The sequence below is a fragment of the Cupressus sempervirens genome, chromosome 8 (assembly GCF_028749045.1).
Source record: "Cupressus sempervirens isolate cs-2001-9-10 chromosome 8, ASM2874904v1, whole genome shotgun sequence".
In the NCBI taxonomy this organism is placed as follows: Eukaryota; Viridiplantae; Streptophyta; class Pinopsida; order Cupressales; family Cupressaceae; genus Cupressus; species Cupressus sempervirens.
Window position 1 is genome coordinate 428,605,202 of NC_143125.1, and position 576,716 is coordinate 429,181,917.

The window sequence follows — 576,716 nt, forward strand, 5'->3', positions numbered from 1 at the left end:
TTAGAAGTGAGCCTAGTTAAAGGACTTTAGAACATTCATTTGGAATGTCACCCTATTAAAAGATTTACAAAATGGCTATTAAACCAACCTAAGTCCATAAGATTTTTCCCTAACTGATACAATTGCTAGCGAGTAACAATAAGGGCTTTTGTTCTAATACAACTCACAACATAACTTGCAGATTTCAGATCTCAATTCAGTTCAAAAAATTTCCTAGCTTTTAGTCTTTGGAGCTCTGACAGCTTGTCTTTCTTTCAAGCTTTGTCTCCTTTAGTCTCCATGCTCATTGTGCCAATGCAATCACCTCTGTGGTCACCTATTAAAGCAAAGTCTCTATACTCTATTCTTCCCTCTTGATGCCTTCTCCTTGACATCACACACTCTCTCCAACTCCTTTTTGCTTCTTGACCTATAACTCCTTAAATAGAAGTTTGGAATGCTTTTCCTACTCTAATCTTCCCACTCTTATTTTGGGTTCAAATGGATTAGGTAAGATACAATGTATCTACCCCTTATCTTGTTTCTTCTAGAAACATTATGTGAAATCCAATTGTATTTGCCTAAAAATGGTTAACCTAAAGTTTTGTGCCACCAGCTCAACATTCTTATCTTCCATTTGGTTCACAAAATTCAAGGTAACAAACTTGTTGGCTCAGATCTAGCGAATCTTTTACTTTTCAAACAATGTAGCATCTCAACACTATTGACTTTCTAATGCTCAACACATACTATGTTACTCAGCACCTACTGTGGATTCACTCGGCATCAACTAAATTTTATTGATGCTCGAAACCTATTACATTTGATCTAGCTCAACACCTGAACTTTCTCTGCACCTTCTATTTCATTCGACACACACTAGATTTTGCATTTGCTCGGCACTTACCAATAATCTGCTTAGCATGAACTAACTTTCTCGGCACCCACTAATGAATTTAGTCAAGCTTTGGAGACAATTTTGTTATAACTCATTCTTCTAGAGTTTCTAAGTGTAGCCAACCTCTATATTTCTAAGTGTAGCCAACCTCTATATCTTCAAGTGTATTATCAATACATCATTTTACCATTGTCTTAACCGATCCTTGTACTTCATTACAAAACCATAACTCAACCTTTCCCTTAGGTGCTTTTGTTACATCTTATTGATTAAATCCTCTCCATAAATCAACTAAGTAATAGTACTTGGATCTTATAAGCAATTGTCATTCTAGCAAATAGTAGGTTTGACATCAGTGACAAAAAAATGATTGAAAACATTCTTTATCAACAATCTCCCTTTATCAATAATGATCTTTTCAATCAGATTTCAACAAAAAAATGAGGAAAAACTCAATTTAAAATTCAATACATGCATAATATTGGTAAATTACATTGAACATGTGGTGAAGACAACTAAAACTACATGGAAGAATATTTAAAAACTTCATCAACTAGGTGATTTTGTTGTTCATGTTAGTGACATAAATGATCAAGATGAAAAGAAAAAAATTGACAATAATGATGAAGAAGATATATAAATAGATGATGTAAAATTGGATGATGAGGAGCAAGAATAGAAAGCTATAGAGGAGAATCTTCCTAAGATTTTGAGTATTGAGAAAACTGACCTAGAGAAGATTGTAGTAGCAGTGATGGCCTCATTTCCTCACTCTCTGATCAAAGTTTTAATGCCATAAAGCTTAGAGAAAGCTTCTGCAAGTTGGTTGTGGCAACCACTACAAGACCATGCACCCAACCAATCTCTGCACCTATTCAGCTAAGTACCATATTGACTAAAGTGACCAACACTTCATCTACTGAGCAACTAGTTCTTCCTCCATCATTAGATTTGGCTACATAGCAACTACGTATTTCTATGATCAGTGCAATATCTACTTTTGTTGCTAGCCCTTCTATATCTACTATTGTTACAATTCTAAGTATGCAAATAGTAAGTACAAGGATAGTTGAGAGCAAGCCTCAACTGAGTACTAAAGTTTCAAGCAAAGATAAGGGTAAAGAAGAAGACATTGATCTTCATGAGGATATAGTTATCTCAAATTGGGATATCTCTACTCTAAATCTTGGTCAAATAAACATCATAGGTGAACTATTTCAAAAGAAAGCTAAGCAACAGAAGCTTAGAGAAGAGAAAAGCAGAGAAAACCAAGTGCTTGAAGATGTAAAGAACATACTTGTAGATGCACTAAGCACTAAGGTTGATAGTACACAACCTATTTTGGTTCAGTTAATAGAAGTTGTCCAAAAATTCAATGAATATATAAATGGACAAGAAAAGTTGCTATATAGAGTAGAGAGGAATTGAGAACAAAGTATTGGAGAAAGTAGTATTGAAAATTGCAATAAATCAAGTAGAAATGTCTACTATTCTTAGCTCATTATAAACCTCTACAAATAATGTTACTTCATTATTCAGCAAGTTGTGTGATACATCTATCTTCACCTAGAGAATCAAAGATAAACTATCTAAGATAGATGAAGACTAGAAGGAAAGTGCACACTAGTTGTCACTTGACTTGAGCTATAGTTCTGCTCATTATTCAAAGATTAGATTTCTGACTAATTTGCAAGTAGAATTATTAAGGGAAGAAGCCATGATCAGGGCCACACTTGTAGACATCCAAGACATGATTCTCCCAAACATGGATGCATTGTAGAAATATATTTCACATGCCAAAATTCTCATCCATGACAATAACTTCTCCATAGCCGATCACATGATGGAGTTATTAGCATAGATTGCACTTCATGCAAGCAAGGTTTTATAGGAAAATTAGGACAAGAAAATGACATTGATTTTGAAGGTACATTCTAACTTCTTGTCACATTTTGGCATCACCATGTAGCATACACTTTGGCATTTATGTCAAAAAGGGGGAGAAGATGTGATATATAATAAGATAGGAGATATATGTATATAGTGAGAAAAGTATAATATGTGTATATATGTGTGGGGGAGAAGCATAATATTATACATATACATAGAAATCATTTTTTACAAATTTTTTTTTGAAAAATCTCAAAAATAGAGTATGTTACCAAGTTGAAGACACGTGATGGAGACTAAAGAATGTTTTGGACTTGAAATTTTGAGAATTTAGTTTTGACTGATAAGTGTTTTTGTCACTAATGCCAAAGGGGGAGATTGTTGAAATTATGCTCAAGTTTTTTTTATTAGTGACTCACACTTAGTCAAGTGGTTCATAGCTATCAAACGTATCTTGTAGTTTATAGTGTTAACCAAGTAATCTAGATTCTACAGAGTTCTATAGTTTCTACTAAGTTCTAGAATTAGTATTCAGTTCACATGGAGTAGTATCTAATGAGGTTGTAGTGTTAGTGTTACTTGAGCCATGCAGTGTCAACCAAATGATTTAGTTTATATGTTGAGTTTCACAGTATTCACTAAGTCACCAGTGTTGACTAATTCTAGACTACTTGGAAGTGATTAGTATGAACCAAGCTTCTATGTCTACCGAGAGCATGATGATGCAAAGTGTTGACAATGGTTGCCGAGTATCAAAATCTCACCAAGTTTTTCTTCAGAACCTAGGTGCCAATAGTTGAGCTAACTTTGTGTATTTTGATGAAACTTGTATTGTAGCTGAATTTAATGAATTGTATTTGGATTGGTATATATGAAATGTATAATATCACATCCAAAGAGGGTGAAAAATATTAAGAAGAAAGTATGAAGAATAGAAGTAAAAATTGAGAAGGCTACAAGTAATATAAGGAGTAGTAAAGATTTATCTATCACAACAAGGTGATTATTACACTTCAAAGGAATCTCAACCAGCAAATAAAAGTTGCAGATCAAAGATTAGCCACTAGTTCATCCTAACGAGTGTATCATTTAAATCCCTTCAAAAGGTAGACTTAATAGTCTTTTGCAAATCTCTTTACTGATTGCATACTTCATTTTATGTTTTGTAAATCCTTTAACAAGGTGGACCTAGTAGTCCTAATTTCTCTTAATAGGGAAGATCATCATAGTGATCAATTGTGAGCCTTAACCGACTAACTTTATACTGCAGTACTAAAGTTTGTGGTTATCATCCCCACCCTAGTTTTACTTTCTATTTGGAAGGTTTTTGGGTCACCATATCTTGTGTCAAACTGTTATGAATGTTTTAATGCTTTTAGTATTTCATGCATGCAATCATATCGCAATATAAATGAAGGATTATTTTGTGTAATAAGATTAAATTTTATTGGTTCTTGATTCACCCCTCCCCTCTTAGTAACCTAGCCTATCCTATATTTTTAACATGACTAACTATCAATCATGATCATCATCTTCTACTTTTTGTGTATCTTTTTCTTCCATCAAATTACACTCTATCAACCTTCCTCTTGGATCATGTCTAACAAACAATAACCAGACCAATTTTTGTAGAGACTTTGAGTAAAATACTTGCTCACACTAGCTTGTCTTGGAAGAACATAGGGCTCACCCCCAACTAGCTCAAACAACCTTGTATTAACCATTGCACATCTAATATCGTGTTTTATAATAGTTCTATCCAAATTATGTTGATTTAGTCATAGTTTGTACCATTTGAAAATGAAAAGGTCTAATTTGATGGAATTAAAGTCACACTCAAGTATATCACCCAAAATGTCATAGTGTCAATTTTGAGACTCTTGAGGATGTATGTTATTTCTAGATAAAATATTAATCACCTCAAACAAATATGGTAGTTATCCTATAATCACAAGTTTGCTACATGTCATCCAAATTTTTGATGCAAAATCTATGACCATTCTAGTGCATAAAATTGTGGTATTTGACCTATAATAGAAAAAAATGTAAAATTTATTACATTGTGGATTGATAAACATAGGGGTGATTAATAAATTTTTACTTACATATTATCTCTTAAACCATATGTTAAATCGATTCCCTTTATGCAAAATTGGAATCTCCATTACGGTGAGCTTCTTTAACAAATGAAGCCACACCTTCCTATGTTAATGTTTGAGCAAAATGTTGACATTTCTCAACCCATATCATCATCCAATCAAGATTATTTTATATATAAAAATGTAGTGCATCCCATTCTCAACTCACTATATAAAAAATAAATAGATAACATAAAACCAATTTATTTTAAAGATTAAGAATGAATTAACTATAATAACATCTTATAATTACCTCTTAGTTTCCTCAATCTTCCTTTCCCCATCAAGTAATTCTCTTCAATTTTTTAAAAATATGATTGGGATCCCAAATGCGATCTACAGGGATCTTTAATATAAACTTCAAAAGATGCTTAGTAATGTATACCATATACTCCTCCAGCCTAGGATGCTTAGGATTTTCTCTTTGTTAACCCAAAGCCTTCAAAAATTTTAAGTTCCTCTCAATGATCCACATTGACCTAGCATGTATAGATCCACACAATTTACTCTCTTCAACTTGGAGCATGAGATAGTATTCAAATGTGTATTAAAAAAAGGTGAAGGTAGTTTCTTTTGCATTTTACACATTAGATGAAGAATTTTTCTCTTCTGATATTTTATATCTTCTTTGTAGATTTATTTAGATGAGATCCACCTACAAGAGATTCAAGACACAAAAATATATAAATGAGACTTTAAAATATATATATAATATATTACATAACAAGAAAAATAAATCACAAATATAATATCTATACAATAAATTGAATAAATATCACTAGTTATCTCATATATTTTCCAAGACCATATATGACTTGCTTGACATTATTGTCCAAGTGGCATGGGAGGGATATAGGTAGAATTTACTACAACAATTATAAATGATCTTTTAATTATTTTGTAACATAATAGAATAAAAAGTCCATGCAATTTATGAATATATAGTAAATAGAAATGAACATGAATTACCTTAATAAAGGTATGCCAATCATGCATTTTTATTCCTAGCCCAAATTAACTTTTTATTGATATGAGATTTTTATATGTTTGCAAAATATCCTATGGAAAATTGATGGCATTTCTTTTTTGGTCTATTAATGACCATGGAAGGGAACTTATATTAATTGAGTATGTATTACAATTTGAATAAATAAATTTATTCATTGCATGATTGTATTCATGAATGTGACTACAAATTTTAACAATTTTTTCTTTGTCATGCCTTCCACCCAATATTTTTCGTAATTTTTTTTGTTATATTCTTTCCAATATGCATAGTATCAAACAAATGCATAATTTATAGTTATTCATAGAATGAAATCCTACTAAATTATCTAGGATAAATTTTTAGTCCCTTTGTAAGGTGGTTATTAATGCCTTGATGACCTTCATGATCATCAATTACATCATCTGTAAACAAAACACAATTTACAAAAAATATTAATTCTAAACATAAACCATTAGATGGAATGACATTACCTCAATGATTAATTCTATTATATTTCAACTTCCATTGGCAAGGTGTCATTATTCATGGCTTTGGTGTAGTCTCTTCTTTCCCATTGACAATATGTTTTTGGGTATTTTGATACTTATGATTTTTATGGAGGAAGTTTCTATACTCATCAAACACCTTCTTTCCTAAATGTTTTGCACAATAAGATGCCATCTTTGGCCCACAAGATTTCATTTTCTTGGGCTTTATACAATGTGCTTTGGAATTGGAATTATTCCTTTGATTATTATTATTATGGTTTGTATTATTAAGAATATTATTATTATGAGACTTAGCATGGGATTTGTTATTTGAATGATTATAATTATGATGATTATGATAATGGTTATTATGACGATTATTATGATTGGATCTAAAGTTATTATTTGAGTTCCTAGACATGAAAGCATGTTCACTTGACTTAAGAGTACCAAATTGAATTATTTTAGCTTCTTCTTGACACAATAATTTTTGAAAAAAAATATAAGTCAATTGTGAAGATAAACTATGAATGACAAGTTGAGCATGAATATTAGTAATAAATTGTTGAAATTACCTAGGAAGACACTTTTTAAGAATAATATGAATCAAACAAATATCAACTAATTGAACACCTAAGCCAATAAAATACCTTTTAAGAGCATCAAATTTTAAAAGAAACTCATCCATGGTTTTGAAGTTCTTATACTTGAGATCCTCAAGTTGATCCTGCATATTTTTTTGCAGGATTCATTCGTGCTATCATAAGTAGTTTGCAAAATGACTCATGCTTCATGAGATTTAGAACAATTTATAATTAATACATATAAATAAAGAATAATTGAAAAGCCAATCAATCCTAAAGCCTCTTCATGTTTATTTTTCCAAGCATCTATTTCATCTTGGGTGGCAGAAGTGGTGTGTTCAACAGAAGAGTCAATTACAACATCTAAGATATGTTTACAATGAAAAATGAAAGATATATGGGTCTTCCACGAATGATAATTTTAACTATTAAGCTTAATCTCCAGAATTAAAGTTGACATGGTTGAAAGGAGAAAATAAAGTAAAGGCTTAGAAAATATATGCCATCATAATAAAAAAAAGCTTGCTTGAGAATTCAAAACAGTTTGAGGAGTAATAGGTAAAACACTAAATAAATTACAAAGACAAAATTTAATTTTAATTTAACCAAACTTATATATTTTATTTTTTAAAACTTAATATTAAATTAACCAAATAGTTAATATAATTTTTTTGTGTTAATAAAAAATTAAGCATTTTTTTTAATCGGTAAATGGTTGAAGCCTAGATTAATTATTATTATTTGTTGGAATTAATTATTATTATATGATAAGCAAAGGTAGATTTGAATCCAAGACCTCCCACATGAGAGGCTCACAAGTTACCATTGTGTTGTAGGCTTTTGCCTTAAAAAAATAAAAATTAAGCATGTTATTCAATGAATAAAATTTGATAATAACCCTTGGTGAGACCATAATATGGTCTATTTTGTCATTGCATTTTCAGTTTAATTCGCAAACTTTCTAAAAGACTTTGATTTTAAAGAACATGATGTTTATGATGATTTTAGACAAATGTGTGTAAATACTTTTTAGGATCAAAATGAATATGCTACAGAAAGAGATGTCATTTAATTACAAAATTGTGAGAATGATGTTTTTTCTTCCTTAGCTTGGTTGGGTAGTTCTCCTATAGCAACGTGACATAGGATAAACTTATTTAGATAGCATGTTTTGAATAATTCTTGATGTATGTTATTGCTTTAAAAGCATTAATACTTTGTAGATATAAAAGCAAGGTCAACTCAACCAAGCGAGAGTCAAAGTGGTTACTCGCATTATTAGCCCTGAGTGGAGTAAATTCAGGGGTCGTCAGCTCCTAGATCACCATTCTTTTTGGCATCATAATTAATGCACCTATTGTAATAATCAATACCATAATTTTCTTTGGTAGTTGACGAGTCTTAAGTCTAGGAATTTTGTTCCTAGTTCATATTTTTAAATAACTGGAAGTCTATGTTCCAGAAGTGTTAAGTTTTAGTCATTTTTCAATAGATGAAGTTGTTGAGTACTGAATACAATCTTGCTATTTATCAATATGTACATTTTATCATTGTTATGAATAAAAGGAAAATTTTAAGTTTTCATCTCTGAGTTATTCTACTTCACTTCTTTGTGGGGGCCCACACAGGAAGTGAACTAATTGGTTAGCATAGAATTTACATTCAGTTAATAGAACCAAGGTGGACTTTATTGTTCCTATAGCCACTAATAATAGAATTAGTGGACTGTTCCTATAGCATTGGTAGTTGACGTAATTCTCAGCTATATTTTCATGCTTTGTTAAAATAGATTTGATTCTAAGCTTTAGCTTAAATCTCTTGTAGCTTAAGCATTTGAATTTCCTTAGAGTAGTACTTAAGTTGAGATAAGTTTGAAGCATATATTTTGCAAACACCATTTCAAGTTTAAGTCCTTGATTGATAAATTAAATGAGTCCAAAAGAGTTGGGTAAGAACCACTTGAGATGTCCAATCTTGGGTTAAGCAGTCCATTGCTGTAGGATTTTGATCCCTTTCTTTGGCCAAGCATTTTTGGCACTATTGCTGAGGATGGTGTTAATTCAAGCTAGTCTTTCTAGTTGATAGAGTTTAGTAGTAAAGAAGAATGTTATGCATAGAAGAAGAGACCTCTTAGGGAGATTCCTTCCTCATGATAATTAGGAAGAACTAGTCAATGACTTTCAACCTAAACTAGATGAACCCCAAGGAGAAAATGACAAAGACGAATCCTTAAAAAATCCATTTGTTGACAATGACATTGAATCAGAAGAATCACTCCACTTGAATGAACTTTTTGATGAGCTTGAATGTCAAGATAATCCACTAGCCATTGTTATCTATCAAGCACCACCTCTTCCTCCAAGAATGGCTATGCCTACCTTTCCTTTTTCTATCCCACCTCAACAAGGGAACCAAAATCTGAAGAACATACCTGTTGCTACACTTCCAAAATTTTATGGCCTTATTATACAAAACCTTGAAACCTTTCTCTTTGAGTTTGAAATTCTCTATAGGAGCTATAACTACACAATTGATGCCCATAAGTTGAAATTATTTCCCTCTACTTTGAAGGATGCTGCTCTACGATGGTTCATGGGGTTGGGTGCAAATGTTGTAGCAAACTAAACTGAAATGAGTAACTTGATTCTTCAAAAATATAAAGAATATTGCAAAGGTCAAGATATGAAGGGGGGTGCCATTTTTAAAATGACACAAGATGAGGGTGAAACTTTGGAAGACTATGTTCCCAGATTCTTGTTTAATGTGCAGCAAAATACAAAACATAACCTAAATGAAGAATCTAAAAAGCATCTTTTTCTGAGAGGTGTTCAAGAAGAAAGCATGGAAGGCCTGGACCTAATGGCTGAAGGAGATGTTACACAAAAAACTTGGAATGACATCAGGGAGATATGTTAGAACTATTGAAGAGCTACTATGAAGAAAGGGAGAGGACTGAGGCGCCTACCACATAAGACCAATGTGGGTCAGAAGTGTCAAAGATGGAGTTATCTAATCTGCTGTATGACTTCAAGCAAGATATCATTAATGATATTGCTACTCAATTGGACACCGTGCAAGCCCAAAGGAAAAAGGATGAAGTTGATGCCATGTTGATTAAATTTTGCTCTCGTTGTAGAGAAAGAAAGAAGAACTGCACATGCAAGACCATTGCACCAATAAATGCATAACCAATGCCTACTGAGTTTAAAGAAATTGATGAGGATATAGAAGAAGTGATTTATGTTTCTCAAAGGTGACCATGGGCTCAAAGACATGGTATGCCTCAAGACCCTCTGAATAATTTTTGTTATAATAATAATCAATGGCAAGGTAATATTCCCCCAAATTCTGTCCCTCAAGGATAGAATTGGAATAATAATTGGCCCAACTAGTAACCTTAGTATAATCAAGCCTACCATTAACCACCTCAGTATCCCCAGAAAAATACTCAATGGTCTCAACAAAACAACCAGCATCCTTAGTAGGGCCTGAATTAGCAAACTCTGTATCAAGGGAATTGGCAGCAACCACCTCAGTGGTGACCAAACCAATCACCTTAGCAGTAAGCCCTAATGCCTCCACCTTAGCAACAAGCCCTGATACCTCTACCTCCTATAGCTAATGCTATCCCATAGAAGCAACCGCAACTTCTTGCTCAGCCATCATCAAATCCCAACAATAAGTAGTAAGCTTATTCTCTATAGGTCAATGATATTCATCTCAGGTCTAGAACCAAGTTGTCTGCACCTAAAGCACCTATTATAATTGAGATCGCTGATATTGAAAATGGTCTAGCAAGTCAACTAGTTGATGTTCCAATTTCCCCATCTATTCAAGCACCTACTCCTCCATTTCCACAAAGGTTAGTTCCTATAGCTCCATCCAAACCAAACCCTATAGCAACTAATCTCCTAGACCAACTTAAGTAAATGACTATATAGATTCCCTTATTGGATGCACTTAAGGAGATTCCCCTTTACAATAAAACTTTAAAGGAAACATGTGTCAAGCATTCTCCTAGAAAGAAAAAGGGTCCTCCTACTATCCATGTGTTGGGACAACTTTTTGATTTAATGTTGAACAAAGCCTTGATGCCTAAATATTCTAATCCAAGAAGTCCTGTTGTTACCATACATATAAATGACATCCAAATTCAAAATGTTTTGATTGATTTAGAAGCATCAATTAATGTCATGACTAGAGAAGTCTTGTTAAGAATTAGCATTATTTGATTTAGGGATACTACAATACTCTAGTTAGTAGACAATTCAACTGTCAAACTTGATGGTATGATAGTAGATATCATTGTAACCTTGGATTCCCTAGATTTTCCTTCAAACTTTGTTGTGCTATCACCAAGAGGAACCCTTGGAGGATATCCATTAATCTTAGGAAGACCTTGGTTGGCTATTGCAAATGCATGCATTGCATGTTGATTAGAAAAAATGACAATATCTGATGGTACCAACACTAAGAAGTTAACTCTGTACTCTCCTACACAACCTCAACTAGATCTTGACCAAGTTTCTTGGCTAGACCTTGGTGATGATCTTCCAGAAGTTAATTTTGTTCAATAGCTCATGATGCTAGAAAGAAACCCATTTTTTTTTGTCCCATAAAGAAGATGATATACTGACAATAATTCTTACTAATTAGTATGATTCTAAGGAGTCTACTTCTAAAAATCCTGTCGAATCCTTACAAACTATATTGTCTAAATGTGATGCATCTCAATCTCTTGTAGCACCTAATTACCTTCATACATTATTACCCCATTAAATTAAATTTCCATCAATAGTAGAGATTTTAATGATGGATAAAGTGAAGAAAGTAGAGATTGTTGTAGGAAAAGAAGTGAATATCAATAATGAACTTATTGCATCTCAAAAGACAAGTATCATTAGACTATTTCAAAATAGTCAACAAGACTTTGCATGGGACTATACTGATATGAAGGGTTTAGATCCTAGTCTTTGTACAAATAGGATATTTATCAACTCGAAATGTAATCTAGTAAGACAACCTCAGAGGAGGCTAAACTCAACATTAAAAGATATAGTCAAAGAAGAGTTACAAAAAATTCTTAATGTTGGATTTATTTATCCTATTTCTAATAGCTAGTGGATGTCACCTCTAGTTATTTTTCCAAAAAAGGGGGGAAATGAAGAGTATGTGTAGACTATAGAAAGCTTAATAAAGCCACTAAAAGGGATCATTTTCCTCATCCATTCATTGATCAAGTACTAGATAACTTAGAAGGAAAAAAATATTTCCCATTTCTAGATGGTTTCAATGGCTATAACCAAATCTAGATCTCTCCAAAAGATTAGGATAAGACAAGGCTCACTTGTCCATGGGGAACATTTGCTTACTCTGTCTTACCATTCGGATTATGTAATGCACCTGCAACTTTTTAGTGAGGTACTTAGCATATTTTCTAACATAGTTGTTGATTGTATTGAAATCTATATGGATGATTTCACTACTTATGGTGACACATTTGAGCAAGCTCATGCCAACTTGGAGAAGGTATTAAAAAGGTGTCAAGAATACAATCTTTCTCTTAATAGTGAGAAGTTTTATTTCATGTCAAGAAGGAGTTGTTCTTGGGCACTACCTTTCCTCTTTTGGAATTCAAGTGGATCTTGCAAAGATTGCTATCATTACTAATTTTCCAACACCAACCAAGAAAATAGATGTTAGAAGTTTTTTTGGACATGCCAAATACTACAGGAGATTCATCAAAGCTTTCAATAAGCTTTCTACTCCTTTGTATAATCTACTTAAAAAGTAAGCTGAATTTGAGTGGACAAAAGACTGTGAAACAACATTCCAGCAATTGAAGGATGTTTTGACAATGACACCTATTCTTAGAGGACCTGATTGGAAGCTACCCTTCCACATTCATACTAATGCATCTGACATTACTTTAGGGGTAGTTCTTAGAAAAAAAGAAGGTACTATTGAGCATGCCATTTACAATATTAGTAAGAATTTGTAGGGTGCTAAGTTGAATTATACTGTCACTGAAAAAGAATTGATTATTGTTGTGTATGTACTTAATAAATTTTAGTATTATATTACAAGCTATGAGTTTTTTCTCTACACTAACCATCCTACTATAAAATACTTGATGAATAAACTTGCTATTTTTGGTAGATTCGCATGTTGGCTACTCCTCATGCAGGAGTTTAATGTGAAAATAATAGATAAACCAAGTCGAGCCAATGTAGTAGTAGATTTTCTAGCACGACTTCAAGTATTTGATGATCCTCTAGCCATAGATGATAGCTTTCCTAATAAGCATTTTTTTTCAATAGAAAGTTATAACCCATGGTTCATAGATATAGAAAATTACTTTGCTATAGGAAGAACACCACCACACTTTTCACCCAAGCAGTGTTATCTTCTGGTGGAAAAGAGTTTTAATTTCTCATGGATAGCTGGATTGATGTTCTACACTAGACCAAATCAAGTAACTCACCAGTGTGTAAGGGAAGATGAAACTTATGACATCCTATGGGCATGCCATGATGAACCATGTGGGGGTCATTTTGCAATAAAAAGAATAGCCTATAAGATTTTAATAACTGGATACTACTAGTCTACTCTTCACAAAGATGCAACAAAATATACAAGATGATGTGATCAATGCCAATGCATGGGAATGACCACTAAAACTGATGAAATGCCCCTACAACCACAAGTGGTAGTCAAACTTTTTGACAAATGGGGCATCAATTTTGTTGGTCCAATAGAGCCCTCTTCTAAAGGTAAATCATACATCTTATTATGTACTAATTATGAAACTAAATGGGTTGAAGTACAAGCTATGGCACATGCAAGAGATCATAAAATATCAGATTTTCTATATGAATGCATATGCACCAGATTTGGAGTACCTGGAGAAATTGTCACTGATCAGGGAGCTCAATTCACATCAAACCTGATCACAGAACTCATGAAGAAGTACATGATCCATCATGGTACATCTTCCCCATACCATCCTCAAGTTAATGGTCAAGAATAAATCGCAAATAAAGATATACAAGCCATCCTCATTAAAACAGTTGCTATTCACAAGAGGGACTAGGTCACCAAGCTTTTTGAAGCAATATGGGCTTACAGGACTACATGGAAGAGCACAACTAGATTTACCCCATTTGAGTTACTTTATGGTAAATTTTCTTCCATGCTTATCAAATTTGAACACAAGACTCTAAAAATTGATTTAGAGCTAGATGTTGATCTTTCCAAAGCTCAAGAAGATAGGTTAGTGCAACTGAATGTCCTTAATGAATATCATAAATCTGCCCTGCACAATACAAAGATAATCCAACAATAGCGAAAGAAATGGAATGATAAGTTCATTCATGAAAGAAGTTTTCTATTGGAGACTGGGCCCTCCTATATGATTCAAGTTATCAGCAAACTGTAGGAAAATTCCAAACCCACTGGCTAGGACCGTATGAAATCATTTTTGCTTTCAAAAATGGTGTAGTACAACTCTCTACCATTGATCTTTTTTGCTTCAAATTACTTGTTAATGGACACCACTTAAAAATCTACCATAAGTCGTCTAGTCATGAAGAGTTCCTGCAAAAATTCTAGTCATCTTTTGATCCTACAATTCCTGTAGCAACTATAGATGAGTTTCTCACTTATTTGTTATCCTCTCTCTAAAAACATTTCACTCATCATAATAAACTACTTTCTTTGTGAAAGTATTTTCTCTATAATAATTCCACCTCACTTCACTTTTTCTCATCTTCCACCTCACCTCACCCTTCATCAACTTGCATAACGATATAAAAATAGGTTCATACACATACTCAAGTTTAAACTTTTTCTTAATGTGTTGTTCTATTTTTAGTTACCTTTGTCACAAGCAATTGTAGGAGCTATTGCCTAATTTAGTTTTTTTTTTTTTTTTGGGGGGGGGGGTATTATTATCTCATTCATTGCTAAGCATTATTTCACAGTTATCTAACCAATTAATTTAGGAGAGGGAAGAATGGAAAACATAGAGAGAGCTTAGATAAAACTATCTTCAATCAAACTCAGGATTTGACTAAAAAGGATGAGGAGATTGAACAATTAAGGGGTAAACTTACAAAGGTCACTACCATGATTCCTAAATTAATTTCTTGTTGCTCTCCTTCCCCTATTTATGATCTCTTTTTGAAAGAACAATTTGTTAGTTATCATGATGACCCATGTAATATAGGGTAAGAGTTTAACATTGAATAATCCTCATGAATTCTTTCAAGCCTTCCATACTACCCCTATAGCTATCAAAAATTTTCTTTGTGAACTCTTTTTACATAATTTAGTAGTCCCTAACAATAGAGATTGGAATCCTCTGCCTTATGTGGGTGATATTCAAATTAGGACATTAACGTCTTGGATCCAAACTAAAATTAGTAGAGAACACTAGGCCCACTAGTTTAGAGAATTAGAATATGAGACTCAACTTCTTCTCAGGCTTGAAGCCAAGGATGCTAGAACTATGTACTATGAATAGATGAAAATTGCTTGCTCAAAACCTGGAAGCTAGATTATTCCTCCTTTAAGGGATGCAACCTATCAAGAATATAAAGCTATAGTAGAAATAAATCTCCTTGTAGAAAAGCAAGGGAATCAATGGCATTGGATAGGATTGCATGAAGACCTGCAAAAGAAAGAACCTCATTCTTTGTTGAATTTTAACATGGCTACTTGACAAGCACTCTGGTATATCAAGTTGGGGGAAGAAAGGAAAAATGATTGGATCCCTTTAATTTTTCAACCTCCACTATTATTGTCCCCATTGCTTGCTAATCAACAATATTTAGAGGTAGTTAATATGATAGAAGAGCTTCGCAGGTGGGAAAGGTACAAGGAGAATAAAGGTTTTTATTGGAACATTGAAGGGTAGAGTATTGCTTTAGATTTTAGGATGGATGCAAGGGTGAACATTTTTATGTTTTCTTGAGGACAAGTCAAAATTTCAGTTGGGGGGAATCATGAGACCAGAATATGGTTTATTTTGTCATTGCATCTTCAGTTTAATTCGCAAAATTTCTAAAGACTTTGATGTTCAAGAACATGATGTTTATGATGATTTTAGACAAATGTGTACGCAATTACTTTTTAGGATCATAATGAATGTGTTGTGGAAAGATATGTCATTTAATTACAAAATAGTGAGAATGATGTTTTTTCTTCCTTAGCTAGGTTGGGTAGTTCTCTTGTAGTAATGTGACATAGGGTAAACTAGTTTAGATAACATGTTTTGAATAAGTCTTGATGAATGTTATTGCTTTGGAAGAGCTAATATTTTGCAGATATAAAAGTGAGGTCAACTCAACCAAGCGGGAGTCAAAGAGGTTACTCGCATTATTAGACCAACCCTTAGTGGAGGAAATTCAGGGGTTGTCAACTCCTAGATTACCATTCTTTTTGGCACTAAGTTTAATGCACCTATTGTAATAATCAATACCATCATTTTCTTTGATAGTTGATGAGTCTTAAATATAGGAATTCTATTCCTACTTCATGTTTTTAAATAACTAGAAGTCTGTGTTCCAAAAGTGTTAAGTTTTAGTCATTTTTCAATAGAAGAATTTGTTAAGTACTAGATACAATCTTGTTGTTCATCAGTATGTACGTTTTATCATTGTTATGAATAAAAGGAACATTTTAAGTTTTCATCTCTGAGTTATTCTACTTCACTTCTATGTAGGGGCTCACATAGGAAGTGATCTAATTAGTTAGCACAAGATTTACAATCAGTTAATAGAACTAAGGTAGACTTTGTTGTTTCTACAACCACTAATAATAGAATTAGTGGACTATTCCTATAGCATAGGCAGTTGAAGTACTTAGTTATATTTTCATGCTTTGTTAAAATAGATTTGATTCTAAGCTTTAGCTTAACTCTCTTGTAGCTTAAGCATTTGAATTTCCTTAGAGTAGTTCTTAAGTTGAGATAAGTTTGAAGCATATATTTTGTAAACACCATTTCAAGTTTATGTCCTTCGTTGATAAATTAAATGAGTCCAAAAGGGTTGGGTAAGTACCACTTGAGATGTCCAATCTTGGGTTAAGTAGTCCATTGCTATAGGATTTTGATCCCTTTCTTTGGCCAAGCAACCCTATTGTTAATAAGGACAAAAAATGAAGCTCTTTAATGATAAGAATAAAGAGTCTAAAATATCAAAGTTAAGGATGAAAACCCCACAAAAGAAGACATTAGAAGAATAATTGCAATAATACTCTGCAAATTAAAGACAAAGAGTGGCAAAGAATAAAAAAAATAGAATGCTTGAAAGAAGATCAAAGATGCTAATTGTTGTTTCCTTTGCCCACAAGAAGCATTACCTTTAGGTGCAACTAAGAGGAGAGCGCACACAAGAATATAATATATTGGATAGGGAGAAGAGGGAAAAGATGGTCTTGAAGGTATGTACAATATTGGATTCCATGTGGAAGAAAGGAGTGCACACATAAATAATGAGATTTAGGACATGCTATGGATGGGAATGTGGGAAGTAGCGAATAAGAAAAAACATAAAAAATGTAGAGGTAGGTCAAGGAAGGAAGATAATGAGAGAGAGCATTCGCATAAGGTGAAAGATGGAGAGAAAAAGGGTGAACAGAGCTTAGGTTGAACATGCACACTATCCACTTGACTCGATAGAGAAAATGAGACAAAGGCCAAAGAATGGCTCAAGCACAAAAAAGAGGAAGAGTGCATGAAGTACAGTGGGTGTGGATGGATATCCTGAGGAGAGAGGGAGTGCAAATGAAAAATGAGGAATAGAGGTGGAAAAAAAATGCATGCAAGATCTAGATAAAAAAATGCAACTAACGATGGATAGATGATGAGAGAGATTGGGTAACTAAGAGTAGGTTAGGGAGAGATTGCAAGGAGAAATAGAATGCATGGGGAGAGAAAATTTACACTTTGATTATTTTTCTTTCCTACCAAAGAACAAGAAAGTGGATAGAGAACAAGAAATTAGACATAGAATGAAAGAGATTTATTTTGCCTCCCTACCAAATATACTTTCAAAGAGAAATGGAGATAAAAGGAAAATAAAATGCACACAGTTTCAATTTTTAATAAAAATAGAGATCTGAATTCATATTTGTATTAATGTATATGAAGAAGAAAAATAAATATTGCAGGAATTAAATAGATATGTTAGATGGAATGCACAATAAATAAAGTAACATAGAAGCACTTTTTATGAAGATTTACACATAAACTAGCCTACAATAACAAGAGTAAGAATAATAGAATCCAAGATGAAAATATGAGATTTTTGATAATAATAATAGTGTTAAATAAACTAAAATGTCTACAAAACAAATTTTAGAGAATGGAAAAAAATTTCTTTCTTTGGCAACTAGCCTTCCAAAGAAAGAGAATTTTTTTTGCAAGAAAATAACCCTTTGGCGAGAAGCCTTCCAAAAGGGATTAACACAAAAAAATTAAAACCTACACACACAAGATGTTAGTATGAGCTTAAAAGATGAAATAAACTCTTCTCTCAAGAAACATCTCCTAATAAGGTGAGCTCTAATGAATGACAAACTTCAAAACTAAAACTCAAAACAACAATTAGTGACCAAGATCTAATACCATGTAAGAAATGTAAATTTGAGAAAGGAAAAATAAATCAATCCAAGTGAGTTAAGTGAGAAGCAATGTTACCATGAAATAAACAACTTCAAAGAGCATACACCAATGTAGAGAAACAAAGGGACAAACAAAGATTTTGAATAGGGAAAACAAAGAAAACCCCTTGTGAATATTATGAATGGAGGCAAAGGCCTAGAGAGAGAGAGAGAGAGAGAGAGAGAATGGTGGAGAAAAATATCTCATTATAATAACATAAATGTGATGTGTAGAGAAGAATGAGAAGGAGACATCTCTTTTATAGAGATGAGAAAGGAGTTAAATTTGTAACTCCAACTTCTATGGAGGCCACATTCATAATAAGTGTGTGAAAAGTGCCAAAATCCTCTTAAAGAGGATAAACTAATTTTCTTTATAAAAGGAATTACAAAATTAGTTGTCCTCACATGTGGACTACATGACAAGTAAATGACACGTCCTTCACATGTGGACTAGATGACAAACTACATGTAGGGATCCTCGGAATATCCCGAGTTAAATACATCCAAGGAAAGATTGATAAATCTAATAGTTCAGCATGGTTCAAATAAGTTAGTTTAAAAGTTTTCATATGGTTCAAATCAGTTCAATAGGTTCACAAGTTTGATGCGGTTCAATAGTTTAGTCAAGTTCAAAAGTTCATAGACCATTTTTATTAGTTTGTTCACTACTCCAAATTATGTGACTTACATGGAATTTGGAGAAATAAATGTTTCCTTATTTTATATTATAATGGAAAGGTTTTTTAGACTTTATTATAAAGGTTGGAGATGGTGTAAACATCACATGATATAAACCTTAAAATGAAGACATGTTGGCCATGTTGATTCATCTTAATGATTAAAGGTTGAAGGTATTGTAGGGATGCAACTATTGTAGAATGTAGGAAATATGATTGGTATGGGTATCTAATAAGGTCTCTTTATTAATGGTAAAGATTTTAATTTTACTATCACAAGAACAATAGAGACAATGGGAGTGTTGAAACATTATAGAAACTATGCACAGGTTTAGAAATCTAAAACTCATCAAACTTATATGATCATGAGGTGGTGGAATATTTCACATAACTCAAATGGATAATTTTTTATTCATGTAAAAATAAATATCAGCCTTACGAAATTAGTAACAACAAAAATGATGGATTTAATATGTTTGAGTGCAAAGAATGTGAAAGTTACTTTAGCAAATCTGATATCATGACAGTTTTATAGACCTATAAACAATAACATGTAACATTTGAATCATACATATTTTTGAAAATTACACCATTAAAAATGCATAAATCTTGGATTGTGGCAATATATGCAAAACTTGGGAAGATCCAACAATGGGATAAAAAGGTATGCCCCTCGTACCAATACCCACTTTAACTGTCATAAGTTAATACATTCAAATGCCACCTATCCCAATTCAATTAGATTGTTTGGAAATTTGGAGAGTTATATCTCCAAGTTATTTATTTCAAATTTTTATTAAGGGTTTGGAGTATAAGTAAGAGAAAAAGTCATCAGAGATAAGGAGAAGATATAAATCAATCTGAATGGGTGATATTTTCAAGAATCAGTTACATAATCGATAAACCACCAAGAATGACATTTATTGTAATCATAGAGGCATATAAGGGGTTCTTTTTCTAAAATTCTTTAGTGCTACAAGGAGAGAGTTTAAATTTTGGTTTCAATGTAATAGAAAGGGACAACTTTTGTTTTTAGTGCAGATTATTGCGCAAGTTCTGAGCCCATGAGCTCACTTATTTTGGTATTAAATAAATGAAGGAGGCATTATTCAAACTATGAATTTTCTTATGAATTTATTTGAATTATATATATCTTTTTCAAATTCTCAATACCATTGGCAATATATTTGGTTGATTCTGGAACTTAATTAGTTTTCAGATTAAGCTACTTGTTGAAACATAATGTGTACCCTTCATGTTTTTTCATTTAGTCGTAGTTTATGAATGTAAGTGAGTGGTATGTGTGTCATTTTATTATGTTAATTCATCTTTGTACTTAAATATTTTTCATCTATCCCATGTCTATGAATAGATCTTTGTGTGCCTTGCTTTTAAGTTAAAATCATCCCTATTTGTAGTTTAGTGAATTTTTTGGAAATCTCACATAGGGAGCTATACCTGAGAAAATTTAGAGGTACCCAACTATCAATTGCATGTTTCATCTTCTTGATAAGGCATTCAAGAGTCATTTGTAAGGGTTTATATGTCAAAATACATCATTATTCACTAATAGATTTTTTGCGACTCTACTAGGGAGAGGAATTGAAGACCAATGTTTTATTTATTTCCTCAGTTATTTTTGAAATATCTATGAACATGGAGGATAATGACAACTCTGTAGAATGACCATGATTAATATAAAGGCTACAAGAAAGAAAAGGCCTAATCCCACCCTTATGGAAATCCATCAAATGAATGAAAAATCCTTGCATGATTTCCTAGATCATTACAAAAAAAGCACCTCTCATGGCATTACAACAAATTTGAGATTTGAAGATGATCACAATTCTACCTTGTTGTGGAGAAGCCTTTGTGCAATATTTCATAATTTGAAGGAACTATGAGGGCTTGAAAATAAAGCATTTCAATAGAAGAAAGAGTTGGAGGTGGGTGATGATGAAGCCCTAGTCATTTTTTATTTTCACTAGATATAGAAATTTTCAGATTTGATGTTGATGATGGCCATCTTATTTTTGAGTACCTTGTTTGTGAAAAGTTTTAGAATAAAATGCAATCTAAATATGAGAGTTTTAATTTCATTGAAAAATTAAATAAGGATGATTCTTCATGCTTAAAGATTTTTATAATCTCATGAACAAATATTTCCCTTTGAAAGATGCAACTTGTATATAACCATGCCTTGGAAAATATTTTTCCCTTCTTAAAACTTTGATTAAAGATGAAGAATCAGAAATGATAGTTGTGCAAGATTATGGTTGTGGCAACATGATAATCCAACGCCAAGAAATGTTTAAGAATCTTCATAGCATTTCCTCTGCTAAAGAAGACATCATTGAGTAGTTTTTTGATTCTCTCCAACAAGTGAATTCCATTGTTAATGATTCATTTATCAATTGAAACCCAACTAAAGGCGACATGCTAATTAAAGAATCTTCATTCCAATCGCTTCCATATCATTGTGCTATTTTTAATACTTAAAATATGGCTGAAGAGTATGATGAGCTAAATGAGAAGGAGTCTAATCATAAGGATATAAAGGCAAGTGGAATGCTTGATATGTCTGATGATGATTTTATTCCTTATAGAAATTAAGAAGATATTTTTATAAAGGTGAAATCTTACTTGAGAAATGTTATGGATAAATATTGAATGATACAAAATGTTATGATGAGATTTGGCCTTTTGGGAAAGAATGCCAGGTTACCAATTTTTTTCATAACATTAGATTGGCATTCAATAGTGAGGAAGTTGTCAAGGATAAATGGTTTGGGGCTTCTCCATTTAGGCACAATCCCCAAATAGAGCTAGTGTTAGTCCACATATGGATCTTGGTTGAAATTTTTGAAGTCCAATTACATTTCCTATTCATAATGGTCAAGGATCAAGTATGTGTCTTTTCCTAGTGATCTTTTACAAATTTGCAAAAAAAATGTATTTCAAAGATGATTATATTCAAGTTAAACCAAGTTCATTTGGGTTCAAAGTAATTCAAGCTAGTTTAGTTGGTACAATCAATTCAAGAACATGCCTTAAACCACCTTTAACTAGTTCAAACTAGTTTGAATGGTTCAAGAAGGTTCAATAGAAATGCACAAAGTGAAGATTGGTCAATGCAAGTGTATTTAGGTTCAACATGGTTAAAATTAATTCAAATTGGTTCACAGAGGTTCATACAGTTCAAATCAATTCAATAGGTTCATAGGTTTGATGTAGCTCAATAGTTCAGTCAAGGTCAACAATTCGTAGAGCATCTTTGTTAGTTTGTTCAAAGCTCAAAATTATGTGACTTACATGGAATTTGTCTAGATAAATATTTATTTATTATATAATATATTGGAAATTTTATTTACACTTTATTATAGAGGTTGGAGATGGAACAAACATTACAAGATATAAACTTTAAATGAAGGCATGTTGGCAATGTTGATTCATCTCAACGATTAAAGGTTAAAGGTATTGCATGGATGAAGTTATTATATAATGTATGCAATACAATTGGTATGGGTATCTAATAAGTTCTCTTCATTAATAGTAAAGATTGTAATTTTACGATCATGGATGCACAATATCGATAATGGGAGTACTGAAACATTATAGAAACTATGCACAAGTTTGAAATCTGAAACTCATCCAACTTTTTATGATCACGAGGTCATGAAATATTTTAGAATAACTCAAATGGATTATGTTTCATTCATTTAAACATCAATATCATCTCTAAGAAATGAGTAATGGTGGAAATGGTGGACTTTATATGTTTGAGTGCAAAGAATGCGAAAGTTATTTCATCAAGTCTGATTTCATGACAGTTTTATAGACCTGCAAATAATAACATGTAACTTTTGACTCAAACATAAGTTTATAAATCACACCATTGAAAATGCATAAAACTAGGATTAAACCAACATATCCAAAACTCAAGAAGATCCAAAAATGGGAGAAAAAGTTATAACCCCCATACCAAGACCCAATTTGACTGTCATAATTTTTTAGTCTGCCCAACATAAAATACATTTTTGTTTCGGGTTAATGCATTCAAATGCTACCTATCCCAATTTAATTGGATGTTTTGGAACTTTGGAGATTTATATTTCTAAGTTATTGATTTCAAATTTTTATAAAGGGTGTGGAGTATAAGTAAGAGAAAAAGTCATTGGGGATAACGAAAATATGTAAAGCAATTTAAATGGGTAACATTTTCAAGAATTAGTTACATAGTCGATAAACCACTAAGAATAGTATTTAGTGTAATCACAGAGGCATAGAAGGGGCTCTTTTTCCAGAAGACTTTAGTGCTACAGGGAGAGGGTTTTGGTTTTGGTTTCACTATAATAGAAAGGGGACCTGATTTTCTTTTCAGTGTAGATTATTGTGCAAATTTTGAGCCTGTGAGCTCACTCATTTTGGTATTGAATAAAAAAAAAGAATTATTAAATCTACAAATCCATTATCACTTTCTTCAAATTATGTTGAGTTTTATTTTGAATATAATTATTCTCAATACCATTGGAAATATATTTGGTTGATTCTAGAACTTAGTTTTCATATTAAGCTACTTGCTCAAAGAGAATGCATATCCTTCATGTATTCTCATTTAGTCATAGTTTGTGAATATAAGAGAGTGGTATGTGTGTCATTTTCTTATTTTCATTTGTCTTTGTATTTACATTTTTCGCATCTATCCCATGTCTATGAATTGATGTTTTTGTGCCTTACTTGATTTCAAGTTAAAAGAATCCCTATTTGTAGTTTAGTGAATTTATTGGAAATCTCACATGGTGAGCTATAACTAGGACAATTTATAGGGAAGATAAACATTGTATATCTTACCCAAGTGTTAGTTGCAATTTGTTTCTTCTTGATCGTGCATTTAAAAGTCATTTGTAAGGTTTTTTATTAAAGGACAAATCTGTTCACTAATAATATCACACAAAAATTAATGCAACTAAAATCCATGTAAATAAGATTGACTATACTAAAATCCCTAATTGGTTTCAACCCCAAAGAAACACCATAGAATTTGTACAAGTTGAGCGATAATGGAAAAATTTATTAAAGTATACAAAAAAAAAAGATTTCTTTTTTTTGTTTCTTCCATTTTATTTGAATCTAAATCTGCATGTGCTTGGCTTTAGAGGAATGGACATTATTTTGTTTTAAGTTTCCTTGTATATACCTCTATTTTTTCTTTATACATATCCTAGTTCCATTATCATAAGATAGAGGAAACACTCAATAATGATCGTAATGAAATGACTATTTTACAAGATAAAGAATAATTGTAAAAAATAATGATAAAATGCTAAAAAGGGAGCAATGAAAATGGTTTTTTAAAGGTAGCATCTAAAAGATATCAAGTGGTAATTGTACTGTTAGGCAAGAACCTACAACACAATGGTAAATTGTAAGCCTCTTGTCTTAGAGGTCTTGGGTTTGAGTGTACTCGAGCTTAATAATAATAATAATAATTAATCACAACACATAATAGTAATTAATCTTGGCTTTAACCTCTTACCAATAAAAAAAGAAGTTGTAATTATGTTGTTATCAAAGAAAAAGAACACTTGTCAAATGAGATTAATAATGATGAAACCAATGATTCAAGGAAAAATACAAATTATTAATTTTACATTAGCTTTAATAGTAAATAATGAGAAAATGATGTCTCAAGGATCAAAATTAGAGGAATGAAGATATTTGAACGAAAGAAAAATTCAAGGGTGTTATCAATGAACAATCCAAGTTGCTAAGGGCTAATACCAAGACCAATCAAACCAATATATCATTATAATGGAGATATGTTGACTATCATCAAGAACATCAAATAACAAAAGGTGAAATGAATATTACAGTAGACTTTCAATGAATAGAAACAATTTGTAGTACATATGAAGCATTGGTCTAAATGGAACAAAAAATCAAAGAAAATATAGTAGAGGTTGTTGATCAAAGACAGTTCAAGGCACTGGTAAAACACAAAAACTAATGTTTCTCATGTTAGTGAATAATATAAGATGGTTGAAGAATATTAAAAAGAAGTCAAGACAATAAAATTTAGAGTGCAAGATAGAGACCAATGAACAAAAATATGCAAAATTGATTCACTCTATTTGCATAAACAACCTCTAGATGTAGTACACAACCAAAATAGATATTAAAGGTTGTTAGTGGTGAATATTTAGCTTTTTATAGACATGGAATGTCCAAAATGTTGATCCCTCTGCACTTTAAGTAAACAAGTGACACAGTGATTTATTTGATATACAATCCTTGCTACAAGATCCTTGTGTATTAAGAACACCCAAAAACAAATAGTGATAGTACCTACCATGGAGATTTCAAAAAGTTGTAATCTATCAAACATAGTAAAGGAGTTTACTATGAAATTATGAAGTAGTAAAATCCACAAGGAAAAAGATGATTGATATAGACCACTATCACACAATTTAAAATTCAAAAAGTATTAAAACAATAACGTTAGAGATCAATGTGATATAGAAGACAAACATAGGCTATGTTTCTAGGAACCATTATTTAATGGATGATCACAAAAAATGGAAAAGTGTAGTCTAAATGTCAAGGAAAGCACAACAATAAAAAGGTTGTTACTATCAAATAGTCACTAAAGACTAAAGATTACAATGAATAACAAGAGACACAATGCGTCAAAGTTTCTGCCAATAATTGGAAAAGAAGGAAAATGGAGATTTATAGGCAGAAAGGAAAGATACAAAGAGAGCTAAAAAAGAGAATGATATGTTATTATATGGACAATTAAAGGTAGAATGATGGAGAGAGTTGAAGGGAATCTAAAAAATATTAATGATTATATTATTGAAAAAAAATATAAATAACAATAAAAATTATATTATATGAATGAACTAGTCATTTCTTACATTTCAGTTGAAATATTTGATTTAAAAAAATAAATCGTTGATTACTTAATTCAAACTACCAAAATATCTAATTAGTTTGAGGGGTAGTATTAGTTTTACAATTTGTAAAATGGTATTAAAAAAATTAGAATAAGATTGTAAAATAGTAGCTAGTAAAATATAGTGTAAACTTAAAGAAATAACATTTTGCAAATGACAAAAATAAACATCAATGTAAACCTAGTCAATATATTTAAAATAAGAAATATAAAACATTTAACTCTATATTTAGAAAAAATAGTGATAATTAATATTGATTAGACATTTATTTGTGAGGTGGAAGATAAAAATGATTATTTTTTTGAAAAGTTAATCCACTTGTCACAATTGTGGAAAAGGCAAAGTTGTAATTAATGCATGATAGACTTGTTAGAAAATATTTGTATTTTCTTACAAACGACAAAAATAAACATCAATGTAAAACTTGAAAAGTTAATCCACTTGTCATACATGTGGAAAAGATAAAGTTGTAATTAATGCATTCATTAATGCATGATAGACTTGTTAGAAAATATTTGTATTTTGTTGGAGAAAATTGAATTTTGAGTTGATTGGTCAATTAAATTGAAAAATTGAATTGAATGATTCCAATACTTTCCTGCCAAAGCCCATCCACAATTGGCCAACAACACAATGCAATAGTGTTGAATGCCTTGTGAAAATCAATAAAAATGCTAAAGAGATAATAAGAGAGGTGAGTAGGATAAATTGTTTTATCCAAAGCACACAAGACAATAAGAAACAAGTGTTCAATGAAGCTATGCTAAAACACCATGTGGCATGTGGGGTGGTGGAACATTGCAATAATCTAGAGCGAGAAATAACATATCAAGAGTCAAGTCACTTAGCAGCCTCCACATTCAACTGATGTTTTTGCTTGAGAGGTACAATAAAATGCATGAGAGGTACAATAAATTGCAAAGTAACAAATATGCACTGCTACGGAAAAAAGAAGCTTGCCTACAGGTACTTACATTGTGAATCAAGTAGAGACTACAACACCAAAGCAGTCATTCCTTTCATGTACCTTTTAGTATGCATTTAACACTAAAAATAATTCTATGTCTAATGTCAATACCTATTAAAATGGTTTAGAGATGGACAAAAAAATGTCATTATATATATATAGATCAACATAACTATTGCACCCCTTTAGGTGCAAATGCTAGTAAATATAAGGATTAGAATTTATGTGTTTGTATATGTATGTACTAAATCAAATGAAATCGTATCTGTCTGTGTATGTAGAATATTAAATAAAATAACTCTTTGGATATTGTTTTGGGAGTACAATGACTTACTGCATGGTGAACAATTGAAATGAACTTCCAAGAATTATTAGTATATAATATAAGTCAAGACTGAGTTTTTTGATCTCTATCTTATACTAGTTTAAATGTAGATTGAATGATAAATGTAGTACTTGATTGTGCATCTGAAATGTAGAAAAATGTCAAATCTTTAAAACGCATATTGCCGTCGCTAGGAGACAAATTGTTGTGATCACAACGAAAATCAATGGCGAACAGAAATTGCTTCTCAATGCACTGATTATATGATTGACCATCAAGCAACTTTATCAAGTCAAAAACAAAAGAATCAATGAGTCGACAAGTTATTTCTAAATCTTATTGCGATAACAACTACAAACTTAAATGTCATAAACATCGATTGGGAAAAAGATTGAAGCTCTTAGTTTCTTCTAGCATTTTGCATAGTTGCAAACAGTATCCATTTTGTGTTCCAGGCTAGTTTGATTAGTCTAGCAGTATATGATACTCCTTTTGAAATCAAACATTTATATTATGTTGTTTTACATATTAAAGTGAACTATATACGATGACTCTATGAAAAGATGGCACCGCAGCTCTGTGGTTAAGATATCATACTAAACAATTGCTAGCACTAAAACTGAGCTCTCTAGTGCATTGACTCTGCTATTCCATCATGATTCAGTGCATTGAAGGTTATGAACACGCCAAACCAATCTCAACATTGATAAACTTCATCATAGATCTATGAGAAAGAGTTTCTTATCATGTAACAAAAGCTGAGCCTTCAAGAACTTTGATTGTTTTGGAGACACCTGCCTCACGTTCTCAAAAGCAGATCATCAACCAAAAAGATTAGGTCTCCATAGGAGTTACCCCTTGCTCTGCATCATCTTGTGTAGAACCTGGTTCGCCTTCAACTGGAGCTGCATCAGTTGACTAGAGACTCAGTGATGTCCTGGACTGTTTTCTTTCCAAGTGCTATAGAAACCCTTTAAATATGCTTGACAACCCTTCAATATACTTGCAATTTCTTCTCAAATAAGCTCATATTTCAATAAATTATTAGCAAGTAGCAATAAACCCTTTCAATATCTTTCACAAATCTGCCCAGTCACTGTAGCGTTTACTGTCCACGTGTTACTGTAGCAGCAATAAATAGCTTAAAATCTGATTAATAATGGTTGCCAATGATAATATATTGGGTCTGCAATAGATACACCTTCAAACTTTTTGAAACCCTATGTTGATTCTGTTAACCATGGATATAATCCCATCTTCTCCTAATCTGAATTGATTATGATGACACGTGATACACCAGTGGCATCGACACGCCATAAGCTATGTTGGTTATTGTTTCATATTCTTTTTATCCTTTATATAAACTTCAAAATGGTTAGAAAATAAAGTATAAGTCAATATAGAGTTTACTATTTAGGCTTCATCACATCTGTGGCTGAACCGTATTCAAAGATGGAGGGGTACAAACAAATTCTTTAAATAATTACCATCCTCTCTTTGAATATGTTAGTGACCAGATTGTCTTTTCCTATAAAAATCAATATTACAATCTTTGTTCAAGGTAGAAGATCAATGTTGCTCACAACAGTTGGGTAAACGTTATGATAATCATCTCCCTTTGAATTTTGATAGGTACAGCTCCTTTTACAAAAGATTATCAATGAATGATAGAAATAAGGAATAACAAATTGCACAGTTTTGCCACAAAGTGCTTCAGGATCTCTCACGTACTCTTACGTATGGAGGTGAAGTTTGCAAATTTAGAAATTGAACAAGTAACTGAAAAGCGCACAATCTTTCCACAATAGAACAAGATTTAAGACTAAACTGAATCCTACAGTAACATAAACTGATTTCTACTAATAAAGGACAGATACAACAATCAAAAGAAACAACAATAGATATCATCCACGATTAATCATCGTAGTCCTCAAAGTAATTGCAAACAATTTAGCTCAAACTCCAAGTTTCAAACCATGGCAAAATACTGATAGATTTATATATTCAAGTAGATTTCCTAAGTAAAAAGTCTTTAAAGAAATAACATTTGCATATATTACTACCTTTTGTCTATTACTATCTCCACAAAAAGCTTGCAACAATACTAAGCTACCAGTGTTTTTCTATATAACTAAAAGCTAACCCTTTCCTAGTTTAATGCTCCAACATTTATAGTCTCTTACAAACCCAAAAAGGCCTCCATCCAAACCAAGCCTTTCAGTTAAAAACAATTATACACGAAAAATAGTTTAAAATAGTTTTTAAAAACTTAGAAGGCAAAATATAACTGTCCATAACTAAATTTCCTCATTGGGCTTCTCTCCATCCTACATAGTTTGCTTGACCAATTTCTAGCTCCTAGAGGCACTTGTAAATTCTTGCACTGCGTGAGAATGAGGGTTCTTAAGACTAAGTAGCCTTGAGTTGCATGCATCCTTCTACCACCTTAGCTCCCTAATCCTCTGACTCTGCCTTGGCATAAGCTCTTTATTTAGGTACACCATCGATTTGATGTTAGCCATGGTGGTAAAGTCTCCGGAAGCAAGAGTGTCACTATCTTTGACCCCAGACATAGTGTCACTGAAACTTTTGGTTAAGGTATCAGAATCCATGCTACCATCATCAAATTTTAAGATACTTGTGGGGTTTATGATATGCATATCTTTCAGTATCTCTTTGTGCATCCTAATGACTTCAAGCTCCACCACTCTCATTTCATCTATGGTTGCCCTATAAATTGAATCTTTCCAACTCATGTTGCTTTTTAAGATGAATAACATGTAGGAGTCCACAACCTTCATGGGGTTTTCACTCAAGAACTTCAACATGCCATGCCTTTGCACTTCATGTACTTGAAACATGATTGCCTGGCACCGACTTTGATCTGCCTCTCATACCGGAATGAGGGTCTGGACTTCGCCCAACAATACTTCTCCCTCTGCATAAGTGGTGGTAAATTCAAGGATAAATTTACTTCCTTCCTTCACAATGGATTCTACCCATTCATTCATTGCTTTTGAAAGTAACCTTCCTCTTTGCATCTGCCTGACCAATTGCTGATTGTTTGATGAGTTTAGGATCAAAAGATTTTGGTGTTTGAATCAACGGGAGAGCCCCAACATTCATCAAAGAGTCTATATACTCAGCCATGGTTATTATCAGATTCTTTAGTTCCTTCTTTTCCTTACTATATTTTTTGGACTGAGTCAACATATGGTTTGCTGAAAACTTGAAGAAATGATTCTCGGTGTCCCTAGGGATAGCTCCCGAATCCATAGTAGTGACTTTGAAATCTTCAGCATCGATTTCTCTAGAGCCTTCCTTCTGCTTGTAGGTAGCGACTTTCGCTATAACTTTACTAGTTACAAGGTCTTTGATTAACTGTGCGTCACTCGTCACCTTCTTGTTTTTAGAGACGCGAGTCACACACTTCATGACTATGTCTTTAATAGGTATGGACACAGGTTGGAGACTGTGTTTCTTGCTTACTGAGTTAGATAGATAGGGTGGAATGGTAGAAGTGGCTGCTTCTCTTTCATTGCCTTTAGGAGGAGTCATGAAACCAGACTGCATTGTGTTTGGGGCTTCTATTAATTCCACATCACCATCTTGATTGTCTGATAGAGTAAGTTCTTCTTCTTTGTTTTGTTCCTAAGCCATGGTTCTTTCTCTTTGAACCTTTTCTTGGGCGAGCACCGTAGACTTGGTTTTAGACATGGTCTTAGGAGCTGTGAGTCGCTTAGGGGATGCCACTTCTTTTTGCTTCTTAGAGTTGAAGTATCACTTGTAACATGAGATGAAAATGGGATGTCAAAGGTTAATGGTTTAGAGAAAGAAAATGCCTTTGGAGATTTTACAAATTGTTTCTCGATTACTGATCTCATGCTCTTCTTCCTCAACTAGTTGACTGTACAGGCTAAAATGGATATGGTTTTGAGATTTATATCATCCTCTTCTGCTCTGCTCCAATCCACTTCAAGTTGGTTTTGCTCATTTGCTTCTTCCCATCTTGGTTCAAAAATTTATGAATCATCTTCATTTATTCCCTCCAGCTTGAACTTCACCTTCAACGAGGTAATCTAGGGAAGTGTCAACCTTGAATGATCTCTCTTAACAAATTCCCTCTCATTGCCACAATTTTCCCACAAATCTTCTAAGTGAGGAACTATTTGAGATTGACCTTTCAAATCGAGCACTGATGTTGCAAAACCTTTACTATCAAAATCCTTCCTCCCTTGATAAAATCAGAGGTTAAAACTAAGCAGGTTACTTCTGATTACAAAAGCATTAATCATAGTACTATAGGGCAGAGAACCAAGTCTGATAGGGAAAATAGACTCCCACTTTTCTTGAGGCAGGTTATCTTTAATCACAAAAAATAATTGTTTGCATATCTCTGCTATAACTTCACAAGTTCTTCTTCAAATCCTCCCACTTGTAGGTATTTGAACCTTGAAAATTGAATGTAAAAGCTTCCATAGGTTTGGATTAGCTTTTATGCTTCTGGGGATATCCTTGACATTGGGGCTTTTCTAAGACTTAGACACACATTCTCTATCAAAACATCATATACTTTTTTGAACTCTTCTAACACTTTGTCCTTTTGTGATAAGGGACAATATTGATAGATAGTGATATCCTTGCTCCAAGGCTCAGGAGGGATGGAGGTGATATAACTGACACATGCAATGCAATAAGTCAAGTAAGAGGACATATAGAATTCTTCTCTTGAGATCTTACAGTGTTTAAGTTGATTCCTTAGTGAGCTAGCTATCAACTCTACCAAATCTAGAAACTACTTTCCCATTAGGATAATCATCTGTAAATGGGGATACTAATTCCTATTTTTTTCTAATTCCAATTTCATTTTTGCGCACTCAAATAATAGATTTGAAATTTTTAAGAATTCTAAATACCAATTCCATTCTAATTCCAACAACCGGACCCGTTTGGTTGTTAGAATAGGGAATAGGAATACATATTCCCATTTTGCCTCTAAAATAAGCTTATAATCATTCCAAGAAATAGTTGTTATTAGAATAGTCATTCATATTCCCAATATGCATTTCTATTATGCATTCCTATGCCTGCAATCAAAGGGCCCATTCTTTTATTTTAGGAGTCCTATTATTGTTGTGTTTTATAGTTTTATGGTAATTAGAAAATATATAGCGATAAATTTATTAGAAATCAATTACAATGGGAAAGTGATAGCTAACACTTCAACGTACCCTCTCTCGCCATATTCTCTGCTACAATCAAAATATCACTTAACACACATTTAGTGTGCAAGAAAGGTTAGTAGAAGATATCGCTTTCAATAGTCAGACCATGAACCTGAATCAATGCACTCGATCAATGGATCTGAATCAATACACTCAATGAACCTAAATCAATGTACAGTCACGAGAATTTGATCACAGTTAAAGGGCTTCTACAAATTTCACCAAATCCAACCCTTCATCCTCTTCTCGAAATGTTGTCTGTAGGGCATCCATTCTGGAAGACCTTTCAAATCAGCTAGAGGAGCTATAGTTTTGCATAAGATGCACTATTCTTGTTACGCCACAACCATAACTTCTGTTCTCTGCTCTTCATTTGGGTAAAGTTAAGTTTTTATGTCTATTCACCTTTTTTTTATCCACGAAGTTTAGCAGATGGAGATATTCTTGTGAAGTACTCTTATTTACATTCTATGATTTTTTGAAATATTCAATAACTTAAAATTTATGGAAAATTTTTGGTAGCTTCAGTAGCCTGGTATGTTTATTTTTTATCAGACATAATCCCATTTACGATAAATATTTGTGTGGTTTTTTTTGTTTGTTTGTTTTTGAGCGAATACAAATAACACTAAACTTTGAGAATGATGATACTTATGTGCATTGCACTATATTATTAATATTCACTTTCTAAAAGAATTGTAAGGTTTTCTTAAGCTGAGACAGTTTGGTGTATCCTTGAATTTGACAGTTGCTCTTGCCTTCTTAATGTACTTTCGATGATATAGTTAACTGGTGGACTACTTTCTTTCCCAAGGTCTTATTTGCTTGATTCCTCCATGTATAGGGTTTCGTTATTCACAATTTTTCTACGAATGCCCACGATTTTGTTTGAACAATTTGGTTTTGCATTGAATTCATCGCAGCTTTGGCCCTATGAATTTGTTATGATTCTACATGTTTTATACTTTGGCTTGAAATTAGAGCATTTTTGGTAAACAGATTTATTTTTTCAGATTATTACTCTTTAATGCCCAATTCGGAACAATGTTTGATCACAAACAGTTGGAAAGCTACTTATGAATGTTTTGGCTTTCCTTTGAATTGGTAGGTACAGCTCCCTAAAATAGATTTGCAATGAATTATGTTTTCTAGCTAAACTATTTTGGGTATGTTCTTAACCTAAGAATAGTAACTGAGCTAGACCTAAATAAAATCCAACTCAGGCAAATAAAACTTTCTCAGCACCGAAACAGATTTATGCATCCACACATCTTATGAATCCATAAATTTCATCCACATAATTAATTAATGCTGAACTAAGCTAATGTGAATCTGAACTATGACTAATAAATTGGAAATGCTAGAAGGATTTCCTCTTCAAATGAATTATAATAATACTTATCACATTCATCTGTTGCCTCAAAACAGGGGAGGTAAAACTCTGTTCTTCCTTTGTTTCAATTCAAACAAAAGAGAAAGCTTGAACTAAATACAATACTAACTAGAATAGAAAATGATTGACATAAATACCATTCGATTGTCTCTGCAACAAAAAGTACTTCACATCAAAAATTTGCCAACCTTTTATTAATCTTTTCAATTCATACATATAGAGTTTTTGAGATGACCGTTGCAATGGAAGCTTAATCGGTTCATCTTCTGAAAATGACAAATGGCAAGATGCCAGTTTTTCGTATTACAAAATTACAAAAGAAAAATGAAAAAGAGGGTATAATATGAATCATTTAGATTTCTGCCCCTTTTCTGTTTTCGCTCTATGTGACTTAGCAGCAACCATTATTGGGATCAACTCCTCATGATTGGGCATGTGTATATTAGTGAATCTCAAAAGCCATTTTGAGTGTTCCCTTGCCAACTCCTTTACAACATTTAACTAATCCAACAACTCCTCCCCGGCCACATGTATCCATCCATTGAGCATTTGGAGTTCTGTGGTTCTATTTTGGCTACTGGAAGCCACTGTGGACAGATTATCCAAAAAAGTAGAGAAGTTACTTTTCATCACTTCCACTCTAATGAGATCCTTTCCTTGACCACTGGTTTGAGAATCAGTGTGTAGCCCTCTCATAAGCTCAAATCCCCTATCTTGAGTCTTCTTTACTTTACTCTGTGTTTCCTTGAGTCCCTTCTCAGCTTCCTAGATCATTTCTAATTTGAACTGCATACTTTGGAGCCATTCGAACAAAGGTTCATTTCCTTTCTTTAGAATCTTGGCTTCGACTACTTCTTTTGCTTTCATCTGGATGATCATCTTTAAAAGGGAGATGCATTCATCACACTTGACTCTTTCTCCCGCTAGAGTATTACTGTTAGACAATATGTTGTCCTTTTCTGTTTCTAGTCTGAGGATAACATTTCCAATTTGATCTATGAAAGAAACTCCTTCTAATTTAAGTCTCTCGATCCATTCCCTACCAATCTAGCCATAATGCCTATCTTCTTGTAGTTGGGAAATGAGGGCTTGCACTTCAGCTGCACTAGGAGTCTGGGTCATAGACATATTGGAAATAGTTGCTAGTGGAGTGACTAGCTGCCTGATAAATTTGTTCAATTCTTCTATTTCTGCTTTCATCTTGATCTTTGACAATTTGAGACTATCCAATTGTCCTTCTATCAATTCATTACTTGATCTCCACAAGCCAACTTTTGTATCATGTTTGGCTTCTCCAAGATCAATCAAATGCAGAGTAAAATCTTCAGGCGTCATATACTCAATTCTCCCTCCTTTGTTTGGCTTGGCTCTTTCCATTGTCAAGTGCCCTATTTCTAGATCTTGCCCCAGTATTGACAAAGTCTTTTGCTATTTGACCTTTGTCAATGCAGTCCCAGAACCAAAGAAACGTGAATCGGAATCGGATCGGAATTGGCAAGGCCGAATCGAATCGTGAATCGGCAATGAATCGGCGATGAATCGGCAAATTTGAAAAAACCCTTTAAATTTAAAGATTTTAACAATTTAAAACTTATTTCATGCACCCTTTATTGAATATAACTTAAGTACACTATAACATCATCAAATAGAAGTTAAAACTTAACATACATAAACATGGAACATAAAATCCATCACGTACGTAACTATGTTATCTAAAATATAAATTGTAGGCTAGCTGAAGTAAATAGAAATCAAATGATCATAATGATTTAAATCATAGAATGTATGTAAGATGATCCATAAGACATCAAATCATAAATTTATGTAAGAATCTAAGATGAAGATCCATGAAAGTTTGAAACATATGTCTATCAATGATTCAGTACCGATATCTGTAAACAAAATATAAAAACAAGGCTCCAGCTCAAGCCTCAGGCTCATAGTCATCATCATCCTCAAGCTCGGCTACAGCCTCAGCCTCAGCCTCTGAGTATCTAGTCTGCCTAGTCGCAAGGCGTCTAATGTAGGTCCTAGAGGACTGTCGAGCCATATCTCCTGCATATAAGATGGGCTCACGAATGTCGCTAGGGCCTGTGTCTGTGCGTACACGTGTGCGTCTACCAATGCCTGAAGAACGTGCTCTAGCTGCCTCAGCCTCTATATCCACCTGGTCAATCCATGCACGGTCTTCCTCAGTGAAGAGTGGATATACAACCTCTGTGAGCCACTCTGATTCTGGATCAATCTCCTCCAGAATGATCGGAGAGGAGTCAGTGCCCAAAATCTGTCTGATCCTAAGACGGAGGTTGTAATGAACGAAGACAAGATCATTCAACCTCTGCACTGTCAACCTGTTTCTCCTCTTCAAGTGGATGTGCTCGAACATGGACCAACTGCGCTCACATCTAGAAGCGCTGCTTGGCTGACTCAGAATACGAATGACAATTTTTTGAAATTTTGGGGTTGTGGCCCCAAACATTTGCCACCATCTATCTGAAATAAGGGAAAATAAAAATAATTAGTGTCATTTACAAATTACAAATTACAAATTAACTCTAAAATTACATAATCAACTTTAAGTTTAGAATCTAGATTCATGAACATTGAATATATTATTTAATTTTTACCTGGCTGTATTGTTTCCCGAGCATCTGTGGCTACCCTGCTAGAGAAAAGTGGCCTTTCTTTATTATTGAACTTATCAAGCTCAATAATTGCAGCACTGCTATCCTCATCAGTACTCAACCTCTGGATCACTGTATATAATCTGGTGAGAACCTCCTCATCCGCCTTGAAGTCAGGACGGAAACGAAATGCCGAATTCAAAAAGTAAGCTGCTGCATGGATGGGTCTGTGGAGCTGATTCTGCCATCTCCTATCAATGATGTCCCAAATAGGGGCATACTTCTCCTGCACTCTTGCATACTGAGCTCTAATGGCCTCCTTGACCCTATCCATGCCCTCATATATGTAGCCCATAGAGGGCTTCTCCCCATCAGCAGTTCGTAGGAGAGATACAAGAGGCTCAGTGGCCTACATATAAAGTAAAACAAAAATTTGAGTCAAAACTTAAACATAGAATAATTCAATAATATAACTTAAGGTAAAACTAAATCATTAAACAATTAGCATAGTAAATTGTAAAATATTAAATGTTAAATTGCAATAAAATTACCTTAAGGATTTCTCTAGCAGGTTTCCAAAAACCATCATCATCAAATATGCAATCCACCACATCTATCCCTGCAGTGGTCGTAGCATAGGAAGATGAAATCCACTCCCGCCCAACAAACATGCTCCTCAAATCATCCCTTGATGTCAACAAGGACTGCAAGGTGATGAAATTCGAGGCAAACCTCGTGATCCCTGGACGAGCTAACTCTTTGTCTCCTATGTACTTCCTCATTGTGCTAAGGACAAATGAATGATTATAAATAAACTTGCATATGTTTTTTGCCCTTTCCACACATGACTTGACCCACTCAAGTTTGCCAATTTCCTCCAACATGAGGTCAAGGCAGTGTGCTGCACAAGGGGACCAAAATATCGTGGGGTGCCTCTCCATCAAAAGTTTGCCTACAACAATTTTAAGATAATTAGAAATTCAAATTTCAAACATGTTAGAACTTAGGAAACTTAGAAATTCTAAGTTAGAATTAGAAAAAGTTCAAAATTCAAATAAATTTATTTTCAAAACTTAAAAAGTTAAAAGTTTACCTGCAGCAACATAACTTGCTGCATTATCCATCACCACTTGCACCACATGTTGTTCCCCCACCTCTGCTATAAATTCCTCAATAACCTCACATAAGTATGTGGCGTTTTTTACATGAGCAGAAGCATCAATGGATTTGAGGAACATGGTATACCCTACAAGTAACAAAACAACGAATTATAATTACTATTAGCAATCAACAAATCAAAATTTGAAATAGTCAATCACGATTCAAAATTATGTATGTAGGAAAGTAGAATGATCAATCACCTCCACAGGATACAAGAAAATTGAGGAGTGTTCTTTCCCTCATATCTGTCCAATCATCAGTCATGATGGTGCAACCCTTTTCGATCCACTCCTTTCGGTTGTCCTCAAGCTCATGCCTCATATCCTCAACCATTTCCTCCAGGAGGTATCCACTCAACTCAGCCTCAGTTGGGGCTTTAAACCCTGGACCACAAATGGTAACTGCATCTATCATGTTCTGCCAATAAGGAGTCCTGTCACAAATAGATAATGATATTGATTAGAAATTTAGATGTCAAAAACTAAAATCATAAAACAAGTAGATATAATTAAAGTTTTACTTTTACTTTTAACTTTAACTTTGAAGATAACAAAGAAAAAAGAATCAATTACCTGGCTGCAATAAATGGAATGTTGCAAAAGTACCAGAATTTGCAAATCTCTTTTCTGGCAGCATCATGAATCTCCTTGTTCAAACCCATGCCCTCAAGCGTGGGTTGGGAGCCAGGAGTAATGCGGGGCACAAAGTAACTATCCATTCTGCTTTTCCGCACTCTAGGCCGCAATAGGTTGGTGTTGGACTCTGTCTCAGTATGAGACCGACTACCACTAACACTCACATGAGCACTAGCACTAGGATGAAAAGGAGGCCTAGAAGAACCCTCTCCAACACAACCTACGGATGCGAAAGCTGATGCAGATGCACTTGCAGATGTAGATGCGGTTGCAGATGTGGGAGCACGGGAGCCAATACCTCTTAACCCTTCAAGTTGCATTTTCTTAGTCAACTTGTCTTGTTCAATTTTTTCTAATGCCACTAAACAAAAGCGTTTTGCCTCAGCGGTTTGTTGAGTGCAAACTGTGACATCATGGCCAGGTATGCCAGCAATGTGGTATTTCAATCTATAGATACCTCCCGAATTTTTTTTTTTTTTGCAAAATATACATTTTGTTTGATATTTGGTTCTCCCAGGAAACTCTTCATTATATTTCCAGCATTCATCTTTTTTACCCATTGTGGAAATTGGAAAATGAAAGCAAAGGGCTGCTGCAATAAAAAAATTCATGTAAAAAATCAAAGTTTGCAACTAATAAACAAAAACTACAGAACAACAAACCCTAGTTTGCAATTTAGTAAAAATAAAAAACATTCAAGATTTGCAAATGAACACTAAAAAAATTTAACAAAAAATGCATACTACACTAACATGCAAAAAAAAAAACCAACACTTACCTCTTGCAAATGAGTTGAGGAGTGTTGATATTGACTCCTTAATGCTCCCAATGCAATTTATGGCCTCCCCAAATGGACTTCTGATCTCTTTGGTGCTCTTCCTTCTTGCCGGTTGGAAACCTATGGATTCTCTTTTCTCTTCTTCTCTCTCACTCTTCCTCTCTTCTACTCATACTAAGCAAATAGAAGGCTGTTTAGGGTTATAACAAAGAGGAAAGTCAACTTAGAAAGCAAATAAAACATGTGTTTTTTTAAAAAAATTGAACTTTCTATCCTTGCTGCTGCGGCCGATTTCTAGAGATTCACGATGGCGATTTTGGCGATTTTTGCCATGAATCGCCGATTTTGGCGATTCAGGCGATTCACAAGAAAAAATCGCCACCAGTGATTTCCGATTCCAAAAAAATCGGGAGCCATGAATCTTATCGCGATTTCGGCGATTTCATGGCGATTTTTGGAACTATGCCCAGAACGAACTGTGAGAGATACAGTGTCCTTCGCAGAAACACTTTCATCTTTTCTCTTTCTTTTCCTTTCCAAAGTATCTTCTAACCAAGAGTCAGTCCCTATCACTTTGGAAGCTGTTCCAAGTGATTCAATGCTGAACATTTTCTTCTTCACTGGAGTTGTGGTTATTGCAGTTGAAGAGAAATGATTCTTTGAATCTTTAGAGATGAGTTTGGAAGAAGCCTGGCCCTTCTCCATCTCTGAAGTCTTCTTAGTCTCTTCATTTGATTTAGTGGACTCACTACTGCTACTTTTTCCATCTCCTAGGTCTACTATCTGTATAGGGGAACCACCTGGCCTCAAAAGTGAAGCAATTGCTGATGGCACGGGGCTATGATGAGGAGATGGGATTGGAGTGGTATGCGGAGAAGGAATAGGGGTAGTGTGAGGAGATCGAATGGGAGTAGTATGTGGGGAAGGTACCAGAGTAGTGGCATTGTCCTTTGGTTCTTTTGCCTTCTTCTCTTCAGCACTAGTCTGGGTTCCTATGATAGGCAAGGAACCATCATGACATGTCTGGGCTATAGGGATATTCTTGTCTAGAGGTTGATCACCTCCACCAGCAGGTTGAGCTGGCCCTTGAGTGGAAGCTATGGTCACACCTGGTATAGCACTCTGGGATGAAGTTGACATTGCAGCTACTGGAGAAGCTTGAGTGGTTGCTCCCTTACTCCGCCTCTTTTTGGTTGTCCACTCGACCCATTTCTTGGTTCTCTTGATAATCCTAGCCATCATGATATCAAGATTCTCCTCTACGTCTACATGTGGCTCAGAACTGATAGGAATCCCCCTTAATTTAGTCAAATATGTATTGCTATAAATATTTTGACCATCATCCTCCAATCCTTCTACATTGAGATCAATGCCATATGTCTTTATTTGTTCCATCGTGAGCCTGGTGAAAGCATGATCTCGGCTCTCCAACTCATCCCTGCAATCTGCCCAATAATCCTCCAGAGTGGTGACATGCTTGATCACACTCTCGATTTGAAGCACCTCCCTTGCATATACATTTGGGTTGAACATGGGCCTTACAACCTCATATTCCTCCAATTTGTACTCATTCTCGAATGCCTTGAGCATGTTTTTGGCATCAGATTGAGAATCACAACTGTAAGCCCCAACCTTCATGGGGAACTCATACCCCTTCTTCCTTAAACTAGCACTCAACACATTAACTTGGATAGCTTGTCTCATGATCTCTATGAGCACGATCATATCGCTTGAGTATCTAGGCAGCTTAAGAGGAAATCTGTCGAAGGTTGCAAGATACAAATACAAGAAGGATGAGAGTTGAATAAAGTAGCTACCAAACTGACTAATGGCCGCCATCGCTTCTCTGGGCATCCTTGTAGTTCCTTGCAAATTCTCATTGTAAAAGAGTCATTAACTTTGACATACTTTGCATAGCTATTTTGTAACTGCAAGCATGGATAAAATTCATAACTTTTTACATCATCAGGAAAATCCTCTATTCTGGGAAGGCCCGGCCACAATTGTAGAGAAGCCAACATATAAATTAGGAAAGAAGACATGTAGAAGGTATTGTAGAACTTTGCAGTACTGAGAGCCTGGATAGATGTTCACTTACCTCATATGCCCAATCAACATAATGTGTGTCTGAACAGATGATTTGCACTAAAAAGAAATATTGTTCTATGAAATTGAGTGCTTCTACCTCACCTTTCAATTGATGCAAAAGAACCAGAATGTCCATGATTTTGGGCTTGAGATTGGTGCCAAAAAGGGTCTTGGGAACCTTACTCTTAGCTCTCCATGGCTTTTGGAACCAGGACCTCATGATTTCCTTCCGCCACACCATCTTCTTCAAGGAGAACTCGGACATGGCTCCTCCTATGGTCAATTCGGAAAATTCTTCCTGCTCTGGAATCTGGAGGCAATTGACTACAGTTTGCCGGTCAATTGAGATCAAAACTGTATGATTTGGCAACAGAATTTGTTTAGTGTCTGGATTGTAATGGTTAATACATTCAACGATTAGCTCGGGGGCTTGAATTACCACTGGAAACCTAGTTGCTTCCACTAGCCCGCTTCCACAGAGTTTCTCTATTATTGGGTGGACTGGCTTCGTCCTCAACCTTCTTTGGAAATCTTGCATGTCGAAGAAAGGGAACGAGGTATCTGTAACATTTTGCAATGTTGACTTAATCCCATTCAGTCCATCGAATCTAGTGAATCTTGTTGCCATTGTAACTGAGATAGAGATGAATTGAAAATCTTAAAACTAAAAATAGCACAGAGAGTAGAGCTTTGCAACTATGAGAATTCTGAAATCACTATTCAATTCAACAGCATAATAGTTCAAATAAGAAAGCAGTAGTTTGAAAATATGTTATGTTCATCTCTATATAGAAATCCCAATCCACCTGTTAATCTTCAAGATCTGTGCCACACGAATGAATTAAAGGATAAATCCATTAGATTAGTAAATGTGGGGGTTCCTAACAGATTTTTCCATGTCTTTTCACTGTTCCCATTGGCCCAACGGTAATTTTCCTTTATTACAGACTTACTTTCCCGTTTTTCACCAAGCTGTGGAAAATTAAGATCGGAGTAGTTCGTGGGGAAAAATCCGCTTAGCCAAATTTTTCTCAAGATACCTTCCCAAATGTGATTAACTAGCTTCCATTATCCTTTTTAAGCATCCTATGATTGATCTATGAGCCCAACATGCTTGCAGAAGTGATTTTTCAATAGATGCGGAAAATTGCTTTCTAGGGTTGAAAACCCACTGAGAAGGTAACTTCTATTTTTCTGCCCTTGTCTTTATTTTCACTTAACTCTTTAAGTTAATGTGTCTCCAAGCTTCGAAAAATCTAAAAAAGGCTGCGAAAGTGAAAAAGGAACCCACTTACTTGCTTTTCTCCCTTACAAATGCCTTTGTCAAAAAAATGACTTCCTGGGCCGGAAACCCACCGTGTAGAAGCTACTGCAGAGTTTTCCGCTAGATGCTATTCTGATCATTATGATGAATTTTGAGTGATTCCCAAGGTAGAATACTGTAATGTAGAAACACTCTATCCATAAAACAACTCATTTCTTCCTCGCTTTAACTTGTCTACTTCGTTTGTTGACCTCGACGGAAAATCACCTTCACAGTTCGAAACTCTGCCACAGAGAAGCCAATGCTAGGTTTTTCTCAGACTTCATTTTCTTTATGTGCAAACTATAATGAGTCATGAACAAGTTCATTCTTGGAAATGACTTTGTGAAGATCATGATATGACCCAAGAATCTCCATTGAAAAGGATCCTAGACTACCCACAAAACTCATGACAACAAGAGAAACCCACCCAGTTATGTAATGCGGGAGAAGAAGGAAGATGAAAACCCAATGGAGAGACTTTTCACTTGGGAAAAAGAAATAGACTCAGACATACTTAAACCTAATTGAGACACAAGATCATTTTCCACTTTGCATAATGGGTATAGGATGAAAAGTGGGGCAACAAGCATAAGATTTACCCCAAATTGATGTGCATAAACTTATGTTGGAATATCAACATGATATGTCACAATAGATGTTGATATTATTAAATTCAACAGGTTGTGGAGTTGTTTATTCAGGGGTTCAATGCAAACTGTTATTTCTTTATGGTATGTTTTTCGTCTCTTGATTCTCTTTATTGCAGAGATTTTTTGGCATTTGTGGGTCCTTATTTATTTTTAAATTATTCTTTAATGACATTCCCTTGCTTTTTGTATACCTGTTACAACTTTTATGTTGTGTATTCCTTAACCAGTCACTTGTAAAAATGACAATATTTTTTAAGTCATGTTGGCTGTAGACTATGGTTTTCTATTCTGAACTAGACACATTAAGGCTGAATTCAGAGAGAAAAATGGAAGTATATGTCTACTCGGAAAATTGTCAAACATTATCTATGTTATCTATGGATTGTGGAAATCTATTCTATTTAAATGAAAGTACATGTCTATTCTTATTTATTTTACATGCATTATGGTTCACTCATTTAGACTAGTGTTTTTAATCTCAAACCTTTTCCTTCTTCTTTGAGAGTAAAACATTGTTACAGAAACTATGTATAAAAGTGATTGGAACTTGATTGAAGATTCATTTGTAGCCTTCGAAGAATTTATTGTGAATGTTCTTACCTTAATGACACTGCTTGTTTTCTGCAGTTATGTTTCTCGAAGTTTATCATGCCCATCTTTGGTTTACTTGACCGGGTCATAACAAACCATAATTATAGAGGAAATTTTGGGTAAATTAAAAATTCCATTTTACAAGAAGCTCTGACCATTTGTTAGTGTTACAACTACATCTGCCAAAATATAGCTGTTCTTTATGCTTTAATAGACGTAGGATAACTTGTTCCAAAGATTTCATTTTGACAAAGGCAGGGAGAAGGATGTTGGAAACCTATGTCATTCACGAGGACACAATGATTTGAGGCATTATGTCAAATAGTTCACATGCCTTGGCCTGTGCTTTCACATTTGACATATGTCTATGAAGGCAGTTTCAACTAAATTATCTAATATATACCTTTTTAATGTTTTCATGGATGGTCTTACCCGTTCCATAATCCCCATTTTTGCACAGGTGGGAAGGATGCTGGCAAATGTTGGGGATTCAGTTTACTCCTGTCAATTGCATTTGTTCTTAAAGGGTCAAAAATCCTTTCCAGAAATCTATATCCTGCATATGTTATGAAATCATAATGTTCCAAGAGACCACATTTCTCCAAGACATCCTATCAAGTGATTCACATGTTTTTTCAATGCTTCTACACCTAAGCTTGAGTGTTCATTTCCATTGAGAATGAGTTGAAGCATGGTAAATTTCAATTTGCTGAAATTAGGCAGGCTAAGGGTATATAGTGGAATAATCATGTTCACAGAAGCCAGCTTAGATCATTAGAAATTTCAATTTCTTGAATTTTCCCTTGCAATTTTTTTTTCACGCTTCTGTGTTTTGTTTTTCAAAAAATAAAGTGTCATTTTTCAAAGGGCGGCCCCAGTATGTAGCAGCAATCTCTTTGTAGAGCTCTACTTCTTTTATGTTGCACACATCACTGGTGGGCATTTGGGCTTTCAGTAGGAGAGGAAAGTGAAGATGTGGGTCATTGTTCCCCATGTCTCAGCACTCATAGGAATATAAAATTAAATTAGAACTATTTTTTTTAAACAAAGAAGATAGATTTTATTTTTGTCTTTGTTTCAAGCAGTTGTCCTGTACATTTTGTGCTACTGATTATTAGGCTAAATAAATAATGGAATGCTTTATCTTTGAACTATTCTTTTACATAATTCTTTAATCAATATTAAGGTGTATATAATTTATAAAGAAAATAATGATAATTACGATGTTTTCACAAAAATAGAAAAATTCCATCAAAGACTATTCTCTTATTTTAAATTATGTGATTTTTTTCTTTTATATTTTTACTCACTCAATAAAATAATCCTAAATTTAATAATATTTATATTTATATTTTTTAATTTGTGATATTAATAAAACTATCAATTGTTTTATACCAACTATTGCAAAAGCGCTAAAGATTTTATAGTGAAATGTTTTTAAAATTGTATATACATTCTTTTAAAATTTTAAGAACTTATAATATATTGTTTTAAATTGTTTTGGAGATTTTGATTCCTCCCTTTGTGATTACAAGACAAATACTTATTTTCTTTTTGTTTCTTTAATCTTTTTTGGATGTCGATTGTAAATGAATCCTTGTACCTTTTATATCTTCCTATATGAGGGAGGAGTCCTGACATTTCATAATTTTACCCTTTTAAAAGAGTCACAACTCTTGACCTTGAATTTTAATTTAATTATCTTCTATTCTTGAAGATTGTTATCTTAAATTTATTTATTTATTTATAATGATATTTACCCTTAAACGATTTCTTTTCTTTGTGGGGACATGACAATGTTAGGAGCCCATTAAAGGAGATTCCTATCTTAAAGTATTTTCTTTATGCCTGGCAGCTATACTTATCCATGGTAGTTGTACTTATCCAAGTCTTGTATGTTCTTGCACTTTGTAGAATATTGTTCGTGTTCTGTCCTCTCCTCATGATTGTGAAAACTGGAAAGATAACCTATTCGGTGTTTTAAAACTACTGAGAAGAAATTATGATTTTTAAAAAAAGAAGCTCAGCTTTTTCAATTATGTAATTTGCAATAGCTAATTTTTTTTTCCTTCGCAAAAGATGTCTTAAAAGAAAATGTCTATTAGTTGTACATTAGCACTTCTTATAGTAAACTCAGGCGGACAATTCCCCTTCTGCGGATGCTCTTCTCAAAAATCCCACTTTCTCAGGCATCTCTTCTATCAGACTAATTCTAACATTGAATGCCTCCAATCAAATTTCATCAACTCTCAAAAATAAAAATTCCCTTGACACTGGTCAACAATTTACAGAGTACTTATTCTTTTGATTTCGGTTGCTAATGCTTTTTGTTTCTTCTTTTGATGAGCTAAATAGAAGTCTTGCACAAAATATTCAAACTAGCATATAACATGATGGTTAATGTTGTAGGTAAAAAATTCTGGCTTTATGCCATTCAAAGACTTGAAGAAAGTGCAGCAATAATAGTTGTAATCATTTTTGTACAATAAAACAATTTGTAGCTAGGCTTGGTGCAATGTCAAGAAAATGCATATTTTTTTCATTATTTGAAAATAATTATTGTATAGTAGAGTTAATTAACAGTAATCTCGGTGCAATGTGAAATAATTCATATTATTCTATTGTGCTGAAACTTCATACTACATTGTGTGTTGTACAACTTAATTCTTTAATTTTCCTAAATGACTTATTCTCTGACAATGTATATTGGCCGCACTTTACTAATCATAGATTTACAATTTTAATCAATGTAAAATCAATCATTCCTCTAATGTCATTTAATTTTCTGCTTTCTTTTTCTTCATAATTGCACTCAGAAATTTGATGGATGGTCACAAAAAATGGAAAAGTGTAGTCTAAGGGTTAGGAAAGCATAACAATAAAAAGGTTGTTACTATCAAATAGTCACTAAAGACTAAAGATTACAATGAATAACAAGAGACACAATGCATCAAAGTTCCTGCCAATAATTGGAAAAAAAAAAAAATGGAGATTTATAGCTAGAAAGGAAGGATACAAAGAGAGCTAAAAAAGAGAATGATATGTTATTATATGGACAATTAAAGGTAGAATGATAGAGAGAGTTGAAGGGAATTTAAAAAATATTAATGATTATATTATTTTAAAAATATATAAATAACAACAAAAATTATATTATATAAATGAACTAGTCATTTCGCCCAATTGAGTTGAAATATTTGATTTAAAAAAATAAATTGTTGATTACTTAATTTAAGCTACCAAAATATCTAATTAGTTTGAGGGGTAGTATTAGTTTTACAATTAATAAAATGGTATAAAAAATTAGAATAAGATTGTAAAATAGTAGCTAGTGAAATGTAGTGTAAACTTAAAAAAATAACATTTTACAAATGACAAAAATAAACATCAATGTAAAACTAATCAATATATTTAAAATAAGAAATAAAAAATATTTAACTCTATATTTAGAAAAATAGATAGTGATAATTAATATTGATTAGAGATTCATTTATGAGGTGGAAGATAAAAATATTTTTTTTTTTTGGAAAGTTAATCCACTTGTCACAAATGTGGAAAAGGTAAAGTTGTAATTAATGCATTCATTAATGCATGATAGACTTGTTAAAAAATATTTATATTTTCTTACAACGACAAAAATAAACATCAATGTAAAACTTGAAAAGTGAATCCACTTGTCATAAATGTGGAAAAGATAAAGTTGTAATTAATGCATGAGAGACTTGTTAGAAAATATTTGTATTTTTGTTAGAGAAAATTGAATTTTCTCCTAACCAAAAATAGTATGGTTCTATAGAATGAATGAAAAATGTGATTTAGAAAATAATGAAAAATTAGGGAAAAAAAATATAAACATTTGAAGTTTCATTTAATCATTTAAATCCTATAAGTTGATTGATCAATTAAATTGAAAAATTGAATTGAATGATTCAAATACTTTCCTGCCAAAGGCAAGAACTAATAATAATAATAATGACCATGTCATACAAATGAAAACATTGGAAATGTTAAAACTTTACCATACAATACAAAAGAAAAGATATGAAGACCAAAACTCCTATCGTTTGACATTATAATATGAATTTTTTGAACTTTGTTTTGATTCATGAATTATTTTACATCCTTGGTGTATTGCTCTCAAATCATGTGGAATGAAGGGAAGCCCCACTTTAATGTTGACAATGAGTAGTGTCGAGACTCTATTTGATGAAGGTTCGACATTATAATGTCACCATTGCAATTGTTCACTATATATCACTTACAAAGGCCTATTTACAAATATGCCCTAGTCCCTAAATGATAATTCCTTATACAAAGCACTCTTAGCATGGGTTACCAAGAATGATGAATAAAAATATAAATCATGAATGGTAACAATGACTTAAGATGTTATGTTTAAGAAAGAAATCTGTCATGGAGAATCAGTGCTGCTATGAGCATTCTATGTACTTGCCCATCATGATTTCTCATCTACCGTGGAGGATCAAGTGTATTCTAAAGCACACTACATGGGAGGAGAATTTTACAAAGAGACCTTTGGCATAATTTCATGCAAATGGAGGAATGTTGGTAAAAATAGAAATGTCCTTGATGATGGAACTCAAAAGGCCTCAATTTATAACTACAGTGCATTCTCAACATAGATCAAGGATGAAGAAATAACAACAACTAAAATTCGCCTAAGCCCACATCTGGTTTGATGATGAAGCAATACAAAGGTGAGAATTGTAGAGAATGATCTTTTTGATGAAATAAACAATTAAAACATCTATAATTCCTCACCTTTGTTGATGATAATTAGCAACATAACCTTGCTTTCTCTCATAGGGCTATCCTGACAGAGCTTTTGTGCCTCGAGATATCCTCGTAGACCTTTCATAAAATTGATTTTGGGGGGTTTCTTTTTATATTAAGTGATGTCATATTTTTAATGATAGGATGTTATGTTATGCCCATGTCAACTAACACTAACATGATGCTTAATGTTGTCATAACTAACATAATTATGATGAGGTTAAAAGAAATGTCATCAAAATTTGGACAGATTTGGACATTGTTAGAAAAAAAAGGCAAATTCAAACAAAGTATCTTCTCCATCATTTGTTTTACCAAATGTATTATGCCCCTTATGACCCCCAAATGTGTAAAAGAAAAATGACAACACAAAGCACATACTCCATGCTATATCCCTCTCTTCATCAGGAGAGGCCCTACGCTTCATGGGTTGTCCAAAAACATTTCACCCACAAGGTTACTTCTTCCCTCCCAAAGGTGAGTATGGCCTTAAACTCTCATAAACAAAAAATCCATGCTCAAGAAAGAAAAAAAATGTGATCTTGATAATAAATGCATTCAACAAACACAAGGTACAACATGAAATATGTGAACTACAAACATTAGGAATAAAAAATTTCTTCCTTGGCAAGAGTGCAACAAACTTTGTTACACCCTTATGGAAAATAAATCTTGATGAAGAGCTATCCTTCCCTTTGCCTTTTTTCCTTTCTTAGCCAAATTGGGGAGTGGGTGAACAAAGTACAAGTTCCTTTAAAGGGCTCCATACGAGGACGACTTAAACATCACACACTAAGGCTTGATTCCTAGACTAAAAGTGGTAAATAGTCAAAGTTGACTTATTTTCCCAAGCTTAAATTCTCTCTTAATGTGTGATGTTTAATGGTGGCCCTCCCTACCAACTCCCTAACCATCATAATGGGAAAAGACTTGAGAGTCCTTCTCTTCCATTCTTGTCCCATCTCATAGATGAGAAGAAAACCAAAAATGGAAAAAAAAAAGATGGGCTTGTCCTCCTCTCAATTTCTCAACTTTTCAAAAAGGGTACTTTTGAAGGGCCATAAATGAGTTATGGATATGTATTTGATCAAAATTAAACTCTTGACCAAGGGTAAACCTAATGTGTTTGTTAATCTTGACTCAAACTCCACCCTAGAGCCTCATTTAACCTCTTAAAAATTCACCTTGAGCTCACCTATTGGTTCAACATGATTTGACTCCACTCATGGTTTCTTACTCAAGTGTGTCACTTAGTGAACCTATAAGGAACTACCATAGGTTATGTTGCATTCACCAATTGCTAAATGGACATATCATTGCGACATAGATATCTCACGAGTGTTAATTGACACCATAAATTCTACATCACATTAACACACTTGGCATGCCCATTTAGAAGATTAAAAACTAAAAAATACATTAACAAACATTCAACCATTTATGATTACGAATAAAATATATTACAACAACATTTAATCTCTTCATTAGACTTATCCTTGGCTTTATTGTTTCAAATTGGCCTAACCTTGGCTCTTCAATTTTATTTCCATGGTTAATTTCCTATACACTAGATGTGAACATTAGTAATCAAAGAAAATCCATGCATATTATCAAAATAACTAATTGACATCATTATTATGTATAGTTACATTCATAACATCCATCAATTATCAAAAAAAATTGAAATTAAATTTCACATGAAAGAATGTGTGTTCATAAAGTATATGCAGAAGTCAAAAAGTCATGCAATATCCAATAAAGATCAATTCTACTTTAGAACATAATTCACATGTCAAATATAATTAAACTATCAAATCCGCAAATTCAATTTCCATCATCATAATAATCATCTAAATCTCTTAATAATAAAGCATATAGAAATATGTCCTAAAATCAACATCATAAATACTAAATCATCATAATATAAAATCACCACATAATGTCTAATGATATGAAGTTTCTATCTAATAAGTCTGAAAGTATAAAAAGTAATGTATCTTAAGAGAATCAAAACATGAAATTAACAATTGAGCTATGGTGGGTTGGGGTAGGATCTTACATGGAATTTCATATTTTAAGCTAAGTTAGAGGCATGGTGTAATGGTAAATTACAAAGTGATGCAAAAATATGATATTACAATTGTTTAAAGAAGAGATTATAGGTCCCTACTACATCCTTGGTAGTTTTTATCCCTCACTAAAGCCAGTTATTCCCTTGGTTTTTGGTAACCCATTTATTAAGCCTCCATTATTATTTCACCTAGTGACTAAGTCCATGTTTTAGGTTCCTAAAGATTGGTCAATAGTGTCAAAGATGATATACATCCTTGAAAATGATTTAATTGGTCATTTTTCTCTAAGTTGGACTTTTACCTCATCTTATAAACACTGTTAGGCTCTTATGGGGTTCTCACAACCTACCTTAGCCTAAATATAGCCTTGTTTTTCCAAAATTGATTTCTCAAGCTCTAAATCCTAAAAAAATGTAATATTTAAACTTGATTTTGAAACCTTCATTGGATTCCACAAGGGTTCTCACACCTTGTCTTCAACCTAAGGAAAACTTTTTCTTCCTTAGAGTGTAAAGCTCTTAAGAATATTTTGATCCTTGAAGTAATAGAGTGAGGAAAGGTTTTAATAACACTTCAAGAGTTGTCAAGGTTTCCACAACATTGTGATTTTTTGAAAAATATTTCCTCATAACTTTCATAGACTTAAAGTTTTCATCTACATGTACCACAATCATATGGTTTTGAAACCAACATTGAGAGCCAATAAGTTTTCCACAACCTAGTTAGACTATGACATATAACCTATAACTCTAAGAGTTCCTTTAACTCTAAGAGTTCTTAGAGAAGAAATAATGAAAAGAAAGGAAGAAACACTTTCAAATTTAGAACTTTTAAGAGTCATGAAAACCTTTTCAAATGCTAACAAGTTTTCCATAACCTTGTTGGAAACCAAATATGAATCTAAAATTCCAAAGGAATTAAAGGAGATACATGAGAATGAGAGGGAGAATAAAAAGAAAAAAGTTAAGAGTAATCAAGGTTTTAAAACCTTTGTAAGACTCTAATAGGATTTGGAGAACCTAAACATCAAAACCCATTTCTCCTTTTTCAACAAGCATATTTGAAAAGTGGTTCAAACCAATGATGACTCCCTTGTATTTATTACTATTAGAGATGAGGTAGTTGTATTGAATGTGGAGGATAAAAATAAAGGTCCAGTCAAACTGTTCTAAACAATTTCAAATAGAAATTCAAGGTTGGAAAACATAAGAACCAAAATTGAAGTAAATTTTCACTAACTAAAGAGGAAGGCTCTCTTAGTGTAGCATCTTAGACATCAAATTAATAAGCTTTCACACCCAATATCTTAAATGTAAATCTTGTTTCTCATATCAAGTGTCTCTTTCAAAAATTTTAAAGCAAAATCATTGTAACATAAGTCACTACTGAATTAATTCTAGAATAAAAAGGATAGTAGGTTCTAAGATAAAAACATCTACCATGGAATAGAAGTATCTAGGTTATGGGAACTTCTCTAGATTAGATGGTACATTATTTGAGATGGTGGATTGAAGGGTAGGCAATATTAAGGAGGATCTTTGATAAAGAGTAAATATTTACATGTCAATCTATTTATATGTGGTCAAGGCACACCAATCCAAGATGCCAAAATAATTGTAACTAGAATTCATATTCAACCAAAGTATAAATTGAACCATATGCAGCTAGAGTTAGTTATTTTTAAAAAGGATAAAGGTTAATCTCAGATTGGTTTTGACAAGGAAGTGACAAAACACTTAGTCATAATCTAGCAAAATTGTAGTGGATGTTGAGTATATAGTGTATGCCTAGTGATCAAAGTGAGCTGAGTAATCAGTGTGAGTTGAGTTCAAAGCATGTTGGGCATAAGTTGCTGGCCCATACATGCATATCAATATGGATAGTTAGTGCCAAGTCATTCAAGTGTTGAGTAGTCTATACATGTCAAGTGATTTAGGTGTCAAGTAAATAGAGTGTCAAGTTATTTAGAAGCCAAGTTACAACATTAGGAGTAGAGTGAAGGTCGAGCATCAGAGTCTCTGGATGTCGAGTGCATATTTTTTGGCATAGTTGTTTGTAATGGCACAAACTTCTATGTAAACCATTTTGGGCCAATATAATCATATTTTACGATTATGAAAGACGAGTATGGAGATATATTGTGAATCCCTATGCAATACACGTAACTAATCAGAAAAAGGAAATCTTAAGGTGACAACATGGATCAACCATAGTCATTGATTCGTACCTAATCCATACCCACTAATGCTTATTTAACAAGGAAAACCCTAGAGATTTTATATGTGTGTGAGGAGATGAATGCTAAGATTTGAGAGAGCATTCATAGTGGATGAGATGACTATGAAAAAACTATTCATTGCAAAATCAGTTTGAGAAGAACAAAGTATAGAAGTGAAAGGATAGAGGAGACATATCTAATCAGGAGGATCAAGGTTCAATTAGTAAGGAGAAGATTTGACATCAAGCATAAAGGTGCTAACTGAAGGATCATGGTGTTGAATCATTCTAATAGGTGATATAGAGAAAATCTCTTAACCGAGTAGTCCTAACATCTTGTTGTAAATTTCTTAACCGAGTGCTTGCTTTAGTGTAAGTTTACATCCACTAACAAGGTGAGACCTAACAATCTTTGTAAGCCTTTAATAGGGCAGGCCTTTTGCAAGGTAGATCATTTATTATGATCAAACACATTGTATCCATAATAGGCCACGCTTTACAACTATAGTAGTGAAGATTTGTGGGTGTCATCCCCACCCCAGTTTTACCTTCTCATTGGAGGGTTTTTGGGTAACCAATTTACTATGTCATGTGTTATTTTCTTTATGCTATGGATGTAATGCATGTTATATTATTTCATTTTACATGCTAAGTTATGAGATGGATGTTGGTGATATATTTTAGAGGAAAAAATTTTAAGTGTTGATTCACCCCCCACCTCTTAGAACTATTGTTTCCATTATTATTCCCAACAATTAGTATCAGAGCTTTGTTCTCTAGAAAGGAAATTTTTATAACTTTGGAGGTAAGATCTTGAAGATGGAAGTCTACAAGTTGGGAAAGAATATTGAGAACCAGAAGATTGAAATATAACTTGCCCTACATCAACTCAAGGAGGCAAGAGATGAATTGCAATGTTCATTGAAGAGAAGAAACGAACTAGCTATTCAACAAAATGTCACTCTATCTCAAGAAGAAGACAATATTGGATTGTTTGAGGATGGAAACTCAAATAGATTTGATGTAGTAGTTGCAGATCTGATGGAAAAGAATAATGCCCTAACTGAAGAGGTTAGAAATCTCAAAATAGAACAAGAAGTCCAATCAGTGTTTCTATGTGAGGTGATTGAACAGAAAAAGAAAGCCAAGGAAAATAACACCATTATTGAAGAGGACAAATGAATACTAACTAATAGACTTGAAGAGAAGACATCATATCTGCAAAAGCTTGCTAACATGCAATTGGATACAATCAATCAATTGATGCTTACAAACCATGAATTGAATGGAAAGAACATTGAGATCACAACCTAAAGTCATAGGATGATCTACTAAAAATGAACTAAGAGTAGAAAAGGAATTCATTGAAAGATTCAACAAACCAAGCGAAGCCATAAAATACTTTGAGAAATTGACAAAATCTCCAAGACCTAACGATGATATTGTTGGATTGGGATACACTAATACTAAGGAAGGAGAATCATCTAAAAGTGGTGAGCAAAGGAATAACAGAGGTAAGAACTACAAACTTACTTGTCATAATTGTGGAAAATTGGGTTAAACAACAAATGTTTGTAGGAGCAAAAATATCAACTAGAACCCCAAGCAGAAATAGAGAGGATACTAGTACAACTACAACAAACAAGGACATTATGAAAATGAATGCAAGACCAAGACCATGAACACTCAGAGATTTGAAGGATACTATTACAATTTTCAAAAGTACGAACAAAAAGCATATGAATGTAGATCTAAGACCAAGTAGACATCAAACAAGAAGAGAAAGGTACACCAAAATGGAAACTCCTATGGTTGGGATTACAACACAAGGCACAATTATCACTATTACCAATTTAACATACCTCCTAAATTACTATGTTATGCTTGCCTTTATACTGAGCTAGGTGTTTTTAGTTGTTGAGCATCAATATTACAAAATGAAATGGATGCAGAAAGTAAAGTATAGAAATCAGTAAACAATAAAATTGATCACTTTTATTCGAAATACAAGTACCAAAATAGTACATTTTTATTGAAGTATTTAATTTTTTTTTTTTTGATAAGGTACAAAGTGTTCAAATTTTTACTTAGTACTTAAATACAATGCATTCAGATACCTCACAAGCATTCTTAGATCCTAACATAATATCTGAATAAACACACTATATATACAAAAAAGTACTGATAAGATAAAGGGAAAGGTCTCCATTGCCTGAATGGAAGATTCATTGTTTTGAATGCTGAAGGATTAAGCCCGCATCTCTGTCTATAAAAAGCAAATGAATCTAGAAAATAAGGATGCAATCAGGCACATTAGGGAAAATTAGTCATAATGGAAGCACATGTTGAGAGAGTTAGAAAGTGTTCTTGAACACGATGTCAACAATGAGGGTAGTTCTCTAAAAAGTTGGGCAAGGAATTCATGTAGATAAATATTTATCTCAAGGCTCGTCAATGGAATATGTGAAGTCTGTCTCATTTCCAACTAGAAAGGCAATGAACCATTTAATTAGGCATTTTCAAGCCCCAAAAATAGAATTTAATTCTAGCAAACAACATTTTGTATTTCCTAAAATAAGTTCTGTACAAAAGTTTTGATAGGCCTTTATACCCAAAAACATTTACATCTGTCTTAGCCTATCGACTTATAATGTCTTCAACAGTTATAATGAGATAAACTTCACTCTGTTTGATATTGGAAACAAGTTCCATCAAGAAAAACAAAGGATTTCACATCTTAATAAACAAAGTCCACTTTGTGAGCATGGAAGGGGAAGGCTACAAAGTGTCAAAAAAGAAGGAAGCCTGTGAATGAAAGGGAATGGAGTCATAGCTGCATGAAATCAAAGAATCTGGCAAAAAAAAAATGGCGGCCATATGCCCAAACAATAGAAGAATCAAATACTCCAGCAAGAAATGACTTCCATGAAGGAAGTGATTGAATAAATCTCTGTCAGGGCATTCAAGATAACAATATTTTAAGTCATTATATACAACCATGAAGATAAAGAAACAAAGATATATTATACACCATGAGATATGAAATGAAATTACTAAAATCAATAGCAGATACAAGCAATCTATGAGTTACAATAGCAATAATACAGTACCAAGAAACCCTCTAGAAACCATAACATAAACTGTAGTCCAAACCTCATAAATCTGAAGTGATGAAGCAAGAAGAGGCTGCCTGATAAACTCTTAGAAAATCTGCAAGAATAAAATCTAAACCATGATTCATAGCTTCCAAATCTGCAAAGAAATAAACACCATACAACTCATGGAGAAGGTGAAGGAAAATGGTGTTTCTCATGGCTATGAAACCCTTATGGCATCCACAAAAGGAGCTCATGCCAAATATAATAAGCAATAGAAGCAAGCCAATAGGTATGGCATCTAAAATAACTCATGAGAAGAAAAAATCCACTACCAAAGCAAGAAAAAATGGTGGCCATACAACAAAAAATGGTGCCTAGCAAGAAAGAATGGCAACCCTCCAACAAAAAATGGCAACCATACACACTAGCAACAAAAACCGTTAAGAAAAATGTCCAGCTCATGGTGTCTAAATGAGAGATCGTAACAATCATGGCGCCATAAAAAAACCCACAATAAAACAAGGAAGAATGGCATCCAAACTCCACAAATCTACATGGAAAAGGGCTAATAAGATGAGATTCTTGATGTCCAGTAGAATCACGACCTACAACAGAAGGCAAAGACAAAGAAATGACATCCATCTTCATAGACCATGGCAGAAAATCGTATAGTAATTTCCCATGGCAGTTAGGGTTTGAAAAAAACCCTCTTCTCCTTCCTATGTGTGAAACACCAAATGACCCAAACAAAATAAGTGTTTGCCCTTTTTTCCTTTGAGATATTGGTTTTATTTGATAAGATTTTAGGTCCATAATAGGGCCTCTTGATTTCTTATTTTTTGAAACTCTTTAAGATATTTTTATAATTCTTATATATATTAAATGAATAATGTCTATATTTTAGTCATTTAATACATATAAAACTTATAAAAAAAATATATTTTATATTTCCTTTTATAATATTTATTAATATTAATGTGTTTAAAATTAATAAAAATTATGTTAATTATTAAACACACTAATATTAATAAATATAAAAAAAGGAAAAGAATATTATTATTGTAAATATCAAATGGCTATAATTATAAAGACTTTGATTTTATTAATTAAATAAAGGGAATTGAGACGAGTTAACAATTTTAAATGCTAAATGCAAGTAGAGTTTTCAGCTGCTATTTTTGAATGCCAAAGTGACATTCAATTAACTCCTTCATGTAAGAACAAGGAGCTATTTTTGGGGACTAAGGGAAGTTCGAGTTTCCCATGTAGTGATGGAGCACTTTAGTGCTATTTTTTGTGATTTATGGAGTAGTTAAGGCTAGTTTTGCATGTAGTTCATGATGAGAGCCTATTTTATGCATACTTTGCAGGAGTTTCATATGCTATATTTTTGGGTTATTTGAGAGATCTGAGTTAGGATTTTATGCATGATTTTGAGGAGCTAGAGGCAGTTTTTCAATTATTTATTAGTTGGACAGGTGGTTGACAGTAGTTTTGAGGGGCTTCCTCATAGTTTGTATCATTTTTTACTTCATTTTTCTAAGCATGATCTTGGAATCCGAGTTAGGGTTATGAGTTCTATATATTGTACATTCACCTCATTATGAGGAATCTTCTTTCGGATTCAAAATTTTGCACATTGCATATTTTGAGTGGATTGTAAGAGCAATTTGTAGCAGAGGTTTTTCAGCATTGGTTATAGAGATTCAATGGTTCCTTCTCATTGATTCTTGTGCAATATTGTGGATTCTTTACTTTCATGTTGTGTTTGCCTTCATTTAAGTTATATTCCTTATTGAAGATTTGAATCTTGATACGTGTGATTATGAGTCTTTTTTTATGACCATTGTTCCTTTTGTAGAAAATTGGTAAAGCTTAGGTTTTCCTTTCAAAATAGAAAATTTAGGCCCTTGCATAGAAACACTTTTGTAGTTGCATGTTTGTCTAAGTATTGTGAATCAATTGTGTCTTTCATAATTCATGTTGATTTGATTAAAGTTGCATTCAAAACCATCAGTGTATCACCTCACTTATGTTAGTTTTCATTATTTGTTATTCACTTCTCATCCCTTATCTCACGTATAGTTTAGGTTTTAGGTGATCACTATTTAGGAACCGGCCTAGCTTCTAGAGAATCATCTCTCATTTTAGGACAATCCACCACCTGAGAGAGTTTCCATGTTTCAACAGGATGGCTAGATTCTGTATCTTGCTATAGGTGAAATCCTGATTGACAACAATTTTTTGGCACACTTTGTGGGACCATGAACTACTTCACAGTTCCTTGAATTATAAGATTTTATAGTTGTTTTGGTGTGAACAACAATATTTTAGCCTTTTTGAAGGTATTTTATTAACACTTGGTGACTCTATTTTGAAGGTTTATCATAGATACAGTTGTAGTTTTGGTGATTTTTTTAATGAGAAGAACTCCCAGAAGGTCAATAAGAGGAAGAAGGACACCACTGGCTATAAGAGGAAGGTTTGTTTCACCATCTGGATCAGATTTTTCAGCATTTGAATATCTTATAATTGAAGATCAACCAACAAATTCTGAGGAATCAGAGATAGTTATTAAAGATATTGGTTTCCTTGAATATTTAAGTGTTTGTGATCATTTTGAATCTGAAGTGCCCATTTTTGAAGAATTAGCAAAAGATCAATTTGTTTTTTCAGCATCTACTGTTAGAGTAAATAATTAATTTACTAATTATTTATTCTATTTACTTAATCTTACTTGGGTAAATGCATGCATTAATTAGTTGTAGCCTAGGAGTTCGTTATAAGTTGTTGACAATACAAGAGTTTGTTCTCTCCTAAGTCATACTTATCCTCTCACATTGTTTGAGGACTTTCCACCTCAAGTGGATATATGCTTAGTTGTCACACTTATCTCCTAGCATCTTCTAACTTGTTCTAGAAGATTCCTGGAACTCTTTATATTTGGGATCCCTCATTGTATCACAATATCACTTCTTGTATATTGTAAATACATTTTCACTTGTGTTTGCATACTTGTGGTCTCTCATGTTTGTTTAGGGTTTTTCCCTTGCTCCATGTTCTTCCTCTCCTTGGCTTCTCTTTGATAAGTTTTTGCATGTAGGTGATCTTGGGCGTCTTCGAAGTTGGATTTCATCAACTTCTACATGGTATCAAAGCCTTTCCGCTATTGCTTCGTTAAAGATTTTTGAAGCCATGATTTGAAGTCACAAACCCTAGTTTATTTGTGCATTTTTTCTTCAAATCAAGGGATCAGTGATTTTTCAGAGCACTTTCAACCCAAATGAACGTACCATTGGATTTGGAAGGCTGTTTGTAGTTAAGATTCATATAAAGCTTTTCAATTTTGGAGACAGAGCTCTAGGAGGCAAAATTTTTTTGGTTGCAAGGCCGTACGGACCCGTATGGATGATTTTTGAGCGAATTTTTTTTTTAAAAAATTGTTTTAAGGGCCAACCGCCCAGCAGCCACCGCCGCATAGCTGTAGCATAGCCTGCGTGTAGCTCGCCGGCCACTGCCACTGGCAGCATCGTCACAGAGCCGTCGGGGCCCAACTGCCACTCGAGTGTAGCCCCTCCTGCACCTCCACTGGTAGACTTCTCCTGTCAGCAGCTTCTCGCCACCCTAAGTCTGCTCTCCGCTCCGCCTAGACCTCAACTCTGCTTCGGTCTGCCCAATTAGCGGTACAATTAGCATTTTTGACAGCACAGAGCCTGCATGGATTTTTGAGGCCTAGTCAATGTTTTTTGCATGTCCAACACGTGACACGTGGCAGGGCTGCCATGTGGCACTTTGCCACATGGCTCCTGCCATGTCATCACCTTTGCCACGTGGCTTCTTCTTTTTTGTGATGGCTTTGAAACTGTCAAAATTTTTCCTTCAGATTGCTGACATTAGCATGATGTCATCCTGCATCACCCTTACTTGCACTCTCCTTCTAGGTCCCTTTTGACCTACTCTCATTTTTTGGCCATAACTTAAGCATACTGAGGTATTTTTTTGATCTGAAAGAAGCGCTAGAAAGCTGCTTCCAAGATGGAGACATTGGTGTAGGTAGTTTCAGGTTTTGATGCTTTTTTGTTGCCTATTTTTTCAGTCAAAGTCTGAAGTTTTATTTTTGACTCCAACAAGCTTATCTTTTGCGTCCCATGCCCATTTTTAAAAAACTTTATATTTTTGAAAAACTGGTTCTATCACCTTTTTAGAAATGTAGTCCTTTTTCTTAGTTTTTGGCCCACGCTCTTTCTATCATAATTTTGGCATTTTTTTATATGATGGATATCTTGAGTGTTTCAGGCCCAAGGATCATTTTCCTAGCATGGTTTCCTTTGTTTTGAGCTGTACTTTGTTTTGTTGCAGCTTGTTTTTAATTTTTGTTTTCAACGAACTTGGGACAAAATTCTAGCATCTGTTAAGCCTTCTAATGATTATGCATTCTTATTTTATTTGAAGGCTTTTAACATTGATATTTCAATTATGATACAATCTATGAGAGGGTGTACTTTGCTTGATGTATTTGATATTGCCGTGAGAGCTGAAAACAACTTAATACAAGCCAACAAGCTACCTCCTAGGCCTCTAATGCATTATTTTGTAGAAATACAACAAATTGTACCTATTGTTATACCACTATTAGTTGTAATTCCACCTATGCTAGCATTACCAACTTTCGATGTGCAAGTTGCAATAGAAGATCATGCTACTACAACTCCAATCAAAAAGCTAAAAGAGAAAAAAATGGACTTAATTGAGAAAAGTGACAGTATGATATGAACATTGTAGACCTATGGAAATAAAATAATAAATTTGAAAATGCAACAAGGTCAATACAATAGACCTAATCAAACTTCCTATTAGGAAAATAGGCAATTCAATCAAGCTTCAGGATCAAATTAGCAAAGGTAAGCTCAAGGACAACAAAGAAACTATGGTCAAAGAGCTAACCAAACCTACAATTATGCTACTCCTAGTAATTCTAAAGAATTGGTAGTTGTTTCTCAAAACAACTATGCACATGATGAGGAGTGGTGCAATACTTGTAACAATGGTCATTATTGGCTTAATTGTGCACATGCACTTGAGGCAAGAAGATGAGATGTTCTTAAAGGACAACAAATAAGCTACTCAAGGAGAAGTTCATCATGATCAAGTGCAGCAACAAGGTAACCCAGATGCTACTCTAATGAATTTTAGTGAAGATGAGGCTGTTATAGCAAATTTTTTTACTCAAAATCAAGTTTGGAAGCCTATATCAATGGGAACAAGGTCAAAGACCCAAGCTGTAAATGTATAACAACAAGTCGATAAGGCAAAACAACAGTAAGTTAACGCTGATAATACTCAACTAGGATCATCGAATGTGTAAAAGATGCAATATGTTCCAAAGGGATAGCAAGGACAACAAGTGCAAGTGCAAAAAGCAAGTTTACAACCATCACAATAGCAAAAGGAGTCTGTTGTATCAAAAAACCAGTCTAAGGTTAGTACGTAAAATTTCAATATTGTTGAGCATTTGAAGAAAACTCATGTTCTTGTTTCCATGTGAGACGTTTTAGCACTCCTAGGTCAAAAATATATGCTACAAGAAGTATTATAGTCACTTACCTTATTTGATAATGCTTTAGCACATCAAACTCCTATAGTTCTAATGGCTACAAATGCTAATATGCCACAAGAGCCATCCAAGATAGTTAAACCACAACCTTTGTATATTATAGCCATAATAGGCAAGTACCTTGTTCATAATTACATGATAGATTCAAGTGTCACTAGCTCAGTTATGCCAAAGAAGATTGATGACCAGCTACGCCTTAAATATGAACCAATTGAAAAGGGGGTAGTCCAGCTAGATGGGACAACTATTGAGACAATTGGAGTTATAAGGAACATGGATTTGACCTTGCATGCTTGTCCTAATTTTTCAGTCCCTATGGATATATACATCATTGACTTACCTCCCTATTTTTCCATATGCTTATCATGTGATTTCACTACCAAAATAGGAGGTTATGTATTTGTAGATTGGTCCCACATGCTTTGCCATAGTAGGTATGGTACTAAGATCACAATTCCATCTGAACCTATTGCTAAGGATTGCCTTGAACATAATGTTGTTACTACTGAAAATGAGATAACAACTATTTTATTTGACCAAGAGGAAATTAATGTTGTGCATGAGTCCAAAACATAGATAGACAATGTTCTTGATATATTATTAGATGAATGGGCTGTTGAAAATGTTGAACGAAGTTTAGGTAATTATGTCATTCATGAAACTACTGATTTTCTACCAAATGTCATGAAAAGTGTAGATTTAAGTTTAGAACAACAAGGTAATGAGGTGTGAAAATTCTTTTTGGATGGTTCACATAGAAAAATAGGTGCGGGAGGAGGCTATATGCTGATTTCACCAGCAAATGAAATGTATTATGCTTCTTCTAGATTCACTTTCGATTGTACCAATAACGTTGCTAAGCATGAAGCATTGGTGAATGAATTAAAATGGGCCATAAAGTGAGGTATCTGTTGTTTGCAAGTTTTTGGTGATTCTAAATTTGATTGTTAACAAAGTTAGAGGCATCCATGCTACTAAAAATTATTTTTTGAAAAGTTATAAATATGTAGTTTGGGATTTACTTGAAGGTTTTGAAACATTTAATTTGCAATATGTACCCATAAATTAGAATAAACATGCTGACAGACTTGTTGCAATTGGTGCACAATATGATTTACTGTCTGAAATTAGTAAAAATAAATGAAATAACTATGTAAAAGTTATTGTCAGACCTGCTGTACCAAATAATGCTAAAAGTTGGCAAGTTTTTGAATCTAATCAACATATTGTTAATTTTTAAGAGAAGAAGCTGAGTTTTCTCAGCCTAACTAGCAAAAACTACAGGATCAATATGAGGACCAGATTATTCAATTAAGGAAAAATAAGACACCTAAGGGTTTAGTAACTTTAGAATCCATTTTTAATAATGATGATAAATTTAAAAAAGATAAATCTAGCTTGCAGATCAAGGAAGAACACTATAAAGAAATTGAAGTTACAAAGGATAAAAAGCTGAAACTTGGAAAGGTATGCACTCCTGAGGAGCGTCAAACTTTTGTTAATTTATGCCATGAATTTCACAATATTATTGCTTGAAATTATTCAGATTTGAAGGGATTTGATCCTAATATTGCTCAACATACCATTGAATTGGAAGCTAGTGCAAAACCAGTTAGACAAAAATAGAGGCCAATAAATCCAAAGTTAGAACCTCTTATGATCAAAGAGCTGAATAAATTAATTGAAAGCAATATTATATTCCCTATCAAGCATACTTCTTAGGTTTAAAATTTGGTTATAGTTAGGAAGAAAAATGGAGAAATCAGATTGTGTGTTGATTTCTATGATTTAAATAGAGCTTCATTGAAGGATAGACATCATTTTCCTTTAATGGAACAAATCTTACAAGTTGTTTCTGGTTCAGAATAGTTTTCATTGCTGGATGGTTTCTCTGGTTATAATAAGATTTTGGTCAAAGAAGAGGATAAATTTTAAAACAACATTTACTACCAAATAGGGAACTATGGCTTATCAAAAGATGCCATTTGGTTTGTCAAATGCAGGTGCAACCTTTTAGAAAGCAATGGATAAGGCTTTCCTAAATTTAATGTACAGGTTTGTGCTTGTTTATCTTGATGACATTAGTATTTTTTGAAATAATGCAATAGATCATTTTCAACATTTAAGGGTGATATTTGAGAGATGCAGGGGATATAGTATATCTTTGAATCCAAAGAAAAGTATTTTTTCTGTTCATGAAGCTAAATTTTTAGGATACATTGTTTCTAAAGAAGGTATTACCATTGAACTTGGAAGAGTAAGTGCAATTCTCGCTCTACTACTTCCAACACTAAGTGCAATTCTCGCTCTACTACTTCCAACACATAAAAATGGACTTCAAAGTTTCCTAGGTAGAATCGACTTTGTGAGAAGATTTATTCCAAATATTGTTGAATTATTAATACCATTAATAACTATGCTAAGAAAAGGTATGATTTTCAACTGGACAAAAGAAGGTAAACGTAGTTTTGAGCTGATAATTGAAGAAGCATTAGCTACTGGTCCTACATTGTTAAATCTAAATTTTTCAAAAGGTTTCATATTATATGCCTGTGGAAACATTGATTCCATTGCTACCATGTTAGTACAAAAAAATGGTGAAATTTTAGAATAGCCATTAGCATTTTTCAGTCAAGAGCTTAAGGATTATGAACTGCATTATACTTTTATTGAAAAACATGTTCTTGCTATTATAAGAAGTTTGAAAAAATTCAAGCATATGCTTTCAAATAATAAGATCAAACTAATGGTTGCTCACCTTCTGTTAAATATTTCTTGCTCAACAAAGATCTAAATACTAAAAGAGTAGGTTAGATCAAAAAGACCATAAAATACAACATTGAAATCAATGTAACTAAGCTGGTAAGAGGCAAAGGTTTATGTGAATAGTTTTTTAGAAAAGGAAATAATGATTTAAATCATGATGGTGATTTTTTTTGACTCTATTAGATGATGAACAACCTATTGTCCACAGTATTTAGAATGATTGGGTGGACAATATGATAAAGTTCTTGCAAACAGGATGTTGTCCTAAAGGTTTGGAAAGGTCAAAATGAAGGTATTATAAATTACATGCCATTCCTTACTATTTGACAAATGGTATTTTATTCAAGAAAGATTTACAAGGTGTGTTGCTAAGATGTATTAAATCAGATCAGATTGAACATATTTTACACCAATTTCATGAAGGGCCAGCTGGAGGTCACTTCTAACCAAGAGCTATAGCTCTTAAGGTGATGAAGGTAGGCTATTATTGGCCAATTATGTTTAAGGACACACATTTTTGGGTAAGAAAGTGTAGGCAATGTTTAATTTTTGTAGGTAAAGAAAAGTTAGTAGTGCTGCCTTTATAGCCTATTCAAGTAGACCAACCATTTATGAAATAGAGTCTAGAATTTATTGGCATCATTAACTCACCATCAAGTGTAGGTCATAAGTGGGTATTGATAGCCAGTAATTATTCTACAAAGTGGACTGAAGAGGTAGCTCTTAAAGATGCCAATGAAACCACTGTTTTAAATTTCTATGAAGATTTAGTTTTCAGATTTGGTGTACTAGATTCAATTATTTTAGATAACACACCTACATTCATAGGAAAAAAAATTACACAATGAGCTATTAAGAAGTGTGTGTATCTGAATACTTCATCAAATTACTACCCATAGGGTAATGGACAAGCATAATCCACTAACAAGAATTTGATTCATATTATAAAGAAGACATTAGGAGGGAATCAACCTTCTTGGCACAAAAAGTTGAAATCAACATTGTGGGCTAATATAATAACTCCTAAAAGATCAATTGGAATGTCTCCTTATATGCTAGTTTATGGTAAAGAAGCTAGATTACCTATCTCAATTGAGTTTCCAGCATTAGATTTTATGCATCAATTAGACATGATTGATGAAGAGCCTATGACTATAAGGCTAGCTCAACTCACTGAATTAGAAGAGAAAAGAAGAGCACTTTGCAAAAAATTGAGCATCATCAAACTCAAATGAAGAGGATGTTTGATAAGAAAGCATCTCTAGAAAATTTCTGGCTAGGAGACATAGTATTAAAATGGGATGAATTGAAAAGTAGACCTAGAAAGCATACAAAATTTGATGCCATGTGGGCTGGTCCATATATCATAATATGTAGCACATCATATAATGCTTCTCAGCTATCTACACTTGAAGGAGAGGAGTTAAAAATCCTGATTAATGGGATTCACCTCAAGCAATGCTTTTGAGGTGATTTTTTTCAAATTACAATAAGTGCTTTGGCACAGTAAGTAGAGGTGTGATTTAGTTTTCAAATTTCAGTAAGTGTTGTTTCAACATATTCAGATTCAAGTTTTAGCATGTTAGTTGTTAGTAATAAAGCTAGAAACTACAACACATCATTATGAATCTACCATCAATACATGAGGTACATATCACACAAAGCATGAAATGAATTTTGATGTCTTGAAACATACATACTTCATGGGTTCATAATAGGTTTATGATGACATGGTATAGTTTTCAGCCATTCAGCTATAAGGGAATTAGAGAGCATTCAGGCATATTGCTAGTACAAATTATTTTGAAATACTTTCAGAAAAATAGTAAGTATAAATTTTGATTTTGAATTACAGTTGACTTGAATAGGATCTTGCTGCACAATAGTAATATGATGTATTATCCACCATCATACTGGAGTGATATATCATTGTATAAAAACATGAAAATATTAAAAAAATAGGAGGTATGATCACTCCAAAACAATTGGTATAGCACCCTAGTACAATCATAAATAACACACTAGATTGTTGTTATGATGCAAGGTACAAATTCAAGCTTAGCAGTTGAGTTTTTATAGTTGTTTTCATAGATCTTTTCCAACCAAATTTGCAAGGTGTCATAACAACCAACAACTATTAGCCCTCACAACCATGATACAGTTGTTATGCCACATAAAAGAGATTGTAAAATGAAACCATATTCATCTCTTTGATGTGATACAACTCCATCCTGGTTATCAAAATGAATAGCTACATGATCCTATGTCAACTAATAGATTTGTTTTTAGTTTTTAGTTTTTAGTTTCAAAATCAGTTTCAAATTGGTGTGGTGAGGTGTGTTTATTTCAACAATGCTTTTCAGTTTTTTAGTTTGGTAGTTTTCTAAATATTTGAGAATGGTTCAATTTTCTAAGTGCTAAAGATAACTCTATGTTCAATGGATTTGCATAAGATAGCTGGTCTATTACTATTTAGTAGGCAAACAACCCTGAGAGGTTGCCAAAAATGTTACCAATTTAACGTAGCTCCTAAATTGCTATGTTATGCTTGCCTTTATATTGAGCTAGGTGTTTTTAGTTGTTGAGCATAAATATTACATAATGAAATGGATGCAAAAAGTTAAGTACATAAATGAGTAAAGAAGAAAATTGATCACTTTTATTCAAAACACAGGTAACAAAATAGTACATTTTTATTGAAGTATTCAAAACTTTTTTTTTTGATAAGGTAAAAAGTGTTCAAATTTTTACTCAACACTTAAATACAATGCATTCAAATACCACACAAGCATTCTCAGCTCCTAACATAATATCTAAACAAACACACTGTATAAATAGAAAAATACTAATAAGATAAAGGGAAAGGCCTCCATTACCTAAATGGAAGATTTGTTGTTCTGAGTGCTAAAGGATTGAGCCCACATCTTCGTCTAGGAAAAGCCCTACAAAAATGAAAGAAGAGGAGGGTCATTTCATATGAACTGAGCAATGGAAATCTTTTCAATTATCTATACACTATTGTTCCTACAACATGGTTATTTAGATAACTATATTAAAAGAAAAGAAGGAAAGAGAGAAATCTAAAAGTAAAACATGTTTATGCTAATGAGTTTGTTTTATGTGCAGATACAAGTATGAATTTTGAGGTTTTTGAAGGATCTTGCATAAATTACACGCATGAATCCTTTTCACTGAAACATGTAGAGGCTAAGACTAAAGGATTGAGGAGGCTATTGAAAGGATATGCATAAAATACAAGTGTGAAACCTTCTAGTAAAATCATGTAGAGGCAAAGACTAAAGACATAGGGAGACTGTTGAGGGGACATACATAAGTTAGAAGTATGGGACCTTCTAGTTGAACTATAGTAGAAGGTTGAAGACATGAGAAGATTGTTAAGGGGACATACATGTGTTACAGGTATGAAACCTTTTAGTCAAATCATGGAGGGCATATAGAATTTTTAGTTTACAAGATGGAGGGATTAGAGCTTTACAAGTATATAGGCAGAACATGTTTAGAGACTATATGGAGGAATTCATGATAGTAATTACAGTTATAAGAAGCAAAAATAATGAAAAAATCTTCACCAGTTAGAAGACTAGATACAATAGACTATGATAAATGTTGTAATATATGCTTTAGCATGTCCAAATGTCAAAGCAAGCATTAAAGAAATAAGTCATTTTATCTTGATATCTTTTTGTTTCAGATATTACATCGAAGAAAGGAAATATTTAGCTTGTACTTTCAGGATGAAAGATTTGAATGAAAAGTTGCAACATAAGTAAGAGAATAGTGAACAATGCTAGAAAAGAAGAAATATAAGCATAGTATGAACTTTTTTTGTTTGCATCTATTTCAATAATCAAACTAGGTTAAAATATAATAGCCAAGTACATGGGTCATGCTATAACATTATTATCTATAATGCTCATTCCTTGTATACAAGGTATTGTACTAAGCATTAAAATAAATCAGTAGAGGTGCATATTTACAACAATAAACATTCATCTATGGAAAATAACTTTCATCCTAACTCATGTTGTCAAAAAAATAACATAAGATCACATATATAACAACAAATGAATTTGGAAGTCTTCTATATTTGAATTTATATTTGATGGTCAGCGTTGGTAAGGGAGGGAAGAGTGATTTTCAAAATTTGAATTTCGAGCAGGGCGAGACTTCTTTGGTTTTTTAGAATCGGGCCCCTGGCATGGGGCACGAGGCGTAGAAGGAGGACAGTTAGGGATCTTTAGGCACAAGAGACTAGGTGGAGAAAGATGATGGGGACCTAGATGCTCCACCCAAGGTGTTGTATAAGATTCCTTTGGTTCCCAAGATGGGTCTTCTAGGCCTAGCCAAATGGTCATCACTTTTCGGGGTCACGCCTACAGGTAAGTCCTCTTTTCTAGTAGTTAAGATTATACCTGAAGCAGAGAAAGGTTCATGTGCCATTTCCATTTCAAAAAATCTTGTGGATCATAGTATTGCATCAATGGATTCAACCTTGGTTGGAAAAATTTTAGGGCCAAGGCCAAATATTGATGTTGTGAGATCCTTCATAAAAAAGAAGTGGGCCCTTAAAGGCCAAGTATCTATTATGACTATGGCTAAGGGCTCTCTGTCTTTCAATTTCTCATATATGGAGGACCTTTCAAACATTATGTGTGAGGGGCCATGGGCTATTGGTCAATCTAATTTGGTTCTTCAGAAGTGGTCCTCCAAACTAAATACGAATGACTCTTTTTTTGTGCAAGCCCCTGTCTAGGTAAGGCTTCCACAACTCCCCCTAAAATTTTGGAACAAAGATGTTTTTGTGGGGGTTGCTGGCTCCTTTGGGGAGCTCCTCTCAATAGATCTAATCATAGCCTCCAAAAGACACCTTACCTATGCCCACATCTACATAGGGGTAAGGGAAGGTGTAAATATGCCAGATACAGTGGCATTCCATTCTAAGTTGGGAGTACATGTTCAAAATTTGATTTACAAGTCAATTCCCTTTGCATGTTTCCTTTGTCTTAAGTTTGGGCATAAAGCAAACCAATGTCTTAGGGAAAAGGTAGAAAGAAATAATAACAAGGCTTTTGGAACCTCTGCAAAGGGTAAGAAAATGGTTTGGAAATAGAAATTGAATAAGCTAGAGTTCCAGGAGGGGGATGAGAAAATAAACAATTTCATAGATTAGGAAGGAAAGTAGAGCAATGAAGGAGGAAATGGAATAAAGGAGTTAGAAAATAAGGCTCATGTTGTTGAAGGAGATTAGAGCTTTGAAGGAGGAGTAGGATTAAAGGTGTTAGAATGTAAGGATCGAGTTAATGTGGTCAAGGGAGATCAACCCCAAACCATGGAAGAGGTAAGCAAGGAGTTACTGATTGAGAAAGGGTAGGAGGTTAGTAATCAGGAGGAACCCCAGATGGAGATTTTGGTCGAAGAACCTTTGGTCCCAATCAATGAACTAGGGGGGTATTCCTAATGGCTCTTTTCTTAAACAAAGTGAAGGAAATAAAGAAAAAGAGGTTAGCTAGGCAGGGTAGGAGATGGAAGCTGAGGCTCATAATACTTTGGATCCCCTATTGGCTTCTTTAGAGAAGTTTTTAGCTCCCAATGCCTTGACGAAGAAGGTGGTTGATTTAATCAATAACTCTTCCCTAGAGCAGATATCCAAATTGGAGGAATGGATAAATAGCTATTCTCAAGACAATAAATTCAAGGGGAGCTTGATTAAAAAGAAGAAAAATTAGAACAAAGATCTTCTTCCACTGACCCCAGTAGCTACTAGAAGTAGGATCAAAGAAGATGTCAGGTTAAAACCTAAGTCTCCAAGAAGAAGAAGTTTGAGTCAGGCAATTCAAGAAGAGGCCAGAAAGAACTTGGCAAAAGGGAGCCAGAGAACCATTGAGGAATGTTCTATTAAAAATAAATGAAGATCATATCTTGGAGTATAAGGGGCCTAAATGGTGCCCATAAAAAAGAGTTGGTCCGAAATATGATTAGAGATCAAAGACTTGAATTTTTACTGACTCAAGAATCTAAGATGAGAAAAGATGCGGTAGGTAAAATATCTTTTAGTAGCAATATGAATAGTGAAGCCATAGATTTAGAAGGTGCTACAGGGAGATTTTTTACACTTTTTAGAAAAAAGGTTTACTAGATCTCCACCATTCTTAATGAAGGTAACACTCTTCTCTATAAGGCCTCTAACGTGTTTAGTGTTGAGTCCTAGTTCATTCTCAATGTGTATGCCCCTAATACTAAAAGGGAAAGGAAGGTTATTTGGGACAAGATGCTTGATGCTATCCATAACAGTAATATTAAAAATGGTGTTATTATGGGGGATTTTAACACCCCTCTTTCACATGAGGAGAAATCAAGAGGGTTGGCCTTGGATCAGGAAAGCAAGTTAGACCTTTTTAATTTCATTAATAGTTTATCTTTTTTGGATGTTGACCTTATGGGGGGACTTTTCAGTTGGTCTAATAGGAGAACTGGAGAGGATTGCATCCAAGTTCATTTGGAAAGAGCCCTCATTTACCCAAACTAGATGCAAACTCATATGTGCAGACTTTCTCTTCTTCCCAGGGTTGGGTCAAATCACTTGCCCATATCACTCTCATTCAGTCCTCTGATGGTCAAAAGGAATTTCCCTTTCCATTTTGAGAAGATGTGGACTTCGCATCCAAATCTGGAAGCTAAGATTTCCTCTGGGTGGAATATAGAGGTGGAAGGTACAACTATGTTTAGGATAGCTCAGAAATTGAAAAATATGAAAAGAAACATCAAAGTCTGGAATAAGATGAATTTTGGGCACATCTTTTAGGAGAAGGATGAGAAGATAGATTAGCTTTGAAAAGTTCAGGAAAGGATTCGGCAGGAAGGATACAATGAACAGAGTAGGATTGAAGAAAGGGCTATCCTATTTGACCTCCACAATATAATTAGTAGAGAAGAGTAGTTTTGGAGGCAAAGATCTAGAATCAATTGGCTTAAAGAGGGGGATCAGAATATTGGGTTTTTCCATTTGACCACCTTAAAACATTGTGCTCACAATAGGATTCTGAGTATAAAGAGGGGCAAGTTTTGTTGACAAAGGAGAATGAGATTGTAGAAGAAGTAGTGCATTTATTTTCATCCTTCATCTCCAACGATTTTTCTCTTTCATAGAATGACCAAGAGCACATTTTGTCTTCAATCCATACTTTGCTACAGGACCATCACAATTCTATGCTGAAGGCAATTCTCTCCTCACAGGAAATTTATCAAGCTCTGCAATCTCTCCGTACTAACAAATCTCTAGGGCTGAATGGATTTATGACTTTCTTCTTCTAGATATATTGGGAGGTGGTTAAAGGGGATGTGGTTAAAGTAGTTCAAGAACTTTTTGGGGCCAAAAACCTTTTGAAGGAGCTCAATGCTACTTTTTTGGTGTTAATCTTGAAAGTTCTAGGGGCTGGCACTATGGATAAGTTTAGGCCTATAAGTCTATGTAATTATTTCTATAAAATCATCTCAATCTCAATGTGCTCCACTTGATTATCTCTCCACAACAAATTGACTTTATCTCAGGGAGATAGATCCTAGATTCTATTATGATGGTTCATGAAGTTATTTACTCTTTGGAAGCTGGGAAAAGGGAAGGATTTCTACTCAAGCTGTATCTATCTAAAGCTTATGATAGGGTAGACTAGGATTTTTTGAAAGCTATTCTCCAAGCATTTGGTTTTGATGCCTAGGTTTGTAAACTTATTCTTTAGCTGGTCTCTTCTCCCTCTCTAACTATTTTAATCAATGGAGCTCCCTTGAACTTATTTTTCCCCTTGAGAGGGCTTAGAAAAGGTGATCTCTTATCCCCTATTTTATTCATTATAATTGCAGAGTGTTTTGGGAGGTTAATCTTGAGGAAAAGATAAGAGTGGAGTTTGCATGGTATAAAGCCAACATCAAGTCAGATTACCTTTACCCATCAGCAATTTGTGGATGATACAATTCTAGGAGGGGGGAGCCATAGTTCATGAGGCTAAGGTGCTCAAGAGTTTGTTGGATACTTATACGAGGGGTTCAGGATAGGCCATAAATTGGGATAAAAGCTTGGTCTTTTTTGTAAATACCCCAATTGAGAGACAAATTAAAATTGCTTGCATATTGGGATGTGGAGTGGGGTCTCTTCTAGCTACTTACCTTAGTATGCCTTTGGGGTCTAAACCACCAGATTCTTTCTGGGATGGCATTATTGATAGATTTAACAAGAAGTTGGCTGGTTGGAAAGGAGCTACCCTTAGTCAAGTAGGTAAATGTACTTTGGTGAAATCAACTCTTCAAAATCTCCCAACTTATGCCCTTAGCCTTTTTGGGATCCCGATTAAGCATGTTGATACAATGGAGAAAATCCAAAGGGACTTTTTGTGCACAGGGGTTGAATTAAACAAGAGATATCATCTTGTGGCATAGGACACATTTTTCTTGCCCAAACGTTACAGTGGTCTTGACATTAGAAAAATTAGACATCTCAATAATGCTTTACTAGCGAAGCAGATATGGCACATTTTTCAAAGCCCAAGCGAATGGTGGGATATCATGGCGGAAAATTATTTGAGAAGGTAATCTCTCAGCTTCTTATTTAGTGAAGCTAAAATTCCCCATGGATCTTTTATTTGGAATGGGCTTCTTAAAACTAAACCTTTGGCTAAATCTAAGGCAAAGTGGAAAATTGGCAATGGAGAAAGTACCTTTTTCTGGCAAGACAACTGGTTAAGCTAGGGGCCCCTCATAGATCATCCTAACTTTGAGAGATGGGCTGAAATATGTGTCAGAAGATTTGGTTAGAAAGTTAGTGACTATAGAGATGACCACGAATGGAAAGACCTATTGCTAGTTTCCCAGGATCTTAAACCTTTGATGACTATTTTGAATGCCATGATCCTTAATAATAAGAGGGATTAAAACATATGGGGAAACAATTTTGATGGATTATAATCTATTGGATCAAGTTATTTCTCATTGTGGAATACAATGGAGCAACCTATCTAGGCAAGGGCATGGATGACTGACCTTACTCTAAAAATCAATATTTTCTTTTGGTTGCTTCTCCAAGAAAAAATTCTTACCTTGGATAACCTGATTAAAAGGGGTTAGCTTATCCCTAATAGGTGTATTCTTTGCAAGAATGATTTGGAGACAACCAACCACCTTTTTATTCATTGTCCCTACTCCTCTGAGGTTTGGGATCTTATAACCAAGGACTATGGTCTCTATTGGTGTAAACCAGCCAACGTCCAAGATTTCTTTGGGCAATGGACTAGTATGTATAAAAGTGTGAAGACTCATATGATAAGTTCCTGGTCTCTTCCACATTTTTGTTGGGGAATATGGAAAGAGAGGAATAATCATATTTTCAAAGATAGGGAAACTCCTACCTTTGTTATTGCAGATAAAATATTCTCTACCATGAAAGAGAATTTTGTCATCAAAAAGGGAGGAGACATTGAAGGAGGAAATCATATAGTAAAGAAAAAGGACATGAAAAGGAAAATATAGGAAGTTAAGTGGCTTATCCCCCTTGAAGATTGGCATAAAGCCAATTTTGATGGGGCAACAAAAGGGAACCCTGGCCTTGCCAGATGTGGAGGAATTATCAAAAATGGTCATTATAAGGGAGTTGCAACTTTTTCTTATCCCATAGGGGTTTAGACAAATCATTTTGCGGAAGCTAGGGCGGCCTGTCATACTATAAAATTGGCTTTGGCTACTGAAATTGAGAATCTTTGGCTGGAGGGTGATTCTTTAAATATAATAAATTGCTTAAAAGGCTGCACTAAGCCATCCTGTACCATCACAAATGTCATGGAGGAGATTCAAGAAAACCTGGGAAAATTTAAAAGGGTCCATGTTAGCCATGTGTATAGAGAGACCAACTCAGCGGCAGACTGGTTTGTGAACGAGGCAATGGTCTAAAACATGGTGACAATGTGGCATAATGGTGATATCTTCTCAATGGCCATGAAAGATATCATAATGCTGGAATGTATCCAGGGAAGTATGAAGGAAATATTGCATTAATTATGAAAATTTATGCTATAACACAAATACGACAAGATGTTAATGAATATCATGGAAAGTTAATTTCTCTCCATCATTTCATGTACTTGTGGCACATTTTATGGATTGATTTGCCTATCCCCATTAAAATTGCCAAAGGTAAAAAGGTTTTAGGGATTGAAAATTTGTAGGAAGCTGAAGTCTATGAGTGTAAGATTGTGGAACAATATTTCAAGATGGTTGGAGAGAGGAGCAGGAAGGACCCGACTAGAGAGGTAGAAAAATGAAAGAAAAGAATGAAGGTCTAGAATAAGCTCGAGAAGGGAGGGATAGCAAGGTATATTGAGAAACTCCATGGCTATGACAAGGAGATCACCAAACTCATGGTGAATACCTAGAAGGATGGCCGTGTCAAAATTGATGGGGTCTCTCATCAAATCAATGTGGATATGATAGCCTAGATTATAGAGACACCCATGGAGGGGATAAATTTTTACAGGGATAAGAAAATGTCTACCAATGCAGTTAAAGATTTTGTGAAGAATGAGGAAGAAAAAAAACATTTAGTAAAGGTTGAGACATACTACGAGATGGAGTCAATTAAAAATTGTGGAGGTATGTTTTCAGAACTGTTATTGAATACATTTCCTTGGACACTAGATTTGACAAGGTTAGAACACACCACTTTGTTCTATTGAATCATTTTAGGCATGGCATAAAAATTTCTCTTCCATTTTATTTGTTTACTTCAATGAGGAAGGGTATTGAGGGCTTTAAGAAAAAACTCACTACAAACCCAGCTCTGCATGAAGGCTTGCTCTTGTTGGTTTATGAGTATCTGAAGACTCAAACTAGGGGGAAACCTCTAGGCCACTCTAGGGATGATTCACAGGCTATGGGGAGTTCAAACTACTCAAATTTTGAGGATGTTCAAAGTCTCAGCTTGGAGGAGGAGGAAAACACTTCCTCAAAAGGCAAGAAGTCTAAGAGGGGGGAGAAAATCCCTCCTCCCTTCAATTTTGTTCCTAGTAGAAAGAGCCCTTGAGGATTAACCCCCAATATAGTGAAACAAGATGAGGAGGATTATAATGATGAGGAAGAGGAAATAGAGTTGAAGGATGAGAAGAAGGAAGAAGATAGTGGGAAGATGGGAGAAGACATGTCTATTCAGTCAGGAAACCCCAAAAAGAGAAAGGTTGAGGAGGAACTGCAACCAGAAGAGAAAAAAGATCAAACCCCATAGGCCTTGGGGCCCTTACTTTCTATCTCTCCATCTCTAGAGATTAAGGATACCATGGTGGAAGGTGGTAGGGAGATAGTTATGAAAGATAGAAGGAGGGTGTGGAGAAATTTCAACACTTAAATTGCGAAGATGGGGATTGTTAGGGAGAAAGTGAATTTGCAGGTCTTGGAGGATATAGAAGGAAAAGCCCATTTCAATGAGCTCATAGACCCTACTCTGGTGGTAATTTATGATAATGCAAGGGAAACAGGGCTCAATCTTCTCAACAATGCCAAAAACAACATGATAGATAATTTTTGTTCTATGAAATGGCTGTTCCATGAGATTGAGGCGCTCAAGGAGAAAAGGAGCTTGGAGGAAGGCGACAGGATGAGCAGCCACCAGAGTCACCTTACTAGCTAGGAGGATTGTATCTCACAGGTTGAGAAAAGGGTGCAAAAGATGGAGATATTGAACCAAAAGTTGGCTAATCAGGTGATTGCAACCCTAAACACCCTAAATGAGAACATCAATAGTCTAGGTGAATTGCTAAAAAATGTAGGAATTGGTGGGGAAAAGGGTGAAAAGGCCAACTTAGGCTTTAGGAAGACTGAGGGTGAGATGAAAGAGACTAGGGGCTAGGTGGAACGAACCAATGACTCAAACCAAGAATGAGTGGGCACAGAGATCCAGAGTGCCAATGAGGAAGCATAAAATCAACAGGATCCAAATAGTGAGAAATATTTGCTAGTGGTCTATTTTTTGCTTCATTCTTTATTAGTTTAGTGTTACTATGTCTTCTGGTTGTGGGCCAGTCTTTTGTTCTTGGCTTTTGTTTCCTAGCCATGGGCCTATTTTTTGTTCTAGCTTTTACATGTAGCTTCATAGGGTCTGGACTTTATTTAATATTATTATTTTAGATATTATGTATAAACTTTTGGGTTTCAGGATCCCTATAAAAGCTATTTTTCTTAATAAAAAACAAATGAACCTAGAAAATAAGGATGCAATCAACTACATCAAGGTAGATCAGTCATAATGAAAGTACATGTTGAGAGAGTTAGAAAGTGTTCTTGAACACAATCTCAACAATGAGGGTAGTTCTCTAAAATGTTGGGCAAGAAATTCATGTAGATAAACATCTATTTCAAGGCTCATCAATGAAATATGTCAAGTCTGTCTCATTTCCAACTACAAAGGCAATGAACCATTCAATTAGGTGTTTTCAAGCCCCAACAATAGAATTTAATTCTAGCAAACAACATCTTGTATTTCCTAAAATAAATTTTGTACACAAGTTTTGAAAGGCCTTTATACCAAAAAATTTTACATCTATCTCAACCTATCGACTTATAATGTCTTCAATAGTTATGATGAGATAAACCTCACTTTTTTTTATATTGGAAACAAGTTCCACAAAGCAAAATAAAGGATTTCACATCTTAATAAACAAAGTCCACTTTGTGAGCATGGAAGGGGAAGGTTACAAAGTGTTAAAAAAGAAGGAAACTTGTGAATGAAAGGGAATGGAGTCAAAGCTGCATGAAATCAAAGACTCAGGTAGAAAAAATGGTGGCCATACAGCCCAACAATAGAAGAATCAAATACTCTAGTAAGAAATGACTTCCATGAAAGAAGTGATTGAATACATCTCAATCAAGGCATTCAAGATTATAGTATTTTAAATCATTATATACAACCATCAAGATTAAGCATCAAAGATACATTATACACCATGAGATATGGCATGAGATTATTAACATCAATAGTAGATACAAGCAATTTATGAGTTACAACAACAATAATATAGTACCAAGAAACCCTTTAGAAACCATAACATAAACTAGAGTCCAAACCTCATAAATCTAAAGTGATGAAGCAAGAAGAGGCTGCCTGATAAACTCTTAGAAAATCTACAAGAATGAAGTCTAAACCATGATTCATGGCTTTCGAATCTGCAAAGAAATAAACACCATACAACTCATAGAGAAGATGAAGGAAAATGGTGTTTCTCACAATTATAGAACCCTTATGGCATCCACAAAAGGAGCTCAAGCCAAATATAATTAACAAAATAAGCAACCCAACAGGTATGGCATCTAAAATAACTCATGAGAAGAAAAAATCCACTACCAAAGCAAGAATAAATGGTGGCCATACAACAAAAAATGACACCCAACAAGAAAGAATGGTAGCTGTCTAACAAAAAAGGTAGCCATATGCATTAGCAGCAAAACCCTTAAGAAAAATGTCTAGCTCATGGTGTTTGAATGAGAGATCGTAACAATCATGGCATCCATAAAAAGAAACCCACAATAAAACAAGGAAGAATGGCATCCAAACTCCACAAATCCACATGGAAAAGAGCCAATAAGATGAGATTCTTGATGTCTAGTAGAATCACAACCTCCAACATAAGGAAAAGACAAGGAAATGGCGCCCATCTTGATAGATCATGACATAAAATCACATAGTAATTTCCCATGGCGGCTAGGGTTTGAAAAAAACCATCTTCTCCTTCCTATGCATGAAACACCAAATGACCCAAACAAAATAAGTACTTGCTCTTTTTTCCTTTGAGATATTGGTTTTATTTGATAAGATTTTAGGTCCATGATAGGGCCTCTTGATTTCATATTTTTTGAAACTCTTTAAGATATTTTTTAAATAAATTATATATATATTAAATGAATAATGTCTATATTTTAGTCATTTGATACATATAAAACTTATAAAAAATAATATTTTATATTCCCTTTATAATATTTATTAATATTAATAAATATAACATTAATTATTAAACACACTAATATTAATAAGTAAATTAAGAAAGGGAAAATAAGATTATTATTGTAAAATTAATATATCAAATGGCTATAGTTATAAAGCCTTTGATTTTATTAATTAAATAAAGGGAATTAAGATGAGTTAACAATTTTAAATGCTAAATGCAAAGAGATTTTTCAGCCACTATTTTTGAACTCCAAAGTGACATTTAGTTAACTCTTTCATGTAAGAACAAGGAGCTATTTTTGGGGGCTAAGGGCAGTTCAAGTTTCCCATGCAACGATGTAGCACTTTAGTGCTATTTTTGATGATTTATGGAGTAGTTAAGGCCAGTTTTGCATGTAGTTCATGATGAGAGCCTATTTTATGCATACTTTGCATATTTTGGAGGAGTTTTATATGCTATATTTTTGGGTTATTTGAGGGATCCAAGCTAGGGTTTTATGCATGATTTTGAGGAGCCAGAGGTAGTTTCTTAAAAATATGGACCTAAACTACAATAGATGGCTGAGTGAGACAACATGCTTTATTTGTCTCAAGACAAGTCATGTCAACATAAACTATCCAACCAGGTCACCATTGTCGAGTAATGAAGCTAGTAAAGGCAAAGGAAATGTCAATGCTAAGAAGGTAAAGGTGCAGATGAACAAGACATGGAAAAAGAAGGAAGAATGTAGTACATCAAGCTCAGATGAGGTCACTTCATCTAATGGATTAGGTGATCATATCACCCCCATGTAGGCAATAAAAGGTATGTGTGGGACTAATATTTAAAAAGTTATATTGTGCATTAGTTCCAAGAATCCAAGATCTAAAAAGATCATATATACATTAATTAAGATGTAATGCAGTGATTAGAACCTGGAGAAAATCTATAGTTTTTTTGTTTTCTATGTTGGTGCCGAGCATAGAATATTTCACTATTGTTATCGAGCAAGGAAAGGAATTATAGTTATAGTTGAGTTAAGGAGACATGGTTGTAAGTGCTAAGCTCTCTATGCTAGCCGAGCGTGTTGAAAGTCCTATGATAGTCAAGCTTACAGTTGTGTAAGCATTGAGCATTTAATGTCAAATATGAAGAGTTATATAGTAAATTTTTGTCTCATTTTCACTTACCAAAGTTTATAGAGTGTGCGAAGGTGAATTGAAAAATAATATTCAAGAGTTTGTGAACTAGATTCAACTGCTACTCGACATTGTTCATCAGATTTGATCAAGTGAAGTAAAGAGAGAGCATTCCTATGAACATAGTAAAGAGTATGAGAAGTGATGAAAAGGAAACCATTGAAAAGAATACGGGTGCTATGTGGTATAAGAGAGGGATGTCTATTGATACTATTTTAGATCCCCTAGTTTCCTTTACAGTAAGAGTAATAGCTCACAAGTTCTTTCAATCTAGCTGACTAAATAGTGTTTCATGTATGGTAGTCAATTTGGGTTATAACATAGTAAAGAGAGACCATTCTTATGACCTTGCCAAGTTACAATTGCAACAACTATCATAAACCTTAGAGGCCATCAAAAAAGGTAAAAGTGCATCATGCAAGTTTGGTTCTTTATTTGTTTGCATATTCTTTTATGTGAAAAAAACATTCTCCACCTTTGGAAAAGTTGCTTGGAAGACCAATAGGTCAATTATACAACAGATTTCAAAATTTATTGAGCAACTTGGAGATAACTTTGAGCCAGTGATGACTATTTATTTTGAGGGTTTTAAGAAATCTATGAAATAGAGATTAAGGATTCTTATATCATCAGTGGAATAACATTATGATGATGTGCGTTTCCTAGTGGATGTAGACCATACATATGTACAAGCAACAATACCTAGGGTAAGATGGCTAAAACCCTTTCCAAATAAGATCAATGTGGATGAAGTCTCTAGAACAATAAAAAATTTATTAGCAGAAGGCATTGAAAAGAGTGCTACCTCATTTGGAAACTATGAGGAAGCCAAATCCAAGATAACAATTGATTTAAAGACAACTACAGTTCTTAGGAAGAAGAACAAACCAGTTAAGAAGCTAAAACAGAGATTTGGTGAAGGTGGAGAAGGAGAAGAAGAGGAAGAAGATGATGAAAAGGAAGAACAAAGCCAAGCCCCATTAGAATTAACACAAGGCCTAGGTGAAGATCAAGGTGAAGATGCAAATGGCATCAAGGGAGAAGAACCCAAGGAAGCACCTAAAGAAAATAGTAACAAGAATAAATCAAAGGAGAAGACAATGGAGAAAGCTGAGAAGGCTGTGAAGAAGCCACAATAGAAGCAAGTTGTACCTATAACTAGGTCAAGCACAAGGGAAACCATTGTTCAGGCTACAAAAGTGAAAAAACCTAAAGACAAAAGAGCAGTTGACATAATAGAGCCAAGTGAGCTTGCTAAGAAGACTTACAAAAGACAAAGGAAGAAGTAAACACCTTAGAAGGATTTAGATGAGGAGAAGATAGATTTAGATGAATTGAGTCAATACAAGGTGGTAAGCCACAATCCCTCTTCTGATGTTGATAATTTGTGTGAAAACATTACTAAAAATGAAGATTTATCTAGTTTCACACATGTAGATTTTGATAAGTTAGGAAAAGTGGATAAAAATAGACTAGGCCATATATGACATGATGGCTACATTCAAGACAACTCCTCTAGAAATCACCAACTCTTTTACCAAAATTCTTTATAACAAAGTTGAGCAAAAATGACAATACAAGTTACAAACTGAGGGACAAATAAGGGAAACAATACTAGCTCAAGTTATGCCTGAATATCAATATATTGTAACTTGGTTAATACTAATAATTTGTTGTAACTCGACAAGCACTATAATATCAATTGTTACTCAATAAATAATGAACATGTAGATCTTAAGATATTAAGTGTGATTAACCTTAATTAGCTTAGTTGCATGCACATAAAAGAAATAGCATGAATACAAGTGACATCAAGATTTAACATGGAAACCCAATTTGGGAAAAACTACCAATAGCAACTAGTTATTGTTTTTCACTCTTCTAAAGTGAGCCCTGTTCAGAGCGAACCTTGTTAAAGGTTACAAAACACACTGTTAGGTGTGACCTTTTTAGAGGATTTAATCAATCCATTAGGAGTAATCTTGATAGAGGTCTTTAGAAATTTCAATCTAGAAATGCCACCTTGTTAGAGGATTTGGTAAATAGTAGTTAGGCTAACTCTATTAAGATATTTAGTTCACTGCTACAATAGTTAGAGAGTAACAATGAAATGACCTAATTGTTGATGCAACTATATATGTAATTCCAAATCTCAATTTTGGATTGAATACTTGATCCTTCCTAATTAGATTAATCTTTTCTGCCCAATAAGGATATTCTACTTATCCTTCCAACTTGCTTCCTCTAGGCATCTTCTATATTCCACACATTCTTACACATTCAATTCTCAACTTGACCTTATACTTATATCGTATACATTGTCAATTTTGCTTAAATACAACTTATAACAATTAATATCCATCTCTTCAGCCAGTTAGAACCAACAAACAAATTTATTAAACACAATATGCTAAAACAAGAAAATCCTTTGTTAGTTGACCTTACTTGGTAGACACTAATACTGAAATGATTTTCCTATGTTAACCAAGTGAACTCTGTTAACGCTACATCTTCATAAAATTTTTGACAATTGACTAATAGTGATATGTAATTGTTGTCATTTATGGCAACACATGATGTACATACTGACAAGAAACCTTAGAAATAAAGATACTTAGTGTTTGGTAATCAGAAAATTGTCTAAGTATAGAATTTGATTTACAACAATGTATTGTTTTGTTTATAACATGTTTCTAACATCATATTATGATTAGAAAAGTTACATGGAGATAGTATACATGTTGATGATTATGTGTATAACATTGGAAGTTAGTAGAGACTATATGAAATAGAGATAATCATGTTTTGATGAAGCAAGACAACGGAATTGAAGGAAAGAATTGTTTTGTTTACAAAATAGTTACTTGTCTAATTAGGGCTGACATCTTAGATGGCTACTGTAACTTGGAAAAATGGTTTGTGGTCTTAGCTGACCTAGAAGCAATTTGTGTAAAGGCATGGTATTTATGAAAAGGACATTTTGAGATAAGATGTACTGAGCTATTATGAAAATGTGGATTGTGAATTGTAAAGAACAAACTCTTGTGAAAGCAATATATGCAAAGTTTTATATGAGCTATTTGGTGATCCGAGATTGAGCTAAAGATCATAAGGAAAAGAGATAACTATAAATTACTTGTTTGAGTAGTGAGCCTTTCTTATATTTGAAATTGCATGTTTGGGCAGTGGGCTCTTCTTGCATACATTGTACCACAATTCCTAATAGGGATTCAAGGTCTCCTAACAAGGACTCCTTATACTAAATTTTCTCATTGACTCCTAACAGGGTCCATTCTCTAACAAGGAACTTATATATTAGTATATTATCTAGTGGGTATCATCTCCACTGGGGTTTTCCCTTGGCCAAGGTTTTGCTAGTTAACAAAATATGGTGTTATGATGCATTGTTACTGTTACTGTTCAACATTACTTTATTTATTTTTAATGCATGGTTTAAAGCAAGTAATAATATCTAGTTGGTAACTAAAATTTGTAGATTATTGATTCACCCCCCCTCTCAGTAATCCCTATTTCTAACAATTGGTATTAGAGTGCAGTTACTTTGAAGAGGCTTAACAGCTTAAGTAAGATCCCTATGGATATGGAATAGTTAAAACTTAAGTAAGATCCCTATGGATATGGAATAGTTGATGAAGAACCTTGAAGAAGCTATTGAACAAATTGATCTCCTTATTGAAGAAAGAGATAAGCTGAGGGGAAGATATGAAGACTCCAAAGTATACATTAGTCAATTGAAGGAAAAGATTGAACATCTTAAACCCAAGCTTGAGTCTACTAAATCTGGAAATAGCGATGATGACTATTCAAAGTTGAAGACAAAGTACAAGATCTTAAAGCATGAGTTGAAGATGACAAATCTAAAGTTCACTTTGATAAATGACCATAGAAAAATTAAATCTGATTTAAAGACTGAAAATGTAGATCTAAGAGCAAGTTTGGCAAAGAAAACATCTGAGTTTAAAACATTGAAAGAAGATCATGAAGAGCTCCATAAGTACAACACTATTGTGAAAGGTGAATTGACATAGTACAGACACCAACTTGAGAAGCTTTATTCTAGCAGAGAAAAGCTTGATGATTCAATGTCAATATAGAGGCCTACTTATGATAAGACTAGTATTGGTTATCTAATTAACGCGTCTACAAAGAAACCTAGGATTAGGTTAGATCCAAAAGAAAAAGACAAATATGATGATAAGATTGAATCAAGTTAATCTTCTGAGAAACCTAAGGAAATTGAGCAAAAAAAGGAAGTTAAAATCTTGGTTGAAGTAAAGCAAGTGGAGACTCTTAAGTAAATTAGGTACGAATTTAGAGGTAAGTCATTTTATGTAATGAAATAAGTCATATAAAAATATATTTTACTAATAAGTCATTTAATCATGTTAAGGACTTTTGCTATCATAATTGTCATGGTATGTGTCATAATGCAATTGATTGTAAGAAACCTAAGTATGATAATAATAAAAGAAATAGTAGAATGTCTAGAAATACTAACCCTCGCATGTAGATGATGATGAGACAACAAGATCGAAGTCAGTTGTTGAGTTTGATTCAATTAAGTTGAATTAAGCTTGTTCACATGATCAAAATTTAACAACTTTATTCAAAAGCTAAATTAGAGGTAGTGAAGTTGGGAAAACGTGTATCTATTTATGTTTAGATGATACGTAAGTTCACTTATAATTTGGAGCTTATCTAAACAAGTTATAAAGGAATTCAGAGTTACTGATATTACAGTAAAGGTTGATTCTATAATAGAATATGAAAATTATATTTTTTTAGAGAATTTTGCAATGCAAAGTTTTGAGAATGTTTGTCATGATGAAAGGAGGCTATAGTAAACCTCGGGTGACATTTGGAGATTGGATAGACGATTCTGAATGGTTATTTAAGTATAGAATGTAATTGATAGCTTTTTTATATTTGTAAAGTATGCAATTAATGCAAGTTCAAGTTGATGGGATAAATGGAGTATAAAATTGATTTTCACTTCATTACAAACACATCCAAAGCAAAGAACATTCTGAAGTGACTTGTTAGAGTGATTTCGAAGCAAACTCTATTTTCGAAAAGAGGCATTTTATCATTTTTCTACAAATTTGTTTGGTAAAAATTCATAATTGATAGAACCATGGATATGTCTTTAGTAAACAGTGTTGAGAACGAGGTTAGACCTAAGTTAAAGATTGTTTCCGTAAAACCCAATGAAGGAATTCCTAACTCAACATTGTCTATCACTCCTAACAATGTAGTTTATCTTGAAGATATAGGAAGTTATTCATATAGCAAGTTTGAGTTGATTGGTAGTGAATTCATGAACAAAGATATGGAATTGGTTTTCAACCACGACATGACTGTGAAGCCTAGATTTGAACATCTAAGGGAATTAGACTTGTGTAAGTTTCATTTCTACCATGAATTATACATAGATGAATGGACACAAATTATATTAAGTAGGATACATGATGGAAAACTGTGGATGCAAGATAATGTAGTAGACATTTCTACCACCCTTATTCGTGAGGTAATTGGTCTTAGCAAACAAGGTAGTGTACCTTTAGGTGAGAAAATGGTCAAAAAGAAAGTTGAAAGCTATACTAAGGTAGTGTACATTGCTAAGGCTATGGTGATCAACACCATCAAGAAAGATGATGTGAGATTTCTAAGTAGAATTATTGCTTATTTAGTTTGTGCAAGCTCAAAGATTGATGAACTTTCAACAGGATTCATTTATGTGACATACAAGGTATGTGTAGAGAAAGAGCAAGTGAATCTTAGTGAACTACTAAGAATGCAACTCCTAGAGAGCCTAGAAAAGATTAAGAGAAAAAAGAATAATGTGTTTAGATTCCAACCATTAATTAATCACATATTCTTCCACGCACTTAAGAGATTTCCTTACTTATCAGTCACATATAGATATAATGAGTAGTGATAGATGCACTATGGAGAAGATAAAAAATGTATCAAAAGGCATCCAATAGAAAAAATATTGGATAGTGCCAATTTGATAATGAGAACATTTTAGAATGAAACAAAACAAAGATTTAGAATTGCACCAACAATTATGGATAGATTCAAGAAAGACATTTGTATTCTAGTTGATACAAATCATACATATATTCAAGCAGTAGAACCTCGGGAGACATTTCTAGATCCCTTGAGCTATGAATTGAATGATAATGTTGTAGTTGGTTATATTGATTTGTTAGTAAATTTAGATAGAGACAAAGCTGAATATAGATTTGGCACATATGATGAGATCACATAGCAAGCTCATCAAGTAACCTTAGAGAAGGCATCACACAAGAAGGTTGAATCTATAATGAAAAAGGCACTATCAGAGGCCAAAATGACAGTGAGTGAATCTAAGGCTATAAGATAGACAATGAAGCAAGGTATATTGAACATACAACCTTTGTTAGTATCCATTGCTAAGACATCTTTGGAACAGAGCATTATGTACGCAGCAATATCTAATGTTCAACCCAATGAAACAAAGAGAAAATCTAAAAGATTATTGGAAGTAGTGTCTACAAAGGCAAAGAATCAAATAGTTAGCCACAGGACCAAAAAAGAGACATAAAACATTGTTGACAATTGATTGTAGTGATGAAGAAGATGAGGAACAAGAAACTAAACAAGTAGAAAATGTGACTCCACCTAAGCAAGCAACATGAAAAGCTCAACAATCTTGGAAGCCAAAGGTAGAAAAGATCAATACAACTATTGCAAATAAAGGTAATTTCATTCAAATGAATAAGTTCTATGATTTGTACATCAATTTTGAGAAAGATTAGATAGATATATCTATTGTGAGATATATTATGGCTAACAATATAAAACTAAAAGACCTTGAGAGCATTATAAATGAGAAAGTCTATGAGGTACTTATTAAGAAGAAGGCTCCTACAAGGGAAGAAGACCTTGAACTTTGAAAGTCTATGCTCGGAACCATTTGCAAGACTGATGATGAAAATGAAATTAAAAGACTATTGAATAACCTCACTCCATACTTGAGGAATAAATTGAGACTATTTCTATTTATGATTGAAGAAAAGGATAAGTTAAGAAGTGATACTGCAGCAACAATCAGTCAAATTTTGACAGAGGAATCATCTCCTCTAGCTCCTAGAACCTTGGAAGTGTCAGTTTGTGGTGACAATATGCAAATTGATCAAACCAATGTTACCATTAACATTGATGATACCAATTCATTTGGTGGTTTCAAACTAAATGAATCAGACACTGAGGATATTGAGAATAAGTTGAGTTAGATTGAGGAAGAAAAGAGGCTATTGGAAGAAGAAGAGAATAAAATAGAGGAAGCCAAGTAGAAATTGGTTTAGAAAGACAAGAAAAGAAATGAAGATGAAGAAAAGAGAAGACTTGTAGATGAAGGAAAAAAAAAGAAAACTGAGGGAGATGAAAAGAAAAGATTGGAAGAAAAGAGAGAAAGGGAAGAAAAGGAAAATAAAGAAGAAGAAAAGAAAAGAACAAAAGAAGTAGCAAAGAAATAGAGGGAGGATGAGACTAAACCATCTAGTTCATCCACTCTGCTCTCTCTTTCCTATTTGGCTACTAATGATGATGATCAAATAGATCTAATCTCATCCTTATCTAAACTTATATATAAGAATAAGGAAGTAAACAATTTGTAGAAAACATTAATGGAAGTAACAAACATACTACAAAGTACATTGAAACAAATCTTGCAAAATGAGCACAAGCTGTGATAAAATATTTTGATGAAGAGTTTATAAATTTTTAAAATGTTGTAGAGGTGAAGACACAAATTTCCCATGATGCTAACTTGTTTAGCAAAATTTGTTAGAATATCAAGAATGACTTAGTTAATCTTGATACTTGTATAAATAACTTTGGAAATATTAGTAGGAAGAGAAAACTTTGTATATTAAGTGTACCCTATCATACAAGATGACTAGAGATATTGATGGTTAGATAGAATTAAAGATGAGTGAGCTAGAGACTTTATCTAGCTAGATCCAACATCCATCTTGTAAAGTAGATGATTTTGAAGGTCAAGTTGCTAGTATTCATAGTGACATCAGGAAATCAAAACTTCAAAAAGAAAAAAGCTTGAAGAAGACATCAAATTTCATAGAATCTATTGCTCTAAAATTATCTTTCATTGAGAAACAGTTAGAGGAATGTGTCAAGGCCAAGGATACATATTCAAACCTTATGTATTTAGATATCAATGCAGTTGAGATTGCATCATATGCCTTATGTGCAATTCTCACCTTAGCTGAGTCTACCAAGGAAACATGGACCAAAGGTCTAGACACTCTGAAGGCTATTTTTGATGATTGTATGAAGATCATATTAAAATAAGGAAGGAAAATAGTTTTTAATAGTTTTTGGAAAAAATCTTGACATTTTGACCTTTGTCATTGATGTCAAAGGGGGAGAAATACATGTGAAAATTGTATACATGTCAAAAATGGGAGAGATAAAATCTAAATAAAAATAGTAAAGTATATTGAGAGGGGGAGCATATGTTATGTTTTGGATTACAGTAAAAATAGGTTTTGAAGGGACCCCAAAACCATTTCACATCCTCAAAAAGGAAAAAGCAAGACAACCATTAGGAAAAGAGTCCTTAAACCTACTAGAAGCAACACCAAAATCAGGTTTTATAGGGACTTGAAACCACTTACATAGTCCAATTAAAGTACCTAGGTTTTACAAGGACTTGGAACCTCCAATACAATTTTAAACTAAAAACTAGAAAATAGGACCAAACACAAGAACCAGATGTAACAACTAGCAAAAAAGACCTGAACAAGAACCCAACTAGAAAAGAAGACCCAAAGAAACTATTGCAGTTCTGTGATCATCTTAACTGCCTCCTTACCAATCATAGCCATATCTTAGATGGAGTTAGCAGCCAAAGAAGCAACATTAATCAAGGCTTTCTTCCTTGAACTCTATCTTGTCCTCTTTCTAGGACCCTTCAAAGATATGGTTCCTTCATTTGCTCTTTTTCCTAGGCTCGCCGCAGCAGCACAGATGCTTGAAGTAACCTACTCCATTTTTTTCCCACTTTCCTTGATAAGCATTCTAAGATTCTCCTCATAATCCTTAAGTTTTTTTGGGATGTCTCCCATTTGCACCTCCAAGTGTTTGATAATAGTCCGGTCAGCCTCCTGTTTATGTTGCAAAGTTTCCACTTTCTTCTTCAACCCCATTATTTCATTATAAATCCAAGAATCGACTTGAAGGACAAAATCAACTTTAAGTTTGGCATAATGAAAGAAGGAAAGCTTGGTTTCCCTCTCCAGGGAGTCACCTGCATCTTCAAAAATGGCATGTGGTGGGGGCACAACTTTATCAATTTGTTCCTCCCCATCCAATAGCTCCTCCTTTCTAGTCTCCATAGGGTCATGTTGACTAGGGACCTCCTTATCTTGTCCCTTAGTCTCCTTTGCAAGATTGGAAGCCTTCCCCATGTTTTCCTCCTCACTCATAATGGTTGGATCATCAATTAAATTATCCTTATCTTTATCACCTCCCCCAAACACAGTCTGAGTACCCTCATTATCAGACTTTCTCTGTTCCGAGTTATCTTCAATTGTTTCTTCCTTTTTCCCTTTCTCATTTTTGCCTTTCATTCCTGGATAACCTTCTAGGTTAGAGATAAACTCCCCAACATCCATCCCTTCCTCTTCCTCTAGGACATCCTTATTTGAGCCTTTAGTACTCTCCACCTCAGAATCCTCTTCAATAATTTTTCTTCGAGAGCTAGAGGGTTTCAATTTTGCATTATCTTTCTCTTTAACATTCTCATCAATTTTACATTTTATGGACTGAGAATCCTTATGTTTTCCAATGGAGGGAGATGAAGAAATGGATTTATTTTTACAATAGCCCTCTATGAGCAATTTTAGACCTTCATGTAAGATGGGTTGTGACTCTTTCTCTCTATGGGCATACAAGCTTTGAAGCAAAGAGAAAGGGAAGGAAATTTTGTCCTTATACCTAAAATGGTTAAGAAAGACAAAGTGGAATTTGTGCATTCTTTTATTCCTACCATCAAGGATAAAGTACTCATAGATATAGCCAAGCACATCATGCCAAATATCTTTAATTTTTTGCACATCAAAGAAGTCTCCATTCTTCTCCAATTGCTTCTCCTCAGCATCGATCTTTGAGAATTTTTTGTAGGCTACATTAGAAATGCTAGTCTATTTTGAGAATTTAATACCTTCCATGGGGAGCCCAGTAACCTCAGAATGAATTCCTAAATAAGCTTCATAGTGACTCCATGGAGAGTAACTTTTTCATCGACCTAATTTTTGAAGAAGGCGGTGGTGACATGGGGTTTGAATCCATGCAAATGCTCCAAAAAATTGACCACCTTCCCTTTCTGGAGAATCTTTCAAATGTCCTACCTAGCCTTCAAGTCATCACATTTTTTGGGCTCCTACTTCCTTAGTTCACCCCCCATTTTATAGAGCGAACAAAAAACTAGAGACACCTAGATACCGATAACAAAGAGGTTGAAATGAGACCAATTTTTTGTAACTCGAGATCGAGGTCATCTTTTTGATGATATGTGTAGAGAGCACATAACCTTCGCATGAATGTACCTCCTCGAAGAAGGTAATCTGATATTTGTAAGGCCACTCCCACAAATCATTAAATTTCTAATCCAAGAAAATCTTTCCCACTTTGGAATGAATAGCATCATAATTAATAATCGCTTTAAGATCCACGTGCTTGTTTAATTCATCAAGCCACCTCACCTTATGCCCCGTTTGAACTGCATGATTGGCTATCTAGTTAGCAGCCCCATTGGCTTCTCTATATGTATGGGAAATGACCACTTTTTCAAATTTTTGAAATAAGGTTTTGATTTCCATAACTGTAGCCTCTATAGACCATGAGATAGAATTTTTATTATTTAGGGTATTAATAATATTCAGAGAATCACCTTCCAACCATAATTTGGAATACCCCAAATCTACAACTAATTTAATGGTATAGAGGGTTGTAGTAGCTTCAGCAATATGGCTATTTGAGTGACCAATAGGGATTGCTACAACATTAATAACATTTCCCACATGATCTCTAAGAACACCCCCACATCTTGCTCTTCCCAAGTTTCCCTTAGCAACTCCATCAAAGTTCCCTTTGATCCATCCATTAGGAGGAACAAACCATTTTTTGATCGATCTAGGATTATCAATTTTCAACTTAGATCCTTGAGATCATAAAGGGTTATCAAGTTGGAAGGTTTGACCAGACTTCCTCTAGGATTTAAAATTCTCCTTGAAGGCTCTGATGATATTCTGACCAAGCACCCATCTTGGAAGATCTTTATTTCTGAATATTCTATTATTTCTTTCTTTCTAGATGCCCCACCAAAGGTGAGGGAGGGCTAATTTCCAAAGAAATTGAGCATCAAGATCCTTTGAGGAGCAGCTCCAACTTTTGAAAGAAAGATTAACATTGTTTTGATGGATCCATGTCATGCCCCAAAAATTCAAAATCTTAGTCTAGACTTTCTGGGTATAAGAGCAACTCAAAAACATATGATCTCTATCTTCAAGTCCATTTCTGCATAAAGTACACCTATTAACCACATATATACCTCTTTTTTGCAAGTTGTCAAGGGTCAAAATTTTATTTTGGAGAAGAATCCAAAATAATATGTTAATTTTGGGTATGAGACCCTTAATCCAAGCATGTGACTAGAAAGGTTGATTACCCTTATCCTTTGAAGCAAAGATAGAAGAGACTTTAAATTGACCACTAGGATCAACATGCTAGATAATCTCATCCTCAAGATAAGGGTAAAGAGAGACATCATTTAGGGATAGTTGGATATTACTGAAACCTTGATTGACATTAGTTAAAATCACCAATTAATCATTCTGCCAATAATGACTTACTAGAAAGCCAAATCTCTACTTGCATCGGTCAACTAAAGCCTTGTCATGAAAGTCTCCAATCAAGGGATGATCCTTAAGCCAGATATCCTCCCAAAATTTCACCTTTAGCCCATTACCAATTTTCTAGGAGCATCCTTTTTCTAAAGTTTTCTTGGTCCCTTGAACATCTCCCCATATGGAGGAAGAATGAATAACATTAGGAGAGGCAAAGAAATCGGGAAGGGATTTAGCATTGAAGAGGTACTTATGTTTCCATATGGTACTCCACTCTTTGTTGTCATGCTAAACTCTCCACCCCTATTTGACTAAAAGGGCTTTATTCATACTTCTAATTTTCTAGATTCCCAATCACCCTTCACTGCAGAGTTTACAAACTTGATCCCAAGCAACTAAAGGCATTCTTCTTTTTTCCTCAGAGCCAGTCCATAGGAAATTTCTTTGAATTTTATCAATTGACTTAGAAAATTTAAAAGGAATTCTGAAAAGTCTTAGAGCATAAGCAGGTATGCTTTGGAGACAAGCTTTGAGAAGAGTTAACTTACCAACCTAGCTTAAAAGATTTCCTTTCCATCCCACCAATTTCTTGCTGAATTTGTTTACAAGATCTTCCCAGAAAGCATCAGGGACCTTCAGGCCTAGGGGAAGCCCCAAGTAAGAGGATGGGAGAGATCCTATAGAACATCCCAAGATTTTAGCAATTTTAATTTGTCTATGGATAGGGATGTTAATAAAGAACATAACACTTTTATTCCAATTAACCAATTGTCTTGATGCAGAAGAATATAAGCTAATAGCTTGCTTTAAAATTCTGGCTTCCTTCACTTCAGCCTTACCCATGAAGATGTTATCATCAACAAATTTTCCATGAGAACAAATTAAAGGATAGGAAGATGGTTGTAAGCCCTTAATCAAACCTCTTTGGACCAAGTCCCTAATAAATCTCCCCAAGCAATTAGCCATAATAACAAAAAGGATGGGGAATAAAGGATCACCTTGTCTTAGCACTTGAGAGGGAAAAAAGAAATGAGAGGAGCTACCATTAACCAAGACAACGATAGAAGAGGTAGAAATCAATTGATGATTCAGACCAACAACCTTATGGTCAAAGCCAAAAGCAAGCAAAATATTACAAAGGAAAGACCGATCAAATCTATCATAGGCCTTTGCAATGTCCACTTTCATAATGAAACCCTGATTGTTAGAACAAGACAAGGAATGAATATTCTCATGAGCAGAGATGATAGAATTAAGGATTTGTCTACCTGGGATGAATCCATTCTATTGATCCTAAATAATCAATGGGATCACCTGAATAAGTCTAGAGGTGAGAACTTTGGAAATAATATTGTAGAAAGAATTACAGAGGCTGATCGGTCTACACTAATCCGAAGAGTCAGCACTAATTTTCTTAGGAATAAGGCACAAAAAGGTGGAATTGACTTCCTTAAGCATCTATTTTTCCCCATAGAATTCCTTAACAACATCACAAACATCTTTACCCACAACTTTCCAAAGCTTTTGAAAGACAAACATGGGGAAACCATTAGGACTAGGAGCTTTATCTCCTCCTAGAGAGCAAAAAGCTTTGAAGATCTCATCATCCTTAGGAATTAAACATAATATTTTATTCTATTCCTTTGAAACTAGTGAAGGAATCACTTTGAGGAATTCAACCTGACTATCCAAATTGATTTTGGGATCAGTGATCATAAGAGAAGAGAAAAAAGTCACCATCTCATCTGTGATGGCCTTGCCCTCAACAATCTTCACATCTCCCTTTTTTAGGTATGATATGTGAGTTTTGGCCCTATGCTTCAGAGTGGAGAGATGGAAAAACTTTGTATTTTTATCTCCTTCCCTCAACCATATCAACCTTGATCTTTGTCTCTAGTAGATTTCTTCTTTAGTGATCATGTCATGGTATTGAGCAAGCTTTTCATTTTCTTCAAGGAGGAGGTTAGAAGTATATCCTTCCTTCTGGATTTTCTCTTGAATTTTTAGAATATCCTCCTTAACAGCTGTTTTGTTCTAAAAAATGTTCCCAAAGCTATTCTTGTTCCATCTTTTGACTTCCCTTTTAACATTTTTAAGCTTGGAAGTAACTCTAAAGTGGGAAGTGCCTCCAAAATCAATATTCCACCATTCTTTCAATTTAATTTCAAACTGTGGGTGCTGCATCCACATCTTCTCAAATCTAAAAGGAAAATTCTTCTTAAGATTAATCTTCACAATAGTGAAGATAAGGGCGAAATGATCCGATCCAATTTTTTGATAGGCTTCTAGCTTACAAATGAAGTCTTTAGTCCAATCAAGAGAAATAAGAGTACGGTCAAGCCTAGCCTGAATACATTCATTACCAACTCACTTGTTACTCCAAGCAAACTAAATTCCATGGAGGTCCATATCCATTAAGCCCTCTTTATTTATAAATTCCATTAAATCCAATCTTCCTTCCAATTGAGTAGCATTGCCTCCCATTTTCTCATGATCATAAAGAGGGACATTAAAATCTCCCATTATAATCCATCATCTAGAGTAGTCTTTACTTTTAAAATTAGAAATAGAATCCTAGACCTTTTTCCTTAGATGCTTTATGTTTGGAGCATAAATATTCACAATATACCAACCCTCATTCTAGTCTATACTAGTAATTTTGGCTATCATAAGATGTTTACTAGCAATCAAAATTGTTCCAGAGAAATAGTTCTTCTTCCATAACATCAGAATTCCCCTTGATGCCCCTTCTGAATTGCTGGCATTTATTGAATACTTGTTAAAAGCTTTAATCTATTCCACTTTCTCTTTATTCATCCTACTTGAAGGAGGAGGAAATCAGGCTTTTGTTCTCTAAAAAAATTCCTAACAATGTCTAGTTTATGAGTACTATTAAACCCCCTAATATTCCAAGTTATGATCTTCATATCTATTTTTTAGGGGTAAAATCCAGAATAGTTGCCTACCTACCATCAATAATATTCTACATACTTTCTAACTCTCTAGTTTTCTTAGTAGATCTTCTTCTAGGTTTGTCTAGGGAACCAACATCCAGTTTTACCTTAGAGTGCTATTCTGCTCTTTTCACAGTTTTATCTGGATTAGAAGCAAGAGGTTTTGCCTTGATATGCTGATCTATTTTGCTACTTCTAGTCTCTACCCCCTTAGTATTGTTCTTTTTTCCAGCCATTTTTCTTTGGTTTGGTTTATGAATTGAGCCATTTTCTTTCACATCATCTATGGTTGGAGGCTCATCCATAGAAAGATCATTATCAACCTGGGATAGCACTTGGATCTCCTTGGACTAAGAAAAAAGAGGATCTCCCTCCTCAGGTAAATTTTTGATATCAGCCAAGATTTCACCTTCCTCAAGCACAATTTTGTCATCAAAATGTCTTCATTGTTCTTCTATCCTCTGATAAATAATGATTTTTTTTGATGAATCTGCCTGATCTTCTAATCTTTGTTTAGGTAAACTAGTTTCAAAATGTAAACCAAGACCTTCTTTCTTAGAGTTAGCTTTCTTAGAAGCGGGCTCTTTATCCACCTCAGCCTGTGGAGCTTGAAGTTCTTCATTAATCTTTTGTTCTTACCGATGGCCTTCTTTGGGTTTCCATAATTTCTTTTGTTGAAGCTTGTTCTTTTCCCCATCCAAACCACTGCTAGACTGATTTTTACTTTTGGAAGGAAAATTTTTAACCAAATGCCCCTACTTCTTACAAGCATAGCATGAATTAGGCAGATCTTCAAAAAAGATTTCTTGAGTTTTTTTTACCCAGCTTGGAAATTAGATCCACCTTTGCTGGGAGATGATTCAAGTATGCCACTTTAACAAAAAGTCTGGCACAATGAAGTTTGGTTCTAGAAGCCGTAGCATTATCCAATGCCACAAGTTCACCAAAAGAACTAGCAATACCTTTAAAAATGTCTTCATGCAAAAATTTGAAAGGGGGCCCAAGAAGTCTGGGCCAGATGGAAGTGGTTAAGAAAATAGAGTTTGAAAGATCCATGTTAGGTTCCCATTTTTTAATGGTGAGAGAGCTTTTACCAAAAGACCATGGTCCGCCACAAAGAACCCTATCCATATCTTCTTTATAGTTGAAGATAAATGAAAAGAAGCTATTCAAAATGCGAGCAATATCTACCTCTCCTCTAATAACCCATTTCCTTTTAACCATGTTTCTAAGAGATTCAAGATCTAGTCTTGCACCTAAAAATTTTCCCACTAGGGTGAAATCCATGGAAGACATAGAAAAATCAACTAAAGGGTCTGGAATAAAAACTTGAAACTCACCTTTCTCCTAGCAGGACTTAGCAGTCACCGGTGGGAAAAGAGACTTTCCAGTGGGTTTCTTTCCAAATAGGGATGACCAAGTTTTTTGTTTTGAGACCCCTTGGTTCAGGACTTTTCCTTGAAAGAATCAACGTTATTTTTCTCCTTCTTGAGTTCCTATCCCAACACATGAAAAGCAGACAAGGAATCTAATGGTGGGATACAGAACCCACACAAAGGTTCAGAATCACCCAAAGACTTTCCATTGTCCACATCGACCAAAGATTTTGACCCCGCAAACTTCTCAACACCCCTTGCCATTCCTCTAGGGTCTATACCTCCAGCTAGATTCTCCCTAACTAGTTTCCCTCCTACATGCAAACTAGCTAATTCAAATTTTGAAAGAGTGCCCATAGTCCTAGTTACCTTAGAGTCCATGTTGCCATGAGCATATGTAATGTTTATATGTTGTTTATGTTAAGTTTTTGTCACTTAGCCAATTTTTCCTATTTTATTGACATCAATGCCAAAGGGGGGGATTTTTGACAATTGGCTAATAGTGATATGTAATTTTTTTCATTTATAGCAACACATGATGTACATGCTGACAAGAAACCTAAAAAACAAAGATAGTGTTTAGTAATCAAAAAATTGTCTAAGTATAGAATTTGATTTACACCAGTGTATTGTTTTGTTTATAACATGTTGCTAACATCATATTATGACTAGTGAAGTTACATGGAGAAAGTCTACATGTTGATGATGATGTGTATAACCTCAGAAGTTAGTATAGACTATACAAAATAGAGATAATCATGTTTTGATGAAGCAAGACATTATAATTAAGGGAAAGAATTATTTTGTTTACAAAACAATTACTTGTCCAATTAGGGCCAACATCCTAGATGTTTAATCTAACTTGGAAAAATGGTTTTTGGTCTTAGCCAACCTAGCAACAATTTTTGTAAAAGCATGGTATTTATGCAAAGAACATTTTTGTATAAGATGTAGTGAGCTATTATGAAAATGTGAATTGTGAATTGTAAAGAGTGAACTCTTGTGAAAGCAATATATGCAAAGTTTTATATGAGCTATCTGGTGATTTAAGATCAAGATGAAGATCATAAGGAAAAGATATAATAGTAAATTAATTGTTTGAGTACTGATCTCTCCTTGTAATCAAAATTGCATGTTTGGGTAGTTAGCTCTTCTTGCATAGATTGTACCACAACCCCTAACAGGGTTGGAATCTCTTAACAAGGATTCAAAGTCTCCTTACAGGGAAATCTAATACTAAATATTGTCATTGACTCCTAATAGGATCCATCCTCTAATAAGGAAATTATATATTAGTATATTATCTAGTGGGTATCATCCCCACTGGGATTTTCCCTAGTTAACAAAATATGGTGTTATGAGTTATCTTTGTGCATTGTTTTTTATTAGATAAATAGGTTTTACAGGGAACCTGAAACTCAATAGTTAATACAAAAAAAGGCTAATAATAAGGTGAAAGCCTAGCCAAAAAAGTTTAAGTTCATAGGCTGATAATAAGCATTAAGCCCAGCCAAAGGAAAGAGCTTGAGAAAAGACCAGAAAAAAAAGACAAGAAAAGCCATGACCTAAAGCTAGAACAAAAAGCCAAAAGAAAACGATAAACAAAAGAACATGCAAGATTTATTCCTCATTCTTTTGCTCTAGATCTTGCATAACTTGAGCAGCCTCAAAGGCCAGTTGATTCTCCTTCACTTCCATCTGTTGTGCCCTTTGGTTCCCCTGGTCCTGATCAGGAATGGAGTTGTCCTTTGCAGAGTCATCCTCCATTCTAGCCTCATCCCTGTCTTTTCCATCCTCATCTTCATGCATTTCTCTATCTCTAATCCAGCCCATGAGAGAGATGATGTTGTTGTTAATGCAACTTAACAAGGAGAACATCTAATTTTCAAGGTTGTGATTATAGTTTTCTAGGTTGTGTATCCTTTTTTCTACCAGACTGAGCCTGTCAGCCAAATTCGTCCTCCTGTTGGCATCCATCCTTTTCCTTGTTGCCTCAATATGTTTCACCTGATCTTCAACCTCCTCAAGCTCATGGAAAAGCCATTTGATTGATCTAAAATTATCAATCATACTATTATGAGCATTATTCAAGAGGTTAATCCATGCCACCCTGGCTCTGTCTGAAATAGCCACAATCACTGGATCAATGAGTTCTTCCAACTGCTATTCTTCTTGATTATCCACAAGGATTTGGGGATTCATGGCTTCCCTAAAGATGCCCATCTTCAAAGTCTTGACATTGAAGTTGATCCATGCTTTCCTCCTATCATTATTCTACACTTCCCCTTTTGCATACCTAGCTTTCTCCTCTTTCTACTCCTTAGGATGGAGATGGACAGGAGAAAAGGGCAGCACAGATGCCTCCTCAAATTGAGAGTGCACTTCCTCCAAACTATCCCTCTTGCATTTCTTGCTTCCACTTTCCTCCTTAATTTTCTCTTGTGTCTCCTTAACCACCTCCTTAGACTCTGATTCCTCCTTATCATCACTGTCTCCCTCCTCTGCCTTCTCTAGAGGCTTCTGCTTGAGATCCCTAGGGCTTTTTCTGCTAGGGGTTATGGGGGAGGGTGATTTTTTAGCAAGGTAAGTCATTGCTTTCCCTGAAGAAGAGATCCCTCCTTTCTCAGAGCTGAGCATCTGAATTTCATCTGAGTTAGAGGATTAACTGGAACTACCAAACTCCACATTCTCTATCTAAGGGGGGGCAATTCTTATAGTCTTAGCTTTGAAGTGCTCGTGGATAAGTAGCAACAACCCCTCATGCAGAGTCGGGTTTACGATGGGCTTCTTTTTGAAGCTATCCACTACCTTGCTCATTGAGGTTAACAAATAATAAGGAAAGGAAATTTTGGCATTATTCTAGAAATGATTCAAAATGACAAAGTGGTGGGTTTGGGCTCTATCAAACCTAGGGTCCAAAGTAATGTACTCGATAACAGCTTTCAGAACATGCCTCCACTGCTTCTTCATGGAGTCGGGGACATAGTAGGTGTCAATATTTTTCAATGCCTTCAATTCCTTCTCACTCTCCACAAAAACCCTAACTGTATTGGTTGAGAGCTTCTTAACCCTAAAGAATTTAAAATCCTCGATAGGGATTTTGGCGACAGCTGCAATCACCTCCTCCATTATCCAGAAGTAGATACCATTCACCTTCACCCTGCCATCCTTCCAGGACCCCACCATGATTTTGGTCACCTCCTGATCAAATCCATGAATCTTCATGATGTAATTAGTAACCCTACCCCTTCAACCTTTTCCCAGACTTTCAGCCTACTTCTCCATATCTCAAAATCCCCCACCAGCTCCTTTCTGCATCTCTCACCAACCATTTCCGCACACTGCACACCCACTTTACTCATGTGCTCTTCACTCTGTGACTGAAATGGACCTCCGAGAGTAAGCAAAGAACAAAGAAAAATAAACCTGCTATTGCCCCAGAAGCTATTGCAATAAACAACCCTCAAAGCATGTCAATTAATCAATAATGGATTACTGCATTTACAATTTCCCATGCTTCTATTATGAAAAGTACCCTTATTTCTTAACCCCTTCATATTCATAATTAAAGCTTGATTTTCTCTGTACTTCCTTAAATTTTATCCAAGTCGATCAAAATTTTAACATTCGCTGGCAAACAAGTTCTGGGAAGCCAAGTCATTTTTTGGTCTATGCCAACCCCTATATTTGTAAACCTATCGACAATCGGGTTTGCTTCTTAGAAAGTATGGGTGATGTGGATTCTATTAAATTTAGAAAGGGTCTCTCTAGTCTCATTAATAAGATTTGCAATCATCCAAGATGGATACAAATTTCCATTGATGCACTTTATAATGTTATTCGAGTCCCCTTCAATCCATAAATTGGTGACCCCAATTTCAAAAGCCAGTTTTACAACATTGCATGCTACGTTGGCTTCCACAAAATGATTTTTTTGGAAACCCAACAGGAGAGCAAAAGCTGCAATACTGTCTCCATTTTCATTCCTTATCACACCTCCACTACCCGAGGATCCAAGGTTGCCCTTGGAGGCTCCATCATAGTTAGCTTTGTGTCAGCCTTCAGGGGGGAGGAGCCACTTGGCTTCCTATCTTTTCCTCACTCTGTCTTTTACCTTCTCCTTTTTCCTGCTTCTTATCTCAAAAACTCCCTCCTCCCTCACTGAAAAATTATCCTTTATGTTACCAAAGATCTTCCTTCCAATAACTAAAGCTAGCTCCTCCCTATATCTGAAAATCTGATTATTTTTCTCCTTCCATATGCTCCAACAAAAATGGGGCAGGAGCTAGGAGCTAATTTCTTGTAAGGCAGACCCATTAGACATGCCATGCCATTGATACAAAAAGTCCAGAAGGTTGGAAGGAAAGAACCATCTATGGCCTAGGTCTTGGGTGAGGAAGCCCCAAACTATCCTGGAGTAAGAGTAGTGAATGAACAAATGACTACTTGTCTTTGACTCTTCTTTGCACAAAACACATCTGCTAGGCATGATATGACCTCTTTTGATGTGATTTTCCTCGATGAGAGTTTTTTCTTGAAGAGCCAACCAAAAAAATATGTTGACTTTTGGCATGAGGCCTTGGAGCCAAGCCCTTGACTAAGGGGGAGACTCTTTTAAGCTCCATAAAGCAGAGTACCCAGAGGCTACCGAATAGAGCCCATTGGCAGTATCCCTTCAAACTAGTTCATCCTTATTACTACTAAGGGATAAGGAATTAAGCATGATCATGATTGGTTTGAGGTCCTCTAAGATAATGGAAAGGTTCTTCCATCCTTGTTCGGTCCTGTAATTGCTGACTTTGTGCCCAAAAAGGTTGATGCAATCATTAGCCCATGATCCATAGCTAGGGTTATTCATAAGGGGGCCCTAAGAAAGCCAAAAATCAAACCAGAACATAATATTCTCCCCATTAACCAGCTTCTAGGAGACTTTAGAGTTTTCCAAGTCCCTAGCTTTTAAGAAACCATTCCAAACAACTAAGCCTCTTGGGATATCCTCACTGAATAGAGTGAACTGAATAGAGGGCCTTTTTATATACTTATTTACCATAGTGTCTCTCAATTCCCCTGTACTACTAAAGATGCACCAGATTTGCTTTGCCAGGAGGGCCTTATTGAGGTGAGTGAGCTTCTTGATTCCTAGACCTCCTTTCTTCTTAGGGAGGCAAACTTTATCCCAAGCAACAAGGGGGTACCTTTTATTCCTTTCAATTCTCATCCATAGAAAATCCCTTTGGATTTTCTCCATTCTCTCGGCATATTTCACCGGTATGGTAAAAAGGCTCAGAGCATATATTGGCAAGTTTTGGAGGATGGATTTAACTAGTTGACATTTTTCAGCTTGGCTAAGAATGGCTCCTTTCTAGCTAGCCAACTTCTTATTGAACCTTTCCATGATTCCATTCTAGAAGGATTCAGATGGGGTCGTTCCCAAGGGGAGACCAAGGTAGGTAGAAGGAAGCTTCCAAAACCTAACATCCCAAGATTCTAGAGATTCTCTTATGTCTTTCCTCTGGAGTATTGATAAAGAAAATAGAGCTTTTGTCCCAATTGATGAGCTACCTTGACCCTCTAGAACAGGTTTCTAAAGTGTCTTTCATAGCCTTGGCTTCCTTGACTAAGGCCTCTCCACCCATAATAGTATCATCAAAAAATTGCTGATGCGTAAAGGGGGTGCATTTGGAAGAAGGTTTAAAACCTTTTATCCTCCCTCCTTTTTTTTTTCTTCTCCATGAGTCTACCAATACATTCTACCAAGATAATAAAGAGTATAGGTGATAGAGGATCCCCCTAATGTAGGCCTTTGGTAGGTTTGAAGAAATCAGAGGGGGATCCATTCACTAAAACAGCTAGAGAGGGGATGGTGACCAGCTGGGAGATTAGCTTGCATGATTTGACATCAAAGCCAAAAGCCTTCAAGACCAAATCCAAAAAAGACCAATCCACCTGATTGTAAGCTTTGGACATGTCTAGTTTGAGTAACATCCCTTCTCTCTTTCTAGCTTCCATAGAGTGAATCACTTCATGCACCATGATAATCGAATCTAAAATCTATCTACCCAGGAGAAAACTAGATTGTTGCTGAGAAATGATCAGGGGAAAAATCTTAAGCAACCTCGAAGTGAGCACCTTCGAGATGATCTTATAAAATGAGTTGCATAAGCTAATGGGTCTAAACTTATCTAGAGTGTCAGCTCCTGGCACTTTGGGAATAAGAACTAAGAATGTGGAGTTAACTTCCTTCAGAGTACTTCTGGCTCCAAAGAGCTCCTGAACTACCTTAACTACATCCTTCATAATGATAGGACAATACATTTGGAAAAAGAAGGTCAGAAAACCATTAGGTTTGGGCAATTTATCTTCTAGAAGAGAAAAAAGAGATTCTCTTACTTCAGAATCAGAAGGAATGGCTCGAAGAAAATTATTATGGTGTGGTTGGAGGATCTAAGGGATACAAGAGATAATGTCATCCTGGTCCACTTTAGAGAGTAAAGGATCCCAAGATAGAAGGGAGGAGAAAAAAGAAACAACTTTAAAAGAAATTTCTTCTTCCTTAGTCAGCACACCCTAATCTTTCTTCAGGCCAAAAATCTTGTTATTAGCTCTATGCTTAAGAGTGGATAAATGGAAGAACTTTGTGTTCTGGTCTCCTTCCTTGAGCCAATTGATTCTAGATCTTTGCCTCCAGAACTTTTCCTCTTTGCTAATAATGTCATGTAAATCAGATAGGATGGACAACTCTTCCTCCCTTTTGGAGGCATCATACCCATTTTCCTGAATGGAGGCTTGGATAGAAGAGAGATTAGCAAAGAGATCCTCTTTAAGAGAGAATAAATGACCAAAATTCAACTTATTCCAAGCTTTTACCATCCTTTTAAAATTACTGAGTTTTCTAGAGACCCTAAACATTGCAGTTCCTTCCACATCTATGCTCCACTAGACCTTAATTCTTTCTAAAAGGTTAGGGTGGGAGGTCCACATTTTGTCAAAATGGAAGGGAAGAGGTCTATAGTGATCAAAAGGAACAATCGAGAGGGAGATGGGGGAGTGGTTGGACCCAATTCTAGGCAAAAGAGCTAACTTGCAAGAGGAGGACTGCAGCCAATCAGGAGAAATGAGGGCTCTATCCATCCTAACCTGAATACACTCCTTGCCTAAGAATTTAGTGGACCAAGTGAAGTCACCTCCCATTAGGTCTAGATCCATAAAAGCCAATCCATTGATGAATTTAGAAAGGTCATGCTTGCTATCCCATTCCTGAGGCAGACCACCCTTCTTCTCCTTATCCAGAAGAGGGTTGTTGAAGTCTCCCATAACGATTCCTTTTTTCATCTTGCTATTCTATACCAGCCCTTTTTCTCTAGACCAGTAGAACTTTCTATCTCTCTTATTATTGGGAGCATAAATATTGAGCAAGAACCAAAATTCATTAGAATGGATATGGAAAACTTTACAAAAAAGAATATTACCTTCATTGAAAATTGATTCCACCCTAAAAAGTTTAGTCTTGTATAAATTCAGTAGGCCCCTAGAGGCTCCATCAGAGTCTAAAGCCTCCCTACTCATCAGGTTATTGAACTTTATATTTCTCAAAGAATCCTTTTTCATTTTTGTTTCTTGGATCATCAAAATGTCTGGTCTCTGGTCTGTAATCAGATTCCTAATAATTTCCTATTTATGGGCACCATTTAGGCCCCTAATATTCCATGAGATGATCTTCATTTTTTACTCTTAGAAAAATCCTTCAAAGTGCTTTGGCACCCATTCGCCAAGCATCTTCTAGTCTCCTCTTCTCTGGACTCCCTCTTTGATTTTCTGCTTGCTTTGGTTGTAGAGCCCACATCTGGTTTGCAAAAAATCCTAGTCACCATAGGAGAAGCCTTGGATGGATTTCTAATTTGATTCTTCCTAGGTATCTCTCCCTTCTTTTCAAACTTCAAGGATCTAGAAGCCTTATTACCATTCCTTGGGGTGCTGAGAAGATCTACCCTTTGGTCCAGATCTTTCAACAAGTCCTCCTTTTTTCTTGTTCTGGTCATTGCTTCTCTGGTGGAAACCAAGTTTTCTTCTAGGTCCTGAAAGACAATAATTTCCTTATTTTCTCTTTCCTTTGCCTCTTTTGTGGAGCCTAGAACTGGCTCTTCCTCGCTGGGGAAAAGGTCCAAACCATACTTCTGAAAACCTTTCTGTGAGACAACCTTACCTTCCTCTTCTCCAAGCATGAGGGTCCTTTCCTTGACTTGGTCATCCTTAATCTGTTGGGAAGTGTTTAAAGGTAGAGAGGAACTCGATCCTGACTTGAGTGACTCTCCTTCTTTTCTTGACCTGCCCTGAGGCTCTTGGTTTGACATCTTAAGAGCATCTGCTACATTCTAGGTCTCTGTAGAATGGGTCTTCTAGCCTTGTTTAGTGGTCTTCTTTTTCCAAACTTTCTTCATCCTTGATTGGGAAGAAGGAGGATTCTTCTTCTTAGTAGTCTTAACTTTTGGGCACTGAAACGCCTTGTGACCTATTTTTAGATAGTGAAAACACCCAAAAGGGACACTCTCAAAGTCCAACTGTTGGATATGAGTGCCAAGTTTGGACTAAAAACATACCACTTCAGACATATCATCCCCTTCCCTCACACCTACGCAAATCCTCGCATAAGTCAGCCTACTCTTAGAAGTTGTAATAGGGTCGATGGAGAGAAGCTCTCTAAAAGAGCCGGCCACTCCCTTAAAGACATCTTCATTCCAGAACTCCAATGGTAGCTCAGGGAGTCTGACCCATACTGGAGCTTGCTAAAGGAATGATTCATTTAAGTCCAGTTGAGACAACCATTTTTGAAGCATCAGGGTGGCCCTCCCAAAGCTCCAAGGGCTATCACATAGAATTTCAGCCATGTCCTCTTGACAGATGAACTCAAAAGAGAGAAACCCCTTAGCCATTGCTGTGACACTAACCTAACCTTTCAAGCTCCATTTTTTCAAAGTGTAGGCCCAAATCACATCAATATTTGGTCTCGGGCCAAGTAATTTACCAGTAATGATTATTTTATTGCTTTTTTATGCATGGTTTAAAGTAAGTAATAATATCCAGTTGGTGACTAAGATTTGTAGATTACTAATTCACCCCCCTTCTCAGTAATCCCTATTTCTAACAAAAATTTATTTTGTAACTAAGTGATCTTGGTTAACACTAAACTTTTGTGAACTTTGCTTTGGTGCCCAATTGAATTTGGTAGACACTCTCTTCTGAACTTGGCAAACACTAGAATGATGGACAGATACAGGAATCTATCTTCATTGCCCAAGTGAGCTCAGCATACACTGATTGGAAAATATATGAAATTTTGTGTAACATCAAAGACAATATACAATTGATAAATCATTTTCAACAATCTCCCTCTTTGGCATTGATGGCAACACAACATGTCATAATACAATAAAAATTTAGAGAAAAATAAAACTAAGGATAACATCCTTACTTTCATTCCAATTCTCATCCATGAGAACTCCTTCTATTAGTGTGAACTCCCTTTGAATTCAATTTCTCCCTTTGTCAGAAAACTCTCCAAGTTTTCTCTATCTTTAACATCTTCTTCTGATAGAAGACTCTCCTTTGATATCATAACAAGTTCTTCCTATTTGACATCTTCAAAAAAAATTTCTGTGATATGTATACTCTCCCTCTTTACAATTTTTTTGTGATATAACAACAAACTCTCCCTCTTTAACATCTTATGCCAAAGGCAATATTCAGTGAATTTTAATGTACTTGATGTACTGATTCATATGCAATCTACCCTTTCATTACTGCATCAACTTGACTACTCTTCAACATGCTCTGGTTGATGCATCACTTAACTTCATTTAGTGAACTTCCAATAGGGGAATAATCCCTAGGTTACCTCTTAGATACAAAAATGCATCCTTAGGTAATGGCTTGGTGAATATGTTTGGAATTTGTTCATTAGTATTTACATATTCCAATCTCACCTCTTTGTCTTGCACTAATTCTCTTAGAAAATGATATTTTATTGTAATATGCTTGGTCTTGGTATGCATCATAGGATTCTTTGATATATTAATTTCACCGGTGTTATCATAGAAGATAACCAATGGATCCTTGATTTCTACCTTAATGCTTACCAAAAGTTGTTTGAACCAAAGAATATTGGAATAGTTGACTACTGCTACAACATACTTTGCTTATGTTGTAAATTGAGAGATGCAATTCTTCTTCTTACTTGTCTAAGACACTAGTCTCTTACCAAGAAAGAATGCTCCTCCTTTGGTGCTCTTCCTATCATCAACACTTCCTACCCAATTTGAATCATTGAAGGATTTGAAATCCAAATTGCCTCCTTTCTTGTACCATAATCCATAATTTTTAGTATCCTTTAGATACCTCATGATTCTCTTTATCTCCATCATATGATTTTATTTAGGATGAGCTAAGAATATTGCCACCATACCAACTACAAGAGAAATATCAGGCCTAGTATATACTACATACTGAAATTTTCCAATCATTAATCTGTATATGATCTGATCTACCTCCTTGGAATCATCATTTTTGGAAAGATTATGTCTAGTAGACATAGGTGTTCCAACTGGTCTTGAATCCTTTATTCCAAATTTCTTCAATATCTTATTGATATACTTTGATTGAGTAATGTAGATACCATTTTCATCTTTTGAATCTATAAGCCAACAAAGAATTTGATTTCTCCAAACATTGACATCTCAAATTCCTTACTCATTTCCTCTGAAAAGCTTTGCAAAAATCATCATTTCTAGTAAACAATGTATCATCCACAAAGATTTCTGCCAACACAATCTTCTTGTTGGGTTCTTCTTTGATGTCAAGGTTGTTGTTATCATTTTTCCTTTGAAAACCAATCTTCATCAAATAATTTTGAAGTCTTTCATACCAAGCTTTAGGAGGTTGCAACTTAAGACCATATAATTCTTTGTATAGTTTACGAACCATATCCTTTTTGCTCAAATCTACAAAGTAGACTTCTTTGAGAATTCCATTCAAGAATGTAGATTTCACATCCATCTAATACACTTGTAAAATTTTATGTGCAACATAAGCAAGTAAGGGTGTGTCACAAAAAATTGGAAGGCTAGGTAGGATGTTTGGAAGATTCTATAGAAAGGGAAGGTGGCCAGCTACCTGGAGCGGTTGCATGGATTCAAACCCCATGTCACCACTACATTCTTTAAAAATTGGGTAGACGACAAATTTACCCTACATGGAGTGTCTGTAAAGCTGACTGAGGAATTCATTGCCAAAGTAATTGATCTTCCCATGAAAGGTATCAAGTTTTTGAAGTAGACCAATATTTCCAATGCGGCCTATAAAAAATTATTGAAGACAGAAGAAGAAGAACTGCAATTGGAAAAGAGTGGTGACTTCTTTGATGTGCAACAAATAAAAGGTATTTGGCATGATGTGCTAGGTTGTATTTGCGAATATTTCATCCTTGATAGTAGAAGTAAAAGGGTGCACAAATTCCACTTTTTTTTCCTTAACCATTTTAGGTACAAGGGCAGAATCTCCTTCCCTTTCTATTTGCAATTTTCTTTGCTCCAAAGTTTGAATTCCCATAAAAAGAAATAGTCTTGACCCATATTACATGAAGGTCTAATTTTACTCATTGAGGGTTTTTGTAAAAATAAGTCCACTGCTTCATCCCCGTCCAATGCCAAGCATAAGAGTCCTAATCCTGTTACAGGAAAAATGGATGAGAGTGTTAAAAAGATAAAAAAGGTTAAACTGAAACCCTCCAGATCTCAAAGACATATTGAGGAAGAGGAAACTGAGGTGGAGAGCACTGATGGCTCTAATAATGAGGCCCCTAAGGAAGAGGAGGGGACAGATTCTGGGGAGTTTAGCTCTAACCTGGATGGTTACCCAGACTCAAAAGACAATAATGAGGAGGGGAGAGAGGAAGATACTATGAAGGTGAATTCAAAACAGAGAAAGTCTAAAAATGAGGACACTCATCTTGAGTCTAGGGGAGGTGACAAAGAGAAACAAAATAATGATTTAGCCATTTTGAGTGAGGAGGAAAACACGGGGAAAGCTTCCACTCCTTTGAAGAAGACTGAGGGATATAATATGGTGGGAAAGAGCCACCATATTCAAGAGGAGCCTGGTGAGATGGAACCATTGGATGGGGGGATTCATATTGATAAAGATGGCCCTGTTCCACACACCATTGTTGATGATGTAGATGACTCCCTAGAGAGGGAAACTAGTATTTCCTTCCTCCACTTTGTTAAACAAAAAGCTGACTCTTTCCTTCAGGTCAACTCCTGGTTATATAATGAAATAATAGGGCTGAAGAAGAAAGTGGATACATTGCATCATAACTAGGAGGCTGACCAGGCTATTATTCAACACATGGAGGTGCAAATGGGAGATATCCCAAAAAAACTAAAGGACTATGATAAGAATCTTAGACTACTCATCAGGGAAAGTGGAACAAAAATGGAGCAAGTTACCTCAAGCATTTGTGTAGCTGCGGCAAATCTGGGTAAAAGAGTTAATGAAGGAACCATTTCTTTGGAGGGCCCAAGCAAGAGGACAAGACAGAGTTTGAGGAAAAAATCTTTGATTGATGCTTCTTCTTTGGCTGCTAATTCCATCTAGGATATGGCTAAGATTGGTAAGGAGGCTGTGAAGATGATTACATAATTGCAAGAGTTCCCTGGGTCTTCTTTTCTGGTTGGGTTCCTGTGCTGGTCTTGTTTGTTGGCTGGTTCTTCTGGTTCCTGTGTTTGGTCCTAGTTTCTAGATTTTAGCTTTTTTTTATATACTGTCGGTTCCAGGTCCTTGTAAAACTTGGGTTTATTATCTAGACTTTTTTAGTGGTTTCAGGTCCCTATAAAACCTGATTTTGATGCTACTTTTTAGTACGTTTATGGACTCTTTCCTTTTGGTTAGCATGTTTTTTCCTTTTTTGAGGATGTAAAAGGGTTTTAGGGTCCCTTCAAAACCTATTTTTACCGTAATCTAAAAAATAAGCAAGTAAGGTCCTAACACCTTCTAATCCTACAACAAGGGAAAAAGTTTCACTGTAATCAATACCTTTGTCTTGAGAGTAACCTTTGCATACTAACCTTTTTTTATTTCTTGAAACTTCTCCATCTTCATTCAGCTTATTTCTAAAAACCCACTTTGTGCTAATTACATTCTCATCCTTGGGTCTAGGAACAAGAGTCCATATCTTATTCCTTTCTATCTATTCTATCTCTTCATTTATTTCTTCAATCCAACTTTCATTATTCAAAGTATTTTAAACTATTCTAGGTTTAAATTCAGTTAGCAAACATGTACCTTTCAATTTATTCCTTGTCATTGTACCATCTAATTTTTCTCCAATGATTTTCTCAGGTGCATGGTGCCTTCTGACATATCTTGCTAATATAGGCACTTTGGATTTAGAACTTATTCCACTTGCCTCACCATGATCTTTTGCATCATGCTTGGGTCTCATTGTCTATGACTTAGGTCCTTTAGATTTATACTTGGGTTGCATTGGCTACAACTTGGGTGATTCTAGAGATTTCAAGGACTCCAGAGGTTAAGTCTACTAACTTCCAATTGGATTAGGCAATGTATCAGGTTCAAAGTAAATAAACTTTCTATAATCTTTAGGTTCTTTTTTACTCTATTCTTCACTCTTTTCTACAAACTTATCAATCTTCACATGTACACTTTCTATGATCTTTTGAGTAGTTAGATTCAAATATTTTCATGTTTTACTTCTGTTGGAGTATCTTGAGAATATGCCTTCATCATTTTTGATATCAAATTTACCTTTCCTGGTCTCCTTCAAAATATAACATTTTCTACCAAATAATATCAAGCAACTTACATTAGGTTTATAGCCATACTTTAGTTCATAAGGAGTCTGATTTGAGTCTTTCTTTAGCTATACTCTATTTAAGGTATGAACTACTGTAGTAATTTCTTCCTTCAAGTATTTGATTGCAACATTATTTTCTATCATTAGGATCCTTGCACAATCCATGATTGATCTATTCCTTCTTTCTTCTATACCATAATGATGAGGTGTACGAGGGGATGATACTTATCTTTTGATTCCTCTTTTAGTGTAGAATTCACTAGAAATGAATTCACATCCTATGTCTGATCTCAAACATTTTCAAATTCTTTCATGTTTCCTTCTCAACTCTAGCCAGATACCATTTGAACTTTTGAAAAGCTTCAGACTTATCTTTCATATACATTACTGTCATCTTCCTAGAATAATCATCAACAAATCAAATGAAATACCTATCTCTACCATAGCTCTCTATTCTAATAGGTCCAAAAAGGTTTGTATGAACCAACTCCAAGACTTCTTTAGAATGATAGTTCTTGCTCTTGAAACTTGTCTTTCCCATCTTACCAATTGAAAATTCTTGCATAGGCCCATATTAGGTTTCCTTAGACTAGGAATACCTCTTAATCTTTTGTTTTTTCTTATCTTGATCAAGTTATCAAAGTTGACATGACACAATATTTCATGCCATAACCATCTATCTTCTACTCGAGTAATGAAACATGAACTTTAACTGAGATCTAGGTAGAATAAGTTACCTTTTGTTTGATTACTAGACCCAACTAGATTTCCTTGTCCATCTAGCATAGCTTGGCCTTCTCATTCATGAATTCTACCTTGAATCCAATGTTATTTAACTATGCCACACTTAGTAGATTATGTTTAAGTCCTTCAACCCAATAAGCATTGTCACATCTGAGTTCATTGGTTAGAGAAATACAACCTTTTCCTTTGATATAATATGATTCATTGTTCCAAATCTTACACTTCTACCATCATAGTGTTTCATATGTTCAAACTTTGTTTTATCACTAGTCATATGATGAGAAGAACCACAATCAATAATTCATGTATCATTTTTGCTGACATGAGAAATAAGTGCCATCTTATCTTCTTTATTATCTTATTCATCTTTTATAATAATATAAACCATTTCATCATCATCACTACTATCATAATCTTTAGCCATGAAACAAGACTTCTTACCTTTTTCCTTATAGTTCTTGAAATCCTTCTTGCCTTTATATATCTTGTTCTTATTTTCTTCTTTGTCTTCTCTATTTGGACACCTTGCAGCAATGTGACCAACTTCTTCACAACAAAAAAATATTAGAGGTGTTTTACTTTTGTACTTTCCTTTTCCTTTGGGATATCTTCTTGCAAGTAGTGCTTCAAGGGCTTCTAGTTAATTGTTAGAACTATCTTCCTCTTCACTTTTAGATTATTTTCCTTTAGAATTTGCAACTTTCTTCTTGAGTGACAACCTAGCTTTAAATGAAAACTCAAGATTGCTAGAACTAGGAACATAATTATCATAGTTATCTAACTCAAATATTGCCAATCTTCCTACTAGAGCATCTAGGGTTATTTTATTATTTGGACCACATCTCATCTCTTGAATAGTTGACACTCTAATTGCATAGATAAGAAGGGTTTTAAGTACCTTTCTTACCACTACAACATCATCAATTTTCCCTCTAGAGGCTTTCATTGCACTTACACTAGCTTTGATTCTCTCACCATATTTTGCAATGTTCTCATCTTCTCTCATCTTCATCTGATCAAACTGACCTCTCAAGCTTTCTACCTTGGCTCTTCTCACATTATCATCACCTCGATAGATATTTTTCAATTTGGTCCACATCTCATGAGGAGTAGCACACCCTTTGACTTCATCAAATTTAACATAGTTATGAGTAGATATGATATCAATCATCACAATGTTATGATTCTTCTTTCAACAATCTCCTCCATAGTCAAAGTTCCAATAGGAGCCTTATACTAAGTAATCAAATATTTTTTACTTGAATCATTGATGGTTGCCAAATTTAGTTTCATAAGTTCCTGCAATGGCTCAAAGTTATCTTTTCTCAAGATGGGAATCTCTCTTCTGTAAGACATCCTGATCTGTAGCTTAGGTCTTTGAAACCTTCTCTACAAGCACCAAAATCTCTAATACCAATTGTTGGAAATATTAGAGGAGTAACTGAGAGGGCAGGGGTGAATCATTTACCACAAAAATAATTCTTAGATCCCTTAGATGTCAATAAAAAACATCAACTATACTGAAACATTTGTTACTTAGTTAACACACAGGCACTCGGTTAATATTAACAATATGTTATAACTTGACAAGCACTATAATATCAATTACTACTCAAAAAATATTGAATATGTAGATCTTAAGATATTAAGTGTGATTAACCTTAATTAACTTAGTTGCATACACATAAAATAAATAGCATGAATGCAAGTGACACCAAGATTTAACATGGAAACATAATTTGGGAAAAACTACCAATTGTATTTAGTTACTATTTGTCACTCTTCTGAATTGAGCCCTATTAGGAGACAACCCTGTTAAAGGTTACAAAACACATTGTTAGGTGTGACCCTATTAAAGGATTTAATCACCCTATTAGGAGTGGCCTTGTTAGAGGTCTTTAGAAACTTTAATCTAAAAATGCCACCTTGTTAGAGGATTTGGAAAATAGTTGTTAGGCTAACTTTGTTAAGAGATTTAGTTCACTTCTACAATGGTTACTAAGTAACAATGAAATGACCTGATTGCTGATGTGACTATATTGCTAATTTTAGATCTCAATTCTGGCTTGAATACTTGATCGTTCTTGATCAAATTAATCTTTTCCACCCAACAAGGATATTCTAATTATCCTTCAAATTTGCTTCCTCTAAGTATCTTCTATCTTCCACACATTCTTAAAGATTAAATCCTCAACTTGACCTTATATTTGTATCATATACATTGTCAAGTCAGCTTGAATATGACTTATAACAATTAATATTCATCTTTTCATTTAGCTAGAACCAACAAACAAATCCATTAAACTCAATATGCTAAAACAAAAAAATCATTTGTTAGTCGACCCTGCTTGGTGGACACTAATAGTGAAATGATTTTTCTGTATTAACCAAGTGAATTTGGTTAACACTACATCTTCGTAAACTTTCTTTGGTAACTGAGTGAGCAAGGTTAACACTTGTTCCATCCAACTTTTCCTTTGTTAACCCAGTGAGCTTGGTTAATACTGGAACTTCTGCGAACTTTACTCTAGTGCCCGAGTGAACTTAGTAGACACTATCTTCTAAACTTGGAAAACACTAGAATTCTTGATAGAGATAGGAAACTATCTTCATCACTCGAGTAAGCTTGGCATACACTGATTGGTAAAGATATGACATTTTGTGTAAGATAAAAGACAATATATAATTGATCAATTATTTTCAACATGTACAAGATGTACAAGTACTGAGTGACAATCCTCCACATACAGACAAAGAGAGTCAACATGACTCAGTTGTTATTATCAAGGATGTTTTTGATAATTAATATTAGAGTGTGAATCCTTTGACTAAGGATGGCTTGAAGAAAATCCTATATGAATCTACCAATGTAGCAATGCTATGCACAAATCCTATATTGGTGAGAGATGATGATTTTCAAAAGGTAGAACTTATATCTATAGGGGAGAAATCAAAAGACATATCAAATGTGCCCCCACCATCTATAGAGGTCAAAGAAAAGGAATCACAAGATCTATCAAAAGATTAAAATATAAACCTTGATCACCAAGATGCTACACAAATAACATCATCTAAAATTCCCATAGTTGTTTTTTAGATAAAAGAGATAGAATCACAACCTATAGTCACATCAGTGCCAAGCCTAAACACTTTAGGTTTATCAACAGTCATAACTAATGAGAAGGATGGAATTGGAGTATAGATAGGTTAGGAAGAAATTCATGTACCTAATCCACCATCTCAGGGTGTAATATAAAAGGAAGATGACAAGACTAAAGAGTTGGAATTGACTATTAATCCTAAGGAACAAATTTCTATACAGACACTAGTCATATTGCCCATTTCTACATCTCTTCATAGTAGTCAAACTCTTTAGAGGGAAAGTTCCAACACATCTAAGAGGGTTGAAGTTACATCATTTGAGGATGTAAGTTTAGATGAAGTGATTGAGCTTCCAAAATTTGATTTAAACACAATCACTATTGAAGAAATGAGTATTCTATAGGAAGCTCTACAAAGAAAAAAGAGGCTAGATATATTGAGGAGGGAATACAAGAAAAAACAAGTCTTACATTACATTAAAGACATAAACTTTGATGCTTTCAACCTCCCAGAACCAAATGAGAATAATCTTATCATAGAGAAATGTGTCACTATTGTAGACAAGATAAAGGATGAAGACCTAGATTCTAATGTCAAATTATTAGAATGGCCAAAAAGAAAGTTTCATACCAAGGTTTTGAAAAAGATATCTAGTGTTGTTACACTTAGATAGGTTGATATAGCAACCAAGATGGAAAGTGTGAAGTCATTGTTAGAGAACATCTCTCTATACACTAAGTTATGCAATGTTGAATTATTCACATAGGAGACCCAAAGGGCTATTGACAACCTGTAGGGGGATCTACAACTCATAGGTAATACTTTAAAACTATCTCCTAGTCAAAATTTGATACACTTTTTAGACGTTACTGATGAATCAAAGTAGGCTTGTTGAGTTGCAAGCACAAGATGCTAATATTATATCTACTCTAATCCGTATCTATTCAATGCTAACTCCTCACATGTAAGTGTTTCATAAGGAACTAGCCTATGTAGAAAATTTTATGAAGAAATATTCTCATCTTCCAATGCATGATGGCTTAGTTGACCTCGTTGCCCAGCTAGACATATAGTTTGAATCTCTAGAGGTAGCATGCAAAAAATGGGATGCAACATTGAAGATAAGCATGGAGCTTCACAAGCCATTTTTGGACAAACACAAAGTTAGTGTACAACCCAAATGACATAAGTGTCAAAAAAGGGGGATTATGAAATTTTGAAGGAAAATGTTTGTCAAGGCAGATATCTACTTAGCATGAGTATTAGAGTAGAAAAAGAAATAAAGAATTTACTCAGGGGGGTAATAAAGTATGGGAGAAACAACAATTTTTTTTCGCAAATTTTGAAGTTTTGTATATGAGCTAAGTAACAAAGAATATATTATCTAACTTATGCATAAAGTACATATGTATATGCCATGACAAAGTATTTTTTCCACTCATGTCAAAGGGGAAGATTGTTAATCTCATATTGGTTTTGACAAGGTAGAGATAAAAAACTTAGTCATAATCTAGTAGAATTATAGTGTATGTCGAGTGATCAGAGTGAGTTGAGTGATCAAAGCATGTTGAGAATAAGTTTCCAACCAATACATGCTGATAAATATGGATAGTTAGTGTCAAGTCATTCAAGTGTTGATCAGTCTATACATGCTGAGTGATTTAGGTGCCGAGTAAACAGAGAGTGTCAAGCTATTTAGAAGCCAAGTTACATCATTAGGAGCATAGTGAAGGCTGAGCATTAGAGTTTGTGGATGCCAAGTGAACAATTTTTGACATAGTTGTTTGTAATGACACAAACTTCTATGTAAACCATTTTTGTGCTAACATAATCATATTTTACAATTATGAAAGATAAGTATGGAGGTATATTGTGAATCCCTATGCAATACATGTAACTAATTAGAAAAAGGGAAACTTAAGGTGGCAATATGGATCAACTAAAGCCATTGATTCTTACCTAATTCATCCCCACCAATGCTTATTTGATAAGGAAAACCCTAGAGAGTTTGTATGTGTGCAAGGAGATGAATGCTAAGAGTTGAGAGACCATTCATGGTGGCTAAGATGGCTATTACAGAACTATTCATTGTCAAATTAGTTTGAGAAGAATAGAATATAGAAGTGAAAGGATAGAGGAGACATATTTGATTAGGAGGATCAAGGTTTAATTAGTAAGGAGAAGATCTGACATCAAGAAGAAAGGTTCTAACCAAAGGATCACAATGTTGAATCATTCTAATAGGTGATACAGAAAAATCTCTTAACCGAGTGCTTGCTTTATTGTAAGTTTAAATCCTCTAACAAGGTGAGACCTAATAGTCTTTGTAAACCTTTAATAGGGCAGACCTTTCATAGGGTAGATCATAAATTATGATCAAACACATTGCAGCCATAATAGGTCACACTTTACAACTACAGTGGTGAAGATTTGTGGGTGGCATCCCCACCCCAGTTTTACCTTCTCATTGGAGGGTTTATGAGTAACCAATTTATGATGTCATGTGTTATTTACTTTATGCTATGGATGTGATGCATTTTCAGTTTACATGTTAAGTTATTAGATAGATGTTGGTGATATATTTTAGAGGCAAAAGTTATAAGTGTTGATTCACACCCCTCCCTCTTAGAACTTACTTTCCCATTGTTATTTCCAACAATAAAATAATGTTGTCATTAGAGCTTAGGTACTACCTTGTAGTAAGGAGGAAAAGTCTGGATAGAAGATCCAAGAACATAATCATGATTCTCTATGTGTACATGTTGGTTATAAGCCTATGATTTTAGTACTTAATCAGCCACCAAAAGAATCACTTTTTTAAACCACTATATCTTTTTTATATTTTTAATTTCCTTAACTAATGTATTAGAAAATCCTAAGAAGTTATCATTATTTATCCATAAGAATCAAAACCCAGTGGCTAAAATATAATAACCAACCAAAGGTTGAATCTCATACTTATAGTTGTGCCAAGCTAAGTTGCATTTACCTTAAAATGTCCTAAGATTCAACACTTTTTAAGTCATGTATTTAACAACAAGGAATACTATCCCACTAAAAAGATACCAAGGAAATCTAGTATAACTTGCCCTTTTCATTATATTCATGGCGGTCACTCTCAAACCATAGTTTGGGTTCAAGTTTTTCCAAACTAAACTAAAATTGAAAAAGGGAATGGAAAAAAAATGGCTTTATGATTTGCCTTGAAAATATAATGGGTATTCTAAAGAGTAGTGCATGTTCCATTAATCATAGAGTCATGCAAGAAGATATAAGCATTTTTCATTCACATGATCAATGAAATACATTAAGCCTTTGAAAGCTAACACCTAAAGTTAACATATATAGTAAAAAAATATAAAATTATTATTTAAGAAATTTGTACTATGTATTCAAACCCGCCATTAATCATTTAAACTATTTTAACTCTTTCATAGAAAGTAAATAATAAGCCACTAACACAAATTTGAAAAATCCAAATTGATGAACACACACACAAAATGTGTATTGCATATAAATTTGAATATAATCACAAGAGACAAAATCATGATACTTCATAACTCTTATAATATTATTTTTGGTATATGTTTGAAAGAAACATTGCATGATATCTTATCATAACTCCAAACTATAGACTAAGCATACTAAATCTATCCTCCCAATTACACTATATTTTCAAGAGAGAATGGTCTTGGAATTCTATTTATAGATTAGAAAATATAGTAAGCTATAGACCTATTCTCAAGACTAGCTATTATAATAACTATAAAATTCCCTTTCCTGATCGAAGTTTCTTTAAGCAAAGAAAAAAATCTCACAAGTTGTTGAGTTGAAATCACATTATAGAAGAAGATTAAATATTGCACTTGTCATGAAAAAGACTGGAAAAAATGATGATGATGTTTCACTCCTCAACTAACTAATACCACCAAATGGGAAAATACAAAGAAAACAATTAGGAGATGCTTGACCAAGTCACTAATCTTTCCTTAGCATCTTTAGTTACATATGGTTTCATTATAACCCCTTAAGGCATTCATTTTCTAGACATCCTAGCAAGGTCCATATCTCAAGATTAACCACATAGCATGATGAAATTCTCATATGGCCCTATTTCCATCTATATCTTCTTTTGAAAATTATTCAAAATTTCAAAATTCTAGAACCCCTTTTTACTAAAATTTGCCTACTCAAAATAAAAAAACTTAATCTACAAACATGGCACTATTATCCATGAATTTTACTAAATTGATCTACATAAAAAAATATTCAAATGAGATAAGTGATCAATATATTATTATGTACCATAAGCGACAAAAAATGTGTTGGTATCCTTCATCTTAGACTCTAGTGAGAAAAAAATCATCAAGTTGATTGTGTTTATGCTCCATAGAAAAGCATGGGGCAGCAATAAGAAATCTCACTTTTTTTACTCCTCTTGTTAATTAAAATCACTCTCTCATTCAAAAATGAAGGAAAATTCAAATTATGCATTTGATCATATTCATTGAGTTCATCAAAGAGATCCTTAAGTTATTTTCCATGTCTTTTAGTCCAATAATCAAACATGCTTAAAATTTCACTCATAATGAAATCTTGTGTCTTTACCTTTCCATTTTTTGACTCCAACCTCACATATAGTCTATTATTCTCTTGGAGAGCCTTGTATGTCCTTATGTAGATAGCTTAAAACTTTTTAACTTGTGGTATCATCTTTCTAAATTTGTCCTTGACCATTGAACAAGACAAGTTGGACTTAGTGACTTTTAACTTTTCCATTAATTGATATCCTTTTCTTTGTGCCTTGTTTTCTTTATGCCTCCAATAGGATTGTTTATCTTGTTCTTGCAAAATGGACTTTCTCTTATCTGGTGTATTTTGATAGATACTTGTTGATGGATAAGTTAACTTGTATTTCATCATATCACTATCCTATCTTCATTTTCCATTTTTCAAGTTTCAATTTTTTTTTGCTTGAGTAATTTGTGTATATGGTATTTTGTGTAACGGGTAGCATCGATTGTTAAATCAACTGCCTCAAGGTGATTTGTGTGGACTCTAGCCTATGTACCATAAGTCCCCATAAAAATTCCAAGGGTCATTTAATAATAAGATACTTAGTGGGTATAGTGCCCAAACTAATAGGGTGTGGTTATTAGGGTTATAGAATGACCTTTTGCAGATCTTGGATTCATAATCAACACTTATGCTTGTAGTAATTTGTTGATCCAATCTATGATTGTCAAATGTAATTATAATAATGATAGCATGATAGGAATAAATTATTACCCTAGCATGTTCCAACAATTATCTAACCCTCATAGGGGTCATACTTCATATTTTTTCATCTACTTTGTCATGCAACTCTTGGCTAAGATATTGGTACATTTCAAAACTAATGTCCTTTTCTCTATATAATTTTTTCATATTTATATTTCAATAGAAAAGCCTTAAATTCAAAGGATTAAATAAAAGAATCCTCACAAACAAACTTTGTGGTAGTCATATGTCAAATATAATTTGATAGTTGATACAAAAAGCTTCAAATTCAATATAAACTCTCTATCTAGAGAGTTTTCACATTCTAGGATTATTGGTTTACAATCTTATCATTATCATCATCATTACTATCCTCTCTTCATGAATCATTTGAATCAACTAAAAAAATGACCTTTGAGGTGGGATGCATAGATATGTGATCAAGAGTAATTACCTTAGCTTTCACATCTCACACTTCTTCTTCATAAGGGCATTCTCCTATTCTTTTAAAAATATGTGATCATACACCTCTTACTAGTTCATACTCATGTTGTATTTGTTAGAAACTTACAATTGGAACACTTTTTTTTTTTGTAATTGATGTCAAATCTATGGATGAGACATATTTCTACCTAATTTAAATGTCATATCTATTTGATTGATGAAGATTATTTGAGAGTTACTCATAACTATAGCACCTAGAGGAAAGGTTTAAGTTATGAAAAGGAAGTTACAATGGACATTTGATTAGAAAGAATTCAATAAAGTAAAGTAATTTTTTATGTCAAGAAAGATAAGCCAAGCTGAGAAAAAGAGTAAAATACTAATTAGGAGTGTAGACTAATGCTTATGTCAATCGAGCCATAGTTAGTGTCAAGAAAATCTAGTGTTGACCAAAAATAAACAATGACAGAGCAAGTTAGTTTATACTAACCTAGAAAGCTTAAATAGTGACCAAGTATTTCAATATTGATCAAGTGTTAGAATTCAATGAGTTTTGGGTGACAATAAAAGATTAAATTCAAAGAAATCATAAGATCAAATTGACTCAGTTGATTTCTTGGAAGATTTAAAATGTGTTGAAGATAAGATTGATGAGTTTAATAATTAAATTCAAGGTGATGATTAGGTAAAGATCTAATAGAAGGATTCTAGAGAATTTTATAGAGGATGATCAAGAATATTTAGAGATACATTGAATCGAGTTGAATCTGATTGTAAACCCAAAAATCTACAATGGATGTAGAAAATGGTAAATAATAGATTGCCTATTTAAGGTAATACAAATTCAAACATTTGGTGCCCAGTCCAGCCCTAGCTAGTGTGTGCACAATTTTGTATATGAAGGAAATCATACAGAGAAATTTTAATCAGAAACACACAAGTGAGTGGATGCAAAGCTAAAAGAGAAAAGCTTGCAGATGTGATGTTGTTGTTGATAAGTGAATTTGAGTAGAAGGCTTAAGTGTTGATGAGAAGAGTGGACTAATTTCTTGAAGGGTGTCCAAGCATATCAAGATTAGAGATGACAATGAAATGCTTATCACTGAACCAACATGAAGATCAAACATAGATATGAACCAAAAAAAGTGAGTTGTAATCACATAGGTCAAAACCTACTATTTTCTTTCTTATCATTGTAAAAAATTTGTATTGAAATCCTTTTAACAAAGGTTGACCTAATAGTCATTGAAAGACTTTATTGTTTGTGTAAAATCCTTTAACTAGGTGATATTCTAAATGAAATGATCAAAGTCCTCTTACAAGGCCACTCCTAACAAGGTGATTAAATCCTCTAACCAAGTCACATTTAAAAATGTGTATTATAACCTTTAAGAGGGTTGGCTCCTAACAGAGCTCAATTTGAAATAGTGAAAAAGAGTAACATGTTGCTGGTGGTTTTTTCAAAATTGGGTTTCTACATAAAATCTTAGTGTCAAACTATGATGAATATCTTATGAATTTTTTACATGTGATGATGCTTTCGCTATGCAATGGAAGTTAAGTTAATGAAAAATTGTAGAATAATCAAAATAGTGATGTATTGAATGTTAAATTGTTCCAGTGGTACATATAGACCTTAAGTAACTGATTCACCCGTGCCCCCCCTGCCCCTTAATTATTATAAACATTTCTAAAAATTGGTATCAGAGTTCAATACTTACAAATAAAATTTTGAAGGTACTTGAAGCTAAAGATCATGAAAAACAAGAGAGTTGTACCCAACCTAAATAAGGAAAACTTTCCCACATGGCTTACCCTGATGAAGTTGCACATATATAGTATCAATGATGATACTATCAATTTTTTCAGCATTAAATATGTAGACATAATAACTACTCCTCTAATTTCTAAAGAATTGAAAAAAAAAATTAGATCACAACCAAGCAATGTTGGAGATTTCCTTAGCTCTAAGCTATGTTGAGTTTGATGACCTAAAAGATTGCATAACTAAAAAGAAGATGTGGAAAAAATTGAAGACCATATATGGAGGTGATGATAATGTACTAAGAGCTAAAGTAGAAATCCTGAGAAGTAAATTTTATGATATGAGAATGATGGAAGGTGAGAACATAGTACAATATTGCACAAGAGTTAAAGAGGTTGTTAATACTATTTGAGCAACAAATGGAACAATTAAAGATGAAAGAGTGATAAGAAAGGTATTGAGGACTCTACTCCCTATCTATTCCATTAGAGTCTGTACAATTCAAGAACTAAGATGCACACCAGGTAACAATTTGACCTTACAAGGTTTATTTGGTAGACTTGCTACTTTTGAGATGTCTAATTTTGATAACTACACACCTACTACCATTGAATTTGCTTTCAATTCACAATATATCCTTAGTAATAAGAAAGGGAAACATGTGAAGAGTGAAAGTGATAGTTTTAATGATGAGATTGATGAACTTGAATCCCTCATTACAAAAAGGTTTGGAAGAGGAAGAGGTAAATACAAAGCTAAATTACCTATCATTTGTTTTTCATGCAACAAAGTTGGTCATATTGCTGCTAGATTTCTTGAAAGAGAAGATAAAGATGAAAAGAAGGAAAGCAAGTACAAAGGAAGAACAAATGACAAACACTACAAAAGAATAAAGGATGACAAAGGTAAGAAATCTTTTTATATTTCTAAAGAAAAGACTGATAATGAATCTGATAGTAATGATGATGAAGTTGTCTATGTTGGTATGAAAGAAGAGTATAATGAAGATGAGAAAACTAAATTAATTTCTTGTGTGAAAAAAAGTGATAGATGGATAATTAATAGTGAATTTTCTAATCATATAACTGGTGATAAAAAAAATTTTGAAGATATTGGTTCATACAATGGTGGATGTGTTAAATTTGGTAATGATATCCCATGTGCTATAAAAGAGAAAGGCAATATTTAGCTAATTGACAAGATAACATTTCAAAATATTTATTGGGTTGAAGGACTTAACTACAATTTGTTGAATGTTTCACAACTAATCAAATTAGGTTACAAAGTTTAATTTCACAATAGAAAAGCCCAGATACATGATGGTTATGGTAAGCTAATTGGATTTGGTGAGCAGACAAGAGGTAACTTATTCTATCTAGACCCATCAAGAGAGACATGTATGTTTGCACAACAAGAAGATGTTTGGTTATGGCATAAAAGATTATGTCATGTAAATTTTGATAATTTGGTGAATATCAGTAAGATGAAGAAAGTGAGAGGATTTCCTAAATTGAAGAAGCCCAACAATGCTATGTGTAAACAATGTCAATAAGGAAAAATGACCAAGTCTAGTTTTAAGAGTAAACCATATACTGCTAATGACATTTTGGAATTGGTTCATACTGACCTATGTGGACCCATTGGTGTTAAAATTTATTGTGGAGATCAATATTTCATTCTATTTGTGGATGACTATTCTAGAATGATATATGTGATGTTTCTTAAAGTTAAATTTGATTCTTTTTAGTGATTTAAGTGGTATTTAGATAGAGTTAAAAAAGAAAAAATAAAGAGTTTAAAGTTTTTGGGATCTAATAGAGGTGATGAATTCATTTCACATGAGTTCAATACATTCTACAATGATAGAGGATCAAAAGACAAATGTCAACACCAAGGATGCCTCCTTAGAATGGGATAGTTGAAATAAGAAACAAATCAATAATGGACTATGCAAGAACACTAATGATGGAGAAAGGTGTATCACAAAATTATTGGAGAGAAGTAGTTAGTACTATTGCCTATACCTTGAGTAGAGTTCAAGTTGAGAAAGGTACAAATGCGACACCTTTTGAAATATGGTATGGCTATGCTCCTAATGTTAAATATTTCAAAATATTTGGAAGTAGATATGATATACTGAAAGATAATAGGAATGCAAAACTTGATGCAAAGAGTGATGAAGGCATATTCCTAGGTTATTCCACAAAAAGAAAAGATTATAAGTGTTTAAATTCTAACACTGATAAAGTTGTGGAAAGTGAAAATGTGAGAATTGATGAGTTTATAGAAAAAGGTGATGCTTCATGTAATAGAGAACCTAAAGACTATAGTACATTCCTTGATGTGGATGATGATGCTCCCAACAGTCAAATTGAACAAACAAGTCAAGCTACAAGTTCCCATTAGATAGGAAATAATGGAGTGAAAATGCAAATTGTCGAGCAACAGATTGAAGATGCCAAGTCATAGATAGGCAATGCTGATCATCAAACAATGAATGTCAAGCATTCAAAACCTAAACCATAACCATAATAAGAAAGATGAAATGAGCTTGACATTATTTTTTTAGATGAACCTGAAGAAGAGACAAGAAGAAAGCTACTTGTAGTAGCAAAATATGTGAGAAGACATCATAAACCTTATCAAATCATAGGTGATTATGAATCAAGTATGATGACAAGGAGAAAACTCAAAGGTGAAACATGATTATTATGTGAGTTTGAGCCTAAAATAATAAAAGATGCTTTAGAAAACAAAGATTGGATAAAACAATACTTGGACCTTAGTCTCAAAACCTAAAGACAAAAATGTCATTGGGACAAAGTGGTTTTTTACGAATAAGCTCAATGAAAATGGTGAAGTAACAAGAAACAAATTGGTATGCAAGGGTTATGCACAAGAAGAAGGAGTTGACTATGAAAAAACTTTTTCTCATGTGGTCAAACTTGAAGGAGTTAGAACTCTTCTTGCATACTCAGCTTACAATAATTTTAAGGTATATCAAATGGATGTCAAATCTGCATTTTTAAATGGTATACTGGAAGAAGTATACACTAAACAAACTAAAGGATTTGTAGATCTAGACAAGAGGAACATGACATGTAAATTGAACAAAGCTCTTTATAGATTAAAGCAAGAACCAAGAGCATGGTATGAAAGGTTACATAACTATTTAGTGAAAATTAGTTTTGAGAGGAAAAATGATAACAACAATCTATATTTGAAAAATGATAAGAACAATGAAGTACTATTACGTGAGATTTTTTTTATGATATCATATTTGGAGGAAGAGAAGTATTATGTACATAATTTTATGATGAAATGAAAAAGGAACTTGAAATGTCTATGTTTGGTGAAATCAAGTTCTATGTTGGATTACAAGTGTGTCAAATGAAGTTTGGCATTTTCATTTCACAAACCAAATACATCAAGGAAATATTGAAAACTTTTGGTATGGAAGATTCAAGGCCAGTGAGCACACCTATATCTACATGACACAAGATTTCTAAGAATGATGATTCTACTGATGTGAACTAGATGCTATACAAATTCATGATAGGAAAATTGTAATATGTTGTTCACAATAGACCCTATATTGCATTGGTAGTTAGAATAGTTGCTAGATTTTTAGAAAATCTTAAAGAGAATCAAATGATTGTTGTAAAAAGGATAATGAGATATTTGAAAGGTATAGAAGATTATGGATTATACTACAAGAGAATTGATAGATTTGAACTAAAGGTTCTCACTAACTTGGATTGGGTAGAAACTATTGATGACATGAAAAAAACTAGTGGAGGTGCTTTCTTTCTAGGAAAAAGATTGGTGTCATGGAAAAGAAAGAAACATAATTGTATTTCCCAATCAACAGCTAAAGCCAAGTATGTGTAAGTTCCAATGACCTATTCAAATATAATGTGGATTAAGAAATTAAAGAAAGGCATGAGAGAAAAAATTATAGATCTAGTATTTATCTGTCATGATAACACAAGTGCTATTAACAATTCAAAAAATCCAGTGATGCACACTAAGACAAAACAGATTGCTATCAAGTATCACTACTTGAAAGAACTAGTTCAAGACAAAGAAGTGAAGCTAGAATATGTGAATATAAAGGAACAAATTGTTGATATATTCAAAAAATCACTACTCAAAGATGCTCATGAGTATCTTAGAGGTAAATTAGGGGTTATTCCACTAACTAAGGCTATTTAAGAAGCCAAGGTGAATTGTATCACATGTGCTAAACAAAACATTCTACATAGTGGTGCAATACAACTCTACTTTGGGACATGCCTAAGGTAGAATACTTTAGTAGAGCATAAAAGATCAGTCATAGATAGATGAAAAGTATCATCTAGACATGCAAAATAGACATGATTTAGATGTCTAAAGAATTTGAATTTGAGACAACTACACATCTTTGGCATTTTTATAAAAGAGGGAGATATTACTGAGAAACTAACATGAAAGAGGGAGAGATTACTATGAAGTCACAAAATTACTAAGAAAAGAAAGATAAACCTGAGAGGGAGAGTATCATGTAAGAGAGAAAATTGAAAAATGGAGTGTGAAAGTTTGAATGGATGAGAATCAAAATTAAACTAAGGATAGTGGTCACTCATGAAAGTGAAATCTTTTGGATTGTATGGTAACTAAGTTATTGTTAGCATTTCCAATATTTGAGATGTTTCCATCAATGCCAAAAAGGGGGATTGTTTGAAACTTACAATTGAAACAATTGTTGTTTTTCATTGATGCCAAATCTATGGATGAGACATATTGATACCTAATCTAAATTTCATATCTATTTGAGTGATGAAGAGGATTTGAGAGTTACTCATAACTATAGCACCTAGAGGAAAGGTTGAAGTTATGAAAAGGAAGTTACAATGGAAATTTGATTAGATAGACTTTGATAAAGAAAAGTAATTCTTTATGCCAAGAAAGCTAAGCCAAGCTAAGAAAAAGAATAAAATACTAAGGAGTGTTGAGTAGAGGTATTGTCAATTAAGCTAGAGTTAGTGCTGAGAAAATCTAGTTTTGATTGAGCATTAGCATCTAGTAAGAAAGTTAGGTGATGCTAAGCTAGAAAGCTTAAACAATGATTGAGTATTTTAGTATTGATCAAGCATTAGAATTCAATTATTGCTAAGTGATAATAAAAGATCAAATTCAAAGAAATCATAAGATCAATTTGACTCAGTTGATTTCTTGGGAGATATAAATTGTGTTAAAGATAAGATTGATGAGTTGAATCATTAAATTCAAGGTGATGATTAGGTAACGGCCTAATAGAAGGATTCTAGAGAATTTTCTAGAGGATGATTAGGAAGATGTATAGGTACATTGAATTGAGTTGAATCTGATTATAAACCTTAAGATCTATGGTGGATGTTGAAAAATATAAAGCACAAATTACCTATTTAAGGTAATACATAATCAAATATTTGGTGCCTAGTCTAGCCCTAGCCAGTGTGTGTGTGAGTTCGTATATGAAGGAAGTCATGCAGAGAAAGTTTGATCAGAAACACACAAGTGAGTGGATGAAAAGCTAAAAGAGAAAATCTTGGAGATGTTATGTTGTTGTTGATAAGTGAATTTGAGTAGAAGGCTTAAGTATTGATGAGAAGAGTGAAATGATTACTTGAAGGGTGTCCAAGATGATCAAGACAAGAGATGACAATGAAAGGCTTATCAGTGAACCAAAATGAGGATCAAATAGAGATCTGAACTAGAAAAAGTGAGTTGTAATCACACAGATCAAAACCTGATTTTTTCTTTCTTATAGTTATAAACAATTTGTATTGAAATCCTTGTAATAGAAGTTTACCTAACAATCATTTGAAGACTTAATAGTCTGTGTAAATCCTTTAACTAGGTGAAATCCTAAATAGAATGATCAAGGTCCTCTTACAAGGCCATTTCTAATAAGGTGATTAAATCCTCTAACCAGGTTACATTTAATAGGGTTGGCTCCTAATTGAGCTCACTTCAAAAGAGTGACATGTTGCTAGTGTTTTTTCCCAAATTGGGTTCCCATGTAAAATTCTAATGTCAAATGATGATGAATGTATTATGAATGTTTTATATGTGATGATGTTTTCATTATCTAATGCAAGTTAAGTTTATAAAAAATTTATAGTAAAGACCAAGCAACAATAGGATAAGCAAAATAGTGATGTGTTGAATATTTAATTGTTCAAGTGGTACATATAGACCTTGAGTAACTGATTCACCCCCCCCCCCCCCCCCCCCCCCTCCCCACCCCACCTCCACTCTTAGCCATTCTAAACACTTCTAATAGTATAATCATTTTAAATGTCCTTCTTGTATCCTCTATGTCATTAAAAGCACCCTTGTAGGAGTCAAATATACTTAGCCTTCTATTTCTCTATAGCAATAAACTTATTGTGTGTACTAATTTTCCTCATGCCACAACCCTTTAACACATTCCTCACTAGACCATCATAGGTCCTATTGGGTGGATATTTTGTAACTGATGGTTCTTTCAAATCAAATTGCAAAATAGGTAGACTAGCCACAATGTATGAGACAAAGTCTCTCCTACTTTAAAGAGAAGGCTCCCCCTTCTCACTGTTCCTTGAAAAAAGTCAAGGCGAGAAAGAAGTTGAAAGATTTTGTAAGGGGTGTTACTAATATTCTTTCATCTTATCTTTCATGCAAGAGTCCAATTACTTGTGTAGCAATTAATGGGAAAATTAAATCTCTATCTACACTTCTATCTAATGGCTGGAAACAGTGATACAGATGATATAGATAAATCAACACCACCTCAAAGGTTGATTGAAAGAATATTACTTATGCTCTGTGTCCCATTTTAATCTATTCTATAAGAAGAACCTCTACCTTTGGGGCACAAAGACTTCCAAAAGTAGTGGATTCTAGCTATTTTTGGTGAATTGAGATGGAAATACAAGTTACAACCAAAGCTTTTAGTTTATGTATCACCACAATCACTCCTGGTCAAAGCTTAAGATCTAATTTCTTCTTAACTCATTATTCTCTATTATAAAACATAGAATAACAACATGGATCAAAGATAAGAGATACAAATTAAAATAGAATCTTTTAATTTTTGCTATCATAATTGCTCTCAATCAAAGTTTTATCTCTAGTTGCTTCTTTGTATTCATTTTTCTTTAGAATAGTACTACACAAGAAAATTTATATTTGTATAATTTTATTAGAGATTCCTTTTATAGAATAAAATATGATTTTTAAAATAAGAGGGGAACTCCTTATATAGGGGAAATAAGTGAGAAAAAGAAGGAGAAAAGGGTGGGAGGAGCTCAACCACCTTGACCTATTCAAACTATGTGAGAAGAATTATTGGATTACATGTCATGATAACATGCAATCAAATTGTGTATAATTCATCTTGATCTACAACTACAAAGTTGGAAAAAAATGAAGAAAATGTTGAAGTTTTTGATTTTGAACATTTGAATCAATCTTGTAGATTATCAACAAAGGCCCTCTACTTGATGGTGTAATCATGGATGATCGCCAAATTGAGAGTTCCAATATTTTATGTCATTGCATTCTCTTTGATAAATTGCCAGTTTTCATTTGTGTTAGAATGTGTAGAATAAATGATGGGGGGGGAGGGTGGTGAGGGGGTGAATTAGTTACTCAAGATCCATTAGTACCAATTAAACAATCAAATATTTAAACACTTTTCTATCTTACTTATCCTACTGCGACTTGATCTATGATGTAAACTCAGTAAAAAAATTAAGTAGTAGTTCACCATCCTAATATAACAAACTTGTTGAATGTAAACATGTAATTGTAAAACATCATAAAACATTCAACACAAGTTTCACACTAGGATTTAATGTCGATATCCAATTTGGGAAAAACTACTAGCAACATGTCACCACTTTTTCGCTCTTCTGAAGTGAGCCTTGTTAGGAGCCAACTTTGCTAAAGTTTTAGAATACACATTGTTAAATGTGACTTAGTTAGAGGATTTAATCACCCTATTAGGAGTGAACTTGTCAGATGACTTTTGATCATTCCATTAGAATGTCACCTTGTTAAAGCATTTACATAGACTATTAAGTATTGAACATTTGTTAGGTCAACCTTTGATTAAAAGGATTTCACTACAAACTATTTACAATGATTAGAAATAAAATAGTGGGGTTTGATTTGTATGATTATAACTCACTTTGCAGTCTTAGATATTTTTTTAGCTCATGTGTTGATTTCCCAATAAGCCTTCCATGTCACCCGTGTCCTTGATTTTCTTGGAAACCATTAAAGCAATCACCCTTCTCTTCATAACAAACTTAAGCCTTCTTCTTAGATTTTCTTATCAACCACAATAGATTTGTTCCATCTTATTGGAAACACACACAAATTCTCTGCTTTGTTCTCTTCTTCTCATATATCATTTGTTCTCTTCACATCCCCTTTATTAAAATGTTCATCTTTGTACCTCCTTAAATAGGTAATTCTATTCCTTTGACATTTTCACAATCACCACAAATCTTAGGGTTCTTGATTTGATTCATCAGGTTCATTGTATATGTTCATCTTCTTTCTCTTCTCTAAAATCCTCATCGAATTTGTTCATTAGGTATATTACCTAATCCTCTCCTTAAACTAAATGATCCAAATCATCAATATTATCTTCAACATACTTTCCATATCCCACTAAATCAACTGAATTTTTTGGAAATCATAATTTCTCATACACACTCAAAATACTGTCACTCAACCATTACTAAGTTTTAACATTCGATCACCATTGAATTGCTTAGTCATTGTAGAGCTTCTAGATTGGCATCAAAATTGTTTGTTTGGTTGATATTGATGTTCAATTAAGACTAAGTTTTCTCGACACTTACTCTAGCTTGGTTGACACTAGAATCACTTGATATTATTTTCAAAATCCCTTGATCTTTTACTTTGTTGCTTGGTCAAGCCTTACATAAGTGAATATATCTTGGCTTGTACTGTCAAGGCTTAAACATCACCATGAATTAAAAATCACTTTTTCTTGTCAAAGTCTAACTAATCCAGTGTCTATTGTAGCTTCCCTTTCATAACTCAACCTTTCCTCTAGGTGCCTTTGTTATGGGCAACTTCTCAAATCCTCTTCATAAATCAAATAGATATGAAATTTGGCTCATATTAAACATGTCTCATCAGTAGATTTGACATCAATGACAATACAAAAATTATTCAAATTGTAGTTTCCAACAATTTGAACTCTTGATGTAATCAATATTTTCCTCAATTCATAGTTGTTGTGAATTCTTCTTTGCTAAATTCACATATTCTAGAGTTTTTGACACTTTGAAAATCTTCTCAATGATATTCAGATGTAAAATTGGAATAACTTTTCTATCAATCTCTCTCTCTCTCTCTCTCTCTCTCTCTCTCTCTCTCTCTCTCTCTCTCTCTCTCTCTCTCTCTCTCTCTCAATGTGCTATGGTATATTTCCACATGAACTTAGGTTCCAAGGATGACATTGGGAAAGTGGAGACCACATGAATAATTTCTTCTTGAGAATCAATGCATGTCTTCTTGACAAGATGTCTCTATTCTTTGAAAAAAGTATGACATGTCTTGTATTCTTTGAAAAAGTTATGACATGTCTTGAAGAGTACACTACAACATGAAGATGAAATCATCTTTCAATGAGATTAGATCCATGAAAACTTTTGGATTTGAGTTACAATGACAGGTACATGAGAGATGAGTGTTCAAAGTATGGATTAGATACTTATTGAACACTTTGGAAGGTTGAAAATGGTCAAGAATGCAAGTTGGACATATTTAGGTATGTGCAATATGAGAGTCTGGGTACTTTAAAATATGTTTTTCTTTTCACCCATATTAATTTCTTAATATATCATTACATGGGGTGAAAATTTTTCATTTTACACTACATAACATATGCAATCAAATGGAGCAATTACATGTATGGGAAAGTGAAAAAATAGTGAGCTTGGAAAATAGAGGAAGTGTGGGAGATGGAAACATGGAAATGCACTTGCATTCTTGGGTGAAAAATTGTAACTTTTCTCCCAAAAAAACAAAAAAAAACAAAGAAGAAATAAAAAAACTATAATTTTTTTTTACCTCTTGCTTTTGACTTAAACTTGATAAACTTCAAAACCTCTCTTTACATGCAATGTGATTTGTGGAGTTGGAAGACTTTTACATTTGCAACAAGAAGATTTCAAACTTATTTTAAAATTGAATGTAGAAAACTAGGGTTGAATTTGAATAAATGGACAAAAATGAGCCAAATAATACAATAAATTAGAAAAACAAGTAAAGAATGCAAGAAAAATTGAATTCTTACACTTACTTGGAGAGAAATAATTTTTTTTAGAAGAAAAAGAAGTTTGGATGAAGTTATTCTCTTGAAAATCAGGTTCTCCAAATGTATTTGCATGTGGTAACCAAATATCTTTGAAAAATTCAAAGTTTAGCTTCAAATTGTGGCTACAAGATGCAAATGCATGTGCAAGGTATTGCAAATGATCTTTAAAATGTCTTCCAAAGTGAAACTTTCATTTCTCCAAGTGATTTTCATGTTTGAAAAATTCTCTTTAAGGAAAAAATAGTTTCTCAAACTTACATTACATGTGCATGTATTGGCTTCAAAAGCTTCAAAAAATCCCTTTCCTTCCAATGCTTTATGCAAAATCAGGGTTAGAATGGCCTATTGCATTTGTGGTTTTTGCCTTAGAATGCCCAAAATTGGGTTTATAATTTGCAAACACATGTTTTATTTTCATGAGAGATGGATTCGTGTAAGTCACTTCTCATGAAACATGGATTAATGATTTTGAATAAAAAACTACATAGTTAAATCCTGACAACAATATCATAATTTGACTTGCTGTGGAAAAGCATCTCCTACTTATCAATTTATGAGCTTATGTGACTTTCTAATCAATTTTTCATAAGGCAGAACACTTGATGAACTTTTTGTGAATGGGGTTCCGAGAAGAATGGGTTTAATTATGGAGGAAACTCTATAGTTAAGTGCACTCAAGATGGAATAGTACCAAGATGGGTGACCTCCAAAGAAGTCTCAGTGATTCACCTCTGTGCGCATCACTTAGACCCAATGAGTGCTAAGTGTTCTATTTATTCTCATGAGAGATGGATTCGTGTGCATTACTACTCATGAAATATGAATCAATGAATTTGACTCAAAAAATACACAGTGAAATCCTAGTAGCAATATTACAATTTGACTTGATGTCGAAACATATCTCCTACTTATCAATTGATGAGCTCTAGGGGATTTCTAATGAATGGTTCATAAGGAAAAACACTTGGTGAACGTTTTTAAAATGGAGTTTCAAGAAGAGTGGGTTTAACCATGGAGGGAACTCAATAGTTAAGTGCACTCAAGATGGAGTAGTACTAAGATGGGTGACATCCTAGGAAACTTCAATAAACCCAAATATTTTCCCTTGAAGAGAAAAATCAGGGTCTTGATATGCATGTAAAACACAAGCATTAACGTAAATATGTTCAAAAAGTAACATTTCAGTTAAATATTGTAATATAAAAAATTAAAGTAAATTTCAACATCAAAATAGACTATAAAGTAATAAAGTGAAATATTAAAAATCAACTCAAAATCAAAATATAACATAAAGTGCACTATAATGACTTATCTAATAAATTTAAGTCATAATTAGCTTAAAAACATAACATAAAGTGAATTTAAGTTATACTTTTCAAAAAGTGCAACTCAAAATTAGAATTTAACATCCATTTTTTAAATTATGAAGTTGAATTAAGAGAGTCCACCTTTTGTGCACTAATATGGTCAAATCTTTTGACTAACAAGTTTGATTAAGCCCTAAGATATATCAAATTGAAGGAAAAAATGGAAGCAAGAGATTGAAGGAAATAGAAAGACCAAAACCAACTAAACAAGAACTGAACAATATAAATTGGGATGATAAAGGCCTAAAAAATCAAGAATAGGCTAACAAAATGAAAAAAACAAAAAGGACTTGACAAAATCCTTTAGTAAAAGGACTCACTATGAAAATTGAGAATAATTAATTGATCAATGTTGGCCAATTAAATAGTGAATTAGCTCAAAGAGATGCAAAACTTAGTTGGAAAAGTATTGTACCATTACTTCCATTTTGTGATGACAAATGGAGGAAAATAGTTGGATCCATCTGGGGAATGTCACTCATTTTTTTTTGGAAATGATGAGTGACATAGAATCATGTTCTCTTAGTGCATTATCTACTCCATTGGGTTATAGAGTCAGGAGACCAAAAATAAAACTAGAAATAATAATCCTATGACCAAAAAAAGAAAGATTCTAATGTGACTAACACAAGGAAAACCTATTTAAATTGAAAAAACTTTTGCAAGCACAGTTATTAAAAAGAAAAGAAAAGGCCACCTAATTAACACTAGCCAAGAATGCAAATTTTTAGATGAAACCACTTAATGGCTCAACAAATTAGCTACCTTTTTTCAATAGCTTGTAGTACCTTGATGTTCACATGTAGCTTCATATAGATGGAATGCAAAAAACTAGAGAAATGATGTCAATGTGTGATGTAACATCTTTTGGAAGGGTTGGAAAAATCACCTTCTTGAGATAAATCATGTGTATTGCTGGTCCAAGATAGGCTCGTGAATTGAAACTGCTCCTTCAAAATTGAACATGCTACTTTGACTTCTTCATTAATGGTATTTCCATGGTCAGGTACATGTGAAATGTATAGATTTCCATAATTAGCTTCCAACCAAGCAAAATGTTAGATCAGACACCCCCTTGATCGAACAAATTCTTCATTCTTCTTTCCAAGTGCAACTTACTTGACTTGTTCATCAATCACTAGTACCTTAGGATGTTCATGAAAAACATTTCTAATGTGAGTTCAGTAATGACATAACTAAACTATCTTTCTCAAAACACAGCTCAAAAACTTTTGACTTGGGAAAATCTTTGTTATTTATGACAAATTCATTTTCAAGCTTTAGAGTAGAAAATTTATGCATTGTACTCAAGTTCATGACCTTGAGACACAAATACATCATTTTGAACTTGATTATAACTTTCTTGCATGTCCAATTTTATGACATGATTATTGGAAGAAAAAATTTCCTTCCTCACTTTTTCATCTTTGGATTTCTAAGACTACATGCACCAAATATGAGAGTTATCAGCTATGTCTTCTTCCTTTTCCTAGAAGAGAATAGTAAGATCACTAGCTTCAAATATAGGATGTTACAATATTGTCTTTGCTAATGGTTCCTCAAGTGTAAGCTTTTTTTTACGGTGAAACTAACTTTTTCTAATTCCAAACAACTTAATTGAGGAATAGTTGGAAGATGCCTTCTTTGTACATCTTCACAAGGAACAAAGAACATGCCTTGAGCTATTTTGTTTTTAATGGCAAGTAACTCATTTGATAACATCTGCACTATAGGATCCATTCTTGTGCTAGAAAAAAATGAATTAGAAGAATGATAAATTTATTCAAACCCAATTGCTTTAATTTTTATCTTCCTAACAAGAATAATACCATATTCAATTTCAATCACCATTCTTTGTGCATCTGCAAAACTAGCTAGGGTGGCTCTCCTTAATAGAAAGCATACTTTGAATTGGTAGTTAAAGGTTGAGAATAAACTATAATTCTTCATGTGATCAGTAAAATTATACACATTTTACAATGCACATTGGTTAATTTTTTTATGAGCATTGGTCAATTTTTTGACAAACTCCCTCATCGCTAATTTTTTGTTGGATGTTTGATGATAGAAGGGAGCATTAAAATTTTGACCAACTATGACATCAAAAAAAAGGTGAAACACTGACCAAATGTAGCATCCAAATTCAATTGATTTTTGTTGAAATCTCTAAATTTTGACATTGGGAAACATCTACATTCGATAGGGATGCTATAACATCGACATCATCCTCATCAAAAATATTGACAAAAATGAGTAGTTGTGTCAAAATTTTGATGACAATAAGAATTCGGCATCAAAATTTTGACAACAAATATTAATTTTAAAAATATATAATTTGGTAATATTGACCATTTCTATCTACATAACCACAATCATGAGAAGAAGTATGCACAAACTAGAATCTACACTTGACTCCCCCCTTGTGGTCATGAGGGAAGAAATCTTAATTGATAATAAATATTCCCCAAACACATTCTATTAGTACACAAAGTTATTGTTCCTCCTTAAAATAAGCTTAATTGAATGAATTATTTATGGAGTCTTTAGATATTTCAGATTTTCATACACATTATAAGATTCCAAACTTACTAAAAGTTCTAAATTAAAATCAAATCAATTAAAAAAATCTAAAATAAAGTTTCATAGTTATGGAAAGATCACTTCTCCCTGTCACTAGTCTACTCAAGCAAGGACAAATGACCATCCAAGGGAAGGCAATGTTTATAAGATACAATTATAGACAATTTTTCTGGAAAAACTATAAGAGGATTTAAAGAGGATCAAGCACAAGAGATGCTTTGTTTTAAGGAGAAGTATATCATTATAAATTGTATTAAATAAAGTATAGATAGATTCACATAATTCTTATGGAAATATGAACAAAAGAAGTATTAAATAAACTATTAACTACAAAGGCTTCTAATGTAGAAACAACATTAAGTATGTCAAATATGCAACATATCCAATAGAAAAGAAGAAAGAGAATTTGCCATAATTGAAATATAAAACATAGTTGCCCAAAGATGTTTATCTACACAACATTAAAAGAAAAATAGATTATGTTTCGATTATGGATGGTATCATTATCTTGTGTTCAAATGTTATAGTGAGTTATAGAAAAGACTATTAAAACTACATTGCAGCTAGAAATAGTAAACATTGATCTACAATGTTCATGTCTTAAAAGACAAATCCTCGTAAATAATAGTAAATCATGGGTACATGGATTAGAGGGTCAGAGCTTATTCATCTCAGTCTTGTATGCAAATCTTTTAAATGCACAGTTATGTCTATTAATAAAAAAAAGTGCAAGCTTCCAACATGCAAAGTAATTGATTGTTTATATCATTTATTCGATACTTTGATATGTATGATATATAAAGTGGACCAGTTAGGATTATTACATTATAGCTATCTCAAATGCCTCCATATGAAGAGAACAACCAATTCTATAATGGTAGAATGAGGCTCAAATTTGGTAGGATTAGCTCATTGTATTTTTTTGTAAAATAGATAAAGGTACAAAAATCACTAAAGAACTTCATAGAAGGATAGGAAGAGGGTTTATTCACAAGATTCCTATCATTACATTATCAAGCCAAAGCTTTTTCCAACATTCTTCAAAATATATAACAAAATTCTTGTAAGGTTTTTAAACAAACCCCATGCTGACTATAGTGGTACCTAGAAGGGTTCAAAGAGTTGTTAGGATCTAAAAGAATGTATTAAAAAGGGACTTCCAACTGAATATTGGGGAGTGACTATAGAAACAACTATGTATTTGATAAATAGGTATCTAACAAAGTCAATCCATGATAAGATTCCTCTTGAGGCATGGCCAAGACATAGATGAATGACTCATCACTTGAGGTTATTTGGATATGTAGAATATGCACACATGCCAAAGGAACAAAGGAAAAAGTTGGATGACAAGGGTGTGAAGTCCATCTGCATGGGTTATAGTTTAGAATCAAAGGCATATGGATTGTATAACCCAGTCACCAAGAAGGTCATCATTTAAAAAAATATGGAATTCATTGAGAGTGAGTCATGGGATGGATCAATGGATAAGTATTCAATAACTTCAAGTAAAGTGAAAATTATTGATGAAGAAGATGAGGTTGGTGATTAGGAAGATGAAGTGACACTAGATATATATAGCATTGGAGTGCTCTGGGTAGCTCCTGATAGAAATAGGCAAAAAGGCAAGCAACCAAAAGCAGTTAGAGAATCAACTTTTGGTAGCTTTAGACAGTTTCAAACTAGCGTATAACATATACAAAGTAGTAGGAGTAGTAGTGAAACTTTAGATCCAACTCTCACCTTCCTATTGCCAAGAAAAACTAAAAGTTTAAGGGAGATTTACCAAGATGAAAGGTATGATGAAGATTTTAATGAGAGTGTTAATTTTGCATTATTTTTGCATACTGATCCAATTAATTTTGAGCAAGCTATAAAAAGATAAAAATGGTGTAGGGCTATGGATAAGGAAATAGATGCAATAGAGAGAACTAAGACATGTGAGCTAACTGATTTTCCTCTCAAGAAGAAAGTCATTAGAGTTTAATGGGTCTACAAGACCAAGTGTAATGTTGAAGGAAAAATAAATAGTCATAAGGCACATTTGGTGGTCAAGGGGCAAAAACAACAGTATGATAGAGACTAGGATGAGATATTGTTGGAAATATAAGAGGAGTAATTGAGAGGGGAGGGGTGAATCAGTTGCCACTAAAATAAATTCCAGATCCCTTAGATGTCATTATATAACATAAATTTCACAGCAAATTAGTAATGCTTGGCAAACACATAGGCACTTGATTTACACTAGTAAATGTTATAACTCAATAAGCACTAAAATAGAAACTATAACTTGACAAATGCTTAATATGAAAAACTTAAGATATTAACTATGATTAACCTTACTTAACTTAGTTGTATACACATGAAAAAAAAAAATGAACACAAGTGACACCAAGATTTAAGGTGGAAACCTAATTTGGGAAAAACCACCAATTGCAACTAGTTACTGATTTTTACTCTTTTAAAGTGAGCTTTGTTAGGAGCCAATCTTGTTAAAGGTTACAAAACACACTATTAGGTATGACCCTATTAAAGGATTTAATCACCTTTTTAGGAGTGGCCTTGTTAGAGGTCTTTAGACACTTCAATCTATAAATTCCACCTTGTTAGAGGATTTGTAAATATTTGTTAAGCTAACTCTATTAAGAGATTTAGATCACTGCTATAATGGTTGGAGAGTAACAATGAGATGACGTAATTTGTGATGCAACTAAATTGTTGATTATAGATCTCAATTTTGGCTTGTATACTTGATCCTTTCTGACTAAATGTATCTTTGCAGTTCCACAAGGATATTCTTCTTATCCTTCTAATTTGCTTCCTCTAAGCATCTTTAAATCTTTTATTCACTTACACATATTAAATCCTTGACTTGACCTTACATTTAGATCATACACATTGTCAAGTCAGCTTGAATAGAACTTATAATACTTAATATTCATCTCCTTAGTTGGATAGAACCAACAAATAAAACTATTGAACTCAATATGCCAAAACAAGAAAATCCTTCGTTAGCCAACCCTACTCGGTAGACACTAACTCAAAAATGATTTCTTTGTGTTAACCAAGTGAACTTGGTTAAGATTGAATTTTCACAAAGTTCCTTTGGTAAATGAGTGAGATCAGTCAACACTGGTTCCACCCAACTTTTTCTTCATCAAACAAGTGAGCTCAGTTAACACTCAACGTCTACAAACTTCTCTTTGTCGCCCGAGTGAACTTGGTAGACATTGTCTTGTGAACTTGGAAAACTATAGAATTCTCTACAAACATAGGAAACTACCTTCAATTCCCAAGTGAGCTTGACATACACAAACTAGTAAAGATATGACATTTTGTGTAACATCAAAGACTATACATAATTAATCAATTGTTTTCAACAATCTCTCTCTTTGGCATTGATGGCAACACAACATGTCATAATACAATGAAATTTTGGAGCAAGAATAATGTAAGGAACATATCCTCAGTTTCATTCTAATTCTCATCCATGATAACTCCCTCTATTAGTGTAAACTCTCTCTTCCTTCAATTTCTCCCTCTGTCAACAAACTCTACCTTCAACATCTTCTTCTATTAACAAACTCTCCCTTTTTGATATCAGACCAAGTTCATCTTTTTTCTCTGGTATCTTCAAATAAAATTTATGTGAAATGTATACTCTTCCTCTTTAGAAAATTTCTATGATATGAAAGAAAACTCTCCCTCTTTGACATCTCATGCCAAAGACAATATTAGGAGAATATTAGTAGACCTCATGTACTAAGTCATATGCAATGTGCCCTTTTTAATAATGCATCAACTTGATTGGTCTTCAAAATTCTTTGGTTGATGCATGACTAAACTTAATTTAGTGAGCTTCCAATAAGGGAATGACCCCTAACTTACCTCTTAGATACAAAAATGCATCCTTAGGTAATGGCTTAGTGAATATTTCTACAATTTGTTCTTTAGTATTCATATATTCCAATCTTACCTCTTTATCTTGCACTAATTCTCTCAAAAAATGATATTTTATAGCAATGTGCTTGATTTTGTTATGCATCATAGGATTCTTTGATATATTAATTGCACTAGTGTTATCATAGAAGATAACCATTGGGTCCTTGATTTATATCTTCATACCTACCAAAAGTTATTTCAACCAAACAACATTTGAGCAATTAACTACTGTTGCCACATAATTTGCCTCTACTATAGACTAAGAAATACAATTCTTCTTCTTTCTTGTCCAAGACACAAATCTTTTACCAAGAAATAACACTCCACCACTAGTGCTCTTCCTGTCATCAACACTTCCTTCCTAAACAACATTTTTGAATGCCTTCAAATCCAAATTGCCTCCTTTCTTGTACCATAATCCATAGTCTTCAGTACCTTTTAGATACCTCATTATTCTCTTCATTGCCATCATATGGTTTTCTTTAGGATTTTTTGAGAATCTTGCCACCATACAAACTTCTAATGCAATATTAGGCCTTGTATGCACTACATATTACAGTTTTTCAATCATTGATTTGTATGTGGTTTGATCTATCTCCTTGGAATCATCATTTTTGGAAAGCTTGTGTCCAGTAGACATGGGTGTTCCAACTGGTCTTGAATCTTCCATTCTAAACTTCTTTAGTATCTCCTTGATATATTTGGATTGAGTAATGTAGATGCCATCTTTTTTCTCTTGAATCTGCAATCCAACAAAGAATTTTATATCTCCAAACATGGATGTCTTAGATTCTTTACTCAACTCTTCTAAAAAAGCTTTTCACAAGTAACCATTTCTAGTAAATAATGTGTCATCCACAAAGATTTTAGCCAACACAATCTTCTTGTCTAGTCCTTATTTGATATACATGCTACTATTATCATTTGTTCTTTCAAAACAAATCTTTGTCAAGTAGTTATGAAGTCTTTCATACCAAGCTCCGGGAGCTTGGTTGAGATCATACAATGCTTTGTGCAATTTATAGACCATATCCCTTTTGCTGGGATCCACAAAACCTTTAAGTTATTCTATGGAAACTTGCTCTTCAAGAATTCCATTCAAGAATGCAGATTTTACATCCATTTGATAAAATTTAATTCCTTTGTGTATAGCATAAACAAGTAAAGTTCTAACACCTAATCTTGCAACTAGAGAAAAAATTTCACCATAATCAATACCTTCTTCTTGAGAATAGCCTTTGCATACTAACCTTTCTTTGTTTTTGGAAACTTCTCCATCTTAATTCAACTTATTTATGAAAACCCACTTAGTGCCAATTACATTATTATCCTTAGGTCTAGGAACAAGAGTCCAAGTCTTATTCCTCTCTATTTGATCTATCTCTTCATTCATAGCTTCAATCCAACTTTCATTATACAAAGCATCTTTAACTGATCTAAGTTCAAATTCAATAAGAAAACATGTACCTTTTAATTTGTTTCTTGTCATTGTACCATCTAACTTGTCTCCAATGATTTCATCAGGTGCATGGTGATTTCTGACATATCTTGCTAACATAGGTACTTTGGATTTAGAACTTTTTTCACTATTCTCTCCATGATCTCGTATATTAGGTTCAGGTCCCACTATCTATGACGTGGGTCCGTCAAAATTTATTTTCTATAGCAACAGCTTGGTAGCTTCTGACTATGACTTAGGTCCCTTAGACTGTGACTCAAGTTGCACTGGTTGAAACTCGGTACCTTTTGGAGATTTTGGGGACCAGGGAGGTGAAGTCTACTAACTTCTAATTAGATTTGGAAATGTATTAGGTTCATAGTAGACAATTTTTTTGTAATCCTTAGGTTCTTTGTTGGTTTCTTCTTCCCTCTTTTCTGCAAACTCATCAATTCTTACATGTGCACTTTCTATGATCTTATGAGTTGATAAGTTCAAAAATTTATATTCTTTACTTCTATAGAAGTATCATAGGAATATGTCTTCATCACCTTTGACATCAAATTTATCTTTCCTAGACTCTTTTAGAAACTTTCAAATACTTAGCTCGTGACATGAAAATACTATCTCTATTTTGCACAATCTGTAAACCCAAGAAAAACTTCATTTCACCAATCATACTCATCTCAAACTCATTCTTCATCTCTTCAAAAAACTTATCACTTGCTTTATCATTTCCCCCAAAGATTACGTCATCAACAAATATCATTATTATCATCAAACCATTCTCAATTTCTTTCAAATATAAGTTACTATCTTCCATACCTTTAGTAAAATTTAATTTATGCCAAATACTTGTCCAACCTTGCATACTAGGTTCTAAAAGTGCTTTCTTTAGACCATGGAGTTATTTCTTCAATTTCTATACCATGTCTTTTTCTTCTATCAAAGGAGAATCCTTCAGGTTTCACAATGTAGACTTCTTCTTCAAGTTCTCCATTCAAAAAGGCTAACTTGACATCCATTTGATACACTTTAAACTTCTTACTTGCTGCATAAGCCAAAAACATTTTCACTGCTTCCATTTTGGCTATAGGGTCATATATTTCTTCATGATTTATTCCTTTCGGCTATGAATAACCTTTGCATTCCAATCTATCTTTTCTTCTCACAAATTCACCTTGTTCATTCATCTTGTTTCTAAATACCCATTTAGTCCCTACAATATTCTTGTCTTTAGGCCTAGGAACCAATTCTCATGTTTCATTCTTCACAATATGATCAAGTTCTTCCTTTATTTCTTGAGTGCAATGATCATCTTTGCATTCCTCATCTGAACTCTTAGGTTCAACTTGAGAAATCAAACATAATTTCTCATGGAATCTATTTATTTTCATTATTCCTTCAGCTTTACTTCTAATTATCTACTCTTTGGGGTAATTCTTTGTCAGGTTCTTGTTAGGTGTAGGAGTTTCTATCTCAACTCCCATCTCTTCTCTTGGTTCAATTCTCTATTCTCCTCTTTTCACATCAATTTTTGCATCATCTTGCAAGTCATTGTTAGTCCCAAAGAAAAATTCTATATTCTCTCTAACAATTCTAGGATTGTCTTTTTCCTCATCAGAATTATAATCCATCATCCTTTCTTTGACTCCAATCTTTTCATCAACTTTCACATTTTAACACTCAAAAATTGTCTTAGTTCTATGATTAAAACATATGTAAGATTTTTCTTTTCAATGAATAATCAAGAAACATACATTCATCACTTCTTGGATCATACTTACCAATACCATCATCTCTCTTAATGTAACACTTCCAAAAATTATGAAATACTTCATTGAGGGTGTATGACCAAACCATAATTCATAAGGAGTCTTATTTGTACCTTTACTAATTTGTATCTTGTTCATGGTGTAAACTAATATATTAATTATTTCTCTCCAAATTGTTTTGGATACATTATTCTCAAACATCATTGCTCATGTTTCCTCTACTACTGATATGTTTCTTCTTTTTTCTATCCCATTTTTCTCAGGGGTCTTTGGTGATGATAACTATCTTTTAATTCCATTTTCTTCATAAAATATGTTAAACTCTCTAGATGTAAATTCTCCACCTCTATTTGATCTTAAACATTTAATCTTAAGACTAGATTCATTCTCAACTCTATTCTTAAATATCTTGAATTTCTCAAATGATTCAAAATTTTCTTTAAGAAACTCCACCCAAATCATTCTAGTGAAATCATCAAAAAAAATCATAAAGTACCTTTCTCCATAGAATCCTCTTTTTTTGGTACAACCACTCATATTTATATGACAAATCTCCAACTTCTCTATCATAGTGAAGTTCTTGGTGGGAAATGGTATCCTCTTATGTTTAGCCATGATACATTCTTTGTTAACAATATTAGTAGGCCATGATTTTAGGCAAATCTTTGACTATAATTTGTACCACTAGCCTTCACAATGTTATCAAATTTTTTAGGATACAACCTTCTATGAAATAACCATCTGTTACCCACTTTTGCAGCCAAACAAGTCAGCTCAGTAGGATTCAATTGAAATATATTACCTTTGGATCTTGTAGCTATTCCATTCAGCTTACCATCCTTATCTTTGATAATACTATTAGAGTGGGGTTGTCATTACACCAAAAGACTAATTTGTCAATGTCTGATACAACCACTCAGCTTATAGTACACAAGAGGTAGTTAAGCCCCTATCACAAATCCCAAAGGGAGTGCTGAACAAATTTTTAACAATATCCCCCTCAGTGTTACCCGAGGCTCTGAGGATTCAAACGCGTGACCAAGCTTTGATACCACTTGTTAGAGTGGGGTTGTTGTTGCACCAAAAGACTGATCTTTCAATGCTCAATACAACCACTCAACTTATAGTACATAGAAGGCAGTTAAGCTCTTGTCACAAATCCTAAGGGGAGCATTGAACAAAATTCTAACAAATACAAGTCTTTTCTATAAACTGCAACTGATAACCTTTATCTAGTAGTAGTTGTCCAACACTCAACAAATTATGCTTTAAACCATCAAAAAAATAAACATCATCAGTGTTAGTATTTCCATCAAGTCTAATAGATTATATCCATGTCATGTGACAAGCCACATTGTTACCAGCTCTAACAATACCTCCATCATGATTTTTAAATTTAAAAAACTTGTCAATATCACCACTCATATGACATGAACAACCACTTTCTATAGTCCAATCATGTTTCTTTTCAACTTGAGAAACTAGATCTTTTTCTTCTCTACCTTTAATTTCAAAACTTTCTTCTTTTATAACCACAAATCCCAATTCATCACCACTTTCACTCTAATATTTTTCCTCGGATAAATCGTCCTCATTTGCATAAAAATAATCTCTAGGCTTTCTAGGCTTGAAATTTCTCATATGCTTTTTCTCTCTTTTAAGACACTTAGATGCATACTGACCAAATTCATTGCAAGTCCAAAAATTAAAGATTTTTTTACCATCTGGTTCTCTTCTCATGAGCAAGGCTATACCTTCTTAAATCTTTCTATCCTTTTCAGATATGGATCTACTACTTCTAGCATAATTTCCATGGGTACTTGCACTTCTAGATAAGGAGGAAAGAACACTCAAAGAACTGAAAGTTTTCTCCACTCTTGTCAATTCTTTAGACTATCTTAAACTCGATTCGTGTACTTCCAATCTTCCAAACAAAGTCTCCCTAGTGAACTTGTTAGTGTAGGGTATCAAAAGCTCGATCATCTTTGCTACTTTCTTGAATGGTGGTGTCAAAGTTCTCAAAATCTTCCATACAATTTCATATTCTTCTTCATTCCTTCAAAAGACTTTATTCCTAGAATAATCTATGATATTCTACTAATATAGCTTCTTACAGATTCATCTTAACATCTTGAAACAAACATATCCAATTTTGTAATCTCACTCTTTTTGCATGTTTATCTTGTTCAAAACTAGATTCTAAGGCTTTCCAAATCTTACGAGATGTTTCAAGTGATTTTACCTGACTATATTCATTTTTAGGAAGAGCTGTTAGTAAGGCTTCTCTGGCTCTCATAGTGCGCATAAACATATCTCTTTTTGCTTCACTACATTCTTCAAGCTTTCTTTCCTCCACAGTTGCTTTGTTACTCTTTGTAAAATGAAAATATCTTGGACCCATACATATCAGACCAGTCTTCATCTTTTCCTCCCAAATATCATAATTAACTCCATCAAACCTAGGACTTTTTTTTTGGAGTACTCGCCATTGATCTCCCAAAGCTATTAAGCTTTCTCTTCAAGGACCTCATGCTTTGATACTAGTTGTTAGAATGTAAAGCCCACCAATATAACTACGAGGGAGGGGGGGTTGTGAATCATTTATCCAAATATTATAATAGTTATGAACCTTATTAATCCTTAACCATCTAAGCAATATAATCAACAACCATAACAAAATACTCATGCACAATAACACTAGATATGTTAACCAAGGGAACCCTTGATCATAGGGAAAACCCCAGTGGGGATGGTACCCATAAAATGATGTACTAATATCAATATTCCTTGTTAGAGGATGGAAACTATTAGGAGTCAATGAAATATATTTAGTACATAACAGTTCCTATTAGCAAACTTTGAATCCCTATTAGGAGTTGTGTCGACCCTGTTAGAGTTGTAGAAGGTAGATGGACCCACTGCCCAAATGGTCTTTGTATTATTCCTTGCAGAGTAATAGAAATGAATTGTACTTGTACTTTCTCTTCCTCTATCTTGTCAACTAGACTTCTTCTTCTTATCTTGATACTAGATCACAAACTTTGCATCCAATAATCCCTTGCATTGCTTACTTACATTTACCAAATACTCTTTTGTTTGTTCACACACTTTACACATTCATGTTCATGTTAACAAGAAAAGAAAACATCCTTCCTTTATACCATGTCCTCAAAAAAATTCGTTGAGTCATCCTTGAGGCTTTCTCAATTAATTATAATAGGAACACATTAAGATAATTAATTATTTTGTAATTAGACAACACTATTAGCTCACAATCTTTACAACTTCTCACACGTATGACTCTAGACATTGTGCACTCATTGACATCATCATCATACTATCCTATATCACTATTTGACTTCATATATGATGATTCCATCTTTTTTAGGGGATATAACCCATTCATCAGAAACCATTTCTTAGATAATTTTTCTATATATTGATCTTCTATAAATTGCACATATCTTCTTCATTTCTTTGACTTACTTGATGTGCACTAGTTAACCTCATCATCAAGACACAATCTAGAACACATCCTTAACCGTGCTTCACTTGATTATCCATACATTGTTCGTACGACCTTGATCACTATTTGCTACTCTTCCAATCTTTATAGAAACCATACTATGTTGTCATCAATGACAAACCATTAGTATATTTGAGGTCAATTTTTGACCTTTAATTTTGACCAAGGCCTTTTTTGGCTTGTTAAATTCAATTTTTTAATTTATGAACCTAATTTGGTCAAAATTTTGACCAAATTATTGATTTGTAGAAATTTCAACCAAATCAAGCTCATAAACAAAAAAAGAAAAGAAAACATATGAGATTTCACTAAACCTTCATTCACTATTTGGGTATTGTGGGTGGGAGGTTAGGAGGTCTGTGCACATGGGAGTTGGTTGAGGTGAGTGTGAGTTTGAAGATGTGAATGCCACATTTGTTTCACATTTTCCTTGACACATTTTTCTACATATTCTTCTATTGACATTTTGACACATTCTTCTATTGTATTTTGCCCCTAAATAGGTATGGGCTTCATAGATTACCTTTGCATTTTTGTTTTCATAGCTTGATTTGGTATTTGATAGCTCATTTTTGGGCAACATTATTGTTTATATCTTCCTATCTTTCTTCATTATTCTTGTCTATCCACATAGCTAGTGTTTGATTCTTGTTCTTGCTATAACATGTAAGAAGGCACACAAATTCTCTATACATCTCTATTACATAGGTGGAGGATTGTAATGTAAAAGTGGCCCACATTAGAATTCTCATCAAAGTTATTCTTTTTTTTTTCAAGTGCTTCACATGATCGATAACTTTCTCTAGTCAAGACTTTATTTCTCTCCCCATGTTCTTGATTCAAATAACATATCCATGTGCAACACATCCTAGTCACATATCAAAAGGCTTTCCAAACTATTTCAATAGCTACATGAATACTTGACATATGGATGAGGATTGGTTTGTGAAAAAGGTTTTTCACTAGTTATAGGTCATGAAAGAATGCAAATGCCAATGCACTCCCAACCTGTGCTACCATGAGAATTGTAGAGCTAGTATGAGTACCCATCAGAGCATAGAGAATGGATGTGAAATTTAAATGAAAGCCTCTATAGTAGAGAATGATCAAATATTGTAGTTGTGGTTGTATGGTAGATATATACTCTTAAAATGGATAATTATAGACACAATGTGTAAACAATTCAACATAATGCCTCAATGTAAAATGTAGAAGTATAGATAAGACATATAAGCTATTTGAAATATTACCTTAGATTGACATAATCTCATTACATGCTATGGTTAAAAGATATGCATAGAAAAAATATTAAAAATTTTGTGCCTTTTAAAGATATGATTAAAGCTACTTGTTCTTTCTATAAATACCCATTCTCTATACATCTCTTCAATTTTGTCCTCTAGGATTCAAAGTCTTACACACTATTATTTCACTATTATATACTATTTCTAATTGATCTTTCATTTCTCAATTAAGGATGATAGGGTTTTTGGGTTTTTATGCCTTCTTCTCCACCTATTGAAAACCACCACTTTTCCAATTCACCAAGTTGGGATACATTTTCCACCTAGGATTTCTCTCACTCATTGTTTAGCTACTTTGATTGGTACTCAAGGATCTCTTCACTTGAGGTTTCTCCAAAAATACCAAAGCCCTACCAAGTGGCCTTCATGGTGATGCAAGTAGGGGGGTGTTAAACAAGTTTTTCTCACAAACTCTTCAACTTGTCTTCTTCTAAGCCTTACCAAAACTATAAAAATCAATACCTAAGGACTCCCACAAGGCTAGATACTAGGTGGTTGGACTTTTCCTCATTCCACAATCACCTCTGCCTAATATCTCTACCTATCTCTTCACAAACACAAAACAACTACCTCTCTTGCCACACAACACCCCAACTCCCTTACACCCTCCAAGATCTTTCAAAAAATCCACACACAAAATGCTTCCAAGGGGCTTAACTAATCACAAAAAATATGATTTCAAACATTCATAAGGTTTCATGCACGCTAGCGGGCTCCATAAACCAATCTAATAAAAGGATCTTCCTTATAGCCTTATTTGGGGTTTTGGACCAAAACTCAAAAATCCTTTAAAACAAAATCCTAAACTAATGGAGGATTAAGACACCTATTATTGAACCCTATTAAACTTTAAAATCATAACTTCCCAACTCATCATTAAGGCACTCAAATACCATACCCTAGTTGTGGGCTAATAGGCCTAATTGGCACAACAAATTTCAAACTCACAAAAACTTCAAAGAACTTGAAAAAATGAACTTTTTAACACATTTACCTTATCAAATACCTTCAAACTAACAAATTTTGGGTTCCTATCTATTGTGGAGATAGATGATCCTTCAAACCCTTGCTCCCATGAGGGTTTCATTGCCATTTATAGAAACTGTCACCAAATTTTCATTATCTCGCCTACCTAATTTTTCCAATGGTTTCTTAAACCTTATATGAGTGCATGTAAGGTCCCTAACACACATCTAGACTATAAACAAACCTCTATCACATTTTCCTTAATACTAGTTCATTTTATTCTTCATGCAACACCAAATATCTTATAGGTTTTTGGCCAATCCTTTATCAAGATTAGGGTTATGGTGTGAATCCATGAGAGGGAAATCTCAAACAAAAAGGAATAAATTTAAACCTTCCCTAACTCAAAATAATTAGATTATCATGTCACTAGGGTACTTCACTCTAAAAATATACATAGTTTGTTGTCTAACTAGTGAGCAATGAGATCTTGGCAATAAACCAATGATGCTAGGTACACCTTTAACATTAACATTTGTTATAGAATTTATTAAACTATATAAAAAGCTTAAGAACCATCAAATCCATGAGGTAAGGGAGAAAGTACAAAAATTGTAGACAAATACAAGTACCCAGTCTTATTCACCATAACCAAAAATTGATTAACTTATTCAAAAACCACACAATACCCTTCCACCCCTCTTCATTACAATGGATTACATAATATATGCAATAGAAAATGACTTTTAAAATTCCTAAAGACTCCTATCCAAGAATAAAAGCTTGATGACCCTTCACATTCCAAATTTGTCATTTTGCAAGAAAATGTTGTCAGCAACATTTTTGACAACTTTACAATATTTAACAACTTTTTGCAATTTGACATTTTATGCTACCACATGCCTACTTGGTGCCTTAAATAGGTCCAAAGGCTTACAATGAGCCTTTTAACATTACATTTTAATTAATCTATGACCTTGCATGGTATTTTACTATTGATATATGATTGAAAAGATCATTGTTATTGTTGAAGAAGTGTTTTCAATCATTATTTTATTACTGATGTCAAACCTACTACATGTTGGTAAGACAACTGCTTATATGTTTCAAGCACTATCACTTAGTTGATTGATGAGGAGGATTTGATCAACAAGATGTAACGAAAGTACCTAGAGGAAAGGTTGAGTTATGATTATGTATTGAAGTGTAAGAATCAGTTAACACAATGATAACATAATGTATTGATGATCTACTTGGGGTTACAAAATGATTGGCTACACTTAGAAAGTTCAAAAGAATAAGGTTGGAAAAATTTCATTTGCTAAGCTTGACCAAGTTGATAGAAGGTGCCAAGAAATGTTAGTGCAAGCTGAGAAAAAAGTTAGTTGGAGCTGAATGAAAGCAATTTCTAGTGGATGCCAAGTAAACTAGTGGATGTCGAGCAAGTTAGTAGGTGCCAAGCAAGGTAGTCGAAGCTGTGTGATTTTTAGTTGATGCTGAGCACCAATAAAATATAGTTGATGCCAAGTGATTTTACAATAGATGTTGAGTAACATAGTATGTGTTAAGCATCAATAAATTGATAATGCCAAGTTGCTGCATTATGAAAAAAGATTGAAGATTCGCCAATTAAAAGCTAATAAGTTTATTTTCTTGGAACTCATAAATCAGGAGGAAGATAAGATTGATGAGATGGAGGCACAAAATTTTATGTAAACCATTTTGGAGGCAAATTCAAATGGATTCTAGGAGAAGTTTCTAGAGTAGACAAGATATGGGGTAGATACATTGTATCCTACCTAATCCATTGAAAACCCTAATTTTGGTGATGACTAATGAGTAAGAAAAAGAGTTCTAATTTCCTATATGTAGGGATATCTAGTCATGAAGAAAAGGTTTTGAGGTCAAAGGTTGGAGAGTTTGAATGCAAAAATCTGACAAGGAAAAAAAGAGGGTTTTCTTCATCAAGTGACCTAAGAGAAGAAGTCTGCAATGGAAAACTAAGGAAGAAGGCTTAATAAGGATGAATGCTTGAAGGGTGAACAAACTATCAGAGCTGTAAAGATTGGAAACCAAGTAGAGTTGAGGACTAAATAATGATTTTTAATCTGCAAGTAAGGTTGTAAGTTGTATCAGATCAAAGCTCTACTATTATTTTCTAACAATTGTATCAGATTAGGGTAAATCCTTTGGAGAAAGGTTGACTTAAAAACCACTAGAAAATCCTTTAATAGGGTGGCATTCCAAGTGATTGGCCTAAAGTCCTCTAACAAGACTCACTTTTAATAGGGTGATTGAAATCCCTTAACCAGGTCACATTTAACAGTGTGTGTTATAACCTTTAATAGGTTTGGCCTTTAATAGGGCATCACTTCAAAAGAGTGAAAAAGGAGTAGCATGTTACTGGTGGTTTTTCTTAGATTGGATTTCCACATTAAATCATTGTGTCAAGTGTGCTGATGGATATGTTGTGTTTTATGCTTTACATTTCTGCATGTTAATTTTACAGTAACATATCAGCTTTTGGTTAACACACAATAAATGCATGGATGGTTATGAATGTTATATGGGTTCACTGAATTGTGAAAAGTTTTATTTGTACATCTAGACCTTGAATAACTAATTCACACAGCCCCCCCCCCTCATGTTATTCTAAATGAATTCTAACAATTGGTCTTAGAGTGCAGTTGCTTAAGAGGAATAGTTTTAAGGTACTAAAAGCATAAAGATAAGGATGTCAAAAAGAGAGGTACCCAAGCTTAACATAGATAACTTTCCTACATGGAAAAGTTTGATGAAGCTACACCATAGAGGAATTGGAGATTATGCACAAACTTGCATTTCAATAGCACATGTTGATCTAGTAGGAGCCCTAACTGCTAAAGATTTGAAGAAAAAGAAAGAGCACAATTAGGCAATGTTGGAGATTGCCTTTTCCCTAAGTTATGTTGAGTTTGATGATATCAAAGACCTTAAAAGTGAAAAGTAGATGTGGGATGCCCTAGACACCATCTATGGATGAGACAAAAATGTTCAAAGAGCTAAGGCAGAGAGCCTTAGAGGTAAGTTTGATGTCATGAGAATGGAAGAAGGTGAAAACATTGCTTAATATGTTGCTAGAATAAAAGAAGTTGTTAGTGTAATAAAAGGTGCTCCTGGTAAAATAGATGATGATACTGTGCTAAGTAAAGTCTTGAGAACACTATTGTTTGTGTCTGCCATTAGAGTGTCTACAATCCAAGAGCTAAGATGTATGCCAGGAAACGATCTAACCCTTGAAGGTAGACTCACTACTTTTGAGTTATCTAATTTTGACAACTACAAACAACAAATTATTGAATCAGCTTTCAAAGGAAAATTGTTCCTAAAGGATTCTAAGGAGGTAAAGCTAAAGAAGAAGAAAAGAAAGATAAAGTATGCATCTAGTGATAGTAGTATAAATGAGGAAGATATTGAATAGTTGGAAGCATTGCTAGCTAGAAGATTCCATAAAGGAAAAGGTAAATTCAAAGGTAAGTTGCCTATCATCTATTTTAATTGCAATGAAGTTGGTCATATTGTAGTAAGATGTACACAAAGAAAAACTTAAGAGAAGGAAAAAATAACAAAAATAGAAGAGAAGATGATGGAAGAGACTACATCAGAGATACAGGAAAGAAGTCATGCTACATTGTTGATCAACATGACTGTGGTGAAAATGATGATGAAATGGTATATATTGTAATGAAGGATGAACCAGATGAGGATGAGGCTACTGCACCTATGACTTGTGTGAACAAGACTGACAAATGGATTATTGACAGTGGATGCTCACATCACATGACTGGAGACAAAAGTAAGTTCATTACCTTAACCTGTTATGATGGAAATGGTGTAAGATTTGGTAATGATGCACCATGCTCAATAAAAGAAAAAGGATCTATCAAAATCACAAACAAGATTTCATGTGATAATGCTAATTATGTTGAAGGATTAAATTATAGCTTGTTAAGTGTGTCACAATTGAATAATATGGGATGCAAAGTTGAGTTTGAAAATAAATCAACAAAGATATATGATACAAATGGAAACTTGATTGGAAAAGGAGATCAAACTAGGAGTAATCTATTCTATTTAGATATAGAAGATGCTACTTGTCTTATTGCAAAATTTGATGATGTATGGCTTCGGCACAAAAAAATATGTCATGTTAACTTTGATAATCTGATTAGTATCAGTAACATGAAAAGAGTTAGAGGTTTTCCTATGTTGAAAAAACTAAAAAATATAATGTGTAAACAATGTCAGCTAGGCAAGATGACAAAGTCAAGCTTATACCTCTAAGGAAATACTTGAAATTATTCATACTAACTTGTGTGGACTTATTGAAGTGCAAAGCTACAAAGAAGATAGGTATATAATGTTGCTTGTTGATGATTACTCTAGGATGATGATAGTCATGTTTCTAAAACAAAAATCAGATGCCTTTCAAATGTTTAAATGGTACTTGGCAAGAGTTGAGAAAGAAACATGTAAGAGCTTGAAATGATTGAGATCAGATAGAGGAGATGAATTCACTTCACATGAGTCTGAGATTTTTTACAATGATAGAGGAAGCAAGAGACAAACATCAACACCTAGGACCCCTCCACAAAATAAAATTGTTGAAAGAAGAAACATATCTATAATGGACTATGCCAGAACACTCATGATGGAGAAAAATGTTGCTCCAAATTACTAGAGATAAGCTATAAGTATCATTGTATAAACCTTGAACCATGTGCAAGAAAAGAAAGGTACTCACTCTACACCTTTTGAACTATGGTATGGTCACCCACCTAATTTGAAATATTTTAAGATATTTGGAAGCAAATGTTATATTCTTAAAGATGTTAGGAGTGGAAAGTTTGATAGAAAGAGCGAAGAAGGTACATTCCTTAGTTACTCAACAAGAAGTAAAGCTTCCAACTGTTAAATTACTAACACTAACAAAATTGTAGAAAGTGCAAATGTGAATTGTGATGAGTTTAAAGAAGAACATGAGGCTGAAACTACAAAAGAACCAAAAGATTACAAGACATTTGTATACTATTATGAAGGAATGCCTACTAAAGAAGATGCTACAAATTATGCAACAAACCAATAGCAAGTCTCAATAACTGCCAAGTCACATCCTGTGAATGCCAAGGTGCATTCAGATGTTGAGTTACAGAATGAGGAGATTGCACAATCTGACTCTGAGATTGGCACACATGAAAGAGATGTTGAAACACTTGAAAGAGATGCACATACTGATACTGAAGCTGAGAGACAAAATGTAGCCACAAGAACTTAACCTAAACTATCCAAATATGTCAAGAGACACGATCGTACAGATCAAATCATTGGAGAAAAAGATGCAAGACCAATGACAAGAAATATGTTGAGAAGTGAATCATGTTTGTTAAGCATGAAGGAACTTAAGATAGTGAGAGATGCATTGAAGATGATGATTGGTACAAGGCTATGGAAGAGGAAATTCAACTGATAAAAAAGAACAAGATTTGGAGCCTAATCCCTAGACTAGAAGACAAGAATGTAATTGGCACAAAAAAGGTATTTAGAAACAAGCTAGATGAGAAAGGTGAAGTGACAAGAAAAAAAGCAAGACTAGTTTGCAAAGGGTATGCACAAGAGGAAGGAATTGACTATGGTGAAAAATTTGCCCCTATTGCAAGAATGGAAGTAGTAAGAATTATGCTTGCTTATGTTGCATATAAAGGTTTCAAAGTTTATTAGATGGATGTTAAGTCTGCATTTTTGAATGGGATATTAGAAGAAGAAGTCTACATAGAATAGCTAGAAGGATTTATGGATTAAAACAATAAAACCATGGTATGTAGACTGCACAAAGCCCTATATGGATTGAAACAAGCACCAAGATCATGGTATAAGAGACTTCATACTTATCTTGTTAAGATTGGATTTGAAATGATAGATGATAAAAAAAATTTGTATATGAAGACAGATAAAAAAAGAGGTGTACTATTACCTAAAATATAATTGATGACATAATATTTGGAGGACAAGATGCTTTGTGTACAGATTTTACAAATTAGATGAAGCAAGAGTTTGAAATGTCAATGTTTGGTGATATTAAACTCTTTGTGGGATTACAATTCTATCAAATGAAATATGGTGTATATATCACTCAATCAAAATATGTCAAGGAGATATTGAAGACATTTGGACTTGAGGACTCAAAACCAGTTAGTACACCCATGGTAACAACACTCAAGCTATCAAAGAATGATGATTCATCTAAGGTCAATCAAACACTATATAGATCCATGATTGAAAAATTGCAATATGTAGTACACAACAGACCTGATATTGCATTAGCTATGGGGGTAGTTTCTAGATTCTCTGCTAAACCTAGAGAGAGTTACTTGATGGTCATGAAAAGGATAATGAGATACTTGAAAGGAACAAAAGAGTATGGTTTATACTATAAGAAGAATGAAAACTTTGAACTAAAAGCCTACATTGATGGTGATTGGGCTGGAAATATGTTGTCTAACTTTTAGTCACCTATTTATTTTTGGCAATATTGGAGTCATGTGGTCTTGTCAAGTCTGGTGTCTAGGTCTAAGTCTTCCCTAGGATAGGAAATCTTTGTAGGGTTTCTCTTTCATTTCCTTCTTGCTTCAAGTCGGGTGGGATGTTTTTAAAGTCTCATTATGTCCTCAATTTGGGTAAGTTGTAGGTCCCAACCCGATGAAGATTATGATTCTTCAATTGATGATCTTTTCAGCAGAAGAATGATTGGGAATTATAATTTCTAGGCATTCAAAAAGTCTCAGATGAAAAGTCTTCATATGAATGACACATTAACATAATTGACATTGAAAGATTCAGATTTTATTCCATGTGATAGTGTGTGCATTCAATTGCTGAGGCCTCTCTTATACTAAATGAATGCATTGATAATAGAGAAGCACAAATTATAGTGAAAACTTTGTTTTATATTAAAAAAAATCTACAAGATAAGAGGATCATTAGACATTGTCCTAAAAGATTGAAGAATGAGAAATTAAAAGTATGGATGGCATTACAGTTGCATTCTTATATGATGATACTATCCACAAGCATAAGATATGAAAGGATGTTTCCTTGAGAAGTACTAATTGTTTATCTTAACATCTAATATGTGTCAACATAGTATCTTTTGGTTGATTTAATTTTTAGAAGCAAAGCGTAGACAGTCATGGATTGGATTGCATTTAAGATCATTTGAAGTCTTTTTGGAGCAAGGTTCCATTATGGTACTTTGGAAAGAAGTTTATTATTTAAATTCAATTCGCTAATAACTTCTTAGTGAAAATTGATTAAAGTAGTCACTATAGAAGGACATGTTATTTATCTTAATGTCAATAGCATTGCATTTCTCTAAATGATGATAGTAGCAAAATTTGGGATAAGTAAAGATCAAATTGTGACTAGCCTCCTTTGAAGATAAATCAAATGGAATTAGCATCTCAAAGTATACGGTGGGTTCATTCTATAACCAGTAATCATTTAAAGGTGAAGTTGTTATCATTTCATTGTATGAATGGTCTGTATAATGTTTTGGAACTCGGTCATTGTATTATAAAGCAATCTATACAGCGAGCTATATACATATGCTACACTTTTATGCTCTCGAGCCTATGTTAAATGCAATGTACAGACATGAGATGAAGACAATAAATTTGCAAATTGGGACAAGAATGAGTGGCAACCTCTATCAGGTCCTTGGTGTTTTCTTCATGCGTTTGGCTTGATCATTTTTTTCCTGAGTGTAGGGCTTAATGCATTCTTCCTGAAGTTTTGTCTCTGGATTCCTCCTAGAAATCCACTAAACACTTATAGATTGATCATATGGTAGCTTATTGCTGTACCAATCATCTGTGAACACAATTCATATTTGCAAGACAAAAAATCAATAAAGAAGGTGGGAACATTTTGTTGACTCTCTCTTGCCATCTGCATTGCGGAGCTATTAATTTGCATTAAGTTTGGACATGGTCTCTACTCCACGCCAATGCCTTTATAGATTTTGAAGTTTTGGTTATCCTTTGCAACTGTGTTTCTCATCTTTCTGATAGGTTGGTCACTACAGTTGCATAAAAACTTTTAAACTATGGTTAGAAAGAAGAAACATTCATAAACAAGAAACATAATTTGTACACTCATAGTAGAATTGAGGACCAAGGCTGGAATATCAGAAAGAGTCTCACTGATTCAAAAAAGTTGACACTCCATGCTGTTTTTTAAAAAAAAAGAAAAAAAGAAAAAGAGGAAGATTATTTGTCCAATGTTTTTTCCCTTCATAACAATGAAGTTGGACACTTCAAACAGTTTGATAGTGTTACAGATCCCAATGACCGTTTCTTCTTTCCTAAAACTAGTTAGTCAGCAACAACGCATAGAGCATCTAGCAATGAAGACTGAAGCTGCTGCAAAACAGGCTTTGGCAATTGATGGATTAGACATGGGTGGATGGTTTTTGAAAATATAGCAGTACAAAACTGTCAAGAGTTATAAGAATGATAAGCATACTAGCTTTGAGCCAACTAAAGTAGATGATTCAAACAGAGCTTACATTGGAGATTTGTCTTGGGATATAATAGTAGATGATGTAAAAAATCTTTTCAAGGATTGTGAAATATTTGCTATATGATTTGGAATGAACAAGACAATAGGGGAATTCAAAGGATATGGTCATGTTGATTTTTGTGATGATGTATCCTTAGGAATGGGCTTGAAACTTGATCAAGAGGTGGTTTGTGGAAGACCCATTAGAATTTCTTATGCTATATGAAAAAGAGATAAAGAATCTGATGGTAATGCTAAGTCCACTTCAGGGAAGAAAAAGAGACAGACATGCCATAATTGTCATGAACCGGACCATATTTCTTCCTCCTGCCCATAGAAACAGTCCACTAAAGGCACAGATGCAAATGGAAATAGTTGACAGGCTTAATAACTTATTTCTTTGTAGAAAAAAGTATAAATTTGATGATTGAGTGTAGTTAATGCATATTGGGCTATTTTTGGAGTACTACTGTAAAATTGTAAAGAAATATGAAGGAATCAAATATAATGAGACCATTGTTGATAACTGATGTATGTAACTTGTTTCCAATCCTTGTGCATGGTTGATTATTCAACTAGATTCCTTTGGTGTGGATAGTTGGTAGTTGTGGGGATGGCTAGAAGCATAGCAAAGGATGCAACTAGTGTAGCTATTAAAGTTGGCAAATTGAAATCATCAAATAGTTGTTTGACAACTCATCTTCATGTTATTGGAGGAGATAATTGGGACCCGACATCATTTACCAAACTTGCACAACATGCATCTTATTGAGCAAGGTCAGATGAAGGGACAAGGTCATATTAGTCCCTCTTTGTTGTAATTTCATAGTCGCTTGTGACAGGCTTTTCAAATTCTAGAATTCAAAAGACTTCACATACTTATGAAGGTCATATACTATAACCTCTATAAAAACTTAAAAAAAGGAAACAACAAGGGGGGGTTCGGCCTTTTCTAGATACAGTCAGAGAGCTGGAGTAGGAGGGGGAAAGAATTGTTGATGTATCAGACTTAATATTGCAGAGCCAATAAAGAAGATTTTATGTCAATGGTTTTCTATTCCATTTAATTAGTCATTGTTTCTACGTGTCTTTCTTTTTTCGAATTACAAAAGGAGAGAAAATATATTTTATTCTTTTGTCACGAGGATATGAATTGACCACAATAAGAAGTGCTTTGGGGTATTCAAAGAAAGATTCATTAGAAGTCTTTAATCATCTCATTTATTTTTTTGGTAGCATTTATTGTAGGTTAATTAAATGCTGAGTATATAGATTCATAAGAATTGTGAGTTCTATTGCTTGGTTTATAGATTAGAAAGTTTTTCTTGCCTGGATTAAGTCCTATTTAGGCTTAATTCAGTTTGCCTCTTTTGCTCTCGAGTTAAGAGCATACCCTGTGTTAGTTTAGGAGAGAAACATAATTCCTTGAACATTATTCACATAGGGAATTGTACCTTAATTTAGAGGGAAACTAGTTATTCTCAAAAATAGTTTCCCAACTATTGTGTAAAATTGTTCTTCATTACAAATTGGGCGAATTAAAAGGAGAATCAGAAGAAGAACAATCTGTTTACTAACAAATTTTTGGTGACTTTGCTGGGGAGTTGGACAAGAAGATCAGTGCTAGAGATTGTTTTTTCAGTTTATTATTGTTATCTCAGCTTGAGATTGGAGACTTTGTGTCTTTAAAAGAACCTTTTTATATATTAGAGTTTGGAAGATTTGAAAGTTCTTATCATTCAGGTTCCCAACTTGTGTTTTTGGTGACTAAGAGGAAGAATACTTTGGTTTTTCAAGCTACATATTCATTTTCTCTACTACTCAAGGATTGGCGACTTTGTTGTAAAAAAAGAACATGCCTATTAGAACATATTTTTGAAGAACTTGCTGGAAAATTGGTTGCTCATGATCGAGGTAACATCATTATCTTTCCATAAATTTGATTCAGATTTCTGTTACTCTGTTGTACAAATAATCTCAAGAAATGTATCGAGGTCAAATTCCTCTGAGAAATGATTTAAAATATAAAAAGAGACTCTTGCCATCTGTTGAAGAGATTTTGATTGATGATGATCCTATGCTTCAACAACTCTGGAGTAAATTTAAAGAGAGTGTCAACTATGCCATAAGAAACAACTTGAGTATAGCTCAAGAACATCGGTCTAGAGAATCATGGAAGCTGATTGAAAAGAGATTCTATGTTCTCTACAAGTTCAGATAGAAAAGCACTGATGCGAGTTCTAAAAAGGATGCTTTGTCTTCTCCCATCTTCCCTGCTTTGAGAGAACCTGAATTTTCTTCATCCTCAGTATTACCATGGATGAGCCATCAACATGAAGAAGGTAATCAGCATGAAAAGAATTTCTAGCCTGAACCACCTCAAAAGGAAGAAAAGTTTGTTATTATCCCTTGCTTCTCAATAGTATTTCCCATGGAGTCACTAGTTACACCTTTAGATCCATAATTTAAGGTTGGAAATGAGACTTGTTCTCCTAATGTTGAGCCTGATGCAGTAAGTATGAACCTAGAACCACTCTCAAAACTGCAAACAAAAGAATCAATTTTGTTCCAGCATGCTGAAATCATTGAAGTTGCAGAAAGCATTCATAAGGTGGATAGAATCAATGAGCAGAATGAAGAGATAATATCAACCAATGGTTTGAGTTCTAAACAGCAAGAGAAGCCTTATTTTCTGGAAGCACAACTTTCAACAAATGAAGATAACCTTCTTAATGATGAAGAATTGGTAAGAACAGTTGACAAAGAATTTTCTTTCATACCTTCATTTGCCTCTAATTTTAAAATTTTTATATTTGAAGAAAATAAGGATAAACCTTTGCATGAAGTCTCTAATGAGAATAATCAGATAGTTAATGCAAAACATGAAGAGTTGAATTCCATTGAAATTTTTTGTGAAATTAATTTTCAAGTTGCAAAGGTTTGTGATGATACTATATTAGAATCTATGTGTCTTGAAGAAAGAGTGGAAAAATGTTTTGTCAAATTTGAAAATATGATTGAAGAAATGATCAACAAAATTGAAAGAAAAATAGATAAGGATTATCCTTCCAATTGTTATCTGTCGGAAACTAATGTGCTAGCTGCATTATGTTTTAGTGGTCATCCTATTAAATCTAAGAATGTAAATGTTGAAGAGGAAAATATTTTAATGGCTGGTGAAGTTTTAAAATGTCATGTAGAAGATAAAGAATTAGATGAAGCTATTCATAATCTTGAAATAAAGAATGATTAATTCATGGTATCAGACACATATGGATCTTCTACAATTAATTCAAATATTGAAGTTTTGAATTCAGAGGAACATTTTCCAGATTTAACAAATGCTGGATATAAAGAGGATGTTTTAGTTCTAATAGAGTCTACGGGTAATAAAGAACCATTCAATTTTAGCCCAGGCTTGAAATCTGAAGTTAATGATGCTTGCAATTGTTTTTATGCTAGTATTCTTGATCATTTTGTTGGCAATAAAGTAAATATATGTGACTATTTTCCAACAGTATATACTAAATCCGATGATTGTCTTTATCCTTCACAAAAGAAATCAGAGCATGTGGAAAATTTGGATACATTTTTCAGCTCTGGTTTGAAATCAGAAGTTGTTCTTGACAGTACTTGCAAAAGGTATGATGACATTTCTTTCCTTAAGGATTTTTAATATTTTGGTTTTGCTAATCCTAATTTGAAATATGATATCTCTACTAAGGAGGATGATGGAACAAATAGAAATGATAACGCTGAAAAAGATGAAACAAATTCTATTCTAGTAATGCATCTAGAATATGTTGAATATTCCTCTCCATCAAAGAATTTTGGGTATGCAAGAAAGGATGTACATGGAAAGATAAATGAATCAGAGATCTATAATGAAGCATGGCTGTTTGGAAAGGTCTTGTGGGTCATCATGTTGCAGATAGCTTTGGGGCTTAAGTTCAACAATGAAGGAGTGGCTAAAGGTTACCAATGTTGTTTTAGATTGATGGAGTATCTTCCTCTATTTAGAAGAGGTTCATATTTTTCTCTTCCCATGAATGGCCACATTTGAATCTTTCCTTGCTTTTGGTCCTGCTGGTGAGGTCTCCTCACCTTTTGTAAATAAATTTCCTTTTCAATTTTGGTGTGACTAGTATAGCCTTTCCTTACTTAGTTAGTTAAGGTTTTCTCCTACTTTGTTTCAAAATTTTCATGCTCCCCTCCTCCCTCCCTGTATGCAGCTTCTTGTTGTTTTCTTTGGTCTAGACTCTGTAACCCAATGAATAAGGCACTTGTCTCACCAGAGAAGCTGAATTCTTCATGCACTTTGCAGTACATGATCCCCCAGTTGGAGGCAGCTATTGTCTGACTTTTAGTCACCTATTTATTTTTGGAAATATTGGAGTCATGTGGTCTTGTCAAGTCTGGTGTCTAGGTCTAAGTCTTCCCTAGGATAGGAAATCTTTGCGAGATTTCTCTTTCATTGCCTTCTTGCTTCAAGTCGGGTGGGATGTTTTTAAAGTCTCATTATGTCCTCAGTTTGGGTAAGTCGTAGGTCCCAACCCGAAAAAGATTATGATTCTTCAATTGATGATCTTTTCAGTAGAAGAATGATTGGGAATTATAGTTTCTAGACATTCAGAAAGTCTTAGATGAAAAGTCTTCATATGAATGACACATTGACAGAATTAACATTGAAAGATTCTGATTTTATTCCATGTGATAGTGTGTGCATTCAATTGTTGAGGCCTCTCTTATACTAAATGAATGCATTGATAATAGAGAAGCACAAATTACAGTGAAAAATTTGTTTTATATTAAAAATATCTACAGGATAAGAGGATCATTGGACATTGTCCTAAAAGATTGAAGAATGAGAAATTAAAAGTATGGATGGCATTACAATTGCATTCTCATATGATGATACTATCTACAAGCATAAGATATGAAAGGATGTTTCCTTGAGAAGTACACATTGTTTATCTTAACATCAAATATGTGTCAACATAATATCTTTTGGTTGATTTAATTTTTAGAAGCAAAGCATAGACAGTCATGGATTGGATTGCATTTAAGATCATTTGAAGTATTTTTGGAGCAAGGTTCCATTATGGTACTTTGGAAAGAAGTTTATTATTTAAATTCAATTCTCTAAGAACTTCTTAGTGCAAATTGATTCAAGTAGTCACTATAGAAGGACATGTTATTTATCTTAATGTCAATAGCATTGCATTTCTCTAAATGATGATAGTAGCAGAATTTGGGATAAGTAAAGATCAAATTGTGACTAGCCTCCTTTGAAGATAAAGCAAATGGAATTAGCATCTCAAAATATACGATGGGTTCATTCCATAACCAGTGATCATTTAAAGGTGAAGTTGTTATCATTTGATTGTATGAATGGTTTGTATAATGTTTTAGAACTCAGTCATTGCATTATAAAGCAATCTATACAGCGAGCTATATACATATGCTGCACTTTTATGCTCTCGAGCCTATGTTAAATGCAATGTGCAGACATGAGATGAAGACAATAAATCTAAAAATTGGGACAAGAACGAGTGGCAACCTCTATCAGGTCCTTGGTGTTTTCTTCAAGCATTTGGCTTGATCATTGTTTTCTCAACAGTAGGCCTCAATGCATTCTTCCTGAAGTTTTGTCTCTAGGTTCCTCCTAGAAATCCACTAAACACTTATAGATTGATCATATGGTAGCTTATTGTTGTACCAATCATCCGTGAATACAATTCATATTTGTAAGACAAAAAATCAATAAAGAAGGTGGGAACATTTTGTTGGCTCTCTCTTGCCATCTGCATTGCAGAGCTATTAATTTGCATTAAGTTTGGACATGGTCTCTACTCCACTCCAATGCCTTTATAGATTTTAAAGTTTTGGTTATCCTTCACAACTGTGTTTCTCATCTTTCTAATAGGTTGGTTAGTGCAGTTGCATAAAAACTTTTGAACTATGGTTAGAAAGAAGAAACATTCATAAACAAGCAACATAATTTGTACACTCATAGTAGAATTGAAGACCAAGGCTGGAATATCAGAAAGAGTCTCACTAATTCAAAAAAGTTGACACTCCGTGCTGTTAAAAAAGAAAAAAAAGAAAAAAAAAAGAGGAAGATTATTTGTCCAATGTTTTTGCCCTTCATAACAATGAAGTTGGACACTTCAAACAGTTTGACAGTGTTACAAATCCCAATGACTATTTCTTCTTTCCCAAAACTAGTCAGTCAGCAACAACGCATAAAGCATCTAGCAATGAAGACTAAAGCTGCTGCAAAATGAGCTTTGGCACTTGATGGATCAAACATGGGTGGACGATTTTTGAAAATACAGAAATACAAAACTGTCAAGAGTTATAAGAATGATAAGCATACTGGCTTTAAGCCAACTAAAGTAGATGATTCAAACAGAGCTTACATTGGAAATTTGTCTTGGGATATAATAGAAGATGATGTAAAAAATCTTTTCAAGGATTGTGAAATATTTTCTATACGATTTGAAATGAACAAGACAACAGGGGAATTCAAAGGATATGGTCATGTTGATTTTTGTGATGATGTATCCTTAGCAATGGCCTTGAAACTTGATCAAGAGGTGGTTTCTGGAAGACCCATTAGAATTTCTTATGCTGTACCAAAAAGAGATAAAGAATCTGATGGTTTTGCTAAGTCCGCTTCAGGGAAGAAAAAGAGATAGACATGCCATAATTGTCATGAACTAGGCCATATTTCTTCCTCCTGCCCATAGAATCAGTCCACTAAAGGCACAGATGCAAATGGAGATAGTTGATAGGCTTAATAACTTATTTCTTTGTAGAAAAAAGTATAAATTTGATGATCGAGTGCAGTTAATGCATATTGGGCTATTTTTGGAGTACTACCGTAAAATTGCAAAGAAATATGAAGGAATCAAATATAATGAGAGCATTGTTGATAACTGCTGCATGTAACTTGTTTCCAATCCTTGTTCATGGTTGATTATTTGACTAGATTCCTTTGGTGTGGATAGTTGGTAGCTGTGGGGATGGCTAGAAGCATAGCAAAGGATGCAACTAGTGTAGCTATTAAAGTTGGCAAATTGAAATCATCAAATAGCTATTTGACAGCTCATCTTTATGTTATTGGAGGTGATAATTGGGACCCACCATCATTTACCAAACTTGCACAACATCCATCTTATTGAGCAAGGTCAGATGAAGGGACAAGGTCATATTAGTCCCTCTTTATTGTAATTTCATAGTCGCTTGTCACAGGCTTTTTGAATTCTAGAATTCAAAAAACTTCACATTCTTATGAAGGTCATATATTGTAACCTCTATAAAAACTAAAAAAAAGGAAACAACAAGGGGGTGTTCGACCTTTTCTAGATACAGTCAGAGAGCTGGAGTAGGAGGGGGAAAGAATTGTTGATGTATCAAACTTAATATTGCAGAGCCAATAAAGAGGATTTTATGTCAATGGTTTTCTATTCCATTTAATTAGTCATTGTTTCTTTGTGTCTTTCTTTTTTTGAATTATAGAAGGAGAGAAAAGATGTTTTATTCTTTTGTCATGAGGATATGAATTGACCACAATAATAAGTGCTTTGGGGTATTCAGAGAAAGATTCATTAGAAGTCTCTAATCATCTCATTTATTTTTCTGTTAGCGTTTACTGTAGTTTAACTAAATGCTGAGTATATAGATTCATAAGAATTGTGAGTTCTATTGCTTGGTTTATAGATTAGAAAGTTTTTCTTGCCTGGATTAAGTCATGTTTAGGCTTAATTCAGTTTGCCTCTTTTGCTCTCGCGTTAAGAGCGTACCTTGTGTTAGTTTAGGAGAGAAACACAATTACTTGAACATTATTCACATAGGGAGCTATACCTTAATTCAGAGGGAAACAAGTTATTCTCAGAAAAAGTTTCCCAACTATTGTGTAAAATTGTCCTTCATTACAAATTGGGCGAATTAAAAGGAGAATCAGAAGAAGAACAATCTGTTTACCAACAAAATATTGATGATAGAAAGAGCACCAGTGGAGGAGCATTCTTCTTATTCAGAAGACTTGTTACATGGACAAGCAAGAAGCGTAGTTGTACTTCCCAATTTATTGTTGAAGCAGAGTATGTTGTTACTACTATCAATTGTACAAACATTGTATGGATCAAATAGCTACTAAAGGGAATGAAAGAAGAGATCATTGAACTAGTGACACTTTATTGTGATAATACAAGTGCTATAAATATCACAGAATCCTATTATGCACACAAAGACAAAGCACATTGAAATAAAGTATCATTATGTAAGGGAGTTGGTTCAAGACAAAGATATGAAGATGGAATATATCAACACAAAGAAGAAAATTTTTGATATCTTCACCAAAGCATCACCTAAGGATGCTTATGAGTATCTGAGAGGTAAACTAGGAGTGATACTCTTGTCAAAGGCTATGCAAAAGACAAAGGGAGTACCCTGCATCAAACAAGCTAACATTCATTTTATACAAATTGATGTAGTGGATTTTTACTTTAGGAAACTGCCTAAAGTAATTACGGAATTGAATTTCAAATCAGTCACAAGCAAGGTGACAGAGGGAGAAAATTGAAGAGCCTAAAAAAGCCTATGATTGCATACACCAAAGATACCAAGTGCTGAATATATGTCTTTGGCATTATCGTCAAAGAAGGAGAAAGTATATGAAACTGATCAAAAGGGAGATGATCAAAGCAAAAAATCACGAGAGAAAGTACATTAAACCAATCAAGTGCGAAGTGAGAGTACATCATCAAACGATCATAAGACTAAAAAGAAAGAAAGATGAAGAAAGCATAAGGCAATCAGAGGAAGGATTGGAACAAAAGAGGTAGATATTCTAATATTCTATTGATCCATGGAAGTAGAGAATGTTATGTTTTGTAGCCTAAGAGGGAGTTGCTAATAGAGGAAGAAGTTTTATTCACAAGCTTTCTTTTTGGTATTGCCTTATTTTTTTAACCTAGCTAGTTTACCATTTGTTTGACTGGTTGATCAGTTTGGTTTGCTATCAATGCCAAAGAGGGAGATTGTTGATAGATGATTGAAAAGATCATTATTATTGCTGAAGAAGTATTTTCAAACATTGTTTTGTCACTGATGTCAAACCTACTACATGTTGGTAAGATAATTACTTATATGTTTCAAGCACTATCACTTAGTTGATTGATGAGGAGGATTTGATCAACAAGATGTAACAAAAGTACCTAGAGGAAAGGTTGAGTTATGATTATGTATTGAAGTGTAAGAATTAGTTAAGATAGTGGTAACATAATGTATTGATGATCTACTTGGGGTTACAAAATGATTGGTTGCACTTAGAAAGTTTATAAGAATAAGGTTGGACAAAGTTCATTTGCTAAGCTTGATCAAGTTGATAGAAGGTGCCAAGAAAAGTTAGTGCAAGCCGAGCAAAAAGTTAGTTGGAGCTGAGTGAAAGCAATTCTAGTGGATGTCGAGTAAACCAGTGGATGCCAAGCAAGTTAGTAGGTGCCAAGTAAGGTAGTTGAAGCTGAGTGATTTTTAATTGATGCCAAGCACTAGTAAAATCTAATTGATGCCGAGTGATTTTACAATAGATGTCAAGTACCATAGTATGTGTCTAGAATCAGTAAATTGATAACGTCAAGCTGCTACATTATGAAAAAGATTCAAGATTCACCAATTAAAAGCTAACAAGTTTGTTTTCTTGGAACTTGTAAATTAGGAGGAAGATAAGATTGATGAGCTAGAGGCACATTATCTTATGTAAAATTTTTTGGAAGTGAATTCAAATGGATTCTAGGAGAATTTTCTAGAGTAGACAAGATATGACATAGATACATTGTATACTACCTAATCCATTGAAAACCCTAATATTTTTGATGGCTAATGAGTGAGAAAAAGAGTTCTAATTTCCTATATGTAGGATATTTGGTCATGAAGCAAAGGTTAAGAAGTCAAAGGTTGGAGAGTTTGAATTTTAAAATTTGACAAATAAGAGGGTTTTCTTTATCAAGTGACTCAGGAGAAGAAGTTTGGAATGGCGAACTAAGAAAAAAGGCTTAATGAGGATGAATGCTTGAAGGGTGAACAAGCTATCAGAGCTGCAAAGATTGAAAGCCAAGTAGAGTTGAGGACTGAATAGTGATCTGTAATCTACAAGTAAGGTTGTAAGTTGTATAAGATCAAAGCTCTACTGTCACTTGCTAACAATTGTATCAGATTAGGGTAAATCCTTTGGAGAAAGGTTGACTTAACAGTCATTGTAAAATCCTTTAAAAGAGTGGCATTCCAAGTGAATGGCCTAAAGTCCTCTAACAAGGCTCACTTTTAATAAGGTAATTAGAATCCCTTAACTAGGTCACATTTAACAGTGTGTGTTGTAATCTTTAACAGGGTTGGCCTTTAACATGGCATCACTTCAAAAGAGTGAAAAAGGAGTAGCATGTTATTGGTGGTTTTTCCCAAATTGAGTTTCCACATTAAATCATTGTGTCAAGTGTGCTAATGGATATGTTGTGTTTTATGCTTTACATTTCTACATGTTAATATTACAGTAACATATCAGCTTTTGGTTAACACACAATGAATGCATGCATGGTTAAGAATGTTATATGGGTTTATTGAATTGTGAAAAGTTTTATTTGTACATCTAGACCTTGAATAATTGATTCACCCCCCCCCCCCCCCGCTCTCGGATATTCTAAATAAATTCCAACATTTACACCTTTAGGGTCTTTGACTCACTTTGACCAACATTGATTGGAACATAACCTTGGTCTACATGACCTTAATTGAACACACAATTACATGAAATTGAAATAGCTATTTCACTAATCATATGATGACTTAAAATATACTAAAATGACTCAAAATTCAATGGAGATGGTCAAGGTGCTCCTGCACCACATGGCTCCTACACCTTGTGAATATATCTAAAGACATTCTTGAATAACCATGTGCTAGTTGTATCACCCTTACCATTTCATTCTTCTTTATTTTCCCTCTTACTTATTCATTTTTGTAATCATTCTAATAAAGACACCCTTATAATGGGACAAAAAAATAATAGATAGAAGTTCTATCACCATGCCTTGACGAAATTATTTTAGTGTGTAGGTGGTGTTGATGTGGACAAGCCCAAGCTTAGTTGAAGGTGGGTGCACTATTTCAAGTGTAGCTACTAGTAAGTAGTAATCATGCATGAATAGGCCAATAGAGTGAAAGTAGAGCAACTAGATGTGGGTTGAGATGCTAGGTGTTAAGAGTAAAGGACAATGTTAATAAATTGTTCCAAGAAATCATTGTTAGAGCAAGCCCTAGGTTAATGTGTGGGAGAAAATGAGTCTAGGTGATTCCTTGTGCTTAAAATATAAAAACTATCCACTGGATGACAACACTAGCATTGTAATTTTAATAATAATGATTTTGCTAGTAGAAATATCTAGAATAGTCATTCTAAGGGATACATGTAGTCACATGGTTGATCAATGAAACCTAAAAGAGGAGAACTCAGGAAACTACATAAACACTAGAGTAAATCACTATAAGGAGTTTTCTAAACTAGATTTACAAATGTGTAAGCTTTGGAAATTGTGGAAAAGGCATTTTCAAAAATAAAGGGGAAATGAGGATGATTTAGGAATGAATGCGCAAATTGGTTGGCCTAATCTTATGAGCATGATTTGTGTGTGTATTTGTAAATCTTGTATAATCTTGCAATATTTTTTTTATTATATACAAGATGCTACTAATGCTTGTATGTTTACATTTTGTATATTTATAGTCCCAATATTTTCCTAGGAAGAAAGAATGCACCTACTAATATGAACCCAAAACAAAATGATGAGACAATTGCTAGATTGTGGTCTCACTTTTGAAGAAAAGTTGATAAATGTAATTGTCCTTGAAAAAATTGTAAGGGCTTAAAGGATCAAATAATTTTAATCACAATAGCCTAGAGTCATTGTAGATGACATGGTCACTTTGAAGGGGGCACAATTTTTGTTGATTGGTGAATGTGGATTTCAAATTGGAGGAACATGGAGGTGCAAATATTTTAGTTGAGGATAATTCTCCCATGGAAGAAGATGATCATGCATCAGAGAACACAATTGAAGATGATGGTATTGGTGTGGCTAATAATGTGCTAGATGACATGATTGAAGAATTGTGATGTGAATATCAGGATTTAACTGTGTGATTTTGAGTCAAACTCGATGACCCATGTTTCATGAGTAGTGATTCAACATGAATCCATCTCTCATGAGAATAAATGGAACACTTAGCACTCATTGGATCTAGGTGATGCTCACAGGGGTGAAGCACCGGGACTTTCCGGGAGGTCACCCATCCCAGTACTACTCCAGCCTGAGCGCGCTTAACTACGGAGTTTCCTCCACAGTTAAACCCAAAGCTTGCAACCCCATTTGCAAAACCTTCACCAAGTGTTGTGCCTTATGATTGAAGAAGATGGTATTGACATAGTTGATCAAGATGATCATGATCATGGTACTAGCATATTTGATAATGATGATAAAGATGGTCTTAATATACCTATACTTGAGAAGGAATACAAGCCCCTATACCAAGGCTCCCAAACAACTCGTCTCTTTGCTATAGTGTTGTTGGTGAACTTGAAGGTTATGAATAGTTTTTTGAATGTAACAATATCACATTTGCTAAGGTATGCCATTTTTATCATCTTCAATGTTAGCATACAATATATTAACAAATTTTTTTTTTTTTTGTAGGTTGATACATGAGTTTTTTACACCACCATCAAACATTATGCCTCATTCATACTGAGAATTATCTACTTTTATGAATCAAATTGGAATGAAGTATTAGACAATACATGCATGTCCCAATGATCACATTATATATCACAAACAACATGAATTTGCAACACAATGTCTCATTTTTCATATTAGTAGATATCCATTACATCAAATTACAAAAAAGGTGCCTCACAAGATTCTTCAATACACTGTCATTATTCCACATCTTAAAGGATTATTCAGATGCATTAGCTAGGCACAATTTATAGATTACCATGCATATAATAGAAGTCGAGATGACATTATGTTAATGCATGTGGATGGTTATGCATTTAAGGACATAGAAAATAGGTGGCCAAGATTTAAAGAAGAACTTCACAATTTGGAAACTTTCATTGGTAGCAAACGATGTCAATCTATTTGGAAATATGAGATCTATTTACTTAGTGTGGCCCATTTTAATTATTAACAATAACATTCCTCATTGGATGTCCATAAAAAGGGAGCACATAATGTTATCAATGATTGTACCAAGTATTTTTTCATTTAATAGTTATTTAAATTAATTTATAAACACTACAACAAAATGGTCATAATAATTATCTAATGTTTTTGTTCATTCTACTAGGTAAGTACCAAGTTAAAGATATGAACATGTATATTGAGCCCCTTATTGAAGAGTTATTGAAGTTATAGAACGAGGTCATTATGTATGACATCTCTAGACTAATAAGACAAAGACAATTTTAATTCCATGCAATGCTTGTATGGAAAATACATGATGCCCCTGTGCTAACTTATTTTTGTGGTATGTTATATTGTTAAAGTCACATATTTTTGCTATGTTATAGTGCTTACACATTATTGTTGTATGTTTAAGTTGTGCATGAAAATTATACATGACCTTTTAGGTCATCAAATAAAGGGAAAATTTTCATGTCTAGTTTGTGGTCCAAAGATGAAATCTCATCATTCAAGAAGTTTTAAAAAGTAGATGTTTGATGAGTTTAGGCATTTTCTCCATAATAATCATAAGTATCGAATTACTAAAAAATATCTTTTTAATGAGAAAGAAGAGACAACATCAAGGTTATGAAAAATGACACCTCATCTAAATGGAAGTAGGAACACAATAGACTAAATCGTCTAGGTAATGTCAGTCCATCTAATGATTTTTGTTTGAAATTTATATTTTGATATTGTATTTTATTAAGTAATGATGTAATTGATGCTCATGAATGTGGTCAATGCAGCAATGACCAACTTTCTAGAGGAGTACAAAGTTGTCATAGCCAATTTAATCAGTTGTAGTACTATAAGGATCTCTCAATCATGCATTTATTTGATGCTATGCATACTGGAAAGAATGTAATAGAGACAATATGGAAAATATTGGATGGAAGGCATGACAAAGAAAAATTGTCAAAAATTGTAATGACATTTATGAATCCAATCATGAACTAAAAAAATTCATTGAATCAAATAACAATGGAGACCACATAAATACGAGTGTCCTTCCTTGGTTATTAATGGAGCAAAAAAGTCATGCATTATAAGAAGTCATAATAAAAAAAAATTTCACAAGATTCACTGCAAATATAAGTAGTCTTGTATCAAAGAAAGATGATTTTGGGCTAGATTGACATACCTTTGTCAAGGTAAGTCATGTTCTCTATTTATAATATATTTGTAAAATTGCATGTACTTTTTATTGTATTATTTTATAATATATTGAAAATATCATTTTTTAATTATTTCAGTATGTCCTACCTTTATCCCTCCCACACCAGTTTGACAACAGTGTTAAACAAGTTATATATGATCTTGAAAAAATACATGAGGTTAGAAGTGTTATTTCTTAAATTTTTTGTGCAAATATTATATTTACAACTTGGTCTACTTTTGATGAAATTTATTTTATTTTATTTTTTTAAATCTTGATTTTCTGTCTTTGCATTTTGAATCTCTTTTAGGTGGTTATCATCTAAAGAAATTAATAATAAAGATATAAAATATTGGAAGAGAAAAATTCTCCAACTTATGTGTGAAATGCAAGTGTCTACCTTCAACTTTTTTCAGTGCTCAAGAATGGTACCTCATACATCAATTTGAGGAAATTGAATTGTGTGGGCCTATACAACCTAGGTCAATGTGGATGGTTGAGAGGCACTTAAAATTTATGAAGGGCTTGGTTTGGTAGAGAGCACATCCTAAAGGTTATAAGGTGGAGGGATATATGGTATTCTAGACCATGGTGTACATTAATGAATATCTTTCCAAATTTGTAGCAAATATTTATGTAGATCACATTTGATATCTCAACTCTATTAACGAATTCGAAAGGGAGTACTTGATAGGGATAGGTAGATTGAGGTAAGTCGGAGGTAATTGTAATATGCTATTGTAGTTTATTAATTCTTATAAATCTTCAATATAAGTTGTTTGTAAGTGGTCTATTTGTTTTCTTTATAGTTGGTCATAAGTGGGATGCACTACATTTGTATATTGTATACAATCTTGATTGGAAGATGGTATAGATTCAACAATCTCAAGAAAATGCTCACTCATTAACGTGGGATGATGTTGCATAATTGGTTAAAGAAGCTCATTGTAATGAAGATTCTAATGTTATGCCAATGGTACTTGATCTAGCATATGGTTTAAGATGTAGAAAGGTACATATAAGATTATTAATCATGACCCATAAGTTTAATATCAACTCACAGATTGATGCAAATAATCTTGACATGTTTGAATTATTATAGATAAAACATCACAAAGCTATGTACTACCATGACGGTAAATTTTACATTAAAAAAATAGACAGAATGTGAAAAAAACTTATGATTCTAGGATAAGTGCAATCTTCGAAGTCCCTAATATTTCATTAAGAAATAACATACATCCTCAACAATCTAAAAATTGAAACTATGAAATTTTGGATGATACACTTGAGTGTGACTTTAACTCATTCAAATTAGTTCTATTTGTCATCAAATGGTATAGGCTACAGCTGAATCAAAATTATCTTGATAGGATTGTTATTGAACATGATATTTGATTTATAATAATTAATACAAGGTCATTTGAGCATGTTGGAGATGAGCCCTATGTTCTTCCAAGTCAATGTGAGAAAGTATTGTACTTTGGCATTCTACATAAAATGGGTTGGTAATTTGTCGTTAGACATGATCTAAGAGAAAGGTCAATTAGGTATAATGTGATGGAAGAAGAAGATATTGAATAATTAGAAGATGAAGTAAATGATGATCATGAATGACTATTATTACACAATGATGATGATGAAGAAGATGATGGTTCTAGCGATGCTAATGATGATGGTGATGATGATGACAATGATGGTGATGATGATGGTGATGATGATGATGATCATAATGATGAAGATGATGATGATCAAGGCTATAATGGTGATGAAGATGGTGGCAGTGTTGGTGGTGATGATGATGATGATGACGACAATAATGAAGGGGACAAGTATGATGATGGTGGTGATGATGATGGTGGTGATGATGATCGTGATAGTCACGATGATGACATGGATGAAGAGGATGATCAATGACATGATCAATGAAATGTATGTTGAGGTATGATCAATGTCACGTATGAGGTATTTATTTATTCATAGAATTATTTTTTCAACTTGTATATTTTTATAATTAAGTTATAATGTGTTGAAATCTAATGTCACAAAGTATATAAAATCATTTTGCATAGGTACCACACATAAAGCAGAGGCAAGGAATTAAAAAATATACAATGATTTTAATGAATGTATCATGTAATTTTGTCTTCTATGTAATTTGTAGCACACATATCATCTAATTTTTGGCTAACTTTAGATAAATGATTTAAATATGCAAAAAAATTAATACCTTTGACTAGAATCATGCACAATGACACAGATCTATAGGTATAAGTCAATAGACCCTATAGGTACAATTTATTATATGGATGTCAACTCTTTACTCTCCACATCAACTTTAGTCCTACTATGTCTCTCATTTTACGGATTGAAGGTATCACCAAATAGGTATTTGTCTGATCTAGGTATTTGTCTGATCTATCTTCCTCAAGTAAGGAAAATGCAAGAATACAAGAAAAAAGTGAGACATCTAGTAGGTCTAAAATAGGGAGATCAATTAGAGGTCAAAAGATTAGAAGAAAATTCAATAAATGAATGCAATTTTTTCTTATTGAGGGGGGTCATGTTCTTATGATAATGAGACTAAAGGTGACATGAAGGTTCCCTTAAGGTACACACATCTTCATGAAGAATGGGTACCCAAGGAACTACCTCCAATTAACACTATTTTTTCTATTAACAGAAGGATATATCACATAGCTCCATATTCATTACATGGTTTGGGTTTATTTTCTATGGATGACATAAAGGTAAGTTATAATAAAGTTGTTGAATTGTTGAAGTATGTAGGACCTTGTTACAATTACAATAATCGGATATAAATTGTGCAATATAAAAAAAATATGTGTAAGTATGCATTGTCAACAACTTATATACAATGCAAAGAAAATGATCAAAGTAAATGACTCATTAAGTATATTGATGGAAGGCCAAAAGCAACAAGGAATATTGTAGGTTTTATAAATAGTTCTCACCTGTGTCAACTAATAAGCGGTTGAATTGTATATTTAAAGCACATGAGCAAAAAAATTTTTGTGTATGTGTGATAAAATCAATAAGTGTAAGGGAAGAACTTTTGATAGATAACAATTTGAATCATATAGATACAAAAAAATTCACTATCATGGGACTGGTAAGTATAACATATTTTAAACCATTGCTTCCAATTAATATTGACTCCAATATACAATCTATTGTTTTATTAATATTTTTTTTTGGTAAGTTTATTACTTTCATTTCTCTACTAATTGATAAGAATTACTAATCTTTGTCATAGGGCGACATGGATCCACCACAAGGCATGGGCAGGGATGTTCCTAACACACCTTCAGCAAAGGTAAACCTTAATTAGTGTAATTGTACAAATTATATAGAAACAAATGTCATATTATTATGTTCTTTTATTTATGGATTTGGACTTATTTTGATATAATTTTACTAATATTGATGTCACAACTTGATACTTATTGATAAGGAAAAGCAAAAATGGCAATAGATCAAATACGATTTGAAATTGAGGTAGCAAAAAAGTATGCATACGTATGCATTGTCAGCAAATTACATATAATGAAAAGAAAATGATCAAAGTAAAAGGCTCGCTATTTATATTAATGGAAGGCCAAAAGAAATAGGGAATATTGTAGGTTTTATAAATAGTTCTCAACCTATCTCAACTAATAAGCGACCAAATTGTATATTCAAGGCACATGAGGGAAATCTTGTTTTTGTATGTATGATAAAATCAATTAGTGTAGGGGAAGAGTTTCTGATAGATTACAATTCGAATCATGTAGTTACAAAAACATCACTATCATGGGACTAGTAAGTATAACATTTAAACCAATTTTCTCCAATTAATATTGACTCCAATATACAATCTATTATTTTATTAATAAATTTTTCTGGTAAGTCTATAACTTTCATTTCACTTCTAATTGCTAAGAATTACTAATCTTTTTCATAGGGTGACATGGATCCACTACAAGGCACAGGCGGGGATGTTCCTCACACACCTTCAACAAAGGTAAACCTTAATTAGTGTAATTGCATAAATTATATAGAAACAAATGTCATATTATTATTAATTTTTATTTATGGTTTTGGATTTATTTTGATAGAATTTTATTGATATTGATGTCACAACTTGATACTTATTTATAGGGAAAATAAAAAATGATAGCAGATTAAATGTGATCTAAAATTGAGGTGACATTTTTAGATGTCATCACATGTAGCGTTGACCTCAATTTCATGGCTACTCAGTTGATAAATAAATATAGTAAAGAAGTTCATACCCTTGTCTTGGAACAAAACAAAGTTTGAGGAGATAGAGGCACTCAAAGATGCATTTATACATAGAGTCAATTATATGAAGGTAAGTAGTGATTAATCTTAAGCAATAATAAAAATTCAATAGATGTTTATATTTTATACTATCTTATGGATCATGCTCTAAAACATGACATGTTCTTCCTACAAGAATTTTTGACCCTTGTGAAATGTGGTCAACGTGTTGAGTTGTAGTGCACAACCTTCATGTAAATAATCCTTAAACCTTTATCCATTCATTTAGCCTTTACATGCATTATTGACCCAACCTACATTTGGGATGCTTATAGTACCCCATTTTATCTTTATCCATTGTAAATGTGTTTGCTAACAATGTTTTCTTCAGTTCATGATGAAGTGTAGATGCCTCCTTCAATCACCACTCCAATATTACCAACTACATTCTCGGCAATAATGATCTTGTAGACATCTTTGTCTGTACCAACTACAACTAGAAAAACCTTGTTTTTTTATATATATTTTTTTGATTAAGTAAAATAAGTTTTTTACAGGGGTTCCTAAAACCCACCAGTTATCAACATAAATAAACTTAAAGTTCAGGTCTAGCTACCAAGCAATAGAAAAAACAATAGGCTTAACCTGACCAATGAACAAAAGCAAAAACCAAAAAGCCAAAAGCCAAGTAACAAGCAAAAACCAGGAGAAGCGATTAGGGGACAAGTTCTTTAGCTAGCTCCAATTTCTTTAGCTCTATCTCTTCCTTGGGCTCAGCCTCATCAATCTTCAAGTGACTATCATCATGAGAAGCCTCTTCTTCCCTCTTCCTCTTTTCCACTCTCCTTTTTATGCTTGGGCTCTCCTCTTGCAAAGACACCTCCTCCTCAATCACCCTGGTTTCCTCTTTGTCCTTATCTTCCTTCCCCTTTTTATTTTCCTCCATCAACCTATGCAACTAAATGATGTTATCATTTAGATCTTTAATTATGTTAAGGCTTTGATTAGCCAAGCTATGAAGCATAGTCTCCATCCTTACCACCCTTTTTTCAATCTCTAAAACCCTACCCTCTAGTTTACCAATTTTGACATTCTTACTCTTCCCTTTTGGCTTACCTATCCCAACAACTTGAACTTGATTTCCTCAATTTCATGGAAGATCCATTTTATGGACTAAAAGTTGTCCATAAGGCTATTTTTGGCATTGTTAAGGAGGTTCATACATTTATCGAGCACTGTCACTAAGAATCACCGGGGCTAGATCAATAAGCTCTTCTAATTGAATTTTTCCATCCCTTCCCTCAAGCACCTTTGGGTTGATATGTTCTCTAACAAGCCCCATTCTCACTGTACTAGCATGACAATTCCTCCATACAGATTTTCTTCCCTTTTCATCTAGAGAAACTGTAGTTTTAACCAAGCCCTCTTCCTCCATACTCTCTTCTAGAGCTTCATAAATTCTCTCCTTACCCTTTCCATGAACCCTCTTAGCTTCCTTCTCCCCTCTTCTTTTCCTTTTGACTGAGCTCTCCACCTTCCTACTTGCATGTGCCTTACTAGATCCTTCCTCTCTCACATTGTCTTCCCTATTTGTGTCCATCCCCTCATCCTCATCATTATACTCATCATTTTATTCCTCCTCCTACTTTATCCTTTTCTCCAAAACTTTCCTTGGATTATTTTTATTCTTCTTACCCATATCCTTCATGATTTTCACCATCTCCTCTTCATCTTTTGAGTGCATACCTACACTATCCTCCATGTCCAATGAGAGGTAGGAGCTCTCAGTTTCCTCAGAAGAAACTGCCTTTCTGGGCAATAGTCCTTCTATGAGTTTGAACTTTAAAATTCTCATATAAGAGTACTAAAAAATCCTCATAGAGGACAGGGTTAGAGTATACTTTCTTCTTATAATCCATTATACTTTTATTAGCAGAGAAAAACAGATAGTAGGGAATGGAGATCTTGGTTCCATACCTGAAATAATTTAGAATAATGAAATGTTGGGTTTGAATCCTATCAAATCTAGTGTTGAGCATTATGTAGGAAATAATTTCCTTTAGGAAAAATCTCCATAGCTTCTTCATAGATGTAGGCTCATATTAGGCGCCCGTCTTCACAAGATCCTTCATTTCCTTTGGGTCCTTAGCAAAATCTTTCACTGCATTCAAGGATATTTTCTTGTCCTTATAGAATTTGATGCCTTGGTTAGGGGAGTTTATCACCTTGAAAATAGCCCCTTCATTGAACTAGAAGTCCACCCTATCAATCTTCACCTTCCCCTCTCTCCGTGTCTTCACCATTAGGTTAGTAATCTTCGGGTCCTAGCCATGAAGTTTTTCAATGAAGGATGAGATACCACCTTCCCTCAATTTTTCCAACACCTTTGAACAACTCTTCCACTTCTCAACTTCTCCCTCTAGCTCCCTTCTATGTCTCTCCCCTACCATATTGTTGCATACAAAATAATAGAGACTTCGAGCTCTCTCGTTTCTATGAGCCAAGACCTAGTTTTTCTCCCAGAACCTGTACTTGACTTTCACCTTGGAAAAGAAAAAGATGTAGTAATTACCATAAGCCCTTAAGATTTTCCATAAAATCTGCTGATAAACCCCCCAATTATGATGCCTCTAGATCAGCTCGTGTCAAACTCTCATTACTTTATACGTCCACTTGACAACATTAACTGCCATAATTACACTTTATGTTTCTTGTTCTCCCCTGGATCCTTTCTAGCTCAATAATTCTTTTTGCATCCACTAGAAAAACCTCTCCACTTGACCATCTTTGTACATGTCCCTCCTTACTACCTCATTTCCCATCCATCAACAGCCACATTACCTTCATGGTAAACACGTGACACAAAGACCTTTTCAAAGAAAAGAAAAATATTTTTTGTTACCTCTATCATATTCTTTATACTCCATGTTGGAGGGTGTTCTACCCTTAGGCATTTAATAATGTTGTTTGAGTCTCCCTCTAACCAAAGGCATTTGACCCAACTTCTTTAGCCAATTTCTTAGTTTGAAGAGCAGCACTAGCTTCTGCATAATGATTAGTTTGAAAACCCAAGGGGAAAGTAACTACCACAATACCATACCCATGACTATTTCTAATCACACCTCCACAACCCGCCTCTCCTGAGTTGCCTTTGGCTGCACCATCAAAGTTGGCTTTGTGCTAGCCTTTTGGGGATAAAGACTAGTTACACTCCTTTCTTGTCTGAGAATCATTAGTTCTAACATTATCACCTGCAAAAGGGTTAGTACCTTTTTATAAACATATAGTTTTCTAAAAGGACATTTTGAATACTTCTAAAAATAATTCTAGCTATTAGGTTAGCATCCCTAAAAATTTGGTTATTGCATTCCTTCCATATACCCAACCAAAATGAGGCAAGGTGCATTTACTAATATTTTAAAGCCAAGAACCCCTCCAAGAATTGATTTTGTTGTGCTAATCATGCATTGATTTATTTTTCTTGGGTGCATTTTATACTCATGGACCTATTTTGTGCACTAATCTATACACTTATAGCTGATACAACAACATAGACCAATACTACTGAAGCTTAATCATTTTGTGCATTAGCTTGTGTTACTAGTACTAGTTTGTTTGTGGGGTCATTGTTGTTGAACAAGAAAACTATGTTTTCGTTAAAAGTACTAAAGCTTTCAGGTTCTTTAAGATTGTTATTATTTACACTATAGTTGTAGTTTACTTATGCATAACTCATTTTGGACTGATAATCCCATTTTTTTTTTTTATACTCTTTTTTAAATGGCATTGTAGCTATTTGGGCCCACCATACGTAATAGGTACATAGCTTCATATTATTGGTACAATATTTTTATTTTCTTCCGTTTATTGTACCATATTAAAGTTATGTATCTAATAATTTTGTTTTTTCAAAAAAAGTGGAATTATTAGGGGCGTAAATTTAAAAAATAAGCTCATTACATCTTTAGAAGACCTCTTTGAAAAAACATTTTTGACAGTGCCCTACTTCTTAAAAGAGCATCCAAATATATAAAGACTGTGAGGAACCACTATAGAAGGGCTCTAAAGGATAACCCAAAGTATGAGCATCCTCCTATGATTCCACCAATTGAATGAAATGAAATAATAGAAGATGCAAAAGAGAAAAGGCTATAGGAGGAATTGAACCAGAAAGGGAAAAAGAAGGTATGCCATGATAATAATAAGTAAAATGTAATTATGCACTAATTATTGATATTTGTATATATATAATCTAACAAGTTTAAAACTTTTCATATACTACAGGATACATCAGAAGCTATAGAAGCGAGAAAACATAAGGTTGGCCAACACAAACTTGGCTCTGGTGGCTAAATGAAACTTTACTCTCGACTTATAAGTAGAAGCAATGGAATTTCATCTCAAATTTTTTTTATATAAGATTGCAAACAATTTTGTTTAATCAAATCATACATGCAAAACTGATGATATTAAGAAAAAATTACAAGGCACATAATTCAATGTGGAGCCAATAGATGAAGACAAAAAAATGCCTTGAAGGCTATAAAGTCGTGGTTGCACACTTATGCCAGGAATCTGAAAGCCATGCTGAAGAATTTGGTGTACCACATGAGACACAGTTAAATTGGTCAAATGAGAAATAAATCAAAATGAATAGTTGAGAAATTTAATGTTTGGTGTTATTTTCCAACATAAATTAACTATTTCTATTTTATATATCAAATAATGCACATGACATTTTACTGTAGCCTTCAAATCCTTTCACAAAACTCACTTGTGACAAAGGCCATAATGTACATCATAGTGGTGGAGGTATTAGTTTTATATTGAAAATAAATTATGTAATTATCAATAGAATTAAACATCTTCAATTGCAATTGGTCTATAACTTATTTTTGAATATTTTAGAGCATGTTGACCATTGTGGTGAACAAGTGGAGCATGTTTGAAGTGTTCAATATGTTGAGGTGGTGGTCAATCAAAGTGTTACTATACATGTTGTGACATTGTCAAATAAAGAAAAATGCATGTTATGTTCTACTGGTTAATGAAATACTTGTAATAGTAAAAAAAAAGTATGTTAATTTAACCCATTTACTTGTTATTGCAGCAGACCTCCCTTTAGTGCAATAGCCTTGTGCTCCTCAAACTTGGATGAAGCATCATAATTTGACATTACAACCACAAGAGGAGGAGAATGAGGAAGATATTGATGCTCCTATTAGCCTTTTCCTTAAGAAATCTAAGAAAAACAAAAAAAATGAAATGATTTTTTTAAATGCTCTTTGATAAACTTTGTTGGATAATGAAAGAACATTGTTTTAAGTAATTATCTATGAATGTTGTGTATTAATATGAAATTTTATGTCATGTTAATAAGTATTTTTATGTGTTAATGAATTCTTAATTAGTGTTTAGTATTAATGAATTTTATATCATATTAATGAATGTTATGTGATTGTATTGATTGATTAATGTAATAGTTCATAAATGGATGAATGAATGAATGAAGTATGTAATTATATGTTAATGGGAAATTTAGATTGATGTTAAGGGGAGGGGGACCGAGTGGGGGGTGTAGTGGGGTGAGTCCAGATGAGCTTCCACCTTCATGTGGCTGGTCTTGTTAAGTAGAGAATATCACAGTTTTCTCAAAACCAAGTGAAGCACAAACTAACATACCTTCATTATTTATCAATTTCATTCATTCTAGGTCTTTTCTCATAAGTGCATTTTGAATGTTTAATTTTTAGGAAATCATCAAATAAAAAACTGGAAGGGCCAATACTCAACTTGTCTGGCATGATTTCGCTTCATTTTGTAAAAGTATTCTCTTCTTGAATACATCAAATATGCATAGTTTGTGAACTATTTGAGATCTTATTAGTCTATTTCATTTTTCAAAAATCCTTTTCTTCTAAAAAACTAACATTAAAATCATATTCTATTTCATATGCAAATAAATTAGTATATGGACACATTGACAAGGCTTGCATATAGGGGTGCTCCATGTTTAATCTTGAACAATTAATTTGTGCTTAGTGATGATGCTTGAATTATTTTATCTAAATTTGACTATTAAACTGTGAGTTATTTTAAGTAAAAATATAAAATTGTATTTGAAGGTTGATTGAAATACTCTACTCACACTTATGTTATATTGAACTAATTTTATTAACAAATCATATGCATGATGCAAACACAAACGTAATTTGATAGAGTTTTAGATTTGGGTAGATTAGTTTAATAGCTATTTTAATGGTATGTTTAGACAAAATGTGGACATCAAATATTCTTTGTGAAATTCATCTTGTACTCATTTTACAATCATATCATTCCTTGACAAGACATCTAATTACCAAATTCTATAAAAAAAAATTAAGTTTCTTGTCTACGATTCCACACTTTGCATGATTTTCTACCACAAGATTTCCAACATATTTTTGTCACAAAAATATCCCTCCATTTTGCTTAGATGAATTTCCACACCCTATTCCAAAGCTCTCATTTTGACATGAGTAGGGAGGACATAGGTAGAATTTTTGGCTTTATAAATTTCAATTGCTTTTGTTTAAATTTTTTATTCTTTTACATGTATTTAGTACAAAGCTTATGACCATTCAATTCCATGGGGCAATAACTCTTTGAGGTGTTATACCAACACCATGCACCTTATTAGTGCTTCTACATTTTGGATACACATCTACAAAAACATATGCAAAGGTGACACTTGAAAAAAAGTTCCACCTTCATCATGCTTTATGGATGTTCATACCTCTTTCTAAAGCTTCCTGTGTTATTACTTGTAGGGAGAGAATTTTCAAAGGTCATTAAATCTAGCTTTATACACATCACATAAATTTTCTTGAGATTTTTCAAACCTTTTTTCAACAATTTTTTTAATATCTGACAATCATTGCAATTCATGATATTACATTTCTCTTTAAAATTGTGATATGATCTTAATTTGAAAACTCATCAATATGATTTCCTAAGTATAAAATTTTCAAGTTCCCTCATAAATGATACAAATGATTAATTGGAATTTTAATTTTGAATAAATTAGTATACTAGTCATTTATATAAGATAGTTGTGAAATATATGAATCAATGTTTGGATGTTTTGTAGAGCTTCTTTAAAAAACCATTCTCTGCACATTCTCTAAGAGCTCAGTGTGTTGCTAGAGTTGAACAAGAATTGACATTTCTAACTTTGAAAAATTTGTAAATTGCAATTTGAATGCATTAAATTGGAACTGAAATTTACATTAATTCAAATTTGGTATTCCCATTTATTCCAAATATTAGAATTCAATCTTTCATTAAACGTATGGAATTGGAAAAATTCTCATCCTAAAACCAATTCCACTGAATTGAACATTAGAAAATAAAATAAAATGTATAGTTTTCAAGTACACCTAGCTATTTTATCTATTTGGTTTTCATTTTTAGACAAAATTTGAGATTACCATCTTTACCCAGTTGCTATGCTTGCTACTCATAGCCTTACCTAATTGAACATTTGCTTGCCCTTGCCACATAGGTTACAAAAAATTAACCAGTGTATAAGGCAAGATTCAATTATACATTTTGACCTTCAAACACACACAAAAATAAAGTATCGTAGAGGATTATGATGTTTAAAAATGATTGACACATTTCTCACAAAGTACCCTCGCAACATGTGATAAATGTCAAGTAAAAATAATGAGAATTGATTGAAAGGTTGTTGGTGCAAGCTCTTGAAAAATTATCTACAGTCTCATTTGAGCTCAAATTCTCCATGAAAAATATGAAATCTACACCAAAGTTGAGGTCGTGCAGTTAGCCAATGATTTTTGTGTTCAAATGATTTGTGTATAATCAAGGTGGAAGCAAGACTAATGGATGTATTGACAGACCTACATATTACCCAATAGATACAGATTAATAATAGTGGACGAATGTATACACAATCAATATAGGAATATGCATTTAGCAATCTAAAGGCTATTAGAGAATCATGTCCACGAGATCTAGATGAAGAAGTATAGTTTTGCAATCAAAACACAAGGTATAGTCCAAGTTGCACCAAAAACCAAAACTACCACATTACATTAACCTTCAAATCATTAAATGAGTAATCAATGAATGAACAGTCTAATAGACCACTTTGGAAAAAATGTTGCCTCCAACATTGAAACCATATGATAAATGGGAATAGCAGATGCCCAAGCCATAACCTAGTTAAATTGGTTTAGTTGTTGATTACCTAGGTTGATTACAAATTTCTATAGAACTATCATCAGATTAGGCACAATAAAACGAACAATTAGTTGTTCCCAGCTAGCAGGATCAAATACAATTTTCCAAGGTGAAAAAATTGCATATGTAGATGCGTCACTTGCATTCTAGGCATGAAGCACATTCCCCAACTAATAACGAATGGTTGGATATTATAAAGGCTCCATACATTGGCCCAACAATGGAAGCGAAGGGTGTAACCACGCATGTATTGGCACAATCTCCCTATGAGGATCCCAAGTATCTACTACTATTGTTAGTTTGGGCATCACTATATGATCTAGAATGTTATGAAGTACTGAATTTGGTAGTAACTTCTCCCATGTCTACAAAAGACATAGCATAGGTTCAGGGTTCCTTGGCTCCCAAGAATTCATAGAAGCTATTCTCACTACTAGAAGAATAACTTCAATGAAGAGTTGAGTGTAAGGAGTTGAAGAAGCAAGTTATTCTTTTGTGTAAATGTCGTAATCACGAGGCTCATTCCCTTGCAGAAGTCTCTACCACAATGACATTACCTCTAAACCATGTAGAGGATGTTGAAGTGGCTCCCAACCTTGAAACACTCTTATAAGTAATGGCAAAGCAAATCTAGATGCAATGCATGACAAATTGCACAACTTGTAGTGCTTTCAATATTGGGGCTGTAAATTCTTAAAGCCACTTGCAAGTGATTCCAATGTCATAGTACCTACCACAACACTTTTTTGAATTCTATCCAGTGCTCCCATAATATCCTCTATATTGTCTATCTATTGTTTCCATCATGCAGTCTCTTTCTAAAGTTGCTTCTTCTCCTGATATATTGTCATAGACTCTCTCTCATGCCTTAAATTTTGATCAAACTTCTGAATATTTGCCTCTATCATATCAAAAATAAACTTCACACAGTTTTGTAACTCTAGCATAGGTGTTTGATCCTTGATAGCTTTGATTTCAGAATTTCAGCATTCAAGTTTTCTCTTCATTATATGTTTGGTTTATCAATGTTTTCCTCTAGATCAATTATGAAGCATCTCAACTAGCTGCTCCAACGATGCAACGACCCACCTATCTCCAAATTGTGCAAGCACTTGTTGTTTTACAGAATCTAGATAGATATTGACAGTTCCAAAGCCATAAACTTGAAGACCATCATGTGTGCATCCCACTTTAGGGAAAAATTGGATGTCATGTTCTTGTGCATATGTTTCAATCACTTCCTTCAAAATCAACCGAGGTGCTCCCATGGAATTATTCAGGTGAATCCCACTGCTCATGGAAGCTAAGGCTTGTTGTTGAGCATATGATGTTGCTACTTGTTGTTGCTGAAGTGCCTCAAATTGGCATTGCTTTTTCAACCTAAGATAGCTTTCATTCTCTCCAGCCCTAGGCTGTTCCACAATCATACCCTAAGACACTTGCAAGTGATTCCAATATCATAGTACCTACTGTAACACTTTCTTGGATTCTATCCAATGCTCCCATAATATCCTCTATGTTGTCTAATTGTTGTTCCTGTCATGTAGTCTCTTTCTAAAGCCGCTCCTTCTCCTTCTGGTATATTGCCACAAACTCTCTCTCTCATACCTTAAATTGTGATCAAAATTCTGAATATCTACCTCTACCATATCTAAAATCAACTTCACATTGTGTTGTAACTCTGGAATAGGTGTTTGATCCTTGATAGCTTTCATTTCAGCATTTCAACATTCAATTTTTCAAGTTTTCTCTTCACTAAATGTTTGGTTTATTAATGATTTCCTCTACTTTGATTATGGTGCATTTCAACTAGTTGCTCCAATGATGCAATCACCCATCTATCTCCAGATTATGCAAGCACTTGTTGTTTTACAGAATCTAGATAGATACTGATGTTTCAAAGCCATAAACTTGAAGACCATCATGTGTGTGTCCCGCTTTAGGGAAAATTTGGATGTCATGTTCTTGTGCATATGTTTCAATCACTTCCTTCAAACACAACTTAGGTGCACCCATGGAATTATTCAGGTGAATCCCACTACCCATGGAAGCTGAGGCCTAATGTTGAGCATATATTGTTGCTGTTGAAGTGCCTCAAATTGGAATTGCTTTGTCATGCTAAGATACATTCTCTCTAGCCCTAGGTTGTTCCATAGCCATACATGGACTGGCTTCTCATGGATTGGGTATTTAGAATGCAAAGTAACACCTAAAGATAAATATCTAGACTAATCACCAACCAGGATACTGTTGGTGATTAGTCTGGATATTCATCTTCAGGTGTTAATTTTTTAAACCATCTATATTCATTGAAGTTTTGACCAAAATTGGTCAAAACCTAACCAAGCTTGGTCAAACTTTTGACCAACCTACCAACAAGGACACCATCATGGGTTTGGCATCCTGGTCAGATGGGCTAGGATTTTTGACCAACATTGGTCAAAGTTTCGACGACCACATATGGAAAAAGGTAAATGTCAATTTCTAAACCTTAACCAAGGCTCGACCAACCTTTGTCAAAATTTTGACCAAATGACCAAGAAGGATACCGTCGTGAGTTTGACATCTTGGTTGGATGAGCCACGCTTTTCGATCAACAATGGTCAAAATTTTGAGGACCACAATGGCCAAATGTAGATGTCAATTTTAACCAAGACTTATGTGGAAAGTTTGACTCGAACAAGGATTCATCAAAATTTTGATGGGAAAGATATTGACAAGGCTATTTGTGGATCATTCGACTAATTTGGGTAGAAAATTCAACCAATATTCATCGAAAATAGAGGCACATTCTACTAGTGAACATAGTCATGAATGCAACATATCAATCACACTAACAATCTCCCACATGCTTTGGCAGGGCCTAGGATACTCCCCTAAAGGAATACCATCAGGATTCATGCTAACACCCACTACCTGCCTTATTGACAACCATTGAAAATAGAAGAAATAGAGAAATCATTTCTTTGATGACCCAAGTCTCTATATGTTGGGTGGATATTTTGCAATTGGTAGTTTTAGGTAAAACTAGTCACACAATAGGATGACCAGCCACAATGTGTAAGACAAAGTATCTCCTACCTTAAAGGGAAAGCTCTGCCTTCTCACTGTTCCTTGGATCAACTCAAGGTAAATAAGTAGATGAGAGATTTTGTAAGAGGTGTTACCAATATTCTTTCCTCTTAGCTTTCAAGAAAGAATCCACTTACTTATGGAGTGAGTAATGGACAAGATGAAACCTCAAACTACACTTCTATCTAAAGTTGTAAACGGTGATATCGATAAACCAACACTAACTTAGAGACTAGCTAGAAGTATTAGTACTAATGTGGCTCTTAGTCCCATTTTAACATATTCTATAAGAATAACCTCTACCATTGAGGCACAAAGACTTCCAAAAGTAGGGAATTCTAACTATTTTTTATGAATTTGAAAGAGTAATACACACTATAATCAAAGCTCCTAGATTATGTATTGCAACAACCACTCCCAGGCAAAGCTTTGAAATTGATTGCTTCTTAAATCACTATTCTCTATTATTGAACACATAATAATAACATGAATTTTAGACAATGGGCACAAATTATAGTCAAAGCTTATATTTTGCTCTATCACAATTGCTTCTAGTCAAAGCTTCAAATCCAATTACTTCTTTTATTCCCTTTTTTCTTAAATTTGTACTACACAATCAAAGTTATGCTTGCACAAGTTTGGCAGTGTTTTCTTGCATACAACAAAAGATGATTTTTACAATGAGGCAGCACTTCTTTATATGGGCAAAGGAGTTGAGAAAAAGATGGAGGAAAAAGTGGGAGCAACTCGACCAAATTTGACTCGGTCTAAGTAACAAGAGAGATTATTGGATTACATGTCATTACATACGTAAATCGTATTACATGTAATTACACAATTTCCTGCAATAATCCTCTCCAACTACAAACATGAAAGAAGAAGAAGAAGAAGAAAGAGTTGAGGCTATTAATTCTAAATGGATCAATTCTATGGATTTTTGGCAAAGGCCTTGTACTTGATGATGATCATGGGATTGAGGATTCTTGTATTTACACCACTACATTCACCATGATGAGGTTTCTAGTTGTGATTTGAAAACTTGACATGTTCAAGCTTTTCCTCATTCCAAGTTGTGAATTATCTTGTCAGACTTGCACATTCTAGACTTTTCGGTACTTTGAAGACCTCAATAATGTCTGAAGGTAAAATTGGAACAACTTTCCAACAAGCATCTGCAACGTAAAAAAATAAAAATGAAGTGCTTGGCACATTCCCACACAAGCTCAGGTTCTCAGACAACCATTGAGAAAATGAAGATCAAATGAATTATTGCTTCTTGAGAATTAGAGCATGTCTTCTTGACGAGATACCTCTGTTCTTTGAAGAAGTTTTGACATATTTTGAAGAGAGTGCCACAATATGAAGATGATAACATCTTCCAATCAGATTGAATCCTTGAGAACTTTGGGATTTGAGTTACAATGAGGAACCCATAAGGGGTGGGTACTCAAAGTATGGATTAGACACTTATGGGACACATGATGTTTGGAAATGAATCAGAAATCATATGTATTTGGATGGAAATGACTAAAGTCAGACTTGAAAATATGGATTGCATGCGGGCAATGACGAGCTTTCATGGGTATGGCTAAGAATGCAAGTTGGGATGTGTATGAATGCATGCAAATGATAACTTTTGACTTTAAATGTGTGACCTTTAGTAAAAAATGGGTTCTCTGGATGTCATTACACCTAAAGTGGATTACATGTAAAACGAACATGCATTTAGGTTCAGAAGATGCAAATGTGTGTAAATGGGAACGAAGGATGAGATTTCATGTAAATGTGGAGGGAGAGTGAGATTACATGTAATCGCATGTGAAGAATGAGATACAGTGTGTCATGACATGGAAAGTGGAATTACATGTAATTGCTCTTGAAGTGTAATTACATATGAAAGGAATGGATGCAATTTGCCTTGGCATGCAATGGTGAATATGGGATGAAATGCTGCACTTGCATGAAGAGGTGGAATGTGGAGTGAAGTGAAACATGCTCAAGTTCTTGGGAAAGAAATTGCAATTTCTTCCATAAGAAGAAAAATGAGAAAGAAAACAATGAAAACAAGCACAAAATAAATGCATGCCTTTGGTCTTAGACTCAAACATGTCAACAAGCAAGTTACTTCGAAATGAAAATTTGAATTTGGAATTTGGGAAAAACCAAAAGTATGAAAATGAGAAGTTTCATCATTTTTAAAGAAAAAAATGCACTTTTCACGGCATCTATATCAATAAGTGTGCAACATCAAGATAAAATATGTGTGGATATAGCAAGATAATCATGAATTGATTAGCAAGTTTGAAAATGTCCACTTGAGGATCAAAGAGCCAAAATAGCAAAAATCATAAACTTTGAAGACAAATTTTCCTCCAATTCGGATTCTCAAACAATAATTTTCTTCTATACTTGCATTCAACAAATATTAATAAGCAATGAAAGATCATATTTGACATGAGAATGCCAAAAACGTGGTCTCCAAAGGCAATAGCATTCATTTAAACTTAAAAACAACCCTTATTAATCCAAACATATGGGTTGGAAATGTCATTTTTTGAGTGTTTTTAACAAAAATGTGCCCTTTCCATACAAAAATTTGGGTTGTTTTTACAAAAACATGGTTCATAAATGCATATAAATTGATAGTTTTTGACTTGTGAATGCAAAAATGACTTCCCCAAGTGCTAATATATGGATCCAAGTGCAAAAATGTGGCCCCAAAACATCAAATTTTTTGCCCTTGAATCTTCAATTTTGGGTTATATGAAGGCATATGCATGTATTTCAAGGAAAATCACACCTTTGGGAGGAGATTGCAGGTTTAAAAAACATGTAACAGAGTCTCCTTATTCAAATCACACTTTTTGAGTGCATATGCATGTTTTCAAAACATGTAATAGAGTCTAAGTGCAAGATCACACCTTTTGGGGTGTATTACATATTTCATAAAATATGAAATAGAAAACCAAGTGGAAAATCACACTTTTTGAGGTGCATTACATATTTCATAATATGTTCTAAAATGACTTTTAGTGCAAAATAATTTCTTTTGGGGGTCAATGCATGTTTTGAAAACACTTAAATATGCATGCCTCACTCTTGGAGAGTTGCATATTTTAAAACACATGTATTTACATATTTTTTGTGTTTTCAAATTGTCATTTTGTTCAAAATCGTGGCTTCTAGAGGCAATTACATATTTTTATGTAAATATGCTTGTAAACATGCTATGCACAACTTAAGTGATGAACTAAGCACATGTCAACTTAATTTTTTATGAAATATTATCTAAATGGGCCATAAATAATATTTACACTACATAGATAAATATATAATGTGCAAATATCATTCAAAAAGTAATATTTACTAAGATGTTTGAATTAAAATTAAAAAATTAAACAAAACTATACAGTTAATATAGTCACTTAAGTGAAAAATTGAAAAACAACTTACTTAAAAATATAACATTAAGTACTCTATAGTTACTTTAAGTGAAAATTTAAAATGAAGTAACTCAAAAACATAACATTAACTGAATTTATGTTATATTTTTCAAAGTGTATGTCAACTTCATAATATAACATTCATGCAATTGCCTCTGAAAAGTCCACTTTTTGGACACTAAAATGGTCTTTTTTTTAATTGTCAATTTTGATTAAGCCCTAAGATAGATTGAATCAAAGGGAAAACCAAAAGCAATAACTTGAACAAAACAAAAGGACCAAAAGCCAACAAACACACACTCAAAAACAAAAAAAATGATGTTGAAAGCTTCAAAAATCAAGCATAGACTCAACAAATATTAAAACTAAAAAGACTTGATGAAAGCCTTTAGTAAAGAATTTATTATATCAACTAAGGTCAATTGATTGACCAATACTAACCAATTAAATAATGAACTAAACTCAAAGAAAAACGAAACTAAGTTGAAAACATTTTGTATTGTTACCTACATTTTGTGCTGACAAAATGTAGGACAACACTATGATATACAACATCCCTTCACAACCTTTTGCAAATCTTCATAAAGCATCAAAGATACTAAAATACCATCTCTATGAGGCATATGGCCTCTTCTTTCAGGTGGGACCCACATTACCAAAGGTTAACTCTTGCCTTTGGAAGATTGAAGAGAGCCAAAATTCATCTCTTTGACACAAGCAATTTCTTTAATGAAACCTAACCCACTAGTTGAGTGCCAATCAAGCTCAATTGGGGATCAGAGAAATAGAAAATTGTCTATTTGATAAGCATATTCTCCTCAGTATTTGTTGTTGTTTTTGCATATATCCAAAATAATCAAAGAGACAAATTTATTTCTTCAATATTTTGAGTCTCTTCGATGGGTTTGACTTTTCTTAAAATTGAAGACCACAAGTTCCCATCGAAGGTTGAAGAGAACAAAAGACCATCTCTTTGATGCATAAAGTCTTTTCGATGAAGTGGACAAACATAAAAAATATAAAAGCTTACCAACAAGGAAACCTTTCCTATTGTGGGGGGTCAGTGATCACTAGATTTTTATTGACATAAGTTGTTACTAAGAAATGCAATCACTAATTGATTTAGGTTAACAAGAAAATTAACTTAGGCAATAAGACAGAAAGGTATAGCTACAAAGCTTGACCCAAGGTATTTTTTAGTGGCTAATATTCACCAATTTGTTAATTCTAGAAACTTTTGGATAATAATTTAAGATTATATGTAAACTTAAAATGACACAATTTTATTAAATTTAGTTCTAAAAGTATATAAATTCGCTCAATATTTTTATTAAACTCAAAAATTTGCCACAATATTTGACACATGATTAGATTTGATTCACATTAACATTATATATTATTAGAGAAATTAAAATTAATTTACCAATAATTATCATAATTATTAGTTACTTTAGGGATATATCACCTATATTTAGTTTTCACCATTGACTTAAAATATAATATGATGTTCCTCATAATATTCCATAAGGTAAAAATGTTCAAGTTTGATTTGTAATATTCCATGGCGATTAATGAACTTCTTATTATTACTAAGATTCACCAATATTTTTTACACAAAAATTATGATCCCAATATAATTTTAAAAAAATTAAGAAATAAACAAATAGAGATCATTTTAATTTTTAAAATAATAGAATGTTTGCCAATATTTTATAGCTTTTTCTAGGGGGTTTCTTAAAGTTTACCTTGGACCTTTAGACAAATTTTGAGAAACCCTAACATTTTAGAGAGCGTAGAGACAAGAATAAGCTTAGAACTTTTTAAAAAATAATACCCTAAGAGGGCCCGACAGAAGAAAAATCCCTTTTGGAAAGATATTAAGAAATTGTTTTATTTGATTAGCAATTTATTATTCTAGATCTGAAACAATCTTGTACTAATATTTTGAAGTCCCATTTAACTCAAAGTATTGGTGACATGCCATCTTTGCACCAATATATCTACCATATAAAAGTACTATATCTATCATATAGAAGTACTGGTGACATGCTATCTTTGCAGCACTATATCTGCCATATACTACATTTTATGGAAAATTTTATTCTTTATGAATATCATAACACTTCATGGGCCCTACTAAAGCAACCGCCTCTTCCAATGCCTCAAGAAGAAAATGAGGATATTGTTCAATATGCAACCTCGCATAATTGGAGTCTTCAAAGTCATACATTTTATGGAGAACCCTTCCAACTACCTGCAATATAATAGATATAGGGTTATTATCATGCAAACATTGAATTAAGTTATTTTATATGAGATGAGAAAAAAGGTACAAAATAATTTAATAAACTAATTCGCAAAACAAGACTACAATGTCTAAAGCGCATTCAATGTCTACACGTCAACTATGATTAAAGAAACATCCATCTTTGATAAGGCTGTGCTTTAAATTTTGTGATTCTTGATGAGAAAACCACTTGCAAAACATTTTTTATATAGAAAACAACACAACACAACAAACCTAACCTTCCGTGCATATCCACCATAAGCCACCCCTGCAATAAGGGCATCTGTGTAAATTTGCTTTCCAACTTCAAAGGGCATAGTTGGGTTTGCATTCTCCATGGTATAATCTGTTGTTTCAATATGACAATGCAACCAACAACTATTAACATTTTTAATGCTTGGAATGCGGGAGGAAAGTTCCAGAATTTATTTCATTGAGTATATGAAAATAGTGACTAGTGATCCATAATCTAGCTTGTAGCAATAATTTTTTTAAATAATTTTTCATGTGGAAAATACACGTATTAGATCAATTTTTGTTATATGATCATTATTGCAAGTGTATGGGCACTAGATGCATAGAAGAAAATAATCATAACTAGAATTTTCTTAAGATAACATCTACAAAAAAAATGAGAAATTTTGTGTAGAACACGAGCATCACATTAAGCAACAAAATGCAAAATTGACCCAACATATAGTGTCGACTCCCTAGTGAGACCAATTTATATACCTGATAACTATTTTCTCAATACATTTTGATAACAATATCCATCCAATTTTTACAAATCTACAATTAGTGATAAAATAAGGAATACATGTCATGAATTCTTCATCCAATAGAAGCGAAACCCAATGCATGTCAAATAGGATGCAAGGTATGATACTTAGTTGCAGACTGTAACAAAATTCAAGCACTTGTTTGCTAGGCTTTTTGTGCTTGTTGAGAAGAACAAGGTGCTCTCAACTAGGACCACTTTAAGTTTCAAATTTGGTGTTTGGGTGCAACACTCTTCAATTATTTTCCATCGTCGTCACAAAGTGGACAATGTTACTACTAGTTTCCCTAACAACAAGAACCACCATTTTATTTGGAGGAAAAAGTAACAAACACCTATTTTTGTTGAGGAGTGCATGGCGGATATTGAAGAGGATGCACAAAAGGAAGAAAGCAGTGCAAAAGTCCCAGTTGACTCTATGGAGATGGATACCTCCTTCAGGGATTTGAGGTTTAATGATAGATCATATGGTGAATTTATCATCCATCTATCAAAAAAAGAAGTTTAGAGCTGAGAGAATTGTGCATTTTGAAGCAAAAATTGTTGGAGAGATTTGGTTTCAAAGCACCCTAACTTTGCATTGGATGTTTGTAAGGATGTGTGTCTTTCATTGAATCTCTTGGTTGTCCTTTGTTGTTCTATTATACTAGATAGTTAGTCTTTATTTCTATACAAGGGTCTGGGCCCTTTCAAAATTCTTGCTTACCTTAATCAAAGACTATATAGTCGGTACTGAAAACTCAGTAACTAGAATTCAATGCAATCCATGTGGCATTCAAACATTGAGTGTTGGTAATTAGCTTTATTCAAAAAACTACATGTATTATGTGGCACCCATGTCAAACCTTCTTCAAGGATGAGAAAGTATAAGGATACTTAGTGTTGTGGAGAGGAGTACGATAGTCATCCTTCATTCAAACCTCCAAATCACATCTTATCATGTCATGTCCCCTCTTTCACGCTAGTTCTTTTGACGCCTGGTTAATCTATCTCCACATCCGAATAGATTAACAACATTAACAGTAAGGATGCCTGCCAGTCACAAGGGAAGATTTGTCTTAAGTTCGTTATTTAATGTCTTAATGTACTTTAATAAAGTTACTTTATGTTTTATTAAGACATTCACTTTATAAAGTGACTTAAGTGACTAGAAGATGATATTGGTGTTTTATCCCACATCTCTTATTCCAATACTCTTCCCACTCTTTGAGGTTATAAATAAGAGGCTCAGTCTTGGGAAAGACACAACGAATGAATATAAACTAATTCTTCAAATCCTAATGGTCGCTTAATTTGTGATTGGATTCTTTCTTAGGACGAAATCCCTTTTAGAAGGATGGTAAAGCTAGACACAAACCTAGCTATCACACATCAAAGTTGTAGTATTTAGTTCAAATTTGAGATCTTAAGTGTATGAAAGTGGGAGATAAACAGAAGGTGGGTTGGCTTAATACACAACATACCAACAATGATCTAGGTTGGTCATCAAGCAGATAAGTTATTCACATTATCCAAGGTAAAACTTATCACTTGAAATAGCCGCCTTGACTTCCAGTTCAAATACATATGTCTATATTGCTATATCGTGGAGTATAGTTCTGGAAAAGAATAGCAAAAAGGATTATCAATTGAATAGAGTCATCAATGGGAGCCACGTTTGAACTCAGCTTGGGCCGTGGTCTATCAGAACCAGCACACATTTACAGTGTAGCAGCTACAAGCCGTCGTTGTCCAATTAGTAGGTCGGGTGTTATTACTAGTGGAGAAGAGTCCTTGCACATCCCTAGTCTTCAACAACAACTATAGGTGACAAAAGTCTGTGAGAAGCTTGGAGGTAGCGGGAACTGAAATAGTGACAGCCGATAACTGATTCATTGCATTAAATGAATGAAGGTGGATATTAGTTTCAAATATATCTCAGTCGGCTTCCAACAAGGTGCCTCATCTTGAAATCGGGTCTATACCCCCACAAACTTTATGACTTCACCTTCAGTATGTGATCTTCCTATTATATGCAGTGACGAGTCATATTATGCATAAGAACATTTAATGTTGGAGTCTACTATCATTAAATATTGATGTACTATTCTCATTTGGGGACAAGTTTTCATCTAATTAGTTCACAACTAAATGTGGTTAAATAACAAGATAATAGTTATGTGATAGATTGTTTGATAGACTGGTTTATTAACAATTGTTTGACATAATTCCTGTAAGTTTTAAATTCATTGTTCCTTATTAAATCCGACAAAAGAACATTATAGTGGTATCAGAGCCACAAGACCTGCCATCTTGTGGGCAAAAATAGAATATTTGCAAACTGATTTTTATCCAAAAATGACAACTGGGAATGAGTAAAAAAAATTATAAATTCAGTCATCTATAGACGGAACAAGCAGATTCTTTAGAACATATTGAGTTTGAAGATAGTTATTCAACAGATGAGGAATTAATTTTTGGAACAGGTGAACAAATTGAACAAACTGAATAGGTTGATCATTTTGGATAGGTAGAATAGGTAATCAACATTCAAATGGCACATAATGAAACTAAATAGGACATGAAAGTACAAGAAACATTGTGGGCTATTAGAGATGGTAGAATAACATAGTTGATGCACTTCAACAACTTGCCATTAATATGCAACAATTAGCTCTTGTTAATAGGAGAGCCTTGAGCCATCACTTTAGAGGAAATAGTGTAACTAGATCACCTTGAGCTATTAGAGCTTCCACATGTAACACTAACAGGCCTTTAATGCTAGTGTTTAATGCAGAAGAAGAGGCAACATCACCTGCAACACCAAATTTACTACCGAACAATGTTATGAAAATGTATGATGAATGAGATTTGTTTCCTGATCCTATTAAACAAAATTTAAGCTTTATCCAATATCTAAATCAGAAAAGGGAGGCAAATAGACAACAGCAAGATGGGAGACCTAGAGCACCAAACAGAGACCTAAAGCATGCTTTGAACAAGTTAACTCTCTCTACCTTTGATGGCAGCAATAAGACATCCGCTAGAGCTTGGATTCACAAGCTTGATACCTACTTGACACTCAAACCCATGGCAGAGACATAAGCCATTAGATTTTCCATGATGCACCTTGAGGGAGCAATGTATGATTGGTGGGATCATGGTTTAGTCACCTAGGATCATGGCCTCATAACTTCATACGAGATTTTCAACTCCAAGTTGATTACTCGTTTTGATAGAAAGGATATTGAAGTTTATTACAGGGATTTGGCTTAATTACAACGGAGTGGTTTCTTGGATAACTTCATTGACGAGTTTCAGTGGATAGCAGTGATGGTACCAGATATGATAGAACAACGTAAGGTGATGTTGTTCACAGAAGGGTTACAGGATAGATTTAGGGGTTTGGTTAAGGTCCTTAAACCAAACACCTTGGATGATGCGATTAAGATCACCCATGTCTGGATTCACCTTCTTCACTACTGCAGCCTCCAAAGAAACCCTATAAAGGGTCTACATCGTCCCAAGGGAACAAAAACCAGCAAAAACAAAATCCTCCCAGATTGGACTTTGAGACACGTAATGAACTTAGGAGGAGGAAATTGTGCTTCACTTGTAGGGAACCTTGGACTCCTAATCACAGATGCCTTGGTAAAGGCAAGATTCACTATGTTGAGGTTCTTTCAAAGGATGAAGGAGAGCAGCAAGAAGGTAGTGATGTTGAGGACAGCAAAGAGGAAGAGGTTGAGGAGCAACCCCTTAAAGATAAAAAGAAGAAAGCCGCTACAAAACAACCTCTTGTTATAGCCACCCTTTCTAATGATCAAACATGTCATCCTTTTAGGGTGAAGGGTGTTGTTAGAGGACAATGCATTGTTTGCCTTTTGGATATAGAAGCATCCCATAATTTCATTAGCACACGGATGGTATCTAAGAGAGGATTGCAAACAATAAGCATACCGAAGTTCAAAGTGAAGGTAGCAGGGGCAAGTGAGGAAGTTTTGAGTAGCACAAAGAAAGTATCTAGTCTTCACATATAGTTTGATGATTATCTTTTAGAGACTAATTTTTATGTTGTTGATTTGGATGGGTTGGACACCATTCTGGGTAGACAGCGGTTAAGGACTCTCCACAGGTACACATTTGATCATGAGACAATGCAATTGAAATTCTTATAGGGTGATCAATTGATAGTCCTAAAGGCCATACTAGATAGTGGACGCAGGTTGATAACAACTCACCGAATGGAAGCCATATTTGAGGCACAATGATATTGAGTGGGCGACACTTCTAAGGAGACACAAGATACAGGACAACAATACCATTGTGACATCCAGATGGTTCTTGAGAAGCACAGGAGGGTATTTGAGGATTTACCCTCAGGTATTCCACCAGATAGAGGGTTTGAGCATATCATTGAGCTAGAGGAGGGTGCCAAACCTGTCATTACCACTCCTTATCTTCACCCCAGACATTACAAGGAAGGGATAGAGAAGACAATTAAGGAACTACTAGATATGAGACATATCAGGCCTAGTTCCAACCCTTTTGCCTCTTTAGTGGTGTTGGTTAAGAAGAAGGATGACACCCTTTAGATGTGTATTGATTATCGCACCTTTAATAAGAGAACCATTAGAAATAGGTATTTGATTCCCTACATTGATGAGTTACTGAATGAGCTTCATGGAGCTATTTATTTCTCAAAGATAGATCTTCAATCAAGATACCATTAGATACAAGTCTGAGAGGAGGATGTGCATAAGACAGCTTTTAGATGCCACTACAAACACTAAGTTTTTGGTGATGCCATTTGGGCTCACTAATGCACCAGCTACTTTTCGGTCATGCATGAACCACAACTTCAAAAAGAAACTATGAAAGAGTGTGTTGGTTTTCTTTAATGAGATATTGATCTTTAGCAGGACTTGGGAAGAGCATTTGCAGCACCTAGATGAGATGCTTAGCCTCATGGAAGAACACTCTTTATTCACAAAGGAGTCTAAGTGTGAATTTGGATTAACTGAGATTCTCTATCTAGGTCACATGATTGGTGCAAAGAGAAATAAGGTACATTAGGAAAAGATATAGAAAATCCTTGATTGGCCACCATCGAGAGATGTATCTGAGTTGTGGGGCTTCCTTGGCTTTTGTTCTTATTATAGGCGATCTGACATGGAAAGGAGCATTTAAATGGACATAAGATTTAGAGGCAGTCTTTGATAGACTAAAATAGGTGATGAGAACTTGCCCAATTCTAGCACTTCTTGATTTTTCTAGACCCCTTGTTTTGGAGTGTGATGCTTCACGAAGCATAATCGGGGCAGTTTTGATGTAGGACCATAATCCCATAACTTTTGAGAGCAAGAAACTTAGGGCAATGAGCTATTATATTCTACATGTGATAAAGAGATGCTAGCCATAATGCACGCCTTAGCCAAGTTTAGCCAATACTTGGTGTGAAGTAAACTTATAGTGAAGACTAATCATAATAGTTTATGTTACTTCCTTGAAAAAAAGGAGTTGAACGGAAGACAACAGAAATGGGTCAGCAAGGTCCAAGCATACGGTTTTGACATTGAATATGTCAAAGGGAAAAATAATATAGTTGCTAATGCACTTTCCCAAAGACCCCCAGTGATAAGAGTGATGTACCATTTTTGAGATTTCAACAGATTGGAGATCCCAATTGTTAGTTGAGTATTCTAAAAATACTCACACATGTCAGATTATGGATGGTATACTTCAGGATGATGGTACAAGATAATGAATGATATTATATATTATAAGAATAGAATCTACCTAGTACTATAATCTAAACTTAAAAGGGATATTATGCACATTTTACATGATGCACCTTCAACAGGTCACCCAGGTTTTTTCAAAACCTTCAGGCAAATTAGAGAGATTTTCATGGAAGGGGCTAAAAGATGATGTATTACAGCATGTTAGAGAGTGCCAGACTTGTTAGCAGAACAAGTCAGAACAGGGCTTTCTAGTAGGTTTATTTCAGCCTCTCCCTATTCTAGCTCAGAGGTGGGAGAGTATCTTCATGGATTTTATCACAAGGTTGCCGAGGGTCTTGGGCAGAGATTGCATTTTTGTGGTGGTAGATAGATTGACTGAGTTTGCGCACTTTTGCTATTGCAGCAGACTGGTCAGCCTCTTAAGTGGCCGAGTTGTTCTTTCCAAAGGTTTTTCGTCTTCATGGATTACCCAAGATTATCATGAGTGATAGGGATAGTAGGTTTCTCAGTACCTTTCGGTAGGAGGTTTTCACATTGATAGGTACAGAGTTGACTCCCAATACTAGCTACCACCCACAGACAGATAGTCAAACCGAAATAGTGAATAAATGGGTGGAAGAGTATTTGAGAAACTACATTGTAGGTTAGCAAAGAGCTTGGGTTAAATGGTTGTATTTGGGGGAGTATTGCTATAACTCTGCATATCATATGTCTATTCAGATGACTCCTTTCTGTGCTCTTTATGGCTACAAACCTCTCTCTTTCATTGATTTGGCTTTACAGGTTAGTAGGGCTCCCTTAGCCAAAGATTAGATCTAGGATCAACAGGATATTCTTAGATATCTTAGAGTTAATATTTAGCAGGTGTAGAACCAACAGAAGTTATATGCTGATCGACATCGTACAGAGCGGAGTTTCGAGATAGGTGACATGGTTTATCTTTGTCTCCAACCATATAGACAAACCTCCCTAAAGAAAAGTGGGTCAAAGAAGCTTAAGCCCAGATTTTATGGACCTTATTGCATCAGCAAGAGGGTTGGTGAGGTTGCTTACAAGTTGGATTTATTTGGTGATAGTCAAATCCATAATGTGTTTCACGTCTCATGCCTTCAAAAGGCAATTGATTAGTAGGTTGTATTGTCAGAAGGCTTGCCTCCACTTGATGAGGAGGGTAGACTTGTTTTGGAACTGACAGAGGTGATTGAGACCAGGGAAAAGAAGCTACGAAACAAATCTGTCAAAGAATATCTAGTCCGCTGAAAGGATTAACTTTATGAAGATGCCCCTTGGGAAGGTGAGTCCATTTTACAGCATCCAGCATTGAAATTGCTTGAGGGCAAGCAATCCCGAGAAGGGAGGATTGTCATGTCCCCTCTTTCACGCTAGTTCTTTTGGCGCCTGGTTAATCTATCTCCACATCAGGATAGATTAACGCCATTAACAGTAAGGATGCATGCCAATCACAAGGGAAGATTTGTTTTAAGGTCATCATTTAATGTCTTAAAGTACTTCAATAAAGTTACTTTATGTTTTATTAAGACATTCACTTTATAAAGTGACTTAAGTGACTAGAAGACGAAATTGGTGTTTTATCCCACATCTCTTATTCCAACACTCTTCCCACTCTTTGAGGTTATAAATAAGAGGCTCAGTCTTGAGAAAGACACAACAAATGAATATAAACTAATTCTTCAAGTCCTAATGGTCGCTTAATTTCTGACTGGATTCCTTCTAAGGATGAAATCCCTTTTAGAAGGATGGTGAAGCTAGACGCAAACCTAGCTATCACACATCAAAGTTGTAGTATTTAGTTCGAATTTGAGATCTTAAGTGCATGAAAGAAGTGGGAGATAAACAAAAGGCGGGTTGGCTTAATACATAGCACACTAGTAGTGATCCAGGTTGGGCGTCAAGCAGATAAGTTATTCACATTATCCAAGGTAAAACTTAATACTAGAAATAGCTACCTTGACTTCCAGTTCAAATACATATGTTTGTATTGATATATCGTGGAGTATAGTTCTGGAAAAAGAACAACATAAATGATTATTAGTCAAATAGAATCATCAGTGGGGGCCACGTCTGAACTCAGCTTGGGTCGTGGTATATCAGAATCAACACACATTTACAATGTAAAATCTGCAAGTCGCCATCGTCCAGTTAGTAGGTTGGGTGTTATTGCTAGTGGAGAAGAGTCCCTACATGTCCCTAGTCTTCAATAGCAACTACAGGTGACGGAAGTCTGTGAGAAGTTTTGAGGCAACTAGAACTGAAATGGTGATAACCAATAACTAATTCATTGCATTAAATGAATGATGGTGGATAGTGGTTTCAAATACATCTTAGTCGGCTTCCAGCAAGGCCCCTCATCTTGCAATTGGGTTTGTACCACACAAACTTACTCTGTAACTTCACCTTCAATATGTGATCTTCCTATTATATGCAGTGACAAGTCATATTATGCATAAGAATATTTAATGCTGGAGTCTACTATCATTAAATATTGATGTATTGTTCTCATTTGGTGACAAGTTTTCCAAATGCATATACATGTTTCAAAATGCAAAAACGTGACTCGAAAATGCAAAAAAGTGGATAAAAACCTCAATTTTTTGGACCTTCTAGCAAAAACGTGATTCATAAAAGGAATGAAATGAATTCGTTTTTGGCTTCCAAGTGCAAAAATGAGAGCCAAGATGTATTGCAAATGATTGAAGATGCCAAAATGCCTCTTTTCCTTGCAAATACATGATTTAAATCACTCTAAATGGATTTATTTGAGGATTTTTCCAAAAATGTGCCCTTGGAAGGAGTTTGAAAAAACCTTTTTAGCAAGATAAATCTATTTTTGAAGTTAGAAAATCCATTTCCAAGCAAAAACGACCCTATTGGAGAGATCGCATGAAAAACTATCAAGTAAATCTCTCACAATTTCCAAAATCGGGTTCTCGGAGGCCCATTACATGTGTTCTTCGAAAATTGGACTTTTTGAAGGGCAACACACATTTTAAAACATGCCTTAAGTTAAAATTGGACCTTTTTAGGTGTGTAGCATGTTTTAAAATCCTTCAACAAGGCAAATCGAACCTTTTTTGATCAATGACATGTTTTAAATTGTGCAAGTGATCAAAATCAGACCTGTTGAAAGGGAATGCAAATTTTAAGTTACATCTCCCATTTTGGATGCAAAGACATAAAAACTTACCTTTTGATGCAATGACATAAAAAAGTCCACAGGTCCACTTATGAGTCCAAGTTAAAATTTTATATGCAGTGACATGTAAAATGTCCATTTTTGATGGATTTTACATGTAATTGCATATAAAAGGTCAACTTTAACTTAAAGTCATTTAATCCACTTAATTTCATAAAAATGTTACTAAATGGGTCATAAACAATATTTATGTATCATATTTAAAAATACAACACAAATATCATTTAAAAAAGTAACATTTAATGAGCATTTGATTTAAAAATAAAAAATTATAGTCACTTCAAGTGAAAAATCAAAAAAGTAACTCAACTTAAAATTATAATATAAAGTGCACTATAATCACTTTAAGTGAAAATTTTAAAGTTGAAGTAACTTAAAAACATAACAAAAAGTGAATTTAAGTTATATTTATCAAAAAATGAAAGTCAAATTAAAAATATAACATGATATTTTTAATTCGTGTTGTTGCACCTAAAAGGTCCACTTTTGAGGCATTAAAATGGGCATATCTCTTGACTGACAACTCTGATTAAGCTCTAGGTTAGACCCAATCGAAGGGAAAAGCGAAAGTCATAACATGAACGAAACCAAAGGACTAAAAACCAACGCAAACCCAAAAGTAAAGAAAAGGACAATAAAGGCCTCAAAAATCAAGCAAAGGCTCGACCGAAAGCAAAACGAAAAAGACTTGACAAAAACTTTCGGTAAAACAATTTGATATACAAATTGAAGTTGATTGATCGATCAACATTAAACAATTGAATATCAAATTCAAACTTAGAGATACGTGAGACTAGCTTGAAAAAGTTTCGTGGTGTTACTAACATTTTGTGGTGACAAAATGCAGGACAACAAAACTGTCACAAACAAACACTGGCAATTAAAACATAAACACAACAAAATCTCTTTGTAAACTAAACCTGCTGCTAGAATTAATTATCCAATCAGAGAGCAGGAAAAAAAAATAGTAAGAGAGTGAGTGGGTCATGTCAACAAACTCCATTTAAAAAGGCCTTAATGCTTTTTCCCTTCCAATTTGAAGTACAAGTCAGCCTTGAGAAAAAATAAATAAATAAATTTGCACCCTTATGAAAAATAATTAAGTAATTGGACCCTTAATTAAAAAAGAGCTAATTCCCTTATTAGATAAAATAGGGGGCATGACATAGAAATGCAATAATAATTGGAATATGAACATAAATTCAAACAAACCAACGTAGGAAAAAACAAACACTAGCTTGAGATTGTCATCATTTATATTATTTAAATCTTTATCTTGAAATGAGAGATATTATATGTCAACAATGAACCAGGTTATTTTCTGATAATTATATATGTAAGATTATTAGAAATTAATATGGAGACTTATATGTTCATTAAATACACATTTATAAAAATTTGAACTCTTGGTTTGCATAACTAGTTATCTTTAAAAACACAAAAAATCTGATAGTACGAATTTACAGTAAACTGTCAAACGGTACACCTGGAATTGAGGCAGTCTGGAAAAGGCCAACTCTTTTCAAAGACTCAATAGTGTTAGAGTTTGTACCGCCAGCTAGTTGAAGAAAACCTGATGTCAAACAAATTGTGTAGAAAATTGAAATATCTATGAGACATGACACTCTGGAACCTTTAAAGACATGGTCATTTTCTTACTAAGTATAGTTTCCTTCAAAGATGAATACCTGGAGGACGGTTTCTGTTATCAACCATGCGAGAAGCAAAAGCTACAGCTTCCCTTGTAGCACCTTTCCCAATGTCTCCACTCATTGGACGTCCATCCAACTGTAACATTTGTTCATTTCATAACATACATCATTACTTACCAGTCGAATTTAATGTTTCAAGTAAAATGCTTCTGTTATACATGGATAAATAATGAGAATGACAAAGAAAACAAACACAATAAAATTCACACAGATTGCTATGCTTCTATAATCAAGTCATAATAATTTTTAAATGTAATTGGAAATTTCAACAAGCACGTGATACTCTAAATAGGAAACTGCCATTGAATATATATGATGCAGAGCACCTAGGAAATTCAAACAGTTTGATTCCTATGACATTTACAAACTGTTTCAACTTCTCTAACCAACCATCTTCCCATTTTGGAACTATTCGTTTGTTCACAACTAGCAGTCTTTGGTACCAGTGAAATAGAAACACTTTGCAATTTCATAGGTTGCAGTTTTGGTACCTGTTAAATACTGAAATTTCGCAGTTTCGCAGGTTGCAATTTGGGAGCCTTGCAAAATAGCTAAAGTTTCGCTATTACACAAGGTGCCTATATCCAACCGTGTGAAATGGCAAATACACACTCTGCTTGACCGACTTTGACCTTTCAGATTATAACATCTTTTACAAATGGCTTATAAAGTCTTGACACAACATGGACTGATTGATTCAAATAGATCACAAATGACCGAACACAATCAAATTGATTATTTTGTGACCTTTGACCTCCTGATTGTGCTTGTGCAATGGGTGCTCCTGCACCAATGTATAACCAAAAAATTAATTTTCTCGATTCTATGAACTCTCAAGATTTCACATATTATTAGTGGTGAACTTTAATGCTGGCTTCTACCAAAAGGGGCTGAACCCAAACCAGTCATCACCAAATAGGGGCCCTGGTTTAGGTCCATTCTAGAACAAGACCTTGGTTGAAATTGAGGTAATCAGAGAGAACCCACTGACACAGAAAACACCCAGAAGAAGTTTCTAACCAACCCTAAAACTTGATTACATCATGCAGCAAGCAGGAGAGGTGTTGGAACTGCTTGTGGTTCTACTGATCCAGTTGATGACACTGATGCAGAAAATTAAGACCAGTTAGACAAATTGTATTGACTTTCCACGTGCACTAGCACTAATATAAACCATTTTTATTTTTCTTTAAAATTTGACAAATCAAACTGAATTATTGACTGTCAACTTGTAGAGGAGAAAGGAACAGACCCTTACACTAACCATTTTTTATTTTTCTTGAACATTTCACAAATCAGACTGAATTATTGACTATCAACTTGCAGAGGAGAAAGGAACATACTTACAATCTTCCCCTCTCATTTTTAGCCCACTTTGCATTGATGAATCAAATGCACGATTCTAGCATATATCTTGGTTCTTTTGGCTCGCTCATTAACCCAAGACATCACCCGTGTTCAGGTATGTGTTATATCTTTGTTACCTATATATGATCCATCAACTTAACAATCTTAGACCAGATCACACAAGAAATTATATGCTCCTAGATAGGATCACAAGGGCATATGAATCCCCATTTTTCAAATTTCAATTGTCTTTATTCCAAGGCTGACAATCCTGGACATAACTCATACCTATCAACATGCATGGTAAAATGTTAAGATTTTGTAACAGGAAATGTATTGAAAGAAATTGTCCTTGGTCATTTAGCTTCAAGCAATCATTGCTGCTATCTTTTTTCTTTTTGATGAATAGTCCTTTTCAATTAATAAAATTTACTAAGATTACAATTCACAAAAAAGGGGCCGGGGGATACAGGATCACCCCGCAAATGAGTTCAAACGGCCGAAGCCGGTATAAACAACATGGCCTCAGCCAGAAACTATAAACTATTCATAAAAAAAAAATGCTTTTAACAACCTCAGGCTGCCAAAGCAGTACCAGCAGAGGGAGGAGGATCATCTTTATTAGGAAATCTCCACGCATCAGTGGGATTGTGAGGTGGATTGGGAACAGTCCAACCGTCAGCAGCATCAGCAAGGTCTGGGGTAGTCGCGGTCTCCGCATCCTTCTTGTCTGGCCATGCAGGAGAAATTGCCAAGGCCAGTCGAGGAAATTTGCCAGAGTGCACCCGTTTAGGGGGAGGAGCCGGAGACCGGCCAGAAGCCCGCCCAAGGGGGGGAGCCGGGGACCAGCCAGAACCAACACGTGGTGGGGAAGCGGAACGGCGCCTCCAACCGCCATGACCACCGCTGGGAGAGCGGTGGCGGGGACCCTGGGAGTGTGGCGTATGTGAATGGTGGCCAGAGGACTGGCGTCGGGAACGGCGACCGCGAGACGAGGAGGCATCGGTCGAGGCATCCAGAGGCACTTTGGCAATGGTGCAAGGAGCATTGCCCCAATGATTTAACAATTCCTGTAAGTGTGCAACCTCCAGGGCAACTTTATTAGCTTGCACCTGTATCTGCATAATGACATTGTTACAAATGCATGCCTTAGTGTACAAAGCAATTTTAACATCCAAAAAACTGTGAGTGAATAAAACTGCATTCCTATCTTTCCATAGAGAAAACAAAATTTTCATCCTGAAAGTATGCCAAATCTGGGAGAACTTCTAAGGAAATCTGGGGGAATCACCCAGCAGGATCATGTGCCATGAAAAAGGTTCAGGCCTAAAAGGCTTGAAAAAATCATGAATCCAGTGCCAATAATTCTGAGCACGCTTGCAAAACAAAAAAATATGCAAAAAGGACTCAAGTTGGCCACAAAAGGGGCATCTGGGATTAGGAACCCCAATGTGGTTGAGCCGAGGCCCCAGGGGAAGACCTTGGAAGGCAAGGCACCAAGCAAAGTGTGCAATCTTAGGTTCTATAATGGCACTCCAAATGGTGTCGAACCGTTTTCTCTATTGAGAAAGCGAAGAATGCAAATGCCACCGTTGATTAAGCGTGTCCACCATCGGAAGGTGGGGCGAAAGCCATCTGTATCCCATATTGGGCTTATAATTGGTAAATGGAGTGGCAGGAAACCACTTCCAATCATACCACCAAGGACGAACAGACTGAATCCCCACTTTATGAAGTAAGTGCACAGGGATGGACGACAACAGAAGGTCATAGGTCTGGCGATCGGCACGAACAAGGTGGTATTGAACTTGCATATCCTCCCATGACCTGAAATTCATGGTGACTCTTGAAAAAATGTCCTTGGTAGTGTGGATGCCACATTTAAAGAAACGCAGAGCACTGGCACCTTGAGTCTTGGCAAGAGGAGTACCCTGGAAGGCAAACAAGGGAGACCACCAAATGTTCTGTTGATTTAAGAACACCCCATTGCGAAACTCATCACCAGCCCAACGAAGCCAAGGTTTAACAGCTTCCCAGGCTTTCCAGATGCTCTTAATAAAAAAAGAGCCCTGTATGACCACTGGTTCACACATAGTGAGAAGGGTCTGAAAACCAATCCCCTTCCACGCCCGTCTGTTAGCAGGGAAGCCTGAAGAGATGCAATGCCTAACAAGAATTTTCTAGGCTTCATCTCCAGAAATAGCTCTGATAATCAATTTAGCACAGAGGGCAAGGCCCTGCTTCCGAGTGGAAAGCAGGCCGAGACCCCCAGATTCCCTCAGGAGACAACAGAAATCCCAAGCAACTCTGTGAAAACCATGATGGTCAGAACCAGAGGCCCAAAGAAAATCTCTGAGCAAACGTTCTAATTTGAGATAGGAAGCTTTGGAGGGAGCCCAACAAGAAGAATAATACACATGGGTGGCAGCCAAAATCTTAGAACAAATCTGGAATTTACTAGCAAGAGAAAGCGGCTTAGTGATCCAATAATCAAGCTTTTTGCTAATCTTTGTAAGCATAGCATTCCAAAGTTCCACAGGGGAAGCCTGGAAAGCAAAGGGAATGCCAAGAAAGCGGAAGATTTCTCCATGAGTAACCCATTTCCATTGGAATTGGCTGAACCAAGGTGGAGCTAGCAAAAAAGACTGTCGGTAGCAGAGCGTTTTATGCCATTGAATGGCATAGCTAGAGGCTTGACAAAAAGTGTCCAGACAATTTAAAGCATTTTTGATGTTTTCTTCATCTTCAAGAAGAGTAAGAAAAGAATCATCAGCAAAATGACCATTGACTAACTGGGAGGAAGAATCAGGCAAGGAAATGCCACGGACCAGTCCTGAAGACACAGAGTGAGCAAGTAAATAACCAAAACCTTCAGCAGCAAGGACATAAAGCGCTGGAGCTAGCGGACAACCTTGTCTGATGGAACGAAAAAGTCCAAAAGCTTTAGATTGCGAATTATTAGATTGCTGCTATCTTTGATCCCACTCTTTTACCAAGTATTTACTTTCTAATCCCAATAGTGAGTTCTGTACTTATTCATTTTGTTTTCAGTCATTTTTATAATCAGTAAATAGAAATGAAAAAATATATTTCTAAAAAAATCTTAAAAGGTACATCACAAAAATATTAAGTATCCAGAAACATTTTGGAAAGATTGGACTAATTTCCTCTATCCCTGTAAAACCACTCTATTTTTTGCGAAAATTCACATAACCCATCTTCCACATTTTGTCAAACAGTTCATGTACTTCTGAGAATGATAGATATTTCATGTGTAGGTTTGTGCTCAAGTTTTATGAAAAGTTTTTTGTCACACTGGCAGAACATTATATATTTGAAATAAAATATAAGTATTCATGCGACTGATGAAATAAATACAAAATAGAGATTTTCTCTCACCATTTATTTTATATAGGAAATCTATTACAGAAGTGGAGACATAAGAGGATTTTCTGACCTCTAAAAAGATATTGCCCACAACTGTTTCTAACAGCGAAACAAATGTTTCATTGAAGTTTTCTGATTTTACTGGAACTGGTAAGGTTCTCCAAATATTCTGTGCACTTGACTGAAGCAAATACAAGGCTGCACTACACAGAGGAAACCTCCACATCGTCACTTGCAGTCTGAACTAAAATTTAAATAAACTTATTGCAGCTAGCTGTTTCCAGTTCATGTCTCCTCGTAATCTGCCCTTTCACCCAATGATAGAAGTTTATATGGCATGTGTAGAGGTATATAAGTCACAAATAAAAGAAATGACCAAGGGAAACTTGCCCAGGAATCACTATACTCAGCACCACACACACTCAACTTCCTACTCTATGCATGCCAATACTCCAACTTCCACAAAAATGATGATTTGAGCTCCATTGGCCATATTATTCTGCTATCGTCCAAGGCAAGAGTCCCCAGTTTAATTGCCTAATAGAAGAGTTTCTTAGCTTCAGAAGGCCAATAATACAAACAAAACATAACTGTCCGATCAAATATATCAATCAACCCTTTATTGCATATAATCTCTGAATTAAAATTAAAATTTGAAATTTGTCTTCACAAGAAGACTTCAAAATCCTCTTCAAACTACAATTGTTGAGCCCGTGTGATAAATCTGAATGATCTATCTGTTGGCAATATGGTTAAGTCAGTTGAGTACCTAGTCGATTCAGTGCTGACATTTATGACAACATATATTTTGGTATTTCATTGTGAAATCAGAGACCAAAAATTGTCTAAGTATTAGACAGTTGTAGCAGCACAGAGATAGATTCTGTGAGTAAAGATGACTCAGTCAGAATTGACACACGTGCAGTTGAGGACAGATACTTAACATTGTCATGATGACATGTGCAAGTGTGCACATGTGTACGAACGGTATAGAATTAGTTACAAAAGATTTATTAGTACAGGAATTAACAGAGAAGGACAAAGCATGATAGTAAAATGATAAGTACGGCTTAAGGAATTATTTTGTTAACAAAATTATTACTAAACTATAATGGGACGACATCCTAGATGTTAACCCTAAGTTAATTTATCAAATGTGTGGAAACATCAAGGCCGACTAAACAGAGTTTGCTAAAAAGAAAGGTATAAGTAAAGATCACATCTTGCCCAGCTAACTGTGATACGAAATGATATGCGAACTAATGTGAAGAATGTATGTGATATGCGAGCCCTATATAATGCGAGATCTAGTGTATGATCAGAGGAATTGCGAAGTACAACAATGAGACAGTATTGTATGTATATCTATTCTTTTAGAGAAACTTAATTGTATATTGCATGTTTGGGTAGTGGGCTCATCTTGCATACATTGTAATTGTACTACCAATTCCTAACAGGGCCTAGTCCTCTAACAAAGACCAAGACACTATATGTAATTCATAGACTCCTAATTGGGTCAATATCTGTCATATCCCCTCTTTAGCTCTATCTAGCAATGACATGAGAGTTAGCCTATTATGGAGTTTCGTAGGTTGGCAGTGGTGATCAGGGACTCAGTCAGGGTTTTCATTGTCTGGATTTGATATTACAAGCAGTAGTAGATTAGTTGAGAGTAGTTCCTTAATTGTAGGAAGAGATTCCTACCTTTTCGGAGGTGGTGACATTTTTAGAGTTGAGGTTCTATGAAATCATCCCCTGGTCTTAGTTCTATGAGATTTGGGTGTGTTCCCTATTTTTTAGTACTATCCCTAGATTTGAGGGTGAGACTGCCAATTGGCCCAGGTTGTCCAGCATTAGTCATAGGCAGGTGACAAACTCAATTTCATGTTTTAGAGGTGTTTGGGTTGTTTCTTGGCTACTTGGAAAATATTTTAATATATTTAAATATTCTCCTAAGTTAACATTTTAATAATTTAAGTAAGGTTAAGTGTTTAGCCATTTTGGAGTAATAAGGAGTTTCCTGACTCCATTTGGATCGATTTGCCTATGTATGGTAGCTTGTTGGAAAGAGCTTAGCCTCTACTATTTAATTATCACTTGCCGGGACTTATTTGATGATTGGAGCTATTTGTCATTAATAAAGCAATGATTTCGTTCTATTTGGACACCTTTATCGGAGAAATAATGTTATATGATAAAGTTCAAATGAAATCCACTTTAGAGTTCTTTTAGGGTTCTATTTGCCTTGGAGAGGGAATATAAGGAGATGGTAACCTAAAGGTGAGTATCTTTTATCATTTTGTCAACCTATTTTGGATGCCATTACTCTGGAAGAGCATTCCTCACCTAGGACGGAAACCCTAGTGCTGAGAGCAGATTTGTTGGGAAGTAGCCCTCAACAAGATCAGATTCGAAGGTTCTTACACATACAGTTTGATAAAGGCAAAGGATCGATTTCTAGTATTGTAGTCACACTTTGCAAGCAATGGATTTTTAGGGAAGGCGACCATTTTGGTTCAGCCTGGCGTTTTGTTATAGTAGCTCACGTGAAGAATTCTGGGGTGTTTATTTGCAGCAGATTGGATTTGATTTATTGCAGTAGCTTGGGCTTTATCATTTGAACTTGTTTGGTTGTAGTTGGTTCCCATCTTCAGCTGGCAACAACCTTGTTTGAAGTACATCTGTATTGGTACTATTCTGAAATAAATCAGACTCTACTGGTACGATTTTAGAATCATTTCCAAATTAGTATGTATTGCTGCATATGATTTCTATCACTTCTATTTTATTAGTTACTATTATTTATTCATTTTAATACCTTTATTTTGAAAAATGCAAAAAGAAACAACATTCTTTTGTAACTTTGTCTAGCTCTATAAGATCAAAGAAAAATCTACACGAAAATATAATTTATATAATCAAACATTATTATAGCAGCAGTAGAGCAAATATCCATTTGGGATATTTCAATCATATTAGAGCATTGAACCTACCAGCAAGTTGGGTTAGTTGCAAGTCAATACCATGGCTAGAATTAAAAATGGATGCTCCAAGGTTTCATCTCCGTCAATAGGTACAAGTAAGATGCCTCCTGCTAAGGCTTTCAATGATGCAATAATTAGCAATTACCATCAATATCATTCTCTTCCTAAGGAGATACAAGACATGTTTGCATTCACACAATTTATGGGTTTACCAATTGCCGAGGATGATTTCGTATCCAAAAGTTCATATCAGTAGCAAGGAACGAAAGAAGAATTGAAGGATAGAAAAGAAAGTATTGGGAGAGAAGATACGTCAATAAGGGAAACAAGGACCAACAATAACCAGCAAGAGGAATTCCCAGATGAAGATCTTGATGGGGTATCAAAAGAGGATATTGAAGAGAGCCCTACTCTTCAATGGGAGTCCACATCCTTTTTTTATGGATTTACACATGTCCATAAGCTTGTTTTGGAGAGCCAACTGAAGGTTGGTAAAGAAAAGGTCATTGCAGCCTTGTCACATTTTGATAGTTCCCACAAGTTAGTAGAGAGCTACATTTGGAAGGTCCAACTTGAGAGAAGACATAAATGTAAACAAGAGGCTTCATCAATCTCTGATTTGCATGTGCTTAAGACAGTCGTAGAGGCAATGAAGAATAATTACTTAAAACTCCTTTTAGATAGAGATCATCTTCTTGACCTTGATGTTATTTACTTTATTGCTTTGAGGGGGAAAGAAGAGGAGATTGATCAGCTTATTTCAGAACTTTTAAAGGTTAGAGAAACTTTGGGAAATTCTCAAGTAGCTCTCCTCATGGTAGAAAATCAGATTGAAGAACTGAGTAGGGAGTTGAGTTTAATCCATGCTTTACCTACAAAATCAGAAAATCAGTGGGAGGAACATTGTGTGGAGTTGAGTCTACTACATTCTACTTCAGCTCAATCAGAAAACCTGGCTCTTGCAACAACCCATTCAGATAGACAACATATTCATGAGGTAATACCAGTAGTTCCATTAATATTGAGGATATACAAGATGATTCCAAAGAAGGCATAAAGGAGGATTCCAAAATTCTGAGTTTGGATAGTAGCAATTTTACTTTCTCATGAGTTTGTTGCCTATAGTCTTGAAGAAGTTGATGACATACATTCAGTCATTTTTGATAATCCCTTTTTCAAGAGTGCTGATTTGATTTTAGATAACTCACTCTTTGAATTGGATGATGAGGAGGCTCTTAATCTTGATGACACAAATGTATGAGGAGCTCAATCTTGGAGTATGATTGTGAAGTTGAGCATACACTTGGTGGGCCAGCCACTCGAGTTGTCCCTTATGGGCATGGATGACACATATACTTTTGTTAAGAGGTGGCCTCATGGTTTCCTTAATGGGGCAGAAATAACCTTGAGGATTAGTGACTATCCTAGTGGGGATCTTATGACTCATCCAAGCTTTTCACTGTCTACATTAGGTTTTCAACAGTATGGGAGTATTGGGAGGTGCCCTTATAGTTTAGCGATTGAGTGGGGAGTGTTTGTGTAATGACCTTGCTCAAATCTGATCTCAAAATGCCGATAAAAGTTCAAGAAAACACTTTGCATACAAGGGTCATATGACTAATATAAAATTTCAGTTTGCTTTATGGCTCTTTCCTTCACTTAGCATCAATAAGAATGCTTGCAAGTAGACTCTGAATTGACTAAACAAAGACCTAACATGAATGTGCAACTAATTTTGGCAATATTCAATGCATATATATAATCTGAGCATGAGAAATGAACACCTACAGCCAATTGGCATTTTTACAAACAGTTGGTATGCAAACTAACTAGCTGATAAATAATGATATTAAATTGCTCAAATGACACCAGCAACTATTATCTCCTTAATTGCAATGAAATTTCTAATACAATGCTCATGAAATATGGCCAAGACTCTTGGCATTTACATAGATTACAAAAATGATAATGTTGGTATAATGTACACCTACAGCTGAAACTGGTAACACCCAAAAATGCAATGCTAACAAAGGAACCTGATTGTAGATGGCTGTAATAATTTTCTGTTCTGCTTTTTCACTTGTCTTTTTTTGGATCTGCTTTTTTGGACTTGCTTTTTCTGGCTGCTTTTTCGGACTGCTTTTTCGGGCTGCTTTTTCGGATTTGCTTTTTTGGACTGCTTTTTAAAAATCAAACCCTCGGGTAGTCTGAGTATACAAATTAAGCTCAACTTGAAATGGCTGAATACCACTTCCAAAGTGCAACCCTTCAGAAGGTCTTTCACTTCTTCAGTTATGCAATCTCTTGAGAGGTATCGTTCTCAAAGATTATGCTAAATATTTGCAGACCTGGATGGTGCCGCAAATGCTCAGAGAATGGTAGTAGAATCATCAATTCCCGTCTGTCCAAATGAGAGGCCAAGCCCTCTATTTATTTACTTTTCTAAGAAGTTACTAAGGACTTCTAGAAGCATCCATTATAAAATCCCATTATAATGCAGTTTTATAATAAAATAACTTGAAAAAATAAAAAGTGCAATCTCAACTTAAAATTATAACGTGTAGGCCGCGTATAAAAAGTAATGATAAAATAATATCTCCAAGAGCATAATAAGCCATCCAATCCTCAAATAAATGCCAAAATGACTCTCTCATCACAATCACCAGTCTATGAGAGTTCATGATAGACTGATCTGGCACGCAAAATGATGTCAACCAAAACGGGGACATCATAGTTCGCCCTTTTTGAAATTGCTTGTCCCCAAGCAATGGCCGAACAACAAACCAGTCACTCCACTTGAATCCCAAATGTAGTCATGAACTATACTGCTGTCAATCAACGTAAGCTCCTGCAACAACCTCTGAAGTGTAACCAAGAGGAATCCATGAATGAATCGTGAATCACTGTGCAACTTAACTCCAAATCCGCTACTGCCACAGTCAAGAACCCACGAAGCACAAACTCTCGAAATATCAGACCCCAAGTAGAGTAGATCATCCAAACTGTCAACATAATAAACACCATCCACACAACCCACCGTGTTATGCGGAATGCACACTCCAACTCCGCTACAATGGTGACCACTCCCACATGAAACTGCACCAAATACAGAGAATCCACACACTATACATCTACTGCAGTTAACACAACTCTGCAAATCACCGGCCACTGTCTCATAACCATAACACCCATGCACTGCTAATGGTGAATAGTCATTACACAGTAGATAGCAAAAACAAGAGCCCAGACCAAACCTGTCTGCCATCAACTCCTCAACACATGGATCAAAAGCAAACCGATGAACATATCCTACAGTATAATGCCGCTAAAAAGAACCAATCCTAGTCAAAGACTCATCTTGCAAACGTGATACGACCAACTGTGACTGATCATCAACTAAGTCAAAGGATGATATAGCCAAGGGTGCAAAATCAACATCACTAGTCTCTGTGCCCTCCAAGTCAAACATACCACAATGCTCAGCTGCAGCGCCCAACTCAGTTGAACCTGCCTCTAGTGGAAACGAACTAAATATGCCAATACTAGTGTCGTGGACAGATATATCCTCATCTCCACTGCCTCTATCAACCTCGACCATGGACATCCTCGGATCAACAACATCACTAGTCTCTGTGCCCTCCAAGTCAAACATACCACAATGCTCAGCTACAGTGCCCAACTCAGCTAAACCTGCCTCCAGTGGAAACGAACTAAATATGCCAATACTAGTGTCATGGACAAATATATCCTCATCTCCACTGCCTCTATCAACCTCGACCATGGACATCCTCGGATCACCAGACACCACGGTCTATGACTGTACAAAATCTGGTAAAGACTAAAGTCGTTCTAACTCCATGGCCACCTCAGCCAAATGATAATGTGACTCCTCGAAAGCCAACTGTGTACTCTCAAGGAACTCAGAAGTCACCTTGAGCTGTTGAGTAAGCTCACTCACCTCATCTTCCTTGACCAATAATGCATCATATGCTGTACTGCCCCACTCTATAAGATAATCTCTGTCAGCTACCAACTACATATAATTCTATCTCAGAATCCGAATAGCCTCCCATAAAGAGTGGATCTCTATCAAGGAAAGATAACTGCCTCCTTGCTCATCACTAGTAGGAGAACCCCATTCGTAAACTGCTAACAACTGACGAGTAGCATCAAAATGCTCGTAAGCAATAGCAATGTCTTGCTCACTAACTCTTAGCTGACTAGGCACATGATTGTGCTGGTTGGTTGAACTCCTATACTCGACCCCTGGTACACTGTCCAAAGGATTAACCTCACAATAGCTATCATCTGTAATACTGCCATCCAATTTCCGCAGACCAACTACTGAACTCGTATCATCAAATGGAGTGACTGAAGCATCAACATAAACCTCTGTATCAAAGGAACCTGCTGAAGAGGCTAAGTCCTCAACACTGTTAACAACATCCTCCTCGGTGTCATCTGTAGTAATCAAATCCTGGGACTCTTCTATAAACTCTGTCATATTTGAGGGATCATCAACCCATTTCAACAAGAATGGTCGACTAGATACATGAATAATGCCCAACACAGGTGTGTAAAAACAAATTCCAGCATCAAACAAGCTGCTGGCATGGATGAGAACTACACCTGGTTAACTACTAATCAAGTCCATGATGGTGCAACAGATACTACTACCAAAGAATGATAGATATCTCCAATCAAAATGATCCCAAGTACTAAGATAAGGATCCCAACATCTAATCCATGAACAGAAACCAACTGGCAATTCAAGTAAACTTCTCACCTGAGTAATGTGAACAATACCAATTGACTTCACGCATCTGTCTACAATCTCTGAATCCAAAGTGTGAATGCTAGACATACTCATAACATCAACATGACCCGACTGTAAAAGGAAACTGAGTCCCTACTATACGCGCTAGCTCCCGAACTGAACTCACCTCAAGACAAAGATCGTCCACATGTCTCTCAAAATCCTAGAGAGCCAACTAAGTACATACCAAGGAATTCTGAGTATCCTCCAGCTCATGAGAAAGCCGGTCAACCTCCTCCTCCTTCAATGCATCTAAATAGATCCCTGCAAGATTAAGGATATGATCACAATCTGAAAGTAGGTATATGTAACTTACCTTCATTGCCTCCATGCCTTCCTTGATCTGCTGTAAGTCGTCACAAGAAGAACCTGCTGTGACTCCTTTCTGTCTCTCCTGCAGTTGAATCATCCAAATGTGATTCTCAATCAATCCATGCATCCTCTCATGATGAGATAAAGCCGCGACAATATCCTTGTCCCTTGTCTTCAGCTGGCTTGCCAAACCAAGTGAAGAGCTACTAGCCCCTATCTCATGTGAAGAAGCATCCAACTGTGCCTGATACTCATTTTCTGCAAAGTCTTGAATGCTCACTTTCTGATCAACTGTACTATCCTCAAACATGACAGTATCCTCAATTGCTATAACTTTATCCAGCCCAATTGTATTGGAATCACTATCTGTGTCAATCACGCAATCCGGTGTGCCTGTGATATCACCTTTTGATGCAATTGGCTCAACCTGCACAACATCTGTAACCCCTTCTGGTTGTGAAGATGATGCAGATAAACCATTACTTGAAGATGTGCTAATGTCTCCTTGTTTCGAATCCGCATGTCTATTAAACTCCTCATACAAGTTTCTGCCTGTCATAGGGAAGGTACGATCCTTAAGCCTATCAATCAAGCTCTTTAACCACGTACATGCCATAGGCGACAAATTCCTCTCTTTTGTCCAAACATACCATAAGTTGTCTGCCAAAAGTTTAGAAATTTCATCCTCCCCCTCAAACAAGATTGTGAACATGATGGAGGGCATAGATGCCAATACCCTGTTGGGATGAAACTCGTCCATAATATTCCAAAATGTATTAAACATCCTGCAAATGTCACCAATACAACCTATTGCCAGCATAATATTTTCAAATCTACACCTTGCAAATACTTCCAAGTAATCTTGCCCTCTTTGTGAAATAAGGGTCCCGAATGTTGTCCAACTTTTCGAAGCTTTTTACCATGGCATGAAGTACCTCTCTCATAATCTGATCGTCATAAGAATTAAGGCCAGCTATTATCCTCACGATTTCACTAACGCAAGAGAGAGCTGTAAGTCTTATTACCTCATCATGATGTCTCAATAATCGGGGCTTAACCAATGAACCAAATGCTCGAGATAAAGTTGCTTGCATAGCATCGGGTCTTGACTGATCAAACTTGCCTAAATAAGTTTCCAACTCCTCCAAAGTTCTTAGAAGTTCCTCTGTTCGCTGAAATGAACAATCTAATTTCTTCTTTACATTGTGCATTCTTTCTTCCAAATCCTTGTCTCCTGTTAAAGCCATACTGATAATTGAATTCAATCTGAAATAACCCAAATCAAGTTGACAGGAAACCACTCTGATACTACTGTAATGACCCTGCTCAAATCTGATCTCAAAATGCTGATAAAGGTTCAAGAGAACACTTTGCATACAAGGGTCAGATGACTGATATAAAATTTCAGTTTGCTTTATGGCTCTTTCCTTCACTTAGCATCAATAAGAATGCTTGCAAGTAGACTCTGAATTGACTAAACAATGACCTAACATGAATGTGCAACTAATTTTGGCAATATTCAATGCATATATATGATCTAAGCGTGAGAAATGAACACCTACAGTCAACTGACATTTTTACAAACAGTTGGTATGCAAACTAACTAGCTGATAAATAATGATATTGAATTGCTCAAATGACATCAACAACTATTATCTCCTTAATTGCAATGAAATTTCTAATACAATGCTCATGAAATATGGCCAAGACTCTTGGCATTTACATGGATTACAAAAATGATAATATTGGTATAATGCACACCTACAGCTAAAACTTGTAACACCCAAAAATGCAATGCTAACAAAGGAACCTGGTTGTAGATGGCTGTAATAATTTCCTGTTCAACTTTTTCACTTGTCTTCTTTTGGATTTGTTTTTTCGGACTTCTTTTTCGGATTTTCTTTTTCTGGTTGTTTTTTCGGGCCATAGTTGGAAAACTCGCCAAAGGAAAAAACTCGCCAAGCCCCCCAAAAGTTTAATCGGGAAAAATTCAGTGATTTAAAAAAAAACTCGGGAAAAATTCAGTGATTTAAAAAAAAAACTCGGGAAAAACTCAAGAACCTAAAAAACTACTGAAATTTAATTAAAAATACATTTATTTTGCAAAATTTAATGAGAAGATGCATCTAATAAGTTAATTAAAGACAATACAAAAGAAACAAACAGAATTTAGATATATATAAATGCACAGTGCATACAAAATTGCATTCTCATGCGGAATGCTCATGGTAGGAAGCAAAATAGTAAATAGTTTCAATCTGTCTAACTAGAAGTAAATACTAAAAATCTAAATACATCAATACAATGTCAATGACTCAATCACATCTTCCTCTTTCCACTTGCACTAGTAGAAAAGTGAGGGGGTTTAGTCCTAGAAGAAGTGCCCCGCACTGGGATAGGGCGTGAGCTGTGTGACTATGAACTCTGTGGCTGTGCCCCCTCGCTCGATGTCCATACTGACTGGCTCGGCGTCCTAGAAGAGGATGCATCTCCTCCTAATGGTAATGCCTGATCCTCGCCTGAATCATCCTCGTCCTCGTCCTCATCCTCAATGTCATCCATAGTGAACTGAAAATCAGTGTCAGCCCCCCCCTCCATGGCTTGCCTCTCCAAATCAGCGATCTCATCCGGTGCAAACAATGGACCTGGCTCCTATGCTGTACAACTAGAATAAGGATCTATCTCATCTAGATCAAGCGGACCAGGTAGTTCTAAGAGCTGTGCCTTTTTTATGCGCAACTTAAGATTATAGTGCACATAAACAAGGTCATTAAGTCGTTTTTGAGTCATTATGTTTCTTTTGTTTGTGTGGATGGACTCAAATAGGCTCCAATTGCGCTCACAATGGGATGAGCTACAAGGTTGGGATAGGACTCTGAGAGCAAATTTTCTTAAATTGGGGGTATTGCCACCCCAACTTGCCCACCAAGCATCTGCAAAACAAAATAAAAAATGTTATAAAGCAATAAAAAAAATAATCAAAAGCACAACTTATCAATTAGCAAAAGTTTTAAAGTTTGACGCTTTACCTGGTGCTTGAGTAAATCTTGCTCTCTTTGCTAGCATAGAGGAGAACAAAGGACCCCTCGATTCCACATAGATTTGTTGTTCGGTCACAATAAGGTCTCTCTCCTCTTCACTTGATATCATTCTCTCAATGCATTTAGAGAGACCTTCCATGACCTCTCCATTAGGATCTGAGTAGGAATCATCAGCCCTAAAACAAATAGAAAATGATATCAAGTCTTACTACACAACCTTAAAAAGTAAAGTAAAATAAAGTCTTAGTGAAATCCCAACTTCAAGGACAATCAATTATCATAATTCATAGTACCTGAATTTGGGATTGAGGAAGTAACCTGCTGCATGAATAGGTTGGTGGAGCATATTGTTCCACCTCCTATCAATTATTTCCCAAATGGGGTCAAATCTGAGACTATCCCCATGATAGTAACTTCTAACAGCCTCTTTTGCCCTATCCATGGCCTCATAAAGACCTCTCATTGGGGATTGCTGCCCATCACATATGCGCAAGACTAGAACCAAGGGCAGAGACAGCTACATTTGAAATTTGAAAAATACAAATTAGTTAATAACATAGTAAGTTATGAATTGATAATGAAACTTGAATAAACTAAATATATAATGTTTTGATTTTTGAAGTTACCTCCACAATCTCCTTAGCCTTTGCAAAAAAGCTATCATCAAAGACTATCCATGCCACGGCCTCTCTTTCGAGCTTCTTTGAGTAAGGTGAAGCAACCCAATCAGCACACACAAACATTTGCTTCAAAGCCAATATGTGTTCAATAATACTTTGCAACATCAAGAAGACCGTTGCAAACCTTGTCATAGTAGGTCTCATCAAATCTTTGCCTTTAGTGGCTTTTCTCATCTAACTGAGAACCCATGGGTGATTATAGATATATTTTGTGACTCGCCTAGCATCTTCCACAACTGGACTCACCCAATCAAACTTTCCTATGTCCTCCAAAAGAAGGTCAAGGACATGTGCTGCACAAGGTGACCAAAAAAGTGTGGGATGCCTCTCTTGGAGGATTCTACCTAAAAGATTAGCAAAAAATCAATAATCAGTAACAAACTTTCCGTATTTAGTATTTACAAATTACATCAAATATAAATTGAATAATAACATAGCATTACATTTATGATTCATATTGATTCGAATATAAAAAATTAAATTTACCTGCTGCCACATATGCTGCTGCATTATCCGTGATTATTTGCACCACATTCTCTATTTGCACCTCCATGACAACATTCTCCAACATTAAAGCCAATGTGGCTGCATTTTTCACTTTGTTGGAGGCATCGACAGATTTCCAAAACACCACATCATCTTTGCAAGAACCAAGAAATTAATAATGGTTCTACTTCTTCCATCTGTCCACCCATCAGATAAAATGGTGCAGCCATACTTTTTCCACTCTTTCTTTTGGTCTTCTATCAATAATGTTGCCCTACCAACCACTTTGTCAAGCAACCTACAAAATTTAGGTGTAATATTAAATAAAGTGTAAGTGTTAGTAAAAAATAGGAAATAAGTTGTAACAATTAAGATTTAAAATATAACAATGAACTAAAGTGAATCACAATTATTTACAATTACTAAAATTTAAATAGTAAAATACTAACCTTCCACTCATATCCTTGCGATTAGGCGGCTTGTACCCTTTGCCTGATATTGTTATTGCATTGACCATATTGACCCAATAGGGACTATCAGCGGCATTCATTGAGATATTGTTGAAAAACTAAAAATCAGATGCTGCAATATCAGTTTGCTCATGCACCTCCTTAAATCATGTAGTGCCCTCTAATGATGGTTGTGCTCCAAGTGTGTTCCTGGGCACAAAATAAACCCCTATCCTTGATGGGGATCCGGATGGTGATGAAAAAGTAGGAGATGTAAAAGAAGTGGAATCGGTAAAAGAGAAATTTTGTTTGCAGATCCGTGGGCCACGAAGAGATCTTGGTATGTTCTCAAGTGCTTCTTCTTCCTCTTGCATATCAAAAGGAGCTCCTTCAAATTCAGCTATGACTGCCCTCATAGCTAATTTTGCCCTCCCCCTATTCAATTTTTTCTCTTCAGTTGCTGCAAGTAGGGCATTGATGAATCTTTTTTCTTCATCAGTTACCTTGAGACAAGGATTTGAATCATGTTTCTTTATGCTCGCAAGGTGGTATTTGAGGCGGTTTATGCCTCCAGAAATAATTCTCTCACATAGAATGCATATCACTTTTCCAACATCATTTGGAGCTTCATAGGCAAACCGCCATGTCTTATCTCTTGCATTTTTAGGCTGAGTGCCTATATATTCAAAAGGGCATGGTGTTTTTGGCCATTCTTCTTGCGGATTTGTCATTTTTTTTAATGCTTGACCGCTGCCCTACACATAAATTTATTGAAAAATAAATAAACAAAGTTAGAACTTAGAAGCTAGGGTTTCAAATGATTCAAACTTCAAACTTCAACCATATCCTTAGCAAACAACAAACTTCAACCATATCCTTAGAAGCTATAGGGTTTCGAATGATTCAAACTTCAAACTTCAACCATATCCTTAGAAGCTAGGGTTTCAAATAATTCAAAAAGATTTTAAATGATTTGAAAACATTTACAAACAACAACAAAAACAAAAGAACATTTGTTATAAAACTATAAAAAGTTTTCAAACTATGATAAGATGAACATACCTGGAAAGAAATTTGTCTTCTAAATTGGTTAGAATCCTCTACAATCCACTCAAATCCGCCTTGAATCACTTGCAATCAGCTAAGAATGCCTCCAAACCTTCTTCTCTTCACTCCTCAAGGCTCTAGACAATGCAAATAAAAGAAAGAATGAGAAAAAACACTCACTGCCGCTTTAACCCGTCACAAGCCACGGGCAAAACCTTCACCAGTAAATCGCGAGTTTTTAATAAAAAATCGCCGAGTTTTTTCTGTAATCAGCGAGTTTTTGCCAAACTGCCGAGTTTTTAAATCGGCGAGTTAACTGGTGAAAAACTCGCCGAGCTAGGAAACTCGGCGAGTTTTCCATCTATGTTTCGGGCTACTTTTTCGGATTTTCTTTTTTGGACTACTTTTTAAAACTCAAACTCTCAGGTAGTCTGAGTATACAAATTAAGCTCAACTTGAAATGGTTGAATACCACTTTCAAAGTGCAACCCTTCAGAAGGTCTTTCACTTCCTCAGTTATGCAATCTCTTGAGAGGTATCGTTCTCAAAGATTATGCTGAATATTTGCAGACCTGGATGGTGCCACAAATGCTCAGAGAATGGTAGTAGAATCAGCAATTCCCGTCTGTCCAAATGAGAGGCCAAGCCCTCTATTTATTTACTTTTCTAAGAAGTTACTAAGGACTTCTAGAAGCATCCATTATAAAATCCCATTATTATGCACTTTTATAATAAAATAACTTTAAAAAATAAAAAGTGCAATCTCAACTTAAAATTATAACATGTAGGCCGTGTATAAAAAGTAATGATAAAATAATATCTCCAAGAGCATAATAAGCCATCCAATCCTCAAATAAATGCCAAAATGACTCTCATCACAAACACCAGTTTACGAGAGTTCGTGATAGACTGATCTGGCACGCAAAACGATGCCAACCAAAACGGGGACATTATAGTTTGTTGTTGATTGGAATTGATTTAATAATATGTTTGATATCACTTGTGTTGCTGGTCAGAGTTATGACAGTGAGATCGGGTGGCCATTGTTGATAGTTTTTGAGCATGCAAGTTATTACTCACCTATAGTTATGGTGTCTTACATACACAGAGGGTTACTTGATAGTGATGGTGATAATATAAAGTTCTTCTACATCACACATAGTACGACATATGTTTTGTTATGGGATACAGGTATTGATTCGCAAGATACATCACTTTACACAGACTTCCATATATTGCTTCATGGTTTGGAGTATCTGAGCACTTTTGTCAGAACGGAACAACTAGTTGTATGTTTGAGAGATATGGAGGGTCGCATGCTATGGTTGAGCATGCTATTTTGTCAGTTTCCCTAGATTGCATCAGGTTCAAGGATTGTTAGTAGGGACCTCATGGAGAAGCATTGGCAATATGGGTTTGCACATCTATTCAGACAGGTGCAATATGAATATGTTGCATTTTTTTGAAATTGGTTTGGAATCCAGGAATCGACATGTATAACACATTCCTCCAGTGGATTCATGGTGAGATTACACTTTGAAGATCTTGATGTTTATATCAGAGTAGTGCAACAGAGGACATGGGTGCATTGGTTGCACTTGGGCGAGTATTGTTATAATACTACGTATCATATGTCAATTGCTATGACTCCATTTAGAGCCCTCTATAGTTACGATGCTCTATCGTTTGTTGCTCTGGTGATTAGTGACAACAAGGTTCCTTTAGCACAGGATTGGGTATAGGAGAACTAGGACATCATGAGATTTCTAAAAGAGAATCTTCAGCAAGCATAGAATCAGCAAAAGGTCTAGCTGATCAACACAAGATTGAGAGGATGTTTGAGGTGGGAGATATGGTGTACCTATGACTGCAGCCTTACCGACAGAGCAACCTTAAAAGGGGTGGAGCTGAGAAGCTCAAACCTCGTTTTTATGGACCATACAGGATTACTAGGCGTGTTGGAGAGGTTGCATATAAGATTGAGTTACCATATGGCAGTAGGATTCATAATGTGTTCTATGTGTTGTGTCTGAAAAAGGCACTAGGACAACAATATTATACCATTTCCAGATCTTGGAAGAGAGGGAACGCCAACTGAGAAGCAAGGTAATTCGAGAGTATCTGATTCGCTGGAGAGGTCTCCCTATAGAGGACGCCACTTGGGAGGGTGAGAATATTTTACAGCATCCATCTTTGTAGTTGCTTGTGGGCAGCATCTCCAAGAGGGGAGGATTTGTCATATCCCCTCTTTATCTCTGTCTAGCAATGGCATGAGAGTTAGCCTATTATGGAGTCTTGTAGGCTGGCAGTGGTGATCAGGGACTTAGTCAAGGTTTTCATCATCCGGATTTGGTATTTCAGGCAGTAGTAGATCAGTTGAGAGTAGTTTCTTGATTGTAGGAGGAGATTCCTACCTTTTAGGAGGTGGTTACGTTTCTAGAGTTGAGGTTCTATGAGATCATCCCCTAGTCTCAATTTTTGGAGATTTGGGTGTGTTCCCTATTTTTTAGGAGTATCCCTAGATTTGAGGGTGGGACTACCAGTTGGCCTAAGTTGTCTGGCATTAGTCACAGGTAGGTGACAAACTCAGTTTCATGTTCTAGAGGTGTTTGGGTTGTTTCTTGACTACTTGAGAAATATTTTAATATATTTAAATATTCTCCTAAGTTAGCATTTTAATAATTTAAATAAGGCTAAGCGTTTAGCCATTTTGGAGTAATAAGGAGTTTTCTGACTCCCTTTGGATTGATTTGTCTATGTGCGATAGCTCATTGGAAAGAGCTCAGACTCTACTATTTGATTATCACTTGCCGAGACTTATTTGATGCTTGGAGCTATTTGTCATTAATAAAATAATGATTTTGTTCTATTTGGACGCCTTTATTAGGGAAATAATGTTATATCATATAATTCAAATGAAATCCACTTTAGGGTTCTTTTAGGATTCAATTTGCCTTGGAGAGGGGATATAAGGAGATGGTAACCTAAAGGTAAGTATCTTTTATCATTTTGTCAACCTATTTTGGACACCATTGCTCTAGAAGAGCATTCCTCACCTAGGATGCAAACCCTAGTGCTGAGAGTAGATTTGTTAGGATGTAGCCATCAACAAGATCAGATTCAAAGGTTCTTATGCATACGATTTGATCAAGGCAGAGGATCAATTTCTAGTATTGCAGTCACACTTTGCATGCAATGGATTTTTAAGGCAAGGCGGCCACTTTGGTTTAGCCTGGCGTTTCCTTATAGCAGCTCATGTGAGTATTCTAGGGTGTTTATTTGCAATAGAGTAGATTTGTTTTATTGCAGCAACTTGGGTTTTATCATTTGAACTGGTTTGGCTGTAGCTGGTTCCCATTTTCAGCTGGTGGAAACCTTGTTTGAAGTACATCTGTATTGGTACTATTCTAAAATAAATTAGACTCTGCTGGTATGGTTTTAGAATTATTTCTAGATTAGTATGTGTTGTGAGGTTTTCAAACCATCACCCCAAAATTTTTGGGGACCCCCTTTTTCAGTCACCTTGGCAATAATTTTTGACCTTGTCCAAAATATTCGATTTTTAGAAAGTTTTTTGCCTTGGACGCCTTTAGGCCCGGAGGAGAAAGGTTTAGATTTATTTTTCACTTGGTTTTAAGCTTGATTTTCCGGAATGACTAATTTCTAATTTTATCCTTAGGCTGAACAAATTTCAAAGAACAACACTTAGCAAGATAAAATTGTGAATTTTGTACTTGACGATTCTTTTTGAATCTTTGGATATAATTGTATAAACTTGAGTAATTTTCAAAAAGTGAAATTTTTGTGAGATTTGGGTTTTTTGGAAAATCTTGAATTTTTTTGGTAAAATTTTTTATTTTCTGATGGTGAAATCAAATAGGAAAATCGATTTTAGACTCTAGAGAAAAGATTTTATTTTTGCTAAAAAATTAAAATTGCATAGCAAAATCGATTTAGACTAAATTGCAAAAATTGGCATTAAATGGATTAAATTTGCCTTGAAGATTTTAGAGTCTTTAAAGAAATTAGTAATTTAAAAATGATAAAATCAATTTTGGCTTGCCAAATCTGATTTTTAATAATATATTAATTACTAAATTGTCATTAAATGGAAACATGTAGCATCTCCAAGGCTTTATTTATTTTATTTTTGCAAATTTGGTCTAATTGACAATTTAAAAATGCAAATTTCATTGTGGCAAAATTAAATTTTGGCTTATCATTAATTGGGACCAGATTGTGTACTAGTTAATGTTTTTTGTTTTTTTTCAGTGCAAGTCGACCAGCTAGGGAAGGCAAGTGAATTGGGTATAAGATGGATCTCCTCTCTTTATCTCCTCATTCACTCCATCTTCCTCTTCCATGCTTGGACAATTTTTTGGGCAGAGGATAGATTTTGATGTTTGGCGATTTGTTTCAAAGGCAGCTCTTCCTCCCTGGCAATTCTTATAAGGCAGATCTGCACTCCATTTTTGGCAATTTTCCTTGCTAGGGCAGCCTTCTTCCAAACTTGGTGATTTTTACTTGCAATTGTGGACATTTTCAGACCTTGGCAATTTTTTGTGGAGGCATATTTTTTGCATTGTTGGGAAATTTTTCTCCTTCCATTAGGGCTGCAATTTATGCCCTAGGTGACTTGACGGGGGCAGATCTGAAACTTTTCATTGCTTGGCGATTCTTTGCTAGGTCTAATTTCTTCTAGAGAGGCTGCAATTTTTCTAGTGATTGGCCGATTTTGGTTGGTGAGTAAAACAAGTGATTAAATCTGATTTTTTTGACACATGCATGGGTAATTTCAAGTGGACAGAATACTGATTTCTTTAGCTAGGGCATCAATATTTGCAAGGAGCTTGAAATTCTTAGACCTGATTCGAAATTCAAAAGAAGACCTAGCCATCGGTAAAGGTAAATTCAATTCATTTAGAGTTGAAAGTGGTCCTTAAGCGGATTTCGCTCTTTTGTTCTTGTCTAGTTTTGTTTCTCTTGGTTCTTCTTGCATTCATCATCCACCACTTCATCATCCCATACAAGGTTGAAGATTGGAGATTGATAAGGGTAGAATCCATGATAGGACATTTGAAAAGGCAGAAACAAGCTAGACCACTCTAGGTTGAAGTTGGGAGATATAAGTGTAGTCCATCCGAAGGCATGAAGAGGCAAAAATAAGTGGTAGTCCCACCCCTAGGTTGAAGATTGGAGATTGATAAGTGTAGTGATAGGACTTGCCGAGGTAGAAATAAGTGTAGAATCCATCGATAGAAAGAAAGTTGGAGATTGATAAAGGTAGTCCATATCATTTAGAATGAAGGGGCAGAAATAAGTGTTTAGGATGCTAGATGTTAGTACAAACAAGAACCGTAAGGAAACAAATACTAAGAAAGACAAAGAGGATATGATGCCCAAAACAACTTCTCGAAAATGAGGTGAATAACCGATACCAATGTCAGTACAGTAAATATGATACAGGTAAAGAACAGACTAAAGGAAGGACAATCCCCCATGACAAAGAAGATAGGTTGAAGTAGAATTGTACACGTAGTAGTTTTTCCTCCTACCTTGCCTTGTCTAGAGTTGGTTATGGAGTGCGTATTTAGGTTTGATCTGATCAGTAAATCCATCATTTTTGATGAAGGGAAGAGGGCGTTGGCCAACATTGGCGGACAGGCGATCGAAGAAGCATTTAACATTCCCCAGTACAAGAGCATGACAATAGTGATGATGGATTAGGCAGCCAAGTAATTTCAGGATAACCAGGAAGCTTATTTCATATATCTAAAACAAGATTGGCTACACAAGGGAAAGAAAGGAGTAACTAGATCATCGAGGCTCACAGTGGCAGATTTCAAATCAGAATATGACGATCTCATTGTGCTCCTCAACCGGATCATGGGCCTAGCTCAAGGTATGTAATTCGAAAAAACTGGATGTACTTCTTTATTGATGAAATTGAAAAAGGAAATAGAAGATTTGATTGGGCTAGGATCATAAGCGAGAATCTAGAGTTGCAATTTAGAACCGTACAAAACCAAAAGCAATTCTACATGGGATCCTATTTGTTTTACCTAATTGCTAGATTGTATAAAAATTGGGGACTTAAGGCCTTAGGAGAAATTGGCTGTGGGCTGGGGCAATATTTGGTGCATGAATGTTATCCATAGCTTCATTTGCACAACAACAAAGGTTGCAAATTTCTTTGTGATGCCTTTTCCATGAAGACAGTAAGGGTATTACAAGGGGCACCTACTAGGAGACTCTCATCGGAAGCAGAAGCAAAGATAAAGAAATATGAGAGCTAGTTCATCCAATTTCCACAATTCACCTACATTAGAGTAGTAGGAAGCACAGTTTATCCCAAGAGGCTTCCAAGATACCCACCTGACAAGGTAGTTTTGATGGAATTGGCTAGGCAACTTGAAAATTATGACAGAATAATGAGACTTGAAGGTAAGCCAAGGATTACCTTCTCATTCGGAATTGGCAATGATAGTTGCCCCAATCGTGTCGCTTTGCAGCTGCGGAGAACGAATTGGAATGGTATCATCTAGGATGGTACAGAGCAAGGCAAGGATTTAATCCTAATGGTCTTATCAAGGTATCTCACGGAAATGCATTTAAACATGTTCCCACTATAGAAGACTTTTGGGCCAATGCCAAGGATGATTTTCATGTGAGAAAGCTAGCTTTCTCAAGATTGTCAGTGAACATGATGAGAGATATCAAATGGAGAGGCCTTGATATTCCCAATCAATTGGAAGATGATGGAGATGTGTTCAGAGAAGATTATGTTACAGTAGAGGGAATAGAGTTGAATCCAGTAGATTGGGATGATCATCAGGATCCTTCTTTAGAGGTAGTTATGAGGATAGTTGATTTGCATATCGAGTCATGGTACAATGAAAAATTAAGGAAACTACAAAGTCAAAGGATACCCCTTACTTATGAGAAGATGAAGCCAAAAGAGGGTTCAGTGGAATCAGTTGGACAGAAAGGTGAGGGAAGTAGCCGACAACAAGAAACAATTAGAGGCAAGAAGAGAGCTTTGGAGGTTGAGAAAAACAAAGAACATCTGGAACCTCCAACAAAGAGACAACACGCAACACCATCAAGGGAAAGTATAATTGAGGCTAGAGGCCAAGAAGGTAACACAAGTGAACAAAGGAGCGCAGTATAGATGAGCTCTGATTTAGAGTCAAGTGGTTACACTAATAGCACCGAGTACTCTCCTCTCTCAGTAAACCAACAAGGAGATGACATGGCAATTACTAGTAGAGAAGAAGATGGACAGATTGATATTGAGGAAATAAGTTAGGTGCCCGAGGCCATTGGTGATGCTTTGTTAGTCAAACCAAATCCAAATTTTGGGAGATGCACTATACCACTATGGTTAAGGGAAATGCTTATGCCAAGAGGCGAGGTAGTAACTGCCCAAATAGTTGAAGACATCCAAGGACTAATAGAAAAGGGTGATAGCGAGAACCAAAAGCAAATGGAAAAAAAGTGGCAAAAGTAATCAGGAACGACAATGATGGTCACTGAAAGGTTCGGATTGCTATACCAACAGTCAACAAGGCATTGGATGAGATTGCAACTCAAGAATATGAAATAGTAGAGGACAACTTGGGAAGAAACATAGATGATATGGAATGTGAGGAGATCCAAGGAGGTATAGCTTCAATCAGAGAAAGATTGAGGAAAGCAAATGAAAAGATCATAAAGTTGGAGGCCGAGAACAAATATTGGAGGGATTGTCAACCTATCCAATAGCTGCACCAAGCAGCCCTTCCTCAAGACAACAGGAGCAATATAGAAGAGATAGCGGCTCAACTACATGAAGCCAAGGATTGCATCCATGATACAATCCAAGATGGGCGAAATTTTCTACCTTCCTTTATCTCAACATTCCGGTCATTAGTGACTGTTAGAAACAAATTCAGAATATTTGAAGAGGAGTGGAAGGATTTCCTTCCAGTCAAGGATTTAGCTATTCCCAGGCTACAGGCGTTCATTGGGCTACCAGAGAAATATTTGGAAAGGGCCAAGTTGATTGATGGAGGATTGAGTATGGTTGAGTCTTGGTTTTTTGCCTTGACTACTAGATTGAGAACACTCGAGGAGATACAAAATGTAGTTGTACAGCACAACCCAAGTGTTGACACTTCCATTTCAACCATGATGAGTGACGTTGGGGTGGCACTTGATATTGAAGACATCAGAGAAGAGGACATCAATGAGACATGGCTTGGATCAAAATTGGATGAGTTAGGAAAGGCTTCTATCAAGAAGAAATATTTGGGCACCCTTTCTTCCCTCAATGCCTTTATTGGATACGCAAAAGAATATGAGAAAGACCATGAGAAGACACTATAGGTAGCAAGCAGCATGATGAAATTGGCCGAGCTCAAGATAAAGCATACACCTTGCCCACCTATGGAAGAATTCAATAAAAGGCTAGCTAGGTTCATTGCCTTAGCTAAAAGAATGAAAGAAAAAAGGAGATTTATATTAGAATATCATTTGATGTAAGCCCAAGTGGCAATTTCTCTTTCTTCTATGGTAGGACAAGTGTCTAATTTTGATTGGCCACCATTTTGGTGCCTTCTCATTGGTTGCTACTTTTCCACTTTTTTCATTGGTCCATTGACATGGTGGTGTCTTCTCATTCGTCGATAGGGTGGCAACCCTAATTAGGCTTTCTAGGATTCAATCTAGATCATCGGTTTTGCCTCTTTTTCTCTACCGTCGGTTGTACATTTTGGCCTCTATATAAGGCCATTTACTCTCATTTGTAAGGGTTGAAGAAAATTGTTGCAAAGATAATGCCAAAAAATTGCTTTTCTTTCTCATTGTTGTGACTTGCATGGTGATTAAGAGATTTTGGCATTGTTGCATGGTTTCTACTTCCACTAATTAGAATAAGATTTTCATTTTGAAGTTGTTAAAGTAAGTTCCATTTCAAGAAGTTGCTAAGTAAGATTAAAAGTAGATGAATAGTTGCATGGTAGCATTGGTGGATGTTTTATAGGGATCTATAACTAGGCCACTAGCATCCTAGCGGCTTGTTGGGAAGCCTTGTATGGTAAACTAGTTCATTTTCCTTTTAATCATTACATCTATGGAAGTGGAGCCACCGGTTAACTTTCATTGGATTCGATCCCCATCCATTTGCTAATCTTCCATTCATAGGAGTAGGAGTAGAATAGCAAGTAGTTAGGAGTTGGAATTTTGAAGAAGAGAGTTAGAAAGCCATAAGTCACAAGGACATTCACCCTCCATCACCATCACCTTCTCCATCAACATCATCTAGCATTCACATCAAATCACCATCACCATCATTCCACCAAAGTCCAAGTCATCCTCAAACAAATAGTGTAAGGCTGCCTATGTGATTACCAACAAATCACATCAATATACTGAGTTAGTATCCACAGGTGTAAGGAACATTGGAGTTCTTGCTTATGTCTTCATAAGTATTAACTTTTCAAAAAAAGAATTGTGTGTTTGATACTCCATATCAGATGTTCAATTGCTAATATGTTATGTAGTGGTACAAAACTGACATCAACAGTATGTATTGTTGCATATCATTTCTATCACTTCTATTTTATCAGTTACTTTTATTTATTCAATGTAATACCTTTATTCTGAAAAATACAGAAAGAAACAACATTCTTCTGCAACTTCTGTCTAGTTCTATAAGATCAAAGAAAAATCTACAGGAAAATATAATTTATATAATCAAACATTATAGCAATGGCAGAGAAAATATCCATTTGGGATATTTCAATATCCTTAATAGGATTCTTTTGTTCAGTGGAGTATTTTGTAGGTACCATCCCCACTGGGGTTTTCCCTTGGCCACGGTTTCCTTAGTTAACATATAATGGTGTTATAGCTCTCTTTGTGTATGGTTTTATTTACTATTTAGCATTGTTGGTTTACTTTCATATGCATATTACAAAGTAATTAATAATATCCAGTTGTGGGCAAAAGTTTCCCCACCTTTCAGTATTATCTATTTTTAACACTATCTTGCAACTAGCTAGGGTGGAATCTTTGCACTATGAAAACAAGAATATTCTTGCAACAGTAATGATGATGGTGTTTCTAATGTTGACGGTATATTCTTGCAATGATAGTAGTCCTCTCTCTGATGTTGATCCTTAAATATATGCAACCATTTGATGCCAAAGGAAAATGCTTGATTGAGCAGATCCAAATATGAATACAATAAGAGATAAGAAGGTTTCTGAATCATCTGAAAGGAACGGATTAGATTGTCATCTTATACATTGCAAATCGAAGGGATTGCACCTCTCCATGTTTGATGAGACATATCTCCTCCCAATTGTCCTTCATAACAAATCAATTTGTTAACCAAATTGAACCTTTTGGTTTGTTAAGCATTATCGATTAGTTTTCCTTATGCAATTGATGCTTTCAATTGATTCTTAGCCTTTATCTACGCTTGTTCCACAATTACCAAAACTTTGTTATTCTCAATGATTATCAAGCTTAGTCAATGTCTTTATGACTAATAATAGTCATAATGCTCGACATTAATCTTGATCGTGTCTTTCCAAGGTGAAACAATTGGTTGATTAATCTTTACGTGCCTAATTGACACCATCAAATGATGTTTACCATTAGTTTAACCATTGGTAAGCATAAGTTGTTGAATAACTATTATTGTGTAAGAACCCCAACAGGTTCTAAGTTCACCACTATAATATCCCCTTCTTTTACCTGGTGCAAATTTGAATCTCAAGGAATTTTGTCAAACATTTGACTTGCAAAGGCTGACTGGCCATTTTTTGTTTCAGTTTATTTGTTTTGCTTTTAATGAATACAAAATGCCAATGATGCAACACAAGACCTTTTTGCAACTCCCAAATGCGGATTAATGACTTATACTAATGCAAATCAACACTGGCAACTAATAAGTATTTCTACAAACACTTGGCATGCGTAATTAAGATCCAATATAAACTAAATGAATAGCTACGGAAAAGGCATGTAATGTCTCCCACTTGAGCGAGTCATGGCTATCAGTCGTTGGCCAACACTTTGCAGTCCCGGGGGCTAACTTGGACTAGTGGAGGCATCTTGGTAGTGTTTAACCTAAGAAAATATAATTATAGGTCAAACCAAGTTCTTTTGCTAAGACATTTTAATGGTGGCAGGTGTGTTTAACAAGTGATCTCTTAACTGTCATTATGATTAATTTACAAAAGGTCACTTATTAACCTAATGAACATATTACAAAATGATTCCCCCTATTGATGAGAAAAAAGAAAGGAATATTAAGGATGTATCGTGCAAAGGAAAAGAAGAAAGAAAAAGAAACATCGAACACATTTGTATGAGTCACAACAAAGAGAAAGCATAATGGCAATGAATATGGCATCGCTGAAGCCAAGTGTTATAGAAGATGAAGAGACACTTGAGGTGATAGGGAGGATATATCTGCCGTTTGAGCAAAGGAGGTGGGCGGACATGCGAAGAGAAAAGAGGAGTTTGAAGAATTACAGTCAAGAAGCACGAATTGTAGGTGGTCTTTTTGTGATTTGGGCGGTGTCCATGGGACGTAAACCCTATTGTTCGATAGCTTTGATGCCATCCTAAGCAAGTGGTCTTGGAGTCACTGGGCAGAATTTGGAAAAACACTAGTTGCAAGTCGTATTGCCATATTGGTTAACAAGTTGGGTGTGAGGATAGTGACGCTATGGTCATCGTGTGCACTCCATTTGACCTACCATACTCCCACTATAGCAATGCACACTAGGACATCTCCTAATTTCAATGAGACTGAACATTGCTAGCATCTATAGTGGTGTTGTCAGAGATTACATTTGGAAGAAGAAAAAATACCAAACTGGTGTGGAGTGTGTCGCCTCCTGCAAGAATGAACTAATGGCTAGGCTGTAACGAGTTACAGCTGCTGCGAGTATTCTTTCCTTTACGACATTGGAATTTTATTTGTAGTAGGTTAGTGAATTGAATCTGCTGTATCTATAAAATATTTCTGAGAAATTTAAGTTATTTGTTGTTGATGAAGAATTGTGAGTCTCATTATTGTTGTACTGTTGCATTATATATTGCATTGTTACAAACATCCAATTGCAAACCATTTACATGAAACAAAATATTGAATAAGGCACACATTGGGTATAATAACAAATGCAAGAAAACAAGAAAAACCATAACAGACAATTATGCAACAGTTCTAGTAAGAAGCTAAAATCTAGAGCAAAATAGTATACCAGAGTAACCCATTTCAATGGTATCAGAGAAAGCGCATCTTTGCATCCTAGTGGGTAATTGATGCAAACAATTAGTAAATGACCTATCAGATTAGAGTGTACAACCATTAGCACACCATTATAATCTAAGGAGAACTAGAGCACGTTTAAATGCAAACACAAAAGAGGAAAGCCAATAAGAACAATTTGTTGCAGCTAAAGAGACTTTTGACAATATGGGTGATAGGAATGCCAAGGGCCCTAGAGAAGAAAGATTTATGCACTTATTGGATATCATAGCATAGGGGAAGGGATTAGGTGAGCAAAGAGCACAAGAATAGAACCATCATATGGATGTTTTAGTTCAAATGATGGCTAGACAAATGGGCATTAATGTGAATGCAGGTGGGAACAATAATGGAAATGAAGGTATAAACAATGCAATAAACAATGGAAGAAATGATGCAATGAATATGGGGGAAACAATGCAACAAACAATGGTAATTAATGGGAAACAAAATGGATAGAATGGTGGGAGTGCAATGTTCCAAAGGCGGTCTCTGTCCAAAGGTGATCTTCGCTAGAAGGGGATCTCGGTCCAAAGCGGACCTCGGTCCAAAATGGGACCTCGGTAACTATCAGTCGTATGGGTATATTGGGTCGGCCATAGAGGTGGTGTCAATAGGTCATACAATGGTTCTATGAAAGCTGTATGGTGGGAGTAAGGGAGGGTTTGGGTGTCGTATTGTGTTCAAGAAAAATGGAATGTATTATGCCAAGGGAAAATGTGGATTTAGGTGGACTTGTTGAAGCCAAAAATGAGAGTTAAAGTGAGGCCCACGATACCAAATAGATATGATTCAACTCAATGCCAAACACTTATAGGAAACTTGCCAGGTAGTAATTTGTGAACCAAGTAGAGCGATATATGCAATTTGTCACCAAAACATAGAAATAGATTCTCAAAATAAATGGCACCCTAGATAAGTCAAGTCCGAAGCAGAGTAATACAGAGAATAAGAATAGGGCGAGGGTTGAATCCCATAGAAGCCAAATCAGCCAAGTAGGGAAGATCTTCCACTTCCAAAATGGCGAACAACACTGAACTCCAACATGAATTCACTGTACCATAAAATAATCCAAAAATCAAATAACTACAACTAACCTGACAAACATATATACCCTACCGGAGGAAAACTCCCGAGGGAGAAACAACATGCCAACACATGACACAATAGACACCTATGCCTACAGAAAATTAAAGATGGACCCGAGATATACATAAATCAATTGAAACCCCAAATAAAGTTATTATTTTATTTTATTTTATGATGGGGATATACAGGGAGAGCCAAGGTGGGTAATAGCTTTGAAGGAAGAAAAAAGACTAAAACAATGTAAATAAACACTTAAAAACGCAAAAAGGGACTATGAAGGTCTCAAAAATCAAGTATAGAATAACAATCTGAAAAAACAAAAAGGACTTGATGAAAGCCTTCAGTAAAAAGACTCATTATATAAATTGGGAATGATTGATTGATCAATCTTTACAAATCAAATGGTGAGTTACCTTAGAGAAATATGAAACTTGATTGGAAAAGTTGCATACTCTTGTCTCCATTTTGTGATGACAAAAAGGAGGACAATAGATCTAAGGGTTGAAAGGCGGGGTAAACAGAAGGATTACACACAGTCTTCGAAAACGGCCATTCCAAAGCTCCCCATCAAGGGTGACAAAGGCAAGGGTCAAGTCCTTGAGATGAAGTGTGGAAAACCTCAAAAGGTTCACATTATTCTCACTAATGAAGAGCTTCCTCCTCCACCAAGAAAGTGCTTGCCAAAGAAATCTCCTCTTCCAAAAGTCTTAGTTGAAAATGTTCTTGATTCTACACCAGCCTCAGCTGAGTCAATAGATTCACCCTTCGCATGATGTCATGGACACTTCTTCTTATCAGCATGCACCATTCCATGAGAATCCAACTCCAATCGCACCAGCTAAAACTATCTCTTGAATTCTTTTACAGTCCTAACAATGGACAAATATCATAGTTTTGAGAGCGTGCTCAATGCATATTCGATATCTATCCCAAATGTTGTGGTTCTCTCAATGGCATTGATGGATACTTCATCAACAAAATTTGAACAGTTCATCACAAACGTTACCCATAGCAACCCAACTCCAGTGGCGATTGTGCCTTAGGTCCCACCTATTGTAGCTATAGTTGCACAGAATGATCCAGTGTCTACTCTAGTTATCGTTGTAGCCATGGGATCCTCTTCCTTCACTCTTCCTCCTTGGCTCACTACAAATAATCAAAAGAGAAAGGAGGAACTCCCACCTGAAGACCATAATTCCAGTGTGGTTGCAAAGGACGGGATCCCATTGTTACATCCCAAAATTTTGACCTAATTTAAACTTGTTCATAACAGTTGGATTTAACGGATTATTCTTTCATGATCATGTGAAATATGTAGTTATTTATGTACATTGTATTAACTGTTAATCAAGATGGTCGTTAACCATTAACTGTTATTAGATGATTAATAGTTGCTTGATTTGAAATTATGATTAATAATTTAAGGTCTTTTAAAATGTTTATATGAAATTATTATAGAATTTTTATTATGGCAAAAGTGTTTTCTTGGGTGATTGCAGGAGAAGATGAAGAAGGGGTAAGGATTGCTAAATAGGATCATCAAAATGAGATGCTCACTAAGTTCATTCATCAAGATTGGCAGGTAAGACCTTAAACTTCTTTGGAAAGGACACGACTTGAACACAGGATACGATTATTTCAGATAGGGATGCTAGGATAACTTCCAGATATTGGCAAACATTATTTTCAGCACTAAGTACTAAACTAAACATTAGTTCAGCCTATCATCCTCAAACAAATGGTCCAACAGAAAGAGTAAATCAGGTATTAGAAGATCTTTTGAGAGTATATGGTATGGATCAGCAATATCAATGGGAAACATATTTACCTTCGGTGGAATTTATGTATAACAATTCCTATCAATCCACTATTAAAATGGCTCCCTTTGAGGCTCTATATGGCTGCAAATGTAGAACTCCTATGAGTTGGAATCGCTTGGAGGATAGAACTATTGTTGGACCTAAAATGCTTAAAGAAATGGAAGAACAGATAATCCAGATTTATCAAAGATTGAAGGAAGCTAATGACAGACATAAACGTTATGCAAACACAAAAAGTTATGTAGACACAAAAAGAACACCTAAAGAATTCTCACTGGGAGAAAAAGTACTATAAAGGGTAAAACCTCAGAAGAGTACTATCAAATTTGGTAAAAATGCCAAGTTAGCCCAAAGGTATGTGGGACCCTTTGAAATATTGGAAGTTGTGAACTCAGTAGCTTACAAAATTGCTTTACCACCAGCCCTTGCCAGGATGCATGACATCTTCCATGTGTCATACCTTAAGAAATACATTACTCATCATGATCATATAATTGATTGGAACCTATTACAGGTGCGAGAGCTAGGGGTGGTAGAAATAGAGCCACTCAAAATACTTGAGGTGTGTAAGCTATGCTTATGAAATCGGGAGATGACACAATGCAAGGTCCAGTGGGATCAGTATGCAGAGGATAATGTCATTTGGGAGGATTATCACGAAAATTTTCAAAAATACCCTTGTCTTTTCTCTAGGGTTAGAATTTGAACATTTCTTTTCTTTTCTTAAATTAAATTGATTAAGTATTGTTTAAAGTTTTGTTGTGATATTCATCAGGAACGACAAAAAATTTAATGGGGAAGGTATGTTACATCCCAAAATTTTGACCTAATTTAAACTTGTTCATAACCGTTGGATTTAACAGATTATTCTTTCATGATCATGTGAAATAGATAGTTATTTATATACATTGTATTAACTGTTAATGAAGATGGTCCTTAACCATTGACTGTCATTAGATGATTAACAGTTGCTTGATTTGAAATTATGATTAATAATTCAAGGTCTTTTAAAATGTTTATATGAAATTATTATAGAATTTTTATTATGGTGAAAGTGTTTTCTTAGGTGATTGCAGAAGAAGATAAAGAGGGGGGAAGCATTTCTAAATAAGATCATTGGAATGGAATGCTCGCTTAGTTCAGTCATCAAGATCGTCAGGTATGACCTTAAACTTCTTTGGAAAGGACACAATGACTTGAACACAAGATACATTTGTGGGACCCACATGAGCTATTAAGAAAATAATCTAAGAAAGGATAAAATAATCTAATTAAAATACAATAACATACCTCAAAGGAATTTAATTGATCTTTCATCATATTATAATTATATATATACATATATATAGATACGTACATATAAATACAAAAATGAAATGGCGCCATTATATTATAATAACATTATAAAATGATGTCACCCCATTGATATACTTACATGAACATATATAAATATATATCATAACAATAATTGAATTATAATTTTTCCAACTTCTTCCAACCTTTTTTTTTCTTTTCTTTCTTTTCTTTTTAATCGATTTAACACTTGGAAATTTGAATTTGCATATAATCTTTTAAACCGGTGGATGCCAAGAAGTCATGGCTAGATCTTTAAATATGGGAGCCATGAGAGGAGTCGGACACCATTTTCCACATTTCCGAATTCTTTCTACTGTTTTGTTTTCAAATCTCTCTGTCTCCATAACACCCGATTTCATCTTGATATCCAATAATTTTCTTCCGCCTACACTCTGCAATTATTGATTAAATTTTTTGATCAAACATTACAATTTTTACACTTTGTCGTGCAAGTATTTCCGGCTAAGAATCAAAGGTTATATGCACTGAAGGTGACATCTTAAGCAATTGGAGGGAACCGATCAGATTGCAAGTTCTTCAAAACAATACCACATTCTTATCAGGTTAAGAGTTACCTTTCCAATGGTTTTAAATACAATTTCTCTAGCAGCTGGTTAGGCATAGGAATCTCTTTTCTTTATGGTTGTGATCACGTTATTTAACTTGCTGAATAATCCCTATGAACTATAATGAATTTTCTTCTTACTTTCATAGTATTTAGAATCATCATTAAAGAAGTTGAATAGTATCTCTTTCGGAAGAGTTTCTAAGTGTAATAAGAACCTGGATGAATGTTGTTGATCTCAACAAGTTTTATTTTGTCACAAATCCTGATAAAAAATAACAAAAGTAGAATACTCATAAACTTTCAAAACAACTGGGATTCACCGGAAGTATAGCCATGAAATGGTGAAGTGCAAAAGGCAGAATGCTCATAATCTTTCAAAACACCTAGGAATCACCGACTGTGTAGCCATGTATGGTGAAGAGGCAGAATAAATCTGCAAGAAAACAGAAGAGAAATCAAACATGGATAACTTAAATGAAATATAATTAATAGCTCATGCTCATCCCTGTAATGGAACCTGTTGTCAAGTCAAGCGGTGATGATCAGGTCGTTGAGCCCATCGAAAATCCTTCGCCAGGGTAGTTTATAAGCATGTTTGCCATCTATTGATCACTTGATGTCAGAGGCACCAATTATGCAAGCATGATTGTTTTATAACTATGCGGACATTCTAAACACCAAGATGCTCAGGTGGTTGGACTAAGAACATCCCAAGCCCGATCCCAAGGTAGGAAGGGTCTTTCTAATTTAATAGATTGTGTGGGGATAAGTATGGTCCGAGGTTGGGAGGTTAAGCCTGTGTCAATGCTTCTCCTCTCACCAAAGCCAAGCCTTGCACAACCAGCTAAAGATCCTCCAAAATGATACTTGTATGCTTCTTCCCATCTTCCTTGTAATCATTTACTTGTATGAAAAAAGGATAGTTGATCATTAAATCAATTATTTTAGTTGATCAAGAATATAGTTATGTGTAGTTAATCGTTAATCTAGATATTTCAGTTGACCATGAATACAGTTATGTTTAGATAATCGTTAATCTAGTTATTTCAGTTGATCATGAATGCAATTATGGTTAGTTAATCATTAAACTAGTTATTTTCAGATGAACCTTGATAAGGTTATGGATTATTTCAGTTAATTGTTAAAGGCAGTTAATGTCATGTGAAAAGGATTTCAGTAGTATATTTATGAATGTTGGAAGTTCTCTATTTAAACCATCTTTGTTTTCAATATGAAAAACCATTTGTTACACCCATGACAAAGAAGGCCAAGGTGGTATCAAGGATTGTAGTAAGTGTTGATAACACCAAATATGCAAAGGTAGCTAGCCCCTTGTTGAAAAGTCAGCAGAGTTGATGCAAACCAATGATCACAAGTTCCACCATTGAGCTTGGTAAATAGTCTTGCTTTGCTTGTCAGCAGGGTGCATATGATGTTCTCAAAGTGCTCAAACAAAAGAACGGTAAGTTGTGGGAAAGGAAGAACAAGCTCAAGATGGAGAATGTCAGATTGCAAGACATCATTGAACAAATGAAGGTTGCTTCTTTGATAGCTGAATCTTTAGAGCATATGGTGCAAATTACAAAGAAAGCCAAGGCCATGGGCAATTGGTGTGATCGTTTGGTGACCCAAGGAATAGAAGTGATGAGAGATAGCTTCAAGATACTTTGACATAGAAGAGATATTTTAGCAAGGTTGAAAGAACTACTTAGTTCATTTCATCGACATCTTAAGTCTCTTGATGTGGCTCAAACATGTGGAGGACTATAAGTGAAGTTGACTTAGATGTTTTCTGTGATTACAGTATTTTCTCTTCAGTAGATATATACTACAACACCTTGCATCTAATAAACAACAAGGAGAAAGTGCTACAAAGCCTTGCGGTTGAAGGCAAAGCAACAATGAAATGTTTACAAGACCAAGACCATGTGATCAACAATGGTTTTCAATAGCTAACATGTTCAATCACCACTGAAGATGGAGAACTCATTAATGAGGAAGTTCTCATAACAAAGATTGAGGAAGTTATTTGCCTATAGCTTGGGGTGGAAGACTTTGATTTTGGAGAGATTGATACTCTCACAAGCTATAGATTCTAACTTTGTGATCTCCAAAATAATATAAAGGAGTGTAGAACTGTAACTGTAGAGAATGCAAATGTAATTTGCAAGTTATCTGTTGTTGCACAAAGCACAGGAGAACTGAATACAATAGTTTTACAAGAATCGTAGCACAAATTTGGCAACTTCATGGATAGGTTGTGATGATCTTTCTAAGTGCTAAAGGGCACTTCTTTCTTATTTCTAATGCCTTTTTAGAAGGAAGAATAGTATTGACAAGTTATGTGCATGTTGGCGAACAAATTTGCCTTCTCACTTAATGTTTCAAAATAACTCATACCCAAATCAAGAAACAAAATCTATCACCGCAATTGGAAAGATTTTAAGAAACTATCTTCCCTCTGATTTTTTTAACAAGGTACAACTTCCTTCAAGATTTACAATCTTCCTGTAGATTCAAAATATAATTTGTTTTTAACCTGAAAACAAAATAAAGGCACACAAGTTTATTGGTAAATAGATTTATCACTTGAAAATGGCTCGACGGAGTGTATGTGGCAAATTGTTCACAACAATTGGATAGACCCTTGATATGCGGTCTTCCTCTGCATTTAGAGGGGCAGCTCCTTCATATGATATAATTCTGAAGTTTTTCAAATAAAGATTTATTCAAACTTAGAAGTTCAATAGAAAGCCATTCACGATGAATGCACTACACGACTTCAAAGCTTTCCTGGACTAACTTAAATCGCTAATAACAACAATTAAGATCTATGCTTGAGAATTACCACTAGCACAATGCTGATCCAAAGATTCATAAACATCTGCACAATACCATGAAAATGCTCACTGCAAAGAGAATCAACATTTTTAACAATTTAGATTTTGAATGAAGAGAACTCAAATTGCACTTTCCTTTACTTTCTTGCACCAAGAACCTAAGAAGATTTTTTGATTACAAAGACAAAATTTGTACACTTTTTCCAAATATTATTTTATCACCAAAATTCTAACATAAATGTTCTCTTCCAAAGTCCAAAAAAAAGTCCCTTTACAAAGCCAAAATGATCCCTTTTATAGACCTTGAGGTTAAGAACTACCCCATTGTGGTTAATAACTACCTCCCAATTACGTGTTTTGGGAGAGGTTGATTAACCTTGCAAAAATTAATCTAAAAGTGATCAAAGTCATAATTTACAACGCATGACTTGAAACTTATATGTTATGAGGGTAGCAACTAGTGAGTCTTCTCGATCCCAATCAAAATAGTCATTCGATGCCTCTAAAAGTAAAGTGAAGCCACTTTCGAATGCATTAAGAGACACAAACAAACGTTGGGAAAATAAGAAATCAAAATCTTTCTTCCTTCCCAGACTTGTTACAATGACACCCTAAACACCACCCTTGTAGCTAAAGGCACCATTGTCCCTCATTTTACTTTTGAATGCACAATATCCAACTGAATAGATGATAATCAAAATTATGAGCATGATAATGTTTAGAATCGAAATCTTTCGCCAGTCATTCTACAAGTTAGCAAGCAAACTGTTCTTGCAAGAATTACAACTATAACATAGTTGGTCAAAGTCATTGCTCCAGTTGCCACAGTCAGGGTTGGTAGTGCCAATAGGGTTTCCATTCCAATAAGTTGCATTAACAAGTGTGAAATTGCACGTTGTTGGGGTCTTGAAACATACAGACTTATTCACCTTGTTTCAGAGCTTCTATAATATGTGTAGGGAGGATTCTTGTCATAGTTGTGGCATTATTTGAGTGATCCACATGTGGTGCTTAAAGATAATACCAACCCAAATTATTGCCAAGGCACCATGGCAAAGAGAAAAATGATGTGCTAGGATAAATGGTATCCTTACAAGTGCTCAAAACCATAATGTCATATAAGAAAGACTTGACACTCAATTGCAATATGGTAGTTTTGCGAGCCACATTTTGTATGAATATTACTCAGAAAGCCGATCAATTCCAAAATTTTCAGTCTCTTGCGGCACCTTGCCCAATGGTTCATGTGCTTGTATATGCTTCCATATTGTGCAGATTATGTGATCATTTGTATTCCACATAATTATCACTTCACTTTTATCAATCTCATGCAGTGACCTCTCTATCGAGGCATTGGAACAAATGATTCATGCCTCACTTCACTGTGGCGCCTCTTTGAGCTTTCTTCATTCCACGTGGGTGTGATGTCCTCTAGTTCTAATGTAATGCCTAGTTTCTTCCAGCATATATGGAGAGCACTCCTTGTATAGCAATATAGGTGGTAGGGATATCTAATGCAACGAACATCATGCCAATCATCTTCTCTCAGAGATATTGGGTGTTCATTGGGAGAAATCCAGAGCTCATTGGAGAAAGTGTGGTGCTATATCTTCTGTATAAAACAACTTTCTTCATCCCCACATGATTCATAATTCGCAAGCCCCCAATACAATTTACACGCCTTGCCAATGTTTGTCTTTTGAATGAAAGTTTAGACAATCTTTTTAACAAATATCATGGTGGCATTCTATCAAACAGTTCACATGCCTTGTCTATACTTCTTATATTCTCTAAGAAAGTCATTGAGGTTCTCATGGCACGGTCTTGAGCCCATTTGAAACCCACTGTGAGAAGGGCTTGATGCTTGTGGAAATATTGAGGTGGTGGTTGGCCTTCAAAAATAGTGAGTCCGACAAAACTTTTCAAGAAGCAAGTGAATACCCTTCGTTCAATCTGTCCAAATCAATCCGGTGGATGATGATGCATTAGATCACTAGGTGTGATTGAAATAATTCATCTCAACCTTATCATGCTTGCTCCTCAATTACAAGTGCTAGAACAACAGTATCGATCTCCTCCACGGGTAGGATGGAAGGAAAGCATGAACATCGTACACGATGAGAATCATATAGAACGATATTTTTACCACGATTTGTATTTTCTAAAGGCATTATATCAAACACTGGGGCAAAATGTCTTCTTTTGATCATAGTAGCAATAAAACACCGCTATTTACATGAGTTGTCCAAGCCATTGGAGGATGTTTTGATTATCCATGCGACACATTGTGAGCTCATACTTATTCAAGATATTCTTGTGTTGCAATAGCCTACACCAACCTGTTCACTTCTCATCAGAAGATGCTCTTTCATGCGGACAAAATGAAAAGAATGGTATCCACAAGTTGATCTGTATATGATCTAAAGGTTTCAAATTTTGATTTTCACCTCTGTCATTTGAAGAGTCAAGGATAGCTCTCAATTATTTGGATCATCGTCGGTCTTCCCCAAAAATTTAAAGTCTTGCTCATATTGCCACCTTTCAATATTTAACCTTTATCAACTTAGGTAGAGAGATTAATTACCGAACCCAAAACACATGTTTTGGATTCCAATCTTACCTTTTTTCTATTTTTGAGGTTAAGGTTAATGCTATGAAACCCGTTTTTGGAAAGGTTATCAAAACTCATTTTAAAATGAGCGGTTAAGATTTTGGCTCAAAACACATATTCCGAACCCCGAACCTTAACCTTTTAAAAGGTTAATGGTTAATGATATATTTAAAAACACATATTTTAGAATGTTTCATAAACCTTTGATAACTTGAGACTCAGGAAACGGAATTCGAAAATTCAAAAGGCGAAACAGAGTTGAGAATGAGTTGAATATATTTGAAGGACGAAATTGATTAAAAACTGGAGAATAAGGGGCCATTTTAATGCTCAAAATAGGTTCTTCCAAGGCTTCAAACACAGTTTGATATAACGAGGATTTTGAAAATTGGAAGCGATTTTGATATTTGGGTAACAAGCTTGTTCTTGGACAAGTGGTAAACACTTCTCTAAATTTAACATATAGATAATCGTAACTCAAAGCAAGCACAAAGACATCTTTGAAATCAAATAGGAATTCTTAAGGGAAATAAAAGTATGTCCAGAAACACATAAATAGACTTCCAAAGTGAACAAGGTTGATGCTATAAATCTCGAAAGAAATACTTTTACAGATATATCCGAAAACCAGATTCAAATCAATGCATTCTCATTCAACTTGACAAGTCAATCATGATATGATCATTAAAAGATGAACTTGATAACTCATATTGTCTTCAAAATCTTGCAGTTCTATTTGCGTTTATCAAAATTAACATTCGGTTTCAAAAAACTAACACCGAGTTCGAAAAATTGTCTGTTTTCTTTCTTTTATCCCATATCTATCTATATCTACCTTTTTGTTTGGAAAAGTCTTAAATACTACATGCCAAAGGGGGTCTCCCTAACAACCCAACCACCCTTGATAGTTAGCAAAACAGTTATCAAATTGAAAGGTTCAAAAATAATTCCATCCAAAGTTTTAGTAAGTTACAAAAATAGAAAAAAAACTAGCTAAGCAAGCGAGCTGTGACTCTCGCTCACATTCCCTGTTTGTTCCTCGTTTCCCCTTGAATCTTGGGCTAATTTCTAGCTGCAATAGACAACTAGAAATTCATGGAGTGCACTTGTATTTGCGGTCCTCAAGTTCTAAATCCGTGCTTCCACATGTTGCAATCCCACTTCATTATCTTGAACTGGTCTGCATACTCTGGCAGATGTTGCATTCAAAAGGATAAAGTAGAGTCAATCTGGGCTACTTTAATGAGGTCTACTGAATTGAAAGTTCCCATTTCTTTAATTTCTTTGAGATAAGCTTCAAATGGTTTGAAGAACAGTTCAATGCTAGAATTGGCGGGGTCTAATGGAACTGCATATCCTGGGCTTATAGCTTCCATGTCCTTTGTGAATCCTTTATACATTCATTTTATTTCAGCTTCAATATTCTATGAATTGGTTATTACGCCTCAAAAAATGGAACATCTCCATATCATATTTCCTTTGATCACATATAATACACCAATATCTACAATTTTAAAGGAATTTTTGGCAAAGAACTTTTCCAATCCATACTCTTATGTATCAAATATTTGAGTGACAATAGCTGCCCATTTGTTTTCTGCTATCTCCCATTAAGGTACTTGAGTTATTAATTCATTTAGCACACTATCACTGTTACATCCCAAATTTTTTCCCTAAGTTTTAAATTGATCATAGCCGTTGGTTTAACGAATTATTTCTTTCCTGATCATGTGAAACAAATTAGTTAATTATAGACATTGTATCAATTTATTTCCTTCTTGATCATGTGAAACAAGTTAGTTAATTATAGACGTTGTATCAATTTATTCTTTTCTGATCATGTGAAGTGAATTAGTTAATCATATAAGTACACGTGAACATTTATAAGAATGCATAATAATAATAGAATAAAAATTAAAACTCTTCAACTTCTTATTCTTTCCCTCTTTATTTCTTTTAAATTTTGATTTGTGAGGCATTTGAATGGCCTTCTTTATAACTGAAGGTAGCCGAACAGCCAAGTGAACCATTTAACAGAGTCTCATTGATCGTTTTTGATATAACTTTTTCCTCTCTGCATTTTCTCCGTGACTCTTCTACTCATCTGCTTATACGTTAAGGCAAAGAGAAGAGATTCAAAGATTAATATCGGCCTAATAAACTTGCCCTCCTGTTTCCTTTCATCTTCACGTCATTACCTATCCACGAGGACAAAGCAAGGGAAGTGCGGAGTCCATTATTCCAGCTGTGGGAGTAGGAACAGTCTGATACAAGTCACGTAAGATATAGTTGAAACATGTTGAATCCATTATTTCTTTTTATTCTTAATGCCATGCTAGTTGGTGTCCTAAATGCTCTTCTTTCCATGTTAAGTAAATACTGTTGCTGAAATTATATATAGTCTAAATGGGGTATGCATATTTATATAATTATAGCTTCCTAGTCGGAATTCATAGGGTCGAATATCATGTCACCTATTGTTCAATAACCATGAGATTTTCCCAGCCATAGATATGGAAGATGAAAATTATAATGATAACCATGAACTAGTGATCCTGTCCAAATTTATTTCTATTCCTTTTATACATCATGCAGAGATATAAACAATATCACGAAGACCAAACACCGAGGAAATCACCAGCAATGATGCCATTAATGGTGATGAGGTGAAGATAACCTGCAAGAATCAAGATTGAAATCAGATAACTAAGTAACAAACATATTTAATAGCTCATGCATGTCCTAATGATGAAACTAGTTGTCAAGTCGAGTGGTGGAGATCGGGTTTACGAACCCAAATTGAAATCCTTGGCCAAGGTAGATATAGGCAGATGTGCCATTCATGAGATCTTTTTGTTTGTCTAGAGGCTTTAGTTATTCAAGAATAATTGATGGGACACTCAAACCACCCGAATACTCAGATGGCTGGACCTAAGAACATCCCAAGCCTGATCCCAAGGTAGGGAGGGTTGTTCTATTAAGTTAGGATGTGTGGGGATAAGTATGGTCCGTGGTTGGGAGGTTAAGCCTATGTAAATGCTTCTCCTCTCACCAATGCCAAGACTTGAACAACAACACAAAGGAAATTCTCCCTCATATCTGTATGTTCTTTTGCACTTTTATCTTTGGAATCATGGAAGAATAAATAGATAGTGTACATTATATGCAAGAATATATTAGATGTTTAATATGGTAGTTACTACTTTGTTTTTTTTCTTCAGTTGAACATGTTAGATTGATTTAAATGGTATCATTTATTCATTTCCTTTACATTTGTTGAATTTAAAATGGAATTTGATTAGGTAGCAGTTACTTCTTTCTAGTTATAATTAGTTAATGGAAATCATTGTCATGTGAATGGGATTAGTTGATAGTTAAATACTGTTTTAAATTGGTTAGGAAAATTCATATGTTACATAGTATCAGAGCACTGGGTTCGACACTAAACCTAGGGCACCCTACCTTCTTGAACCTAAAAGATTTTGGACTAACTACAAGATGCAAGTACATAAAACACCCTACAAGAAGACTCGACACCCCATCTTTCCCTATCTCATTAAAAAAATGACCACCTATTGTTCTATACCCCAAGATAATGAAACTCTAAATCAACCAATTCAGTGGATGCAAAAAGAAAGAGTCAAGTGGACTCCTGCTAGCAAAGCAGCATATAGAAACAAGCTGATTCAAAGCTATAATGCTCGGCAGAGCAATCCTTTCTTATAGTTTCATAGATCCTGGATGGTGTGGGATATGTACCTAGCTAAACCAAAATTAAGTGTTGCAAAACAAGATTAAATGTTATGTTGATGTAAACATCCTCAATAGAGGAAATTTTGTAAATAAGGTTGCTTTAAGTGAAGCAACGAAATAATAAATTAAATTAAGTTATTTGAAATCATGTGTTTGTAAGACTTTTCTTTTTTGTAAAAGATCTCTACTTTTCACATAATTGACACAATTGTAAATTAACAAGTGGGAACTATAAATATAAAAATGAACAGCAACGAGAACATTGTAAATCAAGAAATAATACATGAGAACCCTCAATCTTCAAATGAATTGCTACTCTAGATCTTACAAGAGACACAACTAAAGTTAGAAACCATGGAAAAAAGAATGAGTGAAATGATAGCCCAAATAGGGTAGAACCATGAGGAAACTCAAACCTCACCACCTCATAGAGCAGAGACAGAAGTCTCAAAGCATAACAAAACTCCCTCTCCCAAGAAATCAAAGAAACAAAAGAAGAAAGAAATAGTGGCTGAATTATTAGTAGACATTAAGAAAATAAAACCACCTAAGTTTTCCGGTTCTAAGTTCGGGGAGGAAGCAAAAGCATGGTTAACTGAGATGGAACAATATTTTGAGATTAGGAATTTCTTTAAAACCTCAAAGGCAGTTTGGGGAATATATCATTTTATTGGAGAAGCTGCAACCTGGTGGGGAAACACCAAGGTTGAACAGCACATAAGAATCACTGAAATTACCAGGAAAAAGTTTGTGAACATTTTCCAGAGCCGTTGGCTGCCTCAAACCTTTTATGACTAGAAGCTTCTAAACTTCCAAAACTTAAAGCAAGGAGACATGACAGTACACAAGTACTAGGAGAAGTTTACCCGATTGTTAAAATACGTGTCGCCATATCAACAAGATACCAATTTAAAGGTGAGGAAATTCATCATGGGATTGAACAATAGGATAGGAGGAGCTATTGATGTTCTCGCTCCCCAAACCATGGAAGAGGCCCTAGAGAAAGCTATTCGGCAAGAACACAAGATCAGAAAGGATGACTCCATCCGAGACAACAAAAGGAAGACAACCTAGAATTCAGATGGTGCTGATTTCGAGCCTTAGAAAAAGCAATTTAAGGACTACAAAAACAGCAAACCAGAGTTAAAGGGCAATGGGGCTAAGGATGCCAAAAACAATTATTATACGAATAAAAACAACATGAATAATTGAAAGAAAGGACCACCAAGAGGATGTTTTAATTGTGGAAAAGATCATTATGTAAACCAGTATCCCAATAAACCCAACATTAGCTAGCCACAAGGACCACTTTTACTGCAACAACAGCAAGTCTTTCAACAGAGGATTCACGTAGCTCTGGATAATAGGCAAGCAGAACAACAGATAGGCCCCATTGAAACTCTGGGTAAGATCTATGGAAACCATGTGTCCATATTAATTGATACTAGAGCATCTGAATGTTTTATATCACCTAGACTGTTAAGTAGGTTTCTGAAAAGATCTATATTTATGGCAAAACCATGGACAGTCAAGCATGTGAACCAGTCAAGGGCTAAAGTAGAGCAATGCATGTTTAAAGCTCAAATTGACTTCCCGAATTTTTCAACGGAACTAAACTTATATGTAGCACCCCTTGGGTCATACGACATTATCATAAGAATTAATTGGCTCAGTAAACATAAGGCCAAAGTAGATTGTCTTGCCAAAACTGTAAAATATGTGGATGATCAAGGTAGACCAACAAGCATTTCAGGGATTAAGCATGAAATTAGATCAAAACAAAATTCTGCAATGCAACTTAAATGATATGGGAGAAAGGGTTGTGAGATTTTTGCAGTTAGGATTGAGGATACAAGGGAACCTAAAACCACCACTTATGGAGATGATTACATTTATGAAGATGGGGAAATCAGGCAAAAGTTAACAGAGTCCTTTGAAGAAAAATACCCTTATTTGAAGAATTATCAGTTCCCTGAAGAACTTCCTGGACTACCCCCTTCTCGAGCATTTGATTTCACCAGACTTGATACCAGGAGCAAAACCCATATCCTGGGCACCATATAGAATGACAACTACAAAATTAATGGAATTACAAATCCAACTTCAGGATATGCTAGATAAGAAGTTTATCGGCCTAGTGTCTCACCATTGGGAGCCCCAGTGTTGTTTGGAAAGAAGGATGGAACCATGAGATTATGCATAGATTATAGGATGCTTAATAAAGTCCCCATCAAAAACCAATACCCATTGCCGAGGATAGATTATCTTTTTCATCAAATGAAGGGTGCGACAGTATTTTCAAAAATTGTCTTAAGGTTAGGATACCATCAACTTCGAATAAAGGAGGAGGATATACATAAAACCGCATTCAAAACCAAGTATGGACATTACGAGTTTACAGTGTTGCCTTTCAGGTTAACCAATGCCCTAGCAATTTTCATGAATCTAATGAACAGCATATTTCAAGATTGTCTAGACAAGTTTGTATTGGTCTTTATCATAGTTGGAAAACTCACCAAATGCAAAAACTCGCCAAGCCCCCCAAAATTTTAATCAAGAAAAACTCGGCGATTTTTAAAAAAAACTCGGGAAAAACTCCGGAACCTAAAAAACTGCTGAAATTTAATTAAAAATACATTTATTTTGCAAAATTTAATGAGAAGATGCATCTAATAAGTTAATTAAAGACAATACAAAAGAAAGAAACGAAGTTTAGATATATATAAATGCATAATGCGTACAAAATTGCATTCTCATGCAGAATGCTCATGGTAGGAAGCAAAATAGTAAATTACTAAATAGTTTCAATCTGTCAAACTAGAAGTAAATACTAAAAGTCTAAATACATCAATACAATGTGACAATGTCAATCACATCTTCCTCTTTCCACTTGCACTAGCAGGAAAGCGAGGGGGTCTAGTCCTAGAAGAAGTGCCCCGCACTGGGATAGGGCGTGAGCTGCGTGACTGTGAACTCTGTGGCTGTGCCCCCTCGCTTGATGTCCCTACTGACTGGCTCGGCGTCCTAGAAGAGGATGCATCTCCTCCTAATGGTAATGCCTGATCCTCGCCTGAATCATCACCATCCTCGTCCTCATCCTCAATGTCATCCATAGTGAACTGAAAATCAGTGTTAGCCTCCCCCGCAATGACCTGCCTCTCCAAATCAGCAATCTCATCTGGTGTAAACAATGGACTTGGCTCCTATGCTGTTCAATCAGAATAAGGATCTATCTCATCTAGATCAAGCAGACCAGGTAGTTCTAAGAGCTGTGTCTTTTTTATGCGCAACTTAATATTATAGTGCACATAAACAAGGTCATTAAGCCGTTTTTGAGTCAATCTGTTTCTTTTCTTTGTATGGATGGACTCAAATAAGCTCCAATTGCGCTCACAATGGGATGAGCTACAAGGTTGGGATAGGACTCTGAGAGCAAATTTCCTTAAATTGGGGGTATTGCCACCCCAACTTGCCCACCAAGCATCTGCAAAACAAAATTAAAAAAGTTATAAAGCAATAAAAAAAAAATCAGAAGCACAACTTATCAATTAGCAAAATTTTTAATGTATGACGCTTTACCTGGTGCTTGAGTAGATCTTGCTCTCTTTGCTAGCATAGAAGAGAACAAAGGACCCCTCGATTCCACATAGATTTGTTGTTCGGTCACAATAAGGTCTCTCTCCTCTTCACTTGATATCATTCTCTCAATGCATTTAGAGAGACCTTCCAAGACCTCTCCATTAGGATCTGAGTAGGAATCATCAGCCCTAAAACAAATAGAAAATGATATCAAGTCTTACTACACAACCTTAAAAAGTAAAGTAAAATAAAGACCCGAATTTGGGATTGAGGAAGTAGCCTGCTGCATGAATAGGTTGGTGGAGCATATTGTTCCACCTCCTATCAATTATTTCCCAAATGGGGTCAAATCTGAGACTATCCCCGTGATAGTAACTTCTAACAGCCTCTTTTGCCCTATCCATGGCCTCATAAAGACCTCCCATTGGGGATTGCTGCCCATCACATGTGCGCAAGACTAGAACCAGGGGCAGAGACATCTACATTTGAAATTTGAAAAATACAAATTAGTTAATAACATAGTAAGTTATGAATTGATAATGAAACTTGAATAAACTAAAAATATATTGAAGTTACCTCCACAATCTCCTTAGCCTTTGCAAAAAAGCTATCATCAAACACTATTCGTGCCATAGCCTCTCCTTCGGGCTTCTTTGAGTAAGGTGAAGCAACCCAATCAGCACACACAAACATTTGCTTCAAAGCCAATATGTGGTCAAGAATACTTTGTGCAACGTCAAGAAGACCGTTGCAAACCTTGTCATAGCAGGTCTCATCAAATCTTTTCCTTTAGTGGCTTTTCTCTTCAAACTGAGAACCCATGGGTGATTATAGATATATTTCGTGACTCGCCTAGCATCTTCCACAATTGGACTCACCCAATCAAGTTTTCCTATGTCCTCCAAAAGAAGGTCAAGGACATGTGCTGCACAAGGTGACCAAAAAAGTGTGAGATGCCTCTCTTGGAGGATTCTACCTAAAAGATTAGCAAAAAATCAATAATCAGTAACAAACTTTCCCTATTTAGTATTTACAAATTACATCAAATCTAAATTGAATAATACCATTATCCATAGCATTACATTCATGATTCATATTGATTCAAATATAAAAAATTAAATCTACCTACTGCCACATATGCTGCTGCATTATCTGTGATTATTTGCACCACATTCTCTATTCCCACCTCCATGACAACATTCTCCAACATTAAAGCCAATGTGGCTGCATTTTTCACTTTGTTGGAGGCATCGACAGATTTCCAAAACACCACATCATCTTTGCAAGCAATCAAGAAGTTAATAATGGTTCTACTTCTTCCATCTGTCGACCCATCAGATAAAATGGTGCAGCCATACTTCTTCCACTCTTTCTTTTGGTCTTCTATCAACAATGTTGCCCTACCAACCGCTTTGTCAAGCAACCTACAAAATTTAGGTGTAATATTAAATAAAGTGTAAGTGTTAGTAAAAAATTAGGAAATAAGTTATAACAATTAAGATTTAAAATATAGCAATGAACTAAAGTGAATCACAATTATTTACAATTACTAAATAGTAAAATACTAACCTTCCACTCATATCTTTGCGATTAGGCAGCTTGTACCCTTTGCCTGATATTGTCATTGCATTCACCATATTGACCCAATAGGGACTATCAGCGGCATTCATTGAGATATTGTTGAAAAAACAAAAATCAGTTGCTGCAATATCAGTTTGCTCATGCACCTCCTTAAACTATGCAGTGCCCTCTAATGATGGCTGTGCTCCAGGTGTGTTCCTGGGCACAAAATAACCACCTATCCCTGATGGGGATCCGGATGGTGATGATGAAGAAGTAGGAGATGTAGAAGAAGTAGAACCGGTAAATGAGAAATTTTGTTTGCGGATCCGTGGGCCACAAAGAGATCCTAGTATGTTCTCAAGTGCTTCTTCTTCTTCTTGCATATCAAAAGGAGCTCCTTCTAATTCAGCTATGACTGCCCTCATAGCTAATTTTGCCCTCTCCCTATTCAATTTTTTCTCTTCAACAGCTGCAAGTAGGGCATGGATGAATCTTTTTTCTTCATCAGTTACCTTGAGACAAGGATTTGAGTCATGTTTCTTTATGCCTGCAAGGTGGTATTTGAGGCGGTTTATGCCTGCAGAAATAATTCTCTCACAGGGAATGCATATCACCTTCCCAATATCATTTGGATTTGGAGCTTCATAGGCATACCGCCATGCCTTATCTCTTGCATTTTTAGGCCAAGTGCTTATATATCCAGATGGGCATGGTGTTTGTGGCCACTCTTCTTGCGGGTTTGTCATTTTTTTAATGGTTGACCGCTGCCCTACACATAAATATATAGAAAAATGAATAAACAAAGTTAGAACTTAGAAGCTAGGTTTTTAAATGATTCAAAGTTTCAAACTTCAAACTTCAACCATATCCTTAGCAAACAACAAACTTCAACCATATCCTTAGAAGCTAGGGTTTCAAATGAGTCAAAATGATTTTAAATGATTTGAAAACATTTACAAACAAGTTAACAATAACAAAAACAAAAGAACATTTGTTATAAAACTATAAAAAGTTTTCAAACTATGATAAGATGAACATACCTGGAAAGAAATTTCTCTTCTAAAATCGGTTAGAATCCTCTACAATCCACTCAAATCAGCCTTGAATCACTTGCAATCAGCCAAGAATGCCTCCAAACCTTCTTCTCTTCACTCCTCGAGGCTCTAAACAATGCAAATACAAGAAAGAATGAGAAAAAACACATTCACTGCTGCTTTAATCCGTCACAGGCCGCGGGCAAAAATCTCACCAGTAAATCACGAGTTTTTATGAAAAACTCGCCGAGTTTTTCACGATTACTTTTTACCAATCTGCCGAGTTTTTAAATCGGCGAGTTAACTAGTGAAAAACTCGCCGAGCTAGGAAACAAGTACTCGGAGAGTTTTTCAACTATGGTCTTTATAGATGACATCTTAATATATTCTAAGAATGAGGAAGAACATCAGAGGCACTTAGAAATAGTTCTGCAAAGATTAAGAGAACACAAACTATATGAAAAATTATTTAAGTATGCTTTCTACCAAAAGGAAATTCAGTATCTAGGGCACATTATATCAGCTCAAGGTATAGCAGTAGATCCATTAAAGATAAAAGCAATTAAGGAATGGCCCATACCTAGTATCAGAAGTTAGGAGCTTTATGGGGTTAGCAGGGTTCTATAGAAAGTTTGTCAAAAATTTCTCAAGGATAGCCTATCCAATCACTTCACTTCAAAGGAAGGGAAAGAAATTTATCTGGACAGAGAAGTGTCAATCAGCCTTCGAGTTTTTGAAAGAAAAATTGATTACAACACCTATTCTAAGGGTACCTGATCCACAAAAGCAGTTCGTAGTTATAAAAGATGCATCCGGAGAAAGGATAAGGGGGTGTGTTAATGTAGGATGAACAAGTTATTGCTTATGAATCTAGGAAACTGAAAAACTATGAACATAATTGCACACCCCATGATCTTGAATTAGCAGCAATTATGCATGCCTTGCAAATGTGGAGACATTACTTAATCAGAAAACCTTTTGAGCTTAGATCTGATCATCATAGTTTGAAGTATATTTTCACCCAACCGAATCTTAATGCTAGACAGAGGAGTTGGCTGGAATTCTTAGCAGATTATGAGTTCGACATAAGTTATATTAAAGGTAAGGAAAACAACTTGGCAAATGCCCTAAGTCAGAGAAGACACATCTTGGTGATAACTACTGTAAACTTCAGGTTAAGGGACCAAATTTTATGACACTTGGAGTGTGATGAGTTTTATGCAGAAATCAGCTTAGCTATTATCAAAGACTTGCAAGATCCTAAGTATTGAGAGTTTAGCTTAGAAGAGGATGGATTATTAAGATATCACCACAGAATCTATGTACCCAATGACATTGAACTCCGAAGACTAATCTTAGGTGAATTTTATTTAGCCCCATATTTAGGACATCCAAGAGTAACAAAAATGTTATCTGATATAAAACCTCTATATTTCTAGAAGGGGATGAAAAGGAAGATAATTGAGTTTGTCGTAGGATGTTTGGAATGCCAGAGAGTAAAAGAAAAACATCGGTGCCCCGCAGGCTTGTTACACCCAAATGAAGTACCCAAGTGGAAATGGCAAGTAATATCCCTGGATTTCATACAAGGGTTACCTATGACACAGAATCGACACAACACTATTTTGGTTGTGGTTGACAGATTGACAAAGGTTGCTCATTTTATACCAGGGAATTTGACTGATGGAGCACCCGAGATTGCCCATAAGTTCATAAAAGAGATTTTCAGGTTGCACAGAATTCCGGAGGAAATTATTTCAGATAGGGATGCTAGGAACTTCCAGATTCTGGCAAACATTGTTTACAGCCTTGGGTACTAAGTTAAACATTAGTTCAGCCTATCATCCTGAGACAAATGGTCAAACAGAATGGATAAATCAAGTATTAGAAGATCTTCTAAGAGTGTACTGTATGGACCGACAGTATCAATGGGAAACATACTTACCCCTGGTAAAATTTGCCTATAATAACTCCTATCGGTCCACCATTAGAATGGCTCCTTTTGAGGCATTCTATGGGCACAAGTGCAGAACTCTAGTAAGTTGGAATTGGTTAGAAGACAGAATCATTGTTGGGTCTAAAATGCTTCAAGAGATGGAGGAGCAGGTAACCCAGATTCGTCAAAGGTTAAAGGAAGCGAATGATAGACAAAAGAGTTATGCTGATGCCAAAAGAACCCCTAGAGAATTCTCAGTAGGGGACAAGGTATTACTAAGGGTTAAACCTCAGAAAAATACTATCAAGTTTGGCAAAACTGCTAAGCTAGCCCCGAGATATGTGAGGACCCTTCAAAGTTCTGGAAGTTATGAACCCAGTAGCTTACAGGATTGCTTTACCCCCAGCCCTTTCCAGGATGTATTACGTCTTCCATGTGTCATGTCTTAAAAGGTATATTACCCACCATGAACATATGATTGATTGGAAATTATTGCAAGTGTGAGAACTAGGGGTGGTAGAGGTAAAACCACTCAAAATACTTGAGGTACATAAGTTACACTTACGAAATCGGAAAGTGACTTAGTGCAAGGTTCAGTGGGACCAATATGCTAAGGATAATGCCACTTGGGAGGATTATCATGACATTTTTCAAAGATACCACTATTTTTTCTCTGAAAACTGAAAACTAAATATTTTCTATTCTTCCAGTATAAACTAAGTATTGCTTAAATTTTGTTGTTATGTTCATCGAGGATGATGAAAAATCTAAGGGGGTGGGTATGTTACATCCCAAATTTTTTCCCTAAGTTTTAAATTGATCATAGCCGTTGGTTTAAGGAATTATTTCTTCATGATTATGTGACACAAGTTAGTTAATTATATAGATTGTATCAATTTATTCTTTCCTGATTATGTGAAGTGAGTTAGTTATATACGTACACGTTAATGTTTATAAGAATGCATAATAATAATAAAATAAAAACTAAAACTCTTCAACTTCTTATTCTTTCCCTCTTTATTTCTTTTAAAATTCGATTTGTGAGGTATTTGAATGGCCTTCTTTATAACTAATGGTAGCCGAAGAGCAAAGCAAACCATTTAAGAGAGTCTCATTGATCGTTTTTTATATAACTTTTTCCTCTCTACATTTTTTCCATAACTCTTCTACTCATCTGCTTATACGTTAAGGCAAAGAGAAGAGATTCAGAGATTAATATCGGCCTCATAAACTTGCCCTCCTGTTTCCTTTCATCTTCATGTCATTACCTATCTGCGAGGACAGAGCAAGGGAAGTGTGGAGTCCATTATTTCCAGCCACGGGAGTAGGAAGAGTTTGATACAAGTCATGTAAGATATAGTTGAAATATGTTGAATCCTTTATTTCTTTTTATTCTTAATGCCAAGCTAGTCAATGTCTTGAATGCTCTTCTTTCCATGTTAGGTAAATATTGTTGCCAAAATTATATACAGTGTGAATGGGGTATGCATATTTATATAATCATAGCTTCCTAGTCGGAATTCATAGGATCTGATATCATGTCACCTGCTGTTCAATAACCATGAGATTGTCCCAGCCATATATATGGAAGATGGAAATTATAATGATAACCATGAACTAGTGATCCTATCTGAATTTATTTCTATTCCTTGTATACATCATGCAGAGATATAAATAATATCATGAAGACCAAACACCGAGGAAATCACTGGCAAGGATGCCATTAATCGTGATGAGGTGAAGATAACCTGCAAGAATCAAGATTGAAATCAGATAACTAAGTAACAAACATATGTAATAGCTCATGCATGTCCTAATGATGAAACTAGTTGTCAAGTCGAATGGTGGAGATCGGGTTTATGAACCCAAATTGAAATCCTTGGCCAAGGTAGATATAGGCAGATGTGCCAATCATGAGATCTTTTTGTTTGTCCAGATGCTTCAGTTATTCAGGAATAACTGATGGGACAATCAAACCACCAGAATACTTAGATGGTTGAACCTAAGAACATCCCAAGCTCAATCCTGAGGTAGGGAGGGCCACTCTATTAAGTTAGGATGTGTGGGGATAAGTATGGTCCGTGGTTGGGAGGTTAAGCCTATGTCAATGCTTCTCCTCTCACCAATGTCGAGGCTTGAACAACAAGACAAAGGTAATTCTCCATCATATTTGTATGTTCTTTTGCATTTTTATTTTTGGAATCACGGAAGCATAAATAGATAGTGTAGATTATATGCAAGAATATATTAGATGTTTAATATGGTAGTTACTACTTCTTTTTTTTCAGTTGAACATGTTAGATTGATTTAAATGGTATCATTTATTCATTTCCTTTACATTCGTTGAATTTAAAATGCAATTTGATTAAGTAGCAATTACTTCTTTCTAGTTATAATTAGTTAATGGAAATCATTGTCATGTGAATGGGATTAGTTGATAGTTAAATACTATTTTAACTTGGTTAGGAAAATTCGTATGTTAGAATCACTATTGTTAAAAATCACTACATACTACTGGAAGAACTCTTTACCTTTTTGAATCATTTTTTCTATCCATTACTCCACTGCATACATTAAAGATTTTCCCCATTGAACTTGGTTCAACAGTCTTTTATTATCAAACAATAATAGATCAAAGTCTTTGGTAACTTGGACAAGAGGCAAGACTCCTGAACCATCTAATGAATTGATATACTCTTCCATAGAATCAATCACCTGTTTCAATTCATTCTTTTCTTTAGCATCTTTCTGAGACTAAACCAATATGTGTTGAGTTGACTCATTAAGCCAATGTTCTTTGGTTTCCCTATTCAATACCCCCAAGCTCACCCGGGAGATTTCAAAATCTCCAACATTCAAATCTGTAGAGATATCTTTAGGCTTATACAAGGTGACTCCAACAGTTACCTCTCTAGTCCTGGCATTTGTCATCAACCAAGCAAAATTCTTCATTTTTTTGGGCTTTGAGGTTTTGAGGCGTATTTCTTAGCTAAATCCAAAATGGGAACACTAATTGGAATCAAGCTTCTTTTTCTATTTATTGAACCAGCCAACCAGTCAGGTATATTTTGAGCTTTCTCAATACTCCCTGAATCTTTATCGGGCGTGTTCAATGAGTCTAAGACTTGCAGTACATTGTGAAGTGTATCTTGAACCTGTTGTTCTCCATCAATTGTATCCTCCCCTAGCATTTGATCCAAATCTATCTTTTTTTTTGGGGTGTTGACATGATGCCCTATTTGTTAAACTTAGATTCAGATCTAGTTCTTTGTACAATATGTTGACTTTGAGCTAGCTTAGAAGATGTAGTCTTCGAACCTTTCTTTCGACCTGCAGAACCTGTTAAAAAGACCACATTGGCACTAGAGGAAGGAGTAGATTCTTGATTCACACTCTCCACTTGAGGTAGAGATGGCCTCTTTCTTTCTTGTTTTAACCAAGTTTTTGTGTACTCAATTACACTCTGAAATATTTGTATCCAATCATCTATTCCTGGATTAGACCAATCTATAGGAGGAAGAGACTAGTTGGGTTGGTTCAGGTATTTAGGTTCAATGAGCTTTCAACCATCTTCATGGACCCCATTTGAACATAAGTTCAAACCAAAAGCTGAAATTTGCGACATGGTGAGTCTGGAGTGGGTTTGTTTTTGAAGTTCACATTCATTTGAACAATCCTCCCAATAATCTTCCAAGTGAGGAATGGGTGAAAAATGTTCCTCCATTTCTAGAACTTTGCCAGCAAACCCTTTATTATCAAATCCTTGTCTTGGAAAACAAAACTTGAAATCAAAAGCACATAGGTTCATTCCAATGTTTAGAGCATCATCCAAAGATTTGCATGAAAGATTATTCAAGCTCAAAGGGAACAAAATCTCCTTCCTTTCTTCTAGTAAGAATGGCAAAGTCACCACAGCCAATTGGCGATAGAATTCGGCCAAAATAAAACAATCAAGGGCATATCTAGGTAATTTCAGGGGTTCCTCATCAAAACCTTCACTCTCAGGTAGGTGAACTTGGGAAATTGGGTGAATAGGCTGCCATGTACTTGAACTAACTGCAAGGCCTCTTGTGAGACTCTTTCTTCCACTTTGCCTATCAATTCAAAACATAGATTGCCAATGAAAACGTCATGAATTCTTCAGTAGTCACTGAGGACTTGATTCTTTTGCAAGAGTGGGTAATACTAGTATATAGAGGTCTCATTAGTCCAGGGTTGAGTGCAAGCCAGACAATAAATGAGGTATGATGACATGAAGAAGTCTTTCCTAATATTCTGAGTCAATTTTAGTTGATTCCTCAAAGAGCAGGCTATGATTTCGGCCCAATCAAGGTGTTGCTTTCCTTCTAGAATGATTTGGATAAAATGAAACATCCAATCTTCAAAAAGAAAAGATTTTGTTGAACCTCTGACTCTATGCAACAAAACCACTAGATCATGAATATAGGACCTTGGGGCGTCCTGAACCTCCCTTATAAAACTTCTTAGTCCAGTGTCGAGCAATTATAGAGCAATTTTTCTTAGAATTTTTGCTGAATTGGACATGGGAAAAAGTTGGAGTGAAATCAACAAAGGTTTCCTGGGATATTTTGAAGATAGAGGCAATAGTATCCCTATTGACTGAAAGCAAGATGCTTCTGTCATTCTTTCTAATACAGTCAGCCCTAATATCAGTGGTTAGCACATTCTTGGATCAATTCAGGACTTTTTACAGATTGAGGAAAAGCTAGGGCCTCCAGAATTCCACTGTCTAGGATTTCACTCATATATTCATCCTTCACATTTGACCCAAATCTATCACAAATTTCATCAATCTTAACACCCATTAAGTCTGTGTCATTTATCAAGGGTCCCATACACTCCATGCTTAGATAGTTTCCAAAGAAATGGAGGGATGATTTTATTCGCACTCCAAGCAAGAGATATCAAAAACTTAACTAGACCCAAAAGGAGTTTTGCCGAAAATTTGAAATTTGAAGGGTTTAAAATAGTTACCCATAATTTGCGACTGAAAAACCAGGTGAATCCTTAGCATTGATAATTTCTCACAAAAAATTCCACAAAGAAAAATGGTTTCACACGATACCTCGAGCTGAATCTGTTGAAGGAAGATCAAAAAATGATTAACAGGAGTGGTAAGAAACAAACTCACTTTTACCGGCATGTTAAAGCTAAGGTAATGTTTCTGGTGGTAAATGTCATGAATGAGCCATCCTTTCACCTTTCTCTCATTCACTTAACCATAATTACCTTGACACGTGAGTAGCTTGCACAACTTGACAGGCTTGGTTTGCGGGCACTTTTCAATTAATGATTTTTAGTTGTACGATAAACTTGACATTATCAATTTATTTTCTTTTTGAGGGTGCAATCGCCACTTTAATCTAGTCCATGTATGTATAGCATCATCGAGGCGCGCCTGTTTTTCACCAACATCAACCTTGGCAACTTGAACTGAAATGAACCATCTTGGACTTGGTTCAAAAAGGTTCAAGAGGTACAAAAGAGTTCAAAAGGTTCAAGAAGGTTCAACTACTATCAAATGCCTGAAAGGTATTGGAGATTCAGGACAAGAAAAATTGGCGGAGTAGACTAGTTCAAGACATGGTAATAGTCAAAGCCAATGGTTCAAAAGAGAATAAAACCAAGGGAAAATATGGCGACTCTTTAAATAAAACCATGAACTAACAATGTAGAAGCACATCAAATTTGTAAATATAGGGAACATACACCTGTATACACACTTCATGTAATCAAATTGCAACAACATTAGGCATGATACTTAGAATAAGACAAAGTTAGTTAGGATCTTGTTAGAAGAATAGGTCAAGGTGGTTAAGGGTTTCCCCTTTCCTCTCTTCTTTTCCTATATAAAGCAGAGAGCTCATTGTAAATATTGATCTTTTTCTTTATACAATAAGACTATGCTTGTAACTTGAAAACTGTGTGTTTCTGAATACAAATTTTTTAATTGAATAAAGAAGCAAGTTTTCTCGAACATTGTGTTGCAAGACTTGGAATTGATCTTTGTTTTCTTATCTTTGTTCCATTTTATAATCTTTGTAAAGCATTTGAGCATTCAGTTTTGTATCTTGAAGACTTGAAGCTTCTAGAAACGGGATTGCTATAGTTTATTAGTGGCTGCAAGTACTAGGGATTAAAGACTTTGTGCATTAAAATATGGTATATTATTTCAATTTGGATAGTTGGCAAGAGACTTTGTGCATTAAAATCTGGTATATTATTTCAATTTGGATAGTTGGCAAGAGGCTTTGTGCCTTGTTAGTTGTTCGCTTTATTCTTCAAAAAAGATTGAACGTAAGAGACTTTGCTTTTTTATTATCAATCAAACAAATTAAGTTATAACTAGTGTCTTAAAGTTGTTCTTATGTCAACTACTAAGCCACCAATATTATCATAGCAGTAGATTCTTTTTGTTGATTCACAAATACCAGTTGTTACCATAAAATCATTCCTGAAAAAAAAAGGAATTGATTCAAGAAACAACCCCTTGTCAATTTCAGTCAGATTTTTATTGTAGCCACCTACAGTAAGAAGGGAGCCTCCCCTATTGTTGAGAGGAGAGATTAATCTCTCTACACTATTGCCTAAAGTTTCCATTTTGTAAGGTGTAGTCTTAGTGACTTACAAAAGATTTAGCCAACAGTTTTGATCCAAAATCAACTTTTAAGATTTGATAATCTCCAATTAAAAGGATGTTCTGGACCCAATTGGAGTTCTTTCTCCCAACACTAAAAGAATCACAATCATCTATTCATAAGCTGCAGGTATGCCAATGAAGTTTAAAAACTAATGCCATGTAATATTAAGCCTGAGGTGAACAGTTCCACTTCTTCACAAGATATTTTCTTGCTCCCTAATTACATTCAGACATTGCCTAATGTAGCTGATTGGCATTTTGCTGTCAAACATTAATTACAAGGTATGTCTATTAGAGTATTTGGAAGGATTGTGATCATTTCAGTTTCAAGGGAACTAATATTTCTCCTTGGGTAATGGCAATGAATGTCCACAATCTATTAAGAGACAGCTTAATACACCCCCAAAATCCAAAAGTATGATAAAGACAATTACAAATTGTTCAACACGTCCCTGAGAAGTGGTCATGTTACTTCTTTGATAAAGCCTCAGGAGACAATTCAGACATTGCATGTAGAAATGAAGTGCTTGTCACAAACAGGAAATTTTGTCCAAAGTTTTGCTTTGGTCATGGGATGGCCAATATCACAATAGCCCATGTACTGAAATCGGTAATTTTACTAGTAAATGAACAAGGTAAAAAAATGATATACATTTAAAGTGATTCCAAACATTGCAAGTGTGCTTCAATCTGGTATTTAGTTAAAAGTATTAACATCATTGAGGAAACAACTATTACTCACAGTTAAATCACATAACTGGATCCCTCAATAAGAAAGCTAATCATGTGGCAAATCAAGTAATCAAACTAACAGCAGGATTTACCAAATTCAAAATCATCTGATTTTGTCCTTCCTGAAGACACTGCCTTGGCCAATTGATCAAGCTTCATATTTCATGCAATTTATTAAATAAAATCTCACTTTTAAAAAGAATGTTTTATAGTTTATTGTGCCAATAATTTACAAAAAACCTTTTTCATCATGGCAAAGTGGGACTCCATTTCACATGCTAGGGGGAACATAGGAAAAAACTGAATTAAGGTTTCTTGTCAAAATGCTACAATTTGGGCATTACAAAATCATTCCAAATATGGATAAAGGTGGTATAAAAAGTAATTACAAATCTATTAGGAGAAAAGGAGAAATAAAATAAAGAAAAATAAGGCAAATATTTTAATGCATATGACTGATATATTAACCACAACTATACAAGCACGTCATATTAAAGTATAATCATTTGTCTGGTAAAGAAAAAAAAGCTGACCTGCCAAAGATTGTAAGATCGTAGAAATGGCTTCATAATTAAGTACATGGCATTCATAGACTCAATTGTTGAATTGCCCAAATCAGGCAAACTTACCTATCATTAACAAAACAAAGTTACCCAACACAATACTATATATTGTCATCAAAAGCACAAAAGGTAAGGAATGCATGGATGAACATTAAACTTTAGAGTTTATATTAAATAGATTAATAACCATAATGCATATGTGAATATTTGGTTCCTCTCTCTTTGTTTTTACAATAACTTTCCAAACAATCAAATCTACCATTTGATTAGAAACACAATGAATTACAAGTATTAGGGAATGTAATAACCCTGTCTGGTTAAAGCTAAATCAAGCATCAATTTCATTCACATTTCAATGGTTTGACATTTTGTCAAACACTTGGCAAGCAACCCAATTACCACTGAATATATGATGTCTTAAATTTTCAAACACAATATCAGAATGTACAACAAACTGATCACAAATTTATTTAATTTTGGCCTTATAAGTTTTGCATAAATAAATGCCAAATGCCAATAAAAAATTCTGAAATAATTCACACGACCCTCTGAATTCATTCATCAACAAACCATATAGCAATATAATGAAAAGGGAATTTAATTGTTGGCCGATTGCTATAAATCAGAATTTGAAGCCAGCCTATTTAGTTTCAAACTATGTAATATAAACTGAATTTTACAAATTAAGAACCCGGTCTTTGCCATAGAATGTAATTGCAAAGTCAAACTGAAAGCTGCCTGGTCCAATTTCAATCTAGCATTCATAGTCCACCCTTACAAATGCTGCCCAAAACTGATATAGAAATCACACCAAATACAAGAACCCTTGGAATTTAAGCTGTAAATCCAACACGCTAATTTGATGCAAATCGAACAAACTAGGATATCTAGAATTACCAAACTCTAATCTGCAGACTAAACCCTCGTCCAAGAACAAAGAAATTATAATATTCAATTGTATAATTGCTCCTTAGCCATAGTTATAGAAAGAGGAGACGATAATAAAACTCAAAAGTCCATAATACCTCAAATGTGGATTCTCTTAATTAAATCTACAATACTTCAGTTGTATATCCCAAACCCTTATACTTCAACAAGGGCACAAACTTCAGACTCATAAATGTCAGAAAGACAAAAAGAGAAAAATAAGATAATCAAATAATTGGATGCTTTTTTCATCAAATGTCGTCATATTTATAATCTGCAAATGGCACCAGTTTCCCAAAAGAACTCCACTTAAGGAGCTTACTTTACACAACATTAGAATATATTAAAGTGTCATTAATATAATTTATTAATTGCTTTTGGCTCTAGGAAATGACCTTTTCCACCATAACTTCAAATTCTGACACGCAAGGCCATTGTTTCTTGTTCCCACGATTTAAAAAATTTCGTCCCGTTTCCAACGAGCTATGATACTTAGGTGACCAACAAAAAACACCAACAATAATAGCAACCTTAGTGTATTTAGATGAATAATAATAATTCATATGTCTTGCAAAAACAACTGAAGAAGCATCAAAATCAAAATCTGACAACACCAAAGTGATCCTAATGATGAAAGACGATGAATGAACTTGACAAGGTGACTTACTATAAATAGATGCTCCCTCCAAGATTCTTGGAGCACAAATTGGAACCTTGAAATAAAAACCGAGAACATCACCCGACTCCTCTAACTCAACTAAGCTCATCGGAATGAACAACTTGACTTACTAGAAATAGTAAGTCCCTTAAATGGAGCCAAAACACACCATAAGCTGTTGGAAAGCATATAACCACATAACTGAGACCCTCAAATCCTACTGCCAGCTCATGAGGGTTGCAATGGTGAACTGACCTAGCCAACTACAGAACCTGCTAAAAAAGGGGACATTATAGGGAAAATCGTTTCCATCTTGAGAAAATAATCAACAAACACATACTCTAAACTAGGAGCAATTATTTTTATTGGTCTTTCTATTGTTAGAGCATTAACACTTAAATATTAGGGGTTACGTTAATTAGTTACCATGATTAAGTAATAATAGCATAAGAATTGAGATATTATCATTCAACTTGAAGAACATTAAGCAGAAAGACAAGTCTTTGAAGAGCACTCTGAATGCAGCTACATAGTTTTTGTGGAGCACTTTACAGAATTTCATAATTTGCAGCAAGGTTGGCAATTGTGCAGTGTGTCCACACCAACACATCTTATTCTTCTCAATGTAGGAAATACAAGTACATGTCCTAGCACTTTTTGATTGATAAGTTTCCAGCATGGGCAAGGTGAATGAAAATAGTATTTGAACACTATCTAGATGAATACGCAACTAAAATGAAAATATCACAAATCAACTAAGAAACACAGGCAGAAGAGCAGGCCCAACTTAACATCTTAACAAGCATGCATAGAGAATGCAAAGCCACTGACAAAATCCAACAAAATTTGACCAATGCTAACATGGGAAAGAAATTTGGGCCTAATGGTGAACTAAGCAAGACCTTCAATTATAAAATGCAGTACTTAGCGGTATACCATCTGGTTTAACAATATCACCAAATGCACTGTTCTCTGACAATACTACCATCCAAGGGTTACAAAAAATACAATATCAACTGCAAATTTAAATAGTGATATGAAAAATTTACCATTTCTATTGATAGGTCAAAAAACTTATTCAAATCCTTTTGGTAGTACTATATTTAAAGTCTAATTGTTTCAATTTGTTGAATTGGGGAGAATTTGATTCAGTTTCATAATTAAGTATTTTGATACATACTCGTAGGTCAATGAACTATACATTAGAAGTGTACTTAGTTATTGAAACATTAATTGTCATATTCACTTGAAAGCACATACATTGTTATTATTTCTACATATTGATATTTCATCAACATTTATCAAAACCAAAATTTTATAAATAGTTAGATAATAAAAAATATTCCAACATATTGAAGCAACAGTCTGAAATGAAAGATTTTGTTTTTAATTTTTAAATATTCTAATATCCAAATGTCTCTATTGTGATTTTATTTTCGGCATTATTACTTATTTTATATTTCAAAGTTTTAAATTATTATTAAGTTGTGTCCTTTGTAAATGTTTTTATTTATTTTCTATAAATATTTTAATATTCGGATAAGTGGATTGGATCATTATTGCATTTTGAATTTGATAAACGTAAATGTTGTGAAATATTTTCTTGTTTCCGTATTTATGTCTAATTTGTCTCCACGGGAGTTAAAGTGCATTTTAGAGTTATTTAAAATTGCATTTATATAATTGATCCATCGCATTTGAATTATTAAAATTGTTTATAGTTTAATATATTGAACTTTATAAAGTTGTACGTCTCAGCTTATAATGTTGACTCTGATTGCCCATTTAATTAGGCACTGGTCTTTTACCCCTGATTCATAATCCATATGCTAGCAATTGTTTCATTTCTTTCCATTAGAGGAATTAATATATTCATATGTTGTATTAATCTATATTTATTCTTTATTTAAACATTACTTCAATCATTTACTTTTCTTCTCAGTTCATAAATTGCAAGTTTAAAGTTTTCCTCTAATTCTTGCCATTTGGAAAACTTTTATTATCTTCGTGTTCTAATCAATCTGCTTTAAGCATCTTGGATTTGAGGTTGTTGTTCAGATCAGGTACACCCGCCTCGATTTTGCAAAGCCAAAAATGCAGGGGATTTGGATCACATTGATCAATCCTGTCAAGTTGGCCTTAACCGGTTGGATATCCCAGCATCGAGCAGGCCAGGCTCGTAGGATTCCAATCTGCGGTTTTGGGAACCAACAGGTTGTACTCTACCTATGATAAGGAAATGTTAGCTATTATGCATGCGTTAGCCAAGTTCAGACAGTATTTTATTGGCAGCAAATTTGTGGTAAGAACTGACCATAGCAATCCAAAATATTTCCTAAATCAAACAGAGCTCAATGATCAACAGCAAAAATGGGTTAGCGAAATTCAGGCTTATGACTTCGATATCGAATTCATAAAGGGGAAGAATAATACTATGGCTGATGCACTCTCTAGGAAACCCTCATTGGCTGCCCTATGTTCATTGAAAAAGATTTCAGCAAATTGGAAGGCTTAACTTTTAGTTGAGTACTCCAAGAATCAACATGCTTGTGAGATCATGGAGGGTTTGATAGTGGATGACAGATATAGCCTGGTAGATGATATTATCTACTACAAGGGCAAGGTTTATCTTGTTTCGGGTTCTCAGTTGAAGGAACAAATTTTGCATGCTCTCCATGATACTCCTACAACAGGACATCCAAGATATGGTAAGATTTACAGGGAGGTTCGTGAGAGATTCTCTTGGAAGGGTCTCAAAGATGATGTTTTACGCCATGTCCGTGAGTGTATGACTTGTCAGCAAAACAAGTCGGAGCATACCTACCCAGCAAGTTTATTGCAGCCCTTACCTATACCAGAACAGAAGTGGACAGGGATCTTTATGGATTTCTTTACAGGTCTTCCTCAGATTCAGGGGAAAGATTGTATTTATGTTGCTGTGGATAGGTTAACCAAATATGCCCACTTCTTCCCCTGCATTAGATTTTACAACATCACAAGTGGTTGAGTTATTTTTCAGAGAGGTGTTTAGACTCCATGGTCTTCCCAAGACCATTATGAGTGACAGGGACAACAGGTTCATGAGTTCCTTTTGGCAAGAACTTTTCAGGCTAACAGGAATTGTGTTGACACCTAGTACTAGTCACCACCCTCAAACTAATGGACAGACCAAAATAGTCAACAAGTGGGTTGAGGGATATTTGTGTAACTATGTATCAAGGCAGCAAAAAGCATGGGTACATTGGTTGTATTTGAGCGAGTATTGTTATAATACCATGCACCATATGTCCATTGGCATGACACCTTTCAGAGCTCTTTATGGATACGAGGCATTATCTTTCATTGATTTGGCACTTAGTGACAGTAGAGTACCCTTGGCTCAAGATTGGTTACAGGAGAACCAAGATATCATGAGATCTCTTAGGGGGAATATATAGCAGGCTTAGAATCAGCAAAATATATACACTGACAAGCACAGGATTGAGAGAGCATTTGAGGTGGATGATATGGTCTTTCTGCGCTTACAACCATATCAACAAAGCACCCTAAAAAGGGGGGCAGCTGAAAAGCTCCAACCATGTTTTTATGGTCCATATCGAGTCATTAGGCAAGGGGAGGTTGCATATGAGGTTGAGTTACCACCTAGCAGTAGAATTCATAATGTATTCCATGTATCTTGCCTGAAAAAGGCACTTGGACAGCACATTACAGTTTCACCTGAGTTACCTCCAATGGATGAAGAAGGTAAATTGACTTTGGTTCTTGATGAGATTTTGGAGGTAAGGGAACGGCAGTTGAGAAGCAGGGTGATTCGAGAGTATTTGGTACAATGGAGAGATCTTCCCACAGAGGATGCCACTTGGGTGGGTGAGAGCATTTTATAGCATCCAGCATTATAGTTGCTTGTGTGCAAGCATCTTTGAGAGGGGAGGACTGTCATGTTCCCTCTTTAACTCCATCTAGCAAAGACTTGTGAGTCAGCTTATTATGGGGTCTTGTAGGCTAACAGGGTTGGATAAAGACCTAGTATGGTTATACAGTGTTGGGAATTTGGTGTTCTAGCAGTTGTTCTTCAATTTGGAGATGTTCCTTGTTTTTAGGAGGTAGTTCCTAAAATTATGGGGTTATTCCTACTTTTTAGGAGGGATGATCATGCCCAGGGTTGGATCTCCATGAAATGATTCCTTGAATTAAGTTTCAGGGGAATAGGATTTGTTTCCTAAGTTTTCAGAGCATCCCTAGATTTTAGGAATGAGATTGCCGGTGGATCCTTGATTTCTGACTTCAGTCACAGACAGGTGACAGGATGATTTCATGGTTTGTAGTGTCATTGGGGCATTTCGTAGCTACTTGGGTTATATTTTTTATATTTCCAAAGTTAGCATTTAATAATTAAATAAGGCTAAGTTATAGCCATTTTGGAGTAATAAGGGGTTTTTGGCCTCATCTGGATGTATATCCCTTAGTATAATAGCTTGTTGGAAAGGTCTTGAACTTTTCTAAATATTTCTCTTTTGACTCAGAGCATTTCGGTGAACAAATTTCTTCCTATTGGGAAAAAGGTCATTTTTTGGATACTTGACCACTTAAAAAATGAGAAATATATTATTTTATAACCCAACACCACATGGAGACACTTCTAGGGTTCGAGCTAAGTATGGTGGTTTATAAGGAGGTAAAGACAAAGTTCTAAAGCATTATTGACATATTACATTTTGGATTTGTGATTTGGGCTCTAATTGAGCTTTCAGCACTTGGGACGCCAACTCCACTTGCTTTGACTATTTGGGACGTAGCCCCCAAAACAGTGGTTTGGATTCATTGCAGTCAAAAGCATCTTGGAGATTGTGCATTATTTCTTCTGGGGAATGCAGTATTGAGTCAGAGTTTTAGTTGGGGTTTGGGCATTCTATCCACGTGTGGGCACTTTGCAACTATACGGCAGCACCTGGCAGCCATATTCTTTCCCACGTACAGCATTTGAGAGCTGGAACCTGGCCGTAGCTTCCTTCTAGGCTCATATTTCTCCTTCACACCTTCAGGTTGGGTTTATCCTTAGTTGTAATCATATGGATATTATTGTAAATCCTCATCTGGCTACAAATTAGGCTTTATATTCAAAAATCCGCTTGAAGCGAAATTGCTTTGGTTGTATTTGGAATACATTTTCAAAACTGGTTCATGTTATTGTACTTCTGTTATTACTTATTGCAAAATCATCAAAAATATAAAACAATCAAACCCTTCTGCAACTTTCGTCTAGCTCTGCAAGAAAATTTTAATAAATAGGGAAAACAAATTTAAAAATAATAAAATTACAGCAGATCAGAAGAAGAGATCCATCAGGGATCTTTCATTTTCCCACATGCAATCCACCCTTGAGAATTCAATTTTGGCCCTTTTTGCCCAAATACATATGCTTTCCAGTTCATTTCCAGCCATCATATTTGTTCCATAAGTATCTAATCCATACTTCAAGCACTCATCCCTCATGGATTCGTCGTTGTAACTCAAATAACAAAGTTTTCAGAGATCCAATTTCATTGGAAGTTGTTTTCATCTTCACGTTGCAGTGCACTCTTCAAGGTATGTCAAAACTTCTTCAAAGAATAGAGACATCCCGTCAAAAAGACATGGTTTGATTCTCAAGAAGCAATTATTCATTTCATCTTCATTTTCCCAATGGTCCTCTGAGATCCTCAGTTCGTGTGGGAATGTGCCAAGCACTTTACTTTGAAAAAAAAAGTACTTACGCATGGTGAGGGGAAAATTTGTTGTAATTCTACATCCGGACATCATCGAGGAGACTTTCATAGTGTTGGAGACTCCAAAATGTGCTAATCTACAAAGGAGAATTCACAACAATCTGATCAAGAAAAAGTTTAATCACATAAAGTTTTCAAATGACAACTAGAAACTCATCAAAGACAATGCAGTGGTGCAAAATACAGGAATCCCTAATCATGCGATCATCACGAAGTACAAGGCTTTTGCTGATAGTCTACAGGATTGATTCATTCAGAATCAACAATTTCAACATTTTTTTCAAGTTTTTTCAAGCTTTGTAGATGCAGAAGATGGATCGCATGTAATCTAATCGCATGTAACTTAAACACATGTAATTCAATTGCATGTAATCCGATTACATGTCCTTTAGACATGTAACCCAATAATTCTAATTCCCTAATTTTACCGAGTCAAAGTGGTTGAGTTGCTCCTACTTTTTCCTCTCTTTTTCTCAATTCTTTTCCTATATAAGAAGTGCACCTTTATTGTAAAAATCATCTTTTATTGTATGCCAAAAAGCTCTAAAGAAACTGTGCAAGCATAACTTTGATTGTGTAGTACTATTTTGGATGAAAAGTGAATACAAAGAAATGATTGGAGCTGAACTTTGATTGAGTGCAATTATGATTAGTGCACATTGGAAGCTTTGACTATAACTTGCATTTGTATTTTTTGATTCATGATATTGTTGTTTGGTTTAAATAATTGAGCATAAAGAGTTAATAAATAGTTAGATTTGAAGCTTTGATTGGAAGCGATTGTGGTAATACATAGACTAGGAGCTTTGACTGTAGCTTGTATTACCTTCTTAATTCACAAAAAATAGTTACAATTCTTTACTTCTGGAAGTCTCTGAGCCTCAATAGTATAGGCTATTCTTATAGAATAGATTAAAAACCAGACTTACACCCAAACCGTTATGCTTTCAAGTAGCCTTTGAGTTAGTGTTAGTTTATTGGTATCAATGTTTCCAAGTTTAGATAGAAGTGTAGCTAGAGATTTCATCTTCCCTTTACTCGCTCTACAGGTAAGTGGTTTCTTTCTAGAAAGTTAAAAGGAAAGAATATTGGTAATGCTCTTTCAGAATCTCTTAACTTCTTGCTTACCTTGAGTTGATCCAAGGAACAGTGAAAAGGGAGAGCCTTCCCTTTAAGATAGGAGAGACTTTGTCTCATACACTCTGGCTGATCATCCTATTTTGTGATAGGTTTTTCACAAAATTGTCGATTGCAAAATATCCACCCAACACTTCCTTGGTTTCCAAGAGGGGATTGTAGATAGTCGAGAATGGGGGATCGATGTAAAGATGGCAACTGGAGAACTTCTTCCTTGCACAAAATTGGTTTCCTAGATAAGCATTACCTTGGGTAACTATAGAGTCATGGATGATTTTTTTTTGTAAATTTGGATGACACAAATTTTATGTTGGCAATAAATGGATGAAGACTGTTATATCCCAAATTTTGCCCTAAATTTTAAAACTAATTATAGTCGTTGTTATAACATGTGAGAATGAGTTAGTTAATTATGGTTGTTTGTTCCTTCATGATCATGTGAAATTGAGTTAGTTAATTATAGTCGTTGTATCAATTTAATTATCATATGAAAGTGAGTGAGTTAATTATAGTCGTTGTATCAATCTATTCATGATCATGTTAAATTAAGTTAGTTAATTATAGCCGTTGTACATATATGATGAGCATATAAACTTAGTTATTCTGATATTGATGAATCCCTAATGGTCACTTGATGATTTTTAATTAGCAATTTATAAATCTTGAATTGATGTCTTGGCGAGAATGTTGTTTTGAATGATTACAGGATGAAGACTGAAGAGAGAGGAGAAGCATTGCGAAACAAGGTCATCGAAAGGGGATGGTCAAATGGTTCAGTCATCAGAAGCAATAGGTTTGACCTAAAACTATCTGGGCAAGGTTACTAGGACTTGGCAACACATTTCATGGTGGAACCGCATGAGCTATAAAATGAAACAGTATAATAAAACAATGTAAAATAAACATAAATTCTTACCTTTAAAAATTATCAAATATTAATATTATTTAATTATTATTTTACATTCTCAAATATGGTTATAGATAAATAATAATAAGATGACACCATTAGATTATTAATAATAATCCAATGATGCCACCCTATCATTATGTAGACATAAGAATAGACGAGAAAATATAATAATAATAAAATAATATTACTATTTAAAACTCCTCATTTTCTTTTCCTCTTTTCTTTCTTTTCTTTTTTCTTTTCAAATCAATTTGAGTCTTTCGAATGGTTTCTTGTAACGGATGGAAGCCGTAGAGTCAGACTTGGCTTATTTCATAGACACCCCGTAATCGTTTGAGGCATGCGTTCATTTTCTTTTCATTCCTTCAAATCATAGCCGCTGGAAATCCCAGAACAATAGCTCAATAGCTCGAATTTGTATTGCCTAAAACCTTCTTATCACTTGCCGCGGATTACAGTATTGAAAGCAAGGAATTCGTTCAAGACGTAGGCTATCCAATACAATTTAAGGAGTCACATAAGGCACCCATAGTTCTTGCTCTTTTTATTTGCCAAGGTCGAATGCACTACGAATCAAGTTTGTTTCTTTATGAATTAAGATCCTCTGGTTCTTAATTTCTTTTTCTTTGTGATACTAGTAGTAAGGAGAACAAATATCAGTTTCATGTCATAATAGTCCCAAATCAATTGCAAAGAATGATAGATAGCAATAGATAAACATACTTCTGTAATCAGCTTCATAAAATGTAAACCTTGCTGTGTAGTCTGATAAATATAATTAATTCCAAGTACTTTTAGAATCATATTTCTTAAGGATGAATAGAATATTCCATAAACAGAACACCAATGAATTCACCAGGCAATGATGTCAGAATATGGTGAAGAAGGTAAAATGTACTGTTACAATTATAGAATGATAGCACCTGGGAATCACCGGCTTGGAGGCCTGAATATGGTGAGGAGGTGTAGAGATATCTGCAAAACCAAAATGATATCGGAATTAAATAAATAATAAAAAAAATAATGCATTAGCTCGTGCATGTTCCACACATGAAGAATGTTGTCAAGCCAAGTGGTGGAGATCGGGTTTGTCGACCCACTTTTCTGAAATCCTTGGCCAGGGTGGAATTAGGCAGATTTGCCAAACAAGTGATCTTTGTTGATTGTCCAGACGCTTCAGTTATTTTGTTGAATAACTGTTGGGACTTCAACCCAGCTGAATACTCTAATGGTTGGACTCGTTAACATCCCAAGCCCCACCTTGGGTGAAGGAGAGTCGTTCTAATAAATTAGAATAAGTGGGGATAAGTAATGGTTTGCGGTTGGGAGGTTAAGCCTATGTCAATGCTTGGACAGCAAGTAAAAGAAGTTTCACAAAATATACTGTATGTTCTTTAACCTCTGAATATTTAGATATTTTGTTTCAAGATGAAAGCTCTTTATTTGCAAATAGTTTTACTTTAATTATGTTTCTGTTACTTAATTTCAGTTGAATAATTAGAAGTAGATAATTGTTTTCATTGAATAATATCTTAAATTGATATTTCTTTTTAAGAACAACTGATATTTACGTTCAGCTGATTATGAAGTTAAATATTAATATTTCATCTTGTAAACTTGTAGAATATGTTATGTCTATTGAAAGAAGTTTCAAATTTTCAGTTTATACCGTTGATGGAATTCATAGTCTTAAGAAATGAAATAGGAAATCAGTTTATTTCTAGATTGAAACTTGATTAGGAAAATTGGTATGTTACAAAGACTCTTGAAAAGTACTTCCAGAGTTTCAAGAGATTAGAGTTGACATTCAAGGTGGATGGGAAGAAGGTGACTTTGAGAAGGATGTCCAATAGAGGGTCTAGGGTGAATTTCGATAAATGCATGGAGGTAATTTTCAAACATGATGATGTGGTATGGACAACACAGTGTTTGGTCTCTTCCAAGCCATTGGATGGGAAACTTAAGCACTACCGCGATATTGAGCTATAGACAATGTTGGACAGACAGTTTGGTCTTCAATAGAGTACCCCTTGGAGTATGACCAGATAGAGGATTCAAGCACACAATAGAGGAAGTAGTAGCCAAATTGTTCATCACCACTCATTATAGACATCCCAGGAAGTTCAAGGATGAAATTGAGAAGGAAAAATATGAGCTTCTAGACATGGGGCACACAGGGCCTAGGTCAAGTCCTAATGCATCTTCAATTGTCTTGGTGAAAAAGAAGGATGGGACTCTCAAGATGTGACACAACTATTGAACTCCAAACAAATAGACAAACAAAAATAGGTACCCATTTTTAAGCATTGATAATTTGTTGGATGAATTTCATGGAGCGGTATACTTCTCAAAGATAAAGCTCAAATTCAGATAACATCAAATTTAGGAGAAGGAACAAGATATTCACAAGATAGCTTTCAAAGGCCACTATGAACAAGTTCTTGATCACGCCCTTTGGGTTTACTAATGCACTTACCAATTTAAGCCATGCATGAACTAAACTTTCAACGAGCAATCAAGGAATTTCTTCTTGTTATTCTTTGAAAGCATACTCATATACAAGTCATTTCAATCATCCATAATGTCCCAATTTTGATGGAATAATCAATCAACTTAATTATTTTAAGTTATCCAAATAAATTAAATATTAAAATGGATGACTTTAATCTAACTGATTTAAATGACAAGTGACTTAATAAAATAAAGTTATATTATAAAGTCACTTTATTCTCTAGCTTGTTGTAGACTTTCTAAAGAAAATCTAGAAGCGTCTCCCAATTGTTGTAAATGGAGGGATTTGCAATGCATTCATTATGTTGAGGTGTTATTGATTTCATTGTGAAATTGTGTGTTTCTTTGACATCGATTGAGATTTCTGGAGATGAAAACCTTCAAGAATTTCACGAAAGCATTGGACGGAAAATTTATTTTTTAATAAGGTAGATTCATGGTTGATTCTATATCTGTGCCAAATTTGTGAAGTCTCTACTAGAGACAAATTTGAAGAAATCAAATATTGCAAGTTCGAGTTGTTATCATCTGATTTGAAAAAATAAATGAATAAAATATTATACTCTCAATATTGTACTATATTCTAAACAATAATCTTGTGCATGCAAAGTTTGAAAATCCATTAATAATCAGTTGTCTAATGTTTGAGGTTAAAAGATTAAAATATTATTGATATTAAGTTTGGCACATATAATCTTTTACTGAGTATTTTAGCAAGACCCAATGGAATATTTGGGACGATTTCTGCAATGTTGGAATTATTTGGCTTTGTCATGCATATAATATTTGAGCTCAGAATATTTTGGTCATGTATTCTAAGGCTTTGAATGTATATGGAAAAACAATTGTCGAATGTGATATGCAGGAGCTTATTTCAAGATTTTATCCAAGCTATACTTTTGGGACAAACATATCAAATTGAATGATGTGGTAAATGATTGAATTCAAACATATACGGAACACACTAGAAAGACATATTATCAGTGTTATTGTAATGTTCCATCCCAGGCAAGTGATAGCCATACAATCCGACTAGAGCAATCTGCCTTGTCCATAGGTCATCGTGAGGGATCTGTACGGTGGCAGAGAGTGTATTATGTGGCTGTACGATGGGAGTTGTATGCAGGAGATGGAAGGAAATGTTCGTACGGGAGTTGTGAGAGCCGTACAGTGGACAAATGGAGTTTGTACGTCGTACAACTGCAATCCGAGGGGTGAGCCGTATGGAGGTGACCAGAAGTGAGGGAGGGCCATACGGTGAAGACACCTGGAGTGTCGTACGGTGGGTCTAGCAGACACCAAAGCAATTGTGGGAAGTGTAAAAGGCCATACGGTAAAATTGGAAGGTAGTACGGTGGTCTTAGGAGGAAATGTAAGGTAAAAATGGAAGGCCGTATGATGTACGGTGGTGACTACAGATGAATGATCAAAATTTGCAAACTAACAGATAGTGTGAATAAGTAACCAAATTTAATGTCGATAAACAACAGATGGAAGTACACAGAACAAAGAGTAGATTGAACCAACACAATAGATATTCGCAATAAGATGATGCTCCGACTAGCCAAATCTGAGTGAAGTATTACAGGCGACAGAATAGGGTGAGGGTTGAATCCCACCGAAACCGGAAATGACCAAATAGGGAAGATCTTTCACTTCCAAAATGGTGAACAATAGAGAATCCCAACAGGAATTCGCAGTACAGAGAAAATAATCTGAATTGCATACCTAAAGACTGCCTACTAACTATGCTTAAATACCCGTCGGAAAACTTTCTGAGGGTGTATGAAAATAGCAGACAACAACACAAACTACGGAAACAAAAAAAAAAAAAGGTCCGAGATACATTAAATCAATCGGCCCGTTACAATAGTTTGATAATTTATTTATTTTATAATGGGAACATTACAGTTATGGTCATTGCTTTGTTGCATAGAGCTTGGAGTTGATGTGAGCTAAGTGATATAGCTTTAACAGTTGGTAATATGAGCACGGTATAGTGATTGGGAGACAGCATTCTTAGAGACTCAAGAACCATGGACATTTGATGAAAAGAATATCATTGTTGTATGTTCCAGTGTGGAACTAGATTAAGTGAGCTTACATCAACTGAAGTTCCTCATACATATTGTGATTTAAGCTAACTCCAATCACATCTTTTCATTCTGATCCAGTGTATTGCTCTAAGGAGCTTATTGAAGGACATTACCATTCTCAGATGGCCTACAATCTAGAGATTGCAGGTTCGTATCAGAGAAATCTTAGTAAAGGTTGTTGTGATGTGAAAGGAGAGAACTCTTGGAGATATCTATGAAGGTATGGTAACATTTGTTTATTACTGTTTTCTTCTAATTCCATATAATGTCAGCTGACTGCAAACTCTAAACATTAATATATTAGAATGTTGGTGGTCTCTCTACATGCCTAGTGTTGTAATTAGGAGCATTTCAGATTGCTACTTAGAGAGACTAGTTTAATTAGCTTCAAAATATATACATATATGACTATTTTTGTGGTGAAAATAAAAAGACGCTTTCATATTGTTGAAGGGCCACATGACCCTTACCAACTCATAACCAAAGAATTAACAACATGGAGATAAAGAGAGGACACAATGCTTCAAAGAGCATACATTCATAATACTTACAAATTCAATAAGAGAGCTTACAAATTCTTTAAGATGAAATAACTCTTAACTTTTTACAATATGAGAGAGCTTCCACTATGAGAGCTTACACACTAAGAGCTTGCTTACAAATGCTCATATGCCTTACTCTTAGAAACTAAGAGCTTACACACTAAGAGCTTTCTTACAAATGCTCATATGCCTTACTTATATAGAGACTTATCACACGAGATATTATAAACACAACCACTGTGGGATAAATGGTAGATGCAACTACCTTGCTGCAATTATTAAATAGTACTACCCATCCAATTACAATTAAGCACTACCATGTGGGCCAATTAGAAAGTCACATTGCCTTTGTGGGCCAGTAAGAAAATAGATTAGACTTAGCCACTAGATAAGGTGGTGTACCATCTTAAATGGGAGCACTTCAATTTGAGACCTTTTAGCCCTCTATGTGTTTTTTCTCTCTCTCTTCTTCCAATATTGCTCAAACTTCTAGGTCATCTCGCATTTTTGGACATGGCCCTTTAGGTACTATTTTATCACCTTTTTGGTCATATCTTCTAGTGGTTTTCACATTTCCTGAGTCTTTTTGCACTTTCTTTGAGACCTCGAAACCCCTTCTCGGTACCCCCTCTAGTATAGATCTACTTAGGTCAACCTATACTAGGTTAGGATGACCCCGATTGATCTAAACTCTAAGAGATCTAAGTCCTAGGACCCGAAGTGTATCAAGTGTTTCGATTGTTTGATTTTTCTCTTGGCTCGGCCTGCTTTGTTTTCAATCCCAAAAACTAGCATATAAGGAGGCTCGGGCATTCCATTTAAACCATCAAGCTATTATATGTGTTGTCCTGCATTTTGTCACCACAAAATGCAGGTAACAGTACGAAACTTTTTCAAATTAGTTTTGCATTTCTTTGAGTTTATTTCATTATTTAATTGGTTAGTATTGATCAACCAATCGGTACCAATTGATACAATGAATCTTTTTATTGAAGGCCTTCGTCAAGTCATTTTTGTTTTGCTTTCTGTCAAGCCTTTGCTGGATTTTTGAAGCCTTCACAGTTTCTTCTTTGCTTTTGAGTATATGTTTGCTTGTTTTTGGTCCTTTGAATTTGCTTGTTATGCCTTTTGATCTCCCCTTCGATTCGATCTAACCTAGAGGTCAATCGGAGTTGTCAGTCAAGAGATATGGTCATTTTAGTGCCTCAAAAGTGGACATTTTAGGTGCAACAGCACGAATTAAAAATATGATGTTATATTTTTATTTTGACATTCACTTTTTGAAAATATAACATTTTATTCACTTTTTGTTATGTTTTGAAGTTACTTTTCATTTAAATTTATAACTTAAAGTGACTATAGTGCACTTTATGTTATAATTTTAAGTTGAGTTACTTTTTAATTTTTCACTTAAAGTGACTATAGAACTATATAGTTACTTTTTAAATTTTTGATTTTTAAATCAAATACTTATATAAATGTCACTTTAATATAATGTTTATGTATTATATTGATTAATATGATGCATAAATGTTATTTTTGAGTCATATTGATGACATTTTTATAAAATTAAGTGAAATACATAACTTAAATGCCTCAAAGTGGACTTTTTATGTGCATATGCATGTAAAAAACTATGAAAGGTGGAAACTTTTCATGCTAATGCATATAAAAATTCACTTTGTGGATACTTTTCATGCCATTACATCAAAAGCTTGTAAAATTGGACCTTTTTGATGCAATGGCATGAAAAGTTGAGTTTTCATGCTTGTGCATGAAAAAGGTGAGATATGTTTATAAAATATGTAAGTGACTCCAAAAAGTGAGATTTTGGAGACTTGCACATTTTAAAATATGTAATAGGTTTCAAAAAGTAAGATTATATCTCAAGACATATTTTAAAACATGCATTGGACTCAAAAAGGTCCTCTTTTGCCTTCCAACATGTTTTAAAATATGTAATGAACATAAAAATGTCCTATTATGTGAAGAAAACATGTTCTTGCTCCAAAAACCTCCTATTTTGATCATAACTTTTAATTTTCTCCATGGATTTGAATGAAATCAGTTGCATTCATGATGTTTTGGAGAGGTGATCATTTTGCCCTCATCAAAAATCAAGTTATTGCACCCAAAAACGTGTTTGAAACTCCCAAGCTAGGGCACGTTGTTTGTATAAAACTCCATATATCTTCAAAGTTTGATCACATTTTTGTATAGAATCAAATCGTTTTGGCCCTATTTGCTGATTACATCACATAATGATCACCATTTTTGTGTTTAAACATCAAATCGTTTTGTTTGGTAGATCACGTTTTTTTACTTGGAGAAACACGTTTTTGCTTAAATTGCCCGGAAAATTGGGGTTTTAATCCACTTTTTTGCGTTTTGAAGCCACTTTTTTGCATTTTGATCCATGTATATCCATTTGGGGAAGTCGTTTTTGCATTCACAAGTCAAAAATGACTTTAAAACATGCATTTTTAGTCACGTCTTTGCAAAAACGGCCCAGATTTTTGAATTAAAAAGTCACATTTTTGTTCAAAAAACTCAAAAAATTGCATTTTCAGCCCATACATTTGATTAAAAAGGATTGTTTTTGAGTTTTAAATGCATGTTATTGTTTTTGGAGAGCATTTATTTGGCACTTTCATGTCAAATCCGACTATGGAATGTCCATTACATGCAAAAGCGGAAAAAGTCAAAAGGTTGTTTGAAAATCCGGATTTAAGGGAGAATTGGTCTTAAGAATATAAAACTTGCTATTTTAGAGCATCTTTTCCTTCATTTTTGGCACATATTCATCATGTAAGTGGACCTCTTCTTTCTTACATTTTAATTCATGCTTATCCTTGCTAATTTTATGCATGAAATCATTGAATGGATGCCATTTGTAAGAATCCTTGCATTAGAAAGTGCATTTTTCCTTTAAATATGAAGTTTTCCTTCATTTTGATGTTTTTGGTTCTTCCCCAAGTTCCAAATTCGAATTTCATCTTTGGAGTGCATTGCATCTTGGCATGTTTTGAGTTGTTTTCAAAGGTATGTTTTTCTTTTGTTTTGGTTTTGTGTGCTTGTTGCCCGTTTTTCTCCATTTTGGAGAAGTTGCAAGTTTTTTCCCAAAAACTTGTTTTCCCTTCATTACATGCGAAAGCATTATCATTTCATTTTTATTTTTTTTCACATTTCGTTTCCATGTCATTACATCTCACATTTCATCCGACAAATGCGATTACATGTTTTTCATCCCATTCGCCATCCGCATATGCATGTAATCCCATTCTCCGTTTCCATTTTCATCCATCTCATTTTTCGCTTCCATTCGCACGACATGATTTCACGAAATGCCTTACATGTAATTGCATCCAAAAGGTCCAATTTTGACTAAAAGTCACTTTTCGTAAAGTCAAAAAGATGTCATTTTCTCCTCTCCATATGCATTCGCACCTCCATGAGCAAATACATGTTTTCGTATCTTTCCATGCTTTCCATCTTAGCCTTCACCCACATTTGCATGTGTTAGTGAACAGATTGTCCTTTGAAGAAATACACGCAAATTTGACCCTGAAAACCCAAGTGAGAGGACAAACTAACACCAACAGTTGGCATGTGTTAGTGAACAGATTGTCCTTTGAAGAAATACACGCAAATTTGACCCTGAAAACCCAAGTGAGAGGACAAACTAACACCAACAGTTGGATAGGTTATTATTAGATTAATAACCTTCCTCTGAATTTTATCAGGTACAACTCCCCGTGCAAGATTTACAATGAATTGATTATAGGTGCTTTTGACCCGAAAGCACGAAAGGATAACAAGCATCTATCTGTAAACACAGAGTAGACGCGAAACCTAAGGATTGAAAAGAAAGGAAACAGAATACAACAAATTACACAAAGTTAATTTGTTGTACACTGTATCATGTAACAAAGATAAACTGTGTCTTTCATCTTCTTGAGATAATTAAAATCAGAGCCTTGTAAGATATTAAGAAATGACAACATAATAAAGAACAATGACATCAGACTGTAATTTCCAGAGAAAACTGAAAATGACTCAAAGTTCGTATTCAATGGAAGGAAAAACACATTGTAATCAAAGTTAAATGTATTTCACCTCCAGCCTCCCTTCCCCGACTGTAAAGATCACAAAGCTTCTTTCACACATTACAATCCAACCATCATTTAAACCAAATAGAAATTCTTCTGCCATATTACATCAAACATCAAAAGACTGTAACCCTCTCTCAGCTACAAAGTTCTGAAAAAGAGGCAGAAAAGCTCATGCTCTTTATCTCTCTGTCCCTCAAGAAGATGAAACTGTTCTGTCAAAATTTCCTCCTTCCTTGCCTGAAGCCCAAAGTCTGCAGTTTTGGAAGTTGGAAGAATCCCCCTCCCTGTTTAATGCTTTCATCATTTATAGAATTTGGTGGCCAACTGTTCAGTTTCTATAACTGATTCTTGAAAGACTCTCAAACTTCCCACATTTCCCCTTCTTCTACATATGTGCCTAATGTTTAATTGATCATTAAACATCTATCATGATTCTCTTTAAATCATTACATTAAGCTTCCTTTATTTGGAATGAAAAGTTTCCTTTGGGTTTGCATTCCGTTAAGAAATAACGCTTGCTTAAAAAAAAGGGGGCTCCACTATTGTCTAGAATCAAGAGATGGAGATGGAGGTCCCTTGGAAAGAATGGAGGCATTTCTCTTGGTGTCCGTTGACAACTGCCAAGGATCTTTTGCATTCAAGCTTTTTGTGAATATAATGTATTTTCTTTGCATGAAATCTTTGAATGCATATAAATTGGGCAGGTGTCGAGTGTCTATTTCCACCAATCAGGAGAAGACTTAGTATGCAAAGGTGTGTCATAGAAAAATGAAAAGCTTTTTCTTAATTCGAGCTACGTCTTTGGACGGTTAGTGCAGCATCCTCCTCATATAATAGCTCTCCAAGAACACTCGAATATGGTAGAGTTGCAAGGCAGAGCTGCTTTAAATATTGCCACGACAAGTTCCCATCATGTATGTGTTTCTCTGTTGTACCTCACATATGAGACACTTTTCAAAACTCCAGCTCCTATATATCGTAGCTGTATGCTGTGAGTGCTACATGAAGCACATCCTTTTGTTTGACTGGCCTCGGCACGGTGAGGGAATTCCTGCATGCATCAATGCATTATACGCAATTCAATGCCCGCGGTTTCATTGGGACGATTCCCCTTGTGGGTTTCCTCTCGAGCTTTTCATTTATTAATATCTCTTAATTATTAGCACTTCATATTCTATTCTTTTTTTACCATCATGATGTGACAGCGAACCATGCTAACCATTGTGAGGAGATTCCATTCTTTTAAAAGAATGCCTTCGTATGTGTCTTCATGCCTATGTCATTCAGATACTGGTTACGTCCACTGTGTTGCCGACTTCTAAATTGGACGTGGTTCCTTCATATTTGACCATCACTGTTTCCTGCCGCAAAGTTGTTGTTCCATGCCTTTGTTGGTTTTGGGGAAGTGAATCTTTTGTATCATGCCGATAGTAACAGAGAGTTGTGTAATTGTGCTAAGACTTCTTCGCAAATGTTTTGGGATCACGACCACATATTATTTCCAACAGTATAACACCAAGGCTGAAGACGTCACTCTTTACTGTGAGTTTCTGACTTGAATAATATTCAGGGTTTAAATAACCAACAGTTTCTTTTGCACTTTTGAACTGCTTGTATTTAATTATGGATTGCATCAAATGAATAGGGTTGTCAAATTTGGAACTTGGAGCTGGATTTTGCAAACTTGAACCTTTGAAGCTCTTTGTGAAGTCATTTGATCCTGAATTAAATGGTCCTTATGCCTTTGCTCTAAATCATCAATCTTGAAGACATCGAATCTGAATCCTGTCTCTAAATCTACATTTTGAGCCCAGAATCTAAACTTCACTTGTTTTGAACCTACAGGACGGGTTAATTGAACCATCAAACCTTTGAATGAACTTCTCAGAATAGATCATTGAACCTGCACTTCCGATAACTTTTCTTTGAGCACTCCTGCTATGAATCAATGGAGTTGACAGTTTTGAGTCTGAGATTCTAAATCTACATGTTGAACTGATTTGAACCATCGAACCACTTTGAACTACTTCGAACTGAAGTTCGAAGTGGTTCAAAACTCTACACTTGAAGTTTTAAAATCATGTCCATATCAGGTGCTAACAGCATGTAAAGCGTATCTTTCACTCACACTTGCATCTCATTTCACCCTCCACCTTCCGTTACATGTTGCATTTCCATGTAATCCATTTTCCGTGCAGTGACATCTTGAAAGCCCAAGTCACTTTTTGAAAATCGGCAATCTCCATTTACACGCATTCCCATGCGCCAAGCACTTTACTTCAAAAAAGAAAAAAAGAAAAAAAGAAAAGAAAAAGAGTTAAAGGTGCTGATGGAAAGTTGTTTCAAGTGTACATCCGAACATCGTCAAGTAGGTTTTCAAAGTATCAAAGACTCTAGTTTGTGCTGATCTACAAAGGAGAATTTACGACAACTTGAGCAAGAAAAGATGGATCACATCAAGTTTCCACATGATAATGGACAATTCATCAAAGATAGCTAGAGGTTATCAAAAGACGCAACACTATGATTATCAACGTGAATGCAGCAGTACAAAACTCCCAATCCTATTATCATCTGAGATTGCATCGTCAAGTACAAGGCCTTTCAGAAGTGTTCTTTTCTCTTCCGTCTTCTTTCTTCTTCTTTCATGTTTGTAGTTGGAGAAGACGCATTACATGAAAAAGTGTAATTACATGTAATGCGAGTTACACGTATGTAAAACGATGTAATGCGAATTGCACATGCAGTTGCATGTAACCCTTTATTTTCTGTAGTTAGACTTGGTCAAAGTTGGTTGAGTTGCTCCCACTTTTTCCTCCCCCTTTTTCTCAACTTCTTTGCCTATATAAAGGAGTGCCCCCTCATTGTAAAAATTATCTTTTGTTGTATGCAAGAAAGCTCTGCCACATTTGTGCAAGCATAACTTTGATTGTGTAGTACGAATTTGGGAGAAAAGTGAATAAAAGAAACAATTGGATTCGAAGCTTTGACTGGAAGCAATTGTGATAGAACAAATTAGAAGCTTTGACTATAATTTGTGTCTATTGTCTTGATTCATGTTATTATTGTGTGTTCAATAAAAGAGCATAGAGAGTTAAGAAACAATTGAAGCTCGAGCTTTGACCAGGAACAATTGTGAAAATCCATAGCTAGAAGCTTCGTCTGTGGTTTGTATTTTCATCTTAATTCGCAAAATAGTTAGATTGTTCTTACTTTTAGGAGTCTTTGTGCCCTAATTGTAAAACTCTTACCATATAGAAGTACGATCGAACTTAGAGCCAAACCGACATGTTTTAGCTAGCGTATGAGTTAGTGAAGATTTATCGGTATCACTGTTTCCAGCTCTTGATAGAAGTGTAGTTAGAGATTTACCTTGCCCATTATTCATTCTACGAGTAAGTGGATCCTTTCTTGAAAGTTAAGAAGAAAGGATATTAGTAACACCCTGTTTAAGATCTCTCGACTTCTTGCTTACCTTAAGTTGATCCAAGGAACGGTGAGAAGGGGGAGCCTTCCCTTTAAGGTAGGAGAGACTCTGTCTCACACGCTGTGGTTGGTCATCCTATTTTGCGACTGAATTTTTACCCAAAAAACTGTCAGTTGCAAAATATCCACCCAACAATACGCACACAAAGTTGAGCACTTGTAGACTTCAAGAAAGCATTTCAAGGCATCCATTAAGAATTCATTCAAGATCTAGCATTTCCTTCTTGCATCAGGCTTCTTCCTTCAAGGTGGTAGTGGAGTTTGGCTTCAAGGAGGAGATATGCCATCCATCCATTCAAGTTCTTCCATTCTTCATCTTGACACGTCACAAACATTTCCATTCATGATGTTTTAACTTCCATGGTTTCGTTTTGGTTTCTTTGAGTTAAGGCTATTACATTTGCATACTTGATCACATATAAAAATCAATTGCATCTACAAAGGTAATTGAATTTCTCGTTGTTATATTCAGTCCTACTACATGCTAGCATTTCCTTTATCAATATTTTCATGTCAATTTCAAGGTTTATTCCTCAATCTAGGGATTGACTAAGGCAAGCCCTCATCCAACAAAAAATAAACCTATTTTCCCTATGTGCAAGAGAAGGATATAGGAATTGTGACTTCAAACCTGAAAAATACTTGTTGAGGGCTTTTTGGAGAACTTGGATCGATTTTGTTATAGTGCCCTGGGAACATGTCCAGCTTTCCATAAACCTATCGGTAGGTTTTCTTTTGGTCAACCTGTACATGGAGGCTTGGGCTTTTCACAATTTTTTAGGTTTTTTGTCTTGATCACAAATCCATAGTCAAAATCTCAGCCAAAGTTTAAGATCTGCAATTTTCGGAGCAAGAAACACTTTCCCTTCATTTTTCAAGGTCAGATTTCCACCCTTTTTTAATCTCTTAGCATAGACCTATCTCCATATTTTAATTGGGATGATTGGATACATATAGCACCTAGATCTATTTTACTCGTCGTTAAACCAATTGGTTCAATTCACATTCACATTGCACATCTATTGCAATTACAATTAAGCACCACCATGTGGGCCAATTAAAAAATCAAATTGCCTTTGTGGGCCAATAAGAAAATAGACTAGACTTAATCACTAGATAAGGTTTAATTGCCTAGCCATAAATATTAAATGTATCATGTAATTTAATAAATACCTAGAGCATTTTATTAAATAAGGAACTTTCAACAAACTTGTAAAATACCACCTAGGCACCTTGATAACATAATGACCCTTTATATTTTTCCCTTTTTACACCACCTATGTGCCTTGATAAATGAAATGGCCTTTTTTCTCCTTTTTTAATTTTTTCCCACTTGCATTTTCTTCACTTTCTCTCTCCTCAACTTTTTTTTATCCTGCTCCTTTATTTTATTTTATTTTAAGAGCATCTTGCATCCCATATTGTTCTTGGATTTATGATTCTCAATATAGCTTATAATTGTTTTTGATGAAAGGTTACTATATTGCATGCAAACGGATTGTTATACTATTTGACTAGCCATCTGTTTAACAAAATGCCTATATACTACATCATTAAGAAGTTTAGTGTAAGGGTCTCAAATGAAGATCTTGTAGTGGTATGAGAGCATCAAACTTGTCATCTTTTTGGGTATAACCAATGGATTGGTCCTTATGGGAAAAATGCCTAGTCTGGTATAGGTTATGAAGGATCTTACTCAAGCACAACAACAATTAGCTCACAATTTGTAGCAAGATAAAAGGGGACAAGTACTTAGCTTATTTGAGGAATATGATACCCTCTCTACATCTATTAAGAAAGACCTACATTTCATTGATTACATTGATTGGCATCTATGGTTGCAATATAAGACTGATTTGGCAAAACAACAATATTGTAAGATACCTCCTGATATGTTGGCATGAGTTTGCAAAATATGTATGAGGAGTTTTGAGCAGTCACTAATCAGCCTACAAGTGAACAAAGTTCTAAAACAGTCATTGAAAGGGAGACAAGAGGAAGCAACACCTGAAGAAGAATAGTAGGTTACAACATATTTGGAAAATAGCAAGAATCAAATGAGGAGAGAGCAGATTTGTTTCACTTGTCAAAAACATTGATCTCTTAATCACATATGTAGAGTTATTATGGAAAGGAAACAATTGCAGCAAAGTAGTGTTGAGAACATCCAAACTATTGACTTTTAGAGCTGCTGCACACAAAATAATAGTTTGTATTCATCCAGTCAAACCACTCAATACAAACCATTTATATAGGAAGATGTCTTTCTACAATTTACCAACATAGTTCTACAGTCTACCTAACTCTATAATTAACAAGTTGTTTATAAAATTTGCTAACATTCCCCCTAGTGTGAACATGGTAAGAACTCACACTCCACTTGCAATAAGCACAACTTTCCAAGCTTGTGATCTGAATTCAGACGAAGGTACCTCTCATCAACCTTTCATGGTTTTCACAAAGGCTCGCCAAAAACTTGGACATGAATAGGAACCCACAAACTGTCCACCTCATGTGGGTTTTTGGATCCTTCCACAAACCCTTTCAAGATCCATGAACTGCATTATATCAATGCTTTTGTTCATCACACTATTTTATAGTAGGGAAGTTATATAGGAAGCAATATTCATATCATAAATGGAAACAGAGCACTGGTCATATTTCCCTCGACAATGTGGAATTCCACTTATTCACACAACTGGAAACAATGAAAAATAAATCATATTGTATTGGAAAATACAAAATAAAATGCCACCAAAGCTATTGAGTGGCCCCATCGTTGGTAACTAATGAGAGGACATTGATTGTTCTCCAACCTTCGATGCCTCCTATCTCCAATCTTGAATTTATTTAAAGCACATATTCTTCATCACTAGGACATGATACTTCATCATTGGCACAGTTTTCCCAATCAGTTTCTTCAACTAAGGAAGCATGATGATCTAGTTTATCAACTAGTAGAGTTTATGCCCCCTTCTTACAATTCAAACCGACATGTCCTATTTCATTACAATAGAAACATTTGATTTTTCCTTTTGAATGAATTTGCTTGGATTTGTACTCGCCTTTTTTCTTTGTTACATACAAATAATACCTCTTCAGGTTTTGAGTCTTTCTTATATGTGGGAGTTTATTACAACGTTTTAGCCTGATTATAGGCCAAGGGAAAACATATCAAGATGATTGGTGCGGTGAGTGATTGATTTCAAACATATATGGAAGATGTTAGAAAGTCAAATATTACCAGTGTTATGCTTGTGGGTATTTGCACCAAGCTCGGAGTTGATGTGAGCTGAGGAATATTGCTTTAATGGATGATAATATGAGCAAGATATAGCGATTAGGAGACAGCACTATAAGAGACCAAGGAGTCGTGGTCATTTGATGAGAAGAATATAATCGCTATTCACTCTAGTGTACAACTACACTAATTGAGCTAACAGCAATTGAAGTTCCACAAAAGTATTATGATTAAACAAGACTAATCGCATCCTTTCATTCTGATTCCATGTACAGTTCTTAGAAGCTTAATGAAGGACATTGGCATTCTTAGATGGCCTACAATCTGGAAATTACAGGTCTTTATCACAAAAATCTTAGTAAAGGTTGTTGTGACATGAAAGGACAGGAAGCCTGGAGATATTTATGAAAGTCTACTAGCATTTGTTTATTGCTGCTTTCTTATAATGCCATATAATGTCAGCCCACTCCGAACTCTAAACATTAATATATTACAATGTTGGTGGTCTCTACTACATCACTAGTGCTGTAATTAGAAGCATTTCAGATTGCTTCTTGGAGAGACTGGTTTAATTAGCTGTAGGATATATTTATGATTATTTATGTAGTGAAAACAAAGAGACAGTTTCATATTGTTCCTGAATTTATGATTCTTGGTATAGTTTATTATTATTATTATTGATGAAAGGTTACTAGCTTACATGCAATCTGTTTGTTATAATGTTCAACTTGCCATCTATTTAACAAAATCCCTGTATACTAATCATTGAGAAGTTTAGTGGAAGAGTTCCAAATTGAAGATAATAGCAAGGGATCTTATAGGCATTTGAATAAGGTTTTGATGGTAACTGAGAGGCATAGTCATTGTATGCAAAGGCATACAAGTGTAAATTGATCGAGATGGAGATTCTATACTTGGGCATCTCATCAGCACATGATGAGCATAGGTGCACTAGGAGAAGATCTAGGAAATCCTCATTTGGCCACCCTAAAGGACACTTACAGAGTTGTGGGGATTATGTGACCTATGCAGTTACTACAAAAGATCTGTAAAGGGATTCTTGCAACTCAGAGCTCCTTTGATCAATCCTCACTAGGAAGGGGCCATTTAGATGGACAACAAAGGCGCAACATGTTATGTTGTAACAACACATACTCCATTGCAAATAAGGACTCCTTTTCTTATGCTTAGGTTTAGTGTTTAGCTTAGTTTGTCCTAAGTGTTTGTTAGTTTCTTTGGCTTGGCAATATATTGATCTTGTAGTCTCCTGGCAATTGGGAAGCTCATGGTATATTGTCAATTTCAAAGAGAATTTTGATCAAATTATGGATTGCCAAAGTTCAAAATTAAGGGCGAAGTTGTAAAAATTTCACTTAGTATAAAAAACTAAAATTGTCAAAATGTTGTGAAATATTGTCAAGTTGTCAGGTGATGTCAAAACGTTGTCACAAAATCAGGACGTAGAAGGTAGAATTTGAAAAATCATAACTTGAATTCGAGTTGGAAATGCTTTCACAATAGGGTCAAGATACCAAGACAAAAATAATTTCAATCTCAATTTGAGGAGATGTCCAAAAAAATGAAAAAGAAGTGAATGAAGCAATTTGGGAATATGGGCCATCACAATCAATTGAGGGTTGAATAATGTTGAATATCAAGAGATATTGCTCAAGATGCACAAACTTATTTATGATGATGAAGCGGAGTTGAAAAAAAGATGATGAGAACAATTTGATAACTGTGTAAGCTAAGATGGCATTCAATTATATTCAATCAATCGAAGGATTTCAAATCAATGTGTCCAAGTTCATCCAACTTGACTCATTCACAAGTGGAAATGTGGAAGGGATTTAATGTAGTAGTGCAACGAATTTTCTCATCGGCTCATCCTTGAAAGGATATGTACTTAACACTTGTAATCATCACATTGGAAGACATAAAAAGATTGTACGTAGTGGTTGTAAGTTGTAACTAATCCTCAATAAGGTTTCTCTAAATTTTCTTGGCCATTGATTTCATATCATTTCTGGCCCTTCATTTAAATTGGGAGGTCTATAAAATGCTTGACATTCTCATTTGTAAGATCATTAGAAGGCGATCAGTAATATGTGTTACCAAGTATAAGTAGTAGGAGGAGATCAAAGCTTGTTGCCAAGATTATGTTGAAGTTAATATAGACTTTCCATTTAAGATATGGAGGATTTTTGTGTGTTGCTTCTATATTTTGCATGGTTTCTACTTATCAAATTTCATTTTAAGTTCATTTATCTTAAAGAAGAAATGTGGAGATATAGGATGAATTCCTTGGTTCACACTTTTGTATTTTGTTGATTGTGAATTGCAACGTATGGCACTAGTTTGATTTTGAATGTTCACTTGGATTGCATTGGCCATGAATATTTGGATGAATGTTTACAATATGAAAATCCTTCATTAACTTTGGATATTGCATTATGTTTTGTGCAGTTTTTGCATGGCAAGGCAAAGCTTGGCTTGAGGAATTCATTAATCTAAACATCATCCAATGATCAACATCCTTCGGTGCTAGTAGTAGCATAGATTCTCTAACCTTTATCATTTTGTCTTTTCTTTGAGGTTTGTATGTCTTTTACTAGAAGGTTGTCAATTTTCGAGGTTTAACACACATTACTATGTATATGAGTCAATTTAATTTAGAAAATCAATGAATGATTTATAATACATTTGGTAATTGACATATCCAAGCACCAATTCCGTACTTCTCTCCTAAACTCAACCCTAATGAGATTATGGATTTACTTGTCATAGAGTGCTTCACACCAATCTCTACATAGGTTCCCTCAATGCTTTAGGACCCCATCCTATCCCATCTTGGGATTCATCTATATTTTGTGGATTTACTCCTCTCCCAATACAACACCAACATATCTTCTCATGGGGTTATAGCAAGAGATTGAAGAATAGGCTTTAAGTATATTAATATCTCATGTATTACATACATACATACATACATATATATAACATGATTATTTTATATATATAAGACCATACAATAGTTTTTGATGTCCAAGAAGGTTCAGACATCCTATTCTTGTAATCTATTTTAACTCAGATATTAGCCAACGCTGCATTTACTAATTCAGTTTCTTTTTACCTCCTCCTATAAAAAGTTTCAAATATAACTTATATCCTCTGATTTTCCTTCTATATATTATATAATTCCTGATTCGAGGAATATAATCTCATCCAAAGGCATCAGAAGAAAGTAAAGAATCAGATTTATAGATCTAAGGTATGTTGATAATTCTTTAATATGTCCAATTTGAAATTCTTGTTTTTCACCTATGGGAGAATGAGCAGATATTAGAGCATCCTAACTTGAAATTGCATAAGTGTGAGCAATTCTGAGAAGGGGAGAGTGTCATGTCCCTTTAGGAGGATTTACTGGTGGCCCATTTTGATTCCTATGGGCAATCAATATTTAAACAAGCAAATCAACAATCTCTGTTTAACTGATTATGGGCCTATTCTTTTAAGGTTATCCTCATCATTCGAATCATTTTAATATTTCCTCCCTGTAACAGCCAACCTGATCTCAAAAATTGGAGGGGAAGGATGATGAAAGGTAGTATAAATGAATGTCACAAAAGCATTTGGTTATCAGATTCGACATTTTCTATTTCCATATTGGAGTGATTATCGGCATGCAATTTCGGTGGTAATTGATCACCCTAGTCAATGCAAATAGAATATTTCATGAAGTCTCTAGAAGAGATGATATTGAATTCTATTGGGCACCAATAAGCAAGTCTATGGTTGAACATCTCTGAAATTGACATAAGCATCAAAGATATCTCAGATCAGAAGACGCGTCAATATATTACAAAGTAAAGTCACACCTTGGGTGCATACAATACGAACTGAAGCACCAATTAATATAGTGCTCGACAACCCATTTGGAAAGGAACCGCAATCCAAAAAAGAATTGTGAATACTTCTTTCAGATCGCAATCAGCCATCAATCAACCAGGAGGTCGAAATTTGAGCACTACTCAAAAGTACACTCAACTTGAACATTCATAATAAGTAAACCTTGGCATACAAGATTGAATAAGAATCACCACTGTTACTTCCATATTGTTGACTGTGGATAGCCATCTACAACGAGCATCAATCAACTGTGTGACAACTATTTTCAATGGCTAACTTGCAACTTTTGAGAGGAGACAAAATATATATTCTTGCAGATGTGATTTGAGCTCCCTTCATCCCAAAGTAGATTCAAGATCTTAATTCCACGACTTCAAACATGAAATAATCATTTATTGAGAGAAGTCCAATTATCTTTGAATTATTTTATATTCAATTTTCAAATTGCAATAATATTCAGTTGTGCACAAATATTGTTTTGAAGCTAGTATTTTTGCTTGTTTTCTTTTATAGCCACCTTCGGATATTTCAATATTAATTCAAGAAATCCCAAACTATCCAAAAATAGTAACTCTACCAACTTCCCAATTGGTGTCCATTATTGACACCTACTATAAAAACTATGGACAAATTGTCAAAAATTCCTTCAAATTGTGTTAAAAAAATTCCAACAAATCCCCTGAGCACACACTGATGACATCAAAAGATTCCTCTGAACTACCTGACACAAACCCTAAAAGTCAGCTTCAACTACACTACAGGAGAACCTGAAAATTGGAACATTACAGTCCACCCTTCCAAAAAGTTGCTTTCCTACAAGCACTGTCAAACAAAGCAACAATCATCTTACTAATCGAAACAAAGCTATGAATGATCCTAAGGGTTATACACAAAAATCAAAACACTAGTTCTGATTACATGAGATGGAATTGGTGATCAAATGGGACTCACATTTCAAGTTTGAACACATACAAAAGGATTTTTTTAACCTGAAATCAGCTCCCTTGTTATATAAAATGAACTAGCATGCACACCCTTAAAAATAGATTACATGTGAAGTAATTTATACCATCAGCTGTTCAAAAAGAGTAAATTTTAAAAATACTAACACAGCTGGAAAGATTCAAAGAAATTACTGCAATAAGCTTCAGTTGCTCCACAAAATTTGATAGATTATTCCATAATTCACTGAATGAATCAAGATGCCTGCAAGAATTGAATAATCAAAAACACTCTTTCAGATTTTTAATAAGAAGCAATCAACTGAAATGTATTTTATAAAAATATAAATTGAGTCACCTTGTAACCAAGCATAATTATGGCACTACCTTGATGTCAATCCAAGCCATAAATTTTATTGACAACCTTAATTCATTCAAAACCTGAAATAGGTGAGATATACCCTGCACTTGTGTGTATCTCTATGGCATCTACGTCACTTCTCCTAAGAAGCTCTGTAATAGCAGCATTGGTTCTAACGTATGTATTTGCTCCTGAGAACAATGTGTTACAATATGGAGTTTACAATTCAGATTGTAAAAGAGAAAGAAATATACACCTACTGAAAAACATAAATAGTTCAAAAAAGAACTAATCCAACAAAATGAAAGTATCATATATTTTATACCATGCAAGGGAATAATGAAACTATGCATTGAAAAATAATCAATTTAAAGATATGAGGTCCACTTTTCCATTTGAGACTAGTTTTAATTAATTCACTATGGGTTTAAAATATAAACTCTAAAAAAACCCCAAGTCTAGCAGTGTTTCAACCAAAAATCCAATATGTAGACAGCCAAAATCTTTAAACTGCTAAAAGTAAATTAAAACAAGAAAGAACCTTTAGATTCAAGGTTTACCCAAAAATATTGAGGCAGAAATGAAGAGAAGGTACATAAGTATTCATTCCAGGGATTCTATTGGATGCCCAAAATGAAATAAAGATAGGGACTCTCAAGTTATATAGGTCTACAACTACCCAACCAGACGATCAAAAGAATACATTTCACAATGGACTAATTTTGGAGGAGAGAACATACCACATAGTTTAATATTTTTAATCATATGCTTCCAAATTAGTCCAATCACCAACTCACTCTTTTCAAGCCTAAATATGGGCATAAAACTGACTTTGAAACACTTCAGTCTACTTTAATTACAGTCCTTCACTCTCATAGGTGGCCCCTTATTTGCAGGTGGTTGGGGTACATCCATCCATATAAACCCCATAGATGAACTGAAATACTGTCAAAGCTCCCTGGATGGGTTCAAGAACTCTAGGTGTCTCATATGTTAGTGCAATGCCCCTCAAAACAATGGCATCACCTATTAAGTAAAAGCCATGTAAAGTAGTTGAAAACCATTCAAGCGGAAATTGAATTCATCCTTGAATATTGCCAACTGGTTATCCAACCAAATTAAGTATCTTCATCTGCTAGCCCCTTAAGAACCTATTATAACACATTACTTACAACTACTTGTGTTATTTATGGTTCTATTTTACTTTTCTTATCATGGGAAAATATAAATTGTTAGAAATAAAGTTGTTACAAGAACCCCATCCAAGTGCTGCTGAGCTTCTTACAAACCCCTAAATACGGAACAAGCATGAAACTAAAAGATAATCTGAAAACAATCTGTTAATATATCCAAGGAGAGACTAAACTATGTACATTATAAAAAGTTTCCATAAGAAAAATTCTACATTACAGTCGGAGTTGTTCATAAACAAAGGAAAATGAAGAAGCAATGAAATGGCCTCCACTAATATTTCAAGGATTACTCCAATGTATTTTACTAGTAGCTTAACAAGGAAACAAAAGTCTCTACTTGTTCTAACGTATAAAAATTTGAAATTGCCTTTTGCAAGCAATATAAAACAAACAATGTGTGAGATAAAACCTTTCTTCATATCAGATGTGAAGTTTTGTGGTACCCGACTAAACTAAACTAGCCCTAAACTATAGCTAAGATATATGAATATGCACCTATAAAAATTATATTCAGAAATTACATAAATGAAAACAACTATCTGCTACAAGTGCAGTTGTTGCTGCTACAACTATCATCGTTTCAGAGGTGTGTTCATTTCAGAGTAACAAGAATCACCACGATTCAGGCGATTTTGGCAATTTTGCAATCCGAAGAAGGTTGGGTTATTTTTTCTGACTTGTCAAATCAAATCACCAATTTTTTGAGGCCAAAATCGCTTGAATCAGCGATTTTTTTGAAAAACGCCAAAATTTGTCAAGCTGGTAAAAAATACAAAAGGTATCCAATTTTTTTTACATATGTGATATATTTATTGATTATGTTCCTTGTTTATGTACGTTAGGCTTTAGCTTCTATTTAATGATGTTATAGTGTGTTTAAGTTATATTCAATAAAGGGTGCATGAAATAAGTTTTAATCGTTAAATCTTTGAATTTCAAGGGTTTTTTCACCTTGCTGATTCGTAACCAATTCATAGGCAATTCACGATTCGAGTAGGCCTTTCCGATTCCGAATTTTGGTTCTTTGGTTCATTTACAAGGGTCTTCTTTAATCATTCAAGGATCAATTTGAAGACATTTAACTGCAGATTGATAGAGTTTTGCGAGCAGTAATTTCCAGATTTTAAATCCTTCTTCCATTAGCTGGCACATGCTCATTGTAGGAAGAATTGATCTCTATAGAAGGATGTTTGGTGTTTGTTTCAGAGGTATTTGACATTGTTCATCACTGTTCATTAATTCTGGGCAGAAATGATACATTTTCTGATCTGAATAAACATTCAAAAATCTGGAAAAAGCTACAACAGTCACCATTCCTGCCCAGATTCACAAATAAATGGTGTTTTCCTCATTCCAAGTACAAATATTTCAAAAGTATTGTTGTACTTGTCATCTAGATGTTTATTTTGATCCATTGGATAATAAATAAATAAATAACAGTCCATTAAATTTGAAACAGCAGTGACATAATTGTTCTTAATTCATTATATTTCATTGTACTTGCAATTTCCTTTATTTATATAACTTTCACACTGCAAAAACTTCATATTTCAACAAAAACACAATTTAAAAATAAAATCCAGTGAGATAGAGCTTGCTTACAATGTGTTTGACAAAATGTCGAACATCTACTGTTGAAGCAAATCCACTGTTTGTCAAAGTTAGAACCAGCAAGGGTTCTTACAGTGGTATTGGAGCAATTTCCTGTCATCCTGTTGGGAAATGAGAAATAAAAAATTGGTCCTATTGTTGTTATTTGAGTGATTGGCACTCTTGCTTGTTTCAGTCATGTAAAAAACTAGAGAAGAGATTGAATTGGAAGCTGATATAATTTTTAAGAATACCCGATCGTGCCAGATAAGCTTAAAAAATTAGATGGCTTTGATTGTTTCTTGGATTACTTGCTTGGCTTCAATTTGAAGGTGTCTTATACATTGAAACATATTCAAGGGAAGCATGGTGAAAAGATAGAGCTTGGTTAATTTGACATTCCTTAAGGGAAATCCATTGAATCAATTACACATAACGAACAACGCAGGAGTGAAATTTGGAAGGAGTTCTTCAAATATGCAGAGAGGTTTGAGGATAACAACAAAAATTCATTTTACAACAGTTTGAACTCTTTTGCATTATCATGAGGTAGTAGTTGTTTCACTTAAAGAACACACTTCTAGTTTGTTGCAGCATCAAGACACTCAAGTTTTGGGTGTTAGAAATGGGACATGTGATGCAGATGTAGGTCATAACAGATCTGATCTTATAAATCAGACCTGGGAAAATAATTCAAAGAATTCGTCTATTGGTAATAGGTCCTAGGATCATGACTTGCATGGACTTACAATTACATGGGAATTGTCATGTCCCCAAATTTGAATGTAATAATTAAATTTAATTAATTAATTAACTGGTCCTAGGATTTAAATAATATAATAAAAGGACCTTTAATTAGTTACTTTAATTAATTAATATGGAGCCCAAGTTAATATTTGTATTTGTTGTTCCGATTAATTTAATATATGTCGGACCTATCTTTATTTTAGTTTTCGTTGGTAAGTGTTGCTGTCGGCTATCTTTGTACACCCTGGGAAAGGTATTTCCCCGATGAGTATTTAAACACAGCTTGTAGGTAGTCGTAGGTATGCTGCAAATTCCTATTGGAGTTCTTTGTTGTTCGCCATTTCGGAAGTGAAAGACCTTCCCTATTTGGTTTGTCTAGTTTCGGTGGGAGTCAATTCCTCACCCTATTCCGTCGCCTGTAACACTTCACTCGAATCTGGCAAATAGGAGCACCATCTATCTGCGAATATTAATTGAATATACCTGTGTTCAATTTTCATTATTTGGATTTTATCTTGTTCATGGTTGTATTGTTCAAACTCACTTCCACTACCCCCATGTCTTCTTCCGTACAACTACACGAACATACAGACTCTGGATTGGCACACAATCATTTCGTAGTAACACCGTATGGCCCATCCTATACAGCCCATCCTGTATGGCCCATCTCGTACGACCCATCCTGTATAGCTCACTATAATACCGTACGGCCTCATAGGCTTGCATTCACTTGTCCCATCGTACATCATCTGTGCTCCATACCGTACCGTACAACCTTTCAACCCTTCATAATAGTACCATATTGCCATTGTACAATAGGTTCTACCATCAACACTAGCATACAGTCACCTCCATTAGCATCTCCGGTAAATAATCAATAGTAGGCTTGTGAAAGAAGGGAAAATGGAACATTTCAATGGTATTAGAGCTAGTGATTCTGCCACCTTATTGGGAGAATGGAGAGCTTTGACTTGGATTACACTATGGCTCATTTTCTAGTTGATTGGAGGGCACATTTGTTAGTCAAGTACTCCAAGAATTCTTTTGCGTACCAACTATTGGATGGTCAAGTACAAGATGACAGATACTAGGTGGTTGGCAAAATCATTTACCACAAAGACATAATCTGCTTGGTACTTGAGACCAAGATGAAGGAAATTTTGGAAGAAAGTACTTGCACAAATATCATTGAACCAATGCTCAATGATCAACTTGATGGAAATAAGGGTTCTGCCAGCAACCCTTTGAATAAGTAATTTCTACCGGTAGTTGTTCAGCCTCTTGGTGATGCAAATTCGATCGCGGATTATTTGCAGGAGCAATCTTTATAGTTGGCTGATTATGAAGTCTATTACCCAGTGCCACTCGTGATGGATTATACAGATGAATTTCAACTTTGGGATCTTGGTGACTCGAACCGAAACAATATTTATATCAAAGTGGCGCAGGGAAAGTTTGACGACAATGTGGTGCTGCGGAGGATTGATGTCATTTCACTTGTCTCGCCTGCACGTTTGATTTGGGATCCTGGAGCTGTTGGCGTTTCGTCTAATGACGGATTGCTTGAGGGCAAGCAATCTTTGGACGCCGAGGATTTGTCATGTCCCCAAATTTGAATTTAATAATTTAATTTAATTAATTAATTAACTGGTCCTAGGATTTAAATAATATAATAAAAGGACCTTTCATTAGTTACTTTAATTAATTAATATGGGGCCCAAAATAATATTTGTATTTGTTGTTCTGATTGATTTAATATATCTCGGACCTATTTTTATTTTAGTTTTCGTTGGTAAGTGTTGTCGTCGGCTATCTTTGTACACCCTCAAAAAGGTTTTCCCAATGGGTATTTAAGCACTACTTGTAGGTAGTCGTAGGTATGCATTTTGGATTATTTTCTATGTATTGTGAATTCCTATTGGAGTTCTCTATTGTTCACCATTTTGGAAGTGACAGACCTTCCCTATTTGGTTTGTCCAATTTCTGTGGGATTCAACCCTCACCCTATTCCGTTGCCTGTAACACTTCGCTCGGATCTGACAAATCGGAGCACCATCTATCTGCGAATATTAATTGAATATACCTATGTTCAATTTTCATTATTTGGATTTCATCTTGTTCATGGTTGTATTATTCAAACTCACTTCCACCACCCCCATGTCTTCTTCCGTACAACTACACGAAAACATATAGACTCTGAATTAACACAATCATTTCGTAGTAACACCGTACGACCCATCTTGTACAGCCCACACCGTACGGCCCATCCTGTACCGCTCATTGTAATACCGTATGGCCTCACAGGCTTGCATTCACTTGTCCCCCTCGCCGTCCATCATTTGTGCTCCATTACCAACACCGTACAGTCATACTCCCATACCGAACGACCCTTCATAATAGTATCATATTGCCACAGTACAACAAGTTCTACCATCAATACTAGCGTACAATCACCTCCATTAGCATCTCTAGTAAATAATCACTAGTAGGGTTGTGAAAGAAGAGAAAACGAAACATTACAGGGAAGGGGAAAGGTGCGAAGAGATTGTCAAAACAGAAGCTTCTACATTACTAATTGAGCCATCTTTTGAGGTATATAGTAGTAGTACCCAGGTTGATGATGTATGCACTAATGATAGCACACTTGATGGTGTTGATCACAAGGTGAGCATTGCGGATACAACATTCTTTATAACATAAGATAAATTTATTAATGTCTAACAAGAGACCACAAAAAGAGTATAAGGGATTGAAAGTATACAACCAAAGAAGCAGTAGACCAAATAGACACCAAACAATGTCCAGAAAAGAGCAAGCGAGAAGCAGAAGAAACAAACAAAGAAATCATCCCCGAGACATCCTTCCTTGTTTAAAGAAATCTAGCACAAAATCATACTGCAAAATTTGATTTTAGAAGCTTGCATGAGTGTCATAAATTCCACGAACATCACTTGGTTGGGCAATTAAAGGTGAATGACACTTAGATTGCCACAACCATTGAGCACTTTGATGTTTACTTGCCTGATGTTAGCCATGTATGGTTGGAGCATTCCTATGATAGATAAGCACTATGATGGTAATTTTTTCCCTCACAGTTTCATACACACCGAGAAGCTATTAGAATAATCAAACAAAACTATTTGCAGATACTGGCTAACAAAGACTGCCTTCTCGAGTGGGGTTGCACTTGTTATGATGCATTAAGGGGAAAAGAGGATGAGGTAAATGAGCTCACTCATGAGCTAGAGGTGACTACAGTTCATTGGAAAGTGCCTAATTGGCTTTATAGGAATTGTAGTCACGGCTAGAGGAGTTTACCAAGGAGTTGGTTCGCACACAGTCATCTCTAACTACAAGTACAATGCAGTTCTTTACATTGGTAGTTCTTGATGATTTGTCATCCATGGGTTGTGGTGATTGTTGTAGTGGGGGTGTACATACATCCATTACAGTTACAGCTACAGATAATATAGTTGGGATGGGTGCATCTATAGAAGGCAATAAAGATCTACATGTTGCATTAGGTTCTCTCGTGGTTACATCTGTTGTAGGTGTTGGTGATGAGTTGATTGACAAAGGTTTTATTCACTACTATGACAATCAACGCTTAACCAAGGTGGAAGCCTTTATCAAGACTACATGGGGAGTACTCATTATACTTCACTGATTCACACATAGACGACTTGTTGATTTGTCGGTGTGGATTGGCTTCGAGTTTATACCATCCTTTCTGGGTTGGGTTAGCACTGCCTTTTGTCAATGGGGTCAGCAGTTGCAAGTTGGATTATTTGCAGTGTTAGCACATCTAGGACAAATTGATAGAGTTTGCAGATGATGATTGTATCACTATCTTTTATGGTTATTAGCATCTCTACAGTCTAGCTGGATGTGAGTGTCCGTTATATTGGGACTATGGTGTCCATAGAGTTAGCACTACCATTGGGTTGAGTTCCAACGAGTTGTTTACTCCATCACTGCCTACAATTAGTTTCCAGATAATTCTCTTATTGATGTCATTTATTTGGGTATTGATGGTACAAGAGTCAGTTGTGTACAACAGGGACATTACACAATTTTACCCTTGGGATCTAGGTGGACTATAATGTTAGTTTTTCCTTTGGGATTGCTTGGGACAAGCAATCTTTGGGGAAGCATTGTAATGTCCCCTTCTCAATTAGTCCAGTGATTGTGAGATTAGTCCATCATTATGACCCTCATGAGCTAGTCATCCAAATAGAGGGCACATTGGTTCATTGTTACCTACTATTTTGGGAGATCATTAGAATGTAAAGAAGTTGCTAGCCAGGTCTAGGCACATCAATTTTTCATTTGGTTTAGTTTGAGGGACTTAAATATTTATAGTAAGTTAGTTATGCTAGCAGTTACTATATTTGGCAATGGCTACCAAATGTAGTCATGGTTCAGTGCAGAGTGTCATCAGTTACAGTTTCATGCTACCTTCGTTTGGAGTTTTCTTAGGACTTACTATTTATAGTAAGTCAGTTAAGAGGGTTGCTAAATTTAGCATGGCACCTGACCACCAGTCAAAACCCCAATTGCAGTGGCAATTAATGGATGAGTTAGCAATTATTAAAAAGAGTATAATTAATGATATTAAATAACTTATAATAAAATTATTGAACCAAGTCACTTTAATGATCATTTAAAAGGACAATGGGGCCATGATCCTTCAATTAGTTCTTTAAGTGAATTGATTTTATTTTGAAAACAGTGTGTAAGTCAGAACTATTGAAAAGCACACAAAAGTTATATAACTTTAAATGAAACAAAAGGAATATATCGTTTATCCCACATTAGTAAGGAATGTGTTTGAGCTCTCACAAGAAAGAATAAAAAGGAACTTAAGAGCTCATTCTCATATATCAAATTGATCATTTTTGTGCTTTGATACTTAGTGAATTTAATGAGTTTCTCCAGCAAGGGTTTCAAGGAGCCATTGCAAGTTTGGAGGTCATTATTACTCAGCTTTGGGGTGCTGAAAGATGGCACTGAGATTGCAAATCGTGCTTGTCATTGTTCTACATCAGCCTTTCATAGGTGTGTCCATTTACAAGGTTCTTATCTGATCATTCAAGGATCAATTTGAAGACATTTAATAGAAGATTGAAAGAGTTTTGTGAGCAATCATTTCCAGATTTTATATCATTCTTCTTTTAGCTAGCTCGTGCTCATTGTGGGAAGAATCGATCTCTTTAGAAGTTTGTTTGGTGTTTGTTTTGGAGGTATATGACATCTTTTATCACTATTCACTAATTTTGGGCAGAAATTATACATTTTCTGATCTGAATAAACATTCAATAAACTGGAAAAAGCTACAGCAGTCACCATTCATGCCCAGATTTACAAATAAATGGTGTAATCTTCATTCCAAGTAGACTCTTTGCAAAGTATTGTTGTACTTGTCATCTGGATGTTTATTTTGAATTGTACAAAATAAATAAATCAAAATCCATTAAATTTGTAACAGCAGTGACATAATTGTCACTAATTAGTTATATCTCACTGTAATTGCAATTTCCTTTATTTGTATAACTTTCACATTACAAAAACGTCACATTTCAACATAAACACAATTTTAAAATAAAATCCAGCCTGATAGAGGTTGCTTGCAAAGTGTTTGACAAAATGTCAAACATCCACAATTGAAGCAAATTCAGTATCTGTCAAAGTTAGAACCAGCAAGGGTTCTTACATTCACCTCAAATACATGCTACAATGTCCCATTCCTAAGTGCTTAAGTTTAGTACACTACTAGCCTATTCAACAAGTTCTCCTATGTTAATTAGGGTTAGGTTACTCGTGATGACAGTTTGAACCAGCAGTTTGGCGATGACATGCTTATTTGAGCTCCAAAGATCAAGATGTGCATAACATCCTTTTAAGGAGAGGTTTCAGTTGAGTTCTTCAATATTTTGCTATTTTTCGTAGTTTTGGGAACTACCAACTATTAATGTTACATTTTTTATAGATATGTTGGTGGATGCAGTTATCTTAATTTTTTATATGGTCTCGAACTTTAAATTTTACTAACAACAAATAATTAAGCTAAAAAATGTCCATTATTTATTTTCAAACTATATACGTAACATGCCTACTCTACCATTACAAAGTGCTCAAATCCTTGGATGAGAACATGAAATTTTTGGTGACTAAGCTTGAATAGATGCACTAGGAAAAGGATATAGTTGACTTGCACCAAGAGAAGGAGAAGGTACAGGAGGTTTCTACTGGCCCCAGCAAAAGAACCCGTGCAAATACAAAGAAGGTGGAAAAGCTTCCTTAGGGCATTATTGATCTTAGGAAGGTTGGAACAAATATTAACCAGATGGAAATGGGGGTAGGAGAGATGTTGAAGAATTTGGCTAGAACTTGTTATGCTTCTTGGTCCTAGTTTACCTTTGTGTACGTGTTTTTTTGGTTTCCTATATTGTATTGGCTTTTTGTTGATGTTCTCTCTATTATTTTGGCCAACTTTCTTCTTTGACAAATTTTTGTCATTACCTATTTAGCTATGCTTTAATACTTTATCTTATGTATCCTTTATGCCAAGGTTTTGAAGTCCCTTCAAAACCTGTTTTTGCATTAATCAAAACAGATCTACTCTCCAATGGTTTATCACCCTATGCATGTGGGGCAAATACTATTATTTCAAACCCAAGTGGCTAGTTGTTGTGTTGTTGGAGAGCTCAAACCAAAGTCTCATGGATTGTAGGAATTGGTGTCTCTCAAGCTATATGAGTCAAAGTGGATTGCTCACTTATAATTTTCCTACCATAGAGATTTAAACATTAACATCAATGTAATACATATTGAAATGACCCTAACGATTATATTTTCTAAAAAACGAATACTTAATCTTGAAACAATTTGCCAAGCACCTGTCTTATAGTCTGAGAATGCGATTATGGAAAATACTTATGCTATGAATTTCTTGTCGATTTAAACATGCAACTGTTCAAGGGTAAGTGCATTGTCTCAAACGATTCATCAAATTGAATATCATAAACCCGTAATACTGAAGAAAAACATTATCTGGACAAATACATATATTGACTAAATAATAACCAAATTATTGTGAAATGAACCTGGGTCGTGGCTCGTTCGGCAATCTTGGAATAACACCCGCCCTTGTTGTTTATTGTCTTTCCCTGGTTTGGACGGCTAACAAAAAATCCTCTGGCTTATTCGTAGTCTTGCTATGGTGTCATGTCTTCAGTTCGCGTCCAGACATTTCCAGCATTCTTTCCACATCACAATCGATTGTTATTGATTCCACTTCCGGCCCGTGCCTTTCTGCGGTTTTTTAATGTCTATGGGTGCTGGTGTTTGATCCTGCGGTTTCGGATGATGGAGCTCGACGCCCAGTTATCATAATCTCGCCTTCCTTCAATCCGTGTAAACGCTGGTGCCGACTGCCGCACAAATTTATGATAATGTCCGTCTTGGAAATAATGGACTGTAAATATTTCGGGTCTGCCCTAGATGCCGTACTTGGTGCGGTTTTAATTATTATTATTTTTTTCAGCTTGCAAATGGTGTCTTTTCCCTCGATTTGTCTGGTTCAGCATGAAAATCAGGACAAATATATAGAAATTGATATCTTCCCAGCTTCCTTCAAATTCACCAATTCTCAGGACTCCAAGAATTCGTAACCCTTCAAATAATCCGGATATGCAAATAAGCCCAACATGAAATGGCTGAAGACCACCTCCAATGTGCAACCCTTCGGAAGATGTCTCACTACCTCAGTTATGCAGATCCAAAGGAGTTTTCGTTCCCAAAGACCTAATGGAATTTGCAAACCGAAGACCACAAATTGCTTCAAATGAAAAAATAGTAGAATCCTCAAAATCGCTTATCCAAATGGGAGCCTTATGTCCTCTATTTATTCACTTCGCCGAGAAGTTTCTGGAAGTTTTCCGGAATCATCCTTTATGATGTACTTCAATTATTAAACTTTATAAAATTAAATAAATAACTTTATAAAGTTAGAGTACAGCCTTAATTTAATATTAGAACGAGTAGGCCCCACTTACTGAGTTATTATTCTTCGAGAGCAAAATTGTAATCATCGGAAGACAAAAATGACCCTCTTCCCATAATCATTTGCCTACGAGAGTCGATGATAGGCAAATCCCTTGTTAAAGTTATATCGCTAAAAAGGGGACATGACACATATAACCTTTCCCTCGATACTAGAATCTCAAAAGGTCAAAGCATCTAAGGCTACATAAATTGGGGATACAAGATAGAACGAACTTTTCTATTTCTACTAGTAGGCATGTAGGTCAGCTTTATTCACATCGGTCATAAACATAAGCTTGGCCCCCAACCTATTCTATTAGTGTCTTCCCCCAATACCCTAGTCGTGTTGCGAGGATGGATGAGTGTTGTTTATGTCCCCTTCTTAGAGGGGAGGATTAATGGCCCGTTCTCTCATTTTTTTCCGATTATTGAAGCACTAACAATTCTTTTCCTTCAAAGGATATCCACAACAATAATTGTCATTGGTTGACCTCATTCTGGTGATTAGTGGTTGAAACCATTGACTATAGAAAATACCTATATCCTCACTCACCCCATTATAGCTAGAGTAAGGGCCTACCTATAGTTGGAGGGTCTTGTTGTGTGGTTTTCACACCATCGTCTCATTGCAAATGGGGACCCCCTCTTTTTGCTTTAGTTGGTAGGAGCCTTTGTCTTTGGCATTTTTGTTTGGCACAATTTTTTGCGAGTCTCCAAGTCTGGGGTAAGTTTGAGCAATTTTGGCTCTTTGGGAAGCAAGTTTTGATCTCGGATTTGTGCAAGCATTTTGACGCCATGTTGGGGAAATTTTGTGGCCCAAGTCCAAGAGGAAAGTGAAATTTTTGGTTCAGGAGACATGGGTTTCTATGTTGAAAAAGGGGATAAAGTTTGTGAGAGAACCAACTCTTGGTGGATATTTCGGACCTTCTGAAATCTCCCCCTTGGTAGAAATTTCGGATCTTTCGAAATTTCCCCTTTGGTGGAAATTTTGGATCTTCCGAAATCTCCCCCTTGGTGGAAATTTTGCATCTTCTAAAATCTCCCCCTTGGTGGAAATTTCACATTTTCCGAAATCTCCCCCTCCTCATTTCTCCTCCCAAAGAATCTCAAGCTTGGACCTTTCATTTTATGGCAACTCAAGAACTGCAAAATTAGGAAGGCAACGGGAAGAAATTGACAATTTTCCAAAAGATTTTCCTTTTGGTGGAAATTTCACAACTACGGAATTTTCCACTGGTGGAAATTTTGGATCTTATAAAATTTCCACACATTTCAATCCCCTTAGGCATTAGAAAATTGGTTTATGGCATGAAAGCAACATCATGATCAAGAATGGGATAGAGAATCATTAAGGAACGTTAAAATGAAGATGCCTTAAGAATACCAAGTCTTGGTGGAAATTTCGGATCTTCCGAAATCTCCCCCTTAGTGGAGAATTCAAATCCTCCAAAATCTCCCCCTTGGTGGAAAATTTCAGATCTTCTGAAATCTCCCCCTTGGTGGAAATTTCGGATCTTCCAAAATCTCCCTCATCCCTTCCCATCTACTACCAAGTGCTAAAATTGTTCAACGGGAAATATTTTGCCCCCTAAGAGTAAAAATTCAAGATCAATGATGTTAAGGCAACCCTAGTTCCAAGGGTGGTGATTTTATTTTTGCAATTAAATTTAAAAATCTAGGCGTTATCACCACTAAGATGCCTTTGGATGATCTGAAACAGAAATCTGAATTACTTGAAGAACAATTGATGGTTAGAGTTCTGAGAGAAATGAATTTTAATGCAAAATGGGATGAATTTTGTTTGTTGATGTGATTTTTCTTTTTAGATTATTTTTTCACAAACTTAATGCTCTCTTCTTTGTTTTGCTAGGTGAATTTAAGAGAGAGAACGATGGACGGAAATTCATTCTTGGAAAGTCTTGGAAAATCGTAGCATTATTGGTGCACATACCCTCAATTGTCACATCTACAAGAGGGAGAAGCTAGAAGGTAAGGTGATGATCAAGGCCTCGAAACTTCAAGTGGATACTACAAGGAGATGGCTCAAGCCCAAGGACTCAAGTGAGAAGGAAGGATTCATGATCAAGCTATCAAACCACAAACTCAAGGCAGAATCAAGAAAAAATCTAGTTCACGGGATCACAAAGATGCAAGTGGTTCAAGTTGATTGCATGAGGAAATTTTGAAGGATGGAGAAAATAAAAAATGTTGGGTATACTCTACGAGCCAAGACTCCAAGCATAGAATAAGGATGATGAGGTGACAATTGTTTGCCTCCTTCAATTAAATAATTTCAGTTTCAAGCACAGTCAATCAAATTGCACCAAGTGTCCTATTTTCTCATTGGCTATCAAAAATCATTGTAATTTTGTTATTGGGCAATAAATTGGTGCCTTTTTGGAATTGGTTGTGAATTTGGTAACCCTAATTAGGGTTTGTGTGAAGAAATCTTGGCCCTTGATCTTGATTCGATCTTGGCCCTTCGTTGTAATTGAGCAACTATAGAAGGCCAAGGCCTTCTAATTTGTGATTCATTAGTTTAGGGGGCATTAGATTGGAGGAGCTTAGGAGATTAGCTAGAGATTAGAAGGCTAGAGTAGAATAAGTTAGCCAAGGGAGAGGCTTGATGAAATTGTTGCTATAATACTTTTAAAAGTAATGGATAATTCATTGTTGGTTTTTCATGGTGGATTACTTAATATTGCTTTGTAATATTGTATGGTTCCCACAATCTTTCACTTGGAGTAGATTTCTTTTCATGTTGAGGTGGTTTAGGTGAGTCGAAGTTATTGTGGATGTTTACTTATTTGACTTTTACAAATCCTTGCCACTAGCCTCTTGCTGATGGTAAGGGTGCCTTGTGTGGTAAGGCGATGATCACTTAACTTCAATTGATGTTCAATCTTTCGTTTGGATCCAGAGATGGGATTGGAGAGGGGATATTGATGTGAAAATCATTTGTGTATTCCTTAGAAGATTGCACTAGGTGGGTGGAGCGGCTGGTGAGATAACACCTAGTAGAGTCTAAGTCCATCCATAATTCCTTCCATTCCTAGTTAGATGTACAAGTAGTAGTAGAAGTTAAGTTTAATTTGAAGTGAAAAAGTTGAAAAATAAAATTGCATTTTCATTCCACATTGTAGAGCCAAATATTTATAGATGGAAGAGTTGGTATTGACTGAATGAATTGTAACAACCAATTTTTCCCGGGCCTTAACTAACACTAACATATCAAAGAAATACAGTTATTACTTCATTTTCATAGGAAAATAATTATATCAGTTACGTTCATGTGAATGAGATTAACGGTTACTATCAGTTAAAGGAAATTTCATAACTAAGAATTGAAAACACCATCAATAAATTTACTAGGGAAATTAAAATCTACATACCATGGAATTCAAACCCAAATCAATCTAGGGATGTTTCTGCAAACACCCAGATTAGTCCATCAAATACCACTATTTCAATATCAAATCACGATTAACATCAAATACCACTATATCAATTAGGGCATCACATACCACTATATTAATTAGGGCATCAATTACCATTGGATCATTTAGGGCATTAGATACCATTGTATCACTTGGGGTGTCAAATACCACTGTATCATTTAGGGCATCAGATACCACTATATCGTTTAGAACAACAGATACCACTGTATCATTTAAGGCGTCATATACCTCAGTTTCATTCCTTTTCTTCCTATTGCTAATTGTAGCAATAACATAAGATTAGAAGTTATGCTCATAATCATTATTCTTATAAATGAAAAAATAGATATGTTTCATATTCAGCTGGAAGGTCAATCAATCTAAATGATTACCAATTACATTGACGAGAAAGGTTGCTTTCATCAAAGGAAATAATTAAATTGAATGATATAAATTAATCCATCATATCTTTTACTTGTATCATAAAAGTAAAAATACCTATTACTAATAAATGTTTGAATGCTCAACTTATCTTTATCAGATGCACATCCTGATATCTTGTAGACAAGGGAAACATTGTCAGAAGCTTAACCACCCAACCACGGACCTTAAACTTATCCCCACACTTTCTCTAACTAGAGAGGCCCTCCCTACTCGGAATAGACATGGAACACCTGGTCAGCCACTAAGCAACCTAGTTCTTAATCACACCACTCGACTTGACAATAGAGAATGTATTGAACATGCATGAGCTATCAAATGATTCCTTTTAAAATAATAAATAATTGTTATGTCACATCTGATTCTGTTTTCATGATAATGTAGATTCCTCTCTCACACCTCTTCACCCTTTTCCTTGGCTATACAGCCGGGTGAATCCCAGGTGATTGAATCTCAAAGTAACCAACTCTTTCTATTGATCCTCAATTGATATAAGAATATTATATGTTTCCAACTCATCACAATCTGTGATTCCAAGAAATGTAATCTCTAAGACTTGCAGAATAAATATCATTTGATTCTGACTTTCAATGGTATAAATAAAATATGATATCATGTCATGGATACTTGGCTTTTATTCATCATAAACAACTCTGTCCTAGAGAGGATCTAACTAATGATATTTAAGCAAAGATGATTTGCAACATAATCTGAAATTGTATCTTACTGCTATAATAATCATAATGCAGTAATATCTTATAACAAAACACATTGCAATACTTGGAATATAACCTGGTAAAATCTGGAATAAAACAGAGTCTTGTTGGATGCTATCAATCAGCCCACTTTTCACAGAAGAAATCTTTAAGCTTAATTCCAGTGTGATTGTCAATCATGTCTTCAGCAAATTATCAATATAAATGGCAAATCGTGGAATATGCAATGATTAACAAGTAGTAAATTGCAAAGATATCATGTGATATCTACAGAGGTATCCGTGATATAGAAAGAAGTCAGGTGATATGTTCTTATACTCATGACCTCTCTTGGCTCAAAATAAAAAGGTATTCGAAGTCTCTTTGGCTTCCAAGAAGCCGTAACTTACCAAGAAGAGTCTTGGCTCTTGGTCGCCAATAAAATGTGGTAAATGTGCATTTCAGTTTTCAAGTAAAGAATTGAATAAATAAGAAAAAGAATTTGAAAGGTTACAGATCAAAAGAATAATATAAACATATTTATTTACTTGCACGTAAATATATCTTATTAAGACGGCCCATGGTAATTGTTTATCCAAGGTCGTACCTTTTGAATATGTATATCTAAATACATGTTTCATCTTAGAAGATTTATTCTTCGTGTACATGCATTTAAATGTATGTATTAAATAGATAAAATCTTGTATAAAAATAATATTATGATGTCACCTTTAATTTATATTTCTGTGTATGTACATAAATATGTATTATAATAATGTGGTGGAAAAGTCAACCAAAAGCCATTTGAGGTACGCATTAATTAAGTTAAAATGATTAATATTTTAAATATTTATTTAATAGCTCATGCGTGTCTAATGTGTGTATTCTGTTATGCAGTCGCTAGGTCCTCAACCATGGTGATTTACGATTCATACCCATTTTCCTAGTGATGGTGATGCTCCTGTGCCCAATTCTTTTCTAAAAATGCTTCCACCCCTTTGATGTGCTCCCTACAAGGAAATTCTCTGCAATTAAATCATATTACCATAACAAGTTATTAATCATAAATAATCATAACAGCTAACTGCCTTTTCAATTCCATGAATTGATGATAAATAATTAACTAGCATGTTATCTTTATATGAAATTATAACAACTAACCATATTACCATTTCACAGGATTATAGCAAATTTAACTGTTAACTGACTTCATGTGAACCTCAACAGCTATATGAACATTTTAAATTGGGCCGCAAATTAGGATGTAACATGAATAGCGTATGTCCCTTTGTGATAACCAGCATATCACATCATAAAACTGAGTGAAGTCCATGATTTAGAAGGACCCTTGAAGTCATTTCATGATCTTAGTTTGCAAGCTTAGCATAAGAAATGACCCTATATCAAGAGAAGATTGAGTGTTTGATGTTTCTCCTTGAAACATTAAGCATTTGATTCTATATGTTGTAGTGGAACAGAACTCACATTAACAGGTCCCCATGTGGATCTAGCGAACATAGGTGTTTATCATATTGCTCTACTCAATTTGAGAGGCCTAATTTCAAGAAGAAAAAGGAGAGTTCAGTTGAGTTGGCTGATGTCAGTTCAATATATGTAGGGGTAGGTTATTCTTTAGCTAGGACAAAATGGCAGAAACCAAGCTAGACTCTTCTAAAGCACTATTTCTATGCCCATTTAAGTAATTAGATGCAAATATTTTAAAAGGCATGTACTTGGGTTTAAAAGACCATTTTGGAGACATAAGGTATTTAAAAATAAAAATTAAATATAACCAAGGCTAGTTGTGGCATTGTGGAGGCTATAAAAGTGAAGTATGTCATTTCTATATGCTAGATTTGAGGGCTCATTTTTCCAATCCTTGGTTTATTATTTTGGATCTCAATTTTCTTGGAGAATTTTGAAATCTTCAGCTTTTAGTAGGTGAGAGGACAAAAACCCTCAAGCTTGGGACATTAGGCGAAAACCCATTGTTGATTGTGTTGTGTGGATATTATGCAAACGACAATTTTGTGAAAATTCAATCACAAAATAAGTAGACCAGCCACAACGTGTGAGACAAAGTCTCTCCTACATTAAAGGGAAGGCTCCCCCTTCTCAACATTCCTTGGATCAACTCAATGTAAGCAAGAAGTTGAGAGATTTTGTAAGAGGTGTTACCAATATTCTTTCCTCTTACCTTTCAAGAAAGAAACCACTTACCTGCGGAGCAAGCAATGGGCAAAATGGAAGCTCGAACTACACTTCTATCTAAAATTGTAAACGGTGATACCTATAAATCAATACCAACTCAAAGGTTGATTGAAAGTGTACTAGTTTAGCTCTAAGACCCGTTTGTTTAATTTATAAGAAAAATCACTACCATTTGGGCACAAAGACTACCAGAAGTAGGGAAATTCTAACTATCTTTCATGAATTTGAGACGGCAAGACAAGCTACAGCCAAAGCTTGTAGTCTATATATTACCAAAACCACACCTAGTCAAAGCTCCAGCTCCAATTGCTTCTTAACTCACTACGATCAATTATTGAACACACAATAATAACATGAATCAAAGACAATAGGCACAAATTACAGTCAGCTTCTAATCTTCTCTATCACAATTGCTTCCAGTCAAATCTTTGAATCCAATTGCTTCTTATATTCAACTTTCTCCCAAATTCGTACAACACAATCAAAGTTATGCTTGCACAAGTTTCTTTCTTGCATACAACAAAAGATGATTTTTACAATGATGGGTCACTCCTTTATAAAGGCACAAGATTTGAGAAAAAGATGGAGGAAAAAGTGCGAGAAACTTGTCATGTCCCCATATTTATAAGATTTTATAATAAATAAATTAATAATAGAATAAATTATAAATTATAATATAATTTATTATGATTTATAATGATCAATATAATCATATCGTCTATTATATATGATTATAATATAATTATATATAATAAATGAATGATAAATGGTAATTAGTTTGATAAAACTAATTATTAATAACTAATATATAATAGCTAATAACTATAATTAAGATATATATTAGTTAAATATCAATTTAATAACAAAATATATAAACAAAGAATAAATATATTCAAATGTAGTAATGAAAATATAAGTCAAAAAGTAATTAACTAAAATAATTAGATCAAATCAGTTGTGTCCTTTCACTATAAATTGATCATTGCATATTTATAGAAAGAGAAAGTTCAATCAAAAAGGGAGGAAAAAAAAAAAGAAGCACAAGAATTCACCGATAGAAATCAGGAATGGATAGTTCTTTCCAAGCAATGAGAAAGGAAGATAAACCAACGAGAGGCATCTAGATGGGAGAGGGACATCTGACAAAACCATCTGCTAATACCAGACAATTTGCATTATGTCAAAATAGGAGGCAGTTAGCAGATAAGAAGGACAATACAGAATAGATATTGAACATGGAGGATAGGAAACATAAGGATATAGACAGTAATCTGCGAACAGAGTTACATGCTTAGCAATGGTGAGGGCATATGGACAGAGAATATTATTACTCACTGCTCTTAGACAATAAGGAAAGTTTCCCATTTATATTCAGAAATGCAGTTACACGTTAAATTCAACACCCATAGAATATGGTTCAGAAAATGGAGAACAGAAGACACTAATTAAAGGAAGAATAGAGGCTGCTTATATACCATTGGGATTTGGCTATTAGACCACTCATTGATAGAAATGATTGGAAGGATTAAATCAATATCTATGCAAACCTATATAATTCGAAGAACACATATTATTGATGCCCAAAATGGTAAAATACGATAAATTGTTTCACGCATACAAACAGACCGAGAATAGTCGATAAAGAGAGTTGGAGATAATACATATCATAAGCACCAAAAAGGACATGAGGCAATTGTTTATTCCATCTGACAATCACGTGAATAAAAACACATTTTCTTTGCAAACCAAAAAGGTAGATGCCAGTCGTACATGTAATATAAGACAATAGATTTTGAGCCACCAATTGATTGGGTGATAAAGTGGGGGGCAAATAAATAAGTGAATAGAAGAGAATAGTCCTTAAAGTGGAGGGAACAATATTCAATCGAATATGTAAAGGAGTCTAAGGGGAGATATCAACACAAAAATATTTTCAGTAAACAAATATATTAAGCGTCAAAATGTATATAGTAGATGAATAGTCTAACATCCGCTTTTCCCGGGTCTTAACTAAGAACTAGTCATATTGAAGAATACAATATACTTCATATTCATAGGAAGATAGTTATAATAGATATCTTCATGTGAATGAGATTAATGGTTACGATTAGATAAACAAAAATTTCATAACTAACAATTAAGGATACCATCAATGAATTTACCACGGAATTTAAAATCTACATGCCATAGAATTCAAAACCGAAATCCGTCTAGGGATGCTTCTACAAAACCTAGGTTAGTCCATAAATACTGCTTAGGAAAAATTAGCTATACCACTTTATCGAAATGACAAATACCATCAAATACCACTACATCAATTAGAGCACCAAATACCACTGTATCATTTAGGGCATCAAATACCACTGTATCATTTAGGGCATCAAATACCATTGTATCATCCCTTCTCCTTCCATTGCTAACTATGGCAATAACATGCAGTTAGAAGATACACTCATATTCATTATTCACATAAATGAAGGATTGAAATAGCAATCCATCAAATAAATCTATCTCTTGCATATACATATATTTCATGTTCAGTTGAAAGATCAACCAATCTAACTAGTTACCAATTACATTGACAAGAAAAGTTGCTTTCTTCAAAGGAAAGAACTAAATCAATGATATAAATCAATCCATGATATCTTCTAATCGTATAAACATCATAAAAGTAAAATAAATGTTATCAACAAATGTTTCAAAGCATAACTTATCTTCTTTATCTCGTGCATGTCCTGACATATGGAGAGGGGAAACATTGTCAAGGGCTTAATCTCTCAACTGCAAATCTTTAAAATATTCCCACATAATCTCATTCAATAAAGGCCCTCCCTACTTGGAATAGATATGGAAAACCTTGTCCAACCACTGAGCATCCTAATACTTAATTCCACAACTCAACTTGACAACAAAGTATATGAATTGGACAACACGAGCTTACTTGGACGTTCTAAGAGTTTAATTATATATTTTATCATGCTTTAATAGTTCTGATTTTTGTTCTTCCTTTTGCAAGGATTTCCTCCACCTCTTCACCCTCTTTAATTGGTCCTTCAGACCAGGGTGAATCATTGGTGATTGATTATGTTGCTAAGCATGGAATTCCTCCATTAGCAGTATATTGTTGACCCTCAAATGAAAACATGAGATAAAACCATTATGGCAGTAAGCTGTTATGATGAATTAGAAATCATAAAATTAAGATGTTTCACAGACATACATAGATCTGTTCTTTATGAGAGTTATGCTTGTGCATTACGATTCATTTAGATTTTAAACAATTGGCATTTAATCATGGAGAAAGAAACAATAAAAGCCTGCAGACATGAGCTGGGTACTAATACTTTGCTTGTAACATTGAACATAAAATGGTTGAGGAACAATGGCAGATTTAGACTTATCAAGAAAGTTACTGGCATCGATTTCTAAATAAGAAGACATGGAAGTAAACATAACCTAATCATTGATCAGTGAGGCTCAGGAAGTCTTGCCGTTCTTCTGCTCAAACCATCCAAACAATAGAGAACAATGCTAGCAATCTGGTCTGTAAGAAACGTGAAATAGATGAAGTTCGAAACTTTAATGTAAAGAAGCCAAGAGGGAAGAAAAGGTTGAATGTCGTTCTTGGCTATGAGAGAGTTTTAAATATAAGGCCACGATAGTTTTAAAAGAACAAGATCCTTAGTTTTCCTTGAATTCACCGATTAAAAGGAAGAGACACTAAATGGATTCAATGTCTCTCATAAAGATTTATAATTGTAAAACAAATATCAATGGGCTCCTTTGACGAGTTATTAAAAGAAGAAAATCCATAATTATATATATATATATATATATAAAATTTTCAAAATGATGTCATCATACTATTATTATGTCCAAGTTCATACGCATATCTATATATGTGCATAATTCGGAGGATTGTGATTTATTCTAACCTTATATCCTCTTAATATATATGCATTTATATATTTATACATATGTTACTAGAGATGAACTATAGATTTAATATCATGGTGGCATCATACATTTATATACACACACACACATACATATATATATATATATATAATGGTGAAGAAAAAATGGAGACGATATCATAGAACAACAAAGGTAATGGTTCTAAACGTGAATTTTGAAATGATAGCTATATACTTTATATGTTTGACCAAGTAGCTCATGGTATTGTCCAACGTACACTCTTGCTTTGCCTAGTCGTTTATCATTAGCCATGCTGATTCAAAATTCATACCTATTTTCCCAGTGATGGTGGTGCCCCCGTGCACAATTCTTTTCTAACAATGCTTCAACCCCTTCAACGTGCTCCTTCAGAGAATTCTCCACAATTATATTATATTCGTCAATATAATAACAGTTTACCATAACAAATTATTCATAAACCATCATAACAGCTAACCACCATTCTACTTCCCATGATGGACAACCAACTTTCTAAGATTTCAAGATAATCATATCATAGCATCATAATGATTAACTAAAATGTCATCTCCATATGAATTATAACGATTAACCATCTTAACATTTCACATGATCATAACAAATTTTAACTGTCAATTAAATTCACGTGAAACCTCAACGGCTATATGAACATTTTAAATTGAGTCAAAACTTGGGACATGACATACCCTTCCCCTTGTGTTTCATTGTCCTTGATGAATTTGAAATTTTACAATTATTATGGAGGAGCATTTAAAATTGGGCCAATAATTGGGATGTAACACACCCTTCCCCTTTGTGTTTCATCGTCCGCGATGATCTCTGCTATTTTAGACACTAAAAGAATATTCCAAATAAAAGATGTATATATAGCATCATGAAATTATTTCATTTCACAATTGAATCAAAATATAAGTCATGGCCAAAAACCAAGGTCCATTATTCTTTTACCTCAATGCTTCCAAAAAAATGCTTGTATGATATCATAAAATCAAAAATGAAACACACACTCAACTGAGTTTACTTTACCATACTTGGGGTCACATCAACACCACTTGAGTTTATCATGTTTTAGGATATTCTGTTTCATATTCTTGTCATTCTCAGGTAGACACTCACAATATCTTTGTTCAATTCTCATATTGATATCTCATTTAAGAGGATTTTTCAATGTTCAATAATTGAGGGTAACATAAGCATTTAAAATTGTAATTCCTCAACTAACATGTTCTAGATCATAACTTGATCACATAATTTAAATCACTCATACATACCATCTAGCATATGGTGCTCATTAATGAGTAGATCATCATTGTAAACTCACAGATCACCTAAAAAAGGTTAGTGGGTCCATGTTTTCCATTTATGTAACCTCAGCCTTTATGCCCAACTTATCACAATAACATTTCATTAGAATAATCATCTCATGATAGAAATATACTTCATCTCCAAAACAATATAAAATAACTTAGTATGTCTTGGTATTTCATTACCATATAAAATCAATATCACGTGTATTATAAATGTATAGTAGTGCGTCAAAAGGTAAAAACATGATATATTATGAAAGATCATCATACATCCAATCAAGATCATAGAGATTATGTTTAACATGGTACGACACTATATGTATCCCAATCTCCTAGCACTTAGACTACATGCCCACACACAATTCCTGAGACAAGGTGCAGCCTTGATGCTTGTATGTTTTGTCCACTATATTTTGATTGTGGCTTAGACTCTGAATCCATAAAACTCTTGCATTTCCATGGAACTCTACCTTTCATGCTAAAATATCTTAGCTCAACCCGTTCTTGGGTCATGGATTGATCATAAACATCTAAAACAAATTTACATAGGGTTCTTATGGTGTAGCTCATCTGAGCGTGCTCGCCAATTGCATATAAATATTTGAAAATTAATCTTTCCCATTCATGTGACCTAGGATTTCATGCCCATCTTGTCACTATAATGTTTCAAAGAAAAGTTTAAGCCAAACAAAAGGTACATCTATAAATAAGCATTGATAGTTTTAGTTATGCAAGTGTGCTTACGCCATACTGGAACACGAAATGGCATTCTTCTCATTTAATCAATATAAGAAAGGATTATCATTTTCAAGTTAAAGAAATCTCAAAATCATGATTCACAATTTTATTTTACCTTCAATTTAAGTCCAAAAATGGATAACAAAATATTAACTATCATTTCATATGAACAGGAATGTAATTGCATAAAGTATAATGCTGAAAAAATGCAACTTAAAAAGAAATATCTAGTCACCATCAAAGTTTAGATAACACTGCATCAAAGTTATAGTAACTAGTTTGTATTGTGCAAGCCTCCGCATTTGGACCTAGTTTAATCTTCTCATTCTCTACTGAGAATAGCCCTCCCTCTTGAGATAAGGAACATGTACCATTTTGGTCCTGCCATCCAAGCATACTAGTGTTTAGAATGTCCACTTAGTAATAGGCGCACATGCCTGATTAACTAGCACCAGCGACATCTTGCGATCGAATTAGGCAAGCATGCCTCTAAACGACCTTGGCCAAGGATTTAGATGGGCAAATGAACAGCCTGATCACCACCACTCGACTTGCCAATCATGTAATTTTTCCTCAATTCTGATTCATCTCTATGATTTTGCAATTTATCCATCTATCTATTTCATATGGACCACACCATCATCTTAGCCTTTCCCCGTGATTTTTGATGATTCCCCAGTGTGATTTCTTTTGCCCAACTTACATTGTAAAATATTCAGTTATGTGACATAAATCTCATTCAATATTACATTATCAATTCCTCTAAAACAATGTTGGGCCCAAGGTTCAATGTCAAACCCAGAGCTCTAATACCATATGTAACATCTTCTTTTACCAGGTCTTAACTAACAACTACTCATATCGAAGAATACAGTTAATGCTTCATATTCATAGGAAGATAGTTATAATAGATATGTTCATGTAAATGAGATTAATGGTTACGATCAGATAAACAAAAATTTCATAACTAACAATTGAGGATACCATCAATGAATTTTACAGGGAATTTAAAATCTACATACCGTAGAATTCAAAACCGAAATCCATCTAGGGATGCTTCTGCAAAACCCATGTTAGTCCATTAATACCTCTTAGGAAGAATTATCTATACCACTTTATCGAAATGATAAATACCATCAAATACGACTATATCAATTAGAGCATCAAATACCATTGTATTATTTAGACCATCAAATACCATTGTATCATTTAGGGCATTAAATAACATTGTATCATTTAGGGCATCAAATACCACTGTGTCATCCCTTCTTCCATTGCTAACTATGGCAATGAAATACAATTAGAAGATATGTTCATATTCATTATTCATATAAATGTAAGATTGAAATAGCAATCCATTAGATAAACCTATCTCTTGCATATACATATATTTCATGTTCAATTGGAAGATCAACCGATCTAACTAGTTACCAATTACATTGACAAGAAAAGTTGCTTTCATTAAAGTAAATAACTGGATCAATGATATAAATCAATACTTCATATCTTCTACTCGTATAAACATCATAAAAGTAAAATACCAATTATCAACAAATGTTTGGAAGCATAACTTATTTTTGTCTCATCTTGTGGAGAGGGGAAACATTATCAAGGGCTTAACCTCCCAACTACAAACCTTTAAAATATTCCCACATAATCTCATTTGAGAAAGGCCCTCCCTACCCGGAATAGACATGGAACACCTTGCCCAGCCACTGAGCATCCTAGTACTTAATTCCATAACTCGACATGACAATAAAGTACATGAATTGGAAAACACGAGCTTACTTGGATGTTCTTAGAGTTTAATTATAGATTTTATCATGCTTTAATAGTTTTGATTTTTGTTTTTCCTTTTGCAAGGATTTCCTCCACCTCTTCACCCTCTTTCATTGGTCCTTCCAACCAAGGTGAATCCTTGGTGATTGATTATGTTGCTAAGCATGGAATTCCTCCATTGGCAGTATATTGCTGACTCTTAGCTGAAAACATGAGATAAAACCATTCTAGCAATAAGTTGTTATGATGAATCAAAAATCATAAAATTAAGATGTTTCACAGGCATACATAGATTTGTTCTTTATGAGAGTCATGCTTGTGCAATCTGATTCATTTAGATTCTAAACAGTTGGCATTTAATCATGAAGAAAGAAACAAAAAAAGTTAGCAGACATGAGTCGAGTACTTATACTTTGCTTGTAACATTGAACATAAAATGGTTGAGGAACTGTAAGCATGTTTTCAATACCCGTGTTTTTAAACTGTAAAAATCAGCCTAGTAGAAAAGATTCTTGGATCATTTTAGTTTTTCATTGGTTTTTAGTACTAACAATGCTTGTGTAAAGTTTAATTCATGAAAGAGGTAGCGATCCAAGATTATGTTGAACTTGAACTTGGAACCTCCAAGGTTCAAGTTTCAAACTTTGAAGGTTCAAATGTATGGTTGGAGTTCACCAGTTCAAATTTCAAGCTCGAGCTTTAATTTCAAAGGTCCACCATTATCAAGCTTAAAATACTGGTTCAGATGCAAATTCACTGATTCATAAGTATGTAGTTCAAAGGTTCAACGCATAAGTAATGATCCAAGGATCAAAGTGCACATTCAAATTCAAGATTCAGTTCAAGGTTCAAAGTTTGGAATGCAGATTCAAGTTCAAGTTCATCTCAAAGACATGATTATCATTGCAGTTCATAATTTGAGTTTTGCCAGTCCAAGAGTATAGGTTCCAAAATAGAGTTTGAATATATAGATTGAAGAAAATGGACTTAGTATCATGGTTTCAGAATCACATGTTTTAAGTTTCATATCTCAAGCAAAAGAGTCTCATTGACTTATATAGACCTAGTTGTTAGCTCTATGCAGTTAAAAGGGGAGAAGTAATGTTTTTGAAGTGAGAAATATCTCTCATTGAATCGATCCTCAGGATGAAATGACCCCTCTACTCAATGTTAATTATCTAGATAAGTTGTACTATACTCATTGTCAAATATATTCATGTCCATTATAATCAAAGACTATTGGTTCTACATATGTGTATTCAAGAAATAGAATTGAAGGGGTTAAAGGTTTGAAAGTGCAAATTTGAATCGCCAAAGCTTCTACTCGTCATCTTTGTATCCTGGAACTTGACATGAATAAACAAATTTGATTATATAATGCTTCTCTAATCGTGCCCAAATCCATCTTGTGGCACTCACATTCCCCCAACGTGAAGACCAACACTATACATGCAGAAAATGGCTCCAAAAGAAGGATTGGCTTCATTGGTGACGATGAGTAGTTGTGCTAAGTGTTTGATGCAATGCATCGATTCCCAAAGTCTAATTTGGTATACAAGCCACGATCTTTATACAACATATTGGGTATTGATAAACCTGTTGTCTATAGAGAAAGTTGTGGTGATAAACATATATGTGCCTAAGCTCGTAGAGATGGGCTCTGTCAGCATAAGAATAGTCCAAAGGAAAGATATAACAGTCAAAATCTAATATTGGGACGACCCTAATGAACGTTAAAGCTGGGTGATTGGGTTCGTTGAAAGAAGCATGCATGACATCACATACTCTTGGGGAATGTTGGATAGTAGGGCTATGAGCCATTTGACAAAATGTCAACATATTTGTGTGCTCAACGAGCTATTGCATCCAATTCTATCCTTAGTATCAAACATTGAGTTTCCAAGATAGAACCGAACGACTATAAGGTATTCTTTGATCCCATCGCTTGAAGCTAGATAAAACAAAATCATGGTGAAAAATTGAGGCATCCTAGTGTTCATGGTTGTGACGGCTATATTATCAAGACCTTTGCATTAGGAAGTAAATGGGCAAAATCACTCTCATGCTCAAGCACAACTGTAGACATGAACCATCATAGCGAAGGCCACGACATCTAGTTCAATCCTCAATATTGAATATTATAAAGATATATGGTGATAGCACGCATTGGGATGTACCGAGAATCCAATGACAACGGTGGCACTCATTTTAATAAAACCGAGCTAGCATTGTTGATGAGGACAAAGTTCTGGACATGGGAACTGTTTGACGGAATGCCCACCACTCACCACAATCAACTGCATGGCATGACTTCATAGAATTTACCCTCCATATCTTTGAAAGATCCAATTTTGAAGCACGATGATCATATGTTAAAAGGGCCCGATTCTTTTGATAGAAACTATGTGCACTGATCCTAGTTTAATGATGGAGACTTTGGATAAATTTCCATTCGATTGGAAATTTGAAATGGAAGGCTCAAATCCAAAATTCCATCGAATAGATACAAGCTATTAATTCAAATTGAAGGATGTGTTTTGGAGAATGCGGATTGAAGGATACATATGTCAGAGTTTCAATGGCATCTCTGTCATCGTGCATCGTGCTGAAGAATCAAGATGTTCAAAAGTTCAAAAGAACTTATGATACACAACCCATATAGGATGAAGATCATTAGAGAAAGTGGTAGCAAACACCTTCAGATCCAGAGGATGCACAAAGGTGGACTTCATCATTCGCACTGGTTCCTTGATGATTTATGTTAAAGGTGCTTGGAGGAAATAGAGACAAAATACTCAAACAAGGACACGTGGCATTAAAACTCATGTCATTCTATATGAGCCACCCATCAAGTCTTTCCATGGAAGTGAAAACAAAATTAAAGGCATATATCATAAGGGTGTTCTGTTTTAATAAAGGAGGTAAAATATGATCGGGCAATATCCTCGGAGCTCTGAATTTCAAGATTCAGTTATAAAAACTGAATGGTGCTGCTGGAAATCGATTTTATGGAGAGAGACTTAATAACAGTAGGTTCTTCTTTTTCACAGGTCTTGTGGTTGCGGGAGAGGAAAAGATATTCTGTTTGTAATAGGGAAATAGGGGAAGTTTATTTGTTTTCTGCAAAAATGGATTGTAATTACAAAGACAGAGAAATCATGTGGTTTCTTTTGTCATGTGTTTAGAACGAAGAGAAGGTTATATTATCAAATCTTGTGGTCTGAATATATCTTTCTTGGATTGATGTTGATCATGTGGTCATGTCTTTTGTGTTTTGGATGTAGTCCTGTGGTCAGTTATAGTTTGTAGAATAAATAACAATTTCCTTCATTTTCTCTGCAATGTAAAGAAGGATTGAATAAATGGTCGTGCGGCTATTTGCTGATCTTTCTCTCTTTATTCGGATTTGTAAATCTAGCAACTGCATTCGTTTCATGTTTATGAATGAATGTTGGAAAACCTTCATGACTTTAGGTAAAAGACATAACCAGTCATCTAATTCATTGTAAATCTTTCTAAGAGGGAGTCGTACCTCTCAATTCAAAGGATGGTTATCAATCAATGATAACACATCCAACTGTTAGTAGATTTTTGTTCTTCTATTCGAGCATTTTGAGTCATGTTTTGTAATTCTTTTCGAAGGACAAACTTGTTTACTAACAGGAACAATGGCAGATTTAGACTTATTGAGAAAGTTACTGGCATCAATTTCTAAAAAAGAAGAAATGGAAGTAAACATAACCTGATCATTGATCAGTTTGGCTCAAGAAGTCTTGTCGTTCTTCGGCTCAAGTCGTCCAAACAATAGAAAACAATGCTAGCAATATGGTCTGTAAGAACCGTGAGATAGATGAAGCTCGATACTTTAATGTAAAGAAGTCGAGAGGAAAGAAAAGTTTGAATGTCGTTCTCAGCAATGAGAGAGTTTTAAATATAAGGTCGTGACAGTTTTAAAAGAGCAAGATCCTCAATTTTTCTTGAATTCAGTGATTAAAATGAAGAAGTGCCAAATGTATTCAACGTCTCTCATAAAGATTTATAATTGTAAAACAAATATCAACGGGCTCCTTTGACGAGTTATTAAAAGAAGAAAATCCATAATTACATTTTAAGTACACAAATTGGATTTATATCCATTGTATAATGAGGCTCATATAGTCTTAATACAGATGGGAAGGGGGAAAGAAACAATTAAGAGAATAAAATATATATGAATACAGAGGTTAGAGATCAGAGAACATAGACTTAAACAAATAGCAATCAAGTTCTTACAGCAGAAAACAACAAATCAGTAACAATTGGATTGAGAGACAAGTTGTCGATCCAAGTCAGAAAAGAAAATACGTACATAGAAAGAAAACTGATGAACTCAACTAAACTTTATTCTGACCACTTCAAGAATTTGTAAACAGATTACTTAAAGGATTAGTATCAAGATATATTATGCATCGAACTTAGTAGATATGAATGGTGATATATTACTACAGTAGGCATATGGTGAAGACATTTTATTTCAAAACCAGTAAGAGAAACATTCTCCAACCCAATAAAGTGATCAAGATATATCATTTATTGTAATAAGAATCCTTTGATCAAGTAAGGTATAGGCAATAGTAGATATCAGATCAGATCAAGACTTGGTTATGAGTAACTAAGTAAAGGACTCCTCATTTGCATCAAATCGGAAATAGAGATTAAAAGAAATAGAGATCAAAACAAGGACATTCTAAATTGAATGTTATAGTATGGAATTAAGGCAGCGAGCTAGCCTCTCTAAAGGACTTTGCAAGATATTCTGAAATTGAATATTCTTGAGGAAGTGAGGCAGGGAATCGAGTATTCTCTGAAGGAACTAGTATTATATTGTTAAGAAAAAATATATGCATATGCAAGGATGGATACACCCAGAGCAAGTATCCATAAGGCCAAGGACGAGAAAGAACTCTCTCCTAGGAAGGATGGATACATCAGTATTGATTATCCATAAGGTCGTAAAGAAAGAAATATTGTGACAAGATGGTACTTAGTGGAGAGCTTCTATATTAATTAGAGCCCCAGGAAGCACTCCCAGGAGCTAAGCATCTTGTAAAGTGCCTTGACAATTTTTGAAGTTTTATCCCTATTTTTCTGCCTTAGGAATTTTGTCAAACACTTCCCTTGCAGTCTCAGTTTGCTGATGTTTGTTGTTTTGCTATGATTTTTGAATGCCAATGATATTGATGAATACAAATGATTGCAAAATAACTAATTGGAAATCAAAGTGATATGCAACTTCTTTTTATTATTTTCCAAATGCAAGTACATGAAATTCTGATGTAAAATGCACACCTACAGCCAAGAGGTATTTTCACAAACACTTGGTATGCATCCTATGACTATGCAATGAGACGTTTTTACAAACATTTGGCATACAAACTGAATAGCTGAATTAAGTTGATTTCCCTTCAATACTTCAATGTTCACAATGACTGAATACTTTGGTAACAAAAAGACATATATTACTTGTCAAATGTATCCATCTACGATTGCCAAATGTAAATACCAAAAGAACCTGGGATAAGTAGCTGAGATGACATGCTTTTTGGCTTTGCTTTTTTAGGATTTGCTTTTTCAAACTGCTTTTTCGGATCTGCTTTTTTGGACTACTTTTTCGGCTCTGCTTTTCGCTTTGCTTTTTCGGCTCTGCTTTTTCGGCTCTGCTTTTTCGCTTTGCTTTTTCGGATCTGCTGCGAAAACTGAAACCTTTCTCCTTGCCAACTGATGTCAAAAATTAGATGCTCGGGCCAAACAAAAATCACTGAATATTATCTCCCAATTAATCACAAATGAATTGGCTGAATACCAATTCCTCCACTCCCAACTAGGGTTGATATCTCACAACTGAAATTGGCACCTTAGAGTCTTCAAACCCTTAGGCAAGAATGCAAGCACTAAGGCTCTCAGCACAATAGATGAATATGCAACTCAAGATGTGTAAAATGACCCCCCAAAGGCTCCTTATAAAGATTTCACAAGCAACTCCAAGAAGCTTCTAGAGGAATCCAACACTTTATTCTTTTAAGTGACTTTTTGATATTTTATTATGTTAGTCACTTAAATATTAAATCAATTAAATATAAAGTTATTTTTTAATATTTCATTGTTTAGTAACCTTATAAGTAATTAATTTAATATATCTTTTCCCCCTTATTTCTTCCTTTTTAGCCTTCGGGGAAAACAAAGGCTAAAATAAAATAAGTAGCTGGTGCCTGTCAAAAAGGGGACATTACACATCCTTAAGAAAGGGGTTTAAGTTGGGAATTAGGATCTTATATTGTAAATGCCTTACAATATTGAATAATATTATTATCATGGCTTTGGGGTACTGACATATAATGCAGGTCTCTCTGTCAAGGAGGTAGTCACCACCAACATCGTCAACACAAAAATTGTAATTAGAGGAAAGAATCTACCAAAGCTTTTAACATGTGTATGCTTTGTGTTTGCATTGTGTCTTCATGCATTAATGTGTATACTTTGTGTCTGAATCGTGTTTTTATACACTAATGTATATATATTTTATGCACATTTTATGTTTTCATATATCCTAGTATATGTTTCTTAGTGAGTGCCATTAATCAGGGACATTCTCAATGAGTGTCAAAAGTAAGGATATTCTTAAGGAGTATTTAGCATCATGAACATTATGTTGTAACTCTTAGAAAGGAATTAAGCCAATGACTCTACATCTCTGAAGGCTTACTCATCTAGAAAGAAAACAACACTCAGCACGACAAGAATCACATGAGCTACAGTACATAAAGGATCAAAGAGAATTGCACCAACGAATCCAATTGCTTGAGGACAAACAATTTGAGGAAGGGTGGACTGTCATGTCCCCATATTTATAAGATTTTATAATAAATTAATTCATAATAGAATAAATAAAAAATTATAATATAATTTATTATGATTTATTATCAATAAAGAAACTAAGAACATATAGTATCTAGTTATCAATATAATCATATCGTGTATTATATATGATTACAATATAATTAAATATAATAAATGAATGATAAATGGTAATTAGTTTGATAAAACTAATTATTAATAACCAATCTATAATAGATAATAACTATATTTATAAGATATATATTAGATAAATATTAGTTTAATAATAAAATATATAAATAAATAATAAATATATTCAAATGTAGTAATAAAAATATAAGTGAAAAAGTAATTAACTAAAATAATTAAATCCAATCAGTTGTGTCCTTTCAATATAAATTGATCATTCCATAACTATACAAAGATAAAGTTCAATCAAAAAGGGAGGAAAAAAAGCAAAAAATAAGCACAAGAATTCAGCAATGGAAATCAGGAATGGATAGTTCTTTCCAAGCAATAAGAAAGGAAGATAAGCTGACGAGAGGCATCTAGATGGACAGAGACATCTGACAGAAGCATCTGATAATAGAAGACAATTTGCATCAGATCAAAACAGGAGGCAATCAGTGGATAAGAAGAACAATACTGAATAGATGCCGAACATGGAGGATAGGAAACATAAGGATACAGACAGCAATCTGCCAACAGAGTTATATGCTTAGCAATTGCAAGCGTATATGAACGGTGATTATTATTACTCACTGCTCTTAGACAATAAGGAAAGTTTCCCATTTATATTCAGAAATGCAGCTACACGTTAAATTCAACACCCATAAAATATGGTTCAGAAAATGGAGAACAGAAGACATTAATTAAAGGAAGAATAGACGCTGCTTATATACCATAGGGATTCAGCTATTAAACCACTCATCGATAGAAATGATTGGAAGGAGTAGATCAGTATCTGTGCAAACCTATATAATTCGAAGAACACATATGACTGATGCCCAAAATGGTAAAATACGATAAATTGTTTCACACATACAAACAAACTGAGAATAGTCAATGAAGAGAGATGGAGATAATACATATCATGAGCACCAAAAAGGAGTTGAGGCAATTGGTTATTCCATCTAACAATCACGTGAATTACAACACATTTTGTTTGCAAACCAAAAAGGTAGATGCTAGTTGTGAAGAAGAGGATAGGCCAATTGATATTGAGGAAATAAGCCAGGCACCCAAGCCTGTTGGTGATGCTTTGCTAGTCGAACCAAATCCAAATTTGGGGAGATGCACTGCACCACTATAGTTAAGGTGAATGCTTATCGCAAGAGGGGAGGTAGTGACTGCTCAAACAGTTGAAGATATCCAAGGATTAATGGAAAAGGGTGATAGTGAGAACCAGAAACAAATTGCAAAAATGGTGGCAAAGGTAATCAGGAGCAACACTGATGGTCACCAAAAAGTTTAGATTGCTATACTAACAGTTAGCAAGGCATTGGGTGAGATTGTAGCTCAAAAATATGAGATAGTAGAGCATAACTTGGGAAGAATCACGGATGACATGGAATGTGAGGAGATCTAGGAAGGCGTGGTTTCAATTAGAGAAAGGTTGAGGAAGGAAAACAAAAGGATTGTAAAGTTGGAGGCCGAAAACATGTATTGGAGAGATTGTCAGCCTATCCAACAGTTGCATCAGGTAGCCCTTCCACAAGACAATGGAAGCAACACAGAAGCGATATCGGCTCAACAGTGTGAAGTCAAGGATTGGATCCATGATACAATTCAAGACGAGGTAAATTTCTTGCCTTCCTTTATCTTGACATTCAAGTCATTGGTAGCTATTAGAGACAAATTCAAAGCATTTGAAGGTGAATGGAAGGATTTCCTTCCAGTCAAGGACTTAGCCATTCCCAGGCTACAGGCATTCATTGAGCTACCAGAGAAATATTTGGAAAATGCCAAGTTGATAGATGAGAGAGGATTGTGTACAGTGGAGTCTTGGTTTGTTGCCTTGATTATCAGATTGAGAATACTTGAAGAGATACAGAACGAGATTGCACAGCACAACCCAAGCGTTGACACTTCCATTTCAACCATGATGAGCGATGTTGGGGTTGTGCTTGATTTTGGAGATATCAGAGAAGGGGACATCAATGAGACAGAATTTGGATCAAGATTGGATGAGTTGGGGAAGGTTGTCATCAAGAAGAACCATTTGGGCAACCTTGCCTCCCTCAATGCCTTTATCGGATACATGAAAGAATATAAGAATGATCATGAGAAAACACTGCAAGCAATGAGCAACATGATGAATTCAGCTGAGCTCAAGATGAAACATACACCTTGCCCTCCCATGAAGGAAGTCAACGAAAAGCTAGCCAAATTCATCACTTTGGCTAAAAAGATGAAAGAAAATGGTAGAACTATATTAGAAGATTATTTCATGTAAGCCCAAGTGGCAAATTCTCCTTCTTCTTGGGTAGGATAGGTGTCTGATTCTGATTGGCTACCATTTTGGTGCCTTCTCATTGGTTGCCACTTTTCCTTATATTCATTGGTCCACTGATAAGGTGGTGTCTTCTCATTGGCCGATGGGGTGGCAACCCTAATTAGGGTTTCTCGGATCCAATCTGAATCGTTGGTTTTGCCTCTTAATCTCTATCATTGGTTGTAACTTTGGCCTCTATATAAGGCCATTTTCTCTCATTTGTAAAGGGTCGAAGAAAATTGTTGCTAAGGTAATACCAAAATTGTCTCTCTTTATCATTGTTGTGACTTGCATGGTGATTAAGAACATTTGGTGTTATTGCATGGTTTCTACTTCCAAAAGTTAGAATTAGATGTCTTTTGAAGTTGTTAAAGTAGACTTTATTTCAAGAAGTTGTTAAGTGAGAGTAAGAGTAGATGGATAGTTGCATGGTGATATTAGTGGATGTTTGATAGGGATCTATAACTAGGCCACTAGCATCCTAGCAGCTAGTTGGAAAGCCTTGTGTGGTAAACTAGTCTTTTTCCCTTGAATCATTGCATCTATGGAGGTAGAGCCATTGGTTAGCTTTCATCAGATTCGATCCCTGTCCATTTGCTAATCTTTCCATTCATAGGAGTAGGAGTAGAATAGCAAGTAGTTTAGTAGTTGGACTTTTGAAGAAGAAAGTTAGAAAGGCATAAGTCATTTGAATACACCCTCCATCATCACCACCATCAACAGCATCTGGCACTCATACAAAATCATCACCATCATCCCAAAACCCAAGTCATCCTTGAATGAACAACGTAAGGCTGCCTACGTGATTACCAGAAAATCACATTGACATAATTGATTTACTATCCACAGGTGTAAGGAACATTGAAGTTTTTCTCATGTCTTCATGAGTATTAACTTTTCAAGAGAGGGATTGAGTGTTTGATATCCCATATCAAGTGTTCAATTGCTATATTTTATGTGGTGGTACAAAATTGACATCAACAAATAGTATACATCAAATGAGTTCAGAGATTTCTACAAGTATGCAAGAATCAAGAGGGAGAAGATAGTTGCCTATAATCCGCAACAAAATGGGGTTGCAGAGAGGAAGAACATATCTATCATCAGCTCTTTAAAAGCCATGATCCATGATCAGAGTTTGCCATTGGTTCTATGGAAAGAAGTGTAAAACATAGCAGTGTTTTTAAAAAACAAGAGCCCTCACAAATTTTTAGAGGAAAAGACTCCAAAGGACGCATTCACAGGGATTAAGCTTGAGATAGGACATCTTAGGATTTTTGGTTGTCTAGTCTATATTCATGTGCCTGTAGAGAGGACAAAGTTGGAGCCCTCGGGTGAGGACATTCTTGTCAGATACAATGAAGAGTCAAAAGCCTAAACAGTCTTTATACCAACATATCGGAGGACAATTGTAAGCAAGATGTCAAGTTTGAAGAAAACTTGACCTCAAAGAAATCTCCTGATCCACCGATAATTGTAGAGGATATTTTGCAGGAGCATTCAAAAGGTGAGAAGAGTTCACAAACTTCTAGTACAAACGGTCAAAATTCAAGAGAGGGACAATTAAACCCTTTTGAATTAATTAAGAGGCCAAAATGGTTTGAGCAGACCTTAAGAGATGCTCAAGAAAATGTTGAGGCTCCTAGAACCAAATATAGGGAGAGTAGGCCTCCATAGAAGTTTCTGACATAGATGTCCTTGATGACCAACATCATAGACTCAAAGCCTTCTAGCTTTGAGGAAGCAGCTAGCCAACAGGTGCGGAGAGATGCCATGGTGGAGGAGCATAACTCCATCATGAAGAATGATGTTTGGGAATGTGTGCAAAGACCAGTGGGGAAGTCAATAGTGACTTCTAGATGGTTGTTCAAAATAAAACATTCAACAAATGGTAGTGTGGAGAAGTATAAACAAAGATTTATAGCCAGAGGATTCTCTCAGAAAGAGGTAGTAGATTACGAGGAGACCTTTGCTCTTGTTACTAGACATTCTTCTATTTGAGTTGTTATATCCATTGCTTCAGAATTAGCGTGGAGGATTCACTAGATGGATGTAAAGACAACATTCCTCAATGAAGAAGTATATATAGAGCAGCCACTGGGGTTTGAGGTACATGATAAAGTGTGACATGTATGCAGGCTTAAGACAACCTTGTATGGACTCAAGCAAGCTCCAAGGGCATGGTACTCTAGGATCAACAGCTATTTGCAGAGCATGGGTTTTACCAAGAGTGAGGCAAATTCCAACCTATACTTCATACTTGGTGGATCTTAGATCCTCATCTTGGTGCTCTATGTGGATGACTTAATTCTTACAAGGGCAAAATCACTGAGTGCAAATCAGATTTGGTAACAGAATTTTAGATGAAGGACATTGGGTTGATGCATTACTTTCTAGGACTTGAGGTTTGGCAAAGATCGAGAGACATCCTTCTTGGACAAGGGAAGTATACGCTGCAGATCCTTAAGAGATTCAAAATGGAGAACAATAGATCAATGGCTACTCCAATGGTAACCAACTTGAAGAAGGTTGTTTCTTCAAAGTTGGAATTGGTAGATTCCAAACAATACATGCAATTAATTAGCTCACTGATGTATCTCATCAACACTCGACTAGACATTTGTTTTGCTATAAACACCTTGAGTCAATATATGGTACCTGAGCCAAGGCAGGTTCATTGGATTGCAGCAAAGCATGTGCTCAAATATTTGAAAGGCACAATGGAGTCTGGTTTGCAATATCTCTGTGCAGATGGGGTAAAGTTGCTAGGGTATTATGATTCAAATTGGGCAAGGAGTGATACAGATCAGAAGAGTACTTCAGGGTGTTGTTTCAATTTTGGGTCAGCCATGATTTCCTAGTTCAATAGGATGCAAACCTCAATAGCACTCAGTTCAGCTGACGCTGAGTACATGCCAGCCAATTTGGCAAGTTGTGAAGCAATTTGGCTTTGTATGTTGCTTACATGTTTATTTTATCAGAATTTGGAGCCTACTTGTGATTAATTGTGACAATCAAAGTTGCATAAAACTCTTAGAGAATCCAGTGTTTCGTGATAGATCAAAACACAATGAGATTAGATATCATTTCAACAAAGACAAGGTCTTGAAGGGAGCAATTAAGTTTCAGTATATTTCGATGGATGAACAAGTTACACACATACTCACCAAACCCTTCGTAAAAGGGAAGTTGATTTTCTTTCGAGACAAGCTTGTAGTGGTGGTGAATACCTTCCTCACTAAGAGGGAGTGTTAATAATTGTAGCTCATAAAGGTAAGTTAGAAGTAGAGTTCAAGTAGGACTCTACTTTGAGGAAGTAGAGTTCAAGTAAAACTCTACTTTATTTACCTAAATAATTAAAGTAGTCACCTAAGAAGAAGAGTAAAAGTAGGACTCTACTTTATGAAAGTAGACTTCAAGTAGGACTCTACTTTATAGAAGTAGACTTCAAGTAGGTACTTTTCCCAATTGTTATATAAAAGGAAGCTAAGGGTTAAATAGAAAATAATCTTTCTCAAAAGGACATTGAGAGAGAGAGAGAGAGAGAGAAATTCGAGAAGACATTTCTGACTTTCACCAAGGAAGAAAAATAAAATTTACAATAGTCAACAACAAAGGAGAAGGTAGCAATAAAAAGTATATTCCATATTTGTGGTTTTGTTTCTAACTTGTGTCAGAACCATTTTCCCATGTTCTAGGAGCTCTTGTAAGTTTTGAAGTTATTTTGAATGATGAATTGATTGAGCTTATGAATTGTGTATGAATGTGTTTTGCTTTCCTAAGTTTTCTGCTACTTTATTTCATTAAATAAATCTAGTAGTGTGAATTTAGATCTGATCTATTTACCTAGATACTAGATTTAAGAAATAACATAGATTTGTGACAAGCTTCTGTCATCATGCAACTCCCCTTACTGGGTTAACCCGTAAGAGTGCTTTTGAGTGGACCTCCCCGACACAAGAGTGCTTTGAGAAGTTCGAGCAGATTATGAGATCATGCCTAGTACTAGCATTGTCGGATTTATTGAGGCCTTTTTACTTGCATTGTGATGCATCAAATGAGGGGATTGGTGTTCTTTCCATGGATTGCCATCCTAGTACATTTGATAGCAAGAAGTCCAAGGGACCTGAGAGAGTTTTCAATGTTTATGATAAGGAAATGTTAGCCATTATGCATGCTTTGGCCAAGTTAAGGTAGTATGTAGTTGGCAGTAAGTTTTTCATCAAAATTGACCATAATAGCCTAAAGCATTGCCTTGGACGATGGGATCTCAATGAGAGGTAAAAGTGGGTTAGCAAGTTGTAGTCGTTTGATTTTGATATTTCCTATATTAAGGGTACTCTAAATGTAATTTTCGATGCACTCTCACGGATATCCCATTTATGTGTTATCACGGAGATATCTGAGGTTTGGAGACACTTGGTTGTTGCTGAGCATGCCAAGAATAAGAGGGCATCGGGTATTGTTGATAGAAGTTTATAGGGCAGCAGGTATACTCATGTAAATGAGCTGATCATTTACAAGTGAATGATTGTATTGGTCCACGAATCAGTGTCAAGTAGATTGTGTTGTGGGCCTTTCATGATTCTCAATTGGCTGGGCTTCTTGGATTCTTTAAGACTTATAGACAGACTCAGGAGAGATTCGTATGGAAGGGTCTAAAGTCAGATGTTCAGCAACATGTCACAGACTACTCTAGTTGTCAGCAAAACAAACAAAAGCATACTTATCCAGCCATTTTATTACAGCCACTTCTCATTCCTGAGAGGAAGTGGGAGTGTTTATCTATGGATTTTATTGAGGGCTTGTTAAAAGCCCAAGGAAGAGATTGCATTTTTATAGTGGTAGATCGCCTCACCAATTATGGTCACTTCTTTCCTATCACCGCTGCATTTTCAGTGACACAGATAGCTGAGTTGTTCTTCCAGGAGACTTTTAGGTTGCATGGTTTACTCCAGAGATTTCTTAGTGATTGAGATAGCCTATTTATGAGTCACCTCTAGCAACAGTTGTTTACGTTGTGCGAGATGAAGTTGAATCTGAGAACTGGTTACCACCCTCAAAGTAATAGACAGACTGAGATTGTTAATAAGTGAGTGGAGGGCTATCTATGGAACCATGTGTCAACATAGCAGCGAGCTTGAGTGAAGCGGATATACTTGTGCAAATATTGCTATATTTACGCTAACCATATGTCTATTCAGATGTCCCCTTTTAGAGCCTCAACAAGCATGATCCCTCGAGTTTCATGGATTTGTTATTCAGTGACAGTAAGATGCCAAGTGCAGGAGAGTTACTATAGGACAGTTGGGATGTTATGAGGATTTTGAGAGACAACATTTAGAAGGCTCAAATCAGTAAAGGTAGTGTGGTGATAAGAAAAGGACTGCTTGCTCTTTCTAGGTTGGTGATATGGTGTATCTGATGTTCCAACCTTACAGAAAATCATCTATCAACTCAAACCTCACTACTATGGTTCCTTTTGTGTGCTTAGACACATGGGTGAGGTAGCCTATGAGCTTGATTTCAAAGGACAAAAGAGCGCATAATATATTCCATGTATTGTTCCTCAAGAGGGTGCTAGGTAGACATGTCCATCTTCTACTTTAGCCCCAGTAGATGATGAGGGAGGGTTACAGTTGATCCCTGACGCGATAATGGATACTAAGGAGATACACCTGCATAGGTGGATCACCAGAGAGTTTTTAGTGAAGTGCATGCTCAACTAGATGAGGATGCCACTTGGGAGTCCAAGGATATACTTCGGGACCCAGGATTGTGATTGCTTGAGGACAAGAAATCTTGGGGAGGGAGGACTATAATGTCCATGATTTAGCAAGCCCTAGAAGCATGGGGATGTCATTTCATCATTGTGACCCTTGTGAGGTGACACTTGGATTTGGGGGTCTCAATTTGTGTGAGTTTTGATTTATAGTAAGTCAGGTCAGTGTGGTTTCCATTTTTGGCAGTACAGTAATGACGTCTTGAGTCCACACTCCATCAGTATTTTATCGTGTTTTAATAATGCGATGCATATTGTTGATGTCTTCGTAGCTTTGGTAGGATAAATGATGCAAGAGCATCTTGGGTTTGCTTGCAATCCTACATGTTTGGAGGGATTTTGCTTAAGTATTGTGGAGCATTGAGCTTGGATTTTGGTGGAGTTTTGTTTTTCATGGTTAGGGATGTGTTGGAGACACATTGGGGAACCTTTCCTCGTGATTGCATAGAGATTAGATGGATTGAGTTGAAGTTTGTGTTTGTTTTTACCTTGCTGCTAGAATTGTGTTTTTCTGGTTTCTGGGTGCCTGTTGCAAGCCATATAACTAATTATCCTTAATGAATGAGAGGCTGCACACTTTTGGGATTAAAGCGGACCTAGAGTACTACCTTGTTTCAAGGGTGCAAGTTCTAATTCATTATAAGCTGGGAGATGTGGCAATTCTCCTAAAGTATCGATTTTTGGCGGTTCTGCACGACAATTTTCTGTGTGATTTTCAGGATGGATGCGCATTTTTCCTTAAGGAATCAGCCTTTGCACATTTAAGAGGTTGTGGAGGGCCTAAAGTACTACCTACGGTTCGAAGCGCGAGTTCTAATTCAATCAGAGCTAGGAGATATCATGATTTTACTCGGATATCAATTTTGGGCATTTAATTTCTGTTGGAGGCCAACTTGTGGCATTTAATTTATGTATGGGTATTTAATTTGTGTTCTAGGCTGACTTGTGGCTTAGATTGGTATAAGTAGGGGTCTTGTGGAGTCTTTTAGTCATATTGAGTTGGGACCCGAATGAAGGATAAATGCGAATTTGAAGATCTAGAGCTACGGCTTAGGAACTAGAGGATCTCTTGGTGGACCTGAGGGTACAAGTGTGGATTCTTCTTGGTTTTCTTATCTAGTTGTGAATCTGGACTCGCTGAGATTGGTTGTAAGTTGGATCTTGTTGGATCTTGCAGAACTGATTGTATTTTGTAATTGTTGTTTGTATTTGGCCCTAACCCAGAAGGCCTTACATCTGGGCATATTGCATGTAATCAGTTATATTTTATGAATAAAGGATTGTGATTTGGTATCAAATCTTGCATTGTTTTTTCTTCTTCTTGTGTTTCCGCTGCATGGTTATATTGTTGGGGGCTAGGACATCTCCTTTGGGGATTCTCTTGCCTTTCGTTGCGTCAACAAACCTATGAGGTCAAAAGAAATTAATATAATCACAATGATAAATATATGCATACATATATATATATATATATAAAACTATTAATTAATGTCATTATATTTATCATATTGTTGAATAGATATTTCTATTCTCTTGGTTTATTCCTCATACAAATACAAGGATGCTGCTATTTGGAAAACACATACCAAATAATGGCAGTGCTATTACATTTGCAGCAGATCCAAGAAGCTAACATGGTATCAGAGCCTTGTGCAAATTAATAAATTCTTAGAACCGATTGTTAAGAATAATCCAAACATGGAAGAAGCAAAATTCGATGTCACTTTGGCTGTGAAAGCCCATGAAAAATTGCTAAGAAGAATCCATGCATGCATTGAATATATGGATGGCAACTATATAATTCTGAATATATTATTCGAATGGTAATGTCTGGGTTATTGATAGGAATTTCCGATGTCTAAATGAGTACAATTCTATTGGTATGATGTAGATCACATTCACTTGTAATGGAGTGATTGTCCGATCCAAGAATTGCCAATTACTCTAAATTTACATAGTTCAAATTTAGGATTGATCGCTAATGAGTGTTGATAATTCATGATGCTATAACTCATTCGTGGGTGGCTAGTGAAGGTAGCAATAAACTTATTTAATCTCTCCCCTTTTAACTGCAAATTCCCCATGGACCATCGCTGAGAGATGGGATTCTACATGGCCTCGAAAAGAGGAAAATTATACAGCACTTTGAAAAGAAACACATAGGTAGGTCTGAGTGACATTGAAGCACACCAACATTCATAGTATTATTATTATTATGTAGAAAGTTCATATGAGGGCGATACAAATATAGGAATGAGGGATTGATGAGTAATGGACACCTATATTAATGATTTAGTGGTATCAGTTAATGTGGAGAGAATAGAGCAAGGAAGCAAATTTTTAGAAGGCACATTGAGTGAAAATTTTGGAAGGCAGGTATTTACTCCTTTTGCAAAGTCGTTGACACAAAAACTCGGCGCACATTCAGTGCGTTCCATCAATGCTGCTTTCTGTTAATCATTTAATGTCGACATGATTTAGTTGATTGTTATTGGCATGTCCTAGGACTTGGCTTTCGGTGGCTTACAAACTTAGTTTAAAAGAGGCTACAGTTGAAAAGTCATCCGACCCTGTAATAATCACTGAGTGGGTAAGGTGGACCCAATAATTACTATCTGAGACCTTCCAATACGGAAGGAGTACAAAAAGAAGGTACTACAAACATTTGACTAAAGGTACGCTGCAGCTGTATTATATATTTAAATTTTCTCACCACTAATATAATATGGCCTAAACTTATACTAAATGTATATTTAGTTTTGAGATATTTGTAAATTCAAAGGGATAATATTTTAATTTTGATAAAATGATTAAATATCTAATAAATATATAGAAATATCCTTTAATTTAATAATTTGACATTATTAAATGTAAGAGGATTAGTTGATGTGCAAGAAGCTAGTAATATAATCTCTTATGAATATAAGAGAATATAGATAAAGTATATTTTTTTATTAGAAATTTGTCTATATTGCATTGGAATGATCTTATATTATTGTAAAGAATTATTTATTATACTTGATTATTTCATTTAATCAATGCAGTCTCTCTCATTTGTATTTCTTTGCACACAATCAAGAGCTATGTGCTTTGATCTTTTCCTTTGAGAATGTTATAGCAGGAAGAGGGAGATTGAGATTTAGAGGGAGCCTAGCATTTCATTAGAGGCAACCTTGAAAGAGAGGGAACGGATAGAGGATGTGACTCAGTCAACCTTCCCTAATCTCAATGTTATTGAATCACAGAGATAGATTCTCCAATGATCAATAAATTGTCGCAGTCAAGAGGACCATGATTCATACATCGTGACCATGAGATTAGATTCTCCAATGATCAATAAATTGTCGCAGTCAAGAGGACCATGATTCATACATCGTGACCATGAGATTTAATGGGCCTACCCCCTGTGTATATCATGAGGAAGTGACAACTTCCAAAAATGATCATCACTTATATTTGCATAAGTTATTGTAAGGTAAAAATCTTACAATAGCTTGTAGCCTTGTATTATGAAATCAAACAAATTGAGTAAATGGTGAATGTCTTGCATCTCAACATTCTCGAAGACCATTACTCGAAGTATTTGGTGAATATCATTGATATTCAGGGAGGCCAATATTCTTGATATCATATGTGATATCAAACCTTATTTTGAGTAATTGTTGAATATCGTATGATATTCTTGGAGACCAATACTCGTGATGTTAAATGTGATATCACACCTTATTTGAGTACTTGGTGAATATCGGATGTCGATATTCTAGGAGGCCAATACTCTTGATATCAGATGTGATATCAAAACCTTATTTGAGTACTTGGTGAATTTCGGATGTCGATATTCTAGGCGGCCAATACTCTTGATATCAAATTTTATATCAAAACCTTATTTGAGTACTTGGTGAATATCAAATGTCGATATTCTGGGAGGCCAATACTCTTGATATCAGACTTGATATCAAATCATTTTGAGTACTTGGTGAATATCATTGATATTCTGGGAGGCCAATACTCATAATATCAATTGTGATATTAAAATGATGGATATCATCTTATCAAAGATATATTTTGTCATGTCCCCAAATTTTAATGTAATTTTTTAATTTAATTAATTAATTAACTGGTCCCAGAATTTAAATAATATAGGGACCTTTAATTAGTTTAATTAATTAATATGGGGCCCAAGTTAATATCTGTATTTGTGGTCCTGATTGATTGATTTAAACTAAGCGAGTATCCACAAGAGTAAGGAACATTGGAGTTATTCTCATATCCCATGAGCAATAACTTTTCAAGAGAGGAATTGTAAGTTTGATACTCCGTATCAAATATTCAATTACTAATATGTTATGTAAGTGATGCAAAACTCACATCAACAACTATTAATTAATGTCATTATATTTATCATATTGTTGAATAGACATATCCCGAAGGGACATTTCTATTCTCTTGGTTTATTCCTCATACAAATACAAGGACGCTGCTATTTCGAAAACACAACCAAATAATGGCAGTGCTATTACATTTGTAGCAAACCCAAGAAATTAACACATATTGACAGCTATTTATTCAGTCTAACTTAATAATGAATTTATAAATTTTTGTTCTAATTTGATGGTGTGTTGAAGAAGCCTTGTTACTGAAAGATGTATCCAAGATGCAGGAAGTTTTTGGAGTATTGAGGAAGTTTTTGGAGTTAATATGTTATCAATACATCCTCTTGAAAATTTCGATCCATCTCATTATATGCTTTGTTATTTGAAATTGGTGAAATTCAAAGGGTTTGGCATGGGGCTAGGAAGAATTGAAGATTTCCTCATATGTGGTCCGCACTTTGAATTGGCCTTCATTGCCAATGAATCATGCCTCTTACTGAATTCTGGTCTATGTTTGCAATCTAAGATTGAAGGTGTTTTAACTGAGGGTTTATCAATCACTACTGCTGCGTTTTGGAGTTAGAAGGAATGGCTTTTTTGGCATCTAGATTTTCTGCAAAGTTTCATCAGCATTAATGTCATTGGGAGTATTTTATTGAGGCTGCAATCAGTACTGCCATAGCAGCATTCGGATTACTACAGCTGCAATCACTTCACACATGGTGACATTACTTTTATGACGGCTGTGATAATTACCCTAGAGGCAGCATTTGCAATTGAAGGCTCCATTGATTGATGATGACAATTTTCAGAACTCAAGTTTGATCATATTTCTTGCCAAGTGCTATATACAATTGTTGACTGCATATTACATTTTCCATTGTCAATATTTGCAAGTGAATTATAGAAAGTAAGTTGGAATTGAATTGTAATAGTTTCTTTTGCATTTCAAGTTTTTCACTTCTCTATATTTGAAAAACAAACCAAGAAAAGTATATAATTTCAAAACACAAAAAAAAAAAAAAATTTAAAACTTGGAAACAAAATGAAGCTTCTTCAGCAAGGATTCAAAGTGAGCCAACAGGGCTCATTACAAGAAAGGTCCAAGTTTGAGTGTAATTATGAAATGCAAATGGATAAGTTAAGGAATATAATAATATGCAATTATCATAGTAATCAGAATTGCTGCAATTTGGGCGATTTAGAGATCCAAGGAAGCATGGGCAATTTTTGCTGACTCGTTAAACCAGATTGCCAATGTTTTAGGCACAAATCACCTGAATCACCTAACTCGGCAATTTTTGTCAAAAATCGCAAACAATCACCAAAATTGGCCCCGAAATCATCAAATTGGTAAAAAATCACGATAAATCACCAATTTGTTTTATGTATGTGATGGATTTATAGTTTATGTTCCTTGTTTAAGTATGTTAGGCTTTAGCTTCTATTTAATGATGTTATAGTGTGTTTAAGTTATATTCAATAAAAAGTGCACGAAATAAGTTTTAAATTGTTATAAGTTTTAAATTGTTAAAATCTTTAAATTTCAAGGGTTTTTTCGCTTTGCCGATTCGTAGGTGATTCACAATTCGAGTAGGCCTTGCCAATTCTGACCTGATTCCGAGTTTTGGTTCTTTCATAATTATGAATTAGACTGAAGTGATGGACATGTGATACAATGCATTGTAGCGTATGTCAATGTAGTGGATGGATATAATTTATGAAAATGAAAACATGACGGGTGGTTACATGATGATGGGGGGACTTTGTCATCCATCATATAGTCAGTATGATATGGTGTCACTCATAAATTGCATCATAATTGTGCTTACTATATGGAGTATTGATGGCATGGTGATTGTCACAGTACATCCGTCACTCAATTAGTTAGAAACCATATTATGGTTTGTTTAATCTAGAAATGCATATTATGTACAAGAGACAATGTCTTCCTTTCCTTGCAAAAACTTTCTTACTTGAAAATGTAAATAATCGAAATTTCAGGGATATTACAAAAAGTATTTCTATGGACTTCATCACCAAGCTACCTAAGGTACATGGCCAGAATTACATAATGTGTTGTGGTTGAAATGTTGACCAAATTTATACATTTCTTTGATATTTCAATTACTATGTAGCACAGGTAGCTGATTTGTTAAAGTAGATTTTCAGATTACATGGGATGCCCAAGTGCACGGTGAGTGATAGGAGTAACAAGTTCCTAAGCCTTTTCTGGAAGGAGCTTTCAAAATGAGGACTAAGTTCACTTCTGACATGATCTGCCACCCAGAGAAAAATGGATCAACAGAGATAGTGAACAAATGGGTGGAAGTGTATCTTGAAACTACATTCTAAGATAGGAGAGAGCTTAGACTAAATGGCTGCACCTTTGTGAGTATTACAATAGTAATGCCTATCACATATCTATTAGGATCTCATCATTCATGGCTCTATATATGTATGATAATACGAGGCACGCAACTTCATGGTTTTGTTATTTAGGGATAGCAAAGTACCTAAGGAAAGGGATTTATGCAGAAGAGTTGAGACATTATGAAATTTTTGAAGACGAACTTACAACAGGAACAAAATTAATAGAATTTATTTGCCAATCCACATCTACTTGAGTGTAGTCGAGGATGGGGATATGGTATATTTCAAGCTCCAACCATTCACGCAATCCACTCTTAAGAAGAGTGGATAAGAGAAAACCTGGGTTCTATGGTTTGTTCATAGTTTGTAAGAGGGTTGAAGAAGCTGGCTATGGGCTTGAGTTATCAATTAACAGTAGAGTACATATTGTGTTTCATGTATCTAGACTCAAAAAGAGACTTGAGAATTATGTAGTTCCCTCATCTGAGTTTCCACCATTGGATAGGGAGAGTACTGTATAGAAAAGAGTCATCAAAGTAAGCTTAGTTAAGTAGAGAAACTTGTCAATAGAGGATGCAATCTGGAAAAATTAGCAGGTATTTTGCAGCATTAAGAGTTGAGATTGCACTCTTCAAAAAAGAGTCATCAAAGAGTACTTGGTTAAATGAAGAAACTTTCCAATAGAGGATGCAACTTCGGAAAATGAGTAGTTTTTGCAACATCAAGAGTTGAGATTAATGGACGACCAACAATTTTGGGAAGGGAAAACTAAAATGCCCTTCATAAGCACTTCAATCTAGTTGGCTATTAGACTATTCAGTAGGTTCATGTAGGCTAATGAGTTAATGTTAGGGAAATCATAATGACAGTATGACCCAACAGATTTGGTAATGGAAAGTGTTTATTTGAGCTTCAGTAGTTGAAATTTGTGCAACACCCTTTCTAGAGTGATGTTGGTTGAGTTCACCTATTCAAGAAACAACTACCATCTTAGTTATGGATCTAGCAAGAGGTTGTTAAACTGTTCCATAAATCCCAAGGGACGATGTTAGACACATTCCAACAATCTCCTCTTCAGCAATACTCAGGGGAGTTCCAACCTACAACTCAACTCCGATACCACTAGTACGGATTCTAGATAGTTACTTCTCCGAAAAGATACATGTATCTAGGGAACTACTACCGTCCAAATTAGCGATCTCACAAGAGATGGTTAAACTATGTCAAGAGTCCTAAGGGGAGACGCTATACACATTCGAAAAATATTCTCCAACCCTTTTGAAATGGAGTGGTGTTTCAGGAGATTGGAGAGTTTTCTCAAAGCCAATATGAGGCCAAAGCATTAGAATTCAAGCTACTTGGCTAGCCAAGAAGTGGCACCATAAATTCAAAATTAAAGATAGGTTTGCACCAACAAAAGCGGCACCACAACCGAAATGACCCCCTTTCCAATACTTACTAGCTCACAAGGGATTGTATGATCTATACATGTAACTTATGAATTGCTCCTGCTTAAGGAAAACACATGACATCTATGTGGAAATCCACTATTTGGTTGCGAGCCTCAAGGTATATAACCGAAAACTGATTTATACTTATACAAAATAGGATGAGTATCAAGATGATAAAGTTTCTCATCTATAGAGGGTTTTTTGGTTGTCAACAAGCATTGTGCCCAAGCTACTTTTCTTTTGCAAAATGAATTTTTCCATTCTCTTAGCCAAGACAACTCTTGGGGTTCCTTTGCAATACCTCAAAGAACTACTTCCTTAGCCTATGATTTGAATTTAAGCTCCATTATCTATAGGTTTTGTGTGAATTCCCCAAGAGAATGCAACCACTATATCCCTAATACCATTTTTATCTCTCCTAGGCCAACCACATAGAAGTCATTACATACCTAGTGACTACTGAAGGCAATGTCAAGTCAATCTATCCTCTTGTTTCAAGATGCCATGTTCCCAAATTTTAATGTACTAATTTAATTTAACTAATTAATTAACCGGTCCCATAATTTAAATAATATAACAAAAGGACCTTTAATTAGTTACTTTAATTAATTAATATGGGGCCCAAGTTAATAATATTTGTATTTGTGGTTCCAATTGATTTAGTATATCTCGGACCCATTTTTATTTTTATTGTTTCCATGGGTGTTGCCGTCGGCTATCTTTGTAAACCCTCAAGAGTTCCTCTGAAGTGTATTTAAGGACGATGTGTAGGTAGTAGTTGTTATGCGATTTGAATTATTTCTTTGTACTGCAAATTCCTGTTGGAGTTCAGTATTGTTCGCCATTTCGCAAGTGAAAGATCTTCCTTACTTGGCTTCTCCAGTTTTGGTGGGATTCAACCCTCACACTAATCCGTTGTTGTATTACTTTGCTTCGGATTTGGCAGGTCCAGAACACCATTTTAGTAGAATATATGTGTGTGTGTGTGTGTGTGTGTGTGTGTGTTTATCACAATATACTCTGGTGTCTCTTTGTACAATTTCCTTGAGTTGTCAATCCATTCTGGTGGACTTAGCTTGAGCGATCTAAAGATCAACACCGTACTGCATCACCTCCATCATGTGCGGTCTCTTTTAGTTTTATCCCTCATCGTACGGTTCATCTACCATCATCATACGACTTTCTCCTTTTACACCGTACAGACCCTCTATCTCTACTCTGGTTACTCGACGGCATTCCCTCAACGATTGCGGGAACAAAACCATCACCATACAACATCTAGCTACTACCATACATCCATCCAACTGCTACCATATGACCATCCAACTTCTACTGTACAGCCTCCCATTACACACTAACTGATCTAATACTATTGTACAACCTCCCATTATACTTTGCCTGCTCCAACACTACCATACGACCTCCCATGTGTGTATTGTCTACCAAAATACTACGATACGGCCTCCCCATTGTGCATCTGACAAATACTTGATAAGTGTTTCATAGTTGGAAGGTGTTGGAAGGGAAACAGAATATTACACAAGAATGTTGAAGCCATTTGTTACTATGCCTTTGAATCCTTTAAACTCTTTTCATTCCTAAAGTTTCCTGATTTTTTTTTTAAAATCAATATTTATGATGAAAAAAGACGAAAGACGACTATATTATTATATTACTCAAAGAAAATGACCTAAACTCAATTTTGAACTATGTTCAAATAAGATTTTACTATTTTCACCTTTCAAGACAATCCTAGGTTAAAGATTAATCTTCCATTGAAATCTCTTCAAGCAACCCGTTTTCACTATGCATTGTTGCATTTGATAGGATGGTTTGACTTAAAAGTAGTTTTTTGAAATCCAGAAGAATAAAAATATTTAATTTCCCTTTGAACAAAAAAAAATCTCGTATATTGATTTTGGTTTCACATCGGTTACTTTAAGTTTAAAGGCATACAAAATATTGTTCCTTTTAAAACAATCAGATTTTTATTTAAAACAAATTCAATTTATTTTAATTCAATTTATTTTAATATGTCATCTGAAAAGTTGCCAGATGGAAAAATAATTCAACTTTACTCACTGATCTTGTCATATGGACAAACTAGGAGGCAGCGGCCACAACCATAGCAACGTTCATTAATTACTCCTGACTGAAAATGAAGAAGAAATTACGGAGTCACCATCATCGAGACGAAAGATAAAGCATGGGTTAGATGTAATTCAAAACCATGGAACTTGGGGAAAACCTGAGACTTGGCAGTGGAGCTAGCACTAAGAGGCACATTATTGTAAAGAATTGAACTTTCAAATTTAATTGCATCAGCAGGGCAAACTCTTTCACATGGTCTTGAACAATCAATTGGGCAATCTTCTGGATCAAATTCTGCAAAAAAAAAAAGGTTTAATGTTTGAGATACATATATTTAATATTACCATATCTCATAAAAGAAAAGAAACAGAGCAAAAATAGCATAAGTGTAAGCCAGAGAAAAAGAGAGCAACCATTCTTCATCTGCAATTTTATGCTTATCCACAATCAAAAATGAAGTAGGTACCATAAAGAGATAACAATAATAGCTAATGAAGGAATGGTTACTGACATTAAGGGATTGTCACATATGTTTTGCCTGCAAAATCAGAAGTACACTAAAACCTGTCCACCAATAAAAACAATAGGGTGCAGCACTCACACAATTCTTAAGGAATGACATGGCCGGAGACATTTGCAGAAAAAAAATGTGCAAAAGAAGTTTGAACTTTGCCACAAGCTTCATAAATGTTATTCCAGATTCCAAAAGTAGCACTTAAATTAGGAGAGGAGATACTGAGAATGAAGAAAGTACCAGAAGAAGATGATAACACATCATCATATGTCATCTATAATATTAAGTTTACAATGTGTATAAGGTTTGAAAGAAAATTAAGAATTATGTTAAATAATAGACTATAGAGCTTGATTCAAGCTACATAAAGTATATGCATCTATATGTATGTGTGTATATGTGTGTATATATGTATTTATCTAACAAAATATATATATATATATAGACACACACGTGTTTGTGGATATATATACATACATAATATAATATAAGCACACATATATAAATATGAATATGAAAATATATATATATATAATACAGACATATGTGTGTGTATTATTTATATGTGTGTGTGTGTGTGTGTGTGTGTGAGCACATATACATACATGTAAGGTTGTATATATACATATACATACACAAAATCACCCAGATTTGAAGAATCATGAGCCAAGCCATGCCTGGTGAGTCCTAGAGGTTTGTACTTAGGCTCTACTAAGTGTAATATTCCCACTTTAACCGGCATCAGGATTCATGAATTAGCCTATGACTTTGGTAACCATAGGCTATGAAGTGTTTTGGGGGACCTTTTGTGGATGATTCAAGGCATTTTGGGCATCCTTTGGGTTTTTTTATTTCAGTACTCTTAATCTCACATATTTATTCTTTTAGTGGTTTGCCTACTAGAGGTCTTTTAGGCTCCATTTGTACATACTTATAATTGATAAGTCTTTTGAGCATTTTGGCTCCATGCTATGTATAGTAAGTCATCTGGATGGTTGAAGGGTATCAAAGCTATTAAATGATAGTTGGCATAATTAATTTATTGTTTTTAATATTGCCAATTATTGGAGTTAATGATTAATATTAATTTATTTAAGTTTTGACTTTAATATTAATGACTTAAAATAATGGGATACAAGGAGCAATAAATGCATAAGTTATTTTAAGAATAATGATTACTCAAGAGAATGTGATTAAGAAATAACTGAACAAAGATTATATCATCATAAACATCATCAATTATGAAGAGGCACAAACTATGATACAAGACAAGTGGAAATGAAATGATATTGCTACGAAAATGAGAATTAAGAAAAGTGGTGTCTCATCATTATGAATTGGATGTGATTTTTTCAAGTTGAAAGCTATAAGGAGCTTATCAATCCCTCTCAATAAGCATCATTAGACAGGAAGAAGGAAAAGAAGAAAATAACAAAATAACAATGAAGAGAATGAATCAAGAGTTAGGATAAAGTGTTTGAGATCTAATGGAGGTGGAGAGTTTACTTCTAATCAGTTCGATGCATTTCGTGAGGACAATGGTATTCACAGGCAAGTTTCAGCAGCTAAGATACCACAGCAGAATGGTATAGCAGATAGAAGAAACAGAACAATGAGTGGACCAGCTAGAGTGATGTTACTTGAAGGTAAGGTATACCATGTACATTGGAGAGAAGCAGTTAATACTGCAGTATACACTATGAACAAAGTTTAAATCAAGCAAGGAATAGGTAAAACACCTTATAAACTATAGTATGGTCATACACCTACTATTAAATATTTCAAAATTTTTGGAAGCAAATGTTATATCAAAAGAGAAGATGAGACAAGGAAATTTGATCCTACAAGTGATGAAGGCATATTTCTTGGCTATTCAACTAAGAGTAAGGCATATATATTTTATAATCAAAGACTAAAGAAGGTTGCTGAGAATGCAAATGTCAAAATTGATGAGATATTTCAGCTACATGAAAGAACATTTGGATATGATTCTAATGAGGATTCAAATCAGGCTAGTACAAGTCAGAGACCGGTGCAAAATCAGAACATAAAACAAGAGTTATTCTTTGAAATTGATGATGGAATATAGGTACAGATTGAAGAACCTAGAGAAGAACAAAGAACGTCCAAGTATGTTACAAGAAACCATTCTGATAACCAAATCATGGGCGATGCAAGCCAAGGAGTAATGATAAGAGGAAAGGTAAGAGATGAAATTTGTTTGATTTCATAGATTGAACCTAGGACTACTGATGAAGCATGTTAGGATGAATTTTGGATAAATGCAATGAAAGAAGAGCTTGAGCAAATTGTAAAGAATTATACATAGGAGTTGGTCCCTAGACCTAATAATAAGAATGCTATAGGTACAAAATGGGTTTTTAGGAACAAAATGAATGAACAAGGAGAAGTTGTGAGGAACAAAGCAAGATTGGCATGTAAAGGTTATTCACAACAGGAGGGCATAGACTTTGAGGAAATATTTGCCCCTGTAGCAAGACTAGAGGCTATCAGAATCTGTATGGCTTATGCATCTAACAAAAATTTCAAGGTGTATCAGATGGATGTTAAGTCAGCTTTCTTGATTGGCAATCTTGAGGAAGAAGTCTATAATGAACAACTCGAACAGAAGGGAAAGGCATAGTATGCAAGCTAAAGAAGGCATCGTATGGGTTAAAACAAGCACCTAGAGCCTGATATGCAAGATTGGAAAAACACTTGTTGAGTTTAAGATTTAAGAGAGGTAATATAGACAATATCACGTATTTAAGAACTAATCCTGATGGTTTACTGATTATTGAAGTGTTTGTGGATGATATCATTCTTGGTAGAAATGATGAGGCAAGTAATACATTCTCTAATGAGATGAAAAATGAATTTGAAATGTCTATGATTGGTGAGATGAAATACTTCTTGAGATTGCAAATAACACAAACTAAAAATGGTATTTTCATATCTCAGACTAAGCATCTAAAAAATTGTTGGTTAGATTTGGTATGGAGAGTTGCAAACCAATTGGAACTCCTATGGTTACAAGATGCAAATTGTCTATCAAGGATGATTCACCGAATGCTGTGCAAACAAGGTATAGATTAATGATTGGTGGCTTTACTGTATTTGACACATAATAGACCAGATATTGCTAATGTAATTGGACTTGTAGCAAGATATCCAAAAGATTCTAAGTAAATACACTTTGCAACAGTAAAGAGGATTTTCATATATTTGAAGCGAACATTGGAATTTGTCTTAGGGTATGACAGATCTAATGATTTCATAGTGTATGCATTTATTGATGCTGATTGGTCAGGAAATATAGATGACAAGAAAAGCACAAGTGTTAGAGTATATTCCCTTAGAGGAAAGTTAGTATCTTGGTTAAGTATGAAACAAGATTGTATTTCTCAATCTACAAGAGAAGTAAAATATGTTGTAGTAGCAAACAATTGTAATCAGATAATGTGGATGAAACAAATGTTGAAGGATGTTAGTATTGCTTTTCCTGAACCTACTATTATGCATTGTGACAATACCAATACAATTAGTATGTCAAAGAATCCTATTTTACATTCTAAGACTAAGCACCTTGTAATTAAGTATCATTTTCTAAGAGAGGTCACTAAGAAGGAAATCGGATTGGAGTACGTAAGTACAAAAGAACAGATAGCAGATATATTCACTAAACCATTGGCTAAAGACACCTTTGAGTATCTCAAAGGTATGCTTGGGGCAATGGCCCCACCTAGTGCAAAATAATTGGTGCAGATTTGCATCAGTCTTTACTCATTCATCTAGACTTGATGCTTGGTACTGCTCCTTAAGGGGAGTGGTTTGTTGGGTGGATATTTTGCAGCCAACAGTTTTGGGTACAAATCCAATCGCAAAATAGGATGACGCGCCACAGCATGTGAGACAAAGTCTCTCCTACCTTAAAGGGAAGGCTCCCCTTTCTCACCGTTATTTGGCTCTTTGATCTCCAAGTAGACATTTTCAACTTGGCTTGTCAAATCATACTTGTTATTTAATTGCATCTCTCCATTCATCCTTGAACACTTGTCTCAAGATGTGCCATGAAAAGTGCAATTTTTCTTTAAATAAGAGAACTTCCATTTTTGAGAGTTCAGAATTTCCCCAAGTTCTAAATTTGAATGTGCATAAGAAAGCAACTTTTTTCTTGTCATGTTTGAGTCAAAGACCAAAGGTATGTTTTCTTTTTGTGTTTAGTTTGTTGGTTGTTTGCTTGCTGATTTATTTTCGAAGAAGTTGCAAGTTCTTTCCCAAGAACTCAAGATCTATCTTACTTCATTCCACTTTTCACCTTTCCATGAAATGCATCATTTCATTCCACGTCCATCATTACATGTCATAACACATTGCATCTCATTCTCCATATGTGTTTGCACGTAATCTCATCCCTCATCCGCACTTACATGTAATCTCATTCTCCATTCGCATTTACATGCATTTCCATCCTCCAAACCTAATTGCATGTTCGCATAAAAATAGTGATTACATGTAATTGCATCTAAAGAACTCAATTTTTCCTAAAGGTCACTCTTTAATAGTCAAAATTCTCATTTGCACGCATTCTCATGTGCCTAGTCTTCATTCCTCAAAGCATTTACATAAGGATCCATCTTTCACCTACATGTATTCAATCTCTCTGAATCTTATTTCAGCCCTTTCCATATGCTTACCATTTCCATTCAATCCATACTCCGAACATATTATCCTTCATAGATCTATTGTTGTAGGTCAAGAATCAACGTGTTTATGGAATCAATATCTTCTGCTGATGTGCTCACATTTTGGAATTTTTATGTTGCAGCACAAGAAATGCCCTCATCCACAAAATCCAAAGGTAAGATGAAGTACCAATATGACAAAGAGTTAGCTCATGTGACTGCATCTCAGGTTTCATCAACTCTAGATAATGTTTCTGACACAGAGATTGGGCATGCTGACGTGGCTGATTTCATACAAAAGGTCGAAGATCCTTCAACTCATAAAATGAAACGCATCAAGAAGATTAATATTCATTTGGTATCTACTTTCCCTATGGCTGCCTTGGAACCAGAATTCGTCTTAGGATGTGCATCACATTTCAGTCCAAAGACAAAGACAATCAAAGATGCAGATGGAAAGGTCATCATTAGCCTTGACCCAAAGGTTATTGTCATGTCCCAAAATTTTAATATAATAATTGAATTCAATTAATTAATTAATTGGTCCCATAATTTAAATAATATAATAAAAGGACTTTTAATTAGTAAATTTAATTAATTAATATGGGGCCCAAGTTAATATTTGTATTTGTGATTCTGATTAATTTAATATATCTCGGATCTATTTTTATTTTAGTTTCCATTGGTAAGTGTTGTCGTCGGCTATCTTTGTACACCCTCGGAACGGTTTTTCCTGACGGGTATTTAAGCACGGCTTGTAGGTAGTCATAGGTATGCTATTTTGGATTATTTTCTTTGTACTATGAATTCTTATCAAAGTTCTCTATTGTTCACCATTTTTGAAGTGAAAGATCTTCCCTACTTGGCTTTCTGGTTTCAATGGGATTCAACCCTCACCCTATTCCATCACTTATAATACTTTGCTCAAATCTGGCAAATCGGAGCACCATCTTTGTCTATGAGTATTAATTGGAGAATATCGGTATTCAATATCTATTCATGCTTGGCATTTATTTGATGGAGTTGTGTTCTAATATTATTTGCATATGAGTTTGTATGTTCTTTCCAATTTCTATAAAATACCCCACGTACTCCTCCATCCACCTCCCTCTGTACCTCTCCGTCCAATTGTACTCCTCCATCCGTACTCCTTCCATTCGTACTCCTCCCTCCATCTATTGTACTACCTCCCTCCATTCATACTCCTCCCTCCATTCATACTCCTCTCTCCATCTGTCGTACTACCTCCCTCCATCTGTACTCCACCCACCTCTCTTTGTACTCCTTCCTCAACCCCTTCGTACTTCTTCCTCCATCCCTCCATACTCTTTGTACTCCTTCCGCCATCCTCCATCCACCTCACTCTATACCTCTCCCTCCAATCGTACTCCTCCATCCATAATCCTCCCTCCATTCATGCTCCCCCTCCATCTACCGTACTTCCTCTCTCCATTCATACTCCTCTCTCCATCTGTTGCACTACCTTCCTCCATCCGTACTCCTCCATCCACCTCCCTCTATACCTCACCCTCCAATCATACTCCTTCCATCCGTACTCCTCCCTCCATTTGTACTCCTACCTCCATCTCTCATACTACCTCCCTTCATCCATACTCCTCCCTCGATTTGTCGTACTACCTCCCTCCATCCGTACTTCCCCCAACATTTTTCGTACTACCTCCTTCCATCTGTACTCCTCCCTCCATCTGTACCTCCCCCTTCATCTGCCGTACTACCCCTTCCATTTGTACTCCTTCCTCCATCCATCATTTCTACTACCCCCTCTCCGTACTCCATACACTTCCATATTACGCATTTCATATTCCATACATTTCTATTCCCTTCGTACTTCAATTTTGATCTTCCACTACCAACCACTGTACTAGGGCCCCCTTCACCGTACGTACGCCATAGTTCATATATCACTGTGTATTCACAAAAAGTTTGGCGTACAATCTTATTCCATCCCCTCTTTGTCCGGACAAGGGCCATTACAATGGTATTAGAGCTGGTGGTCTTGCCAGCCTGTTGAGATGATTGAGAAATTTTGGTATTTGGATCACATTATGGCACCAGACAGTGATGGAGAGTAGTGGTTGAAGGCACTGCAAAAGATCTAGTAAAGAGCTTAGCGAGGGTGTTGATCTTCCATTAGATATATTGGAAGTATGTTTGTCTCTAAAATATCCCCTTTCTGATTTTTATATGATATTTAAAGCCTCTAATCAGATTTTTAAAATCAAACAACCAATATTTCAAAGATCCACCAATTTCTCAATAAAACCCAAATCGGGTATGCCCGAAATAGTGCCAAAAACTTCACAGCTTCACATATTATTAATAAATCTGAAAGTGGACATTTTTACAGAAATTTCTCCAACATAACAGCTTACAAAATGACATTTCCAGATCTGTATAGCATTTACACAACAGCTCCCAAACAGAGGACAAAAACAATGCTCATCGGGCTCCCGAAAATAACACAAAATACCCCGGAAACACCACAAAAACACTAATAATCTATCACAAAAGTATAACATTGAACAAATACATATATTCAGCTCTATTTTAACATCTAAATGTCTGAAATACAGCAGCAACCCAAATTGATATGAAATACTCAACCGGAAACACCAAACTATTACAAAAAACACACCCGAAAACCCACAAATTTGCACTATTCAGCACAAGGGCAAACTCTGCATGAGCTTGCACATGGAATGGCTTTAAACTCTCATCCTTAGCCTTCCTGGAAACCTATAAACTCTCGTCTATGGGTCTCCTTCTCCACAAGTTTGGCAGCCTCTGAAGAACAACAAAGCAATGAGCAAAAATCAAGTTCTGAAATGAGCCCAAAATGCCTCCAAATCCCTTTAAAAGAGGGCATAACCCTAACTCACAACCAAGAGGGGTTAATAAAACATATTTTAATAATAATTTTCATTTATTAGTCCATTGGTTTCCAAAGATTAGCCCCTTTTGCCGAAACTTCACCTTTTTGAGCCTGCCTGCCTTAACAAAGATTATTATTTTTAATTATTTGAAAAGGGGACATAACAAGTCCTCCCCTCCCAAATATTGCTTGTCCTCAAGCAATGAAGGTTGGAATGCTCAAGAATATGTGATCCTTCTCAAGTTGCATCCTCCAATGGTAATCCTTTCCATTTGACCAAATGCTCTATGATGCTCCTATTTCTCAATCTTTTCTTTCTTGTATCCAAAATCTCTTCTAGTATCAAAACTAATTTCCCTTCATCATCAAGAGCTGGTAATTCTGTAGATACTATGGTTTGCTGACCTAGAACCTTCTTCAGGCAAGATACATGGAAAACATTATGTATTTTGCTATTTGGTTGGAGTTCCAATTCATAAGCTACCTCTCCTACCTTCTTAATGATCTTATGAGGCCCATAGAACCTTGGCTTGAGCTTCTCTGCCCCACTCCTCTTCAAAGTGCTTTGCTTATATGGCTGCAACCTGACAAATACCAAATCTCCCACCTCAAAAGATCTTTCAGTCCTTTTCCTATCAGCATACAACTTCTGTTGGTTCTGTGCATGTTGTAGATTATCCTTGAGGGACCTTATTATGTCTTGGCTTTGCTTGACGAAATCACTTGCTGCAGGTACTTTGCTATCTGAAAGTACTAGATCAACAAAGGAAAGGGCATCATAACCATAAGGAGCACGAAAAGGAGGCATACCAATAGACATGTGATGAGATGTATTGTAACAATACTCCCCTAGGTGCAACCATTTTACCCAAGCATGTTGTTGATTTGAAACATAGTTCCTCAAATATCCCTCTATCCATTTATTAACTATCTCTGTTTGTCCATTTGTTTGAGGGTAATAGCTAGTACTAGGAGTGAGTTCAGTTCCTGCCAAATGAAAGAGCTCCTTCCAAAAAGAGCTGAGGAATCTACTATCTCGGTCACTGACAATGTTTCTAGGCAAGCCATGTAATCTAAAAATTTCCTTGAAGAACAATTCGGCCACTTGTGATGCCTTGAAATCAGATGTGATAGGAAAGAAATGTGCATGCTTAGTCTATCTACCACCACATATATGCAATCCTTACCTTGAAGCTTGGGCAACCCAGTGATGAAGTCCATGAAAATACTTTCCCATTTTTGTTCAGGAATAGGAAGTGGCTGCAACAACCCTGCAGGAAAATTTTGCTCACTCTTGCTCTGTTGGCATACCATACATTCTTGAATGTGTTTAAGGACATCCTCCTTCATACCCTTCCATGAAAACCGCTCTCGAATTTGCCTGTATGTCTTGAAGTATCCTTGATGACCAGCCAAAGGTGTGTCATGAAAGGCCCTCAATATCCTCTCCTTAGTTTTTGATCCTGGCACTAAGAAGATCATGTTCTTGTAATAAATCAATTCATCAACAACTTTGTACCTATTATCATCCACTAACTTATCCAAAATCTTGATGGCAAAGGAATCTTTAGGATACTCTGAAATTATGGAGACTTTCCAATCAGCAGAGATAGATGTTAAGGAACACAAAGTGGGCTTTCTTGAGAGAGCATCAACAATCACATTATTCTTTCCTTTCATGTATTCAATATCAAAATCATAAGCTTGAAATTTGCTTACCCATTTTTGTTGATGATCATTCAAATCCCTTTGGTTCAAGAAGAACTTGAGGCTATTATGGTCTGTCTTTACAATGAATCTCCCACATACCAAATATTGTCTAAACTTATGAAGTGCATGCATGATTGCCAACATTTCCTTATCATAGATGGAGTAACTTTTCTCTGATTGATTTAATTTTCTACTCTCAAATGCTATTGGATGTCCCCTTTGAGTTAGGACAGCCCCTATACCTTCTCCAAAAGCATCACATTCAACAACAAAAGGTAAAGAGAAATCTGGAATTGCAAGCACAGGGCATGAACTCATTACCTCCTTAAGCTTATCAAATATTTTTTGTGTCTCTTTTGTCCAAACAAAAGCTCCTTTCTTTGTCAAATCAGTCAAGGGGGCAGCAAGCTGAGAAAATCCCTTGGCAAATCTGCTATAGTAGCTACACAACCCGAAGAAACCTCTCAACTGTGTAAAATTAGTGGGTGGAGGCCAATACAAAATTGCCTAAATATTTTGTTGATCAACCTGTACTCCTTTAGAACTTATAATATGTTTCAAATATAGGATCTCTGTCAAACCAAACTCACATTTAAATAGCTTAGCATAGAAGGACTACTGCTTTAAAATTCCCAAAACAGTGTCTATGTGGTTTAGATGCTCTTCCCATGTTTTACTGTAAATCAAGATATCATCAAAAAATACCAAAACAATTTTTCGAAGATGCTGGCTGAATACCTTATTCATACAAGATTGGAATGTTGCGGGTGCAATAGTGAGGCCAAATGGCATAACAAGAAATTCAAAGTGCCCATAGTGTCATCTAAAAGCAGTCTTTCCCACATCTTCACTCCTCATTCGGATTTGATGGTACCCTGATCTTAAGTCAATTTTTGAGAAGTATACAGCACCATGTAACTCATCAATGAGTTCATCTATGCGTGGTATGGTATACCTATTTTTTATGGTCTTCTTGTTTAGAGCCCTGTAGTCTATACACATTCCCATTGTACCATCCTTTTTCTTGACAAGTACCACAGATGATGCAAATGGACTAGAGCTAGGCCTTATGAATCCCATGTCTAGGAGTTCCTTAATAGTTTTTTCAATTTCTTCCTTATAACCTCTTGGATGGCATTATGGGGTTGTTATAACTGGTTTGGCACCCTGTTCTAACTCTATAACATGCTCAAAACCTCTATCTGGTGGTAATCCTGGAGGCAAGTCATTGAAAACTATACTATGCTTATCAAAAATATTTTGAATTTCAAAACGGAAATTACCCTGATTCTTTGGAGAGCTTGTTGGATGGATTGTGACCCCTGTTGCCCATGCTACTTGTCCTCTTCGAAAAGTCCTCTCTATCCTCTTTGCAAAGACCACCTTAGGTGCTCCATTCGATAAGCCTCTCAATAAGACTTCTTTCCCATTGGAATGAAATTTAAACTCCATAGTTTGATGGTTCATGTAATAGCCTCCAATAGAGTGCAACCATTGAACACCCAATACAAGATCTGTCTCCCCAATGCCAACAACATAGAAGTCATCACATAACTCATAATCTCCTAAAGTCATCTTGAGTTGTTTCATCACCTGTGTGCAAGGCATAGTGAATCCATCACTTACAGTAACATTGAATCCCTCAAAATCTTCTGCTTTAAGCCCTCTTTTCATGACAAATCCCTCATCAATAAAATTGTGAGTTGCCCCACTATCAAGAAGAACTGTCAATCTTTGCCCTGCTAGTACCCCTCGAATTGGAAAGGGATGGTATCTTAGGACTCCTGATAATGCTGCTAAAGTGCCACTTCAATATAGTGTACTTGACCTTTCCCCAAACATCTGTGTCCTGGAACCCATGGTTCTCTACAAGTGAAACAAAGCTTTTTCTTTTGTAATTCACTCCTAGTCTCTTCATCTACCTTCTTTTTTGCCACATTTATCACATCTTTTGGTGGTAGTGTTGGAAAAGTCTTTTTTTGAAAATTCCCCTTATGTTGTCAAAGATTTGGGGGTTTTTTATTAGTGACTGGTTTCATAGGCACGCAAGTTTCAAGTTGCAAGCTTCTTTTGATAGCTTCCTATAAGGTTGAGGGTGAGAAAGCCTTAACCAAACCCTTAACAGAATCTTCTAAACCATCAAGAAAAAAATAAACAATCCTCTTTTCACTCATATCAGGTACCATAACAATCACTTTTTGAAACTCTTCTATATACTCATTAACTAATTTGGTTTGCTTCAACTTTGACAATTCTTTAAAATACTCTTCATCATCCTTGAGGTCAAATCTATCTATCACTCTTTGACTGAAATCATCAAATGTAGTTACCTGATCATGACCTTGAGTAGTCATACCATGATACCACCAATCATAGGCTACATCTTCCAAGTGTAGACTTGCAAATTGAACAGCATCACTCTCCTTCATGGGGTTAAGTGTGAAGAAGGTCTGTAATTTTTGTAGCCATGCTCTAACTGAAATTTTATTTGTTCCATCAAAAGTAGGTGCTGTAAACTTGCTTATTTTATTTTTGAGCTCTCTTCCACTTATATCATGCTCCCTCCTGTACTTTTTCTTGGGCATCAAAGTGTTCATCATATCCACATATTCTCTTAAAGGAACTGAACTGCGAAAGTCATCATCTAAGCCATTGTAAGTAGCTCTCAATGCAATCAAGTTACCTGTAGCCTCTTCCAGGGGATTAAGGGCTGGATTTGGTACTAGTGGCTCATCTGCAGGTAGGAAAATAGTTTTTGTTGATTTAGAGGGCGTGGGTTTTAGATTTCTTGGCTCCTCTGAAGTGCTCCTTTTCTCATTAGTAGATGCAACTCCTTGCAGTTTTTCTGTCAATATTCGCAAAGCCTCTCTAGTTTCTGCCCAACTATCCACTGTTTGCTTCTGAGTATTCTGGATGTCTTGGAAGAATTTCTTTGCCATCTCATCTGGGTCAGCCATACTTTTTCCTTCCTTGGATTTTGTACTTTTACTTTTAACTGGAGGTTTGATCAAAATTTCTTTATTCTTTTCTCGCTGTGAATATCTCTTTTCTCTTTCACTTAGTTGCATGCAAACTTCTACAAACCCTCAGGCTGGCAAGATCATAGCTCTGATACTACTGAAATATCCTCTTTCTAATTTTTATATGATATTTAAAGCTTCTAATCAGGTTTTTAAAATCAAACAACCAATATTTCAAAGATCCACCAATTTCTCAATAAAACCCAAATCGAGTATGCCTGAAATAGTGCCAAAAACTTCACAGCTTCACATATTATTAATAAATCTGAAAGTGTACATTTTTACAGAAATTTCTCCAACATAACAGCCTACAAAATGACATTTCCAGATCTGTATAGCATTTACACAACAGCTCTCAAACGGAGGACAAAAACAAAGCTCATCGGGCCCCGAAAATAACACAAAATAGCCCGGAAACACCACAAAAACACTAATAATCTATCACAGAAGAATAACCACGACCAAATACATATATTCAGCTCTATTTTAACATCTAAATGTCTGAAATACAGCAGCAACCCAAACTGATATGAAATGCTCAACTAGAAACACCAAACTCTTATAAAAAACACACCCAAGAACCCACAAATTTGCACTGTTCAGCACAAGGGCAAACTCTACATGAGCTTGCACATGAAATGGCTTTAAACTCCCGTCCTTAGCCTTCCTGGAAACCTGTAAACTCTCGTCCTTGGGTCTCCTTCTCCACAGGTTTGGCAGCCTCTGAAGAACAACAAAGCAATGAGCAAAAATCAAGTTCTGGAACGAGCCCAAAATGCCTCCAAATCCCTTTAAAAGAAGGCATAACCCTAACTCACGACCAAGAGGGATTAATAAAACATATTGTAATAATAATTTTCATTTATTAGTCCATTAGTTTCCAAAAATTAGCCCCTTTTGCCGAAACTTCACCTTTTTGAGCATGTCTGACTTAGCAAAGATTATTATTTTTAATTATTTGAAAAGGGGACATGACAGTGTCAGGTGAACCAATTATCTTCAAGATTTATACATAAAATCCTCTCACCGATTAAGGATGTCTTAAGTCAACCCAGGGTTTTGAGACACCATGACAAGGATAAAAGATTGGCAGTTACAGCATGTCTCGATGAGGTCTTGAGAATTTCAGCTCCTAAAGCACCATATAATGATAACACCATGATAGAGATATTGCAATTGATAGTTGACGGCTTTCAGAGTCTTGATGACTTCAGTAGTGACCCTTTTGGTAGGAGATCTACAATATTGGAGAATTGTGCAAATATCAAAGTAACCTTCTCTTAAATATTGAATTGCAAAATTTGGTCCATGATATGTTTCATCACTTTTTGGTCACCATCAAGGAAGATCATGATACTAAGATTCCAGTTGCTATGGAGAGTCTTATGATTTCATGCATTAAAAAGATGGATGAAATATCCCAACCCATCACATCTATGTTATGGGTTGTTCGTAATCTAGAATGTATCCCCTCTATAGCAGCATATAGATTGGTCAATAATGTTTTCAAGCATTGTGAAGAAAAACTAATATATCATTTACACAAGTGGGAGAAAATGGATGACAAGATAAGGGTGATGCTTTAAGTGAGGAGAACTAAGGCATGATTACAGGGTCGTTCCAGGAGGATTTGTTAAATCTTTCTACTACAACATAGGGAGAACACCAAAAAAAATGAAGAGGTTTCTTGCATGAATCTTGTGAAGACATTGATGGATCAAGTTGTGCCCATCACCAAAGTTGTACCCGAGGTTGTGTCTGTCACCAAGGCACTATCCGTTGAGGAATTTCTATCAATTGCTGAAGTTGTGTCCATCATAGAAGTTGTGTCTGTTGCTAAGGCTCATTCTGTCATCAAGTTTATGTTTGTCCCCGAGGTTGTGTCTGTCACTGAGGTTGTGTTTGTTGTCGAGTCTGTGTCTATCACCAAAGCTATGTCCATTATCGTGGTCTTGTTCGTCGCTGAGGTTATATGTCCGTCACCATCGTGTCCATCACCATCATGTCTGTCACTGACGCCGAGTTCATGTTCGTCGTTGAATTTGTGTCCACCATCATGTTTCTCACGGACACCGAGTTTGTGTCCATCCTCGAACTCGTGTCTGTCACCAACGCCGAGTCCGTGTTCATCATTGAGTTCGTGTCCGTCACCGTCATCGTGTCTGCCACCATCATGTCCATCACCAATGCTGAGTCCATGTCCGTCGTCAAGCTCGTGTTTGTTACCATTGTGTCCATCATCGTCATGTCCATCACCAACACCGAGTTCGTGTATGTCATCAAGTTCCTATCCGTCACCGACGCAATTTGTGTCCTTCGTCAAGTTTGTATCCATCGTCAAGTGTGTATCCATCGTCGTAGTTGTGTCAATCAACGGCGTCATAGTTGTCTCCGTCATCATTGTGTGTCCATCATTGTGGTTGTGTCAGTCGCAATAGCTACGTTTGTCGCCATTGAGACATTTCTTGTTATCAAGGCTCTATCCATCATCAAGGCTTCAATCGGGGTTCTATGTGCCATTGAGGTTTTATCTGCAACTAAAATTTTGTTTGCGGCCGAGGTACTCTCCGTTCAGGTTTTTTATGCCAAGGTTCCCTTTTCTGAGGTACTCTTTGTTGAGGCTCCCATCATCACGACACCCTTCACCGAAGCTCCTGTCATCAAGGTACTGACAGTCGAGGCCCCCTTCATTGACATTCTCACCACTAAAGCTCTCTTCATCAAGGTTTCATCCATCAGGAATATAATAGTGGTCGTTGTGATTGTGTCAATGGTTAAGTTTGGGCCAGCATCAACATCTTTGTGCATGACCATACCCAAAGAGACATTGAACATAATGACGTGAAAGATTTCATCAATTTGTGTCATTGGGATCCTGGTGAAGGCTACGATAATGTTTATATCAGAGTGGTGCAACAGATGCTTAATGACAATATGGTGCAAGGGAGGTTTGGTGACAATTCACTCATTTCGCCCACGTGTTTGGTTTGGGATCCTGGGGACTCAAGATACGACAATACTTATATCAGAGTAGTGCAACAAAAGTTTGATGGCAATGTGGTGCTACAGAGGATTGATGTCATTTCACTTGTCTTGCAAGCGCATTTGATTCAGGACCTTGGAGCTGTCGGTGTTTCATCAGATGACGGATTGCTTGAGAGCAAGCAATCTTTGGGCAGCAAGGATTTGTTAGGTCCCCAAATTTTAATGTAATAATTGAATTTAATTAATTAATTAATTGGTCCCAAAATTTAAATAATATAATAAAAGGACCTTTAATTGGTAAATTTAATTAATTAATATGGGGCCCAAGTTAATATTCCTATTTGTGATTCTGATTGATGTAATTATCTCGGACCTATTTTTATTTTAGTTTCCATTGATAAGTGTTGTCGTCGGCTATCTTACACCCTCGAAAAGGTTTTTCCTAATGGGTATTTAAGCACAATTTGTAGGTAGTCATAGGTATGCTATTTTGGATTATTTTCTTTGTACTGCGAATTCTTGTTGGAGTTCTCTACTATTCACCATTTCGAAAGTGAAAGATCTTCCCTACTTGGCTTTCTGATTTCAGTGGGATTCAACTCACCCTATTCCGTCACCTATAATACTTTGCTTAGATCTGGCAAATCGGAGCACCATCTTTGTCTATGAGTATTAATGGGAGAGGAGAGTATCGGTATTCAATATCTATTCATGCTTGGCATTTATTTGATGGAGTTGTGTTCTAATATTATTTGCATATGAGTTTGTATGTTCTTTCCAATTTCTATAAAATACCCGAGGTACTCCATCCACCTCCCTCCATACCTCTCCCTCCAATCGTACTCCTCCATCTACACTGCTCCCTCCATTCATACTCCTCCCTCCATCTGTCATACTACCTCCATTCATACTCCTCCCTCCATTTGTACTCCTCCCTCCATCTGTCATACTACCTCCCTCCATCCGTACTCCTCCAGCCACCTTTCTCTATACTCCTCCCTCCACCCCTTCATACTTCTTCCTCCATCCCTCCATACTCCTTGTGCTCCTGCCATCTTCCATCCAACTCCCTCTGTACCTCTCTCTCCAATCGTACTCCTCCATCCATACTCCTCCCTCCATCTGTACTCCCTCCATTCGCACTCCTCCCTCCATCTATTGTACTACCTCCCTCCATTCATACTCCTCCCTCCATTTGTTGTACTACCTCCCTCCATCCATACTCCTCCATCCACCTCCTCTGTACACCTCCTTCCAATCGTACTCCTCCCTCCATCTTTCGTACTAACTCCCTCCATCCGTACTCCTCTCTCCATTCATACTACTCCCTCCATCTATCATACTACCTCCATCTGTACTCCTCCATCCATGCATACTTCCCCCAACATCTGCCATACTACCTCTCTCCATCCGTACCTCCCCCTCCATCCGCCGTACTACCCCCTCCATTTGTACTCCTCCCTCCATCCGTCATTCGTACTACCCCCCCATACTCCATACCTTATTCCACATTTCATATTCCATACATTTCTATTCCCTTTGTACTTCAATTTTGATCTTCCACTACCAACCACAATACTAGGGTCCTCTTCATCATATGTATGCCATAGTTCAAATATCCCTCCATATTCACAAAAAGTTTGGCGTACAGTCTTGTATCCACCGCCTCTTTGTCTAGACAAGGGACATTACATATTGAACGGATCTTTAAAGTTCCTCAAAATGTAGACTATGTGGATTTGTCAAAGGATGCGTCTTTGGAGTTATGGAATGATAAGAGAGTCGATTATCAAAAGTATATAAATGCATACTGGTTGAAGGTCAGAAGAAACAATTTTTCAAGATGGCCCAAAACCATTCACACATCTAACTTCAATCTAGAATGTAAAGATTTGATTACTCCCCTTAGTTGGATATGCGGTCTCAAAGATTCCAGCGACTTCTAGCCATCGATGTACAAATTGATTTTCCAGATCTTTGATAATGAAGAGCCTATCCTTTGGGGAGAGCTTATCAGTACCGCACTTTGTGAATAGTTGCTCAATCTGGGAGCCTCAACACCGTTATAAATGAAATCCTATTTAATCTACATTGTTGCATCAATGGGATTTTTTTCGGGGCTTTCAACTAAAGGAGATCGACTTCAAGTTCCTATTTGGGAATATTATGATCAAATCACCTTCTCACATAGCAAATACCATTATAGGAGAGTCCAAGATGCATTTTTTGGACATTTCAAGTGTCAGTTTGATAAGCACTAACAATCAAGAGAGTGTCAAATGAAGCTTGAAATAGGGTAAATCAATTTGGTGCTATCTTTTTGCAATTTCCAACTTTCACTTATTTGAGAGTTGGCTATTTCAAAGGAGTACCATACACTCTACCAAGATATGCTACTGATAAAATCATACTAATGGAATTAGCCAAACAACTCATGGAAGTGCAATCATATCAAAATACTCAACATAGGCCAAGATTTGGTATCACTACAGCCAAGACCTTGGCAATTGTTAAGTATATGATCAAATCAATCTACAAGGCGCGTTGGCTAAAAAAATTGTAAGCCACTGTGACCACAACTTACCAAATGGGAACTTTTAGGCAACGGTGTAGTGAGATAAATCTCTCATCTCAACAATAGGGGAGGCTCCCTTCTTACCATAGATGGGTACAACAAAGACCTAACTAGAATTGACAAAGGGATGGTTTACTAAATCAATTTCTCTTTTTTCAAAAATAATTTTCTCTTACCAACTACTACTTGCAATTAAACAAAAGGAATCTATTGCTACGGTAATACTAGTGGCTTAAGTATCGATGTAAGAACGACCTTAAGACTAACAATTATATTTAACTTGTGTGGTTGATAGCAAGAACCCAAAGTCTCCTAGAAGCAACCTTCTTGAAAAAGCGCGTATAGCTAACAAAGCTCAAAGTCTTTGTTCAACTATCTAGATATGAAATAATATACTAAGGAATCAAGCTCAAAGTCTTCAAATCTTAGTACTCGTTACAACTAACAAAATAGATTAATCTTGTTCAAGAAAGCTCAAAGTCTTTCAAAAACAACATCAAACATTCAAATGCCTTTAAAGAGAGAAGTAATGAAGACGAATGAATCAAAGTAAGACAAGAAACGATAATCAATTCCAAGTATCTCAACACAAAGTTTGGGAAAACCTTGCTTCTTTATTTACTTCAGAGATTTGCAACAAGAAATATGAAGCCTTCAAGTTACAAGCCCAGCCTTCTCCAATAAAGCAAAAGATAAAGATCTATAATGAACTCTCTCATTTATATAGGAAAAATTGTAATGTCCCAATCCTCTTTGTGATCAGACAATGGATGGATTGGTTTACTTGTGCGAGAGAGTACAGATGGTGAATGTACGAATAGCCACAAGAGGCCGAACAAAATGCAAAGGAGAGGCCATACGGATGCAAAGAGAGGTCGTACGGATGCAAGTAGAGGTTGGACGGCTAGGTGTTTGGCAATGTACGGTGACTTGTGAAGTGGTCGTACGATATAGTCTGTATGGTCTCAGGATGTTTTCCGTACGGTATAATAGGATGACTGTACGGATATCAAGCGCACAAACTAAGACAGGAGGGTGAAGTGGTATGTGTCTTGAGTGCAGAAGAGGTATGGGAAGATTTGATTGAGATCTATACCGAACCAGTAATCACGAATATATCAACTAAAGTCAACAACGTTTGTGCCAAGCAATGGTTGTACGGAAGATGTTGCCTTATGATTGTATTTGCCAAAGACACCTAACAACGCCAGTATGGAAGAACATTCACAAATTGATAAGTATTTGCAAATAATGATGGCACTCCAATTTGCCGGATACAGACTGAGATGAACACCGATGGAATAGGGTGAGGGTTGAATCCCACCGAAACTGCATGAGCCAAATAGGGAAGATCTTTCACTTCCGAAATGGCGAACAATCCTGAACTCCAATAGGAATTTGCAGTACAAAAGAAATATAATCCAAAAGCATACCTACTACTACCTACAAGCCGTGCTTAAATACCCTTCGGATAAACATCTCGAGGGTTTACAAAAATAGCCGACAGCCAACACCTACAGAACAATTAAATAAAAAATAGGTTCGAGATATACTAAATCAATCGGAACCCCTAAATACAAACATTAATAACTTGGGCCCACATTAATTAAAATTGGGAACATTACAAATCCTCGCCACCCAAAAATTGCTTGTCCTCAAGCAATTTGCAACTCCAGGATTCCAAACCGTGCGCTGATGCAGATAGCCATATCTGCTAGAAACTCCATGCTTCTTCAGGATCACATGAGCATGATTGAATTCAACTGAGGTTAGTAGACCACCATCAGGATTCTAATGCACCATTCTGATATAAAAGTTGTTGTATCCTAAGTCATCAGGATCCCAAGGATTCCAATCATAACATATATCGATGTCATCATGTTCATCAATTTCTTCATGTATGGTCATACACACAAATGCCGATGTTGGTACAAACCCAGCAATTCTAGCTATAGATAAAACCTTGGCGGCACACAGAACCTTGGTTGAAACCTTGACGATGGATAAAACCTCGGCAATGAGCAATGTCTCAACGATTGTAGCTACACTGGCAGACACACAATGATAACATGGATGACCACGACGATGACGATGGGCACAAGCTCAACGACAGACACAGACATGGACTCGGTGTCGGTGATGGACAAGACAATGTTAGACACCACGATGACAGACACAACGGTAACGAACACTAACTTGACGGACATGATGGTGACGGACACGACGGTGACGGACATGACAATGACAGACATGGACTCGACGTCGATGGCGGACACGATGGTGACGAACACGACAGTGACGAACACGATGGTGACGGACATGGACTCGGTGTCGGTGACGAACACGATGGTGGTAACGAACACGATAGTGACAAACATGACGGTGACGGACACGACGGTGATGGACATGGACTCGATGTCGATGATGGGCACGATGGTGACGGACATGACAATGACAGACACCAACTTGACGGACACAACGGTGACTGACACGACGGTGACGGACACGATGATGATAGACACGACAGTGACGGACATGGACTCGACATCGGTGACGGACACGACGGTCGCGGACACCAACTTGACAGACATGACAGTGACAGACATACAACCTTGGTGATGGACATGATGATGGACATAGCTTCGGTGAAAGACACAGTTTCGGCAACAACCTTGGTGATTGGCATGACTTGCTCTATACATGTCTTCACAAGATCCATGCAAGCAACTTCTTCAGTTTTTTGGTGTTCTCCCCCAGTTGGTGTAGAAGGAAGTTTTAGCAATTCCTCTTAGACTGGCCCTGTACTAATGTCTTCCTTCTAGTGTAATGCATCGTCCTTATTGCTGCCATCTATTTTCTCCCAATTGTGCAAATGAGATATTAGTTTTTCTTCACAATGGTCGAAAATATGACTGACCAATTTACATGCGGCTATAGAGGAGACACATTCAAGATTACGAACAACCCATAACATAGATGTGATGGGTTAGGATATTTCATCCATCTCCTCAATGCACGAAATCATAAGACTCTCCATAGCAATTGGAATCTTAGTATGTTGATCTTCCTTGATGGTGACCAAGAAGTGATGAAACATATCATGAACCAAATTTTGCAATTCGAGATCTAAGAGAAGATTACTTACTTTGACATTTGCACAATTCTCCAATATTGTAGATCTCCTACCAAAAGGATCACTACTGAAGTCATCAAGACTCTAAAAGCTGTCAACTATCAATTACAATATCTCTAACATTGTGTTATCAGCATACGGTGCTTCAGGAGCCGAAATTCTCAAGACCTCGCTGAGACATGTTGCAACTGCCAATCTTTTATCCTTGTCATGGTGTCTCAAAAGCCTAGGTTGACTTAAGGCATCCTTAATCGGCGAGAGGATTCTTTGTATAAATCTTGAAGGTAATTGGTCCACCCGACACAAACATACTTCCAATATATCTAATGGAAGATCAACACCTTCGCTAAGCTCTTTGACAATCCCTTGTAGTGTCTTCAACCACCACTCTCCGTCGCTGCTTGGTGCCATAGCGCTATCCCAATTCCAAAATCTCTCAATTATCCCAACAGGCTGGCATGATCACTAGCTCTGATACCACTGTAATGTCCCAATCCTCTTTGTGATTAAACGATGAATGGATTGGTTTACTTGTGCGGAAGAATATAGATGGTGAACGTATGAACATCCATAGGAGGCCGAACGGAATGCAAAGGAGAGGCCATACGGATGCAAAGAGAGGTCGAACGAATGCAAGTAGAGGCTGTATAGATGGGTGTTTGGCAACGTATTGTGACTTGTGAAGTGGTCGTACGGTATAGTCCGTACGGTCTCAGGATGCTTGCCGTACGGTATAACAAGAGGGCTGCACGGATATCAAGCGCACAAACTAAGACAAGAGGGTGAAGCGGTATGTGTCTTGAGTGAAGACGGGGTATGGGAAGATTTGATTGAGATCTATGCCGAACTAGTAATCACGAATATATCAGCTAAAGCCAACAAAGTTTGTGCCGAGCAATGGCCGTATGGAAGATGTTGTCTTATGATTGTATTTGCCAAAGACACCTAACAACACCAGTATGGAAGAACATTCACAAATTGATAAGTATTTGCAAATAATGATGGCACTCCAATTTTTTGGATACAGACCGAGATGAACACCGATGGAATAGGGTGAGGGTTGAATCCCACCGAAATCACATGAGCCAAATAGGGAAGATCTTTCACTTCCGAAATGGCAAACAATCCCGAACTCCCACAGGAATTCGCAGTACAGAGAAATATAATCCAAAAGCATACCTACTACTACCTACAAACCGTGCTTAAATACCCTTCGGATAAACATCCTGAGGGTTTACAAAAATAGCCGACGGCCAACACCTACGGAACAATTAAATAAAAAATTGGTCCAAGATATACTAAATCAATCGGAACCTTTAAATACAAACATTAATAACTTGGCCCCACATTAATTAAAATTGGCAACATTACAAAAACAAATAGAGAAAGGTGGAGGAAAAATGTGGAACAACCTCAACCATCGATACTTATCCTAATGATTTTGAATTTATTCAAAGTTGCATACCTAATGCAATTGTTTAATGCTCCCCATCTTTTAGAGCCTCAATGGAGTTCTTAGCTTTTCGTTCTCTGAAGACTAAGTGGACAAATAAGGAGAAATAAATTAAATTAAAGTCAATAAATAAATAAATCTAAAGGTGACTTTATATTTAATTAATTCAATTTTTTAAAAGCACAACTAATTATTGTATTGGAAAGAGGGAAGCTTCTAGAGAGTGCATTTTCTAGAAGCACAACTAATTATTGTATTGGAAAGGGGTAAGCTAAAAAAGAGTACAATTAAATAATATTTTAGTTTCTTCTAGAAGGGTGAAGGAAAAGAATAAATAGAGGTGAGAGCTTCATTGTTAGGCATCCGATTATTGTCAATTGCATTTGATATGAACTTGGGAAGAGAAACTAAGGGTTTCTGATTTCAGCTAGCCATTGGAGAGTGGCAATTCTTCAGTGTTGCAACCATTTGAGGTGGTGAAATATCCACTAAATTTGGCATTCAGGAGAGCTTCACTCTGGAGTTCTATTTATGCTTAAAGTTGAGGAATAACCTAAGGGTTTGAAGAATATTGAAGGACTATCAAGTGCAAACCTAAAGATTCATCTTTGACAGCCATTAATAATCATTTTTATCCTTGCTGCTACAATACGCATGAACAGTGTCGTGCTACGGTACCCACGCTACAATATTTATGCTTGATTCCGATTGCAACTTTCATCTCTATACATGGGCATCATTATTATCAAGTTCCTCGTGCAACTATTAGTAGTTAGCATTGTAATCTTAGGCATATAATTTTGCTATTATAAATGATAACTCAGTATCAGATTTGGTATTGTTGTAGTCATTATTATAAGCCCATTTGTCTTAGCAAATTCATAGCAACATTGTACATGGGAATGAATTCAATAAAGGAGATATATGTTGCATACCATTTGTTTGACGAAATGTGCATTTAATAGCATATATGATCAACATAATAGTTGTATGCCAATTGTTTGTCAAAATGTCAGTTGGCTGTAGGTATGCATTCCATATCTAGTTTCCATGTATATGCATTGAAAATACAAAAAGAAACTACACGTGCATACTAGTTCATTGTAAGAGGTATTGTAATATCATTTCCAAACATTCTAGATTTCTTAGCATCATTTAAACTATATCAAACAAATCTACAACAAAAAAAAATCAGAAAAGAGAAAGGCAGCCTACAAGTGTTTGACAATATTCCTTGAGCTAAAATCAATCAGTTTGAGCAAGGGATATTACAGTGGTATCAGAGCTTGTTTGCAAAGTGTTTAAGGAAATGTCAAACAATTGAATTATAAAAGAATTTGGTGTTTGACGAAGTTATAATCAATGGGGGTTATTACATTGGTATTAGAGCTTGTTTGCAAAGTGTTTGACAAAATGTCAAACAACTGAATTAGAGAAGAATTTGGTATTTCACGAAGTTATAACTGGTTGGAATTATTACAGTGGTATCAAAGCTTGCTAACGAAGTGTTTGACGAAATGTCAAACAACTAAGTTATAAAAGAATTTGGTGTTTGACGAAGTTATAACCGGTTGGGGTTATTATATTGGTATCAGAGTTTGCTTGCAAAGTGTTTGACAAAATGTCAAACAACTGAATTAGAGAAAAATTTGGTGTTTCACGAAGTTATAACCGGTTGGGGTTATTACAAATTGCAACTTAGCCACATGAGCTAATTGCACAGGTACATGTTATCCTATACTTACAAAAAGATGCCCTTTACATGTAGTCTTCCTATTACTAATCTACTTAAAGCATTCAAAAAATGATTTGGAGTTTTCACATGGAATCAACCAACTCTCCAAACTTTCATAGGGACTCTCAAATAACCGCAACATCTAGTTCTCCGGTGTGTTGTAAAATCATGATAACTTTCCAGAGTGTGCTTGCTGCCCTAGATGTTTCCTTGTTAGAATCCTCCACCTGATTATGCAAATTCTTCAATGAAAACTTCCAATTTGCAAATGTGTCAAGCACACGGATGTTGAAGACATCCAACTCAAGCTGTAGGCTAATGGCTTCTGCAAACTCTGTGAGACCTTCTTGTTGACTTCTTACTTTGTTGTCCTCATTGATGATTTCACATGACAACTCTTTCAAAGCTCCTTCAATGTTATCTTCTTGAGTAGACACTATGAGTACTGCTGCCTTTATCTCTTCAATGAGCTTTCGGAGAACTTGTTTGTTGGTTTCCATCACATGCATGAAGTCATGGTACATTTCAATGGATGTAATAACATTATAATCACATAAGAAATCTAAATCAACTTCCATCATGTTGTTTCAACCACCAAGATCACCATCTAGCAACTCAAATAGACGACTAAGTGATTTCAACATGTCATTGAGTTTAGCAGAGAATTCACTCTCTTTCTTCAACTCCCAATACACTTCTAGAATTCCCTCTTTTTCAATATTGCTACCCCATTCATCAACAGTACATGCCTTCTACTTCTTCCTCTCTATGCATACAACTGAAACAAGTTCACTGGCAATAGAAGACCTCTCATCTCTTCAATGATCCCCAACAAATGAGCATTCTCTTCTTTGAGCTTTACTTTATTTTCCCACAATTCATTATTCTTTCGAGAAAGAAAGTTTACTGCCTCATGTGCATCTTGTTGATAACTTAGCCTTGTTTGCTTACCAAGTTCTACCCTCATGATTCTATAATCAGTAGGTTGCATATTTCGGTAAATTTCTTCACAAGCGGTTCAGCTATTTCAGCATACTTGATATGATTATCATCAACTACCACTCGAGAAACCGTTTTAGCTTTCTTATTCTTTAAAACCCTTGGCTTGCTTACTTGTTTGTCCTCTTTGAAATCACATCTGCAAACTCCCTTGACCGGCCATCTAATAAGATTTGGTCTCTTATTAATCAACCAGTTATCATTCACAAAATTGGTACAAGATGAAGTATCCTCGTTCCACCGATCCATAGCCTTCTTTCTTGTGATATTAATAACAATTGGAGTGTGAAGAACATGAAATATACAATCAATAGTCTCGGTATCAAGACTAATGATAGCATTGTCATCTTGATCTTTGATGGTCCGTGAGGCCCCATCAAAATGTCTTGCACATGCTAGGATGAATTCCAGTTCATGAGCTGCCAAGGGGAAGGTGGACAAATGATGAATAATAATTCCGTTTGATCGACTCCATCTCTTTGGTAGCTGAAGCCTCAACTCTTGCAAGAAAGTCTTCAATGTTCATATGAGAAATATCAATATCCTATACTTTATCACAATATAAGGTTACTTGTGATGAAGTGATGGAGTTATGATACTGATATTTAACTTGTGTGGTTGATAGAAAGAACCCAAAGTCTCCTACAAGCAACCTTCTTGAAAAAGGGCGAACAACTAATAAAGCTCAAAGTCTTTGTGCAACTACCTAGATATGAAATAATATACTAAGGAATCAAGTTCAAAGTCTTCAAATCTTAGTACTTGTTGCCACTAATAAACTAGATTAATCTCATTCAAGAAAGCTCAAAGTCTTTCAAAAACAACATACAAGATTCAAATGCCTTTAAACAGAGAAGTAAAACAAAAGTAATAAAGATGAATTAATCAAAGTAACATAGAAAACAATGATCAATTCCAAGTATCTTTACACAAATTTTGGGAAAAACTTGCTTCTTTATTTACTTCAAAAATTTGCAACAAGAAATACAAAGCCTTCAAGTTACAAGCCCAGCCTTCTCGAATAAAGAAGAAGATAAAGATTTACAATTAACTCTCTCCTTTATAATAGAAAAACTAAGAGAGAAGGGTGGAAGAAAAAAGTGGAACAACGTCAACCACCGATACTTATCCTAATTATTTTAACTTTTTCAAGGTTGCATACCTAATGCAATTGCAACTTGACTACATAAGCTGATTGCATAGGTACATGTTATCCTATACTTACAACAAAGATGTTCTTTACATGTAGTCTTCCTATCACTAATCTACTTAAAGCATGTAAAATATGATTTGGAGTTTTCACATGGAATCAACCAACTCTCCAAACTTTCGTAGGGACTCTCGTACAACCACAACATCTGGTTCTCCAGTGTGTTGTAAAATCATGATGACTTTCTTGAGTGTGTTTTCTGCCCTAGATGTTTCCTTGCTAGAATCCTCCACTTGATTATGCAAATTCTTCAATGAAAACTTCCAATTTGCAAATGTGTCAAGCACACGGATGCTGAAGTCATCCAACTCAAGTTGTAGGCTAATGGCTTTTGCAAACTCTATGAAAACTTCTTGTTGACTTCTTACTTTGTTGTCCTCATTGATGATTTCACATGGCAACTCTTTCAAAGCTCCTTTGATATTATCTTCTTGAGTAGACGCTATGAGTACCACTGCCTTTATCTCTTCAACACGCTTTTTGAGAACTTGTTTATTGTTTTCCATCACATGCATGAAATCATGGTACATTTCAACAAATGTAATAACATTATACTTGCATAAGAAGTCTAAATTGACTTCCATCATGCTATTCCAACCACCAAGATCACCGTCTAGCAACTCAAATTGACGACTAAGTGATTTCAACATGTCATTGAGTTTAGCAAAGATTCCACCCTCTTTCTTCAACTCCCAATACACTTCTAGAATCACTTGGATTCCCTCTTTTTCAATATTACTTACCCATTCGTCAACTAAACATGCCTTCTGCTTCTCCCTCTCTATGCATACAACTAAAATAGGTTCACTGGCAATAAAAGACCTCTTCATCTCTTCAATGATCCCCAACAAACGAGCATTCTCTTCTTTGTGCTTCACTTTCTTTTCCCACAATTCATCATTCTTTCGAGAAAGAAAATTTACCACCTCTTCATCTCTTCAACGATCCCCAACAAACGAGCATTCTCTTCTTTGCGCTTCACTTTCTTTTCCCACAGTTCATCATCTTTTGAGAAAGAAAGTTTACTGCCTCGTGTGCATCTTGTTTAGCCTTGTTTGCTTACCAAGTTCTACTCTTGTGATTCTGTCATCAGAAGGTTGCATATCTTCAGTAGATTTCTCCACAAACGGTTCAGCTATTTCAACATACTTGATATGATTATTATCAACCACCATTCAAAAAACCGTTTTAGCTTTCTTGTTCTGTAAAACCCTTACCTTGCTTACTTGTCTGTCATCTTCTTCAAGAAGAATTTCTTCTTTCTTTCTTTTATGTGTAAGAGCACTCAACCATGGAGGAAGACTGAAAGTAGATGCATTGGATGAAGCAATAGTTACCATAGTCAACTCAGGATCACCTTGCATTACAATACTAACTATAGTTGGTGTCTCAGTCTGAATGGCCAAGGGAGGAGTGCTATGTGTGACCTTAGTCAAAAATTGATCAAACTGTTGAAAATAGATTGAAAAGATCACTGTTGAGAGAGATTGTTGAAGAAGACTGTGTTTCAATCATTGTTTTGTCACTGATGTCAAACCTACGATTTGTTGATAGAACAACTACTTATAAGATTCAAGTATTATCACTTATTTGATTGATGAAGAGGATTTGATCAAAAGATGTAACAATAGCACCTAGAGGAAAAGTTGAGTTATGATTATGTAATGAAGTACAAGAATCAATTAAGACAGTGATGACATGATGTATTGGTAATCTACTTAAGGTTACAAAAGTTAGTTATATTAAGAAAGTTTATAAGAACAAGTTAGACCGAGTGGATAGTAGGTTCCAAGCAAAGACAGAGCAAGCCGAGCAAAAAATTAGTTGGAGCCGAGTAAATGCTTATTCTAGTGTATGTCGAGCAGAACAGTGGATGTCGAGTAAGGTTTAGTTGATGCCAAACACCAGTACACTTTAGTTCATGCCGAGTAATTTCACAGTGGAGGTCAAGCAACGCAATATGTGTCGAGCATCAGAAGCTTGATAATGCTGAGCTACTACATTATTTAAAAGATCGTGGATTCGATGAATCTGAGCCGACAAGTTTGTTTTCTTGGATTGTGTGAACCAGATGGAAGATAAGGTCGATGATCTGGTGGCACAAAATTCAAGGTAAACTGTTTTTAGGCGAATTTAAAGTGGATTATAGAAGAAGTTTCTAGAAGAGCTATGAGATATGGGGTAGATACATTGTATCCTACCTAATCCATCCAAACCCTAAATTGGACGATGGAGAATGAGCAACAAAATATCTTAATTTCCTATTTATAGGAATGGCTGGTCATAAAGCAAAGATGTCATGTGCAAGAACCTAAGGGAGACAAAGAGTCATGGGTTTTGCTTCATCAAGTGACATAAGAGAAGAGTCTACAATGGCATGTTAAGCAAGAAGGCTTAAGGAGATGAATGTTTGAAGGGTGAACAAGCTATCAGAGCTGCAAAGTATGAAGGCCAAGTAGAATTGAGGACTCAACAGTGATCTGTAATCTGCAAATAAAGTTGTAAGTTGTATCAGATCAAAGCCTTATTGTTACTCTCTAACAATTGTATCAGTCTAGAGTAAATCCTTTGGATTAAGGTTGACTTAACAGTCATTTGTAAATCTTTTAACAGGGTGACATTCCAAGTGAATGGTCTAAAGTCCTTTAACAAGGTTACATTTAACAATATGTATTGTAACCTTTAACAGGGTTGGCCTTTCACAGGGTATCACTTAAGAATAGTGAAAAGAGTAGCATGTTACTGGTGGTTTTTCCCAAATTGGGTTTTCACGAAAATCATTGTGTCAAATGTGTTAATGAATCTATTCTATCTTGATATAGATGATGTTACTTGTCTTGTTGTAAAATTTGATGATGTATGACTATGGCACAAGAGGTTATGTCATGTTAACTTTGATAACTTGGTTAGTATCAGTAACATGAAGAAAATTAGAGGTTTGCCTAAGTTGAAGAAGCCCGATAATATAATGTGCAAACAATGTCAGTTAGGAAAAATGACAAAGTCAAATTTTAAGAGTAAAACCTATACCTTTAAAGCAATACTAGAGATTGTTCATACTGACTTGTGTGGACCAATTGATGTGCAAAGCTACAAAGGAGATAAGTACATTATGTTATTTGTTGATGACTATTCTAGAATGATGACAGTTATGTTTCTGAAATAGAAATCTGATGCTTTCCAAATGTTTAAGTGGTACTTAGCAAGAGTTAAAAAGGAAATAGGTAAAAGTCTGAAGTGTTTGAGATCTAACAGAGGAGGAGAATTCACATCAAATGAGTTTGAGACGTTTTGTAATGACAGAGGAATCAAAAGACAGACATCTGCCCCTAAAACACCTCCACAAAATGGAATAGCTGAAAAGAAAAACAGATCTATAATGGACTGTGCTAGAACACTCATCATGGAGAAGAATGTTGCTCTTAAATACTGGAGAGAAGCTATAAGTACAGCTGTCTATACTCAAACCGTGTGCAAATCAAAAAAGGTACTCATTCAATACCTTTTAAACTATGGTATGGATACTCACCCAATGTAAAATACTTTAAAGTATTTGGAAGTAAATATTACATTCTTAGAGATGTTAGGAATGGTGAACTTGATGTAAAAAGTGAAGAAGGTATATTTCTAAGATACTCCACAAGAAGTAAAGCTTATAAGTGTTTAAATACCGACACGAACAAAATTATGGAAAGTGCAAATATGAACTTTGATGAATATACAAAACTTTATGAGGTCAAACCTATGAAAGAACCAAAAGAATACAAATCATTTTGTAATGTCCCCATCTTTTTAGCCTCTCAATGGAGTTTTTAGCCTTTCATTCTTTGAAGGCTAAGTGGAGAAATAAGGTGAAATAATTAAATTAATTTCTTATAAAATTATTAAATAATTTAAAAATTAAAAGGTGACTTTATATTTAATTAATTTAATTTAAAAAGTGACTAAAATAAATATTAAATCATAAGTCACTAAAATAATAATTATATTATATGGAAAAGGGAATCTTCTATAAGCACAACTAATTATTGTTGGAAAGAAGGAAGCTTCTGGAAAAGTGCAAACAATAAAATAATATTTTATGTTCTTCTAGAAAGGGTGAAGGAATAGAATAAATAGAGGAGAGAGCCTCATTCTAAAGCATCTAGATTTGATATTAACATTTGCTTGTGCACTTATGGAGCCAAGGGTTTCTGCAGGACATTTCAGTCATTGAGAACGATAACTCTCTTTGATTGGCAACTTTGAGGCTGTGAAACTATCAACTAATATTGTTGCATTTGCTAGAGGTGATATTTCAGTCATCTCATTGAAGCTTATTGAGTTTCTGCAGCAATTCATGAAGAAGATACACTTCAGATTTAAGGGTCATTCGATGCCTTCACTTTATCTGCACTTTGGAAGGAGTTAAGCAGCTAATTCAGAGGCATATTAGGAAGTTTATAACCCATCTGCTACAGTGCCATCGGTATAGGAATCATAAATATTGTTATCGCTGCAGTGGTCATGAATAGTATTGTTACAATGCTGTGAACAATAACGCTACAATGCATGACAGATTCTGATCAGTTTTAAAGCTACCTACCAATCTTAGGTTCCCTTCATTTTATCTTCATGTTTATGCATTATCTAAAAATACATCTGCATGGTTCTGTATGGACAGTCTAGCTAGATTGTTGAAGGCATTGTAACCTGTTTTTATATCAGAATTTTATATATCAGCAAAATATCAATTTTGAAGTTTGAAATATAATGTTAGTTTGCATGCCAATTGTTTGACATAATGTCACTTGGCTGTAAGTGTTAATTTTGCATTGAATAGATGTCGTATATTGCATCAAGAAAAAACAAAAAAAGATTTGCATTTCATGTTAGGTGTAGACTGAGCAGAAATGAAGTCATTTTTCAGTCATCCTATGATATTAGAAGTCATCTTTCTTATTCTGAAAACAAACTGAAAATAAAATTAGTCATATATCCCTTTGTTGTACAAGTGTTTGACAAAAGTTCTAAAAGCAAATATAGCAAGTTTCAATCAGATTTGGACAAAGATATTAGAGTGGTATCAGCACTTTCATCCTGTCATCCTTTGATTAGTCAAACAGTAGATGAGTGAGAGAGAAATCAAATATTATAGCAAGGAACAACGGAGACAACAATAGTAGAATCCTCAGGTTGAAGGGGATACATTCTTAGAAGCATTAAGAGAAAGAGATACCAGAAAAACAGTTCAAAATATCGCAGAAGAAGAAAATAGGGATGCAAGAGCTGAAAGGAAATTCGATACCATGCTTGATATGATGTCACGCTTATTAGCAAAAATGGATCAGCAAGCCACTCAAAATCAAAACACAGCTGAACATAGTGGAGTTAATGAGGAAACGTCTATACATCGTGCTGAAGACACTAGAGGATTAGCCTCTAGACCTCTTTTTCCCACCTTTACACCAAGAGAAGAACAACCACATGCTGCTCCAGTTGTTTCTTTTGGAGACGAAGCTAGACATGCCTACTTGTAGTATATCACTCTCCCTCCTAATATGAGAGAAATATGGACATTTGATCAATTCATGAAGCAAAGAAATAAGAGAGGAGGAAGGAATAATCATTATGCTCCAAGAAATGACTATCAACAAACACTTGGTAAGATTTCCATGCCTTACTATGATGGAAGTAACAAATGCACAGCTAGGTCTTGGGTTCAAAAGCTTGATAATTATCTTTCTTTGAGACCAATACCTCAAGAGGATGTCATAAGATTTGCCACACTACATCTTGAAGGAGCTGCTCACGAGTGGTGGTATCATGGGTTAGTCACTCTTGGACACAACCTTATCACTACATATGAGGAGTTTACCAACAGGCTGATTGAAAGGTTTGATGTCAAAGATCCTGAGGTGAGTTTCCATGAATTGGCATAACTAAAACAGCACGGATCCCTTGATGCTTATGTGAATGACTTCCAATAGTTATCGGTCATGGTTCCTAACATCAGTGCAAGAAGATTGGTGGTCTTATTCATGGAAGGATTGATGGAGCCATTGAAGGGTTGGTTGAAAGCTTTTGATCCTCCCTCACTACAAGAAGCAATGAAGAAGGCACGAAGCATGGAGTTCACTGCCCCTACCAGCAAGTTTACATCAAAGGGAACATTTTCCAATCGTAACAACAAGAAGTTTCCTAAGAAGGAGGACAAAGCTAAAGGTAAGTCTACTTTTCCGTTTGACCGTGAGACTCTTAATGATTTAAGGAAGAGGAAACTATGCTTCTATTGTAAGGGACCATATGATATTAACCATGACTGCCCTATGAAACTTAAGGGGAAGTCAAATCGTGCAATGTGGGCACTAATTGAAGATTTTGATTCAGACCAGCAATCTGAAATTAATGATTTAGAATCAAAAAAATCAGAACATGATGAAGAATTAGAGAAAGAAGTAAAGCTTAAAGAGGCTCGTCTCACAAGTATTCAGCAAGAAGGGTCTTTTAGGATGCGAGGGGTTCTTGCTAGTCAAAAGATTATTACCTTTCTTGATACAGGTGCAACACACAATTTCATTGATGCTAGGCTTGTTGAGAGGTGTGGTATACACACTGAGGAGTTTGAGGGAATTCGAGTTAAGGTTGCTGATGGTTACACTCTTAGGTGTGGCAAGATGATTTCAAATTTTCCCATGCGCTTGAATAATTATGAGTTCAAGGCAGATTTTTATGTGGTGAACATGGGAGACACAGATATGGTTTTGGGAATGACATGGTTACATGACATAGGAAATGAGATTTGAGATGGATGGAAAAACTCATATGTTGAAAGCACTCAGAGACACCAATTGCAAGAATATTTCTTTCAGGAAAATGGAATGTCTCTTGCGTCATGACATGGTTGAGTGGGCAGCAGGTTGTGTTTTCAAGCCAACACAGGAAGAGCAGCAAAAACCTGTTTACCCTCTTGATATACAAGAGTTTAGGATCAAGCATGATAAGGTCTTTAGCGAGATTCCACCCAATAGACCTCCAGATAGAGGGATAGAGCACATCATCGAATTGGAGGAGGGTGCTAAGCCCGTGATAGTCAGTCCCTACAGGCACCCTTAGCGGCTCAAAGATGAGATGGAAAAAACTATCAAGGAATTGCTAGCTATGGGGTATATTAGACCAAGTAAGTCATTTTTTGCTTCATCAGTGGTATTGGTTAAAAAGAAGGATAGTACTCTAAGGATGTGTATTGATTATAGAATGCTTAACAAGAGAACAATCAAGAACAGATATCCCAATCCAACGATTGATGAGTTGATTGATGAATTGCATGGTGCCAAGTACTTCTCCAAAATTGATCTGAGATCGGGTTACCACCAAATTCGTGTGAGGGACGAAGATATTGAGAAGACAGCTTTTCATTCCACTGTGGACATTTTGAGTTTGTGGTTATGCTATTTGGGCTAACCAATGCCCCTGCTACATTCCAGTCTACTATGAACAGGGTATTTCATTCACAGTTGAGGCAATTTGTGTTAGTCTTCTTTGACGATATCTTGGTTTATAGTAGGACATGGGAAGAGCATCTTGCACATCTTGACATTGTTTTGGATATTCTTGGTAATGAATCTCTATATGCCAAGGAATCTAAATGTGACTTGGGCATGACAGAATTAATATATTTGGGTCACATCATTAGTGCAGGAGGAGTTTGGATGGATCCGGATAAGGTCAAGGCAATTGTTGAGTGGCCTACTCCGACGAATCTGACATTTTTCAGAGGATTTTTGCGCTTATGTGAATTCTATCGCAGATTTGTCAATGAGTATTCTCGCCATGCAGCACCACTTACAAATTTGACGAAGAAAGGGGCTTTTGTTTGGACTCGTGAGGCGCAGGAATGCTTTGAGATGTTCAAACGACTTATGACTACTTGCCCAGTGCTTGCATTGCTTGATTTCACTAAACCCTTTGAGTTGCAGTCTGACACTTCAGTAGAGGGGATTGGAGCTATCCTTATGCAAGACAAACATCCAATTGCATATGAGAGCAGGAAGCTGAGAGGTCCTGAGAGGAGCTACAGTATATATGACAAGGAAATGTTGGCCATTATGCATGCATTGACCAAGTTCAAGTAGCACTTAGCAGGTAGTAAGTTCGTTGTAAAAACAGACCATAATAGCTTGAGACGTTTTCTTGGGCAGCAGGACCTTAATGACCGTCAACAAAAGTGGGTAAGCAAGTTGCAATCTTATGACTTTGACATTTCTTTTGTCAAAGGTTCACAGAATATAGTCGTTGATGCCTTGTCTTGCCGAGCACATTTGAGCTCTATGGCTGAGGTTTCAAAGGATTGGAGTCATTTGATTGTGGCAGAATATGCTAACGATTCTTGGGCTTCAGGTATTATTGATGGGTCACTGCAGGATGATAGGTACACAGTGGTGAATGATCTTATCATTTACAAGGGGAGGATCTTCTTGACTCCATGATCAAAAGTAAAGAACATAGTATTGAGGTCCTTTCATGATTCACCATTGGTAGGCCATCCCGCGTATTTCAAAACCTATCAACAGGTTCGGGAGAGGTTCACTTGGAAGGGACTAAAATCTGATGTTCTACGATATGTTAGAGAGTGTGTTGTTTGTCAGCAGAACAAATAGGACCATACATATCCTGTTGGTTTATTATAGCCACTTGCAATTCCAAACAGGAAGTGGGAATGTATATCCATGGACTTCATCACTAGGTTGTCAAAAGCACAAGGTAAGGATTGCGTATATCTGGTGGTTGATCGCTTGACCAAGTTTGCACATTTCTTTCCGGTCACTATTTCATATTCAGCCACACAGGTTGCCAAACTATTTTTCGTGAGGTGTTTAGATTTGCATGGATTACAACGAAACATTGTTAGTGACCGAGACAATTGGTTTATGAGCAATTTTTGGCAGGAGCTTTTTAGATTGTGTGGGACCGAGCTTTCTCCAAGTACTAGTTACTACCCTCAGACAGATGGACAAACGGAGATAGTCAACAAATAGGTGGAAGGGTACCTCAGAAATTATATTGCTGGGCAGCAAAAAGGGTGGGTTAAGTGGATATACCTTTGTGAGTACTGCTACAATACCATTTACCATCTTTCTATTCAGATGACACCATTCATGGCCTTGTATGGTTATGAGGCTTCTAGCTTTCTTGATTTGTTGATGAGTGATAGTAAAGTGCCTAGTGCTGGAGACATGTTACAAGAAAATCAGGATATCATGAGGGCTCTTCGTGAAAACATCTGAAAGGCACAAAACTAGCAAAAACAGTATACAGATCAGAAGAGAGTGGAACGCTCTTTTGAGGTTGGGGACATGGTGTATTTGATGTTGTAGCCCTATAGATAGTCTACTCTCAAGAAGAGTGGTACAAAGAAGCTCAATTCACGATACTATGGACCCTTCTGGGTCATTAGGCATGTGGGTGAGGTGGCTTACGAGCTAGAGTTGCCGGCGGACAGCAAAGTGCACAATATTTTCCATGTATCATGCCTCAAGAAGGCATTGGGACATCATGTGGTTCCTTCTGCGGTTCTACCACCCTTAGATGATGAAGGTAAGTTGATTTTGATACCAGAGGCTATATTAGATTTTAGAGAGAAGCAGTTGGGAAGCCATGTCATTAGAGAATATTTGATTAAATGGAAGGACCTACCTATTGAGGATGCTACATGGGAGAGTGAAGAGATTTTGCAATATCTAGAGTTGAGACTGCTAGGGTACAAGTAATTTCCAAAGGGGCAGACTATAATGTCCCCATTTTTTTAGCCTCTTAATGGAGTTCTTAGCCTTTCATTCTTTGAACGCTAAGTGGAGAAATAAGGTGAAATAATTAAATTAATTTCTTATAAAGTCATTAAATAATTTAAAAATGAAAAGATGACTTAATATTTAATTAATTTAATTTTAAAAGTGACTAAAATAAATATTAAATCATAAGTCATTAAAATAATATTATATTATATGAAAAAGGGAATCCTCTAGAAGCACAACTAATTATTGTTGGAACGGAGGGAGCTTCTAGAAAAGTGCAATAAAATAATATTTTATGTTCTTCTAGAAAGGGTGAAAGAATAGAATAAATAAAGGAGAGAGCCTCATTGTAGGGCATCCAGATTTGATATTGACATTTGCTTGTGCACTTGTGGAGCCAAGAGTTTCTACAGGACATTTCAATCATTGAGAACGATAACTCTCTTTGATTGGCAACTTTGAGGCTGTGAAACTATTAGCTAATATTGTTGCATTTGCTGGAGGTGATATTTCAATTCTCATTGAAGCTTATTGTGTTTTTGCAGTAATTCATAAAAAAGATACACTTCGGATTTAAGGGTCATTTGATGCCCTCATTTTATCCGTACTTTGGAAGGAGTTCAGCAGCTAATTCAGAGGCATATTAGGAAGTTTATACCCATCTGCTATGCCATTGCTACAGGAATCGTGAATAGTGTTATCACTGCAGTGGTCATTAATAGTATTGCTACAATGTTGTGAACAATACCGCTACAGTGCATGACAGATTCTGATCAGTTTTAAAGCTGCCTACCAATCTTAGGTTCCCTTCATTTTATCTTCTTGTTTATGCATTATTTGAAAATACATTTACATGGTTTTGTACGGACAGTCTAGCTAGATTGTTGAAGGCATTGTAACCTGATTTTATATCAGAATTTTATATATCAGCAAAATATCAATTTTGAAGTTTGAAATATAATATTAGTTTGCATGCCAACTGTTTGACATAATGTCACTTGGCTATAAGTGTTAATTTTGCATTGAATAGATGTCATATATTGCATCAAGAAAAAACAAAAAAAGAGTTACATTTCATGTTAGGGTAGACTAAGTGGAAGAGAAGTCATTTTTCAGTCATCCTATGATATTAGAAGTCATCTTTCTTATTCTGAAAACAAACTAAAAATAAAATCAGTCATATATCCCTCTGTTGTACAAGTGTTTGACAAAATTTCTAAAAGCAAATATAGCAAGTTTCAATCAAATTTGGACAAGGATATTACACATTTGTATACTTTTATGAAGGTATATCTACTGAAGAAGATGCTGCAAATCAAGCTACAAATCAACAGCAAGTTTCAGTGACTGTCGAGTCACACCCTATGAATGCCAAGTTGCATTTAGGAACCGAGTTACATTCAGATGCCGAGTTACAGAATGAAGTGGATGCACATTCTGATTCTAAGATTAGTGAACATGAAAGATATGCTGAGCTACCTGACAGAGATATACACAGTGATTTTGAAGCTAAAAGACAAAATGAAGAAACAAGAGCTAAATCAAGATTGTCTAGGTATGTCAAAAGACATCATCCTCCTGCTCAAATCATTGGAGATAAAGATGCTAGACCAATGATTAGAAACAGATTAAGAAGTGATACATGTTTGTTGAGCATGGAGGAACCCAAAACAGTGAGAGATGCCTTAAAAGATGATGATTGGAGTAAAGCCATGGAAGAAGAGATTGAACAAATAGAGAAGAACAAAACATAAAGTCTAGTTCCTAGACCAGAAGACAAAAATGTGATTGGTACCAAGTGGGTATTTAAAAACAAGCTAGATAAAAATGGTGAAGTCACAAGGAACAATGCAACACTAGTTTGCAAGAGATATGCACAAGGAGTTGACTATGGAGAGACATTTGCCCCTGTTGCTAGATTGAAAAGAGTAAGAACTTTACTTGCTTATTCTGCATACAAAGGTTTCAAAGTTTATCAAATGGATGTTAAATCTGCATTTCTAAATGGTATATTAGAGGAAGAAGTTTACATAGAATAGTTAGAAGGTTTTGTTGATGTTAACAATAAGAACATGATATGTAGACTACACAAGGCTTTATATGGTTTGAAACAAGCACCAAGAGCATGGTATGAGAGACTTCATAATTATCTTGTGAAGATTGGATTTGAAATGACTGATGATAACAGCAATCTATACATGAAGACTAGAAAAAGGCAAAGGTATTTTGTTATCTGAAATTTTTGTTGATGATATCATATTTGGAGGTCAAGATGCTCTATGTAAGGATTTTGCAAATCAAATGAAGCAAAAATTTGAAATGTCTATGTTTGGAGAGATCAAATTTTTTGTGAGTTTACAAGTATATCAAATAAAATATGGTATATACATCACTCAATCAAAATATGTCAAAAAAATATTGAAACCTTTTGGATTGGAGGATTCCAAACTAGTAAGTACACCTATGGTGACAAGACATAAGTTGTCAAAGAATGATGATTCAACTGAGGTGAATCAAACATTGTACAGGTCTATAATTGGCAAATTGCAATATGTAGTACATAGCAGACCTGATATTGCATTATATGTAGGGATAGTTGCAAGATTCTCTTCTAATCCTAGAGAGAATCATTTAATGGTTGTGAAGAGAATAATGAGATATCTGAAAGGAACAGAAGAGTTTGGTCTATACTATAAGAAGAATGAAAAATTTGAATTAAGAGCCTACACTAATGTTGATTGGGCTAGAAACATTAATGACAGAAAAAGCATCAGTGGAGGAGCATTTTTTTTAGGAAAGAGACTAGTTACATAGATTAGTAAGAAACAAAATTGCACTTCACAATCTATTGTTGAAGTTGAATATGTTGTTGCTATTGTAAATTGCACAAGCATTGTATGGATCAAACAGCTACTCAAAGGTATGAAGGAAGAGATCACAGAACCAGTGATACTTTATTGTGATAATACTAGTGCTATCAATATATCAAAGAATCCAGTGATGCACACAAAGACAAAGCACATTGCAATCAAGTATCATTACTTGAGAGAGTTAGTTCAAGATAAAGAGGTGAAGACGGAATATGTCAACACAAAGGAACAAATTGTTGATATCTTCACAAAAGCATTACCTAAGGATGCTCATGAGTCTCTAAGAGGCAAACTAGGGGTGATACCCCTATCAAAGGCTATCTAAGTAACAAGAGCAGTGCCCTGCATCAAACAAACTGATGTTCATATGTTACACATTGATGCAAAGGATCTTACTTTAGGAGCTGCTTAAAGTAATCAAAGAGCTGAAACTTCAAATCAATTGCAAGCAAGGTGACAGAGCGAGACTACTAAAGAAAATGAAAAGTTTATATCTATCATGTTAAAGATGACAAGTCTTTGGCATTGTTGTCAAAGAGGGAGATATTCTATTGATCCAGTCAGTATAAATGTTGAGGGAGAGTTTTACAATTTAAGAAAGATTATATCAAGAAACTGTTTTTGTTGTCAAAGAGGAAGAGTTTGTTGATCCTTAGAGGGAGATATAGTAAGAGGGAGCCATAAGAAGAATTTTGTAACCTAATCAGAAGATGGAAGTTGCTGATAGAGGGAGAGATTTCAATACAAAGAATTATTATTTTTTTGTATTGTCTTACTGTTTTAACCTAGTCAGTTTAATTGAACAAAGGTGTTTACCAGTTGGTTGATTTGGTTGATCAGTTTGGTTTGCCATCAATGCCAAAGAGGGAGATTGTTGAAAATAGATTAAAAAGATCATTGTTGAGAGAGATTGTTGAAACTAGATTGAAAAAGGGAGATTGTTGAAGAAGACTATGTCTTTCAATCATTGTTTTGTCACTAATGTCAAACTTGTTATTTACTAATAAGACAATTGCTTATAAGATTCAAGTACTATCACTTATTTGATTGATGAAGAGGATTTAATCAAAAGATGTAACAATTGCACCTACAGGAAAGGTTGAGTTATGATTATGTAATGAAGTACAAGAATTAGTTAAGACAGTGAGGACATGATGTATTGGTAATCTAATTAAGGTTACAAAGGCTGGTTACACTAAAAAAGTTTAGAAGAACAAGTTACACAAAGTTTGTCTACCAAGCTTGACCGAGTGGATAGTTGGTGCCGAGCAAAGACAAAGCAAGCCGAGCAGAAAATTAGTTGGAGCTGAGTAAATGCTTATTCTAGTGTATGCCAAGCAGAACAGTGGATGCTAAGTAAAGTTTAATTGATGCCAAACACCAATAAACTTTAGTTCGTGCCGAGTAATTTCACAGTGGATCCCGAGCAACGTAGTATGTGTCGAGTAGTAGAAGCTTGATAATGTCGAGCTACTGCATTATTTAACAAATCGTGGATTCGTTGAATCTGAACCGACAAGTTTGTTTTCTTAGATTGTGTGAACCAGATGGAAGATAAGGTTGATGAGCTAGTGGCACAGAATTCAAGGTAAACCATTTTTAGCGAAATTTAAAGTGGATTCTAGGAGAAGTTTCTAGAAGAGATATGAGATATGGGGTAGATACATTGTATCTTACCTAATCCATCCAAACTCTAAATTGGACGATGGAGAATGAGTGGCAAAATATCTTAATTTCCTATTTATAGGAATGGTTGGTCATGAAGCAAGGATGTCATGTGCGAGAACCTAAGGGAGACAAAGAGTCAAGGGTTTTGCTTCATCAAGTGACCTAATAGAAGAGTCTGCAATGGCATGTCAAGCAAGAAGGCTTAAGGAGATGAATGCTTGAAGGGTGAACAAGCTATCAGAGCTGCAAAGTATGAAGGCCAAGTAGAATTGAGGACTCAACAGTGATCTGTAATCTGCAAATGAAGTTGTTAAGTTGTATCAAATCAAAGCCTTACTGTTACTGTCTAACAATTGTATCAGTCTAAGGTAAATCCTTGGATTAAGGTTGACCTAACAGTCATTTGTAAATCCTTTAACTGAGTGACATTCCAAGTGAATAGTCTAAAGTCCTCTAACAAGGCTCACTCCTAACAGGGTGATTGAAATCCTTTAACAGGGTCACATTTGACAGTGTGTATTGTAACCTTTAACAGGGTTGGCCTTTCAGAGGGCATCACTTCAAAAGAGTGAAAAGAGTAGCATGTTACTGGTGGTTTTTCCCAAATTGGGTTTCCACGTAAATCATTGTGTCAAATGTGTTGATGAATCTGTTATGTTTCATGCTTTATATTTCTGTAAGTTGATTTAATAGAAACCTAAAAGTTTTAAGTGATTGCATAATCTTATGGATGCATGCATGAGTATTAATGTTTTATGAGTTCACTAAGCTGTAAAAAGTTTTATTTATACATCTAGACCCTGGATAACTGATTCACCCCCCCTCAATTATTCTAAATGATTCCAACACGAACTGTGTCCAAGTTACATCCAGCAATGTTGTAGACCAAACAGTGGCAAAACGAATAGACAAAGAATAAGCATCAAATACATTTTCAAATTCATATTGATCTCCTCTTGCTTCTAATGCAGGAGCGGCTGAGGATATGGACAAAGATGGTGTAATAGTCACAGAATCCTCAAAGGATGAATGCTTAATGGAGAATGCACCCATAGCAATGCCTAAAGGTGAATCATGAGATTCATCTAATACTGGAGCCAAATCTAGAAGAGAGGTTGCAGCAGTAACTTCCAAAGGATATGAAGCAAGAGGTGATAATTCCTTTGATTTCCTTGCTTCGTCATGACTTGAGTCAACTTGAATTGATTGAGATCCAATCTCTTTCACTTCAAGTACTCTCGGATATTTTCCTCCTTTAATAGATAGCTTAGGAAAACTTTGAATAAGGGGTTGAAATGTAGATGAGGATGTACCATCTTTTCCTTTACCCTTATCTCTAATCTCAACCCAATTGGACCAACATGATCAAAATCTTTGCCAAGTTTTATCTTTATACATTTAGGACCCCTTCTCTTCATCCATGTGTTGTTATTAGTGAGAATAGACTGAAATCTATCCCTAATGGATGTATTTTCTTTGCATGATCATGTAGGAGGAAGAATGGGTAGCTTCTCCACATCTTGCTAAAAATATTCAAAATCCAAAATTTGATAATCACCTTCAAAACTAGGGGAATTCATGTCAAGTTGAAATCTACAATTTGCTTCACAGTTAACTGGGTATAATCCATACGTCGTATTTCCACCTTAGTACGTACATCAATCTTGAGATCTTCTAGACGATGTATGTGCAAGAACTGCCTCCTCATCTTGTCATGCAATCTCCTCCAATCAGAACAACTTCTGGCTGCAAACTTTTTCAACGTGATCCTCTAGAATTCAAACTCCATATTCTTGACCTTAGGCATAGCGTCTATTAAGTATCCTCCAGTCTTTAATGAGTTTCAAGATGAAATCCCCGCTCCAGGCCGGTGCAAACTAGACTGATAAGCCTGAACTTCCATAGCTGTCTTGCCAACTCCATCAATATAATTCTATCGGTGGGATACCTTGTTAATGTTTATGGTTCTCCCTTGGAGCATCCACCTCGCAAATATGCAAAGTTGGGAAATTGTAAAAACATGCAACCATAATCATTAACCTTGTTCCATGCCTCATCAGATACTCACTTATTAGGAAGCTCTTTATCAAACTAGCACATAAAATGTCCAAAGAAGACATCTTGAACTTTTCTAAAGTGTATTTGACTTTATTTCAAAGGCAATTGTCATAATATTCCCACACATGAACTATAGACCTGTTATTCTTGGTTGATAAACCAAAAAAGGTAACTAAAGCAGCAGCAATGTACACCATGTAGGAGTTCATGTTGAACACACCAGTCGACAAAACGTTCACCAACTGTTCACATATTGAATCACTCACCAGTTCAGCCCAAAACACGTTCTTTTTTTACCGTATTATGAGTGAGATGTACTTGTACATCCAGGTTTCGAAGGTGTTTGAATCCTTGAGCCTTGCGAAGCGATTGAGAAGTGTGATGAGGTCATTGATTTCCTCTTTGAAATCACATCTACAAACTCCTTTGACTGGTGATCTAAATTGATGAAGTGGGCTGCAAACATGATATTTGGTGAAATGATTACTTGCGATACCAATGTTCAAATTCTGGAAAATCTTGCAAAACTCAAAAGAGTTGTATACAAACCAAAAGCCATCTTATTCATTGAGGTTGAAGGAATATATACAATGATGGAATATCAACAACCACCATAACATGAATTTGAAATGTTTATGTGGCTAAAAAATAAAAACAACAAATTAAACTAAACTTATTCAAAACTGGGTGTTTAATTACTCCAACTTGTCGTGGTCATAACTTTTGACCCGTAACTCGGAATTCGAAACCGCTTACACCGTGGGAAAGAAAGACTAAAATTCTAGTTCAATCCCTAAAATAGTGGCTGCCCAATTTTAGGGACTAATTACAGTTTCGGCTTCAAATTTTGAGCAGAAGACCTCCGAAAAGCCCAAACAAAAAGATATAAAAAAACTATTAAAAAAAAAATGAAAAAAATACTTTCAAAAATATTAGATCTTTTATATAATCTGGATCAACCGGCCATCTAACAAGATTCAGTCTCTTAGTAATCAACTAGTTATCATTGACAAACTTGGTACCAGATGAAGTATCCTCGTTCCACCGCTCCATAGCCTTCTTTATTGTGATATTAGTAACAACTGGAGTGTGAGGAACATGAAATATACAATCAATAGTCTCGGTATCAAGACTAGTGATAGTATTGCCATCTTGATCTTTGATGGTTTGTGAAGCCGCATCAAAATGTCTTGCACATGCAAGGATGAATTCTGGTTCATGAGCTACCAAGGGGAAGGTGGGCAAATGATGAATATGATTCCATTTGATCCACTCATCTCTTCAGTAGCTAAAGCCTCAACTCTTGCAAGCAAGTCTTCAATGTTCATATGAGAAATATCAGTATCCCGTACTTCATCACAGTATGAGGTTACTTGTGATGAAGGGATGGAGTTATGATACTGATCATACTGGTACTTCATCTTCTTTTTGTCTTTTGCTTTGCCTTTTGCTGGAGTAGATTCTCTTTTGCAAAATGGTACGCCTATGCAAAATGGTATTACATGATAATCCCATAAAATGAGAATATTGTCATGTGAAGGATCCAAAAGAAGATTTTGATGGATTTTGAACAAGGTATAAGTAGAAAAATGGATTGAATGAACGAGGATAGAGACTGAAAAAATGGATCAAACTCATAATAGCTAAATTATGAGTAAAGTTGCCTAAAACGGGTTTTTTAGAAAGTATTACATATGAGATCAGCAAGCTTGGATTTGAGTGAGCAAGGAGAAAAATGAATAACACATTGAGCACCTCATGTTTAAATAAGTGCAAAACATGAGATACTATCTGACAAGCATGTGGGAAAGACTTTATCCATAGGGCAGCCATATGGAGATACATGAAATGTGTAATGGTGGGGTTTTAACTCGCATTTGCATGTAGGGGCTTATTTTTCTTTTTAAAATGGGATTTTACACCCAACTGCATATGCCAGTAAGATGAGATCTTGCATATGTAACTTGAAGAAGAAAATGGAAAATAGAAGGAACAACTTCAAGAATGAAAATCATTCAAATCTGAAAATGGAAATGTCAGTGACTTGCATGAACATTCAAACAAAAATATATACAAATGCCTTAGAGATAATAAGGAAGAAAAATTACCTCCACTCCACCAAAAATAAGAAAGACAAAAACCTTGTTCAAACCTTGAGCAAATCTGAAAAAATCCAAGAGACGTTTGAATTTTAGATTTGCCCAAACCAAGACTTAAATAGATTTCGAAATTCTCATTACATGGTTCAAATTTGGACATGTGGATATAGTTAGGGAAATGCAATGCCCAAAATATGGAACAAATTTTCACTTAGCAAACCCAAATGCATAAGGCATATAAAAATGACACCTAGGGCAAGATTGAGCTTGTAAAAATGATGAAGAACAAGCTTAGATTTAAAACCCCTCACCTTAGATAGCTTCTTGAAGAGATTCAATCCCAAAATGCATAGGAAAGCGCTGTAAATGATGGAGAATATGCCCTAGATGGGCTGTTTTATACAAAACGCATGTATTAAACTTCATGCAATGCTTGCAAAAATTGTCGCTTGCCCTTGGATAATGAATTCACAAACAAGAAAGACGTCTTTTGCATATGCATTTTGGACAAAAATTGTTGTCCAGCTCTTTAAGACTTGAGACGTGTTTTTAATAGCAACAAACATATGTTTAAAACACATGTAATCTTGCCAAAAATTGCCACCATTAAAATAGAGGAGGTTTTGATATTTATAAACACATTTTTGAGAAGTTATTTCATCACCAAAACTTATGCGTTTTACTCAAAAATTGCCACCATTACTTAGATAGAGAAAAATGCATTTTTGGAAGATGAAAACATCTTTACAAACATGTCTAATGAGAAGAAAAAATACCGCTTTAGCTTGAGATTGATGACTTCAATGAAGACGCCCTTTTAGAAAGCATTTACATGCTTCAACACTTATGAAAAACCTTCAAAAATCGCCACCAAGTTTGAACGCGTCTTTTGAAGACATAAACATATATTGAAAACACATGCAAGTTTGAAGAAAATCGCCACATTAGCTTGAGGTGGGTTTTTTAACTCAAAACGCATTCCTTTTTAGCATTTACATGTCCAAAACATATGTAGTTGGCTTGAAAAACACCACTTTAGCTTAAGCTTTAAAGGAAAACACACTTTATAATTAAAAACATGTGTATTTGGGATCAAAATCCCCTTTATAAATTAACATGAATAAAGAACTCATTTTTATTTAATATTTAAATGTAAATTAGTTGCAAAAACCCATTTTAAATGGTGATTAAAAACATAAACGTATTTAATTATTAAAAATGAACTTTAAACACAATCACACGTGTGATCACATTTAAAAAGAAAACTTTTAATGATGTTGGGACTTAGATTTTCTGGCAAATGGATTTCCATGAAGTAATTTGTATGTAGATATATGCAAAATGAAATAAAAATACCACTTATGCACTTAGTGATCTCATGTAATTATATTTAATATTTAACTACAGTTTTTGATAAAGTAACATGGAAAATAGCCTTGAAAAAAACTATTTTCATAAAACATGAAAATAATATGGTCAAATCAACTCAGAATGAGCTGAAATTTTAAAATGGACAGCAAAATCCACTTTAAATATCAAATATAACTTTATATCATGCAATTGCCAATTAAAAGCCCACTTTTATGAGGTTTTTAATAAAAATATGCAGTTGACCTGAAAACTCCACTTTTTCCCTTATAATTTGAGCTAGACAACTCCAATTTTGACCTAAGTTAGCTCAAATTGAGCGGAATTCCACGGGCTATTCACTTAAGACAAAACAAAACCAAAAACTATTTACAAAATAGAAAATCAGAGAAAGTTTGCCAAAAATTGAGTGTTTGCAGTGCACGAAGGAAAACTCTTAACTACAAACAATTGGGGATAATCTCGACGGAAAACTTTCAAAGAACACACAAATAAGACTATACAAAGAACAACTCGGGGACAATGAATCATTTTCATGAAGTCTCATTAATGCATTAAAACAAAGAGGATGCACCTATGAATCCATGATAAAATTGCGTAGAGTTGCCTCAATTTTGTGATATCAAAATTGGGGACAACAAGGCGAACAATATGGAGGAAGAACTTCAGCTTATAATATTGAAGGAGTTAAGGGCTAGGTATGATTTTGATTATCGAGGAATGCACTTAATGATCAAAAGAGCATTCACCCATGTTCATTGCATAGAGGACAAATGGATTGACCCGCGTACAGAGATGGACATCATGAGGATTGACTATTGCAGGCTCACATTGCAACAAATCATTGATCTTAACATGCTCGAGATCCCATCCAATATCCAAATTGAAGATGACGGCAATATTCTTGATTTAGAATATCATCGTGTTGGTTTTGACAAGTAGTGCCCTTTTCCTATACATTGGCAGCAGAAAGAAGGCGTATCTATCTTTGATAGATTTCAATCTATCTTGGCGACTATCAATAAATGGTTAAAGACGAAAGGCCTAAAGAGGATGAATCCTAAGCTTGGGGTAGACTATGGTAGTTTTGGACCAGCTGGAAGGAAATCTCAGCTAGAAATTTCAAGCAAAGATGGTGCATCTTCCTCCATTTCAGCTAAACCCTCAATTTTAAGTTGAGTCGTGGAAAGGGGTCTCAATCACCTCCAGAACCCTCACAAGTATCTGGGCAAGCTCAAGAACCTGATAAGGAGGAATCTAGAGAAGAACCTGCTGAGGAGGATGAAGAGGAAGAAGGAGAAGTTATGATCATTTCTCGTTCGTGGCCAATAAATCAGCAAGGTCCATGCATTCAGGAAACACCTTTTATGGGTGTCATAGATGATGATGTGGATTCGTTTTCCACCTATTTCACATCTATCATCCCTGCCTCGGAAGTAAACACATTGGTGCTTTCTATCTCTTCAGTAGCTCCTATTCTCACAGCTAGGCAGTGCAAGAATTTGGGGAATATGTTTGAAGATTTCCCAACACTCACGAAAGGTCAAGTTTCCTAGCTTGATACTTCGATGGCTAGTTTTGAAGCATTCATTACAGAATCTTCTGATCAAGCACCTCTTGGTATAGTTGTGCAAATTGAAGCATGCTTAGCCGCATCAGAAATACAATCAAGATCAATGTCGATGGTTGCTATTGTACCTAATTCAACAGATCATGGTTTTAGTTTGCCTGCATGGTTGGGCAAGATCACTATGAAGAGAAGGAAGGTTGTGCTGCCCCCAGATAATCTTCCGATCAAGAAAACTAAGTCTAAATCTTTGAAAGACAAGATTGTTTCAAGAATTGTAATAGATTCTTTAAAAGACTAAGTTTGTAGAGGTTGTTGAACCATTGAAGAACTTAACTGTTGAGATTACAAGTTCACCAAAATTGAACTTGGTAAGAAATCACAGCTAGGTTGTCTATGATATGCTCATGATGCACTTGCAATCATGAGTTATGGGAGAAGAAGAATTAGCTCAAGTAGGAGTTTGCTCGCCTAATGAGGTTATTCAACACTAGTCTTCGCAACATGCAATCACTACATCTCAGATACCTCAAGAGAGACGAATAATGGCAGTAAGAAGTTGTCTCTGAAGGAGTTCAGTCCATTATAGATGCGGTCAAAATCCTTGGGCGTATCAAAGGTATTGAAGAGATGATGCATGACTTGATTGCATCTTTGAATCAAGAAGCTAACACCTTCAAGGAAATCTTATGTGATTGGGATGAACTTGCCAACTGATTTAGACAGCCTAGTTGCATGTGATGTTGTCACATCTAGCGAAATGTTCTACAAATGCCACGGACTCGTGGATTACAAGGAAGAGATGCTGAGGAAGCTTGTAACAACATTGTAGACAGGCTTAGAAGACTATCACTCAATTGAAACTGAGATCATGTGCAACTTGGAACAAATGGGATGCCAAGTTCTTACTTAGCATGTCAACTTGGTCACAATGGAGGAGATGACTTCAAAATATATAGTCAGAGTTAAAGTTGTTTTAGATTCTGAAGATTTTGGTTCTCACACAATGAATAGGTTTGCTTTGCATGAATCATTAGCAAAGCACCTACAAGATTCTCTCGCAGTAAATTGCAAAGTTGCAAAATCAGCATATGCTGATGCAGTCAGAATAGAGGCAATATCAAAGACAATGGAAACCTCAGATCTTCCTACAATACGTGATGTTATCATCAAGTTTAAGGCACTTAAGAATAATCCTTACGACTGTTTCAACTCTTTTCCGTCTTCTTCTTTCTTTAGTTTTCATGTTGTAGATTGGAGAGGATGTATTGCATTAAATTGTGTAATTACATGTAATACAATTTGCATGTCCTTATGACATGTATTCCATCAATTTCTCTCATTTTTTAGAAAAGGTCAAAATTGGTTGAGTTGCTCCCACTTTTTCCTCCATTTTTTTCTCAATTCCTTTGTCTATATGAAGGAATCCCCCTCATTTTAAAAATAATCTTTTGTTGTATGCAAGAAAGCTCTGGAGAAATTGTGCAGGTATAAATTTGATTGAGTAGTATTATTTTGAAAGAAAAGTGAATACAAAGAGACAATTGAAGCTGAACTTTGATTGACTGCAACTGTGATTAGTGCAAGTTGGAAGCTTTGACTATGATTTGCATTTGTTATTTTTGATTCATGTGCTTTTTGTGTTCTTCATAATTGACTATAAAGAGTTAAGAAGCAATCGGAGCAGTTGTGATGATACATAGACTAGGAGCTTTGACTGTAGCTTGTCTCTCCTTAATTCACAAAAATAGTTAGAATTCCTTATTTTTGGAAGTCTTTGTGCCCAATAGTAAAGGTTATTCTTATAGCATAGATTAAGCCCGAACTTAGAGCCAAGTTGGTATGCTTTCAGCTAGCCTTTGAGTTAGTGTTGGTTTATCAGTATCACCGTTTACAACTTTAAATAGAAGTCTAGTTAGAGGTTTCATCTTGCCCATTACTCACTCCGTGGGTAAGTGGATTCTTTTCTAAAAGTTAAGAGGAAAGAATATTGGTAACACCCTTTCAAAATCTATCAACTTCTTACTTACCTTGAGTTGATCTAAGGATCGATGAGAAGGGGGAGCCTTTCCTTTAAGGTAGGAGAAACTCTATCTCACATGCTATAGCTGATCTACCTATTCTGTAACTGAATTTTACCCAAACTGTCAGTTGCAAAATATCCACCCAAGAGGTTTTTAGCGACTCTGCTAGGGACACGTTTTCAAAGGCCTCTTGCTTTCGTTTGAAGTTTCAAGTCCTTGCTCTAATTGTCACTACTGTCTATCACACTAGCAAGCTTTGAGGACGTGTATTCGTGGAGAAAGAAGGCTGATAGTTCCTCAAGTTCTGTTGGATCATTTTGGGCTCAACAAGCTTACTTTGATTTACTTACTAAAATCCCTTCTCTCCCAAACTACAAGCTACCCACCTTAGGAAAAGAAGACTACTATTTCCAGTGAAGATTCCCAGTTTTTCCTCAAACCCCTTGTTTATGCTACACAGCGGATTCCTGCTATTCATCGCTGGACCATGGGGAGCATCTTTTGGTTCTATAATTTGGAACCCAATTCCATCATGGATTGGGCCTCTTTGCAAACCAAGTTTCTTGATAGATTCAAGCCTACAGAAGATGAGCATGCTCTCCTAGCATAGCTTATAGATGAAGAAGGAAGAAAATGATGTGATGCAAGAGTTTATTTTCAGGTTCAATAAACTAGCTAACTACATTCCCATTGCTTCTCAATCTACTGCTGCAAATTTGAAGTGTTTCTTCATTAACACTCAACTTCCAGAGGTTAGTTTCTTTTTGAGAAGGGTTGCTCCTACTACTTTGACTCTTGCACAAACTCTACCAATAGAGATTGAAGATGACCTAATACTTGCGGGAAAGATTCGTAAGGATTACAATCAGTTCAAGAAAAATTCCTATACGGAATCTTCTTCATTGGGCTCAACTGATCCACTGGTTCAGAAATTGGCAAATGAACTCCTTGCTCTTAAGAAGAAAATATCTCAAGGGTCATTTGCTGCTCCATACAAAGATATTCCAAGACGGCCATATCCTAATGCTATAAATAACTATGCAGCTAAGAATCAGAATAAGCTTCCTCCCTATCTGGAGAGGCTCGCACTTGAAGCACCACAAGTAACTCAGCCACTGGTTACTATGAAGCTGATCTTACTAATGACAATCAAGAAGACTATCGTCTAGAGGATAATGTTGCTCTCTATCATAAAGATAATCAAGCAATTGGTGACTACTATTGGGTATGTCCAATATGATGATGAAGAACATGAGATTGATTTTGTACAAGCCTACACGGTCGTGATGCATTTGCAAACAAAGTTGGCTTAACAACAAGAAGAGGTTGTAAAGAAGATGGATAAACCTCAAATGCATGTCACCATTGCAAAGAGGGGAATAGCTCTGCCTAGCCTACCTATTGACCCAACTAATAATCAAGTGTTGATCTTCCTACTTCTTCATCTAGTATTTCAAAGCCCAATGTGCCTAATGCTAATATTAAACCCCAGACTGAGAATTTCAATTCTTCCTTAGCTAGTTCTTTCCAAGCTTTTGATATTATAGATCATGCTAAGAAGACCAAAATCCAGATGCCTGAGGTAGAAAACCTACAAGCATATCCAAATCAACTAGATTGGCTTACAAAGTTTGTAAAAGAATCAAAGCCAACTCAACCCCACTTGATTGCCCCTTAATCAAAAAACATGCCCAATAACCTAGTTACTCTTCCATCCTCAGTTCCAGGGAAGATTAAACCTTTCTACTTATCCATATTGATCAATAGTTTCAAGCTAAACAATTGCGTCATAGATTTCAATGTCTCTAATAATGTCATGCATGCTAAGGTTTTTTGATGCTTTAGGATTAATTTTGACAAAATCCTTTGGTAATTGCTACTCTATGGAAAATAAGAAAGTACCACTGAAAGGGAAAATCAAGATGCTGAATTTGCCTTTACATCCTTCCCAGACAAAAAGATTAAGATGACTGTTTTGGTTGCAGATGTGTTTGCTTCTTACGGTATGTTGCTTGGCCATAATTCTGTAAGGACGTAGAAGGAGAACTTGATATGGATATGAGTGAAGCTAGAATACTAGTCAAAGGTGTCATGCAAAAGTTGCATCCTAAGAGAGAAACAAAGTATGTGGTGGTCAAATCTAATGACCCACACGCTCAAATTCTTTTCAAATTGGCTGGAATGGGTAATTATTACCTACATGCAAACGAAGTATCAGAATTTGCAAAGGACTGGATAGGCTCTAAAAGTTCTTCCTTGCTTTCAAACACTAAGAGATTTGTTGATGCTACTAAAGATCTATAAAAGGCTACCATTCCAAATCAACTACCAGTCACAGTTGAAGGAGAAATTGTTCGAGGAAGATCCTATGGATTATCTTAATAAAGAAGAAAATGTTTCAGTTACAGATTCTACTGATTCTCTTGAAGGAAAGATTATTCACATGGACTGTGAAGCAAGCTCAAGCAATTCTAATGATGTTTGGATCATGGAATTTGATGGCAGTTGTGCTTCTATGGGATCCAAAGCAGGAATTGTGTTGATCTCACCTAAGGAGAATTTTTCCCTTTTTCCTACAAATTGCAATTTCCTAATGCTAATAACACAGCTGAATATGAGGCTTTGATATTGGGATTGAACATGGTGCAAGCTAAAGGAATTAAGATCTTGCATGTTAAAGGAGATGCTAAGTTGGTGGTATGTCAAGCCAAAAGTCAGTATCAAGCCAAAAATGATCGACTTAGACATTACCGTGACCTAGCTTGTGATTTCATCAAGTTTTTTTTAGCCTTCACTATCTAAGCGATCCCTAGAGAGTTGAATGATAGAGCTGATTCACTTGTTGTTTCAACTACTCTATCACTTCCCAATCAAGACTTTGAAGATGGCATTTATGAAATACAATTGGTTTATCGACCAAGTATCCCAGATAATTGTGAGCATTGGTAAGTGTTCAATGATGATACTCAAAATATCAATTTTCTCGAAACCAAGGAAGGATTTGATGATATGTACTTTGAAGGAGGCGAGAATGCGCCAAATGAAATCGTTTCTGATGAAAATTCTTATACTAGTCAACAAGTAATTTTGATTGAAAGGAAATTAGATCCCCAAATGTCTCATTTCCTTGGAAAAGATAGTTGAGAAGCATGACAGGTATGTCAAAGAGCAACAAAAGACGAGGACTAGCTCTTCAGGACAATATGAGAAATACAATATTGGAATTGAAGATGATCCAAAGTTGATTAACATTGAAAGCTCGTGTACTGACGAAGAAAAGGAGAAGTTCATCACTTTGCTTTATGAATTCAAGGATGTTCTAGTTTATTCTTACAAGGATCTGAAATCGTTTCGTCCAAAGGAAGTCCAGCATGATATTCCTTTTAAGTTTGGCGCAACTCTTTTTTGCCAAAAGTCGAGATAGTATAATCCAAAGATTTCAAGTACCATTTTACCCGAAATTCAAAAGATGTTGAAAGTAGGTATTATCTTTCCTATTCATCATTCATCATGGGTAGCTAATATAGTTCTTGTTAGAAAGAAGAATGGAGAAATTCACATGTGTGGATTTTCATAATCTTAATCAAGCATCTCTCAAGGATAATTATTCACTGTCAGTCATGGATCAAGTGTTACAAGTTGTAAGTGGTTCAAAAATGTTATCTACGTTGGATGGTTTCTCACGCTACAATCAAATTGAAGCTCGTGAGGATGATCAATATAAGACAGCATTCACTACCCCATGGGATACATTTGCATATTGGCGAATGCCTTTCAGCCTTATAAACCCTGGAACGCAATGGATCTTGCCTTTGATGGTCTCATCAATGAAAGCATTGTCGTATATTTGGATGATTTGATTGTTTTCTCCAAAGCGCGTCAAGATCATTTATTTCATCTCTGACATGTTTTGGAGAAATGCAGACAACATAGTTTATCACTAAATGCCAAGAAATCAATTTTTGGTCTAATGGAGGGCAAGTAGGGGACACCTCGCGTCCAAAGAAGGCATTAAGATTGATCCAGAGAGAGTACAGGAAATTCAAAGTTCATCTTTGCCATCAAAGAAGAGAGCAGTTCACTCTTTCTTTGGAAAGGTGAATTTCTTGAGGAGATTTGTACCAGATTTCACTGAAAAGACTCGTCATATTGTTGATATAAGGTGCTTTCCACTGGAATCATGAAGGACAGCGCTTGCAGAAATCAAAGAAGCGATAGTACATGCACCTGTGCTAGTGTGTCCTAATTACACAAAAAGCTTTGTCATATATAGTTATGCTTCTGAGCATACCTCATCTGCTATCCTAATACAAAAAAATGATGAAGGTATTGAATCATCTATTTCATTCATGAGTTGTTCTGTGAAGGCTCATGAGTTGAAATATAGCCAAATGGAAAAACATGGTTATGATGTTGTCAAAGTAGTGAAGCATTTCAAGTTCTACATATTAAACTCTCATATCATTGCTCTAGTTCCAGATACTACTATTAAGACCATCTTGACACAACAAGAGTATGGCACAAAAAGAGATAACTGGATTGCCAAGATTTAGGAATATGATATGGAGATACAGCCAAGTTAGTTCATGGCAAAGGACTCTGTCAGCTTATGGCTGAAAATGAATTCTTGCAAGTGGAAGATGAGAATTCCTCCTCTTCCTACTGTTTTATTTGTCAGTACTACAAATGATTGGTATTTTGATATGGCATATTATCTTAGTTATGGAGAATGCTCCTCTCATTTGACATATAAAGAATGGAGGACCTTCAAGTTGAAAGCTTCTAGCTTCATCCTATGGGAGAATGGTCTCTACAAGCATGCAATGGATGGAACTTTTCTCCAATGTGTGTACAAAAGCCAACAAACGTGGATTCGAGATTTTTTCCATAATCAAGCCTGTGGCAGACATTTCTCAACACCTGTCATTCCACATAAAAATCTAAGAGCACAATACTATTGGCCCTTCAAGATGCATATCAATGGGTAAGGAAATGCGAATTATGTCAATAGTTTGTTGGTAAACAAAAACTCGTTGCTTTGTCATTGAAGCCAGTGGTGATTGAAGAAATATTTCAGCAATGGGGAATTGATTTTAGTGGTACTATTAATCCACCTTCAAGCAAGGGTCACATTCACATCTTAGCAGCGACGGACTACTTTACCAAGTGGGTAGAGGTCATTCCTATGAAGGGTTCTATGTTAGAAATAATTTGTGACTTCTTGAAATAGAATATCATTTCATGGTTTGGTGTTCCAAACAAAATTGTTGCACACAATGCAGTTGCTTTCTCTTCTAAGGAAGTGATTGAGTTTTGTTTCAATCATGGGATAACTTTGGTACATGCATCTGATTATTACCCACAAGGTAATGGGCAACCATAATCAAGGAACAAGAATATAATGACTATCATGAGGAAGTTGATTGAATCAAATCAAAGAACCTGGTACAAAGCATTGTTCGATGCTCTATGGGCTGACAAAGGGCTGACAAAATTACTCCAAAGAGAGTAATTGGGATTTCCCCTTTTCAGTTGCTATATGGGATCAATGTTGAGATTCCAATAACTTTAGAGCTTCTCGCTCTTAAGTTGATACAAGCCATCAAAGATGAGACTTATTTATATGCTCTAGATAAAAGAATTATGTTCCTTCAACAATTGGAGGAACGAAGAAAAGAGGTGGTTGATACACTTGCTTCTCACCAACAACAAGTCAAAGTTATTTTCGATAAAAAGGCCAGATATAGAGAATTTCAAATTGGGGATCTTGTTCTACTCTGGGAAAAGAGACAAGAACCAAAAGGCATACATGGGAAGTTCGATTCTCTTTGGTGAGGACCTTTCACAATTCATCGGATTGCAGACGAAAACAATTTCAGGCTTGCATATCGTGATGGAACACCAATGACACTGCCTCATAGCGGACAACATCTAAAACATTACTTCCAGTGATTTTCAAATAAGTACCCCTTGTACATAAATTTCCTGTTGCTGAGTTGTAGGGTCTTTGTTTTTGAGTTGCCCAACTCTATTGCCCAATGGAGTGGATGAAGGCACTTAGAGAACTAGATTTTGTGGGACTCTTTGTTTCTAAGAACAGACAAGTAACATTTCCCAAACAAAGCCAATTGTTGTCCAGCATTTTGTTACCACAAAATGTAGGTAACGGTACGAAACTTGTAATAGACGATAAGCATTTTCATATGTCACTATCAGTTTGCATATCCATAAAATGATATGAAATTGCAAAGCATGCAAGATACGACATCTCATGACCCCGTTGATTGATAATGATCACCTATAGGATTTTTTGTAATATTCCATTTAGCAATTGTTTCTAGGAAAGGGTGCAAATAGACTATACACACTTATTCAGTCCTAGGCAATGTGCATAGGCATCCAGCCTTGCCTCATTAGATTTTGTGGGGAAGTCCACCAGGGATCAAACTACCATCATCAACTGTATTTTCTTTAAATTATGTTCCCACAGGTTTTCAATGTTACAAAATGAAACATCTGAGAAACAAAATGGTATAGTAAACTAGTGATGAGTGTATCTTTGTCTCTCTATGCATCATAATACATAATTTAATTTTTCAGTTCATCAACCACATTTCATCATTAAGTATAACTACGTTTTCTTGTTTTTCCTTTAATTCTATTCCCTTCGATATTCAGTTTAACAAAATGAATCATCTAAGTAACAAAAGATAAAGATAACATGTTCTTGTCTCAACAATATTGGCTTGAAATCTATGGTGTACTAAAGAAATTTTTTATCAATTTTTTGCAACTCCCATAAACCCCCATCTCAAGTTAAGAATGGAAAATTTAAGCAAGGTAGTCTTTTTTGAGTTAGAAAAATTTACGAGCTTTGCGGAAGTGAATATCCTTGTCATCATTAACACTGATCATTACCCAAGGCCTTCTCAAGGGTATCTTCTCAGCTGCATCTTCTGACATGCATATTTGTTCTGCTGCATCAATACCTTCATTTACTGCAGTAACAACTGAATTATCTGCTGCACAGTCAATGCAATCAACTGCGAGCCAAGACACCACAGAATCAGAATCCACTAATGTTACTTCAATTGCATGTGCTTTTTAATCAATATTGCAACACTACAACTCTATTCCATATGGCTTACAAAACAAATCAGAAAATTAATTCACCGTTTAATTTATCATATAGAGTCTGCAGACAGGGATTTCACTTTTAAAATATTTCGGGATAAATTCCTTGAAAGAGATTAGAGAATCAATGTGATTTTTAAGTTGTACATATTTCCTTGTGTATTTGTTCTCTCAGCTCTTCCATGGTCCTTACAGCAGCCTCTAATATATGCAAGGGTTCACACTGCACTCGTCTAGATTTACTGGATAGTTAAGCCTCAAGCCTCTGTCCTATGACCAATTTTATTATAAATATAGTAGAACATTCAATGAGAGCATCAGTTGATATTGCTATTACTGTGATTACTGGTGATGGCACCAAAGAAGATGAGGAAACTAGTCCCCAAATGAGCCATAAGATAGGCAAATCTTGATAAAATTCCACTAATGTTTGCTTCTAATTATCTGAGAATGAGAAAGCATATATTTGATTAGAAAACTGCACTATAGTTAGCTATTTTGTAGGAAAAATCCCATCTTAGTACAAGTGTAATACTTTTGTTAAACACAGATGGCAACCGTATGTTAGAGTTATTATTCATAACTTTCAGTGTGACACCAAACAAAACAGATGTGCAGTAAAAGTGATCTTTTATTTATGAGGGGAAGCTTCCTTTTCCGGATGAGTGTATGAAATGATGAATTCCCTAGTGCTTTCAGTTTATGAAACATATAACTTAAAGATCGGAAATATGCAATACAAACTTCAAACCAAAATCTATCCTTTTGTTCTTGAGCTAGTGCACAAGCCAATTTAGCACTTGTATACTAGATAGATTATTTTGTATTTTATGACTATCTATTACAGAAAAAGATCCAACACACTTATGAATGCTTATAATTTCCAATCAGATGCAAAGATTAAAACTTACAAGTAGTGTTGATATATTATAGCTTCCGTCAGATACAAGAATTACCATGCCTTAAATTCACACAAGCAACTAACGAAACTATTCATATCAAACTAAGTGTGCAGAAATCTGTACTTCCAGATTATATTTCTCTTGATAATCGAGTAACGATATCTTGCATAATATTGATCAGGAAATGATCGGATGCATTCCATTAGGACATAATAGAATCAAGCAAGATGATCTATCTACATCTATACTGATCAGCGGTTTGTCTTGATAATGTTTTGGTTCACTAGATTAGTTTGTATTATGTTAACTATTGTTTAAACCAACAGTCATGTCATGACCGGACATGAGAAATGTCCTCTCATGACATGACTATTGACTTTGTGCCTTTTGGAACAATACGTATATCTAACCGATCAAACCAACAAAAGTATTGAAATCAATAAATACATTCTCTCATACAGGTCAGCAACTTCAGATAAGAAAGTAAAACTAATATCCAGATTAAACACACAGTCTTCATTGTAGTTGTAATTCTGATCCATTCTAGAATAATCTGATCTTTAGCTGCAAGTCAAATGAGAATTACATTCTCCAAACTGAAAATTGCTAAAACTACACCAGTCTGATCATAAGTTTAATTCACAATTACATGGTATGAGAGCAAGTCTAAGGAAGATCAAAAATTGAACTTGAGAAATCAGATTACTCCCCTTGATATTGCAGTTAAATTCCAATGATTCCATCCTTCAAAAATGTCAAACATGATCAGATTTGAGGATCGCCTTGAGGTTGCAAACAATTTCACATCTTGGAAATTATGGATAATGATGATATTAAAAGAAAATAAATTAGACCAACTTGTAAAAAATAAGAATACAGAACCTGAGAACGAACCAGAAAAATCTCAATGGATTGAGAATAACGAAAAGGTCATGCAACTAATGGTAGATGCAGTTAGGGATCACATAGTACCTATATTGGCAAAACAGGAGACCGCATACCTTATGTTCAAATCCCTTGAGAGCAAATTTGAAAAAAACAACACTGGAAGAACTCATGTACTGAAAAGACAAATGAATCACATAAGCATGAACAAAGGAGAATCAATCAACGCAATCTTCATGAGAATAACTGAGCTAAGGGATCAACTATCAAGTTGTCAACTCTTGGGTACGAAATTGATAGCAAAGAGTTATCCCTAATAGCCTTAGGTGGCCTCCCAAATTCATGGGAGTCATTCGTACAAGGCATAAGTGCAAGACCAAAACTTCCAAAATTAGATCGGTTAAGATTTGACTTCCTTCAAGAAGAAGCTAGACAAATGTCAAAAGGAAATAAACAAAAACCTATAGATGAGGATTTTCAGGTCCTAAACACAAATTCACATAAGAAAAGAAAGAAGAACTTCAAAAGAAAGAGAAATTTTCATAGAAAGGGTTCATCCAAGCAGAGAAGAGATGTCTCTCAAGTTCAATGCTTTAGATGTGATCAATATAGATACTATGTTGTAAAATGCCCTGACAAGTGTAATGTCCCCATTTTTCCTAGGATTGGAGTTTCAAGGATTAGCCTATTATTGTGATCCTCGTAGGCTAATTATTGTGGATAGAGGGTCTTCTGTGGCAGTGGCTTGTCTTGGGAGGGTCTTATCTTCTCCATATTTCAATAAGCTACAAGTTGGTCTTTGTTTGGCTTAAATCGGACTTCGTTTGGGCTTAGTTTTGTATACCTACTATTTTTGGTAAGTTGGTGTTGATTGAGATGGACCTTTTCTATTTTTGGAAAGTGCATTTGGTCACATGGTGAAATAATAGGTTTGACTCCTATTTCAGATGACATATTTAAATGATGAGTATTTTGGGAGTTATTATATTTTTAGTGGCCAAATTATTATTAATTATTAAATAGCTTATTATAAAGTTATAATTTAACTTTATAATTTCACTTAAGTTAAGAGTTGAGTTATCATTGGAAAGTATCATTTATTAATTAGTTAAGCCAAGTGAGAGAATTTAAAGGAAGCTTCTAATTAACGTTGTGTGGTGAAGCTTCTTGAGTGAAGTTACATTTTGGCAACAAAAGAGAATTTGGAGGTTATAAATACAAGCCCATTTGTTGAAAAAAAAACACTTGAATATTTATTTTCTTTTGTTGCCTTTGTGGCTTTTCTAAGGTTCTGATTTTCAAATCCCTTGCTGAGGTATAAGGGTTTGATTTGAGGTTTTTGCTCCATTATTGAAGTATGGTGGAGATTGGTTTCTTGTGAATTATGAGATTTTCATGGTGGCTTCTAGTGTTATATTTCCTATAGCTGAGGAGCGATTGTTGGTTGGAATAATTCAGTGTCTTCTCTTACTGTATTGATTGTGGCTAAGAAAGCAATTCTATCTTGGAGACTTTGGTAATTTATATCTTTGATTTCTGGTAATTATTGATTTGGATTTCTCAAGGCTGGACGTTTGTGGTTTTGTTGAGGATAAAATCTTTATGTGATTGCAAGCTGGAATTGTCCAAAGCATAGTAAGTTAATGAATAAACTCAAAACTTGTTGTGAGACATTTGTTGTTTCAGATTTAAATGTGTAAATTCACATGGCAGATTTATATACTAGTGCTTGATATTTATTTGAGCAATGTAGAAGGCTAAAGTTAATTGAATTTGTGAACAATTGTTCCATTTTCCGATACCGTGTTTTGGAAATTTAGATACCATATATTCAGTGATAATTGGGTTGTCTACCAAGTGTTTGTTGAAATGTCAAATGTCTGAATAAGTGGTATTGCTAGAAGCATAACCGAATAGGGTTATTAACAAGACAAAGAAACAAGATAAACTTGGAAAAACAAATACGGAGGATGATTATGAGAAGTTCCTATTCTACTCAACACTATCAAATCATGTATCAAACAAATTCAACACTTGGGTGATTGATAGTGGGTCATCAAGACATGTCACTGGATTTCGAGAACATCTAGATACTATGGTGGAAGAAACTGATGAAGAGGTAACCATTGGGGATGATTTTGTACATCCTGTATAATGGATGAGAACTTGTACCATCAAATTAGAATCAGGTATCACTATCCAACTAAAAGATGTACTGTTGTACCTAGAATTAAGCAAAACCTAGTATCAAACTCTGTCCTAGAAGATAATGGATATAGAGTCACTTTTATGGATGGGAAAGTTTTGGCATGGCCAAAGAACTCCGCATATAAGACAACTAAGACTATTGGTATAACACAAGGATATCTATACCAACTCTGCACTCAATCTAAACAATCACTCATTCATGAAACTTCTAACTCTAATGAGATCTAGCATCAAAGATTAGGTCATATGCACTTTTGCACCCTAACCTCCATGGAAAAATTGGTAACAGGACTGCCCAAACTAAATCCAACTCATAGTGGGACATGTAAAGTATGTGCCTTAGGGAAAAACACAAAGAATTCTTTTCAAAATAGTTAGAGAAGAACTAAAAATATATTGGAATTAGTCCACTCTGACCTATGTGGACCCATGTCTACCCACTCCATGGGAGTTTCCCTATATTATGTAATTTTTGTGGATGATTTCTCCAGAAAGACCTAGATCTACTTCGTTAAGTGTAAAGAGTCAAAAGAGATCTTTAAAAGGTTCGAAGTGTTCAAAGCCCTAACAAAAACTCTTCTAGAAAGAAAATTAAAATTCCAAGAATAGAAAATGGGAAAGAATACACTCCAGAAATATTTAAAGAATTTTGTGTTAATGTTGGGATTAAGAGAGAGTTCACTATACCCTATAATCATCGACAAAATGGGGTAGTTGAGAGGAAAAACAAAACTATTGTGAAGGTTGCAAATCAATGATGTATGACCAAAACCTAGATACCTCATTTTGGGCATACGCATCTAGAACAACTGTTTACATCCAAAATAGATGTCCCCATTCACACCTTGATAACAAAACTCATGAAGAGTTTTTTACTGGTCTAAAACCTGACATAAGCCATCTAAGCATATTTGGTTGCCTTGTGTATATTCATGTGCCTAAAGAGAAGAGGTCTAAACTAGAACCTTTTGGGAGGAAAGGAATTTTTATAGGCTACAATGAAACCTCAAAAGCCTACAGGATTTACATACTTGAACAAAGACAAATAGAACTTAGCAGAGATGTCATATTTGAGGAAGACATTGCCTTCAAAAGGGCAAAGTTCAAATGAGTTAGAAATTTTGGAATCACCTAACAACATGGAGGAAGACTCTGCACTTGAGATTAAGAGGAAGCACTTAGATGAAACCTCAAATGAAAACCAAATTGATCCTAAGAATCAGAGGGAGCATCAAGAAAAAAATCAAATCATTAACAATAAGAAAAGACCACTTTGGGCAAGAAAAATTGTTGAGGAAGCTGAAAACTTTGCACCGCCCAAAGAAACTTTCAGAGAAAGTAACAGGCCTAACAAATTCTCGAGCTATGTAGCCTTGATGAGCAAAAACATTAACTCAGAACCTACTAGTGTAACAGAAGCTCTCAAACATCAAGTACGGAAAGATGCCATGACAAAAGAGTATCAATCCATTTTGAAAAATGATGTAGGGAGATAGTACCTAGGCCTAAAGAGAAATTTGTTGTCTCCTCCAAATGGCTCTTCAAAATCAAACATGCTGCAGATGGCAACATAGAGAAACACAAAGCACTTTTTGTTGCTAGAGGGTTCTCTCAAACACAAAGCACCCTCCATCTACTAGTATGTTGGCACACGTATGCCATTGCACCCTCCATCTACCAGAGCCGACTAGTACGTTGGTCATACGCCATTGCATCTTCCATTTGGCAGAGCCGACTAGTACATAGGCACTCGTATGTCATTGCACCTTCCATCTGGCAGAGCCGACTAGTACATTGGCACTTGTACGTCATCGCACCCTCCATCTAGTAGAGCCAACTAGTACATTTGCAAAGTTGACTAGTACATTGGTAGAGCCGACTAGTACGTTCCCACTAGTACGATGGCAATGTGGACTAGAACATTGGCAATACCAACAAGTATGGTGGCAGTGTATTGTTGAGTAGGTTGGTAATCCCCTACTATTGAGTAGACTTGGTTTGCCATAAAAGGGGTAACCCACATGAGTACCAAGTTGGGAACATTACAGAATATCAGCTTGAGGAGTTGCAAATTCTTCACTGGTTTTAGCACTTTGAGTTGGTGGAACATTCCAATGAATTATGCAAGTGTGTTGGCTTCATCCAAAGGCCAAGATTGATATTATTGTTTGCAAAGTTCAACAAATGCGGCCCCAAATCATCTCAGAAGATTTTTGCAAGGGTTGGAGTTTGAATTCTATGCAGGTCGCAGCTATTTAGAGGAACTATCTTGGTGGTTGGAAAACCACGGTTCATCTATCAGCTACGACATTCACAAGGGGGCTGTGGTTAAAATTTCAGGGCCAGCATTTAGTAGTGTGGGACTCGTTTTGTGTAGAGAGAGCCTCCAATTCCAAGTCATGGGTTTTGGCATTAGTTTATGATCATTTTCAAAAGGCTGCAAAACAATTTGGGGTGGTTGCGAATGCATGCGTTCAACTACAGGTTCCTCTCAATAAATTCTACATAAATCTCATATGCATTGTATTCTCATTGTATAATTGTCTAGTTTTAAAATTAAGAATTTCAGTTTAGAGTTGGTAGTGAAATCAGAATTCTGAGCTTATACAAATGTTGGTCAAGTGTTTGTCAGAAAGTTAGGAGTAATGCCTTGAACACCACCATAATATGATACATGTCAACTATTTGGTTTAATGTCTGTCTTTTTTTCAACGAAATTCAAATTCTATATATGTTGCCAGTTTGTTTCTTATGACAGCATGAGGAAGTAATGTTCTTAATTAAGCTTGAACTATTTGATGAAATGCGCATAAAACAAAACTAAAGTTTTAAGAGCAAAAATGCAAGGGTTATTACAGTGGTAAAGTTAGAAACAGGTTGGGATTCTTACATCCAAGCTTGTACAGCTCATTCTAACAGACATATATACTGCATTATCAGACTTCAAATAGAATCACCAGCAAGTATTATTGTGCAAACAACAATAGCATTCAAACCCAACTATTAATCTTCCAATCAAACCCTAGGAAGCTAGCAATTACTTTCAAATAAAGAAATTAGCACAAACAAGGTGATGTCACCTTGATGATCAATCACAAATCCTCCTCACTATATCTTTCAACAGCCAGAAGAATGATAGAATAGAGATTTCATCCTCCAAGCCTTGAGAGAATAATCTCTACAATTTCATACAATAACCAAACCTTCCGAAAGAGGGTATTCCCATCTCTTTTACGCATTTTCTAAGAGCTATTTCACCAATCCTAACAATTTGGGATAAAGAAAATCACTTTTTGTCTTTTCCTATAATTTCGGGATTTTTGCTTTTTTGCCTCTATTTTCTTGTGACTGCTTTTTCAGCCCCTTGTAACATGAATTTCCTTCACTTAAGTCTTAATTAATTTTATTTATGCTTCCAATGTATTGCAGAATAAAAAGGGCCATTTAATTAAATATTTCCCACAAACTATAGACTATGCATTAATAAAGTTAAATAATTAAATTGAACTATGTAAAATGAACTTTATTAACGCATAATAAATTGTATCAATGATAAATATATGATCTTGTCAATATTACCAATTTACCATCGACATGTCACCGCAACTGGAAGTCCAATATGCCCATATTGACTTACTATAAATAGTAAGTGCCCCTAAATTTGCCTCAAATCACCTCAGAATGAACTGCGACCAAAATTATCTAGGCCAAAATGCCTCTAAGTCCCTTTTATGTCCCGGTTAGCCTATAGGACCATGGGTAAATAGGATAATGACAAAGTCATACAACTTGTGCTAGAAAGGGGACATTACAATCCACCATTCCCAAAGATTGCTTGTCTTCAAGCAATGCCAATGCATCCATAATCAACTTACTAATTCATACTAAAACCATGAATAAGCCCAAGGTCCCAAATCAGCCTAGGAAAACTGCATCACCACCTGTTGTAGATAGTGTCCTGCAAAGTGCCCAAACAAAAGACCTCCCACCAATCTCCAGAAGGAAGAGCAGTCAAGCATTGCATAAACTCTGTCATCTCCTCAAGAAACTGCTCTTCAAAAGGACCAAACTAAAAATCCATAGGAGTGAATTAAGCGATGTCAACATAGACTATCACATTCCTATCAACTGTTGAGTTGCTAACCAAAACGATCTCAGGGTTTTGAATCGAACTTAAAACATCACCACTGTAATAACACTACACTACTCTAATCATTAATAATAAAACAACATACTCAAACTACTCTCTTCTCTTGTAACCCCATAAAGTAAACATCACCAAAACCAAACTGAAATCCCTGACAGTGCTAAAATCATTCCCATAAAATATAACATGCCAAGAAGCTCAAAAAAATCACATCACCAAACCAACTACCAATCATGATCTCAAGCAACAAAAAACACCTTTCTCACCCACCATAAAAAATAAACCCAAGCATCTCTCCTCATGACATCCCGAAAATGAAGAAGATCAATCATCACCACAACTCTACAAACTGCCAACCAAAGAATGCCTCTATTATCAACTGAAATCATGTGACCAACACTTAATCTCCAAGTGTCAAGGGAAAAAACTTGAGTATTCCAATATACAAAACTCACTACGCTCAAACAATCATCTCAAAGCATGTGTAGTAACATTATGAAATAACTGCAATGACCCAAACTCTCCCAAGTGGAAGTGACGAATAACTGAACTATACCAAGAGGATATCCCAAAATTGGCTGCACTGAAATCTACAAGTATTCAAAATCAAACTCCCCCAAGATTGAGGTCAACATAAACAATGTGAAAAAGCTAGAACAACAATAAAAAATCTAAAATCTTCCTCGATACATAGAACTCATGAATATGAGAGTAACGGAAAACTCATCTCCTATGATCAAATCTCCTCACTATCAAACCTCAACCATGAACTGCTCATTTGCTAGATTATAGAAACCGTATAACTATTGAGAATTGATATTTGAACTCGTATGTAATCCAATCAAAGAGCAGACAGCAGTGCTAACATTCATTATTACAACTCCAAAGCCCTCTGAAAGATGAACCATAGCATAAAGAAGTTTGATGTCTTGGAACAACTCCAAAGGTAAAATTTTGAATCTCCAAGCAATGTCCAACTAAAAATCTTTACTTCCTCAACAAAAGAAATTGTATCAACTACCCTAAATGTGAGCGAACCATAAAATGAAGTACCCGATCTGCAACCAAAAAGAAAGCTCGCAGATCCATTCATTGCCAAGTAACACTCCCAAGATTGACCATTCTCTGAATGCTCCAATCCTTACTTAATAACTCTCTTGAATCCATTTGTAGATAAACCAATGGAATAACAAGATGATTGGTAATAAAATGAACAGTACTATAAATTCTGAAATTTAGATCATCACCCCTCCAAAATCACTCCATCCTCAAAACTGGCTTTTGTTGACATGCAACTGATAATTTGCATCAGATGAACTTGGAAACACTCCCATGGTTCCTTAATGGTCAAAGCACTTGAATATCCCATAGTCATTATTTGAAAATTTTCTCTACTGCACACCAAATAATATGGACCTTTCTCAGCTGCAAAATAAGATTAAGGGTTTGTCTCGATCCTTCAACTATACCAGAAATTTTACATGTATGACTGACACCTTTTCTTTTCAAGCAACATTGTCAGATTATCCTTGGCTGTTACAAGTAGTACATCAATCTCTACACATTCTTCCCATTGAAAAGATAAGATTCTAAAATGAACTTCACTGAATTGCCTTGCTTGATCCATTAAGTTGATTTTCTCTTTGATTTGTTAAAATTGTTGTTTTGTAGGGGCAGCCAATAACTTAACCTTCTTAGTTCCTTTCTTCTATCTATCATATAAACTTTACGTCTTCAATGCATCTTCCACAAAGTTGTAAATTAAATCAGATCTCTTGTAGATCAGATTTACGCCAAAAACATCATGTACAGCCATCAACACCCTCAAGTACCTCTCCTTCCACATGAAGTTACCCATTAACTAGTCTCATTTTATGAGATGTTTCTAACAGAAAATCAAGCATGTCACCCTACATTAATGTTGTCACATAGCTGCAAAAAAGACCTTGTTAATACGTAATGGTTCTTCATGTAGAGAGAGTAAGACAATGGTACAATCATTCATATCAGGTGGTTTAGAAGGAGGATGTCCATCTGCCTCATAATGTGAACCATGATCAATACCAAGCTGGAAATCAGACTCCAACTTAGTTCCTGGGTCCTATATAATATTTCCATCAAGTTCAATACTACAACCAAGAGTTGTTCCAATGTCTAACTCAAAGAGTGGATTATCATTTGTCTTCCCATCACCCATCTCAAACAATGGGTTATCAATGCGGACCTCAAATTTATTCTTCCGACCATCTTCATACAAACCAAGTCAACTGTTGCTATGAGGAAAATCAAAATCAGAACTGTTATGTAATGTTCCAAGGCAAGTTAAGTCCCAAACTAGATGGAAAATTTTCCTACAGAAAGTTCGTACAGAGTTTGGAGTGTGTCCGAACAGGAGCAAGAAAGACCGTACGGTGTGACTCAACAAAAATAAAAGGTGGGCCGTACGGTAACAAGCATGAAGGGAGTCGTACAAACTAGCTTGACCGTATGGTGTTGAGGATTGCCTTGGAAAGGTCGTACGGTGCTTAGAATAACCGTACAATGGTTGGTCAAGGCCATACGGGCATAGGAAATGTCGTACGGATGTATATATAAAGATATGGCGTACAGAAATGATGAATGCCGTAGGGAATGAATGGTAATGAGTTGTATGGAAAAATACCAAGCCGTACAACTAGAATGAGTGTCCCAAACTGCACAGGGGGCTCCTGTAAATGATCATAAACCAAACAATGCTACTTTAATTGCAATAAATACATATACAATTAGTCGATACCAAACCAAGAGCAATCACCAACGGAGATATTTGTATAATTAAGTCTTTGAATTGCCGAATACAGATCGAGGCGGACACCAACGGAATAGGGTGAGGGTTGAATCCCACCGAAACTGCGCAGGCCAAATAGGGAAGGTCTTTCACTTCCGAAATGGCGAATAATTGCCGAACTCCAACAGGAATCCCCAATACAGATAATTGAAATCCAAAAGCATACCTATCGACTACTACGAGCCATGCTTAAATACCCATCAGGAAAAGCTTTCCGAGGGTGTACAAAGATTAGCCGATGGCGACACAAACTACTATGACAAAAATTAAATTTGGGTCCAAGTTAAATTAAAACAATCGGCCCGTTACACAAAATAATCAATTACATTTATTTTTTGTCGGGGACATCACAATCCTCCCGCCTCGAAATTTGCTTGTCCTCAAGCAAATGCAGTGTCGGATGCTGTAGGATGTGTTCTCCCTCCCACGTTGCATCGTCTAGTGGTAGATGTCGCCAACGTACCAAATATTCTCTCACAGTTCAATTATGCAAGACCTTTTCATGCATTTCGAGAATCTCAACAAGTTCCAGGATGAGTTTCCCCTCCTCATTGAGTGGTGGAAGATCTGTAGTGACGGTGATGTTTTGCCTGATAGCCTTCTTCAGACAGGAAACATGGAAGACATTATGAATGCGGCTACCTTCAAGAAGCTCCAATTCGTACGCTACCTCACCAATGCGCCGGATCATGCGGTAGGGGCCATAAAATCGGGGCTTCAGTTTCTCCTTCCCTGTTCCCTTCAATGATGATTGTCGATAAGGTTGTAACCGGAGATAGACCAGATCCCCCACTTTGAAACTCCTCTCTAACCAATGTTTGTCGGCGTATACCTTCTGTCGATTTTGTGCCTGTTGTAGGTTTTCTTTCAAGCTCCTCAAAATATCCTGTCCTTCCTGAAGCCAATCCTTGGCCCTTGGAGCGCGGTTGTCGCCCAACACTGTATCGATGAAGGAGAGTGGTTCATACCCGTATAGAGCCTTGAACAGCGTCATCCCGATTGACATGTGATAAGTTGTATCGTAGCAGTACTCCCCAAGGTGGATCCATTTCACCCATGCGCGTTGTTGTACCGAGACGTAGTTCCGTAGATAACCTTCAAGCCATTTGTTCACAATTTCAGTTTGGCCATCTGTCTGTGGGTGGTAACTTGTGCTCGGTGATAGTTCAGTTCCTGCCATTCGAAACAGTTCTGTCCAGAAGATACAGACGAAGCGTCCATCCCGGTCACTGATGATGTTTAGGGTAATCCGTGCAGGTGAAAGACTTCTCTAAAAAACAGATCGGCGACCTGTGCAGCCAAAAGGTCCGAGGGGATGGTGAAGAAGTGAGCGTACTTTATCAATCTGTCAACTACCACGAAGATGCAATCCCTTCCGTTCACCCGGAGAAGACCTGTTATGAAATCCATTGATATACTTTCCAACTTATGTTCGAGAATCGGCAGAGGCTGTAACAGTCTGGCAGGAAGAGTATGTTCGGATTTGTTCTGTTGACAAATAGTACATTCTCTAACATGCTGCAACACGTCCCCTTTCAATCCCTTCCATGAGAACCTTTCCCGCATACTTCTGTAAGTCTTCAGGAAGCCAGGATGACCAGCCAAGGGGGAGTTGTGCATATGCTTTAGGATCTTCTGCTTAAGCTTGGATTCTGGCACTAGGTAGATCCAATCCTTCTAATAGATGATATCATTCACCACCTTATAACGATAATCATGGATGTGACCATCCATTATCTCACAGGCAAAAGTATTTTTGGAATATTTCACCAGCAGCTGTGCCCTCCAGTCAGCTGAGATCTGCTCTAGTGAGTAGATGGTGGGTTTTCGAGATAGGGCATTTGAACAACATTGTTTTTTCACTTTACATATTCAATGTCAAAATCAAAAGATTGAACCTTGCTTACCCATTTTTGTTGCCATTCGTTCAAATCCCTCTGCTCTAGGAAATATCTCAGGCTGTTGTGATCTGTACGGACAACAAACTTGGCACCAACCAGGTACTGCTGGAACTTGGTCAATGCATGAACAATGGCCAACATTTCTTTATCATAAATGGAATACAAGCGCTCGGCTAGTGTAAGCTTCCTGCTCTCATAGGCGATGGGGTGTCTGTCCTATATCAAAACCACTCCAATACCTTCCCCTGATGCGTCGCATTCCAAAATGAATGGTCAAGTGAAGTCAGGCAGTGCCAACACCGGACAAGTGCTTGTGGCCTCTTTTAGCTTATCGAATGTGAGTTGTGCTTCTTCATTCCACTGGAAAGCCCCTTTCTTCGTCAGATTTGTTAAAGGCGCGCTGAGCTAAGAAAAACCCTTGACAAATCTCCTGTGGTAGCTGCACAATCTGAAGAACCCTCGCAGATCTGTGAGTGATTTCGAGGGAGGCCAATTGAGGATAGCCTGGATCTTCTCCTGATGCACTTGAACCCCATATTGACTGACAACATGCCCCAAGTACAATATCTCCGTCATTCCAAACTCACATTTGGATTGTTTGGCGAACAGGGACTGTTCTTCCATGATACTTAGAACCTCGTTCAAATGTTTTAGGTGCTCCTCCCACGTCCTGCTATAAATGAGAAGATCATCAAAGAACACCAACAAATACTTATGCAACTGCTTGTTAAAGATGTGGTTAATGCATGACTGGAATGTAGCAAGTGCGTTGGTCAGACCGAACGACATGACCAGAAACTCATAGTGTCCGTAATGGCAACGAAAGGCCGTTTTCTCCACATCCTCTTCCCTCATTCGGATCCGTTGGTATCCGGAACGAAGATCTATTTTTGAGAAATAGACCACACCATGTAGTTCATCCAGCAGTTCATCTATCCTCGAAATGGGGTACCTGTTCTTTATTGTCCTCTTGTTCAGTGCACGATAGTCCACACACATACGCAACGTTCCGTCCTTCTTCTTGACCAACACCACTGATGATGCGAACGGGCTAGAACTGGGACAGATCCATCCCTTATCAAGTAACTCCTGGATCGTCTGTTTGATTTCATCTTTGAGCTTCTTCGGGTGGCGGTACGGTGTGATTATAACAGGTTTCGCTCCTGGTTCTAACTCTATTGTATGTTCAAATCCTCGATGCGGCCGTATGCCAGGAGGAATATCCATGAAAACCCTTTCATGCTTACTTAAAACATCCTTAAGCTCTTTATCCCATGGAGGTGTTCAGTGCCCCTTAATAGGTTCCGCCGAGATGAAACATTGTGCAGCCCACACAACATCATCATGCCGTATAATTGCCTCCATCCGATGCACAGACACTTCCTTCGGTCCTTCGTTTGCCATCCCTCGAAGGACCACCTTCTTCCCGTCAACCACGAAAGTGAAGTCCATTCGCTTGAAACTCTGAGTGTATTCATCAAGCGTCTCCATCCACTGTATGTCGAGGATGACCTCCATGTCGGCCAGATCCACTATGAAAAAGTCCTCTGTCACCGTGTGATTTGCCATCGTGATGCTCAACTAAGGAACTAGGTGCGTGCAGGGCAGGAAAGTCCCTCCGGCAACTTTGACCTAAAAGCCCACATGTGCTTCCGTCAGAAGATTTCTTCGCTGTACTAAAGATGAATTTATGAAATTCAATGTAGCTCCGCTATCCAACATCACTGTGACCCTTTGTCCCTGAAGGGTACCTCACACACGAAAAACTGTGCACCTCGGACTGCCAGCCAAGGCAATGGATCCTCCACGTTTTATTAAAGCGGCAATCCTCTCCGTATGGTTGAAGTTGGCCATGTCAATGTCACCACTAGGTTGGATGTCTTCCACTAGTGTTTCCTCTCGATCCTGCTCATCTTCTTCATCGGACATCACTTCGATGTAATGAATTTTCCCTTTCCCGAGGCATCGGTGGCCAGGTTCCCAAGGCCCCTTACAATTAAAACATAACTTCTTTCTTTGGAGTTCTTGTCGGGATGCTTCATCCAATGATGGCTTCTTGGGCGGAGGTTTGTCCCTCGAGAACGTCGGCGGTTTCAGATGTGAATGAATCCGAGAGGATGAGGATGATGCTGATGACGACGCCATGCTTCGTGCCTTACTGATTGCTTCCGTCAAGGTTGACGAGTTGAATCCTTTCACCCAACCTTTCAATGGTTCTGCTAGTCCATCCATAAAGAGAACAACCCACCTTCATTCAGAGATGTCTATCACCAACACAGAAAGTCTTTGAAACTCCACGATGAACTGATCTACTGATCCTATTTGCCTCAGTTGTGCCAAATCTTTGAAATTGAGCTCAGGGTCTTTTCCATCAAATCGTTCAATTAGTCTCTCCATGAACTCAGCATAAGTCTTTATTCGATCATGCCCAAGAGTGATAGTGTCGTGGTGCCACCATTCGTGCACAACGCCCTCCAAGTGTAATGCAGCGAATTTGATCGCTGCTTCTTCGGGCATAGGATTTAGCTGGAAGTAGGTGTCGTCTTTCATTACCCATGCCTGCACTGAAATGGAGCCTGAACCGTCAAATGGAGACAGGTTCACCTTACTCAATTCTCTCCTTAGGTCATCGTTAAAAAATCCTCCTCTGTTTCCACCTCCTACGTATCTCATTCTTAGATCTGCGTAATCCTTGTAGGAGATGCCTTCTTCAAGATTTGCATTCCGCCAATCCTCCCATATTTCCTCGAAGGTTGGAAGTCTCTCTCCGTGATGTGTCTCAGTCCATGGTGGGAAAGTCGGCATGGATGGTCGAGAGTGTGCAATGTGAGGGTATGATCTGCCTGCCATCGAATCTGCACTATGTCCATTCGGTTCTCTAGAAATTTTGTTTTCCGCCAACTTTTTGAAAGTTTCTTCCATAAGCCGCTAAGTATCAGTGATCTATGCCTGGTTCCACGCAAGATCCTTTAGAAGTGCAATGAGTTCGGCACCTGTCGGTTCCCATTCCCATTCCTGTTCTTCAACCATTCGATTAACGAAATGTGTCTTTCTTCTCTTCCAACTATAAACTCGCATTCACCGATCACAGGCTGGCAAGATCGATTGCTCTGATACCACTGTAATGTTCCAAGGCAAGTTAAGCCCCGAACTAGATGGAAAATTTTCCTATAGAAAGTTCGTACAGAGTTTGGAGTGTGTCTATACGAGAGCAAGAAAGACCATACGGTGCGACTCAACAAACATAAAAGGTGGACCATACGGTAACAAGCATGAAGGGAGCCGTACAAACTAGCTTGATCGTACGGTGTTGAGGATTGCCTTGGAAAGGCCATACGGTGCTTAGAATAATCGTACAGTGGGTGGTCAAGGTCGTACGGGCATAAGAAATGCCGTACGGATGTATATACAAAGATATGGCATACGGATATGATGAATGCCGTAGGGAATGAATGGTAATGAGTTGTATGGAAAAATACCAAGCCGTACAGCTAGAATGAGTGTCCCAAACTGCACAGGGAGCTCCTGTAAATGATCATAAACCAAACAATGCTACTTTAATTGCAATAAATACATATACAATTAGCCGATACCAAACCAAGAGCAATCACCAACGGAGATATTTGTATAATTAAGTCTTCGAATTGCCGAATACAGATCGAGGCGGACACCAACGGAATAGGGTGAGGGTTGAATCCCACCGAAACCGCACAGGCCAAATAGGGAAGGTCTTTCACTTCCGAAATGGTGAATAATTGCCAAACTCCAACAGGAATCCGCAGTACAGATAATTGAAATCCAAAAGCATACCTATCGACTACTACAAGCTGTGCTTAAATACCCATCAAGAAAAGCTTTCCGAGGGTGTACAAAGATTAGCCGACGGCGACGACACAAACTACTATGACAAAAATTAAATTTGGGTCCAAGTTAAATTAAAACAATCGGGCCGTTACACAAAATAATAAATTACATTTATTTTTCGTCGGGGACATCACATGTTATATCTTTCATCAAGGACTCCAAGGCTGCCCAAGTCTCTTGTGCATCCTCAGTATCATTTTCAATAGTATATGATGGATTTAAATCATCCAAGTTCCTAAACTTCTGCACAAACTCAACCCCATGCAAAGATAAATCAGATTTTGTTCCAAGATCTTTATCACAATCATCAATACTATTGTCCATACTTAGATTATGGTCATCATCATAATCAAAGTGAAATTTATCTTATGCAAGATCTCCATCATACTTAGGTGCCATTACACCCAAATCCCATGTTCACAAGGTTGATTACTTCGTTCAAAAATAAAGTGCTTGTTGTCCTCATCATGAGTGGTTACCTCTGTGAGAAAGTCATTTCCAGACTCACTAGTATTGATGTCTTCATAAACACTCCTCTCCAAAGGTTGTGTGTGATCATCCAACCTATATGTATTTGAACTATCATCACTAGGAATATCTGAAATCAATCCCAAGGCTGTTATTTCGTCTTTCCCTTCATGAACAAACTCATTAGTACTATTTGCATGCATGGCCAAAGGGTCTTTGTGAAACATTGTCAAATGGTCTATGTATCAGGGCACTATCTCCATTCAAAAGATATGTTAGGAACCATTTTTTATTTGTTTGTTTCTCGTTGTTTCTTGCACTAGAAGAATCTTTTTTTATTTACTTCTACTTTCTATTTAGAGATGGATCTTAACCACCCAAGATGCTCACACAAGTACTTTAAATTTTCTTAAAACTCTTCACAATTTTGACAACTCTCACTACTTTGTATTTGACAACTTTGTTTCAATTCGGTCAACCCCATTTGTGAAGCCATCATTAGAGTCAAAAGGTCCAACTTCTGGTGAGATGGTTGCACCTTTGTGAGTACTGTTATAATTCTACCTAATGTCAATTAAGATGTCATCATTTATGGCTTTGTATGGATATGTAGCCCCTAGCTTTGTGGAGTCGTTGTTTGGGGATAGATGAAAAGACAGAAATGGAAAGGAACTAATATTTTATTATACTTTCAAGGATGAGGATAGAATTGCTTCGAAAGATATATTTTTTAAACTTTGAGAAGCTAAAACTGGAAGGTTATGAATATATTTCATTTGCACATACAATGTAATGGAAAAAGAAGCTGAAAATGCTACAAAAATTATCATTCAAAGGTTGATGTTAAGTTAGTGTTATAAGTTTGTAGCAGAAGACAATGAATGTTACGCTAAGGCTACATAAACCATCCAACTATAAATGTCATTAAATATCTATTAATCTCGTCTTTGATATTTTGCAAGCTAGATAAAATTGAGCAATCTTGTCAAACTTTGTGTTGATGTCCATTGTTCATCGAGATAATAACTTTGTGCCTTGGACAATTTACTTCATGTAATTGTATAATGTTTTTTTTCCAAATTTATCAGTTCCTATGTTGATGCTAACATATTGGTCTCTCGGTCAACTGATAAATAGCGTCCATTAGTGCCAAGTAAGTAAGTCCTTGTTTGCACTTAACATTAGTCTTTGTTTTAGCCTCTATAACCTTGTTTTTGTTCATGCTTGACTTGATAGTTCGCCTTAATTTGAAAACCTCATTGCATTCTTAGCTACTAATAGTCCAACACTACATCCAAAGGGAATACATATTCAAAGTAATACTTATACTAAACACAAATAGTCGAATTGATGATTTGTACAACATATAAAATTGCAGAGTTTTGTTAGTTTTAGTTATATTTCAAACAAGTTTGCCTTCTTAATTTCAAGAACGTTTTTACCATCTTCCCTAATAGATTTTCTCATCACAAAAGTGACAAATTAAAACACCAACATAAAGCCCTTTTCAAAAATTTGGCTTTTCAAAGTTCATAACTTTGACAAGCCCCTCTTGAGCCCCAAAAAGCACTTTGTCCCTGCAATCTTGTGTTAGCTCGAGATAAGAATCAGATATCCTTGACAACTCACGACTTACACTGCGAGGAATGTATCCAAGCATAGTTCATTCTACTAGTGCAGTAGATGTAGCGTTTATTTATTTATTAAACTAACTTTTTATAGCCCCAAGCATGACCATAGGAATTCTATATTATGGAGTTCATATCCTGTAATATTTATATTATGCATAATGAGTTGCTGGTGTTTTGGGATGAGGTTATTGTTAAGAAACAAAAAACAACAACAGGGGGATAACCAGCGTGTTAACCCCAGGCAACTCGGCAAAGCAAGGACCGAATCACTCAGTCAACACGAGTTACCCGGCAAAGGCACAAACCAAGAGTAAACCGAGTAAATGTTAACACCTGTCAAAGTAGCGTGTTAACCCACACGAAAATCACAAACTACATTCCAGAACAAACGCACATGCAAGAACAGAGATGCTGCTTTGTTTTTCCAAACAACTTAAATGCACAGTGGAATAAGAAATGGAGACACCACAACTGCAATAGGCTGGAGATATGCAAAGATTGATTGTTTTCTTGCTTCCCTTCTGTTGAACTGAATCAAACTATTACAAATAATAAACTTGCAGCAAAGGATGGTTGCATACAATAATAGGCCTGGAGCAATCACTGCTTCAAACTACATAAAATTAACTTGCAGCTCTAGGTGGCTGCATACAATAATGAACCTGGAGCAATCACTGCTTCAGCAGGATAGAACTACATAAAATAAACTTGCAGCTCTAGATGGGTGCATACAATAATGGACCTGGAGCAATCACTGATTCGACAGGACAGACTCTCAAACATGCTGCTGCACACTTCTAAACAAAAAACTCTCTGCTGCTGCTGCTGAACATTAACAGCTCTACCGAACTGGACTCTGTTGGAGAGAACCAGAGTAACTACCAAAAATACAGAAATGCAATATATAGAATAGAGAGGAGAGAGTTGAAGACTGAGCGCCAAACTTTCCCCCTCAAAATTCAAAATTCAAACTCACCCATCACAATGAATGCCTTTGACTGTTGGAGCATCTGCCAGGTCTGCCAGGTTGGTGATCGGGAGGCTCTAGGGACAAATAAACTATTTTATAATTCCAACAGTTACGTGCTGCTTATTAAAAATCAGAAAGCGTTTAGAAAATCATTACCGCCTACCAAGGTGTAAACGAGAGAAAGATTTCTAACATCTGCAACATCCTGCGCCAAACAATGAATTGGATAATCCCGTGCTATATATAAGATAATGATAAAAAAGAGGAAATGGATTGAAAAGAAGAGTACCTCAAAACTAGCACCACAAATTAACTTGACCCATTGACCCTGTTTCAATGAATCCTGTGGACACGCTGATAATCCACGGCAACTCTTCACCAGATTCCTGATTGAGCTCCACGTACCATCTCAAGTTTCAATAAGCACACCAACACCAAATGCCAATCCCTCACTTAGCCCTATAAGTTGTTCACTAGTACTGGTAAGAAGCATAAATGCACTGATATCAATTAGAATACCAGAGAGAGGCTGAGGCTGAGGTTGAGTTTGAGCGCAAGCCCGAATCCCACCAAATGCAGCAGTACCACTACGTCTTGTTGCTGCTTTCCGCCCGCTCAATGGAAAATTAAAGCGAGCAGCGACACTGCCTTCCATCATCTTTCCCTCACACGACAGAATGTGTTGATGTTTTCTGATAATTTCATATGCAGACTTTGGACCCGGTAGAGCTATGAGCCACGTGTGATTTCAAACCATCCCATGCGTAAGAGATATATAAATTATGAAATAGCCTATAAATTATGAAATAGCCTTTCTTTTATTACTAATATTTGTTTCAAGAGTTTGCAACTTGTCATAGTGCGTCAAGTTTGTGGAGTGAGGCTTCTAATGGTGTGCTAAGTTTGTGGAGGGATGCTTCTATACAGGCATAAGAGTCTAAAATCTTAAATCTGAGGCTTCTAATGGTGAAATAAGTTTGTGGAGGATGCTTCTATGTAGGTATAAGAGTCTAAATTCTTAAATCTTATCATAGAGGGGTTTATAGTTTTTTTTTGTTTCTCTAGGGTAGGATATTATTTTATCTATTATTAGTTCAAATGTTATTGCATTGATTAGGTGCAATTATTAGTTTTACATTGACTAATCACATTGAAATAATTTTTAATTTGAACAAATTTATTATATAGTTTGATAATTTTGCTAGATTTTTAATTTTTCAATAATACTATGTATCATTGTTCTCATTGGCTAGGAGGAATAAAGGCAATGATAAAATTAATGTTTAATAGCTTTAATTTTCTAAAATTGGCTTTAATTATGCATTATGATCAAATAGATACTATGACAAGTGTATTAAATGCAATTGTACCATCATAGTCTCTTTCAATTTATAAATAGATAAATATCCAAATTAAAAGTTCATCATCATTCTGCCAGAATATTTAGAATAAATGAGAGGGGGGTGAATCAGTTATCCAAGGTCTAGATGTACCAATTGAACTTTTAATCACTTTAAATACTTCAGATCTAAATATACAATAGTTTAGTGTCTATAGCAAACAATCAACAACATAAACTTGCAGTCTATTGTCCTACTAGTAATAGATTTGCAGAATGTAAAATATTAATTAGTGAAACATATTAGATAACATCCACACAAGTTTGACACTAGGATTTAACGTGAAAATCCAATTTGGGAAAAGCCACTAGTAACATGTCACCAATTTTTCACTCTTCTAAAGTGAGCTCTGTTAGGAGTCAACCATGTCAAAGGTTACAAAACACACTGTTAAATGTGACCTTGTTAAAGAATTTAATCACCATGTTAAGAGTGGCCTTGTTAGAGGGCTTAAGAACATTCCATTAGAGTGTCACCTTGATTAAAGGATTTAAATATGACTATTAGATCAACTTTGATTTAAAGGATTTCAATACCGATACAATGGTTAGAAAGTAACAATAGGTTTGACCTGACAAATATAATTCACTTTGTAGATACAAATCATAGTTTGGTTTGTGTGCTAATCCATTGACTGGCCTCCATTGTCATCTATGTCTCTGAACTACTTGGCACTCCTTCAAGCAATCAATCTTCACAACACTTCTTAGCTTCTTGCTCAAGTTTGCCAATCAATAGCATCAACAACTGCTCCAGCCTTTTTAGATCTTCACCAACTTAGCTAACCTCTTTCAACCTTTTTAGATTGGCCCTTATGCCTCCTTAAATAGGTAATTCTAATCTTTTGCCACTTAAACATCACCATTGATCTTAGGGTTTGGTTAGATTCATTGAATCCTTCCATCATTTCTTCTCCTCTTTTCTCTTCTAGAAACTTCCCCAAAATTCTCCTTGAATTCTTCCATAGAAACACTCAAACACAGTTTTCCTTGAATTAAATGTTCCAAGTCATCCATCCTTATTTTCAATATGCTTTACATATTCCAATAAATCAACTATGTCGGCTAGAAATCACCATTTCATCATGATTTATCAAATGTTGTCCTTTGGCCAACACTGTGTTTTGACACTCGGTTACTAGATTACTTGGTCGCTATTAACTTTTATGTTTGACACTTTTACTAATGCTTGATCAATATTGATGCTCGATCGACAATATATTTGATCAGCTTATACTAGCACCCGGTCAACTCTAACATCACTCCACTTAAACTTCAAGTTCCTTAATCGTCTACTCTTTTGCTCGGTCAAGTCTACACATTTGATCATTCTTTGATCACTTCTTCTAGGCTTCAATACAACTGTCTTCTTCATTTGTAGTATGATTAAACAATCACTTTATCTTGTCAAAGTGTAATTGATTCAAGCACCCATTGTAATTGCTCATAGCTCAACCTTTTGTCTAGGTCCTTTTTCTATGTCCTTCATCTCAAATTCTCTTCATCAATCATCTTGATATGGCACTCTACTCAGATAGCAAAGTGTCTTACTAATAATTTTTAACATCAATTACAACATAACAATTGTCTCAATTCTAGTTTCCAATAATATCCCTCTTTGGCATTGATGTCAACACCTCTAGTTACCATGCAATCCAAAACATGTATTTCTTTGAGCATCCCCCTTTGTGTTTAGTATCAGATCTTAATTAATATCTTTAGTTTCATTATGATTTACATATCTATGTTTAACAATCTTTCTCTTTTAGTTTCATTCTAATTCTCATCCATACGGCTCTGATATGCAACACATAAGCTCCCTCTATCATAACAGATCATGAAATCAATCAGCTTATTCTATATTGCTAGCAACACCTTGCTTAAAATTCTCCCTCTTTGCAACATCTCTTTTTGAATAACTCTATCTTCATATAGCAAATGCTTCATAATATCCCTTACTTACATTCTCTTCATCTTCAATGATAACTGACATACTCTCCCTCTTTCTTGTTACTGCATAGGTAATTGCTTCATAATCTTCCTCTTTGACAACAATGCCAAAGACACTTTCAACTATCTCAAACATCTTTACCATGTGGATATATCCATGTGAGTGAATCTCCTCTATCATATGTTCTTATGATTGATACAACATTATGTTCTTCTTCCTTCACTAGTTTGGCCAACTCCTAAAGTATGACTCGATGCATCAACTTGTAAGATATTCTGATAAACACATTTGATGTAGAGCTCCATCTCAACTTAAGTATCCTTGTCTAAGGGAATCACCCCTAATTTACATCTTAGATTCTCATGTGCATCCTTAGGTAAATCCTTAGCGAAAATATTAGTTATTTTCTCCTTAGTGTTCGCATACTCCAATCTCACTTCTTTGTCTTGAACTAGCTCTCTCAAGTAATGATACTTTGAAATAGCAACATGCTTGGCCTTTGTGTGCATCATAGGGTTCTTTGATATGTTTATAGCACTTGTGTTGTCACAATAGATAACAATAGGATCAATGATCTCTTCCTTCATCCATTTCAACAATTGTTTGATGTACACAATATTTGAACAATTCATTGTTACTACTACATATTCAGCTTCTGTTGTTGATTGTGAAACACAATTCTGCTTCTTTCTTGTCCATGAGATTAGCCTCTTCCCTAGAAAGAAATCTTCACCACTTGTGCTTTTTCTATCATCAAAATTACCTGCCCAATCAGCATCTGTGTACACTTTTAGTTCAAACTTGTTATTCTTCTTATAATATAGACCATAGTCTTATGTTCCTTTTAGATATCTTAGTATCCTTTTTATTGCCATCATATGATTCTCCTTAGGACTTGTAGAAAATCTTGCAACAAGCCCATTTTCCAATGCAATATCAAGTTTGTTGTGAAAAACATATTGTAACTTTCTGATCATTGATCTATACAATGCTTGGTTCACATCAATAGTGTTACACTCATAATTACCCTTCTTATTTTATGTGTCTTGGTTTTGTCAAGTTGAACTTGAACTTGAACTATCTCTACTTGGTTCAAGTTCAAGTACGAGTTGAAGCTATGTGGGAGGGCTTAAAATCTAAAACTTCTTTGTTCTGAGCCTCCAACAGTTTGTCCACCCATGTGTCAAGTTGAACTTGAACTTGAACTTGTTAGCTTCAAGTTCAAGTTCAATTTCCTATTTTCTAATATGTTTTTACCTCATTTTCTTTGCAAGGATTTTTCTAAAATTATTTAAGCTCGGAGTTCCAGAATTTGTACACCATACCAAGATATGATGTTGAAAGCATGACAACAATGGTAGATGGAAGGCACGTGTTAAAGTACGAGTCATTCTTGGAGGAAGTGTGATAGCTAGCTGGTGTCACTCAAGTGTGAGATCGTGTGCTAATTTGACATGCGCAATTAGCTGAAAAGACTAAAATGTCTTGTCAAATAAATCTTTGCATGGGTGTATTAATGATTTCACATTACCATATATGTTCATGATCTTTCTTAGAACTTGCACCTTAAGTACTCATTTCCCTACCTAATGTCTAAACTTACTATTCTAGAGTCTAAAGCGACAATCTATTAAGGACTAAGCAAGATTAATTTAGCATTGTGAAATCAGTGAGTACAAAGTTCTTTAATAATTTCAAGCAGTTATTTTTAGTGGGTCATTTTTCCTTTTTCAAATAAACATGACCCTGTTTCAGCCAAAGCTCCCAAAACTTGAAAATGCCTATTTGTTGAGCTCCTTGCTAGAAATTTGAGATAAATTTCTAGTAAATGTGAACTTAACTAAGCTAGTAGAAAGAACTAGAAATGCTAAAAATGGAACCATAGCATAGAAACTGGTCAGTAGTGAGGCTACGCTATTTCACCTGCTATGGGATGTCCTAAGTTTATAATAGAATGTGCAAACTACTATGATCCTTAGTGTAGGTGCATAAATAAAGTTTTAGGAGAAGTATTGGCAAGGATTGATAGGGTAATTGTTGTGTCAGCTCTGAAAATTCCCCACAAGGAGCCTTAAAAGCCTTGGACTTTTGAAGAAGCAAAGTGGTATGAAAAGAAAAAGAAAGATTACAACTCCATGGTGGCACAAAGTTGGCTCTTAAAACCAGTATCGGGAGGATCAAGGTTGCCCAAGTCGCTAACTATTGAGCATTTTATTAAAGAAATCACTGATATAGTTTTCCTCTTGAATAAAGTAAAAGGGAATTAGCATGTGTTCCACTAGAAGGATTGGATATACTTCTTCATCTAGAAAATTGTAGGAGGTGAGAAATTTGTTGATTGGGCTAATTTGATAGCAGAGAGGTTACATGAAGAGCTTATGGGTTTAGCTAGCTTCGCCCATTTCTTCATGTCATCTTTCCTTATTTACATTCTAGTTGTTTCTAAAGATTGGGAAGGTCTTCCTCACAAACCATGGACATAACATATGACAATATATCAATACTATAATCACTTACAAGCCATAAACCCCTCTCAAGAATTCAGGACGATCAATGATTTGTTTTTAGGAAGGTTGGTATTTGAACTCTAGGGAAAAGAAAATTGTAGACTTTTAGAAGAATTCATGCAAGCAATTGAAATCTATGGTTGCTATAACATCCAGTTTTCAAGTTTACTTATCTTAGAGTTGTTGCTTTTGATGGAGAACCCCTCAAGCTACCTCATTATTGTTTAGACAATGTTGTTCTATTGTAAATATGCAGGCAATTGATCATTGTTGAAATTTTTTCTAAGAGCACTATGACAATGTCTACGATACTCTTCCCTATAGAACTGGGTCATTATAGATGTTCTAACCTCTATCTCCAACCTTATGTCTTGAGGAAAGGTTTTGACTATGCATGATTTGCTAAAGAGAATCTCAAGGTTGCATCCACTTTCAGGCATATCCCTCATTTAGAGGACTATTGAGCCAACTTCTCTGATGAATTGGAGGTTAGAAAAAGTTTGTGGTCAAGAATGAACTTAGATCAAGTGAAACCCTTCAAAATTGGCCTAGAAGCTGGTGGAGTGAAATATGATGAAAAAGAGGAGGTAGTAGACCTAGTATATTGAACAAATTGAATGTTTCCCAATTCCTAAATTAGACTGGAGACCTCAAATGTGAAGAAGCAAAGCATAATATCATTATCCCTACCCATTGATCACCTAGTGAGAAAATGCCTAGGTAAATCATCCAAAGGCAAGAAATAAAAAATGAAATCTATTGCTATAATTATTTTTTAGTGTGAAGAACCTATAATGGAACAATCATTATTTTTTCAATGATGTCAAACCTGCTATCTGTTGGTGAGTCAATTACTTTTTTGGCTTGAAAGTTATCATTTAGTTGATTGATGAAGAGGATTTGAAAAGAGGAGAGAACAATAGCACCTAGACAAAGGTTGAGTTATTTGGTATGAAAAAGAAGCACTAAGACCAAGTAAGGCATTGATACTATAGTGTATTCCTTATCTACTTAAAGTCTGAAATGAAAGATTACTCAAGTTAAGACTGAAAGAAGATCAAGTAAGAAATGTTTCTGCTAAGCCTTGATGAGCAGTTAGTGTAAGCTAAGCAAAAATTAGTTGAAGTCAAGTGAAAAAAAAAAGTTGTCAAGCAAAGATGAGAAATAGTGCAAGTTGAGTGATTGTTAGTATATGATGAGTAAAGTTTAGTTGGTGCTGAGCATCAATAAACTTTAGTGTTTGTCGAGTGAACTAGTGTTGGCCAAGTGACATAACAATACAAATATCAAGTGATAGCAAGAAGTGTTAAATCAAAGATTTGACAAATCTAAGTTGACTAATTTGATTTCTTGAATTATGTGAAGCATGTGGAAGATAACTATGAAGAGCTAGTGGCATAGAATTCAAGGTAAACCATTTTGAGGCAAATTCAAGGAAGATTGTAGAAGAGTTTCTAGAGGAACCAAATGAAAAAGTGAGTAGAATCATTAAATCCTACCTAATCCTAAAATGGGTGGTTGTGGTTAAGCGACAAAAGATCTAAATTCTCTATTTATAGAGATAGTTGGCCAAAAGTAAAGGTTGTCATGTGCAAAAACCTAAGGAAGACAAAGAGTCTAGGGTATTGTTTTATTTAGTGGTCAAACAGAGGTGACTCTAGTTGGAATGCAAAGCAAGAAGGCTTAAGAGTATGAATGTTTGAAGGGTGAAGAAGCTATTAGAGCTTAAGAGTATGAATGCCAAGCAAAATGGAGGACTAAAACAAAGATCTATAATTTTCAAGTGAGTTGTAATTTTTTATCAGATCAAGCCATATTGTTACCTTCTAATCATTGTATCAGTCTAGGGTAAATCCTTTGGATTAAGATTGACCTAACAATCATTTGTAAATCATTTAACTGGGTGACATTCTAATGGAATGGTCTAAAGTCCTCTAACAAGGCTCACTCCTAATAGGGTGATTGAAATCCTTTAACTGGGTCACATTTAATAGTGTTTATTATAACCTTTAACAAGGTTGACTTTTCATGGGACATCGCTTCAAAAGAGTGAGAATTAGTAGCATGTTATTGGTGGGTTTTCCCAAATTGGGTTTCCACGTAAAATCCTTGTGTCAAATTGTGTGAATGTTCTTATGGTGTTTCATGTTTACATTTCTACAAAGTTGTTTTGACCTAGGACACCTGCAAAGTTTAAGTATTGTATGATCTACTAGATGCATGCATGATAAGGTTTTATGGATATCGGTCTACTAAGCAATGAAAAGTTTTATTTGTACATATGGACCTTGGATAACTAATTCACCCCCAACCTCTTAGTTATTCTAAAGAATTCCAACAATTTGTATCAGAGCCATAGTGCTTGAGATGAGTAGTTTGAAGGTATTAGAAGTAGACAATCAAGATGTCTAAAAGAGAGGTACCCAAGCTTAACAAGGAGAACTTCCTTGCATGGAAAAGTCTAATGAAGCTACATCTCGGTTAACTTGGGGATCATGCACATTCTACCATCACCATGTTGGAAATGATTGAGGAGTAATGGAACTGGTAAAGAATGTTTTTAATCATTGTTTTGTCATTGATGTCAAACTTGCTACTTGCAGGAATGACAATTGCTTTAGTGATCCAAATACTATAAGTTGGTTGATTGAAAAGGAGGTGGCAATCAATAAGATGTAACTAGAGTACTTAGAGAAAGGTTGAAGTTATGATGTTGTAATGAAGTTTAAGGAACAACTAAGCTATTGATGAAATAGTGTATTGATGACATACACTAAGACACAGAGGATGGACACACTAAGATATATCAAAGATCAAGAGCCGAGCAAGCTAGTTAGTGCCGAACAGATTCTCAGTTGAAGTCGAGCAAAGTTCAACTTAGTGTGTGCCGAAAGGTCTTTAGGTGCCGAGTAGTCTTCAGGTGTCGAGTGAAGATCAGGTGTCAAGTAGCAGAAAAGAAATAGGTGCTGAGTAAGTTTTCAAGTGCCAAGCAAGATATAAGTGCCAAGTGATATTGAAGTGCCGAGTGAATTTCAAGAGCCGAGTTTCACAGAATTTCTCTAGGTGTTGAGCATCAGTAAATCAATAATGCCAAGTTGTTGCATTATTTTGAATCAAAGATTCACCAGATCTGAGCCGACATGGTTGTTATCTAGAATTTTGTGAATCAAATAGAAGATAAGAATGATGAGTTGGTGGCACAGAACACTATGTAAAACATTTTTGATGAATATAATTGGATTCTAGATGAAGTTTCTAGATAAGAGCAAGATATGGGATAGATACATTGTATCTTACCTAATCTATTGAAACCCTAAAGTTGGAGATTTCTATTTAAGGAGTCATAAGGTCACGAAGCAAGTGTGAGGTGGTCGAGCATAAAATCATCAAGTGCTGAAGAAGGTGCTAAGGTGAAAGAGAGCACAGATACTCTGCTTCGATAGGTGACCATAGATATGATTGCATTGGTATGATGAGTAAGAAGACTCAAGGTGACGAAGCTTGAGATGACAAGCTTTCAGAGCTGCAGCAATTAAAGCCAAGCAAAGAATTAAACTGAAGTGTGATCTATAATCTGCAAGATATGTTGTAAGTTGTATCAGATCAAAAGTCATTATTGTTACTCTCTAGCAATTGTAACAGTTAAAATAAATCCTATGGACTTAGGTTGGTTTAATAGCCATCCTGTAAATCCTTTAACAGGGTGACATTCCAAGTGAATGTTCCAAAGTCCTTTAACTAGGCCCATTCCTAACAGTATGGTGAAATCCTCTAACAAGGTCACATTTAACAATGTGTTGTAGCCTTTAACAGGGCAGGTCTTTAACAGGGCAGACCATCAAAAGTGGTTGAAATCAATTGCGCAGTTATTTTGTGGGTATCATCCCCACTCCAGTTTTACCTTCTTATTCCTGAAAGGTTTCTGGGTTATCAAATTCTTAGTGTTATGGTGTGATGCATGTTTACTTTTCATAGTTGTTTAAATGTTCAAATTACATGCATGATAGTTTCAATTATGTGCCATTAAGGATTTGGACAAGAAGTGGCATTGGACCTTGGATAACTGATTCACCCCCCCACCTCAGTTATTCTAAAGAATTATAACAATTGGTATCAGAGCATTGTTGGTGACTTAGTTTAAAGGGACTAGAAGTAGAAAAGATCAAAATGCCTAAGAGAGAAGTTCTCAAGCTCAAGAAAGACAACTTTGTTGCATGGCAAAGCTTGATGAAGCTGCATCTTGGATCCATAGGAGATTATGCCCAAAATTCAGTTGTAACTGAACATGTTGATCCAACTAGTACTCTTACTGCAAAAGATTTGAAAAACAAATAGGAACACAATCAGACAATGCTGGAAATTTCTTCTGCACTCAACTATGCTAAATTCGATGATATCAAAGGATGTGACACTACACTTAAGATGTGGAAAGCCCTATCAGACATTTATGGTGGAGATTAGAATGTCCAAAGAGAAAAAAGAGAAAGCTTAAATGTCCCTTTTCTGATTTTGTATGATATTTCCAACCTCTAATCAGATTTTCAAGATCAAACAACTAATATCACAAAGATCCACCAAATTTCTCAAGAAACCCCAAATCGGGTATGCCAGAAATTGTGCCAAAAGCTTCACAGCTTCACCTATTATTAATAAATTTGAAAGTGGACATTTTTATAGAAATTTCAGCAGCATAATAGCCTACAAAATGAAATTTCTAGATACGTATAGCCTTTACACAACAGTTCTCAAATGTAGGACAAAAACTATGCTCATTGGGCTCCTGAAATTAACACAAAAATGCCCAGAAACACCACAAAAACACTAATAATCTATCTCATAAGTTTAATCACATCCCAATACATATATTCAGCTCTATTTTAACACCTTAAAGTCTTAAATACAGCAGCAACCCAAACTGATATGAAATACTCAACTGAAAACACCAAACTCATACAAAAAACACACCCGAAAACCCACAAATCTACACTGTTTAGCACAAAGGAAAACTCTGTATGAGCATGCATATGGAATGGCTTCAAAATCCCATCCTTAGCCTTCCTAGAAACCTACAAACTCCCGTTCTTGGGTCTCCCTGGAAACCTGCAAACTCCCGTTCTTGGGTCTCCTCCACAGGTTTGGCAGCCTCTGAAGAATAACAAAGAATGAGCAAAAATCAAGTTCTGGAATCAGCCCAAAATGGCTCCAAACCCCTTAAAAGAGGTCATAACCGTAACTCACATCCAAGAGAGGTTAATGAAACATATTTTAATAATAATTTTTATTTATTAGTCCAATGGTTTCCAAAGATTAGCCCCCCTTTTTTTGAAACTTCACTTTCTTGGTCCTGCCTGCCTTAGCAAAGATTATTATTTTTTAATTATTTGAAAAGGGGACATGACAAGTCCTCCCCTCCCAAACATTGCTTGTCCTCAAGCAATGGCTAAACAATAAACCAATCAATCCTCCTGGATCCCAAATGTAGTCATGAACTATACTACTACCAATTAACACAGGCTCCTGCAATATCCTCTGCAATATGACCAAGAGGAATCCATAATCAAATTGACAATTATAGCTCAAACAAACTCCAAAATCACCACTACCATAGTCAAAAACCCATGAGACACAAACTCTTAGAACATCTGAACCCAAGTAAAGTGGACAAATCAAACTACCAACATAGTAAATACCATCAACACATCCCACTGGCCTATACGGAATGTACAATCCAACTCTGTAACAATGGTGAATGCTCTCGAATGAAATTGTACCAAGTATGGAGAATCCACACACTGTACAACTCCTGCAGTCAACACAACTCTGCAAATCACCGGCCACTATCTCATAACCATAACTCCCATGCACTGTTGATTGTGAAAAGACATTACAAGATAAAGAGTAAGAAATGGAATCCAAACCAAATTTGTCTGCCATCAACTCCTCAAAACAAGGATCAAATGCTAACTGATGTACATACCCTGCAATATAATGTTGATTAAAAAAACCAACCTCAGTCAACAGCTCACCATGAACAAGTGATACAACCCACTATGACTGATCACTAGCTAAGTCAGGAGATGTCATAGCCAAAGGAGTAGAATCAATAACAACACCCACTAAAGCATCACTCCCAAACTCCTGCTCTAAGTCACATATTATCAAGCTATCAACTGCAGAACCTATCACCATGTCATGCCCATCACAACTCTCATCTTGAGGCATCAAACTGTCCCATAACTAATGTTAAGCACTAGGAACCAAAGTACATCTCTGTATCATCATCTCATCAACATGGTCATCAAAGGTAAATTGATGAGCGTACCTCACAGTGTAATGTCGATAGAATTCGCCAATTTCAGTCAGTGGCTCAGACTGTAATCTAGATGAAACTAACTGTAATTGATCATTAACCATGTTGGAACTGACTACTACCTCTGAAGATATCACCAAGGGAGTATTATTACTAGCAGGAACCATGCCAACTGTCGACTCACCAACATCACACATGATCTTTGATACATCTCTAGTCTTCGTGCCATCAGTACTAGAGGCCACCACCATGTCAAGCATACAACAATCTGCTACAACACCCAACTCAACTGAACCTGACTCTAGTGGGAATGAACCTGATATGCCAATGTTAGTATCAAGGATGGATGCATCCCCATCTCCACTGTCTCTGACAATCTTGGACATGGACATCCTCGAATCACCAAACACTACCGTTTATGACTGTATAGAATCAGGTAAAGACTATAGTCGCTCTAACTCCATGGTCACCTTAGCCAAATGAAACTGTGACTCCTTGAAAGCCAACTGTGTACTCTCAAGAATCTCAGAAGTCACCTCAAGCTACTCAGTAAGCTCACTCACCTCATCTTCCTTGGCCAACAATGCATCATATGTTGTACTGCCCCACTCCATAAGATAATCTCTGTCGGCTACCAACTGCATATAATTCTGTCTCAAAATCTGAATAGCCTCCCATAAAGAGTGGATCTCTATCAAGGAAAGATAATTGCCTTCCTGCTCATCATTAGTAGGAGAACCCCATCCATAAACTGCTAACAACTGACAAGCAGCATCGAAATGCTGGCAAGTGATAGCAATGTCTCGGTCACTAACTCTCAACTGATTAGACACATGCTGGCGCTGGCTTGACTGTCTCCTACAAACCTCCTCTGATGCACTGTCTAAAGGAGTATCCTCAAAGTTACTAGTCTTTAGAGTATTACCATCCATATCTTGTGAATCAAATCTAAAGCTCATATCAACATACAGAGTATCAAAAAAATTAGCATTGCTGTCCAACTCCTCTATACCCAAGGAAACTAAGTCTTCAAAACTGCCCACTGCATCCTCCTGGATGTCATCAATGCCAATATGATCCTGGGACTCATCTATACACACTGCCAAATATGAAATATCATCAACACATTCCAGCAAGTATGGTCAACTGGATATATGAACAAAGCCCAACATCGGTGTATAAAAACTAATACCAACATCGGACAAGATACTGGCACAAGAAAAGACAACATCATGTAATCTGCTAATCAAATCCATGATAGCACCCAAACAATCACTGCTACCAAAAAGTGTTAAAGATTTCCAATCAACTGAATCCCAAATGCCAATACAACAATCTTGAGTCCATATTCGTAAACTACAATCAGCTGGTAACTCAAGCAAAATCCTCACCTGAGTAATATGACCAATACCAACTAATTCAACATACCTGTCTAACATTATCCCTATATCCTGGATGTGAATGCAAGATGAACTCGCAACATTATCAATGTCCACATATGATCTACCATTCGCAAAAAGCTGAGTATTAGGAGTGCAAGACAAAACTAAACTCAATTCCATGCCATGCTTATCCCCATGTCTCTCCCAGTCTTGTAATGCCAATGGAGTATTCACCAAAGAAGCTCGAGTGTCCTCAAGCTCATGAGAAAGCCTGTCAACTTCCTCCTCCTTCCTCCTCAAGGCATCTGAATAGTCTCCAAAAAGGCTAAGAAGATGGTCACGATCTAATAGAAGATGTAAATAACTCAACTTCATCATTCCCATTGCTTCCCTAATCACTTGTAAGTCAACACAAGGAGACTTTGCCTGAACTCCCTTATGTCTACCCTGTAACTAAATCATCTGAATGTGATCCTCTATCATATCCTGCATCCTGTCATGATGAGATAATGAAGTCACAATACTATCTTTGTTCACCTTCAGCTGGCTGGACAAATCATGTGAAGTACTACCTGCCTCAACCTCATGTGATGAAGCATCTAACTGTGCCTGGTACTCTTTCTCAGCAAAGTCATGAATGCTCAATGTCTGCTCATCTCTACCAGGTATCTCACCATCATGCACAAAAACATCCTCATAATCATCATCTAAACCCACTACCTCCTGTGGCAGAGTAGAATCTGAGACCTTTGTCTGGCTATAAGCTAGTTTCTCAAACTCCTCATGCAAGTTCTTGGTAATTGTGTCATTTGCCCTTTGAGAAAATCTGCCAAATAGAAATCCAGTCAACTTATCCACCTTAGCTGGGTCAGACAACATGTCATTCATTATACGGTGGTGCTCAACCAACTGTTCAGACATGTCATGGCTTATTTTTATAAGTTTATCTCGAATCTCTAAATAACCATCCTTTCTACTGTTTTGACTCTAGATATCAATTGTCCAAGATCGTGTCCTCTGAGACTCTGTACTATACCTGTCCATTCTAGATAAAGTAGAGTGTAAACCCAATAGGATATAACTTCTTCAAACACCAAGAACTAACATGCAAATAATTAGAAGTAGCATGCAACCATAGATTTTGACATGCAACTGATTAGAAGCAACATGCAACCACCAAATTCACCAAGAACTAACATGAAAATGATTAAAAGTAGCATGCAACCATAAATTTTGACATGCAATCATAAATTATGACATGCAAGATCTGGGTAGTTGTCAAAAATGACATGCAAGATCTGGGTAGTTGTCAAAACTGACATGCAAGATCTGGGTAGTTGTCAAAACTGACATGCAAACTTCTACAACCACCAAATTCACTAAGACCTAACATGAAAATGATTAGAAGTAGCATGCAACCATAAATTTTGACATGTATCTGATTAGAAGCAACGTGCAATCATAAATTATGACATGCAAGATCTGGGTAGTTGTCAAAACTGACATGCAAGCTTCTACAAACCCTCAGGCTGGCAAGATCATGGCTCTGATACCACTGAAATGTCCCTTTTCTGATTTTGTATGATATTTCCAACCTCTAATCATATTTTCAAGATCAAACAACTAATATCACAAAGATCCACCAAATTTCTCAAGAAACCCCAAATCGGGTATGCCAGAAATTGTGCCAAAAGCTTCACAGCTTCACCTATTATTAATAAATCTGAAAGTGGACATTTTTATAGAAATTTCAGCAGAATAAAAGCCTACAAAATGACATTTCCAGATCCATATAGCCTTTACACAACAGTTCTCAAATGTAGGACAAAAACTATGCTCATCGGGCTCCCAAAATTAACACAAAAATGCCCGGAAACACCACAAAAACACTAATAATCTATCTAAGAAGTTTAATCACATCCCAATACATATATTCAGCTCTATTTTAACACCTTAAAGTCTAAAATACAGAAGCAACCCAAACTGATATGAAATACTCAACTGAAAACACCAAACTCATACAAAAAACACACCCGAAAACCCACAAATCTACACTGTTCAGCACAAAGGCAAACTCTGTATGAGCATGCACATGGAATGGCTTCAAACTCCCATCCTTAGCCTTCCTAGAAACCTACAAAATCCCATTCTTGGGTCTCCCTGGAAACCTGCAAACTCCCGTTCTTGGGTCTCCTTCTCCACAGGTTTGGCAGCCTCTGAAGAATAACAAAGAATGAGCAAAAATCAAGTTATGGAATCAGCCCAAAATGCCTCCAAACCCCTTAAAAGAGGGCATAACCATAACTCACATCCAAGAGAGGTTAATGAAACATATTTTAATAATAATTTTCATTTATTAGTCCAACGGTTTCCAAAGATTAACCCCCCTTTTTCCGAAACTTCACTTTCTTGGGCCTGCCTGCCTTAGCAAAGATTATTATTTTTTAATTATTTGAAAAGGGGACATGACAAAAACCTTAGAGGAAAGTTCAATGATATGAAAATGGAAGAAAGTGATAATGTCATTCAGTATGCCTCTAGAATAAAGGAAGTGGTAAGTGCAATAAGATGTTTGAGTGGTCAATTAGATGATGATACTGTTAATAGTAAGTTTTTAAGAACCTTGCTCCCTATCTATGCTATTAGAGTATCAGCTATACAAGAGCTAAGATGTGTGCCAAGAAACAATCTAAGTTTTGAAGGTATAGTGGGCAGACTCACTACATTTGAGTTATCTAACTTTGACAACTACAGACCTGAGAATGTTGAATCTACTTTCAAGGCCAAGCTATCACTAAAAGATGTTGAACAGGTGAAATCAAAAAAGGGAAGAAAGATGAAATATGTATCTAGTGACGGTAGCACTGATGAGGAAGACGTGGAACAATTAGAAGCATTACTAGCTAGAAGATTTCACAGAGGCAAAGAAAAATTCAAAGGTAAGCTGCCTATCATTTGTTTCAATTGCAATGAAGTAGGACATATTGCTGCAAGGTGTACACATAAAAAAGAATACAAGGAAGGCAACAAGTACAAAAATAGAAGAGAAGATGATAAGAGAGATTACAAAGACAATGGCAAGAAGTGCTATATTGTTGAAGAAGATTTTGATGATAATGATGATGAAGTTGTTTATGTGGCCATGAAGGACCAATCTGATGAAGAAGAGCCTACAACACTGGTAACATTTATGAACAAGAATGACAGATGGATCATAGACAACGGATGCTCACATCACATGACAGGAGACAAAAGTAAGTTTGTTAACTTTACTCAGTATGATGGAAATAGTGTTAGATTTGGTAATGATGCTCCATGTCAAATCAAAGAAAAAGGTTCCATTAAGCTTACAGAGCAAATTTCATGTGATAATGCATACTATGTTGAAGGACTAAAGTACAATTTGCTAAGTGTCTCATAGTTAGGCAATGTAGGGTGCAAAGTAGAATTTGGAAATAAAACTACAAAAATCTATGATACTGATAGTAGATTGATAGGAAAAGGAGATCAAACAAGAAGTAATATGTTTTATCTTGATCTGGAAAATACTTCTTGTCTTGTTGCAAAATTTGATGATGTGTGGTTATGGCATAGAAGGCTATGTCATGTCAACTTTGATAATCTGATCAATATCAGTAAAATGAAGAAAGTTAGAGGTTTACCTAAATTGAAGAAACCTAACAATATCATGTGCAAAAAGTCAACTAGGAAAGATGACCAAGTCAAGTTTCAAGAGTAAAAACTATACATCTAAAGAAGTACTTGAGTTAGTCCATACTGACTTATGTGGTCCAATAGAAGTACAGAGCTACAAAGGAGATAAATATATAATGTTGTTTGTTGATGACTATTCTAGGATGATGACTGTTATGTTCTTAAAACAACAATCTGATGCTTTTCAAATGTTTAAGTGGTATGTGGCTAGAGTTGAAAAGGAAATAGGAAAGAGTTTGAAATGCCTGAGATCAGACAGAGGTGGTGAATTCACATCAAATAAATTTGAGATATTCTGCAAAGACAAAGGAATCAAGAGACAAACATCAGCCCCTAGAACTCCCCCACAAAATGGAATTGCTGAGAGAAGAAATAGATCTGTGATTGACTGTGCTAGAACATTAATGATGGAAAAGACTGATGCTCTAAAATATTGGAGAGTAGTTGTAAGTGTGGCTATTCATACACTGAACTGAGTACAAGTCAAGAAAGGTACTAATGCAACATCTTTTGAATTATGGTATGGTCACTCACCCAATGTAAAGCATTTCAAAGGATTTGGTTGCAAATGCTTTATCCTTAAAGATGCTAGAAATGGAAAATTTGATGCAAAAAGTGATGAAGACATATTCCTTGGTTACTCCACTAGAAGTAAAGCGTATAAGTGTTTAAATACTAACACTGACAAAATTGTGGAAAGTGCAAATGTAAACTTTGATGAGCATGCAGATGTCCAAATTGAAAAACCAAAGAGAATGGATGACTACAAAACCTTTGTGTATTCTTATGAAGGAATGCCTATTGACGAGGGCACTACCAATCAAATTGGGATTCAACAACAAGTTTTAGTCTTAGCCGAGTCACAACCAGTGAATGTCGAGCAGCATTCAGAAGCCGAGTTGCAGAATGAAGGAAATACTCATTCTGACTCTGAAGTCAGTACACATGATATAGATGTAGAACTACCTGACAATGAAGTGCATAGTGATCCTGAATCTGAAAGATCAAACATGGAAACAAGGACAGAACCAAGATTGTCCAAATATGTGAAGAGGCATCACCCTACTAAATAGATAATTGGTGACAAAGATGCAAGACCAATGACAAGGAATAGACTAAGAAATGAATCGTGTCTATTAAGAAAATTTTAACCTAAGACAGTGTATGATGCATTACAAGATGGTGACTGGTATAAAGCTATGGAAGAAGAGATTGATCAAATAAAGAAGAACAAAACTTGGAGTTTGGTCTGCAGACTAGTTGACAAGAATGTGATTGGCACCAAGTGGGTATTCAGAAACAAGCTAGATGAGAATGGTGAGATTACTAGAAACAAAGCTAGACTAGTATGTAAGAGTTATGCTCAAGAAGAAGGATTAGACTATGTGGAAACATTTGCTCCTGTTGCAAGAATGGAAGGATTAAGAACTTTACTTGCATATGCTGCATATAAAAGTTTTAAAGTCTATCAGATGGATGTAAAGTCTACTTTTTTGAATGGTATATTGGAAGAAGAAGTCTATATTGAACAACCAGAGGGATTTGTTGATGAGAACAACAGGGATATGGTTTGTAAACTACATAAAGCACTCTATGGTCTAAAACAAGCACGTAGAGCATGGTATGAGAGACTTCACAAGTATCTAGTGCAAATAGGATTTGAAAGAACTGATGATAACAACATGTACATCAAATCAAAAGAAGGTAAGGATATTATTGTATCTGAAATCTTTGTGGATGACCTAGTGTTTGGAGGAAAGGAAGTGCTTTGCAAAAGTTTTGTTGACAAAATGAAACATGAGTTTGAGATGTCTATGTTTGGAGAGATCAAATTTTTTGTTGGTTTGCAAGTACATCAACTAAAATATGGTATATTTATGACACAATCAAAGTACATCAAAGAGATACTTAAAACGTTTGGATTAGAAGACTCCAAACCAGTTAGCAAACCAATGACAATAGGACATAAGCTATCCAAAAATGATGTATCAGCTGAAGTTAATCAAAAAATGTACAGATCCATAATTGAAAAACTACAATATGTTGTACATAGCAAACCTGACATAGCACTAGCAATTGGAATAGTGGCTAGATTCTCTGCAAATCCTAAAGAGAATCATCTCATAGCAGTAAAAAGAATAATGAGGTATCTCAAAGGAACTGATGACTTTGGCCTATATTATAAAAAGAATGAAAAGTTTGAGCTCAATGCATACACATATATAGATTGGGGAGGCAACATTGATGACAGAAAGAGTACAAGTGGAGGAGCATTATTTTTAGGTAAAAGACTAGTTACTTGGACTAGCAAGAAGCAAACATGCACATCTCAGTCCACTGCAGAATCAGAATATGTGGCAACAGCAATCAATTGCACAAACATTGTGCGGCTCACATATTTATTGAAAGGAATGAAAGAAGAGGTAACCAAACCTGTGATATTGTATTGTGATAATACAAGTGCTATAAATATATCCAAGAATCCAGTAATGCATGCAAAAACCAAGCATATTGCAATCAAGTATCACTATGTCAGAGAATTGGTAGAAGACAAACAAGTGAAGATGGAGTACATTCACAAAAAGGAACAAACTGCAGATATCTTCACCAAACCATTGTCAAAGGATGCTTATGAATATCTTAGAGGCAAGTTGGGGGTAATGCCCCTAACTCAAGTAGTTTAAAGCAAAGAAGTTGCCCTGCATCAATAGGAACAAATCAATGAAATATCAGAAGAATGATGCAGAGGATGACAGCAGGAGCAGGAACTCCAAATCATCACAAGCATGGTGACAGAGGGAGACAACATAAGATGCAAATCTTATATTTTGCATATTAAAAGATGTTACATCTTTGACATTTATGTCAAAGAGGGATATATATGCAGAAAACTGATCATCAATACAAAGTAAGAGGGAGATATATATAGAGGGAGATATATATGAAAGAGGGAGATTTATGAGAAACTAAAAGGTAAAGATATGGAGATATATGAGATCAGTAGTAAAGGATGCAACAGTCAAGAAGGAAGCAGAATGTACCAAAAAATGTATATAATTTTGGTGGTAACTAAGTTGATCAAGTGATCAATTTGGTTTACCGTTAATGCCAAAGAGGGAGATTGTAGGAAATGATTGAGGAGTAATGGAACTGGTAAAGAATGTTTTCGATCATTGTTTTGTCATTGATGTCAAACTTGCTACTTGCAGGAATGATCATTTCTTTAATGATCCAAATACTATAAGTTGGTTGATTGACAAGGAGGTGGCAATCAATAAGATGTAACTAGAGTACCTAGAGAAAGGTTGAAGTTATGATGTTGTAATGAAGTATAAAGAATAGCTAAGCTATTGATGAAATAGTGTATTGATGACATACTCTAAGACATAGAGGATGGACACACCAAGATATATCAAAGATCAAGAGTTGAGAAAGCTAGTTAGTGCCGAATAGATTCTTAATTGAAGTCGAGAAAAGTTCAACTTAGTGTGTGCCGAGTGGTCTTCAGGTGCCGAGCAGTCTTCAGGTGCCGAGTGAAGATTAGGTGTTGAGTAGCAAAAAAGAAATAGGTGTCGAGTAAGTTTTCAAGTGCTGAGCAAGATATAAGTGCCGAGTGATATTGAAGTGCTGAGTGAATTTCAAGAGCCAAGTTTCACAGAATTTCTTCAGGTTTCAAGCATCAGTAAATCAATAATGTCGAGTTGCTACATTATTTTGAATCGAAGATTCGCCAGATCTGAGCTGACATGGTTGTTATCTAGAATTCTGTGAATCAGATAAAAGATAAGAATGATGAGCTGGTGGCACAAAACACTATGTAAAATATGGGATAGATAAGAGCAAGATATGGGATAGATACATTGTATCTTACCTAATCTATTGAAACCCTAAAGTTGGAGATTTCTATTTAAGGAGTCATAAGGTCATGAAGCAAGTGTGAGGTGGTCAAGCATAAAAGCATGAAGTGTTGAAGAAGGTGCTAAGGTGAAAGAGAGTACATATACTCTACTTCGATAGGTGACCATAGATATGATTGCATTGGTATTATGAGTAAGAAGACTCAAGGTGACGAAGCTTGAGATGACAAGATTTTAGAGTTGCAATGATTAAAGCCAAGCAAAGGATTAAAATGAAGTGTGATCTGTAGTCTATGAGATATGTTGTAAGTTGTATCAGATCAAAAGTCATTATTGTTACTCTCTAACAATTGTAACAGTTAAAATAAATCCTATGGACTTAGGTTGGTTTAATAGCCATGTTGGAAATCTTTTAACAGGGTGACATTCCAAGTGAATGTTCCAAAGTCCTTTAACCAGGCCCATTCCTAATAGTATGGTGAAATACTCTGACAAGGTCACATTTAACAATGTGTTGTAGCCTTTAACAGGGCAGGTCTTTAATAGGGTAGACCATCAAAAGTGGTTGAAATCAATTGCGCAATTATTTTGTGGGTATCATCCCCACTCCAGTTTTACCTTCTTATTCCTGGAGTGTTTCTGGGTTATCAAATTCTTGGTGTTATGGTGTGATGCATGTTGTTTAAATTTTCAAATTACATGCATGATAGTTTCAATTATGTGCCATTAAGGATTTGGACAAGAAGTGGCATTGGACCTTGGATAACTAATTCACCCCCCCCCCCCCCCCCCCCTCTCAATTATTCTAAAGAATTATAACACACCACTGAGCATGTTGACCCTACCAGAGCCCTAATTATTGAGGATCTAAAAAAGAATAAAGAACACAATCAGGCTATGTTAGAGATTGCATCTACCCTAAGATACATTGAGTTTGATGACATCAAGGAATGAGAAACTGCTAAGAAGATGTGGGATGCTATAGAAAAGTGTTGGAAATATAAGAGGAGTAATGAGAGGGGATGAGTGAATTGGTTACTACAAAAATAAATCCCAAATCCCTTAGATGTTAGATCAAAACAACTCTATGAAAACTTAACTCTGCTAATGCTCGATAAACACACAAAACAATGTTGTAATTCGGTAAACACTGAAATAGCTCAATAAATGTGTAATTTGAAAATCTTTAAGATGTTATATGTGATTAATGTTACTTTAACTTAGCTATAAACATATAAGAAAAAATAGCATGAACACATTTGACACCAAGGTTTAACGTGGAAACCCAATTTGGGAAAAATCACCAATTGGTTACTGATTTTCACTCTTCTGAAGTGAGACTTATTAGGAGCCAACCCTATTAAAAGTTACAAAACACATTTTTAAGTGTGACCCTATTAGAGGATTTAATCACCCTATTAGGAGTGGCCTTGTTAGAGGTCTTTGGACAATTCAATAGAAATGCCACCTTGTTAAGGGATTTACAAATAGTTGTTAAGCCAACTCTGTTAAGAGATTTAGATCACTGCTACAATGGTTAGAGAGTAACAATGAGATGGCCTGATTTTTTATGTAACTAAATTGCTAATTACAAATCTCAATTCTAGCTTGTATACTTGATCCTTCTTAATTGAATGTATCTTTTTAGCTTCACAAGGATATTCTTCTTATCCTTCTGATTCACTTCCTCTTAGCATCATTAGATCTTCAATTATCTTCCATGCATTCTAATTTCTAATTCTCAACTTGACCTTATATTTATATCTTTCATATTGCCAAGTCAGTTAGAATATAACTTAGAATAGTTAATATTCATCTCCTCAATCAACTAGAACCAATAGACAATTCAATTGAACTTAATATGCCAAAACAAAAAATTCCTTTGTTAGCCGACCTTACTTAGCACACACTCACTCATAAATGATTTTCCTATGTTAACCAAGTGAACTTAGTTAACACTGCATATTTTCAAAGTTTCTTTGGTAACTGAGTAAGCTCAGTTAACACTGGTTCCATCCAACATTTCCTTCATTAACCGAGTGAACTGGGTTAATACTCAACTTTCACAAACTTTCCTTTGATGCTCGAGTGAACTTGGTAGATACTGAATTTTGAACTAGACAAACACTAGAATTCTTGGTAGACATAGAAAACTATCTTTAATGCCCAAGTGAGCTTGGCATACATTGACTGGCAATGATATGAAATTTTGTGTAACATCAAAGATAATACATAATCAATCAATTATATTCAACAATCTCCCTCTTTGGCATTGATGGCAACACAACATGTCATAATGCAATGAAATTTTTAGAACAAGAATAAAGTAAGGAACATATCATTAGTTTTATTCAGATTCTTATCGATGAGAACTCCCTCTATCAATGTGAACTTTTTCTGCCTTCAATTTCTCCCTCTATCAAAAAACTTCTATCTGCTACAACTTCTTCTGATAGAAAACTCTGCCTTTGATATCAAACCAAGTTCATTCTCCCTTTTTGACATCTCTTTATGTTTATGTTTACAAAATTTCTATGAGATATGACAAAAAACTTCTCCCTCTTTGACATCTCATGCCAAGGACAATAATCAATGAATATCAATGTACCTCAAGTAATGATTCATTTGCAATATGCCATTGTCAATACTACACCAACTGATTGATCTTCAACATGCTCTGGTTGATGCATCACTAAACTTCATTTAGTGAGCTACAAAACAGGGGAATAACCCCTAGCTTACCTCTTAGATACAGAAATGCATACTTAGGTAATGGCTTGGTGAATATGTCTGCAATTTGTTCTTTAGTATTTACATATTCCAATCTGACTTCTTTATCTTGTACCAATTCTCTCAAAAAATGATATTTATAGCAATGTGTTTTGTTTTGGTATACATCACTAGATTCTTTGATATATTAATTGCACTAGTGTTATCATAGTATATAACTACTAGATCCTTGATCTCTATCTTCATACCTGCCAATAGTTGTTTGAACCAAACAATATTAGAATAATGGATTGTTGTTGCCACATATTTTGCCTCTATTGTGGGCTAAGAGATACAATTTTGTTTTGTGTTTGTCCAAGACAATAGTCTTTTATCAAGAAAGAACACTCCACCACTGTGCTCTTTCTGTCATCAATACTTCCTGCCCAATCAGCATCCATGAATACTTTTAACTCTTATTTTGTAGCATAAATCATAGCCTTCAGTACCTTTCAAATATCTCATGATTCTTTTGATTGCCATCATATTATTTTCTTTGGGATTTGTTGAGAATCTTGCCACCATACCAACTGCTAATGCAATATCATGCCTTGTATGCACTACATACTGCAATTTTTCAATTATTGATCTATATGTGGTCTGATCTACCTCTTTGGAATCATCATCTTTGGAAACCTTATGTCTAGTAGACATAGGGGTTCCAACTGGTCTTGAGTCTTCCATTCCAAATTTCTTTAGTATCTCCTTGATATATTTAGATTGAGTGATGTAGATACCATCTTTCTTTTGTTGGATCTACAACCCAACAAAGAATTTTATTTCTCCAAACATAGACATTTCAAATTCTTTACTCATTTCTTCTGAAAATACCTTGCATAAGTCATCATTTCCTATGAATAAAGTATCATCCATGAATATTTCTGCCAACACATTCTTCTTGTCTAGTCCTTCTTTGATATACAAACTACCATTATCACTTGTTCTTTGAAAACCAATATGTATCAAGTAGTTATGAATTCTTTCATACCAAGCTTTGGGAGCTTTCTTGAGACCATATAATGCTTTTTGTAATTTTCAAACCATATCTCTTTTGCTAGGATCTATAAAACCTTCAGGTTATGTAGATTTCTCATGAAGAATTTCATTCAAAAATGCAGATTTTACATCTATTTGATAAACTTTAAAGCCTCTGTGAGTTGCATATGTTAGTAAAGTTCTAACACCTTCTAATCTTGCAATAGGAGTAAAAGTTTCATCGTAATCAATACCTTCTTCTTGAGAATAACCTTTACATATGAACTTTTCTTTATTTCTGAAAACTTCTCCATCTTCATTTAGCTTATTTCTAAATACCCACTTTGTACCAATTACATTTTTATCCTTGGGTCTAGGAACAAGAGTCGAAGCTTTGTTGTTCTCTATTTGTTCTATTTCTCCATTCATTGCTTCAATCCAACTTTCATTATCCAAAGCATCTTTAACATTTCTAGGTTCAAATTCAGCAAGTAAACATGCACCTTTCAATTTCTTTCTTGTCATTGTTCCATCTAATTTGTCTCCAATGATCTAGTTAGGTGCATGATGCCTTCTAACATATCTTGATAGTATAGGTACTTTGGATTTGGAGTTTGTTTCACTAATTTCACCATGAACTTTAGTATTAAGCTTGGTTCCCATTGTTTGTGACTTGGGTCCATCAGACTTGGTTTGCTCTTGTAGTAGCTCGATAGCTTTTAACTGTGACTTGGGTCCTTTAGATTGTGACTTAGGTTGCACTAATTGCAACTCAGTAGCTGTTGGAGATTTTGGTGACTCGGCAGGTGAAGCCTCCTATCTACTAGATAGATTTGTTAGGGTATCAGGCTTGTAGTAAATAAATCTTCTATAATCCTCAAGCTCTTTATTGCTTTCTTCTTCACTCTTTTCTGCAAACTCATTAATTCTCACATAAACACTTTCTATGATTTTATGAGTAGACAAATTTAGACATTTGTATGCTTTACTTTTGCAGGAGTGTCCTAGGAATATGCTTTGATCACCTTTGGCATCAAATTTACCTTTCCTAGATTCTTTCAAGATATAACATTTTCTACCAAATACTTTCAAGTAACTTACATTAGGTTTGTAGCCATACCATATAAGTTCATAAGGAGTTTGATTTGAATCTTTCTTGAGCTTTACTCTATTCAAGGTATGCACTGCAGTGTTGATTGCTTCCTTCCATTATTTGATTGCAACATTATTTTCTATCATCAATGTTCTTGCACAATCCATGATAGATCTGTTCCTTCTTTCAGCTATATCATTCTGCTGAGGTGTACCAAGGGCTGATACTTATCTTTAAATTCCTTTTTCAATGCAAAACTCATTGAATTCATTAGAGATGAACTCACCATCTCTGTCTAATCTCAAAAATTTCAGCTTCTTTCCAGTTTCCTTTTCTACTCTTGCCAGATACCACTTGAATTTTTAAAAGGCTTCAAATTTTTCTTTTAGATACATTGCAATCATCATTCTAGAATAGTCATCAACAAAAAGAATGAAAAACTTATCTTCATAATAACTCTCTATTCCAGTAGGTCCACATAAGTCTATATGTACTAGCTCTAAGACTTCTTCAAAATGATAGTTCTTTCTTTTGAAACTAGTCTTTCCTATCTTACCAATTTGACAATTTTTGCATAGACCCATATCAAGTTTCCTCAAGCTAGGAATACCCCTTACTCTTTTGTTTTTGCTTATTTTAAATAAATTATCAAAGTTCACATGATATAACCTTTTGTGCCATAACCAACTTTCTTGTACTTGAGCAATAAAACATGAACTTTCACTAAGGTCTAGATAGAATACGTTACCTTTTGTTTTTTTGCTAGATCCAATTAGATTTTCTTTTCCATCCAGTAGTTTGGCCTTCCCATTCATAAATTCTACCTTGAATCCAATGTTATTGAACTATGACACACTCAGTAGATTCTACTTTAATCCTTCAACCCAATAAGCATTGTCACATCTAAGTGCATTAGTTAATGAGACACACCATTGTCCTTTTATGCAACAAGGTTCATTATTTCCAAATCTCACACTACCACCATCATAACATTCCATGTGCGCAAACTTTGTTTTGTTTCTAGTCATATGATGTGAGCAACCACTATCAATAATCCATGTGTCATTTTTGCTAACATGAGAGATAAGTATAATTTTATCTCCTTCATCGTCAGATTCATCTTTTATAGCAATATATACCATTTCATCTTCACTGTTATCAGAATATTTAGCCATAAACAAGATTTCTTACCTTTGTCCTAGAGTCTTTGAAATTTTTGAATTCCTTCTTGCCTTTGTACTTATTGCTTTTCTTTTCATCCTTGTCTTCTTTGTTTGGGCACCTTACAGCAATGTGACTAACTTCATCACAAGAAAAATAGATTAGAGGAATCTTACCTTTGTACTTTCCTCTACCTTTGGAATATTTCTTTGCAAGTAGGGCTTCAAAAAATTCCATATGACTGTCTAAACTTTCTTCTTATTCATCACTTTTAGATTGACTGGCCTTTGATATGACATTTTGTGTAACATTAAAGACAATACATAATCAATCAATTGTGTTCAACAAAAAGAGATATGGAGGAGACAAAAATGTGTTGAGAGCCAAATTTAAAAGTCTAAGAGGTAAGTTTGATGATATGAGAATGCAAGAAGGTAAGAATATAGTTCAATATTGTGTAAGAGTAAAAGAATTAGTTAATGTTATTAGACAAGAAACTAGTAAGATTGAAGATGAGACTGTGATTAGAAAAGTACTAAGAACCCTACTACCTATCTATGTTATTAGAGTCTCTACCTTACAAGAACTAAGCTGCACACCTTGTAATGATCTTACCCTTGAAGGATTGATAGGTGGAATCACTTCCTTTGAACTCTCTAATTTTTATAATTTCAAATCTGAGAATGTTGAATCTACTTTCAAAGCTAAACTATTATTAAAAGAACCTAAGAGAAGAAGAAAAAGGTCAAATATGTTTCGAGTGATAGTGATACAGATGAGGAGGAATTAGAACAACTTGAAGCATTGTTGGCAAGGAGATTTCATAGAGGCAAAGGTAGATTCAAAGGTAAATTATCTATCATGTTCTTTAATTGCAATGAGGTTGGTCATATTGCTACTAGATGTCCAAAGAAGAAGAATAATAGAAGTGGAGACAAATATAGATGTAAAAGAGATGAGGACAAAAAAGATTACAAAGATAAAGGAAATAAGTCTTGCTACATTGCTGAGGAAGAAACCAAAGATAGATCTAACAACCATGATGATGAAGTGGTGTATGTTGCAATGAAGGGTGATTCTAATGAGAATGAGGCAACTGCACTAGTATCTTATGTGAATAAGAGTGACAGATGGATCATTTATAGTGGGTGTTCACATCAAATGACTGGAATAAAAAGTAAGTTCCATTACCCTTGATTGTTATGATGGGAATAGTGTAAGGTATGATGCACCCTATTTGATAAAACAAAAAGGATCAATCAAATTCATAGAAAAGATAATTTGTGACAATGGTTATTATGTAGGATTCAACTATAACTTGTTGAGTGTGTCACAACTAAATAGTTCAGGTGCAAATTTGAGATTGAGAACAAGATAACAAAGATCTATGACAGTAGTGAGAAACTAATTGGAAAAGGTGATCATACTAGAGGTAATCTATTTTATCTTGATATGAATGATGCTACTTGTCTTGTTGTAGAATTTGATGATGTGTAGCTATGGCACAAGAGGTTACATCATGTTAACTTTGATAACTTAGTGAGTATCAGTAACATGAAAAGAGTCAGAGGTTTGCCTAAACTGAAGAAACTTGACAATATGATTGCAAACAATGTCAGTTAGGAAAGATGAGAAAAATCTAGTTTTAAAAGTAAGACTCACAGCTCTAAAGAAATTTTGGAATTAGTTCATATTGATTTGTGTGGACCAATTGATGTGCAAAGCTATAAAGATGACAAGTACATTATCTTATTTATTGGTGATTATTCTAGAATGATGACTATTATGTTTTTAAAATAGATCTCTGATGTTTTTCAAATGTTCAAGTGGTACTTAGCTAGAGTTGAAAAGGAGAAAGGAAAAAGCTTGAAATGTTTGAGATTTGATAGTGGTGGAGAATTTACATCAAATGAGTTTGAGATGTTCTGTAATGATAGAGGAATCAAGAGACAAAATTCTACACCTAGGACTCCTCCACAAAATGGAATTGTTGAAAGGAGGAATATATATATAATGGATTGTGCTAGGACACTCATGATGAAGAAAAATGTTGCTTTTATATACTGGAGTTGTAAGTACAACTATCTATAACTTGAACTGTGTATAAGTCAAGAAAGGTACTCATTTAATACCTTTTGAATTAAGGTATAGATACTCACCCAATGTAAAATATTTCTTGGCTATTCCACAAGAAGTAAAGCTTATAAGTGTTTAAATACTAACACTAAAAAATTTGTGGAAAGTGCAAAAATGAAGTTTGATGAATATACAGAGGTGCATGAAGATGAACCTATAAAGGAACCTAAAGAGTACAAATACTTTATATACTTTTATGAAGGTATGTCTACTAATGAAGATGTAAATCAACATAAAATATCAGTGACTACTGAGTCACATACAATGAATGTCGAGTTGCATTCAGGAACCAAGTTATAGTCAAGAGCTGAGTTGGAGACAAAAGCTGAGGCACATTCTAATTATGAGATAGGTGTATAGAAAAGGAATTTTGATCTACCTACTAGAGAAATAATGATTATGAAGTTGATAGACCCATTGAGGAAAGAATATTAGAACCAATATTGTCGAAGTATGTCAAAAGACATCACCCTACTGAACAAATTATTAGAGGTAAAGATGCTAGACCAATGACAATGAATAGGCTAAGAAGTGATACATGTTTTTTGAGCATGCATGAGAATACAATAGTGAAAGATGCCTTATAGAATGAGGACTGGAGTAAAGCCATGAAAGAAAAGATTGATCAAATTAAGAATCTAACAAGACATGGACTCTAGTTCCTAGACCAGAGGACAAGAATGTGATTAGAACCAAATGGGTGTACAAAAAAGTTAAATGAAAATGGTGAAGTCACAAGGAATAAGGAAATATTAGTTTGCAAGGGGTATGCACAAGAAGAAGAAATATACTATAGATAAATATTTGCCCCTATTGCAAGATTGGAAGGAGTAAGAACTTTGCTTGCTTTTTTTGCATACAAAGGTTTCAAAGTTTATCAAATGGATGTCAAGTCAACATTTTTGAATGGTATATTAGAAGAAGAGGTTTACATAGAACAACCTAAAGGATTTGTTGATGCTAGCAACAAGAACATGGTATGTAGACTACACAAAGTTTTAGATGGTTTAAAGCAAGCCCCAAGAGCATGGTATGAAAGACTTCATAGTTATCTTGTGAAGATTGGTTTTGAGAAGACTAATGATAACAACAATCTATACTTAAAAATAAAAGGAGGTAAAGGTATTTTAATAGTTGAAATTTTTGTTGATGATATCATATTTGGAGGTCAAGATACATTATATAAAACATTTGCAAATGAAATGAAGAAAGAATTTGAGATGTCTATGTTTAGAGGAATTGAGTTCTTTGTTGGTTTGCAACCATATCAAATGAAATATGGTATATACATCACTCAGACTAAGTATCTGAAAGAAATATTAAAAACTTTTGGATTGGAGGATTCAAAACTAGTTAGCACACCTATGGTTACATGACACAAACTGTCAAATAATGATGATTTTGTTGACTTGGATCAAACATTGTATAGGTCTATGATTGGGAAGTTACAATATGTAGTACATAGTAGACTTGACATTTCATTAGCTATTGGGATTGTTGCAATATTTTCTACAAATCATAAGGAGAATCATTTGATGGTTGTTAAGAGAATTATGAGATATATGAAAGGAATAGAAGACTATGGTCTATACTACAAGAAAAATTTAAAAAATGAGTTAAGAGCATATAGAGATGTTGATTGGGCCAGAAACATTGATGATAGAAAGAGTACAAGAAGTTGAGCATTTTTCTTAGGAAAGAGGTTGGTCACCTAGACCAGTAAGAAATAAAATTGCATAACTCAATCTACTGCTGAAGCTAAATATGTGGTTGCTGTAGTAAATTGTACAAATGTGGTATGGATCAAACATCTACTCAAAGGTATGAAGAAGGAAATCACTAAACTTGTGGTACTTTATTGTGATAATACAAGTGCTATAAACATATCAAAGAACCTTGTGGTACTTGAGAGAGTTGGTTTAAGACAAAGAAGTAAGGATGGAATATGTGAATACAAAAGAACATATAGCATATATATTCACAAAAGCTTTACCTAAGGATGCACATGAATATCTTAGAGGTAAACTAGGGGTGATACCCCTATCCAAAGCTACTTAAGAAGTATGAGTATTTCCCTGCATCAACTAAGCTAAATGGTGTATCTTAAAAATTGATGCAGTGGATATTACTTTAGGAGTTGCCTAAAGTAATGAAGGAATTGAATTAAAAGACTTACAATCACATGTAAGGTGACATAGGGAGAACTTGAATTGATTATATTTACATACTGAGATGACAAGTGTTTGGCAATATTGTCAAAGAGGGAGAAATAAGTACATGGAGATATAAGTACTAAGGGAGATAAGACCTGCATATCAGAAAAAGGGAGAGATACTCTATGGGGAGATATTAGTATTGAGGGAGATAAGCCCTGCATATCAGAAAGAGGGAGAGATACTCTACAGAGGGAGATATAAAAAGAAATTGATAAAGCTCAAATTACCCTATACAGAGGAAGGCCATGTATTGAAATAGGGAGAAATTTCAAAGATATTATTTTATTTTTGGTATTTTTGTTGGTATTGGTTTGCCATCAATGCCAAAGAGGGAGATTGTTGATATGAGATTGTTTTGAAGTGAAGAACCTACAACGGAACAATCATTATTTTTTCAATGATGTCAAACCTGCTACCTGTTGGTGAGACAATTGCTTTTTGGTCTGAAAGCTATCATTTAGTTGATTGGTGAAGAGGATTTGAAAAGAGGAGATAACAATAACACCTAGAGAAAGGTTGAGTTATTTGGTATGAAAAAGAAGCATTAAGACCAAGTAGGACATTGATACTATTGTCTATTGTTTATCTACATAAAATTTGAAATGAAAGATTACTCAAGTTAAGACTGAAAGAAGATCAAGTAAGAAATGTTTCTGCTAATCCTTGTCGAGTAGTTAGTGCAACCCAAGCAAAAATCAGTTGAAGTTGAGTGTAAAATATAAGGTGCCAAACAAAGATGAGAAATAGTACAAGCTGAGTGATTGTTGTTATATGCCAAGTAAAGTTTAGTTGGTGTCGAGCATTAGTAAACTTTAGTGTTTGCTGAGGGAACTAGTGTTGGCCAAGTGATAGAAAAGTATAGATGTTGAATGACAAAAAACAGTGTTAAATCAAAGATTTGAAAAATCTAAGTCGACTAATTGATTTCTTGAATTATGTGAAGCATGTGGAAGATAGCTACAATGATTTGGTGATATAAAATCCAAGGTAAACCATTTTGAGGCAAATTTGAGGAAGATTGTAGAAGAAGTTTCTAGAGGAACCAAATGAAAAAGTGGGTAGATTCATTAGATTCTACCTAATCCTACCTAACCCTAAAATGGACAATAGTGGTTAAGCAGAAAAAGATCTAAATTCTCTATTTAAAGAGATGGATGGTTAGAAGCAAAGGTTGTCATGTATGAGAACCTAAGGATGATAAGGAATCTGGGTATTGCTTCATTAAGTGGTCGGACAAAGGTGACTATAGTTGGCATGCAAAGCAAGAATTCTTAAGAGTATGAATTCTTGAAGGGTGAACAAGCTATTAAAGCTGAAGAGTTTGAATGCCAAGCAAATTAAAGGACTGAAAAAAAGATTTGTTATCTGCAAGTGAGTTGTAATTTGTTATTAGATCAAGCCTTACTATTACTTTCTAATCATTGTCTTAGTCTAGGGTAAATCCTTTGGATTAAGGTTGACCTAACAGTCATTTGTAAATCCTTTATACGGGTGACATTCTAATGGAATGGTCTAAAGTCCTTTAACAAGGCTCACTCCTAATAGGGTGATTGAAATCCTTTAATCGGGTCACATTTAATAGTGTGTATTGTATCCTTTAATAGTGTTGGCCTTTCATAGGGAATCACTTTAGAAGAGTGAGAATTACCAGTATATTACCAGTAGTTTTTCCCAAATTGAGTTTCCACATAAAATCCTTATGTCAAGTTGTGTGAATTTTTTTATAGTGTTTCATGTTTACATTTATGCAAAGTTGTTTTGACCTAAGACAATAACCTAAAAGTTTAAGTATTGTACAATCTAATGGATGCATGCATGATAACATTTTATGGATATGGGTTTACTAAGCATTGAAAAGTTTTATTTGTACATCTGGACCTTGGATAATTGATTCACCCTCCCCCCCATATATTCTAAAGAATTTCAACAAAATCTAGGCTTGATCTTGATAAAGATACAAGGCATTGGTTAGCATAGATCACCAAACCATCTCAAGACAAAGACAAGGATGAGATAACTCCTTAGGATTACCATGTATCAAAGGTGGACCTTGGAAAAGGGAGCAAGGTAGTCTATATGAAGATATTTGAAATCTCCAAGAATAAAATTTCCAACCGAGTCTGAAAGGATGCTAAAGAAAAATAGGATATGAAAGAAACAATAAAGAGTATGGCCCAATACATCAATGTTATCCTACAACTAAATCTGAAGTTGCTCAATGAGATGTCTACCATCATTGATGTTAAGTGTTAACCAAAATTTTTTAGACAATCTATAAAGGAGCAAGGCATTTTTCAAAACATTCAAAGAGTGGATTCAGTTTGTCCAGGATGAGATAGTAAAGCAGATAAATCTCTTGAATGAAGCTCAAAAGGAAACTATCAACATGATTAGAAAGATATAATCAAATATCGATGCTTGTGAGAAAGAAAGGGCTAACTAGATCAAAGAGGTTTTGTGGATGAACAAAGTCCAAGAATATGGTTTACATAATTTCCTTGTAGAATGACCAATGATAGGGTCAGATGACAAAACCCTCTATGTGATCAAAGACTGCATCAAATGGAGGAATGGATCTATCACACAAAAATCAAAGAACTGCTGAGTGGGCTTGATGAAATTGATGACATCACCTAGGGTGACCTAAAATGGTTCCATAAATAATGGGCTAAAGAAGACAAAGATCCAATAGATCCCAGTGAAGAGATTATCAGAGACTTGCAAAAGAAATTCCTAGAAGTGAAAGAAAAGAAGATGCCAATGAAATAGGATTTCTTGAAGATAGCTCACATGGAAGCCATGCTAATAATTAATCAAAAAAATTTGGAAATGCACAAAGAAAAAATTGGAAATCTTCATAAGGAAAAAGAGGTCTTGAAATAAAGAATCACATATCTTGGTTTGTCGCATCAATCGATTATCTCTACCTTCACTACTGCATACGAGAGCTAGAAATTAGGAAAACTTTTTGTTGCTGCTAAGGAGAAATCTTAGGATCTTATGATACTTGGAGTCACCTAGCTAGCAAAGATTTCCATATTTTAGTTTCTTTACTTTATTGTTCTTTAGTAGTTAACATAGTTAAGTAACTAAAAACTATTTACTCTTAGTCAGGTAGTTTTGGATCATGGTTTATCTAGCCCGAAAAGGATATATATATATATATATATATATATATATATATATATATATATATATATATATATATATATATATATATATATATATATATATATATATATATATATATAAAACTAGCTACAAGAAAGGGTCAACTCTTAGTAGATATGAGACAAAATTATTTTTGATTATTCTATGCTTTTGAACTTTAAGTAAGATTTTTGTGATAAGGATTATAAAATTTTGCTAGTTTTATGATTGGAGCTTTTTCAAATAAATATTGTTGTTTGTTCAAACTATGATTTATTTTCTTGTGGAAATGGGTTGCATGTGAAAGTGCTCTTTACTTATCATGAATAAGATTTTATTTTGAGGTAAGAAGCTGAGGGAAGAAAGTGAAAGTCATAGTTAGATTTCATTATTAATAAATAATCATGTGGATGATCCTTGTTATTAAATTTGAATGGTTTTTCAAACAACACATTCTCTTCATATAGATGAATTGATTGTTATAAAATTTTAAGTATTTTTTGGTAAAAATACTCATGGGAAGCTATTTCCTCATAAAGAGAAATTAATGAATATCTTTCATATGGTAGCTACACCTAATAATACTGGAAAGCAATATTAAGAAAAGAGTCCCATATTGTTTTGTGGAGACTCAAACAGTTAATGTTAATTTGGTATTTCCTCTATAAAGTTTAACTCACTCATGTCAGGGAAAAATTGTTCACTAACAGTTTTTGGCAACATTACTAGGGAATGAAGAAGACCGATTGATCAAATACTTTACCCAAAATTATCTGTTGAGTTGTATGAAGTTGGAAAATGGTTCTTCCTAATCATAACTAATTACCTATTTTTGATGTAGTGCAAGGCTGAAGAATCCCCAAAGGAGATGTCCAAACCCCTAGCAAATAACCACACAACAAAAACACAACAACAAGAAACAATAATAGAAGATCTGATACCAAATAACAACTCTTTATTCATGAGAGAACTTATTACATGCAATATGCCTGACTGCAAGGCCTTCCAGGTTAGGGCCAAATACAAACAACAATTAAAATATTAGTTCTGCAAGGTCCAACAAGATTCAACTTACAACACAAAACCTGATCTCATCTAGTCTAGATCCACAACTGGATAAGAACACCAAGAAGAATCAACACTTGTACCCTCAGGTCCACCAAGCAATCCTTTGGTTCTCAAGCCGCAACTACTAGCTCTTAAAATTTCACATCTACCCTTCATTCTCTTCTCTAAGATGGATCATAATAATGCCTAAAGACTCCCCAAAACCCCCCACTTATACCCAACTAGGCCACAAGTCACCCTAGTTCATTAAAAATTAAATTAAATTCCTCACATTAAATATATGTTGAGCCACAAGTTGGCTACAACACAAATTAAATACCCAAAAGTTGGCTCACAAGAAACTTGGCACCAATAGGAACCAAGACCAAGCCAAGTGTCAAAATTCTACCAGACATAAGCGAGTTCCTTCACCAACTGAGCTAAGTCAAGCATCACTATAACCCAAACTATGCATACCAAGTTGAGCTCACCAGTGCAAACTGAGCCAAAGAACATGTCAAGTCCTCTATAAGTAACCAAGCAACTCAAGAAACAATGTAACCAAGCTTCACCAAGCTCCTAGTGTGTACCAAGCTCCCACAAGCATTGTCGAATGTCTTTATTAACCAAGTCACTTGATTAACACAAAAACCTAACCAACTCAGTATCAACTGAGTCATACTTCCTTATTCAACCAAGTTCCCAAACTCCAAAGCCAAACCACAACATTCTTTAGGATTTCAAGCTAACCAAGGATGTTCCTACATTTGTTTTATAGCCTATTCTAGGTTTTCTAGATACACAAGAAGACCTTATTTATAATCTTAATGCTTGTGCTTGGGTAAATAGGTTGAGCAATCAACAATACCTTCAGGTTCAACAAATCTTAGAGACAAAAGTTTAGAAATAGATGACATAATTAGAGGGGTTCCAGAGGCTCAAGAAGAGGTAGTTGTGGAGAGGGCTTTTGATATAAATAATTGAAGCAACCAAGTGATAAAACCTTTCAGTCACCCTAGTAGAGAAAAGGTACACCCAAACTGATAAATTCTTAGGGCTAGTAGATAAATATTTTGAACACCTAGAGAAAATTGATTTTTAGCTTGATCATTCTTTGAAAAGGAAGAAAACTAAAACCACTAGCAAACCATCATCTCCTACTATAGGTGTTTCCCAATCATCTTCTTTCCAGTCCCTACTCATTCCTAGAACATTAATCCCTTATACCATTAATATTCTCCCTCTCACTATTAGACTACCAAGAATGACACCCAACTAGCCTTGGGGTGCTATCATAGGCTCTTTGAGATTAGAATTTAATATAGGAAGATTTCCTAAAGGAGCTCGAGATGTTCTACCTAGATTCAGTGGAGACAACAAGAATTCACCTGAGGAACATTTGAATGCTTTCAATACAATATGCAGTGTATTGGTAGTCACTACGAAAGATGTAGCCATGAGGTTATTCATCTAGACTTTGACCAATTTTGGAACTGATTGGTTTCATCATTTTCCCAATGAATCCATCACATCTGGGATACCATAATAACTACTTTTGAAGCCAGGTTTAAGTCAACAGAAGATGCAAATTCTTTGCTAATGCAACTAAGCCAAATGAAAAGGGAGATACATGTATCCATGTGTGAATTCATTGCAAGGTTCTATAAGTCTTTATAGTGAATTCCTAAAGCTAGCAGACCTAATGAAGAAAACCAAAAGGGTTTTTTTTTAATATAATGCCCCAAAAAAGTGCTTTCCCAATAAGAAGAGTTAACCTTGCAACACTTGGAGCTACTCAAACACTTGCTATTGAACTAGAGGACGATCTTATAATACCTAGAAAATGGAAGAAAGATGTACAAATCCCAAATTATTAGGCATCTTCTTCCTCTTCTCCTAATGATTTACTAATTCAAAATATGTCAAATGATATGAGAAATGTTAAAATACAACTACCTAAGGCCATAGTTCCTTACCAAGACATTCCACGAAGATATCCAAGCCAAAACACTTCTAATTAAGGGAAATAATTTAACCTTCCTTCCACTTAGCAAAGGCTTCAAATTTAATCTCCTTTTGGCAAAGGCAACATGTGTGTTTTTCATCTTACCAGTGATCATGAAGGGGCCACATGTCTAGAACATGTGAGACGTGAGCAATTGGAAGCAAAAAAAGTAGCTGCAAAAAGCATGATTATTGAAAAGGAGTCTTCTAAAGGATATGTCAACTCTATAAGCTACTATCTTGAATACAAATCTTATTCCAATAGTGTTGGTGGCATTCTTGTAACTTTGGAAGAACCCTCCTGTTCAATCTTAACTAAGAGGAAACGAGGAGGAAAAGTTGATTCTCAACATAAAGGAACTATAACATCTCAACAAGAAAAATATTTCAAAACCAAGATAGGAGAAGGAAATAAAGCACCACAAGCTCAAGCTCCTCAAGTTCAAATTCTTAAAATGTCTTACCCTACTTTGCTTTTTGATATTGCTAAGTTTTTAAAATCTTTTAGGATTCAAATTTTCCCTACTAAATATCTGAGAATGAATCCTAAAGAAGTTGAAAATGTAATAGATTATGACCATGATCCTACTAAATAAGTATCTACTAAACAAGTAAACAAGACATGTTCTTGGGAAGAGACCAAAACAAAACAACAAGAATTTCATAAAGAAAAAATTTAACCTAAGAAATTGAGTCTAGAGATATATTTCAAATGAAAACCTAAACCTTTTTATGTATCCCTCTTTATCCATAGTTTCAAACTAAGAAATTACATTATAGATTCAAGAGCCTCAGATATTGTAATGCCAACAACTATAGCTAAGGCCGTTGGCCTTCCTTTAACTAAAATATTTGATAAATGCTACTCAATGGATTTCAAGAAGGTACCGCTAGTTGAAAAAATCAAAGATGCCCAAGTCTCACCAGTAGCATTTCTTGACAAAAGGATAAAGATCACTATTTTGGTATCTAATATTCCTACCATTTATGTAATGCTTCTTAGTAGAATATTCTGCTGGGATTTAGGAGGAGAGGTTAATATAGATTGGTCACAAGTAGTTATACCCATAGGAAAGGATAAGGTACCCCTACTACTCGAAACCAAATCTAAATATATAATTCTCCCATTTGATGACCCTAACTCCCAGATCCTCTATCAAGAAACTATTTTTTCTTACTATTTGATTATGCTAGAAATTGAAGTGATAGGAACCAAGAAGGACAATGATGACACCCCTTAGGTCCTAGAATTCAATGGAAGTTGTTGTTCAACTAGGTGAGGAGTGAGCACAATATTTATTTCCCCTTTAGGATAGATTTTTGCTGCATCTTTCAAGCTTGTATTTGAGAACACAAACAAAATGACCGAGTACAAAACTTTACTAGTGGGATTGGAGGAGGCAAAGAAGAAAGGTATAAAGTTGCTCAAGGAAAAAGGGGATGCTAACTTAATAGTGAAGCAAGTCAAAAAACTATTTTTAGTTAAAAATGAAAGATTAATGCATTACGAAAACCATGCATGGAAGGAGTTGGATTGGTTTGTGCTTTTTCTATCAAATCAATATGGAGGGAATTCAACACTCCAGAAGATACTCTAGTAGTGTCAGCATCCTTATTGACCCCACGCCTAGAGTTTGTGAGTAATAGATACACCATAAAGATTATACATTAGTCAAGTGTACCTGATAGTAATCATTCATGGCAAGTGTTCAAGGATGACACTCATATCAATAATTTCTCACAAAGTTAGGATAAATTCACTGCCAATTACTTTGAAGGCTCACAAGTAGAATGCCATGAATTATGTCTTGACAATGCTAGTGAGGAATTAAAGGATATTTTACAACTCAAAGGTAATGTCATACCAAAAGGATTGGTTGAACTTGAAAAAATTTTCAACAGGTGAGATGGTTTTATAGCTCAAACTACAACCTCCAAAGATTTTGAACATGGTAATTGTGAAAGGGTCAATATTGGTGATAAAAAAAGTCCAAAGATGGTGAACTTGGGAGACTGTTGTGATGAAGGTGAAAAGGAATGCTTCACTAAGTTTCTAAAAGAGTACAAGGATGTTTTTGCATGGTCTTATGAGGATCTAAAAACTTTTATAGGCAGGCAATTTAAACACCAAATTCCTCTAAAACTAGGGACTTTTCCTTTTCGATAGAAATTGAGAACTTACAATCCATGATACATCATTCCACTTGGGTGGCTAATATTGTGCCTATGAGGAAAAAGAGTGAGGAGATTAGGATTTGTGTGGACTTCAAAAACCTTAATCAAGAAAATTTGAAAGCCAACTTTTCCCTACCCACAATGGATCAAATACTCTAGATAGTCATGGGCTCAAATATGACATATTTTATTGATGGTTTCTTTGGGTACAATCAGATAGGGGTTGCTAAAGAAGATCAATACAAGATGGCATTGACGATGTCATGGGGTAATTTTGCCTACTAAAGGATACCTTTTGGACTGATAAATATTGGTACAACTTTTCAACATGTAATGAATTTAACTTTTGAGAATATCTTGAATAAAATCATTACCATATATCTTGATGATATGATCGTATTTTTCAGAAGGTAGAATAAGCATTTAAAAGAGCTAAGAGAAGTGTTACAAAGATACATAGAACATGGTCTGGTCTCCTTGAGTACTAAAAATTCCATCTTTTGTGTTACAGAGGGAAAATTATTGGGTCATATAGTCTCAAAATAAGGGATCAAGATCAATCCAGAGAGAGTAAAGGTAATACAACAACTATGCCTCCTAGTTAACCGTAATGACATCATATCTTTCTTTGGTCAGATAAATTTTCTCAAAAAATTTGTTCCCAACTTTGGTGAGAAAAAAAAACCAGTGGCTAAGCTTTTGAGTGAAAAGAAGAGTTCTAAGTGGCATGACCTAGCAATCAAGTCATTTGAAGCTGTTTAGGAAGCCATAGCCAAAGCCCCTATCCTAATCCATCCTAGTTTCAAGAGAGATTTTGTGATGTACTGTTACACATCTAAACACACCATGTCTAGCATTCTTCTTTAGAAAAATGAAAAGGATGAAGAAGTTGCAATCTCCTTCATGAGTGTCCCCTTAAGAAGCACAAGTTGCACTATTCCCCTACCAAAAAGAAAGCCTTAACCATTGTTAAATCCATGAAACAATTTTGGTATTCCATTCACACTTAGTGGTGTGGTGTATGTCCCTAGTGGGACTACCAAATTTATCCTTACACAACAAAATGTAGTTATAAACAACATAACAACATGGGTAGCTAAGGTGAAGGAGTTCAATCTTGATATAAAACTTACCAAATTAGTTTGAGGTTAAGGACTTTGTAAGTTGATGGTAGAAAATAAAGAAGTACCTTATCCTAATTTCCTATTTATAGGTTTGAAAGTGAATGGTTTTCTGATATCTTGTACTTTTTGACTTATGGACACTACCTAAAACACTTAAAAGGGAAAGACCAAAGAAGCCTATAGTTGAGAGTAACTAAGTTTGTGATTGTTGATGACATTCTATATAAGAAAGGGTTAGATGGGATATTCCTTAGGTGTGTTGATGCAAATCAACAAGAAAGAGCACTCCAAACTCTCCATAATGAAGCATGTGGTGAACATTCCTCTTCCACGGTGACATTGTTCAAAATTTTGAGGAATGATTACTATTGGTGTGGTATGTTTAGGTCCACTTATAAGTGGGTATGAAACTATGAAAAATGTAAATTGTTCACTAGGAAGACACGTCTAGCTTCTCTCCCTTTAAAACTAGTAATCATCGAAGAACCTTTTCAGCAATGGGGATTGGACTTTGTTGGTCCCATTAACCCAAATTTGAGTGGTGGTCATACTCATACACTTACCACCACATACTATTATACCAAGTGGGTGGAGGGAGTGCTAGTGAAAGCAACTACATTGTAGGTAGTATGTAAATTCCTAACTGAGAACATCTTGACTCATTTTGGAGTCCCTATTGAGAGAGTGGCAGACAATGCTCAAAATTTCTCGTCTCGAGAGATTCAATTTTTCTATAATGATAATGAGATTTTCTTGTCACATTCATCAGATTATTTTCCCCAAGCTAATGGGCAATTGGATTCCATAATTTTTTTAAATTAAAATCATGAAAAAGATAGTTGATGAGAAAGGAAGAGATTGGAACAAGAAAATTTACGAAGCACTATGGGTAGATATGACCTCTCCTAAAAGAGCTATTGGCATGAATCCATTTGATTTGGTCTATGGAGTAGAGGTGCAATTATCACTTCTCCAGGTACTAGCTACCATAAAGTTGCAAAAGGTAATTGAAGATGAAGTTTTTATTAATCCTCTAGAAAAAAGAGTTCTATGCCTCCTAAAAGTTGAAGAAAAAAAAGGGGACTTAGTAGATCATATTATAGAGCACCAAGCCATAGTAAAATAAAAATTTGACAAAAGAGCAAGGAATAGAAAATTCATGAAAGGGGATAAAGTGTTGCTCTGGGATAGAAGAAGAGATCTAAAGGAGCTCACGACAAATTTGAAAGCCTATGAAAAGGACTTCTTGTGATTTTTCAAGAATTAGGGCATAATGCATTTAGACTAAAGTATATCAATGGAGATGACCTACCCCTCTCCTACAATGGGCATGACCTAAAGTTGTATAAACTTTAAGTCCTTATCTTTTCACATTGTACATACCCAATTTCCCTTATTTTTTCCCTTCTTTTCTTTCTTTGTGGTCCTTGTTTTGAGTTCCCCTTCTTGTAGGTTAGTTCATGTCTAGTCTACAAAACAAGTCATCCTAAGTTCATTCTTTATCCTTCATAGTCTCAGTCCCCATTCAGAGTTGATTGTTACACTCATAATTACCCTTCTTATTTTATGTGTCTTAGTTCTGTCAAGTCAAAGTTAAATGTGAACTATCTTTGCTCAGTTCAAGTTCGAGTTCAAGTTGAAGCTATATGGGAGTGCTTAAAAGATAAAACTTCTTTGTTATGAGCCTTTGATAGTTAGTCTACCCATGTGTCAAGTTGAAATTGAACTTGTTAACTTCGACTTCAAGTTCAACTTTGACTTCTCATTTTCTAATAAGTTTTTACTTTGTTTTATTTGCAGGGATTTTTCTAAAAATATCTAAGCACAGAGTTCTAGAAGCCATACACTATACTAGGCTTGCATGTTGGAAGCATGATAATAGTGACGGATGGAAGGGACATGTTGAAGAATGAATTATTATTAGATGGAGTGCGATGACCAGTTGACATCAGTCAAGTGTGAGATTGTGTGTTGACTGGACGAGAGAAATGAACTAAAAAGACTAAAGTGTCTTGTAAAATAAATATTTGTATGGGTGTATTAATGATTTCACATTACCATGTTTGTTAATGGTCTTTCTCAGAACTTTTACCTTAAGTACTCATTTCCCTACCTAGTGTCTTGACTTGCTATTCTAGAGTCTAGAGTGACAAGCTTGTAAGGATTGAGCAGGAGTAATTTAGAATTACAAAATTAGTGAGTACAAAGTAGCCTCTTTGTCTGTTTCCATTTCTAGTTTCTTTTTAGGAACTTCAAGCAGTTATTTTTAGTGGGTCATTTTTCCTTTTTGAAATAAACATGACCTTGTTTCAACCAAAGCTCCCAAAACCTAAAAAAGCCTAATTAATGAGCTTCCTACCATAAATCTGAGATACATTTCTACTAAATGTAAACCTAACTAAGATGGTAGAAAGAACCAGAAATGCCCAAGATGGAACCATATCTCATAAATTAGTCAGTAGTGGGTTGTTAGAAGCTATGACTTTTGTGCCTGCTATGGGATGTCTTGAGTTAATAATAGAATATGTGAATCACTATTATCCTTAGAGTAGGTGCATAAAGAAGGTTTTAGGCTAATTATTGGCAAAGATTGATAGGGTAACTATTATATCAGCTCTAAAAATTCCCCACAAGGAGCCTTACAAACCTTGGAATTTTGAAGAAGCAGAGTGACTTTATAAAAAGAAAAAGAAAGATTACAACTCTATGGTGGCACAAAGTTGGCTCTTAAAATTAGTGTCGGGAGGATCAAGGTTGCCCAAACTGCTGACTATTGAGCATTTTATTAAAGAAATTGTTGATATAGTTTTCCTCTTAAATATAGTAAAAGGGAACAAGCATGCATTCCATTGGGAGGATTGGATGTACTTCTTCATCCAAGATGAGAAATTTGTTGATTGGGGTCATTTGATAGCAAGTAGGTTGCATGAAGGACTTCTGGATTTAGCTAGCTTTGCCCCCTTCTTCATGTCATCTTTCCTTATTTAAATTCTAGCTATTTCCAAAGAATGGGGAGGTCTTCCTCACAAACCATGGACATAGGATATGTCAATATATCAATTCTATAAACACTTATAAGCTAGAAACCCCTCTCAAGAATTCAGGATGATCAATGATGTATTTTTGGGAAGGTTGGTATTTGAACTCTGAGGAAAAGAAAATTGTAGACTTTTAGAAGAATCCATGCAAGAAATTAAAACCTATGGTTACTATTACATCCAGTTTTCTAGGTTACTTATCTCAAAGTTGATGTCTTTGATGGTGAACCCCTCAAGCTACCTCATTATTGTTTAGACAATGTTGTTCTATTGGAGATATGAATGCAACTAATTTTTGTTGAAAATTTGTCTAAGAACACTAATAAAATGTCTGTGATACTCTTCCCTATAGAACCGGGTCATTTTAGATGTCCAAACCTAAAACATGCTATGATGGTGGAGGTAGAAATATCTAACCTTTGTCTCAAACCTTATGTCTCTAGGAAAGGTTTTGACTATGTAGGATTTGCTAAAGAGAATCACAAGGTTGCATCCACTTTTAGGTATATCCCTCACTTAGATGACTATTGTGCCAATTGCTATGATGAATTAGAACTCAAAAAAATTTTGCAGTCAAGAATGACCTTAGATCAAGTGAAAACCTTCAAAATTGACCTTGAAGCTAGTATAGTGAAATATGATGAAGAAAAGGAGGTAGTAGACCCCTGGTAGATTGAACAAACTGAATGTTTCCCAATTCCCAAATTAGACTAGAGCAAGAGGGAGGAAGATAATCTTCTTTCCCGAATAATGAATTTTCTTAGAAGAATAGAGGAATGGCTTAAGAAGAAGAAAGACTAGGAATCTATCGTCAAATCATCAAAGAAATGTTCAAAGTCTAAAGAAAAGAAGTCCCCTAAAAAACCAATCATTTCCTTTAACCATGGTGTCAATGGTTGTATTGCAGGTGAACAAGAAGTTGAAGCTAAATTAGCCATTTTGAAAGTTCAAGTTTAGACTAAGGCAAAACCTATCAGAAGAACAACCTGTTCAAGCACTGAAAAGAAAAAGGGTGGACAAATTCCTAAAGAAGGAGAAGCCCTAATAGAGTTGGATTCCCTTGAAGCTAAACTTGAAATAGAATAGATCCCTAATAAAAATATTTCAAGCATGGTAGAAAGTCAAAAAATCTTAGTTGAAGATGGGAGTGTCCCCATGGATACCCTTTCCCTTACCAATACTTTCACTACACTTGAAAAGAATCCCATAGCACCAAAATGGCTAGAGACCATGGTTGTGAAGAAGCAAAGGATAGTGCAATTATCTCTGTCCATCAATGACCTAGTGAGAAAATGCCTAGGTAAATGATCCAAAGCCAAGAAAGAAAAAATGAAGTCTAGGCTTGATTTTGATAAAGATATAGGGCATTGGTTGGTAGAGATTGCCAAACTATCTCAGGACAAAGATGAGGATGAGATAACCCCTCAGGATTAACTTGTATCAAAGGTAAACCTTGGAAAAGGGAGTAGGGCAATCTATATGAAGTTATTTTAAGTCTCCAACAAGAAAATTGCTGACCAAGACTAGAAGGATGCTAAAGACAAATAGGATATGAAAGAAACAATGAAGAGTATGGCCTAGTACATCAATTCCATCCTACATCCAGAACTGAAGCCACTTAATGAGATGTCTACCATCATTGATGTTAAGTCTCTAATTAACCAACAATTTTTAAACAATTTGCAAAGGAGAAAGACATTTTTTGAAACATTTGAAGAATGGATTCAGTTTATTCAGGATGAGATAGTAAAGTAGATAAATCTCTTAAATGAAGCCCAAAAGGAAACTGCCAACATGGTTAGAAAGATAGAATCAAATATCGATGTTCATGAGAAAGAAAGGGCTAACTAGGTCCAAGATGTTTTGTGGATGAATGAAGTACAATAATATGGTTTACAAAATTTCATTGCAGAATGAACATTGACAGGGTTAGATGAAAAAACCCTCTATGTGATCAAACATTACATTGAATGGAGGAATGAAGCTATCACACAAGAGATTTCTTAAATCAAAGATCTACTGAGTGGGCTTGATGACATTGATGAAATCATCTAGGGTGACCTGAAATGGTTCCATAAACAATGGGTTAAAGAGGGCAAAGATCCAATCGCTCCCAATGAAGAGATTATCAAAGACTTGCAAAAGAAGTTCCTAGAACTAAAAGAAAAGAATATGCCAATGAAACACAATTTCTCCAACATAGCTCTCATGGAAGACATGTCAATAATTAATTAGAAACACTTGGAAAAACATGAAGAAAAGGTTGGAAAACTCCATAAGGAAAAAGAGGTCTAGAAACAAAGGATCACATATCTTGGTCTGCCACATCAATCAGTTATCTCCACCTTCACTATTGCATATGAGAGCTAGAAATCAGGAAAACTTTCCATTTATGCTATGGAGAAATCTTATGATCCTATGACACCTGGAGTCACCTAGCTGGAAAAGATTGTTATATTTTAGTTTCTTTACTTTATTGTGCTTTGGTAGTTAGCATAGTTAAGTAACTAAAAACTATTAACTCCTGGTGGGGTAATTTTGGATCATGGTTTATATAGCCCTAAAAGGATATATGTAATAACTGGCTACAAGAAAGGATTGACTCTTAGTAGATACAAGACAAAACTATTTTTGACAACTATATATGATTTTGAACTTTAAGTAAGATTTTCATGATAAGGATTTTAAAATTATGCTAGTTTAATGATTGGAGTTTTTTTAGATAGATATTGTACAATAAGAGTTTACAATAGAAGTTTTGAATTTTTTTAGCACATTGTTCTAGCTTAGAAGTACCCTATATTTTTGACACAACCTCTATCACGAGTTCAAGTTAGTACAAAGTTTGTTAATAAAAATATGGTTGTTGGAGATTTTTGAGGTAGATGCTAGAAAGGCTTACAAATTTGAACCCTTCTCAATTCGATGAAATTGAAGTATTCAAACTATTATTAGTAGAGAAATAGATTACCAACACTACAAATAGGCCAATACTAGAACAATCATTACTATATTGGGAGAATAAATGGTAAAAAATGCAAAGAATTAGAAGAGTTATTAACAACCACAATAAACTAGTGAGAGCATGCCATAGGGAAGTAGTTCTTATCCAAGATTTAAAGCTAAAGCCTTCTAAAATTGTAAAGAAAATAAGGAACAAGAGAAAACTATGCAATAACAATAGGGGATGGATATAACTCCATGCTCTAGGTTTGACTTCAAGATAGAATAAATTTCACAAAAGATGAACTAGGAGGCTGAAGTAGTGAAGGGTTCAAATTACTATATTTTGTAAATTGTTGTCTAAGCTCTTTAAGGAGAAACCAATTTGGAAAAAACAAACCTTGTAGGAATATTTGGTAGATGATGGACTAAAAGTTACATATGATCATTTGAAAAGGGTTATTTTTAGAAAAAAAACACATTAGTTTGGGTGTGGGCCATATTAGAAATATTTACTCCCAGCAAACACATAAGCAAAAACTAAGATCCAATAAACAAACAAGTTGATAATCAGCTTCAAAAATGAAGATGAATCACTTAATAAAGCCTTTCTTTAGCAATCAGAGCTGCTAAAATGTCCTGCCCTAAATAACTGGTAAACACAAAATAAATTCACAATAACCAATTTTATTAAAAAACTGCTGCTAGCTAAACCATAGTTGATGATTGAAAAAAAAAAAATCAAATTGGTCAGAAAGAACCTACATAATATATATTAGATATGAATTCAAAAAATATCAAAAACAATTCATCAAGCCACTGAGAGCTATCGTATCAATAAAAGAAAAAGATGAAGATAAACTCATAAAAAATTGGAAACTTTGGTGTAGTGACTTCCCTTCCATAGAGAAGAAATAGAACAATAAAGATAGTTATCTCATACTAACAAAATATAACACATTAAAAAATATAGCAAAACAAGGTTTTACCAGTTCTAGTGGGCATAGATGAGGATGTTTGCATGGTCCTTGTTGCCAATAATGCACCAGACAATACTAGACCTCCAACCAAAGGGGGCGTCCATAGTTCATCATGAGCTGAAGAATACAATATTGTTAGCAAAGACATTTGCAATAGATAAAGATCAAGTGAGATACTAGCTAGAAGTGTCGATAAAAAAAAAGGTAAGTGTTATAATGTTGATGAAAACAAACAAAGAAAGTGTTACTTACACAAAGGTTGTGCACTACAACCCACACCATGTTCACCATGTGATGTCGCAACTGCCACATATTTCTATACAAGAACACATAAAATTAGAGATCATGATCCATAAGATACTATAAAATATTAACATCTATTGAACTTCTATTATTGCTTTAGTCGAATTACTACTTATCTTCAAAGATTGGATTCTATGGTCCAATTCTTTTCTCAGTGCCTCTTTCTCCTTGCTTCTGTCACCCTCGATAATAATGTTAACAAGTTCATTAGTGTATCTTTGTTTAACTTGTTGGGTGATGAACACAAGGTCAGCACTAAGGGTGATGTCATGTAGAAATGACACCTATATTTCAAATCACATTTGATCAGCAGTCATTCTAGCTTTTTCCTATCATTTGTGACATCAAATATCAATAAAATTTCATCAAAATAACTCCAAAGCCATAAATAAAAGAATATAATAATATGAAATTTGTTTCTATATTAACATTAAAAATTACAATAATTAATGTTTACCTTCGTTGAAGGTTTCTGAGATGGTGCATCCATGTCGGCTTGAGAAAAAAATTAGTAAGTCTTAGAAATTAGCAGCAAAATAAAGTAATAGACTTACCAAAAAAAAATCAATAATAAAGTAGATTGTATATGTAAATAATTTTTCTTAAGTTAGCCAAAAATTTGGTGTAACTAATGTGTATATCTTATTTTTTTTTGACATGTTCTACTTAATGTTTATATCTACACATATGGTTTGGAAAGAAAAATTTGGTCGTACATGACCCTATCATAGTTGACATTGATCCTATCTGGACATTTCATTTATCATCATGATCTTCATCCATGTCATCATCATCATCATCATCATCACCATCATCATCATCACCATCATCGTACTTGTCACTTTGATCATTGTCATCACCACCACCATCTTCATCACCATCATCATCATCAAGACCATCATCACCATGATCATCACCATCTTCATCACCATGATGATGATGACGATGATCATCATCATCATCATTATCACCATTATCATCAGCATGACCAAAATCATCACCATCTTCTTCTTCTTCATCACTGGGTAACTGTCTTTCCTTATAATCATTTACTTCATCTTGTGCTTCTTCAATATCTTCTTTTTCCATCACATTATACTTTACTGACCTTCCAGTTGGGTTATGTCTAACAACAAATGACCAACCTAGTTTGTGTGGAACACCAAAGTAAAAAACTTGTTCGCATTGGCTTGGAAGAACATAGGGCTCATCTTCAACTGGCTCAAATGACCTTGTATTAATCATAGTAAATCCACTATCATGTTCAATAATAGTCCTATCAAGATCATTTTGATTCAGTCGTAGCATAAACCATTTGATGACAAATAAAACTACTTTGAATGAATTAAATTCACACTCAAGTGTATCATCCAAAATTCCATAGTATCGATTTTTAGATTATTGAGGATGTATGCCAGTTCTAGATGAAATATTGGTGACCACAAAGACAACACTTATCCCAGAATCACAGGTTTTTTTTGTTTCATCTAACTTTTTTGTGCAAAATTTATAGCCATGGTAGTAAATAGCTTTGTGGTGTTTGAACTAAAAATATTCAAATATGTCAAGATTATTTGCATCGATATGTGAGTTGATATTAAACTTATGTGTGATGATTAGTAATCTTATGCATACCTTTGTATCTCTTAAGCCATATACTAGATCAAGTACCATTGTCATAACATTGGGATCTCCATTACGATGAGCTTCTTTAACCAAAAATGCAACACCATCCCATGTTAATGAGAGACTATTTTCTTGAGACTGTTCAATCCATACCATCATCCAATCAAAGATTGTTTTCAATATACAAATGTAGTGCATCCCACTCATGACCAACTATAAAGAAGACAATTACACTAGTTATAAACAACTTATATATATTGATGATGGATAACAATTATTAAATGACAAAAAAAAACTTATAATTACCTCTCACCCTCCTTAATCTACCTTTCTCCGTCAGGTACTCCCCTTCAAATTTGTCATTAGAGTTGGGATCCCAAATGCGATCCACATAGATATTTGCTGCAAACTTTGGAAGATATTCACTAATGTACACCATGGTCTGATATACCATATATCCCTCTACCATAGAACCCTTAGGACATGCTCTTTGTCGAACCAAGTCCTTCATAAATTTCAAGTGCCTCTCAACCATCCACATTGACCTAGTTTGTACAGGTCCACACAATTCAATCTCCTCAACTTAATGTATGAGGTCGTGTTCTTGAGCATTGAAAAAGATTGGAGGTAAACACTTTTGCATTTCACACACAAGTTGTGAAATTTTTCTCTTCCAATATTTAATATCTTTTTTATCAATTTCTTTAGATGATAACCACCTAAAAGAGATTCAAAATGTAAAAACACATAAATGAGATTTCAAATAAAATTATACAATAAATTTTAGATAAAAAGCTACAAATCTAAGAAAAAATACTTCCAACCTCATGCATTTTGCAAGATCATATATAACTTGTTTAATACTGTTGTCAAATTGGTGTGGAAGGGATAGAGGTAGGACATACTGCAATCATTAAAAAATGACCATTTCAATATATTATTAAATAATGCAATAGGTAGTACATTCAATTTTACAAATATATTATAAATAGAGAACATGACTTACCTTGACGAAGGTATGAAAATCATGTGTTTTCAACCCTAGCCCAAAATCACCTTTCTTTGATAGAAGAGTACTTATATTTATAGGAAATCCTGTTGGAAATTTTCCTTTTTTTATGACTTCTTTTAATGCATCACTTTGTTGCTCCGTTAATAACCAGGGAAGGACACTTGTATTTATGCGATCTCCATTGCTATTTGATTCAATGAAATCTTTTAGTGCATGATTGGATCCATGAATGTCAGTACAAATTTTATAATTTTTTTCTTTGTCACACCTTCCATCCAACATTTTCCATAGTGTCTCTGTTACACTCTTTCCAATATGCATAGTACCAAACAAATGCATAATTGGGAGATCCTTGTAGTATGGTAACCTAATAAATTAAGTAGGATAACTTTTCATTCCTTTAGGAAGTTGGTCATTGATGCCTTGACGACCTTCATGAGGATCAATTATAGCATTAGTAAATATAAGACAATATCAAAATAAAAAATTTAAACTTCAAATGACAAATTGGACATTACCTTGACGATTTAGTTGATCATATTCCAACTTCTTTCCCATTGAAAATATGTTTTTTTGCAATTTGATATCTATTTGTGGAGAAAGTGCCTAAGCTCATCGAACACCTGCTTTCCTAAACTTCTCAAATGATGAGATTTCATCTTTGGACCACAAACTAGACATGCGAATTTTCCCTTTGTTTGAAGACCTAAAAGATCATGTACAATTGGATCATGTACAATTATCATGCACAACTTAAGCATATGATATTAATTTGTAAGCACTATAATAGACCAAAAATATGCGATCTTAACAATATAACATACCACAAAAATGAGTTAGCCTAGGGGCATCATGTATTGTCCATACAAGCATTGCATGGAATTGAAATTGTCAGTGTCCTATTAGTCTAGAGATGTCATACATAGTGACGCTATTCTATAACTTCAACAACTTATCAATTAGGGGCTCAATATACACATTCATATCTTTAACTTGATACTTACCTAGTAATTGAATAAACATAAACATTACATAATTATTATGACCATTTTCATGCATTGTTTATAAATTAATTTAGATAACTATAAAATGAAAAAAACCTAGCACAATCATTGAAAACATTATGTGCTCCCTCTTTATGGACATCCAAGGAGGAATGTTATTGTTAATAATAAAAATAGGCCACACTGAGTAAATAGATCTCATATCTCCATATGGATTGACATTGTCCACTGCCAATGAAAGCTTTAGATTATGAAGTTCTTCTTTAAAGCATGACCATGTTTCTTCTATCTCTTTAAATACAGAACCATTGGCAGACATTCTCATAATGTCATCTTGAATTCTATTGTGTGCATGGTAATCCATAAATTGTGCCAAGCTAGCACACCTAAATAATCATTGAAGACGTGAAATAATGGAAATGTACTGAAGAACCTTCTGAAGCACTTTTTTTGTTATTTGATATGACCAATATCTACTAATATGACAATTAGGGCATTCTATTGCAAATTCATGTTGTTTATGATATAGAATGTGATCATTGGGACATGCATGTATTGTTTGATACTTCATTCCAATCTGATTCATAATGTTAGATAATTCTCAGTATGAACAAGGCAAAATATTTGATGGTGGTAACAAAAAATCACTAATCAACCTACAACAACAAATATGCATTGTTAATATAATGAATAGTAATTTTATGCTAACATTGAAGATGACAAAAATGACATAGCTTAGCATATGTGACATTGATACATTGGATATACCTTTCATAACCTTTAAGTTCACCAACAACACTATAGCTGAGAGTAGAGTTGTTTGGGAGCCTTCGTATAAGGGCTTGTGTGCCTTATCAAGTAAAGGTATATCAAGAACATCTTCATCATCATTATCAAATTTTCTAGTACCATCATTGTGAGCCTCTTCATCACCTGCCCCCATACCATCTTCTTCAATCATGTCCTCTGGCACATTATCATCTTCTTCCATGGGATTATTATCCTTAGCTTGGATATTCACACCTCCATGTTCCTCTAGTAGGAAATCCACATTCAATAATGGACAAAAATTGTGGCCCCCTTCAATGTGATCATGTTGCCTACAATGGCTTTGGGCTGTTGTGATTAGAATTCTTTGATTCTTTAAGCCCTTACACTTTTTGCAAGGACAATAACATTTATTAAGTTTTCTTTGGAACTAAGCCCACAATGCAACCATTGTCTCATTATTTTGTTATGGGTTCATATTGTCAGGTGTGGTCTTTCTTGACAGGAAAATATATTTGCAAATAAATTGGACATGTTGTAGTTAATGCTTATATCTGCACATTTTGAAATTGTTGATTAATGTTTTGAAATGTAACTAAAATGATCCTATAATTTTTAGAAGGCCTAGATGTTTGCAAAATGTGGAGTTATATACAATGTATCTTAATTATTTGCAAAATGCCTCAAAGAGATGTCACAAGGTGAAAGTTACTTAGGTGCTATCAGCAGCATGCCTTGACTAATCCTGATAGAAATGACTAATGTGATTAATGCATCAACTAATGAAGATGACTAAAAGATCAAAACATATTAATGTATAGCAATGTTTTTTCTCAAGGAAATATATGCTCTTTAGTAAGATATAAAAGGAAATATGAATTAGATGTGATATATGTGTACTCCAGGCAGATGGACATTACCTTTTTAAAATTGTTCAATAGGGGCAAGCATGTTCTTAAGAGGTATATTTATTCTTTATATGGCTCTACTCTCTAATTATAAATAATATGCTTCTTTTCTCAAGCAATACATCAAATTTACAAGGGCTAGTATATTACATAGCAGTAGTCAGCATTGCACGGTGGTCATATTGGTGGAATACTTTGTGTAAATATCAGAAATTCAAAGCTACAATACAAAAATTGTTTGTTACTTAGTTTCAGAATTACTCCACGCTTTATTTTAAAATAATCAAATTATTTTCACAAAGAACCTATGCAAGTAACCAACCCAGTATGACTCCTAACTCTCATGTAGCAAAGGATAGAGCTTGTGCAAACTACATAAGCTAATCCTTAGATTTGATTTGAAGGACAAATTAGTTGGGTTTTCATAGTGGTAAAATAAAGCAAACTATTTGACAAAATTTCTCAAAGTTAAGGTTACAAAAATTTCAATATGAAATAGCATAACGTCCTACAGTGGTATCAAAGCACAAAACATCCTACTAGCCTATGTGTAGTGATTCAGTATTGGAGATGGCTAATGCGGGAATAAGTCTTTTAAACAGTTAAGTGCAATAAATTGTTCGAAGACATTAAATCTGTACCTTCAAATGAGGTTCTTGAAGTGAGTATTATGCTCTTCCATTCGAGAATTTAGCTTGACTCCTCTCCATCTTTCCTTTACCCTTGAATTGTGAATCAATGCAAGAGACCTTGAAGATACATCAAGTTGACATTTTTGCTTATTGTCTAGTCAATCTATCACATTTTTCAAATGAAGGTATTACAAATGATGCTCTTGAACTATCCATGATAGAGTAAAAGGAAGTAGAGGAACATGAAAAAAAATTACTCAAGAAAAATATAAATATGAAATCCTTGCTAGTTTTCTATTTCTAATAACCAGCTCAATGGGATCTCAATATTCTAAACATAGGCAAATAATATTTAATGGTAAGAAAAAAATGAGTAAAAAGGGATGCAATTTATTCTTATAATAACACAACTCTTACCCTTTTAACTAATAAAAAGAGATTTGTGTACTTTTTTCACACCCTTCATGGATTAATACACTCCTCAATATTAAAGAATGATCTATTTGAAACATGCACTTCAATCAAGCCTATAGCCTCATCAAGTTTATTTATATTTGAAAATATTTGATATTATTTGGTGTAAATTAAAGAGAAATATAGAAGGATAGAATATTAGAAGAGGAGGGAGAGGTGACCCACTTTTTTTCAATTGTACAATCAAAAGGATGATGGCCCAATAGGCTCAAATATGACTTAAGTACTAAGTTACTAAATGATCCTTTGATGATAATGAATTTGAATAAGTTGTTTTTGAGGAGATACAACAAACTGATGTAAGATAAAAGCCTAATTGTGCTAAATGAAAACTTATAATATAATAAAAAAGACAAAAATTAGACATGAAATTGTAGTGAGTGGAAATAGAAACCACATTTCATCACTAACATAGGATTTAAATTTGAAGTTATTTTGGAGGGTATAGGAAATCTAGATGTCATATACTTGGGTATAGGATGCCTTCTCACTATATACCTTATACTTTCTCCCAAAAAATTCAGAGATCATTCATTTGATCCTATACTTTCTAGATTTGTAATAGTAGGTTTGCTACCTATTCTTGCACATGAAAAAAACATAAAACCACATTTCATCACTAACATAGGATTTAAATTTGAAGTTATTTTGGAGGGTATAGGAAATCTAGATGTCATATACTTGGGTATAGGATGCCTTCTCACTATATACCTTATACTTTCTCCCAAAAAATTCAGAGATCATTCATTTGATCCTATACTTTCTAGATTTGTAATAGTAGGTTTGCTACCTATTCTTGCACATGAAAAAAACATAAAACTTTTGAAAACATTAAGTATTCTATGCACATGCAATTTCATGTAAATAAACATGCAGGAAACCCCAAACTTGAACCAATGGCAAAAAAATGTGATAAGTACAAAAGAAGCCATAAGTCAAGGAAACCATAAACCCTAGAGATAGAGAGAGGTAGTCAGATTGCAAACCATAATATTAAAATACCTACAGAATGCATACAAGATGCTGAGGATGCCCTTAATCTTCTGCGTTGCTCACTCTATAGTCTCCTTAGCCAACTGTTAATTCCATTTGTGCTAACGAGAACCTAGATGCCCTCTACAAAATAGATGGTGGTTTTGATCATTCCGTAGCAATAGAGGACCCAAGATGTTAGTATGCAAAAAAAGTCTGAAATAATCCCAAATGCATTGCTTTAGTTTGAAGAAAATTAAATTTGGGTTGAGAAATCTACCTAGCCCTTGTGTCAATATGAAAAAACCTTGAGAACTTTTTTGTAGCCATCCTTTGAGAGGCCTTGTGAGGACAAATACTTTTAACTATCATTCATATGTAAGTGGTAACATTTGTGCTCCTTGCAGCTGCAAGATTGAGGCCTCTTCGAAACATAATATCTGTAGCCCTCCTAGAAAAAGATGCTTCAAATCATTATGTAAGAAACACTTGTAAATCATTAAACTTTAATTTATTTTCTTTGTCATCGTACTTGCATAAAAGAGACTGTGTTCCTAATAATGCAAGAAGGACTTTGTAGCTTATACTGAAGTATGCTTTCAAGAGTTTGGAGATAGAGTGAAACATTGGATCACTTTAAATGAACCTTATGCCTACGTGGCTATAGGATATGATATGGGCATAATCCCACTGACTCATCATTTACATCTACTCCATTTACATCTACTCTCATCCTTTCCTTGTTTTAAGGAATGAGCACAGATGGTGTTGGTCATTATCTTTCTGTGATTGAACACTGTGTATTATGTTATGAGGAAAATATTTGCTACTAAATTGTGTTTGTATTTACCTAAATCGATAGGCAAGCATACGCTTAGGATAGCATGATAATTGTCTAGTGGCTATGTCATTCATAGCAAGGCATGGTGGATATAGGTTCCTTCTTGATACTATAAGGGCTACATATTCTACTCTTTAGCAACAAGTAGAGACTAGCTCAAGTACACAGACAACTAATTCAATGAGTGGAAAAATAGAAGCCTTAGAAATTGCTAAAGAAAAGGTATGATTGGAGGGGGCCATTTTGTTACAGTAATGAGAAATTTAGAAGAGAAAAATATACAAAGACTAGTCAATATTTTTAGAATAAAATAAAATACAAGTCAATTATAAGATATCTCATGAAGGTTGTATATGTTGGGTACTGCTCTTACCTCATAAAAACATTAAACCATATAGTAACTCAATTGTAATCATAACTTTACATTATCTGAAGGTAATTTTTGCCATTTTCCTCAACTAGTTGTCTCTTCATTAAATTTTATTTCTTTTAGTTTTTTGATTAAATGCACCTATTGTGTGGGGTACCTGATCTTTATAATTTCTGCACATTGTTCAACTCATACCATATTAGATTTCTGGATAAATGTTTTCTTATAAGCTATATCATTTCAATTTCAATCAACCTTTAAACATTTCTTGAGAACTTTGATCTTTTGATTCATGTTTGAGCTTTAGATGCTCTACATGAACTATTTCTAGTCTTTATTTAAGTTATCTTTTTAATTTGCACAATAGCCTATGATGTATTGTATATCAAATTGGTCTGCCAACTTTTTATTTATACTTTTCATCATCTATCTCTTTTAATTTTTGGTATCTGTTAATATACAGTTGTGCCATACATAATTGACTCGATTGTTTTTGTGGTGGCTAGTATTAGTGAAGTTTATAAGTTTTCAAAAATCTTCTAACATAGTGATATTCTCTTGAATGATTCTCATCGTGATTCACTTATGCATTGATTAGGTCTAACTTGTAAGTTGTCAAGTTGTTTTTTATTTCTTGTTAACTCTTTCACATTTTCTTGGAATATTTTTGTTTGGTTGTGCATGTGTGTTGGGAGCCGAAAATTCAGTTAGTTAAAAATGACTAGCAAGTTAGATTCAACATTTCCTTTGCTTGATATATTCTATCTCTTAGTATATTAAGCTAAAAGTGGATCTGGATCTTCTCATTAAGCTAACTTTTAGCCCATCATAACACTACCAGTGCTCTACTATCTCATTTTTGGTAACAAAGACTAGCACAAACATCAATATGAACCCGAGGTTTATACTGAACAAATGCAAGGTATGTAGTGAACTCTAGCCAAAGTGTGCTCAAATATTCAAACTTCCTTAGTATGTAGTGATTAATTTTTTTATTACTTGATTATTTTCTGATTTGTTAGAGGATTCATGTGTATGAATATATATAATAAAACATGTAGGTTTCTATGCCAAACTAACTCCAATGTGGACAAATATCTAATAATTGGGATTTAAACTAAGTAAGAAGATAGCTGAGATAAAGAAGCAAATATATTGGCCTGAAATTTATTTATTGTAGCACAAATAAATTCTTTACAAGCATGCACAAGTCTGAAACTAGCTCAAAGATGCAACAATTACACTGATAATAATATGAAATACGATTCAACAATTACATTGATAAGAATATGAAATATAGAAGGACATGCAATTTCACCTTCTTCCATTATTCAATATTATCTTAAGCAAGATGTTAGCATACATACTGCATAGGGGTTATGTAGGATTAACTTGAGTCCTCCAAATAAAAGCAACTTTGGTTTTATTTAGTTTTTCTATTTTTCTTTATAATCTAAGTCCAAATATCATGTTTTGTTACTATCCATAAGAAACCAAGGGTCACAGTTAGATATCCATGTGAACTTATTTGATTGGTTAATTTCTTTTCCATCTTCTCATCATATTTCATATAAATAAAGGCACAAGGAGAACATGTAAATAGAGGAAGTGAGTCATCTCATATGATTTTTCATTGTAAAGATTGTGTTAATCATAATTATTATTCTTAGAGATGAAGGGTTATTGGCACAACAATGGGGATGTCTATAAAGTTAGGGTAAGCAAATACATGAATATGGAGACAACTATGTTATATATAAATGTGGCCTCAAGATATTGGGATACAGGGATGGATATGCTATTCTTGATTCTTTGGTCATAAAATGTCACTTTCCTCCCCCCTAAATATGTTTTGAGAGTTATCTTTTTAATCTAGATGACAAAAAAGTATTAAACTTTTAAGCATATTCTATGCATGCTGCAATTATTGTATCTTATAGTAATTATTCTCCAAAAAGGCTTTTGATTTATAGAGAGAACTTGAGAAGAAAGTGGACTACTAGAGGGCTTCATGGAGGATTTCAATAAAGTTGTGTTCTTTCTAGGAAGAGAGGTTATTAAATACAATTCTTGAAATTGAGACAGCAGTGATAGAGAATGAACAAGATGTTAGTTTGGCTCACAAGTTTTTGTTGGGGCTTGGGATGATAATATAGGTTGGCTGCAAGATCTATTTTGTTTGTGAAGATCTAGATCTACTTTTAGCTTAATCAGAAGACCCATATTTAGCCCATCATAACACTAGCAGTGCTCTACTATCTCGTTTTTAGTAATAGAGACTAGCACAGATATCAATATGAACCCAAGGTTTATACTGAACAAATGCAAGGTATGTAGTGAACTCTAGCCAAAGTGTACTCAAATATTCAGACTTCCTTGGTATGTAGTGATTAATTTTTTTTAATTGTTTGATTGTTTTCTGATTTGTTAGAGGATTCATGTGTAGGAATATATATAATAAAATATGTAGGTTTCTATGCCAAACTAACTCCAATGTGGACAAATATCTAATAATTGGGATTTAAACTAAGAAAGAAGATAAATGAGATAAAGAAGCAAATATATTGGCCTGACATTTATTTATTGTAGCACAAATAAATCTTTACAAGCATGCACAAGTCTAAAACTAGCTCAAAGATTCAACAATTACACTGATAAGAATATGAAATATGATTCAACAATTACACTGATAAGAATATGAAATATGGAAAAGTTCTATGTTGTCCAGTTATTGGTTGATAGACAAGACCACAATACACCTATAGAGGGGCCAAAATAGACCAAGCACATCAGGGAGAGGTTTTATTTCTCCTCTCAATAAATTGGCCAACACAAATAAAGAGGTTCAACCATCATAGAAGTCAAGGTGGCTGATGAAAGGAAGAACCATTGATTATCCTCAAACTCAAATTAATAAAGTAATCTCCAGTAGTTAATCATCCAAATTTGAGTCCCTAGCCTCAAGGCCTAGCAAAGAAGTTCCTATGCACTCAAATAGAGATATCATTTTAATCCAAGAGCAATTGGAATCTTACCTATTATAGAAAAAGAGAAAGTTCCATATTTTATGTTATTTGATGGACCTTGTTGAAGTGTAGGTTAGGTCTAAGGGTTTTCTTCCTTGTGTATGATGAAATCTATTTCTAATTTTTATTTTAAACTAGTGTAGACATTCCACATACATAGGATGATGATTCCAAGCAAAAGTCTTAACACAAACTACATTGTTATGGAATTTAGAGAGCCTATGTTCTACATACATTTAGTGGAGTTGTGATAGATACCCATCAAAATCTTAAAAAAATACATCTGAACTTGTGGAATTAATATATATGTTGATGTTGACAGAATTTCCTAACAAATTTGCAAATACTTACATGTGTCACATTTTAATATTACTTGAGAACATAATGTTTCCCATCAAAATAATCAATACAATTTTTCCCATACACTTGCATAGGCTTAAAGGAAGCAAATGGGTCAAACTCTATGCTCGTCCACCACCAATTAATTCCTCTCATGCTTTGATCCTTCTTTCTATTCTTGTCAAAGTCCAAGATCCTATGATATTTTGCATTTATCATCACTACACAACCTACCCACTTACAAAAAGCTTCAACCTCTACAATGCTTACATCCACAACTCCCTCAATCACTTCTATTTAATGCTTGATCTACTCAGGGTCATGAGCATAATGCTCAATTTCTACCAAAGACTATGTCTTTGAATAGATAAATCCATTCACAAAGAAGAAGTTATAGAGCTTATTTTTTCAAATGCTCTTGATTTTATAACTTCCATTAATAGTGAAGTCTAAGTAATGCTTCATCGAAATAGGACTCAAAACTACAAGAAATGGCTCAAAATACTTTTTTTTTAAAATATTAGAATTTCACTATCCCATATGAGAGTAGATAAATTATATTGATGTTTCCCTAAAGTGACATCTCTAGTTTGAATGGATATGTCTGGTTTGGAAATATTGTGGAAACACTTCTCTTTAACAACATTTTTTCAAACACTTGGTGTGCTCCCTTAAATTCCCCACATTTTGGGTACATGTTAATGAGATTACTCCCTAAATAATCTTCAAACTCAAACCCATTCTTTACTATGCAATCAAGAACTTTCTTACTATCGAAAAGAAAACCTAGATTTGCACAAATCTTGAGAACGAGGGTGAATGTAAAAACATTTGGGAAAACCCTTGTCCTCTACATTTGGTAATATATTATAAGGGAATCATTGCAAATCCCATTAATAATATAATACCTTATCATAACATTCTATGGCACAATATGACATGAATGAATTTTTTGAAACAATTCGAGTGTATCCTTGAAACTGCCACACTTTAAATACATGCTCAGAAGTTTAGGATCTACAAAGCTTTTGTTTAATTGAAAACAAATTAAGTGCATCTAGAAATGTAGAGTCTTACCATGCCCACCACAAAGCTCTGTGAACTTCAAATTGCTACAAGAAAGAGTAGAAAGAGAGGGAGTGGCTACAGTTTCAAAAGAAGAAATTTGAAGCTTCAACAGGTAACAAGATAGATAGAGATATAAATAGGTGATAAACCATTGAGCAAGCGAACTAGAATGAAATTGATCAGTGGTTTTTGTGTTAATGCAATCTGTGCTTCCAAGTATTTAGGTTGCAGAGTAAAAATGATCATGCCCTGAACTTCAACTCCGGTGCGTGTGTTAAAGAATACAATGAAATGGGCCAAACTTGCCCTTTTTACATGTTAAGATTGTGTTGGTCAAAATTTTGACCAACACGAGCATGGATTTAAAAAAAAAAAAAACATTATTTTCCTTTTCATAGTTTGACCAATCTAAAACATTTTAATAGATGGTCAAAAATTTTGGTCTAAAAATGGGGTCAAATGTACTAGTGTATTTTCTTGTGGAAATGGGTTGCATGTGAAAGTGTTCTTTACTTATCATGAATAAGATCTTATTTTGAGGTAAGAAGAAGCTAAGGGAAGAAAGTGAAAGTCATAGTTAGATTTCATTATTAATAGGTAATCATGTGGATGATTGTTGTTATTAAATTTGAATGATTTTTCAATGTGCAGATTCTCTTTATATTGATGAATTGATTGTTATAACCTTTTAAGTATTTTCTAGTAAAAATACTCATAGGAAGGTATTCCTTCATAAAGATAAATTAATGAATATCTTTCATATGGTAGTTGTACCTAATAATATTGGAAAGCAATACTAAGTAGAGAGTTCCATATTGTTTCATGGAGACTCAAACAATTGGTGTTAATCTAGTATTTTCTCTATAAATTTTAACTCACTCATGTCAGGGAAAAATTGTTCACTAACAAGTAGAATCATCATTCTTAGATAGTTTATGTCCTATAGCCATAGGTGTGTTGACTAGTCTTGAATCTTCCATCCTAAAAGTTTTCAGTATCTCCTTCATGTATTTTGATTGAGTAATGTAGATACCTTGCTTCATTTGATATTCTTGTAAACCAACTAAGAATTTGATCTCACCAAGCATAAACATTTCAAATTCCTTCCTCATCTCATTTGCAAATGATTTTCATTATGCATCCTTTCCTCCAAATACAATATCATCAATAAATTTTTTAGATAGCATTATCTCCTTTTTACCTCTAGTCTTTAAGTACATATTGTTGTTATCATTAGTTCTATTAAATCCCATCTTTACCAAATAATTATGCAACATCTCATACCATACTTTAGGGGATTGTTTCAAACCATATATATATTTTTGTAGTTTACATACCATATTCTTCTCGTTGGAATCAACAAATCCTTCTAGTTTTTCTATGTAAACTTCTTCTTCTAGTATTCCATTCAAAAATGTAGATTTGACATCCATTTGGTACACTTTGAATCTTTTATAAGCAGAATATGCAAGTAGTGTTCTAACTCCTTCCAATATTGAAACTGGAGAAAATATTTCCTCATAGTAAATTCCTTCTTCTTGTGCATAACCTTTGCATAGCAATCTAGCCTTGTTCCTTGTGACTTCACCTTTTTCATTCAACTTGTTCTTGAATACCCACTTTATTCCAATAATATTCTCATCCTTAGGTCTAGGTACCAATGACCAGGTTTTGTTCTTCTCTATCCATTCAATCTCTTCATTCATTGCTTGAATCCAATCTTCATTATCCAAAGCATCTTTTACTGATTTAGGCTCAGACTCACAAAGTAAAAATGTATCACTTCTTAGTATTTTCCTTATCATAACTCCAGATTCGTTGTTACCATTGATTTTCTTACGTGTGTGGTGTCTTCTCACATACTTTGCTAGTGTAGGTTCTTTTCTTCTTTCTTCTTGCATAGGTTCATTTTGATAAATTAATTCAAGTTCATTTTGTATCTTTTCTTTAGGTTCAGGTTTAGGTTCTACTTGCTTGGCATTGTCTTCCTGATGTTTGGTATCTACTACATGTATCTCAACATCATTCTATTGATGCTCGATACCTATAGTTCGTTTCTCGATAGTTTGCTACTACAACTCAACATTTATAGTTTGTTGTTGCTTGGTAGCTTTGTTCTTTGGTTCATGTAAGGTGCAAGGAACACCTTCATTCACATAAATGAATGTGTTGTAATCTTCAAGTTCTATCTTGCATTCAACTTCATTCTTTTCTGCATATTCATCAACTTTCACATTTGTACATTCCACAACTTTATTAGTATTAGAGTTCAAATACTTATAAGCTTTACTTTTAGTGGAATATCCTAAGAATGTACTTTCATCACTCTTAGCATCAATTTTTCCATTTCTATCATCCTTCAATATATAGCATTTTCTTCCAAAAACTTTAAAATACTTCACATTAGGTGCATACCCATACCACAACTCAAAGGGTGTAACATTTGTACCTTTCTTGACTTGCAATCTATTTAAAGTATATATTTTTGTACTTATAACTTTTCTCTAGTATTTTTGTGACACATTCTTCTCCATTATTTGTGTTCTAGCATAGTTCAGGATTGATCTATTTCTCCTTTCAGCTATTCCATTTTGGGGAGGGGCCCTAGGTGATGAAATCTTCCTTTTGATTCCTCTGTCATTGCAAAATAAATTGAATTTATTAGAGATAAATTCTCCTCCTCTATCTCATCTCAAGCATTTCAAACTCTTACCTATTTCATTTTCAACTCTAGCCAAATACCACTTAAACAACTAAAAAGCTTCACATTTTTCTTTAAGAAATATCATCATCATCATTCTAGAATTATCATAAAAAAATACAATGAAATACTTGTCACCATAGTAGCTTTGTGTTGGGTGGTCATTATGCATGAGGTCAAAAAAAGGAATCCATTGCGCAATTCCTCTCTTGAAAAGTTAATCTTTTGGGATCAACTCCAAGGTTTAGTATTTGTCTTGCGACGTACCAAAATTTGCTCAGTTGAAGATAAATGTGATTGTTCACAAGGTGGCTTTTTTTGGTTCTATTACAATCTCAGAATGAAGTAAATCTATTTTTTGTCTCAAAATCACACACAAAAGAACAATATTTTTGTATTTTCTGGGTTTTCAATGAATGCAAATCTAATAGTGCAACTAAAATGAGTTCCTATTCTAACAAGGGGTTAGCAAAGAAAATAACAAAACTGAAAGAAAATAACATGAAATTGAAATAACTTGAAATTGAAATCCTAAATGGACATAAGCTATAGAAGACAACACATTGAGAGTTAAACTTTCAAAGAAATTGGAATGAAACCAATTAAAATAGAAGGAATGCTTTTTAGAATCCACTGATGCAATTTTTAGTGAGAAACTTTAATAATCGTATGATATTTTACCTTTCATCAAATTGCAAGGCCATGAAAAGTGCGCTCATGTGAGACAAAAAGCTATGCAAACACAATTTGATGATCTCTTCTCAAGCTAGATACATTAACGAAATTCATAAATCTGTAGCAAACACTAGAACTAAAAGATTGCACAACCAGAAACAATGCAATAAATCTTTGGCTCAATCACAATCTCATAAACAAAATTCATAGAACAATGACACATTCAAGAAAGAATCACTACAATCCAAATGCGAGCACCAAAAACATAATTTTATTGCATAATAACAATGACCCTTTTTACATTTTACAATGAGGTATTTATAAGAAATCATCTCCTCAATTTGTGTTGAGAGTGAGAGATATCTTCATGCCATAAAATGCTTTTAAAACATTAAACAAACTAAATATATATAGACTAACAATTAATCTGGTGCTTAGAGGGACTTCGTCCATATTTTATTCATTAATTGGATGCATGAGCCCTTTACATGTCAAAAATAGAGAAAGCATGAGAGATAAAGTAGGAGGAAGCCATCAGTCGAAGTGTAAGTGCATGGAGGCATAAAAAATAGAAGTTGGTCCTTAACTAGGCATGTGTCAAAGTTAAAATGTCATCAGAATCCATTCTCGATGTATGGAAGGCGCTATTTTTGGAACAAGCAGTTAACTATCTGCACACCTTTGAATTGTGGAGCTGCAGAGTTGCGGACCTCGACAGGGTCCAAAATCTCAAAACTCTACTAAGTGTCAAAATTGAAATTCTGGCATTTGGATTTTGTTTTTCTTCAGCCCAAAGCTATGTTTGGATGTTTGCCCTTGAATTTCTCTATCATCTTAGTTATCTTAGCCACATCTAGAAGATCTAAAGCCTCATACTTGTCCTTGACCTTCTGTTTGTAGTTGTACACCTCAATTCGAGTCTCTACAAAGTCTTTGAGCTTCGTATCCAACTCTAACAATGCTTCTTCTATCCTATAGGCCTGTCAAATATCCTCATCATCAGAAACCTCCACAAAAATCTTCCTCAAATTCTCCACTACTATCTCTATAGGTAACAATCTTTCTCTTTCTTCATCTTCAAAAATATCCAAGCATGCATCACTGTAGCGTCTTTCTACTTTCAAAATTTTCTCTCAGGCTTGGTCCTTGAGCTGATGGATCTCCTCGTGTAATGTCTCCATTACTTTATTACTATTTGCTATTTTTTCTATCTAATCATCAATCATGTCTAATTCTTCTTCGGTATATACATCGATCAAAACTTGATATCTTTGGCCCTTTATGGCTTGTAGAGTCTACAAATCCTTACTCCAAGCATGTACCTCATCCATAATACTGAAGTCCTACTTCAAAATTGCTACGATCTTGTTCACATTATCCTATGTAGCATGCAGTAACTTCAGATTTCCTATGATGATGGTGACACCTTTCTCCTAAAAAATTCCTCGCCATTCCTAACAAGCTTTCAAAAATGGGTCTAATTTTACATGTCCCCCTTCTCTAAGTACAATATTCAAAGTATGCTTAGGGTGTTCAAGATCAAGAGGACCAAGGACTTCAGCTAGATATCCCTTTAGGATCTCGACTTGCCTTTGAAGTGTTCACAGTTCAATCTCATCTTGCTCCATGTGCCTAAGGACCTCTTTGACTCCCATGGTCATCATTTGTTGAGCTGAATCCTGTGTAGGCCTTCCCAACATAACATCCTTCATCTCATAATCTTTGAAGCTAACACCTTTTACATATTTATCTTTAGGGGGGAGAGCCACTTGTGCAAATAAATCTTGGTTTTGCATGGTGGTGACAAACGCTACTGGTATCACTTCATGTGGTGGAGACTCAGGTTTGTTCAAAATCTCTGCAATATCACAAATGTCATCCTCCAATGCATAGAATTAAGGCTTAGCACTTCTCATTATCTCCTTTTGGAACCATCTCAAGATATGTTTTCTTATGGATTTGGCTCTTGATGACGAAGGGGTGTGTTCAACTACCTCCTTCCCTTTATCACTCTTTCTTGGAGTCATCTTCTATTGTGAGGACTCTCCTTCTATAGCTTTAGTCTCCCTAGATTCTGTAAGTTGCTCCTTAGCATCTTGGGAAGGTTATTGTGCACAATCTACCATTTTTCCTTCCTTTGACACTTCATCAATAGCCCTTTGTTCTAGTTGCTCTTCTGATGATAGTTCCTTCTGAACCTACTCCTCTTCTACACTCGGAGGTAGAGGAGTTACTGAAACCTTATCTACCACCATAATTTATGGTGGATATGGAGGAGTTAGATTAGGACCCTGTGTATTTGGTGGCATCTGCGTCTAGTCTTCCTATTAAGGTTCACCTGTACGGGTGTCTCTAATCTTATTCTTGATCAACTCTATACCTACGGACATGAAATAAAAATATGACATTGAGAAAATACCACCACTCTCTTCACTCTACTCATCCACCCACTATTTTACTTCATCTTTCAAAGAAGAAAGCTCTAATGGTTCTACTTGAGTGGATGGTGGGGTACCCGTGGCACTCTTTCTCCTTTGCAACTCTGTGGCTCTAGCTAGCCGAGTCCGTCCCTATAGGGGCACTTGTTCCTCTTTCTCTTCATCCTCTAATTCTTCTTCTTCTTCCTCTTCATCTCCTTCTAGAATACTTTCAGGGATAGATGGATTGGGCACTAATCTTTTACTGATCCTTTGCCTTTTCTTCATTCAAATCTTAATTCTTTTCTTTTGTTTCTTGGAGGTACAAGGAGAAGCTGGCTCATCTTGCATAGGAGGAATGGAGACTTGTGGAATTTCTCCCTCTTCTAGTTGACAAGACATAATGAGAGGCAACTACAGTTCATCCTCAACTTGGGTAGCTCTAGTAACTTGAGACCCTTGTGGACTCTGTTCATGCTGCTAGGAAGGTGCTTGTTCTATTTGAATCCTCTAAGGAGAGGTCCTGTTTCTTTTGTTCTTTCCCTTCCTTTCAAGAGGGTGATAATATCCAACCAAGTGATCAAGCTAGTAGACTGTCACTGGTGTGATAGGGGACTGGAGTGTAAAGATAGGAACTGTTACTTTCCTTCCTCTACCTCTTTCTGGGTGAGCATTTGCATGGAAGATTACTGTGTTAGGAATTGGATCAAGTGGAAAAGGTTTCTTGATCCAATCCTTTGTCATTCTGATGACATGTCTTTCTTGATGATTAATGTCATCCCTTTCTTCCCTATCAACCTCTGCATTTATAATAGGTCTTTCATCAATTTTATCCATGTTGAATAGGGGGTCTAGTAACTCCTTTGAATCTTGTTGCTTTATCTCCTCTGGGATATTCAATTGGAGAGCCTTCTTTTCTAGATATAAAGTCATCCTACAATAGTCTCTAATGCAGATGTCATAGTCATTTGTGGTATTCATCCAGTGATCTTCAATAGCATCCTTATGATGGAAGCCTTTTCTTGCCAGACTCTCCACTTTCCTGACATTGTCAAAATACGACCAAGGAGAGTTGTATTCTTTAAGAGGATAGTTCTCCCATTCCCACTCAAAGGATGGAATGTCCTATTTCCTCTTCACTTGATATGCTCCAATGACCAATGGCCATGTCTAGCAAGGTCTCCATTGCCTCTTTATCTTCTCAGAGGCTGACTTAATTTTCCTAGAGATCTCCAATAGTACCAACTTGTCACTTGGGTATCTCAGAAGCTTCTTAGGATTGATGGATGCACTAGTTACCCATAAATATGTGAACATGTTGAACTGGATGAAGTAGGCTCTGAGAGCCGTGATCTGTGCTTTGGCTTCATCAGATAACCTTTTCCCATAGTCACCCCCAATGAATCATATGATAGAAAAGATGAATGCATCATTCACAATCCTGTATTCCTTTCTCTATGCTGAGAGCTTCTTCTTCACCAACTGAGGATAAACTATGTAAGGCCAAGCATTGGGGTCTTGCATACTACCTCTCCTATACAAATCAAGATAGTTTTTCACCCTCACTGCAAGTAGGTACACTAGGTAAGAAGTCATGTAAAACTTCTTCTTGTCCTTCACCGCCCTCAATTGCTCACACAAGTTTTCACATAGTGTGGTGGCCTAGTGTAATGGTATCTTTGCTTGTCTAATGATCTCAATGAAGTTGACCATGCATGTGCTAAGGTGATCTGCTGCAGGGAAGCCCATGACTCTACTCAGGAGAATAATGGAGTATCCAATGTCTTCCTTCATGTATCCTTGAGTCATATCCACTTTTTCAGTTATCCTTCCCTGAGGAGGCTTCTCAATCAGGTACAAGGATTGTATAATGTCAATGGCCTCTTGCTGATGCTCCCTATACCATCTCTCAACCACTTCATAAAAAAGTTGGATGAACTAGTCTAATCTTGGTAGGTGGAAAACCTTCTTAATGTTATCAGGTCGCAAATCTAATACCACTTCTCCTATGATGCTCTTGACCATCCTCTCATTTGGGATGAAGCATTGTGACATAGCCATGATTAATTTAGCTGATTGCATCGATATAGGATGTGATGTTGTATTCACCAATCCTGAATGGATCAACGCGGACACCAAAGTTGACCTCTTTTTTGGCTTGTGGCAAATTCTCAAGAATTCACCTAAATCTGTGTGTTTGAGGTCAGTATCTCTGATCTCTGCATAATCATCGTTGAATCTAGACTTTGAAGGTACAACTTGGAACTTGAAAACTATAGGTTTGGGTGCTGGTTCAGATGTAGATGCCATTTAATCACCTGCATATTGTGAGAAAAGTATTTATTAGTCACAGATAAAATGTAAAGAAAAACATTGAACAATAAAAAAAATGTCCCATTTGGACATTTTATTATTTTTATTTTATCCCCTTTTTGATTTTTTAATTTTAATTTTAATTTTTAATTTTTTAATTTTATATATTTTTTAAAAACATTTTTCAAAAAAATTACAAATAGAAAAAATACATGGGCACGTGTGCAGTGTGAGGGTGCATAACCCTTGGCACTGTGACATGCAGCCACCAAGGCGCATGGCACCAAGCACGGTGCCGAAGCATGCACAACAAGCGCACAACATTGAGGCATGTGCAGTACCTAGCATGACATCAAGGCGTGCACAGTGCCAAGGCAGGCGCAACTACAGTGCAGCACCGAGGCATGCGCAGTGCCAAGGCACGTGCTGCTAGTGCATGGAAACATGGAAGGAAGGGGGAGGGGTGCTCACCGTGCTCCTCCTCTTGAGGAATCCTTTAAAAATGATGGTGGGGGGGAAGGGGAAGAAGGGTTTTATAACCCCTCCCCCACCCCCTGCGTGTGCCAAGCAAGACGTGCACCGCGCCTTGATGGGTGCGTCGATGTGTGGTGCACGCCTCGCTCGTGCACGTGGGTGAGCGCAAAATTATTATTATTTTTGATTTTCTAATATTTTTGTGACTTATTTGATTTTCTAATGTTTTTGTGTTTTTTTCAATTTTCAACTCAAAAACTCTAAATCTAAAAAAAATTCTTCTTTCGACTCTCGAATTATGAGTCTGGGAGTTGAAAAAAATTAGGGGTGTCCCATTCCTCACTAGGAATGGGGCATGTGTTGTGGACACCACAACACTTTGCACACCAATAGGTCCACAAAGGTCAGTATGAACCAATTCCAAAATATCATCAGATGAGTATGTCTTGCTCTCAAAACTAGACTTTGTGATATTTTCTAATTGACATTGTTTACACATAGCATTATTGGGTTTTTTCAATCTTGGTAATCCTCTTACTCTTTTCATCTTACTAATGCTTACTATTGACACAAAAGTCTGCACCATTTTCCTAAGGGACTACTTATTAGGCAACCTTGTGTAACATTGAAATGACCTCCAAGTGTGGAGCTTGTGCTCTGAGGTCAAATCTCTAGAGAAGGCTGACTTCCTTACTATTAGGGTGCACCTTAACTACTTCTTGAGAGAAAAGGGAGAAGGAAACATAAATAAATTGTAGAAAGGGAAAGGGGGTGATGCACCGAGATAGAAATATGGTTATGACTTTGTCCATGTATGCACAAGACATCAATGAAAAGTCTAGATACATAGATCTTAACTCTATTCCATTTTCAAGAACTCACATATAGGTTTGGAACTGATCAAGTGCTAAAAGGAAATACATCTTCATAGATTAAAAAAACCATCAACAGTTTGGACACAACATACAAACCTTGAAAAACTAGAAAGAAACACCCACCAAAAGGAAAGATACATGCATGATTGACGAATGGCAAGAAGAGGTAAAGAAGGAAAACTATTTAATTAATGGAGGGCAAGGAGTTATATAGCGTAATGCTGCCACAAAAATGAAGATAGAGAAGAACCTAGAAAAAGTATTTACAACTTCCTTTTAAAGAGTTTAGGCATAACTCTTATTTAACCATGAAGTTCAAACCCCAACCAAGGTGGAGTCAAGTTGTATAGAGTAGAAATAAATGAATATCAAAACTAAATTTGATCGTAAAATAAAATCTGCTATAGAAGTGACAGAAAGGGAAAAACAAATGCACCCACCCATAAGAAATAAATCCAAAAAGATTTGATCATTACAATCATTAATGAGGCATGGAGATGCAAGGTTGTCATGAAAACAAGGCCAAAGAATGTCATTCAACATTAAAGAACAATCCTTGTAATGTGTCATGGTTGCAACAAATAAATTTTCATCACTATCAAAAAATGTGGGATGGGATAGCACACAATGTTAACTTGCCACAAAAATTACAGAGTTGACTCATGTGGAATAAATCTGATTTTCCCTAAAAAGGTGTGAACCATTGATATAGATCTTCATTTTGAAATAAATAGTTCAAATGTTGCAAAAATCTTCTCAACAAGTAATTAAAACCCAACTGTAGATCAAGATCTTCCTCATTCTCCAACAGATGGCTGAGGTGCACTCATAAATATCCAAATATTCTCCAAAATCCATGGGCCATCATATCTTCGTAAGAGGCCCAAGAAATGATGTGAAAATACAACCGCCATTTGATTAAAGTAGCCAAACACAAGAAGGATTCACCAAGTGGAAGAAATCAATTGGTTGGCACATTTCTCGAATGTTCGGTTGAAGAGGCATTTCATGATTTTGCAATTTTGCAAAAGTAAGAAAAGTCACTCCCTGAAATAGAAAAAATGGTTAACACAAAATGTTAACCCCAAAAAAAATGCATGTTAACCCACAACTTGATAGATGAAGGAAAGTGAGGCAACTTGGTAAAAGTACAAATGACCTAGCTCAGTCAATAGAGGAACCAAGCCAACTCAGCTCATGAAGAGACTGAGTTAACACGAGATGCTAATCCAACCAAAAAGAGTGTTAACCCACATCAAAGAATCTAGCCCATTAAAGATCTCTCATATTGGTTATTAGTGATGGGTTGAATGGGGGGTAAAAATAGCCAACATTCTTGGCGACTTAGAGGGGATGCTTTCTTGCTAAGCATAGATCAGTGGCCTTAAGAAATCCATTGCACATGGAGTCACTACCAAGAATTGATGCATTATCCCACCCACAACTTCACACAATTATGCAACTAGCAAAAGAAAAAAACTCTAGGGAGCTCCAAAAAAGGGAGCAAATGTGCTCATGCACTTCTTGGAAAGTAGAAAACACCTACTCTAATATATACAAATATTTACAACACAAAAAATCAAACAAAGCCATTGAATGGCTTGTTGAAGTAGTTTCCCTTCCTCACAAGTTGGTTTCTCCTTCCATTCATGTCGGTAGCTGAAAATAGTAGCAAGCACAACAAGCATAATGCTACATGGAACACATCCTTCCTAATGTCAAAAAAAATGAAGCTTTCAAGCATAGGGACACCTTGTTGAGCAAGGCTTTCTTGCTCTTCCTTTTGATCTTCACCCTCATGCTCGATTGTAAGCATGGCCAAAGGTAACATGCTAATTTTTTTGTAGAGCTAGATGCCTGATGGGGCATCCTCTTGATGGCTTAGGGTTTGGGCAATCAACCTTGACTATGTTGTGCTTTGCAATGGTAGCTTCTAACTGGTTTGGAAGTGGCTCCTCCTTCTAGATCATAACTTGCATATGTCTTTTCTTCTTCCTTTTGCTCATGCTTGTCTTCCTATTGTAACTGATGATTTTTCTCTTCTTCTTCTTACAGTAGGTCTGATCTTTCTTCGCCAACTGAAGCTTGATTAACTATCTTTTTTTTTTCAAGGGTAGGAGCCACCTCATCTTGTTCTATCTCTTGATGGAGCTATTGCACATCAAAATCTTGCTGCCTCTATATCTAATCAAGCTGTCTATCCCAGGCTAGCAACTGCTCAATGTTTTCATCCACTTGGCTTTTGAAAGCCTTTAAATGCTTACTTCTCTCATGGAACTTAATGTCCATATTGTTTTGGAACTCCAACATCATATCTTTAATTTCTTTATATGGAGATGTTGGGGCTAGAGGAGTAGGGGTGGGAGGATGATAGAAATTCTGAGCATTTTGGCTATAACTAACTCGAGTATGAGATTGAAACTAATGGAAAGAGGGATGGGGAATAGAATTTTCATGATATGGGGGGAAATAATATGGATTTATATGATATGGATCCATGGTTTAAACTTCATTGAAGCTTTAAAATCATAGAAAAAGATTGAGAACATAAAAGATCAAAGATTACCTTTACACATAATAGCATTGTGACTGTATGAAACCAGTATATTTGCACTTAAAATCACCATGGTGTTTGATGAAATGCCTCTAAAGGCTGATTTAATTGAGAATAACACCCAAATTCTCAATTAATGGACTTAAAAATCCTTCTAGTGGACTTGAGTAGCTAAAATGTATGTCCCACTGGGTGTGCCAAAAATCATTGGCACAAAAGTCTGCACCCTTACCCAAGGAACTACTTCTTAGGAAACCTTGTGTAACTTGGAAATGACCTCCAAGTGTGGGATTTGCACTCTGAGGTTGAATCTCTAGAGAAGGTTAGCTTCCTTACTATTAGGGTGCACCTAAACTACTACTTGCATGAGAGGAAAAGTGAGAAGGAAACATAAATAAATTGCAAAAAGGGAAAGGGGGTGATGCACCAAGATAGAAATATGGTTACAACTCTATCCACATATGCACAACATATCGATGAAAAGTACAAATAAAAAAATCTTAACTCTATTCCATTTTTAACAACTTACATGTAGGTTTGGAATTGATCAAGTGTTGAAAGGAAAGACATCTTCACAAATACAACAACCACCAACAGTTTGGATAGAACATACAAACCTTGAAAAACTATAAAGAAATGCCCACCAAAAGGAAAGATACATGTATGATTGACGAATGGAAAGAAGAGGTAAAGAAGGAAAACTATTTCATTAATGAAGGGAAATGAATTACATAGCATAATGCTGCCACAAAAATAAAGGCAGAGAAGAACCCAAAAAAAATATTTACAACTTTCTTTTAAAGAGTTAACTCTAATTTAACCATGAATTTCAAACCCCAACCAAGGTGGAGTCAAGTTGCAGAGAGCAAAAATAAATGAATATCAAAACTAAATCTGATCATAAAATAAAATTTGTTGTAGAAGTGACAGAAAGGAAAAAACAAATGCACCCAACCATAAGAAATCAAATCCCAAAAGATTTGATCATTACAATCATTAACTAGGCATGGAGATGCAAGGGCATTGTACAAACAAGGCCAAAGAATGTCATTCAACATTAAAGAACAATCCTTGTAATGTGTCATGGCCACAACAAATAAATTTACACCACTATCAAAAAATGTGGAATGGGATAACATAGAATGTTAACCCGCTACGTAAATTATAGAGTTTACCTATGTAGAATAAATCTAATTTTCTTAGAAAAGGTGTGAACCATCAATATAGATCTTCATTTTGAAATAAATAGTTCAGTTGCTACAAAAATCTCCTCAACAAGTGATTAAAACCCAACCGTAGATCAAGATCTTCCTCATTCTCCAATAGATAACTGAGATGCACTCAAATATCCAAAGATTCTCCAAAATCTAATGACCATCGTATCTTCACAAGGGGCCCAAGAAATGATGCAAAAATATGACCACTATTTGATTAAAGCAACCCAACATAAGAAGGATCTGCCACATGGAAGAAATTAGTTGGTTGGCACATTTCTTGAATGTTCAATTGAAGAGGTAGCAGTGATCTTGCGATTTCATGGAAGCAAGAAAAGTCACTCTCCAAAATAACAAAAATGGTTATTGCAAAATATTAACCTTGAAAAAAATGCATGTTGACCTACAACTCAACACATGAAGGAAAATGAGCCAACTTGTTCAAAGAACAAAATGAACTAGCTCGATCAATGAAGGAACCGAGCCAACTCGGCTCATGAAGGGACCAAGTTAACATGAGATGTTAACCCAACCAAAAAGTGTGTTAACCCACATCAAAGAATCTAGCCCATTGAAGATCTCTTAGATTGATTATTAGTGATGGGCTAAAAGGGGGGGCTAAAATGGCCAATACTTACCAAATTATCCAAGTTCACATGACATAACCTTTTATGCCATAACCATATATCTTCATTTTGTGCAAACGAACATGTCTCATCAGATAGATCTAGATAGAACAAGTTACCTCTTGTCTGATCACCACTTCCAATTAGTTCACCATTACTATTAAATATCTTTGCCTTCTTGTGATGGAATTTAACTCTATACCCTAATTTGTTTAACTTTGAAACACTCAACAAGTTATAGTTAAGTCTTTCAACTTAATAAACATTGTCACACTTGATCATATCAATCAATTGTATTGATCCTTTACCTTTCACAAGATATGGTGCATCATTACCAAACTTAACGCAACTACCTTTGTATGGCTCCATGGTTTCAAACTTGCTTTTATCACTAGTCATGTGATGTGGACAACTATTATCAATTATCCACCTATCACCTTTACTCAAATATGAAATTAATGCAATATTTTTCTCATCTTCATTAGAATCTTCTTTCATGGAAACATAGACAACTTCTTCATCATTACTATTAAACTCATTATCAATTTCTTCTTCAACAATGTAACAATATTTCTTACCTTTTTTTTGTAGTCCTTGGTTGTTCTATTGTCTCTATCATCTCTTTTTCCTTTGTACTTGCTTTCCTTTCTTTTATCCTTGTTTTCTATGTTAGGACATCTTGCAGTAGTATGGCCAGCTTTGTTACATGAAAAATAAATTATAATAAGTTTAACTTTGTATTTTCCTCTACCTCTTGGAAGTCTCCTTGCCATAAAAGCTTCAAGCTCATCAAGGTCACCATCATAAATATTACTATCACTTTTCACACATTTTCCTTTTCCTTTCTTATTAGGAACCAATTGAGATTTGAAAGCAGATTCAATAGTAGTAGGAGTGAAATTATCAAATTTGACATTTCAAAAGCAGTAATCCTACCAATTACACCTTCTAAATTTAGGTTATTACTAGGGGTACATCTCAATTCTTGTATTGCAGAAACTCTAATAGCATAAATAGGAAGTAAAGTTCTCAATACCTTTTTTATTAGGGTCTCATCATCAATATTTTTGTTTTCTCTTCTTATAGCATTTACCACTTATTTGATTCTACCATAATAATGAACACTATTCCCACCTTCCATCATTCTCATTATCAAACTTACCTCTCAAGCTTTCTAATTTTTCTCTCAAAACATTTGTGTCTCCTCCAAAGATGGTCTGTAGTGTATCCCACATTTTCTTAGCAATGGTGCAATCCTTTATGTCATCAAACTCAACATAGCCTAGGGTTGATACAATCTCCAACATCTTGATTGTGCTCTTGCTTCTCTTTCATTTGTTGAGCTATCAGAGGACTTGGTATCATCAAATATGCATTCTCCACATAGTGTATTGCACCATCTCCAATTCCTACTATATGCAACTTCATCAAACTTTTCTATGTAGGGAAGTTCTCTTTGTTCAACCTTGGCACTTCCTTTTTGTACATCTTGATATTTAGCTCCAAGTACCTTCAAACTTTTTCTACAAGCACCAAATGCTCTGGTACCAATTGTTAAAATATTTAGAATACCTAAGGGGGGAGGATGATTCAATTATCCAAAGTCTAGATGTACCAATTGAAATTTTAATCACTTCAAATACTTCAGATCTAAACATTCAATAGCCTAGTCTCTATAGAAAACAATCAACAATAGAAAATTGTAGTCCACTATCCTAATAGTAACACACTTGCAAAATGTAAACCATTAATAAGAAAAAGATATCAGATAACATCTGCAGAAGTTTGATACTAGGATTTAATGTGGAAACCCAATTAGGGTAAAACCACTAGTAACATGCCACCAATTTTTCAGTCTTCTAAAGTGAGCTCTATTAGGAGCCAACCTTGTCAAAACACACTGTTAAATGTAACCTTGTTAAAATATTTAATCACCCTATTAGGAGTGGCCTTGTTAGAGGGTTTAACAACATTCTATTAGAATGTCACCTTGATTAAAGGATTTACATATGATTGTTAGAAAGTAACAATAGGTTTAATCTGACAAATAGAACTCACTTTGCAAATACAAATCATAGTTTGGTTCACATGTTGATCTACTGACTAGCCTCTATTGTCATCTCTGTCTTTGATCTACTTGGCACTCCTTCAAGCAATCACTCTTTACAACACTTCTCAGCCTCTTGCTCAAGTTTTCCAATCAATAACATCAACAATTGCTCCAACCTTATTAGGTCTTCATCAACTCTTCTAACATATTTCAACCTTTTTAGATTATCCCTTATGCCTCCTTAAATAGGTAATTTTGATCTATTGCCTCTTAAACATCACCATAGATCTTAGGGTTTGGTTAGATTCATCGAATCCTTCCATCATTTCATCTCCTCTTTTCTCTTCTAGAAACTTCTCCAAACTTCTCCTTGAATTCTTGCATCAAAATGCTCAAACACAATTTCTCTTGAATTAAATGTTCCAAGTCATTCATCATTATCTTCAACATGGTTTACATATTGCAAGAAATCAACTATGTTGGATGGAAATCATGATTTCCTCATAATTTATCAAATGATGTCTCTCAACCAACACCAAGTTTTGCAAGACCAAGTTCTGACACTTAGTCATCACTAGATTACTTGGTCGCTATTAAATTTTCTATTTGGAACTTTTACTGATGCTTAGTCAATACTAATGTTTGGTCAACACTATAGTTTCTTAGTTCATACTAGCACTCAACCAACTCTAGCATCACTTGGCTTAAACTTCAAGTTCCTTAATCTTTTTCTCTTTTACTTGGTCAAGTCTATGCATTTGGTCATTCTTTGATCACTTGTTCTAGGCTTCAGTATAATTGTCTTCTTTACTTGTAGCATGATTAAACAATCAGTTTATCTTGTCAAAGTCCAACTGATTCAACTGTCCATTATAGTTCCTCATAACTCAACCTTTCCTCTAGGTCCTTTTGTTATGTCCTTCATCTCAAATCCTCTTCGTCAATCATCTTGATATGCCACTCTATTTAGATAGAAAACTATCTTATCAATAAGGTTTGACATCAATGACCTTATTGACATCAATGACAACATAACAATTGTCTCAACTATAGTCTCTAACACATTATCCATAAATGAAGCTTCTTAATTTTAAGAGTTACAAAACTTAGTTAAATTTTTTTAAAATTTAATAAATGCTTAATTTTAATTCTAAAGTAATAGCTAAGAGTTCTTATATTTATTCAAAGTCAAAGTTTAAAGTTCGCATATTTTGTTATAGAGGTGATACATAATAAAATTATATGTTTAGTCTATATAGTTATTTTAATTTTATATTTTATTATATTGTATTATATAATATAAATATTGAGTATTTTAACTTATAATTTTTTTGATTATTTTGAATTTGAGATAATATTTATATATATATTATTAATTTTTTTAATAAATGTGAAAATTTATAATTATATTTATCATATATATTACAAATTATTCAATATAATATTCTATAGTATTATTTAAAATAATGCAAGAAAAATGAATATTTGAAAAAGATATAATCCCATAGTTGAATAGAATACAAACTTGGCAAAATAAAAGATGCAATTTTTTAAAAATCTATGCTGTGTTACTTTTTGTTTATTTGACAATGAAATAAAGCAATTTTCAAATATTAATTATAGATTTGCCTCTTTGTAGACTTCTCAAAGAGGAGGATAGCCACTACCAGTATTACAAGCTCTCTTTCAAAGTAGTTTCACTTCAAATAAAGATACATATTGGTTTACCCATGAATGGTTTAAGATATCCTTATGTCATATTCCAAAAATTAAATTGAAAAAATATTTTTCTCTTATTATACAACTATGTCAAACACAAGTTGTCTAAACACAAAAATGAAGTGCTGATTAATAAATATTTTATCTCATGCCTTGTATTTCTCTATAAAGTTGATTATAAATTATTCTAATGAAATTTACACTTTCCCTCTCTTTCTTAATTAGTTAATATGCAAATATGTCAATCTCATATTAATATTGTTCCAAGTATTAGTTCAACTAATGATCCAAACATATTTTTCTCCAAACCAACTATCACTCTGATTTCACACTACAAGGTTTAAGAATAACCCTTTTCATCTCCACTCCACAAAAAAAACACCCATTACACATATGGCAAGAACTATGACACTTTGTGTCTCTTATTTTTAATTTTTTTTGGTAAGATTTAAATTTTGATATTAGATAGACACTTCTTAGGTGGAGACTTAAATTTCTATTTGATTTCATTAGTTGGGGAACATCTCACTTTCTATGAGTTTGATAAAAATATTTGATTTGATAATAGTGTCTATTTTGTAAGCATCTAATAATTGTGAATAAACAAATTTAGAAATTAATTATAATTATAGTATTAAATATAATTAAATTATTAATAAATTAATCAATTGTAGATTAGAATTAATAGAATATTTTTTAATATATTGGAAATATATAATTTTTAATATATATAACATAATATAAGATGGAAAGTAAATTAGATCCAAAATAATATCTTTAAAAAAATTAGGAACAATAGCATGTAAAAGACTAAAAACTAGCTATGATAAATATGTTTAAGGGGCTCCTAATTTTTGAAGATCTAATCATATTTTGCAATTCTTACTTTTTAATATTAATATTTAATAAAAAATATCATTATACTAAATAAATGAAGCTTGTTTTTCACAATAAGAAAAAGATTGATTAGAGGAAAGTTTTGATGGAAAAGTTTACAACATCTTATTGTTTTTTCGTCTTACAAACTTATAATATACATTTTCAATTAAGGGAAATAAATTAGACTCAAAATAATATAAAAAAGATTGCAATAATGATAGTACATCAATAAAAAAATCTCAAAAGCTAGTTGTTATCAATTTAGCCTACCTCCTAAATTGCTATGTTAAACTTGCTTATATACTATGCTATTTGTTTTAAGTTGTTGATCATACACATTACTAGAGAATGTGAAGTACATAAATCAATAAACAAGAGAAATTGATCATTTATTCAAATTACATACAAGTACCAAAATAGTATACTTTTATTGAAATATGTTTTAGAACTATTTTATAAGGTACAAAATGTTCAAATTTTAGATAGTATTTGATACAATGCATTCAGATACCACACAAGTTGTGGTAACTCCTAATACACTATATGAATAAAAACATTGTATAAATAGAAAAATACTAGAGAGATAAATGTTCTTACTACCATTCCAAATATCTCTGCACTACTTAGTGTTCTTACAACATGATCATTTAGATAAATGCATTAAAAGGTGCAAAAGAAAGAGAAATATCTAAAAGAAAAGAAGGTTTTATGCTAATAAGTTTGTTTCATGTGGAGATATAGGTATGAAGACTTGAGGATATGGAAGGATCATTAGTAAATTACATGCATGAATCCTTCTAGCTAAGATTTGTAGAGGCCAAGATTGAAGGAATGGGGAGATTATTGAAGGGACATGCATAAACTATAGACGTGAAACCTTCTGGTCAAATCATGTAGAGGCAAAGATCTTGGGGAGACTGTAGAGGGGGCATACATAAATTACAAGTATGAGACCTATCAGTTGAGCCAAAGTGGCTGATTGAAGACATTGAGGATATCATAGAAGGGGAATGCATGATTTACAAGTGTGGAACCTTCTGGTCAAATCAAGAAGGGGTGAAGATTGAAGACACAAGATGGATGAGAGGTAGTTGAAGGGACACAACTTTTGTAGTGAAACCTTCTAGTTATTTAGTTGTAGATTTTACAGATAAGGATTACAGATGTTTATAGTGCTTTTAGAAATTTAAACATACAAGGGCATCAAGGTCAACATTAAGTAGCATGAAGAAATCAATAAATGACTTGCAACAAGAGAGATGCAACTTTTAGGCATAGGTAATTGTATGGATGGAATATATAATGATTTTCACCTATATTTACATGAATATGGCAAAGCATGGTAAAAGATATATGAGATTTCATCCTTGTGAATGTAATGAGTAATCAACATCAAGTATATGACATTGAGAAATAAATCCATAATGATACTCATTTTTGTATTTGACTTTTTGGGCAAACAAAGAGGAATCAACAAAAATGCCTTCTAAATTTTGTGTAGAATAGGCCAAATTATGTCTCTTGTGAGAAAAATCCTCATAAAGTGTATGGGTGAAAAGATATTGTCTTTTTTCTAAAGGCATAGTTTTCTATTTTACCATTGTAGTTGGAGCTTGGGTACATGCATTTCAAAATCAAAGCTACTTATTTTAAAAGTAAAAGCATGGATTGCAATAAGAGCAGATTTTAGAATTCAAGTAATAATCATATTATGCATAAGGAAACATGGATGACATTCCAATGAGTAGTGAATATTCAATCAACATACATAAATGATATGGTAACAAAGTGACTCAAATCTATTAAGAGAGAATGTTGCAACAAAATATCTTGAGGTCAAAGTCAATAGAACTTCAACAGATTTTAAAGATATGAAATATGACATGAAAAATGAAATAAATGTTTCTGGTTTAGTGTTCAAATTTTTTGACTAAATAATTTGTAGAGGGTAATCAAAAATTTCATGGGAAGCATTTTAAAATACTTTGAAAATGGTACAATAGTATTCATATATGTTCCCAATAGTCATGGCAGAGAATGAATGAGTTCCAACCCTCATTTTTTATATCTAGACATCCTATTTACAAGTGAAAATAAAAGTGATAGCCAAGAGCATGTTGGTAAATTAGTTCATAAGAAGCTTGGAAATTTATTGACAAAATGCAAAGTTTTTGGATTGACAAGCAAGTAAATCACCAAATGGTTAGCATCTTCCAAGAAGTAAATTTCAAGGAAAAAACCTTAAGGAAAACTTTCTAAGCAGGTTTCAACATTCAAATAGAGTGCATCTATATTAAAGAGGGAAACATGGTTGTAGTAGTCACACATTGAACTCATAATAGCCTCATACAATAGGAAAAAATGAAGCAAAATATTGAAAGTTGAAGAAGAGCAATTAGGGAATGCCAATACATTTTCCCACAATTCTATGTATAAGACTAGGAGTATCTGAAAGAACATTCATGACTCCAAATATACCCAAGAAGAAAATTATGAGGCATTCAATGAGAAATCAAAAATAATGTTTTGGTTTAGCAGTAGAGCAAAGGAGTTGTCAATAATAATTCCAATTTTTAGCAAAATAGAGGTCATATTTGATTTATGAACATGGCATCGAGAGAAGTTTTAGAAATGATATTATATACATTTGAAAACACACCTTGTTAAAGAAAAAAACTCAAATGTATTTACATCAAGAAATCCTTCAAATATTTTTTATGGTAGCGTAAGTAAGAGGAACCAAAAGCATACAAAGCATTCACCATATCAATGAAACCCCAAATCTGGCCATGAAAAATACAAGGAATTATGATAAAATGTTATAGACAAGAGAAAGATATAATAAGTAATGAAAACTCTAGCACTCACGAGTATAGTAGTCATGGCTACCAACTTCAATAGTGGGAGATTTGATTAAAGTCACGATTGCAGGTAAAGGTGTTACTAGAACCATAAAATGAAGCAAAATCCAACAACCATGGCATCTCATACAACAAAGACCCAATTAAAAAAAAGTAGAAGAAGCCACAACATGTAAATCATGGTACTTATGAAATCAGAAACAACCATCTAAGAATCAAAGAGAAGAATGCAATGAAGAAATCACAACACATAATGAACAAGGCACTCACAAAAAACATCCCAACAGAGAAAGGAGTCATGGTGGTTGCAACCAAAGCCATGAAACAAAAGTCTCCATAGCCTCCATTTCTCATGATAGAGTCCAAGGGTTTTGAAACCTTGCATTTTCTTAGCTACAGGTTGCTTGAATGAGAAAATATGTTATTATGTTTTGCCTTTACCTTTTTCTTAAGAAGATTTAAGATAATTTTGGGGCCACCTTATTTTAGAGGGCTTTCTTTTGTTGATATTTATTATTAAATGATATGTGATTTAAAATTGGAGTTACATATAGTAAGAAAAATGGTAATCAAAGTGAAAATTGCGAAAAAGAAGACTTTTCAATTAAAACACAAAAGCTTGGATATGCGAACATCTCAACCTTGAAAAACTAGTGAATGGTCTTTTGGGAAGATCAAACCCTAACAAAGCAATCCATTTTCATTGCAAATAATCAAAACCTCTTCCTCTACTGGTGAGCAACAATTTTTTTGTATTGGCAAAGGAAAAGAAAGTGGAAAGAATACAAAATAATTTTGAAGCTACAATCAAAGCATACAAAGCAAGACAAAAGGAATTAGCCAGAGCAGTAAAGACTATGGCAACACCTAGTAAGGAAGGAGAGGACTGGCAACAGGTCATATATAAGAAGAAAATCATAAATTTGAAATAGAATACCAAGAAAATCCTTGTGAAATATTAGAAGCAATGGATTCAACCTATAAAAAAAAGATATTCTTCAGCAAAACTCGATATGCAAATAATCAAGATTATATCAATAGTGACCTACAAGCGGCAGGACAATCTAAAGTAGTTAGGGCTAATAAGATTATAAAGCCTAACATAATCTTAGAAGTAAACCGATCACCACTAGGTCATAACCAATGGTTTACATAGCTTAAAAAAGATGTTAGGGCTTCTCCAAAAAAGGTGCAAAACCAATAAGTATACATTCCAAAAAAATGGTGATCTGGCTCCCCTCTCTACCCTAAACCCCCCTTTATCTCAGAAGATAATAATATTCTAATCATACCTAGTGACACAAAATCCTCTTCAATGCTTCATCCAAGATTTATTGCATCATCAAAACCCAATTTTCAATTTGGTGATTTCCCCAAATAAAAACCTGACATGGTAATTACAAATTAGGGCAATCAAAAATACAAGGAAGAAATTGAAGCACCCACGATTATCTTCAACAATAAGGTAAGTGAGAAGCTTTGTTTTGACTATGAAGAAAGGGGATTTATGCTTTTTTGGACTAGACCAAAATCTGCCTGATGGGATCTGTCTAAAAGGCTCGAAACCCTCCTTAAAAAATAGGTAAGTATGACCTTTCTCTATGATGATTTAACTTACTTAGAAAGCAAGGAAGATAAGTATAAAAAATCTTTATTAGAAAATCCTATTTGTTTTTTTAGAGGATATAGCTTAAATGTCTTAAAATGGTTTCCAAATTGTAATAAAGAATCAACAACTTCACTAAATTTACTAGTTTGGATTACATTAGATAATATCCCTGTGGAGCTCATTGATATAAAATTATTTATTCAAATTGGTGGAGCTCTAGGAGGACTATTGGGATATGAACCTCACAATGATAAAACTAATATAGTAAAGCTCCTAATTTGTGTCAAACCAAATATATATTATCAAAGGGAAATCAAAGTTATTTCTAACAAATCCAATTACAGGGTTAATTATTAAATCTATAAGGGAATAATTAACAACATGATGCTCATTAAAGACAGACAAATAGCAACAATTAACACCTTTGACTTTGAAGAAGTTAATGTGGATACTAAAATGGAGAAACAATACCCAAAAATGAGAACTAAACTACAAATACCATCCCATAGAAGGTTTGAGGAATGTTAAGAGAAATAAACTTCAAGATCCCTAAGTTCCACTATTATTTAGGAAGCACCAGAGGAAGGAGAAGTGACTGAATTTGCAATCCTATAGAGTTATAACAAAAATATGAGGAAGTGGCCAAAAATAACACATATAGAAGATTTTAACCAATTTTTCGAGATAAGACATAATGAAGGTATATAATTCTTGAAGGGCCTAGATCTACAAGCCTCACTCTTAAAAGAAGGTAATATGGAAATAACTGAAGAGATATCAGAAATTACAGAGAACATATCAAGTATTAAATCTCTAAATGATGAAATAATAGTAAAAATTAATGATATTATTGACCAAATAGTATTAGCTCAATAGAAAACTCAATAAAAGAATAAAACTAACACACCTAAGGAAGATATCCATCATTAAAAATGTCATAAAAAAAAGAACTAGAAGGAGAGTACCCAGCTAGTTGCCTCATGCAATTAGAACCTGCAAACCAAGACAACAATTACCCAAAACAACAATGAGGAATTAGTAAGTTCCACTATTGGAGAAATTGAGAATGCAAGACTTTTTCATCAGTAGTTTTAGAAGTTAATGAAAAGAGGTTACTAAAAGGAAGTCTAAATAAAGAACCAATAGTGGCAGAGGTTAATAAGGATTGTAGTGCCTGCCCCTAGTTCGCATTTTGTTATTGTTGCTGGACTCTTTTAGAGCTAGTTTTATGTTGTTGGTTAGCAACATTCTTTTGAGATTATCAGATATTGTGCTATTGATTTAGTTTATTATGTGATGAGATTACTTAAACTTTACATTTCAAGTATGCATGATGATTATTTTCAGTGCTTTCAGTTATTAATGATGATTAGTAAGATGATTTACCATATGTGTTTTCTTATGGATACTTACCCCATACTTGCATGTGTATGGTGTGCATGTTTTCTTTGCGTGTTTGATTTTGTATGGTGTGTCTGATGTGGTTAAGGAAGGGAGTCGTAGTCACCTGCTAGTCAAGATCTACACGATGCACCACTTCCTGCCATTGCCTGTTTAGTTTAGTATATATTGTGTTTGTACATGCATGGTTTTTATGTAGGTTGCAGGTACCGGGTATCGACTTCTCTGAATTTGCCAGGATGAGCGTACCCTATCATATTATCTTAATGATAAGAGAGAGGAGATAAATTCTCAAGTCCAAATCCCAACCCTTTGAGCCATTTGTCCTAATTGGAAAATTAGGACAAGTATCTGAGTTGAATACCCACCGAATGTGTCAGATGACATATTTCGTGATTTTTAAATCCTTTAGATTTATTTTGTATGATTTGTTCTATGATGGGTTTTCATATTTTATCTTGGAGGTCTATGGTGAATTTTCTATTAATTAAGTCTTAACAAATAGATTTAATTAATAAATTATTTATTTGAAAAAATTAATAAAATATCACGATCTTTGATATTTTGATTGTGATTAATTAAATGTGAATTATTGAGGTAAGGAATTAAATAAAAGAAAACTAGAAATTAAAAATAATAATAATTATAAAATAATAATAATTATAAAATAATAATAAAGTAATAAATAAAATAATAATAATAAAAGTTATAAAATTTAAATAAAAATTATTTAAAAAGTAAATTGGAGTTATAAGCTTGCATGGGAATTAACATGTGTCAACAACACGGGGGTTAGTGCATCAATTAAGCACAAGGTGTCTACAACTCTATGACTCATCAAAAAGGTTGAAAAAGACCTATGCTTAGTTGGTGACACCTTTCAGCGGTTTCAAGAAGCATTCCAAAGGTTTCTTGAGAGCTCTTTATATTCAGGCATTCATAGAAGCTTAAAGAAAAAGCTTAATGGAAGCCACGAGCTACAAGCAAAAATAGAAGCTTCAAAGCTTACATGGATTGGAGAAGTTCATATGCTCATATATTTTCTACATGCTTCTAGTCACTTGGAGATTCTCGATTGGCTTGGATCTTGGAGGAATTGCAATGATGGAGAAGGAAGGGATTTTCTATGGACTTCTGAGGCATGGCGAATTAGCATCAGTGTCCAGGTGCACTCGTGATAATCACATATTCTATTTGCACTATTTCTCTTCCTGTCTTCATCATGTTTGTTATATGTATCTGAATACTCTCTGTGATTAAATCTATAATTGAAATAGGAATCTAGATATGCTATTTGGTTGAGAAGAAAACAATAGAAAACCCTAGATTCTATTGAGGAGGAAATTAGATCTTAATCGAGTTTGGGTTCGAATTTATATTGTGAAATTAGATAGACAAGATTTGAAATAAAAATAAAAATTCTAAGTTAAAAATTTGAATGGATAGATGTAAGCTTTCTATCAAATTATATTTTTAGATGCGTATGGACAAACCTATTAGATGGATGAATGGGTAAATTTAGAGAACAATTATTTAAGAGGAAATTCTTAATTAATCACAAATTGACCTGTCGCTGCCTCTTGGATAGACCTGAACTCAATCATTCATAACTTTTTATTATGATCAAATTTATTCAATCGCTTCAGGCAGAATTGGCAGAACTTGGCCCTCTCCAATATATTTAAATTTCAGCCCGATCCAACAGTTCATTAGAGAGATATGGCCATCGTACTGGGACTGTTTTATTCAATGATAGATATTTCTCCATTTTCCATAACCAAGAGTTCTTTATGCTTAAACTTCACAAAAATAATATATCAAAGCATGGAATGAATTAAAGATATTATTGCAATCTTCCTTTATTAGAATCTTATTAATATGCATTAGTTTTATATGGTTTATTATCTAATCTAATTAAATAAAATTTAATTAAGACTAGTTAATAGTAGAAGAAGTGTAATTAATTATTAGTCAATCTAAGTAAATAAATTTTTAAATCAGAGAAAATTAAAAGAAAAGAGATTTTAATATAGTTTATATAGTGGACTTTTTATAATGTATATTAAATACTATTTAATATATATTAAATACTATTTAATATATATTAAATAATTTAAAAATGGTAATTTTATATTATGTTTTTAAATGAGGAGACTTTAATGATATTAGATTTAATTGACAAGGGTCAAAATCATTGTTATAACATTTAATAACCTAGTTATAATCTGAACTGTTAATACGTTATAATTATTGATATACCTTAATGGTATTAAGAGTTAACTAATGAAGCTTATGTAAAGTTCTCTAGATCGATTAATAATAGTTTTGATGAGTTTATTATTTATTAATGTTTGTTGGGTCTAACAAACTATTAATAAATAATAGTATAAATAGTTTAAATAGTTATCAATTAATACGATCAGAGTTAATCTAGAAGAGATTCGTTAATGATTGAAGTACTGTAAAAGATATTAATCAAATTGAATTGGTTAATAATTTGGAGGAGTATCAATTAACTGAATCAACGTACATAGGGGAAACTTATTTGAGATAATAATACTTGGTATTGGGGATTTATTATAGCTTTTTATTATTAAAATAAAAAGGAGAACTTTGTTGAAGAGTGATGAATTTGGTTAGTATAGAATTATTAATAAGATTTCCAATATAGCTTGTTATTAATTATTAACAAGATTATTATTATTGAATTCTTAATATGATCATTTGAGTATTGAATTATAGTTGACTTTCAACTTATAGAATTCTAGTTGGTTATTAGTCAACTGATATTAATTGGAACGTTGCTATGGTTATGCAATTTTTAATTAAATCAATTAATGAGAGTTAATTAGATTTAATTAATAATTAAGTTATGTAATAGAGATCTAATTGACATAATTCTTTTAACGAGATTGTAGATTATCTATATCCAAGTTGATAAGTCTTATGACTTGAATTATGCCTTTAGATATTATATGGTTGTCAATGATGATAACGATTAAATTAAAAGAATCAAACTTTAGTAATACTTAATTAAGTTTCTAATTGAAAACTAATAAGATGTAATAGGTCATGGATGGTGTACCTATGTTAATGGATTGAGATAAATAAAGTTATCTTCTTCTTATTCGAAGATTGATAATTGGTTCTTTTATAAATGAATAATGATCATTTGATTATCTCAAAAGTTGTAGTAACATTAAAGGAGAGTTAATTAATTAGAATATGGATCTTGGTTAAATAAAGAGAACAATTTAATTAAAAGTCAATGATGATCAGTTTAGTGAATATTTATCCTTAAGTTATTCTTAGAATGTAATTCTTAATAATGGAAGGATAATGCTATCGGGGACAATGGGTTGACTTGTAGGTCAAATGATGAAACTTAGACACTTGAAATATACTTGCAAACAGAAAACTGGAAACTCGTACACATTATTCAACTATGTGAATTTAGTAAACCAAAATATGTGTTTGCATCGTGTATTCTCTATGCTTCTTGTTTTGAGTTTTTTGGGTTGACTAGTGTTGACCAGTCCTAGGTTGTTACCAGAGGCTCGGGGGTTATGAGATGTGATGGCATGTTGATTTTATTTGGTCTCGATCTTTATAAGCCCAACCATGGTAATGTGATCGTGTGCTCTATGAAATGTTTGTATTTACTGATTGTTATTGTTCATCAGTCTTCATGTGTGAAGCTGAGATGTATGTGTATGAGACACTTGAACTAATCATTTTTGAGTCATTGATCAGTTATCCTTGGATTACTTTCTAGTCACCATGATGGGACTAAAATGTGGATTTATTTCTTGATGATGTCATGCTTGACTCAACCATTTTGGAGTCTTCGATTAGTATGATTTTGAGATATTCTTGGTTGCTTGTTGAGAACCATTTATCTTGAGATATATTTTGGTTATTGAGAACCAATTGATACTTATGATTATCAGTGATGCCTTCAGTTGCCAATAGAGAACTGTTGTGGTCATGATTTTCTATGGATTTTTTTCAGATGCTCATGGAGATTTGTTGATTCTTATTATGAATATTTGATGCTTATATTGTGGATATTTGATGATTCTTTTTATGGATTATCTTTTGGATTTTCCTTACAGTCGCTTGTACAGGACTGTGGTGATTTTATGATTCCATGAGCTTAGGGTAGGTTATCTACTTGTAGTGTCAAGAAGTGGCTTGCAATGGGGGCCGGGGCCCTAAGTGGCTGCCAGGGTAACTCATTGTAAGTTTGGTTAATAAATGATAACATTTACACACTAAATGAGGATTAAATGAACCTAAAAAGATAATTGTTGATGTTTTCACCCATGCCTTGAGCACTTGTACAGGCTAGGATGGGAGTAGTGAGAACACATGGTTGCGACCTTGCATTCCGTAGCATGCCTCGTCAGTATGAGAGGATACTAGTGACCGCATGAGATTAGCATGGACCTGTGGAGTTTAGCTAACTGCCAGGGTAACTTGTACGTGATAAATGTGATGACACTTTTCTGCTTGCATAGTAGGTTTCCTACATGTCATTGTGTGCCTCTGGGAATTAGATGTCAATTTTGTGTGATGAAACCCTTGAGTAGTATACTTTTAGGATTCCTGAACTTATAGAGATTTGTGCTTTGTGAATTGATATCCTGTTTGGGACTTATCTCCTCAGCACGGTGGGAGTGGACCGCTTAGGTTCCACACGGTTGGGTGGTAGTGTATTTTCCACTCTTATCATTTGAGATCCGTCTGAGACACCGTGGCTGATACTTTCTTGGTTAGTATTTATCTTCATTATGTTCTTGGATCATTATGATAGATGATATACCTTATGATAGATGTATTTACTGGTATGTTTCTTATATTGATGATTTGCTTTACTTTGCATATGTTAGTTGATGATTTATTATGCTTTACTTTGCATGTTAGTAGGATCTTTTTAGGAGTGACATTCTTACTATGTTAATACCAATGATCTCTTTGGTGCTTTAGAATGTTACGCATGGAGGGATGGCTAGGATCTACGATGGTCTAATGATGCTATTTACGGTTGGGAGGAACCGTGCACTTAGTTATTTATGTTTGTGATATATGGTTATCTTTTGTGATGATGTATCATGTATGATATGTGGTTTCATTTATGTTATTGCATCATGGATTAATATTAGATGATGATGATGTACTTTATTTACTTGGATGTTTATTCTTTTAAGCTTTTCATACCTTGTGATATGTACAGTGGATGATTGAGCTAAACTAAAATATAATTACAAAAGGACACTTGTATATTGTTTAAGTACATTGGATGTATCATTGTTATTTCATAAGGATGGGATGTTAGATGAATAGTTAATTTAGATGTGATACAACGTTAAGGGATCTTTTAAGAATATAGCCTGTTATGTATATATGTTATGTTTATTTTCATTTGAATTGTTGCTATTGCTTCCGCAAATGTTATGAATAATTTTATCTTTCATGTTTAAAAAAAAATTGTTTGGCAAACTTAGTAAAATTCTTTGGATCCCTTGGCAGGGCATTACAAGGATGAGATAATCCCAACAAAAGAAGGTAAAAACTCACAAAATTTTGGCAAACACCAGAGTAGAGGACACTAAAGGAAAGAATAATAGAGGACAACAATAATATTCTAAAGGAAAATGAGCTGATGGAGGTTGCAAGAAATGTCTATCTATAGGAAGATGAGATCTCAGAGGAAGCAAAAGATAAGATGGAATACTTAGACCAATTGATAAAAGAAATCAATGAAGCATTATGTGAGGAAATAAATGAGCAAGGAATGGAAGAACACAAAGTAGTGCTGGTATAAAAATGTTTAGAACTTGGGGGTGAGAACTATACCTTTGAGGACCTTAGAAGAGATGTTGAAGCTTTCAACCTAGAATCATATACTAGAGGCATAGAACAATCAAAGCTAGCCCTTAATATCCCAAATGCTACAAATATTCATAAGAATAGAGGGAGAAAATCTCACAAGGAACTTCAAAACATGAGCACAATAGTAGAAGGGCAAGCAAAGCTTACTATCATTTTTGATGCTGGGAAGGGGGAGATCCTTCCCAAAGAGGTATGAAGATTCTATCCTGGAATGTCAAGGGCCTTAATGCCTCTAGCAAGCAGCAAATTTTTAAAAAAATATTAATAAATATAAACCTAATTTTTTATTGATCCAAGAGACTAAATTAAGTAGCTTAGAATTAGATAAGTTCAAAGAAAAATTGGGCTATAGGAAAGTAATATGAGTTCCTTCAGAAGGGGCCTCCGGAGGGCTAGCTATCATCTGGAACCTGAAATCTTACTAAGTTGAAACCTTAAGGAATGAAAAAAAATTGGTTGTCTTAAACTAGTTGATTGCAATAATTCTTTAACCTTTAACCTTTAAACTAATTAATATCTATTGCCCTACAACTAATTTTGAAAAGAAAATGGTATGGGTTGACATTAGTCTGCATATTTTGCAAGATAGAATCTTCTCCTTTCTAGGAGGGGACTTCAATGCTATTACATCCCTAAAAGGGAAACTGGGAGGGTTGGGTAAACTGCTACAGGTAGCAATTGACTTCAATTATTGGATTGAAACCAATGCCTTGATTGAAATCCCATCTAAAGATAATGAATTCACCTAGAACAACAATAGACAAGGATGTTACCAAGTGACAAAGAAACTTTATAGATTCTTCTATAGTGGCCACATTCCAACAAATATCTCCAAAATAACCTCAAAAACCATCCCTTATTCAAATTCTGATTACTTCCCTATTTTCCTAATACTGGAAAGGAAAGGTACCCCTAAAAGGATTCTTTTTAGAGTGGAAAAAATGTGGTTCAAAGATGAAAATCTTTTGGACAAATTAGAACTTTGGTGGAACAATACTAAAGTTGAGGGATCTAGGATGTTTAAAGTAGTCCAAAAACTTAAAATGATAAAAGTTAAATTAATACAATGGAACAAACATCATTTTGGAAACATCTTTGAACTAAAATGAGATACTGAAGAAGCTTTAGAAAACATCAACCAAGTAGTAATGAACAATGGTATGAATGAAAAAATATATACCCAAGAAAAAAACCTAAGACTAAAATTGGAAGATATTTTGGAAAAAGAAGAAATATATTGAAGACAAAAATAAAGGGAAGATTGGCTTAGAGAAGGGGACAAGAATACCAAAAATTTTCATTACTGCACCAAGGTCAAAAGATCGATCAATAGTATAACCAAAATACATTCAAAAGTGGGCCAAATCTTAGAAGAAAAAGAGGAAATATCCAGAGAAGCCTTGGATTATTTTAAAACCATTTTAAATGAAGAATCATCTTATAAAGACCAATCAAAATTTTTGAAAACCATTCCCAAGATTATTAGTGACAACAAAATTAAGTTTCTAATGAATAAACTATCTAAGGATGAAGTAAAAAAGGTCATTTTTAATATGAATCTAGACAAAGCCCTAGGAATGGATGGCTTTCCAACTTTATTTTTTCAAAAATGCTAGCATCTCATGGGGAAGAAAATCACAAAGGCTTTGGAAAGTATGAGGAATTCTGGAGGTATACTGAAAGAAATCAACCATACCTTCTTAGTGCTCATTCTGAAATTTGACCATTGTAAGGACTTCAGTGACTTTAGATCTATTGCCCTCTGCAATACCCTCTACAAAATCTTAACCAAAACTTTAGCATCAAGACTCCAAATATTCCTCCCTTTGCTCATAAGTGAGGAACAATTTAGATTTGTCCAAGGTAGATCGATCTATGATGGTATGATCATTTTCCAAGAAATAATTCACTCACTAAGATTAAGTAAAAATCTAAGAATGCTTATCAAACTTGACATTAGTAAGGCTTATGATAAAGTAAACTGGAGATTTTTTTGGAAATGCCTATAGGCCTTTGGGTTTACAAAATCTTGGGTTAACTTAATTTTTAATGCATTTTTACACCAAAATTCTCGATTCTCATTAAGGTTACCCCTAAGGGCTTCTTCTCTACTTCTAGAGGAATTAGATAGAGAGATCCTATCTCCCCCTTTTTATTTTACTTTCAGAAGCAATTGATAGGTCTCTTAAACAAAAAAAGTTGGAATCCTCCCTTAAAGGGCTCAATATTGCCAATAATAGCAAACTGGAAACCCATCAATGATTTTTCAATGACACCTTACTCTATGGTGAAGCAAGGGAAAAAGAAGCTAATATAATTAATTCTACACTTATAGATTATACAAAGGTATCTAGACAAGAAATCAATACAAAAAAATCTGAAATTTTCTTTTCTAATACAAAGGAAGTAACTCAAAAGAGGATTAGCTCCATTCTTAATATTTCAATGGGCTCCCTTCCTTGCAAATATATGGGTTTCCAATTAAATTATTTCTCTAATCAAGCTAAATTATGGGAATCCCTATTAGGTAAAATAAAAAAGAAGATTGAATCATGGAAAGGAAAATGGCTCTCTCTAGCATGAATAACTACTATGCTAAAATCAATACTATCCAACACACCTATCTATCAATTATCACTACAAAACCCCCCTACCTATATAGAAATTTTTTTGAACAAATCCCTTAAAGATTTTTTCTGGCAAGGAGCTGATAACAAAAATAAATTCAACCTAATGGCTTGGAACAAAATTTTCCAAGATAAGGAGGAAGGTGGCTTTGGAATTTGAAATATAAAATTCCAAGCTCTTGCTTTAGGAGCTAAATTGATTTGGAGGATGATCCAAAATCCTGAACTTTCTTGGGTAAGGTCTCTCTCAAAAAAATATTTGAACTCCTCTGACCCCCTAAGTATCCTTAGAACTGAATCCCCACCCCCCCCCCCACCCCAAGGCTCAACGGTATGGAATTTCATGTTGAAATGTCGACATATTATTTTCAACAAAGTAACATGGCAAGTAGCAAATGGTAAGGAGGTTAGATTTTGGATAGATTCTTGGGAAGGATTTCCACCCTTATGCAAAATTGAAAAATTAACCAAGGCTAGAACTATTCTATCACAAACAATTGGAATCTTCTTAGAAAATTATTGGGAAGATTATTTATCCACAACTAAAGGATAGAGATGGAAAAACCTAGACATATATGATATTCCAATAGAAGAACTCTCCATTTTAAAAGCTTCCTTATCACTGAGGTCCAAAATTTTATGGATTAGATCTCATATAGGTTAATATGTCTATAGATGGATACAAGTATTTATCCTAACTCAAATCAAATACCTTGAAACTTATACCAACTGATCTATGCTGGAATTTCTTATGCCTCCCTAAAGCAAGAACCTTTTTATGGCTAGCAATACAGAATAAAATTCTCACTGCTAATAAATTCAAAAGGATGGGTTATGTAGGACCATCTAGATGTCCATTATGCAAGATGGCCAAAGAGGATCCTAACCATCTCCTTTTACATTGCAATTTCTCGCATGCCCATTTGGACTTGGTTTTATTAAAAAATGAACTTATCTATGGTTCCACATAAATCCATCTTTAAACACTTTTTAACATGGCCAAAATCCCACTACAACAATATTTTCAAAGGACTTTGGATAATCTCACCTTCAATCATAATTTGAGAAATATGGAAAGAGAGAAATAGAAACATTTTTAAGAATTAGGAGATTTTGACTGATATAGTTATCCTTAAAATATAAACTTCAATAATTGAAACTTTGAATAGTAAATTAAATCAAACCAGTGAAAGTATGACATCATGGGATGGATCTATGAGAAATAGATGGATAGGCCTCAAGATCCCTCCCTTTAATGGAAAAGGTGGCAATTCTAGTCAAATATTAAGAAAAAATTGGGTTTGGACCCCCTCAGATGATGGATGTGTTAAAATTAATTTTGATGGGGCCTCCAGAGGCAATCCTTGTCAACTAGAATTGGTTGTTGCATTAGGAATAGTTTAGGAAGAACATTAGTAGAAAGATTGAAGAAAATCAAGCTGACCACAAACAATGTTGTAGAATTTAAAGCTTTAATAGAGGGCTTATGGCTTTGTTCCCAACTCAATTTCAAAAATGTTGCCATTGAAGGAGACTTTGTGATTGTTATCAATGCCCTATGTAATAGATCTACCCCTAATTGGAAGTTGAGTAAATTTCTTAACCTTACCCTGGACCTTATTTTAAAACTTGACAGGGTCACTATTAACCAAATATATAGGAAAGGAAACACCTTAGCGGATAAACTTGCCAATAAAGGTATTGATGGTTTTGAGACCTTGTATTGCTATGACATTTAGGGATTTCCTGGCAAAAGAATGTCAGGCTTATCTATGATGTATTAATAGTATTAGTTAGTGAATCAAGGAATGGAAGGCAAAAAATTTATACTCATAACATAATTGAAACAAATTAAGATAGTTTAATATTTAGGCTCAGATTAAAGGACAGTCTTAAGAAACAATATCACTGCATTTTAAGAAGCAATTATTAGAAATACATCCAAAATGAAAAGCTCTTTTAATACCCATGCAATTTATACAAATTTTGATAGTTTAGTATTTTGCTTTCATTGTCACTTTAACTGATGAACAAAAAATGAAATAATGAGTATTATAGCCTATTAATCTTGTTAACCTTACTAAGATTACATCTTCAGTTAAGCTAAGTAGAGACTTTGAATTTTCAATACATCCTAAGGGTAAAACAACGATTTGAGAAGGTTGAGGATTAGAATATCATTAAAGCTTAATATCATGCTCACCTGTTAAATCTTGGAATAGATAAGGAAATTATTTATTAATTTTTAGTATACTAACAATTAATATCAATCATTTGATTAAGGGAATGTATGAAATTTATCCATATATACTAATGCTTTAGCTTTGAAATATACTTTGAAGAGTGGTTAAATTAAACTAGGTTTGTATACTAATCATTTACTAAGAGCTTTGTTATTAAGAGTTTTACAGTTAGTTGTTTGGTATTAATCCTTCCCTCTTTTCCCTTTCTCATGGTTTTGATTATTAATCCCCTGTTGGAAGATATCGATTTTTTTTTTTTTTGTAATGTAGATACTCGGTAGAGTATTTTTTCCTAGCGGGACTTTAAGTGCACATGGTTGGAACCTTGGCCTTGCAAGTACTAGTTTTCCTTTTCAATGAAAATTTCTTTGTAATAAATGGTTTCAACACCATGTATAAATTTGATGAATAGAGCTTCATATATACTAGGGAATGCCCCTTTTAAATCTATATAATATAGGACTTTGGTCCCAGGCTAGATTGGAGGTTTTCTTTCTCCATTCTTTCCTACTAGTGCCTGTTTGAATGAAGTAATATATAATTTGTTATTTATTCATATAATATAATACAAAGGCTTCAACAGTTTATCGATAATAAATAAAATAAAATCGGAGTTGCATATCACATAGTTTATATATATATGTTTATTATTATTATTTGTTGCATGAACTATGTATTGTAATTATTATTATAAGTTGATGATTTATAAATCAATTTTTAATAATACATTTTAAAATGCACACATTAAAAATAGTAGGGAGTCCTTGTTGACTAGGCTATTTTTTAGACTAAGAGAGAATTTGCATTCATAAATGCCTAAATCTGAGGGTAAGGTTTCAATTGTTATTTTTAGACTTGAAGATCAAACTCATGACTTTGGAGTCAATGATGGAGCAATTTTTTTCATTTTGGGAGTCTTCTTGGACTTGTCTACATGCATAGTTGGTCAAGACACAATTTAGAGTTAATGTGGCATGTTATTGGAACAATAATGGCCAATTTTAGTCATAGTTTACTTTGGGAGGCCGTTTGAGGCATGTTTTACATGTTTTTGAGCAGATTGACATATGCTATATTTGGCTTATTTTTCACATCCAACCTAGGGTTTTGTACATGATTTTGAGGAGATAGAAACAGATTTCAGTTGGCTATCAGTTGGACTGGTGTTTGAGGTCATATTTGATGGGTTTTTTTGACAGATTGGAGTAGTTTTGAGGCATTTTTTCTGTGCATATTTTTGACATCTAAGTTAGGGATTTGAGATCTATTTATTGTACATTCACCTCATTATGAGTTTTCTTCTTTCTCACTCAAATTTTTTGCACATTGAAATTTCTTGAGTTGATTGTTGGAGCACTTTGTAGCAAAGATTTTTTTCAGCATTGATTATACTAATTTAGCAACTCATCATTATTTCTTGTTTGCAATATTGTGGGTTCTTTACTTTTAAGTTGTGTTCATCCTTCATTCAAGCTATATTCCTTATTACATGTTAGAATCTTGATACTTGTAACTGTAGGTATTTGTTTGTGTCCTTATTCTTTCTTAGAAAATTGGTAAAACTTAGGTTTTCCTTTCCAAAAAGATTTCGGGTCCTTGCATAGAAAAAACTTTGCATGCTTGTTTGGGTATTGTGAATCATTCATATTGTGGGTAATTTGTGTTGATTTAATTAAAGTTGCATACAAATCATTGGTGTATCACCTCATTTAGGTTTAGTATTCATTATTTTCATTCACTTCTCATCCCTTTTCCCACATATAGTTAAGTTTTTAGGTGATCACTATTTAGGAACCAATTAGATCCAAAGATTTATCTCTCATTTTAGGACAACCCACCACCCGAGAGAGTTTCCATGTTTGAATAGGATAGCTAGATATTTCATCTTGCTAAAGATGTAATCCTGATTGACAACACTAGCAATAGTAGCATGTCTATGAAAATTATCATCAATTCCAAAAGAAAAATAGTTATTGTAAAACAAATTCATTTCCACATAGTGCCCCCCATGTTTGAAATTTGTTCCATGGTTATTTTGATCAGAGATATACTCTTATTTATTATATGTGATTATCTACATGATGGGATGCATCGATGATAATTCATTCATTATTTTTCTTTTCAATGTCCTGGTTTTGATAGATGGATAAGTTGTGTTACTCTTACAATTTGATCATATCTACAAGATGATTTTAGTGATGTGACATGATGTCTTATGATGATATCTAGTATGTTTTGCATTCAAGACTATTGATTGCGTATGAAGATGATGTTATGGGTGAACCTTCTTAAATTGGGCACACTTCAATAGTTATGACCTTTTATCTCCACTTTAATGTGTTTGCATTTCACATTTGCACTTGGAGCACACACTTTCCTCTTGATTTCTCTCTCTCCTAGGAAAAATTGAAGTAAGAACTAATACTTCCTCCTTGATTTCCCTTTCTCTCACTCATGGGGTGGGGTAGGATCTAATTTCTATGCATCCTCCTCTTTCTAGGTCTCTTTTGTTGAATCTAACCTTGATTTATCAATCCTCAATGCACATTACACCTGGAACTTTTGTAATACCAAGAGCCTAGGTTACAAACCTAAGACCCTAGCCTCCTTGGGAATAGGCCAACCTAGGTCAACCTATGCCCTCATGGTTGGGAAATTTTGGGCCTAATCCTTTTTCAAATTTTAATAATTTCTTGCTCATTGTAGTTAGCTCTCATGAGGGTAATTTTATAAATTCACTATAAAAAAGATATAAAATGCATCATTTTCACATGATGGAAGCAAGGTATAAGACACATGAGAGCCTTAATATAAAATAGAGAAATTTCATGGTGGTTCGCTAAGGGTTGATTATGATTATTTCATTTGTACATGAGGCCTTCAGCTGCATTCGTTCAATTCAAGCATTCAAACATTGCATAACAGTATGGAGATGCAAGGAGATCATGAGTTTGGTTAGAGTAATTTAGCCTTGAGGTGTGTGTATGCATTCTATGTTATATTTAGATTTGATAATTTTCTCTTCATATTTCACACACATTTACATTTACAAGTACACTTATATGCTAGGGTTTCACACATACTATATATTCTTAGCATTTACTAGTCTTTGAATTTTACATCTACAATATAGGATTCATGAGCACTACATTATTCATAAGAACTATTTTTGGATGTGAAAATCACAAAAATATGGGATTGACTAATGCAAATCCCTTTATAGCCACTAATGTAGAGGAACTTGTGGTTATCTCACTACAAGGCTTAACTAGCCAGTTTAGTCAAAAGTCATCATATGTTAAGAATCTAAGGGAACTTCCCAAGCTCACCCTAAGGACTTTTATAGCCTTCCTAAGGTCTCTTGATGAAAATACTTTAAGAACTGAGTTTCTATGCAACAAAACTCCCACTAACTTAGCAAGTTGATCCTTCCAAAAGATAACTATAACAATTCCTCCACCAACCAGGACTCTATGGTTTTAATAACCTTTATGGAATTCAACTATATGGGATTCAAACCTATCATCCAATGTAACAATGGGTTCTACTCAAACTTTTTTAATGCTTCAAGGTGTTAGGAGTAGTTCTATTGTGCCTAACCTAATTAGCCCTACATATCAAGTTTTTGACACTGAACTTTCCAACCAATTGAACAACCCTAATATCTAATGGTAGTTTTTGAAACCCATTAGGGAGCTTTATACAATATCCAATAATTTTATTTTGGTTTTAATCCTAAGTCCTATTACTCAGACTAAACAATTTTAGGCTTATTGAGCAATCTAGTCACAAGTTTTTTAACAACACTTACAAACCATCACCAATTAATTTATTTTGGAGTCTATTCATTTTATTGAGGTCTATATATGTGTAAGGAAACCTAATATATCATTAATTTCCATCTTTCAATCCATTTCTCCTTGTAAACACCTTATCTTCTTTGTTTCCCAACTTACACACTACCTAGTGATTAGCCTAGGGCATCACAATAAAAATAGTGAATCAACTTTAGCAAACCCAAAAATGAAACGAATGTAAACTATACAAGAATACCTAGAATTTCAAGAAGCCATATTAAGTTTTGGTTGTGGAATGCTGGGGAAAATACATTTTATGCACAAAACCCTATGTTTTATAGGTTTTAGACTTGTATGAATTCAAAACCATGACTCTCCACACACACAACCTTAGATCCTAAAATCAATTTATTTAGAAATACCCAAACAAGAACTTTGTAAAACCAATCAATATGTTATGAGTTGTAATATGGAAAAGTGCTCAAACACGAGAAAAATAGAATAAAAACTTGAACTTCTTGCCTTGATTGATCCAACTAACTCCAAAAATAGTTTCTAAGGCTTTTTATGTGCTCTTGGATAATTTATGCCCATTACCAACTGATTTTCTAGCTTCAAGTTGCAATCTTGAAACATTTTGCAAATTGTTGCAACTTTGGAACTTTTTGTGCAAATTTGTATGTTTGCACTTCTACTGCTCCAAAATTCTCCTAAGTGACCCAAATCACCTAATTAACCTTGGACTAACTTTCCTAAATAAATTTTTCATTATGAACACTCTTGGTGGCTCTCGACCCTAGGAATGACTAAGTCCACCAATTAGGTTTTGCAAACCAAAATGGGTTTAATCATGCTCAATCATACAAGACTTATTTCCTTTAGACCTTATTACATATTTAATTATAATTCATAATGAAATGATTCAAGTGATCCTACACCATACTCTTGGAGTGGGAAAAACTCAAGTTGCTTGAGTGGAATATAAGTCTTCAATAGTGGTTCCATACTTTATGATGTATACTTCAATTATGTTGTCCTACATTTTGTTACCACAAAATGTAGACCTAATAGTATGACACATTTCCAATTTTGTTTCATATTTATCTAAGATAATTTTATATTTAATTGGCCATCATTGATCAACCAATCACCCCAATTTGCATAGTGAATCCTTCTACTGAAGACTTTCGTCAAATCCTTTTCATTTTCTTAGTTTGTTTCCCTATGCTTGATTTTTGAGGCTTTCAACATCTTTGTGTGTGTGTTTAGTTGCTTTTACTTTTTTGTTTTGTTTCATCCAATCTCTTGCTTTTTTTTTTTTCTTTGATTTGATGTATCTTAGGACTTAATCATATTTTCTAGTCAAAAGATATGACCATTTAAGTGCCCAAAATGTGGACTCACTAAGCTCAATTGCATATTTAAAGTATAAATGTTATATTTCAAAGTTGAGTTTCACTTTTTTAAAAATATAACATAAATTCACTTTATGTTATGTTTTAAAGTTACTTTATCACTTCAATTCATCACTTAGGCGAGTGTACTACACTTTATTTTATATTTTGATGTTGACTTGATTTTTAATTTTTCACTTAAGTGACTTTATCAATATATAGTTCTAATTTAATGTTGATTTTTACTTTATGTTTTATCTTAAAACCATTTAAGTGAAATATTACTTTTTAAATAATATTTGCACATGATATATAAACTATATAGTGTAAGTATTTTATGACCTCTTTAAGTGATATTAACTATGAAATTGGTTAGACATGTGCTAAATTGGTCACTTCAATTGTAAAAACCACAAATATGCCTTTTTTACATGTTTTCATGCAAATGCACTTGAAGAGTCCAATTGTGGCTTGAAAACATAAGTGTTTGACATGTTAAAACATGTTTGCATGTAATAGGTCTCCAAAAGTATGATTTGCATATAAAGGAAACATGAAAATGCACTTGGAGAGTATGATTTTCAATTGGAGGATAATTTTTGGACTTACGTAAATAAAAAGTGAGTTTTTAAAACATGCAATTACCTTCCTAGAGTCTGAATTGCATGTGAAATGCATTTCCAGCCAACATGTTAACATGAAAATTCCCTTGGCAAGTCCAACTTGCATGTACATACAATTTACATTGAAAAAATAATATATGTCTTTGCATGAAGAGAGTTTCACTTACCTTTTCCTTGCTAGGAATTAAATGCAAATGCACTTGGAGAGCCTGACTAGCATTAAACATTGACATCTTAGGGAAAATAACATATGTAGAGTCTGACCAATATTAGACATGCATTTACATTGAAAAAAATACTTATGTCATTAAATTCCCAAGCCAAAATGTTAGCATTCTAAGGAAAAATAACTTATGTCATTAGATGTGAAGAGTTTGAATATGCATTTCTAGCCAAGACGTTGGCATTGTAAGGGAGAATAATACATGTAATTGCATGTCTGGAGTCTGACCATGCAATGAAACACATGCAAATGACATTTGAGAATCATGTTTTTTCATGTTCTCCTTAAAAATGACCCATATTTTGGTAATCCAAGGGCACATTTTGACCAAAAATGCCCAAAAAATGCATTTCTAGCCCAAACAATTCATTAAGGATGACACATTTTTGTATTTAAGAATCACGTTTTTTAGCAAGAACTCTAAAAATGACCCATACTTTGGCATTTGAAGGGTATGTTTTTGCCCAAAAATGTTTCATGCAAAAACATTTTGCATCTGAAGGGTTTTTCGACTTGCATTTTGCCTTCTACATGCAAAAACAATACCCATGCATTTGACCTCCATTTACAACTTTTAATTGGTCAAAAGCTATTGAGTTGTATGCATTTGCACTTGGAGTATCTAAATTTGGAGAAGACTTGTTCATTTCAACTTCTCTTTCCTTCACATTTGGCTCATTGAGCTCCAAGTAAGTAGAATAATTCAACCTAACTTATGTTTCTTGCTCATTTTAATTCATTATTGCATTATTTGGCTCATCTTTCCCATTTGTTCAAAGGCATACCATATTGTTTTCATTTTTTCTTTAAGTAAGTTAAAAAATTCTCTTTACAAATGCTTGAAAAAGCTCTAAACTCCAAAAAAAAAATTGAATGTAGAAGAACATCTTGAAGTTTGTCATGTATGAGTCCATAGTAGGAGGTATGTTTTTTTTTTGCTTGTAGTCTTCCTTGCTTGTTTTATTTTCTTGTTGGAAGAAAGTTGAGGATTCCCCCAACCCCTGAAGAATGCAAGTGCATACATGCTTTCACCATTCATGCTCATTCATTTTCCCAATCTCTATTCCCTAACTGATGCAATTACATCCTCCAAACCCCATTACATGTTTTTCACAAGTAAGAATGTTTCATTTTTACCACATGTAATTGCCTCTGAGTGTCTGGCTTTGGTAAAAAGTCACAATTTTTAATGCTGAAATAGTCATTTTTCACACATCCATATGCCTCTAACTTGCATTCTTGGCCATACAACCAAAAAAACTATATTGACACATATGAAATTCATCTTTATAAGTATGATTTTGGCACTTTTTGACCATATACATATGTTTCCTATTTCATTACCATCCACCAAATGTGTTTAATAAGTATCTAATCTATACTATGAACACTCACCTTTCATAGACCCTCCATCAAGACCTTCTAAAGCTTTCATGGATTCGATCCCATTGAAACTTTCATGTTGCAACAAGTCAAGATATGTCAAAATTTCTACAAGGAACAAAGACATTCTGTTGAGAATACATGATTTAATTTTGAAGAAGCAATTATTCATGCGGTCTCCACTTTCCCAATGGGAGCCTTGAAACCTAAGTTTGTGTTGAAACGTGCTAAGCATTTTGAAAAAAGAAAAAGAAAAAATTTAAACATGTTTATTGGAAAGTTATTCCGAGTCTGCATACAAACATCATTAAGAAGGTCTTCAAAATGCAGGAAAATTCAAAATGTGAAAATTTGATAAAGGAGAGCTCATGAAAATTGTGAAATCTGGAAAAACTTGATTACGTAAAGTTTTCAAATGATAATGGGAAATTCATGTCAAAGATACTCTGAGGCTATCAAAAGATGCAACACCATGGTTATCAAGGTGGATGCAGTAGCATAGAGTACAAAGACTTCGAATCTTGTGATCATCCACATTTTTGTTACCAAGTACAAAGGCTTTCTACAAGATTGATTCAATAGTTCCAAAATTTTCTTCATATTGTTGTAGTTGCAGAAGATGAATTGCATGTAACTTGATTGCATGTCCTCATGACATGTAATCCAATAATTCATGTTTCTTAGTTTTACCAGGTCCCACTTTCTCTTCGTTCTTTTTCTCACTTTTTTTCCTATATAAGAAGTATCCCCCTCATTGTAAAAATCATCTTTTACCAAATAAAAAAAAGGTTTAAAAATTTATGCAAGCATATCTTTGATTGTTAGTACTATTTTGATAAAAGGTGAATAAAAGGAAACAATTGGAGCTAAAACTTTGATTGAAAGCAATAGTGATAGTGCAAATTGAAAGCTTTAACTATAATTTTTATCTATTATATTTCAATCATATTTTTATTCCATGTTTAATAATAGATCATAATGAGTTAAAAAGCAATCTGAGTCAAATCTTTGAATGAGAGAAATTTTGGTGATACATAGACTAGAAGCTTTGAATATAGCTTGTATTTCCTTCTCAACTCATGAAAATAATTAGCGTTCCCTACTTTTGGATGTCTTTGTGCCCTAATGGTAGAGGTTATTCTTATAGAATAGATTAAAATAGGACTTAGAGCCAACAACTATGATTTTAACCAGCCTTTGAGTTGGTCTTGGTTTATTGATATCACTGTTTCTAGCTATAAGATAAAAGTGCAGTTAGAGATTTAATCTTACCCATTACTTGGTCCATGGGTAAGTGGATTCTTTCTTGAAAGATAAGAGGAAAGGATATTGGTAATACCCATTACACAATCTCTTAACTTCTTTCTTACCTTGAGTTGATCCAAGGAACAATGAGAAGGGTGAGCCTTCCCTTAACGATAGGAGAGACTCTATCTCATATGTTGTGGCTGTTCTACCTATTTTGTGATTGGATTCAAACAAACTATCAGTTGCAAAATATCCACCCAACAAATCATCCATGTGGCTTCAATGACAAGTAAGGTAGCCCACTACACAAGGTATCCTTAAAACTCCTTTCCTATTCCTCTTGATTATCTTAGTGCATATTTCATTTGAGGTTGCAACATTAGGTTTCCATGTATCTATTATGCTTCCTTTGAAGGGATACAAATAACTTACATAAAAAATAGATGAAATGCCCAAGTTAGGAGGCAATTCCACTTCATATGCACTATTATCAAAATTATGCATAGTCTTTAATGGTTATATCATCTTCATTACTAACTTTTTATTTTGTCCCTTAAGTAACCTTTCTCTTCTCGATTAAGACATGAATAGGTCCCATACTTTGTAAAGAATTTCTCTTCATGTTCTATCAAGTTGATCTTTATATTTCTCTGCACTTTTCTGCAAGATCTTCTTCACCTATTCATGTATCTCTTTAATATTTTCTACAAAGGTTTCTTCCAAAGAAATTTTCTTATTCATTGTGCAAAAATATCTCAGTTCCATGATTCCACTTGGATGACATCCATATATAATTTCAAATGGAATATTTTCAGTACTCCTATTGACAGAGTCATTATATGCATATTTAGCTTGACCAATAACCAAGTCTCATGCTTTCCCATTTTATTTGGTAAGACTCCTCAATAAGTTTCCCAATGTGTTGATATAAGATTTCTTTGAAGAGAACCCATAATGGAACAATCATTATTTTGTCAATGATATCAAACTTGCTACCTATTGGTGAGACAATTGATTTTTTGTCTAAAAGATATCATTTACGTGATTGATGAAGAGGATTTGAAAAGAGGAGATAATGATAGCACCTAGAGAAAGGTCATGCTATTTGGTATATAAAAGGAGCACTAAGACCAACTAAGAAATTGATACTATAGTGTATTTCTTATCTACTTAAAGTCTGAAATGAAAGATTACCCAAGTTAAGACTGGAAGAAGATCAAGTAAGAAAAATGTTTGCCAAGCCTTGCTAAATAGTTAGTACAAGCTGAGTAGAAATCAATGGAAGCTGAGTGAAAAATAAGAGGCAATGAGAAAAGATGAAAAATAGTGCAAGATGAGTGATTGTTAGTATATGCTAAGCAAAGTTTAGTTGGTGCCAAGCATCAATAAACTTTAGTAATGGCTGAGTGACTGAACATTATAGTTTCTAAGTGACAACAAATAGTGTTAAATCGAAGATTTGATGAATCTGAGTTGACTATTTTGTTTTCTTGAATTATATGAAGCATGTGCAAGATAACTATGATGAGCTAGTGGCACAAAATTCAACGTAAACCATTTTGAGGTGAATTCAAGAAAGATTGTAGAAGAAGTTTCTAGAGGAACCACATGGAAAAATGTGTAGATTCATTGTATCCTACCTAACCCTAGAATGGAGGATTGTGGTTAAGAAAAAAAGGTCTAAATTCTCTATTTATAGAGATAGCTGGTCAGAAGAAAATGTTGTCATGTGTGAGGTCCTAAGGAAGACAAGAAGTCTAGGGTATTTCTTTATTCAATGGCCAAATAGAAGTGATTGCAATTGGCATGCAAAGAAAGAAGGCTTAAGAGTATGAATGCTTGAAGGACGAACAAGCTATCAACGTTGAAGTGTGTGAATGCCAAGTAGAATGGAGGACTAAAACAAAGATTTGTAATCCACAAGTGAGTTGTAATTTTTTATCAGATCAAGCCTTGCTACTACTTTCTAATCATTGTATCAGCCTAGGGTAAATCATTTGGATTAAGGTTGACCTAAAAGTCATTTGTAAATCCTTTAACTGGGTGACATTCTAAGGGAATGGTCTAAAGTCATATAACAAGGCTCACTCCTAGCAAGGTGATGAGTGAAAGTTTAAGAGGTAAGTTTGATGACATGAGAATGCAAGAAGGTGAGAATATAGTTCAATACTGTAACAAACTAAAAGCAGTAGTCAATTCTATTAGAGGAGCAACTGGTAAGATTGAAGATGAGATTTCGATCAGGAAAGTACTAAGAACCCTACTACTCATCTATGCTATTAGAGTTTCTACCATACAAGAACTGAGGTGTACACCTGGTAATGATCTGACCCTTGAAGGATCGATAGGTAGAATCACTACTTTTGAACTCTCTAATTTTGATAATTTCAAATTTGAGAATGTTGAATCTTCTTTCAAAGCTAAACTATCATTAAAAGAACCTAAAGAGAAGAAAAAAAAGGTCAAATATGTTTCTAGTGATAACAACTTGAAGCATTGCTAGCAAGGAGATTTCATAGAGGTAAAGGAAAATTCAAAGGTAGGTTACCTATCATGTGTTTTAATCACAATGAGGTTGGTCATATTGCTGCTAGATGTCTAGAGAAGAAGAACAATATAGGTGGAGACAAATTCCAAAGTAAAAGAGATGAGGACAACAAAGATTACAAATATAAAAGAAAGAAGTCTTACTATATTGTTGAATAAGAAACCAAAGATGGATCTGACGACCATGATGAAGAAGTGGTGTATGTTGCAATGAAGGATGATCTTGATAGGGATGAGGCAATTGCACTAGTATCTTATGTGTGTATACTTAAAAAGTGCACACCTCTAAACCCTTCTATCCAAGGTTTTCCATAGATTGAAAAGCTTGAATGGAAACTTAGAGCTCCCTAATCATGGAGTGCAAGAGGCATACAAATGAGCACAAAGAAATCTCTCAACTAAGCCTTCGAAATACAACCCTTGCTAGTTAATCATGAGATGGGAGATTCTTTGAGCAAGAGCTTGTGGCTGGTTGAGAGAACATCATAGCTTTGGTGAACATTCTGTCTCATCGACACAATTTCAAGCATAGCTAGTTGCACAACCAACCAGAGCACTATGGGGCACTAGTAAGTGACTACTCTTTTTGAGCTTTTTTGAGCTTTTTTGGTGTTTTTCATACATTTTTAGGTTTTAAATGAAAAATATCGCACGATATTTTAAAAGTATCGCATAGATACTTTACAAAATATTGCTCAATATTTTCCAGTAGAAAAAGTGTCGCATGAGTAGTTTTAGTTTTGTTGTATGGACCATACCCAATTGTCACCTGCACCAGTGAAAAATATTGCATGAAAAAATTGTATCACATGGCTTTACAAAAAGTATCGTACGATATCTTTCCAACATTTTGTATTGTCTATGTGTGGAAAAAAGTATCACACAACTTGTTTTTGAGCACTTTTAAAGTTATTTTTGCATTGTGATCATGTTGGTGACGTGTTATCGATGTGTTCATGTTGTGTGCTTATAGGAGGTATTTCCAATGCTACTCATTAGATCCCCCAACGTGGTGGGGTTGTGAGTTATAAAACATTTGATAGAGGATGAGCATGCTGTGACAGTAGCCATGAGTTTGAGATGGGTTATTTGGATGCCCCATATATGAGTAAACCATGGGTTGCTGATTGTGCTGGCTGAGGGATGGCATAGGGAGCATAACACCTTTCATCTACTAACTGGAGAGGCCTCAATTACATTAGAGGATGTGTATCACATTCTTCGAGTGCCATGCTATGGTGATCCGATAAGTTGTACGTTTGGTTGCTTTTGTCATGTTTTGCAAGTTTTGATATTGATGAGAGGGGTACTAATGTTAAGCTTGGTTATGTCATAGGTTTACTATGATCAGATTCTGATAGAGGGGCAAGCCGTGATGTAGCAATTTTTCTAGGATGTTACTATCTTGGACTGCCATTTGAGCTAGGAGTGAATCATTGATGAGTATGGTGCTGACTACCCCCTACCAAGTTTTCTATGCTCTTTGGTAGCCCAAGCTTTGGTGAAAATAGGGCCAGTAGGGCTTCCCACTAGGATGGGGTTAATTGATGGTAGATCTGATCACACGACCTCATAGGATGGCATGGGGGTCGACTATTCTAGCAGACATGTATCATGAGCTCCATGAGGTGACATACCATAGTGGTCATTCTTGGGCATGCGGGGTAGTGTTGGCACAAATCTAGGCATGGGAGGATATTGTTGTGATTCGGCCATGAGTGCAGCCAGGAGAGCAGAGCCAACCATACATTTTTGGTTATAGAGGATTTATCCCACAAAATCATAGTGGGGATGTTACCTGTTATTGATGTATTTTTGATAAGCTGACTGCTTTCACATGGAAATCTTATTAAGAGTGTAAGAGATGCTCTAATGCATGGGAGTTAGATTATATGAGGTATAGTAGGTCACTGGTAGGCAAGCATGCAGAGATTGTTGAGCAGTTTGTGATCAGTTGAGAATGGCGACAATTTGTAGAGTGATAGGTGATATCGATGAAGACCACCACCTATGCTCATTTCTATTATGATGAGGCACAGGATTGGCTACCTATGCTAGATTACCATACAATAGTTTGAGAGACAATGACTTTGGTTTGAGCTCCTTGGGATTATTGCCCAAACATGGCAGATGTAGGTGTGGATCCAATGTATTTGTATGAGATGCAGTGAAACTCATTTCCTCGATTTATATAGCCTGATGCATTTCCCATAGTAGGGGGACACAAAGGGGTGGAGGTGGAGGAGGAGGCAAAGGAGGTGGAGGTTGGAGAGAGTTCCCATTTTGGGAGGAGGAGGATGCAGGCACAGGCCGCTAAGGAGGAGGAGGAGGAGGTTCCACTGAGGTGGCAGTGAGCAAGGCAAGTAGAGTTGCAGGAAAAGTAGCTAGCACATGGGGATGATGATTGAGATGCATGGATTCATGCCTTTGAGGTAGAGCTATAGGTAGCTCAAGTCACTATAGCAGTATGCGATCAACAACTAATGGATGAGCATGCTCGGGGGGATGAGCTCCGTAGGGAGCAAGATGCAATGAGATTAGAGGCCTCTCATCATGGTGCATGAGCTTCCTATTATTATGTTTCCTATAGGGGTGTGGTGCCATTAGGATAGGGACTTCCTGACTACTCAGAGTGGGTGGGTAGATCAAAGGGTGCGGTACAGTCTTTGATAGGAGACATGCTCCACCACCAAGGTCACCACCTGCTATAGAGGGTGGGAGTCAGTCATAGGCTGATGATGACAATTTTGACAATTTTGATTATACATCATTTATTTTTGAGATAGATATCCAGATTTTGGATCTCACATTTGTATATGTACTGTGACACATTGTATATATATATATATATATATATATATATATACCACTTGCTATAGAGGGTGGGAGTCAGTCATAGGCTGATGATGACAATTTTGACAATTTTGATTGTACATCATGTATTTTTGAGACATATATCCAGATTTTGGATCTCACATTTGTATATGTACTGTGACACACACACACACACACACACACACACACACAAACACACACACACACACACACACACACACACACACACACACACACACACACACACACATGAGATACTAGATTTAGTTGGCAATTTTTTGTGTACTTGTCTCAAATGGATGTTTCATTATTTCTATTTTTTCTCATGTATGCATTATTTGGATACTTTTGTGTATATGCTCATGTATCTCTCTTATGTATGATGTTTTTAGCTCTCATGTGTATGATATAGACTTATGTTTATGAAAATATGTGACACTTGGATAGATTGAATGTGATGTTTAGATTAACCCCTTGTGATTACAAGATAGAAAAGGATGAGGTGAAAGATCAAGAAGATGGAAGACATGATAAAGAAGAAAAATATGAAAGCAGTTAGCTGACATGTTTGCAAAAGATGAAGATAGAGCTTTCTCCATATGCAAGATTAAGCTAAAAATGAACCTATAATGCAAGCTAACATGCAAAGTGGTTTACCTGCTATATATATGAAAATGCGGCCTATGCTAACACACACACTTCAACATGGTCCTTATTTGTAGATTCATCCCGAAATGAAGATTGGATTGTTCATCCGAAAATTAGCCGGCAAGGTGACCTGTTGCCTTCTATCTAAAGGGAATTGCTTGTTAGATATCCTCAGATTTGAGGTGTTAAGCAACCAAATCCTCTATGAACGAAGAATTTAAAAGAAAATGTGACTAATCTATATGAGAATGCAGATTAATCTAGGATGGAGTATGCACATTTAATCTAAGAACATGTAAAAGAAGATTATACTAAAATGTATGCATATTATGCTAAATGAGATTAAACTAGAAAATGATTATCTTATGAAAGCAATGAGCTCAAATGAATGCACAATCCAGCAGCAATTCGATGCAAATTCTCATTCAACCTCTCAAAATGAAGAGATGAAGGTCTCTTAAATAGACTTTCCTGGAATCCATCAACAGTCAAGATTGATTTCAATCAACGGTCAAGATTGAAGATGAAGTTCAGTAATAAAGGAAGATTCCCAAATTAAAGGGAGTTAACTAACTCAGATATGAGTGTAAGAGTCAGTCAACTCAGATAGACTTTAGTGTAAAAGCAAGTGATCTGGGTCACTTCTAATTTGATCAGCAGTGAACTGGGAATTTCCTTTTTTGAACTGAAGAGAGATTTTGGTGAGATATTTAATTTAATAAAATGAGATATGCTCTCATAATCACCTTTTTAATTAAATAATTCTATTTAATTAATTAGAGACACTTTTCTTATTTAATTAAATAACTTCATTTAATTAATTAGAAATGGCTTCCCATTTAATTAAATAACTTTGTTTAATTAATTAGAAGTAAGTTCTCCATTTAATTAAATAATTTTGTTTAATTAATTAAAATAGACACATTTATTAATTTAAATAAATTTAATTCCATAGTACATTAGCCTTAGGATATAATTTAATTTAATTAAAGTATAAATACTTAGTAATTAAATTAAATATTAATCAATAGGTTTAATGTGACTAATATGAGTAAATACTATAGGAATTAAACAATAAGCATGATGAATGCAGATTAGGGTTTTCTGCATCTGACCATTAAGTCAAGTAGCGAGTAGCTGAATAAGAATTTTCCTAATGGAATAGGACTTTAGGATTGGTCAGAAATATACCAGAATTGGTATCATGGCATTGAGCCAATTTTGGGGTATTACATTTTGCCCCTCTTTGAATGAATGTGCGAGCAACATGTTCAATTCAAAGAAAATAAAAAAGCATGATGCAAAGATGAGATTGGTTTCGAAGTTGATGACACAGAGACCAATTGATAAGCTTTTAAGGAATATCTATAGAACAGAGCTTTATTCAAAGGAATCCAAGTAGAGCACCTAGATACCTAAGATTGGTAGCATTTAAAAGACTATCTCCAAAATGGAGCGTAATCTTTAAGGATCCAGATAGAACATCTAGATACCTGAAATTGATAAGCATTTAAAAGGTTTCTTCAAAATGAAGTTTAACCTTTAAGGATCTAGATAGAACACCTAGATACTTGAGAGTGATAGCATTTAGAAGACTATCTCCAAAATAGAGCATAACCTTCAAGGATCTAGATAGAACACCTAGATACCTGAGATTGAAAGCATTTAGAAGATTATCTCCAGAATGGATCTTAACCTTCAAGGATCCAAGTAGAACACCTAGATACCTGAGATTGAAAGCATTTAGAAGATTATCTCAAAAATGGAGCGTAACCTTCAAGGATCCAGATAGAACACCTAGATACCCGAGATTGAAAAAGGATAACAAGGTCCAATCATGAGTCGTAGAATCATCCCTAGAATGAGGCTTGATCCTCAAAAGTTAGGGTAGACTGTCCCAATACCTGTCCATCAAACTCTAAGAAGAGTTGTTATAAGGTTGATCAATTGATGAAAAGATAAGATAGATGGCAAAGATGCCAGATAAAAGGGAACAAGATGCCTCGAGTGATGAGATGCCCCAAGTGATGAGGACATGAGATGGGAACGAGATGCCCCGAGCAATAAGTAATCAATGATGTAATCATCCTGCCCCCTTGGGAGTGAAATCAAAAGATGACACACCAGAAATATGATTTGAAGCAGTATATCATGACATATAGAAGAAATCTGAGATTCAGCAGAATATAGAAGAGATCAAAATGATCAAAAGAATAAAGAAGAGATTAGATCTGAAGAAATATAAAGAGATCAAAATGATCTAAAGAAATATAAAGAGATCAAAATGATCAGAAGAAATTTGGAAGTTGATCTGAAGTGATTTCGAGGTCTGAAAAGACCAAGTTTGAGTAAGGAGTTGACCAAAATTGAGCACAGTTGACTATTTCCAAAATGAGTTTTGAAAATATGGAGAATGTAGAGTTGAAAGGATTCCAAGAATCACCAAGTATCAAAAAGATTTGGGCTACACAAGCGTTCGATCGCGTCGGTCCCCAAAATTTTAGAACGCATTTTTGAGGCTCTTAGGTGTGTTAGATTTTGAATTTGATCTCGAAAATGGATTTAGAATGGTCAAATTAGCAAAAGGTGTGATTTTTGTGCAAATCCGAGCACTTTGAAAAATTTGGTCAATAGCTATATAAGGACCTGAGGGGTCATTTTCAATTCATTTGTCCTTTTTGTCTTCTATTGATTTGAGCTCTGAGAGAGACATGGCAGTTAGTGTGAGACATCATCGATTTGAGCGCTCCAAACATCACAGCTGCCCAGCAGACTACGAACCACTAGTGAGTCATCGATTCCCTTCCTTCGTACTTTCATTTTCACACATTTTGATGTCATTTATTGCATGTTTTAGCATGTTTTTAGGGGGTCCAATCTCTCTTTGCGCAAGACCTATCAGCTTTTGCGTGAAGATCTTCTTTTTTCACGCGAAAAAATAGGGTGCACTATTTCTTCATACGCGGCGGGGAGGATCTTTGTTCGGGATACATTATGTTTTGCGCGAAGAATTAGATTCTTCGCGCGAGGTGATTCGTTTCTCACGTGAACAACTCTTTTCTCATGCGGACAACTCTTTTTCATGTGATGACGTGATTCTTCGTGTGAAGAAAGAATGATTTCGCGTAAAATTAGGAGAACTTCGCGCTTGATTTCACAAATTTTGTGCAAAATCCCATGACAGTCATGTTTAAAAATTTGATTTTTGCACTCAAAAATTGCATTTTAATTTGTTTTGATTCATCGTTTCGACTTGATATTGATTGTTTCTTTTGTCATTTTTGTTGTTGTGTGTGCATGAGGTTTTTGGTGATGTCACATTCAGGTCTCATTACCCATCATATGGGGAGCTATTGTGGAGTCTCGATGATGCTAATCGGGCACACATTGCTTGATTGGGTTTGTCTTCTTTGTGCCGGATTCCAGCTGTGATGGTGAGTCACGGCCTTCTCACTGCTTTGGTGGAGCATTTCCATTTACAGACGAACACATTTCATTTGCCAGTGGGCGAGATGATTATCAGTTTGGAGGACCTCTAGAGGATCTTGCAAATTCCATTTCACGGTGCCCGGGTAATCTATGATACAGTGCCCCAAGCAAGGACAAAGGCACTATCCATTGTATTTGGGCGAGAGCTACCGAGGGGCAGGGCCATCGGCTGGGATGAGCTTATGCACATTTATGGACTGACACATAGGTTGGCATCTGTGCTAGCTATATTTCAGAGCTATTTCTAATGTCCTGACAAAGGATAGCATAGTTTGGAGTGCGGGTAGGGAGTCATGCTCTACAGGATGCTAGAGGCACCAAAGATCTTTGTGTGGGGTCAGTGCATGTTGGCTCACCTTTTTCATGAGATGCACAAGGTCATCTTCCACAAGAAGAAGACCATGGCAGCTGGAGTATATGCGTTGCAGATCTAGGCCTAAGAGCATCTTCCCATATGTAGGCCAATTTTTGAGGATGCCCGAGAGCCCATGGAGCCTTATATTTGCACATATCGAGGGCATATTACCTAGGTCCACCTAGGTAAGACTGAGCAGTGGAGGATATATCTTGGTGACCTGGTGTCCATTGTATGGCGAGCCTGGAGAGAAACAAAGGACTGGGATGATGCCCCCAGGGAGTTACCATGGATGTTCAATTCTCGACCTCTGGCAGGCAGGACGACATCTGTTATTGAAAGATTTGTGATCTCATGAGTGTGGTAGCAGTATAGCCAACCACATGAAATTTCTCCTAAGTTCTGGGCCTATGCCAAGGTGCAAAAGGATGTGGATCAGGGATGGCCAGCACAGATGGATCCGGGATGGTCCATGATATATATTCGTAGCCTAGCTACAGCTCAGTGGGACTACCTGCTAGCGGTAGTAGATGCAAGGATGATGCTTGCATATCAGGCATTTTTGATCAGCCATTCGTTCCCACATTTTACAGATCCAATGGGGATGGAATTGTAGGCAGAGAGACAGGTGCCCCAGCAGCAGTAGGCACAGTCGCAACCGCTAGTTCAGCCATAGTAGCAGTCATGGGTCTAGCATCGGGTACAATAGATGCAGATTCCTCCACATCAGATGGGATCAAACCTAGGTGTCAGAGGTAGTGGGACTGGACAGAGTCAATGCCGTAGGCAGAGGATAGAGGAGGAGGCCCCTCAGCAGGAGGCTCCACAGCAAAAGGTGCCACCGTAGCCATAGGCACCACCATAGTAGCAAAAACCTGAGATGCTTGATGAGGACATGTCAGATTAGCCTGCAGCTGGGCTGTAGGACATGGTACGGTGGTACCGAGAGCGGATCCATCAGGCCTCCCAATAGTTGGGGGACCTGCAGATTGCAGTGGCAGTTTGGGATGCACAGCTAATGGAGCGACAGTGGGATACAAATCTTTGGAGAGAGCACACCGAGATTGCAAAGGGGAGATTGGAGCTGGCACAGGATGAGATTTGGTTTCAGTCGGCTCGGGCAGTGTATTACTATGCTGCATATACCATCGCGGTGCCAGACGAGACACTCCAGGTGTAGTGCTTTTCTTAGTATGCGTGAGAGTCTGGAGGTGCATGACCTCCTGCCAGACTAGATATGCCACCATTGCCTTCACCACCTACTGCTCTTGCTCCTCCTGGAGGTGAGGGTACAGGATAGAGTTAGACACTCTGTGGTTGACTATGATTTTGATCCCTGGCTATGTATCGACTAGCGTGCCAGCACCACATGTATCATTTTTAATTGATTGCGCTCGAGTAGCACCCATTTTTGTACTGATCTATTCTATATATATATATATATATATATATATATATATACGAGATCTTGAGCTGAGTATTCCTATGTACATGTCATTGTCTATTTTTATTTACTTTGATGTACATGAGATGTATGTTGTGCTTGGATAGAATGCATATGTATGGATTGACATCTCATGTAGTGTTGCGTATTTTTGCTTGACAGTGATAGGGATTCCATTGAGGAGCGTGAATCGATGAACCAAATGCTTATGCAGCCATGGAGGAATCTAATATATGTGGAGATGCCCCCCAATCCTTCATTAGAAAGGGTAGGAATAGAATGACCATCGAATTGCGTGCTTATGCAAATGAAGTATGTAATGCAAGATTATGTTAAATGCAACCCTAGGTCTGGTTACCAAGCCTCGATATTTAATCATCACTGGATATAGAAAAAAGATCGTAGGTCATACAATTCCCATTGACATTACAATCATGGAAATATGAATATAACATACATTATTGGTTTGTCGAGATTAAATGCAAGCATTCGAGGTACAAGAAGCCAAAATGACCAAAAAATTTGTCCCTTTTAATGTAGCAAGTTAACATAAGCATCAGAGCATAAACGCTAGGATGATCTAAACGTTTCTTGCATAATAGACACACCAAACACATGGGAGATCCATCTTATGCTAAGCATTCAATATTTATTCTATCCGCAACAACCCTTGCATTTGTAACCTGAGACAGAAGTGCGCTAGATATACTTGCAGTGATCCATACGTTCACTTAGCAGGATGAGTATCAATATTTACTGTAGCATGAAGAGTTTACTCCAACAAACAAGGAGAAGAACCAACGTTATTGGCATATTCATATAAAAGGAGTCAAGGTACACATGGCCATCCAATATGAGATGGAGGCTCTTATAGTGGACACCCCTCTTATAGGAATAGATCAACTTATTAGAACTAAACCGCAAACAGAAAGCAAAGAAAAAATCATGCCCCCAGTCATTACTTCTCTAGTCGAAGATGATATCATCGAGTTGCTTGAGGAGATATGATAAAGAAAAACAAAGCAAACAAAGAAAATGCTTAGCATATCCAAACAAGTATATGATTTTTGAGTTCAACATTTTGGGATTGATGTAAAGTGTCAGTGTTCAGAGCATGTTTGAAAGAAATCTCTTTAGTAGGGTGATGACCGTAGGTAGACACAGTCAAAATGATTGGTGACTGAGGTCAAAGAGGAATCTTCACAATGAAGAACCTAAGAAAGACTGAGTAATAGTAGACAGACACAGCCAAGATGACTGGTGACTGATGCAAGAGATTTTCCATAAAAGAATCTGGAGACGTGACCTTAGCAACAGTAGGTAGACACAGCTGAAACAACTGGTGATTGTTGCGAAAGAGATTCTATGAGGAGAATCTTGAAAAGAGTGATACTAGAGATATTAGGCGGACACACTGAGGACCACTAGTGACTATCGTGAAGGAGATTCTATAAGGAGAATCTAAAATAGTGACACTAGCGACAGTAGGCAGACACAGTGAGGACCATTGGTGACTGTTGCGAAGGAGATCCTATGAGGAGAATCTCAAAAAGAGTGACACTAGAAATAGTAGGAAAATGCAATGAGAACCACTGGTGACTATTGCGAAGGAGATTCTATGAGGAAAATCTCAAAAATAGTGACACTAGCGACAGTAGGCAGACACAGTGAGAACCACTGGTGACTATCGCGAAGGAGATTCTATGAGGAGAATCTCAAAAAGAGTGACACAAAGGGGGAATGCCCCTGAGCTATAACAAGACTCAATCGATGGATACATGAGGAGGAAAAGTAAGAAAGCAAAAGCATGAAAGTGACTGTACAAAATAGCCAAAAGATGCACTGCAAGATGGAGCATTGGGAACAAGAGGCGCCTGTTTACTAGGTTTTCACCTTCTTGGCAAGATTTTTCTTTTTTTGCTACCATGATGCCTGTTTCTAGGTTTTCACCAATGGCACTTTTTTTTTTCAATTTTTTTGTATTTTTCTCTTTTTTTTTTCACTTTTTTTTTGGTGTTACCAAGGTGCCTATTGCTAGGTTTTCACTAGGGTAACAATTTTTTTAGGACTTTTTTTGGTTTTTATGATTTTTTTCAGGACATTTAGATATGTACAAAGAGCTTGCTGAGATTAAATCAACTATAAAATTGCTTCAGGTGGAGAGTGTTGACAAGTTCTTTAAGCACGTCTCCTTCGATTGTGGAAAGCTGATAGGCACCAGATCCATATATTGCAGTAATGATGTATTGACCGAGCTAGTTTGGTTCAAACTTTCCTTTTTGTACTCGCTGTTGTTGATTCTTAGGGTTCTCTCTCAAGACGAGATCACCCAGCTGGAAGTCACATGGCCTGACCCTTTGATTGTAGCTTCATGCCATTTTTTGTTGATATGATCGTAGATGATCACATGCCACTTTTTGTCATTCATCTAGTAACACAAGCTCTTGAAGCTGACCTATCCTGTAGTCATCATCGGCGATAAAGCCTTTCATAGAGATTCTCAAGGTAGGAATCTCGACCTCTATTGGAAGCACATCATCCACCCCATACACCAACGCAAAGGGAGTCATGCCCATTGGAGTTCTGATGCTTGTCCTATATGCCCATAGAGCTGGATTGATCTAGAGATGCCAGTCTCTCCCTGATTTGCTGACTGTGCAATGAAGAATTTTAAGGATCGCCTTATTGGATGCCTCAACTTGGCCATTACCCTGGGGGTAATAAATGGAAGACCAATGTTGTGTGATCTTGAATTTGTTGCACAATTTCTTGAGGTCTTTATTCTTGAATTGTCCTCCATTGTCAGTAATGATTGAGGATGGTACACCATATCTATAGATGATGTAGTTTGTGATGAAAAGTGCTACAATTTTTCCATCAACAACTGTGAGAGGTACTACTTCTACCCATTTCATGAAATAATCTGTAGCTGTGATGATGAACTTAGGTCCATTAGAAGAGGTTGGGTGAATCTGTCCCACCAAGTCGAAGGCCCATTGTTGAAATAGCCATGTTGTAGTAGAGGGAATCAGCTCTTTGGCTAGAGTGTGAATGAGATTCCCATGTAGCTAACACTGCTTGTAGGACCTAGCATACTTAATAGCTTCTTGCTCCATTTTAGGCCAGTAGTAACCAGCATGAAGGAGTTTGCAAGCTACTGTCAGACCATTGGAATGAGATCCACAAATGCCTTCGTGAACGTCAATTAGTGTGCATTTAGACTCATTGGGTTCTAAGCACCTAAGGAGTGTTCCGTCGAGACATCTCCTATACAGATCCTCAGCAATAATGACATAATGTGAAGCATTACGGATTAGGTAACATTTCTCATTCCACATCAACCTTCTAGAATGGTTTGATTACGAAGGTAGGAATAGATGTGATGGTAGCGGGATGATTCTTGTCCTATTATAGAACAGATCATCCTGGAATCAGGGGTGTCATAGGCTGGGTAGTGTAATGCTTCCACCAAGAACTCATGTCAGAGATCATTTTCTGGCATTTGTAGTAGGGAGGCTAGAGTGGCCATGGCATCAGCCGCTTTATTATCTGCTCGTGGAACTTGCTGGAAGGTGATGTGTGCAAAATACTTCTTCAAGTCATCAACCATGTGCTTGTAAGGAATTAGTTTCTCATCCTTTGTTTGATACACATCGTTTGCCTGGTTGATAACAAGCTGAGAATCACCAAAGATGTGTAATTGATCCACTCTCCATTTAGCTGCAATTTTCATGCCATTGATCAAAGCCTCATATTTAACAATGTTATTTGTACAAGGAAACAAAATCTTGTACGCTTTGGGCAATGGGTATCTTTGTGGTGTAATAAAGAGTAATCCAACACCTGATCCCTATTACATGAAGGACCCATTGAAGAACATAACCCATGTATGGTGCGTGAGTGTCAAAATTGACTCATCTAGGAAATTAATGTTCATTGGTAGAAGACTCTGTATGGGTGCCTCGGCTAGCTGGTTTGCAATTGCCTATCCCTTTATAGCTTTGGGTTCAAAATATTGGATGTCAAAGTCACTAAGTATCATGACCCATTTAGCCAATCTTCCTGTGAGAGCTGCCTTACTAAGCAAGTACTTTAGTGGATCTATTTTAGCCACAAGCCATGTAGTGCGAGCAAGCATGTAGTGTCTCAACTTCTGGGAAGCAAAGACAACTACCAAGAAAGCTTTCTCAATAATGCTATAGTTCTTCTCATAAGAAACCAATGTTCGGCTCAAGTAGTAAATAGCTCTTTCTTTGTTGTCTTTATCTTCTTGAGCCAATAGTTCCCAAAGATGTTTTAGTGGCTGAAATGTATAAAAGAAAAGGCTTCCGATGAATAGGAGGCGTAAGGATTGGAGGTTTGACAAGATATTGTTTAATCTGTGTTAAGCTTTGCTCAAAATCTTGGCTCCAATTGAATTTCACACCCTTATGTAAGGTCTTTGTGAAGGGTTGTGATCTATCCGCCAATTGTGAAATAAACCTGAAAATAGATTGAAGCCTTCCTTGTAGTTCTCTCATCTAACTGATGTTTTGAGGTGGTGACATGTCCATTATTGCTTGTACTTTCTCCAGATCTACTTCAATTCCTTTTGTAGAGACAATGTATCCTAGCAACTTCCCTACCGTGACACCAAATGCACATTTCTTAGGATTGAGTCGAAGATTGAACTTTTCCATATGATCTAGGATGAGACCCAAATCTCGTAGATGAGTATTGCATTTAGTACTTTTGACCAAGGTATCGTCAACATAGTCCTCCATGGTTCAATGCATCATGTCATGGAAAATTGTAGTAAAAACTCGCTGATATGTAGCACCAACATTCTTCAAACCAAATGGCATCACATTCCAACTAAAGGTTCCCCATGCACATGTGAAAGCCATTTTCTCCTGGTCTTCTGGCACAATTTTTATCTGATTGTATTCAAAAAAACCATCCATAAGTGAGTACATCTCATAGCCAGCTGTCATGTCTATGATCATATCAATATTAGGAAGCGAAAAGTCATCTTTAGGACATGCCAAGTTAAGATCACAGAAGTCTATACAAACCCTGATAGATTTATCATGCTCTAAAACAAGAGCAATATTGGATATCCATTCAGCATAATCAATTGCACGGATGAAACTGGCCTTTAGGAGTTTCTCCAATTCTTCTTTGACGAGCAATGCAATGTGAGGGTCCATTTTCTGAAGCTTCTGTTTAACTGGTTTGATGCTTGGTGCTATGGACAAATGATGCATGATAAGATTAGGATCTAATCCTGGCATGTCAGAGTATGTCCAGGAAAAATTTATTTTCTTTTCCTTGAAAAAGGCAATGAATTGTTCCTTCTCTTTAGGTGAGAGTGATTGCGCTAGATGTATCATATGAGGATGTTCTTCTGTGTCTAGGTTAATTGGCTGTGTTGGCTCTACTAACACTGATGATCTCTCCTAAAATTGACTAGGAAGGACATCAAATATCTCATCTGCGGGCACCTCAGAGAGGTTTTCACTCTTGGGAACGTCTTTTGTTTTTACTTTTTTTGGATCCGACACTGCCACAATGTGGTTTTCACCATCAGACCTCTTTCATTTTTTCTTTTTAATTGTTTGACTGAGATATTTGATGTTGGCCTCAATCATGTTGATACTCTACTCATTGGTGGAAGACGTTATAGGTTCGATAGTATTTAGGTAATAGGTGAGAACATAGTCATTCTGGAATGTGGGGACTTTGTTAGATGCATTGGGATTCTAGTCTATAAGCTTGGGATGTGTGAGTAAGAGAGTAGTGGCTGGTTCAATTGCATTCACAGTATAGTCATTAAGTGTGGGGACCAAAAATTTGAGACCTATGATGACTTCATCCACAGGTATGTTGAAACACCTTGAAGTATGAACATTAGTAATTGACAACTCTAGGACACTAGTTGGATCAGACCCCCGTGACCTAACCCTAGACGTTTCACCCACTTGGATTTGGTTTTTATAGACATGCACTTGGTCAATGTCTTTATCAGTAGTAGCTTCCGAAAGAGAGTCAAATTCATACTCATGAGAATCGGTGCTACATGATGAGAGACTATAGAACTCCCCAATAGTGATAGGGACATACTCTCCTTCAGCCTTTGGATTCTTACACAAATACTCAATATGGCATGACTGACTAGATTCTTCCTTTTCTGAATGATATTTGAGTTGCTCAGTATTGTCCTCAGAGTTGTAAAAGAAGATTATACTAAAATGTATGCATATTATGCTAAATGAGATTAAACTAGAAAATGAATATCTTATGAAAGTAATGAGCTCAAATGAATGCACAATCCAGCAAAAATTTGATGCAAATTCTCATTCAACCTCTCAAAATGAAGAGATGAAGGTCTCTTAAATAGACTTTCCTAGAATCCATTAATGGTCGATTTTGATTTCAATCAACAGTTAGGATTGAAGATGAAGTTCAGTCATAAAGGAAGATTCCCAAATTAAAGGGAGTTAACTAACTTAGATATGAGTGTAAGAGTCAGTCAACTCAGATAGACTTTAGTATAAAAGCAAGTGATCTGGGTCACTTCTAATTTGATCAGTAGTGAACTGAGAATTTCCTTTTTTGAACTGAAGAGAGATTTTGGTGAGATATTTAATTTAATAAAATGAGATATGCTCTCATAAATACCTTTTTAATTAAATAATTCTATTTAATTAATTAGAGAAACTTTTCTTATTTAATTAAATAACTTTATTTAATTAATTAGGAATGGCTTCCCATTTAATTAAATAACTTTGTTTAATTAATTAGAAGTAAGTTCTCCATTTAATTAAATAATTTTGTTTAATTAATTAAAATAGGCACATTTATTAAATTAAATAAATTTAATTCCATAGTACATTAGCCTTAGGATATAATTTAATTTAATTAAAGTATAAATACTTAGTAATTAAATTAAATATTAATCAATAGGTTTAATATGACTAATATGAGTACATACTATAGGAATTAAACAATAAGCATGATGAATGCAGATTAGGGTTTTCTGCATCTGACCATTAAGTCAAGTAATGAGTAGCCAAATAAGAATTTGCCTAATGGAATAGGACTTTAGGATTGGTCAGAAATAGACCAGAATTGGTATCATAGCAATGAGCCAATTTTGGGGTATTACATCAATAAGGGACACATAATGTTTAGACTCTTATTTCATCATTGAGAATTTATTAGGGATATCATGAGACCATACAATCATCATTAGTATAACTATGAGGATATGAATATGATCTATGTCAAATAGAAATGTGGGAATCCAACCTATGCATTAAAGACAAATAGGTCAAGATGACTATGCAGTTGGATTCCCTAAGTTTAATATAGCAAGATTACACTTGTATCAAGGCATAAGCACTAGGATAACCCCTGAGTGTGGTCTTGAAAAAATAAATGAAGGATGATATGTTTATAAGTCAAATTGTCAAATAGGACAAGACCAATAAAGTATACCCACAAGAAAAAATCAAGAAAACATGCTCCATGGCCCCAGTCTTCTAGTCCATGACATCCTTGAAAGACTATTAGGGAGGGAATAGATAGCAAAGAAATTGTCATAGACATCACACAAAGTAGATAAAAATCAGCATAGTTTAGTAGTTTTAGTGTTTAAGTGTTTGTGTGTGTGTGTGTGTGTAAGTTACTTGGCTCTTTCTTGATTCTGATAGTCAGAAATATCGTGACATCAGAGATCGTAGGTAAACTATCTAATAAGTGTTGAGAAACACTTGATGTCAAGTTGGGGGCAGGGGTAGTGTTGAAAAATACTATTTTGTGACGTACTAAAGAAAGCCCAATTCACAAGGATACCTTAATAAAGCTAAGTAGCTATGCCCCTGAGATGAGGACAAGAAAAAATCCCAAGCTAGGAAGTGTGGAGCAAAATGGGTCATTGCGACTGATAGACATATGTGCAAGGGTCTCAAGAAATGGCTATTTCTAGGTTGTCACCACTTGGCAAAGATTTTTTTAGGACTTTTTTTTTTTTTTTTGTATTTTTTGAGATATTTGATAGTGCCTATTGCTAGGTTTTTACTAAGATGATCATTTTTTTAGGACATTTTTTATTTTTAGGATCATAGATATGTACAAGATAGCTGGGCAGTAAGCCTTTAAGCATAGAACTTCTTTAAGTGTAGGATGTTGATAGGCTCTGCAAGTTCTTCACCTTTAGGAGTAGACAACTAATAAGCACCAGACCCAAATGCTATTGTGATAATGTATGGGACTAACTAGTTAGGTTCAAACTTTCCCTTCTACTCTCTATGTTGTTGATTTTTTGGATTTTGTCTAAGCATGAGGTCACCAACTTGAAACTCACATGGATGAACCTTCTTGTTATATTGAGTAGACATGTGCTTTTGATAAGCCCTCATGTGATCAAAAGCTACCTTACAACACTCATCAAGAGTCTCTAATTCCTATATTTGCATAGCTCTATGGTCTTCATCAATTATCAACCCATGTAAATAGATTCACAAGGAGGGGATCTCTACTTCTAATGGGAGAATGGCCTTGGAGCCATAGACTAAAGGAAAGGGCATGGCCCATGTAGGAGTATGGATGGTAGTTATGTAGGTCCAAAGTGTTGGATTTATCTATAGGTGCCAATCTCTCCTAGCCTTATGAATTGTGCGATGCAAAATTTTCAACAATGTTTTGTTAGAGGCCTTTGCTTGGCCATTCCCTTGATTGTAGTAAATAGAAGACTAGTGTTGTTTGATTCAAAACTTCTTGCATAGTTGCCTGAGGTCCTTATTTTTGAATTTTCCTCATTATTAGTGACAATAGAGCAATGAATACCATACCAACAAATGATGTGATTTAGTATAAATAGAGCAACATGTTTTCCTGTAGTAGCAAATAGTGGCACAACTTCAACCCATTTGGTGAAATACTCAGTTGCTATAATGATGAACTTGTGACCACTAGATGAACTTGGGTGATTTTTTCCTACCAAGTCAAAGACCCATTGCTGAAATGACCAATATGTCACAAAAGGAATCAACTCACATCTAGGAGCATGAATTAAGTTACCATGGAGTTGGCATTTTTGACAAGACTTGGCATAACTAACAACATCATCTTGCATAGTTGGCCAATAATGACCCACCCTAAGCTGGCCATTAGAATGTGCCCCACAAATGCCATCATGGACTTTGGCAAGTGTATTTTTAGACTCTTCTAGATCTAAACACCTAAGCAATGTTCCATGTAGACCCTTCCTATACAAGTCACTATAGACCAAAATATAATGTGAGATGAGCAGTAGGGAGGGAATCTGCCATTCGCGAAGGATATAGTTGGGCCACCTGGGGTGGGGCCCGGGAGGATATAGTTGGGGCAGCAGTGCGAAGGAATTGGCATTTTTTGTTGCACATGAGGTTTTCAGGAACAATTTGATCACGTAGGTAAGAGAAGATGGTAGCATATTGGGAGGAATTGTGATCTACAATGGTGTAGATGACTTGATTATCAGAGGAATCATAGGCGGGATGATGTAGTTCTTCCACTAGGAACTCAAATCGAGATTCATGTTCTTGTAATTGGAGGATAGATGCTAGAGTGTCCATAACATCAACAACCTTGTTTTTTGGTCTAGGAATTTTCTGAAATGTCACAAAAGTGAAGTAGTTCCTTAGAGCATCTATCAACCTTTTGTAAGGTATCAACTTGTCATCTTTTTTTTGATAGTCATTATTCACTTGGTTAATAAAAAGTTGAGAATCTCTATATATATGCAATTTAGTTATTCTCCATTCAAGAGCCATCTTGATCCCATTTATTAAAGCCTCATATTTTGCCATGTTGTTTTTACAAGGGAACAAGAGTTTGTAAGATTTGGGGATCGTATATCCATGAGGGGAAACAAACAAGATAACTGCTCTAGCTCCATTTTGTGTATGAGACCCATCAAAGAACATCTTCCAAGTTCTCTCATTGATGTACATAATTGAGGCATCTAGAAATTCAGCTTGTCTAGGTGTTGTATCCTCTAGCAGAAAATTAGCTAATTGGTCAGCTATAGCTTGTCCTTTGATAGCTTTATGTTTGACATACTGGATGTTAAATTATGAAAGAATCATCATCCATTTAGCTAGATGACTAGTAAGTGCATCTTTACTCAACAGATATTTTAAAGGATCAATTTTAGCAACTAGGTGAATTGTATGTGCCAACATGTAATGTCAAAGCTTTTGAGAAGAAAAGACCACTCACTACAAGACAAGCTTTCTTGATGTTGGTATAGTTCATCTCATAAGAAACCAAAGTTTGACTAATATAATATATAGCTTGTTCTTTACTAGTCTCATCACTTTGGGCTAATAGTACTCCCAAAGAAGAAGCTATAGCTGAGATATTCAAGATCAAAGGTTTGCCTATAATAGGTGGCATCAAAATTGGAGGTTTTGCCAAGTATCCTTTGATTTGGTCTAGACTTTTTTGACACTCGTTGTTCCAGATATGAGTAGAACCTTTATGCAAATTCTTGTTAAAAGGTTGAGCTTTATCAGCCAATGGAGAAATAAGCCTTCTTATGGATTGTAGACGTCCTTGTAGACTTCTAAGTTGACTGATATTTCTTGGAGGAGGCATATCCATGATAGCCTAGACCTTTTTAGGATCAACCTCAATACCTTTTTCTGAGATAATGAAGCCTAGCAATTTTCTAAAAGTGACACCAGAGGCACACTTTTTTGGGTTTAGCCTAAGTTGGAATTGTTCCTGCAGTCCAGTATCAAACTAAGGTCTTCAATATGTGTATCTCATTTCCTAGATTTTTGCAGTATGTCATCAACATAGTCTTCCATATTTTTATGCATCATATCATGGAATATGGTAGTCATTACTCTTTGATAGGTAGCATCGAAATTCTTGAGCCCAAAAGGCATGACATTTAATAGAAAGTACCCCATGCACATGTAATGGCTATCTTCTCTTGATCACATGGAGCTATCTTAATTTGATTATACCCAAAAAATCCATCCCTAAGGAAGTACATTTCATACCTGCAATCATGTCCACTATCATATCAATGTTTGGTAGTAGAAAGTCATGCTTGAGGCATGCTTTATTAAGGTCTCTAAAATTAGTACAAACTCGAATGGTTTTTTCATTTTTGGATATAGGTACATTGTTGGAAATCCATTTTGCATAGTCAATAGCTCTGATAAAATTTTCACTCAAGAGTTTTTCCAACTCTGCCTTCACCAACAAGGCTACATGTGGATGCATCTTTCTTAATTTTTGTTTAATAAGCTTGATATTAGGAGAAATAGACAAATGATGCATGATATGATCTATGTCAAGTCTAGGCATGTCAGAGCATGTCCATGCAAAATTAATCTTTTTGTCTTGAAAAAATTGGGCAAATTGTTCCTTTTCTTTAGCTAACAATGATTGAGCTACATGAATGATTTTAGGAGATTCATCTGTCCCCAAGTTGATTGGGTGTGTAGGTTCAATGAGAACCAATGATTTGTCTTTAAAATAGCTTGGTAAACTACCAAGTACCACATTCACAGGTGCCTCAAAGAGGTTTTCACCATTATATATGTCTTTATTTTTAGTATTTTTAGGCTAAGATACTGCCACAATGTGGTTTTCACCATTTGACCATTTATTTTTAATTTTTATTTTATGACTAATATACCTAATATCTGATTATGTCATATGAATTGCGGGTTCACTAGTGGAAGAAGTGACAGGTTCAGTGGCATTTAGGTAACATGCAATCTCATAGTTGTTTCAAAATGACTATATTTCTAGTTTTTGATGTTGAATGGACCAATTTATGAGATCGGGATGAATCAATGAGAGTGAGGTAGAAGCTTCAAGGTTATTGATGTGAAAAGAGTAATCTTTGGTGACATATGAAGTTGAGCCTATAGTGAATGTTGCAAAGGTATCCAGATTAGGATTAGTCCTAGAGGGACTAGCATGGCCCACTAAAGCATTTTGTGAGCCAAACTACTCAGACCCTGCACTAGACTCGTCTACTGCATTTGGTTGGATTACATAAGTGTGAATGACATCAACCCCAAGTTCATAAGAGGCATTTGATAAAATTTCCCATTCATACTCTTGATAGTCTGTACTCTGATCCCTAGCAATTAGATGAGCAATATTTTGCTTAATCATTCCTCTATTTAAATCTTTAGGGTCAGATTCATCATGTTTTAGCTATCTAGAGATGGAAGCCTCAGCATCACTATTGGTAGTGAATGTTTTTTCTCCCCAAAGAAGAGAAGTTATGGGTATAAAGTCTTCATCTTGTGAAGTGGAAGCAACAAAGGGAGAATCATTATCCTCTAATTCACTAGATATGGGCACATTTTGAGCAGACATTGGTATATTATCCTCTACCCCAAATCTTAGGCCAGTAGTATCTCAAGCATCACGACCTTAAGTATGACTTAAAATTTTTGGTAGAGCTTTTTTATTACCAATTAAGGACCCATGACCTTGATATCCCATGTTTGCAAGCATCTTATATCATTTTCCATATTGTTTAGGAGAAATGGGAGTGGTGACTATAACATCCTCCTCATCTTCCTCTCCCCTACATATCTAATCTTTAATAGCTTGTTCTTCTTTTTTTGCTTCTAGGGGAATTGAGGATTGCACAAAGGTGCCAAAAAGATTCATAGCAAACACATAAGGTTTCTTTTTGGTAGACAACTTCCTATAAGACTAAGGGGAAATAGGTACAATAGCAATAGAGTCCAAAGTGTATTCACCCATGCCAAGGCTCATGATCTTCAATTTCTATTCACACTCTATAAAAGATGGTGTTTGCTCATGAGAAGAGCGATTATGTGGAACCAGTATTTCAATAGATAACATGTTGATAGACATTGAAGTATTGCTAGGGACAACTACTTTAGTACCATTAAAAGGGAACTTGATGCACTGATGGTATGTAGAGGGTACTATTTGCATGTCATGAATACATGGTCATCTCAACAACAAATTGTGTGCAAGCAGTATGCCTAGGACTTAAAAAATGACATTCTTCTCAACTAGACAGACTCTAATTAGGAGCATAATTAGACCTTTGGAAGGTCTTTCAACCTTTTCATAGGCTTTTATGGTGATTTTTTGTTTAGGGCCAATGGAAAATTCAGACATGCCCAACTATTGGATTACATTGAATGAAATGATGTTTAACCTTGCACCATTGTCTATCAAGACTCGATGAATGTGAGTGCGAAAGGTTTGAACTTCAATAGGGAGAGCAAGGTTGTGGGGATGACTAAGGGCTCAATCATCTTCTTTAGAAAAGGTGAGATAGTGAGGTGAAGAGATATGGTTCACCATAGCTTGGAATCATTCTGCATCAATATCTATGGAAACATTGGCAAAACGTAAAGCCTTTTTGAGGATATCCTTGTGCAAAGGGGATAACTCCAACAACTCAAAAATGGAAATTTGAGGTAGGGTACATTGTAGTTGACTGGCAAGGTCATAGTTGGAGATCTTGGAAGTAGTTGGTTTTTTAGCAGATGAAACATTCTTAGGATCTTGGGAAACTTTTAGAACAACTTTAGATTTTCCCCTAGTAACAACATTAAGTGGTTCACTTTGTGATGAAAAGAATCAGTCACCTAGAGCACCACCTTATGGATAGAGTCATTATGGTATTAAGGGAAATTGCACATTTTTAAGATAACTTTGGGTCATTCATCTACATATTGGTGGTTATCATTGGGATTTTCCATGCATACTCAACAAGCTCAAGCATGCCTATAACATTGTCTATGTTAGCATAAGCATAACTAATCTTGGCATCATGATTATTTTTAGTGGCTTTAGAGGTTTCACCTTTCTCATATTCTGGTAAGGGTTGTTTAAAAGCTTTGTGATCAACATTTTTGGCAAGACCATCTGTGACAATTTTGCCTTCCTTAATAAGATTTTGAATTATATCTTTGAGCTTGAAATAGTTTTTAGTGTTGTGATCCTTACTTCAATGATAGCTACATATATGATCCTCTCTCCACCATGGGGGTTTGATAGGTAGGTCATAGGGTTGGGAATTAATTAGAAAAGTAATTAACTTTTTTGCAATTAGAGTTTTTAAGACCACTTCATAAGGCTTAACCATTGGTGTATAAACAAGTTGTTTCTCGGTAAACTTAAAGCTTTTGTCAAATGTTTGTGGTTTTATATTTTCTTGTTGCTTTGTGGCATAGATTGAAGTAGAATGATTACATGTAGGTTCCTTGGTCTTAAGAGTGTCCGCTACTCCATCATTGACAACATACTTGTTTTTATTCCAAGGTTAACCTTTGTCTTTACCGTTTCCATTGTTGTTCTTGTCTTTGTTTATAACAATATCACCCCTTTTGATAGCAACATATTCAATGTGATACACACTCTCAACCATGGAATTGAAGGATGTGAATAACTATTTCCTTAGATCAAAGTAAAATTTTGGTATGAGCATATTGACAAAAAATTGATTTTTTAAACCTTAGGAACTTGCCAGGGATAGCAAGAGTATAAGTCCAACACTAGTATAGGATGTTGAATATTATAGGAGTATTGCTGAATAAAATGTTGCACAAGCTCGTCAAATGTTTTAATAGGAGGACTCAATTTCATGAACCATTCCATAGCTTGCCCTCTTAGACTCTTGGGAAATAATCACTTAAGAAAGGTGTCTTCATACATAAAATCCATGCTAAGAGCATAAAAATGCCTCACATGTAGTGCCTGCCCTAGTTTGCATTTTGCTATTGTTGCCGAACACTTTCTTGGTGTATTTTCTATTAATTAAGTCTAATTAAAAGATTTAATTAATGTTGTAATTCAATGAAAAATTAATATGATATTTTAATATTTATTTTATTTAATTAATTAGGAAATTAATTAAATAAAAATAATTAAATTTGAAGATAAAATTTATAAGTTTAAATTTGGAACATGATAATATTTATTTAATTTATTAACAATATATTTAGAGTCCATTTTTAAATAAATGATAAATAATATTATTATTTAAGTTAGTAAATATTTTATCAATTAAATTTTGAAAATAAATTTAAAAGTGGAAAAGATATTAAAATTATTAAAAGATTTTAGATCACATGATGCGTGCATATGATTAAATATATTAAGATAAAACAAGTGGATTTAATAAAGTGAGTGCATGAGATTTGAAATTAATAAATTAATTTAAAAAGGAGTCAAGTGAATATGAAGTAAAGAAATTTAATTAAATAAATTAATGTGCATTATTTTAATATTTATTCACATAGGAGTATGCGAGCTCTCGTGAGTTGTCATGTTGACAACATAGGAGTTTGCACTCTAATTATGCATGTGTTGTCTACACTTAGGAGATAGCACATTATTTGAGCACATGGTGTCTACAACATTCTAGACACCTCATCATGTTTATCTTCTTATTGTGGAAGATATGTGCTTAGTTGTCATGCTTATCTCTTAGTTCTTTCTAAAAATATTCTAGATGCATCTTAGAGGCCTTTATATAGAGGCTCTCCTAGTATGCTTCTACATCCTCATATGCTTCTACAAGCACTCCTAGTCACTTGGGGGGGAGGTTTTGGTTCTTGGAGGAATTGCGAATGTTGGAGAAGGAAGCAATTTTTAGAAAGGAGAAGGTTCTAAGAGGAGGAGCTTCTCTACAATTTTTTGAGGCATAGTGAATTAGCATCAGTGTCCAGGTAGGCACTCATGATTATTTTGCATATTTTACTATGCTCTTTCTCTTCTTGTCTTCATCGTGTCTGTTATGTGTGTCTGAATAATTCTCTATGAATGAATCTTTAATTTTGTAATTTGGAATTTGGGCATGCATATTGTTTCATCCAGTTATAGGAATTAAAAATATTATTGCAATCTCCCCTAGTAGAATCAAGATTTGGAAATTGATTCGGGTTTGGGTTCGAATTAAAATATAATCTTATTATTATGCATTAGTTTTATATGATTTATTAACTAATCTAATTAAATTAAATTTAACTAAGATTAGTTAATAGTAGAAGAAATGTAATTAATTATTAGTCAATTTAAATAAATGGATTTTTAAATGAGGGCAAATTAAAAGAAAAATTAATAAGTGTTTAGTAGAATTAAATAATTGAATTATTAATGAGATTGATTTTTGAAGATTATTTTAAATAAATGATTGCCTTGGAGTGTTTTAAGGAATTTGCAAATTAATTATTTAAAAGAAGATAAGTATTATTCTAGAGATTTGAATAATGGGCGATGCTCTTGGAATTAAGGGAGTTTCATTTAATTATTAGTAACATTGATTTTAGTAAAATAATGCAATGATTTTATTAAAATTCAATGGGAATTAGTTTGATGATTTAAATAAGTAAAAAATTATCTTTTGACTATTTTAGACAATTGTTTAAAATAATGGAGGGATAATTCTATGTTTTATTCGAAAAGATAAATGGGTTGACTTGGAGATTAAACGAAGAATCTTATACGCTTGAAATATACTTGAAACAAAATCTGAAAACCTCATGTTTGGCTTAACCATGTGATTGCAAACGAAAACTAAAACATGTGTTTGTTCCTCTATGATGTTTGTTATTTGAATATCCGAATGGGTTTAATTATTGGGGTGAACGAAGAATACTTTTACCTAGAATATACTTTGAAATGAAAATTGAAACCTCTTACTTGGCATAACCATGTATTTGCATCTTGATTATCTTTGGAAATTGAATGGGGTAATTTTGTATTATATTTGAGCAATCGAATGAGTTAAACCATATCGAGTAAGATGTACCTCTTTAAATTTGAAAGCTCACACTGAAGTGAAAATTGGAACTTTACTGTAAATTGACATTGTGTGTTCAGAGCTAAACCCAAACATGAAACTTACATTGTGGTATGTATATTGTTTGTGTTTTGGGATTGACTAGATTGTTGACCAGTCTTAGGTTGTTACCAAAGGCTCGAGGGTTATGTGTTTGTGATGGCATGTTGATGTTATTTGATCTAGATCTTTCTAAATCCAACCATGGTAATATGAGGGTGTGCTCTATGAGATGTTTGTATCTACTGATTGTTATTGCTTTCTAGTCTTCTTGTGTGAAGCTAAGGTTTATGTATTTGAGATACATGACTTAACCATTTTTGAGTCATCGATCAGTTGTACTTGAATTACTTTTTAATCGCCTTGATGGGACTGAAGTGTTTGTTTTTTTATCTTGATGATGTCATGTTGTGACATGTTTGACTTGACCATTTTGGAGTCTTCGATCAATATTATTTTGAGATATTTTTTGGTTGCTTGTAGAGAACCGATGAACATTATGGATTATCATTTAATGCCTTTCAGTTGCTTGTAAAGAATTGTTGTGAGTATTATGATTGTCTTTTTTTGCATTTTAGTTACTCGTGGAGAGCTAATGTGAATATTGTGGATTATCTTTTGATGTTTTCTAGTCATTTGTTTAGAATTGAGATGATTTTATATGGCTCTTTGATTTGTGATTTTCATGAAACTTGGCCAAACTAGGGTATACACCTAAGGTTTTGTGAGATATCCTTTCTACTATTTATGTGGCTAGATATCATGATATATCTTGTGATTCAAATTGGAAATTATATTTATGAGGTTTACTTTGTGGAGCATTTATGTGTACTTGGGTAGAAGTACCAGCTTATATTCAAGTTGCTTGTTAAATAACCGAGTTTGATTATTGTGAATGTTCTGGTATGGGACACAACTGTGTTTTATGTTTTTAAAAGAGGTTGTCTAGGTACATGTCTTTGGGAGTGGCTTGCAGTAGGGGTCTGGGGCCCAAAGTGGTTAGTACCAGGGTAACCTATTGCAACTTATGTAATAAGTGATAATCTAGTAATTAATAATTTTGGAAAAACACACTAAAAAGATAATTTACAGATATTTGACCCACCCATGTCTTAAGTGCTTGTATAGACTAAGGATGGGAATGGGATGATTGCCTCATCTTCATGAGAGGGCTTCCTGGTTCCACATGTGCCATGTTGAGGGTCTGGGGTTCAGAGTAACCAGTCCAAGGTAACTCAACTCTTGAGGGTCCAGGGTCTAATGAGAGACCAGTCCAGGGTAACTCAAGCAGCCATGTGATGACACTCCCTAGAATGTAGCCTGAGTCTCCTCTATAGAGTTTGTGTGTATCTCTAGTGGTGTACTTGTTGTTGAATGTGTTTATTATGGTTATTTACTTTCATTGATGATGATTGGTGATTTTTGGTTGATGTACTCTTGACATGTGGATATTGACTTGAGCCTATCTCCTCCAGCGCATTCTTTGTTGGTTTTCTTTACCTTCCTTCTGTTCTTGGATCATTATGCTGGATGTTATTTGCTAACATGATTTTTTATATTGATGATTAGCATGTGATAGATGATGCTATTTACTTATAGAATCATCCTATGCTTTATTTTTCATGGTTAGATTTCTTATGTATATGTTGTAGCATGTTAGATTTCTTTCTGCATATGATGTAGTATGTTTTAGGAGTGAAATTCCTACTATGATCATACCAATGATCTCTTCGGTGACTTGGGATGTTATGTGTGGCGGATGGCTAGGGCCCACGATGGTCTAATGATGCTATTGACAGTTGGGAGGAACCGCGCACTTAGTTGTGTTTTATGATGGATGGTTATCTTTTACAATGGTTGTTATATCTTTATTGATGGATGGATGTATCATGTATGTTAATGGTTTCATTTACCTTATTGCACTTGTATCATGGATTTGATGAGGATGATGTATCTTTATTTTTACATATGTTTAATCTTTTAAGCTTTTCATACCCTGTGACATGTACAGTGGATGATTGAGTATTCCAAATTTAATTGCCAAGAGGCATTTGGAACAAATGTATACTATGGACATTAGACTTTCTATTATTCTTTCATATGGATGTGGTAGTTGTTAGACTTAGTATTAATTAGATTAAATGTGACTTAACGTCTTGGGATCCTTAAGGAATGTAACTTGTTATGTATGCTTACAGTTGATTGTATGATATTGCTTCTACTACTATGTGTATGATGTTGTCTTTCTTGTTTAAAAAAAAAAAATGGTTGGTAAATTTAGTAAAACTTTAGGTTAATTCCTTTGGATCCCTTGGCTGGGCATTACATCACATGATCATGAGGGTCACCATTTCCATCATATTTTTCATATTTAGGAACCTTTATATCCTTAGGAAATGGTAGCATGTGGAGACTCCTATAAAATGGAAGAGCACATATTGATTCAACAAATGAAGTTTTAGGCGGTTCTTTTGAAGTTTGCAGTTATGCAAATTGTTTCCTCAATTCTTGTATTTCTTCCCTTAAGCTTTCAACTTTAGTGGGTTCTCGTTTTGGAATTATGCACTCTATATCAAAATCTCGAAGGTGTTTCCATCCTCTTGTTGCCATGTATTAGAAGTATTGGTCTCTATTTTCCTCTAAAGCTCTAAGCATCAATTCTTGAGCAAATCTGTCTTGTTGGAATTTTATAACATCCTGACTAGTTACTTCTTCATCACTTTCATGATGAGAAGGGCATGCACCTATGGTGACACTAGGAGTTTTTGGAGGTGTGTTGTTGCCATCATTGCCATCAAAAGGATTTTAAGAGAAAGTCACCTTGTTCCCTTCATGGTTGGTATGGTTATTGTTTTCAACTTGTTGATGTTCTTTCTCCCTAGTGTACATGGCTTCTAACATCCTTTGATTTTCACAAGCTTGTTCTTCTAAATAATGTTGGACTTCATCGGGGTGCACCATGGAGGCCAAACCATTCTCACCCTTAGGTGTCTCACAGGGTGTGCCGAACGAGTTCTCAAAAGTATAAAGTGAATTATGCCTAACATTAGCTATTTGCATTTCAATAAGCTTAGGGTCTTCCACACAAGGCTGTCCACGAGGATGTCTAGGTGGGGTTTCTAATTGTTTGAAAATAAAAGGGGTATGACTACTACTCAACCGACATGTAAGGACTTGTCTTTGTTTAATAGGACAAGAAAAGTAAGTCAAATTTGAAGCTCTTACAATCAAGATTAGTCACTTGTCAAAGTATAATAGATGGCTTGTCAAACAATGCTCAAGAATTTACAACACTGGTGACTCGAGTCGAGTGAGCGAGCAAGAAGCTCAATAACAAATAGCTAAAATAGAATGGTAACTAGATCTTGATAAGTAATTTATCAATGATGTCTCAAGACTTACATCTGATGTACTAAACCAATATTTTCAACTTAGGATAGTTTCCTAACACACATATATACCACTAGGACTAGGGGGATGGAAGTAATGAGACCCTAGATCAAAAAAATTAGAACACATACTCTATTTTGACAAAAAATAATCTCAGATGGTACTTTTTTAGAGGCTAGGCTATATTAGGATAACATAATATATAGTGCGACATAGTTCAAAACATCCATGTGATACTTTTCTTTTAGGTGATAGTTTGCCCAAGGTGAGACGATAGATTTTTGTATATTGAGGTGATAGACTTCAGTAAAGGCAAGCGACACAATTTGTGAAAAATAATGTTGCGTGATATTTCTTTAGTGAGAATAGGATAAAGTGCTAGTTTTGTGCAAAAAAGGACAAGTTTGACTCCAAAATTCTATGTTCCAGTTGATCAATCAAGTGGTTTTTGGATCAGTCAGTAAGAAATTTTAGTTTGTGTCAATTACTAGCAAGGTTTGCAAACAATAGGGGTGTTAAGATGTCTCAAACAATTGAACAAGGGTAAAAACAACCTTTCCAACATGCACTTGTGATATGAGAACAACCTTTCTACCTATATTACAAAGATTATTTGATGTGTTAGAATGTTAACACTGGTCAAAACATTCAAAAATAGTAGCCAAGCAATCTACCTTAAAGTCACAGTTCATTCCTCAACGACTTGGCCCATGCTTGATGCTCCTTTCCCTCACACCAAGTAGTTTCCCACAAGAGATATTGGATTTGTGATGGAAGTGCCATAATACAACCAAGGGAATACATATGGTGAGTGTAAATCTTGGGGTGATCTAGGTAGTCCACTAGGATCGATCCTTGCACCAAGAAGTTGAGTGGCAAAATAGGGTGGATACTAACCTAAGGTGTCTAGAAAGGGCTTCCATTTGTAGTATTCCTCTTGATCGAAATTAAGGGACACACCACCTTGTGGTGGGTAACAAACTTCAAGGCCACAAGAGAACCTTAAGCGATCTTGCCTAGTGATCTCGCTATGGTTGAAATCCCATAAGCAATCACACTAAATGAAGACAAACACTACATCTACCAAGGTTTTGTGTCCTTGGTAGCCTTGATTTTATAGTGGGTTGGAAGAGTCATGTAATTTTCTTGTCCTCACTTGGGTCATTCCTCTTAGGTTGTCTGAGAGCATGCCCTCTAAAGGATCCTAACTACCACAAAATGGATCCACTTTCAAGGGTCAAGATTTTTGATTCACCTCAAGGGTAAAGAGTATACTCTCCTACCTCAATTTTTTTTCCCAAACATGCCAGGAAGATTCAATTACCCACTTGCTTTTGAAATCCAAAGGTGAATCAAGATTTTTGATTCACCTCAAGGTGAAGAGCATACTCTCCTATCACCAAAGAACCTCAATCAAAAGTTTAATGTGCTTAAAAAAAGAACAACTAGTAGATGCCACACATGAAATCAAAAAATAAGCAAGTTGGATTTTTATGCATCGGGTAGCCCTACAAACAATTGTTAGTAGCCCTTATGAGTTTGAAGCTTTGACATGCATTCTTTTAGGCAATTTTAGGCAACATTCACTAGTACATTTGACCCCAATTTTTGACCAAAAATTTTGACCATCTAATAAATTGGGGTCAATTTGGTCGAAATGTGCAAGGCAACATATAATTTTTGTTAAATGTGAGCCCATGTTGGTTGAAATTTTGACCAACACAGGCTCACACTATGTCAAAATTGAAAAAGGTGTTTTTTTTTGCCCTAATCTCATTGTTACGTGACCCAGAAGACAGCTCGTGCACTCAACCATTTTCTACACTGCATTTTGTGGCCAGGAGTATGCACCAAAAGGGTTTTATAGCTTCAGCACCAATAGGGTTTGACATCTTGGGTTCTTTGGTGCTTGATTGTAGCAGAGGAGAGCTCGTGAATGCTTCAAAGTTGATCCATTGAAAGAGATTTTAGAAAGAAGGTGGCATGAAAGGATTAAATAACAGTTGGAAATGTTGAAGAGTCTCCTTCCCAACGTTACAAAGGCGAGTTGAAGTTTTCTTTTATAGATTGACATTTGATTAATCATAATACATTTGATTGAAGTTTTTTTTTATAGTTGAAGTTTTGTTTTATAGATGTGGTACCCATTTGATTAATTCATTCAAGAATTGTAATCAAGAAAGGTTCATCATACAAGACGTAACTAGTAGTTTTTAGGACAATAGCAAGATGTGTGGTATGAAAATGAATAAGCTCATCATATTAAGCATCAAGCCTAGAAGGGATCAACTACTACCAATAATATGATTCCTTACCATTATCCAAAATCAAAGGAACTATGAGAAATCATTCCAAAATTAGGAATTCCTAGATTCCATCATTGATCATCTCCACAATATTTGTGTCTCTCATCATCATGATTATCTAACTAATTTATTTGATTCATGAACAAATCAATTCTTATGAAAATTAGGTAATGCAACTTTGTCCTTCCTCTTAAAGGATGATTAACTTTGAACCTTACCAAGATCCAACTCTTGATTGTCATTGAGATACCTCCATTTAATGTACATGCAAAACATATCCTAGTTCAAATTAGCAGCTTGATATAATATTAGAGTAGCCCGACAAAGATATGGATTCCAAATTAGACTCCTAATAAATTTGAAAGTTGCATACACCAAAAATCTTCCTATTTAAAGTTGTCCATGATAATACTACATTAAAATTGCTTAATGGACAAGCAATCTTGTAAAGGCAGACTGTTATGCTCTAATAAACTGGGATTGGCAGCCCTTAGCAAATGTTGAAAATAGAAGATTACAGTCCTTGTTAATAATATATCTGAATGTTGAAGTGAAATATATGTTAAATGAAGAAGAAATTATCATAAGGAAGCTATGGATAGATGAGGAAGGATCATCGTATAAGGAGGAAGAATTATATTAAGCTTGAAGAAGTACAAAAATCATCAGCATTTTAAAGATCCAACTACCCTTGAATCATGGAGAATATGTCTTAAACTAACTTATATTTATGGTTGACCACCTTCATCAAGGAAAATATAAGTACTCTCTATTGCTGGGAGACTTGTTAGGCCATGCCTACCTTGATTTGTTCTATAAATTATAAACAATGAATAGAAACAACAAATCAACCAACAATCAATATTAATATATATAGAAGCAATTTTGACAAAGGATTATAACTTATAATCATAGGAGTAAAGAGATGGCTAAATGTTATTACTTTGAAATCAAAATAAAAATCAATACTGAGGGGGTAGCAACTTATTAAAGATTGTACCTATGCCTGAAAAAGAGTCAACTTCCAAAAAGATGTCTACTTTCAAGGAGATATTAAGATATATATGGGAGAAGACCACAATGGGAAAAGGATCAAGGAAAGAAATCTAATAAGCATTGGTGCTAATAAGAGCAGAACAATTCATAACATCGATCAAAATCAGAAACAAAAACCAATATTTATTGTAGGCAATAGCATTGTCATTCATTTGTGGTGTGGATGGATATATCTTTAATATTTGCTTGATGTATTCCACATAAGAATAATTGAACCTGGTATTCCAATGCAATATGTGATGTACTAGTGGGTGATATTTCTTGTACGACTACTTTCCAGTATACAAAAATGCCTTGTAGGACTCACCTCAACCTACACGCACTTGCCACTTTATAGTGTATGAGACACCCATATATGTACAAAGTGGTGACACTCTCCACTTTGTACCCATATGACTCACATTGTATAGAATGGATCACTATACGATGAATTCAAGTACTGTTCCACTAAGTCTTTTACAATAGTTTAAGAGGAGATATAAGATAGAACCAATACTTAGTATGGTGAAACAATTGCACAATTCCTCAGCTATTAATATAAGCAATAATATGTGTACAAAAGAAATATATTTGATGCATAACATCATATATAGTTAGATATAAGAAAAGATGTTGAATTTCTAGCTTATTCACTAAATGGTAACAATCAATCATAGCAAGGTGGGAGGAAATACAAGGGGGTAAACTAACACAGGGTTCAGTAGCTACCCCATCTCATGAAGGATGGATAGAAGGTCACTTGAGGTTCAAGAGGGATAGTATATCTGCTCTTGAGTCTAGGGTAGATGATCATTTCAAGCACCCTATCATGTCTCTGTATCCAAGCCTCATTGTGGTTAAACACATAATAAGTTATATATGTTATATGATTAAGATGATTATAAATATATTTTCTTGGACCCTAGAACTAATAAAAAATAACTATAAATTGTATCTTCAATAATTGTCTAGCATGATTGCAAGATTCAACAAGGATATATCTTGCTTTTACATTCTTTACAATAAGTTATATCTCAAACTATAATATTTTTCTTGTTTTTATTGAATTTGTGATTAAGGGTAATCCCAAAAGAAGACATCATAATTGGCATTAGAGATTTGATCCTGCTAGTGTACAAGGTAAAGCTATAACAATACGATGTATTCTATTCAAAGAGATTTGAAGGGTTAAGAAAGGGATCAAGCAGGGCAATATTGCACTTCTGCGCGCGTGTGTGTGCCTTTCAAATGTGTGTTCCATCCCTTGCATATTTCTATAATTTTGCATGGTTAATGCCTTGTGGCCTTCATACAACATGGTAACCCAAAAGTTTATCCTTCCTAAGCTGAAAGACAATCCACTTGTCCCCCTTTGGCCTCATGGGGACTCCCCAATCACAACCATGAGGTGGTCCAGTTAGAGGGTGACCACATTACCATTCTCTCGAAGCCAACTACCTGATTTTACTAACCTTTATTGATATACCAATTAGGAACATAACATATTTACATATTTTTTTATATTAAGTCATTATACCATCAATATACCTATCATTGCTAAATCAGATAGTTATAAAATGCATATAAGATCATTGATATATAGATGTAGATAAGTCTGTAGAAATGTCTAAAATCTACATATAAAATTACCCATTATAATTTATGCTCCTAAAATGTACACAAAGACCAAATAAGAATACCCAATAATCTAAATCATATGGTCTTCTTGTCTTTTATACTTCTTTATTCACTCAGGACGATTGAATGATTACTATAGATTGATTGCATTAATTGAAGAATTGATTGCAAGTCTATTTGATTCCCAACTGATGTTTGATGAATGATAGAATGATTCCCTTTGATTTGACGATTTGATAGTTAGTGAATGATGACTAAATGAATGTTGTAATTCATGAATTGAGGAGTGATGATTGTGTATTGATTTAATGTATTTGGAAGTGATGATTGGTAAATGATCATAATTTTTTTCTTCTTATTTTATATATTATTCGTGGAAGGTTCAACACCTGTCATAAAAATAATCACCACTTTAGATTAATATGTTATTCCCCAACTTTATCTCCCTTGGATGCCCTCCTCAAACAAAACCTCTTCTTTATATCTTACAATGTAAGAGTCACTTCTCTTCACCACATGTGCCCCTTGCATTGGTCACAACCTTTCACAATTACCACCCTTCAAATAAGGTCAAACTCTTCATCATTGTTGACCAAATGAAGGTACTTCCTTACTATTTTCCCCTCCCTTCTTCCATCAATCCTTCCTTAATTCCCATGCTCCCTTTATGCATATCAAAATTGTCTTATATCTTAGGCCAAAATTTACTATGGTTATCTTATGATTATCCAGTCTTCCATGCCTTCAAAAGAAGTCTTCCCCCCTTGTTTATATCTTCATGATGGGAGAGTCAAAACCTTTCATTATTACAACTCTTCATCCTTTATGCCCTTTGAAAGAGTCACAACCTTTCATAGCTACCCCCTTACAAAAGAGTCACAACCTTTCTCAATTACCACCTTTTGGAAGAGACATGACCTTTCCCTTTGAAGGAGTCACTTTCCTATTCTTTCTTCTCCATTAATTCTCTCTTGATTCACCTTCAAACTTTGTCATCTCTTTATAATTCTCTATTAAGTTTGCATTGACTTTCCTTTTCAATTTGTGTTAGCATATTCCTTTATATCTGCACATATTCCTTTTTAATGTTTGAATATAGTGTCTATAGGTATTATGTATATGAGAGACTTTAATAGATCCTAGCCATGTAAGCGCATGTATTCCTTGCTAGTGGCAATATTAGTTCAAATGCTCAACGAGTATTAATCATTGCCCATGAACTTATTTTTCCTACTTTTTTGCAGGTGGGTACCTATCCCATTCTCGGATTGATGTTTTTATATATTTTATTTGGGGGTTACAAAGCGTCATTCACGGGGTTGTGTCCCTTTGTTAGGATGTCCATAAGTATATTTTCCACTTTAGGGTTGGCATTGGTTACAACATGTCAGCCCAAAAAAGCTGATAAAATAGCCCCAAAATTTTTTTCTCGAGGCTTGGCCTGTCCTTGAACTTTGCCGAGGAATTATGGAGAGTGTACAAGATTTCCCTAATCAATCATCAAAATCTAATATATTCTATATGTTGTAGTGGAACAAACCCCACATCAATCCATAGATACCAAGCTTTTGGATCTCCCAGATGATCTTGAAAATAAGCTTACAATAGAACATGGGGGCATAAGTGCATTCCATGTAATCGAGAGGATAAAATTATTTGGTGTGGGGCCAAACCTGGTCAATACAAGATACAAGAGGAGCAGGAAAGAGCAACGAAATGGCCCTAATTTTATGTTGGGATCAATCAACTCTCCCTAATGCTCATACATTCTAATGGATGGTGATACATAAAAAGGTGCTTAACCATGGATAGGCTGAATAATGTGGGCATTCATGGTCCCTCCTGGTGTGTCTTATGTAAAAGGGATGTGGAGCCAGCTGATCACTTATTTTTAAATTGAGTTCACTGACGAGTGTTGGAACTGGCTTCAAAGTACATTGATATGGATGGAGCCTAGACCTAGATGCCTATTACAGTTCTTACAAGGATGGTCTAATGTGTAGAAATGTAATGTGGGCTTCCATTTGGACCATTTCTCCTTCTCGCTCACTTGGAATAACTAGAAGGAACATAACCATAGAATTTTTAAGAGAAAGAGATGTCTTGGGAGGCTTTGATTACCAAAATTATTTAGGAAATTATAGAGATGGCCAGTGCTGGAATTAAAATCAAGGACACCAAGTTCTCCAAGTGAGAAGAATGGATTCAAAAGGAGTGGGTATATTTAAACTGGGCTACATTTCTGCTGTCCAAAAACATGATTCATCATATGCAGGTAGTATGGTGCTACCCCAAATTCCATAGATGGAAATTGAACATTGATGCAATAGCTAAAGGGAATTTGGGATATGGAGGCACTGGATGTATCATTTAGAATTGGAATGATGAGTTTGAATGACTATCCTCAAAAAGATTAGGTGTAGTTTCCAATAATGAAGTTAAATTTGAGGCTTTCATACTAGGCTTAAAATTGTATCGAGATAAAGGTAGTTGATTTGTTGACATAGAGGGGGATTCACAAATTTGTATCCGAGCAATGATCTGTGGTTCAATCCATAATTGGAAGCTAAGTAATTGGGTCCAAATTGCTAGGGATATTCTTTTGGAGTTTGAAGTCGTTACTTTAAAGTACATACAGAGAGGCTAATAAGGCTATAGATCTACATGCTATTGTTGGGGTTTGTCAAGAGGAATCAATAGTTTCAGGTTCGGATATTACTATGGCCTAGATTGCAATGAATATTGCTACTTGAAATAGAGTAGAAGCTTCATGGTAACAATGGGCAGTTTTTGCAGATTGTAGTGGTAGCCATATACCCTGTTCTATCATTTCTCCCATAGCTATATGTGGTAAGATTGTTGTAGATTCCAAATATTATTCGAGGCATCGAATCTATTGATTGATTCTAGTTTTGGTGATGATTCAAGCTGGAATCTATCTTTGGCTGAATTTTGTGTCAAATTGGGTGCCAAAACAGGTCTGGCAAAGTTTATCAAGTGTTACAAATGAACTTGAACGTGCTATAAAGAGATGATAGAGTAACATTCCAATCTAGAGAGTGTGGTGTTTGTGGAGTGCTGTGAGGATGTAAGAAGATGGTGCACGAATTCCATTTTGAGCTGCATGTGTAGGGAAGAATTGCTCTTGGCCCAGTGTAGTATATTATTTAATGCCACTCAAATAGTGTGGGGAAGATTCAGGAACTTGTTCGAGTTTTCCTAGGAGGAAATAGTCATTGGTGTGATGGGTTTTCCTCTATTTACTAACTGATGTCTTTGATTTGAAAGAGAGCATCATTGAGAAGATTGATGGTTTGGTTCAAGATTTTGCAAATGCAATCACTGGTCTGTATGAGAGGAGTTCCATCTGCATTCAGGGTATTTACTTTAACAACGATCACTACATGACAAATGAGATTGGCTCTAATTTTGAGTCCCTGGCTTCTACTAAAGAGTGGCCTACAATTGAAAAGAAGAGCTTCATTGTTAATGCTTGAGGGTATACTGGATACGAGTAAAGGCTATTAGATTTGGTGGATAATTGGTTGTCTGTTGCAAATGGTGTTAGAATGGTGGAGATTGGAAACAAATTGGCAGGAATATACAGTGTTTTCACAAATCATTGATCATGTCTTGGGCTCTAATATATTTAGTTGTGTTTGATCTCTGATAGATTTAGAATTTTAGAGGGCTTTTTAGGAATCTACAATTTGGCACTATATGCAAATGTATTAGACGCTATCCCCTTTTTGATATCACTCATCAAAATTTATTTAAAAAAAATTATTAATCATAAATTTGAGATTTTATCTTAATATGTCGTTAAATATAAAATATTATAATATGTTGAGAGATATATCGATTATGAAGCTTGAAGAGAATTGAGATTTCCTATAGACACATTATTCTTTTCATGATTCCAATTATCTACAATCATGTGATTACAGACATAAAATCTTTAAGTTTTTAAAAATATCCCAGCATATTTTAGATAATTTTTTAAATATGTAAAGTATGCTAGTAGTAGTATCTATAGAACAACAGAAATCGATGAAGATAGAAAACTAAGGAGATTGTATGCAGGTCACAAGCTCTATGATTCAAACTCACCTTAGATTGGATATTTGTCTCCCACCAAGTTGCTTCTTATATTTTAGAGCATAGATGCACACTTGCATTAAGTTGTACAGTGGCTTAACCTTGCTGCTATCTATCATTTCTAATCTAAACATCTAAGGTCGTGCATACAAACAACTACCACAGGAGCTTTAGAATTTCAGTTGATATGGCTGCATAGTGTCGTCTCACTTGTCATTTCCCTCTATCTAAACAAGAAAATTTTCTTTCTTCGTCCTATAACTTTGTTTAGAACAAATAATTGGTATTCTAGAAAAAATAGTGTGAGAGCAACATATCATTAACAAGAGGGTTACATGAAAATCTTGCACTATAGAGGCCAGTAAAGCTAATATCTTAACAAGTCAAAATTTTTTAAAAACCTATATTCTTCCAAAACTAATAATTTTTGACAATGTGCTTGCTAAGATAGTGGGCATGCAGTAAGAAAAATCATTTTTGATCAGAAAATAATGATCTCTTCAAAAAATATTCAACTTACATAGCAGGATCGAAGAAAAAACATCCATTAAAGTTTGTGTTCCATTTTTTTATCCAAAAAAATTGAATAGCAGATAGCCTTGCCTTACACCACAACCCTTCATAATTGCCTCCACCGTAAGCATCTTCCCTTATTTTAAAGGATGAAAATTTTACTTCTTCATGTGTAGATGCTTAAACAACATTCATCTCATTCTAGACTGCATGCTTCTAGAAGCATTGCCACTCCTTAAGCAATCTCATAAAATTGTGAAAACACACATACCCAACTAGAAATTTAATAATAAAGGTACAAGAAGGTGTGATGCATGGCTACCTAAAGCATCCCATAACAGATAAAGATGAGCCCGATTCCTAACATATGTAGTCCTACCCAAGCACTTGTCTTAAATACATTACATTTAAACTATCACAGCCCACATATTTCTAACTTAAATCAAAGCTAAATAAACATAACTATATACAGTCCCAATCATGCAAGTGACATGCATTCATAAAAGCACTCGCACTCACATAATCCCATACTAATATAGAGCAAAATAAAATAATAATAAGTTTTATAGTAATTGCATACATTTTAACATCAAGACAAGCAGATACTTAAAAAAAGATGGATTAGAGAAAAGCCAAAAAACATTGACCTAAATATCTTTGCAGATGGAGTTCCAAAGCATCAAAGGTTCCCAAATACTCTTCCTAGCAACTAACTATCCTAGCACAGACAAATTTTCAGTAGTTCGACAAACTCTTATAAATTACATCCAACAAACTCAAATGAAATGCCTGCCCAGGGTCTTATTCCATCCAATGCATGGATGCTATGACATTTTTTTGTACAAATATAGATATTGTAAATTCAACTTAATTCATAATACATACCATATGCCTAAAATCCAAGGTGCAACTCAAATCTGATCCAGTATTTATTCTGCAAGATTAACATCTATTGCTGGAACAATATTGAAACTACTACCATACATCAACCTACAAGTTAAGGTTTCCCAATTTTAACCTACTACACATGCTTTTAGAGATGCTAAGTTCAACTACTTGGGTTTGTACATACCAAAAATCAACTTTCTTCCTATTAACAATAAGCCATTACACATGCTCTATAATCACCTTCCTGCAACCCACTAAAAAAATCTACATGGTAGAGCTATGTGAAGGATTCTCAGTTCTCTCTTGTAAGATATTTATTATTAAACAATTATACCCATCATTGGTTTGGTTTATTATAGATGCTCCACACCAACTTTACATGCAATGCCTCATTCATAATTCTACAACCTCTTAGCTGAGAATCCCCACTTTCTTTTGGCATGCATACCTTATCACATGCTAAGAGTGGGACTTTTTTATTTTCATTATTTCCATTGCATAGAAATATTCTTATCCTCTTCTCAATTTTTTTTAACACTTTCATAGGAATCCAATTGCAAAACATAGAGTATATTAGAATGGCTGATACAATTGACCTAAGAAGCATAAGCTAAACCAAAAAAGGTTAACCATCTTGATTTCCATCCTTCCATGGTTTTGGTACACTTGTCAACCAACTAGTTCCATAATTGAGTTCTGTCAGCCCCAGCAAAAAGAGGAAAACCTAGTAATTTGCTAGGAAGCCTACCCCTTCTTACACCAAAAACATCTATTATCACCCTCCACAAGTTTTCCCTAATATTGAAGAAAAAGTTATCAGATTTGGCCCAATTTATATCTTGACCCAATGCATCCCTATAAGCATTGAGAATTGATTTCATCACTCTTTCCTCCCTCATTGATGTTACCCCAACAAAAAATGTGCTATCTACAAACTGGGAGTGGGTTGCTAAGGCCATATCCTCAACTATTCTTTGGGCCTCTCATTTGCCAAGCTCTCTATATTTAGTGGCATTCCTATCCAATGCCTCTTCTAGAAAAATGAATATGATCATGGAAATGGGGTCCCCTTTCTGTAGCCCTCTAGGTGTTGGGAAGAATCCATGTGGCCTCCCATTCACCAAGAGGGACATCGTATAACCTCCTATCATAATTTTAGTCTAGTCAATACACTTTTTGCTAAACTCAAACTTCTCCAAAACCTTGTAAAGAATAGGTCCATCCACCTTGTCATAAGCTTTCCCAATGCCCAATTTCAATAGCATGGAGATTTTCCTTAAGGAGATGGAGTGAATCATCTCATGGGCCATGCGATGACCCATAAATACTTCTCCTTCCCAAAGTGAATCCACTTTGTTCATGGGAGATGAGTTTATCTAGGACAATCCTCAATATGTTGGCTACTATCTTAGAGATAATTTTGTAAGTTGTGTTGCATAATGATATATGCCAAAAGTTGTCAATTATTATTTTTGTATTTTATTTTCTATGGATCAATGTTAACCTTTGATTAGACATGCAATCCAAAAAAAATTGAATTACAAGGAAATAGTTGATTGAAAACCAAATCAGAGTAAAGCTTGCTTTTAGAATATTCTAGTTTTTTGAATTTTGGTTCTGCATTTCTGATGCAAATGAGAGATGCATTGGATTATAAGTAGTCTAGAAACATTATAAAGCATCAAAGTTCTGATATTTTTATGTGTTTTGTGAAAATTACTTTTAGGAATGTACTTTTGGTATGTTGGGGCTTATTTATCTAATTCTTTATAGAGTATAAATTTATGTACAATTGTATGAATCAAAAGAAATTTCCCATCACTATGGTAATCTACTCTTGAATTTTATATGAGGTTTTAAATAAGATTGATTAATGATTTCAGATTATTTGCCGAAGAAAAGTGCAAAAATAAATGGTTGGAGTTGAGAGTGGTTTGTTTTGAATGAGAAACCTAGAAAGGTTTGTTGCATTTGATGTGTACAATAGAATTGTAATTTGTTCAATTTGATTTTGTTCTATTCAATATTCACAATGTGCTTCATTCCTCAGTTTATGGAATTTTCAAACATGTGAGGTCTCAATCCAAAACAAATTTGTGGAGAGGTCTTGGTAATATTTTTGCATTCTATGTGTAATATATTAATTTTTAAAACAACCCAATAAGGGTCAAAGGAGAAAAGAAATTTCTTTGCCATTTGGTAAAGAAAAAACAAGTTTATTCTTTAAACAATCATATGATTTTTCTATTAGATCATATTTTTGTTGTGGATTGGGCTATTCTCTCTATAAAAAGAATCTTGGACCTATTTGACAACTCTGATTAATAGAAGATTCTCTCTTTCAGATGGAAATAATTAACATACATTGTCTATAAATCCACATTTTGCAAACATCTACGCCTTTTAGAAATTATAGGACCATTTTAGTTACATTTGAAAACATTAATCAAGAAAAACCATATGTGCAGATATAAACATTAATCACAACATGTCCAATTTATTTGTAGATATATTTTCTTGTGAAGAAAGACCACGCTTGACAATATGAACACTGAAAAAAATGAGACAATGGTTGCATTATGGGCTCAATTCCAAAGAAAACCTAATAAATGTTATTGTCCTTGCAAAAAGTGTAAAGGCTTGAAGACTCGAAGAATTCTAATCACAACAGCCTAGAGTCATTATAGGAAACATGGTCATGTTGAAGGGGGACATGATTTTTTTCCATTGCTAAATATGGATTTCCTACTGGAGGAACATGGAGGTGTGAATATCCAAGTTGAGGATAACACTCTCATGGAAGAAGATGATAACATGCCAGAGGACATGACTGAATAAGATGGTATTGGGGTAGGTGATGAAGAGGCTCACAATGATGGTACTAGTGAATCTAATAATGATGATGAAGATGGTCTTGATATACCTTTACTTGAGAAGGCACATGAGCCCTTATACGAAAGCTCCCAAATAACTCTACTCTCAGCTATAGTGTTGTTGGTGAACTTAAAGGTTATGAATGGTATATCCAATGTAGCAATGTCACGTATGCTAAGGTATGTCATTTTTGTCATCTTCAATGTTAGCATACAATTACTATTCATTATATTAACAATGCATATTTTTTGTTGTAGGTTGATTAGTGAGTTTTTCTTACCACCATCAAATATTTTGCCTCGTTCATACCGAGAATTATCTAACATTATGGATCAGATTGGAATGAAGTATCAAACAATGCATGCATGTCCCAATGATCACATTCTATATCGTAAACAACATGAATTTGCAATAGAATTCCCTAATTGTCATAGTAGTAGATATCGATAAGATCAAATAATAAAAAAAGTGCCTCACAAGGTTCTTCGGTACATTCCCATTATTCCATGTCTTCAATAATTATTCAGGTGCGCTTGCTTGGCATAATTTATGGATTACCATGCATGCAATACAAGTCAAGATGAAATTATGCGAATGCCTATAGATGGTTTTGCATTTAAAGAGATAGAAGAAACATGGTCACACTTTAAAGAAGAACCTCGTAATTTGAAGCTTTCATTGGTAGCGGACGGTGTCAATCCATATGGAGATATGAGATCTGTTTACTCAGTGTGGCCTATTTTTGTTATTAACAATAACATTCCTCCTTGGATGTCCATAAAGAGGGAGCACATAATGTTGTCAATGATTGTGCCAAGTATTTTTTTCATTTTATAGTTATCTAAATTAATTTATAAATAGTGCATGAAAATGGTCATAATAATAATGTAATATTTATGTTCATTCAATTGCTAGGTAAATACCAAGTTAAAGATGTGAATGTGTATATTAAGCCCCTAATTGATGAGTTTTTTAAGTTATGGAATGGCATCACTATGTATGACATCTCTAGATCGATAGGACATTGACAATTTCAATTCCATGCAATGCTTGTATGGATAATACATGATGCCCCTAGGCTAACTCATTTTTGCAGTATGTTATATTGTTAATATCACATATTTTTGGTCTGTTATAGTGCTTACACATTACTATAAAATGTTTAAGTTTTGCATGATAATTGTACATGATCCACTTCTACATGATCTTTTAGGTCTTCAGACAAAGGAAAAATTCACATGTCTAGTTTGTGGTCTGAAGATGAAATCTTGTCATTCGAGAACTTTAAGAAAGTGGGTGTTTGATGAGTTTAGACACTTTCTCCACAATAATCATAGGTATTGAATTGTCAAAAAACATCTTTTCAATGGGAAAGAAGAGACATCATCAAGGCCACAAAGAATGACACCTCATTTATGGAAGTTGGAATATGATCGACTAAATTGTCGAGGTAATATCCAATTTTTCGTCCAAAGTTTAAAATTTGTATTTTGATATTTTCTTATATTTACTAATGTTGTAATTGATGCTTGTGAAGGTCTTCAAGGCATCAATGAACAACTTCCTAGAGGAATGAAAAGTTATCCTACTCAATTTAGTAGGTTATCGTACTACAAGGATCTCCCAATTGCACGTTTGTTTGATGCTATGCATATTGGAAAGAATGTAACAGAGGCACTATGGAAAATGTTGGATGGAAGGCATGATAGAGAACAAATTGCCAAAATTTATACCGAAATTCATGAATCCAATCATGCACTAAAAGCTTCCATTGAATCAAATAGTAATGGAGACTGCATAAATACAAGTGCCCTTCCTTGGTTATTAATGGAGCAACAAAGTGATGCATTAAAAGAAGTCATAAAAAAAAAAAAAAATTTCCAACAGGATTTGCTACAAATATAAGCACTCTTCTATCAAAGAAAGGTGATTTTGGGCCAGGGTTGAAAACACATGATTGGCATACCTTCATCAAGGTAAGTCATGTTTTCTATTTACAATATATTTGTAAGATTGAATGTACTACCTATTGCATTATTTAATAATATATTGAGATGATCATTTTTAATGATTGCAGTTCGTCCTACCTCTAT

General features: G+C 34.9%; 3 protein-coding genes, 2 long non-coding RNA genes and 1 pseudogene across 9 annotated transcripts; 2 read left to right on the forward strand and 4 right to left on the reverse strand.

Annotated features, from left to right (window-relative positions):
* The first annotated feature begins 32,770 nt into the window (after window positions 1-32,770).
* Window positions 32,771-45,075, forward strand: LOC149543063 (uncharacterized). The gene is made up of 2 exons (XR_016355588.1): window positions 32,771-33,164; window positions 44,045-45,075. It is a non-coding gene; the product is annotated as an uncharacterized LOC149543063 (long non-coding RNA).
* On the reverse strand, window positions 36,777-37,755 carry LOC149543064 (uncharacterized). The gene is made up of 2 exons (XM_089797987.1): window positions 37,351-37,755; window positions 36,777-37,208 (listed from the first exon to the last, which is right to left on the reverse strand). The coding sequence occupies exons 1-2, from the start codon at window positions 37,738-37,740 to the stop codon at window positions 36,792-36,794; spliced, it is 807 nt and encodes a 268-aa protein (XP_089654113.1). The 5' UTR covers window positions 37,741-37,755; the 3' UTR covers window positions 36,777-36,791.
* A 115,228-nt stretch (window positions 45,076-160,303) lies between the features above and the next one.
* Window positions 160,304-163,799, forward strand: LOC149543065 (phragmoplastin interacting protein 1-like; annotated as a pseudogene).
* Window positions 163,800-192,396: 28,597 nt separating this feature from the next.
* On the reverse strand, window positions 192,397-425,426 carry LOC149543066 (uncharacterized). 5 transcript variants are annotated; one of them, XM_089797988.1, is made up of 13 exons: window positions 425,177-425,426; window positions 424,947-425,065; window positions 424,814-424,862; window positions 404,590-404,763; window positions 347,539-347,675; window positions 347,373-347,442; window positions 295,904-295,994; window positions 295,638-295,707; window positions 265,178-265,273; window positions 204,223-204,322; window positions 204,021-204,107; window positions 193,059-193,165; window positions 192,397-192,786 (listed from the first exon to the last, which is right to left on the reverse strand). In XM_089797988.1, the coding sequence occupies exons 1-13, from the start codon at window positions 425,313-425,315 to the stop codon at window positions 192,631-192,633; spliced, it is 1,395 nt and encodes a 464-aa protein (XP_089654114.1). In that variant the 5' UTR covers window positions 425,316-425,426; the 3' UTR covers window positions 192,397-192,630. The 5 variants fall into 5 exon arrangements, with proteins under 5 accessions (XP_089654114.1, XP_089654116.1, XP_089654115.1 ...); XM_089797990.1 differs by lacking the exon at window positions 265,178-265,273; XM_089797989.1 differs by lacking the exon at window positions 204,021-204,107.
* On the reverse strand, window positions 205,288-221,128 carry LOC149543067 (uncharacterized). The gene is made up of 7 exons (XM_089796528.1): window positions 220,760-221,128; window positions 220,427-220,650; window positions 220,122-220,309; window positions 216,224-216,461; window positions 214,749-214,894; window positions 206,270-206,323; window positions 205,288-205,349 (listed from the first exon to the last, which is right to left on the reverse strand). The coding sequence occupies exons 1-7, from the start codon at window positions 220,985-220,987 to the stop codon at window positions 205,288-205,290; spliced, it is 1,140 nt and encodes a 379-aa protein (XP_089652654.1). The 5' UTR covers window positions 220,988-221,128.
* On the reverse strand, window positions 221,382-222,380 carry LOC149543068 (uncharacterized). The gene is made up of 2 exons (XR_016355590.1): window positions 221,749-222,380; window positions 221,382-221,597 (listed from the first exon to the last, which is right to left on the reverse strand). It is a non-coding gene; the product is annotated as an uncharacterized LOC149543068 (long non-coding RNA).
* Window positions 425,427-576,716: the final 151,290 nt, after the last annotated feature.

Coding starts and splice junctions, on each gene's coding strand:
- LOC149543066 (XM_089797988.1), bottom strand. CDS start 425,315: ATGATGGAAGGCAGTGTCGCTGCTCGCTTTAATTTTCCATTGAGCGGG. Junction 404,764..424,813: donor CGTTTACACCTTGGTAGGCG/GTAATGATTTTC, acceptor CTTGGCTCGCAG/TTGATTGCATTGACTGTGCA. Junction 204,323..265,177: donor GATCTTACAATCTTTGGCAG/GTCAGCTTTTTT, acceptor CAAATGTTACAG/TTGGATGGACGTCCAATGAG.
- LOC149543067 (XM_089796528.1), bottom strand. CDS start 220,987: ATGAGAAAAGCCACTAAAGGCAAAGATTTGATGAGACCTACTATGACA. Junction 220,651..220,759: donor AGGCTAAGGAGATTGTGGAG/GTAACTTCAAAA, acceptor TTTCAAATGTAG/CTGTCTCTGCCCTTGGTTCT. Junction 216,462..220,121: donor AAGATTTACTCAAGCACCAG/GTAAAGCGTCAA, acceptor CAAATATGACAG/AGTTTATAGAAGAGTCCCAG.
- LOC149543064 (XM_089797987.1), bottom strand. CDS start 37,740: ATGGAGAGGCACCCCACGATATTTTGGTCCCCTTGTGCAGCACACTGC. Junction 37,209..37,350: donor CTGCTAGAGAAATCCTTAAG/GTAATTTTATTG, acceptor CTTTATATGTAG/GCCACTGAGCCTCTTGTATC.